The following is a 576716-nucleotide window of genomic DNA, read 5'->3' on the forward strand; positions in this document are numbered from 1 at the left end:
GAACGACCTAGACACCCCTAAAATGCCTATTCTCTCCAAATCACATTTTGAGTGAAATGCAAGACCAATCAAAATTTGCATACCTTCTGAACCAGCAATGTACTGTTTAAGAAATCAAACCCCCATGATGTTAAGCTTATTTTTACTCTTAAAAACTTTGTTCTCATTTCTTTTTTTCTTATTTCTTTTTTTCTCTTGTACCCAGATGTCCATATTGAAGGTATTTTTGTATAATTGTCTGCTGAATGGTGAGTAATTTATCAAAAAGGATGCTTCCAAAACAAGGAATTCCTGACTTCAATCCTCCTTCCACTATCATTACATCCTCTTGAACTTGATGGTAATGCCCGAATGTCCTCAAGGAGCCTGGAAGACTAGAATGTGGCAGCAAAGCACTGAGGTACTGACCAAATGTGGATGTCTCTAATTAGAGTAGTGCTGGAGTGTGAACTTGAAACTAAATGGATGTTATTATCCACCTAGTTATCCAAGCAATTTAATTGGTGTTGTGGATTTTAGGGAGATACCCTGTGCTCTAACACACAAAAGCGAAGACCACAAATTACAGAACCTGCTGTAATACTCTTCTTGTGTAGAAATCACTAAAGAGTTACAAGATGTGAGGAACTGCGCAGTGAGAGATTTGGAAGGTAGAAACTAATGAGAAGCAAGGACAGTTCTAATAAATAGATAAATCAGAGGAAAATTACAATCTTGGTCTTGTCTTGATTAAAACCTATTACAAAAACCTGTTATGACAGACTTCAGACCTCTGACTTAAAAAAAATCTTGAGGGGGCACCTGGGTGGCTAAGTCAATTAAGCGTCTGCCTTTGACTCAGGTCATGGTCTCTGGGTCCTGGGATTGAGCCCTGTGTCAGGCTTCCTGCTCAGTGGGGAGTCTGCTTCACCTTCTGCCTCTGTATGCGCGCTCTCTCTCTCAAATAAAATCTTTAAAAAAAATCTTGAGGTATAACATGCATACAGAAAAGTGAACAAATCACGAATGTACATCTCAACAAATTTTCACAAATTGAATACACTTGTGTAACAATCAAGAACGATAATGTTACTATACCCCAGATACCTCTCTTGCTCCCCTTTCTAGTTACTACATTGCGTATACCAAGGATAACCACTATTCTCTTTTCTGACAGAATAGATTATCTTTGCTTATTTTTGAAATTTATATAAATGGTTTCTATGGTATGAACTTTTTAGTCACTGACTTCTTTTGCTCATCATGTGGTATAATTCATCCATATTGTTATGTGTAGTTGTGGTTCATTAATTCTAATTGTAGAGTCGTATTACATTGTATGAATATACCACACTTACTCATCTATTCTACTGTAGGACATTGGGATAGAATCCAATTGTTTCTGCTGGGTATGTACCTAGGATTGGAATTGCTGGGAATAGAGTATGTGTTATTTGTTCAGCTTTAGTAGATACAACCAGTTTTCTAAGGTGATTGTAACAGTTTATACTTTTACCAGCTAAGTATGAGAGTTTTATTTGCTCCAAATACTTGTCAACACTTGATATTTTCTGTTTTCATTCTAGCCATTTTGATGGCTAAAATATCTTGTGGTTTTAATATACATTTCTTTGATGACTAATGAAATTGAATACATTTTAAGATGTTTATTGGTCCTTTGAATCGTCTCTTTTATGAAATGCCTATTCAAATTCTTTGCTCATTTTATGATTGTGCTATCTTTTTCTTATTGATCTGTAGAAATTCTATATATATTCTGGCAATCAGTCTTTTTTATTTACATATTGAGAACATTTTTTTCCCCCTCTGTCTCATCTTTTTTTTTGTCTTATTGGTGTCTTTGGACAAAAAATTTATAATTGTTTAATAGTTCAATTGATCACATTCCCCACCCCTCTTTATGGCTAGTATTTTTTATGTCCTATTTAGGAACTCTTTGGTCAAGAAGCTATTCTTGTGTGTTTTCTTCTAGAGGCCTTATTGTTTTACTCCTGACTTTTAAAATGTCTGAGTTGGGAAAGTTATGAAAATCAACATCTATCCAAATTGAAGAGCTATTTTTGAAGAGCCAGTCACAGAGTACAGTGATATCAAATCTGAAGTAGTTGAACAAGCAGCTCTCTGCAGCAGGAATACTAGGGAAAGCAATTACACAACTCCCACTCTACTTCAGCGAAGTGTCTCTTATTAACTAGGCCATGTTGCAAGCTAGTCAGAAATTCGTTTAATTGCCAAGGGACTGGAAAAAAAAAAAATAAAACAGGGTGAGATTTTCCACACAGGAAAAGAAAAAAAAAAAAACCACTTTGAGATCATCTGAGGTAGAATCTGAGATCCTTTACCTCTTATGCCTGGAAATTCTTGTCATGGAAGTATTTCATATCTTTCCCTCCACTAATACCTCTCATACTATGACCTCGCTCTATCACTTATCCTCTCCTCTTTTCCCTTCAGTTTCCACTCTGCTGTTTGTTTTTCCTTTACATCTACAAACTCAGTCTCCCCAGTCATACACTGGAAACCCTTGACCCCTCTCCTCATTCAGGCTTTTCCTTCATTGCCAAAGTTTGCAAAAATCAGTCACATTTGCTGCCACTGTTTTCTCACTTCCCCTTTCCCCTTAACAACTTGTACCATGTTGTCTATTGTTTCTACCAGCCAGACAGCTCTCTTGAATACTCTCAAAATTAGTGTGTCCAAGTTGAATGTTTTCACTTTCCCCAAGCCTTATCTTTATGTCTTTTAAAAGATTATTTATTTATTTGAGAGAGAGAGAGAGAGTGAGAGAGAGCAGGAGCGGGGCGGGGGGGTGGCGGAAGGAGACTTCCTGCTGAGCAGGGAGCCCAGCGCAGGACTTGGTCCCAGGACCCCAAGATCATGACCTGAGCCAAAAGTCAGATGCTTAACCGACTGAGCCACCCAGGCACTGCACACCTCCCCCAACCCCCACACAGCTATCTTAATGGTTTGACTGCCTTCCTTGTTCCTAATGTGCCCTTATCCAAACTCTCCTGTACAAAACTGGGATTAATCTTCTTAAATCAAAGTTCTAACCTTATATCTTAGTTTGAAGATCTTTAATAGTTTTTCTCATTGTCTTAAATCCCACCACAAACTGGATCAAATTCATTAATTCTTCTTATTCACCCATACTATAGTCAGAACTATTTCACTTCATGTTTTCTTCTGATTTTGCTACCTTTGTGGATGCAGTTCTAGATTTCCCTCACTTCTGAATGTCTAAATTCTTCCCCTTTTTTCAAGATAGAAAGGCAACTCCTTAATGAATATCCTTTCCCATCTTCTCTGTTTGATAAACTCTTTACACTTCAAGACACAGTTCAAACATAGTTTCTTCCTTATACTATCCATATAACTGAGTTAATCACTCTTGATCTCTGTTTCCAAAGCAAACTGAACATACCACTATAAAAACAAAACAGTCCCTACCACATAGTACTGCAGTTATTTTATCATTAAACTCCTGAGCTCTTAGCTTCTCAAAAGCAAGTATAATCTTAATCTTTGCATTCCTAGTGCCTAACCTAATACCTTGCACAGAGACATCTATGATCAATCTCTATTGACTGAATGAGTGCAATTTTTCCTTATTAAACTGAAATGGTATTTTTATATACATTTCTTTTATGTCATATCATCACTTTCTACCATGTGTAATTGTTATCTATGTAGGTAGCTTATATTCTGTGATAGATGGTCATCATCGAAAGGCCAGAGACTCTGCCTTGTCATATCCAAAAGGCCTCATTGAGCCTAGTAAGAGGAATCATTACATACCTACATCATTGTCACAACTAGACTTGGCTTTTGATCAGGACATACTATGACACACCTGAAGAACACAATGCTAGAGACAGGCCAAGAAAAGCTACTAAGAGACCTGATTTGCCCCTGTCTTCAGAAACAGGTAGTGCAGGTTTCTATAAATAAGGTGAGTGTTGCTGCTTGGGAAAGCCATTCATTTGTTTTTTCATTAATTTGTAAACCACTTTGTGGAAAAGAAGGGAGTGTGTCCAGAACAGTAACTATATGCCAGAGATTTTCACATACTTAATCACTGTAATGACATTATGAGATGATCACTATTATTCTGAATTTATAAATAAGGAAAACAAGACTCAAAAGTGCTTTAGTGACTTAATTCAGTATCATGGAGCTGGTGAGTGACAGAACTAAGATTTGAAAGCAGGCACATGAGACACTCAAGGGTAAGCTCTTTTCCACCTCATCATGCAATATACTCAGGTTTCTGGAGAAACATCTGGAGAAACCCTTGAACCAAGGGGGATCATAACCTGTCAGCACCAAGGGTCAGGCTTGTATCAAACCTGGTATTGAGGAAATCCTGAGAAACACAAACTTGCCAGATTTTATTTTGAGAACCAGGGAAATACCTGCTTCCCAATAGGCCTAAGGTTAGGGGATGGGAATATTCCCAGAAAGGTTAGAGGCAAGATGGTGGTTATGGTTGTGGGAAAAGGAAATGGAGGCTATAGGATTTATAACTGGGAATCAGAAACTTTAGAACAGATGGGAAATCAGGCAAAACTCTCTCACATTGGAGGGGACACATTTGGACCTTAAGTATAGTGTGTGCATGGCCTTAGACATGTTTGGTTCAGTTCAGTTAACATTAAATGTGCTGCATACTGTAGCATGTGCTAGGAATACAAACAGACAAATGGTTCATGCCTTCCAGACACTAACAGTCTGGGCTGGGGCAGTCTGTTGATAGAAATATGAGACAGGGTGCCAGGAGAGAGTCTTTTCTAGAAGATTCCTGAAGACCCAGATTGATTCCCATCTCCAGAAGGTTATCTATGGGTTATAAAGAGCAGGAAGGCCAACATTTCTCTCAGTTTACCTAAAACTGGGCTTGATAATCAGTACTCTTGTCCACCTAACATCTATATACGAGCCACAGGATGTATGTCACTTCCTGCTTAGGCCTTACCCCAAGAAAAATAATTAAGAGAGTAAATTTAAATATGGCTGTAGGTGAATGAATTAGAGGTTTTATTGTCTTTATGTTTAATGTTATTTATTTATCTATCTATCTATCTATCTATCTATCTATCTATCTATCTATCTATTTATTTATTTATTTTTAAAGATTTTATTTATTTACCTGAGAGAGAGAGACAAAGATAGCGACAGAGAGCACAAAAGAGCACAAGCAGGGAGGAGAGGGGGAAGAAGGCTCCCTGCTGAGCAGGGAGCCCCACGTGGGGCTCGATCACAGGACCCCGGGATCATGACCTGAGCCAAAGGCAAGTGCTTAACCAACTGAGCCACTTTGGCGTCCCATATATTCAATGTTTTTTTTTTAAAGATTTTATTTATTTATTTGACAGAGAGAGACACAGCGAGAGAAGGAACACAAGCAGGGGCAGAGGGAGAGAGAGAAGCAGGCTTCCCAAGGAGCAGGGAGCCTGATGCGGGGCTCGATCCCAGGACCCTGGGATCATGACCTGAGCTGAAGGCAGACGCCTAACGACTGAGCCACCCAGGAGCCCCCCCATATATTCAACGTTAAGAACAAGGATTAAAACTTCTACTTCCGCTTCCAATATTCTCATCAACAGCTATGCATTCATGAAACCCAGCAGCGTACCTGGAATTTAGTGTGCATTCGATATATTGTTGAACAAATGAACAAAGCAATTATGGGCCACTGTGTGAAGTGCTACAGAAAATACAAAGAGATACTTGGAAGATGTAAACATTTATGAGAAGAAATTAAGATACATGAAATAATCAGTAAACAAGGTAAGACATCAGTGAGTTAGTAAAAAGGGAGATCAGCAAGGGTTAGAGTAGACAACATCTATCAAGAGATTGAAGAGAAAGAAACAGAGACAGAAGGAAAAGTGCTCATCAGGAGACCTGTATTCTAGTTCTGTCATAAACTAGCTATGTCACCTCATGCAGAACATTTCCCCCTTATTTTCCTTCCTTTTCTCACTTTCACAATGAGGAAACTTTTAGGCGATCTCTGCAGGCCTTCCCAATTCTTAATTTTTATGTTTCTACTTATAGATAGGGACTCCCCATCCCTTTTTAAAGGAAATGCATTTATATGGTTTAAAAAAAACAATTACCAATAGATACATTGAAAAGTTCTGCTCCCATCACTGTCCAATGTGCTAACCTTCATGGGTAATCAGTTTTATTATCATCTCAGGGATCCTTTGAGGTTTTCAAAATACAAATATAAACAAATACATATTTACATCTTCTCCCTTTTTTTTTTTTTAAAGATTTTAGATTTATTTATTTGACAGAGAAAGAGAGACACAGCGAGAGGGAACACAAGCAGGGGGAGTGGGGGAAGGAGAAGCAGACTCCCAGCCGAGTAGGAAGCCCCATGTGGGACTCGATCCCAGGACCCCAGGATCATGACCTGAGCTGAAGGCAGACGCTTAACCGACTGAGCCACCCAGGCGTCCTTTCTTCTCCCTTGTTTAAAAGGTAGTGCACTATATACACTTTCTGCACTTTCCTTTTTAAACTTAATGATATAGGGATGCCTGGGTGGCTCAGTCGGTTAAGCTTCTGCCTTCGGCTCAGGTCATGATCTCGGGGCCCTGGGATCGCGTCCCGCACTGGCTTCTCGCTCAGTGGGGAGCCTGATTCTCCCTCTGCCTGCCACTCCCCCTGCTTGTTCTCTCTCTCTCTCTCTTTTTTTAAATATTTTATTTATTTATTCATAAGAGACAGAGAGAGAGAGAGAGAGAGAGGCAGAGGGAGAAGCAGGCTCCCCGCTGAGCAGGGAGCCCGATGAGGGACTCCATCCCAGGAGTCTGGGATCATGACCTGAGCCAAAGGCAGATGCTTAACCATCTGAGCCACCCAGGCGCCCTGCTTGTTCTCTCTTTAAAAAAATTAGCTTAATGACATATATATTTAAAGATTTTATTTATTTGACAGAGAGAGCAAGAGAGCACAAGCAGGGGGAGGCGTAGAGGGAGAAGCAGGCTCCCCGCTGAGCAGGGAGCCCGATGTGGGGCTCAATCCTAGGGTCCTGGGATCATGACCTGAGCCAAGGCAGACACCCAACCGACTGAGCCACCCAGGCACCCTAAACTCAATGATATATTAAGTTTATATTGAGTTGGAGATGTTTCCCTGTCAGTGCTTATAGATGTTTTCCCCCCATAGATGGACTATACACTAAATATATTTCCCCAAAATTCATGTTGAAACCTAATCCCCAAAGTGTAGGTATTTGGAGGGTCCTCTGGAAGGTGTTTAGGTTATGAGGGCAGATTAGTGCCCTTATTGAGGCTTTATCATCTACTATCTAGCAGATGCCAGTCTCTTTACCACTATTTTTTGCCAGGGCTTTCTGGTCATTTTTTAAAAAATATTTTATTCATTTATTTGAGAGAGAGAATGAGTGCACCCACAAGCAGGGGAAGGGGCAGAGGGAGAGGGCAAGGGATAAGCAGACTCCCCGATGAGTGCAGAGCCTAATGTGGGCTCGATCCCAGGACCCTGAGATCATGACCCAAACCGAAGTCAGCCACTTAACCAACTGAGCCACCCAGGCACCACTTTCTAGCCATTTTTACATTATGTTTTTCCCGTATGACCTTGAGAATCAGCTTGGCTACCTCCCCTCCTCCCATTTCCTTTGCTTCCCAAAAAGCCTTGTTAGTATTTTGACAGGTTAAATATAGAAACAATATTTTTATGATGCTGGATTTCTTAGCCAAGAACAAAGTATGGTTTCTACTTGTTCTTAATCTTCTGCCCTTGACGACTGTGTTAAAATTTGAAGGCTTGGGCACCTGGGTGACTCAGTTGGTTAAGCGACTGCCTTCGGCTCAGGTCATGATCCTGGAGTCCCAGGATCGAGTCCCGCATCGGGCTCCCTGCTCGGCAGGGAGTCTGCTTCTCCCTCTGACCCTCCCCACTCTCAGCTCTCTCTATCTCATTCTCTCTCAAATGAATAAATAAAATCTTTAAAAAATAAAAATAAAAAAAATTAAAAAATAAATTTGAAGGCTTTTTTGGAGGCAGAATAATCTGAGGCAGGTATGATCATTGGTAGTTTTGGGGGTAGTAACTTGGTAAGAGGAGGGAAAAGAAGCTAACGGTGTCTGCTATGGGCCAGGAATTAAGCTAGGTGTTTTTCACATTCTATCATACTTAATGGCCAACCTGCCCAAACCTAGTACTGTATGGGGCCAGATCAAGGATTAGCCTAGATGTCCTCCTAGATACTCTGTAGGGTAATGCTCAGAGGAGTATCAAGATGAAAGCAATATTTGAGGATGATCATAGTGGTAGTGAGACAGAATAGTCTGGGAGTGGGTAGGAAAGGTTAAATTCAGAGTGCAACAAAATTCAGTAATCTAAAAGAAAAGTGATAAAATCTTATTAGGATTAAGTCCTTATCTGTGGAGATAAATGTATAAATACAAAGGCGATTTCTTTCCAGGGAGGACAAGCAATTTGGACTGAAGAATTAATAAAGTTTGGCTTTGTAGATGCCCATGCCGCCCAGACAGTCAACTCCACCGTGCTCTTCGACATCACCGTCTATGGCAAGTCCTTGGGCTATGTCTCCATTGAGCTGTTTGCACAAAGTTTCAAAGACAGTGGAAAACTTTCATGCTCTGAGCACTGAAGAGAAAGGATTTGTTTATTTGTTTATTATTCTGGGGCTCATGTGACTTCATACACCAAAATGGCACTGGTGACAAGTTCACCTGAAGGGAGAAATTTGATGATGAATTTCATCCTGAAGCAGCATATGGGTCTGGGCATCTTGTCCGTGGCAAATGCTGGACCCAACACAACTGGTTTCCAGATTCTCAGGTACGCTGCCAAGACTGAGTGGTTGGGATAGCAAATGTGATCTTTGGCAAAGTGGAGGAGGGAATAAATATCGTGGAAGCTGTGGAGTGCTTGGGTCCAGGAATGGCAGGACCACCAAAAAGCTCACTATAGCCGACTTTGGACAACTCCAATGAATTTGACTTGTGTTTTACCTTGACCTCCAGCCCATTCCTTCTGAGCTCAGGAGAACATCTCCCTACCCTCATCTGCTCATTACATTCTATAATATTTGTGCTCTGACTTCATTTCTTTGGGTCCCATATTTTTCTTATTCCCCTCCCAGTCTAGCTGAATTGTAGCATTAAGTTTATGTATGAAAGAAAAACTAAATAAAGAATGTTTTGAGCCTGGACTTTTGGAGAAGGGTGGTACCTTGTTAAAGATAAAGAAGTTGGGGAGGGAGAAAGCAAAACGAGTTTCATCTGAAGAGCTTAAAGGGAAGTGGGATACTCAAGTTCCTTCTTCTAGGTCCTGTATGCAAGTGAAGTGCGTGCAGTTGGCAGAGGACAAATCAATTTTTAGTACAAAAATCTAGATTTAAACCAAAACTTTGGGCTTCACCATTTTGCTAAATAACATATTACTCCACCTATTGTTGCCTGCTGCTGGGAGTGTGGAGGGGGTTGGGTTAGCCAAGGAGAAAAAAGCAGCTCTCAGCTTTCCATCCTACTGGAAGCCTTCTCAGAGGGTTGGACAGTAGCATTTTAAAATTTATGCCCTTAAGTACTCCATAGATATTCTCTTGCCCAAACCTGAAACTCAGTTTCTCACTTTCTAGTTTTTCTATCTCTTTGGGATCAAGTATTAAATCTTTTTTTATAATCAAACATGATATAGCTTCTCCAGGGATTCAGTGTTTTTGCCTCATCAAAGAACATCTCTGGATAAAAGTGTGGAGTTTGTGCTGTTATCAACTCAGTCATTTTATCTTTCCCTGGCCTAGAGATGCAGCAATCCAGGTCCAGGGCAAGTATACCATGGAGCTGCAAGTCTATCCCATATGACCCACCCTGTGGGCTAGTCAACAAGGAATTTTTTAAAGCATAGTTGAGTCTAGATTTACCTAAGTATGGTGCTTTTTATTTGAGGGAATAGATGGGTGAGGGGAATATAAATACCCAAATCCCACAGAAGGCCTCAATGAATAGACCCTTTTCTTGGATTCGAGTCTTGCTTTAGCCATCAGTGCTTATAAAACCTGGTCTCTTTCCTCCACACACTTCAGGATGGGACTTTTGTTAAGCTCTGCCATACTATACGTAAGTATTTTTTTTAAAAAAGATTTATTTACCCATTTGAGAGAGAGGGAGAGAGAGAGAGAATCCAAGAGGGAGGAGGAGCAGAGGGAGAGAGAAAATCCTCAGGCAGACTCCCCACTTGAGCAGGGTGCCTGACATGGGGCTTGACGCAGGGCTCAATCCCAGGACCGAGATCATGACCTGACTGAAATCAAGAGTTGGCTGCTCAACCAACTGAGCCACCCAGGCGCCCCGTGCCTAAGTATTTTATTTTTAAAGATTTTATTTATTTGACAGAGAGAGACACAGCAAGAGAGGGAAAACAATCAGGGGGAGTGGGAAAGGGAGAAGCAGGCTTCCTGCTGAGCAGGGAGCCCGATGTGGGGCTCAATCCCAGGACCCTGGGATCATGACCTGAGCCGAAGGCAGACGCTTAATGACTGAGCCACCCAGGCGCCCCTCTACTTAAGTATTTTAAAAGCTCCAGTGTTATAACCAGCTTGGGAGTAAGGGGTTGTCCCAAGCACCCTTAGATTGAAAACTTGGCATGTCCTTAGGAAGAGAAAGGAGAGAGGACTGGATGGGCTGCTCAATATTAGCTGGGCGATGTTTCTACCTTGCACTTACTTCATTTCCTGAGCTGCTTAGGCATGGCTTCTAATTGAGGGGATGTAGTTGAGAGTGGGATGTAGGAGGGAAGACAGGGTTAAGTGTGTCAGGACTGACCCTCACCCCTAACCCCTCAGCTTTTTTGAGATATAACTGACATATAATATTGTATAAGATCTACAACATGATGATTTACTATACATCTATATTTCAAAATGATTACTACAATAAGGATAGTTAACAAACACATCCATCACCCTAAATTTTTTTTTTTTTTTTTTTGTGGTGAGAACTTTTAAGATCTACTCTTCTAGGAAGTTTCAACTATATGAGATTATTAATTATAGTCACCATACTGTACATTAGACCACCAGAATTATTCATTCTTATAACTAGAAGTTTGTGTCCTTTGACAATCTTCACCCATTCCCCTGCCTCTTCTCCACTCCAACCCTGGCAACCACCAATCCCTTTCTATGAGGTTGGTTTTTTTTAGATTTATGTGAGATCATATAGTACTTGCCTTTTTTGTCTGACTTGTTTTATTTAGCGTAATGTCCTCAAGGTTAGCGTAAAGCTCTCAAGGTTGAGCTCTTAATTTATGTTCTGAAAGTGAGACGAGACTATCAGTGAGGTATCTTGAACAGTGACCAACACAAATATATGTAATAATGGTCAAATGAATTTTTTTTTAAGATTTTATTTATTTATTTTGACAGAGAGAGAGAGAGAGACAGCGAGACAGTGAACACAAGCAGGGGGAGTGGGAGAGGGAGACGCAGGCTCCCCGCTGAGCAGGGAGCCTGATGTGGGGGCTCGATCCTAGCACCCTGGGACTGACCTGAGCCGAAGGCAGACGCTTAATGACTGAGCCACCCAAGTGCCCCTGGTCAAATGAATTCTTGGAGAACCAATGCTTGGTGAGTTAGGTCTAGAATTTTATCAGCTTAGTGTTCCATGGTTTCCTTAAGGTGTAGGACACCTTTAACTCCTGAGTTGGGACTCTAGTCCCCTTAACAGGAAAGGAGAGGACAAAGACCCCAGAAATCTTTCACATTTTCACATATGAGTTTGTCTACCTGCCATGTCACGCTTTCACTCTTAAAACAGCATGGAAAAAAGGGTAGTCAGTTATGTCTGAGAAGCAGCATGGCAGAGAGGAAATAAAACGTGAATTTTGGGAGGTAGACCAATTGGGGGAAAAAAATCTGAATTCTTTTATTTTGCATCACTAAAGTCTGTATTTTCTCATTTGTAAAACGGGGATAGCACCTATCTTTAAATTTTTTTTATTTAAATTCAATTTAATTAACATGTACTGTATTATTAGTTTCAGAGGTAGAATTCAGTGATTCATCAGTTGCCTATAACACGCAGTATTACTTCAAGTGCCCTCCTTAATGCCCATCACCCAGTTACCCCATGCCCCCACCCTCCCCTCCAGCAACCCTGTTTTTCCCCTATATTTAAGAGTCTGTTATGGTTTGCCTCCCTCTGTTTTCCTCTTTATTTTTCCTTCCCTTCTCCTATGTTCCTCTATTTTGTTTCTTAAACTCCACATATGAGTGAAATCATATGGTATTTGTCTTTCTCCGACTTATTTTGCCTAGCATAGTACCCTCTAGTTCCATCCATGTTGTTGTAAATAGCAAGATTTCATTCTTTTTGATGGCTGAGTAATATTCCATCGTGTGTGTGTGTGTGTGTGTGTGTGTATACACACACTATATCTTCTTTATCCATTCATCTGTCAATGGACATCTGGGCTCTTTTCATATTTTGGCAATTATGGACATGGGATAGCACCTATCTTTGCAGAGATTAAGTGAGAAAACTTACTTGAATGCATTTAATAGTTACTAAATAAATGCATGGTAAGTGAAGTCCAATGTGTACTAATGCCTAGCATTTTAATTTATATACTTGGTAAGTTGAAGATTCTTTAATGTTAATTTTAGCAGATATCATCAGAATCACCCAGGATAATGGAAGGTAAGAAAATGAAAGCATAATTGCAGTCATTAGTTATACAAAATAAAAACTATTTTAACAATCTTTTTAGTATAAAACATATACAAAACTAGAATATAAAGATCCTCCATGTATCCATCATCCAGCTTAATTATCATCCTTTGACTACTTGTTTCCTTGATACCGCCAACAATTTATACCCTGTTGCAACTCCAGATTATTTTGAAATCCCAGATAAAATAGCATTTCCTCTTAAATTTCAATGTCTCTCTGCAAGATTGTTTTAAAGACTTAATCACAACACTAATCATAACAAAACATCCTAACTCAACAAAAGTAATCTGATTCTTTGGTACCATCAAATATCCAATCATCGCTGTGCAACACGTAATGCCCATTAAGTGAATGAATTTACATCTGCATTCATATACCTCTTATTTCAACTCAAGAGACAAAAAGATTCCAAATTCCAAGCCACTCCTGAGATGCAAATTAAAATTTAGGGATGTTAAATTGAAGGATTTCCCAATAGTTACTTGCCATGCCTAAAGGTGTCAGTTGCACAGGAACTACACAAACAATATGTTGGTTGTCAATAATTTGAAGAAAGAACACTATTAATAGTTATGACAATTTTTTTAATGAACCTTTATAAATCTGCGGAAAACTAGAGATACGTTCTTTCCCAGGTTGGGCTACCATAACAAACTACCATAGACTGGGTGGTTTAAACAGGAGAAATTTGTTCCTCATAGTTCTAGAGGCTGGCAAATCCAAGATCAAGGTGCTGGCTAATTTGGTGAGAGTTCTCTTCCTGGCCTCCTCACTGTGTCCTCCCATGGCCTTTCCTTTGTGCCCAAGCTGAGATCTCTTTCTTCCTCTTCTTCTAAGGCTACTAATTCCATCATGACAACTCCACTCTCAGGGCCTAATTTAACCCTAATTACCTCTCAAAGGCACAATCTCCAAATACGTTCACATTAGGGGTTAGGAGACATGGATTTTGGGGGGACACAAACATTCAGTCCATAACAAATGTACACATTTATAAAATGATTACTAAGTTTGAAAAGTCAGTAAGCTAGCATGCTACATCTCTTTTCCTCTCCCTAAGTTACTTTGGCTCTAAGAATCTGAGCTCATCATTCCTGGAAATCTTTCTTCACACCCTAACCTGACCCTCAGGGCAGGTGGAACCCATAGCCTAACATCCTTACTTTCTCCATGTGCCACCTCAGCACCAAAGCAAAAGTAAGTAAAATCATTTTTAGCTCCTATCAGGGTAAGTTTTTCATGCAATGAACATTTTTTACTCTCTTCCTAGGTTCTCTGTAATTCAAAGGCTGAAGCATCTTTTTAAATCCTGCTAAGCTTGCAAATTTGCCAAAAAAAAAAAAAAAGTGTGGATGGAGCTGTTTGTAGTCATACTTGGCCCTTCTCCAGGTTTGCTAGCTGCGCTGACTGCATAAGCAACCATGTTTTTACTAGTTATGTGTGTCACTGCAGGAGCGGCAGCAAAGGCTTTCGGTATCCTGAAGAAATCCTGTAAACCAAACCCCATTTCCCCCAGTTGAACCAAATGATTTTGTTGTTGGTCCTGAAAATATCAGCAGGACTTGAAATAATCTGCCCTTCAAAAGTTGGCAGGGAAAAATCCAAAAATTTGCTAACACTAATCTATTGACAATGCTGTGGAGAAACATCTGGTACACAGAGGGCAATAGGGCAGAACCGATCAAAATTAAAAATACATACATGCCCTTTTGCAGAACAATTCCACTCTGAGAATGGAGATGAGACATACTTGAATATACAAGAAAAGATGGTGTGTGTACAAAGATATTCATCTAAGCACTAATTAGAATATAATAATTTAGAAATTCAATGTCTCTCAATTGGATGATGACTGGTTAAATAGTCTGCAGGGGTAAGAAAAAAATGATGTATCTTATGCATTGATATGAAAAAGTCCAAGATGTCTTAAGTGTAAAGTGCAGAAAAATATATGTGGCATCCTCCCTTTTATATAAAAATGGGGAAAAATAAGAATATTCTTTCTTACATGTATAGGCATGAAAAAAATTCTGGAAGAATACACAAGAAAGTAAGAGTGGAGGTTACCCTGGGGGTAGGAAAAGTATGAATGGAAGACAGTGATGATGTTTAAAAAGTTTTCTGTACTAGTGGATGGATTATCTATTCAAATAATTTTTAAAAATCTGGCTGGAAACCATAACCAACCAACAATTATTAAATGTCCACTGTCTTACAATATGGTAAGACATAAAAGTTGCCCAAATGCAAAATATATGTAAAATACAAGGTTGAGTGAAGTGGTTGTACCTAACCAATTCCTGGAAATAAAGTTTTTGGTGCTTCTGGGGAATTCTGAAATCAGTGACTTTCCCATAGGACTTTACTTGCTTACTGGAGGTCTTCTCCACCACTCAGAAAAAGGGGGTAGAGAAAGACAGAAGACATCATGCTTTTGCACTCAATTTAAAATTCTTCAGCAGTCTGCCAAAAAAGCACATTATTCATCTGTAAATCTAAAAACATGCAGGAAGAAGCCAGTAAATGTACTGATAAGAACATTTTTTCTCTTTTCTTAATGTTAAAATATTATCTTAAGAGTAAATAAAGTTTTAGTAAACCTAGTAGGGGAAAGTCTTCCTTGTCGATTACAGTAGATAACTCAATTTTGAGGAGATACTCCCTCTTTCCAAAAGACATGTGTTCACCACCAGCCTTAATTATCTTTCATTCCAAGTTTTAATGACCTTAACTGACAAAGCCATCTTGATCTTTACCCTTAGAATTTCAGGTGACTAAAAAATGTACAATAAACAGTGAACACCATTATATAACATTCCAGTGTTTCCCAACGTGAATTACCTGTACCACTGGTGATACTCCTGGGTCTAGGCAGTACATGAAGAAAGCAGCAAACAATGTCATCATATAGTGAGTTACTCCTGTTTCTTTTTCAAGCCTTCAGAATCAAAGCACTTGGCTGGCAAGAGTGTTTAGCTAGGCCTTAAAAATTGACTTTGTTTTCATTATACTAATTTTTAGATCTTTTTTCTCATTGCCAGAGGTGTAGGGCACAAACGTTTGCCTGGATTACCCATGTTCACAGAAGCACAACAAACAGGAGTGCAGGTGTTGCTACATGTGTTTCAGGAACCCCTTGGTCACAAATCACAAAAACCAAAGGTCTTTTCTCAGGGCTTATCCTTCCTTGACTCAAATTCTCCCCATAGACTTCATAAAACACTTGGCTCTCCAGGAATGGTGTACTGTACCAGATAAATCGGAGTCAGGCTGGTTTTATTTTATTTTTTAATGCAGGCTCCACAAGCCGCATGGAGTCCCATGCAGGGTTTGAGCTCACAATCCTGAGATCAAGGCCTGAGCTGAAATCAAGAGTTGGATACTTAACCAACTGAGCCACCCAGGCGCTCCTCAAGCTGGTTCTTTATCTTGCTGCTGCTTTATCTTGCTTTGAGTCTATAATCCGTCTACCAAATGAGGACAAACTGGCTACCTTGGAATCGGAGGTGAATAAATGATATCACATGTAGAACAGCTGGCATGCAGTTTAAATGCTGATTTCCTCTCCTCTTTACTTCTCTCCTTCTCTATTTTCTGTATTCTCTCCCAGTGAGCTCATTCACTCCCATAGCTTCTATTATTACCCTGATGTGGATAACTTCTAATTTTCTACCAGCAATTCTGAATTTGTTTTCAGAGAACCAAGCATTAAGTTCTGTATCGGTTTAATAATGCCACCCTGATGTTCTGGCATGATGTTAAACTCAATACACATAAAACAGAGCATCTTTCTCCCAATCTACTCCTTCTCTTGGTTTTCTCATTTTGTTCATGTTATTGCTATTACCTCCTTTGCTCAGGCTTAAAATCTGAATCATTCTAACTCTTCCCCCTTTCCCATTACATTGAATCAGGCATCGACAAAAATCTTATAAGGCATTTTAATAGCTTACGGGGTTATAAAAAAGTCTGTTTCATGAAACTTCCCTCCCTTGCCAGGTGAGAAAAAGGAAATTAAGGCAAGTTAGGAGATATGCTCAGGTTACATGCCTAGAGTGGTTAGAGCCTAGACTAAAAGCCAGTTAAGACTTGAACTTGGGGCTCCTCATTCCCAACTGCCAGGGTCTTTCACCTTCCCCTACTGCCTCAAGTTCTGCATTTTTGCATCTGTCTCTCCTCTTATCGTGGCCATTCCCAGAATTCAGGCCCACCTTATGTTTCACGTTTATAATGTACAGATAGAAAGATCGGCTCGGTCAGTGAGGTAATAATTGGTAATATGTATCCAGCATTGCCCATGAAAATTTTTCCCTACTTGTTAATTCCAATACATTTTTTTTAAATGTTTTATTTATTTATTCATGAAAGTCAGAGAGAGAGAGAGACACAGAGGCAGAGGGAGAAGCAGGCTCCCCGCCCAGCAGGGAGCCCGACGCGGGACTCGATCCCAGGACCCCGGGACCATGACCTGAGCCGAAGGCAGACGCTTAACCATCTGAGCCACCCAGGCACCCTAATTCCAATACATTTTTAAAAACCATTATATAATACACATACTGAAAAGTCACCTACCCCCGAAACTACAGCTCAATGAATCACCAAGTGAATACCCATGTAACCAGCACTTATATCAAGAAACCAAACATTGCCAGCACCCCAGAGGTCCCTTTGTGCCCTCCTCCCAAACATCACTCCCCAACCCAAACTATTTCTTTTATTTACAGTTTTTACTACCTAAACATATACCCCTAAATCTAGTTTGGTTTTGCCTGTTTTTTGAACTTTGAACTTTCCAAAGTGGCTATACTAATATACATTCCCACTAGCAATATAGTTTCAGTTGTTCCAATTCTTGGCCACATTTGGCATTTACTGTAATGTCCATTTTAGCCACTATTGTGGATGTGCAGCCATATCTCATTGTGGTTTTAACTTGCATTTCCCTAATGATTATAAAAGTTGGGCGACTTTACATGCTTATTGTCCATTTAGATACCCTTTTTGGTAAAGTGTTCAAGTCTTCTACTCATTTTTCTATTGGGTTGTCTTTTTATTTTGTATTGATCTGTGGGAGATTATAAATTCTAGATAGGAGCAAAACAGACATATTTCTACTGTAGAACACATTTGCCTGGGTCATTAGAATACCACCATCTCCCTTTACTCTGGCCCCAAATTCCCTAATGAATCCTCTGGGAGGTAATGTAGTCAACTTCATGTATTCTCTCTAAAACAAAGTAGAACCATTGTGCCAGGGAATTTGCTAGCTACTGGGAATATAATGGCAAAAAAAAAAAAAAAGGTGATAAAAACAATACTTTTGAATGAGACCTGTATTGGAATCCTATCTAATGTTTATCAGCTTCACGACGTTAGGCAAGTTATTTAGCTTATTCTGGCCTCTGTTTACTTGCTGGAAAAAATGGGGCTAATAATACCTATTTTTTAGCATTGCTGTGAGGGTTTACTGAGACAATATATATAATAGATTTTGCACAGTGTCTGGCAAACAGGAACATTTAATAAGTGATAGCTATTATAAATTTGGTTATATCCTTGCAGTCTTCCATTTCTCGCTGGAGGGAGAGACTGAGTAGATGTCCATTCCTTTCTTAGCTGCTATAGTTCTCACTATAAAGTAAAAAAAAAAAAAAAAAAAAGCATTTGTTTTAGGTAATCTTCTGAGAACTTGGTCCTTGTGACTCCCTTCACCTCAGTGCCTCTAGAGCAGTGCTTCAAAAATTACCTGTGGCGCAGTGTAGAAGATCAGGTAACTGTTGGACGACAAACTGAGGGACCATGAAAAGAAAAAAAATATGGGTAATGTAGTTTGTGAATTTATATTTAAACCTGGACAAGCAGGAGGTGCTGGGGCTGATAGTGATGGCCTGGAGTGTGCTCAGGAGCACGTGGTGCAGATGGAGGGTCTCCTCATCATCCTGTTCATACAGAAAAATGTCTAACATTTGAAGTCACTCTGAAAATCCAATAAATCAAACAGGTCTGGAGACAACAAACATAGTACAGTGAGGGGCATAACTATGTGGACAAGGGCCAAATGACATGTGATCACGTCAGTGAGCTTAAACCTGTGATTCAGAAGTGTGCAGATGTGAAAAGTAAATAAAGGAGTTGCCTGAGATTTCACTGACAGCTTGAAAAAAGGCACTACTTAATAGTAACATAAGAGAAAAAAAGATGACCTTAATGGCTTAGAGGATATATAGTTTGTATATCTGGGGGAAAAAAAACAAACCCAAAACCTCTCACCATATAAAAAAAAAAAATTATCTCTGGTGAAAGATCACAGACACTTCTATAAAATATGAATTACTAGTAAAGGAAAATAAAAAGAAGACATATACAACAATACAGATCCATAAACATGAAATTGGTCTTAAGTAATTGCAAGCTTCTAAATTCTTACTCAATTTCTACAAATGCCTTCTCTAGGACCAGTAACAAAGGGTTTGCAGACTGGCACTGGCCTGTGGACCATACTTTGGTGGCACCGCTCTGAAGCACTGAAAAAAAAAAAAAATCACACTTCTGAATCTGAAGGGTTGAGGGTAGAGCCTGGAACGTGGGGACTGAACTGAAGGGTTGCACTTGGTCCTGAGCCACCAGCTGGCCACCTACTGGTCTTTTTCTAGCCTTAAGCACAACCTTGAGTCACTCCCTAGCTCAAAAATCATTTATTGTTCCCTTGTATCTAGGATAAAATCCCAACCCTTTAACATGGTACCCAGGGCCTTCCAGGCTGGTTCCACACTTTAGTCTGATTTTCCACTAGACCGCACTGCCCAATATAGTAGCAGCGAGCCACATGTGGCTATTGAGCATTTAAAATGTGAGTAGTTCAGGAATTAAAATTTTAATCTTTAAAATTAAATAACAAATCCGATACATAATTCAATTACTGCAAAACTTTTAAGTATGTTTGGAATGACCTGGGTATGTTAATCTAGTTTTTCAACTGTAAATTTTATGGAATCAAGTACTGAGATATGCTCAAAGTATAAAATACACACCAGATTTTGAACACATACTTGGTAATGAGAAAAAGACTGTAAACATTTAAAAACATTTACTATTGATCACATATGAAATGATACTATTTTGGCTATGTTGGGTTAAATAAACATTAGAATTAACTTTTTACTTTTTTAATGTGGTTACTATAAACTTACCTATGTGGCTGGTGTTGTATTTATATTGGACAGTGCTAGCCTCGACAATCATGCCCAAACCTAGGAATCACTCTTGATTCCTCCCTTTCCTTCACTCATGTTGACTCATTAGCAATACAGGTCAGGTCTAATCACCAAATATATCTTCAGTTCATCCACTTTTTCTCTGCTGCTACTATTCATGTTACTCCCTTCCCTCAATGTCTTCTATAGCACTTAAACTTACCAAAGCAGCACACTTTTACCATTCCTTTCTTTCGTCTCTAAACAAACTCTCACCTTAGGATTCTGCTCTGTTATTCCCTTTGGTCTCAAATACTGCTCTTAACTTACTCCCATTCAGGTCTTAGTTCAGAGAATACCTTCTCCGTGAGGCCATCTCTGATCAACCTCCAAAATTTTGCTGTTCTCTCCCCCAAAGAAATGCTTTATTCCAATACCCTTTTATTTTCTTAATGGAGCATATTATCTTTCCTTTTTTTTTTTTTTTTAAAGATTTTATTTATTTGAGAGAGAGCATGAGCAGGGCAGGGGGGTGGGTAGCGGGGAAAGGGAGAGGGCGAAGCAGACTCCCCTCTGAGCAGGGAGTCCGACCAGTCCACTTGTCTCGGAGCTCGATCCCAGGACCCCGGGGATCATGAACCTGAGCTGAAGGCAGACGCTTAACTGACTGAGCTACCCGGGTGCCCCTTATCTTTCCTTTCATAAAACTTTTTTATGGTTTGTTCCCTCCACTAGCAACAGGAACAGGGACCTTATTGGTTTTGTTGCTGCTTAATCTATTCCAGTATTTACAACAGTGCCAGTTACAGACAGGTGCTCGTGAAACAACTTAATACCTAATTGTCTGCCAGACATATCTGCTTGGTTGGTTCACAAGTACTTCAAACTTAACAAGGTGAAAGATGTCAAAGATGACTTCCTCTCAGTCATTCCCTTACCGGCTCAGCCAGATGACCAAACTCTCAATAACTACTTTGGTCATATTCTTCACACTATTTGCCACTATCTCAGTCCAAGGCATTACTCTCTCACAGATTACTGTTTTTTCCAAACTGTTTTCCATGCCTCTGAGTTTTGCATAACAGTCTGTCTAAAATGCAAATCCAATCCTGTAACACTTCTACTTAAGGCCCTTCAACAGTTTCCTCTTAGCTCTCAAAAGCTAATTTCTGCACATGGCATTCAAGGTTTTCATGATTAAACCTCTTCAGGAACATCTCTAGGCACTCCTGAAACAGCATTATCTTCTTTACTCAATAATCTCTCCAAAGTTTGCCTCCTAACCTTTGCACGTATTGCTGCTTCTCTCTAGAAGGCTCTTCCCCGATTCCCTTCTTAAAGCTAACTGCTTCTCCAGTCCCATTTCATTCCTCCAACCCAGGTGAGTAAGGGATTTCTCCTGTATGAGATTTCGCAGTATTCAGCAGTTTACCCTCATTATACTACTGATGATACCTATTTGTCTGCAATCTACAGTGTAAGATCAATGAGGGCAAGGATTCCATAGCAACCATTAGCTCAATGTTCACTCAAATAAATTCAGTGTGAAAAAAAAAGCATGTGATATAAAAAATTTGACAAATTTTTATCAACCGAAGCACTGAAAATATATTAAAAGAAAATAATATGGCTCCTATAATATTTACTTTGCTTCCGTTTTAGGCAAAATGCTTTAATAAGTCTTTACCACCTCAATATCACAAAAGGATAAATGGAAAGAGAAAAATTACTTATCTGAGGCCTCACAAAATCAATGGGTAATACGGATTTCACTTAAGCTTGTAAACACTCCTGGATTAAACTCTTGGCGCTGTCTCAGATATTCCCAACTCCTAACTATAGGAAGCCAGAAGCTGCAGGTTAGCAGCTTTCCCACGTGGGGAAGTTATTCCCAGGCTCACCTGTTAAAAACATACCAGTGTGTTGGGTTTCTTAGCAAATCATCACAAGTAAATTAACTTCCAAAGGTTATCTCCAAATAAACTTTTGCGCCTTAACACAACACAACAGAAATCTTGACATTGCAGCCACGAAGAAACAGACCTCCACCTCTGGGGTGACAGAAATCCAAGGCAAATCAGTGAGCAGTTACTAGGGTCTATTAAGTATGAGACACCTGTGACACCACCGGCATGTTGAAAAAAAAGGCTACAGGAGTAACTACATCTTCGTCATGAACCTGACCGCTCAGTTTCCGCGAAGAGAAGGACTATCCTTCGTTCCTCCCCTTGTACCTCAACCGCCACTCCCGTCCCAGTCGGCCTAGTTGAATCTAGGGTCACTTTAAGTTAAATCCTAGCTTCCCGGCTGCCCTTCCGTCTCCCAGGAATCTGCTACGCGGCCCAGCTTAACCTCGGAGTTCGGATTCCCCCTCTCTCAGCGGTCATGTCGCAGAGACACGAACGGAGGAACACGCACTTTAGTTTCCCAACTGCCAGCCCCCGCAGAAATAGGCGGGAAGGCTCGGCCACCAGCCGGGCTGCTCCGCCGCGCACATGGCCGGCCGCAGCTCCCACCCCCGTGCCGCGCAGGCGCCGGGCGAGCCGGGACTTGCGGTCGCCGAGAGCGGATCATTCCGCCGCTTTCTTTGTGTGGCTCAGGCTCTGCAAATGGCATATTTCCTTTCCATCGGTTAAAAACAAAAATCAGACTCTGTCGCCCCTTTCCTCTCGCCCGAATGGGGTCGGGGAGGGAGTGGGAGGGCGAGCTGCTGCCGAGGGCAGGGGCGGAAAGGCTCAGGCGCGGGCTTGACAGGGGCCGGGTCCGGGAGGGATGCTGGGAGCTTTGACTCACTCGCACACCATGTGTCCCTCCGCGCGCAGCACGGGGGACTTTTCGGTGGGGATTTTGGGCGCCGACCAGACGCGGCATTTTCGGAAAATAGCGCCCTGTGCAGCTGAAGCGCTTTGTGTGTAGCGGGGCCGCGTCAGCCCGGCCGGGTACGAGGCGCCTCGGGTCCCCGCACCACCTCCTGCTGCTCCCCCGTCGCCGCTCCCGAAGCTTTTCCAGGTCAGTGCGGGTCTGTGTAGGGCCCTGTTACCACCGGATGTGGAAGTTGATCTCTTCGCTGGTAAAAAATAATTCCACTTCCCCCGGAACCCAGATCATCCCCGCGATTTCCTGTTTATTGCATTAAGGCGCCGGGTTTCCGGGGCTCCTAGCCCCGCTTATTCCGCGGGGGTCGGCGGGGTCGGCCTGGGCGCCCGCTCCGCCCGCGCCGCCGCCGCGCTTTGTCCGCCGGGCACCCCGCTTCTGGGAGGGGCGGGCAGACATGGTGGCGGCCGCCGCCCCCTCCTCGGGCCCGGCGCGCCGTGGCCTCCGAGCCGGCCCTGGCCCGAGCGGCGGCCCCGGGGCGGGGATGGGGTCGAGCAGGGGCGGCGGGGGCTCTGCGGGCGCCGGGAGGCGGGAGGTGGGCGGGCGAGGGAGGGAGACAGGCTGGCGCGGCCCGGCCCGGCCCCGGCGCCCGCCATCCCGGGAACTGCCGGCCTCTTTGTTTGGGCGGCCGGGCGGCCCCACCGGGCTCGCCGGAACCGTGAAGAGGCGGCGGGGGCGGCCGCCCCGGGGCGCGCTGTGTTGCGGGGCCTGCGCGGCCGGAGCGACTGGCCCGGACAGGGTTAAGTGGAGGGCCGGGCCCGGCCCGCGCGGGGCCGATCGCGGCCACTGCCACGACCTCGGGGACTCAAGTCCCTGAGGGGACAAAGCCCGCCGCTCTGGATGCTCGGGACTTCTGCTCTTGGGACTTGGCCTCCGGGATCTGCGGGTGCACGGCTCAGGAAAAAAGTTGAGAATTTTGCCAGGTCATTTCTGCCCGGACACAGTTAATCAGTGTGTATTTAGTGTGCTTCGTTGAAGCTGCCCTGCCGTGTAGAATCAGCGTGTATGGCCTCGGGTGCGTCGTGAAAACTGAAACCAAAGGAATTATATAGGCCTGCTTTGTGTGTGTTTTCCCACTTTAAGCTTGTTTTCAGTACACATACTCTTGCTTTAAACCTGATTGGATTGTGGCGAGCAGACATCTGTTCAAAGGAGGGGTAGCGACCACCACAGTACTTTTGAAGGGGGCTTGGTAATGTGGAAATATTTTAAGTGCTCTCTCCGAACACTGATTTGCTGTCTCGGTTCAGGCAAGTTACTTTCTGAAGTACAATTTTTATCTGGAAAATGTTTTGATGTAGTCAGTAAATGATCCTTGTAAAGTAATTTTCCATTCCAGAATTAAAGATGCATTATAATTTATTATGCAGATGTTAGTGGTCAAAAATTACTTTTGCAGATAGTTATTTCACGTAGAGACCCACCCAGCTTGATTTAAATTTCTTCGCACTGACCTATAACCATCAGCCTTGACACTTCCACTTTCAGGTTCAGACTCTGAATTTAAGGAAATTAAAAATGGCTTTATGCTTTTTTCTTAATTTTTCTCTTTTTAAATATTTCCCCCCAAATAACAGCAGAAACAAAAATTCATTACACGTTAATACAAGTGACATACTAGGTAAGAATGACATTGTTTTGCATTTCTTCAAGTCTTTTAAATGTCTGGTTTAATAGAAGATACTTAGATTCTTAAGTCTACTGCATTAAGTCTGTTGTGGTATCACACCATGTAACCTTTGGAAAACTCCCAAAACTCCATTGTATGTTCATTTTTTTTTTAATTTTTTTTAATTTTTTTTTTTTTTTAAACTGAGATTTGTCATTTCCATCCTCTCCCCATACAAGTCAAATAGGGTAATACAAGACACATTTAAAAAATATGGATAGGAGCGTTGATTTCTATACTTTTTTCTTGCACTCTTTTTTCAGTTTGGGATTTAGTTGCATAAACAGTATGAAAAGTAAGGATTGTGTAATCTGCATATGATCCTGGAGTCTCAGGAACATTTGCAAATATTTTAAGTGACTAAACTTAATTTTTATTTCCACAACTTAATTATGTATGCAAGTAAAATGTGAATTTCATATTAGATGTGCTTGTGAAAACTAGTGTGTAAAAGCAGTATTTGAAGATAGGACACTGTCAAAGCACTGCAGGAGCTCCAGATTTAAAAGGAATCCTGCAGTGAAACATTTGGTCAAACAACACTTTAGTAACGCATATACATACCTTTAGAGTTAACTCTCCTAACTTAGAGTTTGAGTTCTCTCTTTCAGTCAATCTGGGTATTTTAGGTTGGAGGCCAGTTATACTGTAAATGTGTGAAAATGTTAAGGCCATACTTTGGATTAATGGTTTTGAAATGAAGCTAAATTCATTTCCAGTTGTTTCTGTGAACTCTACTTTGATTCTCTCAGACTAGTTCTCTACTGTTCCATCAACAGGAAGCATCTGGTCATTCTTGACATAATTGTTTGAAAATGCCAGGTATATTTTTGATGTTTGCTATGTAAATGAAAATAAATATCAGATTGGTTCTTGGTTAATTTTACTTGTCTCCCTTTGACCCAGCAACTCTGAGATTTATTTATGATGGACCTCATCTTTAGAATGCCCCCCTCCTTTTTCCCCCTGTCTTGAGTACCTCCTAAGTTAGGAATAGTAACAGGTAAAGCAAATAAGTCAGGAATTCAGAAGTCATTACATGAAATTTTGAATCATGAATTTATTTTGAGGGTGTATTTTTGAGGGTGCAAGTTCCCTTTGCAAGTAGCCTGAGTGTGGGTGAATTCACTGATGGGTCCATCTCCTCCCTCTCTCATAAACGTTAAAAAGCAAAGGGAAACAAAACCTTAAAAGATGAGGGTGACTTAGTTTTCTAATGACTATCATTTCTTTGGCCCCAGAGCTTTCCAACTAGTAATCGTAGGTTTCTATAGTATGATGTCTCTATCTTGGTATTACACTATTTTGAAGGTGTTTGTTCCATCATGCTTCCTAGAAGGTCTGTCTACTAGTATTAAGGACTGTGTTTCCCCACTGTGTGGACGACAGTGCTTTGCATAGAGAAGATGTGTTGGTGCAGTTGCCTGTCAGTTCAGTTGTTGGTGGGCTAGTATATTTTCATTTAGGCTAAGTACGTCCATGAGGTTAAGTGTAGAGGCTAAAGCGTGAAATGATTTCTCTACTGAAGGTAAATCATATGTAGAGCCGTTGATATATTTAGAAATAGGAATTTGAAACTCTTTGTCCTGGTTCTCTTACATTTTAATGGGAATAGTTGGAAAGGCAGGCAGATAGGGCCCAAGACGCTAAAGCACAAATACAGAATGTGCAAAAGACTCGATCATTTTAACTGTACATTTAATGTGAATCAACGCTATGGTATAATTTTTTAAAAAGTAAATGTCATTTTTGAATTTGGTAGAACAACATAGAACAGGTATTGGGGCGCGTGGTGGCTCAGTCGGTTAAGCGTTTGACTTTTCATCTCGGCTCAGGTCATAACCTGAGGGTTGTGAGATGGAGCCACCGGTCTGGCTCTGTGCTCATCATGGAGTTGGCTTGAGATTCTCCTCCTCCCTCTGCCGCTCCTGCACCCTTGCTTGCGCTCTCTCTCTCTCTCTGGAAAGAAAGAGCAGGTATTAGCCACACTTTACTTTGTACTTGTATTATACCTGGGATACTTATAGTGTGTCAGCTTTTTAGGTAGCATACTGTCACATTATGAGTGGGCCCTTAGATCAGTTCTCAGACTTTATATCAGAATCACCTGCAGAGCAAAAACACGGAGCTTAAGTAGGATAGGACCTGGGCTGCTGTATTTTTCTCAAGTTCCCCAGGTGATAGACACCTGTTTGGCTCAAAGAAGAGAAGGAAGCTCATCTAAGGAATGATAGCTATCTTTAAATATTTAGAGGTCTGTCACACAGAAAGATCAGGTTTGATCTGACTAGAAAGAACTAGGTAGGATCAATGAGTAGTAGTTAGAAGGAGGATTTCAGCATTCTTTCAAGATAAAATTTCTACAAAACCGTAAAAATGTAATGGGTTGTGTGGGTGGTAGGCGCTCTGCTTTCACTGATAATGTTCAAGTTAGGGATTCTAGGGTGCAGAAGTTGATATGCTGAATGAGGAATTGGGCCAGGTGTCCTAAAGTTCCCTACAAACTTTTGAGACTTTATGATATATGTCTAGGTTTGCAGGTACAAAAGTAGAAGAGCAAAAGTCATGAGTGAAACAAGCTGGTTAGCTTAACTGGATCATAGTTTTCACCTTCTTGGATAAAGAGAAATGAGTATTAAGTGAGAGAGCTATTTGATGAGGGCTTTAAACCCAGCTATAGGGGCACCTGGGTGGCTCAGTCGGTTAAATGTCTGCCTTCGGCTCAGGTCATGATCCCGGAGTCCCAGGATCGAGCCCCATGTCGGGCTCCCTGCTGGGCAGGGAGTCTGCTTCTCTCTCTCTGCCCCTTTCCCGTCCCCCCTGCTCCTTCTCTCTCTCTCGCTCACTCTCTCAAATAAAGAAATAAAATCTAAAAAAAAAAAAAAATAAACCCATCTGTAATTTGGGAGACTCAAAGCCTTAAAAATGGGCATATCTTCTGACATGGAAACTCTCATTTAAGGGAATTTATCTTGATGTAATAAGGATGTGTGCAGAGATTTAGCAGTGAGCATCCTGATTGCAGTGCTGTTGATAGTAAAAGCTGTGTATTAACATTTGACCCCACTCCCACATTAATCATATGAAGTAGATAATATTCTCCTCCATTTTTCAGCAGAGAAAACAGGCGTAGGGAAATGAGGTAGCTTGCCTAAGGTAGCAGAGTTAGTATGTGGTAGAGCCAGGACTTGGATCCAAGCTGTTTGACTCTAGAGTCAGTAACTCTTGATCACTGTGCCGTACATAACCTAAATGTTTCACAGTGATTGTTAGGATATGTATTCACAGTGGGGTGAACCGTGCCTAGCTGTTAAAATGATGTTAGAAGAACGTGAAGACATGAAGAGATGTCTTGGTATATGTTAAGTAAAAAAAGTAGTTTTAAAAACACAATTCCATTTTGGTTAAAAAACAAATATACAGTTGATCCTTGAACAATAGGGCTTTGAACTGCACGGGTCCACTTATACACAGGCTTTTTTTTTGACAAATACAGTATAGTACTGTAAATGTATTTTCTCTTATGATTTTCTCAACATTTCCTGTAGCTTGCTTTACTGTAAGAATACAGTGTATAACACACAAAATATGTATTAATCCACTGTTTATGTTATTGGTAAAGCTTCTAGTTGGCAGTAGGCTATTAATAGTTAAATTTCTGGGGAGAGAAAAGTTATAGTCAAAATTTTCAACTGTGTGTCTGGGAGTGTGTGGGGTGTCTGTACCCCTCAGCCCTGCATTGTTCAAGGGAAAATTGTATTGACCTCTGGAAGGATATGTGCCAAATTGTTAAGTGGTTATTTCTGAGTGTAGTTTTATAAGTGATTATTTTCTCTTTGCTTATCCAAATTTTCTGACTTCTGCAATGAATATATATTTTTGTGTATTATTTGTAACTAAAAGCATATTAAAATGTCATATTTCAATAAGAAATTAAATAACAAACTGAGGAGCTTGGATTTTATACTGTGCAGTTTATGCACTTTGACTTAGAAATTGCACATAAATGAGAATTTGTAAGCACATGAAGTGTTTTGTATTTTTTTAAGTTTGATTCCTTACCATTCTAGAAGTAATATGTTAATTGCATAGAGAACAGTCGTGGACTCCTACCATTCTGTCATAATCAGTTCTCAATTTTGTGTTTTCTTCCTCTTATGTGTAATATTTTAAATGTTGTATTCATCTCAGCTTGGTCACTCTCTGGCTTTCCGACATTAGGCAATTTACTTTAATCTCTCTGCCTTAGTTTCCTCCTTTGTAAAATTGGGATAATTATAATACCTATGTTGCGGTGGTTGGGAGGATTAGATGAGTTACTGCATATAAAGTGATCAGAACAGTGTCTGACACACATTTAATAGCTCAGCAAATGTTAGCAATTATTATTATGGGATCATAGCCCACTAAAACCCTTGGGTCTAATAGGTTTTGGAATTAAGAATTTTTTGGATATAGGCAAAGTAATAATGTAACCTTTCAACAGAGTCCAGTCCTCTTCAAACACATTACTATTTCTGCAGCAAAACCTAGGAAGGTTTACACCAAATGGGGTAAATAAAAGCTATAAATAGCTTTATGTCAGGTAAGGTTTTGCCACCAAAAGAGTTTTTGTGTTTTGGAATTGAAATTAAGGAACTTGTAGAATATTTATTTAGCTTTGAGTCCTATTTTATTTTAATGTTTCAACACATACCTTTTCATGTTGTTATATAGCTTTATGATCCATGATAATTTAAAAATTAAAAAAATAACAATGTTCAGTTCTATTTCCTTTTATTATAAAATATGCTAAACCTCTGCCAATATTGTTGATTCTGTTACATAGTGTAGAATCTTTTCTAGAAGAGGCTTGAGAGTTCCTCTAACCCAGTTAGCTTTCTTTCTGTCTCATTACACTTGAGGAATAAGATATTTCTTGTTTTTTTCTATTTTTAAGTTTTTAATTCCAGTTAACATACAGTGTGTTACAATAGTTTTGGGTGTGCAGTAGTAATTTAATAGTTCCATACATCACCCTGTGCTCATGAAAACAAATGCACTCCTTAATCTGTATCACTAATTTAACCCATCCCCCCATCCGCCTCTCCTCTGGTAACCATCAGATTGTTCTCTATAATTAAGAGTCTGGTTCTTGGTTTGTCTCTCTCGCTTTCCCTTCGCTTGCTTGTTTTGTTTCTTAAATTCCACGTATGAGTGAAATCGTATGGTATTTGTCTTTCTCTGACTTATTTCACTTAGTATTACACTCTTTAGCTCCATCCATGTTATTGCAAATAGCAAGATTTCATTCTTTTTTTTATGGCTGAGTAATATTCCATTGTGCATATACACACACACACATCTTCTTTATCCATTCATCAATCGATGGACACATGGACATGGATACTTCCATAATTTGGCTATTGTAAATAATGCTGCAATAAACATAGGGGTGCATATATCCTTTTGAATTAGTGTTTTGTATTCTTTGGGTAAATATGCAGTAGTACCATTGCTGTATGGTAACTTGGTTTACTACAGCAGTAATTCTTTATAGGAGGTGAGTAGAGGCTACTATGGTACCTCTCTTTAACGTGCTCTCCCATTCTGTAGATGTGGGCACTGAGGTGGATATTTATCCTAAGTCATAGTATTAATTATAGAACTGAACATTGGAATTAGGTCACTTCCTCTCATGATAAAATTATGGGCTGTGCAGCCCTTCTGATTCCTGTACTCCTTTGTGTCTATAGCACTTACCATGTATCCAAACAGAGGGAAAAAATTTAAACAGTGCCTTAGTCCAAGCTGCTATAATAAAAAACTGGAGGCTTGGTAGCTTATAAACAACAGAAACTGATTTCTCACAATTCTGAAGGCTAGGAGGTCCACGATCAAGGTGCAAGCATAGTTGGGGTCTGGTGAGGACCCTCTTCCAGTTGCAGACTTCTCTGTTGTATCCTCACATGGAGGAAGGGGCATGGGAACTCTCTGGGGTTTCTTTTTATAAGGGCATAAATCTTAATGATCCTTCCTCATGACCTGATCACCTCCCAAATATCCCACCTCCTAATACCATCACTTTGGCCATTAGGAGTTCAACATACAAATTTGAGGGGTTGGGGAGAGACACAACAAGCATTCGGACCATAGCAAACAGTATGTTGTTAAAATGAACTGAAAAATTTCCCTTACATCCTAACTGGCTTAGATGAACTCTTATATCTTTGCCCATGTGATTACTCCACCTGTGCCTTTAGCCATTCCTTTCATATAGACTCAATTTCTCTCCCTTCGTTTATTGCTATATGCATTAGATGTAGCCTTGACGGAACTTTTGACACCCACCACTTCTTTCATATTTACCGTTGTCAAATCTTTCCACCATCTATCTCCTGTTTTTTTTCACAGGTCACAGCATATTTATGGAGGAAGGTGGGTAATTTAGAAGATTTCTTGGCCATTATGAATTTATGCTGAACAGTTCCCAGTGGGCCCTTGCTACTCTTGGCAATTTTTTTATTAATCTCACATTTTTCTGTTTTCTCATGTATCTTCTTCCTCTCTCTCAAAAGATGCCATTGATTTCTACTTAATTGAAAAAGCAAATAGAGTACAAGCTTGCTTACATTTTTTTTTTTTGTCACCACGACAAGTCTATTCTTTCATCTTATTTTGTGAACTGAATGGAAGGAAGAGGATTCTTTTGCTTTTCTAGGAATCTTGCTGCCACACTTACTTTTCCTCTCTGATCACTCTGATCGTTATCTACAATGGTTGGGTAATAATTGTCATATTTAAATAGTAAAGTTTTTGTAATACATGTTTCTCTTTTATTATTTATATCCATCAGCACAGTTCTTCAGATTACTCTTTACTGGGTCTCAGTTTGTCCTGAGGCTCTGCAGTGCCTATTTCCCATCCTCACTTTGGAGTCTGTTCTTCCAATCCATCCTGCATATGGCTGCCAGAATAATTTTCCTAAAACTTTTTTGAACCCACTGCTTTTAAACCTGAACAGCCGGAGGAGAGAACATGTGATATTGACCTTTGTGCTCTCCATCATGCCAAGCAAAGTGAATTGAACTTGTACTGAATAAATGTTTGAGTGGATCACCGTTTGCTCAAAACGTTGAATGACTTCCAGTTGTCTGCAGAATAAAGTCCAAACTCTGCTTTCTAACTTTCAAACCTTTTCATATTCTGCTTCTTCAACCTTACTTCAGTCTTGTTTCCTCCGTAATATACCATGCTCAGGCACGACTCCCTGTCTTCTTCCTTTTCCTTTTCCTTGATAGGCCTGTCACAGACTATTCAGAAGTGTTTGCTTCGTGCCAGCACTGTCCTGATCTCTGGGGATACAGTAGACAGAGTCTCTGTTTTCTTGGGGCTGACATTCAGGATGAGGGGGGAGGAAATGCACAGTAAATATCAGGTGGTAACGAGTGGCATGAAAAGGAATAAAACTGGATAACGGGTTGGGATGGTGGGAGGTGGTTGCTATTTTAGGTGGTGAGGGAAAGATCTTTTTGGGTGTCCCGGAATGAGGGAGTAAACAATGAAGTTATATAAGTGAAGAGCTTTCTGGGCCAAAGAAACGTGTTTTGAAGACCCTGAGGTGGAAGCATTTTTGGCTTGTTCAAATAATTCCCAAGGCTTGTGTACCTCAAGCAGAATGAATAAGGGGGAGTAATAGGTGAGATTAGAGAGGTCGTGGGGAGCTAGAGTATGCTCCAAATATTGTCTTTCATTGAACAAGCCTTCCTTGACTACATCATTTTGTTGATTTAAAGCTTCTCTGAACCCATATAGCAACAATGGAAGTAGCTTTCAAGGTATTTTTTTATTGTGACCTACAGTAAGAAATTATTTTGCATCAATAACGTACATACACATTGTGTGTGTTTGTATGTGCATGTGTATAACTGGAACAAAGTTTTCATGAAACAATATACCTTTGATATATGCCGATATTTTAAAAAATGTTGACTGTAGCCTACTAAATGATTTCACAGTTAAAAACTTAATACTTAAGGGCGCCTGGGTGGCTCAGTTGGTTAAGCGACTGCTTTCGGCTCAGGTCATGATCCTGGAGTCCGGGGATCGAGTCCCGCATCGGGCTCCCCGCTCAGCGGGGAGTCTGCTTCTCCCTCTGACTCTCTCTCTCTCATTCTCTCTCACAAATAAATAAATAAATAAATAAAATCTTAAAAAAAAAAAAAAACTTAATACTTAAAAAAAAAAAAACTACAGACTGCTTTTATTATAATCCACATATTCTTCCAGGTTGTGAAATATCTTCAGTTAAAGATCATGATTTCAATTATTTTGGTATAGGTTTTTAATGTTTACTGCTGAATAGAGAGGACTTGTTTAATTTGGCAAATAGCTGTTGAATTGGATACTAGAAACTGCTGAATACTAAATACATAAGAATAAGATAAACTCAGCCTGACTTCCTGAGGCTTATAGGAGAGGAGAGCTTGTAAACAATTCTGTAACAGAGTGGAATCCACATATTAATGAAAGTAGGTTCAGGCCACAATGAGAAAATAGAGAAATCATTAATTCTTTTTGCTGAAAAGGTCAGCGGGAGCTTGTTGGAGGAGGTAATGTCTGAACCGAGTTTTGGAGGAAGAATGTGAGTATGTGGTGAGGTAACTTGGGGTAAGGAGAAGACTTCTCAGGCAGAATAACACATAAAGGAATGGTATCACAAAACAGAATAGTATGTAGGGGTAATTATAGGTAACTGTGTATTGTTGGAGCATAAATGCAAGTGGGAAGTGGTGAGTTGATGAGGCTTGAGGGAGGCACGGGCCAGATCCAAAAAGGTCTGAAATGCATTGTAGGAAGTTGCTACATGGGAAGTAGAGATACCATCTCTCAATAAGTCCAATACAGCCAGTTTTTCCTCAAGTGATGAAATACATTGCTGTTTCCTCAATTGTGCCCTAGAGAAAGTTGGCTTACATTTATGGGCTCTGTTGTACCAAAAAATGTTTTTTAAACATTAAACTTTCACCTATTGCAATGTTAAGTTTACTCTAGAAGAAGCATTTGAGAATTGAGACGTACTGAGGAAATGGGAGATTCACATTTCAGGGTAATTCTGGGATCTATGTTTATGAAATAGAATGGTAGGGGGCCAACTAAATTATTTTTCACTTCAAGTTAAATATACATATGGTTAAATTCTGTATTCTGTAGGTGACTGGAATACATGATTGTATGTTTTAGGAAGATATTTTGATAAAATATCAAACCACAGTGTAAGACTTTATGACAGTGTTCAAAATATATAAATTTCAAATAGACTGGGAGGAATATTTGCAACACATATAACAAATAAGAAATATGTATGATGTACTTCTACAAAGAAACAGTGGCAGAAAAACAAGTGAAGTATACAAACAGGTAGTTTCAGGCAAGGAAACGTAAGTGGCCAACAAATATTTGATAAGTTATGCAATCTCATTAGTAATTTGAGAGGTACATATTAAAGCAGAAAGTTAATAGAGGCAAAATTTTAAAAGCTTGCTAATATTAAAATTGGCTATATTATGAGGAAATAATAAACATTATAAACTGTTGTTGGGAGTATAAATTGTTTCGGGGGTGTAAATTGACATGGGCAGTTTGTTAGTATCTATTAATTTGAAATGGTATTCCCAGCAAATCTGCCCATTTTCTGCACTAAAGGAACACTAGTGTATGTACATAAGGAGGCACGTACAACTCTGTTAATTGCAGCATTTATGGTAGTAAAAAAACCTGGAAAAATAAGTTAAACTGGTCACAATACTAAAATGACCAAGTAGATTGGTATATCCATACTATGGAATAACATGTAATAATTCGAAGAAATGAATATGACATATCTTGAGTACTTAGAGCAGTATGTACAGTATGATACTATTTATATACATAAGGGAAAAAACCCAGAACAGTGCTGTGTTTTGGAGGGGCAGGTACACAAACATGCATGCAAATGCAAAGAATATGGTCTGGTAGGGTAATCCTGAACTGATAATAGTGCTCATTTCTTGGGTGGTGGATAGAGAATTGGGTTTTGGGAGCAGAGATAGGGATGATTAGAGGGAACTGGCTTTTTCAGTAATCTTTGGAATTTTAAAATTAGAATATAGTGTATATTTACAAATTCATTAAAATAATAATGACCAGTTGACAATAGGATGGACAATAGTTGGGGAAGGAAGGAAGCCAGGTAAGGAGGTACTTCATTAATATAGGCATGAAAATGCAGTGGCAAAGGCGGTGAGAAGAGGACTAATTTATAAATGGCATGAGGGTAGTTTCACAATATATATCAAAATTAGAATTGTATTTACTTTTGTCTCAGCAGTCCTTCAGGGAATTTATCCTACAGTTATATGAAACAAAATGATACATTTACACAGTTATTAGTTGCAGTGTTGTATACAATAGTGATAGTGTCCATCCATAATAAACTAAGACCTATCTACACAGTAGCATACTAAGCAGCTATACAGAAAATTAGGAAGCTGTCTATGAACTAATAGGAAAGATCTCCAGGATGTGTTAAGAAAAGCAAATGGAGAACAGTGTATGTAGTAATGCTATCTTTTGGTAATAATAGAAATAGTGGAAGGTTACCCATGAAACTAGCAAAGGTGATTACTTGTGTCTGGGGGGAGTGGTAATAGTGTAAATGCTTCCACTGAGACTTTTCCGTGTATGCATTTCTGGGTTTGGATTTTTGAGCTATACAAAACTATTGCCTATTGAGAAAAAAGAATGTAAGATAAAAAGAGATGCGAAGTAGACCTTACAGTATTTGATGACCAACTGTATGTAAAGACAGGGAGAGGACAAAGTTAAGGATAGCTCTCAGGTTTCTAATTTGGGAGGTAAGAAGGGTGGTAGCAACATCAGGGAGGATAGGAGGAAGATTAAGTTTTGGTAGGTGCATGGGAAGTTCTGGACGTGCTAATTGATGAATCCTTAGCCCTGTTTAGTGTTTTTGTGTGTGTAGGTATATGGGTGTGTAATTTATGTGCTTTAGATATGGAACTTGAGCTTATTTTATTAATTAATTAATTTATTTATAAAGATTTTGAGAGAGTTGGGGCGCCTGGGTGGCTCAGTCATTAAGCGTCTGCCTTCGGCTCAGGTTATGATCCCAGGGTCCTGGGATCGAGCCCTGCATCGGGCTCCCTGCTCTGCAGGAAACCTGCTTCTCCCTCTTCTACTCCCCCTGCTTGTGTTCCCTCTCTTGCTGTGTCTCTCTCTGTCAAATAAATAAATAAAATCTTAAAAAAAAAAAAAAGATTTTGAGAGAGAGCATGAGTGAGGTGTAGGGGCAGAGGGAAAGGGAGAAGCAGACTCCCCCCTGAGCAGGGAGCCCAACATGGGGCTCAATCTCAGGCGCATGGCACCCTGGAACTTGAGATTATTTTAAACATGACTGTTAAATAGTCATCAATAGGGGTGCCTGGATGACTCAGTTGGTTAAGTGTCTGCCTTCTGCTTGGGTCATGATCCTAGGGTCCTGGGATCGAGCCCCACGTTGGGCTCCCTGCTCAGTGGGGAGTCTGCTTCTCTGTCTCCCTCTGCCCCTCCTCCCCATGTGCGTGGTCTCCCTCTCTCTCTCAAATAAAAAATATAAAATAGTCATCAATAAATATTTTTTATTGATCACAGCCATTTATAGTCTAGGTTTTATGGAGAACAGCTTTGTAATGATGTCATAATTTTACAGTTAAATAGGGACATTGGTATACACAGAATGTACATAGAGAAATAAAGAGTGTATATCTGATAAATACATAGCTTATGTGGGGATCAGGAACTTAATTTATTAGCATGGTTCCAATTTAATTACATCTTTTGGTAACTGAAATTCAAAGAAATAAAAATAGCTTTGTATAAGGATGTGATCTTTAGAGTAGCTGAGATTATATTGTAATATTTAAAACAATATTAAAACTGGCTTAGAGAAGTTTATAGTAGAGCATGAAAATTATTTTTTCATATATACTTGTCACTGTATATTATACAAGATAAGGACGTTTAACCTAATGGAGGAGTCCCAGCATTCTGGGTGCTGCCTAAAACAAGCTCTTGCTATATAGTTTGGGATTTAAAATTTATTTGAATGAGTTTTATTTCAGAATCTGATTTTGAGGCCTTAATGTATCCATACAACTTTTACCTGATTTTTATTTGGTCTAGAGTAAAAAAAAAAAAAAAAAAAAGGAGGGGAGCACAGATAAAGCACATACATGCCAGGACTTGCAGGTGAATTTAGTAAATCTTTTCTAGGTTTATGTTAATAAGGATTTGGGTGTGGAATAGCAATAAAATAAAGCTGTTAAGTAATTCTTGCTGGAGATTTAAAATTTTAACCATTTCATATCTGAAGAAAAGACATTTTGCTGGCAGTAGCTTTCTTTTAAAAATTATAATAATGTTATATATATAATCCTGTAACAGTTGGAGATGGTCTTGCTTTAGTGAGGGTGAAACTGTTTTGTCACCTCTAACCTATGCTTACCCATTTACCCACTGTCTTTCTCAGTACTACAGTCCTCCGGTGCTTTGGGAAACATAATTTGAGAAATGCTGGTTTGGGGTGGGCTATAGTTTGGGCTTAGATAGATTTTTACCTCTTGTGTATCTTTGTTGTGTCCAGTTGAGTGAAAGGATGGTATATAAATTAACTTTAAGAAGCGTTAGTGGTTCTCAGTCAGGGATATTTTACCCCTAGGGGACATTCAGCAATATCTAGAGACATTTTTTTTTGATGTCAAAAAATGGGGGACAGGATGGTGCCACTGGCATCTAATGGGTGGAGACCAGGGATGCTGCCAATATCCTACAATGCATAGAAAAATCTCCTATAACAAAGAATTGTCAGGCCCGATATGGCAGTAGTACTGAAGTAGAGAAATCTTTAGTTTGCTGAATACCAACTATGTGTGCAACACTGTTATAAAGTACTTATGGGTGTGAATGGCACTAAAAGAAAACCTTGTCCATACCTATAAGAAACTTATAATCTAGCTAAGGCATCTCAAACTTATGTCTGTGAGTAAACTCTTTACACCTGACCTACCATATCCCACTTTGCCATCTTAATTTTGGCACTTTTCACCAAGTTATTCAGGCCAAAAACCTGGATGTCATTTCTGACTCCTCTTTTTCTTGTACCCTGATATCTAATACATGAGGAAGTTCTGTTAGCTCAACTTCAAAATAGATGTTACATCTGGGTAATGGTGGGCTAGAGTATTTAGACCAGTCTCTTTTTGAAAAGAATTGCAAATTCTGGATAAGATCTATAAACACCACCTTAAGAGTTTTGAAGAACTGGAAAGATAAGGGAATCTGGTAAGCCAAATTCTGGAAGAAAGCCTAAACCAAGAGAGGTTAGCAGAATATCTGGAGAACTGAAGCCACTGTTGGCCTGAGTATGTTTGCAGATTTTAAGAAATTTAGGTTTCTTTTCATTACACTTGTGGGGAAAGGTGGACAGAAACCAAGATTCAAAGTCTACCCAACATGTGGACATGTGTCTATACCTGTGGGAGAAGGATAAATCAGAGCTAATCCCTGTTCCCCTTTCATTGCTTACTTTCCAGCCAAATATCAAGGGACTTCAAGGCAAGTGGTCTTGGCACTGAGCAGAGCAGGAAAAAAAAAGAGAAAAGAAATAAGTCTCTATAAAGTTATGGCCATAGCCTAGCAAGGTAAGGGAAATTTAAACCATGACTTAATTTAGGGCAGTCCCTGATTTGTCGTGTCCCCTAGGTGCTTGGCAGAAGCAAATGAAAATGTTCCCTGGAAGAACACTTCTTCATTTTAGACATCTCTACAAATAATTTTTTTAAGGACACTGACCAGCACATAGTCAAAGATAAGCTGGCATACAAGGAGACAAAGGAAACATGAACAGAAACAACAGCAGAAACAGATATTCATAGGCATCATATATTAGAATTAAAAGATACATGATAAAACAACCATGCTTACTGTATTCACAGAAATAAATGGCAAATTCGGAAGACAGGAAACATGAAACTACAAAATAAAAAAGTGGCATCATAGATTTGAAAATACCAAACCCAACTGCTGGAAATAAAAAAATATGATAACTGGATTAAAAACGTAACGATGCAATTTACAGCAGATTGCACATCAGAAGAATTATTGAACTGGAATATAGATCAGACAGAATTATCCAGGATGTAATTTAGAGGGAAAAAGATAGAAAATATAAGTGACAGTGTAAGAGATATGGAGGATAGAGTAAGAATGTCTTAATTGGAATTCCAGAAGAAGAGGAGAGAGAGAAAAGGGGCATTTAAAGACATGATGGCTGATATTTTCCAGAACCAACAAAAGATATCAAACCAGGATACAAGAATTCTGTATCCATAAATCCATACCTAGACACATCATGAAGAATATGCAAAAAACAGTGACATAGAGAAAAATCTTAGAAGTATCTGGAGAAAAAGAAGATAACCACCAAAGGAGTGAGAATTAGACAAACGTAGTGACTTTTCAGTAGGAGCAATGGAAGTCAAAAGATAGTAAAAATGATGCCTGCAATATAAAATGAAAAAAACCTTGCCAACCTAGAATTTTATATCCAGTGAAAATATCTTTTAAAAATGATGGTGAAATAAAGATATTTTGGAGAAAAACAGTTGTCACCAGCATCTCACTCGTTAAAGATAATTTAAACCAACACTGTTCAGTAGAAGTTTCTGTGATGATGGAAGTTCCTTTATCTGTGCTGTCCAGTATTGTAGTCATAAGCCACATAGGGCTGTTGAGCAGTTGAAATGTGGCTAGTGTGATTGAGATACTGAAGTTTTAATTAAATTTAAATAACCACATGCACCGTATTAGTGCAGTTCTGTAGGATATACTTTGGGAAGAATGAAATTGATTACCACATGGAAGGAAAGAAATGTATGAAGGGCTGAAAAGTAAAGAAAGTAATACATATTTGGAAAATGAAAGTGAATCTTGACTGCATATAATAGTAAGACTCTCTAATGGATTAAAAGACAAGGCAATAGCAGAAGAGGAATAAGTGGGGGTCTAGGTTTTAAGGTCTTTGTATTGTCTAGAAGGAGGGTAAGTTTAAAAAAATCCTTTGTAGGGCGCCTGGGTGGCTCAGTCATTGGACGTCTGCCTTCGGCTCAGGTCATGATCTCAGGGTCCTGGGATCGAGCCCCACATTGGGCTCCTTGCTCGGTGGGAAGCCTGCTTCTCCTTTTCCCACTCCCCCTGCTTGTGTTCCCTCTCTCGCTGTCTCTCTCTCTGTCAAATAAATAAAATCTTTAAAAAAAATTAAATAAAAAAACCCTTTGTATGGAAAACTTTAAATATGTAAAAGCAAAGAAGAGTGTAATGAACTCCCCTGTATTCATTACCCGGTTTCAACAATGATCAACTCAAGACTACAGTGGTTTCTTACATATTCCTCATTATTTTAAAACAGATCTCAAGTATCAATTATTTAATCCATAAATATATTGTTTTTATCTCTAAAAATATATAAACTTAAACTATAATATAATTATTATATCCAGAAAAAAATAAACATAATTCCTTAATATCACTACATATTTAGGCAGCATTCACTTTCCTTAATTATCTGCAAAATGACTTTTTTTTTTTAAATAAATACAACATTCACCTTTATTGAAATGTCTTATGGAACCAAAAAAGGGAAGTACTGAACATCTAACAGCTGGGAACTTTCTCAAGTATTTCCTTAACTATCCAAAATGGTTTTTTTTTTATTATGTTAATCACCATGTATTACATCATTAGTTTTTGATGTCAAAATTTTTTTTTTAACATTTATTATTTTTTTTAAGGCAGTTTTAGGTTCACAGCAAACTTGAGGGGAAAGCACAGAGATTTCCCATACACCACCTGCCCCCATACATGCATAACCTCTCCCATGATGCTTTTCTTTGGAATTCTCTCTCCTCTTCTTCTGGAATTCCAATTAAGACATTCTTACTCATATCCTCCACCAGAGTGGTACATTTGTTACAATTGATGAACCTACACTGGCACATTGTAATCACCCAAAGTCTGTAGTTTACAGTATGATTCATTATTGGTGTACATTCTCTGAGTTTGGGCAAATACATGATGACATGTGTCCATCATTATGGTATCATACCAAATATTTTCACTGCCCTAAAGAAAGTTTTTAAAAAATTTACATTTAGTTTCTTCAAATTGGAATCCAAACAGGGTCCACACATTGTCATTGGTTGATGCCTGCTTAGTCTTTTAAAACAAGATTTTCATTAACTTTGGACTTTAATGCATGGTGTAATTTCTAGGGAACATCTACAAGAACAAAAATAGAGAATATAACTTCCAAATCAGTAAAAGAAATAGATAAAATGTTAAAAAAAGAATCAGTCCAAAAGAAGGCAAGAGAGAAAAGAACCTGAACAGGTAAGGAATAGAGAGCACAAAATTAGATGCTAGATTTAAGCTTAGATATATAATAATTAAAGATAAAAAGTCTAAATGATTACATAGGTATCATCCTAGCCTAAGGCACTATCAGCTCTTGCCTGGAATAATTTCCCAACTAGTATTCCTGCCTCAATTCTTGCTTTCCTCTATGGACTACCTATATAAAACAGGAGTAGTTTTTAAAAAATATAAATCAGATCTTTCTACCATCTTGCCATAATGGTGCACATGAATGTCTTGGCAGATTCTCTCAAGAGCATTAACAATGCCAAAAAGAGAGGCAAACACCAGGTTCTTATTAGGCCATGCCCCCAAGTCATGTCCGGTTTCTAACTGTGATGATGAAGCATGGTTACATGGGCGAATTTGAAATCATTGGTGATGACAGAGCTGGGAAAATTGTTGTGAGCCTCATGGGTGGGTTAAACAAGTGTGGAGTGATCAGCCCCAGATTTGATGTGCAACTCAAAGATCTAGAAAAATGACAGAATAATCTGCTCCTATCCTGCCAGTGTGGTTTCATTGTACTAAGCTGGCATCATGGACCACAAAGAAGCAAGACAAAAACATGCAGGTCGGAAAATCCTGGGATTCTTTTTCTAGGGATGTAATACGTATGTGCAAATAAAATGCCTCAATGGACAAAATATACATACACACACACACACACATACATATATAACATATAAATCATATCACAACACTCTCCTGTTTAAAATGTTCCAGCAACTTCCTAGTAAGTGAAATCCATACTTCTTACTAGTGCCAAAAGCCCTATGTAATGTGATTGCATATCCTGCTCTCCTTTTTCCGTATAGCCCAGGGCCTTATACTTGCTCTTCCATCTCCCTGGATCACCAGGAACAGTCAGAATTCTTAGTTCTTAAAAAAAAAAGAGGGGGGGTGCTTAATTCTAAAAACTGGGAACCACGTCTGGTTAATTTAGCAGAAAAGGAATTGTCACAGAAGAAACCACTACCACTACTGTCATTGGAATCTGCTTCCACTCTTGCCATAATGGATTCTGTGTACTTCCTGCTTTTTTATGCAGTATCTTCTAAGTTAAAGTCCATCATGGATGCTTTGTTGGAAGGAGGTCATAAGACTGTACCCTAGCTGCATGGGAGGCTGGGAAAGCAAATACTTAGCTTCATTAGTAGGTGGAGGTTCTGGTTTCTTTCAGGACTCATCAGAGGGGAATTCCTTGGGCATATGAAGATGTTCTGATGCTGAGCAGCCAAAAGAGTGACCTGTCCTTCATGATGCTTTTCTTTGGAATCCTACCTTGCTCTCCTTTCTCTCTTAATTCACGTTTCTACTCAAATGTCTCTCCTCAAAGAGGCCTTTCCCTAGACTTTGTCTAAAATGGCAATTCCCCATCTCTAATCCAGTATTCTCTTTTATTAACCTGCCTTACATTTTCTTCATAGCATTTATCCTTACCAGTACTACTATTATTGATTGATTGATTGATTGATTGATTGCTATGCTCCCCCCAAGAACACAAGCTCTGTGAGGGTAGGGACTTCTTTTTGTTCACTTTCTGTTGGCACATATATGCTCAGTAAACATTTGTTTAATGAATGAAGGGGAAACATAGATTATGGTATAAATCCCTGAGAAAATTTAAAGGGAAGCATTATAGAGGAATTAGCTCATTTAAGGAAGGCTTATTGGAGAAGAGTAATTTTTGAAATGGGCTTTGATTAAAGTATCAGATTTGGAGAGAAGATATGTAGCCATCTAAACTGGGCAAATAGTACGAGGGAGGAAGGTATTGGGTCTGGAATAAGGTGAGCACATATCGAATAAGGAAGAATTGTTTAAAATCTGATGGCTGGGGCGCCTGGGTGGCTCAGTCGTTAAGTGTCTGCCTTTGGCTCAGTTCATGATCCCAGGGTCCTGGGATCGAGCCCCGCATTGGGCTCCCTGCTCGGCGGGAAGCCTGCTTCTCCCTCTCTGACTCCCCCTGCTTGTGTTCCCTCTCTTGCTGTGTCTCTCTCTGTCAAATGGATAAATAAAATCTTAAAAAAATAATAATAAAATAAAATCTGATGGCTGTTGGGTCCTTTATGAAGTGGGAGTTGAGAAAAATGGATGAGGTGAAGGTGCAAGGTTGGAGCAGTTGATAGAGGGCCTTGAACTGTAAGGTGGTCTTTGACTTGATTGCTAGAGAGTAAAAGATTACTAGTGTTGTGTTTTTTTTTTTTTAATTAAAAATAGGCTGGTATTTTCTCATAGTACTCTACAGGTATAAAACAGAATGAGGTAAATCTCTATGGAGAATTTTCCAGGATATATATTAAATGGAAAAAAAAAGTACAGAACAGTGTATGTAGTATGCTCTTTTGGTGTAAGAAGTGTGTGCATGGGAGTAAGAATACACACACCAATTTGTTTCTGTTGCAGAAAGAAAAACTGAGAAAGACAGACCAGAAACTAATAAAATGGTTACCTTGTGGTGGGGGGAGAGGGTGAGTAGGAAAGGTGTGAAGGAAACAGGAATGGGAGTGAGATTTCTGAGTTTATTTAGTTTTGACTTTTGAATTATATAAATATTTCACACATCAAAAATTGTAATTAAATGAAAATAAAAATCTCTAAAATTGAGAACAAACTTAAACAAATGATCCTATGTGTATATCAAAATAGTTACTTAAACGTGGAGGAAAACACAATTTCAAGTGACTTTTGAGCTCAATATCAAATGGCATATATGCTAAGGACAAAAAGAACTAAAAGAAATCTTAAACTTCATTCGTTTTATTGCTAGTTGTAATATTGGTATTTTTATTTTGATATCATTTGGTACCTGTTGTTGGTTAAAGCCAGTAAGTTTTTATGCTTATATGTTAGAAACCAATAGAAATACAAGTATAAAATCAAAGAAGCTAAGCAAAAAGAATATTTATAATGATGAACTTGAATTACAGATGTCAGTTTGAATTCAGGATTTAATATATATATTAATTCCATCCAAATATATATATTTCTTTCTTAGCTCTGTACACTGAAAGGATCTAGAAACAGTATGTTACTTTGGTAGATGTATTTGTATTACCCCGATTTTGGTCTTTCGGTACTTTCATTTAGAATCCAGGGCTCCTTGAAGAAATGACTGATTGCAGGACTGGGGCAGGGAACATACCTAGTGAACCTGGAACATCTTGTGTCAGAAGCAAGAAAGCTTTCACAGACCCAACTAAAGCCTACCTGAAGAGGCTCTTGTTGGCCGAAATTGGGACAGTTTGAACATAAAGGAGAATAAGGAGAGCAATTTGAAACCATATATAACAACAATAAAAAAAACAGACAAATGGAGATGGCTGTTAACACCTATCCTTTACTCTGAAAATTGGTAATTTAACATTTGAACTGCTTTTTTAGTAGAAATGTATTACAGTTAGTGAGGAATGCCAGATAATAAATATAGAAAGAATTATAGAATTAGAAAGTCACAATTTGTTACATCCTTTTATGAAATATTTGACTTGGGCCAGGATCATTAATGGATGCTAAAATTGTTAGGCAAAAGGTTCATTGGGAATTGGATATTTGCATGGTGCCAAAGTACTCCACAGAGTACTAGTTGGTCTCAGAACAATAAAACTTTACAGTGGAAGGATCAGGCTATTACCAGCCTAGTTATTAATCCTAGTATCACTAAAAATGAACCAAAAAAAAATACGTGCTTCCTGATGTGATTCAGTATCAAGTATAGTGCATCAACTGAAGGTTTTTTGTGCCAAATTTAAAATCTGAATTTAATCAAACTTTTCAGACTGACTTTCAGTTTATAAGAGATATGGGAGATGAAAGAAATTAAGTACTACCTTGGATGAAGCAATCAGAAAAATACAGAATGTGAGATACAGATGAACTGGCCATTTAATGTCATGGGAAAGGAAAACAAGGGTGGGGTGTGGGGGGAAGGGAAAATGTCCTAGAATATAATTAATCTAGAGATATAACAACCAAATGCAGCATGTGCCAGCTGTAAAGTACATTTTTTTTTAGAAAGGAGTAGGATGAAGCAAGATGGCCAACTTTTAATTTAGAATGTGGGTGATGGGAATATGGGTGTGTGTGTTTGTGTATACACACATATATTCATTTATATGCATACACATACACTTTTCTATATTTGAAAGATTTTATAATAAAAACTTAATATTTTTCTGTTGATGGACACTTAGGGTTCTTCTTTTTTTTTCTATTACAAATAATGTTTCTGTAAACGTTTCTATATGTGTTTCCTCTCTTTGTGTAAGTGTGTGTTAAGGAGATACGGCAGCTTCCTAGTAGTGGAATTCCTGGATCAAAGGGTAGGCATACTTCAGCTCTACTAGATACTGATAAATTGTTCTTCAAGTGGTTGTACTGAGGAGGATTTTAGAAAAGGGAATTATGAGATATATGTCTTCTCTACTAGGTGATGAATTCTTTGAGGGTAGGGACCATGTAGAGATTCATACAGAAATGTTTGAGTTGAATGAAAGTGTATTGTAGTGGGATTGCCTGGCAGTGGGATGGAGGAATTAGAGTTAGGTCAGCCAAAAGGCTATTGTGATGTTTAAAGTATGAGGCAATGAATGTGTAAGACTAGAGGTAGTGGAGAGGAAGGGATGAATATGAGAAGGTTTGGAGAGAAAGGATCAAAGTGTATGTGTTCTTATTGTTGGGGAGGATATTGATGATTCACTGTTATGGCTTATAACACCCTGTAGTTTGTTGGCTTCATTTTATAGTAAGTAAGTAAGTTATGCTTCCCTATTAATTCAAAACCATCTACTGGCCTAGTTCCAGCAGAGTTCTAGCCTTGTCTTCATCTTCTGCTTGTATTGTTTTTAAGCCTCAGTCTCTTCCTGGGATAAATCTGTGTGATTAGAAGAGAATAGTCGTTGACTGGGGTAAAGGTGCAGTGGGTTGCAAAGAAGAGAAGAATTTATGTAGTAGTATGGGTAGGATTTATGGGTAACTTCATCACCAAGTGAGTTTTTGAAGTCTTCCAAGGACAAAAGATACCTTCCTATAGTTTTTAAAGGGAAAGTCTGTCTAGTGTTATAACAGGGATAATTCATCAGATGCAGTTTTTCTTAGAGAATGTCCGGTATCTCATTTTCAAATGTTGCAACTTTTTGTAAATTCTAAAGTTGGTGCCTTCAAGAAGTTTTTGTTTATTTTTTAAAGATTTTATTTATTTATTTGACAGAGAGAGAGCACAAGCAGGGGGAGTGGCAGGCAGAGGGAGAGGGAGAAGCAGGCTTCCTGCCGAGCAGGGAGCCCTATGTGGGGCTTGATCCCAGGATGCTGGGACCATGACCCGAGCTGAAGGCAGATGCTTAACCGACTGAGCCACCCAGGTGCCCCAAGAAGTTTTGATTAATGGTTCTCGAATAGCTCTGTCCAACAGAAATATAATGTGAGCTGCATATTTAAAGTTTTATAGTAGCCACACTTAAAAAAATTAATTTTAATAACATTTAAGCCCATATATCCAAAATACTACCATTTTAACATGTAATTGATATCAAAGTTGTTAATGAGATACTTTACATTCTTTTTTGATACTGGTGTGTTACACTTAAAGCATGGCTCCATTTGGACTGGCCACATTTCAGTGCCTAATAGCATAGTGCCTGGTAGCTGGTGGCTACTGTATTGGACAGCTTAGTTCTAGAACATACTCAGTTGAAACCTTTGAATTCAGTTTGGTACTGATTTGACCCACAGTCACTGAGGGTGGCCATGAGCTGATCTTGCTTCATAGACCTGTTGCTGCTTATTAGATAAATTCTGGCTTCCTGTCCACATTTTTTATACTAACGTGCATGTGCAAAAGTGATTTTGAGGGTCCCAGACAAAGCCATTATCCAGATTTACTGATTATGTTCACAATTTTCCCTTTTGCCTCAGAAAACATAGAACTGACCTCAGATTTTTTTGGATCAACTCTGTCAATTTGAGTTGCTGCCAATAAAAAGAATATTCAGGCAAGTTCCAATCTCATTCATTTGTAAGGCCTTTAGTTACAACAAGGCTGCTAGGAATTCAGCGAGCATTTTATTAATTGTGACATTTCCTAGAATTTGTGAGGCTGTCAGCTTAATTTTCATTTAAAAAGTCAAATGTTAGATGACTGGTGGTTATCCCAAGTATTTCTGGAGTTTCTGCTGTGTGTCTAGTGTTTATTTATTCAGTCAGTGTTTGTTGAGCCATTTACCAGGTCCCATAGTTCAGGCACAGTGACAACATGTAGCCAAGGAAACAGGCACATGTAGTGTGGTCTGATAAGTGCCGAGGTAGAGAGAAACTTAAGATGCTAGAAGAACACACAGGAAGGACACTTCATTTAATTGGTGGGGGATCAGGGAAGGCTTCTCTGAGGAGATAAGCTGAACTCTGAAGGGCAGGTAGGAATAAATATGGCAAAAGTGGGCATGGAGAGCAGAACATTCTTCCCGGCAGAGGGAATGTTTTGTATAGATGCCCGAAGGTGAGAAAAAGGGCTGAGTATGGCACATTGTCTGGAATATAGAGTTTAGTGTGAGAGGTGGTGAGTGGTATAAATGGGGAGACGGTAACAGATGCCAAATGTGAAAGGCCTTGAATCTAATGGCAAAGAGTTTGACTTTATCCGAGGTAACTGACAAGGGGCATGATTTCTGTTTAAGAATGACTAAGAATTTAGTAGTAGAATGGAGAATGGATTAGAGGAAGGCAAGACAGGCACAGATACTAGTTTAGAGGTGCTCTAGGAGAGAAAGGATGGAGGCATGAACAAAGTTTGTGGCAGAGAAGAAAAGACTGTCAGCATTTATTTATTTATTTAAAAGATTTTATTTATTTATTCATGAGAGACAGAGAGGCAGAGGCAGAGGCAGAAGCAGGATCCCCGTGGAGCAGGGAGTCCAACACAAGGCTGGATCCCAGCACTCCAGGATCATGACCTGAGCTGAAGGCAGAGCCTTAACGGATTGAGCCACCCAGGTGCCCCTATTTATTTATTTTTGAGAGACAGAGAGAGAGAGGGAGGGGGAGAGAGAGTGAGGGAGGGGGGGAGAGAGAGAGAGAGTTCGAGCGTGCACAAGCAGTGGGGGAGGGGCAGTGGGCGAGGGAGAAGCAGACTCCCTGTTGAGCAGGGAGCTCAATGCAGAGCTTGATGCGGGGCTTGATCTCAGGACCTTGGGATCATGACCTGAGCCGAAGGCAGACACTTAACCGACTGAGCCACCTAGGCGCCCCCAACATATATTTATTGAAGACCTACTCTCTATCACTGGAAAGAGGTAGAAGGATTTAAGAGACATTTAGGAGGTAAAAGTGATAGGTCTTGACTGATTGGAATCGAGGTGGGTGGAAGAAGGGGTCCAGGATGATTCCAAAGTTTCTGAACTATGGAACAAGCCACTACTTGGACAATTTGACTTTTGAAGTGCCTTGGCATCTATCTACTGATGGAGGTATCTATGCAGTTGAATATTAGGGTCTAGTGCTTAGAGGGAGGCCTGGACTGAGATAGATTTGGAAGTCATCAGGTAATTATGGCTAAGAAAGATAAACTTGCTAGAAGAGAGAATGTAGGGAAAGAAAAAGAGGGCTGAAAGATGAAACACTGAGGGACCGCCAGTATTTAAGGGGAAGAGAAAAGGGATCCAGTTGAAAGACACATAAGCTACCATTCTTGCCTCCAAGCATTTTATAATTTAAGTAGGACACATAAATATGAATCATTTGGTGACCATTGCAAATCAGAGTCTAATTTGGTGCCAAGTTTCATTGTACCACCTCTTGTATTTTATGTGAAATGAAGTTAGGTATGTAGAGATAGTGGTTAGTGTTTAGGCCAGGGAGCAGCATTGGTAGTGCATGCATTCAATGGGGACATCTAGCCACTAGGAGGACTCAGACCATGGGGTATAGCATAGTGATTGTGACTTTGGACCCTGGAGCCAGACAGCCTTGGTTCAGATCTCCACTAGCAGTATGACCTTGGGCAGTGTAACCTTCTGTGCCTCAGTTTTCTCAACTGTACAATGATGATGATAATAATTCTGCCTTGATGGTGTTGTGAGATTGAATGAGTTAGTATGTGGAGATTCTTAGACTGTATCTGGCACAGTCTTTCTCTTGTTCTTTGCTGTCTCTCTGTGTACATACATACATACATACATACACACACACACACACAGCTATGTTATACCCTACTATGTTATACCCACTATTGTGTATTGTAGTGTTATATAAGTGTTAGGAATTATCATAATTTAATAATTGGTGAGTCAAATGAGGGCTCATGTTTTGGACAGGATAGGTAGGACCCAGAGAAGGAAAAGTTTCCCAGAGAAGGAATGTTCCCTCTGTGATAAACTTAATGTGAAAGCAGATGGTTTTAAGCAGGCTTTCACTGGTAAAGTGGGTGAAAAGGTGATACGAGAATCCCCATTCCCCCGATTCCCAGTTGGAGGCAAAGAATGTCCTTTTAATAGAAAGCTTTAAAGATGTTAAAACAGTTGTGTGTGGTGCTCTCCCTGTGTGGTAGTGGGATTTCCTCAGGTCACGTTTTCTTAAAGTTATTTGAAAGGAAGTGTTTCATCAGCTTTGTGTGTGAGTTCACTGGATCCTTGGCCGTGACTTTGGGAAGATCTAGATCTGGAATCAAGGTTCTGGCTTTGGGGATTGGGGACCTTGTGGAGAAGCAGTCATTGTATATCGATGGTGGGAGTGTAAATTGGTATAATCTTTTGGTAGATAATTTGGTAGTATCTGTCACAATTAAACTGTGATTTTAAAAATCTAGCAATTACACTTCTTAGAATAATTTTCGTAAAAGTGCTAACCCAAGTGTATGGGTGTGTTGCAGCACTATTTGTAAAGATAAAGATAAAGGGATTGAATAATTAATGTACTCATACTCCATATGTTTCCTGTTTCTGTAGTGTAGTAGTTTCCTATTTGCTGTAACAAATTGCCACAGATTTAGTGCCTTAAAACAACACAAATTTATTATTTTACAGTTATGGAGGTCAGAAAACTCAAAATCAAGATTTTAGCAGGGTTGTATTCCTTTTGGAGGTTCCAGGGAAGAATCTGTTTTCTTTCCTTTTCTAGTTTTTCAAGGTTGCCTGCATTTCTTGGCTGGTGCAGTACCCACTCCCCTAGCCCCCACCTTCAAGCTAGCAACTATAGGAACTTCAAATCTCTCTCTCTCTCCCTCCTCTGATCTCTGCCTCCTTCTCTCTGACCCTCACCCTCCTACATCTTCCTTATAAGGACCCTTGTGATTACATTAGGCCCATCTAGATTATCCAGGATCTTCCTATCTCAGGATCCTTAATTTAATCACACCTGGAAAGCCTTTTTGCCACATAAGCTACCATTCACAGATTCTGGGAATTAAGATCTAGACATCTTTGGGGGGCCATTATTCAGCCTACCATAGTTCATGATACTGTGTAGGTAGTAAAAAGTATGTTTTTACGTGTGTGCTTAGAAAGATGTCACTGATAAAACAAGGGGATCCCTGTTAAGTGAAAAGAAGCAAGTTGCAAAACTATTATAATATGATCCCTTCTTGTGTTTTTTATTTATTTGAAAAGAAGCATTGTGCCTGTGTGTATTTCTATAGGCATAGAAAAAATCTAGAAGGCTACACACTAAACATTTAAATAGTGGTTATTTCTGGGGAGTAAGACTATCAGGAAGTGTAGGGATGACTTTGAATGATACATTTTTTATATAATGTGAACATGTATTTGTTTATTGTAATTTTATTTTTATGAAAGTATACATGTACAAAATTGAAAAGTAAAAATACAAGGTTTATGGTAAAAACAACAACCCTGGAGTCCCTTATGTTATTCCTCCCCACCCCAGAGCCTTCTTTTCCAGAGGCATCCATTCTCTTTTTGCTCTATTTTTCCCTAGTACTTCCCTCCATATTTCTAAATAACAAGCTTATGCTATTTATTGATTTTTCTGTATTAGATATCTTTGACTTCCCACTTATGAAGATGAAGCTTTGGCCATCTTAAACCAAACCACCTCTAAGCATATTTTCCCGTACTCTTTATCTTTTTTTATTTTTTATTTTTTTAAAGATTTATTCATTCTATTTATTTATTTATTTTAAAAGATTTTATTTATTTATTTGACAGAGAGGGATACAGCGAGAGAGGGAATACAAGCAGGGGGAGTGGGAGAGGGCGAAGCAGGCTTCCTGCTGAGCAGGGAGCCCGATGCGGGGCTCGATCCCAGGACCCTGGGATCATGACCTGAGCCGAGGGCAGATGCTTAAGGACTGAGGCACCCAGGCGCCCCTAAAGATTTATTCATTTTAGAGAGAAAGAGGGAATGTGCACATGCATGAGCTGGGTTCTGAGGGGTGGGGAGGAAGGGCAGAGGTAGAGAATCCCCAAGCAGACTCCTCACTGAGTGGGGAGCCCGATGCAGGGCCCTGATTCCACCACCCATGAGATCATGACCTGAGCTGAAACTAAGAGTTGGCCACCCAACCCACTGAGCTATCCACGTGCCCCTCAGTCTTCATCTTCTTAATACAAGTACACCGAAAATTTTGCTTGGATTAGTATTCAGTGGTTATTGCAATCCTGGAACTACTCTTCTTCGCTAACCCATGCCATGTATAGATGTTGGGATTACATTTTCTTTCTTGTGTATGTTTTTTTTCCCTCCCTCTGAAAAAGAAATTGTGTACTTTTTTCTTTTGCTTACTTTTCTTGTATCCATCATTAACCCATGTCAAATTCCCCACTGGAAATCTCATTCTTTTCCTGGGAGTCTTATCAGCCTATCTTTTCCTTGGAGACCTCCTTTTGGAACCTCTGTCCGGCTCCAATCTGGATTTGCTTTCTAGGTCTCTGATACAGCCCATCTTGGGGATCCTCTTCCACTCTGTTTATGTTGGATCCCTTTTTTCCTGAAGCCCTTGATTCTTGTTATTGTTTATTCCTGGTCTTGGAGGAGTACATCTTCTGGTGGTTTTCTGAAACAAGGGTCTATGGGAGATGATTTTTCTTTAGATACTTTATATTTGAAAGTGTCATTTTTAAGTTAAAAAAAAGCCCACTAGACAAAATGGAAATGGGAGAAAATTCCAAATATACCAGAGTTCATATGATTATTTTTTCTTCAAAGGAATCACACAGAGAAAGACTTGAAGGGCATGTTCTTTTATATCCCTGCAGATTCCCAATGTTCTCTAATTTAGAACAGAAGAGTTAAGAATATGGGTCTTATCTTTAAAACTAGTGCTCTTTGGTAAGTCCTTTTATTCTTTGTCTCCTTTGCAAAATGGAGACCATAACTGTTATGCTAAGTCTGTTTAGATTACATGAGACAATGTAGGTAAAGATTTAGCAAGATGCCAGGTACTACTTTTATTATCCAAGTTATTGTCTTCCCCCCTTTCAGAAAAAGATTTTATTTATTTATTTTAGAGAGAGAGAAAGAGAAAGAGGGCATGAGCAGGGGGAGGGGCAGAGGGAGAAGCAGACTCCCCGCTGAGTAGGGAGCCCCACAACATGGGGCTTGATCCCAGGACCCTGGGATCACGACCTGAGACAAAGGCAGAGGCTCAACCGACTGAGCCACCCAGGCACCTCTATTTTCTTTCTTTTTTCTTTTTTTCTTTTTTTTTTTAAAGATTTTATTTATTTGAGAGAGAGAATGAGACAGAGAGAGCATGAGAGGGTCAGAGGGAGAAGCAGACTCCCTGCCGAGCAGGGAGCCCGATGTGGGACTCGATCCCGGGACTCCAAGATCATGACCTGAGCCGAAGGCAGTCGCTTAACCAACTGAGCCACCCAGGCGCCCCGAAAAGCTTTTTAATAAAAGGCTTTTGTGCTTATTCATTTTTTTATTATTTATTTATTTATTTATTTATTTATTTTTTGCTTACTCATTTTTTTAACTACTATTCTTTACAACATTCTACTTGTCTCTTTTATAGATCTATTAAATGCAGGCTATGAGATGTTCACATTTTTTCACTGAAATGACATTACTTAGATGCAACAAATTTCTATAACTATTAGAAACAACTAATAAAAGTTTGTTTTTAATTACAGGAGTAATATGTGCTCCTTATAGAACACTTAAGAAATAGAGAATAGAAAAAAGGGAAAAATCTATAACTTACATTATCATGGTATATTGTATATTGCTTCTGGGTACTTTTCTGTGCACTTTTTACATAGTTAGGATCATGGTGTGTATTCAGTTTAGAGGCTTGATTCTAATACTGTTGCATATTATTTTTAAATAATCTTAAATGACTACAGTATTGGTTATCTTTTTGCCATACATACTGGAATATTTACAGATAAAATGATGTCCGATATTTGCTTCAAAATATGTGTGGGTGGGAAATGGACTGTCCATAAATTGATAATATTGAAACTAGTTGGTGGCTGTGTGGAAGTTCATTATACTGTTGTGCCTATTCTTATATTTGCTCAATTTTCCATAATAAAAAATAAAATAAAAGCTTGTAGTGTTTCATTATGATCTATCTTAATTTCTTTTTTTTTTTTTAAGATTTTATTTATTTGACAGAGAGCGAGCACAAGCAGGGGGAGCGCAGGCAGAGGCAGAGGGAGAAGCAGGCTCCCCGCTGAGCAGGGAGCCCGATGCGGGACTCAATCCCAGGACCCTGGGATCATGACCTGAGCCGTAGGCAGCCGCTTAACCGACTGAGCCACCCAGGCGTCCCCCTTATGATAAATTTATATGAGTGGGATTATTAGGTCAAAGTATGATCATCTTAAAGGCTTTTGATGCATAAATAGTACTAAGTTGCTTGGTGAAAAACTTTAGAGGAATTTTATTGGATTTATAATTTTTCTCATTGAGCATAGGAGTGATATTGCAAATTTATGCTGAAGTTTTTAATGAGGCAATCAAGGTTCATTAAGTATGTTGTAATAGGATTATATTTTCTAACTTTTTATTCATATTTCTTTTTTAGGAGTGCTAGTAACAATTTATATGGAATTAATACTTTACAGTTTTATAGAGAGTTTTCATGTGCAGATATTATAATCCTCAAAACAGCTCTGTGAGCTATTATAGAAATTCAAAATAAAATAGACTCTAAGCTTTAAAAAATGTAATTATAGTTAGTAATTCCTGGTACCACTAGATGGCTCTCTCAGCATGTACTTTTAAGCAAAAGGAGTTAATTTGTGGATATTTTGAAGTTTCCCTATAGATATAAAATTCATATTATTGAAGTTAAAAAAAATAATGGTTTGTATCAGATTGTGATAAACTTTTTCAGAAGTAGTAAAAAAAAATCAGGATGGAATTTATTACAGTGAGTTTTTAGATTACTTTTCTTAAGGAAAGGGGTATTAAATGGGATGGCATTCAGTGCCATACGTATCGTGTATTTTCAGTAAATATATTTAACACTCATTAAAATTTATTGAATTGGATTATGCTTCTTTATTTGCTTGGGCAAAAGTTACTTACCAAAAAAGCAACATTTATTGCTAGGTCCTTAAATGGTTTTATGTAAATCTAATACTTTATCTCTGAGGAGTTAATAGATAATGAACAAAGTAGATTGAGGGGGCTCCATCTGGAGCTCTGATCCCCTCAATCAATTTGTTGTCTTAATGCTGTTTTTCCTTTGAGGATTAGAATTATTCTGTGCTGTGTGCTGTTCCCTTTAGGTGAGAATCAGAAGTGAAATTGCTACATTTTGGTATTTTCATTGTTTTACATTTTACTAATTGTCTTGACAAAAAAATTAAGAGTGCCTTTGATTTCAGTCTTGATCTCACGTGTATTTTCTTCCATTGATTTTTCAATCTTATTAGATCCAGTGCTGTCTTTCTATAGAAAGAAATGTTTGTATTGCCCCTTTTGCTAACTTGCAATGAAAATTATGGTTATTATTACCTATCTGCATAATTTCAAAAAGTCATTAAAATACTTACAATATAAAGGAGAAGTGGAAAGAAAGCAGTTTTTTTTAAAGATTTTATTTATTTGAGAGAGAGAGAGCAGGCACAGGAGCAGGACAGAGGGAGAGGGAGAAGCAGACTCCCCGCTGAGCAGGGCCATGGGGCTCCATCCCAGGACTCCAGGATCATGACCTGAGTGGAAGGCAGACAATTAACTGACTGAGCCACCCAGGGGCCCCTGAAGGAAAGCACTTTATAATAAATTGTATATTTCGGTATGTAAATCCTCGAGCAGACTACCCTAGATGACAGAAGAGATTATCAAATGCTTGCACCTATACATAGAATTACTGTGAAAGTGATAAGCTGTAAAAGCTGATTGTTACAGTGTTTTATATTGGTGATTCAGATACCCAAGTAGCATCAACACTGGTGACATGATTTTTGAAAATGGTGACAACTCTTAGTAAAGTTCTGAACAAAACAAATAGATTTATAGTATGGTTGCATCCTGGGAAATTTGGGATACATTAATAACTGGAAAAATACATTTGTTTATATATTAGTTTTAGCCTTAGATATATTGGGTGGAGCCTTTGAAAGTCACCCAGGACATGTGACAATTCTTTGCCCTACTGGATTGTTCCCTGCATTGCTGGACCTCTAATATCCCTGACACATGCCCATTAAATGCTAGTAGAGCCTTCATCCCACTCCTCCCTGCATCAGTCTCCAAAATGCCTCCATATATATCCAAAGGGCCCTCTAGGGGGCGGTACTGCTACCATTTTGAGAACTGATTTAAAAGTACCCAGGTATTTATTTACTACATAGCTATGTTGCTCATGGAACTTTAAAAACCACAATAACTTAAGTATCGTGAGTCTTTAAATATGATATGTTTTGGATAATTAAGGCAGTTACAGAATTGTGATAGAAGTTGATTTAAGTGCATTGTTTTGTTGCAATTCTTGTAATCAGATCAATAAGTTTGCTATTTTAAGTACCCAATACCATGCATTTTCTTTATTTTTTTCCACTTTTCCTGTTTAGTAAGTCAGTAGTATTTAGCTTTCTTTAATGTCAGCATTTAGTTAGTTGATAGTCATACAATGTAATTTGTCCCTTATAAAAAAGAAACCACTTTTTAAGTTAGGAAGATAATTTAGTAACATTATAGAAACTTTGTAAAATGGAGGCAGAATTTCCTATAATCTTGTCACTCTAACAATTGTTGGTATTTTTCTTTGTTTTGTTCTCTGTGTATGTTTTGACATTCAAAAATTTTGTATCTTTTTACTTAACATGGCATAAATTTTTAATGTTATATAACTTTCAACTATTATTTTAAATTACTGTGTATTGTCTTACTAGATTCCACATTTTCCTTCCTCTAGATTGTTCACATGATACAAATTATTATATATAATATATGTAGATTTATGTGAATATATGTGTATACATATATTGATAAATCTATTTAAACATATTTTTATTTTTTCTTTAGGATAGAGCTCAGAAGTGGGATCATTTATTCGGTCATTAGGCTTGAACATTTTTGTAACTTTTAGGTGTTGCCAAATTGACATTTAAAAAAAAGCTGATCCAGAAAAACCCCCAGCTGATCCATTTATATTGCTATCAATATATGTAAGATGTCAATATGTGAAAGTATCAGTCTCAACTCATCCTTTTTAAAATTTAACTTTTAAATTATTTACATTTATTTGACTCTTTGTGACACTGAACATTTTTTGTGTTTGTGAATTATTTCTGTTTTCTCTTTTGGAAAATATATGGTCATGTCCTTTGACTTTTTTTTTGAAAATCTAATTGGCTTTTATTAAGCAATTCATGAACTGGACAAGTAGAAAGGAGCTCTGAGGGCGCCTGGGTGGCTCAGTTGGTTAAGCGACTGCCTTCGCTTCAGGTCATGATCCTGGAGTCCTGGGATCGAGTCCCACATCGGGCTCTCTGCTCAGCAGGGAGTCTGCTTCTCCCCCTGACCCTCCCCACTCTCATGCTCTCTCTATCTCATTCTCTCTCTCAAATAAATAAATAAAATCTTTAAAAAAAAAAAAAAGAAAGAAAGGAGCTCTGAGGAGGTGTACAGAATGGAAGGTTTTTATAGGAAGGAGGGTGGGGCAAGGAAGTTATTAGCAAAAGAAAAGATGGTTCCCGGCCAAGACACCTTTTTTGGCTAGGGGAGGGAACAGCAGGGTTTTAATCTTGCAGATGACCTCACTAGTGCTGATCAGAAAATTTCAGGTTGGCTTCTAAAAAGGTCGCATTCCTGGGATAGTTTGAAACTATAGTGAACTCTTGGTTTGCTGTTGTGGGGGAGCAAATGACTCCTATTTGGGCTTGCTTTTTTCTTTCTTCCTTTTTAAGTTTATTTATTTAAGCAATCTCTACCCTCCACATGGGCCATGGGCCTCTGAACTCAAGCTCCAGTGTCACAGGCTCCTCTCTGCTCCTCCCCCAACTGACTGAGCCACGCACCCCCGGGCTTGTTGTTTTGTTTATTATTATTTTTTAAACACCAGGTTGTGCATATTTGTCATGGGAGTAAATCTGCTTTATCAGGATAAATACACCCAGTGAGCTGTGGAGGAAGGTGTGTCACTTGCCCCCATAGACCCAATCAGCCACCCTCCTCTAAATCTGTGAGTTTAGATCTCATTCTAGAAGCAGGCAGTGTGCAATTCCAGAGGCCTTCCTGAGGCCCCCTCGCATTATGTTTCAGAGACTTGCAAATTAAACCCAGGGGATCCTAGGCTCTTTATTATTATTTCTTGCTTTGTCCTTTGACTGTTGCTCTGATGGGTTCATGGTGTTTATTTGTTTTCCCTTCTCATTTTGAGTCAGACCTCTTACATAATTAAAATTATTAATGTTTCTTACATTCATTTTTTGGGCAGACATTCCTTTGCTGTCTTTGATTTTATTTTTGTTTTTTAATACATTAACGTTCCATTATCTACCGATAGAAGATAGTATGCAATATCAAAGAAAGGGGTGGAGAGTCAAGAGATCAGGATTCTGCAAGGAGATACTTACAATACATATTATATCTGACAAAGAACTCCTATCCAGAATGTATGTTATGAATGCTTACAAATCATTAAGAAACAGGCAGACAACCCAGTTTCTAAAAATAAGGAAAAACCCTAAACCACTACTTAATAAAAGATACCCAGATGTCTAAACCATCTGGCAGTATGTATGCTCAATGAATGCAAACTGATTTTGTATTACCTGTGTAAGACATAAAAGGGTGTATTTTGGGTGAAGATTTATTTCATTGTAAAACCACATTTATATTAAATTTTGGTCATCCAAGTGGAGTCACGTGTTTGCTAGTGTGGCCAGTTTAAATTTTACTGTACTTTTGTGGAGGAGAGGTCAGTTTCTTTTTGCCTTATCCTGCCTTTCATAGGAAATGATTGTAGGTTCTCCACCTTTTGAGTATGATGTAAATTTTTACTATCCAGCTGGTACATATTTCCTAGGAAAAATCCTTCATTAGAGATCAGTAATCTCTTTAGATCATAATGTCTTTAGCATGATTAAGGAGTATCTTGGGTTCCAGTGACTCAGTCAAGGTATGAGAGGGAACGGGAGGAAAACAGAAAAGGGTGAAAGTGTTGTGTCACACACAAAAATACATGTAAAAAACCCCACATAAAACATAAATTCATGTGGTGGTTTTTCTTCTTCGCCATGGGATATATTATGAATTATTTTTATCCTTATAAATGGAGTGATTATAAGAAATTCTTTCCTGCCTTGTGACAAATGCCCGTTTTGGACATACTCATCTCACTTAATCATCATGCAAGGATCCCAGCATTAGCACCTGTTATTGGTTACCCTATGTTTGGTTGTTCCCATGTTGTAGAATGTACTAAAAAATACAGTAATGTAAACATAAATCTGTTCTTTCAAGGGACAAAAATTTTTAATCAGCCCTTTTACATTCCCTAACATCTCTTCTAATTATGTAATGCAGTCTATCCTTCCTGGCATCACTAACCTCTCTAAGCTTGAACTCCCTTCTCACATACATACATACATACATACCCCTCTCTCCTTCCTGAGTAATATCTGTTCATACAAGATTGGAATACACTAATCAACCTGACATCCCCTTCTTTAAACTTCTTTCCCCTTGACTACTTACCCAGCTCTCAAAGGGTATTCACTTTTTGAGGCAAATTCATACCGCAGGCACATTTTTTTCTTGTATAAGTCTCAGGGGTTCAATATCTTCCCTTCCTCACAGGCCTTAAATTCTACCTCTTTGCCTTTTTTTTTTTTTTTTTTTTTAAGATTTTATTTACTTATTAGAGAGAGTACAAGCAGGGGGAGTGGCAAGCAGAGGGAGAGGGAGAAACAGGCTCCCCAGTGAGCAGGGAGCCCGATGCAGGACTCAATCCCGGGACTCCAGGATCATGACCTGAGCCGAAGGCAGTCGCTTAACCACCTGAGCCACCCAGGTGCCCTACCTCTTTGCCTTTGCTCAGGATACTATGTAGCATCACTGAATAGTCTTCCAGGTGAATAGTCCTTCTGAATTTAGGACCTTTCATTTCAGAACCATCATCCCCTGAATTTGAGCATCTCTGATACATTCAAATCTTTCTTCATCTGTGTACTCTTGTCATGATCTTTCCCTAACACGTATTTCAGTATTTCTTAATCAAGAAGACACCCCCCCACACACACACCCCACACCACCAAACATACACTTTCATACACCCTGACCTGTGACATTAGTCTTTTCGGGTATCTTGAATACAAGATACAAAGTTATACTTACTTTCTAGCTTCTCAGTGAGACAGGTAGCCTATTGATAATACTGTTAGACTTTCTTTTCAGTATTTTCATTGAATGTGAATTGTGTCCCTTTTCTGGAAGAACTTGAGTGTATATTGACTGTGCAACAATTGAAAATTCTCTGATTTACCATTGCAAAAAACAGTTACTATATATTTATTGTAATTTGCACCAGTTACAGAGGATAGTGTCTTGTACATTATTTCTGTTTACTTTTATGAAAAACTTCATTGCTGCGCTCCTCCAGTGAAAACAGTTTCTTGCCAGTTTTAAATATTAGGCAAGCCTTCTCTGCTACTTACCTCATTATCTTTACCAGCTGTATTTGGAGAATTCAAACTAATTTTATTACCTAGGTAAAAACTTAATGAGAAAGGATAATCTGTTCCCCAAATTCAAATACAAATTGCTTTTGCGTGATCTATAGTTTCAGATTAGCCATATCACAAACTTTTAGAGGGATAGTTGAGAATTGGTAGTAATAAAGATACATGGGGAGAAAGTCATGTAATACTGTATCAGTAGAGGGTGGGGGGATGGGTTAGCCTGGTGATGGGTATTAAAGAGGGTACGTACTGCATGGAGCACTGGGTGTTAATACGAAAACAATGAATTGTGGAACACTACATCAAAAACTAATGATGTAATGTATGGTGATTAACATAACTTAATAAAAAAATAATATATCAATAGAGATGCTAAATTCATCTTTGTTTTGCTTAGATGTCCCTGGTAGATTTGGGAAAGAAGCTTTTGGAAGCAGCACGAGCAGGTCAAGATGATGAAGTTCGTATTTTGATGGCAAATGGAGCTCCTTTTACTACAGACTGGGTAAAGAATGATTTTAATGTTGTGCTGGTTTGTTTTTTTCTCTTTCTCTCATTTATTAGTTTTTCCAGATAAAAATTTAGTATTTTGTTTATATGTGGCAAAAATTAATTTTTTTTGCAAATTTGTTTGTAGTTTTAGAATTATAGCTATCATTTAAAGAGAATGGTTTGTATCTTTGTAAGTCATATATAGATATCTCTATATATCTATATATAGAGATATCTAGATATCTAGATATGGCAACCTTATTCAAATGTTCTGTCCACAAAAGGATTTTTCTTTTAAACTATGGAGTTCAATATTGTAGGATGAATATAAAATGTAGCTGCTTGGAATTTAATTTAAAGGTTCTAAATAGCACAGCTAGAATTTATAATTCAGAAAATAACAGATAAAGATCCCAGTTAATGTTATAATTGCTTCTAAAAAGGAAAAATGTTTGCATTTCAATTGATACTTGTAACACTATTGCAAACATGACCAAAGAGGAAGAAAGGAGTGGGAACATGTCCTAGTAACTAGAGAAGGCAATTGTGAGGACAGCAAAAACCATAACTCTACTTAGTTCCTGGGGTAAGTCAAGAAAGAGATGATCTTGGCAGTATGGAGGGTGAGGAATGTGGATTAACCTGCCTACTGGTAACAACTAAAAATTCCAGATTTTAGCTTTTGTTGTTTTTGGCACACTTGTCCTATGTTCTTTTTTATTTTTCATTAAAAACAAAATAAAAAAAATTTTTATTATGGAAGATTTCAAACCTGTATCAATGCCTACATACCCTTCAGCCAACTTCAAAAATTACCAAATCATGGTGAGTCTGTTTCCACTGTAACCTCATCCACTTTTTTTATTCCGTATTATTTTAAAGCAGATTTTTTTTTTTTTTAAGATTTTATTTATTTATTTGACAGAGAAACAGAGCACAAGCAGTGGGGGCAGCAAAGGGAGAGGTAGAAACAGGCTCTCGGCTGAGCAGGGAGCCTGATGTGGGGCTCGATACCAGGATCATGGGATCATGACCTGAGCTGAAGGCAGACTCTTAACTAATCACCCAGGCACCCCTTTAAAGCAAATTCCATGAACTATTTCATTCCATCCATAAATATTTCAGCATCTGTCTTTAAAAGATAAAGAATTTTTGATTAACAATTAAAAAAATCTTTAGTGCACTGATGAGTTAGAAAGAAAATAAGGGACTATGAACCTGAAAAACTAAGTGAACACCAGAACCTAAAGAAATTTCACCCTAAGAATATTTGCTAACTTGGTGAATTTGCCTGTTGGTTTTCCCACCTCACTGGCATGGGTTACTGAAGACAGAGACCCGAGACTGCTCATAGAAGTCTCCTAGGAGATCTTCTCCTCTTAATTCAGGAATCCCAAAGAAATGTGCATTCTGTATAAGGTAAACCAGAAATACCCCCTCTCTCTTTCTACCTGCTTCTGCCCCTGACCCTGTTGTTAGGGTACTGCAAGAAAAATGAACTGACTTGAAACAAGTCACTAAATGGAGAGAGAAAAAAAAATTATTGATGAGGATTTGGAGTCACAGGCCATCCCTGCACACATTTGTGACCTGAACTCATAAATACTTGTGCATTCTGCAAAACTGTACACTAAAAAATGGATTTAAAGTGATCTTTGGACTGAGGTTACCCCAGGTTCCTGGCAGAAGCAAATGAATTTTCTTTCTGAGGGAACCTACCTTCATCCCCCCAGTATCCACAAATGAAATTCCAAAGAAAATGAACAGTCAAAAGTAACTAAATGCGCAAGGACACAAGGCCACTTGGACAATAACCCACTGAAACAACTAACAACAGAAGCAGACTGACAAGGATTTTAGATAATATTTTAAGCAGATTAGGAACAGCTAAGGAGAAAATTAGTGAACTGAAAGATACGGAAAGAAATCCAGAGTGCATTATAGAGAAAAATAGGTAGAGAATTTAAGATCTCAGGAGTCATGAAGGCTAGTGTGAGAAAATGTAACGTATCTAATCAAAAACCCAACGTATGGCTAGTGTGAGAAAATGTAACGTATCTAATCAAAAACTCTTGCTCATATACTTGATTCATACATCAAGTAAGATGTATGACTTGATGTATGACTTGATGTATGACTTCAGGCAAAAGAGCAACCTCTTAGTGCCTTAGGTTCTTTTACTACCAAATGAGGATAGTAACAGTACCTTAAGAGGGGAGTAAATTAGATAATATGTGTAAAGGTCTTAGAATAGTGCTTGCCACGGAAAGTGCTTTAACAAAAACCTTAGTTGCTAATATTATAGTAGTGGTCTTACCAAATTTCATGTTCTAGTGAACCATTTTTTTTTTAAGATTCTATTTATTTAGGGCGCCTGGGTGGCTCAGACGGTTAAGCGTCTGCCTTCGGCTCAGGTCATGATCCCAGGATCCTGGGATCGAGTCCCGCATCGGGCTCCCTGCTCCTTGGGAGCCTGCTTCTCCCTCTGCTTCTCTCTCTCTCTCTCTGTCTCTCATGAATAAATAAATAAAATCTTTAAAAAAAAAAAAGATTCTATTTATTTATTTTAGAGAGAGAGAGAGAGAGCAGAGGGAGAGGGAAAGGGAAAGAATTTCAGGCAGACTGTGCTGAGTGTGGAGCCTGATGCAGGGCTTACAACCCCAAGGTCATGAACTGAGCCAAAACCAAGAGTTGGACGCTTAACCGCTTAACTGACTGCGCCACCCAGGCTCCCCATCTAGTGAACTATCTTGATTCTTAGAACAGCAGTGCCTTGGTAATCAGATTGATAGGGACTTTCTGTGCCTCTAAATGCTTGTATTTTAATTCTAATTTTCATCTGTTAAACTGTATGCCTCTGATAAGGTTCTACATTTTAGAACTTCCCCTGCATATTGTGAATGTATTGTTAATGTAGTGGCTACACCACATGGAACCAATTTCAGGAGAACTGGGCTCTGTTTTGGTTCTGTCCTGACTCACCTTTGGCAAGTGTACCTCAGATTAGATTTTTTCCCTTGAAAAATGACTACATATGGGGCGCCTGGGTGGCTCAGTCGTTAAGCGTCTGCCTTCGGCTCAGGTCATGATCCCAGGGTCCTGGGATTGAACCCCATGTCGGGCTCCCTGCTCAGTGGGAAGCCTGCTTCTCCCTCTCCCATTCCCCCTGCTTGTGTTCCCTCTCTCGCTGTGTCACTCTCTGTCAAATAAATAAATAAAATCTTCAAAAAAAAAAAAAAAGACAAATGACTACATAAACTTATTTAAAAAGATCACTGAGTTGCTTTAATTTATTTTTTAAGTCCTACAAAACACTTTAATGTAAAAATCTACACTATTACATTTATTTGATACGAATTTCATAGATGAAAAGTTTTGTGTGATGGATATGTGGAAAACCTTCCAGTACTCAGAAAAATTTCTCACACCGTAATTATCTCTAATTCCTGATGGAATTAATTTTATTCAGGCTATTTATCTGTTAAAAAATAAGAAAGCAAGATTGAATTAAACGAAATACTGACTTTGCTTTGTCATTGACAAGTGTATGGGAATTCGTGAAAGCCTCTATGAAGAGAATGTGATAAGCATACATTATTATTTTCTTGAGTTTTGAGTTACTATGTAAACAGATAATATGAAGATAATCTGTTTGCCATGTAAAAAGAAAGTATAGAAGGTAGTAATAGAAGTGTGTTAAAAATGATTATAAATGTGGGGTTTTTTTTATTTTTCTTGCGGGATAGCTGGGAACCTCTCCACTTCATCTGGCAGCACAATATGGGCATTATTCTACCACAGAAGTACTCCTCCGAGCTGGTGTAAGTAGGGATGCAAGAACCAAAGTGGACCGAACGCCATTACATATGGCAGCTTCTGAGGGCCATGCCAGCATAGTAGAGGTTTTGCTTAAGGTATGTGTTCTCTTTTTGCACTCTGCTTTTGAAAGTAAGTCCCCGAAGGGTTACGGTTTTATAAGAGGGAGAAGGGAACTACTTTTATTGAATGTCTCGTTTTTTTTTCCTGTTATCTCATTTTTTTGTGTGTAAGCCCATCAGATGAAAATTATCTTAAAGTTTACCTTTGTGGGAGAAAAAGAACTTCCTCTAGGTATGTTCTTAGTTGACAGACAGACAGTTGATTTCTTAGACCTTGGTTTCCGTTATGATGAGGGTCTACAGCTTTGTCTTACTTGACACAGTTAAAATGCTTATGGAAAGAAACATAGGGCTTGGATGATTGACAAATAAATTAATAATACAAATAAGGATTTTTATTCTGGCCTTTAGATCAGCCTATCCAGAAGACATACAGTGTAAGCCACAAATGTGAATCACATGTAATTCTAGATTTTCTATTAGCTACATTAAAAAGTAAAAACTAATTTTAATATTATATTTTATTTAACCTCGTATATACAAAATATTATCATTTCAACATGAAATCAATATAAAAGTTATTAATGAGCTCTGTTACATCCTTTTTTTGCTGTTAAGTTTTTGAATTCCAGTGTGTGTTTACATATACAGTACATCCCTGTTGGGACGAACCATATTTCAAGTGCTTAATAGGCACATGTGCCCAGTGGCTACCATATTGGACAGTGCATCCCTGATAGCTCCCTTTTGATTATTTATATTGTACTGGCTTTGAAAGCAAAGGATATTTTTGTATAAATAAGGAACTAGAATTAAAGAGGGTTTTGGAGGAACGCTCATAGTTCTCCTTCACTTTTTTTTTTGAGAGAGAGAGAGAGAGCGTGCACACGCGCAAATGGGGGTTGGACAGAGGGAGAGAGAGAGAGAACCTCAAGCAGACTCCACAGTGCACAGAGCCCGACGCGGGGCTTGATCTCAGGACCCTGAGATCATGACCTGAGCTGAGATCAAGAGTCAGATGCTTAACTGACTGAGCCACCCAGGCGCTTCAACTTTTCTTCACTTCTTATGCCATTGTATCCCATGATGCTCACAGCTTGGTGACTGAAAAAATCATTGCTGCACTCCTAAGGAATTAGAAGGAAAACAGGAAGGTTAGCATGATAGAAAGCTGATTAAGTGTTGTGTGGAGATTCGTACAGATTATTCAACACAAAAAATAGAGAGCTGATCACGTTGGTAGCAGATTCTTTAGAGTCTAATGGCTAGTATTTTCATATTAGGAATTCTTTATATTTCGTATTTTAGAAATCTCTTATTTTGTAATATTTTTATAGCATGGTGCTGATGTTAATGCAAAAGACATGTTGAAGATGACAGCTCTACATTGGGCCACAGAACACAATCATCAAGAAGTGGTGGAACTTTTAATCAAATATGGTGCTGATGTACACACGCAAAGTAAATTTTGTAAAACTGCATTTGATATTTCAATAGACAATGGGAATGAAGATTTGGCAGAGATACTACAGGTAACTTTTGGCTTTTAATTTGCGAAAATAAAAGGATCTCTGTCTTGTGGATGATTTGAGCTGTTTAGCTTTTAGCTTTTCATTTTGGACTTGGTTATTTTGGACAGTCTTTTTCCTCTTTCACTTCCTCTTTGTTCATTTACTGTTCGTTTTTCTGATTGTAAGACTGTAGTCTTTACATGTAACATTAGAAGATTAGATAAGGTGATTACTTTCTGTGTTTTTAAGTTCCTGAATTCCCCTTCTAGACATTTCATTCTATTAATTATTTTTGTTGCATATTTGGATGCAGTATGGTTTTTCAAAGTCTGTTAAACTTCCACTAAAATTTTTCTTTAGTAGCTATAACAGTGTCCCCTGAGTGAGTAATATAGTCTCTATCACTCTGATTGGTTTCCTTTATTTTTCATCATCCTCAAAAAAATCTGGGAACATAGTTATTTATGGTTTTTGGGCAAGTTTCTTTCTTTCTTTTTTTTAAAAATTTATTTAGTTATTGGTGGAGGGGAGTCTTAAGCAGAGTCTGCACTGAGCGTGGAGCCCCACATAGGGCTCGATCTCATGACCCTGAGATCATGACGTGAGCTGAAACCAAGAGTCACATGACTCTGACTGCACCACCTGGGCCCCCCTGGGCAGGTTTTTCTAATAGCCAGTACTGCTTCTCTTTTCTTCAGCTACACAATTTTGATATAAATTATCTTCTTTACTCACTGCCTCTTTGCCTGTCTTCTTGTTCTCCTTCCCAGTAGAACTCTTCTTTAAGACCATCTTACTCTATTGAATTTCAGCTAGTTACTTAAAAGATTCTGTATGTCCAGGAAAATGAATTTTGTGATGCCTCTTGCAATTCTTTTACTCCTAGGAGTGCAATTCGGGAGCCAGGGTTGAAGATTGAGAACGGTTAATTGGGAAGGACATGCTTTATATGTATAATGATATATATTGCTGAATATGGTAGAGGAAATATTTAAGTAATTTGATTTCTGTAGCCACAGGGCAGCAAAATGTGTTCTATAAAAAGCCTTCCAGATATCCATTTCTCTTCTCATGGGATTTTGCTGCTTTCCCTAACAGGGAAATTAGGATGTAAATTCCTATCTGTGATTTACCACTGCACTCTTAGTAGACCATATACAAAGATTTCCATTTGTTTTATATGATTCTTCTTAAGTTTTAGAATTTCCTTTATGTTTGTGTTTGTACTACATTGAGAATCTGTGCTGTATGTTCCGGTTGTAATTCTGAAAACGCCGTGTTGATTTGTGCTCTAGATTGCTATGCAGAACCAAATCAACACAAACCCGGAGAGTCCGGACACAGTGACGATACATGCCGCCACACCACAGTTTATCATCGGACCTGGAGGGGTGGTGAACCTAACAGGTCTGGTATCTTCAGAAAATTCATCCAAGGCAACAGGTATTGAGATGCATATAGGATAGCTGTTGGGACTTTATGCTTTACTAGGTATCCTCCTTTTAAGAAAGGACTGTTGGAGAATGAGGGTAAGATTATATCCGTCACCTTGGTTTTCTTTGGTATTGGCAAAAACCGACTTTTATGAGACACAAGAATTTGAAGAAAGGTGATATTGCAAAGTGTACTGCAATATTATCTTTCAAAAACTAATGCTACACCCAAGCATGTTTTTCACAAAACGATGATCCAAGCTTCATTTAAGAGTTGAATTAAGTGAAATAGAGTATCAGAAAAGTGCATTAGATTAAGCTCCTTTAAAATGTAAATCTGTCTTCTCTTTTGTCACAGATGAAACCGGTGTATCTGCTGTTCAGTTTGGAAACTCGTCTACGTCAGTATTAGCTACGTTAGCTGCCCTAGCTGAAGCATCTGCTCCGCTCTCCAACTCTGCAGAAACGCCAGGTTAGAGAAACAAGGCAAATGTGCACATTAAAAGTTGGAGACTCAAATAGTAACAAAGGCTAGGAAGGTAATATAAAAGGCTAAAGTGAGCAGATTTCAGATGATGGCCATCCGAAGATAGGGGCCCAGGGCAGGGGGGCATCTACTATTTAGCTCTAGCTGATTATGGTCCTATGCACAGTGTTGCCAGATTCCGTTTTTCATGGGAAGCTGAAAATCTGGATTTTAAAAGAATGTTAAATCCTGTCAATTAATTAAAATCTGATTAAAATTAAAAACAAACTTGTGTGGTTCACAGGAAAACGTCTCTGATCCAATTGGCCTTGTCTGTGACTTTTTGTATAAAGTAGATAAATACATATATGAACTTGCTGTCTTTTTCATAACTTTTAATTTTTGTCAGTTCTATTAGAATGACCTAGAATCTTACTGACTGACAGAACTAGGAAGTAGCATGCCAGCACCGCCATTAAAGGATGACTTGATGGTGAATGATGATAAACAGTATCAATAGCTGGTTTAGACCAGGTTTTACTTTGACACGTAAGCAAAACAGTTCTTGCTATAATTATTATGTAAGTAAATGTCTTTTTATTTAGGGAATTTAGAAAACTTCACAAAATTATTATTCTTACTGTAGTTTAGGCCATTATATTTGGCTTATAAAAGTGCTTATAAAAGAATAATTTATTGTCACTCATTATTTAAGTTCATGTTTTTTTTCAATTTGTGCCCAATAATAACAGTAATGACAACAGATCATTGAGTGCTTACTTGTGTGCTGTGCCCTGTGATAAATGTTTTACTTATGATCTCACTGAATCCTTACCAAAAAGCTTGAAGATCTATATTACTGGATTTGACTCTTTAAGATGCTACTGATTGAAAGATGTGTTTTTTTCAGGGAGAAAAATGTACCTATTTCTCTCTTCTCTCTCTCTCTCTCTCGTTTCATTATTAACTAGTGATAATAAACATTTATCTGTTGTCCAACTTCTTCAGCATCATAATCAATGTTGGAATTAAGCCTTTGTATTTGGGAGTTGTAAGATTTTTCAGAATCACTTTTGGCTGTTAGCAGTTATGATATGCTGCTTCTATAACCTGTGCCCGGATCTCATTAGCATCTTTGTTATTGCATAGGCATAGCAAAGAAAATTAATTTTATTGGTGGTTTCTATTTCATTAAACTCCCTATTTTTTTGTCTTTAATTAAAGGATATATCTCTGAAAATTAAGCAGCTTTTCTTGAAGGTCAGCTGAAATTTTGACATTTAGGTATTTGGCTTCATGAATTAGTCATACCAACTTCTCTGACTTCTACTTTTGAAAATGTTACATATGGTCTAGTCTGAAAGACTAGGAATTTCAGTTGACTTTCATCGCATGTGATTTACAATCTTCTGTGAGCGCAGTAATTTTTCATTTCAGTGCTATGTCATAGTGGAATCTTTTTGAAGGTATTTTAAGAGCTTGAATTAAGTTAAAGTTCAGGTGAGTACATTGTCACCAGTGTATGTAACTCAGCTGAGGTGTGTAATCAGATCAAGAAATATCTTCTCACAGCTCCATTTCCACATGCTCACGCTCATTATTTCTCTGCTTCATGGCTGTTCAGTTTCTCTTAACATCATTGTCAGGCTCATCCTGATTTTAGAAAATACTTACATATATTTTTTCAAAGACATCCTAGTTAGGATCTGGGAAATAAAGTAGTACTCTCATTTTATATATGATGAAGCTGAGATTTATGAGGTTAAATAATTTTGCCCAAAGTAGCATGGCCATTAAGTGGTGAAAGGAGTTTTGTGCTCAAGGTCTGACTGAGTCCCAAGTTGTGTGACTGTGACCACTATAATATATTGCAGTTTCTTGGTGATCAGTGGACTGGTCTCTTCCACAGTGTTTATAATTTAGTTTGTGATAGGAATAACTATTTATGTGATTATCATTTTGTCTTCTATCAAACAAAAGCATCACTATTCTTGCCTTTACTCCTGAGGTGTGTCTGTTGAAGCAATCTGCTGAAATAAATGTTTTGTTCCTTTGTCCTTCTTTAATGGATGGGACATAGGGATTTAGATAGATGAGAACTCATTCCAGTTCATTCCATTTTGGAAGCTACTCCAAAATGAAGATATAGAAAAGTTAAAAAAATTTCTTTGGGAGATTGCAGCTGCTTTTTCCTCATGAGGAAAACCACTGCCATGTAGTGGCATACTGTATTAATGAACAGAGGCAGTTATGTTATCCTCTTTCTACCAAAGCTTACAGGCCACTCTGTTATAGGTATTTTCCCTTTGAAAAATCAAAACTCCAGGAAACTCACACTCTTACTCCCTTTCGTTTTGCTTTAAAACAAAACAAAAATGTGCAAACAGTAAAAATTCATGGAGGGATAGATCATGTTTTGGGTTAAAGGAATAACTCAGAACTGTTTTTGTGCTAAAATTTCCACTTACTATTTATAAACAGCTATTCATTTATAATGAGAAAAGTATTATTTATTCATGCATTGAACAGATTTTGTTGAATGTCTCTTATGACCTGGTTACTCTGCTTGGTGTTAGAGAGAAAATGGTGAACAATCAGATTCAATCCCAGCCCTTGTCAAACATGTGGTCTTTGGGTAGAACAAGATGTCCAGCAGTTACCCAGGTAAATAACTGTGATCAGTGCTATCTGTAAAGAAGGCAGGATTTTTCACCTAGTCTGGTGGTTCAGAGAATCTTCCTAGAGGAAGAGACATTTAAACTAAAGATGAAGTAGAAATTAGTAGAGCAAACTTTGGAGAAAGAACATTTGAGGAAGAGGGACACTTATAAAGCTTTTGAGGTCGGGAAGAGCTTGTCCTTTTCAGGGCACTTCAGAGGCCCATGTGGCTGAGCCCAGTGAGTGGGAGAGTAACTCATGGTGGTTGAAGGTAAGGTTATGAAAATGATTACTTTGGCAGGCCCTGAAAGGGAGTTCACTTAGGACTCTTAATGCAATCAACCAGGGAAGAGATAGTGGTGGCATGGATTAGGATTTGGCAAAGAGACAAGAAGTGAAAAGATTTGAGAATTATTTGGGATGTAGAATTGGAAGTTATAATTGATTAGTTGTAGGCCTTACATCTGCAGCATAGTTTGGCCCTTTAAAGTAAACTCTTTCATAAAACACTATTTTATGGCTCTAGCCTGAAGTCCTATATTGATTTTGTTTTGCTTAGCCTTATTCTTTTTTTGTGGCCCAGCTATATAATCTCTTGATTAAATAGACATCTGTGACCACCCTTCTTTTTATCTTTAGGGCAACTTCTGTTTGTTGATATGATGTTTTTCTAGAGGAGTAATGCATCTGGTAGTTGTTTCCCTCCTTTCTCCTAATAGTGAAATTTGATTCAGGTCCTCTCTGCACATTGTTTTTCTGCTGTTCCTAAAATAGATCAGTAAAAGTGAATTGGCATTAAGGGATAAATTACTGGGCTTCATAAGATTGTTTTGGTTTTGCTTTTTTGTTTTTAATTTCAGGTTCAATTGTAGGCCCAATACCTTTGAAATGTTTTCAGTGAACACAGTTTCTCACATTGAAACATTTATATGTAGAATTTTCAATCCTCAGATCATCTTAAAGACAGTTTTTTTCCTCTGTCTTATTTGAATTCTATGGCATTATAATTAAGTCTTGTTGAACAAGAGATCTCCGATATTTTCAATGATGCTGTAGACTATCTAGGCTCTCTTTATATATTACAATCTAACTTTTGATTTAGATCAATGAATATTACACTTATTTATTTTTTTTATCCAGGGGTTTTACATTTAGAGGGGTGTGTGTGCGTGTGTGTGTATTTTAAATAACACTCTTTTTAAAGTTTTTAGGTTTTCTTTTTTATTCTTACATGTTTCAACATTTCACTGTTGGATTGTTCTTAGGGTTTCTGGGGGACACTTTGTCTTCTTACATAATTGGTTTCCTTATAATTTTTTCTCAAATTCCTTAGTATAGCACAACTTAAAAAGAAAACTTTTTAGATGAAAGGGAGGAACTCTATTATTTTAATGATAGTCATTGGGAATAGTACAAAGATGAAAGTTCTTGAGTTGTGCCTTGATTGTGTGTGATCTCAGAAATTTCTTACATATGATTATGCTTTAAAGTATTTACTACTTGTAGTTAGCATTCAACCAGACTGAACATTTCTTTTTCATATGGATATTTTTAAGAAAAATCAAAGCAATAGCTAATGGATTTGAAAACCTTAGTAGTTGTTCTATTGAATATATTACTATTTTATGCCCTACATTTCATTTTATAATTATCTTCCTGAAATTTTCTTAAGTGCTTGGTGATAAAGCCTAATTATAGTTTAAGAGAAACAAAAATGAGAGAACTCAAAACATGAAGGTGTTTTGTATTTTCAGTATTCTCTTCTGCAGTTTGTACTGTGACCTTGATTATTACCAAATAACAGAATCACAGGGTTGCAGCCAGGGCTGTTGCGATACCATGAGTACATCTTTGAAAACTAGGGTCCCCATCTTGTCTTTTCTTTAAAAGGAGCTCATAGATACCCGTGGTGTTCTGTTGGGAGTTGGTAGCAACTTAGCACGTTTCAGAGCACCTGTGCATCTGAATGGTAGGTAACAGGACTCAGGAGAGAATGGTTTTATTTAATTGCACTTTTTGTAAAGTGTTACCTCAGATAATCCATGAAAAAAACCCATATTATTTAGAAACAGTTTTCATGTGATTTCTTTTTTCAGAATTAATATTGAATTGTTCTTTATTTTGTATAATTATTTTTCAGAATTATATATTAAATGTTATATTAAAACATTTTTTTAGATTGACAGTTTTCAAGCCCATAGAAAAATTGGAGGATAAACTTTATACCTTTCACCTGTACTTACCACCTGTTAAAATCTTGCCACACCTACACACACACACATACACACCCACACACACACTTTTATTATGCCCAATTATCTGCAAGTGGGCTGCAGATATCATGACATCTCACCCTTAAATACTTCAGCATATATCTCCCAAGAACAAGGACAGCGTGTTACATATTCATAGCTCCATTGTATTTCCTAAAAACATCAACATTAACTTAGTAACAGTATCTGACATGTATGTGGTCCACATTCAAGTTTCCCCAGTTATCTCCAGAATATCCTTTAGAAAGTGTTTTTCATCCAGGATCCAAGGTTCACACATTGTATCTGGTTGTGTCTCTTTCATCTCCCCCAGCCTAGGGCAGCCCCTGCCACTTCCCTTGTTCTTTTTGACATTGAAATCTTTGTAGAGTCTGTGCCCATTGTGTGCATGATCATTTCGTTCTGGATTCATTTGCTTAATAATAATTAGATGCAGGCCAAACCCTTCCAGGAAGAATACAAGTGCTATTGTGTAATGTCCTGTTGCATCACATCAGGAAGCACATGTAAGGCCACCCCTATCATGAACGCTTGGTGAGAGTGGTCACTGCCAGGTCTTTATAGACACCTTTCCCCTTACTAATCTCGAGAATATATGGATATCTTGTTTCTTGAAACATTTCAGTGGTTTTAACATCCATTGGTGACCCTTGTTTGAATCGATGATTACATTGGAGGTTACGATGATAATTTTTATTTTGTTAATTAGATGTCATTCTTCTATCAGGATCTTTAAAGAGGGCATGTATTGAATGGAATACTGCGTGTTATATGCAAACAATGAATCACGGAACACTACATCAAAAACTAATGATGTACGGTGATTAACATAACATAATAAAATAAAATTAAAAAAAAAAGATCTTTCCTCTTTCCCCCTTTCTCTCCTTTTTCATGAAGTATTACTATGGACAAATGGATTTTTAAAGATTCATTGTGTTATAATCCATTATTGTCATTATTCCTTTTTTTAATTAAGTTCAATTAGCCAACATATAGTACATCATTAGTTTTTGATGTAGTGTTCAGTGATTCATTAGGTGCATATAACACCCAGTGCTCATCACATCACGTGCCCTCTTTAATACCCGTCATTATTCCTTTTGATGCTTCTTTGTTGAAGTGTATGTAATATGCATACAGAAAAGTGCACAGATCATAAGTGTATAATATAATGAATTATCTCAATGTGATTACTCCTGTATAATCACTGCTTAGTTCATAAATGGGAAGAACACAGTGTATATTTTGTATCTGACTTATATCACTGAGCATGATTTTTGTCAGATTTATCCATGTTTTATATTTAGTCATTTTAATTGCTGTGTATTCCAGTGTATGAATCTACCACAGTCTGTTTATCCATCCTCCTTTTGACGGCCATCTGGTTGGTTTCAAGTCTTTTACTATCAGGAGTAAAACTGCTATGAATGTTCCTATACATACGTCTTTTGGGAGCAGTGGTTGGGCATAGGATTGCCTGTGGGAAAGGATTTTGGCAGCATTAAATTGTGATTTCTTTACCTAGGCAAAGCCAGGGGTGCTGTTTTCAGCTGCCAAAATCCTCTCTGGGCCTCTCACAAAATATTAAGAACACAGTTTTGGATTTTATTTATATAAATGTTAATATATTGTATTATTCATTATCATACAGTACTCGATCTATGTGCCACTTGCTATCACGGCAACCCTTGCTCATACAATCCAAAAAGGGAATACTGTTTATTCTGCTTACTTAAAAAAAATACAAATCTTCTTGTTTCATCGAATATGGAAATGCATATGAACTCATGTAAATATAAATGGAGTATAACCACATACAAAATTCTCTTTTGGATTATAGAATTTTATTAAGCAGGTGTAACCTTTGTTATATCTATTACCTTAGGAGATTTTATAAATTCTGTACCTCAGATAACTAAATGAAGAGATACATGTGCATAGTTAGCACTCACTTAATTGTAAATTTTGGGACTTGTAGTCGATGGTTTACATAGATATGTACAGCACCACTGCAGAGTGAATTTAATAAAAACCATGTAAAAGCTTTTCTGTGTCACAAAAAAGGGAAGACAAAAGTAGCAAAGCAAAAATAAACTTCTAGTCATACTTTTATGTATGTTCACTGATTTTTACATATATATATTTTTTCCAGTAGTGGCTACAGAGGAAGTAGTTACTGCAGAATCTGTGGATGGTGCCATTCAGCAAGTAGTTAGTTCAGGGGGTCAGCAAGTCATCACAATAGTCACAGATGGAATTCAGCTTGGAAATTTGCACTCCATTCCGACCAGTGGAATAGGTCAGCCCATCATTGTGACCATGCCAGATGGACAACAAGGTTGGTAGTAGGCAATGTGCATAAAGTTGGAATTTATTCTCAATGCTTGGGAAATTGTGATGTTTCTCAAGCATTTATTTTTGCCTTAAATTATATTTTTGTAACCTTTTACAACAGATTTGATTGGCTAATTTGATTTGCTTGGATTAGTATTGAAATTAACTTGCTTTTTCTGAGTATGTACTAGGTGGAAAGAAGAATTGGCTCACAAGTATTCTGGTTGGAAAATGAGCTTAAGTAAACAATTCAGAATCTGCTTTAGATAATAATTCCTTATGCCATTTATTGCTATTCAGATATCATACAGTCTTTTAAAAATACCATGTAAGAAAAGGCTCCTTACAAAGAAGATGGACTTAGGACTTGTAGTAGGAATGTGGTAGCCACTTTTAGCAGCTTTGTTGGTCATTTTCCCATTTTTTCCCTCTTGGAAACCACTGAGAGTAGTAAGATAGATTAAACAAAAGGCTGAGAAAACCATAGAATTCCACATTTTAAGTGCTGCCAAAACCATCTAAGACTGTTAGAGTCAGGGCAAGAGAACCTTCATGAAAACTCACAGTGGTGCATCAGGAAAAGAAAAGAGATTGATTGAGCTAAAAAATTCTCAATAAATACACACTCAACAAGACAGGGCCCAGTCTGCGTAGGAGGTGCTGTAAGCAGGGCTGAGGTAGAATAGGGCATGAATGCTGGGGGAAGCAGAAAGAGAAGGTGCAGAAAATTCCTTTCCGAGCAAGCATTGCCATGTACCCAGTCCCCCCACCCCACCAAAAAAATGTGTGTGCACATGCATAACCTTTTAGAAATTGATTAGGATTGCAGAGATTGTGTCCCTTCATGGCTAGTGAAGGAATTGGGGAAGTGAAGGGCTAGAGCTAGAGGTTTGGTTTAGAGTGACAGAGGAGGTATGGCACTATAGAGCGACTGGGGCTCAGGGAAAAAGTTTGTCTCTATAGCAGAAGAGGAACCGCTTGACTTGTGAAACCTGGGAAGCCATTCTCTTCTATTCTGCAGAAATCTCTGATGGCTAGTCCAAGATTTGGATCAGGCCCAGATGTTTTCACAAAGCTTCAAAGAACTAATTCTAATTATATAGAAATAAGAAAACTTCCACAGTTTGTATCAAGCAGATATAATGTTTCTAATACCTGACCATTATACAGACAGACTAATCTCATCCCAGGAACAAATGGAAAGAAATGTCACGTTTTTGGTTGAGAAGATTCACTACCATAAAGCTCTCCATTCTTCCTGAGCTAATTTATAAATGTAATGTAATATGGGAAAAAAAGAAAAAAAAAAAAAAAGATTGTTTTAGTTTGCTAGGGCTGCCACAACAAAATACCACAGACTGAACGACTCAACAGAAATTTGTCTTCTCACAGTGCTGGAGGTTTGAAGTCCAAGATCAAGGTGTTGGCAAATTTGGTTTCTTCTGAGGCCTTTCTCCTTGGCTTGCAGATGGCTGCCCTCTCACTGTGTCCTCATTGGTTGTCCCTCAGTCTGTTTGTGTTGTCTGTGTCTTAATCTCTGCTTCTTCAAAGAACACCAGTCATATTGGATTAGGGCCCACCCACATGACCTCGTTTTACCTTATTTACCTTTTTTAAAGGCCTGATCTCCAAGTAGGGTCACATTGTGAGGTACTGGGGGTTAGCACTGAAGCATTTGAATTTTGAGGAGGACACAATTCCTCCCATAACAGAGACCAACAGGTTTTTTCCTGGAACTAGTCAAACAGATTGTGAAGTTTATATTATTGGGGGGACAGGGAAGAAGAATAAGGAAAATTGGGAAAGAAGAGCAATGAGAGGAGCTTACTAAATATTAAGATAAACTTTTAAAACCTTCACAATTCAAAAGTGTATAACTGACATGTGAATATATACAGACTATGCAGACAGTCCAGTGAAGCACATATAAGGTTCTCAGTTCTTGGGTTAATTTATAAGTGTGATGTAATGTGAGTTAAAAGAAAGAAAACACGTTAATTCTCAATATCACTAATGTTTTAAATTACAGTGTACTAAAAATTTTACTTTTTTCATTTCTGCTTACATTTATAAATGATGGAGTTTTTAATATTTTGATAAAAAACTTTAACGGCTTTACCACAATTGTAATTTTTCCCCATTGATTATTAAAATTGCTATGCACAGTTCCAGCTTGCACAGTCATTTGTATGGTCCCACACTGCTTGCTAAGCAAAGCAAGGACAGCCTCTCTCTCTCTGTACATATGTCTACATCTGTATAAAGAACTACTAAAAATTAGGGACAAAGCCCAACAACCCAAAAGGAAAACAAGCGAAGTTTATACACAGACAGTATTCATAATGGTGTGTCCACACAGTGGAATATTATGCAGCTAAATAAAAGCAAGCGCTATATGTACTGATGAAAGATACCCTAGGTACCTGGAGTGAAGAAAGCAGAGGCAGAACAGTGTCTCTATTGTATGTGTGTTGCCTTTTGTATGAGACAGAAAAGTGAGAATGTATGTTCATGTTGGTTTTTATATAAATTAACACAAGAACAATAATAAACTAATAAAAGTGATTCTCTATTATGCTTATTGTTTTGATTTTCAGCCATATAATGAATATGTTATCTGTAAAAATTTTTTAAAAATAGGTACTTTAAACAGTAAATAGTATTCATTAAAAATGTACCCTGAAGACAAATATGGATATCCTCATAAAAAGAAAATTAATGCTTTTAAATTATTGTTTTGGGACATCTTTATTTTAGATGAGTTGCTCAACAATGTCACGACTAGTTTTATTTCTACTAAAACCTATCTGAAAATGAAGTAACGTATACATTTTTTTTAATTTTAGTATTAACAGTACCAGCAACTGACATTGCTGAAGAAACTGTTATAAGCGAAGAACCACCAGCCAAGAGACAATGTATCGAAATAATTGAAAACCGGGTGGAATCTGCAGAAATAGAAGTAAGGAGTCTTTTACCCGGTGTGTTTTGCTGCAGTCATCCAAAATAAATTCAGTTTGCTTGTCTATAATTTTTTTTTTTTTGGTCTTTTATATTTATTACTGACAGTGCTGTTTTGATACAGAATGAAAGTACATAGTATTATTTTGTCTAATTATTTGCTTATACGTATAGCAAACCCTCAATAAATACATATTGAATGAATGAATGAATGAGTGAAGAATTTGTTTATAACAAAGTCTGTCATCGTGGTAACATTGTAACGAATTTGGTTCTTGCACTCCATCCTTTATTTTCTGTTAAATTTACATGCATCATTCTCACAAGTCACTAAAGGAAATGTCACTGTATATTGATAAAAAACATTCTTTTCTTTTGAAAGTGAAATGTAAATGCCTATTTGGTCTGGAGGATCCTTTTAAAAAAGGTTGATATTTGTTGACTAGGTTATTTTTTAAAAAGCCATAAATAACTGCTTATTTCACTATTAAGTTCTTTAATAAGGAATTTAAATTTAGACTAGTTGTTGATAGGATTCAGCTTTTTCCCCACCTCCCAAACTCATTTGGAAGTGTAACCAAACCATAGTGCCTCACGGGTTTTTTTCTCACATGACTGTAAACAAAACTGTGTTCCCTGAATTTGGTATTAACGCATATAAAGTGAAAAAAAAATTATTCCTGAATAACTTTGGAAAATGAATTGCAGTGTAAAGGACACTGGACTTGAAATTAAATGAGCTGGATTTGAATTCCACCTCTTGCCCCTATTAGCTTTGAGGCAAGTTACCTTACCTTTCTGAATTTCAGTACTATTTTCTCTTAAATTGGAGTTTTGGATAACAATATCTGCATTTTGGAGATTTCTATCAGAATTAAAAAAGTCAGCATACTCATTATACAGATATTCATAATATCTGATATATGTAACCAGTAAATGTTGCTGAATATCTTAAATAGTAATAATGTTGGTGAACATCTAGGAATTCTTAAGTATCTTGTTTCATAGAAAAGAGGATTTTTTTTAAAGTCACTAAAAAGCAACATAAAACTCTGACTGAGGACAACTAGAATATATCTTTGCTCCAGTTCATTTAAGTGTAATGCTGGTACATCTTTAAGCCACAATCACAAAGAATATATTATTGAGTTAACAAGAATCTGATTCATGGCTTAACCAGAATGTTTGGTAAAAGTATGACTTTAATTATTGAGGGTAAGGTGTTTTGTTCCTTCAAAATTTAAAATGATATTTAGCACACAGAAGTTCTTTACAAGCTAGCAATTTATTCCATTGAACAGTATCAATATACTTATTATTTAGTAATCTTTTAAATATTTTTTTTTTATGTCAGATGATCTTTTCTGGCACCTAAGGTGAAAAAAATTTGTCCTGTACTTTGCTTTAACTATTTTTTTTTGCTTTAACTATTTAATAAAACATTTTTAAATTACTTGAATTTTTATTAAACATAAACTTACTAAATTCAAATTATATATTTAAAACAATGAATGTGCAGCCTGCACCTTTATTTACCTAATAACCTGTAAGAGTTGCTGTTTTCCTTAAAGGTCAGCCTGATTCCCCTCTTAGTCTTTCAGAGACCAGGAAGAATAATTACAGGTAACAGGAAAGTATGAATTGAGGTATATAAATTAACTAGAACCAAGGCTAGAACTTCAGGGAGATGGAGTTTTAGCTTGGTTTAAAGAAGTGTTTTGTTTGTTTTGTTTTGTTTTTAGTAATTAGAGCTTTCTGGTCATGGAACTCTCATTCTCCATCACCAGAAATGTTCAAGCCAGTGTTGCACGATCTCTCTGCAGCTCTTACAGAGAGACCTTGAAGCATACAGTGAGTCTAGATGGTAGAGGGGGGCTGGGAATATAGAATGAAGAGAGGCCTCCAGTGTTTTCATCAAGCCAGGTAATCATTTCCTTATAATACATAAAGTGGTGCTTTTGAACTCACTTCCTTAGATGACCAATGGAGTTGTCTTGGGGGCAGACTTTTATACTCTAAGTGACAACTTAACCATTAACTAAAAAAATTTCTTGCAGGCAGTGATTCTCAACTGGGGCATTTTTGACCCCAGGGTACATCTGGCAATGTCTGGAGGCATTTTGTGTTGCACAACCAGGGGCGTGCCCCTGACCTATAGGGGATAGAGGCTGGATATGCTGCTAAACATCCTACAATGCACAGGACAGCCCCCAGAGTAAAGAATTATCTGGTCCAAAAATATCCATGTTGAAATTGAGGAACTCTGCTCTATGGGAATTAAAAAATCAACTCATTATACAGAATCTAACATGTTTGGATTTTCTCTGCATGTGTGTGTCCACAGCTACCAAAGTGACTGTTTATAAATCAAATGTTAAGAATTTATATTTACAGTTTCCCAACTAACATTGGAGAGGTTTATTGATACTCTCTACAAAATTGGTTTAAATTGTAGAAAATGTATTATAAATGCTGAAGCTTTTATATGTGCATTATAGCAATATAGGAGATGAAATAGATCTGTTTTTTGAAGGGGAGGTATGAATAAGACACCAAATTGCAATAATGTATATCCTATCACCCCCTTGCACTAAAGATATTTTTGGAAGCAGTGTGCTATATATGGAATCAGTGAATTCTTTTGTAATGTGGGAGGGAAGAAATACATAATTAGTGCATTAGGAATACCAGGTTTTTTCTGTTACTTAGTTGTGTGAATTCAGGAAATACCTTTACCTTTTCTTTGCTATGGAGGTTAGAGATGAGTATGTTTATTAGCACGTTTGTTTATTTTTAATGAAATATTTATGTCTTCTAACCAGTGATAGATTGAGATCCTTAGTGTTCTTTTAAAAATTGTTTCCTGTAACCTTACACAGTGTTTTATTTGATGCAATTTTTTCAATCTATTTTCCTTTTATTGATGTTCTTTTGATCCATCAAAGTTGAAAATTTTCTATATTCCTATCTCTTTTTTTAAAAGGTTTTTATTCATTTATTTGAGAGAGAGAGTGAGTGAGAGGAGAGAGAGCACTAGCTGGGGAAGAGTAGAGAGGGAAAGGGAGAAGCAGACTCCCCGCTGAGCAGGGAGCCCTACTCGGGGCTCGATCCCAGGACTGCAGGATCACTATCTGAGCCAAAGGCAGATGCTTAACCGACTGAGCCACTCAGGCGCCCCTCCTCTCTCTTTTTGAGAAGTTTTTCCTTTAGGGCTGGAGTAGGCAAAGGGCCAAATAGCAAATACTTTCAGCTTTGTGGACTGTCCAGTCTGTGCTTCACTACTCACTTTTGCCATTGTAGTGGGAAGGTAGCCATAGACACTTTGAAAATGAGTAGGCATGCCTTATTTCAGTAAAACTTTATAAAAACAGGATCAAACCTGGTCCATGGCACTTGGAAAATTGATGTTTACACACAAGGAAACAGCTCACATGCCCTGCCCAGTTTCTCTCTCTCTCTTTTTAAAGATTTTATTTATTTATTTGACTGAGAGAAAGAGAGTACAAGTGGTGGGGGGAGGGGCAGAGGGAGAAAAAGACTCCTGTCTGAGCAGGGAGCCTGATGTAGGGCTCGATCCCAGGACCCTGGGATCATGACCTGAGCCGAAGGCAGACACTTAACCGACTGAGCCACCCAGATGCCCCAGTTTCTCTCTTTTTAAACAAATATTTAATGGTTAAGAATATGGGTATATTTTTAAATTTTCTGATTGTGTTATCTTGGTCAGGTTATTTAACCTTTTAAAGCTTTGTTTCCCCATAAATAACAGGGAGGAAATAACAGCACCTACATTATCAGATTGTTGTAAAGCTTAAATGAGAACCATGTAAAGGCCTAGTACAATCATGGGCATATAATAAGTGCTCATTAAGTGTTAGTTGCTTTTATTATCTTCCAAAATTTATATACAAGTATGGTAAGAGATAAACCACTATAATGATTTTTTGCCTTATAATAGCTAAGGTAAAAATAAATTTGTATAGTAGAAAATTAAAAATGATAACATTGTTTCGAGAGAATTGCTGCCAACTGAAGCCGAATTCACGAATTTTGTTTGAAAATACAAAAGCAAACTCAAGTCTTCCCTTGCCCTGTTATTCCATTGCTTGGGTTTGGAATTGTGGTGTAAGATAAGTATCTTCTCAATTGCTACCTAATCGAGATTATCATCAGAATTTACTTTTTTGGAATTCTTCAATGTTAGACTGTTAAAGGAAAAATACTTTAGTATTACATATTATTAGGTGAAGGTATGTTTATTTACAAATGTCAAAGTCCTTTTTACTGTGCTTTTATTGCAAAAGGTCAAAGCTATATGATTGGTATTTCTATTTAAATGTAAATCTCAAATGTCAGTCTTTTGGACTATTCATGTGTGAAACAACCAAATTACTGTTTATGTTAAGGAAATGTCTTGCATATAATATATGTTCAGGAAACATTTAACAAATTTGTAAACAAAAGATCTCAGTAAAATAAGTGATATTTTCCACTTTTTAGAGATATTTATTTGCTTTGAAAAAGTGAGATAGCAAGAAGATTCACTCCTCAAAAACCTATATTCTTGAGAAGTAAAAAATGGAAACACTTAAAAGAAACTTTAATAATGTTAACTATGCTTTCAATCTTGAGGACTAAGTGTACTCAAAGAGTAGTGCTGATGACCTTTATCTTTCTGGTTTTACAGATACAGTCAAGAAATGCAGTGTAACATCAATCTTTTATTTGGCCTAGTAGGCAGAAGGGAGCTGTCTTTTTCATTTGTAGGAAGATATATTCTAATTGAAATAAAAATATGCAACAAGGAAAACAAACTGTATTTACTGTTAGATTACCTCACTCAGTTTGCTTTCATCTGCTGAGTAATTGTGAATCCCTTGCTGTTTCTAAATGTTAATGAATAGCTAGTACAAGGAGATACCTTTGAGTTAGAGAATGAGTTCCAGTATTTCCTACCAAATTCAAAACTTTCGTTATCAAAGGATCTTATTTCTTAACACATGTAAAATTTTAAAACACTTATGCATGGCCATGAGTGCTCCTGCCAGAGGTGGCGGTCAAGCTCCCGGAGAAGCAGCACCCCTCCCCCACCCTTTCCATTGGCCTGCTCAAAGTTCTCCAGAGTTCACTGCCAAGGTAGTGGTGTTGTTTACTTGAGGCTCGTCTCTTAGGTGTCTTCTGACTTGTTCCTACTCTGCCATCTTGCCTGGAGAAAGGGTAAGAAGGGGGTAAGAAAAGGATAGCAGGGTAAGGTGTGGCATTTCTTAAATGGGAGATGAAGGGTGCGTATGTTTCTTCTTGTACATTTTGTGTAAATGGAAGATTTGGAGACTACTTGTGTGATCAATCATTCCCACATTTGGTGGACTCGGGGAAAAACACATGTTGGATTTAGCTTCATTCCCAGTATGGGGAAGGGAATGGGATCAAAGGAAGGAAGGAAGAAGTATTACACTTGCTCCTCCTTGGAGACCATGTGAATAGTGAAGGGGAGGGAATCTTTTGGTGTTCACAATGGACAAGAGTCAAGGAAGTAGTGGAAGAGACCCTCATACTGTCCTCTTCCCCAGTAGGCTACTGATCCTCACCTTCAGTTGTGTCTTGTCCAGTGTGACCCTGGCGTTTCGTATGATCAGTCATGGTCCTACCCTGAGCCCCCATCCCACTAAGAGATCCTGGGCCTCTCAAATGAAGTTGAGCTTGGGCCTCTGCAGGTTGAGCTTTTGTCCATGTGCATACTAGAGACATGAGAAAGGAGTCTTTGAAATGTTTTCCCTTAGGCAACTGAATAGGGGCAGAGTGGGGAGGAGAAAGGGTATCATTTTCATTGGACTAGGTTTATGTTTAGCTCTCAATTTATTGAGGAATTTAATACATATATTTGCATAATTTAATGAATCACAGTAAAGAAATTAGTATTTTGTTGGTTTGTAAAATGGGATAATTTAGGAAACATTAATCTAGACCAACACTCTGTTTTACCGGTGAGGAATCTTGCTTGTTACCAGAGAGGAAGATAGTGTTAAAAGCAGTAATATTAGAATCTCGTAAACCCAACTGTGTTACCCTGGAAAAGCTACCTCATCTCTGAGCATCATTTTCCTCATCTGTAAAATGGGCATAATCGCTGTCTTAGAGGCTTGTTATTGGCAGTCACCTTATTTAGTCACACAGTGAGTGTTCAATAAGTATTAACTTTTATAATTTATTATACCTTTACATAAAAACATCACAGAGGTGTGAAGAGGTATATTTCTCTCTTAAAGCAGTCTTTGTCATACATATGAAAGTATAGGTCCACAATCTGGGTTCATTATGTTAATTTTATTTTTAATTAGGGAATGATTTCTTGAGGTCAGAAACTAATCTCTGTCAGAGCGTGGAGCACAAAATTTGGGGCTTTAATTATTAATGAATTGGTTGACAAGGCAAGACGTCTCAGAAATATCAACAGGTGGCTAGCTACATCTAGCTCCTACGGATTTTTCTGTTTGAAGGATGCATGCTTGTATGTGTTAATCGTGTATTCATGCAAACATTGAAAAAACCTTTTTTTTCAATTAGGAGAGAGAAGCTCTTCAGAAACAGCTGGATGAAGCAAATCGAGAAGCACAAAAATATCGACAGCAGCTTCTAAAGAAAGAACAGGAAGCAGAGGCCTACAGACAAAAATTAGAAGCTATGACTCGTCTTCAGACTAATAAAGAAGCTGTTTAATTAACTACGAACACATAGTTTGAATTTACTTTTGGTTAAGAAAGAACACAGTCTTGAACTGTACACCACAGGAAGCCAGGCAGAAGAGACTACGGATTGACGATCGGACTTAAGCCATGAGCTCTGAATCCTTGTAACATAAAACTCTACTTTAGAAGTTGTGAAATGTATTTAAAACTGAATTCTGTAAATAGTTTTTGTTTTTTTACAGTTCCAAATGAGTTATAAAGATTGTTGAAGAGATCCAAAAACACAATAAGCCACTGTTTTTGTGAATTCTTTTTGATTTTAGTATGAACCTTAATTTCTCAGAAACAGAACAGTTTTAAGGGTGATCGTTGTTGATTAGACCAAATGTTATGTAATAATTATGTGGTGGACTGATGCTGGAATTACTCCTGTAGGTATTAACTTCTATATGAAAAGAAGATTTCTCCCAGGAAATCTTTGTACAGCTTTAAGTTGTCTCAGATTCTCTGAAAACATTTTTTAGAAAGCAAATTTTTATATTTGTTCAATTTCAGCTATACCCAAGTAGATTTACATGTATATGAAGCAAATATTTTTTAAACTTCTGTTTGTACATATTCTGCATGTTTTATAATTTCAAAATGCATCACTTGCATAGGTATTTTTCCCACAAAGATGATGAAAGTGAACTAGGGGGGAAAAATCCTTTTATTCTGTAGGTCATTGAAAGTTAAGTAAGCTAGCAGCTGGTTTTATTGGAATGACAATGTTCTTAGAAGGAGCAGCTTACAAGATAACTTGAATTTGCAAACTGCAAAATCTATGCTTTTTTGAAAATTTCATAGTGGGGACGTGAAACTGTATTCTGTGCCTTCCATCATGATTTCCACATGAAAGCACTTTAAGGCACTGGATTTTAAGATAATGTTTTTGGAATACTCAGAGCATATGGGTTTCTGAAATATTTCATGGACTCATTTCTCCCCAGGAAATTATTCTTATGGAAAAAAAAATGCTTTTGTATGTAGAACAAGAACTTTTTGTACTACAGTGATGCTAGATATGTCTAACATAACTTTTACTTTTCCCTGTGAAAGCTGTATGTCTGTGCTGTGACTGGCTCTCATCACAATATCGTTGAATTCCACAATGTATGGACATTAAACTCTGACATACTCTTCATTCTTTTTTGTAAAACATAACTTCAAGCTCTTTTTTCTTGCTTTATTTTTTAATGTCTTATGCTTTATGAACATGTTTAACCCTAAGACCCTTCTAGATTACATATCTGTATAAAGAAGCAATTACCCTTAAAACTGTACTCTGGCCTACTTTTCTATTTTACAATTAAATATCTTTTCCACATACATTCAGTGTAGACTTATATTTTGACCACACATTAAAAATCCTGTTCTGTATGTTACAGCCATATTCCACCAGAATGAGAATATATATATTCTTCACACTGTGTCTTACAAATCCTTGAGATAATTTCTTGGGAAGTTGCTCGCTCTCTCACTGGTGTTATTATAGTTGATAAGGTATTAAAAGGATCTGTGAACTCTCAGCTTCATACTTGCTATTGGGAAACTTAGAAAGGTTTGAGAGCAGATTTAAGAACCCTAAAAAGAAGAGAAAAAGACCTTTTCAGTTTTCCACTAAATTTGACATATATTTTAAATTATCTGAACAGGTTTTACAAAAGCGAAGCCATATTTTCTGTAGCATGAAGCTACTTTTTCTGTGTCTTTTCTTTCTTTAGTGCATTTATGGGTTTGTTAGGCAGAGTGCCTTTGGCATATGCAGTGCTGGAGTGGAAAAGGACCAGTATGTTTACCCCAGAGTGCAAGCCACTGTAGACTTTGCTTCCAGACTGGATTGGCCCCAAAGAGCCCTGAGACAGTGTTGGAAATGAGCCCCTGAAAGCTGATTTAATACGCTCTTTGATTCCTAGTCTCCTCTTGTGCTGGAGACTTTATCTGGTACAAGAAGGAATTTTGATTTATAGTAGCATTTGAGGTAGATGGGAAAAAATAAATTGGTACTTGAAAGGAGTAAGTCTATGACAGTATGAGGTAAATACTCAGATGTCTTTGGGAGAAGTTCACTTTTTTCAGTGTTCTGTTGGACTTGTATAATTCCTCAGTCATCTACACCTGATCCAGTATGCTGCAAAATCAATAGTTGGACAAGAATTTATAAGAAATTTAAAATGGGTTTATTTTTTTCTTTCTCGCTTCTGTTTTCAGCTGGGCTGGAAAAGCTTTGCATTCTCATTCTTGATGGTGTTTTGAACAGAAGTTGAAAGGAAGTGACAGAATGAAATAGAAGTTTTCAGAAATCCATACTTAATGTATTTCCCCTACCTAATGATGGTTTTGTCGTTAAAGGTCATTTGGTTACCACATCGATGGTTAATTATTTCCACTGATATGTGAACAAACACCTTTTAGAGCAGCCTTACTCAACTCGGGTTCTGGGAGGGAATCAAGACCTAATGCTGTAAGTTTAGGGCCTAAAGAATTAATATCTTATAATGAATTTGCTTCTTTCCTGTGCGTCTAGTATACTTACATACTATCTAGACATGGGGCTCATTAGATGACTTGATTACCTAATGATTTGGTTCAGATTTAACTTCCCTGTGTATAGTCATTGGAACTCCAGGATTACAAATTCTAAATTGGATCTGTGATGCTCTCGGAAAGCCTCATCTGGCAAGTAGTATCTGCAGGGACTGTGCTTCTTAACTAATTTTAATTTATTGTTATTTATTTTATTTATATCCTAATTACTTCCCATAAGGGCTTGTGATGTCATTTGTTTTCGTTGGCTTTTAGGAATAATTTTCTTACGTCAATAATCTTTCACGATGTGAATGGCAGACTAGTACTCTATTCTTTTACTCTGAGACTAGAGTGCTCTCTTTCTTTATGGTGGTAGAGGGAGCTAGGGAGCTTTCCTCTGTGACATTCAAAAGAACAAAGTTAAATGGAGGAGGGAATAAATGTGAAATCTCATGCCATTTTTGTTTATGACAAAGAGATTTGTATATATTTTTATCCAAAACATATCACTAATGAAAACCTATGCAGTATATTTTTCTTCAACATGATTATTTAATGATGTTAATTATTGATAATTAGAAGAAACCCTTGCCTTTCTTTGTTATAACAGGAATTGATGAGTTGATAGACCTATTCATGGGTGCTTTGTGCTGATATGACTGATTTTTTTCTCTTTTACTCTATACATAGCTTTTTCCTGATAAAATCTATAAAATTGTCTTTGCACTTTAATACCTGGAAGACCTTGAGAACTGACTCAAAATATATCAAGAAGAAAAACCTTTTCAGATAGAATCACAAAACAATTGGAGGAACCCTTGTGGATGAGTTCCATATGGAACCCATATGGATGGGTTCCCAAGGCACTAGCACTCAGGCTTATATAGCAAATAGAAAAAAAAAATCTTTTCTATTCACCTAGCTTCTATTGAATAAATAACTCCTCCAGCATGTCAGATCAACTTAGGAATGAACTAACTAATAAATTTGTTATTTCATTAAGTAATATTTACTGTACTTGGATTCATTATAGATAGCTAGTCTGTTGTAGTTTTGAATGATGTTTGCTATTTGCTTTCTCCGTGTTAAATGAGAATATCTCAGTGCATGTGGATTCAGTTTGACGTAAGTAAGCTCCCTAAATTCATTCTCAGATTACTCTGTAGAACTCATGATGGAAAATACAGTATTATCACTGGAAATATGCTTCTGGTTCCAAATCAAAATTTTTATATCAATATTTTTGTGATTTGTTAAAACTATTTTCCAAATATAGAGATATACAGAGAGATGGTCTTAATAGTTTTTTTTTTTTTTTTTATCATTTTGGTACCCTGAGCACCTTTAAAAATATTTCAACTGAATGATAATCAAATACTGAATATAGTTTGGGTATATTTCCTGAGGGCTCTTCATTTTTATTTTTTTTAAAGGTTTATTTATTTGAGAGAGAGTGAGTGCAGGAGTTGGGGTGAGGCGCGGAGGGAAAGAATCTCAAGCAGATTCCCCATTGAGCGCAGAGCCTCACATCGAGCTCGATCCCAGGACCTTGAGATCATGACCCGAGCCGAAATCAAGAGTCAGCCGCTTAACCAACTGAGCCAATCAGGCACCCCTTCATTTTTAGATAAATACTGTAACTTCCAAAAAACTTTCTGGAAAAATTTGGATGTGGTCTCTGATTCTGTCTACTATGCTTTATTAATTGCTTACTTAGTTTTTCATTTAAGTAGCTTAGATCTCATGTGCACAGTTGATATGTAATATGTTTTCTAGATTACTTAAATGTCTGACTTTTCTGAAAGAAAATAATTTTCTTACATATTTTTGTGTGTGTCAGGTAAAAGTAAAGCATTCATTTTTGTATTACTATTTTTCATAATAACTCTAGATTTGCCATCCTTATCATAACTCAGGAATTATTTCAAATTTAAATTGCATTCACTTATTTTGCTATAGAAAAATAGTATATATCAAGAAAGCTTATTCTTGAGTGAGCCTAGTCTCCTTTTTAAAAAAATTGTTGGTCTGCCAGAGAACTGCCTCTACTTCCAAATATTTTTGTCCAGTATCATAGAGACTTTTGGCATCCAACACTGAAGCATATTATTAAGTGTGCTTACTACCTTTGTTAGGTACAATTCAATACTCATTAGTTTTGCTGTTGGCTTAACAAAAACTGTAGAAGAGCACAGAACAACAATATAGCAAACGTGTACCTACTACCCAAGTTTAATAAATCTTAACGTTTATCTTGTTTGCTTCAAATCTTTTCAGAGACAGAATGTTCTAGAGGTAGTTGAAGTCCCTTTGTTTCCCCTTCCTCATCCCATTCTCCCCCCTCCCACAGCCGCTATCCTGAGGTTGAGATGTTTCAGTCTATCCACATTTTCATGTTTTTACAATACACACTGAATTTTTTACATATATGGTAGAGTTTTGTGTGGTTTTTAAACTTTAGTAAAGCTGTCATTCTATACATATGTCATTCTGCATTTTGATTTTTTTCAATTTATCAGAATTTTAGACATTTATTCATATTGATACTTGAATACTTACTCATTTTGATTATTATGTAAAATTAAATAAGAATATGCCATACTTGATTTAATCTTTGTTCTATGTATAGATGTGTCACTTCTAATTTTTTGCTACTATAAATAGTACTCTCTGTACTATATGCATACATGGTCTAAGTTTACCCCAGAAAATGGAATTGTTAGGTTTAGGGTAGTCAATTTTACTGAATTCCTTTCTAAAGTGATTGTGAATAGTGAGGAATGATAGAATTCTCATTTTCCCATATTTTACCAACATCTGATTCTGTCACACTCTAATATTTTTGGCAACCCTCATTGGTATGAAATTGTTCTTGTTATTTGCAGTTTCCTATCACCAGTGAGGTTAAACATTTTTACCCTGTTGTTTCTTGTCCTTTAGTGTTTATTCTTCTGTGAATTGCCAGTTAATGGCTGATTTTTTTTTTTTTTAAAGTAGGCTCCACACCCAGCCTGGAGCCCAATGTGGGGCTTGAACTCAAGACCCTGAGATCAAGACCTGAGCTGAGATCAGGAGTTGGATGCCTAACCGACTGAGCCACCCTGGCACCCCTGGAAACTGATCTTTTGCTGGCTGGCTGTATGAGTTGTAAATATCTTCACCCACTGTCTTTTTAAAAAAATTTTTTATATGGTCTTGATAAGTACATATTTACTGGATGTCTACTATATGCGATTCTCAATGCCTGGCTGAGGTAGCATCCCAAGTTTGATAGGAGTTTAACACTCAAGGAGTCTATAACTAAAGGTGGGATGAAATTTTAATTTATAATTTGATCCTTTTTCTTTTTAGTTCAATACGATTTCCTTTTTATAATGTATGCAGTAAGGGAAAGATTTAAGAGATGTAATATATTACCTAAGATAATTTTTTTTCAATACTTCCTCTAACTTTTGATATTTTATATCATTTGTATTTTATATATTTATATTTGGATATTGTCTATTTCAAATTATATTTGAAAGGACAATAAGTGTTTGGATTATTGCACATGATGTTTAATAAAGCCTTTGGGAGCATTGAACAGAGCCTCCCAAAATTAGAATTTCACTAGCCTCCTACTCCTAGAGGTCTGGTGTCTTAAGAGTCACAGATAACAAAATTGAGCGACATGTTGGTGTGATGGAAAGAACATGGGTATTGCATCAGATAGTGCTGGGTTCAAATTTTGGCCCTTCAATTATTATTGTGTGTAATTTTAGCCCAACGTTTTCATTGCCTTGAGACACAGTTTCTCTAGGATGAGCTGGAAGATGACCTTCACAGGTGGTTTTGAAGACCGAATCCAATAGTGTGTATGAAAACTACAAGGCATAGTGGTCAGGACAGTAAACATTCGTTACCTCTACTTAGAGGAAATATGTAGAAGAGGCAGAGCTCTATTGAAAGTATGCAAAGGGCAGTTATTCTAGCCTTACCCTCTCCCTCTGGACAAAAAAGTTGTGATTTTCTGCTGTCTAAGGCAGTATTTGTCTACCAACTCTATACTTTTGCTACTTTCCCAAGTGAACTCCTAAGCCTGATTACTCTTGGTACAGCTGGTTCCTCCCTGAAAGAAGGTGAACTTCCTTTTCCTCCCCACCATGAAGCCTCTTGTAGACGGACCCCAGCTCACATCTGGACCCAGTGCTTATTTAGGGGGCAAAATACAATATTATATGTCAATTATATCTATAAAGCTGGGGAAGAAAGAGGTGACAGGAATTGAAATGATAATAAACATGAGATAGTTGCCTCTATTTCTTACCAAAACCAGTAACAGTAGCAAACAATTACATAGTACTTGCCTGTTCTGAGCCCTTTCCAGATATTAGCTCATATCTGTCTAACTTGACTTCCCCTTACTCAGGTGTCTAGACATACAGCCCAGGAAGTCTCTTATAATTGCTCTAACTTCCTTTTCCACAACGCCACACTCAAACTAAATCTTTGCTTTTTCTTCATCATCATTTTGAAAGATATGTGCAAAAATCAAACTACAAGGATGTTCACTGCTGCATAACTTATAGCAGTAAAATACTAGGAACAACCTAAATGCTCAAAATAGGGATTGGCTAAATAAATTATGGCTATTAAAAAACATGCTGTAACATTTCTCCAAAGAAAACATACAAATGGCCAACAGACACATGAAAAAATGCTCAACAGCACTCATCATCGGGGAAATACAAATCATAACCATAATGAGATACCACCTCACACCTGTCAGAATGGCTAAAATTAACAAGTCAGGAAACAACATGTTGGCGAGGATGTGGAGAAAGGGGAACCTTCCTACACTGCTGGTGGGAATGCAAGCTGGTGCAGCCTCTCTGGAAAACAGAATGGAGGTTCCTCAAAAAGTTGAAAATAGAACTACCCTACGATCTAGCAATTGCACTACTAGGTATTTATCCAAAGGATACAAAAATACTGATTTGAAGGGATACATATACCCCAATGTTTGTAACAGCATTATCAACAATAGCCAAATTATGGAAAGAGACTACATGTCCATCGACTGATGAATGGATAAAGAAGATGTGGTATATGTATATATACATTATTATTATTTTTTTAAAGATTTTATTTATTTGTCAGAGAGAGAGAGCACAGGCAGAAGGAGAAGCAGGCTCCCCACTGAGCAGGAAGTCCAATTGGGACTCGATCCCAGGACCCTGGGATCATGACCAGAGCCGAAGGCAGACGCCTAACCATCTGAGCCACCCAGGCATCCCTGTATATATATATTATGAAGAATGAAATCTTGCCATTTTCAATGACGTGGATGGAGCCTTAAGTATATTGTGCTAAGCAAAATAAGTCAGAGGAAGCCAAATACCATAGGATTTCACTTACATGTGGAATTTACAAAACAAAACAGATGAACATTAGGGGAAGGGAAGGAAAAAATAAAGATAAAATCAGAGAGGAAGGCAAACCATAAGAGACTCTTAACTCTTGGAAACAAACTGAGGGTTGCTGGAGGGGAGGTGGGTGGGGGGGATGGGCTAAATGGGTGATGGGCATTAAGCAGGGCACTTGCGATGAGCACTAGGTGTTATATGCAACTGGTGAATCACTAAATTCTACTCCCGAGACTAATACTACACTCTATGTTAACTAACTTGAATTTAAATAAAATGTTGGAAGAAAAAAAAAGATGCCCTAGAAGAATATCATTGATAGCCAAAGGTGTTCAATATATATAGTTAAGTAAACACTTCAGGTTTACAAATATACAATATTATATACTGTATATATTGGTATATCCAGGTTGGTATGCTAACTTATGGGTACGAAACTAATCTCTTTTTTTTCTTTTTCAAAATCGTGTACATACATGTATAGTTTAACACCCAAGTTAAATAATAGATTCCCAGACTTCCAGAAGCAATGTCTCTGCCTACCTCCCCCCACCAATATGCTTCTGAGTTTTATGACTTTGTGATAATCATTTCCTTGCTTTTTCTGTATATTTTTAGCGTATGTGTGTCACCTCTAAGCAACCGTTTAATCTCTTTCTGAACTTTACTTAAAAAGAACCATTCTTTGGTAATTTGCTTATTTGACTCAACATCATGTTTGAGATTTATCCGTGTTGTTGCTTATACCTCTGGCTCAATTTCACTGCTGTGGGGTATTGCTCCGTGTGGTATCGACAATGGTGCCCATTCTAAGATTTTAAGTTATTTCCAGCTTTTGGCTGTTACAAACAATGCTACTATAAATAATCTCATGCCTATTACTCACTGCACACATAATTTTTTTTTAAGATTTTACTTATTTATCAGAAAGAGAGAGAGAGAACAGCAGGAGCGGCAGGCCGAGGGAGGAGCAGGCTCCCTGCTGAGCAGGGACCCCCCCCCCTTCCCCCCATGCGGGGCTCGATCCTAGGACACTGGGATCATGACCTGAGCCAAAGGCAGATGCTTAACTGACTGAGCCACCCAGCCATCCCTGCACACATAAATTTTAATGTCCACGTTAAAATGGCTGATGTCCCCATCCTTGATCACACAACCCAACCTCCATCCCCCTGCCAAATCCAGTCTTTCACCTGACTCTTTTCCTCAACCCCCGCCAGTGTGCACATGTTTTTGGAAATCCCCCCAGAGTATGCTCTAGTTTCATATTCCACAAATCTGTGCTGGTGATCACTTACCTCCTGCTGGCTCCAAGGTGCTGAGTGCTTTAGATGACATCCTGTGGCCAGGTTTTTCTTCTTGTAGGCTGCTCTCTCTTGCTCTCCATAGGCCCTTCTCTCTTTCCAACCACACAGCTGAAACCAAGCTGTAACTTGTATAACAAGATTTTCCTGGAGGGTAGGGCTTTTAGAAGAAAAGCACAATGTCGGGAGAGAGGGAGAGAGAGTGGGGGTGGGGGCAGGGAGACAGAGATAGAGACAGAGAGCAAGATAAGGAAACAGAAAATTCCTCGCTACCAGATGTGGCCCCAGTTGTATTTAACCATATCAGGGACTCCCATGGCTGTGCCCCACCCCTCCAACCCCAGTCCCGGGAATTCTTGATCTGCTGTCCTGTGCAGCCAATCCACCTCCCCACCCTGGGAGCATGTCCCTTGAGCCAGCCAACAAGCTCTGCAGACCCATGTTCAATGCCCTCCAGTCTAAAACCTATCTCCCTAAATCCTAATTTCCTTTCTTCAGGAGAATTTCCACTGCATCCAGGGATAACCTCATCCTCTACCCCCCAGTGGTGGGTTTGCTTCCTCCAGGGCAATTTCAACCAATAGTTCAGTAGCTTCAGATTTTCCAAAGTCTGACTGCTCGGTCTCCAGAAACTCCGAAGGTGGCATAACCAGGGTCACACTAAGTAGCTGGACCCAGGCCAGTCTCGTTCTTTCACATCTTTCCCTCCAGTGTGAGGTGGAATGGAGCCTGCTCCGGTCCTCTCTTTCCTGCAGTCCCCAGAGGCCTCCACTCAAACTTCCCTGTGGACCATGGGTGACTCTGAATGTTAACACATTCAAGAGCAAATCGACTATGCTTAGCTTTCTGGAAGTCTAAATCTAGATACAGAGAGGATTTATTTCTCTTAGACGATGGGTGGACCTTTTCCATGGGAGGCTGACTTCTGCAACCTCTCCCACTTTTACTCAAAAAATGCTCAAATCCATTTCTGATGGTCTCCATTGTTCTTATGTGAAACTAAATGGCACATCTGAGTAATCACGTAACAAAGGATTGAGCTATGGGAAGCCAATTTGACCTCCACTTTCTAGAAATAACAGTTCTTAGCCTTGTCCCTGCCCTCCTTCCCATTCTCTATCCTCCACCTCCAACCAGGATTTTAAAAATTTCCATTCAACTAGTATTTATTAGTCACCTACTTTGTGCAAGATGACAGGTGCTAAAATGGTAAACAAAATCCATACGAGCCTCACTCTTACAGAATTTACAGCCTCGAAGATGTGGATGTAGCCATTAAACAAATCGTTAATTGAAAATTAAACTAAGTAGTGTAAAGGGAAAAAAAGAGAAGGATGACAATAGCAGGAGTTGGTGATGCCAAATTTAGATTGAGGAAGTAAAAAAAAAAACCGAGGAGAGATTTTAAACCTGAATTTTGAGTTGTGCCTGGCGACAGAGTCCTTGAAGTGGGAAATAAATTGACCTGAGAAGGTGAAAGCAGGTCCAAGGCTGTGGCGAAGTGAGCAGGGGTGTGTGTGTAGGGGAGTCGGGGTAGGAGCCAAGGGGAGCAGGGGTCAGTCTGTGCAAGCCCTTGGAAACCATTTTAAGAAAGTTAGATTTTATAAAATTACAATATAAAAAAATCGTTTGATTCAATTTTTAATAGGTAGTAAATGCTCATTAAATAAATAAATTAACAAATTAAGTAAGTAAATAAACACAGTAAAACATAAAGTTATAAAAGGCATCTATGAAAAGTCCTCATTCTACCTCCAGGCCCCATCTGCTCAATTCCTGTTCCAGTTAACTACCATTATTAGTGGCTTACTAAGAATTCCAGTAGATTTTCTGGGGGTATAAAAGCAAATACATGCTGTATTCTCATTTTCTCCCTGTTTTTCTTTCTTTCTTTCTTTCTTTCTTTCTTTCTTTCTTTCTTTCTTTCTTTCTTTCTTTCTTTCTTTCTTTCTTTCTTTCTTTCTTTCTTTCTTTCTTTCTTTCTTTTTTCAAGATTTTATTTACTTATTTGAGAGAGAGAGAGAGGAGGAGGAGGAGCAGAGAGAGAGGGACAGGAAGACTCCCTGCCCAGTGCAGAGTCCTATGCAGGGCTCAATCCCATGACCCTGAGATCATGGCCTGAGCTGAAATCAAAAGTGGGACGCCTAACCGACTGAGCCACGTGCCCCTCTCCCTGTTTCTTTACACAAAAGGTAGATACTGTTCGGCATCTTGGCATTTTCCTTAATGTTCCTTGGAGCTGTTAAGAAGTAAAATTCAAGTGAGGAAATTTTAAAGATTTGCTGGCTTTGTTCAACAATTCATGAATCAGGCAGCATCCCTCCTGGCAGACAGATAGGAGCTCTGAAGAGCTCCCCACAATGAAAGACTTTTATAGACAGGAGGGAGTGGGACAAGGATGTTGTGGATTGGTTGTGGCAAGGTCATCTTCCTTTGGGGGATGGCAGAGGTCTGCCCTGTGGATTACCTACCAAGTGCTGACCAAGGAATTCCAGGTTGACTGGTTTAAGATCCCAGTTTCTCAGAGGCTGAAACTGTAATTAAGTTTAGTAGTAAGTCTTAGTCAGATGATGTGGAGCTTAGCATAAGTGACTATTTGGGGCCTGTTGTCTCTTTTTTAACAGAATGTGCTCATTCTTTTGTGTGATTGTGTTGTATGCATGTGCCCTTGGTTTATTTAGTCTCCTAGCTGTGGACGTTTGGGTGGTTTCCAATCTTTAGTTATTACAAACCGTGCTGCGGCAAAGAAAAACACTTGTCCTGTCACACAGGTCCAAATATATCCTGAAGCAGAATAGCTGGATCAAAAGGCAGGTACATTTGCAGTTTTGGTAGGTACTTCCAGAATGCCCTGCCAGCACCTTGGTATGAGAACACTTGTTTCCCTGTGGCCTCGCATACAGAGTGTTCTTCTGCCAGTCTGTTAAGGGAAAAAATGGTAGTTCATTGTAGATTTAAGTTGATTTTCTCAATTATGGGTTCTATATTACCCTTTCTGCCCATTTCTCTCTCTCTCTTTTTTTTAAATTTTATTTACTTATTGGACATGCGGGGTAGAGAGAGAGAAAGGGAGAGGGAGAGGCGCAAGCATTGCTCTTACTATTCTTTGTCTAATTTTTTATGAGGGTACTGGTCTTTTTCTTCTTGCCCTCATACTGTGAGTTACAAATATTTTTTTTCTCAGTTTGTCATTATCTTTTGGCTTTACTTGAGTGTGTGTGTGTGTGTGTGTTTTAAAGTGGTTGAATTTATGATTTTTGGATTTTGAGCCATAGTTAAAATAGATTCTTCACTTTGAGGTTGAGGAGCAGAGCTCCTGAATTTTCTTCATGGAATTTTCATATTAATTTTTTTTTCACAGCTTTCTTTAGGTATGATTTGTAGCGTCTAAATGGGGTATCTCCTGATCAGATGAGGGCCCTCAAATGTGGGGTGATGATCCGAGGGAAGCCCGGGGTGGGGGTGGGGGGGCAGTGAAAGAGCTCACCAGAGGCAGAACAAAGGAGACAGAAGTTTACTGAATACACTGCAAGGAGCTGGGACAGAACAGCAGAAGAGAGACAACCGAGGCAGTGGTCGGGGCAGGGCTGTTTATAAAGAGGGAGTGTGAGGAGGTATGGAGATGTACAGAATTTCCCCTTTTTTGGCAACTGTGCCTAAGTAAGCAGCCCATTGGTCAGTTAGCCTATGGAGATTTTGAGGTGGGTCAGCTGATGGGCCTGGCTGTGTTCAGCCAGAGGGTCGCTGAGGGCCCTTTCCACATTCCATCGCTCAAGCCTGTTTGCCAAAAGTGGCCTCTAATAACTGACATACAAAAAAAATTGCACATATTTAATGCATATAATTTGATGAGTTTGGACATATGTGTACATCTGTGAAACCATTATCTTGATTATGGTGATGGTTTCATATAATTGTATGCTGTGATTTTTTTTAAATTTAAATCTTTGATTAAAAAAAATTTATCTAAGTTCTTGGTGTGAGGAATCCAACTTTTTTCCAGATGGCTCTCCTTGTTCCTATTTATTAAGTAGTTCATTTTTTCTCCTCTGGTCTGAGATGCCATTTTTATTATATGCTAAATTCCTGTATGTATTTGAATTTATTTTTCCTTTTGTCTGTTCATACATCAGTTTCTCATTCTTTTAATTATTGATGATTCATAACATATTTTAATACCTTCTTGGTGAGAACAGAACCTGCTAGTTACTTTTCTTTTACAGAGTTTTCCTTGCTGTTTTTCCTTGTGAACTATAAAAGTAGCTAATGAAATCCAAAACAGAATACCCAGGGGTGCCTGGGTGGCTCAGTTGGTTAAGCGTCCGCCTTCGGCTAATGTCATGATCCCGGGATCCTGGGATTGAGCCCCGCGTTGGGCTTCCTGCTCGGCGGGGGGCCTGCTTCTCCCCCTCCCTCTGCTTCTCCCCCTGCTCATATTCTCTCTCTCTGTATCTCTGTGTCTCGAATGAATAAATAAAAAAACCTTAAAAAAAAAAAAACAGAATACCCAAAATTCTTGCTGGGGTTTTCACTGGGATTGTGTTAAATGTAGAAATTAACTTAGGAAAAATGGTATCTTTGTGATGGTGAGTCTTCTTTCTGGGGATGTGATATGTCTTTCCATTTATATGGGTCTTTTATATTGTTCAGTGGCAATTAAAAAAAAAGTTTATTATGTTCAAGGAAATAATAGTCAAGATGAAAAGATATGGTAAGAAATTAAAAACTGTAAAAAAAAGAACTAAATGAAAACTTTAGAACTGAAAAAATGTAACATATTAAGAAATCAATAACCAGGTTTATTATCCTATTAGATACATCTGAAGAGAGAACTCAAAGATAGGGCAGAAAAAATTTCCATCTGAAATTCAGAGAGATAAGATGGAAAATAAAGAAAAGAATATTATACATATATAACATACATCTATGTAATTTTTATAACTTATATAATATATATAATACACACATAAATACTATATATATTATATATATGAGATAAGGTAACAAAGTCTAACATAGCATAACTGGAGTTGCAGAAGGATAGAAGAAAGATAATGCACAGATGCAACACTTGAAGAGAAGATTACAAACTTTTCTATTTAAAATGCCTAACGTGGGGCTTGCTACTTTTTATGTGCTAGATAAATGTCAGCTATTATCACCGTCAATATTACTTCTCCACCCCTGGTCTCATGAAAGATTTAGACTATTGGCAATACTGCTGGAGTCCAAATCCACTAGGCCATTTTGCCCCCCAAAGACCTTATGTTCCCCAGGCATACTTGTTCTTTTTAATCTGGTTCTTTTTTTTTTTTTAAGATTTTATTTATTTATTTGTCAGAGAGAGAGAGTATGGGAGAGAGAGCACAAGCGGGGGAGCGGCAGGCAGAGGGAGAAGCAGGCTCCCCGCTGAGCAGGGAGCCCGATGCGGGGCTCAATCCCAGGACCCTGGGACCATGACCTGAGCCGAAGGCAGATGCTTAACCGACTGAGCCACCCAGGCATCCCTGTTTTTTGAGGCATAATTCCCATGTTATAAAATCCCCCAATTAATGAATAATTCACTGCTTTTCGTATATTCATGGAGTTGTGCAACCATCACAAGAATCAATTTTAAAGCATTTTCATCACCCTTTTCCCCCCAAAGAACCCTGTTCCCCTTAGCTGTCAAGCTCTGACTCCTTCCCCTCTGACCCAGCTCCTGGTAACCAGTCACCTTCTTTCTGTTTCTACAGATCTGACTATTCTGGACATTTCATATAAATAGAATCATACAATAAGTGGTCTTTTGTGACTGGCTTCTTTCACTTAGCATGTTTTCAAGGTTCATCCATGTTGTATCATGGATCATGCTTCATTCCTTTTTCTTATGGAGTAATATTCTGTTGTATGGATATACCACATTTTATTTATCCATTCATCCATGGATGGACATTTGGGTTGTTTCCCTTTTTTGGCTATTATGAATAATGCTGCTATGAACAACATGTATAAATTTTTGTGTGGACATAAATTTTCTTAAGTGTATACCTAGTAGTGGAATTGTTGATTCGTAAAGGAACTTTATGTTTAGCTTTTTGAAGGACTGTTTTCCAAAATGGCTACATCATTTTTATGTTCCCACCAGCAACATATGAGGGTTCTAATTTCTCCACACCCTCACCAACATCTGTTATTATCTGTCTTTTCTTTTTCTTTTTAATGTAACTTCTACACCCAACGTGGTGCTTGAACTCACCACCCCGAGATCAAGAGTCGCATGCTCCACTGACTGAGCCAGCCAGGTGCCATCTGTCTGATTATAGCCATTCTAGTGGGTGTGAAGTGGTATCTCACTGTAAAATTTTCAGTAGCAATTAAAAAAAATCTTTTACTTTAAAATAATTATAAATCCAGAAGAAGTTGCACAAATAGTGTGGAGTCTACAAATCATTCTGTTACCAGCTTCTCCCAATGGTAATATCTTACATAACTTTAGTAAAACGTCAAAACTAGGAAATTGACATCAGTACAATACTGTTAATTAGGCCTAATTCAGATTTCACCAGTTTTAAGAATGTACTCTGTTATGGACTGCATGTTCACATTCATATGTTGAAGCCCAACGCCCAAAGTGATAGTATTAGGAGAGAACTAGGTTTAGGTGAATTCTGGAGGGTGGAGTCTTCATAAAGGGATTAGGGTCTCATAGGAAGAGGAGGAGACTAGAGCTCGCTTTCCTCATCATGCGAGGATACGGCAAGACGGCCGCTGGGGAGAGGCTTCTCCTCAGACACAGAATCTGTTGACACCACGCAAAGGGATTTGTCAGGTAGGCAGTTGGATAAGAGATTTTGGAGCTCAGAAACTGGGAGGGCCTCATGGTATAAATTTGACACAGGCTCTATATCTATGTGGATGTCACATAGGTAACATTTAAGCCACAACAATGGATAAGGCCACCTCAGGAGAAAGATGAGAGCAGGGTAATGCCCTGAAGCAAGCCAACATCGACAGCCTGATCGGAGGCTGCAGACAGCAGAGAGGTAGAAGGGAGAGTGTGACAGGCCATTTCCTGGGAGCCCAGAGAGGCTGTACGCCTCAAGCACCAGGAAGTAGTAGCTGTCCAATACCACCAAGAGGACAAGAAAGATGAGGACCAGAAACAAAAAAGTTCTATTTGGCAATTTGAAAGCATTTGATCACTTAAAAAAAAAGAAAAAGATTTATTTATTAATTTGAGAGAGAGAGCATGGGTTGGGGGGGGCAGAGGCAGAGGGAGAGATAGTATCTCAAGCAGACTCCCCACTAAACCCAGAGGGTGCGGCTCCATCTCACGACCCTGAGATCACGACCTGAGCCCAGACCTGAGCCCAAACCAAGAGTCCCACGCTTCCCTGACTGCACCCCCCCCCCCCCCCCCCCCGCCCCGGGCGCCCTGCATTTGATCACTTTTCAATTCTTCCCTCTCCACAGACATCTTTAGTAAAAGGTGAGAGTTTTGTGCCGTTGGAAGAGAAACCAGAGCATGCATTTGATTCCTTTTTCCTCAGGAGGTTCCAAGAGTCGTGTCGCCCTCCTCACGATAGTGTCTGCGTGCCCTTTCTCTCTCTCTCTCACACGCACACACGCACCCCTTCAAGCGCTAAAAGCGGTGAAGCCTGGGTGATGTTTCCATTTGTATTCTTTTTGCTTATCTGCGTTTCTCATCTCTCTACAGCAGTAAGTGTTAAGTGGTCATTTAGAAAATCCGCTGTGTTAGATGATAGTATCTGCGCGTCCCTGAGCGCCAAGTGGCCAGCCGGGCAGCGTCTCCGTAAGTGCCTGTCCCTCCCGCCGTGCTGCTGAGAGAGAAGCAATAGCAGGAATAACAGCACTCGTGCGGGCCTCTGCCTCCCTGCACCCTTGGCTTTGTTCGGGGCTGCGGAGCGGGCGCTCTGTCCGAGGCGGGGGCTCCGTGGCCCGAGGCCAGGGGCGGAAAGGCTGCCTGCGGGTTTGCGTTGCTGAGGGCGCTGTTTAATTTAGAAGGGCCTTTTATCCTGGATCTCTTGACCTGAATCGGGGGAAGAAGGGGTGGAGTTCATGAAGCCTAGAGGAAGGGCCTTCGAAGGGTGGGTGGAGCTAAGGTGGAAGAAGGGAGAACCCTTTAAATGGAGCCCCACACGGGCCGCGCAGGAGTCCGCCCTCAGTGCCCTCCGTGCCTGTGAGACGCCGCAGCCCCGGGCAGAGGATGGAGCCCGAGGAGTACAGAGAGAGAGGTGAGCGCTGGGCACCCCCTCTGCAGGAGCAGGTGCTGGGGCTCCGCCCTTAGACTCGGGGGGGGGGTTGTCATTTGACAGGAGGAGTAGAATTGCCCTCCGAGAGTTGGTTTCCACAAACTTCCTCCTGAGGAAGGAATGTGGGACCCCGGAATTCACAACTTTCTCAACCTCTTTTTCATCCTCCCTCTCCCACTCTCCTGTGTCTCCCTTTTCCCGTCCCCTTTCTCACGAAGAGAGGATTTGGATTCCCCAGCCCCTCAATGGGAAAAGGGGATTATTCATATTCTGAAGCAGCAAAAAATTTTCCTCGAGTATTCTGTAGTCACTGCAAATCCTTTCTATGTATTCATTTCTGTATGTGTGAGTCTGTCCGTGCTGTTCTTTCACTTAGTCCTTCATTTCCTACGTATTTAGTGAGCAGCTACTGTATCTCCAAGCCTTGTGGAATGAGAGAAACCAAACGGTTAGCCTGTTGTCCCGCATGGCTCCTTAAGAGGGACAGGAGATAGTTGCTTCTAATTTTTCTCTTTGTGACTTTTTATATCTTCCTCCCCACCGGTAAGTTATGCTGCCTAAGATTTCTTGGCCCTAAGGTGTTGTCCCGCGTTAAATCCAACTTTTCCTCTCCCCTCCACCCAGACCTAAGTAGCTAGCGGCTTTACAACTCAAGTCTGCACTTGCTTATTTCCGGGCTTCCCAAGAGCCTCAAGCAGGTTCCCGAGGACATCCATCCTGTGTGTAGGACACGAATACATTCCTTGTTGCCTCTGGGCAAGTGCAGGGCCAGGTCCAGCGCTCTCAGAGCCCTGCTGGGGTGCCGCTGCAGGAACGAGAAGCACCAACTGTGGGAGGGTTGGAGGAGAGCGAAGGGTGTCAAAATCCCTCTCTTTCTCTTTCATGGTTTTTTTCTGGGATTGGTCCTGCTTATGAGAATCTTCCATGAGCTGGTGCAGAGGCAAGAAATCAGGTTCCTTCTCCTTCTCTCTGTTTTATCTTATCTTATTATTATTATTATTATTATTATTTTTGCAGGGGGAAGAAAAGCCTAAGGAGTACTAAGGAGGAATTATAGATATTGAGAGAGACAGAGAGAGGGAGATGAGCACACAGACACAGAAAGGGAGAGAAGCAGAGAGGGAGACTCAGAGGGAGCGAGAGACAAAGGCACTGAAGACTGAAGCCCTGTCCTGGAGAAATGAAAGGGGAGAAAAAAATAATTTAGACTCACTTCAGAGTATTTGAATTGGCTATTTTTCTTCCTTATTTATTCATTCATTCATTCGATTTTTTTTTTTTTTGAGCATCTAAGAAATGTCCTAAGCATTGAGGTGTTGGCGCAAGCAGAGGGAAAGAAACTGAGTGATTAAGACCTGGTTTTGCATACTCCTGAAACTAATATTACACTATATGTTAACTAACAAGAATTTAAATAAAAACCTGACACAAACAAACAAACAGAAAGACACGGTTTTGCATTTTCCCAAGACTTAAGGCTAGTGCAGGATTCTTGGTCTGGGTCTATGGCTGTGCTTTGGGGATGCCATGAGCCTCAGAAATTATACAGCACTTTTTTGTGCATGCAAGCCCATAGTTTTCATCAGATTCTCAAAGAAGTCCATGGGGTCCAAAAGTGAGAATTACTGGTCCAATGGGAATAGTGAGCAAGTAGATTTTTCAACTTGTATCAGGACCTGGCAGGGGAGTTTGCCATCTATGCTAACAAAGAGTATAGGGTTTGTGTGTGTGTGTGTGTGTGTGTGTGTAGAAAGAGCCACTGGTTTATTATGATAAACCAGTAAGGTAGTGAATTAATTAGATGTTCTGTTTTTGAGAAGAAAGGAAAGGTAGGAGAGACAATCAAGGTTGATATGGATAAGGGAAAGGGGAGGAAAAATAAATATTTTACTTCAGTGCTTGAGTTTTATATTTCATGATTTTCTGTCTTGTTCGTTTGTTCACTCACACACTCCCTCCACTGGTCATTCATTCCCTCACTTATTTTTCCATTCATTTAAAAAAAAATATTTATTTAATTATTTAAGAGAGAGAGAGGGAACCAGGGGTGGGGTGAGATGGGGTGGAGGGGGATGGGGAGAGGGAGAGAGAGTCCCAAGCAGACTGTGCCATGCTTGGAACCTGATGCCTGGCTTGATCACATGACCCTGAGATCATCACCCAAGCTGAAACCAAGAGCTGGTCGCCTAACTGACGCCCTCCCTTTTTTATTTTAAGTAATCTCTTCCCCCAACTCAGGACTCAAACCCACAACCTTGAGATTAAAAGTTGCATGGTCTACTGACTGAGCCAGCCAGGCGCCCCCACCCTCACTTATTTTTAAATTCTGAAGACATGGCTGATGCTAGGCATCAGACCTTCTCCCCATCAGCCCACGAATCCATCTCCTTCTTCACCAAGTCTCTTGGCCCTGACCTAAGGGGGTCAGGCATGGATTGGCCAGGCCTAGTCGGGGGACATGAGGCTGGTATCTCCTCCTCCCGTGTAGGAAAAGAGATGGTGGAGTACATCTGCCAGTACCTGAGCACTGTGCGGGAGCGGCGTGTGACTCCGGACGTCCGGCCTGGTTACCTGCGAGCCCAGCTGCCAGAGAGTGCTCCCGAGGAACCCGACAGCTGGGACAGCATCTTTGGGGACATTGAGCGAATCATCATGCCTGGGGTGAGCTACAGTCACCACAAGGGTGACTCTGGGTTTCGGGGCATTGGAGGCCGGGCAGTAGGCCTGAAGAGCGGCCTGCCTTGGGTAAGCCTGCCACCTGGGCACCAAAATGCCAGCCTGTCGTGTGGGCATGTAGAGGGCCAGGACTTTGAAACTAGGATTCTGAAGCCAGGGCTGCCCTGTGGTGCTGGGTGGGAGGCCAGAGGGTGTTAGCACCTCACCCCAGGGCCTAGTCTGATGGATGCACGACAGTCGAATGGGATGAGGTGAGGATGAACATCGGGTCTGAGGGGAAAGGCCAATGTGGAGAGCACGACAGAGAGAGGAGGCTGGAGACAGTCCCCGAAGTCCCAGATGGCAGAGCCAGGGACTTTCCCACAGAATGCGGAGACTGGCTGACGGGAAGGAAGGAGGCTGAGAAGATACCCTCCCTTAGGGCACCCTGATTGTCACATAGAGAGGTCCTGGGAGCTGAATGAGACCCTGGCAGCCCCCTCGTTTCTCCTCCTGGAGGTGGGAATGGTGTCCTTCACTACCAAGGGAGGTCTTACGATTGAGCTGCTTTTCAGGAGTAGAGAGGAACTTTCCCTGGATCATATTCCCGGCGACAAAGAGCACAGCCTGGTGACGGCACTGGCAGGGCCAGGGAGCAGACAGAGGCTGGCTGGTGCTTGGGCTGGGGCCCGCCTCTGTGGGCTGTGATGCTGTCCCTGGCCACCATGGGCGAGGAGCTGTGCCAAGGTGCTCATGCTAAAAGTGAGAGCACCAGTCTTCCTCCCACAGAAGGGCTGCCTTTTACTGAGCTCCATGTCACATGCCAGGCCCTGGATGAGCCCCGTTACAGGCTGGCTGGTTCTATCCTACAGTGACCCTACAATCCCTGTTTTACAAATGAGGAAACTGAGGCTCAGGGATGTTAATTGTTTTCTCAAAGTTACAGAGTTTGTAGGGTGGCAGATCCAAGATTTTAGCCCTGGGCCAGTCTTATTCCACAGGCTCTTTCTCCTACACTGATACCTCCTCTCGTGTATGACTGAGTGCTCCAGCCTGAGCCTGCGCACCCAGGTGCCGCCCTTCAGTGGGACCCCAACACGCTGGCTGTTCTCTTCACTCTGTCTGCTTGGGGCACTGGTGTCCTGAACGGCATGTGTCCAGACACCTCCCGAGGCTGACTTGGGAATTGCTTCCATCATCCCCTAAAAGCTTTAGATGGGACAGAAATATGCCCGGAGGCAGGGATGACAAATTATCCAAACTCAGAGTAAGTCTGTACAAACGTAGTGGTCGGCAGGTTTGTACAAAATCAATTAGTCATCTCTCTCTGACCACTCAGCCTATTTCACAAGCATCTTTTGCAAAATTTCTGTATCGTTACGCTTTATCGTAAAGCTAGCACCCCGATAAGATTATCTCATGGATTTCATTCTGTAAAATGTAATCTGCTGAGGGACCAACTGTAATTTGGTAGTGAGACTGAGAGCAACTGTCAGAGGGGTGGAAATGAGCTGATTTGTTGATTGTAATTCCAACAGTTGCTGAGGGTGTGGTCAGAGAGGCTCATTTCTGGAACAGAGGTCTGTCTGTTCTTGATAAGGGTTCCTCTGGCTTATCTTATCATATTTATCTTGCAAGAACAGATAATTGCCTCTTGATAGGGTTAGGGGATGGAAGCCCTTCTTTGGGGTTTCCAAAATACTGCCACTAAGGACACTGATAATGAGGGCCCAGTCTTCCAATGCCTCTGAGAGATGGCCTGAAAGCGATTGGCCCTTCGCTTTCTCACGTTGACCAACACCGCAGTGAAGACTGGATTCATTTTTCCCTCCCTGCCATCTCCTAGACACAAAGAGATTAACTGCTCTTCTGCTTTAATTCCAACTCTGGTTAGAAAGACCTCCTCTGCGCTTCATGGGGGTAGAGAGAGAGAGCCGCTGAGGGAGAGAAGGCAGGGTGCCACCTTGTTCAGGAGCTTGGGCCCTGGGGTCAGAGAGCCTTGGGTGATCACACACACCTCACAGAGATGCTGCTTCACACTAGCCGGCCCCGATTCTTATCTGTAAAACGGGTTAACGGGAGAACCTATCTAATAGGGGTACTCTGAGAATTAAATGAGATGAAGCATGGGGAAATGGAAGATATCGTTGTTGCCTTCCACATATTTCGCCTGGCAAAAACCAGAGGAAGAGGTCTGATTATCTAAGAGTCAAGTCAGATTATATGATGTGTCTATCACCATGTGATTAACTCATCATTAACCTTAGTGCTTTACATTTTGCCAATTTCCTCCCAGATCAATCCACATGACAACCCCAGGAAACAGGATTTATTTTATGCTGGGAAATTAAGGTGCAGAGGAGTACCCTGTTTTTATGGGGTCTGCATCATATATAAATTTTGAGATCCCTTGTAAGAAAATAAAATTAAGTGTCTTTCTCAAAAAAGACCCATGCAAACACGGGACCTTGGAGCTTAAGTTCATTAGCTTCACAATAAACCTACAAAGTCACACTGCTGGTTAGGGACAAAGGTAGGACTGGAACCTGTGTCCTTGGACTTGAATCGTGTACTCCTTCTACCACACACATTGTCTAGGGCACTGTCCTTGCTAGTGAGGGATTATAAGAATTTCTGTACACTAAGTATCGGTACACTAAGATGTTGACTAATGAGTTCTCAGTAGGGTGGGACATCTAGAATGGGAGGGTTCCATGGGTTCAGGGAAAGGATCAGAGGGGGCTGGGGAACTGGGAAAGGGTTTGTGGAGGAAGTGAGTGTTTTGTAGCTTTCTAGGAATTGGCAGGTTTTGGAAGGTTCTGTTAGTGTGGGACGTGCCTGCTTGTCAGGAGACACAGCATTGCTCAAAAGCACAAATGCAGAAATGTACAGGGCATCTTCATCAACAAGGAGATGAAGCCGGATTAGATAATTAATGAGGCCAGAGAGCCTGTTATGGTGGGGCCCTGTCTATCCACCTGGCTCCTGCTTACATCCGGTTCTTCAGTCTGACTGTGGGCTCAGGGCTTAACTTGGAGGTAGGGGTCCCAGGCCCAAGGGCTGGCGCTTCGCCCGCCCTTTTCTCTCCTTTCTCCATCCTCACTGGGAAACGAAGGATGGCTTTGAATCCATTCACACTGACCCTCTGTGGGAGCTGTGTGCCCAGAGAGCTCGGCGACCCATAAAACAAAGGATGCTTTTTGCAAGAAACTGGATGGGACAAGCATCCTCTTCTTCTGGAGCTCATAGTCTCCTCTTCCTTTTATTACTGGGCAGCGGTGGCATGGGGATAAGCATGGGAGACTGAGGTGAACACTATCCGGAAACCACAACCCTAATTACTATGCCAGTTTTCGTTTTGCATATGCCCTTCTGGTCTTTGCATACATACAAGTGCCCCACTGATGAGGTAGCCTAGAAGATGAGACATGTGGGTGGCAGAAACACCAGGAATATGTTTTATGTTTTTATGGAGTTGTGTCATTTACTGGACTGTCTTACAAGGGTCAGCCCATCTCTAGAGTGGCCAGGGAGGGCCTCTGCTAGAGGAAAGCCTCCCAGACCTGCTTCCTGGTGCCACACATGGACACGCTGTTCCTCTAGGTGGTGCACTGGCAGAGCCCCCACATGCATGCCTACTATCCAGCCCTCACCTCTTGGCCGTCGCTGCTGGGAGACATGCTGGCCGATGCCATCAACTGCTTGGGATTCACCTGGGTGAGTAACCATGGCCGTAGCTGTAACTGGTGGCAGCTGGACCCAGAGCAGAAAGTGTCATCCTGGGGCAGGCACATTCTGTCCTGATCTCCGAACGGGGGTTCTAAGTTAAACATTAATAACGGCTACATTCTTTGAGCTTGAACTTCATAGAAATGATCTCATCTTATCCTTTAACCCTATGGAATCATGAGTATTGGCCTGTTTCAGATAAAGAAATGGAGGCTTGGTAACTTACGTCTCCAGGATCACACAGCTCGTAGAGACCGAGGTGACATTTGGACTGAGATCTGGTCATTGCTACAGTTTGTGATCCTAACTAAGCACTTTGGTGCCTATGGGTATAACTTCCCCTGGGCTCTTGTCTGTGAGGGGTTAGGGATATATTCTCAGACTCCCCTTAATCACCCCCTAAGGGCCGAGCTGCTTTAAATTGTGCCAGAAGCCTCTGAGAACAGCTTTATATTTATTTATTTATTTATTTATTTATTTATTTTTTAAAGATTTTATTTATTTATTTGAGAGAGAGAATGAGATAGAGCGAGAGCACGAGAGGGGGGAGGGTCAGAGGGAGAAGCAGACCCCCTGCCGAGCAGGGAGCCCGATGCGGGACTCGATCCCGGGACTCCGGGATCATGACCTGAGCCGAAGGCTGTCGCTTAACCGACTGAGCCACCCAGGCGCCCAACAGCTTTATATTTTAAGCCTGAACTGTTACAGGGTGTGTCAGGGAGGGGGAGGGCTTCAAGGGGGGAGGGGGGAGAGTTGCTACCTTTTCTAGGAAGGAGTGCTTTCTTTCTTAGTCCTAAAACTTGCCCTTGGCCTTCAGGATGCTGCTCACCTGGGTATTTTAGGGACTAGGGAAGCCAAATGGAAGCGATCATTTCTAGGGCTGTTTCTCCATGGAACTTTGGGAGTTAGGAAAGACTCCAGCCCACTGAGGGCGGGTCATCAATCCAAAGCCCTACATCCTTTTCCCTCTCTGTTGTGGCAGAGGATGGGGTGGGAATGGGGCACAGGGCCTGACACGGACCCCTTCTCTGGGAGGGAGGAGATAGGCCAGGTTCCCATTGATAGCGTGGGGGTGCAGGGAGGGCCAGGGCAGAGACAGATGTGTTTCTGGGGCTGGTGGGGGGATATCTTGGTGTCCTGGGGGCTGTCTGGATGAAGTTGCTTTCCCTCTTCCAGGCCTCCAGCCCTGCATGCACGGAGCTGGAGATGAATGTCATGGACTGGCTGGCGAAAATGCTGGGACTCCCAGAGCACTTCCTGCACCACCACCCAGGCAGCCAGGGAGGAGGCGTCCTGCAGGTGCCTACCTTGGCAAAGCTCCTCCCAGCTTGGGGGCTGAGTAGTGAAAGATAAGCTGAACCCTGGCGCAGGCCATTCTCCTGTTGTCCACGGAGGCTCCCCCCTCCGCCACTGTCACTGCCATCATCCTCTTGCCATTAGCCATCGTCATTATCCTGATGGTCACCATGATGGTCACCACACTCCCACTGTGGCTGCCACCGCCACTCTTCTTTTTCTCCTTTTTCTTTGAAAAAGATTAAGAAGTCCACCCATGGTCACATTTCCAGTACTGCTCGATTCAGTTTCTTTGTTTCTTACCCGACCCCGACCCTGCCTTGAATCATTTAACACCTTCCAGTAAAAGGAAAAGAGAAGATAAGGAGAGACTTCTTGCCCTCCCTCCTGGGTCCAGGAGACCCTGGGCAGTGAGAAAAATGAACACCATCATTTGATTTATTTTATCCTACAACACTATCATTTGGATATCTGTCAAATGATAGTTTCTCAAAGATTTCTTGTGTTGTTAAGAGCCATCGGCATAGTGGAGCTTGCTGGGTGCCTCGCGCTGACTGTGCATACTGATGTGTACTTTTGCATCTATAAACCTTGACATTTATGAGGGCTTGGTTCTGAGACCTTTGAGGACCCCCAGATTCTTGAATTCTACTCTAATACATAATTTTCCTGGTTTTACAACCTCTAAGATAGAGATAATAATAACTAATAATAGAGCAACAGTGTTTTCCTCAGAGAGTGGATATGAACATTCAATGAGCCCTTCTTCTTCTTCTTCTTCTTTTTTTTTAAGATTTTATTTATTTATTTGACAGGGAGGGAACACAAGCAGAGGAAGTGGGAGAGGGAGAAGCAGGCTGCCCCCTGAGCAGAGAGCCTGATGTAGGATTCAATCCCAGCACCCTGGGATCATGACCTGAGCCAAAGGCAGAAGCTTAACCAACTGAGCCACCCAGGTGCCCCTGAATGAGCCCTTCTTTAAAATAAAAATAGCCATGCTCATCTGAGATGAGACCTGGAAATTTTGCTAGGCTCATTTGCTAGCTGAATGACTCCCCCTCTCTCTCCAGTCTTGCAATGAGATTAAAATCCTCCCAAGGAAGGCAAATTACTGCATGCTGGGGACCTTCTGGGTCGTTTGCAGATAGTTACAACTTCAGATAGTATATCTGCGAGACATGCTAAATGTCTGCTGTACGGGATCTTGCTTTTCATTTAATTATCTCACGGACTCTGTAGGTAAATAGTATCATCACCAATTTTTGAGATTAGAGCACTGGAGCTCAGAGAGTTTAAAAACTTGCCCCAGTTGCCCCGCTGGTAAGTGGAAGAAAGGATTTAAACACACGCTCATCTACATCCAAATGGCGCTTCCTCCTGTATTCATCAGCCATGTTCAGTCCTGTAACATCTCTGAGCATTGCTATCCTCATCTGTAGACGGGAATCACAAGTACCTCCGAGAGGTTTTATGAGGAGCCAGTGGGATGACAGAACGTTTTGTAAACTACGAATTATTATTATTACTATTCTGCTGGCTTCCTTGTTGCAGAGTGATATCCAGACGCTGAATATCTAGTGGGATCTGATCTATACCTGGCTATCTGCCAGGCTTTTTAGCAGGGAGAGCAGGGAGCTATATCCGTAGGAAGAGTTCAAGAAGCAAAGACACCAAAGACCAAGTGAATGAATGATGAGAAACCTTTAAGAATTCTGTGAGGTTGCTGAGGGGCCCACCGGATTCCCACAGTCATGGCCAAAACAAAGTCCTAACCAGCCTTCATTTGGATAATTAATTAGTACACCCACTCTGGGAGGCAGCCGAAGGGGTGCTTTTCATTTTATAAACAGAAAAGAGTCCCCGGAGGGGCAACGGTAGCCAAAGGTCACGGGAGCCACTGGTAACAGAACCAAGGCCAAAGTGACCAGCCTCTCACATTAAGCCAGAACCCACTCTCTCGGGAATGTCCCTTTAGAAACAAACTCCATTTCCATGTCTAAACTGAATAAATGAAAAGTTCTTTCTTTTTAGCAAGCTTTATATGGGGAACAAACATATCTATAGGCAAATTTGTATCTAGCAGAGGCTGAACAGTCTCTTTTTGGTCTGTGGCCTCTCAAAGATGTTGGTATTGGGTGCAAATTTGCTTTCATGACTTCCCGGGGCAATTGGAAGAGAGGCTGGTGTCCCAGGAATGCATAGGGTGTTGTGAACGGAGAATGTGGGATAGACCTGTGAGTCAGGAGAAAGGACAACCCTTTAGGCAGGGGCCAGGGGAATATGCCAAGGGACCAGAGGAAGAGGCTGCCACCGGTAATCCTTCCTCCACTACAGAGCACAGTCAGCGAGTCCACCTTGATTGCCTTGCTGGCAGCAAGGAAGGACAAAATCTTGGAAATGAAAGCATCTGAACCCGGGGCAGATGAGTCCTCCCTGAACGCCCGGCTCATTGCCTACGCCTCTGACCAGGTGAGTTGCCCAGTACAGGCCAAACCCTGGGGTCAGGGCTTGGCTTCTGGAATCTTCGTTCTTGAGTAATTTTTTTCTAGACATGAGTATGCTGGAGCTCAGGGCGGCACAGGCCTCAGAAGCTCTCTCCAGGGACCATGGTGGGGGAGACACACAGCAAATGTTATTTTTGATTCCCCTAGTCTGGCTTCAGCAGTTTCTGGGGGTTGCTCATCCCTGGTGGACTCTGCTGACAAGTTTCCATGGTCCTTCTAGGCTCACTCCTCAGTGGAAAAAGCTGGTTTGATTTCCCTGGTGAAGATGAAGTTTCTGCCTGTGGACGACAACTTCTCACTCCGAGGGGAGGCTCTTCAGAAAGCCATCAAGGAGGACAAGGAACGGGGCTTGGTGCCTGTTTTTGTAAGTCAGAACGGGTTCTCGGCTTAGAATGATAGGACCTGGAGGCGAGGAAGGAATTTGGGCAGAATTTAGGCAAGTAACATGCTGAAAAAAAAAAAAAGCAGAACAATTGTCAAATACGATGTTTATGAGTTGCTATTCGTTGGTGTGTTAGGAAATAAATTTTGTGGGTCATAATCCGTATAAGAAACAATTAAGAATACAAACCATCAGAGTGCATTCCTATAGCCAGAACTGTATGGTTTGGCGAAACTTTTCTTTCAAATGCACACATGTACTAGATTGCTATATAAAATGTATTTCTTACTGTGGGTCACGGCAAAATGTAATGTGAAATACACGCTCTTCCAGTGGGATGGGTAGGATAGATAATAGCTGTGGTTACATCTTTTTTTTCAGGCCAATGGGGTCACATGAGCCCACCTTCCCACACTAACTTCCTTTATTTTCCTTCAGGTGTGTGCTACATTGGGGACCACTGGGGTCTGTGCATTTGACTGCCTGGCAGAGCTGGGCCCCATCTGTAAGTGTCTGCCTCGTTTGGCTAGGAAGAGTCACGAACTTTAGACTGGTCCCTAGAGCAAGAACCTGAAACTAGCTCCGTGGCATTATCTGCCCCCTCGTGGGTCAGTGCAGAGAGCTTAAGAAGAGACACCGAAGGTCCCAAGGCAGCCAGGGCACTGCTTTTCCCAGCAGTGGACTGGGGCTTAGAGCTCCCCCCCAGACCTTGCCTTGCATCCTCTTTAGGAAGCAACAGTGGGAGAGTCCCGGGTTTTCGTGCCCTCTCATTTGTATGTCAAAATCAACTTAAAACAGGCCATATGCGAAACACAGGGTAAAGGAGGCACTGTCAAATATTTTCTATTCTAGCCCAAGGAAAGGAAAATGGTAGGGTAGGGGAAACCATGGGGGAAGATATAGGCGGGGAAGAAACCCAAATGGGGTTGCTTAAAATCCCCAAGCAAGAAACCCACTAGGAAAGAGAGACATCCCTTCTGGAACATTTGTTAGATGCATTAACCTTGCTCTCCCGACCAGCGGACCAGCGGGGAGTTGCTTTCTGTGCCAGGAACTTCTAGCCTGTGGACCCTCTGGCCGGTGAGAGCAAAAGGCCGGTTGTAGCTCCGTGGATTTTCCCTTCCGGAGGCCCCCACCCTTCCCGTCCATGTGCCGCCCCTCCCCCCAGGCCTGCCTCCCAGCCAGGCAACATTTGTCTCCTCAGGTGCCACTGAGGGGTTGTGGCTCCACATCGATGCTGCGTACGCAGGCACGGCCTTCCTGTGCCCCGAGTTCCGGGGGTTTCTGAAGGGCATCGAGTACGCCGATTCCTTCACCTTTAATCCCTCCAAGTGGATGATGGTGCACTTTGACTGTACTGGCTTCTGGTGAGTGGGGCAGCCAAGCTTCCAGCCCATGGGGAAGCCTTGCTTCCTCCGGAGAGGCCTCAGCCACTAATGCCTGTTTGGAAACCCACAGGGTCAAGGACAAGTACAAGCTGCAGCAGACCTTCAGCGTGAACCCCATCTACCTCAGGCATGCCGACTCAGGCACGGCCACTGACTTCATGGTGAGTGGCCAGAGACGGCCTCTGGGATGGAAGCTCACTGCACCTGACCCCAGAAGGTCTCCTTGATGTGGGCTTCCATCCGAAATTGGCATATTGTGGACCCATCCCATAATATGTTGCTGTATGCCTTCGGTTTCTAAGCATATCGAATGAAACCCAGAAAACTGTTAAAAAGCCTAGAAAATGAGACCAACCTCTGAGGCAATATGCCCATTTCCTGAATATGTGTGGCATTCCTTAATTTCCAGAGATGCCTTTTCTACCATGAGTGACTCGATTCCCTTCTGTCTCCGTCTTGGATAATCTTTTCTGCTTAGTGCCCAGCAGCAGGGAAGGGTGGAGAATCTCCGTGGGCAGGGAAAGACGCTTCTTGCTTGAATTGCTTTCATCTTTTGTCCCCAGGGCGGTGGAGGCACGTGGGAGGCTCCTCCGGAGGGGGTGGGGGCACAGGTCCCCTTCCTGAGTTTCTGGATGCTGCCAGCTGGTCCTGGCCTTCTCAGCTAGTTGCACCTCCATCTCTTGAACCTGCCCACGTTTTCAGCCTGTACTATCTCCTGGGGAAATGAATTCTTCAGATTTACTCCTCAGTTTGAAGAGGAGCCTTTTCTTTAATTGTAGGGGAGACAGAGACGTAAACCAGTTATACCCGTGGCCAACGGGAGGCATCAGAGCAGAGTAGACGAGCTTGGTTTGAAATGCTACCCCAGCAGTGGGCCTTTGGGAAACTTAGTGGCTCTCTCTGAGCTGTGGCTTCCTCATCTGTAAAATGGGCACAGTGATCCTGATTTCACAGGCCCTGACTCACAGAGGCTGAGATGGGAACATACGTATAGATCACTTAATGCAGTCTTGGGACTGTGGCAAATGCTCAATTGACGGTAGGGCTAATATTGCTAAAAGTTCTTCTTTTAAGCTGCAGAGATTCGCTATAGCAAAGCGGTTAAGCGTTGAGGTGCTAAAGCCGGATGGCCTGTGTTTGAATCCTTGTTCCTCCATTCATTAACCTTTTGTGCCTTGGTCAAATGACTTAACCTCTGTGTCTTGGTTTCCTCATCTGTAAAATGAGGATGATGATAATAATATTGGCTTCTTAGGCTTGTCGTGAGATTAAATGAGTTAATGCTGTGAGGCAGAGAGAGCAATGCCTGGTGTCTGTGACTCAGTTTGTAAAGAGATGGTTCTGTCTTATCTCCTTGGGCAACTGAAATGTCTTGGCCTTTTAGTCCTAAAATAATAGCTCTGTCATCTCTTTTTTTTTTTTTTAAAGATTTTTTTTTAAATTTATTTTTTAGAGAGCGAGTGAGAGAGAAACAGCATCAGAGGGGAGAGGGTCAGAGGGAGAAGCAGGCTCCCCGCTGAGCTGGGAGCCCAATGCGGGACTTGATCCCAGGGCCCTGGGATCATGACCTGAGCCGAAGGCAGATGCTTAACCATCTGAGCCACCCAGGCGTCCCGCTCTGTTATCTCTTGATTGTATTGCTTATTCTCCCTCAGACCAGCTCACACTTCCTTTAGATTTTTGATTGGAATTGTAGGTACTCAGCTTACAGACCCTCGAGAGGTTGCTAAAAATAGACAAATAATGGTTCTTGCATCTTCACTGCCCTGTCTGGTAGGTTTTCAGCAACTTTTTAATTAAAAAAACATTTCCACAGCATCCCAAGGGGCAGAGCTCTTCAGGGATAATTCTAAGTTTCTTTATTGAGTGTGAAATGGGAAATGGTACCCATTCTTCCATAAGTGTATTTGGATCATCATAACTTAAGAGCATTATCTTACCTTTGCCCATTTTGGATCTCGTGTTACCTTTTTGTTTGCTTGTGTGTTCCCACCAGTGTCATGACATCTTTCTGTGGTTTGTTCCCATCAGTTTGGACATTTTATGGTACTCTCTTTCTTCTAGATAACTTTTTATAAAAAATATTGAATTATACTTTTCGTAGCACTGGTCCAGGGAAACCTTATTATTTATATTTCCACATCCAGAAGGTGCGCTTTATGCGTTTCCTTCCCCCACCTCTAATTCTATGGATTCCATTTTCAAGTCTAAAAGAAACTTCTAGAAAATGGAAGCTTCTATCTGTTGTGATCCTGGGAGTCTTCACGCTGCTCTGACCCAAGCTCTTTCTCCCCCAGGTGGCTGTAGCTATAAATAGAAGCCCAGCCATGTTTGAGAGGAGCCAGAAATAAGCAGCATCCCGGGAGAGAAGACTTACGGACTTCATCCCTGGGCTCTGGCACCACCTAAAATCAGGGCTAGATTTTCTGACCTCAAGCTCCCACTAGCAGATGGGGCATTGTCTTGCCTTTGGCAGGGGAGACCTGCAAAACCTTGGAAGGACACAGAGGAGGCTTGGGGAATGTCTGGATTTAAAGAAGAGCCACGTCCCCCTTTCTAAGTCCAAATTTCCTGCTCTAACCGAGAATATCAGCTAGCTGGGTCAGCATGGATTGGTTTTGGAATAGTGACAAGAGGAACAACTGGGCATACGAACATAGTGTGAAGAAATAAAAAATAAAATCATCTCTGCCTCTCGTTTTAATTTGCTGGTGAGATAAAGCAGCCAATTAGCCATAACCATTTGGGAAGCCATGTTTCTAGAGAAGGCTCTTATTATCCATTCATTATTCTCCCAAAGTGTCCATCTACTAAGGGATGAAGCTGACTGCTTTCCCTGTCACAGGGATTTTGTCCTGTGTCCAGGTTTTGATGCCCTCTGCTGGTAAACGAAAGTCCCCAAGCTGGAGAACAAAGGCTTAGTACTTGACATAGGAGAAACATTGTCCATCCACAACGGGACAGTGTCCCCAAAGGGAGAGTGCCCATGCCAGGTCAGGAAGTGAGTGTGAAGGGTGAAGGTGAGCACATTTTTGAGGATTTGGTAATCCTGTGGACGAGTACACGAATGTCAGTGGAACAAATATTTATTTTTGGTCAACAGAAATTGTGGTGAAGCTTTCTGACATTTGAAGAAGAGGTCATTAGAAACCACATTACCACATCAGGGTAACTGTCAGTGTTTTCCAAAGCCTTTGGTCTGTTTTCAGATGTGTGAAACTGGTTTGAAATTGGTTTGAAAATGTTTCGATCTAGGGTGCCCACGGCCTTGAACTTTAAGCTCTGTTGATTTGGCTACCAGGAACAGAGGGTCAATTTTAGTTTCATAGAGGCCCAGATGTGGATGCTCATTTGAAACCTGAAAGCTGGAGTCATGGCTCCTGAGAGCACGGGAATGTCACAGGAATGTCACAGGAAGAAGTCAGGACCAGACCGTGACATTAAATAATGATCATCTTGGCTCTAGGCAGAAAGACTGCTGTGATTTGTAGCTCACATTTTTATCACCTAAATAGCCACCGCTTGCTGACGACTTCCTGTGAAGCTCTTTGCCTTGGTTCTCTTCGCGCCACTTCCCTTGGAGGTGCTGCTCGCTCTCGGTCTCACGAGGAGCCAGTGGGTGGCATCACCCAGGAAGTGGCAGAGCCGGAGGGGAAACCCACGTCTGCGGGGCTGGTAGCGTCCCAGCTCTTGAGCACTCTTCTTTACATTTTGGGGGGAATAGAAATACTATTCTCTGCAATTTGAGGAACTTAGATTCTTTTCAAGAAAAAAAAATGTATTGCACCATCTTGAATATCAGTTTGAAATGTTTAAAGCAGCATTTGAAGCAAAATGGCTTCTCCTTGGTTCAGGGTCATGGGCTTGGTTTCCACTTGTCATGCTCTTGGGCAAGGGTGACTCTTGGCCACCTTCCCACGTGACAGGGCAGCCTTTGGTAACTTGCCTTGGCTTTTTCTCCTTAGCAACAGCTTCCGGAGTCGTGGTGCCACCGTCTACCCCTGGAGGGCAGGGCAGGCAGGGTATGACAACGCCAAGGAGTGTGTGAGGGAGCAGCGCCCTCGCCTCTAACCATCAGCCCTGTGTACCTTTGTTCTAGCACTGGCAGATCCCCCTGAGCCGGCGGTTTCGCTCTATCAAACTCTGGTTCGTGATTCGGGCCTTTGGCGTGAAGAATCTTCAAGCGCACGTCAGACATGTATGTAGTCTTGCTGTGTGTCCTTGTGGGGGAGGGAGACTGGTTTCTGCCCAGGGGACCTGCGGTGTATGGCTCAGGTGTCTGGACCTGTTCTTGGGCTCCTGGGACTTGATTATTCAGGGTAGCCATTTCTTTGTTAGCTCGAGGGATCCTGAGCAGAACATGGCACCGGGGGGCTATCTGCTGTCTGTTCCCCTGCAGGAGGGTCTCATTATGCCTTCTGTTAGTTGTCAAGCACCGGGGAGCGATGGCCTGAGAGCCTGTTTTGCAGAGAGAGAAAGAAAATAGACCAAAGGGCAGTGTGTGTGTCTGGGGTAGGAACATATCTTTCTAAGAATTACTCTGATTATCACAGCTGCCTGAAAATTTGAGTCATTCCTGGTTATGCCTGAGACACGGCTCTTCTGGCTTGGACATGTAAACCTACCAAGTCTGGAACAAGCCTCTCTGCTTTGTATCAATACCTATTTACCGAAGGTAAATATTTGGTACAATTTATTTTAACTGAACTCAACAGCAACAACAACAACATCATTGTGCTAGAAATAAGACCCAGAAGTAAGTGAGACAGGCAGGGCCCCTCTGTCATATTCTTCATGAAACGGGCAGGACTTGACAGAATTTTGGCTAGCAGCATTTTTCGTCCATTTCTCTGAGCACCTATGAATAAGGCAAAACCATTGATAAAAGCCGTGGATAAGTCCGAAGACATTGTCCGTTATTATTCTGTGTGTCTTTCCCCTTCTACCTTCCCTTTAGGGAATTTCTTCTATATGAAATAAACACAAAACCAAATGAAATGGTTGAAGCAGTAACTATGACTGGTTTACTGTTGGGAATTTTACATTTGTAATAAACATCAAGGTATTTGGCAACCGAATGTCTATCAGTGAGTGGCTGTAGTAGGCATGTAGTAGGGACATCAGGCACTTTGTGCTCTCTCAAGATCCTCAGACTCAAGATTGGAGGTAGTGGGCTGGGAAATGAGACAGTGGAGGTTACAAGTCACCAAGAAAGCTCTTTTGTGTGCAACTGAGGACTGGATAGGCAGCGTGTAGGTGCTGGCCGACTCCGTAATGCTCCTCTTGCAAGTCAGAGCTCCGAATTCCCATCAGTTCCCCCACTCCCTACACTAGGCCCACACTCCTGGGCCTGGCTTTCAAGGACCCGGGTATCAGCCTTTATTTTAGCTCAGGCTTCCCACTGACCCATTACAGCTGTATCCTCAGTCTGCCTCTGCACCTTCACCTGTGTTTTGTCCTTCTGGATTTCTTTCTCTTCTCCAAATGTTGTTAAAGGATTACGTTTCATTTCTCCCAGGAGCTTCCCTGACTATTCCATCTGCCCTAGTCACGGTCACTGCTTCCTTGGCATTCCTAAGATCACCTACTCAAGCACACTTATAAAACTGAGCTCACAGGGGACCAATGTCCCACAACCGTAAGGGGTGGAACCAAAACAGAGTCGTTGTGAGTTAATTTTATTTCTTCAACTTGACTGAGATCGTAATTATTACTTGCATAGGGTCTTAAGTTTTAAAAATACCTTATAGTGTTTCATTAGATTCTTACAACAATGCTTGGGATGGTCACCCTGACCAGCCCCATATCAGAAGCAAGGCTCAAAGATGGTAATTGCGCTGCTGAAGAGTGGAAAGCCTTCTCTCTTCACAATTTTGGGCTGTCTTCTATTATGTGAGCTCTTGAAGGTTATGTAAAACCAAGATGCGTATCTCTCTGTAATACAGTAATGCTTTAGAGCATGGGATCTGGGTTTGGTTTTTCTGTTCTACCCTTTACTGTTTGGTGACCTTGGACAAATTACTTAAACTTTTGTGTTTGGCTTCCTGATTTATAAGATGGGAAAATGATAATACGTCTCAAAGGTTAATGGTGATGATTAAATGAGATAATACATATAAAGCCCTTACTTAGTACAGGACCTAATACTCACCTAAGTATTCAATGAATATTCTTTCTTTCCTTTCCTCCTCCTTCTCCTTCTGCTGCGTCTTCCTCTTCCTCCCCTTCCCCATCCTCCATTTTTTTTCCCTTCTTCTAATGATAACAGATGACTCCCCTCATCAACATCATCATCATCATTCATCATTTTCTATCACCTACAATTGGGATTGGTAAACTTTTTCTGTAAAAGACAGACAGTAACCGTTTCTGGCTTTGTGAGCCATACTGTTTCTGTTGCAACTATTCGATTCCGACATTGTAGCACAAAAGCCACTGTAGACAATACATAAACAAATGGGCATGGCTATGTTCCAGGAAGGCGCTGTGTTTGGCCTTGGGGCTGTAGTCTGCCCACCCTCGACCTAGATTGGTTCAGGGCATGGGTAGCAGCAATGCTTTCCTTACTCATGAAGGTGGCAGGGATGCTGAGCCATTTCCCCTCTCCCCTGGCCCCTGCTTCTACCTTGTCACAATCAGCTTACGTTGTAGGAAGCAGCAGAGCATGGTGGGAGGAGCATGTACTTGGTGACCAGGAGACCTGCATTGTGCCAATTGTACCTCAGGGAAGTCACTTTCCTTGAGCCCCGCTGAGAAAATTAGGAGGTTAAGACAGAAGAAACGGGAGTGTGGCGTGAACATGGGGAAGGACAAGAAAGCAAGAAAGTATGCAACCATGAAGGGAATGCTAAGTCTGGGATCAGAGGCTTAAAGAGAAGGATAGATCAAAACCTAAAAAGAAAGAAAAGAAAGATCCCAGTGTACTCAAGGAAAGAGAGGTCCCCCAACATCCTTCCTGCTTATTCTTCTGGTATAACAGCTGGGCCCACCTGACCACATCCTGCTTGATACCAACTTCATCAACTTTTCCATTAAAACCAAACCTGACCTAGTATAGTCAATGATGGACTGTCTGTATGCCACGTGTATCCCTTGTATAACTGACTGTGTAATGGCCAAAATTGAGAAACTGGGGCAAAAGTGGTATGATTAGCTAAAATCCTTTGAGTTCTCTTGAAATTGAGTATCAAGTCTGAGAACCAGGTGATTCAATGAGAACCACGTGAGAATAATTACTTAGCAAATATTTTATTGAGATCCTTCTGGATGCTTAAAGAAATTTTTTAGAAATGAAAGAAAAGGTAAGTCCTGTCCTTGTTTAGTTAATAATCTTAGGTTTAAAAAAAAAAGGAAATTTTAAAAAATGACATAAACTTCAGTGAAAGATTAATATGGTACAAAGCTTTAAATTTTTTTATTGTGGGAAAATATCTATAATGTAAACTTGACCACTTTAACCATTTTTAAGTGTAAAATTCAGTGACATTGTGTACACTCCCAATATGTGCAACCATCATTACTATTTCCAGAACTTTTTCCATCATCCCAAACAGAAATGTTGTACTTGTTAAACTTGTGCAGAGTTTTCTTTCTTTCCTTCTTCCTTCCTTTCTTTTTCTTTCTTCCTTTCTCTTTCTTTTCTTTCTTTCCCCTTCCTTCCTTCCTTCCTTCCTTCCTTCCTTCCTTCCTTCCTTCCTTCCTTCCTTCCAAGATTTTATTTATTTATTTGAGAGAGAGAGAGAGAGAGAACACAGAGGGAGACTGAGCAGGGAGCCTGACGTAGGGCTCCATCCCAGGACCCTGAGATCATGACCTGAGCTGAAGGCAGGTGCTCAACTGAGCCACCCAGGCACCCTGAGAGTTGTCTATGATGTACGTGGGGAGGATGTATAAAAATATATTCTCTGTGGAATGAAAAAAAAGAGGAGGTAATGAAACAACATGTGAGGTATAAGGTATGAAAAGGTTTGAGAGGCAAGGGAAAGATGTAGGCTTAGGAGATGGACAGGGCTGTTGACAGCCCACATGGTGCCTCTACATACTGTGAAAACAAGAATCTCTTCCTCTGGGCAGATCCAGCCTGTACAAATTATCTGGCTGGGAATGCAGAGATTGGGCTGGGTTTTGGCCCTCGCTTGCCACCTGGACCAGTAAGAAAGCTGTGAAGCCAGGATTTGAGGCCAGATGCATTGATTGCAAAGCACATGCATTCTGGCTCTGGGGCTGAGTTGAAAGAGAGCCCTCAGAAATGAGTTCCTGAGGTGGATCTGATGTGACAAGCAATAGGACATTGCTCACGGGAGGTTTTCCAGCTTGGAATATGAGCTACATCAAATGGAGAAGAAAATCAGGCAGAAGCCATTCAGAACTCTGTGGTTCAAAGGTGTGACGTTTAAACCCATTTAGCAGGGTGAAACTTTATGCAGAATTGTCCCTTGCCGATTATTAATTTCAGTTCTCTCTATATTTACAATTTTAGGGCACTGAAATGGCAAAATATTTTGAGTCTCTGGTCAGAAATGACCCTTTCTTTGAAATCCCTGCCAAGAGGCACCTTGGCCTGGTGGTTTTTCGCCTAAAGGTAATGCCATCTTCCATGGCTTATAATTATGTTATTTGGTGGTTGTTCAGCCTCTTGGATCTGTAAATACTGGCCTTCTGGGGATGCTTAGGGGGGATGTGACATAGACATCATTTCTCTTTATTCTTCAAACAGGGTCCTAATTGTCTCACAGAAAGTGTATTAAAGGAATTAGCTAAAGCTGGCCGTCTCTTCCTCATCCCGGCCACTATCCAGGACAAACTGATCATCCGTTTCACTGTGACATCCCAGTTCACCACCAGAGGGGACATCCTGAGAGACTGGAATCTCATTCGAGATGCTGCTACTCTCATCCTGAGTCAGCACTGTACTTCCCAACCTAGCTCTCAGGTTGGGAACCTCATCCCCCTAACCACGGGCCCCAGAGCCTTGGCCAATGGGATGTCCCTTCAGTCTGCCAATGGGGCAGGCTATGACCAAGCCCAGGCCAGGAAGATCATCAAGCAGCCTCAGTGTGTGGGAGCCCGTCCTATGAAAAGGGAAGACAGCTGCCATCTTGAAACCCTCTTTGACCCACTTGATGATGACTGCTTTTCAGAAGAGGCCCCAGACGTCACCAAGCACAAGCTATCCTCCTTCCTGTTCAATTATTTGTCTGTGCAAAATAAGAAGAAGGCCGTGCGTTCCTTCAGTTGCAACAGCATGCCTGTGAGTGCTCAGAAGCCACTGCCTGCGGATGGCTCCGTGAAGAATGGTGGCTCCTCCAGGGCCAGAATCTTCTCTAGGTTCCCAGAAGAGATGATGATGTTAAAGAAAAGTGCCTTCAAAAAACTCATCAAGTTTTACAGCGTCCCAAGCTTTCCAGAATGTAGCTCTCAGTGTGGGCTCCAGTTGCCCTGTTGTCCTCTGCAGGCGATGGTTTAGACCAGGGGTTTCAGCCAGAATCCAAGAATGTGTTTCAGGGAGTTGCTGAGCCCCTCAGAATTGTATGCTGAATTAGTGTGCTTATGTGTATGTGCACTTTTCTTAAGAGAGAGCCCATCACTTTATCAGATTCTCACAGAGGTTCATGACCCATGACAAGATACAAATGGGGAGCTTAAGGCAGCATGGTACAGAAGGTCCCAGCCGTCTGGTCAGAGAGAAAGGACCCCAGGAAGTGTACTGACAGGCAGCTTCTATGGGTTCAGCTTGTGATGTGAAATATATTATAGAAATAAATTGTACTTGTCCCTGAAAAAATATCTTGTGTGACTTAATTGACCACTGAGACATTGACTAATTCATCAGAGCATATCCTGGAGCCCAAATGTATGTACTTATGGATTCTACTTTTCGGGATGTTGAAGATGTGGCTTTAACTCTGAAAGAATGACTTTGGAGGAGCCCTTGGTATGAAGAAGGCAGGCAGTTTGAGGCAGGCACTGTGACTCACAGTTTATAAATGAGGAGACCAAGGCCCCAGGTCACAAAAGCTTGTAAGTGGGCAAAGCCAGGTCTCCTTGTATTCGATAAAGCTCATGCTATTTCCACCGTGCCGTACTTGATCAGAAGCTCACGGTACGGCCCCCCCGCCCCCGCCCCAGTCCTTCAGTCCATTTCAAGGTTCCCTCTCTAGATTTAGAACTTGTACATTTTCTCTCTTTCTGGACCCTGTCGTCAAATAAAAGCTGTGCTCCCAGGCAGCTTGCCCAGTTAATTCATAGGTCAAAACCTGTTTTCTTCCTATTTGAGATGGCTCTGAAATGGGTTATATTAACATTGTCAAAGGTAAACAAAGCTGGATGCTAGTTGAAGTGGTAAGGACAGATTTTATTCAGTAATATATTGTTGCAGTAGGGACAAGGGTCCAGGATAAAGTCGACTCAACTTTGACTTGGAGGTGAGCGGGCACTTTATAGGGAGGATGAGGGGGTAGGGAAGGAGGCAAGCAGGGTCTTGGTAGAGTCAGGGAAGTGCAAAATGACAAAAAGCAGGAAGACAGCACAGGTCCATGTGAAATCCATCTGGGTTTGCTAACTGGTGCTTATTGAAGTTAGACTCCTATCCCCCCCCACAGGGGCTGGGAAACAGGCCCATCTTCAAGTGTTGGGTGGAACCAATAGTAAATACCTTTTATCAGCCTTGATTTTTCACAGGCAGTTACTTTAAGGGGAGCCAGGGTCATCCTAGGGTTGTGGCCTTGAGCTGTTAGAGCCTATGTTAGTGTTTGTTCAAGTCTTTATAGGCCAAAGTTGAGGAGTGGTCAACAAGATGGCTTGGAGGAGTGTGGCTAGAGTTTGGTCAAGGAGAGAGTTTTTATCAAGAGCATAAAGTTTCATGTTGACACTTCCTTCTAAGGGTCTTTCCGGTCAGCATTCCTTGAAGGTCTGACCTGACTTCCTTCCTCCTAGAGGCTTGGAGAACTATCACACTAGTGCTCAGCTCATCCCTTGGTCCATAGCAGGCACCCACAAAATGCTTGAGTGGATGTGCAAATGAGCAATATGTGAACAAATCATCTCTTGAGTTTGTCACTTCACTTGGCCAATCTTATCCATTTTTATAGTGATTCTCATTTGCTTCCATTTTTCATGCTGACATTTCCTAGTTTTATCCCCAAATTATTTTTGGGGCTGGAACATCCTATCTATGCACTGACTACGGGTTTCCAAACAATATGTTTGAAATTGGAGACCTGTCAATTGATATACATGGATATCAGCTTATGTTTTAAAAAATATCCATTTGTACTTTAAAATGATGATTTGTGCAGATATTTTTACAGGCACAATTTGTGACCCTTCTAAAAGAGAAATACTGGTCTTTAAAATTGATTATCTGTCACAGGTAATGGCTTACTTTGATGTACATACACGCGAACCCAGGTGTTGAGGCTACTCTGCTGGTGTCTGTATCCATCACAGTGGACCTGTGGTACCTGGCCAGAACCACAGAGCTTTGGGGAAGTGGGAGGCTGAGAAAGCCAGCAGGCTGGGAGGGTGAGTTTCTGAGTATCTAACTGGAAAGTCTAAAACGTGGCTCAAAGGTGGTCAGGCCCCAGTAGCCTCTGGTTACAGGCAAACTAATGTTCTGGCTAACAGTGTAAATGCTGACCCTTATCTGAGAACACACCCTTTGACATAACCTCTGCTTGCAACCAGATCTACTTTAACAAGATCAGAAGTCACATAATTGCACAATGTGATATTTTCAAAAACAAAAGTCATGTTCTCTCCCATCATTTGGGTTCAAATTGTCCTTGGGAGGTCAGTACAGCAAAGGCAGAGATATTTAGAATTTTGCAAAAATTCCTAAGTGCTGACATACAAGCAACAACGTTACTGTTGGCAAAATTCACAAAGATGCAGGAGTATCTGGAGTTTTTCCGAGGCCATCCTCAAGTCTCTAAGGCATATTAAATGCTCAGGCATTACTCATCATTGGGCATAATGAGTGGGTGCAGGGATTCTGGTCACGAGTCTTCTTAGTCACTTAAAAACATGGAGAGGGGTGCCTGGGTGGCTCAGTTGTTAAGCGTCTGCCTTCAGCTCAGGTCATGATCCTGGGGTCCCGGGATCGAGTCCCACATTGGGCTCCCTGCTCGGCGGGAGGCCTGCTTCTCCCTCTCCCACTCCCCCTGCTTGTGTTCCTGCTCTCGCTGTCTCTCTCTGTCAAATAAATAAAATCTTTAAAAAAAAAAAAAAAAAAGGGCGCCTCGGTGGCTCAGTTGGTTAAGCGACTGCCTTCAGCTCAGGTCATGATCCTGGAGTCCCTGGATCGAGTCCCGCATCGGGCTCCCTGCTCGGCAGGGAGCCTGCTTCTGCCTCTGACCCTCCCCCCTCTCATGTGCTCTCTCTCATTCTCTCTGTCTCAAATAAATAAATAAAATCTTTAAAAAAAAATATTAAAAAAAAAACCATGGAGATAGTTTAATCAATATTTCTAGAACTGTGTTGGGGGTGGGGGTGGTGACCTCTCTTGTCATCTGTCATTGAGGATCCCCGAATATGTTTTCCTGGGGCCTTATGAGGGTTAAACTGGGGGAGAATTGGGGCTCCTTGCCAGCTGCTGGTCATCTGAAGATGTCCTCTAGGGAAGGAAACTCCACTTCTTTTAGGGAGGCTGGAGTGAACTTGGATTACACTTTTTGGACATGGACTGAGTTGCCACGATGTTCCTGTTTCCTAGGATAAGCTCTAGGAAAGACCATGTCGTCTTGATTGGCACAACCAGGGACCTGCTCCTAAGACCCTGTATGACCGACACAGACAGAGGGTAAGGAGTTCTCCTCAGGAAGGGAGCCGGCTGAGTATAAGGAGAAAGAGCCTGTCTGCAAGAGCTCCTCGAAGTTTCCAACCCCTCCTGCATCATGCCCAAGGGGCTTAGGTGCTTCAACAGGCTGCTTGGCAGGAGACTGGCTGTGGAGTGAAACCAGCTCAGGTCTGAGGAGCACGTGGGACTGGGAGGTACTAACTGGAGATCTGGGACTTATCTGGTCCACAGATACATTTTGTTCAGGCACGTGGAAGTCTTATAAAATCTGAGCCTTCACATTTAAAAAATTAGGGGGTTCCCATGAATAGCTGGGTTTCTGTTTTCTGAATAATCGGATCTTAGAAGTACCTGAGCTGTATTCCCACATGACAGTAATCAGCCAACTGAAGCTAAGTAGTGGCTACCCTCATGTTTGCCACGCTCGTGACCTGTTTCTCTCGTCCCCATTACTAATGTGAATCCCGAAGACACTTGAGTGTACAATCCTTGGTGAAGTTAAAAAATATCTACTAACACCTTCTATGTATATAATTCTGATGCTGTTGGCTTAGGCTCCTTCAAAGACTCTAGGTGGCGTTCTCACCTGCTGGAGAAAGCAGTTTGTAGACAGGGGCCTGATGCTATTAGGAGGGGAGAGTTGGCCTCACACTGGAGCTGGATTTCCACTGGACTGTTCATTAGTGACCCAGCCCCCTCACCTTTCAAATTCTTGCCATTTTTTTTTTTTTATACCTAGAATGCCATTATCGTTATGAGTTAGGACACGTGTGAAAAGTTACCAATGAGGCTGTTAGGCTCAGGGTTTGCATTTAGAGTAGTCAGGAAGGAGACAATGCCATCGCATCTGTTGGCATTCATCTAATTTATTATATATTTAAAAAAATAATGCACCCTCTAACAAGCTTGATCTGCAAATATGAACGGAAGGTGCAAATTGAAAAATACGTATCTCTAAATATTTTCACATGTAAAGGTTCAGGTGTAATTTTAAAAAGCCTCCCCTTATTGGAATGCATAAAAAAATTACATCTCGCAATCTTCAATCAAATTAAGGTTGGATTACATCAAGTGGCTGTACTAGGTTCATTCAGTTTCTTTCTGGAAATGTGAGTTAGCCTCTAAGAAATATTCAGAGTTTCAGAGCTTTATTATTTATGGCATTGTAAATGTCCTCAGTCATCGGCACATACATTTCTGCTTTGTCATCCAAGAAATATAAGGCATCTTTGATGACTGCAGGGTTAAAGCCCTCCTCCACGAGGGTCACTTTGCGGTGCTTAAAAGTTCCAGTAATCTCAATGGTGTCCTGAAAAACAGCAAACAGTCCACATTGTTGGAGTGTTGTGTAAATAGATGAGGATTCAGGGCAAGGGGCAGAGGTGGGGCCAGAGGGCTGGCAACCCACAGGCATCTCAGGCTCAGGTGGAAGCTGTGAGAGGCAGTTCCGCGTATCAATACCTCCTGTTTACAGAAGCTCCACGGGGCGGGGGAGGGGAGTGGCTTGTTTTCATTCCTCTGGGGCTTTAAAATCACCTGTGGGGCATGAGGGGCTGTGGAGGGTGAAAGGCAGAGCAGAGCTGCTTATTGAGCTCCAGGCGTTACTAGAATATCCTGATTTATGGTGGGGTGGGGCTAGGGATCATCTACACACAGATGATTTTTTTTCTTCAATTGATAGGTAATGGCTGATCTGAGGGTATTTCAATGTTCATGTCTCTCAACCATTCTTGTGGTAAAGCAAATGTCAGTGCTTTATGAACATCAACAGAAATAACCCTGTAACTTCCGCAGTAGCAGGTAATCTAATATTTCTTTTCTCAAGTCTTCAGCTATAGAATCATAGAGCTCATAGTCCAAAAGTGAAGTGTTAAGCTAACCAATGGGTTGATGCTTGTGAAAGAAAAAAAAAAATCCCTTTGATGGTGATAGTTAAGCTTTTGATAGTTCCAAAACAGCTAATGATGCCCAATGAAATTTCACACCCTAGAAAGGTGTAGAACTTCAGTGGATTTTTCCACTCTTTAAAACTGGAAACAACAAACAGGAGGGTCGGAGCATTTCTATTTTAAGTGTCTGTCATGCCTCGTCAAACACAGACTTTGTAAGTTATCTGCTAATACTGCCACGGAGTGAACTGGTCTGTCATTTTAGGGGAAAAGGGATCAGGATTTGGCTTCTGCTAGTTCTATTTCCTGATATTTCTGCTTCCTTGTTGAGCTTCCAGGTCAAGGTTAGTGAAAATATGGCTAATAGGGTCGCCATGGTAAAAGGCAGTTTTTCCCTAAGAGACAGTAGTCTCCAAGAGAGAGGATAATTGAACTCGAGAGCAAGAGTTCTCACCTGTATTCTAAGAAACCGGGGCCTTGCATAAGTGGGCAGGTAATCGGCAACATGGTTAAAGAGTTTCTTTCCATCAAATTCATAGTTTTCCTTCATTTTGATCGCGGCCATGCCAATTCGACCCTCATGACCTAGAAATAAAGTGAGAAAATATTAGATGTGTTGTCCTGTTTATGATGCTTTCCTAGTTCAAAGAAGAGGGGACTGAGAACATTACAACATGGGTTTCTTTTGGATAGTTGGAATTTCTATTTCAGATATATGTTGAAGTTATTCTAAGGTGAATACAACAACAAGAGCTATACACTGATTAAATCTTCTTTCTAAAGATTTATTTATTCACTTTAGAGAGAGAGAGAGAGAGAGAGTGGGGAGGGGCAGAAGGAGAGGGAGAGAGAAACCTCAGCAGACTCCTCATTGAGCTCGGAGCCTGACGCGGGGCTCGATCTCAAGACCGTGAGATCATAACCTCAGCTGGAACCAAGAGTCGGACGCCCAGTGGACTGCACTGCCCAGGGGCCCCCATTAAATCTTTATCATATGCCAGACCCTATACTAAGTGTGTTTTATGGACTACCCCATTTAACCCTCACCACAGCCTTCCGAAGAAGTGGAAATGTTATCTCCACTTTCAGATGAAAAAACCTGGGGCTTAAAGACATTAAGGGATTTGTTCAAGTTCACACAGCAAATAATAGGCAGAGTCAGACAGTGCTTGTAATGGTCATCCTTCTTAGTGGCCTACATGAAAACACCTGAATGGGAGCCAGGTCCCACTTGTGGCTCAGGGAATTTCGTTTTTTGGACTCCCGTGAAAAGTCCTTGCTCTGCTGTCATGAACCACTGGGCTCGGGGTGCAGTGTCAGGTCCGCTGTGCTTGGGCACAAACACCACCTTTGAGACTTACTTATTTAATCAAGATACTTAATAGCTCTGCCTCTCTGCATTCCAGAAAAGCTGTGGGTCAGAAGGGTGACGGGAGGCGCAAGGGTGAGCTGCTGTGGGCCCTCCCGTTGATAAGCTTTATTCCCAAAGAGGCCGTGTCTCCACAGAGACAGCAGATCCAGCAGCTCTTTCCTCCCTGTCAGGCAGCAACGTAAGTGGAGAGGAGTTTAGAACAATTACTATACTGTTTTCTTGTGAGGACAGTGGTAATTAGGTCTTAGTACGTCTTCTACCTGATCCAGCAGACCCAGCGGGAGTCTAGGTCCACTTCCCTGAACTACTTAGCTGTCATCAGAGAGGGGAAGGAGCCATCCTTCGTCACCTGGGCCCCAGCTTTCGAAACCTCTCCCATGGTGATTGTGTGTTTATCTGTGGCTCTAAAGAAGGTAGGAAACAAGAGGAAACATTAAAAGAAAGGAAATGCACCCCTATACAATTTGCCTCTTAGCTGAAGGAGGGAGGAAGGGCACCGGACCCTCTTTCTCTAGGGGTCCCGGGTAGCTCTGTCTTGAGAGCACCCATCTCCGGAATCTCGAATGTCTCAGATAAGCTTCTTTTAGAATCAAGGCAGAGGCTGATGCAACAGAAATCTTGAGCACTGACTGCCTCCCTGCCTCTCGCTCTGACAGAGGCAATGCCCAACTGAGACTCGAATAGTCCTATTGGGTCTCAGGTCTCTGCCCCGGCTCCCAGGGGTTGGTTTAGGGCCAGTTCAGCTCCAGTTTACAGCTGTTCTGGCCAGAGTCTCTCTAGAGCTGCACTGTCCAATGTGGTAGCCACTGGTTACATTTGGCTATTAAAATTAATTATAATACAATCCAATAAAAAATTCCTCAGTTGTACTAGCCACATTTGGAGTGCGTAGCAGCCATGTGGTAGTTATTGGCTACCATACTAGACAGTGCAGACATAGAACATTTTCATCATTGCAGAGAGTTCTATTGAGAACAAAAAGTTCTAGAGAGTAGCTGGGAAGTTCTGGTGTGACACCTAAAAAAATGTCCACTGGACCCAAACTTTGGAGTACCTTCCTGGTCCAAAGCTGAGATGTGGGAAGGTCTTGCCGAGCTCTCTGCTGCTGAGAATCACTCTGGTGGACTGGCTTATTCTAGCTAGCCCTGCCACATTTCTAGGCTGGAATGGGGCTGGCTGTGTGCCTGGCAGTCCAGCCAGCCACAGGCATGGCACTGAGAATCAGACTCTGAAAGCTGAGAGACCCTACTTCTCAGTTCATCTCTAATCTTTCAATGCTGCAAGAATTCTCATAGGACATCCAGCTCCTTTACATGCCCCAGTCGGTGGGGCATTCCCCACCTCAGGAGATAGGCTTTTCTGTCGTCCGTCTCGGGTTCTAGGAGGCGTCTCAGGCTAAATTTTGCTCCCTGGTATTGCACACCTGTCATCTATAATTAAAATGATTTCTTCTCATGACAATACTCATGTGTACATCTGGTAAATAGGTGTTTAGTATTTATGTAGTTGAAATGAATGAGTTCTCTTGACAATCTCAACAGCAGGGCTGGTATTACCCCTAATTTTAGTGATTTGCCCGAAGTCCAATGGCCAGCAGGTACTGGAGCCCAGGACCCGAGGTCAGACCTCAGCACTCCCCACTCTGCTCGCAGAAGCAGATCTGCAGATGAAGGCGTGGTGACCCCACTCTGTGTGATGATTCTGAAACTCATGGGGTGGGCTGAGGTCCAGGACCTGTTTTAAAAGAAGTCTGGACAAAGTCAGCTCCTTTGCAGTTTTTTCTCCTAGCAACTCTACTTGTTTTTATTTGTGATTCCCAGTTCAGAGGCCAAGGGACCATTTCCCAGCTATCAAGCCTGGAACATCTTTTCCCGAGGTGTGCCAAATGCAGTGTGGGACCATGTATCTTGGAGAGATTGGCTTGCCCGAGAGCCCAAGAACAGCTGGGGAGCTGAACCCACAGAAGGAGGCCAGGTTCAGATGTACTGACCTGGCTGATTTACAATGGAATATAAAGCAGACATCAGCCCCTTACTCCCAGGTGGCTGAAAGAGTTGTTTGACTCTCCAGCTGGCAGGCAAAAGGGCTGACAAACTTTGCTCTGGGGTTAAAATTCTGTTCAGTTACTGTATGGGTTTAGGCATAAGGTTTAGACTTAGAATATTCTGTGCGTACCTGGCACAGACACTCCATAAACAGTTACTTCTTGGACAAAATTGACTAGTCCTACTGTATCAGCGACTTCAGTGGTGGCCACATTTTCCCCTTTCCAGCTGGAAGAAAAGGCAAGGTTAGCAGAGGTTACCGGTGGGCCCTGGCCAGGCCGCCATGACAGGGCAGGTGGTATCCCCAGACCTCTGGAGGGTGTCTGCACCCGTTTTCCCATCTCTTTCCCCAAATCCCCACAACTCAGTCATGGGAAGGCATCCTGCTCGGGAAACAAAAGACAAAGGCATAGGACTAAATAATAAAATGTGAAATTCCAATCTCACCACATGAAACACGATACAAAGAATGATGTTGTTCTAATGTCAAAATACAGGTTTGGCCTAAGAAAGGCCCAGGAAATAAAAAATAAGTCTCAATGACTTTTTGTTGTGTTTAGTTCTCTCACTTTTCTTACTAACTTCGGTTGCTATTTAATTCAGTTTAATAGAATTTCGTCCTTGTATTTTAGGGTCTCATGGCAAAGGGAAAGCTTTGAGTAGAAGATATACTTTATGGGCACCTGGGTGGCTCAGTTGGTTAAGCGACTGCCTTCGGCTCAGGTCATGATCCTGGAGTCCCGGGATCGAGTCCCGCATCGGGCTCCTTGCTCCGCAGGGAGCCTGCTTCTCCCTCTGACCCTCCCCCCTCTCATGTGCTCTCTGTCTCTCTCATTCTCTCTGTCTCAGATAAATAAATAAAATCTTTAAAAAAAAAAAAAGATATACTTTATTTGCAGGGAGGTTATAATGTTAGTGCCCAATCAGGTGCTACTTGTCCACTTAATAAAGAGTTAAGTTTTGGGCGCCTGGGTGGCTCAGTCGGTTAAGCGACTGCCTTCGGCTCAGGTCATGATCCTGGAGTCCCAGGATTGAGTCCCGCATCGGGCTCCCTGCTCGGCAGGGAGTCTGCTTCTCCCTCTGACCCTCCTCCCTCTCATGCTCTCTGTCTCTCATTCTCTCTGTCTCAAATAAATAAATAAAATCTTTAAAAAAAAAAGAGTTAAGTTTTGTCTTACATTTAAAAATTCTTTAGATCAACATGAAGTTGGCATAAAATCACGGGATGGATCCTGAGTCCTGGAATACTAGAGATGGAAGGATCACTGGGACCCTCATTTCGTGGGGGAAGGAATGGGTTGAGAAAGGCTACCTGCCTTGCGAACACAGCTGGTCCGGAGTAGAGGTGAGCTTAGGAGCTTGGTTCTCCTCATTCACATTCTTGCTCTTCCTACTGCAGCCAGACAGCTTCCATCCCTTCCTCATCCATTCATGCAAAAAGTAATCATGTGTGTTAAGCACTGTGCTCGGTGCTGGGAGTGAACCAGCAGACACAGGGCCTGGCCTCAGGGAGCTTACATAGGAAGGAAGCTGATTAAACCAAAATGTCATGAGGCTGGAGGACCATGCTGCAGTTAGGAATTAGTTTCATGGTCTTATTGTAATGACTTTCATTTATTTATTTATTTATTTATTTATTTATTTATTTATTTATTAAAGATTTTATTTATTTATTTGACAGAGACAGCGAGAGCAGGAACACAAGCAGGGGGAGTGGGAGAGGGAGAAGCAGGCTTCCTGCTGAGCCGGGAGCCCGATGTGGGACTCGATCCCAGGACCCTGGGATCATGACCTGAGCCGAAGGCAGTTGCTTAACCAACTGAGCCACCCAGGTGCCCTGTAATGACTTTCAAACTTCATGGTGCTGACTCGGGTTTCTGTGGGAAGCCACCTGGTTAGGGCTGGAGCGTGGGAGGGAAGGAAACAGGCGGGGTTCAGAACCCTTCACCTCCTCTTCAGCTAGATCAGCTCCACATTAGCTTACATTTGATTTTATTTGAAGAAAGGCCCCATGATTGGAAACAGTGTGAAAATTCCTGGCTGTCCTACGAGTGTCTGGTAATAACTGAGGATAAATGAGAGAAATTGGATGGACTATTAGGCTCCAAAAATCGGGCACAGGTTTTCTGCCTTTTTCTCATCTGGTGTTGCTCAAGCAAGTTATCTGTCTGTGCACTGCAGAGTGACACTTCCTGTGTTTTGTTCCTTATTTTCTGGGAATACAGAAGGTCGACCTGACACGCCAAAAGATAGAAGGAAATAGAGCATCGTAGCCAAAGTAGGATGCAATTCCAATTTAGGAGTCAGCCAAATTGTGCATGTGTTTGTTTTTTGGCTCAGTAATTCAAAGAAACCAACCGGAAAGTATCTCCAACTCGGTCATGAAAGTAGATGAAATTTTCATGGTCAATCAGTAAGAGATCGCCACTGTTGAAATAGAGGTCTCCTTTCTTAAAGACGTCTCTCAGTTTTTTCTTCTCTGTCTGAGTAGTTCCTCCAGCATAACCACTAAAGGGCGTAAGTTGTGTGATTCTGCAAATGAGGAGTCCAACCTCACCTAAGACAGAAGAAAGTAAATTGTCATTTTATGTGCAAGCAGTAGGCAAATTTTATGATTAACATTCTCTTAAAACTGTTGCCATACACTCAAAAATGGACATCTTCACACATGGCCCTTAAACCTGCTACAAATACCATTTTTAATTTATTTTAATTTGTTTTATTTTATTTTTTTTCAAATACCATTTTTAACCTTACAGGGGCTGGTACTAAGCCTATCTTCAACAATGAAAAAATTAAAGACGGACTTTTTTTATAATTAAAATACCCTCAGAAAAATGTAGTGCAATGTTGTTCAAGTTGCATTTTCAGTTACCTTTATTAGAAATCATTTACAGAGCTGATCTCATTTTCTATGTACAGTGGCAACATTCAGATGCTTATCATTTCAATAATTTGCATATATTATTAGGAATCAGTTTTTGAACTTACAATGGAAGATATTTTCTCCTTTACCTCAACCTTTAATTTTCCACAACCTAATACAACTCACAAGTGAAATATCCCCATCATTCCATCTTAATTTTACAGCATTTCCAAGACATAAACTTATAAAATTCTCTTTCAATCTGTTTTGATTGACCAATGCACAGATTTTCCAAATTCTAGATCTTGAAGCTCCATATATATTTGTTCTGCAAGTGGATCTTAAAATTCTCTGAAAAGCGACCATGTTCAAAATAATTTTTATCTCATTTTACAGAAGATATGCATATCCCTCATATGCATAACCCTAAGTCCTGCCAATGGACATTGCCCCAGTTATTAAATTAACCCTGGGCTGAAATTAGCATATGTGTTTTTTTTTTTTCAGACTACTCCCAGATTTTCAAATTTGTAATAAAGTTGAAACTCATTGGTTTTCCTATGCCTTTCTGAGCTCTTATAACTGGGTTTTGATCACATTTCATATTAAAGTGGCTAACCCATGGCTTAAAAAAATAAAATCTAAATAACACCAAACTAAGAAAATTCTTTTAAAAACCTATCCTTCCCTGCCATATATATTTAAGTGTGTGAAGCCTGGCTTTAACAGGGGGTTTTGGAACATGTAGGGTATGCCTAGAGTGAGAGTGACAGGTCATGAGAATTTTCCCTTAGCAACTTTGCTTTTTTCAATCCTTGATAGAAACATGAAAAAATGCCTAGCTTTGGAGCAAAATAACACAATGCTAAGAAGTGGTGAATGCTAAAGAACAAAAAAACAAAGACACCCCAAAAAACAACCAACCAAACCAAACAACTATTGCCATACAATCCACTGGCAACACGCTGGCTGTAAGAAGTGTCACTTTCCATGCCCATGTACATGTGTATCCATACACATCAGATACACACATATAGACACTGTACACACGAAATAATTCTATGTGGCCACGCATTTGTAATTCTAAAAATGCTAGTATTTTACTGAATAATGATTTACACATAGCATTAGACAAATGCACAGTATGTTAAGCTTGAAGGTAAAGATCTAAAGCAAACTGTATTTTGCAACCGTACTTACATATTCCTTTCCACAAAATACCCCATAGTCAGGAAGTTGTTAAGCTAGGTTTCAAAGTATAATTATGTTACATGTAGTGGTAAATTAGTACCTTTTGGAATTTCTGTAACTATTTCTGAGGGTACTTAAATAAATCTCTTTTATTCCCCCACTCTAAAAAATTTTACCACGTATTCATTTTAACAATGATATGTTAGTTCTTAATAGTCACTTGATAAAGGTAAGAAAAAACCCAGGTTAACTGAACAAAACTCTCCCGTACCTTTGGGAACTCTGATGCAATATCCATTTCCATCTCGCACAGGCTCATCTTTCTCCACATCATATTTAATCAGATCGTAAGATATGACTTTCTAGCAAAATGAAAATATATCATTTTATTTTATTTATTTTTAAAGATTTTATTTATTTGAGGGAGGTTAGAGGGAGAGAGCGCGCGCGCACGAGCACAAGCATGGGGAGGGGCAGAGGCAGAGGGAGAAGCAGGTTCCCTGCTGAGGAGGAAGCTGGACACAGGGCTCATCCCAGGACTCCGGGATCATGACCTGAGCTGAAGGCAGACACTTAGCTGACTGAGCCACCCAGACACCCCAAAATATATTGTTTTAAATACAAATTTCTTCACCTTTTCCTTTTTATTGTGGTATAGCATACATTAAGTACAAAAAGTGCATATATCTTAAATGCCCAGCTTGATAAAATGACATACAGACACATCCATGTCACTACCACCCAGACCAAGAGATAAAACATTTCCAAATATTGTCAAAAGTCTCCTCTTGCCCCTTTCTGTCAAATCCACCGCTATTCTTTTTTTTTTTAATAAGACTTTCTTGTGAAGTCTTCTTGACTTTATTTTTTTTTTTAAAGATTTTATTTATTTATTTGTCAGAGAGACAGAACACAAGCAGGGGGAGAGGCAGGCAGAGGGAGAAGCAGGCTCCCCGCTGAGCAAGGAGCCCGATGTGGAACTCGATCCCAGGACCCTGGGATCATGCCCTGAGCCGAAGGCAGCCGCTTAACCGACTGAGTCAACCAGGCATCCCAAATCCACCGCTATTCTAACTTATCACCATCAATTAGTCTTACACTTCAAATAAATGAGATAAGGGGATGAAGTATGTGTCTTTGTGTTGCTGTTTTCCCGCTGTATAATGTCTGTTACTCGTCTAGCCATGCTAATGGCTTTTTTCCCAATAGTTCATTTTTTATTGCCATGGAATTTTCCTTGTATGAATATACCACAATTGATCTATCCTCCCGTTAACTGGCATTTGGACTGTTTTTAGTTTTAGACTTTGACAAATGATGCTGTTATGAACACTCTCATACATGTGTTTTGGTAGACATGTCACAAGTGGGTTTTAAAAACCCGTATGCCAGTGTTAGAAGTTTCATGTTTCCACACATTTTCCAATATATTTAAGGCTCAGTGGTATAATTATTTCATGCCTGTGGCTATAAAATGATTAATTTTATATTTCACATACACATTTCAAAGGCATAAGAATTTCAATTTATGTAGTTCGGTAAGAGTAATAAGTATATTTTTTCTCTACTAATATACTCTTATTTTCTCTACTAAATAGGACGGTATTTGGAAGTAAATTATTAGCCAGGAAGACTGTGTCCATTTCAAGTTTATATTTAAGTCTCTATGATAAGTTAACCAATCAGATGCTTTAATCATAGCAGATGACCATTACAATCAAGTAGCATTCATAGTCAGCCACTGTTAGATCTTGTTTATTTGCAAAGGTGTAAAAAATTTGGGGGTGCTAACGCTTCTTTCCACATCAGTTGCAGGGGCATCTTCTTCCTTTTTTTCAGTTAAAAAAATATCTTCTTGTTTAAAGCCGAAAAACGGACAATAAAACATGGTGATCAACCACTGAGAAGCCAAGAACTAGTAGTATATGGCACCCACTTTTAAGGTCCTCAGGTCTGGTTGAAAACAAATGTTTCCTTGCCTCTCGTCTTTTTCAGGTCAATAGCAATGACATAGACATCTCGTACCATGTCCCAATCAACTCAGCTTCCTATCCTTTCTTGTTCTGAGCTGCATTCGACCCGGGTCCCCGAGGTTCGGGCTGCTGCAGGTTGAACTGAAGCTAGCTAGAGAAGACTGACCTTATCGGGTGCAGCTGCAGTGGGGAGTCAGAAATGGATTCGCAGCCCTGTAAGCAGTGCTGCCCGGTAGAATTTTCTGCGATGATGGAAATGTTCTACCTCTGTACTGCCCAACACGGTAGTCATGAAACACACGTGGCTACCGAGCATGTGAAATATGGCTAGCGTGAATGAAGAACTGAATTAAAAATGTCATTCATATCATTTAAGTTGAAATGGTCACATGTAGCTAGCGGCCGCTGCGCCGGATGGCACAGGTGTGGAGGACGATGGCGGGACCTGCGTCACATAGGTGTGGCTGTCAGTGTCCCAGAGGTTCCTGGGGCTTGAGAAGGCCTTGAAATAAGGCTACAGTGTGAGGAATGGGATGATAATAAGCATTACAGCTAATAATTACTCACGGCTATTATATGCCAGGCATTGGGTTATATCCTCTAAGGATTTTTTTCCCCAAGTTATTAATTCTTTCAATAACCCTTCCCCCTTATTATAAATACAGAGTTTGGGCCAGGCACACGAGGCTCTACATTTTCTCTTTTTAGCTCCGTTTTACAAACAATGAAATGGTGGCCTAAGGAACACAAGTGACTTGCTCGAGGTCACCCAGCTGGTATGCAAGGTGCTGAGAGTTGATTTCTCAGGGCAGATCTCTTATGTGCACAAACTGCTGTCCTTTGTACTCTGCCCATCAGTCCCCAGGGACACATGCTGCGGGGGAGCTCTGGTGTGACTGTTCAGGGCCAGGCAGGAGGGGCTGCCAGATGCATAGTGCCTGCAGGGACTCCTCAAGCCAGTGGAGGCTCAGCCTTCGCTAAATATTCCTGGGATGGTTGAAAAACAGGGGGTCACCCAGAAGACTGACTGCTCAAACACAAAAAAGGCGGAGAGACTGTCTGGAGAGCCCGGGGCCATTAAATGCCTGTGAGGGAACAGAGACTGCTATGTGAGCTGGCTGAAAAATAAGAACTATCTTTCTGGTGGAGTGATCAGGCAAATTCAAATGTCTGTGAGATCCCAGAGCTGCCGCGCAGTCCAGTTCTCTTGAAGGTCTAAACGCAAACGGTGGTTCCTAACCCTGGCGGCACAGCTTTCGAAAAACACCGATGTGGGTGCCCTGTCTCAGAACCATGGGACCCGGAGCTCAGGGGGTGGCACCCTGCACCTGTAGACATACAGAGGGCCCCCGGTCACTGTGACGCACAGGACCATGAGCGAGAAACACCTCATTTCAGGGCGTGCAGTAAACTTACCGAACCAGCAGGCTTCTGGTGTTTTGACATCTGCACGTATAAACGGCATCAGGAAGACTGCGCGTAAGTTGCAGGTAGCAGAGGTTGTTATGAAGAGAAATTGAGATTTTAAAATTAAAGGGACCTGTCACTTTGCGCTCATCATCACAGAGAATGAGCAGGTCCTCTGTCTTGGTGAACACGGATCGGCCATGGCTCTGATGAGGTATGAAATTCTAAGAACGTCATCATGACACAGCTTTTAAGAAGTCTCTGTATTCTGAAAGTCAGCTACGTACGCTTTCATCTTTCAGTGTACTTACTTTCTGTAGGTAGTTTACTCTCCCAATAGCACCGATTTTTCTTGTATAATTCACAAAGGCAATATTGCCTTCAGTGGCAGCGTAGAACTCATAAATGCAAATGTCCCCAAATCTCCTGGTGAATTCCCTCCACACATCTCCTCGCAAGCCATTTCCTATTGCTAGTCTCACTTTATGGACGCGATCATTTGGTTTCTGTGGTAGGAGGAGGAAAGACCAAATTAAAACCTCTCCGGAGACTGTACCTATATACTTGTAATTGCCTTTATGTTTCTACATATTTACGTTGGTTGTGGATTCACCTCGCAGTGCACACCTTCTCTGTTACTCACACACATCACGCCTCCTCCCCGCCAACCCACGTGGTTTGGGCCGACAGCTAGAACTCTGATTTAATAACCAAAAGACTTGGCTCTTCCCATTCTGATTTTTAAAAGGCAAGGTGAGATGATTTGATAGAACTAAGTGAGGCCAACATTTAATCCACATCCAATCTGGAAGCTAGAATAAGGTATTGATTGTTTTCTTGATGGGGCTGGTGAATCTCAACTGCCAGAAAGGAGGGGTCACATGGGAAAGATCTATCAAAGACTGACAATCTGAAGCAATAGTCTTCACTTGACAAGGAAGAAGAAAACTGGGAACATAGTGTAAGGAGAGAGAGAATGATTTTCTACAGTCATTAATGTTAGGGTCTCAGGGGACTGGAGAGAAGACTTTTTTTTAAAAAAAGATTTTATTCGTTTATTTGAGAGACAGAGAGCATGAGTGGGGGGAAGGGCAGAGGGAGAAGGAGAAGCAGACTCCCCACTGAGCAGGGAGCTGGATGAGGGACTTGATGCGGGGCTCGATCCCAGGACTCTGGGATCATGACCCAAGCCGAAGGCCGACGCTTAACCGACTGAGCCAGCCAGGTGTCCCTGGAGAGAAGACTCATGATCATGTCCTCATTTCACAGACCCAGAGGTCACAAAGCCAGGTAAAGCTGAACCATGACAATGAAACTATCCCAATGGGATTGGGAAGAGGAAGAGAGAGAGGAAGCTGGCTCCCAGTTGCCTCAGGTGGCCTGGGAGGAATATACTTTGCTATAAATAAAAATCACAAAGGAAAAGTTGTCTTGAGTGTAAGAACTGAAAGGAGACCTTGTATCAGCAGGAGAGGTGGAGTTAGGACCAGGTGGCTTTCCATTCAACCACAATCAGTTGTGAGGCCCCTACAAATATGTCCAAATCTATAGTAATTTCGATGATATTTTATATTAATAAGGCAATTTATATCCTCCAGGAGATCACAGTTTGGTGGGAGAGAAAGGTAAACAAGTATAATTTTAACCTGCAGATTCTGTAATTCTATGACCTTTAACAGGAAATGGAATGGAATGGGTGAAAGTGCTTGGTAACTAGGATTCTCACATTGGGGCACCTGGGTGGCTCAGTTGGTTAAGCGACTGCTTTCAGCTCAGGTCATGAGGATCGAGCCCTGCACTGGGCTCCCCACTGAGCAGGGGGAGTCTGCTTCTCCCCCTCCCCCTGCTCATGCTCTTTCTCACACTTACTCTTTTTCAAATAGGACTCTCACATCAAGTGTTAATTTCTTGGATCGGACAACATTTGGCTTACAAATGTTCTTCAGAGCATTTGCTCCATTATTTCCTCTTCTGTGAAGTCATTGTGATGTTATTTTGGAGCTAGAGTTCCTCTTGGAAAAGAGCTGTTGGCATAGAGAGACTGGTGGTTCTCTGGTAAGGGGAGGGCCTTTGATAGGACAGGTGAAAACCCAGCCAAAACAAAGCTTGAATTGAGTTCCGTGCAAGAGGAGGCAGCGGGTCAGGGGAGTAGTGTAGATGCATTTCATTTTTGATTAGCTCCTTGGTCAAAACTCAGGGGGTGAGCTTCTTCAGGAGTCCTAACCAATGAGGAGAACAGATACTGGTCACTCGTAAAAACTGGGTCCCTGGGGTGGCCTTTCTGAGGAGGAAATGTGTAGGGCCCAGGGGTCTCCTGCCAGTAGTTCTTAACCAGGGTGTTCAGCAGAGTTACCTGAGCAGCCTTTTAAATCTGCATGAACCTCGACATTCCGAGTGGGAACCTATTCTCTTAATCAGCAACCTAGGTCCACAGGTCACTGAATCTATAGATCTTCCTCGATTTCCGATGGCATTACATCCCAATATACCCACCATAAATTAAAAATGTCATAAGTCAAAAACGCTTTTAATTCACCTAATCTACCGAACATTAGAGCTTAACCTAGCATACCTTAAGTGTGTTTAGAACACGTACATAAGCCTACAGCTGGGCAAAATCACCCAGCACAAAGCCTATTTTATAATACAGTATTGAATATATCATGTAATTGATGGAATACTGTACTGAAAGTGAGAAATAGAATGGTTGTCTGGGTCTTGGCTGTTCACCCTCATGATCGTGCGGCTGACTGGGAGCCGTGGGTCACTGCGCCTGCCCAGCATCATGAGAGAGGATCAGAGTATCTATTGCTAGACGGATAAAGATCAAAATTCAAAACTCAGTGTATGGCTTCTACTGAGTGCGTATCACTTTCACACCATGGTAAAGTAAAAAAATCATAGGTGGAATCATCATAAGTTGGGGACTATCTGTATTCCTTTTTAGAATTACAAAGTACCTAGAAGTAGGGAGGCCATGTGTCTGGTTGGTCAGGGCCAGTCCTGGTTTATGCCCGTGGTCCTGATGTGCTTATTAATCACACTCCTTTCACTCTCAAGTGTCCCCGTTTAGACAGTGAATTGTAGGGTCACCCTTCCATAAGGCACTATTCTCAGTTAAGGATTGTCAGCTTTTCAGAGACCATCCTCGCCTCCCACACTGCTGTCCCTCACTGCCCCTCCAGGAATAAAACGTCATAAATATTTGAAGAATATGGACTTTTCGCTTAAAAATAACCTCCTGACCTGGGGCTTACCTGCTCCCAGGCCTGTGTGAGAAGCTCCAAAGTAGCATTCCAGTGTGTAAACCCAAGACTTTACTAAATCCGTATGCAGCCCGTAATCACCCTCTTAGATCATTTCCTTTTCTAATGCGTGGCGAACATCTATCTCCCCCATGAGATTGTGAACTCCTTTGAGGCCAAATAGATCTCTCTATCATCTGCAGTGCCTGCACCTGGCTTTGCATACCGAGCAATAGCTTCAATAAAAGAAGGAGTAACCTCCACCAGGGAGCCCTCAAGTTCCCTGTTCGACAGTTAATTGCCCCGGACATCAGCCCAAGGGCAGGGCCTAGGGCACAGGAGGCGGCAGGTGCCTCGGGTGCCTGGGCCACAGGCCAGCCTCCCAGGTGCAGCTCTCACCTGGGGGTGGCAGTTAGCTGGGCTGAGAGTCACAATACCATGAGCTCGGTTTTCATCATGAACTGAGGGATCTTATTACACCAGCAGAAGGGATTAAGGCTGTAAGCTGGAAGTGTTTGTGCACACAAACTGGGAGATCCTGGAACCTTCTGCGATGTCTGGTTCTCACCCAAGTTTTGCTCACCACTGGCTGACAGTACCTGGTGTGACTTGAGTTTTCCTTGCCCGGAGGAGAAAGTGTGTTTCCTCATCACCAAATTCACTCCTCAAGGGAGCTGTATTTTAGGTCAAGAATCACCCGCTTGTTTTTCTTTAACAAAGATCAAACCTTTGATTCCATGTGAGAGAGGTGAGGTCACATGCAAACACACCCGGGGGACTTAAATCCGCACTAGGATTTGATGACTGAAAGGTGAGAGGTCAGGGTGTCCAGAGAGGAATGGAAAGCACCAGGTAAATAAGTAAACAGAAAACTTTTGTCGAGGGCTTTCCTACTACGTGCCAGGCATTTGACCTTTATTATCTTACTCAAGTTTCTATAGAATCCTACCAAAATGTGATAGGTAATGAAAATATTTGCCTCAGGGGTGCCTGGATGGCTTCGTTGATTAAGCGTGGTGGGACTCTTGATCTCAGCTCAGGTCTTGATCTCAGGGTCATGAGTTCAAGCCCCACATTAGGCTCCATGCTGGCTGGGAAGCCTACTTAAAAAAAATATATATTGGCCTCAATTACAATTGAGGAATCAGAGTCTCAAAAAGATTAAAATAATTTGCTGGAGATCACACAGGTAGCAACATAGTTCTCCAAGATTCAAATCCAAATCTATGTGAATGCAAAGAGAATTCTTTCCCCCTTAGTTAAAAAAAAAAAGAGTGGCACATGTTCTAACAGTCAAAGCACTGAAAGGCTTTTAAATGGCCGATGCCGTCACCCCACTTGCCTGCTCCATCCTCTGCCTCCACTCTACCACCTGGAGGCAGACACTGTGCACTCTTGTAGCTCCTTCCTCTTCTCTCCGGTTTCTAAATTACATGCTTAGACTGCTCTCTTTTGATTCATCAATTGTAGATGTTATTTGTTGATTTTCTATTGTGCTGGAGGAAGTTGAAGCTCTCTATCATTCTCTTCAGTTTTTCCAATATCCCAATTTTTGGTTAAGTCAATATTCGGTGCTCACATTATTTTGCTCATCATACACTACTGAGGAGCCAAGGAATATACTCTGATCAAATTCTTGAGGCAGTTTTTTCCCCCTGGAATTCACTGCCACCTGCCCATTTGCTTTGTTTTCTTAGTTTCTACTCACAGGTGTTTCTTCACCGTCCAACAGCCTCGAAATACAATGTTCTTCACGGTGAAACCCACCAGATGCTCTAATTTCCTTTGTCCCTTTGTGCTTCCTTTTAGGCCCCTGCTCCGGTCTGTACTGGTTGCTCTCCAGGCCTGGGGATTCCCTTTACCTCTCTCTCCTGGATCCTGGGTCCTCAGCTCTCTCTGCTCACTCTCCTGTTTGCATGGAACACTTTCTCTAGTAACTTCACAAAGGAGGGTGTATAGGAGGTAAGTTATTTTGAGACTTTGAATGTCTGAAAATATTCTTACTGTACACTTGAGTGATAATTTGATCGCAAATAGAGTTCTAGAGAGGCAATACTTTTTACTAAGAATTTTGAAGGCACTGATCTTTTGTCCTCCAGCTTGCAGTGTTGCTGTTGCCAAGTCAAATATTATTCTTACAGACTCTTTCCTCTCTCTCTCTCTCTCTCTCTGTTTGGTAGTCTTATGTTTCATCCTGGTGTATTTAAAAATTTAAATTCCACCCATTTTATTGGGTACTCACTTGGCTCTTTCAATGTGTCCTTCAGCTCTGGGGAAGTTTTCTTTCCTTTTTAATTTTTTTTTAATTTTAAAAAGCTATTTCTCTTCAGCATTGTTTTTTTTTTTCAGACAGGCTGACCATTATTGTTTTCATTTCACTTTTAAAAAATATTATTGTTGGGGCTCCTGGGTGGCTCAGTCTTTGAGCGTCTGCCTTTGGTTCAGGTCATGGTCCCAGGGTCCTGGGATCGAGCCCCACATCAGGCTCCCTGCTCAGTGGGAGGCCTGTTTCTCCCTCTCTCACTCCCCCTGCTTGTGTTCCCTCTCTTGCTGTCTCTCTCTGTTAAATAAATAAATAAAAAATCTTAAAAAAAATTATTGTTTTTTTTGTTATTATTATTATTATTTTATTTTTTTAAGTAGGTTCCACACCCAGCATGGAGCCCTAAATATGGGGTTTGAACTCATGACCCTGAGATCAAGACCTGAGCTGAAGGATCAAGAGTTGGAGGCTTAACCGACTGAGGCACCCAGGTGCCCCTAAAAATATTATTTTTAAAGTTTTGTTTATTTTTTTAATTAAAGTGTAGTTGACATATAATGTTGTTAGTTTCAGGTGTACAACAGAGTGATTTAACAATCTATACATTACTTAGTGCTTACCGTGATTAATGTCAGCATACAATGTTATTTGTATATTATTGACTATATTCCTTATGTGGAACTTTTTACCCCATGACTTTTTATAACTGGAAGTTTGAATTTCTTAATCCCCTTCACCCATTTCACTCATCCCCTCATCCCCCTCCCTTCTGGCAACCACCAGTTCGGTCTCTGTATTTATGATTCTGTTTTTTTGCTTGTTTGTTCATTTTGCTTTTTAGATTCCACATATGAGTGAGATCATATGGTATTTGTCTTTCCCTGACGACTTACTTCACTCAGCATCATACCCTCTAGCTCCATCCATGTCATTGCAAATGGCAATATCTCATTCTTCGTTTTGGCTGAGTAATATTCCATTGTGTATATATACCACATCTTCTTCATCCATTTATGAAGTTTCCTTGTAATACTTCTTTGATAATATCCTCCTCTCCATTTTCTGTTCTATTTTCCCAATTTTCTATTAATTAGATGTTGGACCTCTTGGATTGATCTTTTAATTTTATCTTGTTTCCCTCACATCCATCACTTTATCTTTTCTCCAACTTTCTCTAAGATTTCTCAGGTTTATCTTCCAAACTTTCTATGAATTAAACACTTTAAATCATATTTTTATTTTTGGGAGATTTTGTTAGTTTTTTTTATAGCATACTATTCTTGTTTTATGGAGAGAATATCTTCTCTAACAGTTCTAAGGAAATTAATTATAAGTTTTTGGAAGTTTTCTCCCGCTTTTTGAACTGATGCTGTCTCTTCTATTCTTTTGATGATATTTCCTATCGGAGGCTTTCCTCAGCTGTCTGCTGATCCCTGATGTCTGTTCATATTCAGAAGTAAGGCAACTAAAAGATGTTTGAGTAGCTTTGTAAGCAGGGGAAGTGCTCTTGCCAAGTGGGCTCTGCACTGTCCCGTGACAGGGTAGTTCTACCTGAGAATTAGACTTCTAGATTCTCTTGCCTACAAGCATAAACTGGCTCTGGAGTTCTAGAAGCTGTGCAAGGGAAAGGCACTGGTGGTCTCTCTGGTTAATAAGCAGATATTTACTCAATCTCTATTTTCAGTGTTTCGCCCCTGCCCTCCTCCACTTGTGGGGTCCTTTAGTTCAAAGCTCTTCTAGGTCTTCTCCAGAGAATAAACCTCTGGTCTTCTACAAGGGTGGGAGAGGGGAGGAGATGTCTAGCTATTTTTTACAGAGGGAGGGGTAGAGGAGAAGCAGATTCACTGCTGAGCAGGGAGCCGGAGACGGGGCTCGATCCCAGGATCCTGAGATCATGACCTGAGCTAAAGGCAGATGCTTAATTGACTGAGCCACTCAGGCGCCCCACCAGCGTCCCTGATCTTAACAACTAATATGCTACACTTCTGCCTGGCTCCCTTAAGACAAAAGAAAGCCCCCAGTGACAGGAATGAAAGGAAGAGTCTCCATTTCTCTGCTCTACAAAGAGGTCTTTCACCCTCCAGTGTCCTCAAGGTTCATTCATGTTATAGCATAGTGCAGAATTCCCTTCCTTTTTAAGGCTGAATGTGTACATACCACATTTTGCTTATCCATTCATCCATTCTTGGACACTTGGGTTGCTTCCACATTTTAGCTATTATGAATAATGCTGTTATGAACATGAATATACAAATATCTCTTTGATAACCTGTTTTCAATTCTTTTGGGCATGGTACCCAGAAATGGAATTGATGGGTCACATAATAATTTTATTTTTCATGTTTTGAGGAACTGTCATACTGTGTCCACAGTGGCTGAACAAGTTACATCCCACCCACAGTGCATGCGGGTTCTAATTTCTTCACATCCTCACCAATGCTTGTTGTTTGCTGGGTTTTTTTTTTTTTTTTTTTTTTTTTTTTAATAGTAGCCATCCTAATGAGTATGAAGTGGCATTTTACTATAGTTTTGATTTGCATTTCCCTAATGATTAGTGATGCTGAGCACTTTTTTTTTTTCATGTGCTTATTGGCCATTTGTATATCTTCTTTGGAGAAATGTCTATTCAAGTCCTTTATATTTGAATCAGGCTGTTTTTTTGTTAGTGAGTTTAGGAATTCTCTATACATTCTGAATATGAACCTCTTCTAAGACATATGATTTGCAAATATTTTCTCCCATTCTGTATGCTGCCTTTTTTACTCTCTCTTTTTTTTTTTAAAGATTTTTTTTAAATTTATTTAACAGAGATAGAGAGCGTAAGTAGGCAAAGTGGCAGACAGAGGGAGAGGGACAAGCAGGCTCCCCGCCGAGCAGGGATTCCGATGCGGGGCTCGATCCCAGGACCCTGGGATCATGACCCGAGCCGAAGGCAGCCGCTTAACCGACTGAGTCACCCAGGCGCCCCTAGGTCTTTTTTCCATTTTGAGATAATTTTTGTATAAGCATGTTAGATAAGGGTCCAACTTCATTCTTTTGCATGTGGATATTCAGTTTTCCCAGGACCATTTGTTGAAAAGACTGTGTCCTTTCCCCACTGAATGGTCTTGGCGCCCTTGTCAAAAATCATTTGACAATATATACGAGGGCTTATTTCTGGGCTCTCTATTCTATTCCACCGGTCTATATGTCTGTCTTTATGTTAGTACCATATTATTTTGATTACTATAGCTTTGTAGTAAGTTTAAAAGTTAGGAAGTATAAATCCCCCAGTTTTGTTCTTCTTTTTCAAGATTGCTTTGGCTATTTGGGTCCCTTGAGACTCCATATGAATTTTAGGATATGTTTTTTTTTTTTTTTCACAAAAAAGTGTCATTGGGATTTTGATAGGGATTGCATTAAATCTATAGGTCTCTTTGGGTAGTAGCAATATTTTAAAAACATTAAATCTTCCAATCCATGGACATGGGGTATGACTTCATTTATTTATGTCTTCTTTAATTTCTTTCATCCATGTTTTCTAGTTTTCATTATACGTGTCTTTCACCTCCTTGGTTAAGTTAATTCCTAAGTATTTTATTCTTTTTGATGTTATTGTTTTTGTAATTATCTTTTCAGGTTGTTCATTGTTAGTGTATAGAAATACAACTGATTATCATGTGTTGACTCTGTATCCTGCTACTTTGCTGAATTCATTTATTAGTACTAACAGTTTTTTTTTTTTTGCCTTAAGGATTTTCTATATATAAGCTTATGTCACTTTTTTAAGCTCATATCATTTTTAAAAAGTCCTTAACTGAAGGTTTTTTTAGGTAAATTTGATCATTCATTACAACTCTCATAAGAATTTTGAAGACAAACCAGAACTCAGGGGTGTGGGGGAAGCAAGACCTAACAGAAACTCCCTATCTTCTAGATTTGAAATCATCCATGAATTATACAACAAATCATAATATATTTTGAAGATCTAAAACCCCAATCAAATTTTGGTTTTAAGCATCTGAGACAACATTATGAGGAAGGAGAAAGGTGGAAGTGTTTATATGTGTGAGAGTGTAGAAGCCTGAAAGAGCTACACAAACATGTTTATTTTCCTCAAGTCAACACACCCTCTCCCAGGAGACTTCTAACTGACAAAGGGGACTTTTAAGGCAGAGAAGAAAAGCCAAACAGAAGGGACCCATATGGATTTCTGGGTTTTAATAGAGAGCCATGCAATCTTGAGGGCCAGATGGGATACTAATGTGAAAAAAATTCAATAATGACTTCAACAGAAATTGCTGTGGGAAAGGTCCTAATCCAGCTCACAGCTAATTATGATTCTCAGGAAGCTGGTGAATCTGCTGCCCAGATCAGAATATTATGTGCTAAGCCTAAAATTCCAGGGAAACATATTACCTCTCTGAAGTTAATCATACGTCTTTCAGGGGCCAGAATTTAGAGGTTCATTCAACAAAGTTTGTTGACGCCTCGAATGAGCCACACAAGATCTCAGGGCTAGAGATCTGGCAGTGAATGAAGCCCCTGGTGCGTGGAACTTTCATGTAATTGGAGGAGATAGACAATAGTTGTATAAACCTGTTCTATGTCAGGAGGGGCAGTACTGTGAAAAGCAGTCACCCATGAGATGGATGGTAAGGGGGCGAGGTGATACATTTGTTGATTAGTAGGAGGGGCCTCTCTGATGAGCTGACATGTGGGCGGAGACTGAATGAAGTGAGGAGGGGAAGAGCTGGGGCAAGAGCATCCTATACTTCTTCCTATGTCACAGCAGATGTTATGTAAGTTGAGGATAACAGGTGCTTATAAATAGCAATTTATCAACTTAGTGATCCTCTGAGTTTGTTTTACGATGATTGAAAGGACTAAAGGAAGCAGAATCTGGTGAGTTTACTGCATTATCTAGTCTAGTGGTTCTCAACTGGGGTGATTTTGCCTGCCAGGGGACATCTGGCAATGTCTGAAGACATTTTGATGATCGTAACCTGGGGAGGGGGGAGGGAGAGGGTACTACTGGTATGTCCTGCATAAAGGCCAAAGATGATACTAAATATCCTACAGTGCACGGAATAACTCCATACAGCAAAGAATGAATGTGCCCAAAATGTCAGCAGTGCCGCTGTTGAGAAACCTTGATTTGGTCCCCAGGCAGGATGCCAGGCCTCTGATAAGACTTGAGGGCAGGAGAAGTTCTTTCAAAGAACCTCATCAAGACATCTGGATATCTGCAAACAGGGTAGATCCAAGGCCTCTGGAGTAACCTCGGGGCATCTGCTCCAAGCTTGTTGACAGACTTAGTCAGATGGTTTCAAAGCCACCCAGGTATTTATTCAAGCAACATTAAATAAATGTTTCCTGTATGCCTATGGTATAAGAGAAAGTAAGGATACAAGATGTGGTCCCTGCCATCAAAGACTTTATAGCCTAGGGAGGATGGAAGGTATGAAGACAAATACCTGCAATGTGACAAGGCCACAATGGGTAGAAATCAGATGATGTAAGGGAAAGAAATCAGATAATGTTGGCGTGACCCAAACAGGTTTAACGTATGAAGTATCATTTGAACTGGGCTTTGACAGTGAGTAGGCTTTAGACAGAGAGGGAAGGAGAAGATCTGCTAGGTAGAGGGTGAGATGTGAAAACAGGTAAAAAGATTGGGAATAATAATATTAATAGCAACTGACACCTAGTAGATCCCCTCTTGTATGATAGGTGTGGTGCCAAGCACTTTATCATGACACACAATTGTAGTCTAACCTGAAAACTGATAGACATGTTAGTACCAGCTGAAGCCTAGCATCACCCAAAGTAACGTGAATTCCAATCTTACCCATCTCAAAAAGAATGAAACACAGGGAGTGTTACCTGGGGTGAGTTGCATAAATACCGAAGAAGTTCACCAATATACTGAATGACAGTGACATTATATTTTCTGCAGTCATCCCAAAACTGGCTGGCTGAAAATTTGTTCCGCAAAACAAGAGTAGCACCTACAGAGAAGTGTATATAAAGTGTTAAGGAAGAAAGGCTATTAAAAAACTCCTTGGTTATATTTGTCATTTTTGAAAGGTAGAAATTTAAATATGAATTATATTCACAAACAAGTCTGAATATTGTTTATTGTTTGAATATCTTCAAAACAAAAATCAATAAGACATGGTTTTATCCTACAGAGGCTTTCAATCTAGTGGGGGAGAGACACATGCTGATATCTTTCTAATAAAATTCAGTGTGCAATAAATAGGAAGTTCAAATGAATCCCTAAGGGAATGTGAATGAAGATGTGTGCGTGTGTGTGTATTAATTCTACTTGGGGTAAGGGCTGAGAAAGGCATATTTTGGAAGAGGTAGGATGTGAATTATGTCTTGAGCAATGATTATGAAGAAAGATGAGAGAATTCCAGGCAGAGGAAACCATGTGAAACATAAAGACAGGGCAGTTCAGAAGGTGTGGGAAGATAGCCAAGACTCAGTTGGCCTGTGACTGGAGTGGTGAAGAGTGGGTGAGTCATGGGAGTGGAACCTGGAGAAGCAGCTAAGGGTGCCATCATGGAGAACTTGGAAGTGCCAGGTGGAAGAGTGAGACTTAACTCTCCAGGCAATGGAGAACCAGGGTCTTGAGCAAGCGGGAAAATTGTTCGTTGATGAGTGAGGTAGACATAATGGTTCCCAAAGATGTCCCTGTTCTAATCCATAGGACCTGTGAATATGGTCCCTTACCATGGCAAAAAGACCTGTGTAGATGTAATTAAGTTCAGGATTTTGAGATGGGAAGATCATCCTGGATTACCTGGGTGGGCCCAATGAAATCATAAATGTCCTTATAACAGGAAGGCAAGCAGATCAAGGGCAGAAGGACATGGGATGATGGAAACAAAAGGTTGGAATGATGTGTTTTGAAGATGGAAGAAATGGCCACAAGCCACAAGGCAGGCAGCCTCTAGAGGCTGGAAAAAGCAAGGAAATGGACTCTTTCCTAGAGTTTCCAGAAGGGATGCAGCCCTGCTGACACCTTGATTTTAAGATTTCTGACCTTCAAAACAGAATAAAAATCTGTTACAATAGTGATAGGAAATGAATATAATGGGTAAAAATAATATATATCAGACCCAACCTAATTCTAGGCATGAAATGTAGTAAAGTGAAATAAAAAAACTCACAAGTATTTTTTCACGCCATTAGTTTAGCTTTACTCCTAATTATACAAAAGTCCGATGTTTTAGAAGAGGAGACACTTTTCTAAACACTATTTTTTTCCTTCTTTAGAATGTATCTGTGGTGCTTAAGCAAATGTGTGAGCAATGAAGTTTTCTCTTTGGGAGCCTCAGAGTCCCTCTGGCCTTGAAGAGCCCCGCTATATGATCAGGCCCTGTCAGTCATTCCCGGCCAATGTGGAGGTGGGTACTGATGCTGGGGTAAGTATTTTATAGCTGATCAATAGGTTGATGAGGGAAAGACACAGAGGCTTGGGCCATCACACATGCATATATATATATATATATGTATGTGTATATATGTTATCATGTATATATAAAAATATATGTTATTATATATGTGTATATACATATGTGTATATATTAATATATTAATATATTATTATATTTGATATATATTGTATATTAAAATGAAATGTCACATGGAAGAAAAAATTAAGGTTTTTGTTTGTTTTTTGTTTTTTTTAGCTTAGAGAGTTAGAGATGGCTTTCTGGGAGAGAAGAATATTAGACTGAGCCTTGATGTATACAAGGGGCATAAAGCCTACTGAAAGGAGAAAAGATGGCAACTCTAACTTGAATGGTAAAATTCTGGAAGGAAAGAGAAGGGATGGAAAGCCAGGTACTCTGACCAGAGCTGGGGAGCTGTGGGAGCAGGGAAGAACAAAGTAGGATGGAGACAACTAAGGGGGAAGTTTAAATCAGTTGCTGATGGAGATCCACATGCGGATTTCTGAGGATGGAAATGACAGAGGGGAATTAATTATGGGATCTAATTAGAATCAAGTGTCTTAACCTGGATGAACATCCAAAATATTTTAAAGCCGTTTCCTCCTTGACATCCTGAACAACTGTAGCATTATATTATCAGATAAGCAGGCATGAGAAAATATAAATTATTCTAGATACTTGCTGGTGATGTGTGAGCCAAAAAGCCTTGTTACTAACATAGAATTAAATGCTGTTCCTGGCCGATAGGAAAGTAGCCAACTTTTGTATTACTTTCCCTGTGGAGCACATGTGACTGTGTACTGGACTCCAGTGCCTTGTTGAGAGGAAAAAGCTTACCAGTCAGGATACATCCGTGGACGCCAATCATCAGCGCAGCACTGTGGTACAAGGGTAGGGTGGTATAGATGACATCGTCTTCCTTAACCCCAACTGCATTGATAAAGCCAGTTGCATACCACAGGCGTTGGTGATTGATCATCGCAGCTTTCGGGAGACCTTTGCAAAGATACAAGAGAAAGCATGAGTGAGCCAAGATTGGCCATTTGCAGACACATGGTCTGGGAGAGAGATCTGGCTTAGGAAGATCCATCACCCAGTGGTTCGAGAATTGCATAGGGGAGGACCATATTCAGTTACACCAAGAGTCAGCAAATTTTTTCTGTAAAAGACCCGAGAGTCAATGTTTTAGGCTTTGCAGGGTCATACAGTTTCTGTTACAAATAGTCAACTCTGCTATTGTAGCTGATAGCAGCCAGCCATATAAAGGAATGAATGTGGCTATGTTCTGATAAAGCTTTATTTACCAAAACAGGTCAGGGGGGCTATATTTGGCCCATGGACCTAGCTTGCTGACCCCTGAATTAGATGGTTACTACAGTAGTAATTTGAAGAGAAAGGCATGAATGTCTATCGAATTTTTGCTCTGTGCCTACCACCTTGCAAGGTATTTTCAAAATTTCATTTAATTCTCATAATAAACAGGATCAGTAGAATTATATTTTTTAATCCACAGATGAGAAGGCTGAGATTCAGAGAGATTAAATAGATTTTTCCATTCCTATCACTTTCTTTCATAACCACTTTTATGAATTTCTTAACTCTAGAGTTTCTTCATATAAATACAAACAAATATAGAGTTGCTTATTTGTTCTTGCCCTTTCCTCCATTAAAAAAAAAGGGGGGACCTTTCTACACTTTTCCCTCTCTGCTTAACAGTGTATAGTGGAGAACTGTCCATATTTAACAAAGAAATTTCCCTTATTTATTCATTCATTTATTCTCTCTCTTGCTCTCTCTCTCTCAGTTGCATCAAGTCCTCTGTATTTGTGTGTTATAATTTCTTTAACTATTTTGCTATTTCAACCTGGTCCACATGGTATTTTACACTATAGATGATGCTGTATTTGTAGGATAAATTTGCTGAAGTGAGATTGTAGGGTCAAAAGATACATGTCTTTGTAATTTTGATAGGTACCGCCACATTGCCAGTTATAAGGGCTGTTCCATTCCACTCTCCCACCAGCAATATCTGAGTGAACCTGTTCCTCATAGCCTTGCCTAGGTATGCTCTCAACTGTTGGACAGAGGGAGAGGGAGAATCTCAAGCAGGCTCTTCGCTGAGTGTGGAGTCCAGGGTGGGGCTCGATCTCAGTCAGGATCCTGAGATTGACCTGAACTGAAACCAAGAGTCAGATGCTTAACTGACTGAGCCACCCAGGCACCCCAAGTTCTTTTAATTAACCTTTACAAGAGTAACTTAGCAAATATTTTATTCAGAGATAAGGAGAGAAGCAAAATAAACATCCACCCAATTATCTTCCAATTAAATATAAATTCTGAACTGTGGGATTAAATTAAGGAGTGTTCAGTCTCTTTTTTCCCCTAAAGTGGGTTTTATATTTTATATTTATATTTATATTTTTCCCCTAAAGTGGGTCAAAACCTACATTGTGAAGTTCTTTTTTTTTTTTTTTTAAGATTTTATTTATTCGAGAGAGAGAGACAGAGAACTCAAGCAGGGGGAGAGGCAGAGGGAGAAGGAGAAAGCAGACTCCCCACTGAGCTGCGAGCGAGACATGGGGCTCGATCCCTGGACCTGACCTGAGCCGAAGGCAGACGCTTAACCATCTGAGCCATCCAGACGCCCCTTCATGGTGAAGTTCTATACTCATGTAGCATTAAGACTAGGACTCCCTGTAACTAACCAAGGGCTGATTTTTTCTCAATTTCCCAAAGTTTACAACTTAATTTTACCATTCTATTATGAAATGAGGATAAAGGTCCCATATATTAAGGTAGTGTCTGTATGTAGGGGAAGCATTTGGTTAACTATGTCATTCCACCATTTTGTTGGCATGGCAATATATAACTTCTGACAGATAGAAAGGGGATAGACATATTATTTAACATGTCATTCCCAGTCTCCCATCCTCATTTACTTAAAGAAAATACTCAATGAAAGTAATTGTATGAAAGGAAGTCAACATTGAGATTAAACTCAGGTCCAGGAACTGGGAGAGCAGATGGGTGCTGAGGATCTGTCGAGGTAAAGGAAGGAGTGTCTATAGGCTGGTGTTGAGATAAAAGGCTCAAAGGAACCTTTAGCCTTATCTATAATGTTTGATTGTTTTACAAGGGAATGCATGCATGCATTACCTGCTTAAATTAAATTAAAATTTTAATCAAAAGAGAAAAGATTCACATGTTCAATTTTCCAATACTAATAATAATGATCAGCATGCTGGTGCTGGCTTCCTGCCCTACTTTTAAATATATCCCTAAGGCCTCATATTATTACATTTTGATAATGTTTTCCCTGGCCTAGAGTAGGCAGACACCACATATCTGTTAAGTGGAAGAATTGGGCAATATTGTGGCAGAGAGGTCAGATGTATGAGCTGTGGAGTCAGCCTACCAAGGTGAATCCTGACAAGTTACCTTGAGAAGTTCTTAACCTCTCTAAGCATCAGTTTCTAGATCTGTAAAATGGGAATAAGAATGGTACCCATCTTATGGATGGTGGGAGAATTGTATGAACACAAGACCATAAAGCTTATAGGAGCGTGCCTAGTAATTTTATCTTTAATATTGCCTGTCCCATATAGCTGTTCCAATAACACTATTAATTGGCAGTGTTTTTTCTTAGTGGCTCATAAAATTATGCTGCAGCTTACAGTTGAAGGTATCCTAGATTTGGTGAAATACAGTATTTCAGGCCCTGGGCTAGAGCCATCCTATACCCACAGCACCAAACAGCTCCAAGTCAGCGTTGCTTGGGAAGATAGCAGTCAAAACATTAATGTAAATATAACTCCGTTATTGTCCTATCATCTTCTTTGGTGTCTCACTTTTAATTGGTTATACATTATGTATGGACTTGGGATATAAGATAATCAAAATCCAAGAATCATTTAAAAAATTCCAAAAACCTATTCAGTGCCAAATTTCATCCATTATCATAACTATTTTTGTATTTCTTGGTTAACTTCTTTCTCTGTTCTATATACCAACTAGGGGGAAATATGCGTAGCTTGGAGAAACCCAAATGGGATCATGTTCTATGAAATAAGACCAGTTCCCACAGGCAAAGAGCTAAATCCTCTAAAGTATTAGTTATCTGATAAGTTTTGCCAAAGGAAAAGAACATTTGAAAACCTAACCTAACATTTAACTACTTCAGGGTAAGTCCATTTCTTTGAGAATCCTTTCTTTATTTTTACCTGTGGTTCCAGAAGTATAAATGTATAAGGCAGGAGTGGAAAAAGTGACTTCAGACCTCCATGACTCTGGAATAGCTTCTGTTGACACTTCATCTACTTTGTCTAGTAAAGAGTCGACCCCATCCGTGTTAGAAGTTCTGCTCACATAATAGATGGACACATTATCTTTTTTCAGGCTTGGCAGCACCTCTTCAATAGCATCTTGTAGTTCTTAATAAGGAAAGAAAATCCAAATGAATTAAATTAGTCCAGTAAAGTTCTATTAGTACAGTAGACTTTATATTAATTTTGTTTTCAGTATAAATTTTGCTGAAATGCGTAGACATGCTTACAGTTACACAGTTTTAAACATGGAATTTTCTAGATTTGAAAATATCACAAGATTCCAAGATTTGAGGGAAGGCTGGGTGTTAATGGTTTCCTAGCAACAAAAGGTTGGTTGAAATCTGTACAAACAAATGGACACGTGGATAAAAACCAAGATATGTAAGTGTGTTACTTATATGCAGGTCTGGTATACATCTCAAAATACTCCAGAAATGAATTTGGTTATTCCCAATATATGTGTCCCAGTGATGAAAAATAAAAAAAGAAAATTTTAAGGTAGGAGCCAAGAAACAAAAGCAAGGTAGCCATGCTAACTAACAATGATGATAGAAGGCAACTTTATATATACACGTACGTATATGTATTTTAACACAACAGGAACAAATAGTTCCCCTAGGACAGTTCAGCTCATCTGAGAAGGAAACTCCAAATTTTTTTTTTTTTAAAGATTTTATTTATTTATTTGAGACAGAGAGAATGAGAGACAGAGGCATGAGAGGGTGGAGGGTCAGAGGGAGAAGCAGACTCCCTGCCAAGCAGGGAGCCCGATGCGGGACTCGATCCCGGGACTCCAGGATCATGACCTGAGCCGAAGGCAGTCGCTTAACCAACTGAGCCACCCAGGCGCCCCGGAAGCTCCAAATTTTGTAAGCACATTTTCTGCTCTGAGAAAAAACAGGACTGATTAGCATGTTTTTCCAACTGTAGGTCACAATACAGTAGTGGGTTGTTAAAATCATTTGAAGTGACCAACATTTTAAAAAATTAAAGTAGAATGAAATATAAGTTTTCAGAGTATATCACACATAGTAAGAGGTAAGTATTATTTTTTTTTAAAGTTTTGTGTCAGTTATGTGGGTGTGTGGGTACTGAGTCATGAATATATTTTTGTACTGTAGACCAACATCAAAAAATTAAAAAAAATTATTTATTTATTTATTTGCCAGAGAGAGAGAGAGAGAAAGAGAGCATAAGCAGGGGGAGCTGCAGAAGCAGGCTCCCTGCTGAGCACGGAACCTGATGCAGGACTCGATCCCAGGACCCTGGGATCATGACCTGAGCCGAAGGCAGGAGCTTAACCGACTGAGCCACTCAGGCATCTCCAATGTCAAAAAATTTAAAAGGCACTGATTTAATATGCAAACCACATTTCATGTTTGCTGCTTGATTTCTGTGCCCTTCAATCACAGGATGAGATGGCCTTTAAGCTTACTTGTCTTAAACTTGTGATAACTGAACTGAATATACTTATTCTTAATAGGAAAGTGACCCAATACCCCAGGGAATTACCTTGGGGAGGCTATCCCTAATTCATCTTATAGGCTTTGTTTTTCAGATTTTGTGTATGATGTCTCCACCAAAACAGAAATATCATCTGGACAGATGCATTTAAAAAAATTTTTAAAACATTTTAACCAGAGGACTCATGCACCTGAGAAAAAGAAATCAAATAATACAAAAGAGTTTATAATGAAAATCAACAGTTCTGCTCCCCTTCCCTCTTCACAACTAAACCTGCCGCCTGGAGGCGATCACTTTCAAGTTTTTGAAATCTGTTTCTTCTAACAGTCGCCTCTCTATCACCAAATAATGTGCTTTTCCTGCTACCTCCTGACCTATCAATTTTGATCCCCACCCTTGTTCTTCCCCTATCTACTCCCAAAAGTCACTATCCCCACTTTATGTTGTCTAGGTTCATAGTATTTACATCTTTTCTGAGACTGTAATTCCATCCTCCCAGCTTTGTTTACGGGTTGGCTCTAGAAGTGAGCACCAATAATCAGGATCAACAAGATTAAGACTATGTAAATATTATTCACTGCAGAGGAGAGTAACACACTATAATCATATTTCCATTCGTGGAGTTTTCTTTTCTTTTCTTTTTTTTTTTTTTAAAGATTCTATTTATTTATTTGACAGAGAGAGCGAAAGAGCACACGCAGGGGGAGAAGTAGGAGGAGGGAGAAGCAGGCTTCCCGCCCAGCAGGGAGCCCGATGAGGGGCTCAATCCCAGGACCCTGGGATCATGACCTGAGCCGAAGGCAGACGCTTAACCATCTGAGCCACCCAGGTGCCTCGACTCATGAAGAGTTTTCTCCTTGAGTTTCTTTTGGCTATCAACCTTTAAGATTCTATTTGCTTCAATTGTTTTCCACCTTCACCAGATCAGATTGCTATCTAGTCCGTGAGCACTTCAAAATATTCACCAAAAAATACTCCTGTTATAAAAACTGGAATGGTAACACCCCATCCCTTGCCACTGCCTTGCTTCAGGTCCTCATTATTTCCTACCTTGATCTTCCCAGTAGCCTCCAGACCAATCTCCTTGCCTCTAACGTCTCCCTGCTTCCAACTTAGCAGCTATACTATGGTTTCTTGTTACTGCCCTGCTTAAAATCTTTCAATGGCTGCTAATCCCTTGTGGTAGTCTACTCTCCTTATGCAGCATGTGAGGTCCTGAGCTCATTCACACTTTAACCCCTGGGGACTTTTCTGATGTCATCTCCTAGTACCATCTCTTATCCCCTTTCCTCTAACCACACTGATCTATGTGAACTGAATGTACCCATACTCTCACATCTCATGACCTTTGTCCAGATGGTTTCATCTGCTTTGAGTGCCGTCCTTCACCCTGGTCACCTGGAAAACTCCAGCTTATCTTTCAAGACTCAGCCTTGGCGACATTTCTCTCTGTTTCCTTCCTTCCCCCTGCAAAGTGGGGTGCTCCCACAGGGGCCTGCATATACTTCTGTCAGAGTATTAGTACACAGTGCAACTTGCTTGTTCTTTTTCTCCTTTATTAGTGAAAACGTTGAGATGAAGGCTCAAGAATTAAGAAATCACCTCCCTCTCTCCCTCCCCTGAAGCTACACACTTAAATACTGTGGTGTAAGTTACCTTGATTAGTCTTTCCTCTCAGCCTCCCTCTTTCCCAACACTTATCCAACATCTATTTAAACAGTGCTCCCTATGGGCCAGGCATGGTTCTAAGCAGTGGATATAACGGTGACCAAAAGAGATACTGTCCCTGTTTCTATAGAGCCTAATGGGGGAGGAAACGAAGATATCATCCATTAAAGTAAGGTATCCTAGGTGTCACAACAGGGGATATGGTATTTTGGGAGGGGCACAAATACAACCTAGAGGCAGTATCATCTGAGTGGAGACCTGAAAGATGAACAGGAGTTGGCAAGTTGAAGACCAACTGAGATTGACTGAACCTGTTTCTAGCAGAGGGAACAGCTTATGCAAAGGCCCAGAGGCAAACAGCATGGTGTCAAAGTAACTAAAAGAGGCTAAAGTTGACTGGGGGAAAGAAGGTTGGGAGAAGAAGCTAGAATGTAGGTAGGGACCAAGTCCCTGGTGTAAGTCAGGGCAAATGGATTGCAGGCAAGGCCATGATACATTTTTCAGCATGAAATTTACATTCCATTTTTTTTAAAAAAAGGTAAAAGAAAATGTAATTAAGCAGGTGTCATGCTGGATCGTAGTTCAAGCAATTTGGCATTATGTGTCTTCTACTGCATTCATGTTCCTACCTAGCTCTCCGTAGGCATTTTGTTTGTGATACCTTTGTAGAAGTCATCTCATCTGAAGGGGAGGCCATTGGCCCTGCCCAACACAATTTCCTTACATGTCCTCTGGGCTGCTGGTGTAGAATTTGCATTTGGGCATTGACTTGAGGTTCCAGGGACTCACCAACCATATCAGGACACACCTCATATGTCTGATGGTAGCAGGCTTTCTTCCTTTAAACTAGAGATGCTGATATAAAAACTGAAATTTGAAAGGAAATTCTGGATTTCTATTAACCATCTATTTGATATTTAGTGTCTTTCCTTAAGCCCTTTATAAATACAACTGGACCTACATGTTTTCTCCTTCACAAATTTTGTCTAGTGTGTGTGTGTTAATTCTTACTGTAAAGTCTGCTTACTTAAAAGTGGCAATCAACCAGGACACGTAAGCTCTATTCGGCAGAGGTTGAGCTCCTGGGAGCTCTGTGTTCTGAGATTTACATGCAGGAGTGCACTTGGTAATGACATCTGTCAGGTTGCAAGAGAAGCAGACTAGATAGAGGGCAAGGTTGAACAGTGATGTAGCCACACAGTGACATCACTCAACTGATTCTCTGATCCTATGGGGACTCTGGGCCTGGGATGGCCCTTCAGGATTGTCCCAAACTAAGGGAAGTGGGCTGAACCTTCACCCCTGCCCATGAACCAGTCATTGGATGCAGGCTGGGGGTGGTAGCGCTTGACCTTGGGCACAGTGGCTCTCTGTAAGCAAGGGTGAGTCCTGGAGAGGGTCTTGGCTAAGAGTTTCAACTGCCAATGCTCCCAGCAGCTGAGGAATGAGCATCTCAGTCCTGAAGGGGGCATGTGGGTAGTCCATCACAGCATTCACTACACCTTGCATCCTTACTGATAATAAAGCCTTAATGTTTCCATTTGTATAGAACAATTTGTATAGTAGCTTTACATATATCACATCACATAATTTTCACAAGAACCCTATGATACAGATACAGTCATCCTGTTTCTACAAATGAAGACAGAGGCTCAGTGAGCCTATGTTTGGAAGGATACATACAAAATAAACAGAAATATATTGGGTTTATGGGATTCCTGTTGCATCCTTATACTAGCCATTCAGGTTCAATTATTGAAAGAGTGCCTTACTTTTTAGAAGATGCTGTCTCCTTGACCTGCTCAGTTCTTGTTAAATGAAGCATGTGGATCTACCTTTGGAGGGTAATATTGACAATCTCTTGTTCATCTTCTTTGAAAAGCATAACCTTGAGCTTTATTTAAGCTTGGGTATGAAAAACAGTATTCACAGAAAGTGGCCTGAATGGTGTAGAGTAGATCTGTTGGTTCCTTATTAGTTTATGTTTAAGTTGAGGACTGAAATAGAACCTCAGAGAAACCAGTTCATACTTGAGTGAGGGAATATTGAGATTACATTTTCCCTCCCTTAAAATCTGTCTTGTAAAAAAAAAAAAAGAAAAAAGAAATCAACGTAGCATATGAAGTTTCTCTCTCTCTTTTTCTTCCTCCCCTCCCCTCCCCTCCCCTCCCCTCTCCTCTCCTGTCCTCTCCTGTCCTCTCCTCTCCTTTCCTTTCCTTTCTTGAATAAGAGAAGAAGAGAAATTTATGAACACATGGGTCCATTCCTAGAAAGCAGGGAGACAGTGCAGGTGGTGAGCTGAACCAATCTCCATCACCAAGGTGGCAAGATGCTTCTGGCTAACCCTGCAGCTTTCTGATAGGAAAGGCATTCAATCTAGCAGCTTGTTCTGCTACTGGATTGTCTCACTGAATGGGTATTAAATATGGGTAATTAAATAAAACATCCCAGAAATATTTATCAATAAAGCTGGATCTGAAAAGGAGGCAGTGAAAGGAAATGTGTTTTGATCAAAATCTCAGGATGATTGTGAAATGCTTGGTAGGTGGACAAGTCAGGATTGAAGGCTTATCTTTTCTTCACTCAACTTGAAAGGCAACTAAAAAAAAACTGGTTCTTAACAGTCTTTGGAGACAGTCTGAAAGCAGTTTTTCAAATGCCATTTGTAACTGTGATTTTGCATTTTTAACATTGGCAGTTTGGAAGTATAGCATTTAATAACCTACTGTCTGGTCTGTACATCAACATGATATGTGTTAGGACACCCTGCAGATAGAGGCATGCATTCACGCCTCTCCCTTCCCACACAGAACAAATCACCCTGAGGTCAGAAAGATGTTTAATCAAGGTTAAGTCCCACCTGGAATAAGTAAATCTTTAACAGGGAAATACATACTCATCTTACCTTTATGCACTTATATAGCTTCTTAATACTATTTTTCATTTCTCTTAAAGTTCTTACTTATGGGAACCCTTGCTTTCTAAATAGCCCTGGAATCAAGGTTAATTCTTTGTCATGAGGCTACCAGGTCATATCAGGACTTACATAATTGTTCTTTTTTTTTAAATTTTATTTATTTATTTGAGAGAGAGAGAATGAGAGACAGAGAGCATGAGAGGGAGGAGGGTCAGAGGGAGAAGCAGACTCCCTGCCGAGCGGGGAGCCTGATGTGGGACTCGATCCAGGGACTCCAGGATCATGACCTGAGCCGAAGGCAGTTGCTTAACCAACTGAGCCACCCAGGCGCCCCTTACATAATTGTTATCATTTGATATCCATAAGCAACCTGTTACCTATCTACCAGCTATCTACTTCCCTATTTTCGGTCAGAGGCTGTGGGAAGGTCCTTTTCAAATACTGGCCACTTACGCTCAACGTGTAGAATAATCTGAACCCTATCCTTCTTCAGTTTCAATAACATTAACACCTGATTTAAAGCGGTGTTTGTTTTCACCTCTTCCCTCCCTCCTTGTTTCTAAAGAAAAAGAACTGTAAGTGTTCCCAAATATACTAGCAAAGTGCTAGTTTATTTTGAATGGAGATGTACAACCCCCCTTGCAACCTTTAGTTATGAGCAGGCTAAGAAGAAAAATTTTAGAGAGCCTCTTTAAGCTAGCTCTCTGTTCAGACCTTGGGCTTCTTGGGATCCCAGACCCTAAGTACATTACTCATTTGATGCCTAGGCTTTTGTCCTCCACCAGCCTATGTAGAGACCCTAGTGACGACGGTCTCAGCCCATCCTATACTCATGACCAGCTTCCTCTCTGGCAATGAGACCCCAGGAGAACACCTCTCTCCTACAGCCTACTGCCAGAGGTAAACTGGGACGTAAACAAGTCTGGTAGGATGAGGCTGGGCTTGGGGGAGATTGGATCTAAATGGATTTTCTCAAATAGTCAAATATATTTAACTTTTTTCCATCATTTTTCATGCCCTCATGCCTCACCCAATGGTTCTCATGCTTCAGAGATGAAAACCTGTCACAACCAACCAGAATAATGGAACTCATTAATTTGACAAACATTTGTTGAGTGACTACTATGTGCTAGATATTACTAGCACTTCTTCAAAGATATATGAGAGAATTCCAGCCTTTGAGACAAAGTGCACTGAGACAACTGATCTAAGTTATTCCTTGCACAGCCCAGAGAGAGGAGAGGAGTGAAGATAAGAGTATCTCTATGTCTTGACCCTTGACTAAAGTTGGCACTGGAAATTCATCTCCCTCCATGGAAGTGAGGCCACTGCTGTTGGCCATTCTTTGAATTCTCTGAGTCCTTATTTTCTCTACAGTAGAGTACCTTCAGTAAATAGCTTTTAAAAATTACCATTATTTAAGTCCAGCCTGCTGTTGCCCTCACATAGTAAAACTCTAATGAAGCATCTGTGTTATGAACCTGATGAAAACCGCCCCTGGGCTCCTCTTGCCTGGAATGCTCTCTCCCCAACTACACTTGCCAAGCTCAGTGGTTAATGCCCCCAGAAGCATTCACCCTCTGCTCACCACCCCCCACCCCAGCACTTTGTACCTCTCTCAGCAGACTTATCATACTTTTTATATCCTCCTGGATGTCACAGTCATTTGTGTATGTGGCTTAGTTCTTTTACCGGGCTGTTAGATCCTTGAACTAATTCATCTTCTTTTCTCCCTGTCCTATCATGGCAACTAGCTTGTACCTTGTGAGGACTCTCTAAATGTTTCTTGATGTCAAATTAAGTTGTTGGTCCATCTGTTATTCTCAACCTGACCTCAAGTTTGTATGACAAGAGTTCTCCTTGGTCCTGACACTAGTTTTATAATGAAATGCTCCATTATTGCAATGATGCAATACTTTTGAAAGTTATTGAAAGCATTTCCTTCATCCCATTGTTCAAAGGAGGTCCAATTTTATTTTTTGCAACCTTGCAAAACCAGGTCAAAAATAATCTGGAATATTTTATAATTTCTCTGGATCTCAGTCTTGCAATAGAGAGTATCTTTAACTGTTATTAAAGCCTGTGAAAGAGTAGTACCTATGGGAGCCTTGCATGGTTATGCTGACCCATACAGTGTATACCTGGCCAGTGAGCTGATGAAGGAGACCTAGGATAGCCTTCCAGTAGAAGAGCTAGTTTAGCAATGATCTGAATGCGAGCATAAATGGCAACAAAGCAAATTTACTATTTTGGGGGTCCTCCTGCATGTTTTCTTATCTTACCCATATTCTATGTTTGGGAAGTTACTTGAAAAACTACCAACCCAAAGAGCTGGTTGACGAAATTCAATGACGAAATTGATACGGGATCAAATAGTTGAAGGCAATTTTTTCATGTAATTATTTACATCATACCCTTCTATGGAGAAGGACCCTGAAATGTACCATAGAGAGAACATCATGTTCTCTGAGTGATGGGTGCTTCTGTAGAGTAAATTCTGAAGCAATAATTGGGTACTGAAATTCCTGACAGGGTGGAGCCCTGTTAAGCTTTATGAAGATTCACCAAAATTCATGGCAACTGGATCAATCTTCATGATAAATGCCACTGTGCTGGTCTTTTGCATAGACTCCAGAATCTGACAGCTAGTTGGAATTCAAGAGCTCTTACTAGTCCACAAGCCGTAAGGCTGAAGTTCAAAGTACAGAATCAAACCCTGTTGAATTGTAGCCACTCTAATATTTCTAAAGACGTCTCACTTTTTTTTTTTGTTAAGATTTATTTATTTATTTATTTGACAGAGAGAGACAGAGCAAGAGAGCGCGCACAAGCAGGGGGAGTGGGAGAGGGAGAAGCAGGCTTCCCGCCGAGCAGGGAGCCCGATGCGGGGCTTGATCCCAGGACCCTGGGATCATGACCTGAGCTGAAGGCAGACACTTAACCACTGAGCCACCCAGGCGCCCCTAAGACGTCACACTTTTATGTACTATGTTCAGGTGGTGTAGTAGAATAAGTGCCTTGGAAGTGAAACAAAACCAAACATGTGGGTTTTGTCCCCAGCTCTCTATTGCTAACCAGCTATATGACTCTGGGCAACTGATATTCAGGGCCTTTGTTCAACGATATAAAACAAGCAGAAATTAGACTGTTTCTCAAAGCCTTGTCCTCAGACCAATTCATCTGGGCGTGGGATGGGACTTGCTATAAAAATTCACATTACTGCGTCCCGCCACAGTCCTACTGATTCAGTGCTTTTGGGGAATGGGGTCAGGAATCTGTTTTTTAAAATAAGCTTCCCAGGTGATTCTTGTGCACATTAAAGTTTCTTTTCTACACTTTTTTTTTTTTTGAAGGATAACACGCTCATTAAAGTTGGAGGATTATAGGATTAGAATTTCTCTCAGATTCCTTCCAACTTTAAAGAATTCTAGGGGTGCCTGGGTGGCTCAGTTGGTTGGGCGTCTGATTCTTGGTTTTGACTCAGGTCCTGATCTCAGGGTCGTGAGATCAAGCCCCACGTTGGGCTCTGTGTTCAGCGGGGAGTCTGCTTGAAGATTCTCTCCCTGTGCCCCTCCTCCCACTTCCTCCCTCTCCCTCTCTCAAATAAATAAATAAATCTTAAAGAAAATAATTCTTTTTAGAAGCAGTCCATTCAACACATTTACAAATGGGTACCTCTACTAAGCAGCCAGCTTTGGACTCCCTGTTATCTCCTTTACAGGTCAGAGTGTAATTCTGCATGGCATACAATGGTTTCTTAGTGATTTGGAAAAGTGGAATGTTTTCCAAATGTGTGGCCTTTCTCAAAGGTCAGTTTACTGCCAGAGTGCTGTTAGGTGCACTGGAAAGTCTGGTTCAAATTGGATGTGAGTGCCCAAACTTCACATACTCTCCACATACACTGACCTAAATGTAATGCTTAATGGCAGGGGACTGTTGCCTGAGTGGGGAAGGAGATATCTGGCTGTGTTTCTGACTTGATTACAGAACCAATCTCTGCAGTTCCTGACCTCCCTCACAGGGAGCCTGAGGTGCTATGCAAGTAAACAGTATTTAAGTACCCCCCTAGAGGGGTAAAAAGATCACTGTGATGATAACTTTCTTTGGAACCAAAAGGTAAACTAATAGGTTTAAGAGTCTTCCAGTTACTAAGAGGTTAAGTTGTCTCTTTTCTCAGGCAACTAGAAATTGTTGGGAATTTTCTTGAAGGGACCATCCCCTTTACACAACTTGGCTGTCTTTAAGTTGAACCCCTGTTTTTAAACATTTATACAAAGTCTTCATTTTTTGTATTATTTTATGCCACATGAAACAGGTGGGTAACTTTCTTGGTTTCCCGCAAGCTAACAGACATCTTTCTGCAACACTAGGCAAGATGCTTAGCTTGCATCAGTTTCCTTAGTTGTGAAATGTAGGGGAAGAGCAGAGGATGCTTAATCCATTCGAGCTCTAGCACTACATCCATGTAGAAGAAGGTAGCATGATATGGGGGAATTCATGGGCTTTGAAGTTGGATGGACCTGGGCTAGAATTTTAAGCTTAGTTTTCTCAATTGTCTAACAGGGGATAATGACATGCTATCTCTCAGGGTAATAAAAGCACTCAGCATAGGGGTTGGCACAGAAAGGCATTCAGAAAGGTGAGGCCTCCTGGCTCCCTATTTCTTCGTCTTTCAGCTCACATCTGGTTGGGCCTCCCTTTACTGACAGAGTGAGAAGCAACTCCTAGTCCTTATTCCCGCTCTAGGAAGGAAAACCAACAGTCCTGTGGGAAACAGGTTCTTGGTTTCTTCCTGGCCCTGTCACCCCTGGAGCATGAAGTTACCATTTCAGGTTTGTTGAAGCGTGGCAAGAGGTAACTCCAGAACCAAAGGTCACTTGGGCTACAGATGTAATGGGGGCTGACAAGGGCACAGCAGCAGATCCCTAAAATCTTCTTCTTGGGGAGCAGGTGGAGTAACCTTCTCTCTGCAGTGAGAATCTAGAAAGGCTAACAGCATTTGAGAGCTGGAAGCAACCAGGAAGACCCTCTATTAGAGGAGGAAACCAAGGGACAGGGAGGGAAAGTGACTTTCTCATGCTCACATCGCCAATCAAACAGCAGAGATAAGAACATTCTGGATCCTCTAGAGTTCACACTCAAAGGCTCTCTGCATCTTAACGCAAATATTGTCAGTATAGGTTCAGAGCTTGGACTCTGGAGGTAGATAGCTCTGGTGAACCCCTCTCCTCCCAGCTCTGTGACCTGGGGCATAAGGCGTCACCCCTCTGGTCTCAGTGGTCTCATCTACAAAGCCGGGTAGTAAACCCTACCTGTTGTTAGGATTAAAGGCAACACTTCGTGCCTAACGCAGTGCCTGGCTCGGCTTCCACAACAGGTTGTCCTAACGATCACTGGCGTTCCTCTACCCTTCCAGTTCGGATCTGGACTTCCCTTTGCAACCCTCTAGGGCATGCAGGGGCGAGTGTGTCACGGTGCCGAGGAGCCCGCAGCCAGGGCGGGCGCTCCGCGGGGCTCACCTGACGAGGCCAGAAGCACCTTCGCGCCGCAGCACTGGAAGCAGTGCAACAGGGACTTCGCGCGGATGTTGTAGTTGAGGCACGCCATGGCACAGCCCAGTTTGACCAGCCCCAGCCACAGCCACACGTAGGCTGGCTCGTTGCCCATGAAGATCGCCACGCAGTCTCCCTGGCGCAGGCCGAGGTGGGCCCGCAGCGCCCGCGCCACCTGGTTGCTGCGCCGGTCCACCTGCGAGTAGGTGAGCGTCTCGTCGCGGAAAAGCAGGAAGGGCTTGTGCGGGCTCTTGCGCGCTTTCTGCAGAAAGAGGTGCAGGATGGTGCGCACCGGCCGCCTCTGCCGGTAGCTGCGCACCTGCCGGGCCACGCGGGCCAGCCGCAGGAAGTAACGCATGTCCTGGAACAAGTAGGGGCAGCAGAGGTTCACCAGCAGCGGCAGGAGCAGCAGCCCCGCCAGGGCCGTGTAGATGGCGGGCAGCATGACGGTGGCGGGGCCCCCTGTCCCCGCGAGGACAGTGGGTGCGCTCCAGGCGTGCAGCGCGGCGGCCGGGAGGGCTCCGGACGGACGGCAGGCGGGCTGCGCGGGGGCGCGGGGCGAGGCTGGGGCCACCGCGGGGCGCCTGGGCTGCGGGCACCAATGCTGGCTCCCGGGGAGGTGGAGCGGTGTGTGGACTGCGCGGGTGCGGGGCGGGAGAGGACGGTGAGCCCGCCCCCTTGTGGGTGTGCAGCTACCTGGGCCGGCAAGGCTGCACGGCGGCTCGCCCGGGTTTCGACCGCCGCTTGGCGCGAAGCAGGGATCTGTCTTGTGACCGATGTACTTTATACCTCCGAGCCACAGTTTCCCTGTCAAAATGCTGATGACAAGACGCACTTAGCGGACGTGGAGAAGTTTAGAAGAGAGAGTGTAGGCATAGGGTTGTTATTTCTGGCTACCACCAGCGGAGTGCCTTACAGAAGTGATTTAATGTTAGTATCAGTAAAGCGCTTTATAAATGTGAGAGTCCGGTTATTAATTAGTAATGGGTACCAGGTGCCACTGCCACATCGGATTCCCGCCTGTCCCTTCCTGGTCCCAGAGGCTTTCCACCTCGTCTCTGGTTTTCAGATTGGCACCCCGCCCCCCCGCCCCGCCCAAGTGCCGGGCGGTCTCCTGGGGCGAGGATTTCAAGGTTGAACAGAAGCACCAGCCGTTGTCACCTCTGTCTCCTCCCAGTCCCTGGGCTGTGGGTAAGGACAGGACACTGGTCGGAGTCGGGCCTCGGCCGGCGCAGCCAGTCCAGATGGGGCGTGAGGTAGGGCCACACTCTTGCCTGCTGAAATCAAGCTCCGGCGATCTTAGACTTTCATTTGTTTGTATGCTTGTTTGACTTTTAATATTTTGTCCTAAGGGATTTTTCTCTCTCGTATGTTGAAGATTTTCAACTAGTGTTAGCCTAATTCAACAGACATTTACTAAGGGGTTCTATCAGAGAACATTACAACACAGAGGACATTAAGTAAACATTCGCATCTCTCAAAAGCCAATTTTTTTTTTTTTTTTTTTAGTGTGATCCTCTCTTTTAATTTCCCTTAGTGCTGCTTCTATAAATAAAGTGAATACTTGCGGCTTGCTACCGAGGAGGGTCAGGATCCAAGGAAAGCAGTGTTCTTTCTTCCCCTCCTGTCTTCCTGCATTCATCATCTTATTCTTATGAGATAGCCACACCTAATGAATGCCTACTCCTGCCGGACACTCTGCTAGGGGCTTCCCTGTAATATATTTTTTGGGAGCCTCACAGTCATCTAAAGGGGGCACTTTCATGCTCATTTACAGACAGGAAAGGGACACTTCGGTAAATTAAGAGAGCTAGTATGTGACTCATGAGTTTTGAAACTGGTATCTGTTTGGCCCTGGGGCCCTTCCTTAGCAACCACCGTTCACTGCCTATTCTCTAGGTTTCTATCCATGTTCTTTTCAGCAGTCTTCTTTAATTTTCTTTTTCACAATCTTCCCCCCTCCATTTTTTTTTTTTTTTTAGCCCCCTCATTTTATTCCTGGGACCTGCTCAAGCAACCCTTCCTTTGCCTTTTCCTGAATCTTTCACGGCAGATCCCACTACCCTGGAGTGATGGGTTTACATCATTTCTCTGGCATGGGTTGGGGGCCTTGATTATCCCTGAGGAGTTGACTGTAGTGTTAACCAAAGGAGGGATCAGGACAGAAACCATTCTTGTAGGCACCTTTTCTTTCATGTTGAAGCTCAGAGCAGCCCTCCCTTGACATCCCAATGCCACCCCTGTCCCTTCACGGCTAGTCACTTCAGTAGCCTCCTAGACACCCCCCCCCCGTCATGCCTTTGAATAGCTACTTTCCAGAGTGCTAGACTGTTGCAAATGCTCCCTTTCTTCCCTCTTATTTTGAGGATCACTTTATCCTTGTGCCTCAGCAGTTTTTCAGTTCCAAGTGAAAGAACACAAGATCCAAACTTGCTTACGTAGAAATAGGAGTTTAAGCAGCTACTGCAGAGTCCAGGGGTAGGACAGGCTTCGGATGAGCCTTCATTGGTGGCTTAAGTGCTAGGACCTGGACCCCGTTTCCCTTCCACCATTTCTTTGCTCCACCTCCTCTGTTCTCATGTAGGCTCCCCCTCATCATCCAAAGATGACTGCCAACCAGCGTTTTAGGGTTATATGCTTCCCACGTCAACTTCAGACAGAAATATAAGAATCTTTTTCTTAGTTCTTATTTAAAGAAAAAAAGAAATCTCTGATTGGGTTATGGGCCCATCCCCAGAGCAGTCTTTGTGGCCTAGGGAACAGAAATGTTGATTGCGTTAAGCCAAACAAGGCTCACCGGTGGAGCTGGGGTAGAGTTAATAGTACATATCTTGGAACTCTTTTTCCCAATGATTCTAGCTTCAAGCCTGGGCTCCACCTTGCACTCTACCACCAGGCTAATGTCTTCCTGGAAATACTGCTATCATCTTATGACTGCCTAGTCATCTTCAGTGGCTCCCCATTTGCTTCCTGTCTTCTCGAATTGTTATATATGAACAGCATGCTTAAATATACCTGGGCTGGAGCTGACCGTATGCTCTGGGTCCTGCCTGGTTCTCTTGGGGGTAGAAGAGATCAGTAACTTAGCACATTGGTTACCCATTCTAGGAACATCTGCTGGGAAACTCTGGTTAATAAATGAAGTTCAGACTTTATTTTCTGACTCTTCTGAATCTGACTTGAACTTTCACTGTACTCAATAACTATTTATTGAGTTTCCACTATAAGCAGAACATCACCAGGCATTAAATATTTTGAAATGGACCAAAACTTAATTCCAACTATTCCTTTTCAAAAACATCTTATTTTAGTAAATCTGGTCTATAACCTCAAAAAAAAAAAAAAAAAAAAAAAGGCCCTGCACATTCCTCTCTCTATGGCTTTGTTCTGGCTTCTTTCAAACACCCCTGAACTCTCCCCTCTAAATCCTAACTCTCCTTTAAGGTAGCGGTTCATAGATGTCTGGCTTTCTCAGTCCATTTGCATTTCAAAACAAAGTTAAGAACCCCAAATAAAATACCAACTTTTACATTTTTCAAGTAAAAACAGCTCCCTGCCCACCAACTACGGTCTGTTTTTATTATTATTTCATAAAAGAATGACTTCTTTAGCACTAAAAAGGAAAGTATAACTGAACCAGACACTCAGAAATGGCTAATTTTACATTATGTATCTTTTGCCACAGAAATACACAAAACAGGGAAAAACACACACAAAAAGAGGAATTCAGTCCTTTTCAAGAACGGATAACAATAACGCACCAACATATAAAAAAGATAGAGATTAAAATATTTTCGAATATAGAAAAATACTTTTATTTGGTTTATTATATCATATACAAATAGTTTCTATGCAAGCTTATCCATTTGGAAATATAAACTCAACAGTGAAGCATGAAGTAGAACCAGATCTTGGGCTTTGATATAACTTAGGATTGTTTCAGCACTGAGACCAGACCTCAAACCCAGAGCCTCTCCACCCCAGTGTCCTTAGTAAGGCTGTCTACTCCCCACCTCTCCCATGCCCCTACACCCGCTGAGCCTGTCTGCTACCTTCCCTGGGATCTAGATTTTCAAGTCTAGTCCTTTCATGGCTAAGCACTTGAGTGCAGCCTCCTAGACTCCTTGTTTCCTTAAACTTTCTACCCAGAGTGCTAGGTCACCTCAAAGGTCCACTCTCTTCGATCTTATTCTGTGACATTGCTGGAGGAAGTCAGGGGATAGACGTGATTCCTGTGAGTGCACGCTGGCACCTTCTAGCCTTGGTCAGGACTTGTCTGCTGCTTCAGTCCCATTCATCCATCTCTGCTGGTGTCCTGGAGAAGGCCTCTCAGTGACAGTTCCCAACTCCCTTCAAAGTCCCCAAACCCAGCCACAACTGTTCTTTCAAAGTGGGTGGTCACCCCTCCTACTTTATGGAGATGAAGTAGCCCACTGGTTCTCAAACTAAATGGCCATCAAAATTACCCAGAAAGCATGCTAAAATATAGCTTGCTAAATTTTTCTTTTTTTTTTTCCACTTGCTAAATTTTCTGATTCAATAAATCTTGCGTGGGGCCAAAGAATTAATGTTTTGAAGAAGTTCCCAGAAAATACTGATGCTGCTGGTCCAGGGACTACACTTTGAAAACCACATATTTAGCTCAGTTGTTTCCCATGTGCTCAGCAGAGCCCCGGGACTGCTGAAGAGCCACTGAGGAGAATTCCTTGCTGAACCTGGGAAAGGGGTTCTGGAATCCTACACTAGCTCATCCGAGCAGCTCCATATATGTCTCTTTTACAAATTGGACTTCCACGTAGACCTCCCATGAGCAAAGTTTTCCAAAAACATCTTCTTTTAAATCCTCTAGCCCATGAGGATCTATCTCTTGTCCTGAACTTATAAACCCACCACACAGCTTGGCTTTTGATTTTGTGTCTGTTAGTTTTGCCTTTCCCAAATAGAATTCAGCTTTCCAGAATGAAGTCACGGTAAAGAGCATGAGACTTAAAGTCAGAGAACATGGGTTCAAGTCCTCGTCCATCACATATTGGCTGACATAACTCACCTCAAGGTTACTAGGAAATGCTGAGCAGTTACCTTGTATTAATTCTGTAGGCCTTGAGGTAGTGCATGCACAGGGGCGATAGTTGGCAAAGATGTATACATTATGAAGCCTGCCATTTTGTGACATTACTTAGTATAAATAGGAATCTTGTGATTGACTCATTCAATGGCTTATGAGAAAGGCTGCCACTGTGTTGTCTTCCAGGAATCAATCACATTTCTTGAAATGAGGGGTGCCTACTATCCTGTGGAATAGCCAGCATGGTGGCGTTTGGGTAGGGGTGTACAGAATGTGTAGTATTCAGAGAGGGACATGGTAAGAGGTCAGCAGGGATGGCATATGCTGAGATTGGCCCTTCTTTTGGAGAAACGAAGGAGAGGAGAGCCTGGGGATGATGGGTTGTTGGTATTAGACATGAGGGAGCAGAGGGCTCCTCCTCTATTTTTTTTTTTTTTTTGGCATCCCAGTTGGGCTTGCTAACTACATAATCAAGACAAAATACAATTTGAAAAAAAGGTGTTTGTTCTTACTAGTTCTGACCAGAATGCCTTTGATTTGGGGTGGAATTCTAACAGGGAGAAATCCTAATTCTTTACTTTTTGGTTCCTTTGCTCTTATTTTACCTTCTCTTGAATTATCTTCTTGTCCAGTTCTTTTTTTTTAAATTGAAGTATAGTTGATATACCATATTATATTAGTTTTGGGTGTATCTTCTTGTCTGATTCTTAAATGTTAAAGTTCTTAGGGTTGTATCTTCACCTTTCTTCTGTCTTTCTCTCTAGGTGGTCTCCCTTGTTCCTGCTGATGCTGAAGACTCCCGAGTCTGAGTATGCAGCCCTAACCTCTCCCCTGAGTGCCAGATCTTGTTTGATAATGGCAAACTGAACACCTCCGGATGAATTCATTTATTCAATCACTCATTTATTAATTTATTCATTTAATGTTTATTTAAAGTGCACTAGATACACACCACTTCACAGGGTGGATATTATTCTCATTTTCAGATGAGTGAATTAAGATTCAGGGAAGTTAACCAATATGTCGAAGGTCACGCACAGCAAGTAAGTTAATTGTGGAGCAAGGACTAAAACCCATTTTTCAATTCATGGTTAGGTGTCATGGGTGAATGATGCCTCCTCCTCCATCCCCCCAAAAAATATTTACTCAGTAGAACTGCAGAATCTGTGAATGTGACCATATTGGGAAAAAGGATCTTTCAGATGTAATTAACTTAAGGATCTCGAGATGAGATTATCCTGCATTAGTATGGGCCTTAAATCCAATGACAAGTGTCTTTAGAAGAGAAAGGAAGGGGGGAAGACACACGGAAGAGAGGGGGATGTGAAAATGGAGGCAGAGATGGGAGTGATGCCTGTATAATCCAAGGACTGCCAAAGATTGTGGGCAGCCACTGCGTGACAGAGAGGGCTGGAGTGGATTCTCTCCCAGAGCCTTCAGAAGGAACCAGTCCTACCAATGCCTTGGTTCTGAACTTCTGTCCTCCAGAACTGTGAGAGAATAAATTTCTGTTTTAGCCAATGAGTTCGTGGTAATTTGTTATGTAGCTCCAGGAAACTAATATACTAAGCCACATTGTGTTTCACATAAATTAGGATTCCTACCTCAGGACTGGGTGGCACAGTGGGTCAAAAAGTCCAGCAGTTGACAAAAGAGAAAAAAGTATGAATATCTGAAGTAAGTCCTACTGAGTCTACTGGAACAATAAGAATCTTCATGTAGGGGCACCTGGGTGGCTCAGTTGTTAAGCGTCTGCCTTCGGCTCAGGTCATGATCCCAGGGTCCTGGGATCGAGTCCCATGTCGGGCTCCCTGCTCAGCGGGAAGCCTGCTTCTCCCTCTCTCACTCCCCCTGCTTGTGTTCCTGCTCTCGCTCTCTCTGTCAAATAAATAAATAAAATCTTAAAAAAAAAAAAAGAATCTTCATGTAGTAGGCCTCATGGACAGTAAAATTGTGATCTGGGAGTCTGGTTTCCCACGCAGTCTAGGGTCATTTTATTGACTCCAGAACCTAAAACTCATGGATCATTTGCTATCATGGTGATTCAACTCTTCTCTATCCCTGTTTTGTAGTTCCTGCCACAAATTTTCCCCAGTTCTGTAAATCATTTCTCCTGCCTGTCGCATGGATTCTATTTAAAATCTTGTCCTCTGTTGCCTAATGACATGTGATTACTCCCTTCTCCTTGCAAATCTTTCACCATTGGCTCCCTTCTTGCTCAATTATATTCCCAATTTTCTAGCTCATATTCTTGAGCAGATCTGGTATCCCAAACAAATTGCCCATAAACATGACTATATAGAATTCTTAAATATCCAGGGTCTGCTCTCCAGCCTATAGATTACTGCAATTGAATAAGGTGTACAGTACCGGCCCAATTAGCTGTGTGTATTTGTGGGGATGTGTGGAGGTGGGAATAGAGAGGGGGATGGAGTCATGGTCGCTGTACGTAAGTCTTACTCACTAGTAGAGACTTGGCAGTTTTCCTCTAAAGGGACTACAAGCATGTTAAACACATTAATTAGCTTGTCTTATCTTTCTCTTCTGTTTATTTCAGATTGTAATATCTCCATTGAGTTCTTCTGACTCCTACATAAAATAGTTGTGGAAAACTAACTTCTTTTAACTAATAAATTATAATTCATAATTTAGCGTTTACTTACATGGCGAGATTATTCGTGTAGATTCAGGCTTTTGTCTGGTGTCACACTCCTTCTGCCTGAAGAGCTTCCTCTAGTATTTCTTGAATTGTGGATAAACTGGCAATGAATTATTTCAGCTTTAGTTTTTCTGAGAAAGTCTTTATTTAACCTTCATTTTTGAATGGTGTTTTCCCTGGGTAAAGAATGCTGGTATGATAGTTTTATTCTCTGGTACTTTCAAGATGTCGCTTTCCTGTTTTCTGGCTTGTATCGTTTCTGACTGCTGTAAATTCGTATCTTCGTATGTTTTTTACTTTTTTTTTTTCTGGATATCTTTGAGATTTTCTCTTTATTTTTGGTTTTCAGCAGTTAGACTAGGTGTGTGTGTGTGTGTGCCTGTGTTTAATTTATCCTGTCTGGGATTCTATGAACTTCTGGGTCTATGGCTTTATGTCTTTCATAATTTGGGAAAATTTCTTGGTCATTATCTCTTCAAATATTTCTTCTGCCCTATTTCCCCTTCCTGCCTTCCTGCCTTCCTTCTTTCCTATGACTCCAATTATTCATATATTGGGTCATTTGATATTGTCTAACAGTTTTTGGATGAACAGTTTTTTATTCACTTTTTTTCTCTTTGTGTTTCAGTTTGGGTAATTTCTTGACCTATCTTCAAATTTTACTGAGTTTTTTTTCCTCAGCTGTAATAAGTCTATCTAAATAATTCTTCATTTCTGGTATGGTGTTTTTTATTTCTAGCACTTCCATTAACTCTTCCTTATCGTTTTCATTTCACTGATATTCCCCATCTGCTCATACATTTAAAAAAAAAAATGGCTGTTACTCTAAAGAGCTCCTCCCTATAGTTCTTTCCTACCCACATGCGTGGACTCTGAGTTCTTCAAAGCTTAATGCATATACATGTACCCCTCCCCACCCCACAACCGACTTTTGTTTCATTATAATGTTAGTCATATTAACTAGGAAAATAAGTCCTATCCTGATTTCTTCAAGACTGAGGAGGTCAGTTATCTAAGATAAGTTCAGACTCCACTGATGATGCTAGAATCTCCTTTTTATCTTCTAGCCTGTAGCTTGCTCTTCCGTGTTAACCCTGTTTCGTGCTTGTAATGTGACCCAGATAATATATAGGGACCTTCTGAATACCAAGACAGACCTAGCCAATCAATCATAGCATTCTCTCTGTTTGAGCCTAAGCATATATCAGAATCTTTTTTTTTTTAACACAGTGCTCTAAGCTACCACAACCAAATTATCAGATTTGACTTCTGAGATTTAGTTTTGCTTATCATCTCTGTAGTATTGATCTGTAGTTGGACAGTAGAATTACCAGGGAAGCTTTAAAAATTGCATGCCATATTGTTATTTTTTAAGATGCTCTTATATTTTTGAGATACACACTAAAATATTTATGGGAGAGATCATGTTGAACCATTTCAGAGATAGTTGTAGACATTGTGATATTTTATTCCCAAATACTTCAGCCTGTATCTTATAAAAGCAAGGGCATTCTCTAGCTAAAATAGAGTTATAACACTTGGGAAATTTAAAATTGATACAATTCTATTATCTAATATGTTTAATATTATCACCTAATATGAGACTTTATTCAAATATCCCAAATTATCTCAGTAATATCTTTTATGGAATTTTTTAATCATCTAAGAGACAATTAAGGATTACACACATTGTAGTTAATTATCTCTCTCTTTTGTTAACTTTAATCAAGAGCAGCTCTCCAGCCTTCTTTAGTCTTTTATGACATTGACATTTTTGGAGTCCAGGCCAGGTATTTTTTTTTTTTTAAGATTTTATTTATTTGACCGAGAGAGACACAGTGAGAGAGGAAACACAAGCAGGGGGAGTGGGAGAGGGAGAAGCAGGCTCTCCGCCGAGCAGAGAGTCCGATGCGGGGCTCGATCCCAGGACCCTGAGATCATAACCTGAGCCGAAGGCAGATGCGTAACGACTGAGCCACCCAGGCGCCCCAAGGCCAGGTATTTTGTGGAATCCTCTTTGTTTTGGGTTTACTTGATGTCTCCTCAAGACTAGACTCAGGTCATGCAGTTTTGGCAGGAATACCATAGAAGTGATTTGTATCCTCAGTGTGTCATATCAAGAGGCACCTGCTGTCAGATTGTCCCATTATTGCTTATATTAAGTTTGATCACTTAGTCAAAGTGCTAACTGCCAGATTCATTGTAAAGCTATATTTTTGTTTGTAATTCATACATATTCTGTGGAGCAATACTTTCAGACTGCATAAATATTCTTTTATGCCCCAATTTTTTACTGAATGATTTTAGCACACTTTGATGATTCTTGCCTGAATCTATTATTCCTGTGGTGGTTCTAAAATGATGATTTTCTATTTCTATCATTCCTTTCACAAGCGTTTGTTGGAATCCTTTCTTTTTCTTTTCCTCTCTTTTTAAGGATGGGTATAGACTCATGGATTTCAATTATTTATTTATTTATTTTTTGGTGTCTAGTATTTTCTTTCTTCTTCCTTTTTTTTTTTTTTAAGTTTTTTACTTTAATTCCAGTAGAGTTAACATACAGTGTTATATTACTTTCAGGTGTACAGTATAGTGATTCAATAATTCTATACATTATTCAGTGCTCATCATGTTAAATGTATTCTTAAATCCCCTTTACCTATTTCACCCATTCTTCCCCCACTTCCCCTCTGATATGCTATATTTTAAACACGTACCCTCAGTTAAAGTTACTATTTTTTTTCCCAACAAGAACATTTTTACTGGAAACATACTTCAGAATACATGGTTCTAAAGATATATATAAAACATTGCAGGGGCACCTGGGTGGCTCAGTTGTTAAGCGTCTGCATTCAGCTCAGGTCATGATCCCAGGGTCCTGGGATCGAGCCCCGCATCGGGCTCCCTGCTCGGCAGGAAGCCTGCTTCTCCCTCTCCTCTCCCTCTGCCCCTGCTTCTGCTGTCTTGCTCTATCTCTGTCAAATAAATAAAATCTTAAAAAAATATTCCACCCAAGAAAATGAAATGCACATTTTCTTCAAGTAGACACAGAAGAATCCCCTGGTTAAATTATATAAAAAGAGATATAATAAATATTACAAATTTATGAAGACTGACATCATTCCAAATATCTTTTCCACGCACAATGGCGCAAAACTGAAGATTAATAACACAAAGCTGGAAAATCTATGAATATTAAGTAATTAATACATAAAAATTAAACAACACACTACTGCACAAGCAATGGGCCAAATAAGAAATCAAACAACAAGTCAAAATGTGTCTCAGAACAAAAGAAAAAGAAAACACAATATTCCAAAACTTATGGGATATAGCAAAAGCAGATGTTGGAGTGAAATTTATGTCATAAATACTTGTATTAAGAAAAAAGTTCAAACAGACAACATTACACCATGAGGAACTAGAAAAAGAAGAAACTTAGCTGAAATTTAGTAGAGAAAGAAAATAACAAAGAAAAATCAGAAATAAATGGAATAGGGACCAGATTAAACAATAACATAACATTGAAAGTAATGACCAGTTTAAAAAAATTTTTTTTGACAATGCTTTAACTACATTAACTAAGAAAAAAAAAAAAGAGAGATAGCTAAAAAACCAAAATGAGAAATGGAAGAGAAAACATTACAACAGATAACCACAGAAATACATAGTGTGCTAACAGGTTACTATAAACAATTACATACTAACAAATCAGATAACTTAGGAAAAAAACCAGATAATTCCTAAAAACGTACAAGTTACCATGATTGAATCATGCATCTTGAATCCAAGAAGTAGGAAATCTTCTTAGACCAATAACAAGCATGAAAGTTGAATTAGGAATCAAAAATCTCCCAGCACAGAAAAGCCCAGGGCCACAGGGTTTCACTGGTGAATTCTTTTTTTTAAAAAAATTTTATTTTATTATGTTATGTTAATCACCATACATTACATCATTAGTTTTTGATGTAGTGTTCCATGATTCATTGTTTGTGCATAACACCCAGTGCTCCACTCAGTATGTGCCCTCTTTAATACCCATCACCAGGCTAACCCATCCCCCCACCCCCCTCCCCTCCAGAACCCTCAGTTTGTTTCTCAGAGTTTATTGGTGAATTCTACCGAACATTTAAATGAACAATTAATGACAATCTTTGTCAAAATCGTACAAATAATGGAATAGAGGGAACACATTCAAAATCATTCTAGGAGACCAGTACTAATCTGATACCCAAGCAGGATAAAAACAATACAAGAACAAAAAAGTCTAGTTTGTCCAACATAAGTATCGCTACTCTTTTTTTGACAGCCATTTGCGTGATAAATATTTTTCTACCCCTTTACTTATTCAGTCTGTAAGTGTCTTTGGGTCTAAAATGAGTCTCTAGTAGGCAGCATATAGATGGATCTTTTTTTTTTTAAATCCGTTCTGACACCTTATGTCTTTTAATTGGAGACTTTATTTCATTTACATTCAAGGTAATTATTGATACATATGTATTTAGTGCCATTTTATTACTTTTGTCATTGTTTCTGGAGATTTTCTCCGATCTTTCTTGTCTGTCAGTTTTGGTGTCTCCTTTGCACTCAAAGAGTCTCCTTTAAGATTTCTTGAAGGGCTGGGTTAGTAGTCATGAACTCCTTTAGTTTTTGTTTGGGAAACTGTTCATCTCTCCTTCTATTCTGAATGATAGCCTTGCTGGATAGAGTCTTCTTGGCTGTAGATCACTCCTTCCACATGCATTTATTGGCATCCTTTCTTTTTCTTTTCCTCTCTTTTTAAGGATGGATATAGACTCATGGAATTTTTTTTTTTGACTCATGGATTTTTAAAAAGTTCATATTATAGTTCTTTTCGGTTGTTTATTTTTGCTGGCTCCTGTGTTCTTTTGCATTTCCCTATCAGCTTTTGAGCATGCTGTTAGTTCTGAGAAAAGAATATGTTCCAAGTCACATTGTATTTCCCCTGACCTAGCCCTGGAATCAGCCGTTTTTTCTACGAGACCCTGCTTCCTTCTGTTGAACTTTGGCACTTAGATGCTGAGATCAGGGTACAAGGTGTACTCTTTGCTACAGAAGAGTCTTTGAATATTAGTGATACTTCTAATGCCTTAATCCAATGCCATAGGGTTTGCTGCTTCTTCCCTTATTCCGTATCTTAAATAAAAATCTCTCACAGTGGGGAAAACTGGTTCCCAATATCAATATATCTATTTATTTGGAATTCTAAAATACACACAAAACTGGTTTCAGAATTACCAGATTGATATCACTGCCAACAACAAACTTACAGAATTGCATTCAAGGGTTTCTTGGAGTTCTTATTACCCTTAGAACACCCCCTGATGATGGAAAATTGGAATTTTGCATTAAAAAATTACTTGGTATTTTTCTTCTTTCAAGTGGTCATGCTATTGATGTGATCACACTTACGCTGATTTGTTTCTGTTTCTGTTCAGTTTAGAGTTAATCCAACCTGGGGGTTTAATTTTATATTTTGAAAATAAAAACATTTACATGGTTCAAAAGTCAAAATTCTATAAAAAATATGATAAAAATTTGATCAGAGTCATTCCATTGTTTTCCCTATCTTTCCCACTTATTCTCATGTTTTCCCTTTAGGTTTCTGGTTTATCTTCCTTGAATTTCATTTTGCATAAATACGCCTGTATTTTTCCCCCCAGTTGTATTGAGATTCACTTGACATATAACGTATTTTCTTATTTCACCTTCTTTCTTACAGAAGGTAGCATACCTTTTCATTTTTTGAAAAGCATACTTTTCATTTTTTACCTTGCTTTTTTTCATTTATACAAAAAACATTTTAATTTCTCTTTTCTCTTATTATGATTCTGGCAGATCAGTTTTGGCCGAATAGAAATATTGTCCTGTTGGCAGAAAGCCCCAAATTTCAAGGAAGTTCTCAATGACTGACCATTTTCTATTCTGGGATACCAATGAGGGTACCTATGATAGAAAGAAAGAGAAACAGAAAAGAATGGGTGAGGAGAGCGGTGGGGGAGAAGATGGGGAGAAAAATTGGCCTTGGAAAAGCATTTATTTTACGTTTAGTGAAGTTTCCACTAGATGGCAGTAACATCCCAGGAATAAGGTCCCTAAGCGTTCTGGGAACCGGATAAACCTACTAGGAAGGACTATGCCCAAGTACAATCTCTCTTCTCCGGCAGAATCTTTTAAATGGATTTACTCTTCAGATCATACCAATTTAACTTTTAAAATCTAATTCTCAACACTGTTTATCCCTCAGTAATGGGACTCTAACCCTGAATCAATCTATATATGATCTCAAATCAGATAAGATGCTATGAACAGCAAATATTAAAAATAATTCTAGGATTCAGTAAAATGTGTTTTTAAACCTAAAGTTAGTTAAGCATTCTTTATTAAAAGTATCCTAACTTCTTTATTCTTAGTTCAATTTTGTCTGATCCTGATTTTAAAAATAAGTAAAAAAATAGACAAAATTGAAAAGTAAATTAAATAGCAAAATTTATTCTCAGATTAGGAACTGGCAGTTATTTTTAGAAATTATAGAGGTAACATCATACCCCTGATTAATTCAGCAGATCTTGCAAAAAATACTATTTAATACCAGTTGTGGCATTCATGGTCCTGTTAGGATAGAGATACTAAGTCTCTTCCATTTGCAGGCTCACCCCAGCAGCTAGGCAGGTCTATAATCAGTCTTCCTGCCAAAAGCCACATATTTGTGGGCATGGGAAGAAGGTTGGAACCTGCAAGCCAGGTGCTGCAGGATTCCCTGCTCTTCATCCTGTTCTTTCGCTGTCTCCCACTTTTTTGCTGGTTGTTGAGGTACACACACGGATTTATGATAGCACTGGGCTGGGCTGGGACATGAGAGATCCTAATTTGAAGAAGTAATAATACAATATCCAGAAGTGACCGTACAGGCTAAGCATAACATTCACTAGTTTAATATGACATGAAGCAAACTGTTTTCATAGGTGTAGAGGAGAGGACTGATCGCATCCACTGGGACTAGTCGGGGCTTCCAGGAGTAGGGGAGCTTTGAGAAATTGATGAAGGAAAAGTGTACCTGAGTTGGTAGCTGGGAAAAGGTAGACAGGGTGGATAGGGGGAAATATGTAAGAAAATATGGGTAATTGCAAATCACGCCATTTCCATCATACCATTCTTCTGTGATGGAATGAAGGAAACCATGACTTAATTCTAAATGCAAAAATCTATCATGTTCACTAGAATTATTTGAGAATCTTTCACTTTTCTTTCCCTCCTTTGTCTTTCTACCAGCAACATCATATTATAGGCTTTCCTACTAGCTGTATAAGTGATTCATCCACTACCTTTACTATATTTTTACCTTTACCAGTAAGATTTATACTTTCATGTGTTTTCTTGTTACCAATTAGCACCTTTTCTTTTCAGCTTAGTCACTTTCACATTTCTTGTAAGGTCAGTTTAGTGGTGATGAGTCCTTTTGTTTGTCTGGAAAAATCTTCATCTCTCCTTCCATTATGAATAACTTGCTGGATAGAGGTATTCACGGTAGGAAGTTTTTCTTTCAACACTTTGGATATATTGTGCTCCTCCCTTCCTGGCCTGTAAAGTTTCTGCTGAAAAATCTTCTAATAGTCCTTTGGGACTAATAAGTCGTTTTTTCTTGCTGCTTTTAAGGCAACAAGATGTGTGCAAAAGCTCCCCTCCAGGAAATACTGGCACTCTGGAGTAGCCGAGGGAGAGTATCTAGATGGCCCCTGCAGGGAAGGAGGGGGGGAGGGGGAAGAACAATGACAAAAAATGTCTGGCATTAAAAAAGGAAGAAGATGGCACCCATTGGCTAGAGCAAAGCAGAGGTGGAGCACGGGCCAACCAGCAGACCCTTAGATGCTGCTAAATGAGATGCCTGCCTCTCAGGCTTCTGAAAGCACGTGAGCCTCATTCACAGCCTCTGCTCTGAGTCAGAGCAGGTGAGTCCGAGGGCGTGGCTATTTAAGAGCGTCTCTCAAGTGGTTAGACCCTTGTGTGTTTCCTGGGTCAAGCCCTGTGCCTTTTCAAAGTCTATGTTTTAGGGGCTTGCCTTTCAGGTGCAGGTCTTAAAAGCTGGCGTGTCTGATGTAGGGTTCCTAAACCCTTCACTCCTCAGGGAGAAGCTCCGGGTTTTAAGTTCCCTCCTGATTGTGCCTCACGCTGCGGGGCATGGACTTCCTGGCGAGATTGTGTTCAGCCTCTCCTACGTGCTTTGCTGTGGGGCTTTCTGTCGTCTGCCTGATGTGAAGGGGTCCCTCAGTTTGTAGGTTTTTTTCAGAGAAAGTTGTTCTCTTTGTAGCTGCATATCCAGTGTGACTGTGGGGGAAGGTGAACCCAGGATCCTCCAACACCACCATCTTGATTTGGAACCTTCCTCTAAGATCTTTTCCCTCAAAGTTGCCACCTGCCTCACTCTCTGATGGGAATCAAGAGCTGTGGCCCAGCATCATGCCGGTAAGATCTTGGAGAGTCTGGGACCTTTATCTTTCCCCCCAGGTTTGTTGCCTCTTGTTTTCCTTCTCCTTTGTAGTAATCGTTGGTTAACATACCTTAAAACGGAAAGGGCTGGTGTGCTTATCTACAGGGACAGCAAAGCAAGAAGAAGAAAAGGTCTTGGGAAAGAGGGGAGAACCACAAGGGTTGGGGTAGGTGGAGGAAGCTTTAAAAAAAAAAAAAAAGAGGAACAGAATGAAGTGGGCCCAGGGAGCAGGTGTGGGCAATAGTATTTCAGGGCTCACAGATAGTGGGGTGGGGATATCTGACCCACAGGTGCTTCTGTGGTAGGGTTCTAGAAGGTACTGGTGGCTTTTTGCTCTTTGGAGGACAGTCTAATAATTGTTTGAGAGAGATCAGTACTTTTGTAAAACATTCTCAGTTAGTACTTCCCAAAGCTGCCTGCATGTTAGAAACACCTCAGGAACTTCAGTACAGATCCCCCAGTCTGTCTCCAGAACTACAGAATCAGAATCTCCAGGAAGGGGCTGCAAATGTCTCTATATTTTGAAAAATTCCCCTTTTGATTCTCTGGCAATTTATTCAGGTGGATATTTAGAAACCACTGCTCTAAACATGTTAAAACTTATGTGTAAATAATTCCGCCCCCCCCAGAGAACAGGGTGTTATATTTGAAATTTAGTAATTAGAGTAAATGAAATCATGTTATGACTTTAACACATGATGAATATTGATCTACCGTGGCAGATAACATTTACTGAATAATGACATTTATAGCACTTTTAAATCTTCCCACATGCTTTCTTATCTATATCCTCATAACTGCTCCACAAGATAATCAACCAAGGAATATTTAATGAGCTCCTAGTGTTGACTGGGAACAGTGCTGGGTAGATAGGGAAATTATTATTGCTCCCACATTACACATTAGGAAATGAGTTGTAGGTGACTTAACCAATGTCCTAAGGTCAATGGTTAGAAGAATCAGGAGGCAGGACCTGCAGTGACCCAGCCTGACTCATCACATACTGGACTTTGCTGCTTGGAAGCTTGTGTGTTTGCCTTGCTCTGGTGTTGTCATGGTCATCCTGGGTCATCTCCTGGAGATCAGTTAAGACTCAGTGTATTCATCTTTCTTACCCCTTTCTTCTCTTTCTGTTGTATTCAAGCTCTCAATTACACAGGAAACAAAACAAAACAAAACACCCAAAACTAATTTTTCCAACCAGCTACCGGCTCATCTCATTTTCCTTCTAGGCTTTTAGAACAAATGATCTGTAACAGCTGACTGCAGCCTCAACTTTCTCTCAGTCTTTATAGTCTCTTTCTTTCCTCTCCTCTTCACCCAAATAACTCTGTTAGGTCACACAAATCCCCTGCACAGTTAATCAGAATCCTACTTTCTTCACGCTCTTCTTTCCCCACAGCTGCACTCTGCCTGCCCTCCAAACCTCCCATCTTTCTTCAGCTCCTCCTTTTCCTTCCTATTCTCTCAGTTTCTGTATTCATCCTGCCCACAAGGACTTTGTGTTGGGGGGTGTGGGGGGCTGCGTCTATTCTCGTTCAGTCCCGCTCTACACAGTTTCCAATGAAGAATTCTCTTCACCTGGTCACTGTCCAATTCAAAAGGCTGCATAAACTCTTTAAAAAAAGCCTGTGCTATTAGGTCTAAATTGTAACTTTTTGATTGTCAATACCCTCAAATGGTGGTCCTTTTATTCACCGAGTTCAGGGCTTGCAACCCTCTCAAGCAACCTTCCCACCCCTGCCAGATGAATAGATTTGATTCTTTCTGCCATGACACCCACCTTATGCAGAAGTTCCTTCTTCTTACTTGCTGAGTGATGTCACCCAGTAGCAAACTCCTCTCCTGAAAGCAATGCGGAGTTGAGATGAGGCATAGCTTTTAGTCTCAGATGGACGCTGGTTTAGATATTTCTCCCACTTTTGACAAGCTATGTTACATGGGGAGAGCTATTAACCTCCATTTTCTCATCTTTAAAAGGAGGATATCCCCTCTTTTGCAAGTTTATGGTGAAGATCTGAGATAAATTATGTAAGGTAACTGTGCAATGACTAGCCTACAGTGGAAACAGATTAAGGCTAGCTACTGCTAGTATTATTAATGCTACACTAAGAGCAACTAGCAGTCATTCCTCTTTCCTGAGTCCCTCCCTGGACAAAGTAGTAATTGGTAATTTTTTTCATGTTTTCCATCTGCATTGTTTTAACATGCATATAATTTGCTTTGTGAATTTTAAAAATATTTCAGTTCATATTTGTGAATAAATCACGTTCTCAAGTAGGCTGTGTTTTAAATGCTCTTTTTTGCCTTTTATTGGAGTTTAGGACAGTTCCGTATATAGTGGGTGACTCAACGTAACTTTGTTTACATTGATAACTCATCATCATATTTTTCTCCACACTGTCTCAGGTCTTGAATTTGGAGGTACTTTGAGGGCCTATTAGCTCTCTTTAGGTCCCCACACTCAGAACTGGAGCTCTGTTGGTATGAAAAGAGGCCAGACCAGGAGGGGCCAGAAAAGGAGGAGCCAGGACCCGGCAGATAGATACAGCCTGTGAAGGGATGGGACCCTCACCTGGAGGAAGATCCAGCTGCAGGGAGTGGAGACAGTGGAACTAGGAGGGAGGAAATCAGCATGATTCAGAAGCCTGAGGACATTCAGGGACTGCACTTCATTACCTGGAGGAGGGGGAATTCCCTGGTAAGAACAAGGTGGAGCCTTGCCCCTGCTCCTGGTCTTCAGTGGCTATGTTCCAGGCAGAGGCTTGCACAAGAGGCTGAGTATGGGAGAGAAAGTTACCTGACTTCTCAGATACCTAGAGGTCAGGGAGTGAGACTGAAAGTTCCAACCCTCCACTGGCAATCAGTCCCATGCTTAAATGCTTTCCAAAAATTGCCTCGTTAGCATAAAAAATGACACCTCCATTTCTCTCTCCACTTTGGAAATTCTGAGGGTTTTAGAAGTTCTATGCTAGGTATGAGGATGAAGATTTTTTTTTTTTAAATATAAATCACAATCTCATGGGTACAAAATTTATTGAGCACCAACAATATGCTAGGCATTGTGCTAGGCACTGGGGATAAAATCTTGAATGAGATAGATGCAGTCTCTGTTCTCAGGAAGTTTAGAGTTTTAAGGAGAAGACAAATATCATTAAACAAAAAACTACAAGTAATTAAAGAGTTACAAGTGTACAGGATGCTGCAGAAATGTAAGAGCCCTCAGGCTTAGTTTCAGTAAGACGAAGGAGTGCAGGATCAGAAAAGGACTAGATTAGTCCTTGGATCTTGTAGGTGGGGGTCACATTGAAGAGCCTATGGGTGGAGGAGGCTGGTAAAGCAGCCCTGGACAGTGGGAACTTGGTTTTATATTTCTAGGTACTCTCTCTCAGAACCCCTGTGTGATAATCTCTTCCTAGTATTGTATTATCTTCTCTTTATAAAGCTACCTGCTGTGCTTGTCCAGGTTTAATTTCTGTCTATCAAACAGAAAACATCCTGCTGTGCAGATAAACTTCCAGACTCAAGATAAAATGTGATTTCTAACAAAAAAGCTTTATTTAGAACATAGTCAATTAATGAAGTCACTTCCCCTAATATGTGTAGTCTATGATAATCAGTGGATTTCCTCAAGTATAAATTTGAAATTTTGTAAGAAGATGTTTAACAGTGAGAACTACCTAGTACTGGAACTATTAGGTTCAGTCTGATATATCAAAGTCACTCCAAGTCATCTATAGAATGGACACATTTAATTACCTTATTTATTCACACAGTTTCCCCCATACCAGCAATTGAGTCCTGTTCATCTGTACTTTGGCTTTTTTTTTTTTTTAAGATTTTATTTATTTGGGAGAGAGCGAGGGCGAGTAAGCATGAGTGTGCAAGCACAAGTGGGGGGAGGGGCAGACAGGGGGGAGGGATTGGGAGCGGGGAGGGGGAGGGAGAAGCAGACTCCCTGCTGAGCAGGGAACCCATGCAGGGCTCAATCCCAGGACTCCGGGATCATGACCTGAGCTGAAGGCAGATGTTTAACTGATAGAGCCACCCAGGCGCCCCTGTTACTTTGCCTTTAAAAAAAAAGGGGGAAGGATTTACAATGCAAACAGACTTCTTGGTAGATGAAGGTGATGGTGGCAGTATGGGTGGGTGTAAAAGCAGCAGCAGGAGAAAAGGATAAATAAAAAGTGACTAGAAAGTGATGTTTTTTATTAAAATCATTTTTAATTTCTGGTTTGAAGGGATATTGCAGTTAGTGAAATTTGGTTGACTTTACAAGATACACTTTTATTTGAGAGTTCATTCTTGGCATTGTGCCTTCAATTTCAGTATCTGACACCCTTTTAGGTCCAGGTATAGCTAACTGAGGACTGAGTATATTTCATTCAGTTTTACATGTATTTATACATATAAAACTCTGCATCTCTGATCATTTCTAAATGTACATTCCCAGCAATGGAAGGATTGAATCTCAAGGTATGCACATGTATGAAGTGTTTGATAAACTGCCAGACTGAGCTCCAGAAAGGCTGTGTCAGTCTACCCTCTCTCTACCAATGTATGAGAGACACTGTCCCAGTGTGGCTTACAGATTGTGGAAGGATGAAAATGTGATAGATTCTCTCAGCCGGCTGCTAGAGTGATACTGAGATGATCATTACGGTTGGCAGGCTGTGCTCATAGCTTTTACCAAATATTGTTAATTGAGTTATCAGTGGGACTCTGGTGAAAAAGAAGCTGAGCAGAAAATCTTGAAATCTTGTCACCAGGTGTGGTAAAGTAGAAAGATCATTAAAATGGCAATTAGGAGGCCTGGGTTGTGGAATTAATAAATGTTGGATTCTGTCCACTCCCCTCTTTGACTATCATTTGTGTCTAAGATGGTGTTCCTCCCACCTCTAACCCTGTATATAGCTAAAAGAGTCTGTGTAGTCACTTCATAAAAGAAGTGTGGTGAGTATCGTTCATGAGGGTGAGACAGCAGATGCCTCATGGTGAGGAATGACACAAATGAGACTCTTCCTGTGCCCCAGTTGTTAGGCATGTCCTGGCAATCTGCATTGTTGCCCTCAGAGACAGTGATTCAGATCTTATCCCAAGGGTACATTCAGTTTGAGAAGCTTCCAATAACTGCAGGAAAATGTGGCTGGTAGTTAATCAAGATGTTTAAATGTCACTTGGTGATTGATTACTCGTGAGTCATGATGACGCACTATGATGCCCAGCATTTAAAGGACACAATGGCTCTCCTCAGCCAGCACTGTACAGAAAGATAGACGTGTAACTTGTGATCCCTTGGGATGAGTCCTCCCAGAAAATTCTGGCTAACATAGGGAATCTAGACATCTCCCAAAATGTTGCCTTTTTTTTTTTTTTTAGAAAAGTTTACTCATTGATTGGTAAGAGCCAGGGATTTGGGGCATTGCATTTGTGTAGCCCATTGGCTGGCATGTGATAGGTCCTTCATTCGATGAATGAAACCTAATGAGAGAATGAATGGAAAATTATTCAGGGAAGATTGACATTTTATCAGTGCTAACACATTGCTTGATTCTGTGGCTGTAATAAGTATGAGAAGCCTCTTGCACAATGCCTGATGCAGAGGAGAACATCAGTATTATAAGTGCTCCAGTAAAGTATGAACAAAACCTTTGGGGATACAGAATTCAGAACCCCAACAAGAAAATTTTTATTGGTTCTTCAGGGGTTAATCCCTGAGCTAAAAAGAAGTACTTTTGTTTCTCCTGTCCAATGGTTCAATATAATAAAATAATATTTAGTGAATAACTTTCCATGTACTAGGCACTTATTATTTCATCCTCATAGCTTGATGAGGTAGGTTCTGTTATTATTACCCCCATTTCACAGATGTGACAACTGAGACACATAGGGAAATTATCCAGTGGTTTTCAACTACAGGGTGGTGGAGCCAGGCTTTGTCTACAGGCAAGCTGAACTCCAGAGGCCCTACTCTCACACTCACGTGACATGGACTCTTTAGACACACAGGCCTGTTCTATATTCTCAGTACCATGTCACAAGGATAATTCCCCCAAATGAGACATCTGGTCACCTTCAAAAAAGAGAGAGGGGAGGAAGTGAACTCATTTCTACTTACCAATTAAGGACTACTCATTTAGCAAAGGAAACAATTAGGATAAAATATCTTAATCATGGTAAAATCAAACAGCCCTTCCAAACCAACATTTAAGCCACATTTGCTCCAGCCTGGCTTTAGCCCTGTATGGGTGGTAGACTGATTGACCTTTTTCATTTTTCTCCTGGACATTTTGAGATTTTATAGACATACAGAATGCATTTTTGAAGTGCTTTTAATTTGAAGTTTCTGCATAGCACTCCTCCCTTTATTCCTTGCCATGATAAACATGCCCAGATAGCAAGTTCACAGAAGGTTGTGAGCTTTGAAGTCTTTGAAAATTATATGACAACGTTGTATATGTAATCACGGGTGACAGCAAGCCAACATCTCCTCGAGTGCCAGACACACAGCCCCTATAAATCCTCAGCTAAGAGCAGAGAGTGGTGGTCCTGTTTACTTAAACTCCAGGATGGTAGGGGCATGGTTATCATCACGGTAATTGACACAATCAGGAATCCAAACAGATTTGCTGCTACTTGTTGTGCGCATTTAAATGCCATGCTTATGTCAATTCAGAAGAAGAAAGTCTCCACACTTAAGGTTGGATTAAAAAAAAAAACAAAGCAGCTTCACCTTTCGTTGAAATGTCCATGAGAGAATTATTAAATGTCTGGGGACTTGACAGTTTATTTGTGGGGAGATAAGGATTTATCAGTGAGAATTTGCACTTTTTTGGAGGCCCTTTGAAGTTACATCTGTGTTCCCATAATTGGATCAAAAGTTTCCCAGTCGGATACAAGAGGAGCCTAGGACATTTCTCTTTGTGGTGCTCTGCTCCAGTTGCACCAGTATTTAGTTACAGTTTTATGTATGTCAGGTTTCAATTATGATGGATATGTCTAGGATGTAGACCCCAATTCATTACTTAGCAGAAGTATCTACTTACTGTGCTGCTAGTTGAAGTCCTATGCAGAATTCTTGCACTTGGATATTCAGTTGGTTTGCTCCCCACACTTTTGTAAAATTATACAAGTTGTGACCAGTTTGTTTTAAATTTGAAAGAATGTCTAGGAGCTTAGATAAGTATGCACTGCAAAGGGTACCCAAAGCAATGTTGTTGGACAGATGTGACATGTCAAATGTTCTGGGTGTTCCAATGATTCCCACAAACCACAGTGAAAATGATTCATGGAAACCGGGTTAAAATTAAAGGTTTTCTGAAGTGTGACACCATCAAGTGATGATGCAATGATTAGAGATTGCTAGCAATAGGGAAAGACTCTTCAGAATATTGATAGAAAGTAAAGTCCAAATGATGAACTCTAGAGTGCCTCCTTGATTGACTTACAAGTTGAGAATTTGTCACACTAAATATTGAATGCAGATGAAACAAAGATAGTTTGGAAATGAATATGTCACTACTATACCTCAAAAAGAGAAAATATAGCTTTCAGATTTCGACCAGCTGAGGGCTGAAGAGCGGGAACATAAAACCTTTAAAACTTTCTCTAAGGTTAGATTTTGAGGTTCTGAGTTAAGACTTAGTCATTCTAGACCTCCTACCTGAACATTCAGGCATCTTGAAGGATTTGGTTAATGATGTGTAGGCTTTGTTTTACTGCTGTGAGAGTAAAAATAACTTTACCCTCAAATCTGGTGAATCACAGAGCGACTGTTCGACTTGAGATGTTCTCTCCTCCTGCTTGGTGATGTGCTAGCTGAGACTGGTGCAAGGAGCTCACATAGATGACCCAGAACTTGTTTCACCTTTTCTTTCCCAGTTTTTTCAATGTCTCCAACATTCCCCCAGCCATCTGGGCTCAGAACTTGGCATCATCTTTGACTTTTGCCCTCTCGTTTCCCTTCCTATTGCCAAATGTTATTGATTCTATCTTGGGAATACTTCTTGAATCTGTACTTTGTTCGCCATTCCCAGTGATGTTGACTTAATTTACGTTATTGTTATCAATTGCCAAGATAATTGGCAGAGGCTATAATTTACCTCTAACATATGTTTTTCTTCCTTATTTTCCATTATCTCCTTTTGCAAGATAGATTGATGCATAGCATTAGATGATTCTTGCAGATACTGGTTTTTTTTTGTGTGTGTGTTTTTGACTTCTCTGACTGTGCTACTGCGTGCTATTGCTTTCTTTCTCCCTGAATGGCTTTCACTCCTTGTTGTTGTATACATAAGTCATACAAGCTCTTCATGGCCCAGTGCAAATGCTTTCTGGTCCCTAAAGTCTGCCCTGATCATGAGCCTCTTTTCTTCTTGCTCTTTTTCCTTTCCCATTACAATTTTATTTTTACCTTTGTAGGGGCACTTATCACTGCATAATTTGTCATGCTTTATTTCTTCTACACTCCAACTAAGTAAGTACTGTTAAGCTATTAGGAGTTCTTACTCATCATTATTTTTATGGGCTGTTGGACATTATTAGTCTGAGATTCTTCCAGATGAAGAAGCTGAGACCCAAAGAGGTTGAGTGACTTGTAAGGGCATCCAGATGCTCCTTAGAGCCTGGGTAATCTCATCACAGGGGTTGTGTGCTCTTATATTCTGTCTAGGTCCTGGTGTGGGACATTGAGTTGCCACCTTCAGGTATTGGAAGCCCAGAGAAGTAGACAGGTGGAGGTTACAGTAAGGCAAGTAATGTGCCATGATGAAGAAGTGCAGCATCTTACAGGAGCTCAGAGGAGATCTAGATTTCTTAGAGTCTCCAACGGGGTTCCCAGGGGAAATGATACAAGGTAAAACCTTAAAGATGTTGCCTTAGTCTATTTGATCTGCTGTTATAAATTACCATAGACTGAGTGGCTTATAAACAACAGAAATTTATTTCTCAACAGTTCTGGAGGCTGGAAGTCTGAGATCAGGTGCCAGCATGGTTGAGTTCTGGTGATGGCCCTCTTCCAGGTTACAGATTGCTGTCATCTCATTAATTCCTTATGTGGTAGAAAGCAGAGAGGAAGGAAGCTCTCTAGTGAGTCTAAGGGCACTAATCCTGTCAGTAAGGGCCTTATCCTCATGATCTCATTTAATCCTAATTACCTCCAAAGGCCCTACCTCCTAATACCATCGCTTGGAGTGTGTGTGTGTGTGGGGGGGGGGAGAAGGTAAGGGTTACAGCATATGAATTTTAGAAGGATACATAGCAGATGTAGAAGATTTAGCTATGTAAATGGAGGTGGGGAGGGCATGTGGACAGTGTGTACAAATGCCCCAACATGCATGTAATGTATGTAGAGAAGCAAAAAATGTCCAGTCTGGCCAAAGACTGGAGACCTCTTTCTTTGCAGTAAATGAAAATTTTCCTAGACTCTACCCTGTAATTTTAATACTGGCTGTTTATTAAAACTCCCTATTATATTTGTGCTGGGTTCAATAATGTGCGTACCCCCCAAATTCATGTCTACCCAGAATCTTAGAATATAGCCTTATACATAAATAGAGTATTTCCAGATGTAATAAAGTTAAAATGAGATATTGGATTAAAGTGGACACTAAATTCAGGGCCTTGTATCTTTATAAGAAAGCCATGTGAAGACACAAAGATCCAGAGGAGACACACAAAGAACACCATCTCACATGGACAGTGTGGAGGGATGCATCTATAAACCAAGCAATATTAAGGATTGTCAGCAACTCTCAGAAGCTAGAAGAAAGGTATAAAACAGATTCTCCGTGAGTAACTCCGGAAGGACCCAACCTTGCCAATACCTTGATTTCAGACTTTACCATCCTGAACTGTGATGAAAAAAACAATTCTGTTGTTTTAAGCCACCTAGTTTGTAGTAATTTATTGTCACAGTCTTAGCAAACCAATATAGCATTCTTGGTAAGTTTGACTCTTCTAGGCGACAAGGCATACATAGATGCCTTCAGTGATGGAAATGAGTGTAGCGGGTCACAGTTTACTCACTCTATTGCTTATATGCCTTAAAAAAAAAATGGCTGTTTAATTTTTTATAAAGGATCTTTTTTTTTTTTTTCACTAACCCACACAGCCTGATGGGAAAAATAATCTCTAACAAACCTTGAGCTAGGGGCACCTGGGTGGCTAAGTCAGTTAAGCATCCGGCTCTTGGTTTTGGCTCAGGTCATGATGTCAGGTTCGTGAGACTGAGCCCCACATCAGGCTCCACATTCAGTGTGGAGTCTGCTGGTGATTCTTTCCCTCTCCCTCTGCCCCTCCCCCTGTTCTCTCTGTCTCTCACATGTGCATCGCTCTCTCTAAAAATAATTAAAAAAATCTAACCACCCCCCCGCCCCCCGCCAAACAAACCTTGAACTAGCTAACTTAGGTATCATAGTCTTTTCGAGTTCAAATAAGCTCCTTTTGATGATTTAGTCTTTTTAGAGCCTTTGAGTGTCCTCCTACCCCTGTTTCTCTCCAAGATGGGAGGCATCTGGGTAAATAGAGGACTCATTTAACTCTGTGACATGTAGGAGCCTTGTGTCCATGCCAGGTCTTCTGGTTTCTCTTTGCTCAAGGAGATCTCTTCATCTGACCTGGGCCTTGCTCTTTGTCAATCACAAGGAGGCAGGAACACAGCCTCAAGTGTCTGGAGTCACCCTCTTCCTCCACTGCTCTCCTATTGCTTCTAGCCTTGCTGAATTTGATGCCATGGTGGACAAGGGTGCCCTTTAGAGCTGGAGGAAAGAGGCCACTAACTTGGGTGCCTCCGCATCTTTCTGGATGCTTCTATAGACAGCACCCTCTGGAGCTTAGGTCCCAAGGTAGGAAAAACCAGGGTTCTGGTGTCTGTATCCATTGTTCCCCTCTTCTCTCTGTCTCTGGCATGACTTAACCCCATGTCTCATCTCCTTTCCTGGGAAGATATTTATGCCCCTTCCCTTTGATAGACTGGATACAAGATGAAACACTAGCTTACCAATAAGGGAAAATCTGAAAAACACCTTCCTTACCCAAGGATGCATAAGAATGTGTGAATGCACCAGACATAGCTTTATCATCCACTCAGCCTCTGTGGGTCCCAAGCCTTGAGATTGGAGCATGTTCTACCTAAAGGTGGCTCAGCGTTAGTGGGGATGTGTCCAGAACTGGAGTGATGCACACTTTGTAATTGTTCATCTGGAATTAATATTTACTCAAAGAAAGCATTTAATGGGATCTGTTACTCTCCATTAGATATGGGATACCTCTAGAGGGCAGGATGACTCTGGAGCCACCTGAGACAGTTTTGCCTCCCTCCTGCCATCTTGTGCTTTTGCCTCCTATACCACATCCCAGTGCAGTCTTCCAGCTTCAAAGTAGGGTGGATTTTCTTACAACCTACAGTACAACACAGCTTTAGTACCTTATGCAGGAAAGAATGCATGCTTTCCTCAGAGGTGGTGTGCCCAAGGCAGTGCTTGACGCATTCAGAACTCAATTCCTGTCTAACCCTTGCCTGGCCTTTGATCTGCTATGACCTAGTAATTACCTTCACTGATGTACTGAAGTGATGATGAACTCCCTTTTGCCCTCCACATTCATGAATGCTGTAGGATGTGGGTTTGTGACTCACTCCTGCCATCTGGAATGGAAACTCAAGTGGTAGTGGAGGGCTGCTATTCTCTTAGGTGGGATGGAGTAGTAGCTGAGGGGAGGAGATAAAAACTATCAGTGATATTTATTCTCATGGACTGTTAGCTTGTGGAACTAACCAGGTTGTCCCTATTTATCTCCTATTCATCTCTTAGGATTCAGCTTCAAATCCTGATGTTTTTCTGTGATATCTCTACACCACATAGAAATAAGTATGCCTTCTCCTATAGTTCCAAGGCACATTTGGACAGGGATACTTCTATTAGAGTTCTTACCATACTGTATCATACATTCATGGTGATGAATGTATGAAATGTCTTAGAGATAGTCCTGATTAGGAGCCTGAACTCCTTTGGTCTTGGACACTGCCCTTTCCAAATGACACGTAAGGGGTAGGGAGTTTTCACACCTGTTGTTGCACAGGACAGTCTAAAGGGTAAAGAGATAAAGGCAAGAACTTCTTTAAAGCCTTGTGGCCCTGGTCCTTCCCTCTGTTGAGAGGACAGCCTGTTAAGGAGAAAGTGGGGCAGGAATGAGTGTTAAAAGATCCTGAGTGTTTGGCTCCTCCTGTGTCTTGAAGGTTCTGAGACAGCAAGAACCACTGGAACCCTGACACTGATGCAGATCAACTCCTTCTTTCTGGTAGACACCTACTATTGTCCTAAGGACTTCTTATGATGCCAATCTATGAAAAAGTGGAGCCCCAAAATATTTCCTGGACACTTGTTATATGCAAAGAATACACTGTGCCTTCTTGATAGCAAGAGATCATTTAGGGGAGTGTTTCTCTCAATGGTGCCAACAGTCAGTGCCAGGATCTATTTTTGGCTGTGGAGCATTCGTCATTTGGAAATGAACTGTTAGAATGACTTTTATAACTAGGGATACCAATTGTCTGGCTTGAAGTTAGGCTGTTTGGTTTAGAGCTGGGTCATCTAGTTCTGGAACACATGGTTCAGAAGGAATTTAAAAGGGCAAGTTAAATGCAAATCACCTGGTTTGGGTGCAGTGGCTTGGATACAAAAAACTTTCTGGATCTCACTGTTCTGCTTTGTGTTTGAATGTTGGGACTGAAAGGGGTATGCAGGAGAGCCTTTATGGGATAATCCAAATTGCTGGAGGGAGCAAGTCCCCAGAGGTGACTTTTAGGACCCAGGAATTTAGCTATCTTTTTTCATTTTTGAAATCATACCTGCTTACTTTTAATGTAGTGGTAGGTTTATACTATTTTTAATTTACTTTTAATTCCTGAAATTTTAACAGTACAGCAGGAAACTCCTCTATTCCTAGGTCTACATCCCTATCTGGGGCTTAATTTCTAAAGAAATGTCTTTCTTCTTGCATTTTCTGATTTTCTTTTTGTTCTTTTTGTGAGTTAGTTGAGTAATAACTAACTCAACTGTGAGTCTTTTCATTAAGGATGGAAAGTCCCACATAGGAAATGGTACCAATGGCAATGAGTTAATCGTTTATGTTGGCCAATGTAAGGAAATCTACTTTCTTACACAAAAGCTTAACCAACCAAGAGGAAGTAATGTTGGGGATTGGGGGAGGAGTTGGGTTACCTTCTCTTGGTGAACTTCAGCCAAACACACCACGGAAAGTGCCAGATAGTACATGAAATCAGAAGAGGTTGAAAAACTCTACTTTGTTTCTAGGTATTGAGGACCATGAAGGTATGTATGATTTCAAGGTTTGGTGAAACTGTTTCTGAATGGAAAGTGAGTAGGTTTCAGTCACTGAAGAGAAGAGGGCGTGGTGGGCAGGAACATTTTTAGTGTACTTCTCTCACTGGCTGAACCTTGTCCTGGAACAGTGGTTCTTAAATAATCCTCGGTGCAGGAAGGAAATACTAAAACTTCAATTTATCCTGATTGATTTCATCCTTTAAAACTGTCTATTTCTTGTGCTGTTTTATGGTGTATAGAAAGGATATTCCTGGGAACCACTGTCTTAGAAGAGAAGGCAGATGGTTGTATCAAGATGGAAAGAACTGGAGAGGTGGAATAGCTCAGAATTCAGAGGTCTTCCTTCTCTTCTGATAAAAGAAATGTGGTAGCCATTTGGGAAGATTCTGGAGACAGCAGGGAGGACATTGACCTTTGTTGGGCAATGATTATATTACAGGCTTTAGGTTATATATTCTTGTTGTATCAATGCATATGTAACTTATACATACACTTTATTAATTTAATATTCATTTAGTGAACATCTCATTTAATCTTCACAAATAGCTTGAGAAACAGGTTTTAATTTTCCCAATTTTACAACCAGGGAGCTAATGTTTGTTTTATTTTTTATTGAAGTATAGTTGACCTATTATATGATGTTAGTTTTAGATGTATAACATAGAGATTCAACATTTGTATACATTAAGAAATGATTGCCACAATAACTCTAGTTATCATCTGCCACCATAGAAAGTTATTACAATATTATTGACTGTATTCCCTATCCTGTACTTTACATTTTCATGACTTATTTATTTTATAACTGGAAGTTTATACCTCTTAATCACCTTCACCTATTTTGTGCATACTCCTCTACCCCCAGCAACCACCAGTTTGTATTTTGTATTTGAGTCTGTTTTGTTTTGCCTGTTCATTTTTGTTTTTTAGATTCCACATTTCCATAAGTAGAATCATACAGTATTTTTCTTTCTCTGTCTGACTTACTTATCATAATAACATCTAGGTCTATCCATATTGTTGGAAATGTCAAGATTTTATTCTTTTTTATGGTTGAGTAGTATTCCATTATTTTACATACACACACATACACACACATACATACACACACCACATCTTTATACATTCATCTATCGATGGATACTTAGGTTGCTCAGGAAGCTAAAGTTTAAAGCAGTTAAGTAATTTGCACAACATTGCATGATTTATACACCTGCAATTCTCATGCTTTAGTGCATAATGTATACTCAAGGGCTCCTCTCAAAGAGGTGCTTCTTCAGTAGGTTCAAATTGGCCTCTAGTCTGCTCACAGCAGGTGGATTGCTCAAGAAAGTGTTTACAGAATCAGGGAATACTTTGTTCTGGTTTTCTTTTTTTTTTTTTTTATTTATGTCCAAATTATAATTTTAGGCCAGAGTTACTTCTCTGCCATTCAGGCTGACACTAAGATTTGGTTTGATATTCAGTCAGCTCAACCTTCCTTTCTTGACATTAAAAGCAAGCAAGCAAGCAAGCAAACAAAAAAACCCTGAAACTCTTGTAATGACTAAATTTCAGGAAATTGATGAAATCTTAATTAGTTCATTTCATTGTGATTAGATTGAATTGACACAAAGGGACTAAATCTGTTTGGTGGTCCCGTTCTCAGTAGCAGAGCCTGTTTTCCACCTTTTATTGTAGAATCCCCTCATCTGCATGTCTGACCCTTCCCAGCACATGATAAGTGTCTCATGAGCAGGAATCACATTTTGTTCATCTATCTATGTCCCACAAAGTGCCTAGCAAAGTATGTGCACTTGTTGAATAAAAATATTGGATCAGGCATCCTGGTTGCTATAGGTGGTTTATCTGTTTACTTAAAATGGTAATTTGTTGGCTTTCTTAGCTGCCTTGGCAGAACTAGACTTATTTACGTGTTTTGAGAAACATATGCTATTTATTCTTTTGAGAAAAGCTGCATGACTTCATATTCTTAAGTGTAAAAATTTCCATCTCTTCATTTTGTTGAAATATATGCAAAGTTGGAGGATAAGGTAAGAGGGTGAATAAATTAGAAAAACATTTCTCTCAAGTGCTCAGATGTTTAATCAAAATTCCTTTAACAGGGGACCTGGGTGGCTCAGTCAGTAAGCATCTGCCTTTGGCTCAGGTCATGATCCCAGGGTCCTGGGATTGAGCCCCACATCGGGCTCCCTGCTCAACGGGAAGCCTGCTTCTCCCACTCCCCCTGCTTGCATTCCCTCTCTCGCTGTCTCTTTCTCTCTCTGTCGAAAAATAAAAATAAAATCTTAAAAAAAAATGCCTTTAACATAATTCACTGGATTGTTGTGAGGACAAACTGAGGTGATCATTGAGAAAAATCTTTGGGAACTCTAGATTACAGACAGGGACATTTCTTAAAAGTAGGATTTTTAAAGCAAAAGAAGGTTTTTCGAAAACACAGAACTTTTAGTGTTCTGACAATGTAAATGTTACCTAATGAAGATTAAAAATTAAGCCCTGGTCAGGTAATATAGTCTAGTGGGAATATATACCATTTACCATTTTAGCTATTTTTAAGTGTACAGTTCAGTGACATTAAACACATTCACAGTGCTGTGTAACTATCAGACCACTGTGGATCTCTGGAATGCTTTCATCCCAATCTGAAACTCTGTACTCAGTAAATACCCTCCCATTTCCCCTCCTCCCAGTCCCTCGCAACCTTTGCCTGTGGTAGGTACCTCATAAAAGTGGAATTATTAAAATACTTTCCTTTTGTGTCTGGCTTATTTCACTTAGCATAATGTGTTCAGAGTTTATCCATGTTGCATCATGTATGAGAATTTCATTTTTTTTTTTTTTAAGATTTTATTTGAGAGGGAGAGAGAGAGTTTACATGCGTGAGAGTGCTGAGGTGGGGTGAGGGGTAGAGGGAGAAGCAGACTCCCTGCTGAGCAGGGAGCCTGATGTGGGGCTCGATCCAGGAACTCCAGGATCATGACCTGAGCTGAAGGCAGACGTGTAGCCAACTGAGCCACCCAGGTGCCCCGAATTTCATTCCTTTTTAAGGCTGAGTAATATTAAATTGTATATGTATATCATATTTTATGTATCCCATTACCCATTGATGGACATTTGGGTTGTTTTCACCTTTTGGCTATTGTGGATAATACTGCTATGAATATTGGTGTACAAGTATCTGTTTGAGTCCCTGGCTTCAGTTCTTTTGGGTATATACCTACAAGTGGAAAAAATAGAGCTTTTATTTTTTAAATTTTATTTATTTTTAACCAAAGGAAAGCTAGTATAGCTTTATTGTAACTAGATGAAATAGATTTAAGGCCAAATCAGTACAAAAGATAAAATGGTTATATTTTATAATAAAAAATATTAGACTTTATAATTTTATTTTTATTTTCTTTTAAATTTTTAATTAACATATAATGTATTATTTGTTTCAGAGGTACAAGTCTGTGATTCATCAGTCTTACACAATTCACAGCACTCACCATAGTACTTACCCTTCCCAGTGTCCATCACCCAGCCACCCCATCCCTCCCACCCCCCTCCACTCCAGCAACCCTGTTTGTTTCCTGAGCTTAAGAGTCTCTTATGGTTTGTCTCCCTCTCTGGTTTCATCTTGTTTCATTTTTCCCTCCCTTCCCCTATGATCTTCTGTCTTGTTTCTCAAATTCCTCATATCAGTGAGATCATATGATAATTGTCTTTCTCTGATTGACTTATTTCGCTTAGCATAATACCCTCTAGTTCCTTCTGTGTTGTTGCAAATGGCAAGATTTCATTATTTTTTGATGGCTGCATAATATTCCATTGTGTGTGTGTGTGTGTGTGTGTGTGTATACACACCACATCTTTATCCATTCATCTGTTGTTGGACATCTGCTAATAAAGCAGAGCTTTTAAACCCTCCTTTCCCCCTGTACTTTTTAGGTTATCCAGAGCAAGTGTATCTCCTCTGTTCATGCTGTAAAGACTGAGCAGTTGCTTTCTTCATCTTCAATGTGCTATAGGCCTCCATCCTTTCCCATAGCCTTCTCTTCCTCCTCTGAATCTCATATTTCAAGAGGTAGTTACAAAGGAGTCTGAAATCTGACCCTAACCTCTCTGTGCCGGTAACAAGGTCTATTCAAATTAGGCCCATCAACTGGCACTACTTTGGGGACTGACAGATTAAGATGAGCTAAGAAAAATTAACTTGAGGGCACATTATAAATGGAAATCTAGTAGAAATGGAAAGTGTCATACAGAGAAGTATACTTTAGACTTCAGCTTCACTTCATTTGATAAATTACTATCTGCTGGGTGCTGTTGGTGATGACAGGGAATGAGACAAGAGCTCTGGTTTCAAGCAGCTCCTATTCTGGAGGAAGATCCATACATATTTAGTAAGCAACAAAAACTATACAACAATGCTATTACTATTCACTGGTTTCTTCAACATCCCTCAAACACCTGCTACATACTGTTCTAGGCCCTGGGTGTATATCCAAAGATAAATTCCCTGCTCTCCTAAAGCTGACTTTCTGGTGGGGGGAACTGGGCAATAAATAAGGAAATATACAGTATAATAGTTATGTGTTTTCCTATGGAGAAGAATGAAGCAAGAGAAGGGATGGAGAGGCACAGGGGTGTGTGTGTTGCTTTAGGTAGGCTGACCAGGTGGGCCTCTCAGAGTCGGTGACATTGAGTACAGATCCGAATGAAGTGAGGGAGTGAGTCAAGGTGACATGTGGGCGATAAGACAGCCTGGCAAAGGAGTAGCAGCACCTACTGTAATGTAATATTTCAGAGATGGGTAAAGAGCTTTGGGACTTAAAGTAATGGGGCAAATAAATCTGATGCTCTGTGTTTTTAAGTAGATAATTCTATGACACTGTAAAATCATTTTTTAAGCACCCAAAGATCTATCTGCAAGGGAGCATTTAATGGCAAGATAATTGCATTTTAAAATGAATATTTCAAAATGATATGAAATCTTTGTCCCCCTCCCCGCCCATGCATGTGTGTGCATTATGAGAGCTTCTGTGCGTGAGGTGAATGTGAGGTAGTCATTCTGTGGTTTTACTGTGAGTGTGGTAAGCCCTTCTGTCTCACGTTCTCCTGCTATTAGGATTCCTCATCCCATCACTGTTGTTGATTAGGAATAAAATATGATTAAATCAGTTTTGACTAGTTAGTACATGAAGAACTAGAGCATTTTAAATCAATTTAGAACTTTTAGAAGCATTTAACAAGAATATACTGAAGAAGCCAAAGAAAGATATCCCTAGTGTCGAAATTTCAGGGAGAATGACAGGGCTGGTGAATTTTTTTTTCTGGTGTCAGAAACTTTTGGGCAAATGGAACAAAATCACAACACATAGCTCCTTAATGTGGCAGTATTTTTTTTTTTTTTATAGTGAAGAACTGCCTGCATGCGAGGGAGGGAGAGAGCACATGTGCGCACGAAAGAAGGGGTTGCAGAACTGAAGATTCAGTCCATATAGACCTCATTTCAAACAGAGGGGAGATAGCAGATATTGTAGAGTAAGTGCCAGTGGGTGGTATCAAGCCTAGTCTCTAGCAGTGTCCAAGAGGGAGGGGCCAGAGATGCTGGGACTCAGAAAACGGTCCTTTATGGAAAGGTTTGGAAGTGAGAAGATGAAGGAAAAGGTCTCCCAGGGGGAGAGGATGATCTGGGCAGAGATGCCACTATGGGGATGTGCGATTGATGTTTAGGTAAAGGAGAGGGGTCCTGATGGATTAGGACAGAGGATCTGGCTTGGAGATTGTAGGGTTAACTTTGGAAAGATCAATATATGGCCAAGAAGAAAAGGAGAGCTCCATGCTTCTTTTATAAGTTGCTTTCTGACTCATTAACTTATCAGGTAATAGGGAGATCATCTCTTGCTCCCTCACTGGTCTACTGTTAGGGAGGACACCCATAGATCTTAAGATGCACCCTGTAAACAAAAATATTATCTTCTAAGAGCTCCATTTTTATTGGTTGGCATACAGACTCACTGTAAAAAAAGTTAAAGCGGTACTTTTCTAAGAACCAGTGAAATATCTCTCCCAGGGCCCACCAGCCCTTCCACCCTCATACCATTTTTTGGAGGTGAATACTGTTAAAAATTTCTTTCTGCTTATCCTTCCTGATTTTATTCATTCAGTCAACAAATGTTTATTGAATGCCTATTATGGAAACGGGATACAACAGTGAACAGAAGTCCCTGCTCTCAAGGAGCTTGTATTTTACTGGGAAGAAGCAGGCAGTCAACAGCAAGCACATTTAAAATATTTTACCAAATGGAATTATCCTATACATACTCTTGCAACTTGCTCTTTTCACTTGACACTATACCTTGGATATCTTTCCATGTCTGTCTAAAGAGGCCTATCTCTTTAATTGGTACTCACTAATAGTTTTTGAGCATCTGCTGTGCTTCAGGCACTGTCTTAGTCACAGTAATTCTCTATGGTAAGTACTGTAATTTTCATCTTATTACAGAGGAAGGACTGAGGCCCAGAGAGGTTTGGGAACTTGCTCAGAGTCCCCTGGCTAGTCTCTGCTGAAGCCAGATCTGAACCCAGACCACCTGACCCTTCACTCCAGTTCTACTCCCTCTTGATGGCTGCATAGTACTCCTTTACATGGATGTACCTTCACTTATTTGGCCAGTCCTCTATTTTCAAGCCATTTTTAGTTTTTTCCTGTCATAGACAGTGCTATAATGAACATTTCTACATACATGTTTGATTATCTGTGAGGTAAATTCCTAAGATATGGAAACATACACATTTCTATATTTGATAGACACTACTTAGTTTACCTTTAAAAATATTTTACCAACTTCAGGGCACCTGCGTGGCTCAGTTGCTTGAGTGTTTGCCTTCGGCTCAGGTCATGGTCCTGGGATTGAACCCCGCATCAGGCTCCCTGCTCAGCAGGGACTCTGCTTCTCCCTTTCCCTCTGCCATTCCTCCTGCTTGTTCTCTCTCTCTTTCTCTCTGTCAAGTAAATAAAATCTTTTAAAAAATTTAAAAAAATATTTTACCAACTTCTACACTAATAGTGTAGGAGAAGGTGCTGATTTCTTTATATCTTCTTCAACAAAGGGAATTACCAAACTTACAGTAGTTGCTAATACAGTAGGTTAAAAAGTGATACAGAAATTATAGTTAAAAAATTTTTTTACAGAGTTTTTCATTTTAAATGTCTTAAAGAAATGATTGTTTCTTCTTATAGGCTGTTAATGGTTCTTTTTATCATGCAAGGAAGAAAGCCATCACTCTCGTTTCAAGAAATCTGCAGTTTCTTGTGACTGGGAGGCTTGGAAGGGAAAGTCCTTCCTTTCTCTCTGATCTGGCTCTCTCTGGAGGTGTGAGGACTCAGTACCAGGATTTTCCAGGAGAGTGAAGTTGGTATGTGCAGAGGCAACTTGCTCTGGTTATAGAGACATGATTAAAATGTATTTGGTTTCCCCATCCCCCACCCCCCTCCCACTGATGGGTATTAAGGAGGGCACGTGTTGTGATGAGCACTGGGTGTTATATGCAACGAATAAATCGTTGAACACTATGTCAAAAACTAATGTACTATACGCTGGCTAACTGAACATTAAAAAAATAAACATGTGAAAAAAATAGATGTATTTGGTTTCAGTACTTAACTGCAAATCTGATGCAACTTCTGGAAAACCCATAAATAGGTTTAGACATACTTAAGACCTAATCTTTTCTTTTAAAAATAGACCAAACCAAAATATTTTGTTTTCATCTAATCTCATCTTAAAAATAAGAACCTCCCCGCCAAAGTGACTCTGAACTAAGAAGTTTAAATCCATTTCCTAATGTGCATTTATTTTTTGGCATCCTCAAGGGTTAATTGTTTGCTTTACTCTGAGTTGAAATTAAGGATGTTTGGAAAAAGTGTCTTCATTCTTCCTATTTAAATGTTGCTTGAGTGTGCTTAGCTTTCATCCATGAGATAGTAAAACTCCCCTTGCAATGATTTTTTTAAAAATGCAAATTCCTTCATCTCTGGGAAAAACAGGTGCGAACTCTAAAGATGTTTGCTTACTTTCCTTATGAAAGTTTGGTAAGCAGAAGTGGTAACTGTGACTCCTTCTGTTGTCTGCTTCCATCCTTCTGAGCTCTTGGTTCCCACAGAGGAAGCCATCCTGCTGAAGCCAGCCTCTAGGGAGCTTCCTTTTGTTTCTTCAAGATTAACCAGTTCTGCCGTGGCAGCTGTAGCAGGCAACTCTAGAAGGAGAGACTCTTCTGGGCTTTTGGTATTTTTCCAAGGAGTGTTTTTCTTCCCCAGTTCCTCACTGGTAGTGTAGCTGCTTTCCTACAAAGCCGCCTTCTTTTTCTGATGAGATGCTGATTCTGATCTGCCATCTAGCAGCTTCCGGTAGCGGTAAGTGGTCAAGAGTGTTTTTCCGGGAGTTGATCTCAGGTTTTCAAGAATGTCCCCTAGAGACCCAGTTTGTTTTCTATGTCATTGCTAGAGCTTTCAGAATAGCCTTGCTTTTCTCATTGTTCTCATGGACATGGTCATGGAATGGGTACCTGTTTGATCTTCCTGAATCCTTCCTTTTGGGAGAGAGGGTTAGGTCCAGGCTGAGGTGAGTCTGTGGGGAGCATTCAAGGGTTGCTGAGACCAAGAGGAGAGTCAGCTCAGGGCTGTCTGGAGCTTTCTGTTTCTCTTTTCTAGGTTGCTCTTTTGTTTTGCTCTTTTCACCTTCTGGTATGGTTGAGGTTTAGCCAACAGTCTTTATTCTCTTAACTAAAAAATAATTAGAAACTAGTTGGGTTTGAGAAATAGAACATTTTCTTTATTTCCTTTTTCAAATTTTTATTCTGTTAGCATCATCTATTTTTTTTTTAAATTTTATTTATTTGAGAGAGAGAGCACAAGCAAGGGGAGAGGGAGAGGGAGAAGCAGGCTCCCCGCTGAGCAGGGAGGCTGATGTGGGGCTGGATCCCAGGACCCCGGGATCATGACCTGAGCCAAAGGCAGATGCTTAATGACTGAGCCACCCAGGCACCCAGCATCACCTATTAAATGGCCAATGGGAGTAGCATCGAGGTTCATTTTTTTTTGGCTTGTGGGTATTGGTCACTTCCTTTGGGAGTAGTTGATTTCATTTTTTTCCCCCCCAAGGGATTTGTATCTAGCTCCTCTATTCAGGTATTGTTTATTCTATGACCAATTCATGCTTTAAACATGAACAGTTTGTTACTAAACTACTCTCTGAGGCTGGAGTGGTATGTTTTTAGTGCTGAGATTTGTCTGAACTGAGAAATCGATACTTCTAGCTATTTGGTTGATAAATCGAGAGTGTCTCAGGTCCCTGGTTAACAATTAGCTGTTTTGAAAAGAAAGGAAATTGGTGAGAAATTTTAATTGGGGGCTGAAGGCTTATTAGAAAGGAGAGGAGGAAATATAGGACTGTATGTGGAGTTATCAACATGTGTCCCTGAATGGTCACCTTTGCTCAGGTGTTGTTCTATGCTAACCTTTACTGCAAAATGTAAATTCAGAGTGATATTTTAAAACCTATATTTATCTATCTTGTGCTATTATATTGTTTCATCATGCATGCATCTTTAAAAATGAGGGATCAAATAATTTTTTTTGTGCCCCTGGAGAATTTTTTTTTTTTTTGTGCACAGGAGGATTTTATCTTGTTCTTACCTGGTAAATTGGAACTTTTCATTTAGTTGGAAAAGACTTAACCTTTTGTTTAAAAGTGAATTAGAAATTGTAGCTCTCCTAAAACTCTTTTTAATGTATGATTCTGGATGCTTGTATTGCATATATAAGAAATAGATGCTGGTATTTTCAGGATTTCTCACAAAAAGGTGTCCAAGAAAATAGTAACCTCCAAGTGTTCCTCATGCCTAAAATCTTATTTGACTTCTTAGAAATATTAAATATTTTTCAAATATTAATTTCTGATTAAATATTAAATGTAAATATTAAATATATTGGTCATTGCATTTTTGGAAATTTTTTTTCCTTTCTCTCTCTCCATTTCTTTGGTCAGCTCCAGCTTGTTGAGCACCTACCCATGTCAGGCTCTATGCTAGATGCCCAGAGGAAGATACCACAGTAGGAAAGCCTGAACATTTCATTTCAATATATCCTTGTCTGACGTGTCCTTTGAAGTTGAGTGTTCCCTAGGGCCTCCTCAACCTTTTATTGACTCATCCTCACCCTCTGTCCTCTCCTCACTTCTTTTTATTCTTGTTCTTCCTGAGTGAGATCATTCATTTCCCATGACTTCAATGCTTGCATATATGTTGATGATTCCAAGTCTAAAAATACATCTTTTCTCTTTCGTGCTAAGGATATTTTCAACTATCAAGAGAAATTTCAAGACTGATGTGTTCAAACTAAATTTATTATTCTCCCATCCCAGTTCCTGCCCTTCTGCTTTCTCTTCCTTCTCCCTTCCCTGCTGTACTTGTCATTTTAGTTCATGGCACCTCTTGTCTCCTCATTGTTCTGAGCCAAAAACCTAGAAGTCACACTAGATTCCTCCTTGTCCTGCACCCCATCATATGGACCATTTATAAACTGTCAATTCAACTGCAGAAACATTTCTAGAATCCAGTTGCACTTGCCTGTTGTCATTGCTCCCCCATCTCTTTCCATGCCAGGCCATGCTGTCAGAGTAACCTTCCTAAAAGTGCTGATTATCATGTGCTTGCATAGAGAGACACAGAGTGCAATGACAGTGGACAAGGGGGGCTGGATTCTAACCATATCCTTCTCTAAGAGAGCTCTTCCACTTCCCCATTACCTGCAGGATTAACCATGGGTCTTGAACACAGCCCTGCCCTGTGTCACCTCATCTATCAAATGGGGATAATGATAGTCCTCGCTTATAGAGTTTTGGTGAGGATTACATGAGATGATACATGTCAAGTACTTAGCACAAGGCCAAGTATCCAGTGAATGATAGTGATGATGATAACGATGAAGAGGATCACTTCTTTCAGAATCCATGTCTAATCTAGCTTGCCAGCTCCATGCCCCCTATAATCTTGTTGCCATGACTGTCACTGCTCCCCAAACCTTCCCTTCCCTTTCACAACACTTGGTCTTTCCACAAGCTGTTCCTTTTGTCTGTCCTTACCTCATTTTACGAGCAAACTCTTCTTTCTTTTTCAGAAGGATTCAACTCAGAATCACTGTCTGTGACCTCTTAGCTGACTCTGCAAAGCAGGCTTGGTGACTCCCTTCCCTCTGCCTCCATTGTACTCAGTCCTTGCTTCCATGATAGCCATTCAAATGATCTATGTATTTGTTTTTATCTTTCCCAGACTACAGGCTTTTGAGTGACAGAGGTAGGACCTAATGATACTTACCTCCCTCTACCCAGCCCAGGTTTGACATAGAATAGGCACCCAGTTGGGGCAAGTGGGTGTCTCAGTCAGTTAAGAGTCTGACTCTTGGTTTTGGCTCAGGTCATGATCTCAGGGTCGTGAGAATGAGCCCTGCATCGGGCTCCACACGCAGCACACTGAGTCTGCTTGTGATTATCTACAACCTGCCCCCCACCTCCCCCCTCCGCCTCACTCACATTCTCTCCCTCTCAAATAAATAAATAAATAAAATCTTAAAAAAAAAAAACACAAAGAATAGGTACCCAATAAGTGTTTGATGATTGAGAGCCATTCCTACTGATGTTCAAATTTGACAGGTTTTTTTAAATTTTTATTTTTTTATTTTTTAAAGATTTTATTTATTTTTTAACAGAGAGAGACAGCGAGAGAGGGAACACAAGCAGGGAGAGTGGGAGAAGGAGAAGCAGGCTTCCCACCAAGCAGGGAGCCTAATGTGGGACTCAGTCCCAGGATGCTGGGATCATGACCTGAGCCGAAGGCAGACGCTTAAAGACTGAGCCACCCAGGCGCCTGACAGGAGGTTTTTTGTTTTGTTTTGTTTTGTTTTTTTAAAAAGATTTTATTTGTTTATTTGACAGAGCATGCAGAAGCAGGGGGAACGAGGAGAGGGAAAAGCAGGCTCCCCACTGAGCAGGGAGCTTGATGCGGGGCTCGATTCCATGGTCCTGGGATCACTACCTGACCTAAAGACAGACGCCCAACTGACTGAGCCACTCAGGCATCCCTGACAGGAGGTTTTTTTTTACTTGTGGAGAGTTAAACATATATTAAAAAAAAAATAGCTTTTCTTTCTTGAGTCCTAACTTTGTCGCTGGAGGCACTGTGCTAATTTCTTTGTAGGCATACCTAATGATCCTGTGGGTTACTCTAATTGTCCCTGTTTACCGATGAGAAACCCAGGGCTTAGAAGAGAGGGAACTTGGCTGGAGATTACAGAGCTGGCAGGACCAAGCCCAGCTGCCTGATTCACGAAATGGTGGAGGAAAAGGGAAGTGAGAGGGGAAGGAAGATGACTAAGCCAGGGGAGGCATGTTTGGGAGAGAAAGGCAGCATGAAGGCAAAAGTGCACTAGAGAGGCAGCAAGAGTAGGCTAGGAAACAGAGAAAGAGAAAAAGAAATGAGAGCAAGGATGAAAGTGAGCAGGGGGTAAACAAGAGGAGGAAGGGAAACAGGGTTCCCACCACTTCAGAATCTTGTGGCTGGGTAATAGCTTCATGCCTAACAATGTAAACAGACGGCAGCATTGACATGACAACTCACAACAAAATCAATCTAATATACATTATATGGGAAATAGAATAATTTATTGTTAGGGAATGGTAATTATATCTAATTGCTAAGCAATTTATAAATTTGGCTGTACAATGATCACTTACACACACACACACAGGCTTAAATTGTGTTCACTTCTACTTTTGTCCATTATGGACAATCGACAAGTGCTATGGCTGTTGGCAGCTGTTACTGACACAAAATATGATTAAAACACTATCTACACCTCCTACCCACACATCACATTCAACACTGCACACATGCAGGATAGAAGCTCAGTCATTCCTTCCAAGGCTGAGATTTCCCTGCTGCACCAGAGTGTCTTTCTTGGGTCTTATTGTGCTTCAGCCTCACCTCCCCATCCCTCAGTGGCCTGGCACTGAAGGCCCCAGGGAATATTCTTGGGCCTGTAGGCAAGGTTGCCAACAGATAGGACCACAAGGTCATCTTGTCCAGGGGTGGGAGGACTTATCCAGGCTTTGCTTTTTTGCCTTTGGGAACCTGGAGCCAGAGGAAGAAAAGGGAAAAGGGTAGGACCAGAGAAGATCGAGGGCAGAAGAGGGAGGAGAGAAGGGGCTGAGTCCCTAATCCTGCCCTCCAGCTTCCCATCCTCAGATGCCACTATTGCTCAGGCAGGCAGGCTTTTCAAGGTTTACCTATACCCACCCTGGTGATGGCCACCCCCCCCCCCCCGGCCACCATCAGCCCCCATCCCTTCCATTCTTGGCTGGGTTAGTCCTCAGAGACAAGGTGACTTGGGTTAAGAAGCAAGTGCCTGAGTGAAAAACATGAAGGAACGTTAAGAAAACAGGGAAGGGAACCTGGGAAATTGAAAGAGGAAAAAAGGGAGGGAGTAGAAGAAAAGACAAATGGGAGGAGGGAAGGGAACATATTTTTATGGAATGAACCATATATATACATGTATGTTTACTCTCACAGCAACTCTAGGAGGAAGACATTATTGTCCCTATTTTACAAATTTGAAGATTGAGCCTTAGGAAGGGGAAATGACTTGGCCAAAGTAACACTAGATAGAAAGTAGCTGAGCTGGGATTGGAATCCTATTATCTTAAAAGTGTCTCCTGTATACGTACAGTGTTTCCAAAGAAGAAGAGAAAGCAGAGTTGGGGAATGAGGAAGGCAAGCAGAGCAGAACCAGAGAGTGGAGAACAGAGGGAGAAGAGGATGGGAAGTCCTCCCAACGGGTGGGTCTGGGGTTGGGCTTACTGAAACCGTATGGATCCTTTCCCCTTTGGCCCATCTTGTCCCTGAGAACTGGACAGAACCCACTGCTCAAAGGGAGTAGAGGATCCCCCCACAGGGACACGCTGATTCCTCCCTAGACTCTGATTTGAAGACAGGCAGGAATGGGCTCACCTGGGCAGCACTCTGGGTTAAGGAGAAGCTGCCAGGAATCTCCCCCATGTTGCTCTCCTGGCTTCCACTGCTCCTGTCCTTTCCTTAACTGCCTCGGCTCCTTTCTTGCCCCTTTCTTCTCTGATCTCCAATTCCTTTGCCTTTCTGTCACTGCCTCCTTTTTTCAGTCTTTCTCTTTCCACTGTTTTCCCTCCCCTCAGTTTATCCCAGGGCTGTGCCCCACCGCAAACACATCTCCTCTTTAATGTTTCATTATCCATTCACACTTACCTCCTTTGTTTTATTGTAGAATGTCTTGAAGGAAGTTAGACTCACTGTCCTCATTTCATCCTAATGTTTATGTAGGTACTTTGACAAAGTTCAGAAGGCTGTCTTCAAGATAACTAATATCTAATGAGCCTTTTCATCATGTGTCCCCATCCCCAACAGCCCATCCAGTAGGTTCTGAGTATATTTGCCCTGGATTCTGTAATGAATTAGTGGAAAAAGTAGGAATCCAAGGTTAGCCTGTTTGGCTCCAAAGGACAAACTTCCATCCACCACATCCTGCTGCCCTTTGAGCAGGTCAGCGGGCGGGCTGTTCCCTCGGAGGCCTCTTGGTGAATTTACTGCATCCAGAATGGGTTGTTTATCCTGTAGATTTTGGACTAATAATTCAACAGCATTCCAAAAACAGATTTATCTTTCTGAGTTATACTACTATTAGCTCAGGAGACTGGTAATATAAAATAAGAATGACAATTTATTAATTTAAAACGTGAAATGTAACTGTCAGGAGGACCAGGATGTTCACTTTGGCAGGCATGACTAGTGCACTGTTTCCCTATAGACAGACTTCTGTGGGAAAGCAAGTTATTACCAGCCGGTTGCTTGGTGATCATGGAATTGGAGCAGGGGGAATTAACTATAGTAACTTGATTGTTGAATGGCCTCAGGTCATTAAAGGGACTCTCCATTTTAATCATTTGTTTAAAATGTTGAGTCACCTGCACTCAGGTGTACCCATTTCTATAAGTAGAGACCTTGTGAAATCATATTATGGACAGGATGCTCTCTTCTGCATATAGCTGCTTAAGGAGCATTTCTAACTTCGATGTCTTGTTATCACCCTCAGTCTCTAGGTGTCTGAAACTATCTCCTTATTTTCCCTGAACAAACTAGAGCCTTCCTTTGACTTTGTCATATTTTCCATTAGAAGAATTATATTTTGTAACCAAGATTCAAAACCTAAATTGGAAATGTAAAAAAAAAAAAATCTCATGGAAGCATAACTTTCAATCTTTTCAAAAAAAATCACTCATTGCCTTTAAAAATGAACTAATATACATAAAAGCCTTTAGCTATTACTTAGCCATTAGCTACTCCTTTCTCTCTTCATCTTTTTCCATACCTCTTTTTTAAAAAATATTTATTTGAGAGAGAGAGAGAGAGAGAGCATGAGCAGGGGGAAAGGTAGATGGAGAGGGAGAGGCCAACTTCCCCGCTGAGCAGGGAGCCTGATGCGGGACTCAATCCCAGGACCCTGGGATTATGACCTGAGCTGAAGGCAGACACTTAACTGACTGAGCCACCCAGGCACCACTATACCTCTTTTTCTTATTACATCCCACCCCCCTCCCCCATCCATCCGGCCATGACTTTCACACAAGGAAACCACCATTTTAATCCCTTGCATAAGAAGAAACCAAGAATTAAATAAGACCTACCAGCAGCTTTCCTTTTTCTATTTCCTCTCCTTTGGGGTAATATCAAAAACAATGTATTCATATAGATACATTTTGCTTCAGCATTTGGAAATGGTTGAATTTCAGAATCAGAAGTTCCTACTTCTAGAGCTAGATTTAACATATTAGCAAACCTTTTCTCCCACCTGATTTGTCTACTCTATTTCCTTAGACCTTAACTGGTCTGAAAGTTCAACAAAAGATGACTTTTCTTTACTCTGACATCTTTTCGAATTAGAGTGTCAGCTGGGGTATTATGGTGAGTTGATAAATGTCCAAGAATGAAAGCACTAAATTTCACTTCCTAAAAGTTAAACTAGAATCTGCTACATTAGTGTGAATCCTCTGTTAAGTATGCCTGGACTTGCTGCTGTTACAAGGAAAATACTAGATTGGAGGAAACACAGGCCTGAAGGTCAGTTCTTAATTTTTTGTTATAACTTCATGTTTCAGGGAGTGAAAACACTTGAATAGGATCATTAGTAAGAAAAAACTTTCATATGTCTTGTAGAAATATTAATTTATACAATTGTGATTATATTATCACTCTGGATTAATTATAAAGTGGAAAAGATTTTCTACAAGAGTCAAAACAGCTAAAATTCACAAAATGAATTTATTCAGTATCTTTAAAATAAAAAAAGGCTTTGAAGACATTTTGGAAGATGGTATTAGGGAAATTAAAAATATGAAATAACTATATGGCTTAGAGGTCGTTTTAGGAAGGATGTGGTATTGCTTTATGTTTGTTTGCCTAGGAGCTGTTAAAATGAGAAGTGCTTGCAGAAGTATCTAAAATAAGAGGGAAGGGGTGATATCATGGATATATATGTTTTGGTTACATTTATATAATATATTTATCTTTTGAACTGGTTATTTGTTAGTACTAATCCATCAAAGCAATGTCGCAAACCATTAAGAAGAAAGAATAAGTTGGCCAGTGGCCAGTACCCTTATTAAGTTCCTGAGAGATTGAATTTCTTTCTTCTGCCTACATTCTAATTGCCACCTGTCAGGGTGTAGAGTCCCTTTTGCCCTCTTGCTTAAAGAATCATTCTTCCTTTCACCTGCTCCTGGGACTCTGAGCCCATGAAAACACAACATGTTGATTTAGTCTCAGGAGAGAATTTTAAAGCCCTAACAAGTTGGGTTAGAACTTGTGGATGAGCCTTAACTGTCTGGCCAGATGGGGCCACCAGAACCAGATGTCATTGTCACTGAATCCATTCATCCTTCTCCCTGCTCCCATTTTGTATCTGTTGTGACTGTTTTTTAGAACAAAGTCCTTGGATGAAAACACACTTTTATCCATATTATTTCTTTTTAATTTATTTTATTTTATTATTTTTAAAGACTTTATTTGAGAGAGAGCACGTGGAGAGCAAGCACAAGTGGGGGAGGCAGAGGGAGAAGCAGGCTCCCCGCTGAGCAGGGAGCCCCATGCAGGGCATGATCCCAGGACCCTGGGATCATGACCTGAGCTGAAGGCAGACACAACCGACTGAGCCACCCAGGCACCCCTATCCTTATTATTTCTTGCAGGAAGGCCTTACCTCAAAAAAAATCTTTCAGTGCGTCTTGTCTTAATTTGATTAATTTATTATTTTTTTATTAAATAGCTAGAGTGCCTCCTTTTGTTTTCCTCCAGGCTTTGCAAATTTCTTTCTTCTTTCTGTTGGTCTTCAGTTTGCCTGCAACACTCTTCCTATTGCTAAGCAAATGTTCATCCTTGAGGTTTTTCCTAGGCTGGAGATGGGGGGGTATAAAAGAGGATGGGGATGGGCCAGGAGGCCACCAGAAAGTCATGGTGGCCTCCAGCTTGGGAAGATCTAAGACATTCTGGCATGTGGGGTTGGGTCCTGGGAAGTGATAGTTGCTAAAAGGGAAGTGGCTTTACACTTATTGTGGTGAGCATTGAGTAATGTATAGAATCCATATGTGGTACACCTGAACCTAATGTCAAATCCATATGTGGTACACCTGAACCTAATATAACATTGTATGTTAATTATACTTCAATACAGGGGCGCTTGGGTGACTCAGTCGGTTGAGTGTCTGACTCTTGCTTTCGGCTCAGGTCATGATCTCAGGGTCATGGGATCGTGTTAGGCTCCGCACTCACTCTCTTTCTCTCAAATAAATCTTTAATTATACTTCAATACAAAAAATTTAAAAAGGGAAGTTCCTTTTAATGTCTGAAAGCCCTTGGTCCTTTCCTAAATGAAATTGAAGACCTCATTCATTCTTTCATTTAGCAAATATTTATTGAGGATTACTATATGCCAGTCATGCATTAGATACTAGAGATATAGCTATGGACCAGACAGATGAGATCCCTGCCCTACTGGCGTTTGTAGACTAATGAGGACACAGCCAATATAATGTAATAGGCAAATATGTTCTGGAGTGATAGGGGCTCTCGTGGGAAGTTCTGGATTATATGAGAGCACATACAGGTGCCCCTAGCTCTGATCTGGGGGACCAGAGAGGCCTTGTAGAGGAAGTGATATATGAATTGATATTGGAAATATAAGTAGGAGTTAGGTTAAGGGGTTGGATGGGTTAGGTGATTATAGGCAGAGGGAAGAGCATGTGTTGGGCTCCCAGATGGAAAGAAGCTGGGCTGAGTATTTCTGGAGTATAGACATGATGGGGTACAAGGAGGAGTGGGGGCAGTGAGGAGAGTGATGGGAAATCAGGCTAGAAAAATGAACAGGGACCAGGTTGTGGAGGGTCCAAGGAGTCATGTTAGAATTTGATCTTTTTTTCCTAAGGCCAATGGGAAGTGATTGGAGGGTTTTCATCAGGGGTGTGACAGGATGCCATTTACCTTTTGTAAAGATGACTCTGCTTCAGGGTGGACCCTGGTTTATAGGTGGCTAAGGCAGGAGCAGAGAAACCTGTTATGAGCAATGCAGGGAAAAGCAATCACTCATCAGCAGGCATTCCTAGAGGCAAGCAGATGTCTGGGGCTGTGGTGGTTGGGGCGGCGGGGGGGGGGGGGTGCTCATCTTGGGCAGCAGAGTTGGTAGAAGGTATTGGGGGGAGAAATAGAAGAGTTAGTAATAATTAAAATAAATAATAAATAAATAAAATAATATTTAAGGACTTATTCCTGCTTCTAGCAGCACCTGGCAGCATTTCCCCCACTTTCTTGTGTAGATTCGTTATTTTTAGTAACCTGTCCCTAGACAAGCAGTGGGTGTCACCAGGTGTCAGGGGTCCTGTTTGTCAGGCACATTCGGGAGTAGCTGTGCCCTCAGCAGGTTGCTGCTTTTCCTGGGGGTGGCAGAAGGCCCTCATGGATCTGGGGCCACCACAGGGAGAAATAGTGATGGTTTCAGGCTTTTTAGACTCTGAGATATTTGTAGTGGAGCAGTGGCTGTTGATGAATTTCCTCTGCATCCTCTTTTCTTGGAACTGCTAAACCATAAGCATTGACTGTTTCTCCCCTCTGTTCTCTGTATGACTGACTAACTACTACTTTATGTGCATCCTGCCACAGCAATTCTTTGAGCAGGAAGCGAATAAGTCATTTCTCTTTCAAACTGAAAGAACTTGTATTCAGTACCTTTGCCTACCCTATCATGTGTTTGCAAAAGTTCCTGAGTTCATTTCTATAGTCGTTCAGGTTCTAAATGTTTGAAATCATTTGTTTGCCCCTTTCTTTATTCTCAATCTTCTAATAGAGTTTACCATAATTAGATCATAGGTAGGGAAAAATGGAAAGGCAATAATGACATTATTCTGGCTTTCCGGGTAACTACCTGGAGAAGACTATACACAGAATGAACTGAGGAAGATTTTTGAAGTATGAGCCTGGCCAGCCAATAATTTCCTCTCACATGTAGCTCCTGTAATTTAGCAGTGGTTCCCAGTGCTAGCTCTGGAAAGGAATAATCTAATGACACTTGATAAAAAGCAGATGCTGTAACTTCATCCCTGATATATTCTGATTCATAGGGTTTGGAATACATTAGAAAATTGGGTTCAATTTTAATGCCAAATTGAATGGCACACTTGGGCTTATCTTATGTTGTTTCACATAGCATATAATACAGATAGATTAGTTTTGTGTAGAGTTATTCTTTTTTTTTATTATGTTATGTTAATCACCATACATTACATCATTAGTTTTTGATGTAATGTTCCATGATTCATTGTTTGTGTATAACACTCAGTGCTCCATGCAGTACGTGCCCTCTTTAATACCCATCACCAGGATAACCCATCCCCCCACGCTCTTCCCCTCTAAAACCCTCAGTTTGTTTCTCAGAGTCCATAGTCTCTCATGGTTCATCTCCCCCTCCGATTTCCCCCCCTTCATTTTTCCCTTCCTGCTATCTTCTTCTTCTTTTTTTTTTTTTTTAAACATTTAATGTATTATTTGTTTCAGAGGTACAGGTCTGTGATTCAACAGTCTTACAAAGTTCACAGTGCTCACCATAGCACACATCCTCCCCAATGTCTATCACACAGCCACCCCATCTCTCCCACCCTCCACCTCTTCAGCAACCCTCAGTTTGTTTCCTGAGATTAAGAATTCCTCATGTCTTCCTCTGATTGACTTCTTTTGCTCAGCATAATACCCTCCAGTTCCATCCACATCATTGCAAATGGCAAGATTTCATTTTTTTGATGGCTGCATAATATTCCATTGTATATATATACCACTTCTTCTTTATCCATTCATCTGTCGATGGACATCTTGGCTCTTCCATAGTTTGGCTATTGTGGACATTGCTGCTATAAACATCGGGGTGCATGTACTCCTTCGCATCCCTACATTTGTATCTTTGGGGTAAATACCCAGGAGTGCAATTGCTGGGTCATAGGGTAGCTCTATTTTCAACTTTTTGAGAACCTCCATACTGTTTCCCAGTGTGGCTGCACCAGCTTGCATTCCCACCAACAGTGTAGGAGGGTTCCCCTTTCTCTGCATCCCTGCCAACATCTGTCATTTCCTGACTTGTCAATTTTAGCCATTTTGACTGGTGTGAGGTGGCATCTCATTGAGGTTTTGATTTGGATTTCCCTGATGCCGAGGCATGTTGAGCACTTTTTCATGTGTCTGTTGGCCATTTGGATATCTTCTTTGGAAAAATGTCTGTTCATGTCTTCTGCCCATTTCTTGACTGGATCATTTGTTCTTTTGGTGTTGAGTTAATAAGTTCTTTATAGATTTTGGATACTAGCCCTTTATCTGACATGTCATTTGCAAATATCTTCTCCCATTCTGTCCATTGTCTTTTGGTTTTGTTGACTGTTTCTTTTGCTGTGCAAAAGCTTTTTATCTTGATGAAGTCCCAATAGTTCATTTTTGCCCTTGCTTCCCTTGCCTTTGGAGATGTTTCTAGGAAGAAGTTGCTTCGGCTGAGGTCAAAGAGGTTGCTGCCTGTGTTCTCCTTTAGGATTTTGATGGACTCCTGTCTCACATTGAGGTCTTTCAACCATTTGGAGTCTATTTTTGTGTGTGGTGTAAGGAAATGCTGCAGTTTCATTCTTCTGCATGTGGCTGTCCAATTTTCCCAACACCATTTGTTGAAGAGACTGTCTTTTTTCCATTGGACATTCTTTCCCACTTTGTCGAAGATTAGTTGACCATAGCGTTGAGGGTCCATTTCTGCACTCTCTATTCTGTTCCACTGATCTATGTGTCTGTTTTTGTGCCAATACCACACTGTCTTGTTGATTGCAGCTTTGTAATAGAGCTTGAAGTCCGGAATTGTGATGCCACCAGCTTTGCTTTTCTTTTTCAACATTCCTTTGGCTATTCGGGGTCTTTTCTGGTTCCATACAAATTTTAGGATTATTTGTTCCATTTCTTTGAAAAAAGTGGATGGTATTTTGATAGGGATTGCACTGAATGTGTAGATTGCTCTAGGTAGCATTGACATCTTCACAATATTTGTTCTTCCAATCTATGAGCATGGAACGTTTTTCCATTTCTTTGTGTCTTCCTCAATTTCTTTGAGTATTTTATAGTTTTCTGAGTACAGATTCTTTGCCTCTTTGGTTAGATTTATTCCTAGGTACTTATGGTTTGGGGTGCAATTGTAAATGGGATCGAATCCTTAATTTCTCTTTCTTCTATCTTGTTGGTGTATAGGAATGCCACTGATTTCTGTGCATTGATTTTAAATCCTGCCACTTTACTGAATTCCTGTATGAGTTCTAGCAGTTTTGGGGTGGAGTCTTTTGGGTTTTCCACATAAAGTATCATATCGTCTGTAAAGAGTGAGAGTTTGACTTCTTCTTCGCCGATTTGGATGCCTTTTATTTCTTTTTGTTGTCTGATTGCTGTGGCTAGGACTTCTAATACTATGTTGAATAGCGGTGGTGATAGTGGAGATCCCTGCTGTGTTCCTGACCTTAAGGGGAAAGCTCTCAGTTTTTCCCCATTGAGAATGATATTCTCTGTGGGTTTTTCATAGATGGCTTTTATGATATCGAGGTATGTACCCTCTATCCTTATACTCTGAAGAGTTTTGATCAAGAAAGGATGCTGTACTTTGTCAAATGCTTTTTCTGCATCTATTGAGAGGATTGTATGGTTCTTGTCCTTTCTTTTGTTAAGGTATTGTATCACATTGATTGATTTGTGGATGTTGAACCAAACTTGCAGCCCAGGGATAAATCCCACTTGGTCGTGGTGAATAATCTTTTTAATGTACTGTTGGATCCTATTGTCTAGTATTTTGGTGAGAATTTTTGCATCCATGTTCATCAGGGATATTGGTCTGTAATTCTCCTTTTTGTTGGGGTCTTTGTCTGGTTTGGGATCAAGGTAATGCTGGCCTCATAAAACGAGTTTGGAAGTTTTCCTTCCATTTCTATTTTTTGGAACAGTTTCAGAAGAATAGGTATTAATTCTTCTTTAAATATTTGGTAGAATTCCCCTGGGAAGCCATCTGGCCCTGGGCTCTTGCTTGTTGGGAGATTTTTGATGACTGCTTCAATTTCCTTAGTTGTTATCGGTCTGTTCAGGTTTTCTGTTTCTTTCTGGTTCAGTTTTGGTAGTTTATACATCTCTAGGAATACCTCCATTTCTTCCAGATTATCTAATTTGCTGGCATAGAGTTGCTCATAATATGTTCTTATAATTGTTTGTATTTCTTTGGTGTTGATTGTGATCTCTCCTCTTTCATTCACAATTTTATTTATTTCGGTCCTTTCTCTTTTCTTTTTGATAAGTCTGGCCAGGGGTTTATCAATCTTGTTAATTCTTTCAAAGAACCAGCTCCTAGTTTCGTTGATCTGTTCTGTTCTTTTGGTTTCTATTTCATTGATTTCTGCTCTGATCTTTATTATTTCCTTCTCCTGCTGGGTTTAGGTTTTATTTGCTGTTCTTTCTCCAGCTCCTTTAGGTGTAGGATTAGATTGTGTATTTGAGACCTTTCTTGTTTCTTGAGAAAGGCTTGTATTGCTATATACTTTCCTCTTAGGACTGCCTTGCTGCATCCCAAAGATTTTGAATAGTTTTGTTTTCATTTGTTTCATTTTCATTTGTTTTCATGAATTTTTTAAACTCTTCTTTAATTTCCTGGTTGACCCATTCATTCTTTAGTAGGATGCTCTTTAGCCTCCATGTATCTGAGTTCCTTCTGACTTTCCTCTTGTGATTGAGTTGTAGTTTCAAAGCATTGTGGTCTGAAAATATGCAGGGAATGATCCCAATCTCTTGGTACCAGTTGAGACCTGATTTGTGACCTAGGATGTGACCTATACTGGAGAATGTTCCATGGGCAGTAGAGAAGAATGTGTATTCTGTTGCTTTGGGATGGAATGTTCTGAATATATCTGTGAGGTCCATTTGGTCCAGTGTGTCATTTAAAGTCTTTATTTCCGGGGCGCCTGGGTGGCTCAGTCATTAAGTGTCTGCCTTCAGTTCAGGTCGTGATCTCAGGGTCCTGGGATTGAGTCCCACATTGGGTTCCCTGCTCTGCGGGAAGTCTGCTTCCCCCTCTCCCACTACCCCTGGTTGTGTTTCTGATCTCGCTATCTTTCTCTCTCTCTGTCAAATAAATAAATAAATCTTTAAAAAAAAAAGTCTTTATTTCCTTGTTGATCTTTTGCTTAGATGATCTGTCCATTTCAGTGAGGGGGGTGTTAAAGTCCCCCACTATTATTGTATTGTTGTCGATGTGTTTCTTTGCTTTTGTTATTAATTGGCTTATATAATTGGCTGCTCCCATGTTAGGGGCATAGGTATTTACAATTGTTAGATCTTCTTGTTGGATAGACCCTTTAAGTATGGTATAGTGTCCTTTCTCATCTCTTATTATAGTCTTTGGTTTAAAATCTAATTTGTCTGATATAAGGATTGCCACCCCAGCTTTCTTTTGGCGTCCATTAGCATGGTAAATGGTTTTCCACCCCCTCACTTTCAATCTGGGGATGTCTTTGGGTCTAAAATGAGTCTCTTGCAGACAGCCTATCGATGGGTCTTGTTTTTTTTATCCAATCTGATAGCCTGTGTCTTTTGATTGGGGCATTTAGCCCATTTACATTCAGGGTAACTACTGAAAGGTATGAATTTAGTGCCATTGTATTGCCTGTAAGGTGACTGTTACTGTATATTGTCTGTGTTCCTTTCTGGTCTATGTTACTTTTAGGCTCTCTCTTTGCTTAGAGGACCCCTTTCAATATTTCTTATGGGGCTGGTTTCGTGTCTGCAAATTCCTTTAGTTTTTGTTTGTCCTGGAAGCTTTTTATCTCTCCTATTTTCAGTGACAGCCTTGCTGGATATAGTATTCTTGGCTGCATATTTTTCTCATTTAGTGCTCTGAATATATCCTGCCAGTCCTTTCTGGCCTGCCAGGTCTCTGTGGATAGGTCTGTTGCCAGTCTAATGTTTCTACCATTGTAGGTTACAGATCTCTTCTCCCAAGCTGTTCTCAGGATTTTCTCTTTGTCTCTGAGACTTGTAAGTTTTACTATTAGATGTCGGGGTGTTGACCTATTTTTATTGATTTTGAGAGGGGTTCTGTGTGCCTCCTGGATTTTCATGCCTGTTTCCTTCCCCAAATTAGGGAAGTTCTCTGCTATAATTTGCTCCAATATACCTTCTGCCCCCCTCTCTCTTTCTTCTTCTGCTGGGATCCCAATTAGTCTAATACTGTTTTGTCTTATGGTATCACTAATCTCTTGAATTCTGCCCTCGTGATCCAGTAGTTGTTTATCTCTCTTTTTCTCAGCTTCTTTATTTTCCATCATTTGGTCTTCTGTATCACTAAGTCTCTCTTCTGCCTCATTTATCCTAGCAGTTAGAGCCTCCATTTTTGATTGCACCTCATTAATAGCCTTTTTGATTTCGACTTGGTTAGATTTTAGTTCTTTTGTTTTTTCCATAAAGCGTTTCTCTTATATCTTCCATGCTTTTTTCAAGCCCAGCTAGTATCTTTATAATCGTCATTCTGAACTCTAGTTCCGACATCTTACTAATGTCTGTATTGATTAGGTCCCTGGCAGACAGTACTGCCTCTGTTCTTTTTTTTGAGGTGATTTTTTGTGTCTTGTCATTTTGTCCAGAGGAGAATAGATGAATGAGAGAGCAAAATGCTAACAGGGTGACAACGACCCCAGAAAATTATACACTAAACAAATCAGAAGAGACCTGAAACTGGGGGAAAAGAAAGGGAAAGAAAGAAAAAAGAAAAAAAAAAAAAAAGAAAAAGATAAAGTTAAAAACAAACAAACAAAAACAAAAAAACCCCAGAATATGATCAAATATGATCAGACTCGTGCATAGATCAGTGCCACACACTAGATTTTGGGCATATTTTGGTCTGTTAGAAGAAAGTGCTTCCCAAAATTTTAAAGAAAGAAAAACAGATATATACAAAAGTAAGGGTTAATACGATGAAGGGATGGCATATGACTGTAAAGGTGAAAATTATAAAAGATTTTATAAAAGGAATTGATAAGAAGCTGGTTGAAAAACAAAGAAGAGGATTTAAAAAAAAAAGGGAGAGAATGTGATTAGGCAGGAGACTAGAACAAAGCCATACACTAGAGATTTAGGGTATATTTTGATATGTTAGAAGATATGTTATCTCAGTTTCTTCTAACATGTCAAAATACATTACCCAAGTCGAAATCAACATATCTTTAATTTTATTTTTATTTTATTTTATTTTTATTTTTTTTAAAGATTTTATTTATTTATTTGAGAGAGAGAGAATGAGAGAGAGCACGAGCGGGAAGAGGGTCAGAGGGAGAAGCAGACCCCCTGCTGAGCAGGGAGCTCGATGCGGGACTCGATCCTGGGACTCCAGGATCATGACCTGAGCTGAAGGCAGTCGCTTAACCAACTGAGCCACCCAGGCGCCCCAACATATCTTTAATTTTAAACAGAGAACAACATACATATATATATATACACACACACACACACACACAGATACGTATATACCAAAAATAAGGGTAACTACTATGAAGGGATAGAATATGACTCTTAAAATGAAGGAAAAAAAGATTTTTTAAAAAGGGATTGATAAGATGTTCACTGAAAAAGGGAAAAAGCAAAAGAAAAAACAGTTTAAAAAAAAATTAAATTTGAAAGACTAATGAATCATGGGAAAAAATCCATGAATTCTATGTGCAGTATTCCCCTAGCGCTGGAGTTCCGCCGTTCTCATTGATCGGTAAACTTGGTCTTGGCTGGCTGTTCTTGCTGATCTTCTGGGGGAGGGGCCTGTTGCCGTGGTTCCCAAATGTCTTTGCTGGAGGCAGAATTTCCCCACCCTTGCTGGTTTGGGCTCAGTAATCTGCTCGGGTTTGCTCTCGGGAGCTTTTGATCCCTGCAAGCTTTCTGTGCAGCTTTGGAGGCCGAGAGTGAAAATGGCGGCCTCCCGATCTCTACCCTGGAGGAGCTGAGAACTCGGGGCCCGCTGCTCAGTGCGCCCCCAGAGAAAAGCAGTCTATCACTTCTGTCTCCCCGGTCTCTGGCCGCCTTCTGTGCTCACCCGGCCCATTACCAAGTGTTTCTATCTCTGGCACCCGACTCCGTGTGGAGTCTCCAAACCCAGCAGATCCCTGCCGTGCGCTCCCGCAGCACTCCTCCCGGGGGAGGAAGGGGAGTCTCCCCGGATCTGTGGCTTGTTGGGTCCCTGCTGGTGGAGGAGTGGCCCCACTGTGCCGCGGCTCATGGTTTATGGCAACCCTGAACTGAGAGCCCACTCCTCGGCTCTGTTTCTGCAGCTGGCTTCCCTGCTCCGATACGTGGGAGCTCTGCCGTACTCAGGCACCCTCTGTCTTCCTGTGACCCCGAGGGTCCTGAGTCCACACTGTCCCACGAGGGTTCCACCCTCCACTTAGCCACTGGAGCGACGTCCCTCAGCGGAGCCGACTTCTAAATGTTCCGATTTTGTGCTCTGCTGCTCTATCACTTGCCAGAACTGGCCAACGGAGGCCCCCTCACCCACCATCTATCCTCCCAAGTATCGCCTTGGATTCACTTCTCTGCATGTCCTACCTTCCAGAAAGTGGTCGCTTTTCTGTTCAGACAGTTTCTGCTGTTCTTTTCTTCAATCTCCTTGCGCACTGGGAAAGATAAACAGGATAATCCAAAAGACTCCTATGCAGTCACAGGAACCTGGAGCCTTCAGCACGAAAGCCCCATCGTCGCACGCCTCGAACTCTGGCCAAGCATCCACCGCCTGTGTAGAATTATTCTTATCTAGTTAGATTTAAACCTGATAAATGGAATCTCTTATTCATTATTGTGCCAATGATTCCTAGTCATCTAGATTTGACTAGGAAGAAAGTTAAAAGGTGGAAATTTATGGTTTGTGAGCATTTTAAAAATACTGATGTTGTGTACTTTTCTTGTTTTCTATGTAGGCCAACTGTTGAAACCTGGTGAAACATAATCAGCTACAATAATGTTCTGCAGTAAAAAGAAATCACTTGGTAAGTACTGAGCTCTTCAGATGATATAAAGTGAAGATGACATAATTTTTATTTTACTTTTTAAAATTTGACTTCATTTTATTTTGTGGAGGTATAATTTATATACAAAAAACCACATCAATCTTAAGTGTTCAGTTTGATGAATTTTGACAGTTGTATACACCTGTCTAATTACCATCCCAAAACAAGATACAAAAATTTCTACCACTCCAGAAAGTTTCCTTGTGCCCTTTAAAAAATTATTTTTAATTGAAGTATAGTTGAAATATAATATTATATTAGTTTCAGTTGTATAACAGTGATTTGATACTTATATACATTATGAAATGCTCATCACAGGTATAATTACCATCTGTCATCATGCAGAGTTATTATATTATTACTTGTATTCTCTATGCAATACTTTATATTCTTGTTACATCTTTTATAACTGGAAGTTTGTACTTTTTAATCCTCTTCACCTATTTTGCTCATCTCCTCACCCCCCAATTCTGTCTGGCAACCACCAGTTTGTTCTCTGTATTTATGAGTCTGTTTCTATTTTGCTTTGTTTATTCATTTGTTTTTTATATTCCACATATAAGTAAAATCATATGGTATTTGTCCTCTGTCCGACTTATTTCACTGAACTTATTACCCTCTAGGTCCACTCATGTTGTCACAAATGACAAGATTTCATTCTTTCTAATGGCTGAATAGTATTCCTGTGTGTGTGTGTGTGTGTTTGTGTAGCATATCTTTATCCATTCATATATTGGTGGACACTTAGGTTGCTTCCACCTTGGCTATTATGAATAATAGTGCAATAAGCATAGGAGTGCATCTATCTTTTTGAATTAGGGTTTTTATTTTCTTGGGGTAAATAACCAGAGGTGGAATTGCTGGATTGTATGGTATTTTTATTTTTAATCTTTTGGGAAACCTCTATACTGTTTTTCATAGTGGTTGTACCAATTTACTTTCCCACAAACAAGTGAATGAGAGTTCCCTTTTCTCCATATCTTCACCAACACTTCTTATTTCTTGTCTTTTTGATTCTATTCTGACAGTTGTGAGGTGATATCACTGTGGTTTTGATTTGCATTTCCCTGATGCTTGGTGATATTGAGCATCTTGTCATGTGTCTGTTGGCCATCTGTATATCTTCTTTGGAACAATGTCTCTTCAGGTCTTTGCCCATTTTTAATCCGATTTTTAAAATCTTGAGTTGTATGAATTCTTTATATTAACTCCTTACCAGATATATCATTTACAAATATCTTCTCCCATTCAGTAGGTTGTCTTTTTTTTTTTAAGGTTTTAAAATTTATTTTAGAGTGAGCTGGGGTGAGGGGGAGAGGGAGAGAGAAACTTTAGCAGACTCTACACTGAGTGTGGAGCCAATTCAGGGCTTGATCTCATGACCCTGAGATCACGACCTGAGCCAAAACCAAGAGTCAGATGCGTAATTGACTGCGCCACCCAGACAACCCTGTCTTTTCATTTTGTTGATGGTTTTCTTCACTGGGCAAAAGCCTTTTAGTTTGGTGTAGTCCCAGTTGTTCATTGTCATCTGCAAATAGTGACAATTTTACTTCTTTACCAATTTGGGTGGCTTTAATTTCTTGTCCTTATTTGCTGCGGCTAGGACTTCCAGTACTATGTTAAATAAAAGTGGCAGGAGTGGACATCCTTGTCTTTGTCCTGATCTTAGAGGAAACATTTTCAGCTTTTCATCACTGAGGATGATGTTAGCTATGGGTGTGTTATACATAGCCTTTATTATGTTGAGATACGTGCCCTTTATACCTACTTTGCTGAAGTTTTAATGAATGTTAAATTTTGTTGAATGCTTTTTCTGCATTTGTTGATATGATCATATGATTTTTATCCTTCATTTTGTTAATGTGGTGTGTTAACACTGGTTGATTCATGGATATTGAATCATCTTTGCATCCCTGGAAGAATCTTCTAAGAACAAGGATAGTCTCCTATATTACCACAATATTGTCACTATACCCTAGAAATAAAACATTGATAAATAACATAGATTCCATTTCTCCATCTGTCCCTAAAACATCTTATCTCTCAGAGCTGGGTTTTTTTTTTTTTTTTTTTTTTTTTGGTACCGTTATCTAATAGATGTTTAGACATTGTGTTTGGCTTTTAATCCCTTTATTTTCTTTTATATTTAGAACAGTTTTTCATTATATAGAATTTTGGAAAAGTCCAGTCCAACTGCTAAATAGATTTGGCACAAAAATCGAATAAAAATATTTGATTTTTAATGGGCAATGAATTAACTGACAGTGTTTTTATGAGGAATGCAACTTTCTGATCTTCCTTCCTTATTTTATTTTATAGACCACTAGTCATTGCTGTGTAATGAGGCTAAATGTTTTGGCCACATATCTGGGTCTATATCTGCTTTGGCACAGATTATCAGAGAAAGCTGATACCATCATCAGCAATATCATGATTGGGAATGATACGTCTTTGGGTTACATCAGTTCCTACAGATTTCGTCATAGACTGGAGAGCTATTATAACCTGTTTATATGCTATGCAGTCAACCAACATTTTAAGCCCCTATGATATGCTAGGAAGTGCCAACCTTTCTTGACTTCAAATAGATTTTTACAGTTCAATAAAATACATGTGTCCTCACACAGTTGTTAAGTTTACAGTAGCAATGATAACTTAAAAATAGTTTGCTAGACATTACTACAAGTGGTATATTTGCCAGAGGACCACAGACTGGAGAACTTCTAATCAGCCTGGGGTTGTCAGGGGGAAAAGTCGTGAAGAAATGATATTTTACCTCAATGAGATATTGAATATCTGCAACAAAAGTGTACTTATATTTATATAAACTTCCACAACATCATCAGGAAGCTTGGGCCATAGATGATATATATATGAAAATATAACAAGCTGAACGTGGTGTTGTGGGGAAATAATGTTTCTCTCATATATGCTTTATTATTTATTGTCACCATATTCATATGTCTCATATTCTTTAAGATGTAAAAAATTCCAGCTAATTGACTCAGATATTTCAAACATTATTAGTCTATTTTCTGTTTGTTTTTTTAAAATTTTAATTCCAGTATAGTTAACATACAGTGTTATTTTAGTTTCGGGTGTACAATATAGTGACTCAACAATTCTATACATTACTCAATGTTCATCATAAGTGTACTCTTAATTTCCTTCATCTGTTTCACCCATCACCCACCCCTGCCCTCTGGTAACCATCAGTTTGTTCTCTATAGTTAAGAGTCTGTTTTTGGTTTGTCTCCTTTTTTTCTTCATTTAATTTTGTTTCTTAAATTCCACATATGAGTGAAATCATCATGTATTTGTCTTTTTCTGATTTATTTTACTTAGCATTATACTTTCTGGCTCTGTGTCACTGCAAATGGCAGGATTTCACTCTTTTTTATGGCTGAATAATACTCGTGTGTGTGTGTGTGTGTGTATGTATACATACACACACACATGCACTATATATATATACCACTTCTTTATCTAGTCATCTACCAAAGGACACTGTGCTGCTTCCACAGTTTAGCAATGTAATAATGCTGCAATAAACAGGGGTTGCATGTACCCCTTCAAATTAGTGTTTTTGTGTTCTTTAGTTAAATACCCAGTAGTGGAATTAGTGGATCATATGATAATTGTATTTTTAATTTTTTGAGGAACCTCCATATTGTTTTCTTCAGTGGCTGCACCAGTTTACATTCCTACCAACTCTACACAAAGGTTCCTTTTTCTCTACATCCTCACCAGCAATAGTTGTTTCTTGTGTTTTTGATTTTAGCCATTATGATGGGTGTAAGGTGACAGCTCATTGTGGTTTTGATTTGAATTTCCCTGGTGATGAGTGATGATTATCTTTCCATGTGTCTTTTGACCCTCTGTATGTCTTCCCTTGGAGAAATGTCTGTTCATGTCTTCTGCCCATTTTTAAATTGGATTATTTGTTTTTTTGGCATTGAGTTATATAAGTTCTTTATATATTTTGGATACTAACTCTTTATTGGATATTTCATTTGCAAATATCTTCTCCCATTCAGTAGGCTGTCTTTTTAGTTTTGTTGATTTTTCATTTGCGGAAGCCTTTTATTTTGATGTAATCCCAATAGTTAAACTATTTTTGCTTTCATTTCCCTTGCCTCAGGAGACATAGCTAGAAAAATATTACTACAGCTAATATGTAAGAAATTACTGCCTGTGCTCTCTTCTAGGATTTTTATGGTTTCAGGTCTTACAATTAGGTACTTGGTCCATTCTGAATTTATTTTTGTGTATGGTGTGAGAAAATGGTCCAATTTCATTCTTTTGCCTGTAGCTATCCAGTTTTCCCAACACCACTTGTTGAAGAGACTGTCGTTTTCCCATTGCATATTCTTTCCTGCTTTGTCAAAGACTAATTGACCCTATAATTGTGGGTTTATTTCTGGATTTTCTATTCTGTTCCATTGATCTATGTATCTATTTTTTGTGCCAGTACCAAACTGTTTTGATTTTTATAGCTTTGTGGTATATCTTGAAATCTGGGGTTGTGATACCTCCAGTTTTGTTCTTCTTTTTCAAGATTGCTTTGGCTACTCAGGGTCTTTCTTTTTTTTATAATTTTTTTTATTATGTTATGTTAGTCACCGTACAGTACATCAGTAGTTTTTGATGTAGTGTTCCATGATTCATTGTTTGCGTATAACACCTAGTGCTCCATGCAATACTCAGGGTCTTTCAGTACAAATTTTAAGATTATTCTAGTTCTGTGGAAAATGTTCTTGGCATTTTGATAGGGATTGCATTAAATTTGTAGGACATTTTAACAATATTTGTTCTTCCAATACATGAACATAGATTATCTTTTCATTTGTTTGTGCTGTCTACAACTTTTGTCATGAACATTTTATAGTTTTCAGAGTACAGGTCTTTCACCTCCTTGGTTAAGTTTATTCCTAGGTATTTTATTATTTTTGGTGCAATTATAAATGGGACTGTTTCTTGATTTCTCTTTCTGCTACTTTATTATTAGTGGAGTGAAATGTAATGGATTTCTGTATATTGATTTTGTATCCTGTGACTTTACTGAGTTCATTTATCAGTTTTAGTAGCTTTTTTTTTTTTTAAAGATTTTATTTATTTGAGAGAGAGAGAGAGAGTGCGAGTGAGCATGAGAATGGGTGAAGGGGGTGGGCAGAAGGAGAAGCAGACTCCCTGCTGAGCAGGGAGCCAGATGTGGGGCTCAATCCCAGGACCCTGGGATCATGACATGAGCCAAAGGTAGCCGCTTAACTGACTGAATGTGGAGCCCGAATCAGAGCTCAATCCCACAACCCCAAGACCATGACCCAAGCTGAAATCAAGAGTTAGATGCTCAACCCACTAACCCACCCAGGTGCTCCGTCTCTAGTAGTTTTTTGGTGGTGTGTTTAGGGTTTTCTATATATAGTATCATGTCATCTGCAAATAATGAAAGTTTTACTTCTTCCTTACCAATTTGGATGACTTTTATTTCTTTATGTTGTCTGACTGCTGTGACTAGGACTTGCAGTACTATGTTGGATAAAAGTGGTAAGAATGGACATCCTTGTCTTGTTCATGATCTTGGCGTTTTGATAGGGATTGCATTAAATTTGTAGGACATTTTAATAATATTTGTTCTTCCAATACATGAACATAGAATATCTTTTCATTTGTTTGTGTTGTCTACAGTTTTTGTCATGAACAGTTTATAGTTCATGACTATAGATCAGGAACAAGCAAAAGCTCTCAGTTTTTCCCCATTAAGGATGGATGTTAGCTGTGGCTTTTTCATAGATGGCCTTTATTATGTTGAGGTATGGTTCCTCTAAATCTACTTGAAAGTTTTTATCATGAGTGGATGTTGTACTTTGTCAAATGCTTTTTCTGCATCTATTGAAATGATCATATGGTTTTTATTTCTTTTACTGATGTGATATATTACGTTGATTGATTTGCAAATATTGAATCACCCTTGCATCCTGGGAATAAGTCCCACTTGATCATGGTGAATGATTTTTTTAATGTATTGTTAGATTTGGTTTACTATATTTTGTTGAGGATTTTTGCATCTGTGTTCATCAGAGATATTGGCCTGTAGTTCTCTCTTTTTTTGTAGTGTCTTTATCTGGTTTTGGTATCAGAGTAATGCTGGCCTCATAGAATGAATTTGGAAGTTTTCTTTCCTCTTCTATTTTATGGAATAGTGTGAGAATAATAGGTACTAACTTCTCTTTAAATGTTTGGTAGGAGCACCTTGGTGACTTAGTTGAACGTCTGACTCTTGATTTCGGCTTGGGTCATGGTCTCAGGGTTGTGGGATCAAGCTCCGCACTCAGCAGGAGTCTGTTTCTCTCCCTCTCTCTCTGCCCCTCCCCATGCTTGTGCATTCTCTCTCTGTCTCTCTCTCAAATAAATAAATAAATCTTAAAAAAAATTAAATGTTTGGTAGACTTCATCTGTGAAGCCATCTGGTCCTGGACTTTTGTTTGTTGGGATTTTTTGATTATGGATTAAATTTCCTTGTTGGTAATTGTTCTGCTCAACTTTTCTATTTCTTCCTGCTTCAGTTTTGGGAGATTACACATTTCTAGGAATGTATCCATTTCTTCTAAGTTGTGCGGTATGTTGGACTGTAATTATTTGTAATATTCACTTATAATCCTTTGTATTTCTGTGGTGTTGGTTGTTATTTCTCCTCTTTCATTTCTGATTTTGTTTGGGCCTTTTTTTTTTTTTTTATGTATTTGGCTAAAGGTTTACAAATTTTGTTGATCTTTTTAAAGAACCAACTCTTGGTTTCATTGATCTGTTCAATTTTTTTTTTTTGGTTTCTATTTTATTCTTTAATCTTTATTATGTCCTTCCTTCTACTTCCTTCCTTCTACTTCTAGCTGCTTTAGGAGTAAGGTTAGGTTTTTTTGAGATTTTTCTTGCTTCTTAAAGCAGACCTGTATTGCTATAAACTTCCCTCTTAGAACAGCTTTTGCTGCATCCCAGAGATATTGGACCTTTGTGTGTGTGTGTGTGTTTAAGAGTCTCTCTCTCTCAAATAAATTAAATAAATAAATAGCATGCATGAGTGGGGAAGAGGGGCAGAGACAGAGGGAGAGGGAGAAACAGACTCCCTGATGAGCAGGGAGCCCGATGTGGGATTTGATCCCGGGACCCTGAGATCATGACCTGAGCCAAAGGCAGATGCTTAACCGACTGAGCCACCCAGTCACCCCTGAACTGTTGTGTTTTCATTTTCATTTGTCTCCATGTATTTTTCCGAGCTCCTCTTTGATTTCTTGGCTGACCCATTCATTGTTTAGTTGCTTGTTATTTAGCCTCCATATATTTGTTCTCTTTCTAGATTTTTTCGTCTGGTTGAGTTCTAGTTTCATAGTGTTGTGGTTGGAAAAGATGTATAGTATGACTGCAATCATTTTGAATTTGTTGAGTCTTGATTTGTGGTCCAGTGTGTGATCTATTCTGGAGAATGTTCTATGTGCACTTGACAAGAATGTGTATTCTGCTGTTTTAGAATGTAATGTTCTGAATAGATCTGTTATATCCATGTGGTCCAATGTGTCATTCAAAGCCACTGCCTCCTTGTTGATTTTCTGCTTCGATGATCTGTCCACTGATGTAAGTGGGATGTTAAAGTTCCCTAGTATTGTATTACTGTGTATTCATTCCTTTGTTATTAGCGGCTTTATGTATTTGGGTGCTCCCATGTTGGGTGCATAAGTATTTACAATTTTATACCTTGTTGGATTGTTCCATTTATGATTGTATAGTGTCCTTCTTTGTCTCTTTTACAGTTTGTTTTAAAGTCTATATTGTCAGATATAAGTTTTACTACCTCAGCCTTATTTTTACTTCCATTTGCATGGTAAATTCTTTTCCATCCCTTCACTTTCAATCTGCATGTGTCTTTAGGTCTGAAATGAGTTTCTTGTAGGTGGCATATATATGGGTTTTGCTTTTTTATCCATTCTGTCATGCTGTGTCTTTTGATTGGAACATTTATTCTATTTACATTCAAAGTAAATATTGATATGTATGTACTTATTGCCATTTTGTTGGTTTTATGGTGATTTTTGTAATTCTTTTTTCTTCTCTTGCTCTCTTCTCTCACAGTTTGCTGGCTTTCTTTAATAATATACTTGGGATTCCTTTCTCTTATTTTTTGCATATATATTATCAGTTTTTTGTAGTTACTGTTAGGTTATATATGACATCTTATGCCTCCTATAGTGGTCTCTAATAAGTTGATGGTTGCTTAAGTTTGAACCCATTCTTTAGTCTTCTCCCCAACCCCCCACGTTTCAGGTATATGGTGTCATATTTTATATCTTCGTTTTGTGATCTCTTGACTAATTTTAAAAAATATACCTATTTTTATTTCTTTTGTGTTTCCTACTTTTACTCATACTTGTGGTTTTTCCTTTCTACTCAGTGAGTGCCCTTTAACATTTCTTGTAGGGCTGATTTAGTGGTATAAATTTCTTTAGTTTTTGTTTGAGAAACTCCTTTTATTTTTTATTTATTTGTCAGAGAGAGAGAGAGAGAGCATGCATATGCACAAGCAGGGGGAGTGGCAGGCAGAGGGAGAAGCAGGATCCCTGTGGATCAAGGAGTCTGATGTGGGACTCAATCCCAAGACCCTGGGATCATGACCTGAGCCAAAGGCAGATGCTTAACCAACTGAACCACCCAGGCATCCCTGTCTGAGAAATTCTTTATCTCTCCTTCTATTCTGAATAATAGTCTTGCTGGATAGAATTCTTAGCTGCAGTTTTTTTTTTTTTCTTTCATCACTTTGAATATATCATGCCACTCCCTCTTGTCCTACAAATTGTCTGCCAAAAAATCAGCTGATAGCCTTATGGCGTTTCCTTTGTATGTAACTGTTTTCTTTTCTCTTGTTGCTTTTCAGGTTTTTTCTTTGTCACTACTTTTTGCCATTTTAATGACTATGTGTCTTGGTGTGGGCCTCCTTGGGTTGATTTTGTTGGGGGCTCTCTATCCAGGTGGATTTGTTTCCTTCCCAGATTTGGGAAGTTTTCAGGTATTATCTCTTCAAATTAATTTTCTGCCCCCTTTTCTCTCTCTCTTCTCCTTCTGGGGTCCCCATAGTGCGAATGTTGTTATGGTTGATGGAGACTGAGTTCCCTACATCTATTTTCATTTTTTAAAAATTATTTTTTCTCTCTCTCGTTCAGCTTGATTGTTTTCCATTACTTTGACCTCTAGGTAGATGATCTGTTCTTTTTCTAGTCTACCATTTATTCCATATAGTGTATTTTTTTGTTCCATCTAGTATATTTTTAATTTTAGTTATTGAGTCTTCATCTCTGATTGGTTCTTTTTAAAGTTCTTTTTCCTTTTGTTGAGGGTCTAATAGAAGTCCTCCATTCTTTTCTCAGGTCATGGGAGTATCTTTATCACCATTACCTTAAATTCTCTGTCAGGCATATTACTTATTTCCATTTTGTTTAGGTCTCTTGCTGTGATTTTGCCCTGTTTCATTTGAGGCATATTCCCCTGTCTTCTCATTTTATGTAACTCTCTGGGTCTGTTTCTATGTGTTAGGAGGATTAACAAGATCTTCTGCTCTTGAAAGTAGTGGCATTATGAAGAAGTCCTTTAGTGCTCTCCAGTGCAATGTCCCTTCTTCACTTGGTGTTTCAGAGATATTTCCTATGTGTATTGTGTACACCATGCTGTTGTGGCTGAGCCACATTTGCCTTCAGTCCGGTCATCTGCAATGGCCCTCTTTGCTTGTTGTGGGTAGGGTTTGGTTCCTGTGTTGTTAGTGATCCAGTCTGGGGCTGCATTGGGCTTAGGTTGACTAGGCATTTGCCAGAAATGGAATAGTACCAAACTGCAGGGAACTTTCCCTGTGTTGTCCCCTCAAAAAGTTTGTGGGTGGGGCCTGTAGTCAGACCACATGTCTGTCCCCAGCCCATCCTGGGCCATTGTTGAAAGGGTGTGTGTGGTTATCTTCCCCTCTCCCTGAGGGCAGGAATTACTGTGGAGTGCTGCCAGCCCCTATTGGGGCTGCTTGCACACTGCCAGGTTTGTGACACCACTTTGGGTGGGTTCTGGCCAATGGCGCATTGGAGGGGATGGATCCACAGAAGCACTGGGGGTGGGGCGCTGGTATTAGCAAAGGTTGTACCTGGGTCTGGTTTGAGAGGGAACCTGGAGCAAGCTAGATAGCAAGTGTTGGTGCTGTGCTGGTTCCTGTAGGGATCCCTGTGTCTAGGCTGAGGGGAGAGGGAGGGAAATGGTGTCCATCAGCTCCTCTGTTCCTTGAGAAGTCTCCCAAGGACCACGGCTTCTCCATTACATTCTTTGGAATCAGTAAACAAGTCACCCTGCTGTAAACTCCAGGTGTTTTTCAAACTGCTTCTTCTATGCTGTGTGTCCTTGGGGATATTTATTGTGCTGTCTCTTTTAGGGTAGGGACTCAGTTCCCTATTGCCCTCCCTCCAGGCTTTCCCAGAGTGGAACAGGTGGATTTTTGGAGTTCCAGGTGTTAAGCCCTGCTGACTGTAAGAACTTGAGAAATTATGCCCCTCTGGTTTTCAAAGCCAAATGTTATGGGGATTTTCTGGGCCCAGAGTGCCTGTTGTGAGGGTCTGTTTCTTTCCAATCCCTGCACCCATATTGCCCCTCCCCTTCTGTAACAATCGCATAGGTCTTTTGAGGTTCTGACCACATCTCTGCCCTTCCTATCCTCTTTGGTGTGTCCTCTTCTCTACATTTAGCTGTGGAGAGTCTATCCTGCCAGACTTCTGGTGGTTTCTGGGTTATTTACACTCATGTGGGTGTTATCTGGTTTGTATCCCTGGGGACAAGGTGAGCTATGGTTCTCCTGCACCATCTTCTCCAAAGTTCTCTGTTCTTGGTAATTCACCCTTTCTATGTAGCTTTAGGGGAGGCCCAAGACAAATCATTTTAAGGCATATGAAGACCATTATTCTTGTGTAAAATTCTTGAGATTTCATGTAGTTTGGTAACATGGGAAGGAAAAGAAGTAGATATTAGAGGTTTTCTTTAAACTGGCTGAAGCTGTTCTTGGTTCCAAAATGTGGAGGTTGTGGAGCCAGTATGCATCACTCCACAGGGAAGCCCTCGGTATGTTTATGGGGTGTAGAGTAGGTCACGTTATGTCTATCATTGGCATTCTGTTGGCCCCTTCCCCATAAAATATTAAAAAGTACGTTTTACAGTTGTGTGGGTATAAAGACAAATGTAATCCAGGTTGGGTTTATTATTATGAATCCATTATTATATTCATTTTTTTCTTCTAATTTTAAAATAAAAATTTAAACATTTTTGTGTCCCTCAAAGTATTATGGGCCCTAGGCAATGCAGCTTTTGTGCTTACAAAGGAGGTAGTTTTTTGGTTGGAATTTATATTCCTGCTTCTCAGGCATTGTGAGCTTCTATTACTTACCAGATAGTGGGTTGGTCCTGCAGTAGAGGATTGGTGATAAAAAAGATATGTAAGATGGAACCTACCCTTATAGACACCATATCAATGCATATAAAAGTACATGTATATGTATGAATATATGTGTTTAAAGAGTGTTATTTCTGCTTGCGTTTATTCCTTATGGAACAACAACAAATCCAAAAGTTCTTTAAGTACTTTTGCAGTTATACTTGTGAAGGTATTAGTTTTTGTTTGAACTTGGTTTCTAATATAATAATTTGTTTGAAAAAAATGGATATATTTTTTTCAAAATCCTCTATTTTCTTAGTTTAACCAAAAATGAGGCCATTAGAATGAAGTGATGATCAGTACAGGCCAGTCAGTGACATACTAAGACAGTACTAGTTTTACAAAAACTCTTACAACTTTGGGGTTAGTATTTTTCTTTCTTTTTTTAATAAAGATTTTTAAAATTTGTTTATTAGAGAGAGAGAGAGCGAGAGATAGCAAGAGAGAGCATGAGTGGGGGCGGGGATGAGGGAGAAGCAGACTCCCTACTGAACAGGGAGCCCGATGCTGGGTTTGATCCCAGGACCTTGGGATCATGACCTGAGCCGAAGGCAGACACTTAACCAACTGAGCCACCCAGGCACCCCTGGGGTTAGTATTTTCAAATGAGTTCTCCTGCACATTTTCATAACTTTTTGGTGTCTAGAGGGAATAGGACATGGGAAATTTTATTTGGTACCACTAGAAATGAGGGAGAAATGCCCAGTCCCTTCCATTTCACTTTACAGTATTCTGTGCCAAAAGATGATAGGAATTATTCCAGGCACTATATCTTTGTTGCTCATCCTAAGTATTGTAGGGCATAAGTTATCCAATCGTTGGTTCATCAGCTTTTTAACTAGGAGGGAAGGAAGAGGCAACATTGATATTCTTAGTCCTACTTATGTTCTAGATTTTTATGTTGTGCTTAGATAGAAGTCTTTTTCTCCACAGAGAGTACACTATATACTTAAAAATTTGCCATCATAGTTATTGTGCACAGTTATAAATAGAAAGTGTAGAAGAGAGATGTCTTCTGGCTCTCATACACTTCCAAAAATTGTGTGCTGCTCTAATTGAGGTATTACATAGGCTTTGAGCAATCTGGTGTTTTATTACTCAGGATATAGGCTAGGTTGGGTTGCTATTAAAAAACCACCAGTCACTGGAGACTCTCTAAAGGAGTTGTTGCTCAACATCATCCTTTATCACCTCTCTGTGGATTTGGGGGTGGGGTGTATAGTCTCTTCTTGAATGCTCTTTTTTCTTGGTCTTCATGACTCTTGTGGAAATTCTTGCTTCTCAGACTGCTATGACCCTGTCTCCTTCACTGGACCTCAGTGGTGGAATTTCCCCTGGTTCAGTCTTCTATACTCTTTTGTCTGTATAATGTGTTCCTCAGAGGGCTCCTCTTCTATCATGGCTTCTACTCATCTCTGTGGAGATAACTTTTAAATCTGTGGTGTCCGTTGTGACATCTTTCCTAAATGTTATACCTTATTTCCAGTTGGTACTCTCTTTAATCTAATAATTCTATTAATATAGCTTTAGGTTGTATAGAATGATAAAACCTGGAAATTAGGAGGGTCTTCAAAATCATCTTGTCCAGAATTTCTTCCAACTCGACAATCTATTCCTGTAGTGTTGCTGAATATTTCCTTGAATATTTACTCTAACATGTTCAAGCATGTAATTTAGGAGATAGATCATCCTCTGGACAGTAAATTCTCCTACACATTAACTAGAATTTCACATCCTTAAGTTTACTCTCTGTTCTGTAGTTTGGAACAACAGAATATTTATTCTGCCACCTACATTAAAGATTATCAGATGTTTAAAGGTCTTTTTCATATTAGCACTCTCACAGACACATGGGGAATATCATTTGACTGAATATCCAGAACACCTCATGGCCCAGTCAAGTTGACACATTAAAATTACATCACAGCCATATTTTAGTTTATCAAGATATTCTTAAATTTGTCTATTTCTCCTTTAGTTCTGTCAGTTTTTGCTTTATATATTTTTAGGTTACATTATTAGATGTATACAAACTTAGAATTATATATTTCTGGAAGAATAATCTTTTATTACTATGGCTCTATTTATCTCTAGGAATTGTTATGTATTGAAGTCTACTTTATCTGAGATTAGTATAGTGTTACCAGATTTCTTTTTATTAATGTTTATATGTTATATATTTTTTCTATCTTTTTACTTTTAACCCTTTAATGTGTTTAAATTTAAGATGTGGCATATTGTGGTTTTAAAAAATATAGTTTGACAAACTTTGGCTTTTAAATGAGGTATTTAGTTCATTTATGGTTAAGATAATTACTGATATATTTATGACTAAATCAATTATCTTACTATTTGTTATTCTACATTTCTTTTTTTGTTTCCTTCCTTTGTATAAGCACTATTTCTATTCCATTTCTAAGCATCTATTAGCTTGTTACTTATTCCTTTAATATTCTATTTGTGGTTATTTTTAAGATTAAAACATATCTATTTAATTTAGTACTCTTACTACTTGGTGAGCCACATAAGAATTTAGAGCATTTTAACTCTCCTTAACTACTGTCTGTGCCATTGTTATCATGTACTTAATTCTTGGTATATTTTAATACTAACAAGACAGCAGTAACAAATAACATGCGTTATTGTCAACATTTTCATTATTTGTATAGATTTACCTACAATATTTCAGTTTTTTTTCATTTTTCTGCATTTCTGTGATTCTATCTGGAATAATTTTCCTTCTGCCTAAAGACTTCATTTTTTTAAAAAATGTGGAGCTAATGGTAGTGAGTTCAGTCACTTTTTATTAGGGGAAAAAATCCTTATTTTGCATTTATATTTGGATAAATATTTTTATGGAGCATAGAACTCAAGTTGTAGTCTTTTCTTCTGGCACTTTAAAAAGGTACCATTCCATCACATTCAGGCCTCCACTTTTTCTTTTAAAAAGTAAGCTGACATTCTCGTTATTCTTTTGTTGAAGTGATATGTCTTCAGGCTGTTTGAAAATTTTTCTTTTTGTTTTTCAGCATTTTTATTATTCTGGGCATAGGTATGTTTTTTTTTTTGTACTTATCTAGCTTGGAATTTATAGAGATTCTGAGTTTTTCAGCTTGATTTCTTTTGGAATTTTGGAAAATTCTCAGTCAGAATATCCTCAGATATTGTTACTACTCCCTATTCTCTCAGTTCTCTCTTGTGGACTCCATTTATACATATGACAGACCTTTTACCATGTCTCTAATGTACTTATACTTTTTTCTGATAATTTTCAACTTTTTTCTTCCCTCCATGTTCAGTTTTTTATATTTTCTAATCACTAGTTTACAACTATTCCCTTCTGCTTTGTCTAATGTGCTGTTAAACTCATATGTTGAATGCTTAATTACATTATTATATTTTTAAATTCTATACTTTGTATTTGTTTCTTTTATGTGTAATTTGGTTTTCTAGTGAAATTATTAATTTTGTCATCAATTCTACTGTACATGTTAATCACAGTTATTTTAAAGTCCATGTCTGATAGTTCCAATATCTAGATAATTTGTAGGTCAATTTCTATTTTCTATTTTTTTCTCTTGGTTTTCAATAGTTTGATGTTGTCTCCTGCCATACTTGATAATTTATTATTAAACAAATTGCATATGAAAAAACCTAGACCTTGAATATGAAAAAATTGTAGGGGATCTGGATAATGTTATCTTCGTTGAGGAGAATTTACTTTTCTTGTCACAAGAGTTAGAGAAGGAACAGATTATCTTGATCCAGTCAGGGACTAAGATACTATGAGTCTGGGTTTCAGTATTTATATGGCCTAGTCTAATTTTTTAGTTCTTACTCCTAGAATACAGTTCTTTAGAAGTCAACTGGAAACCTAGAGTGTTACCAAGGCTCCTCTTCCCTGCTAGGTTCTGAACTCTAATTATTGTCTTCTGGGAAGCTGAGGAATTAGCAAATGCCTTAAGGGGAAATGTACAGACCATCAGGTTTACCTCAATACCTTTCTCTTCTCTGTTGGTTCTTGGCCCTTCAAGTTCTGTCTGATTTTGTTCTATGTATTTTCAAACATTTTGTATATTTCACCTAGCTCTTATAGTTCTCAACACATGGGTTGATCCTGACACAAGTTACACCATTATAGTGGGAAGCTTAAAAACACATTTTTAAAAATGTTTTATAAGTTTACCAGAAGAATACATTAAATATTACTACTCTATAGTAGTTATAAGAGTATTTCAATATATCAGGAGGATCTATGAATAGGGAATAAAGAAATGAACAGTGAATTGAGTAAGAAAATAATGGTTAATGAATATATTAATCAGTATTCTCTGATAGAATAGGTTTAAGTATTAGCCATGACATATACACAAAAATAAGTATTTTTGAACTACCTCATTATAGTGAATAATAAAATTATACTTAGAATAACATTGTATGCCATATATACTTATTGGACTTAGAACATATTTGTAAATGCATTTGTTCCAGTTCTCCATTTCTTTATTTAGCATTTCCAAATGTATAATATTCTAATTGTCATACTTGGTTTAGTAAAAGAAAAATCCTTAATTTTATCCCTAAGAGTTTTAGTCATTTATTTTTAAAAATGCTTTTATATCTCTTCCATAGACCCAAATCTTAGAACCCTTCTTTAATTCAGTATTTGAGCCAGTATCTGGCATATGTCAAGCCCTTAATTGTAGCTGTGATTGTTATTATTTTCAGTAGTTTTAGTAAGTAATATTTGAATTAGAGTCCCCTGGTGGACCTTGTTCTCATGTAATGTTGCTTGCTATTTTTTTCAAACAGAACTTCCTAATTTAAAGGAAATAATAATTTTTATTTCTGGGCTTAACTTTGAAATCTAGACTCTTTTAATGGTGAAATAAAATCGTAAAGCTTATGAAGTAGTCCCCAAATGGTATTTTCTGTAAAGTACCCTTAATAACTCAGAAATTGTCTACTGTGAATTGTAAATTTACCTTCTGTAAGGTCGATAAGCTAATTAAAACATCACATTTCAATGATTTTAGCTGGAATGATCTTGTTTGACTGTGGTAGTGTTGGTTGTCTTATGATAATCAGAACTTTGGTAGTTCATTCATTTACTTACTTGTTTATCCATCCATCCATCTAACCATTTCACAAGTATTTACTGAACATCTATTATGTGCCAGACATTGTTCCAGAGGTTTCAGATACAGCTGTGAGCAAAACAGATTTTAAGAAGTAAAAAAACCTTAAACCTGTATGGAGCTTACATTTTTCTAGGGGGAGAAGAAGAAAGCCAGTAAACAAAATCAATGAATGAGTAAATTATCCTATACATTTGAGGGGCTGCAATTTTATGAGAATCATGTGCACTAAGAGGCAGGTATGGGGCTGCAGTTTTGAAAAGGGTAATCCGGGAAGGCTGAATTTAGAAAGATATATTTGAGCAAAGATTTGAAGGAAGTGAGAGAGGAGCCATGTAGATCTCTGGAAGAACCATCCTAGGCAGAGGGAATACCAAGTGCAAAGGCTTTGAGATGGGTGTGTGCCTGGTTGTGTTCATGGGATTAACAAAGAGACTGTCTTTGGCTGGAGTTGGATGAACAAGGGGGGAGGGTTGTCAGGGCTAGATCCAGTTTTTTTGAGTCCTAAACTAAGACAAAATACAAAATTAGGTGTAATGAGGAATATTTAGAGTAAGAAAATAAATTCCTATAAATTACAATTTTGAAAACCTGAAAATACCACACACATCACAAAATCCAGAAAAAAAAAACCCCTAAGATCTTCATTAATTCACTGCCTGTCATACCTTTATAGTACTTTTCTTCCTATACTTTCATCCCACTGCTTTTTTTTTTGCTTCTTATATGACCATTATTCTGCTACATAATTTTCTATAGAAATACTAGAAAGATAATTCAATCTTTCCTCTAGTATAGTTAAAGTTATGATAGTTTAGAATAGTTTTTCAGCTTCATGACTTCAGAATGTCATGTAAAAATTTATGATTGTTAACCTTGGGAAAACCTCTATCAAGTTTCCTTCATATCTGACTTGTTACAGATGTACTTGTACATAGTACAGCTACAAATGGGTTTATGCTCTATAAGCACAGAAATTCTAAGAAATTTTATTTTATGCAATCCCATGAAAAAAGAATATATGGTGTGCTTATTATATATAGTATGGAAAATACTCAATACTTGGTAATTTCTAATAGGAGATAAATTCTGTTTTAACTAAGTTGATGAAATCTTTCACATACAATTTTACATGTGTGATGACTGGAAGAATTCTGCACAGGCTAACTTCTGGGTCTGTATTGCAAACCTGTGTCTTCCATGATCCATGTAATTCTGGTGCTAGGTCTATAGCACATGGTCATGTTGCTGTATGACCTTGGGCCCTGCACCTTCATGTTATAACACTGGGCAAGTCCCCACGGAAGTAGTATTCCTGAGAACCATTCCTAGCCTGGGGGAGACTACCAGTGATTTAACTCTATACAGAAATGACATGAATCACATATACTCCAGTAAACACAAAGCCAATGTATTTCCAACTTGACATCTGGATCCTAGTGCTATATGACATGAGGCAAAGTGTAATAGGGGAAATTAGAGTGGAAGAGACAATGATCCTAGCCTTCATGACTAAAATATTTTACTTTTGCAAATCAAAATCAGAAACAAAACAAACACTTTTTTTTTTTAAAGATTTTATTTATTTACTTGACAGAGAGAGACACAGCGAGAGAGGGAACACAAGCAGGGGGAGAGGAAGAGGGAGAAGCAGGCTTCCCGCTGAGCAGAGAGCCCGATGCGGGGCTCGATCCCAGAACCCTGGGATCATGACCTGAGCTGAAGGCAGATGCTTAACGACTGAGCCACCCAGGTGCCCCCAAACAAACACTTTTTAATTAAAATTTTTTTTTCCCAGTTTTATTGGGAATAGTTGACATATATCACTGTGTAAGTTTAAGGCATATAGCATGATGGTTTGATTTACATATATTGTGAAATGATTACCACAATAGGCTCAGCTAACATCCATCTTCTTGTGTAGATACAATAAAAAGAAAGAAAAAAGAGAATAAAGGGAGAAAAATTTTCTTGTGATGAGCACTCTTTTTTTAAAGATTTTATTTATTTATTTGAGACAGAGAGAATGAGAGACAGAGAGCATGAGAGGGAGGAGGGTCAGAGGGAGAAGCAGACTCCCTGCCGAGCAGGGAGCCTGATGCAGGACTCGATCCCGGGACTCCAGGATCGTGACCTGAGCCGAAGGCAGTTACTTAACCAACTGAGCCACCCAGGTGCCCGTGATGAGCACTCTTAAGATCTACTCTCTTGGGACACCTAGGTGGCTCAGTTGGTTAAGCGTCTGCCTTCAGCTCAGGTCATGATGTCAGGGTCCTGGGATCGCCCTGCTCAGCGGGGAGTCTGCTTCTCCCTCTCCCTCTCCCTTTCTTTTGGTCTTTTCACATGTGATCCACTATTTTGCTAGAAGGGACAGTGGAGGGGCACTTGGAGATGTCCTCTTGAAAAGTCCATATTTTATCTTAGGTGGCAGACCACCTTTACCAAATTCCCTTTCTTTTCAGTAAGTGACTTGGATAAGGTGCTTGGCAAAACAACCTACCATACTCCCCAGTGTGTGTCTAGCTGCATGAATTCCCTTCAGAGCTGCTTGAGACAGGTGGTGATGCCTTTCACCACCCATCTGGACCTGACTTTCTTTTTCTCTGGTGTCCATGGCTTCTAGGCCTCTCCTCTGCTTCCCAGCTGTGCAGGTATTTGTGGGCATGTTCACCCTTCGAGAGCTATTGCTGTCTTGCTTGTTTTTCCTTCACTGCCTACAGTAGAGCCTTGCTCAAAGGAGCTCAATAAATATTTCTGGAATAAATCACTTTGTCTTGGCTCCAGCAGATTTTCATTGCCCTGTGTATTCAGGGGTCTGAGGCACAGAAACCAATATGTACTAAAGAAACCCAATTTATAAGCCCCATTCATCTCAAAACAACAAATGTAAGCTTTGAAAAACACAGCTTCCTGTGCAACCCCTGAGATATCAAACAGTGAAGAGACCTCTTTAGATTTCCTTGTCCTGTGTCTTTCTTTTCTACCTGGGGTTCTTTCCAATCTCTTGGTGACAGGTGGCTTACTTTCCCTTGGATGGCCAGAATGTGTCTCACAGTGTAAAATTAAATGTCCTCCAGCTTCTTTTAGGCTCTTGTGATTTTTGGGGTAGATCCTTATTTTATTTTTCTTTTTGAAAGGGATGCTGTAGGAAGATACAGCTATTTTTCATCTTTACAGAAAACACTCTGATCCTGGCCCAGTCCATAAAAATGCTATATATTTTTTGCTATACATAATCAAATTATAAAAGAATAGAAATAAAAACCAACAGTCTAGCACTGGGCCCATATGAGAAAGGGTGCAAAAAAGCAGTACGTTTTGAACAGTGGTTTGGGAGAATATTCTCAGCAAGGACTGCCCCAAAGCTCCAAGAAGAAGAGGTTCTCTAGGACAGCCTCCACCAGGAAACAGAGAGAAACCTAGAAGCAGTGGAATGTGAGAGGTCACAGGGCTGCAAGGTTAATTGGGAGGGAGTGTATGTTTGAAGTATACCATGGAGCATAGTATTCAATCACAGAGTCCTCTTCTTCCTCTCCTTGACCTCTGGATGCAGGCACACAGCAATTTTCAGTTTCCCAGCCAACTCCGCACAGTGCTGTCTGCCATCTCCTTATACCGAGAATCTCTTCCACACTGCTTTTACAAGAAAGGCAGTTCAGTGTTTGAAATCTGATTGTACTGCATAATCTTGTGAGGCCTTTATTTTTGTCATTTGTAAAATAATAGCATATACCTGTTGGTACCTGGATTGTTTTGAGGAATAATGAAATAATGTATGCAAAACAGTTCATATAGTATCTAGTTTTTAACCAGTGCTCAGTACATGTTAGCTGTTATTATTATCATTATATTGTAGTAATTCTTAACTCTTTAGTTGTGGAATCTATACTTAAAGAAAGCAATATGCCACGGGCTTATATGAAGGTTTTATAGATTTTTATTTGTAACTTGTGTAATCCAATTCGTGTATGGTGGAAGAAGAATGAACTGGTTAAAAATTTTTATGTTTCTTTGTGAAGCTATAGCAAGCCATGGGAGGAATAGAACTTCCAATAAATCAAATTTTCCAAATATCTGGACCTGATGAGCAAATTGGCTCAGCCAAGAGGAAAATAAACCCAGGGCCTTTTAGTATTTGTTTGAATCCCCTAACTCTGTTTCCAAACTCTTTTGTGAGCACAAGAATAAAAAAAAAATTGTGGGAAGATTTTTCTTTTTTGCCTCAATTCTCCTTAGTTTGCTGTTCAAATGTCAGTAAGTCCCAGCAGCTGCAGGTCACCACTGGGTTTCAATAGGAAACCCCGATTTAGGGCACATATTTTTCAATTGTATCAGAATGTGCTTTTGGAGTCAACTCAGGAAATCTTGGAGGGTGGGGAACTCTTTTCTTTAAAGCTCTCCCCACTCATTGTTCTTTCCTCATGTCTTTAATGAATTGCTTTGGCTCCCAACCACAAGACCAGATTGTGAAGAATGAAAGAAAATTCAGAAGGGAAAAAGCTTAAGTTATTGATTTGGCTTGAGGGTATTTTTCTGAGACTTCTGATCCAACCCAAAAAACCAACAACAACCCCAAGCCCCAGATGACACTCCATGTTTGGAGACATTCTTCAGCTTTTGGATTGGGACCAACATTGTTGAGGAAGTACCAGTTCCTGTCATCAGGGTTTATACAGAGCCCCCAATTTTTTTGTGGTGCTTCATCATTTCATGATTTTGGGGATCGAAAGCCAATTGCCTGAAGACTGTCTCCCAAACCACATTTGGTGAAGGACAAAATGCTCTGGAGTTAATTGAAGAAAGACAGTTGTGTTCATTAATTAGGAATTCGTAGTTGCTGTAATCACTATGGGTCAAATGGAAGCCTCCTAAATCTTCCTCCTTACTCTTGGTCTTTTAACAGAGCTACTGCATTCGCCAACTAGTCTTAAACGTTAAGGTGTTAGGAGTTGTTCATAGACAAACTAAGAGAAAAAAAGACATAAATGCCTGCTGGAAGTAGAAGCTGAATATTGTCTAACTTAGTATAGTGTGAGGAAGAACAGCCCAGATAAGGGGTTGGGTGTTGCCCCCAACAACCTGGGGAAGAATCAATAGGTATTTGCCAGTTTCCACTAAGAATATTCAGAAAATTACTTCAGATCCCTTTGAGAAATAATAATACAAGCAACTTTAAGACGGACTATCCAAGCTTGGATGATTTCTTTTTCTCACCTATTTGCTATTTTTTTTTTTTTATAGAAAAATAGTTTTTTTTTTTTTTCCGGTTATTTTTCTGTTTGCAAAGTGCTTTCCATATATTTTCTTATATAATGATGTCAACACAAAGTGGCATTATTTTTCTGAGGAACCACAGATTAGGAGAGGTCATGAGTTAAAACGTGCTCACACACATAGTTGGTAGAAGGAAAATCTCAGGGCTCTGGCTTAAAGATCCAGGCCTCCTCCTCTTGAATGAGTGCTCTGTCATCAAACTCTCATTTTTATGGGTCCTAAAAGTCGTAACAACAACATCTCAACTGAGGTTAAAAATTGCCAGCAGGGTTGTGTTATGTCCCTCCCATCTTTCAAAGTTGTGTTTTAGTGATTGGATAACACTTGGCTTTTCTTTAAGACTTTTTTTTTTTTATGTTATGGTAATCACCATACATTACATCATTAGTTTTTGATGGAGTGTTCCATGATTCATTGTTTGCGTATAACACCCAGTGCCCCATGCAGAACGTGCCCTCCTTAATACCCATCACCAGGCTAACCCATCCTCCCACCCCCCTCCCCTCTAGAACCCTCAGTTTGTTTTTCAGAGTCCATCGTCTCTCATGGTTCGTCTCCCTCTCCGATTTCCCCCCTTCATTCTTCCCCTCCTATCTTCTTCTTTTTTTTTTTCTTTAAAACTTTTTAATAAAGATTTTATTTATCTGAGAGTGAGAGAGTGAAAGAGAGAGCGAGCGAGCAGGGGGAGGGGCAGAGGGAGAGGGAGAAGCAAGCTCCCTGCTGAGCAGGGAGTCTGACCCTGGGCTAGATCCCAGGACCCAGGGATCTTGTCCTGGGATCTTGACCTGAGCTGAAGACAGATGCTTAACCAGCTGAGCTACCCAGGTGCCCCAACACTTGATGTTCTTGATGCATCTCTTCCTTCCAAATGGAAAGACAAGCATATGTACATACATAAGTGGATATGGTTTTATTATCTGAAACCTATCATCTGCCCGATCAGGTAATTATTGCAGGGAGCGACGGGGTAGACTACAGGTCATTTATCCCTAAACTAAGGTTACTCTTTTTAGTAAATGTTTCCTAACATTTAACTGATTTATAAATGACCACTTCATAAAATAAATGAGGTATCCTTATTTAGTTACCTTGGATAAGGTAACAGGAAGCATATGGCTTAAAGATAAGCATTCTATGAATGCTTCATTGATCTTTTATTTGATTGAGGCAGGCATCAAATTACACTGGCCTTTATGACTTTGAAAAAGTGAAGGCTACTTCCATTATCCTATATGAAGTAGGACTTTGTGGGTTTAATTACCTATTTTTTTACTATATCTTTTTTTCTGCATTCTGGAGCAGATTCAAAATAAGTGTCTAAGATAATTCTGCCTTTGCTAATAGCTCTTCTCCTTGCTTGCTGAAATGATGAAGGATAGCTTCCTATTTAGGTAAAATGTCTTTGTTAGGCTCCTCAGCTGTCACAAAAGAATGTTAACACTATTTTTTCTGTCCCAAGAATCTGTACTCAGCTAGCAACACAGCATAGCAGTTCTTCAGGAATTTCAATCTGAAACTCAGTCATTTAGCATTTAGCACAAGTGCAGTTGAGAGATAATAATTAGGATGATTTTTTGGAAGGGCATGCAGTTTATTTATTCGTCTAAATGTCCTAAAATACATGCCTGAATTTAACCAGCTGAGTACGAGACCCTAGCATTGGTCCCTCTGAATTGTGTTTGGAATGACATCCCTAGAATTGTTACAAAACACAGCTCTTAAAAACTCATTTTATGTTCTTTGTATCAAACAATGGCTTCTTTATGAGGATTTCTTAGAGAAATTATTGTTCGAGCCAAGAACTAATACATAATTGTACTTTTCCTGAGAAACTGGTTTATTTTTGCCATTCAGGCTGTGAAATAAATGGAAATAGACAAGCCTTTCCTTTTTCTGTGGAATTTGTGGCCCACTTAGAACAGGTATGTGGGTGATCATATCAGGTAATTTTATTTTCATTGTTGACTATAGCTGATCATCATCCTTTTATATCTTCTTTAACTCCATTTTATTTTTAATATTTAAACTATTTCCCTGTTGTACATTCGTGAGTCATTGTTTTGGAGATGATCTTGTATGTAAACATTCTCGCATGTCTGAAAGTGTTCTTATTGCCCCTTCACACTTGATTATTTGGCTGAGTATAGAATTCTGAGCTCAAGCATATTTTTCCTTAAAACTAGAAGACATCACTTCCATGTTCTCTATCATCCTTTTTTGCTGATGAGAAATTTTATGTTAGTCCAATTCTCAGGTCTCTAGGGCTAGCCATTTTTTTTTTTCTCTTCTGGAATTTTAAAATATTTTGTCTTTGGAGCTCAAAATTTTGTGGAGCTCTGTGGGTCCATTTTCATTCATTCTAATTGGCACTTGGTGGCTTTTTCACTTTGAAGAGTTAGGTCTTACTCTGGTGCAGGGAAATTTTCTTCTCTATTTGATTATTTCTACTTATCCATGGTTTATGTTCCCTTCTCCTAAGTGTTCTTTTCACATCTTCCTCCTCTTTGTCATTTTGCTATATATTTTAAGAACTTTCTTCAATTTTATTTTCAGTCTATCCTACCTGTTTTTCCATTAAGTAGTTTTAAATTCCTGGAACTCTTTCTTGTTCTGTTATCTTTGTTCCTATCAGCTTGTTCTTGCTGCATGGATGCCATGTCTTCTTGAATATCTTCAAGGTGCTAATTAGCATAAAAAACCTCTTTTCCCCATCCATTTTCAGCATTATCTCTTCCTCTTGCATCCTTCTCTTTTGTACTATTGATTTTCCTCAGATGTCTGGTGACTTAGACAGTTGTTGGTTTGTGTTTACATAAGAGGGCAGTTGTAAGGGTCTTTCCCCTGGCCAGCCCTCTCCTTTAAATTGGAGGGGCTGGTGATGTAGCCAGCTCACAGGGAGGTTTTTCTGTGTGTCTTAGCTTTTTCTGGTTGCTATAGCAGAATACCATAAACTGGTGGCTTATGAACAACAGAAATTTATTTGTTATGGTCTGGAGATTGGGAAGCCCAAGATCAAGAAGTCAGTGCCTTTGGTGTCTGGTGAGAGCCTGCTTCCTGGTTCACAGATGGCTGTCTTCTTCCTGTGTCGTCACATGATGCAAGGGGCAAGGGACTCTCTGAGGACTCTTTTATAAGGGCACTAATCCTACTCATGAGGGCTCTACCCTCATAACCTAATCACCTCCCAAAAGCCCTCAAATACCATCTCATTGGGAATGTTCCAACATAGAGATTTTGGGGGGCCACAAACATTCAGTCTATAGTCTATAGTCTGGCAAATCCCACAGCTGCATCTGTAAGGCAGGGTTTACTAGGACCTAAGTCTCCCATAGCCAATGTGGTGGTTCAGAGGTGCTTCTCTCTTAGATCTGAACACCCTCTCTTGGTTTCCTCCCCAGGCATGTTGCCTAATCTCTTTAATGAGCAAGAGTAGGGGGATATGGGGGGCCCACCGAGCTCAATTTTTCTTTAATTATTCTGGTGATGTTCCCAAACTAGAGTGCACAGATAATTTATCTTCTAAGCCAGGACACTTTTGAAAGTGAAAAGTTATTTTGCCAAGACAATAAGAATAAACTGGGACTGTCACCCTATCTATATCACATTTTCAGCTTTTGTATTTATTGACTGAATCTGGACCTTCTGTGGGGCTTCAATGGGAATTTTTAAAATTTATGAACCTCTGCTAGATTCCACTCTTGTTTTCCAGCACTGTTATGTTTTTATTATTTTTAAAAACATTGCTGTTATTTCAGTGAGACCTGGGTGGGAAGGGAGGTAGAAGGACATACTTAGTTTGCTATCTTGAACTGGAAGATCTTTGAACTTCACTTTAAACATATACTGGCTCACTGTATTTTATACATCCTTGTGTATCACTTTACTCCTTTATGGAACCACACAAATTCAGTGATAATGATTATGTAGCAGTGAGCATACCCTAGTAGATCCTAAATCTCCCGGTGTGTACTTTTCTTTCAGTACTGTCACAGCTGGAAGGGTCCTGCAATGCCTACAAAATATTGGACATTAATTCACTGAACCTCTGAACAATTCTCAATGGGAGTTGTTAATGGAGGATTTGTTTTCAGCTTCCTTTTCTTGCAGGATGTGTCTTATTGCCAAGAGGGATTTCTATCCCTTCACGCACTGTCCTAGCACATGGAAGAATGTCCCTTCTTAGTCTAGCATAGTTAGGTTAAAGGCAGAAAACTGTAGGGATATAGAACCAAAGCCAGAATTTAGCAGAGCTTAGTGAAGGGATAGAAAATATGCCAGAGTTTATCTATAAAGATTCAGTTCAGAAAGACCATACCTACTGGAAGCACAGAGCAAAGATAAAGATTTAATAATGATTTAGAAGCCAAAAGAGGACTTCCTGGCTCTAACAGAGTCTCCTGCGACAAGAGCAATGTAGATACCCAGAAGAACATCCAGACTTTTCTAGCACAGACATTACCCTTCTGGCCACTTTGGGAAAGGGTTATTCTCAGTTCTTGGGGAGGGTGGTTACATGGAGACACTGGACAGGAGTCAAAATTCTGGATTTGGAGTAAAATTAGCTGCAGAACTATAGAATTCTATCCCTGGATGTGCTCTGTATAAATGTGAAATTTAAAAATGATCATCATCTGAATGTGAATGATGTAAACTAAAGGCAATTAAATATATAAATTAGCATATCTAAGTTTTGACTTACAGCTAAAGTTACTCTTTAAATTATAAGCAGGATGCCAGGTGGTCCAGGTTAACCTTTTCCTTGTAGAAGAGAGCCCCCAGTGGTCACCCTCCCAATAATATCTGTTGTTTTCCCCTGTCAGCAGTTTTACTATGCTTGTGTTAAGGTAGGGATGTTTAGACAAATCATCCAAGCTTTTTAAGCTTTAAGTGGGACTTAATCTGGGACTGTCACCATTTTGGCCATTTTGGGCTTTGATTTTTTGCTCTTTGTTAAGGAACCAGTAAGAAGGGGAGGATGGTGCCTTTATAGTTAGGGTTTAAAATGTTTCCTTCAGAGGATGGTTGTTTAAGAGGTTGCCTCCTGGTGAATTCTGGATTTCAGACTTATATATGTTAGGGGCAGGTCCACTTGGTGTGGTCAGCTGTGGACATCAGTCCAATATTGTTCTTACCAGAAATTAGGTGAGCTAGCCTTGAAAACAGGAACAGTCACAGGGAACTGACGTTATTACGTAGGTAAGAAGAAAGCCATGTAGGTGGTTGTCAAACAGACAAACATTCCACAAAAGGTAGAGACTCAACCATAACCAAAGACAGGGTGTCATTTGTCAGAAGCAGTTCTCAGAGGTGAACACAGTGTCATACTTGAGACTTGAACCAAAGAGGCTGTTTACATTCCTCTTGGACTTTTGGGAAAAAGTAGTCAATTCTTAAAATCATAGTGCCTGGTGTTTGGAGGATAGTGGTGGTGATAAAATATATTCCTTTCTTCCTTCCCCTCCTCTTGATCTCCCTCTTCTTTCTCCTCTCATTTCCACTTTCAGCTCTTCTTCTCTTTGCTTTCCCCTTACACTTCCTCCCCTATCCCTAATATATGACTAAGTTACTTTCCACCCTCCAGTCTTCTTTATCTCTGTAATTGTTATGTACCTTCTCCAAATTCTGGCTTTTACCACTACTCCTATACTTTTTACCACCTTTCACTTACCCAGATGGAGAACTGTGGGATTAAGGGAATTCCAGGTGAAATGATGAAGTCACTCACCATGAGTGTTAACATTGACATCTGGTGATTATTTTGCTGGTCTTCATGCCATAGCTTTCATTATTCCATCATTATTCCTTTGTCAACTCTGAATTCAGTAAAATGGAGCAAGAACTTGCTACTTTTACTACAAAAATGTGCTCTGCTGGTGTTTCCTCATCGCTACAGTAGCCCCCCCTTATCAGCGGGGGGACACGCTGCAAGACCCGCAGTGATGCCTGAAACCGAGGACAGTACCGAACCCCAGACTGTCTTTTCTTTCCCTCTGCGAATTTTAATTATGTACCGTCATAATCTGAGAGTTTTTTGTTCTTCTATTTTGTTATTTGCACTGGTGTTTGCATTTGTTTCCAGAAGATATTTTTTTGGCTACTTCCAGCAAAGGGCAAGTCTCCATCTCCTGGTGATGTGTAGTTCCTTTCAGTATGCCTGGGTTGTTTAGAAATACCATCTTTGCTCATTGACCATAAGGTCAGTGACCTCACTGGCCACTTCAGAATAGTTTTGTTTGGCTGTATCGTATTTTGTCACTTCGTAGCCAAAAAAAAAAAAATCCTTTCCCAGGGTGGCATTTGACTTTCAGCAGCCTTCTCCTTTAGGAACTACTTGGAGTTAAGAGAAAGAAAGGGTCTTTGTGGAGCTAAAGGGATGTAGAAATTGGAGACACATAATGTTTTGTTTTATGGCTGGCATCAGAATTACAATGAGACACATTTTAGCTTTCCATTTTGGGACTTTCCAACACACGTTCCAACATTTAGGCTGGAAAAAACCAATGCCCTTCAAATTTTAAAGCAAAGAATTCCTGCAACCTTGAGACAATCAAAGTAACCTAAGTGATGTTAGTTTAATGAGTTATATGTTTCTTTGTGTCAAAAATTTAGTTTCATACCTGATTTCTCTTTCTCTTTAGAAGTGGAACGGATAGTGAAAGCCAATGACCGTGAATATAATGAAAAGTTCCAGTATGCAGTGAGTAAAACATACACAGTACACACATGCTGGGATGGGTTTTACCTTAAGGACAGTTGAATTCATGCTTTCTAGAACTTTATGACTTCACCAAAAACTTTCTTTGTTTAGGCCCATTTTAGTATCAGGGGTGCTATATGTTTCTATAAATACAGATTTTAGCAATATTTGTACACTTACTTTTGTCCTGCAGTAAGAGTGGTTGGTATGCTCTTTGGTATGGGAAGAAGATAAAATTTCTTTCTCAAGAATTGATGCTTAGTTCATTTTGGTGCTGATTTGGCTACTAGAATACAGAGGAAAAAATAAACATGGGCCTCTATGGTAAATCTTGGTGATAGAAGTGGTGGTATTGGCTGATGGGTGATAAATGGCTTGGGGAGATTTTCTGTAAGTAACTCAGGCTGAATATGGAAACGTATATATAGGACAAAGTTCCCAGGTCCTGAATGATTGTGGTTATCAAGTGAGAAGTAAGAATGATTAGTTAAAATGTACAGTGTACTGCCTTTAAGTTTATGCTGAACTACTTTAAAAAAATTTTTAATGAGGATTTTCTTCATTTACATTAGAAATATTTATTGTCTATTAAGTGACTGGCACTGTTCTAGGAACCTGGGATACATTGATGAACAACTTCATGAATTACACGATGGGCCCTCTTAAAGTTCTTCTTATCTTTTTATGATGCAACCTAAGTTGCTACATGGAGTCTTTTATAAACTCTAAGAAAGATAACTGATAGAATTTGGCTTATAAGACCTGTTATAAGATTGAGTACACTGGCACATTTCATGAAAGAAGGTTTCAAAGATGATTTTGATAACTATGAAGGCAGGGCGAACTTTGGCAGTATCCATTTAGGCACTGGCCAGATGACAGAGTTTTGCCCAATGGATAATTTTTAGCATTTTGTTCTTATTGGCAGGTCTTTCCCATATATGGTGATGGATGCATTGGGCTATTGTAGTTTGGTACTATTAAATATTTTTTATTATTATTATGTTAGGTTAATCACCATACATTACATCATTAATTTTTGATGGAGTGTTCCATGATTCATTAGTTGTGTATAACACCCAGTGCTCCGTGCAGAATGTGCCCCCTTTAACACCCATCACCAGGCTAACCCATCCTCCCACCCACCCCCCAGAACCCTCAGTTTGTTTTTCAGAGTCCATCATCTCTCATGGTTCATCTCCCCCTCCGATTTTCCCCCCTTCATTCTTCCCCCTCCTGCTATCTTCTTCTTCTTCTTTTTTTTTTTAAACATATAATGTATTATTTGTTTCAGAGGTACAGATCTGTGATTCAACAGTCTTGTACAATTCATAGCAGTACTATTAAATATTTAACAAAGGTAGCTAACAATTCCTCTTTTTCTCATGCTGTGCTAATCATGTAATTGTAATTTGTTGTTCAATGGAAGTTTTCCTACAAGGAATCACTGGCTCTATGACAGACTTCTCATTATAAAATAATATATTGGAACTCTGATTTTATTCGTTAATCTTGTAAGCTTGGTTGACATAAGTCCGCCCTTGACAGAAGGAATCCTTCTTAGGAGGTTGATGAACATGTTTCTTAGCCTGAAAGAATGAGACTAAATTTCCTCATGGTGATTAATGCCCCTCTGTGCAGCTTCTAGTTATTTGGCCCCTCTGGTCATCTCCAGACTTGGCCCCATGCCTTTCTATCCATTCTACAGCTGGTCCTTTAACTGTAGAGGATGACCCTTGCAAGCCTTGACCATCAAACCCCAAATCAGAGGAGTAGACGTGTGTATTTTAAGACCTTGGGGAAAACAGTAATAAGTAATCTGTGAGGTAATTATGCATTTAAGTATTTAAGTATTTGGCTGTGTTTACTTGTTTTCCAGTGTGTAACAAGTATTTTCATTCTGTGAGTAGTAACTCTATAAGGAAAACCATACTTTATTTGCCTTTGTGAGACCATACAGGTTTTTCTACTTAGTTATTTTTACCTGATTATTAAATATTTCAAACTGACAGAACAGTATAGGAAATGACACCTGTATGCCCACCACTCAGATTAAATAGATGTTAGCAGTTGGCCGTGATTATTTCAGATCTTTTAAAAGTACTACACCAATGATACAGAGATGGTTTTCTCTTGAGCTTGCTTGATATTGAACAAAAGCACACAGATTTGTGGCTGCAGCTGTGTTTTCTCTTGAGCTTCCTAACAACAAAACAGTAGAACAGTATTCCATGGCTGTAGTAGATCGAATACGGCAGTTAGGTCTCTAAGTGAAAACCTTTCAAGGAAAGAACAAAACCCATTATGAGCTGGCAAAACCAAGAAAGACAAGAGTTGAGAAAGAAGGGCTGCAGAGCAGAGAGGGGCACAGGTATCCCTGCTCTATTGATCACTTCTGTGGCTCAGAGAGGATGAGGCAGGCCTCCCTAAATGGGCATGGGTCCCCAATAGACAGAGCTGATACTGTCTTGGTTTGAGAACTCCCAACTGGATGGCTGGCCATATAGTGAACTGTGGGGCCATTCTCAGCCCTTGTCTATTGAGCTGCAAGTTGGGGATGATACAAGTACTGATTTCATAGAGTTATTTTAAGGATTAAAGTAGAGTAACACACAATGACCCAATGAGCTAGTCTGTGTAGAGATGGTGTTTGAATCTATGTCTGATCTTAAGGCTTTTAAATCACTTGCTATATGGAATATGTTTGTAAGAAAGGTGGAAGCCTGGTGCCTTTTGCTTAACCTTGCCCAGCTTTAAAGGATATTACCCCAAATGGAAGTGGATTTGAAGAGACCTCAATAGAACTTAGGGGGAATGCTTATAATTAAAAAAGCAATGTTCCTACTTTAATGCTAAAAAGGAGTGGGAATAAACTGAAACTTTTTATGAAAAAGATAAAAGGAGAACTGGTAAAGTCCCCCCAAATGTAGTGGAAAGAGTGTTTTGGGATAAAATAGACCATAGTCTGAATCCTGTCTCTCATTTGCTAACTTGTGTTCTCAATTTGTTTCTGAACATCAGTTATTTCATCTGTGAAATAGGGAATTTCCTCATAGGACCATTTATTAAAGATTAAATGAGATAATTTATATAAAATATTTGATAATAGTGAGACTAGCAAATATACATGCATACATACATATCTCCTACTATGTACCAGGACCTGTGCTAAACATTTTCTATGGCTTTTTCTCTTAAAACTAACATGGTGGTAGGCAAGTAGTCACAATAAATTATAGATTCCCTATAAAGCATCAGATAGAGTAAGATAGTGATAAAAGCAATGTTAGGAAGATACTGAAAAATTGGCTAAAGTTGTATAAGGTGCTTTTGTAGTAAGTATCATACCAAAAAATTAGCAGATCTATGATACTGAAGGTGTAGAAGTTGCTGATGGTGCAATGGTTACAGAAACAAGAATAACAGTGTAAATGATTGTGGTCATAGAGACCCCCTCCCTGCCCTGCCAAATAAGCCACATGGAAATGAGAATTATTCAAGGAGGTATTTACTGATTACCTACTCTGTGCAAAGCATTTGGCGAGGTTAGGAAATTTTCCTGACACTCTCAGCATGGATATTGATGGGTAGAGCCGCGACTAACAGTGATAGTAATAGTAATAAAGACAGTGGTACTAATAATAGCTTACACACCTGTAGTGCTTACCACATGAAAAGCAGAGTTCTAAGCATTCTACTATATTAAACTTATTTAACCTCACCACAATTCTATGAATAAGAGCACTTTTATTGTCTCACTTCTGTGTGTAAAAACATTGAGGCACAGAGATCTCACTTGAGTGACTTGCTAAGGACGCACTGCTAGAGAGTGGCTCCCATTCTTCTAGCTATGTTGTCCAGCTACATACCAGGTGCTTTGTACATTGCTAATCTGCCACAAAACCAAGCAAGATGAAGCGGGTCTCCATTTCCAGAGCTAATAGGTGGCAAAACTGGAATTCTAATTCGGATTGGCCAGATTCCAAAGTCTGTTTTCCCCATGATACCATGTTGCTCTTTTGACCAATCCCAAAAAACAAACACTACCAACAAAACAAACAAAATCTCCCAAATCTCCTCTCCTTCCCTCACATACCTACTTATAAAATATATTTATACTCTGGAGACGAAGGCAGATAAAGGACATAAATTTTACAAATGTGAGACGAAGAATGACCTTAAATCTTACCCTTAGCATTTGCCAATGAGAACTTGGGAGAAAAATTTACACAAAGCTCAGATAAAAGCTGTGATTTCCTTAAGCCCTAAGCCTGGCCAAGCAAGTGTTTCTCTTTGAAGGCTGAAGAAGATATTTAAATATGTAGAGAACCTTAATTTATCAACAAAGCCTAAAGCTTCAAGGCATATTATAGGATACAGCACAGGCTTAAAAAATGATCAAAAGTGTTTTTAAGAGATAAAGGGTTTAGAACATTAACAAAAGACAAAGTTAATTATTCTAGGTGAAATTGGTAAATTAGATATGATATTGTGACTGCTGGGAGGTAGAAAACATAAAATTACAAGTGGTATTTTGGACTGCCCAGATGTATACAGCAAAGCAGGATTGGAGAGTGTAGGGAGAGCCAGCCAAGTGCTAGAATTATTATTCTCATTAGAAAGGAGTTCAAAGTTTTCCTGGTTAATAATAGGAATGAATAATGCTAGTAATGAAAACAGTGGTTGTATTAAAATATGTTAATGTTAAAAATGTTAGAAAAATTGTGAAAGTGAGCCAAGTATCCATACTCATTATCCCTATTAAAAGGAGTTGAAAGTGAATGGTGGAAGTTATGAAAACAGTTGTAGTTGTATTAAGATGTGTTGATGTCGAAAAATGTCAGGAAAAAGTGTTAGATTAATTATGGCTATTTTCTGATTTTGTTTAAAAATAAATGATGTTGGGCGCCTGGGTGGCTCAGTTGGTTAAGCGACTGCCTTCGGCTCAGGTCATGATCCTGGAGTCCCTGGATCGAGTCCCGCATCGGGCTCCCTGCTCGGCAGGGAGTCTGCTTCTCCCTCTGACCCTCCCCCATCTCATGTGCATTCTCTCTCTCAAATAAATAAATAAAAAAAAAAAAATCTTTAAAAAAAAAAAAAAAAAAAAAAAAAAAAATAAATAAATGATGTTGGAAAACATTGGTTTTCCCACTGGTTCTCCTTTCCCTTTTTAAAATAGGCACAGGCACATACCATCCTCATTCAATTTGCTGGAACATCAACAGAATTTAAGAAGGGATATGAACTCATTTCAGTCATCAGGAAGTTATCCTGCCTCAAACTCAGAAACTTCAGTAAAGCTAGATGCTTAATATCTGAATGTATTTTATGCACAGATGCAGATAGGAAGTTTCTAAAGGATTTTTTTTTTTTTTTTGAGCTAAATTGTTGATCCCATTTAGGAAGTACACAGGCTTATATAAGTTGGTGAAAATTTGCCCACATAGTTTTACATGCTTAGAAAGAAAGCATTCCATCCAAAAATAGCAATTCTGATATCCTGATTTATTCCTAGAATCTTAAAATGTCTTATGGATATCATGGTTGTTGGATGGAATTTGCTGTTGCTCTTGTGATTTTTGTGCTTGCTAGAACAATGATAATTTGGATTTTCTGAAGAGTGTTCGTTCAGTGTGACAACTTGGCTGACTCTCAGCTGTTAGTGCTACAATGACATGACCAAGACTCCCTTCAAAACAAACTTTTTTTTCCTCCCACCCATTTATACAGGGGTTTATATGTTTCCACTTCTTTTTTCCTCTTAGAGTAGGTGGTTAAGAGTAGAGTAGAAAAATATGGTCCACCATTATTCTGGGTATGTGAGCTTGAATGAGGTTGGTTACAAGGACCTCTTTAGGCCCACATTATAATGATGTGTCTGTGTTTCTGAGACCAGGCTGGCAGAACAGTAAATCTTTGTGTTCCTGTGTGTGGAGGTGAATTGAATTTATTCAATTCAATTCAAACTGTCCTCCCCCCCCCTAAGATTTATTTATTTGAGAGGGAGACGGAGAGAGGGCACATGTGCACTCATGAGCAGGGCAGTGGGGAGGGGCAAAGGGAGAGAGAGAATCTCAAGCAGACTCTCCTCTGAGCATGGAGCCTAATGCGGGGCTTGATCCCATGACACCTGAGATCATGACCTGAGCTGAAACCAAGAGTCGGACGGTTAACTGACGGAACCACCCAGGTGCCCCTGTCTTTTTTTTATAGAAATAAAAATGACTTTCAAAATTCAACATACTCACAATGTATCTGCTCTAAGCCAGAAACATGTATGTTTGTTGACTGACTTACTTTCCAAAGAAGATTTGAGGCAGTGTACAACAAGAATATAAAGCTCAAAGGGATAAACATACACAAGGAAACTGGTATGGAATGAATAAGTCACAGAGATGAAAGGTACTGCATAGGGAGTTTGGTCAAGGGTGTTGTAATGATATTGTACGGTGACAGATGGGAACTATAGTTGTGGTAAGCATAGTACCTATAGGGTTGTTAAATCACTGTGTTGTACACCTGAAACTAATGTAACATTGTGTCTCAACTATACTTCAATAAAAAAATGAGGAAAATGAGATGAGCAGGCTATTTTTAGTGGGCCCCAAAGTACATGCCAGCAGGCCTTATCTGCTTAGAATGGCAACGCGTTGAATGCTACTGGGATTACTAAGACGGGGTGTATAGGTTTTGCTCTCCACCTGAGCATATATGTTCTACTCAAGAAGAGAAGACTAGACCATAAGAACAAACTCGGTAATAGATAACAAGGAAAAGGTAATGCTAAATCCTTAATTGTGTGATGTGGCTTGTAAGTGTTAGGGAAAGTGTTTGAGGAAGTCTTGCCAGAGAAAATGGGAATTGATGTGAGCCTTGTTTGTTTGTACCATCAACATTAGGAAGGGGAGAAATGAGCAAAGTCCTGTAGTTGGACCTAATTGGGGGTGAGGGGTGTGTCATAGGAAATTGTTCAGGTAGGTGAGATCAGATCGTTCAAAAAAATTTGAGTATGAAGTAATAGGCTCTCAGGAGTTGAGGAGTCACAAAGTGAAAAAGAATTTTGCTTGCCTTCCAGATAAAATAGACTAGATATCCAAATGGAGATGCCCAGGTAATATGGAATGTAACTGGGTGGGCTTACAGCTGTAGAACAGGGATATCAGTTGGAAGAAGATGCTTGAAACTAGGAAAAAAATGGAACTTGTTGAGGAGTGATGGCTGACCTGTGCAGTGTGGGGGTAGAAACCCACATTTAGTTAGGGGAAGGGGGGAGCCCAAGAAGGAGCAGAGAGCAGCAGAGATTAAGAACAGAGGGAGGACAGTGAGATGAAAGCCAGGGGAAAGGAGCCTCTCAGAAAACAGTGGGGGGGGGGGCGGGGGGGAGGTGGGGAGACAAGGGTGGATAACCATACCTAATGCTAGGTGCTAATGAGGTTAAGAACTAAGGAAAAAGGTATTTATTTATTTATTTATTTTTTAAAGATTTTTAAATTTGAGTATAGTTGACACACAATGTTACATTAGTTTCAGGTGTACAACATAGTGAGTTGACAAAGCTGTATGTTACACTGTGCTCATCACAAGTGCAGCTACCATCTGTCACCATATAGTGCTATTAACAATACCACTGACTGTATTCCCTGAGCTATACCTTTTATTCTCATGACTTATTCATTCCATAGCTAGAAGCCTGTACTTCCCACTCCCCTTCACCCATTTTTCTCCATCCTTCCCCCACCTCCCCCACAGCCATCACTGTGCTCTCTGTAGGTCTAATTCTCCTTTTGGTTTCTTTATTTCATTTATTTTGTTTTTTAGATTCCATATATGAGTGTGATCATATGGTGTTTGTCTTTCCAGTCTGACTTATTTCACTTAGCATAACACCTTCGAGGTCCCTCCATGTTGTTGCAAATGGCAAGATTCTTTTTGTATCACATTCTCCTTATCTATTTGTGCCTGAACATTTAGGCTGCTTCCATACCTTGGCTATTGTAAATAATGCTGCAGTAAACATAGGGGTGCATATATCTTTTTGAGTTAGTATTTTCATTTTCTTTGGGTAAATACCTAGTACTGGAATTATTGGATCATATGGTGTTTCTGTTTTTATTTTTATTTTATTTTTTAAAGATTTTATTTATTTATTTATTAGAGAGCGAGCGAGAGAGAGACAGCATGAGAGAGGAGAGGGTCAGAGGGAGAAGCAGGCTCCCCACTGAGCTGGGAGCCTGATGTGGGGCTCGATCCCAGGACCCTGGGATCATGACCTGAGCTGAAGGCAGTTGCTCAACCAACTGAGCCACCCAGGCTCCCTGTTTTTATTTTTTTGAGGAACTTCCATACTTTATCAGAAGGGAGCAATTAGAGGACCTGAAGAAAACAGTTTTATTATTTTTTTTTTAAGTTGGGATTTGGAAGTCAAAGGGCAGAAAGAATATGCAAAAAAGAAGGGCGTGGGGTATAGTCCACTCAATTAAGAATTTGCAATAAAAAAGAGAGAAGTAGTATAAAAGCTTTCAGGCTCACTGAAATTAAGTACATTTTTGAATGAATCTTCTTACCTATTTTGGCTATCCAAGTCCATGGGAAGGTAAAACTCAAGTATTTTTTTGGGGGAGACTCTTGGGATATCAACATGCTGGGACACATCTGACTCCTGCTTTAATCCCCAACCTGACGGGAAATTTGGGTTTCTCTTTCTTTTCTTCCTGAGCAGTATAGTTGCAGTGCCAACGTGCTGTAGATCCTCACCAACAGGCCTGATTACCAGAGTAATTTATGCACCAACCGAAGAGTACAGATGATGACAAGCAGTGTGACAAGTTGGAATTAGTTGTGGAAAGTGCCAGAAACTCGCATTTGTTATGGGTTTCTGGTTGTTGGTTGCTGTGTTTTGTATTGGGGTATTCCCATAGCAACAGTGGTTTTTTAGCAAACATTGAAAATGTCTTCTGTTTTGTGTGCTGTTAATATCTGTGTAAATTATTCTATGTTCTACGTGACAGAAGTTTTTCCTTTTTACTTGTAGGAGAAAAGGTAATTTTTGGACTTCATTTTCTTTTCGGATTTAAGAGTTTAAAAGTATAAACATTTTATCTCTTTGACATATGATTTATTTAAATAGTGTTATTCTTTGGCTAAGCATTTGTCTGATTCCTCATCTCTTTAATTTGGTTAGTCTGTTTTAATCTTTTGTTTTAGCCTCTGAATTGTTCTAAAATGGCACATTAAGGTAATTAAGGAATCTAGTTAAACTCTAAAACTCTGAAATGTTTGCTTGTTATTTACCTGTTCTAGGCTTGAGATAATTTCAGTGTCCTCATGAACTTGTTCCATTTCATCTGTTTGTGAAGTAAATTTCAAGTAAAGACAGATTTTTTTTAAGTTTTGCTTTCTTCATTGCAATGACATGAAATTGAAAAGTTTCCAAACAATATGTAATTGGAATTAGAAGAATTAAAATAAGCTAATTTTGATGTTAGAATTTTAGAGCTCATTATTGTCAGGATACAGTGGTGTAAATTTAAACCAAGACCAAGAAATGAAAAGATGGAGCAGGAAGAGAAATAACTTCCTGTGTGGAGTGAGCAATGCAAATGCAGTTTCCTTTGCTGGCAAAAGGTTTGTGAAAGTTATACATAAATCAATCATGTGGATAAAATTGGGCAAGTTCAGTAACAGTTGAGAAGTTAATGGAAAAACCAACAACCCCAACGGTTTCAAAGTGGTTTTTATCTTGTTTTGTAGTTTTCTTTATTGGACCAAATAGTTTTGTTCTGTGAATCATGCTATGAAAAGATGGTGATTACCGTATTTTAGATTTTGTAGTTGCAAAATTAATCAAATAGTTTGTGTTAAAAATGTCTCAAATTCATGTCCACAATTATGAAACCAGTGGTCAGATTACTGTTGTATTTTGTATCTGTCTTTTTTCTGCAGTTTCTTACAAAGGTAAGCTATTTAGGCATGAAAGTCAAGCTGGAAGATACTTTAAAAACGATACTAGGAGTTGGTTAGGAGCTATATATGTATGGGTATAAATCTATGTGTGTTGCATGAATATGTGCATGTAGGTAAGGTTGTAGTTGTAACTCCGTGTATCTATCTTTAATAATGTTCTGGCTTGACTAGAGAAAGCCTGTTCTTTGAGGAATTAAATACAGGACAGCAATCAGATTCCTGTATCTAGATCAGTGATATAAATCTCTGCTGGTACCCCTGTCTTGACTTCTCTAGCAGCCCTAATTGTTCTGGGTTTCATTCATGCTCCTTGGTTGTGAATCTTGCTGTGAAACAAGGTCACATCATTATGGCTGTGGCTGTCCAGGTGCTTTTTGCATAGGTTGCAGATGGTGACATCATTCCACACCAATAGTTGAAAAATGCAGGGAACAAGAGTTGCTTCATACAAATCGAAAAACCTGACTGACTTCTCTGGTGCTGTAAAGAAGTTAGCTTAAGTTCATTATAGAATATCAGTGTGGAATTATCCTTTCAAGCTTTCCCATCCACTTCTCTCTACAGAATTCTCACTGACTGCATATCCAGTCTTTGTTTATATCCCTTACAAGAGGGCAACTCACCACCTCTCTTTAGTGGGAAAGGGTGAGGGGTGTGGGGTCCCACCTGGCTCAATTTTTCTTTAATTATTCTGATGATGCTTCCAAACTAGGGAGAATAGATAATTTATCTTCCGAACCAGGATACTTTTGAGAATGAAAGGAGATCCTATTAGTTATTTTGCCAAGACGATGGGCATAAACTGGGACTGTCACCCTATCCATAACATATTTTCAACCTTTGTATTTATTGACTGAATTTGGAACTTCTCTGGGGCTCTGTCTTTGGGTAGTTTTGATTATTAAACAGTTTTTCCTTCAGTTGAGCTAAATTGATTTTTCTCTTGTTTTATTATCTATTGGTTTAGCTTTTCTTCTGAGGCCAAAGCTGAGCAAACATGTGTCCTGATTCACATGACAAACCTGATAATGTATTTAAAATACCAAACTTGGGCTCATTGATTAGACTAATCTCCAGGACAGTCACCTGCAACCCCCCCTTTTTTCCCCAAAGAGTTTCAACTTTTCTATAACCAACCCCATAAAGTGGGTTGTTCCAGAGTCAAACACCATATTTTAGACGTTATTTGAGCAGCTAGAAGTAGCAGAAGAAGAACTATTACTGCAGTTTGAGATTGTACTAGCTTTTTGGTGATTGTTGACTCCTCTTAATCTCTTACTGATTTCATTTTCATCATTAATGACAAAGACTGTGTCACATTCTCTCTTATCTTGCTTGCCATAGAACTTGACACACAACAGGTATTTCCTCTGTCATTAAATATCTCTTTCATTATTGTGTCATATGCAGACTTACGAGCATGTCTTCTGCATCTTCACTGATATCTAATCCAATGGGCCAGTTAAATCAAAAGCTCTGGAAGTGGAGTCCCAACCACTGGTATATTTTTTAAGCTTTCTGGGTGATTCTAATTAGCAAACAGGGTTGAGAATCACTATTCTAAGTTAGTAATAAAAATTTGAGTACAACACAGTTGAGGACACATCACTAGATACCTCCCTATAGATGCCATTGGACCATTAATCATTATGAATTTCTGACTTAGGTAGTTTCTAATTTCTATAGTTAACTCTCCTTGCTACCAACCTAATTTTTAAGTTTATTGCTTTTTATCTTAATAAGCAGACTTTTTTTAAGTTGTTACAGTGCTGGTTAGATGGCTTCTATATGGAAGCAGAAGGGTGGAAGAAATAATTGAGCTTTAAAGATTCCTTTCCAAGTCATATTTCTATGATTCTTGCAAACCACTTAGTTCCATGTTGCGATATTTTAAATACTCCTGTAGCCCAAATGCCACAAAAACGCCATTGTTCTAAGCAAGACATTTTTGAGGTTAGAAGCACAAATGGGCTGAACTTTATAATGTTTTGCAGAGACAGCGTTGTTCAGACTTTTCTAGGTGAGAAAATACGTTAAAGAAATGTTTCACTTTTTTTCTTCTCCCTTGCTCTCTGATCTGGTAATAAACTGTATGAAGATGGTGTGCTAAAAATTGTGAAAAATATGCTTATTTTGGTAAAAGTAGTTCTCCAGGTTTTGTACTGGAAATTACTGGGTTTTTTTGTGAATTACTATTAATTATATTAGCTCATGTTTTGTTTTGATAAATGGAATTGCTTTTCTCCCCATGTATTATTTTGTATTTTCCAGTTGGGTTTTCAGCCTTCTATCAAGTAATTAGTAAGTGTTTGTCACTTTGTTAAATACTTTAGAGACTTAAAAAGGTATAAAATAATTCTTAGCCCTTCAAGAGTTTGCTATCCCCTTGGAATTTTGAGATCATTTTGTATGCATGAATGAAATAACAGTATAAGACATTGTAATATTAAGTATGAAAATGAATAGTGTTAGACTTATAATTAGCATTTTCACTATATCTGGGTAAAGAAGACAATTTCCTAAAAAAAGGTGAATCATTTTCTTAAAGTTGTATTGGTAATTATGTCTTTTAAAAATTATGAAAGAATGGTAAAATACCATGTTGCATTTATATAAAAATGGTCTGTCTGGATTTGGGGAACCATTTGGCCAAAGGTCAAGTGTCAGTCACCTTTTAGTCCATCTCAACCTAAACTGACTGAAGAAAATGATGAGCTCATTCAAAAGTATTCCTGGGACATACTGGAATTAAATTTTTTGAATATGAAAGGTAGTTGAATTTTTTTTTTGTTTAATTCAAATGTGATATATATACAATTTCTGAAAATCAATACTTCAAATATTTTAACGTCAGGAATAATTCTGAATTTGTTTTATGAATAAATAATTACAAATAAATTCCTGAAGCCATACAGGGCCTACACGCTATTGCCTGTGCAAATGATCAGTATTTTGCATTTTGCATGTCAGCATTTTAAGAAAAGGGTTTCTTGCACTTCTATTTCTTCTCCTCACCCTGCTGTGCTCCCCCTTGCTTTCATATACCTATGGAATTTCTTCCATAGTCCTGTGTTTTCCAACTTAATCCTTGGTCTGATCTTCTATTTGTAAGAGCTTAAATTGAAAATGTGTGAAAAACCTCCATTTTCCCCCAATGATTTTTCTTTTCAGTGTATTTTTCTTGAAGGATTAAAGGATAAGTCTGGAAGAATATCTTCAGCTGGGTCAAAAGGACATTTTGTCTTTATAGTCTAAGTCCTGGTGTAAGGCATTTATTTGTGATGATTTAGTTCCATGGTTTATTAGTGAAATCAAGTGTTCTCTGAAAGTTCATGATCTATAGTGCACAAATGGGACTTTTTGGATTTGTACTACTAATCTAATTGTTAACATAGGCTTTTAAAAAATACATGCAGCCTTGCTTATATAACAGAAATTTGTGCTTATTAGTACTCGTAGAGGTTATTTAATATTTTGCTTCTTGAGGTGTGGTCCACAGACCTCAGACCAGCATCACTGGCTTCATCAGGAGCTTATTAGATATGCAGAATCGCAGTCCCTCCTCTCCAACTATTGACTCAAAATCTGCATTTTAACAAAACCCCCAAAGGATTTATATATACATTTGGGTTTCAGAAGCAATGGACCAAAAAAAAAAAAAAAAAAAAAAAGCAATGGACCAATCCTCTATTCTTATTTTAGTTAGGAGTGCCCTGAAGATTTTGACAAAAACAAAGAGGTGAGGAGGGAAAAGAAGTATTTAATTATCAAGCATAATGCTAATACTTTAAATGTGTTCTCGGTTAATCTTCACATGCGTGGTAGATATTATTACCCACATTTTATAGATAGGGACACTGAAGATTGGAGGGACTAGGAGATATTTTTCCAAGGTTACTTAGCTGGTAAATTGTTGAGTCACCACGCAGATTGAGGAATCCAAGCCCTCACTTTTTCCTAATACTCAATTATTTCTTGGGACAATTGGCATTCACTAAGTACTTATTAACTGGATTGTTGTTTCTTTATGGGGAATATGACTTAGATTTTTTTGGAAAACGTCTTCAAGAAGCTCTTGAAGCTTTCCTGAAACAAGGGGGCTTGCAGGGAGCGTCTTCTCAATCTATGAATTTTAAATTGGAAGTTTGATTTTTTTTTTTGTCTTCTACATGTAATTCCTTTCTTTAAGGCAGGTCTGCCTTCTTAACTCCCTTCCTTCTTTCCATCCCTCTCCCTGCCTTTTCTTTGCCTACCCCTTCTCCTTTATAATAGCCTCTGTCAAAATAGTTGTTTGTCATGAATAAGAGGGCACATGTTGAAAAGTATTTTATATTGTGATTTTACAACAGAAACCTAGGATATTTTAATAGCATTTTCAGGGAAACAATGGGGCTAATTCACAAATGCAAAATCCAGTTTGAATTCACAGGGTGGGTGGTGCACAATGTTGGTGATCTAGGCTGTGATAAGTCCCTTCCTGAGGTATATGCGATGGTAAGTAAACTGTGTTCAGGTGAAGCTATTTAGGGTGGACTATGCCATACCTTCTATTTTCCAGCTTCCCTCCCCATATCTTCCCATCTCTACCTAGTTGCCTGGCAGTTTACTGTTTCCAAGATCTTTCATCAGGGTGCTGTGGCTCATGACTGGCTTGACCTTTTCAAGTGTTTTTAGCCTTTCTGGGTGTCACTTTCCTTACTGAGGATATAGGCAAATTATTTCCCTGGAAAAGGACTATTGTGGGAAGAGAATATCTAAAATGGATTTGACATCCTTTGTTATTATAAGTAAAGCAACCATTTGGGAAAACCAGTTTCTCCTAAAATCCTCAGGCCACATGCCATAGTCAGATCCTATCCTCCGCCCCCTTTACATCCTTTGTCTTTACTTATATTGCCATAGGTGACCCTCAGTAGAGGGTCACAGAGCATGGGCTTCTATTCCCATGAAATACCTCCTGATTCTCTTCTGCCAAACTCTTTGGATTTTTCTTCCCCCAAACCAACACACTTGCATAGGAGTCTGGATGAACTTTTGGAACCCTTACCTCAGATGGAGTCAGTCAGGAGGAGGAATGTATTAAAGGAAGGCACTGGGAAGGAGGAATGTGAAGGAAGTAGAATGAGATGGTGGAAAAGGTGTTGGGTGATGCAACTAGGAGCCTGTCCTTGCTTTCTCCCTGCCTCCCTTCATTCATTCATTCATTTCTTTCTTCATTCAGGAAACAGGGGAAAGGATCTGGTCTGCTCTGTGCCCTCACTGTTACTCCTAGCTGGCCTCCCAGTGATGCTTGGGTGGATCACTAACTATTAAATAAACAAATCCCCACTGGAGCCCTGGAGCCTAGTACTTAGAACTGTCCTGTGAGCAGCTCAGCTGCAAATCAGTTGAGCGACGTAGAGCATCTGTCTTAGTGAGTTTTGAATGGAGACTCACATTTGAAGGCACTGTGCATTTTCTCTGTGCATATCATGGGAGTCCTTGCTCTGCTCAGCACTCACATGAGCTTCTTACTGAAACTCTATGTCTGCTCCTACAAAAGACAACTGCCTGTTTTTATGTGTGTCACCAGGGAGCGCCATTTCCAGTTCCCCAAAGCAAATTTAGTCTTCATGTAACTTAGACCATTCTAAGCAAAAATTGCTGAAAACTCATTAAACTCTTTGTAGATGATGTGATCACAAAAATAAAAGATTGACACTTCAATTTATTTATAAACTATTATTGTTGCTATTGTGTTTTAATTATAGAAGATACTTTGAAGCCTTGTTCTTCTCCCATTCCATGTAGAGAATTTTCTTTTCCTTGTGTTCCAGCTGGTCCTTTATCCTTCCCTCTCCTTTATCCTTTACTCTCAAGTAAAAACTACTCAAAAGACAAAAAAAATCAGAAAGGTGATGTGGGTTTGTCTGAATTTAGATTTATTGCCCAACCCTGGATGAGAATGGGCTGGAGACCAAGAAAAGATAGGAATGTTGTAGGAGGGCATCTCTATAAGTTGGCCATGGGTCCTAATTGCCCCAGCACCCTGCTGGGGGTGGGAATTCAGAGATGTACACACTTCTCAACTGATCCCCAGGAATTTAGGAGAAAATTGCATGGTGTTATTTGTGTAGCACCCTAGTGTAAGAGGTAGAGTCCTAGGAAGGATTAGACTATTTGTAGTGTGTTGTTATAACCCCTTGGCCCTTTGGGAAATTTTTCATGGGTGTCTCCTCATTAACTGGACTTTTCCATTGTGCCTTTATTATTGTCATAAATGCTGAGGTCTTGCCTGAAATTTGGCCTAGTTCCCAGATGGCACAGCAGTGTGAACATGGTCTAATTTTTAGTCCTAATAAACAAAGCAACTCGTATACACTATGTTGTCCAAAGATACTCTTGTGGTTCAGGAATTGGGCCTGAGCAAGCCAGCTCCATATCAACTCAAAGAAATGTTCACTCTGGTTGTCTAGGAACTCTAAAGCCCTAGAGTGAGATGGGCCAATAGGCCCAAGCTGGGGATCTGCTTCCCCACAGATGGCAGATCTACAAGGAAGAGGCACAGAAGAGCTCTGGCAAAGCAGAAATAGGCAAACAAATCATTAGGGATGCCCTATGAAAGTCCCACTGAAATACAACCTTTGATTTTTTTTTTTCTCTTTTATATGGCTTCCTTTTGTTTTATATCTTAGCTCCCTGGAGAAAGCATATACTAGTTCTCTCTCTCTCTCAACCTGTATAATTTTAAGAGTATTTTTACTTTTCCAGATGTCACAAAAGAAAAGTTAACATTTTTTTTGGACCTAGTTAGAACACTTTATATGTTGTATGCATCTAAACACCCTGGAGGAAAAAAAATTAAATTAATCTCAGAGGGAAATTTAATTTGTCCCCCTGGTAATTGTCCAAAATTAGTTCTTTGTAGACAAATTACTATTCTTAGGCCATTTACTAGTTCTAGAACAGTCTTGCAGAAGCTGGAAAACTAAACTAAGTTCTGAAGATAGAAAAGAAAATGAGGTTTATGTTACTGCCAGGCAGATTTGCTCTGGGGGGAGACTGAGGCTGAAAGCTTGCCTACCCACTGTCTGTGTTTCTGAGGTCTAGATGGAAAATGAAACTCCCTAGACAAGCCCGATTATGCTTTCCCTAGATTGAAGGCACTGAAAGTCACTGCTTTAGCTGATTGAATTAATGTGCATCTTTCACGGTCCTTTGGTTTAGAAAGGGAATTTTCTTTACCAGAGAACGTTCTAGGAGGGTCAGTGGATTTATTAATCAAGAGGGAGTCCAGATATTCCTTGTTTCTGGCTCATTTCCCAGGAAACACATACCATTTGGGAGAACACATGACTCTACAAAACAGCTTTTATGGGCAGCCCTGTAACCGCTCTAAGCCTCAATTTCTTCATTTGCAAAGTGGTGCTGAAGTAGCAACAGCTCATTAGATTTTCTGAAGATTATGTGAGATGATGTATGCACAGTGCTCAGCACAGTGCTTGGCCTATGCAGGGAGACCATACATGTTAGCAGGTGTCATTGTATGACACAGCAACACCATTACACACAAAGTCATACTTTCTTCATTTCACATCCAAGTCTTGGTAACACGTGGGTCATATTCATTTTCTTTGATTGTAACAATATTTAGTCTGGCAATTTTCAAACTTTTTTTGAGCATGTTCCCTACTTATAAAAAGAAAACCTTCCTGTGTCTTTTGATAGATGAATGTATAAAGAAGATGTGATGTATATATATGATGAAATACTACTCCACCATTAAAAAGGAATGAAATTTTGCCATTTGTGACCTAGAGGGTATTATGTTAAGTGAAATAAGTCAAAGAAAGACCACTTATATGTGGAATCTAAAAAAACAAAACAAATGAACAGACAAAAAGACAGAATCAGACTCCTAAATGCAGAGAACAAACTGGTGGCTGCCAGATGGAGGGTGGTGGGAGGATGGGCGAAATAGGTAAAGAAAATTAGGAGGTACAAACTTTCACTTATAAAATAAGTTGCAGAGATAAAAAGTAAAGCATATAGGGAATATAGCTAATAAGATTGTCATAACGTTGTATGGTGACTACAATTACCATGGTGAGCCTTGAGTAATGTATAGAATTGTCAACTCACTATGTCCTATACCTGAGATTAATTTAACATTGTATTTCAACTATACTTTAATAAAAAAATAAATCCAAATATGTTTCCCAGATTAAATACCTAGCAAGGAAAAAAGAAAACATTCCCAATATACATATATTTACTTTATGTATTTGTATGTATGTAGTTATATATGTATATAAATGTAAGAATGTATACATATATAGCATGTATGTATGTGTGTGTATACATAGTCAAGAAAGTCTGTGCATTAAACATTAGTAACCTCAAGGTGCTCCTGTTCTATTGCTCACTGTTTTCTAAATAGCACTGATCTTTAACTGTGTGATCAGTTTATAAGTTTGTTTGTTCCTGCCTCTCTCCCCACAACAAAAGTACAAACTTGCTCTAGGAGGGTAGAGACTTTGTCTATTCACATCTGTAGTCCTGGCTCAATGACAGTGCCTGTCACATGAAATGCCCTTAGTTGTATGAATGGATGAATGTTAGGGGAAATGTGCCCTCTCCTCTTTACCTCCCCACAAATGCTTTTGTTCACGTTGTGGAGCCCAGGCTCAGGAAAACCTTAGGAAGATGGTGATGGTGGTAACGACGATGTTTATTGATGGCTCTCTGTAAAGCCTCTTCTGTGGCTCCACCCTCACTCAGCAGTGTTCATAAAGGAGCACTATCATCTTGCCATGCCTCCCAGCCCTGAATGCTGTACATTCCTCACTGGGCACCATTTCACTAATACTGAGGAGTTGAGGTTCTGCTTGGTGTCGGTGAGGTGCCAGACACCCAATCTCCAGGCTCATTTGTCCCATACATGAATTCTTCTGGGACCTTTGCACAAACATGGCTGTTTCACTTATTTCCTGAGTGGTGCAAATGCCTTTAGCCCACTTCCTTTTTTTTTTTTTTAATGCAAGTGTTCTGTGGATACCGTCTCTTTTTGGGTTTTATTTTATGGTTTAGAGATAATTTCTCTTTAAGAATCAGGACTATTATGATCCTGGAGTCCCGGGATCGAGTCCCGCATCAGGCTCCCTGCTCGGCAGGGGTCTGCTTCTCCCTTTGACCCTCCTCCCTCTCATTCTCTCTCTCTCAAATAAATAAATAAAATCTTAAAAAAAAAAAAGAATCAGGACTATTTCTCTTTCTAAAATCCATGTTGTACCATATATGTGTCTCCTCTAATGGCAAGAATATTAGGCTCTTTCCCTCTCAAGCTCCTGACAGTTACTTTTTGTAGCTGTTATGACATAAAAATGTTTCATCAAATGTGGGAGGGAAGATCTTCTGAGTGTGGAAACTGTGGTACTCATTGCGAAAGCTCCTGGGGTTTGGCCTGTGGGATCACAGACGCAGGCAATGTCCCCAGACAACCACCAGATGCATTTAGACTTGGCCTTCTATGACTCATTCTTTAAGGCAAATACAGAGATAAAATACACTACTGTACAAAAATGTAAACTGATCTTGTATGTATTATTAATGTTCTTATCTGGTATTTGGTTGATTGGGAGTAAAAGAAAAATTAACTGAAATTGACTTAGACAATAAAATAAATGAACAAATCATATAACTGAGAAGTCCAGAAATAGGGCTAGCCTCAGGAGAGGCTTGGTCTAGTTTCTTTCTCTGCATTTCCTGGCCCTGAATCTTCAGTGTAGAATTTATTTTTGGCAGCCTCCCCACCCATGGTCCCAAGATGCTGTCAGTGATCCCTAGGGCTACTTGCTTCCAGGTTGGAATCCAGTAGGAAAGAGAAAGCCAGCATCTCCAGCAAATTCCCAGAATTGACATGGGTCATGTGCTAATCCCTGAACTCAACATTGTAATTAGGAAGATGGGCCATGTAGTTGGCTTAAACTAATCTGGGTCTGACACTGGAGTTATAGATGAGAATTGAATTCATCCAGACCACAAGACTAAGTCATTTGGAGCTCTCTTAGCTGAGGGGAAGGGGAAGATAGTCAAATGTCTGTTACACCTAGCATTAAAATAAGATGGATTTGTAGCACTAAGTTTGGTTTTTGATATTTATTTTTTATAGTTGATGTGCCTTACACTCTCTAAATATTACGCGTAGTTTCCATTTCTGGTTGTGTCCATCAGTGTTTCTGGCTTTCTGCCTTTTGGGCAAGTGGTGACTCTTTCTGATCAATGAGTTGTGAGCATTTGGGTTGAAGCATTAACTTGTATGCATGAAACAGAGCATTCTCTTTCCCTTTGGAACTGCAATTGGAAGTATCTGAGATGGTGGCTGGTCCATTGTGAGTAACTATGGTGAACAGAGTCTTCCTGCTGGCTCATGCTGAGTAAGTAGCATGAGCAAGAAATAAACCTTTATTATTTTAAGCCATGAAGACTCTGGAGTTGTTTGTTACTGTGGAATACCCAGTTTATTCTGCCTAGTACATTGAATTTCCTAAACTTTCTATTTGGATGATTTGGGGATTGCTTAGAAAAATCTTATTTTGTCTAATTCTTTCAACATAAAACAACTCAAAAATGCTTTCACATCTATGATCTCATTTTATCTCCACAGTAGTCCTATAAATATGTACGTGAAAAGTACTATTAGCTTTGTGTTTCCAGTGGAAGAATTTAGATAACTCCCTAAATGCTCTGTTTACTAACTTAGCAGTGTTTGTTATTTTCTATTTGCTTTGTTTTCTTAGCAATACGATTACACAATAGAATCTCATTATAAAAAATAATGCCTCCCATTTTGCTAATATTTAGTTTGATGTTCCACCTTTGAAGAATTTATCATTTTCACTTTATTCTTTCCCTGTACCAAATAGTTAATGTTAAAATGTAAAGGACTTTGGCCACTGCTGCTTCTGTTGGAAAGCTAAAGGAGTGGTTATCTGTACTATTTACTTGCATTGAACTTTGTCAAGGACCAAGAGAATCACTCTTGAGGGGGATTGAAAGAGAACATAAGAAACTGTAATCATACATCAGGCAATAGATAACCACAGTTCCTACAGAGAGGGTTGACTCAAGAGGAAAATGCAGATATACGGTATTATTTTCCTCGGTAAGAAAGTGGCAGCAGGCCAAAAATTCAGAGCGGAGGACAGAGCAAGAGCTGATTGATCTGAAAGCAGAAGAAAGAACTGCTTTGCCCTGAATTGGGAAAGTACACTGCTGAAAAGCAGAGTACCTGGGTTCAAATCCTGGTTCTACCACTTATCAGCTGTATAATCTTGCTTAAATTACTTAATCTCTCCAAACCTGGGATTCCTCTTCTATGAGGGATGAGGATAATAGTACCTATTTCATAAGGATATTGTGAGGCTAAAATGAGCTGTGAACTGTAAAGCTCTTAGAACAGTACACATGGGAAGAGCTTGATATATATCAGCTGCCATTGTATTATTATTATTATTATTATTATTATTATTATTCATTGTCAACATTTCTGTCACCCCCTGTTCCAAGCCACCCATCATCTCTCACCTGGACTAATTAAAAAACCTTCTCATTGGTGTTCTCTCATCTATTCTTATGTCATTTCCAACTTGTTCTCCACCCTGTAGCTAGGCTAATCTTCTAAAGTTAGAATCTCATCAAGTTGCTTCTTTGCTTGTAACTTTTCAGTTATTTCCTCTCCACTTAGAATTTTAGTCTTTATGATAAAGTCCCAAATTCTTAGTATGGATTCCAAGGAACTACTCTCTCTAGCCTTAGTTTGTACTGACCTCTGTAGTACACCCTCATGGCCCCTTTTGTAGACCCCTAATTGAGCCATCTTCTGCCCACCTCAGGGCCTTGGTATTAATATATTTTATTTTATTTTTTTATAAAGATTTTATTTATTTGACAGAGACACAGAGAAGGAACACAAGCAGGGGGAGTGGGAGAGGGAGAAGCAGGCTTCCTGTGGGGCTCGATCCCAGGACCCTGGGATCATGACCTGAGCTGAAGGCAGACGCTTAACGACTGAGCCACCCAGGTGCCCCGGTATTAATATATTTTAGAGGAGCAATGCTTTTTTTCCTCATCCTGATGTTGTCTTCCTGGTGGAGGGATCTCTATTGGGGTGACACTTCTCTTTCCACCCCTTTACTTACTTTGTAGTGGAGTTATTTATTTGATGTGTCAGTCTTAGAGGAGTATCTGGGCCTCACCAGCTCAGCTCTGCCATCTTCCTCTTGGAAGCAAGCTCCCTGTAGGGAACGGGTATTCTCTGATACTCCTCTACTCCTTTCCCATGACATGGGAAGCCTCGCTGCTCTGGAATTGCCCACGACTGTGTGGTTAAGTCTACCTCATCATGGGGTCAGTTAACTGGTCCACCTGGCTAACAAACTAAAGCCATGACTTCCAGCCTGGCTTCTTTCAGCACTAAAGATGCTGTTTGGATTCTCCAGATGTACTCCCCTCTCCTTGTTCCCCTCTTCTTCCTTCTCCCCTTCCTCATTTCTTCTGAATTGGGATGTCTCTAGTGGTCCATGGTGGAAAAGTCATGCTAAGAGGATAGAGGTGAAGATCTTCTGTGCTGTATTATGGAATGAACTGTACTAAAATTTGACTGTAAGCCAATAGGCTGGTTCAGTGAAATGACTGAATATTTAAGGTCTTACCTACACTCATATCCTTGGATAAGGCAGTGGAAATAGAAACACTTTTTCCTTTTGATTGAAAAAGGTAAATGGGTCCACAGACACTCCAGGAGGGGGAGCCCTCGTTCTTTGTTCCCAGGCATGGCTATGAGGGTTTGCATCATCTGTGACTAAGTCACAACAGAGCCAAAAGAACGTCACGATCATTGCTATATGTCAAGTTAAACAAATAGGAGAAAATCATCACAGACCCCTTTGGCATTATCACTTTGTCCTGCACAATTGGCTTTTCACCTGCGTGGGATTTCAGTTTTGTAGGAGAATTTCTTTATAATTCCTGTCATGGTTTTGAGCTTCCCAGCAGATGTTCCATCTGTCCTTTTACAAGATACAGGCTTAACCTCATTTTAGTTTCAACTTAGAAGAAAATATAAAACAGAAATAAGATTTTTTTTTTAGTTAACTGCTTTTTCTCCTTAGCTTTCCTCCTCCTATTTTCTCCATGTTCCTTCCTTAGAAATATGTTTCATGATTGACAGTTCTCACAGCCTCCCTTCCAACCCAGACCAAGAGTAGATAGCTCACTGTAAAATACTCATCATCAGCTTACAGAACAGTTTTCAGTACATGACTATGTATCAGACCAACTAAGCTGGGAACTCTTTGCTTGGCACCTCTCTTATTCTCCCATAGCTTGTTGTTGCAGAGCTAGACACACTGATTCCTGATAAATGTTAAAAATGGTTATTTAAGGGGCACCTGGGTGGCTCAGTCAGTTAAGTGACCGACTCTTGATTTTGGCTCAGGTCATGATCTCAGGGTTGTGAGATGGAGCCCTGTGTCAGGCTCTGCACTGGGCATGGAGTCTGCTGGAGATTCCTCCTCTCCCTCTTCCTCTACACCTCCCCCAACCCCCAACCACAACCACTCATGCTTTCTCTCTCTCTCTCTCTCTCTCTCTCAAAAAAAGGGCTATTTTAACAGGTGCCCATATTTTCTTTAATAACAGTAATAGTGATTACTGGAAGTGTTCACTTAAAATAAGTCACCAACTAACCTCAGTTTTAAAATATGAGTGGGTGGAAAATCTCTGGGCATATTGCTTTAGAATTTCAGCAAGACTTATCACCCCAAATTTTGCTATCTTTGTAGAGAAGATGGAGTTAAGCCTCATGGGCGTATAGTTACATGCATTTATAAATGGTTAAATAAAGCTGAATATGTTTTATATAAACAACTGAAAAAGATGTTAACAGTCTCTGGAGAGGTCTCTAGTAGTTTGCCATTGTTTTTTAATTTTAATTTTTTGAAGTGAACATAACCTTAAGATTTTATTGTCTTCATAATATAACAAAATATGAAGCTTAGAACTGGATCACTTGGCAGTTTCTCTTTTTATTTCCTATCAGTTCAAAATGCTCATGCCCATGGGGATGGGGGAGGGGTAGAGGGAGAGAGAGAATCTTAAGCAGGCTCCATGCCCAGTATGGAGCCCCACATGGGGGCTCAGTCTCACAACCCTGAGATCATGACCTGAGCCAAAATCAAGAGTCAGATGCTCAACTGACTGAGTCACTCAGGCGACCCTGCTTGCATCTCTTAATAGCCACCATTCCCTTAGATCTGTAGTTGCGGTCAACATATTCAAGCCTCAGCACAATCTTTGTAGTTTTAGCCTTTTGCTAGAAAATCAGCTCAGTCTGTTCACCATAGCCACTCTGCTTCCTGTCATAACATTGCTTTCCCTGGACATAAAGAGAATCTGCCTTTCTCAAATGTGTCACTTTGTGGGGTTGGTGCTTACTACACTCCTTGCAGGAAGCCCAGTGGTTTTAGAAATGTTCACCATGTTTGCGAGAGCACCATCAGCACAGAAACCTATCTTTTTTAATTAAAAATATTTTTTGGGGGGGCGCCTGGGTGGCTTAGTCGTTAAGCGTCTGCCTTCGGCTCAGGTCATGATCCCAGGGTCCTGGGATGGAGCTCCGCATCGGGCTCCCTGCTCCGCGGGAAGCCTGTTTAACCCTCTCCCACTCCCCCTGCTTGTGTTCCCTCTCTCGCTGTGTCTCTCTCTGTCAAATAAATAAATAAAATCTTTAAAAAATATATATTTTTTGGTCTTTATTCATGTCCTTTGAAATGTATTAGTCTATAGCTTTGGAAGAATGTATAAAAGCCACATGTTTGAAAATTTTTGATGGCAGAAAAATTTAGTTAAAGATGGTATATTCAAAATTAATTTTTTTCATTAGATTGGTATAATAGGGAAAGATCTTGTACATCAGTATTTTAAAAAAATCAACTATAAATGTTTAGGAAGGGGAGACCTGATTTCATAGTGATTTATGAAGAAATGATCTAGAGATTTTAGTTCATCCAAACTCAATCAACAGAGATACAATTGCTAAAATGCTGATGAAATTTTAAGGTATGTTAATACAATAGTCCAGAACACACAACATCAAAGTCTCTACTGTACTTGGGCTGGTTGAATCAGATCTGCAATATGTGTTTGGTTCTGTGCAGCATGTTTTAAGAGAGATGCAGAGAGGTTGGGATAATCTAGAAGCAACTGATCAGGAAGAGATGTCTATTAAATAAGTCATGGAGTGGCTGAGGGGTTTGAGAAGGCCTGAATCAGAGTAGAGAAGATTTTGGGAAGTCCTGTGAGTGGTCTTCAAATATTTGAAGGTTTCCAACATATAAAGGGCTTAGACATTGTGTAGGTGATCATGGAGATGGAATTTGGCACATGGTAAAAAGTTACAGGGAGGCAGATTTGGGTTTCTCATAATAGACCTTTCTAGCAGTTCCAAATCTGAAATAGAAATAGGCTGCTTTGTGCGGTGGTCAGTTTTCCATCACAGACTTTCAAAGACAGGCCTAGGATCCCTTTGTCAGAGTTATCTAAAGGGTGGGAAGGTGGACCAGATAATCCCTGAAGTTTCTTCCAACCGCACGGGCCCCAGCATAAACTCAGTGTCTGCATACAGTAGGTGCTCAAGCAATATTTGCCAAATGAATGAATGCATAAGAGTAAAATATCTCAGGGGCAGGTATTGTACTTGATACATTTTTAAATCATGGATGATTTTATGGCACTGGCCAGTGATTTCACCTATATCAGGAGAGTGTCATCTTGGGAAACATAAAGACCTTGGGCCAAGAAAACTTAAAATTTTCTAGATAATTGGTTAATCGGTCTTGTTCTGGCATAATTAATGTTTAGCCTTGTAAGTTTTAGAGCTGTCTGATAATGAGCAATGCCTTGCCCCAATCTAACATGATGCTATTTCTTTTTCAGGATAATCGTATCCACACATCCAAGTACAACATTCTTACCTTCTTGCCAATTAATTTATTTGAACAGTTCCAGAGAGTGGCAAATGCCTATTTCCTTTTCCTTCTGATTTTACAGGTAATGTTTAGGTTGTATTTCTTCATCATCTGTTTGTTAAAAGTATTCATATAATTTGAAAAAGTAAGCTAATTCACTCAGCTAAATGTTCACGATTAGGTAAAGCCATTCTTATCAGATTTCGAATGTTATTTTTGCTGTTTCTTTTCACAAATGTGGGAGGGTTAGGAATGGGTAAAAACTAGTGCATTCATCATTTTAAACACTGAGGTCATTTTAGAATGCAGCTATGTACTTTATTTGAACCAAACCAAATCCTAATAATTACTGTCCATAGCCTCCCTCCTTTCTTTATCTCCTTCTCGAGTTCACAGTGTGGGTGTGCCAGAGTTGAGGCAGTCTAGCTGAGCAGTAGTTAGTGGAACATAATTGGGCAAATTTCATTTGCTTTTAAGAACAGTGGCATCTCTTATATATGTAATAAATGGTGTATGCTATATCTTATTTCATTGTAGAGTGACTATTTTTTACAGTTTTTGGTGGTTAATTGGTAGTTAATAAACTTCCTTTTTTCTCCCATCTGACTAAAATATGAGCTTAGATGAAATTTCAGCTTTTACTGATATTTTAGGAAATAAAATGCATAAATCAAAGAATATACATAAACAGTTCATGAGAGCTGGTTATTTACCTAGTATTTATTTTAGAGTAATTTAATCAGACCAAAGTGGTACATTCAAAATGTGCAGGGCTCTGTGTTAATTTTAGAAGGTAAAAAGATGGGTTAGATATGCACAGTCCAGATTAATAGCTTTGAATACTATTTTTATTTAATTGAATATTTGTGTTAAGAATCTTTTGGTTGTATCAGAAACCTAAATTTGTTTAGGCAAAAAGGAAATATATTTAGGAATATATCTCATTTCATGTATGACTGGATTCATGGGCAAACTATTTCATTAGGATATGGCTTCTCTTTCGTTCATGTTGGCCTTACTCAGCCAGGTCCTCTTTACCTGGTGGCCCCTGAAAGCTCTAGACCTTTATTCTCCTGGCTTCAACCCCAACATTGAAAAGAAAGAGAGAAGGAGAGAGAAAGAGAATGAATCTTTTTTTTTTTTTTTTTTTTGGTTGTTAAAACCAATCTTGCAATTAGCTCTCACCGGACCATGCTGAGTTACATCACTATCCATAAACTAACCATGGTGGCTCAAGAATTTGTAGCAACAGTTGTCTTGACCTAGATCGCATGCCAAAATGTGGAGCCAGAATAGAATGAGTCTGCCAACATTGTATGTACTGACAGTAGAAGGGGTGAGATAGTTTCCTAAGGTATACTTGAAAAGAAATGGGTGCTGAACAGGCACAACAAAACAAAACAACAGAAATCCCACAGTTAATGTATACCTTACAATTTATTGAAAAGACTTTGGAATCCAAGATTTCTTACCCCCCCCCCATGAATTTGCTTTTGGTTTCATTATATAACTCTTTATGTCATTCCAGAATTTTGAGCTCATTTCTCTGATGGCTTTCTGTGTATAGTCAAAAGGCTCTTGCTCACAGAATTTTGTATCTGGAAGGAGCCTTTGGGATGGTTTAGTCCAGTCTCCTTTCTTCTGTTGATCAAGAAATGAAATCCAGAAAGGTTAAGTAATGTGTAAAGCTTTTACCATGAGTCAATGATAGAACTAGGACTAGAATCTAGCTTTTTTGCCACTCAGGCCAATGTTTTTATTGGTACCTCAGAGGATTTTGAATTTTTTTCTTAATGTTATATGGAAGCTATTTTATAAGATTGATTTAGTTTAGAGCTGTTTTTGTTGGGGCTTGATTTCCATACTGACCGTATCCACCCCACTCTTTCCTACCTGATGGCTCTGAAGCAGCTCCATATCTAACCCCATTTGAAAACCACCTTTCTCAATGTGGTTTTGATTTGAATTTCCCTGATGGCTAATGATGATGAACATTTTTTCATGTGTCTGTTAGCCATTTGTATGTCTTCTCTGGAGAAATGTCTGTTCATGTCTTCTGCCCATTTTTTGACTTGATTATTTGTTTTTTGGCTGTTGAGTTTGAGAAGTTCTTTATAGATCTTGGAAATCAGCGTTTTGTTTGTAGTGTCATTTGCAAATATCTTCTCCCTTTCTGTGGGTTGCCTCTTTGTTTTGTTGACTATTTCCTTTGCTGTGCAGAAGACTTTTATCTTGATGAAGTCCCAAAAGTTCATTTTTGCTTTTGCTTCACTAGCCTTTGGAGATGTATCTTGAAAGAAGTTGCTGTGGCTGATGTCGAAGAGGTTACTACCTATGTTCTCCTCTAGAATTTTGATGGATTCCTGTCTCACATTGAGGTCTTACATTTTGAGTTTATCTTTGTGTATGGTGTTAGAGAATGGTCGAGTGTCATTCTTCTGCATGTGGCTGTCCAATTTTCCCAGCACCATTTATTGAAGAGACTGTCTTTTTTCCATTACATATTTCTTCCTGCTTTGTCGAAGATTATTTGACCATAGAGTTGAGGGTCCATATCTGGGCTCTCTATTCTGTTCCATTGGTCTATATGTCTGTTTTTGTTCCAGTACCATGCTGTCTTGGTGATCACTGCTTTGTAATAAAGCTTGAAATCAGGCAACGTAATGCCCCCAGCTTTTTCTTTTTCAACATTTCCTTGGCAATTCGGGGTCTTTTCTGATTCCATACAAATTTTAGAATTGTTTGTTCCAGCACTTTGAAAAATGTCATTGGAATTTTGATCGGGATGGCACTGAAGGTATAGATTGCTCTGGGTAGCATAGACATTTTAAAAATGTTTATTCTTCTGATCCATGAGCATGGGATGTTTTTCCACCTTTCTGTGTCTTCTTCAATTTCTTTCATGACTGTTCTGTAGTTCTTAGAGTATAGATCCTTTATGTCTTTGGTTAGGTTTATTCTGAGGTATCTTGTTTTTTGGTGCTTTGTAAATGGAATCGTTTCTCTAATTTCTCTTTCTACAGTTGCATTGTTAGTGTATAAGAAAGCAAATGAGGGCACCTGGGTGGCTCAGTCGTTAAGCGTCTGCCTTCGGCTCAGGTCATGATCCTGGGGTCCTGGGATCGAGTCCCACATCGGGCTCCCTGCTCTGCAGGAAGCCTGCCTCTCCCACTCCCCCTGCTTGTGTTCCTGCTCTAGCTATCTCTCTCTCTGTCAAATAAATAAATAAAATCTTAAAAAAAAAAAAAAGCAAATGATTTCTGTGCATTGATTTTGTATCTTGCCACATTACTGAATTACTGTATGAGTTCTAGTAATTTGTGGGTGGAGTCTTCTGGATTTTCCACATAAAGTATCATGTCATCTGCAAAGAGAGAGAGTTTGACTTCTTCTTTGCCAATTTGAATACCTTTTTTTCTTTTTGTTGCCTGATTGCTGTTACTAGGACTTCTTTTTTTTTAATTTAATTTTATTATATTATGTTAGTCACCATTCATTACATCATTAGTTTTTGATGTAGTGTTCCGTGATTCATTGTTGGCGTGTAACACCCAGTGCTCCATTCAGTATGTGCCCTCCTTAATACCCATCACCAGGCTAACCCATCCCCCACCCTCCTCCCCTCTAAAACTCTCAGTTTGTTTCTCAGAGTCCATAGACTCTCATGGTTCGTCTCCCCCTCCGATTTCCCGCCCTTCATTTTTCCCTTCCTACTATCTTTTTTTTTTTTTTTTAACATATAATGCATTATTTGTTTCAGAGGTACAGGTCTGTGATTCATCAGTCTTACACAATTCACAGCGCTTACCATAGCACATAACCTCCCCAGTGTCTATCACCCAGCCCCCTGTCCTTCCCACCCCCGACCACTCCAGCAACCATCAGTTTGTTTCCTGAGATTAAGAGTCTCTTATGATTTTTCTCGCTCTCTGGTTTCATCTTGTTTCATTTTTTCCTCCCTTCCCCTGTGATCCTCTGTCTTGTTTCTCAAATTCCTCATATCAGTGAGATCATATGATAATTGTCTTTCTCTGATTGACTTATTTCACTTAGCATAATACCCTCTAGTTCCATCCACGTCGTTGCAAATGGCAGGATTTCATTTTTTTGATGGCTGCATAATATTCCATTGTGTGTGTGTGTGTATGTATGTATCACATCTTCTTTATCCATTCATCTGTCGATGGACATCTTGGCTCTTTCCATAGTTTGGCTATTGTGGACATTGCTGCTATAAACATTGGGTGCACGTACCCCTTTGGATCACTACATTTGTATCTTTGGGGTAAATACCCAGGAGTGCAATTCCTGGGTCGTAGGGTAGCTCTATTTTCAACTTTTTGAGGAACCTCCATACTGTTTTCCAGAGTGGCTGCACCAGCTTGCATTCCCACCAACAGTGTAGGAGGGTTCCCCTTTCTCCGCATCCCCGCCAACATCTGTCGTTTCCTGACTTGTTAATTTTAGCCATTCTGACTGGTGTGAGGTGGTATCTCATTGAGGTTTTGATTTGGATTTCCCTGATGCCGAGTGATGTTGAGCACTTTTTCATGTGTCTGTTGGCCGTTTGGATGTCTTCTTAGGAAAAATGTGTGTTCATATCTTCTGCCCATTTCTTGATTGGATCATTTGTTCTTTGGGTGTTGAGTTTGAGAAGTTCTTTATAGATTTTGGATACTAGCCCTTTATCTGACATGTCATTTGCCAATATCTTCTCCCATTCCATTGGTTGTCTTTTGGTTTTGTTGACGGTTTGCTGTGCAAAAGCTTTTTATCTTGATGAAGTCCCAATAGTTCATTTTTGCCCTTGCTTCCCTTGCCTTTGGAGATGTTTCTAGGAAGAAGTTGCTGTGGCTGAGGTCGAAGAGGTTGCTGCCTGTGTTCTCCTTTAGGATTTTGATGGACTCCTTTCTCACATTGAGGTCTTTCATCCATTTTGAGTCTATTTTCGTGTGTGGTGTAAGGAAATAGTCCAGTTTCATTCTTCTGCATGTGGCTATCCAATTTTCCCAACACCATTTGTTGAAGAGACTTTTTTCCATTGGACGTTCTTTTCTGCTTTGTCAAAGGTTAGTTGACCATAGAGTTGAGGGTCCATTTCTGGGCTCTCTATTCTGTTCCATTGATCTATGTGTCTGTTTTTGTGCCAGTACCATACTGTCTTGATGATGACAGCTTTGTAATAGAGCTGGAAGTCCGGAATTGTGATGCCGCTAGCTTTGCTTTTCTTTTTCAACATTCCTCTGGCTACTCGGGGTCTTTTCTGGTTCCACACACATTTTAGGATTATTTGTTCCATTTCTTTGAAAAAAGTTGATGGTATTTTGATAGGGATTGCATTAAATGTGTAGGTTGCTCTAGGAAGTATTGACATTTTCAAAATATTTGTTCTTCCAATCCATGAGCATGGAACGTTTTTCCATTTCTTTGTGTCTTCCTCAATTTCTTTCATGAGTATTCTATAGTTTTCTAAGCACAGATTCTTTGCCTCTTTGGTTAGATTTATTCCTAGGTACTTATGGTTTTGGGTGCAATTGTAAATGGGATCGAATCCTTAATTTCTCTTTCTTCTGTCTTATTGTTGGTGTATAAGAAAGCCACTGATTTCTGTGCATTGATTTCTGTATGCACTGAATTGCTGTATGAGTTCAAGTAATTTGGGGGTGGCGTCTTTTGGATTTTCCACATAAAGTATCATGTCATCTGCGAAGAGAGAGAGTTTGACTTCCTCTTTGCCAGTTTGAATACCTTTTATTTCTTTTTGTTGTCTGATTGCTGTTGCTAGGACTTCTAGTACTGTGTTGAACAATAGTGGCGAGAGTGGGCATCCTTGACGTGTTCCTGATCTTAAGGGAAAGGCTCTCATCTTTTCCCCATTGAGGGTGATATTCGCTGTGGGTTTTTCATAGATGGATTTTATGAACTTGAGGAATGTTCCCTCTATCCCTATACTCTGAAGAGTTTTAATCATGAAAGGATGCTGTATTTTGTCAAATGCTTTTTCTGCATCAATTGAGAAGACCATATGGTTCTCCTCTTTCCTCTTATTAATGTGTTCTATCACATTGATTGATTTGCAAATGTTGAACCACACTTGCATCCCGGAGATAAATCCCACTTGGTTGTGGTGCATGATCCTTTTAATGTATTGTTGGATCCTATTAGCTAGGATTTTTTTGAGGGTTTTGGAATCCATATTCATCAGGGATATTGGTCTGAAATTCTCCTTTTTGATGGGTCTTTGCCTGGTTTGGGGATTAAGGTAATGCTGGCCTCATAGAATGAGTCTGGAAGCTTTCCTTCTGTTTCTGTTTTTGGAAACAGCTTCAGGAGAATAGGTATTATGTCTTCTTTGAATGTTTGGTAGCATTCCCCAGGGAATCCACATTGAGATACCACCTTACACCAGTTAGAATGGCAAGAAAATTGACAAGGCAAGAAACAACAAATGTTGGAGAGGTTGTAGAGAAAGGTTGTTACACTACTGGTGGGAATGCAAGTTAGTACAGGCACTTTGCAAAACAGTGTGGAGGTGCCTCAAAAAATTAAAAATAGAGCTACCCTATGACCCAGCAATTGCACTACTGGGTATTTACCCCAAAGACACAGATGTAGTGAAAAGAAGGGCCATATGCACCCCAATGTTCACAGCAGCAATGTCCGCAATAGCCAAACTGTGGAAAGAGCCGAGATGCCCTTCAACAGATGAATGGATAAAGAAGATGTGGTCCATATATACAATGGAATATTACTCAGCCATCAGAAAGGATAAATACCTAACTTTTACATCAACCTGGATGGGACTGGAGGAGATTATGCTCAGTGAAATAAGTCAAGCAGAGAAAGTCAATTATCATATGGTTTCACTTATTTGTGGAACATAAGGAATAGCATGGAGGACATTAGGAGAAGGAAGGGAAAATGAAGGGGGGAATCAGAGGGGGGAGATGAACCATGAGAGACTATGGACTCTGAGAAACAAACTGAGGGTTTTAGAGGGGCGGGGGGTTTGGGGGGATGGGTTATCTCGGTGATGGGTATTAGGGAGGGCATGTACTGCAGGGAGCACTGGGTGTTATATGCAAACAATGAATTATGGAACACTACATCAAAAACTAATGATGTAATGTATGGTGATTAACATAACATAATAAAATAAAATAAAAAAACACACACGCCCACACAAAAAAAACCCCAATAAAACATAAAAAAAAAGAAAACCACCTTTCTAAGAGAATCCTCTCAACTGTCATTATGTCTCTCTCATGTGGGTGGTTTTGGAGGCAAATATATCTAGGTTCAAATTTTAGCAGTGTATGTTCTTGACCCAGTAGAGTGACCTTTCAGTTACTTATTTACAAAATGGGAAAACGATAACCTAGGGCTGCAGCATTTCCTGACTCCAGGGCACTATTCACAATGTATTCTATGTTGTGCACTGGGGGTGTTATTTACGTGGAATACAAATCCTATGGGTGTGTGCAAGACAACTCTGGTACAGAATCTAACTCAATGAACTTTCTGAGGGTCAAATGACATAATATATGGGAAGTACTTGGCACAGTATTTGGTGCAAAGTAGATGCTCAAAGAATCTCTTTTGGAATTGGTGAGAAGTTAGTAAAATTGTTAAAAGTTGAGATGAGAAGCAGAGAAAAGGCAAGTGACATGTATCATTCTGGGGAAAGATTATCTGAAAGATTTCAAGAAGCTTACTTCTCAAGTTGGTATAAAATTTTTTTGTGTGTGTCAAATAGCCTGAAAATTGGTTCAGTGATACTTCTGTGTGTCTTATAAGTGAATGCAAATAATTATTGAAAGTTATTCTGCATTTGTACCAATAACTGAATATAATTCCATTACTTTCTGTGAGTGGTATATAATGACAAAATTTGGAAGACGTATTTCCTAACTTAAAAGACTTAAACTATGTGAAATGTTTGTTTTAGCTGATTCCAGAAATCTCCTCCTTGACCTGGTTTACCACCATTGTGCCTTTGGTCTTGGTGATAACTATGACAGCTGTCAAAGATGCCACAGATGACTATGTGAGTATTTGCTTTTGAGCATTTTTGAGGTTTTGATTTCAATTGTGACCTCTCAAAAATAAAAAATTGGGGGGGGCGCCTGGGTGGCTCAGTCGGTTGAGTGACTGCCTTCGGCTCAGGTCATGATCCTGGAGTCCCAGGATCGAGTCCCGCATCGGGCTCCCTGCTCGGCGGGGAGTCTGCTTCTCCCTCTGACCCTCCCCCCTCTCATGTGCTCTCTCTCTCTCTCATTAAAAAAAAATAATAATAAAAAATAAAAAAAATAAAAAATTGGGATCCATTTGGAATTTTTGAATGGAGCTCTTTTGGTCAGTATTATATAAAACTCTTTTGCTATTTGTTTAGTGACTAATACAGATGTCATAGAACCAGAGCCTGTTTATGTTAAAGGCAAGAGGGCTTGAATAATTAGACTTACTCCTTCATTTTATGGATGAGGAAACCAAAGTCTCTAAAGAACTAGTGATTTGCTAATGATCATACAACCAATTAGTGGTAAGAGCAGAATTAGAACACAAATTTGCTTCTACCCAGGGAAGTATTATTTATCCTATATCCTATGTGTTTCTCTAAGTTTTGGGAATTGGTAGATGTTAGGTACTCTCACATTCTATGCTCATTATACCAGGAGTTGCAAAATCAAATCACTTCAAAAGTCAGGCAACTAATGTAAATAAGTGAAGTATAAAACAATAGAGAATTTTGAAGTCTGCATAAACCAAGGGAGGTCATTAAAATGCAAAGATTTAAAACACAGTCTTGCACAAACCAAACATGCTAAATTTATTTTTTTAAAAATTATTTATTTATTTATTTGAGAGAATGACTGAGAGACAGAGAGAAGGAGCAGACGGAGGGGCAGAGGGCGAGGGAGACGCATACTCCCCACCGAGCAGGGAGCCAGACTGTGGGGCTCCATTCTGGGATTCCAGGATCATGGCCTGAGCCGAAGGCAGACGCTTCATGGACTGAGCCATATTCTCACCCTGAGTGATTGCATGTGCCCTAGCCTCAATAATTGTCTATATGCCAGTGACTTATATATTTATATTCCTAACCTAAGCTTCTTCTGTGAACTCATATTTCCTGTTGTCTGTTTTTAACTTATCTATGTCTTTAAAGTGGGTGTCTTGTAGATAGCATATAACTAGGTAATGATTTTTTTATACAATCTGAAAATCTCTTAATTGGAATGTTTAACCCATTTACATTTAATATGAATATCATTATGATTAGATTTAAACCTATCATCTTGTTACTGCTTTCTGTATGCCTCATTGGTTCATTGTTCCATTTTTCTTCTTTTAGACTGAGTATATTTGTGATTCCTTCTTTATTATTGGCTTTGTAGGCATATATACAGTGGTTGTTCTAGGGTTTAACTTATAGTCTACCTGAGTTGGTTTGGCTTTGGAACACTGGCCTTTATTCACACCCCTCTGTGCTAAGCTATATGGGGAATGCAAAAAAACCCACAAAAAACAAAAAAACAAAACCCCACAAAAAATAAAAAGCAACACAGAACCTGAAGTTAAAAAAAGCTTAAAATCCAGCAAGGGAAAATGAGACATGTACACGAATAACAATAATATGACATAAAAAAGTTAGGAATCATCATAAAAAAACAAAGCACCTTGGTTCTTTGTGGGAGGAAGATGCCCTTCAAAGGCTAGTTGGTAGTGGAGGTGGAGTGTGAATTAGGGATTAGGGAAGACTTCATGGAGGATGTGGGAACCCAGCCCTACTGAGAGTGGTTGAGTATGGGTAAGTGAGATGGGGAGATTTGTGCTTATCAAGTTGGTTCATATGATCCTTCCTCATAGTTGTTTTATGTATAATTTTTAAAAAATTTTATTGTGTTATGTTAATAACCATACATTACATCATTAGTTTTTGATGTAGTGTTCCATGATTCATTGTTTGCGTGTAACACTCAGTGCTCCATTCAGTACGTGCCCTCCTTAATACCCATCAGGCTAACCCATCCCCCCATCCCCCTCCCCTCTAGAACCCTCAGTTTGTTTCTCAGAGTCCATAGTCTCATGGTTCGTCTCCCCATCTGATTTGCCCCCCTTCATTTTACCATTCCTACTATCTTCTTTTTTTTTTTTAACATGTAATGTATTTGTTTCAGAGGTACAGGTCTGTGATTCAACAGTCTTACACACTTCACAGCACTCACCATAGCACATACCCTCCCCAATGTCTATCCCCCAGCCACCCCATCCCTCCCACCCCCCACCACTCCAGCAACCCTCAGTTTGTTTCCTGAGATTAAGAGTTCCTCATATCAGTGAGATCATATGATATATGTCTTTCTCTGATTGACTTATTTCACTCAGCATAATACCCTCCAGTTGCATCCATGTCATTGTAAATGGCAAGATTTCATTCCTTTTGATGGCTACATAATATTCCATTGTATGTATATACACCACATCTTCTTTATCCATTCATCTGTCAATGGACATCTTGGCTCTTTCCATAGTTTGGCTGTTGTGGACATTGCTGCTATAAACATTGGGGTGCACGTACCCCTTTGGATCTTATGTATAATTTTTTGATAAATCAACAGTTTGATGTGACTCATTTGAAAATTGTCCATGTATATAATGTGTTTGTCTTCATATATCATGTTTCTATAGGATACATAAGATATGACTCTCTTCATTTTTAATGAAGTGCCTCATGTATTTCATGGTTCATATTGTGACTATAACCTTTGAGGCAGGATTTTTTTTCTTTTTTGAGGCATGATTTTTAACCAACACACAGGACCTGTTCATACTAATGAACATGTCACTTAAAAGTGGTCAGCTTGGAATTTATTCATTCCTGTGAGATTGCCATTGTTCACAGTACTTTGGAGCTCCTCATATAGAGTTGCCTTCATGGTCAGTGTACAAGGTACAGAAGAAAGCCAATCTTGTAATTTTGTGTTCACCCAGCTTTGGAAACAAATGCCATTTCCCAGCCCCTAAAAACATATTTACCCTACCTGCTTTATTTTCTTTTTAAAGATTTTATTTATTTGACAGAGAGAGAGTACAAGCAGGAGGAGCGGCAGGCAGAGAGAGAGGGAGAAGCAGGCTCCCTGCTGAGCAGGGAGCCTGATGTGGGGCTCCATCCCAGGACCCTGGGATCATGACCCGAGCTGAAGGCAGACGCTTAACCATCTGAGCCACCCAGGCACTCTACCCTACCTGCTTTCTAGGAGAAGCTTTTGTATATTTCCAAACATAAGACATCCCTTCATGTCTTTCCTAAGGGTAAATAGCTCCATCTTCAAAGAATAAGAGGATATTCCAAAGAATGCTCCAAGTAATTCTAGGAGAAGAAATTTTAACAATGATTTCCATAATGACAACTTTGGAGTAAATGTGTGTCTTTTCCACAATATCTGATCTTTCAGGGAAATAGTACTTATTTAGATGCTTGAGTTTCTACATATTGGCTTTAAATGTCTTATTTGTTATAGTCACAATTCATAGTAGAGTAAAATGGTAGACTAGAAAGAACATGGGCTTTGAAGAGAGACACCTTACCCTACTATGTTCTAACAGTATGATATGAGTGAAACCACTTCTCTGAACCCTTCCTTGTCTGTATCATGTGGCTAATGACACCCCAACTGTTGGAAGGACAAAATGAGATGCTATGTGTAAAGCACTTTGCACAGAGCCTGTCTGGTATACAATCAATGCTAGTCCTCTGCTCCCTTCCTGTCCTGGATAGTTCTTCTCTAAGCCTTCATATCTGTTTCTAAAGTAGAAATTGTCAAGAAGAGTCAGCCTGGGCATGAGACTACCATTTCCACTCCTACCAGATTCTGTTCCAATACCAGCACTTCTTGGCAAAGCCTGAGCTGAAGTGAAAGTGGTTTATTTTGAGGCCCAGAGAATAAACTGCTCAGCTTTCAGGGAGTGAACTGATAGGTCCTTTTCTGTGATTCCCAGCCAGTCCGTTTAGGGGATTATTTTCTGGTTAGATACAGATGTGACTAAATACTAAGTCTCCTTTTTGTCTCTACTGCAGTTAATTCTTGAATATGCTTTTATTTTTGTGATAATGTGTATGGGTTCAATAACCAGATATATTTATCAGTCAGGGTCTTGGCAGGAAAGTGATGTCACCCTGAAATGAGTAAGGTTGAAGAAAGATTAATAATGAATGCACTATTTACAAAAGGGCAAAAGAAAAGTTGTCAAAGAAAAGCACATAGTTTAGTAACACAGATGGCCATACTACTTCTCTGTCTGAAGGGACAAAGGGAGGAAGCAGTTACCTGTATCTGACTTCTGCTCATGACAGCTGGGCCTGCCTTCAAGCTAACTTAGCTTGAATGGGAAAATAGCCCATTTCTGTCTCCTCTGGCTACTCTGATCTTCTGCCACAACCAACTACTGGCCAAAGCAAACCAGGAGCCAGAGGGTAAGGACCTTATAGGTCAGCTTCCCATAACAAGGGTAGAGTGGAGAAGATGGGATGTGGATATAGAGGAGCAAACACAAAATATCCAACACCCTCATCAAAGCTATACTCAGACAAAATAATTTTTCTATTCTATTGGGAAGGAGAAGTTTGCATGCCAATGATGGGCTGACTTAATTTAGTCCTCTACTGATACTATAAATGTTTTCATGTTAGCAAATGTTAGGTATCGTATTTTACCTGATAAATATCCTTTAACTTATACCTGGCAGTCAGGGTAATTGCATGCACTGGGCATAGCATAATAGAGAGATTGGAATAGATTTGGGAAGGATATTAAAAAAGAAAAGGACTGGTTGAAGCATCTTATATATTGTGATATTGATATTTTGAATTTTTTAAATGGAAAAGCACTAATTTTGATGATAGTCTTATCTGAATGGCTGTTAATTTATGAGTTTAGTATAGTGCTCATAGTACTTGGATTCTTCTAAGCAGTATAAGATGTTTACATTACTGGAATATACAATAAGAAATAGTATCACTTGGGCATAAAAAAACAAATCCATACCAAATGTGGTTTAGTATTGTATTTTGAGTTTTGTTTTAAATGCTCAGTGTTTCATAAGATTACTGTTAACAATTAGAATTTCTGGAGAATAAAAATACATGTTATTACAAGTAATTTCTTGGCTTCAAAGAAATCCATACAAAAGAATGACTGATGTTCCAATGAAGTATTGAGGACATATGTGAGAGAAATGGAAGCCTCCTTTCCTTGTTGAAGATCTCAAAATATAGTTTTCTCTGGAACTGTGTGGCCAAGTAAAGAGCATATTGTCTTCTTAGAAGCACCTAAAAATGTGTGGGAATTAGAAGAGCATGTGGCTCAACTTGTTCCATTGGTAACACCCAGAGAAGGGTTAGGGAGAAGGATATTGATTCAGATTTAGAACACATGGAGGTGGGTTCAAGGTAAGCATAAACTTAAATTAGTAATTTTGGATTGATGGTGATATTGTCCAAACAGATGAACTCAAAGTATTTTTAGTGTTCCTATTTGTGCTGACAAAGTATGATTTAATATGTTTTTTTTTCCCACAAACATTTTGACTTTCAGTTTCGCCATAAGAGTGATAATCAAGTGAATAATCGGCTATCTGAAGTGCTCATCGACAGCAAGTAAGAAATAAATTCTTTGGGTTATTTTTGAGATTTCTGGGACCACAAAACAGGTCTTGGAAGTTGGTGGCTTTCTCTTTTAATTAAGTATATGTTACTTTTCCCTTTCAATTTATTAAAAACTACAACGAAAGTCCATTTCTTCTTCATGGTTTTTCTAAATGTTCAACCAGTGCTGTGCTGCCCATTCAACTTCAAATCCCTATGGAGTTTGTTCTGTGGAACACGGACACGCTGTTATCACTTCATTTTTAGGTCTAATATTGCTTAAAATTGGCACCTATGCTATGTCTTGTATGTAGTCAATGTTTCATAAATGTTTAATTATTCAATTAGTTAATTTCTGGGAAATATTGCTAGACAGACTTTAACACATTACTGTATCAAGTGATAGTGATAAGAACCTTGCATTTACTTGATAGTTGAATTTAGAATGGATTATCCACCATAACACAGATTTTCATTGCTTTTAAGTTGATAAATATTTATGGGAATGATTCTTGAATTTAAAATGCTTTAAAACATGTATTTATACACTAATAACAGCAGAAACACCTCCAGAAAACTTAGCAAAAATATATTTCAAACCTTCATTCCATTGTTTCTTACTCTTTGTCCTTTTCTGCTAATAATAACATGTGACAAAGTAAACTTACAATACATTCTGGCAGTCAATCACATTTGCCGATGATTTTGAATCATTTGGATACTGTGAAGAATAGAACTTTTAAAGGGAATATCATAAAATGAATATCATAAAATGAATTAATAAAATGAATATCATAAAATGAAATTCCAGGAAATGATAAAGATATTAAGAGGGACTAGGTGTAATCTAGACAGTAATTGGTAGGATTGAAGTAATTAATCTCTTTCCATAACTCAAATGTTGACTGATCACTAATAGCATAATGAATACATACAGTTTTTCTGTATTTGCTTGTTTTAGAAAATAGTGTTAAATGCACAATGAAGGAAAATGATCATACTTTAAAACTATAATGGTAAAGACAGAGCTCTGAAAGTGTGATTCCAGTGTGACACGGATAAGCCATAAAGATGCCTGGAACCATGTGGTTCATTTCCAATGTTAGCAGGTTTTTTTTTTTTTTTTTTTTTTTTTTTTTTTTTTTTTTAATTTTTTTATTCTTATGTTAATCCCCTTACATTACAACATTAGTTTTAGATGAAGTGTTCCATGATTCATTGTTTGTGCATAACACCCAGTGCTCCATGCAGAATGTGCCCTCCTACATACCCACCACCAGGCCAACCCATCCTCCCACCCCCCTCCCCTCTAGAACCCTGTTTGTTTTTCAGAGTCCATCGTCTCTCATGGTTCGTCTACCCCTCCGATTTCCCCCGCTTCATTCTTCCCCTCCCGCTACCTTCTTCTTCTTCTTCTTTTTTTTTTTTCTTAACATATATTGCATTATTTGTTTCAGAGGTACAGATCTGAGATTCAACAGTCTTGCACAATTCACAGCGCTTACCAGAGCACATACACTCCCCAGTGTCTATCACCCAGTCCCCCCATCCCTCCCACCCCACCCCCCACTCCAACAACACTCAGTTTGTTTCCTGCGATTAAGAATTCCTCATATCAGTGAGATCATATGATACATGTCTTTCTCTGTTTGACTTATTTCACTCAACATAATACCCTCCAGTTCCATCCACGTCGTTGCAAATGGCAAGATCTCATTCCTTTTGATGGCTGCATAATATTCCATTGAATATATATACCACATCTTCTTTATCCATTCATCTGTCGATGGACATCTTGGCTCTTTCCACAGTTTGGCTATTGTGGACATTGCCAATGTTAGCAGGTTTTTAATCGTTGCCACTATAGTGTGGTGTTTAAAAGCATGGATTTTGCACTCAGAGGGACTTTAAGTATGAGTTTAGTCTTTTTTTTTTTTAAGATTTTATTTATTTATTTGAGAGAGAGAGAATGAGAGAGAGCACATGAGAGAGGGGAGGGTCAGAGGGAGAAGCAGACTCCCTGCCGAGCAGGGAGCCCGATGCGGGACTCGATCCAGGGACTCCAGGATCATGACCTGAGCTGAAGGCAGTCGCTTAACCAACTGAGCCACCCAGGTGCCCAGTATGAGTTTAGTCTTGATCCCAAATAATTCTGTGGTCTGGAGCAAGTTCTTAAGAGGTGGTGAAACTTTGTAAGCTAATGTGGTGTGTTGCTTTGAGCTGTACTGTTGCATATCTGGACTTTTTCAAGTCTTGCAGTTCTGACTGTGTATTAGATCTGCCATGAATATGATATGACTAATTCCTCAAGGAACATTTGATAATAAATCTTATTCCTCTGAAGTATCATCTCATATAAAGTACGTTTAAAATATGTACAATTACATAATGAGTTTGAAATAACGGCCCTAGCATATCTTTTAATTTCCCTCAAATTTCCAGTTAAATATTTTTTTCATTATGTTCAGTTAGCCAACATATAGTACGTCATAAGTTTTTGTTGTAGTGTTCAACAATTCATTAGTTGCAGATAACACCCAGTGCTCATCGCAACACATGCTCTCCTTAATACCCATCACCCGGTCACCCATCCCCCCACCCCCTCCATTCTGTAACCTCAGTTTGTTTCCCGGAGTCCAGAGTCTCTCATGGTTTGTCTCCCTCTCTGATTTCTTCCCATTCAGTTTTCTCTCCCTTCCCCTGTTTATCAGTTAAATCTTGTGGCAATACCTGGGCAGTGATAGATATTGGGGCCTCTACTTGGAGGCCAAGGGATTAATCCAGGAACTTACACACTGAGAAACTTGATGATTGTATGCCTCCCACACATGCTAGCTATCATTATCATTATTGCTAGAAGCAGTATTAGTGTTACTTTCTCGTGGTTTCATTTAGCTTTCCATTGATTCCTTATGAAGTAGCATCTCTTTGTAATTCAATATGGTGTGATGTTTTGATATGTATTGTTGCTGATCCTATAAAGTTGAAGGGAGAAGCACATATCATTGAGTATGCAGCATTCTTTAGGATTCAGTAAGAAATCAGGCAAGACTTTCCATTTATAAGATTGCCCATTGCTGTGAGCTCCTCTAGGGCAGAGGTCATCTCTTGATCATATCTGTGTCCCTTGAGCCTAGCACTGTGTCTATTTAATTTGCAAACTGAACAGTAACAAGTATCCTTGTTGAAAGAACACTCTTCCAGAGGACTTTGATGTGTCTAATTTTGCTGAGTTCCATCATTGGCCAATTCCAGTGGCTGGGTGGTGGTCTTTGTACAATGTACTCAGGCTGTGGAGATGGCTTTCCACTATTTAGATTTTTGAAAAATTGGAGAGATTAAATGGGCTCAGATCTGAGATATCCCAGGGAGCTTGGAGTCCTTCCTTAGAGCTGGTGGTTGTAGAGGATATTGTTGGTGCTCTGCCTAGATCCCCACCATCTTCTGTGTTCATCCCCAGCTTCTGTGTGCATTGCTTATAAGTGCTTGCCCCTGCTGTTTTCTTCAGAGCACTGCCCTTGAGTTACTGGAGCCAATGACTGATGGGTGCAAGAGTATGAAAGAGCAGTGCCCCTGCCTCAGGTTGAGCAAGCTCTGAGGTTAATTTGTACTCTCTAGCACTCTTCTTTTTTTTTTTTTTAAAGATTTTATTTATTTATTCATGAGAGACAGAGAGAGACAGAGGCAGAGGGAGAAGCAGGCTCCCCGCGGAGCAGGGAGCCTAATGCGGGACTCGATCCCAGGACCCTGGGATCATGACCTGAGCCGAAGGCAGATGACTCTCTAGCACTCTTGAGATCAGATGGAGGATGGGACTTTGCCTGCAGTCACATCATTTGTGGCTTTATCCCTTTCCCCAGTGTTGCTTTTCATGTCCCTTACCAGTTTCTCCTGGAGGTACTTTCCTAATGAACCATTTGAACATGAAACCTTATCTCAGGATCTGTTTCTAGGGAACCTGATGTGAAACAGTAGTTAACATGTACTAAATCCTATTGCAATGTTAATGGAAAATATTAGGAAAGTGCTTTTGGGTCTATCCTTGGCACCTGTGGGTCCCAATCCAGGAATAAAGTAAAATGCCTGGAGGGGACCAGGGGAGTCCAGGTGTTGCTGGAGGTGAGTGTCGTAGTGGGGTGGGTACAGCCAGGTACTTGTGGCTTCCTTTGTGTGCTTCTGGCAGGAATTGTTGGACTTGGGGTCTTTGTACTAGGGCAGGAGCCATCATTGGCTTGTCTTGGAAAGAGGGAAGCATTTTCAGCCTCAGGGTCAACATTTTTGAGGGGAAGGAGGTGGGATGAAAGCACCAGTCAGGAAACCTAGGTCCATGTAAGTGATCACTGTGTGACTTTGAGCAATTCATTTTCCTTCTGGACTTTAGGTCTCTCTTCTGCTGTGCTCAGAAGTGAGGAAGGTGGGCAGCTACATTCAGATTCAACACATATTTATTGAGCAACTACCATGCATTGGCTCCAGGGCTTCCACATTTTTTTTCTTTTTTTTTATGTTATGTTAATCACCATACATTACATCATTAGTTTTTGATGTAGTGTTCCATGATTCATTGTTTGTGTATAACACCCAGTGCTCCATGCAGAATGTGCCCTCTTTAATACCCATCACCAGGCTAACCCATCCCCCCACCCCCTCCCCTCTAGAACCCTCAGTTTGTTTTTCAGAGTCCATAATCTTTTATGGTTCGTCTCCCCCTCCGATTTCCCCCCCTTCATTTTTTCCCTCCTGCTATCTTCTTCTATTTTTTTTTTAACATATAATGTATTATTTGTTTCAGAGGTACAGGTCTGTGATTCAACAGTCTTACACAATTCACAGAGCTCCCCATAGCACATACCCTCCCCAATGTCTATCACCCAGTCACCCAATCCCTCGCACCCCCCACCACTCCAGCATTTAACTTTCATAAAAAACCCCCAAGGTGTGGGTAATAGTGCTCCATTTTAGAGATGAAGAGATTAAGACCCCAAAAGGGAGTGACTTGTTCAGGGTCCCCTGGTAAGTAAGAGCCTAAATTAGAATTCTACCCCTTCATGAGTGATGTGTAAGTGTGGACTTCACTATTTATTTTGTATTTGAAGGACTGTGTATACAATTATAGGAATATAAACATAATTACATAACATAGATGTAGTTTATCTCTATGTAATATATATTTGTATTATGCACATTACTCATCTACGTTCTTAGCATTGCGTAAGCTGTAATGCTAAACGCTGTAAACCTAAGTCACAAAATAGAGTGATAAAACCCTTCTTTTTATAACCTTCCTTTCAATTTTATGTTTTTGATTTTGTTACTCATATTCCTTTCAAATTTGGACCAATCTTCTGTATTTGCAATCTGTTATGTGAAAGTGCTTAAGAGATAGGTATTGTATTAGCCTTTGACAAAATTTGCTGACTTTAGTTTTAAAACTAAGTAGAGGTGGCATGATTCCATATTGTAGAAATTAATGTGACTACTGAATAGGAAATGCACATTTTTGCCCCAAGCTATGAAATACTGTAGCCCCCCTTTCCCTGCACTTTTGCTTTCCATGGTTTCAGTTACCCGTACTCAACCATGGTCTGGAAGCAGGTGATCGACCTTCTGACATCTCATCAGAAGGTCAGTAGTAGCCCTAATGCTACATCACAGTGTCTATGTCATTAACTTCACTTCCTCTGATCATGTAGGCATTTTATCATCTCACATCATCACAAGAAGAAGGGTGAGTGAAGTACAATAGGATATTTTGAGAGAGAGAGAGAGACCATGTTCACATAACTTTTAAGTATATTGTTATAATTGTTCTATTTTGTTATTAATCTCTTACTGTGTCTAATTTATAAATTAAACTTTATTGTAGGTATGTCTGTATAGGAAAAAACATAGTATAGATTTGGTACTATCTGTGGTTTTAGGCTTCCATTGGGGGTCTTGGAATGTGTCCCCTGCAGATAAGGGGGGACTACTACATACATGCTGATGGCATGTATGAATACCAATAGCTATCTTAGTGTGTTTTAAGAGGGTGTCTCAAGTTGTGCTGACATCCTTGACCCCGCTGAAAACAACTGAGGGACAATGAGAAGGTTTGTGATAGTCCCCGCAGAGGTCATCTAATCTGGTGCCCTTCAACCTAGGCTGCACATTGTATCAGAGCACCAGCAACACCCCAGAGTAATTAAATGAAGGTCTTGGAGGTGAGACCCCAGTGTTTTTTAAGTTTCCAAGATGATTCTATGCACGGAGAGTTGAGAACTCCTAAGTGAAGCCATTCCTATGTCCATATATATATCTTTATGTCTGTATTTCTCTGATTTTAAAAGATATCCAAGGAAGGGAATACCATTAATTTTTAAAGTGGTAAGCATCATTTTTCCACATAATAAATATCCTTACAAAGAAATAGTTCTGTAATGCTTACATTTTTTTTTTAATAGTAAAGCTCACATTTTTAGTCAAACACTTGGCTGATCAATTACTTTGCCATGTTTTTCTTTCCTTCAGAAATTCAAATTTTAATTTTTCCCATTTTTGTCTTTTATTTCCAACACCTGTTCCTATTACAGGTCTTGTCTTCTGTGGAATCATTTGCTGACTTTCATGTATTTATGCAAATTCCAATTTGCTCTGTCCCATCAACATTTCTACACCTATGGATTTTAGACAAGGAAAGGAGTGTAGAGATCTCCTGCTACTCAGTTAGGCAGCCACTGGTCACATGTGGCTACTGAACACTTACAGTGTGGTGGATCCAAATTAAGATGTGCTCTTAGGTATAAAGTACATCCCAGATTTTGAAGACTTAGTGCCAGAAAGAGAATATAAGATATGTCATTAATAATTTTTTTATATTGGTTTCATTTTGAAATGATAATATTTTGTATATACTGGTTAAATAAAATATATTATTAAAAGGAACTTTACCTGTTTCTTTAAAAAAATTTTGTTCTTTTATTTTTTTATTTTAATTCCAGTGTGGTTAACATACAGTGTTATATTAGTATCAGGTGTATAATACGGTGATTCAACACTTCCGTATAATACCTGGTGCTCATCAGGGTAAGTGTACTCTTAATCCCCTTCATCTATTTCACCCATCCTCCCATCCACCTCCCCTCTGGTAACCATCTGTTTGATCTCTGTAGTTAAGAGTCTGTTTTTTTGGTTTCTCTCTCTTTTTTCTTTGTTCATTTGTTTCTTAAATTCCACATATGAGTGAAATAATATGATATTTGCCCTTCTCTTAGTGACTTATTTCACTTAGCATTATACTCTAGATCCATCTATGTTGTTGAAATGGCAAGATTTCAGTCTTTTTTATGACTAATATATACTGGAATATTATATATTATTATATTAATACATATATACACACACCCCATTTCTTCTTTATCCATTTGTTTGTTGATGGAGACTTGGAATACTTCCATAATTTGACTATTGTAAATAATGCTGCAATAGGCTTAGGGGCACATTTACCCATTCAAATTAGTGTTTTTATATTCTTTGGTTAAATACTCATTAGTACAATTACTGAATCATAGCGTAGTTCTATTTTTAATTTTTCCGGGAACCTCCATACTGTATTCCACAGTGGCTGCACCAGTTTGCATTCTTACTAACAGTGCAGGAGGGTTCCTTTTTCTCCATATCCTCTCCAACACTTGTTCTTTGTGTTTTTGATTTTAGCCATTTTGACAGGTGTGAGGTGATAACTCATTGTGATTTTGATTTGCATTTCCCTGATGCTTAGTGACGTTGAGCATCTTGTCATGTGTCTCTTGGCTGTATGTCTTCTTTGGAATCTTCTGTCTATTTTTGATTGGATTGTTTGTGGGGTTTTTTGGCATTGAGTTGCAAAGTTCTTTATATATTTTGGATACTAACCCTTTATCTGATGTATCATTTGCAAATATCTTCTCCCATTCAGTAGGCTGTCTTTTAGTTTTGTTAATTATTTCCTTTGCTGTGCAGATTTTTATTTTGATTTACTCCCAATAGTTTATTTTTGCTTTTGTTTCCCTTGCTTCAGAAGACTTACCTAGAAAAATGTTGCTACAGCCGATGTCAGAGAGATTACTGTCTGTGCTCTCTTCTAGGATTTTTATGGTTTCAGGCCTCACATTTAGATCCTTGATCCATTTTGAGTTTATTTTTGTGTAAGGTGTGAGAAAGTGGTCCAGTTCCATTCTTTTGCATGTAGCTTTCCATTTTCCCAACACCTTAGTTGAAGAGATTGTCTTTTTCCCATTACATATTCTTGCCTCTTTTGTAGATTAATTGACCATATAATTGTGGGTTTACTTTGGGCATTCTGTTCCACTGATCATGTGTCTGTTTTTGTGCCAGTACCATACTGTTTTGATTAAAACAGCTTTGTAATATAACTTGCAATCTGGGGTTATGATACCTTCAGTTTTGTTTTTCTTTTTCAAGATTGCTTTGGCTATTTGGGGTCTTTTGTAGTTCCATACAAATTTTAGGATTGTTTGTTCTAGTTCTGTGGAAAATGCTGTTGGTTATTTTGCTAGAAACTGCATAACATCTGTAGATTGCTTTGGGTAGTATACATTTTAACCATATTTGTTCTTCCAACCCATGAGCATATAAGGTCTTTCCATTTGTTTGTATCATCTTCACTTTCTTTCATCAGTGTTTTATAGTTTTCAGAGTACAGGTCTTTCCCCTTCTTGGTTAAGTTTATTCCTAGGTATTTTATTATTTTGGTATAATTATAAATGGGACTGTTTTCTTAATTTTTTTTTTGCTACTTCATTATTAGTTTATAAGAATGCAACAGATTTCTGTACATTGATTTTGTATCCTGTGACTTTACTGAAGTCATTTATCAGTTCTACTAGTTTTCTGGTGGAGTCTAGGGTTTTCTACATATAGTATCATGTCATCTGCAAATAGTGAAAGTTTTACTTCTTCCTTACCATTTTAGATGCCTTTTATTCCTTTTTGGTGCCTGATTGCTGTGGCTAGGATTTGTAGTACTATGTTGAATAAAAATGGTGAGAGTGGACAACCTTGTCTTGTTCCTTACCTTAAGGGAAAAGCTTTCAGTTTTAAAAAGCTTTTTTTGAATGTGATTACTAGAAAATTGAAAATTACTTATGTGGCTCACATTTGTGGCTGGCATTCTATTTCTTTTGGATGACACTGCTTAGTACAACACCTTTAGATACATGTGAGAGAACTGAGCAGAGAAGAAAATGAACTCTGTGCTACAAACCTAGTCTCCTGATTCTCACCCAAGATTCCCTGTGAGATCTTACAGGCTGCCAGCATTATGATTTGTGTCACTATTAACAAATAGGCTCAGCATCACTTTTTCCTATATTTTATTTCCCTGACATCTTCTGAACTTACACTTTTGCATTAGAGCAATGTGGGTTCAGATGCTGCAGTGAAATTACCCTTATAGTCTGGATGTTTTCTTGACATGTCTAGATTTTAAATGGCTCTTGACCATCAGCTTTTTGTGCAGCACATTCCATTTTATACTTTCTTGAGCATCAGTAAATTTTACTTAAGTCTCTCAAGCTCTTTCATAGAAACACCCATCAATCTTATTCAGTCTTTTTTCTTTTTTTGGAAACTGTGTGTATGTAGAAGGAAAAATATGGACTTTCTTTTACTACCGTTGAGTATTGTCTCTGCACTATTCCAATCTGGTAATCCTAGATGCTGCATAATTGTGAAAATGCATTTCAGTAGGAACAAATTTTTTGTTTAATCAACTTTTCCGGTTTGTTTGAGTGATGACTCCCACTGGATATTAGGATTGAAAATTTTGTTTCATTTTTTTTTCCTTTTGTATATAGTCTTTTTTTCTGTTATGAAAATAGCATATGTCCATTAAGAGAAATTTGGAAAATAAGAAAAAGTAGAAGGAAGAAAATAATATCCATACTTCCTGCTATCCAAAAGTAATTATTGTTACTATTTTCTTGTTTTTCCTTACGGTCTTTTTTACTATGCCAAGATTTCTTATAATTGTGTGTGTGTATATGTGTGTGTGTGTGTGTGTGTGTGTATCCTTCTGTTTTCACTTCACATCCTATCATTACCATTTTCCCAATGTCTTTAATATGGTCATTATACACATAATTTTTAAGGGCTGTGTAACATTTGGTTGAGTGCATGTCTCATAATTCAAATAACCCATTTTCCTATTGCTTGATACTTAGTCTGTTTTCAGTTTTAAAATATAATTTCTTGATCTTTCTGAATTGATCCCTTTTCCATTAGACTGAGTTTTTGTGATGTATTTATAAAACTCAGCTAGGATGATTACATGAACACATTATTTCCTATGTGAAGTAATGAGAACTTGAAGCATTATTACTCAGGCTGCTTAACAACAGCCTTTGTCAGAGCATCCAGGAATTAAGTGTGAGTTGGGCCAGGTTGAGCATATAGACTGAACCCTGGGAGGTTTCAGTTCCATGAAACATGATTGTTTCCCGAGTGGGTGGCTGTCAGACCATCACCACCAAGTTCCAAGTTTATCTCTTCTTAATCATAGCACAACATGAAAACCAAAAAACTCATGTTTTGCTTTAAAAAAATGTTATTAGTGGCTTGGGTGCCTGGGTGGCTCAGTTGATTAATCATCTGACTTTGGCTCAGGTCATGATCTGAGTCCTGGGATCAGCCCCACTCCCACTCCTTCTGCCCTCCCCCAACCCCCCAGCTTGTGCACGCTCTCCCTCTCTCTCAAATAAATAAATAAAATCTTAAAAAAATGTATTAGTGGCACATGTAAATCCACAAACATCAGTAATTTGAAACAGTTTGAGTAAAAGTTTTGTATTACAATTACTAGTTATATAGCACTCATATATTAAGTATATGCATCAGTTTTGAACTGCAGATCGCCTAGAGGAATTTTGGGCAATGATTCAGAAGTGTGGCTAGCAGATCCTTCAGACAGCTATGAAGGAACTTTTCCCTTCTTTGTCCTGCTAGATTAGACGTATATGGACAGATGGTCAAAAGATCTATCACTGGCTGCTGAATTTTTGGAAAAAACTTACCCAGAAGAGGGAGACTTCATATATGGTGTTCCCCTCTGCTAGATTTGATTCCACATGTCAGTCTTGGGTAAGAGTGGATTATTGCTCTTAGTAAATATGCTTTCTTTTTCTCCTTGAGAACCTGCAATAAAAAATACCAAAGTTTGTTGAACTTAATGAGCCTGAAGCTGACACATATGTAGTGTGTCTGTATGCTTCTTGTAAGTGGGGGAGAGGTTCTGGGGTTCTGTTAAACCCACGGGAGGACTGATATACCCTGCATTGAGTTACCTCCTCTTCATTTGGGTTTGTGGGTTTGCAATTAGAGTGGAGACTTCTGTAATTAAGCACAGGCAGAACACAAACTGAGTTTATGTCCACCTTACCCTGATAATTCACATGTTATGATGGTACTATTGGGTTTAGGGGACAGCTATTTAGGGTCTGCATATATAAAAGGAAAATTTTAGGCAAAAATCTTGATTCTTCTTTTTTTAAACAATGTTAATAAAACACACCATTACAAGTTTAAATAACAATGAGTTCATGAGAGACTATGGACTCTGAGAAACAAACTGAGGGATCTAGAGGGGTGGGGGGCGGGGGGATGGGCTAGCCTGGTGATGGGTATTAAAGAGGGCACGTATTGAATGGAGCACTGGGTGTTATACGCAAACAATGAATCATGGAACACTACATTAAAAACTAATGATGTAATGTATGGTGATTAACATATTAAAAAAATAACAATGAGTTCAAAAGTAAGCTAATAGGACTAGTCTTAGTACTTTTTGGACTCAGTGGAAGTGATTCAAAAATTAATTTTTAGCTCATGCTACTAACTCACAGTAAAAGTGTTTCAAAAATAGTTTCACCCTCAGTAAATTAATTTCTGTTTCTTAAGTCTTGGATTGATAATTTCTTGGGCAGTTTCTCTGTGTCAGTTTTGCAGATGGAAGGCCATGAAGCTGTGAAATTGTTATAGTTCTTATAAATGATCTTCCATTGTAATCAATTATATTGCATGAATATAATTTTTTAAAGTGGTGGATTTCTAAATGGTAACTATTTCCCCAAATGAGGTTCATCTTGAAATAATAGGAAATTAAACACTTTCAGAACTCTGCACATGAGCTTTTCAGTGGCATCTCCTAATTTCTTTTTAAAGTTGATGTAACCCAGATGTTAGCTGTTCCCTTTTCCTTCTCTTGAAGGTCCCTCAGAGACATCCCCTTCCCCTTTTCCCATAAAGGCATTAGAGAGCAAGGTAGAGTTGACTGAAGATTGGGGGGGGAGATAGAAATTAGGAAGTTTATTTTACACACCCCATAGCCAACAATGTGAAATCCTATTTTAATATTTTCTTCCCCATAGTTCTTTTTCTCTGCTGCTGGCCTTTGTAATCTTTCCTTCCCCCCTTCAGTGCTCAGTGTAGTTGGCTCCAGTCTCTTTTCTCAGTGTCTGGAGCCCCTCATATTTATCTCCCTTTTATTACTCAAATAATTTTATTACTCAAATAATCACCTTGGCTCTGAACTCAAAACTTGTCATAGCTGCTTACCAAAATAGGAGGCTCTTCTGTAACTAGGACCCACTTATCTTAGATAATAATGAAAGTAAAAAATACACCAAACTCTATGTAACATTTAAAACTTGATTCTCTCTCTTTATAAAAATAGGCTTATGCATCTCTTCTGAGTTGTCATAGGATTTCTTTTGAAAAAACAAACCCACACCTAAGCCACAAAGGCATTGGAATTGTTAGAACATTAACTTTAATGAAGTAAAGCTTTCTTAAGATCTTAAAATCTGGAAGCTAAATGAGATCATAGTATTATAGTGAATAAGTTTGGTTTTCATCAGAGCCCACAGGTTGTCTATACTAAACCAATGTTAGTAACATTGTTGATTGACTACTTATCATTAATTAACTATGCATACATTTCTACTATAGTGGCATTTTCTTTAGATCTCCTGAGATAATCTCAATGGGTTAATTTCTTCCATGCATTTTATTTTTATTTTTTTTTTTTTAAGATTTTATTTATTTGACAGAGAGAGACATAGCGAGAGAGGGAACACAAGCAGGGAGAGTGGGAGAGGGAAAAGCAGGCTTCCCGCGGAGCAGGGAGCCCGATGGCGGGGCTCCATCCCAGGACCCAGGGATTATGACCTGAGCCGAAGGCAGACGCTTAACGACTGAGCGACCCAGGCGCCCCTCTTCCATGCATTTTAGATTGGTATACTATCTGTCTGTTGTGGATATAGAATTAAGAAAACAAGACTATAAATAAAATATAGAAATTACTCTTCATTCCATCACCCAGATCAGAGCAAACTACAGTGTGCTTGTGAAGGCATTTTATCACTTCTTTCCTCCTCCATCTTTGCTTTTTCCTCTCTACACAATATTCATTTTAAAAATACTTGAGATTATATTATATCCTATTGTTGTGGTTTGAAGGTGCCCCTTCCCCCATATGTCCATTAGAACCTGTGAATGATCTATTTAGAAAAAGGGGTTTTGCATATATAATAAGGGTCTTGAGATGAGATCATCCTGGTAATCCAGTCACAAGTGTCTTCATAAGAGAAGAGAAGGGAGGAAGATACACAGAAAAAAAGATTAATGTGAAGATGAAGGCAGAGATGGGGGTTTTACAGCCCCAAGTCGAGGAATGCCTAAAGCTGCCGGGAGCTGGGAGAGAGGCTGGAACAGATCCTTTCCTAGAGCTTCCAGAGGGAGCACCACCTGCTGACACCGTGATCTGGGACTTCTAGTCTGTAGAACTGTGAGGGAATAAAGTTTTGCTACTTTAAGCCACCTAGTTTGTGGTAATCTGTTATAGCAGACCTAGGAAAATAATACTGAGGCTTTTTTTAGCTTTTAATTGAGAGATTCTATATTTGATCATTTGTTCATTCTTTCACTCAGTACACATATATTAAATGCCTATTATGTGTCAGGCAGAATGCTATATGCTGGGGATGCAGAGTTAAATAAGACCTAATTTCTACTTCGAATGTGATATAATCATACATAGATGGTATGCAACAAGTTTATTTCTAGAATTGCCATGATGCTCTCACATTTCATTGTTTTTGCTGATAGGTAAGATAAGTGAGCAAAAATGACTCATTTTATTAGGATGTTCAACTTTCAGAAATTCTAATCAGTACAGAGACTCTGTAGACAAACCTATGCCAGGTGGTAGAAAACCTTGGTAGGATCTGGGAAGCTGGTTGGAAATGGTGCCTTGAAGCTGTAACTCAAGGGAACATTGGACTACCTTTAAACTTGAGTACTATTCTCAAAAACTAAGATCTATTTCCCTATTTCATATCAGGAATTAAAAAAAATTCTCTCTACTTGTTTGATCTTTGGTGAGGATTAGATGTGCAATAATAGAAGAAAATTAAGAACTGCAGAGAGCATAGAAAGTAAAAGTATTGATCTCTAAAATAGATTCAAAGACTCAAAGGAATCTGTGATATTTGGGGGCTGTAAGAGTGATATGGTCAGCAACCTAGGGAAAGAAAACTCTGGCAGTGACATTGTGTACCATTTAATAGAGACAAGGAAGAAAAAGTGTAATTGAGATTGTGATGCTGAACAGAAGGAAGGAAATGGACTCTAATGATGGAGAAAGAATAGATTTTGAAGATGTGAAGAAAGTTGATAGTATTTTTTTTTATCCAAGGATATATGTACTTTTTTCAACAAACATTTTTTTGTTTCTTAATTTTTTAATTTTTTTAAATTTTATTATGTTAATCACCATACATTACATCATTAGTTTTTGATAGTATTTTTTAACGGAAAATATATGGTATAATGAATATGCTTTGTGTAAACTCTGGAAAAACATTCTTTCACAATAAATACCTATTGGATTCTTTTTTAAGTTGAATTATAATGAACATACAGTGTTAATTTATATTATTAATCACCATATTGTTAATGATTAACAATTCTATACATTACTCAGCACATATCATGATAAGTATACTCTTAATCTCCATCACCTATTTCACCCATTCCCCGCCCACCTCCCTTCTGGTAACTACCAGTTATTCTCTGTATTTAAGAGTTTATTTTTTGTCTTTTTTTCTTTGTTCATTTGTTTTTTTTTTTTTTTTTAAAGATTTTATTTATTTATTTGAGAGAGAGAGAATGAGAGAGAGAGCACATGAGAGGGGGGAGGGTCAGAGGGAGAAGCAGACTCCCCGCCAAGCAGGGAGCCCGATGTGGGACTCGATCCAGGGACTCTGGGATCATGACCTGAGCCGAAGGCAGTCGCTTAACCAACTGAGCCACCCAGGCGCCCTCTTTGTTCATTTGTTTCTTAAATTCCACATATGGGTGAAATCATGTGGTGTATGTCTTTGACTGACTTATTTCAGTTAGCATGATTCCCTCTAGGTCCATCCGTGTCGTTGTGAATGGCAAGATCTCCTTCTATTTATGGCTGAGTGATATTCCATTGTATATACATACCACATCTTTTTTGGATTTTAAATGTGCCTAGAGTCCAGTGTTAAATTCAGTATGGGAAAGTTCCAGGGGTAAAGAAGGAAAGTGCAACATTGAGAAATGGAATTGAGGCTGGAGAGGGCTTCGTGGAGAACATATGAACATTAGAGAAGATTGAAGGAGCTGTGTTGGCAACAGGGGATCCATTTCATTCAGATGATCTGATTTGATCTGTGTCAATCAGCATGTGCTGGGACATTTTCAGGGTCATGAAGTGGAAGTTTTATAGGGGTTTTATAGGGATCCATGTTTACCACTAATCTGCTCATTCACCTATATTTATGTAACACTTGTCTGTTCCAGCCACTGTGCAGGATACTAGGGTACAGGATTATTAGGACCCATGTTCCTTCCTTCAAGGAGCCTGAAGTCCAGGGGAAGAGAGGGACAAATAAACTTCTTTTACAGCAATAGGTACCATGATAAAAGGAAGCATGAGTTGCTTTGGGAGCTCCCACATGGGAGGACTCCAACACATGTTTTGGGAGGCTGGTAGCAGGGATATTGTTAACTCAGAATAAGTCATAGAAGAAAGTTCAGCCATTGAAAAGGTATTTGAATGGTGGGCTGAGAGGGATGGGGGAGAAGAGGAGGATTTGGGAAAGGTGCTATTTTTAATTAACACCTTGTGGAATTCTTACTCATACTGGTTTGAGTACCATTGGGCCAGTTACTTCAAAGTCCCTCCCAGCCCCTAAATACTATGACTCCATTACTCTTCAGCTTTGTTGTGATAGTGAGGTGCCAAAGAGGGGAAGTCCTGCAGGGTCTGGCCTCTGACTGCTTTTCTAGCCTCATCTCACACTGCTCTTCTCTCAGCCGTACTCTCTCTGCTTCAGTCCCTGATAATCACCATCCTCCTTCCCCCTACATGGCCTTTGCCCATGCTGAGAGTTTGCATCTTTTCCCTAAGAACAGAGGGAATACATGGAAGGATTTACCTTTGGGAAAGCTCATGCCTATTTCGTGGGAGAAAAGGCAGTAGAGAAGCTCCAGGAAAGATGAGAGAGGTGGTTGCCTACTGCTGTACTTGTCTGTCTGTCCTTACAGTACTGTGAGTTACTGGAGCCCGAGACAATCTCTGTATTCCCATCACTTAACTTAACAATGTCCTGCATGTAGTCACTGCTCAATAATTATATGATGTATGAACGAAATGTATTTAAATTAATTAAATGAATCATTTTGAGTCAAGATCAAAATTTCTTTTAGTTATTCCCCTCTTCCCCCCTTTCTTCCCTGCAACTAATATGGGATAAGGGGAAGTGTCCACATATTGTGTGTTCTGTGTACATCATTGTCTGCCGTCATTGCCACTTGACCGTGCTGTCTGCTATGGGGTCATTGGCTACCAAACCCATCTTTAATCCAGGTGCTCTGGGTTACTGGGAGTTTCCCTGACATTGCTGTACCTTAACATGCATGGGACTGTGTAAAGAAAGAGAGAGGATTAGGTTCATCTGGGCCTCATTTCTGAATTAGCAGAGCTCATTGAAGCATGCTTACTGTTTCTTTTTGCAGCTGCCCCCCCAGACTGTAGCTTGTCAGAAAAGCAAAAATGTGGTAAACTGGGTGCCCAGGACACTTGAACAGAGAAGAGGAGATGGGCTTGTTTGTGTCTGCATCAGATTTCCCTCCGGCAGGACTTTCTGAATTGTTAACGAATCCTGTTAATCCAGTTTGCCTCATCTGGTAACCTTACTCCTTTCCAGGCATTTGTGTTCAGACATACTTTCCCTCTTCACACTGCTAAATTTAAGGCTTAATTTTCAAATCAAATGCTCATCTGGCTGACTGCCTGAGAAATCACATGTGGAGAGCTCATAGACCCAGGCAGGGAACTGTGCCCTCGCTTCTAGGGAGTGGGTCTGGAAACCATATGAACTGTAAATAGTTTTAAAATGTAAAAAAGTAAAGCTTTCTGGCTAAAGGGGAGAGCTAAGGCTTTTTTTTCTCTCTAGACTTAGTTATTAGGTATCTGTTGGAAATTACTGACCTCTACCATATAGCCTGTTTACTGTCTCTATCAGCTGGGGCTGGACCAGCCAGATTTAACCCCCTTGAGGACTCAGCTCTGCCAACACTTGCTTTATTAGAAATAGGTTCTGGGGTAACAGCTATGCACCATAAGTTGTCAGGTACATGATCTTAACAGAAATTGCCTTACTTCACTTAATTCTTCTTTCTAAAACTTGGGTGAAAGAAATAGGTTAATGTCTTTTAAAATAACAGAGCCTAATTTTCTAGTAAGAGCAAGAAAAAGAAAAAAAAAATAGGAAAAGGGTCATGGCTTCCTTTATTTGCTCCCCATCAGGTAACATCACCTGCTACAACATCACCTCCCACTTTGAGAAATATTGCTTAGCATATGTCCTGTTTTCTTTGTTGGACTTTCTTTTCTTCACTTGATCCTTCCTTATAGAAAGTAGTTCCATTAAGACTTTTCTTCTTCTTTTCTTTACCTTTGGCCCCAATTCTTGTGGGTGTTGAGGCACAGAGATGTTGTCGCTCATTCTTAAGTATAGACTAACAGAGATACCCTTTCATTCTGAATTGGCAAATATCTTCAGATTCTCCTTTTTATCCCTTCTGTATTCCAAATTTAATCCTTTCTCTGTATCTCTTTCTCACTCTTCTTTTAGGAGTAAAGAAGAAAGAACACTGGAATCAAGATACAAAGTGATAGAAAAACAATATTCAATATAGGCCCTTTTGAGTAGAGAACACTTTAGAATATTAGATGTCTCTCTTAGAGATTATAGAGGAGTTCATACAAATAAATATGCAAAGGACCACAGCATAAATGCTTAGAATTGGCATGCAGATTTGTTGATGTTGAGTTTCTAATCTGAGTTTCTAATTTGTTGATGTTGAGGTGCTGATAATGTTGAACTAATATAAGTTCTATTCAAATGGTACCTAATTATTGGCCACCATCCTAGGCATGAGATCTCCCAATTAACCAAGTCAAAAATGCAATTCCCAGTAGTGGCTCTTGTGATTAGGAAAGAAATTCAGAGGAGAGAAGATTGCTTACACACATATTTAAATACGTTTTTGCAGATTACAAATAAAACCATAAGATCTGAAACCTCTTGATAGCTAGAAAGCATGGAGGCCTTGGGGAGAGCGTGAGGCCAGCCTATCATTGCTCTGAAGGAGAAAAATTTTATCCTGGAGAACAGTGGAGTATACAAGATAGAACGTTTACCAGAAAGTGATTAAGAGGGCAACTTTCTGGCAGAAAGCTTTCATCTTCCTAATAGAGAAGACCAGAGTCTATTTCAGGCAAAAAGGCATCATCTAGCTATATGTAGGAAGCAGAAAATTCTAGAGATGTTGGGACTTAAGTAATGTTAGAGAGAAATAAAAGGATTGCATTAGAAGCACTTTATCATCCCCCTTTCCTCTAAACTATGAGAAATGGAAACACCATTTGATATATCAACCCTTAACCCAGGGCTCTCAGCTGTTCCAGGGACTTATAGAATTATGGTCTATGGGGCATGGGGCAAAAGATGTGTAAGGACCTTCACCAAAAGTCAAATTTATCTAGGCCTTCAGGGTCCAGAGATAGTGGATTAATTTGGGAGCTCCAATTCATGTCCTAGGTTGGGGCAGGGGATAATGTTGCAGTTCCTGCTCATACCCCAAACCTAATGGCTTGAATTGGAAAAACTGATGGGGCTCAACAATACAGCCAATCTTATTGGGTCCAGTTGAATTATTATTCTGGTACTATTAAAACCAGACATATGGCTGCTCTGAAGCAAAAAAGAATGCTTAGGTTTGCATTAGTTCCCCAAATATTGGGGATGTACCAAAGATGATTAATGTGTCACTTCTTGTTTTATGGATTCACAATTTGTGGAGGAGGGAGATAAACAAGTGGATAGTTTCAATATGGTGTGTATGATGATGGGGGTTTTTATTGCCATGGAAGTACTGAAGACAGGTACTTAGCCTGGTCTGGGGGTCAGACGAGAATTCCTGGAAGAGGTGAGTCCTTAACCAAAATCAATTAAAATCAATTAAAATTTAATCAATTAAAAATGTAAGAAATCTAAAACAGTAAAAATTTCTACTTTTTAGAGAAAAATATTATCTCTCACCTTTGTATTTACTTGGTTTCTACAAATATGCATATATGCAAAAACCCATCACATATATAATTTGTATGCCACTTTTTTTGACATGATAACTCATATATGGCATTAAACATTTTTTGGAAAACATTTTTAATAGCTGAATAGATGTGTTAAATGTTCCCCTTTTGTTGGATAATTAGTTTGTTTCTAATTTTCTTGTTTTTGTAAATTCTCAGAGGCACATCTTTGATAAACTTTATATGCATCTCTAATTATTTCTTTAGGCTCTATTTCTCGGGAATCTACATTGTCTTTATAAAAAGATTCTTAATGCATACTGTTAAATTACTTTTGAGGAAGATTGTGCCCACTTATCCTCCCATTTGAACAAATGAGTGTTTTTTCTGCAGTATCGTTGCAACTTTGAGTATTCTCTTTTAGAAAATCTAGGCCAACTAGATAAGTATAAACAGGTATCTTGCTATTTTAAAAATTAATTGGTTTCTACTGAGGGTGATTATTATTTTTTAAATATTAACTGTATTTCTCTTTTCAGTAACTTACCTATTTATATTAATTGCTTATTGTTGGTTATAGTATTTTTGTGTGTGTGTTCTGTTTGAAAATATAGTTTAAATTTTGTCTTCTAATAAATTCCTCCAGTGGGAAACAATGACATTACTATGTATGTACAGAGATACTGCTTCAGGGTTTTTGCTGGTGTAGTGTGCACATCGAATATAGTTTCTCTAAGCAGGACCAGGTTGTACTAAGCCATCCACATTCCTGACCATTTTCTTTCTGTAAAATAGCTCAGATCAAAAGATATCCTTTTTAAAAATATTTTCTATTTATTTATTTATTTATTTTTTATTACGTTAATCCCCATACATCATTAATTTTTTTTAAATTTTTTTATTGTTATGTTAATCCCCATACATTACATCATTAGTTTTTGATGTAGTGTTCCATGATTCATTGCGTATAACACCCAGTGCTCCATTCAATATGTGCCCTCCTTAATATCCATCACCACATCATTAGTTTTTGATGTAGTGATCCATGATTACTACTTGCCTTTCTTAAACCCGCAGTGTGTTCTTTCTCTTCTCCCTTCCTTATCCAACAGGGCTCAGCTCCTATGTTAATTATCTCTGGAAATCTCTTCAATATCTATGCCAGGCAGGTGGAGCAATCAGTACTCTCTTTGTGCTCCCACAGGCTAGAGATAGCCAGGGAATTTTAATACTTAGTTCACTTTAGACTTCCCATTGACTGTGAGCCTCTTTATACCATCAACTACACTGTGTTTATCTCCAGTGCTTGGCCCACTGCCTGTTGTATAGTGGGTGCTCAGTATTTATTGAAGCCAGCAGAATCTACTTATTCTTAATTTCTTTCTTTCTTTCTTGAAGTAAAATGATTTTTGTGTGTTTATTTTTCCTATTCTTTTAACCAGCAATATACATTCATGACATATTAATAATAAAGAAATTGGAAGTTTAAAGACCATGAAGGAAGTTGGCATCCCTGTGGAATGCGCATCTTGCCTTATAGCCATATGAAATACAAGTCAAAGGTTAACACTTTGGGGAAAATGAATAATGTTATTATTCTCTAAACTGTTATCCTTTGCCTGAAATGATTCATCCTACCCTTACCCTCTTTCTGTATTTTGCAGTTACCTCTGCTAGACTTTCTTAGGGCCTCCCCAGCAGGTGTAGCCATGTGGAACCAATACTCACTTCAGGCCCAGAGCTAAATATGCTAGCACACAGCATGAATGACCATGGAAATAACTAATCCATTCAAATATTCGCTGAATAAATATATCTTGAGCCAGGCACTGTCCTACATATTGGGGATATAAAAATAAGCAGGACAGACAAATCCCTGCCATAAGGGGCCTACTATAAGAGGAGAAGACAAATAATAAGCAAAATATAAGCAAATAATATGATTTAAGGTAGTTATAACTACAACAAAGAAAATAAAATAGGATACTAGAATAGAGAGTAACGGGATTAGAGATGAGGAAGTGATTTCAAGTAGGGTGCCCAGAGAAGACCCTTTGAGTAGATGAGATTTGATTTGAGAATGAGCTAGGCATGTCAAAATCTTGGGTAAAAGAAACAAGTATAAAAGCACCAAAGTTGAAATGAACTTGATAGTAAGGTATCTACTGTGACTAAAGTTTTGTGATAAAGGGGAGTTCTGAGGAGTTGGCAAGAGTGAAGTTTTGGAGGTCATGGTGGAGAATTTTAATTTTATACTCAATGTAATGAGAAACTATTGGAGGGTTTTAGTCAGGAGAATTGCATGGAATGACAAAAAGATTTCTCTGGCTACTGTATTGGATAATGAACTGCAGAGAGGAGCAAGAGCAGGATAAAGAAAACAAATTGGGAGTTTCCTACCATTGTCCAGATGAGAGGATGCCATGGACTTGATGTTAGTAATGTAGGGTATAAAAAAAAATAGGAATATATCTTGTTATGGATGTTCAAACCCATGAAAATAGAATAGTACAATGAATTCATATTTAGGTAATATTACTCAGCTGCAGCCACTAACTTTTTCCTACTTTTGTATCCATTGTCACTTTTTATATTCTGGGGTATTATAAAAGCAAATCCTGTATGTCATATCACATTATCAGTAAATATTTTAGTACTTGTCGTGAACAGATAAGGGCTTACAATATATTTAGCCATAATACCATTACTATACCCAATAAAGTAACAGTACTCCCTTCATGTCATCTAAAACTCAAAGATTAAAATATATTTTGAGGATAGAACCAATAAAAATGCTGCCATACTGTGTGTGTGTGAAGAGAGAAATTGGAAGTCCATGGGTCTTAGCTGAGGTTCCAGGATGGGAAATACTGGGAAGGAGGATGCCATTGCGGTAGTGTTCTATTTTTGTTTTTTGGGTTTTTTTTCTTTGACTAGTTTGGGAGACCAGAATTCAGTTGAGATATTAGTCTTCCTGAAGTGATGTAGAATGGGTCATTGAAACTTAGTGAAGACTGAGAACTCATCCTTGGATTTAGCAACTTGAAGAGAGGTTGCAGTTGGAGAGATGGAGAAAAAATCCTGACTGGAGAAAGCATGGGCAGTCAAGAAGTGGAGACACTGAATATCGATAGCTCTTTCGAAGACTTGAAATAAAAATCAGAATGTACCATCCTTATAATGAGATACTTTATAATAACAAAAATAGTCACAGTACTTTATTATTTTATAGTTTGCAAAATGTTTGCATAAATTTATCTTACATGACATTCACAGATGTCCTGATAGACAGGTGTTGAAATGTCAGATGAGTTTATCCCGTTTTAAAGACCTTAGTGTTATGAATAAAGACACATTCTGAGGGATTGGCTGAGCCAATTAATGTAGGTCATAGAGGAAAACTTCAATTTTTTTCAAATTCTTGCCCAAGTCACATGGCTGATTGGTGATGAACTTGGACCCAAGTCCATGTCTTCTGATTCTAATGACACAGACTTTCTACCATGTTACAATGTTTCTTTCATAAACAGAAGGTCAGGATTCTCCTCTTTAAGAATGTAAGGATTTTAACAAATTGATTCCAATCTCCTGTCCTTTCTGAATAATATTTTGTTTCTGAAAGTATCAAGATTTTTTATTTCTTTTTTATTTTATTATGTTATGTTAATCACCATACATTACATCATTAGTTTTTGATGTAGTGTTCCATGATTCATTGTTTGCATATAACATCCAGTGCTCCATTCAGTACGTGCCCTCTTTAATATAGATTATCCATACAATGTCATCTTCAAAGGACAGAGTCATTACTATAAAATGTCCAAATTTTTGTTTAAACAATTCATTAGGGGATCCTGGGTGGCTCAGTCGGTTAAGCATCTGCCTTCGGCTCAGGTCATGGTCTCAGGGTCCTGGGATCAAGTCCCGCGTCGGGCTCCCTGCTCAGCGGGAGCTTGCTTCTCCCTCTCCTCCCTGCTTGTGCTCTCTCTCGCTATCTCTGTCACTATCTGTCTCTCTCAAATAAATAAATAAAATCTTAAAAAAAATAAACAATCCATTAGGATTTGACATTCATGAATTTGAAACATTACCTTGAACTTTGTCTCTCTTTGTAATGAAAGTGTCTAGGGTACAAAACTGATGGCCCAGTGAAAGAAAGCATTCTAGTAATTGCGAGCAATAAGATTTATCCTGGTCCTGAGAGAAATATAAATGACATAATGGTTGAATCCTCAAAAGGGGGAGATATTTTACTCATGACCACAAGTAAATCCTGACTGAAATCTGTTGGCATGATGTTAAGTCATGAGAAGCCAAGTCTAGAGGGACCAGAGTAATATAGTCCAGGCATATAGTTTTCTGGTGAGCTCACTGTATAAGGGGACAAAGCTGGGAATATCTTGAGGAATGAAAATTAATATATACTTTATTAGTCAATTTCTCTGGTCTATCAGTTTTCTTGCTGGGCTTTTGATGACAGCTGTATGGCAAACAGTCTAATACTGAGATCATTCTCCTGGAGTACAGGTATTCTTCATTGCTGACTGAAAGAATATCCATATGCTCCAGGTATCAGAAGGCAAAGATGATTTAACTGGTGTTATTTAAGAGCCATATTTATGTTTTCCCACAAATCTCTAGGTTTCCTGATAACTAGAGTCTGTATCTAATTCTACTTGTCACTCTGACACGAAGCCCCTGGCTCAGTATTCATTTTGCAGATACGGAGCAGTCTTGAACTCACTAATGAAGGGTGATGGTACTTCACATGCTACTGGATGATGATCTAATTAAGAATTCTACCTACATACTATCCTATTTCTGAGGAACTCAAAATGATAAACATTACGTCCTACTTTAAAGTAACATTTAAAGACTTTCTTAAAAAGTGTTCAGGACTTAATGTGACTATAAATCTAGTAAGTAACTAAACTCATGATCTTCCAGTAATATCCATAGCTGTACTTTGTGCCACAAAATCAGGAATCCTATTTCCAGAAATATTAGGTTCTCTGACTAGAGCAAATCAAATCACACAAGAGACATCATTGCTTTATCTATATTGGTGTGGCATGTGTTATTACTTGGCACGTTAACCAACTAATATTTCTTTTCTGGCTTAACAGACATTTGGTTCTCTCTTAACCTGGCCCTATATAGGAAAATTGATTAAGAATAGCAATGGGAAACATAATATAGGTCTTTTATCCTGGAACCCAGATATTCAGGTTTCATTCTCCTCCACTGGGAGCTATCTTCTTTTGGGGTGTTTTTCAAAAAGAGTTGCTTGGTCAAAGCATATTCTCTGATTTCTCAAAATAAGGTGTAGCAATTTAAATATTTTATTTATTTACTTATTTTAGAGAGAGAGAGAAAGAGAGAGGGGGAGAGGATCTCCAGCAGACTCCCTGCTGAGCATGGAGCCAGTCCTGGGCCTGGATCTCAGGACCATGAGGTCATGACCTGAGGCAAACCAAGAGTCAGACGCTTAACCAACTGAGCCAGGCGCCCCAAGGTGTGGCAATTTAGATGAAGAGAATGGTTGATCTACTCAGGCTAAGGTGATTTCTTGTAATTTTTTCCATCAAAATATGTTTATCATATGAGGAGTATTTCAGGAATAATGATTCCCCCCCCCCACCCCATAGACATTCTAGGATATTTGGGTAGTCAGTGGCTATCAGTAGAATATTTTTTAATGGTGAGCTACTAAAAATTTATCTTTCAACTTCATTTACTAACCATTGGAAAAAGGAGTGAATTGGACAACCCAAAGTTGTACAGATTTTTCTCCAAAAGTCATAAAATGGAGGGACGGATACAAAGAATCATGGCAGCTGCTCATATGGACTTTAGAGAATTGGAATTGGAACTAGAGAAAGGTGAAATAGTTTAGAATTGAAAAGGAATATTCTAATTACAAGAGCATGTCAATAGCAAAATGGGGAAGTGGGCTCTCAGTTTGTAGTAGCTGCTCTGCTGTGCCACCCCTGGTCCCCTGGTCCCCTTCCAGCCTGCAGAACGTACTCCCCCAGCTGCCAGGAGTGCTGCCTGTATACAACCCTCAGCTGTCAGGCCCTTCTGGGAACCGCCATTGGCTGAGGAGAGCTGTTTGGCTCAAGGTCGCCCCTTCTTGCTGGAGTCACACTGCATCCAACGAGTGAACAATGCCAAGGTATACTGGTCTCACCCCCTGGATCAAACTCGGAAGGCCTGTTCGAGCTCCAGAGCTCCCCATAAAGTTGGTCGAGCTGCTGCTGTGACTGTATCAACAGCCCAACCCCTCCCTCTGCCCCTCTGTTTCCTTCACTCTCCCACAGGTGCTAATATAAAGAGAACTTGCTGATAAACTTCTTGCACACAGATGATCTTCTGAATCTGCTGCCCAGAAATCAGGCTGGACCTAAACAGGTCTGTTTTCTCCATGGTCAATGTAAGGCATTTCCTTCAGCATTGATATATTAGAGCAGATTTAATTGTCTTCTTTTGAAATAATTTTCTTCCAATTTTCTTGTGGTCCCATTATCAATTAGGCATATGTTAATAGAATCCTAAGAATTTACAGAAGACAGGACCTTAGAAGGCTGATTCAGGAGAAGGGTTTCAGTTTAGGGAAATGATTAAAGAGAATACACTTTCTGCACAACTCTCAGTAGGCTTATTGTTCAGGTGAAACTTAGTGAATCGATTATTCTGTTTTGAGAATAGGAAGGCTACATTGTATGTGTGTTTGTGCATCCTAATGCACAATAGAATCTGCAAGGATTTATATAAATTGGGTAGGACATCTATGAAATTGATTACTGTTTCTCAGCAAATCATTAAACTAAATTATCCATGCTGAATGACTACATCTTTTATCATTTTACCTTCTTCACCCCTTCCCCCCCACCCCCCCACCGCCCTGGGCAAATTGGTATGAGAGCATCTTCAGCAGCTGATCTCAGACCTCCCTGTGTGACTCTGTCTCAGCATAAGCACTGTGTGAATAAGAGGGGAGAAAAAGGAGGGGAACATCTGCATATTTCAAAATAAATAGATTCCAAAGATATGAGTATTACGCTCATTCTCAATGTAATGAGATCCTGTTCACCAGTCTGTTGTTAGAGGATTAGGGCCAAGCTTTATGTCTTATTCTAGTGTGGCTCTGACAGCAGTGCAATCGAAAAAAAAAACAACAACAGAAATTGCTGTTGTCCACTGAGCATTTGTGTCAGGGGACCGTGACTGCAAGCTGTTTTGGGATCAGCAGATTTTAAATACGGTAGTATGTACTTTGTTGTGATCAATCCCTTCAGCTCTTTAGGGTCTACTTTTTTCTAAAGAGGCAAAACATAATAATCATTGAAAATGTAGTAAAAAAAAAAAAGAATAATAAATATAGATGTATTAAGAACATGGGCTTTGTGGTCAGACAGATTCAGGTTCTAGTCCTGGCTCTGCCACTTACATGTGATCTTGGAAGAGTTTTCTTTTCTTCTATTTTTTCCTCCCCAGTTGTCCTTTAATCAATATATGTGATGCCAAAAATTCAAACAGTACACAAAAGTATACCATAAAATGAAGTCTCCCTTCCATTCCAGTTTTCCTGTTCATTTCCTTTTTCTAGTGGCAATTACTGAATATTTTCTTGTGTGTCTTTCAAGCAATTTTCTATGTATATAAGAACAGAGTTGTGTGTAGGTATATCCTTGCTTCAAACTGCAGTTAGAATCTTACCGTGTGTATACAGTGTCCTACACATGCTTATTTTTAACCTAGTAATGTACCTTAGAGAATATATTAGCACATATAGACCTATTCGTATTCTTTTTGGTGGCTGAATTGTATTCATTCTGTTGAGTAGATGAGCCATAACTAAATAGGTGTATCATGGTATATCTATGTAATCCTTATCAATGGGTATTGATAGTTTATAACACAATACTGCAGTAAACATCATTGTATATCCATCTTTGAGCACCTGTATGATCAGTTGTTTAAAGTGAAATATCTATTTCAAAGTGTGTGGGCATTAAAGTTTTTGATAGATGTTGCAAAATAGGGCAAATGTCTCTCTTTCTCTGAACCTCAGTTTTCTATTTTATAAAATGGGAGTAGCAACAGTTCCTATCTCATAGGGTTGTTGTGAGGATTAAATGAGGTAAGATACATGACTAGTGTTGCCAGATATAGAAAATTAAAATACAGGATGTCCAGTTAAATTTGAAGTTCAGATAGACAATGATAATATTTTAGTATAAGTATGTTCCAAATATTGTATAGGGGCATACTTATACTAAAAAATTATTTGTTGTTTATTTGAAATTCAAATTTAATTGGGTGTCACTTGTTTTTGTTTGGAAACCTTGTACATGAAGGCTTCAGCACAGTTCCTGGAATACGGTAAGCACTAAATAAATGTTGGTTGCTATAATTCTTATTAGACATCCAGGGAAATGTTGTCACTCAACAAATGTTTTTGGCAATAATGATTTTGTATTTATTTTCATTCAGCCAACAAATATATTTTGCCTGCTAGGAATTAGGCATTATTCTAGGTCCCAAGGATACAGTGGTGAATAAAGCAAGATCTGTATGGGCAGGAGAATATTTTTGTAAGATATAGGTCTGACGTGGGCTTGAGATTAAAGAAGAAACCAAACTCATTGTATGTGGGTTGACTGGTTAATTAGGGGAGGTCAGTTATATTGACTTCCTTGATTGTCTTTTTAGTATTCCAACATGTCTTCTGTAGCTTTGAGGAAATTCTCTTTTCAGAAATCTGTGTTGCTAATAGGCAGTCAGAAGTATTAAAGTATGGACGGGAGACTTGAAGAGCCCATTGAAGATTTCCTTCTGCCATTATGCTTCAGTAATGGGCTTGGTATTTTGCTCAAAGCAAATGATTTCTAGCCTCTGGAGCTAATAGTTCGACAGGGAGCATGGTTGGTGCTATCTCACTCAGAATTACATTTTTTCAAGAAGTTTCTCAGCATAGCCTAGCAGCTCTGGATGTCTCATCAGGAGTAAGCAGATTCAGATCAATTTATCTAACAATTACTATATACAGTTGCCATCTCTCACCACCTTTTCTCAGAACTCAGATTCTCTGACGTTCTGAGACTAGGTATATAGTTAGTGGGTGTATTTTTAAAATTCCTTCGTCAAAGTAATTCTAGTTGCCATTCTGTGGCAGTTTAACTTCATATGTTTTATGGTGACTTTGGAATTTAAATTTCATGCATCTCTTTCTGGAATTTTGGCTTATTTAACAACTGGCTTGTGAGTTTACTAAGGTGAAGTCTCTATCATTACCGCAGCTGTTTTATTATTTATTTATTTTTAAATTTTTTATTTTTTTATTATGTTAGTCACCATACAGTACATCGTTAGTTTTTTTCTTTTTTCTTTTTTTTATCATGTTATGTTAATCACCGTACATTACACCATTAGTTTTTGATGTAGTGTTCCATGATTCATTGTTTGTGTATAACACCCGATGCTCCATGCAAAATGTGCCCTCCTTAATACCCATCACCGGGCTAACCCATCCCCCCACCCCCCTCCCCTCTAAAACCTTCAGTTTGTTTCTCAGAGTCCATAGTCTCTCATGGTTCATCTCCCCCCTCCAATTTCCGCCCCCCCTTCATTTTTCCCTTCCTTCTCCTAATGTCCTCCATGCTATTCCTTATGTTCCACAAATAAGTGAAACCATATGATAATTGACTTTCTCTGCTTGACTTATTTCACTGAGCATAATCTCCTCCAGTCCCATCCATGTTGATGTAAAAGTTGGGTATTCATCCTTTCTGATGGCTGAGTAATATTCCATTGTATATATGGACCACATCTTCTTTATCCATTCATCTGTTGAAGGGCATCTCGGCTCTTTCCACAGTTTGGCTATTGCGGACATTGCTGCTATGAACATTGGGGGTGCATATGGCCCTTCTTTTCACTACATCTGTGTCTTTGGGGTAAATACCCAGTAGTGCAATTGCTGGGTCATAGGGTAGCTCTATTTATAAATTTTTGAGGCACCTCCACACTGTTTTGCAAAGTGGCTGTACCAACTTGCATTCCCACCAACAGTGTAGGAGGGTTCCCCTTTCTCCACAACCTCTCCAACATTTGTTGTTTCTTGCCTTGTCAATTTTTGTCATTCTAACTGGTGTATTTTAGAAAAGCCTGATTCAAAGAACCATTAACTAGATTATGTCATTTCAAAACCTGAAATAATTATGTGATGATACTGAAAACTGAACCTTATTTTAAAATCTTGGAATTTCTGGATTCAGTGCAATGAAATGAATTAACTTGCTTTCAGAATACACATATATTGCTTCCTTTATGGGAGCAGAGGGGCTTTCCCCGACAAAGTTGTAAAGGCAACGTTTGTTGGTGCCAAGTCTGTGGAGCCAGGTGTCATCATCACAGCCCATGAGGCCATCCTGTGTCTCCCTCACAGAGCTGTGATGCAAGCTTGCTTCAAACACGAGCCCCAAGAACAGCTGCACCACACATGGAGGGACAGGGAGTGTGTTCTCATTGTTTCAGGATGATGACGAAATGCAATTACTATACAAGCTAAAAATCTCAGAAAAACTCTAGGAATATTTCAAAGATGAGCTTTAGAGCAAATCTTCCTGTCTGCCCCTCCAGTCCTGCTGGTATGTCTTTGATGTTGTGTCACCAGTGGTGTTAGTAGTTGGTAGGACAATAAAAATGGTGGGATTTAAAATACAGAGGATTTAAATTCATTTTCAGGTCTTTATCAGTTTATATTTGTTCAGTAAGTGTGGATACTTTTGTAGTTATGACCCTGAGTGCTCATTGAAATATACCTCTGAGATCCTAGTAGATATAATTACCTGCCAAGGTAGAATAGGAAATAATATTTTGAAAAAACACTCCTTTGATTGGAGTTACCAGATTTTTTGACAGATATATATTCAAATAAGGGGTTTAACCAAGATATCACACATTGCCTACTGTAATTCCCATGGATACCACTACACTTTTACTAATTTCTTTCCAATTGCTTTGGTTTTACAGGGGGAAATAATAAGATACTAGTAAGATACTAGACTTGAGAAGACCAGAATTTATGTGAGAAAACTCAGGTTTTGGGTTGTTCTCCCAAATAGTGGTTGTTGCTATTTATCTGTTCAAACTTAAGTATAAAATATGCATTTTGAAGTGTGTAAGAGATGTTGTAGGGTTCCCTTTCTGCTTTGGTTGATTTTCCATTTGGGTGGAAGAGTTAGGGTGCAGTCCTTCCTAGAGCTTACAGTGGGTAGGAAGGAGGAATAAGTTTGGAAATGAAACTTAATATCATTTGAGCTTCTCCCTAAAGCAGATGCACTTTCAGTAGAGACTTCAGGGCAATTCAGTAGCAGTGCATTTTGCATAAATAAAGACACGGTCTCTATCTCAGTCCATTCACATCGACTTTTATCTGAGATACCGTCCCCTGAGAAATGTCACTAATGCTCCAAAGGAGGTGGTACCCAGGAGAAATAAACCAGCACATAATCCGTATCTGTAAAAATAAATAAAATGGGATTTAGAAGGCTTCCTACGTTCTCCCATTGTTGTCGAACTAGATAAAGTGCAGAAAAGTGTGGCATTGGAAAAGCGATTGAATTCTGGCTAGAGATGAAAATGCTGCAATTGAAAACTTTCCAGAACAACATGTACTTGGATACGTATTAAAGAAAAATTCTTTGAGTGTTTAAGCCAAATGACCCAGCAGGGTTGATAGTGTGAGGCATATTTCACAGTTGTATAAATATTTAAAACTGTTTTCCAGACTATAAAAACAAGTAAATTAGGGTTTGTTTTTTAAGTTGCAGAATGAAATTTACCTGCCCACCTTAACTTGTTGGGGAACCTGTCCTCATCCCAGCCTACTCTCTTAAAAGAGGATTGCTGGGAAAGAAGTGTGAAGAAGGCTTTTAACTCAGAAAACAAAGCTGGTTTATGTTTCAGAGAATTTCAGAAGGGATGATTAGCAACCTGGTATTCTGCCACAGGTGGTCTGTTTCCAGATGGCCTGACTCCCCAACATGTCACAAGGGGCCCAACCAACTAAACACAATAGCTTTTTTAAAAAATTTTTTTATTGTTATGTTAATCACCATACATTACATCATTAGTTTTAGATGTGGTGTTCCATGATTCATTGTTTGTGCATAACACCCAGTACTCCATGCAGAATGTGCCCTCCTCAATACCCATCACCAGGCTAACCCATCCTCCCACCCCCCTCCCCTCTAGAACCCTCAGTTTGTTTTTCAGAGTCCATCGTCTCTCATGGTTCGTCTCCCCCTCCGATTTCCCCCGTTTCATTCTTCCCCTCCCGCTACCTTCTTCTTCTTTTTTTTTTTCTTAACATATATTGCATTATTTGTTTCAGAGGTACAGATCTGAGATTCAACAGTCTTGCACAATTCACAGCACTTACCAGAGCACATACCCTCCCCAGTGTCCATCACCCAGTCACCCCATCCCTCCCACCCCACCCCTCACTCCAGCAACCCTCAGTTTGTTTCCTGCCATTAAGAATTCCTCATATCAGTGAGGTCATATGATATATGTCTTTCTCTGATTGACTTATTTCGCTCAGAATAACACCCTCCAGTTCTATCCACGTCGTTGCAAATGGCAAGATCTCATTCCTTTTGATGGATGCATAATATTCCATTGTATATATATATACCACATCTTCTTTATCCATTCATCTGTCGATGGACATCTTGGCTCTTTCCACAGTTTGGCTATTGTGGACATTGCTGCTATAAACATCAGGGTGCACGTACCCCTTCAGATCCCTACATTAAACACAATAGCTTTTTATCAGAAACCCTTTTGAACCTGGTGAAGGGTAGACTAGGGGCTCCATTATATACATAAGCCCAAAAGAAAACAGGGCAGCATCTCAGCCAGGTTGTTCTCAATTCTGAGCTGTTGGTCCTAGCCATTAAAGTGCCACCAAGGCTGTCCTTCAGTCACAGTGCTTATGGATGATTGGTGGCTGTTCTTCCTCATTCAGTCTTCCAAGGCTGCTTTTATCACTCATTGTTCATGTCCTTTCCAAAATTTTTATTCTTTTTCTCTTACTTGCATTTTAGCTATTGCCCTGGACCACTTTTCTTTGCCTCTGGTTAAACAGACTGTGGAGACAATGGCAGTGATGTTTTATTTCTATATTTTTAAATATAGAGTCTGAAAAGAATGTCAGTGACTGAATTTAGTACTGCCCGCCCCTCCTCCGCCGCCCAACCGTCATCCCTAATGGCCACTGTTCTGGTCAAGGAAACATAAGCAAGAGTTAATAGCTGGTATATAAAGCTGGCACCATGGGTGATGGAAAGATCACATAGCCAAAGGTTAGGCGTCTTGAGTTAGTCCCAGGGATACCCCTAACTCACTGGGTATCCTTGGGCAAATCACTTGGCCTCTCTGGGCCTTAGTTCCCACATCACTCAGGTAAAAGATTTTATTATGTAAGGTCCTTTGAATTTAGCATTTTAGAAAAGTCTTATCTGCTTCTGTTATATGATGTACCATTGTGAATACACTCCCTTGATTCTGCTCTGTTCCTGAAAACAAATAATTTTGTTTTTGTTCTTAGACTGCAGAATGAAAAATGGATGAATGTCAAAGTGGGAGACATCGTTAAATTAGAAAATAACCAATTTGTTGCTGTGAGTATTTAATATTATTTATTACAGAATTTATCTCAGATTAAAATAGCATATGTACTGAAGTATTTACATTTGCAAATTTGGTGAATCTATACTAATTCATAATAATTAAGAGAATACCAGAATGTATTAGTAAAGAAGTCTCGATTATAAAATATTGTTAAAAACATATTGATTAATTACTTTGAATAGCATGGTAACTCAGATAAGCCTAAGTGATTATCTCTTTTTCAATTTCCCTTGTGATCTTTTAAATTTTTTTTATTTTATTTTTTAATTTTTTGTTATGTTAATAACAACACAATTTTTTTATGTTCTTTTAATAGACTTTATTTTTTTAGAGTATATATTTTCTCCTAGGAGTTTTTTTTTTTTTTAAAGATTTTATTTATTTATATGACAGAGAGAGACAGCAAGAACAGGAACACAAGCAGGGGGAGTGGGAGAGGGAGAAGCAGGCTTCCCGCTGAGCAGGGAGCCCGATGTGGGACTCGATCCCAGGACCCTGGGATCATGACCTGAGCCGAAGGCAGCTTAACGACTGAGCCACCCAGGCACCCTCTCCTAGGAGTTTTATAATTTAAGGCTTTACAGTTAGGTCTATGACCATTTTGAGTTAATTTTTATACATAGTAAGATGTGTAGTTAAAGGTATATGTGTGTATATATATATTTTGCATATGGATGCCCAATTGTTCCAACACCATTTGTTAAAAGATATCCTTTCTCCATTTAATTGCCTTTGTACTGTTGTCAAATATTAGTTGACCATATATGTGTGGGACTATTTCTAGACTATTCTGTTCCACTGATCTATGTATCTCTTCTTTTGATAATACCACACTGTTTTGATTACTGTGACAGTACAGTAAGATTTAAATCAGGTACCATGAATCCTCCAACTTTGTTCTTTTCAAAAACTGTTTTAGCTATTCTAATTCCTTTGCCTTCCTACATAAGTTTTATTTATCTGTTTTTTTTTTTTAAGTTTTTAAGTAATCTCTACTCCCAGCATGGGACATGGTAACCCTGAGATCAAGAGTCCTGTGCTCCACTGACTGAGTCAGCCAGGCACTCCTCTACATAAATATTAGAATCAGCTTGTCAATGTCTGTAAAAAGTCTGCTGGAATTTGGGTTAGGACAGCATTGTATCCATAGATAATTTGGGGGGAATTAACTGCCTAATGATATTGAGTCTTATGATCCATGAACATGGTATACACCTCTCCTTTTATTTACACCTTTGATTTCTTTCATCAGTATTTTATGGTTTGTAGCATAGAGATTGTGCACATATTTGTAAGGCTTATACCTAAGTATTTCATGTTTTTTGGTGCTACTGTAAATGGTACTTAGATATTTCAATTTCTAACTGTTCACAGGTAGTATATATAAAAACAATGGGGTTTTATATATTGACCTTGTATGTGGAGACCTTGCTAAACACACTTACTAGTTTTAGTAACTTTCTTGTAGATCCTCTGGGATTTTCTATGCAGACAATCATGTCATCTACTAAAAAAAAGATTTCATTTTCCCCTTCTGGTCTGGATACCTTTTCATTTTCTGGCACTGCCCTTGACCTCCTATACAACCCTGAACAGAGTGGTGAGAGCAGACATCCTTGCTTTGTTGAAGGGGATACTTTCCCAATGTCCCCAGTTTGGGTGGCAGTGTCTCTGTCCTTGTTGGAATATAGTCACTTCCCAGGAGAAAACACTCAGTCTGGGAAGCAATTAGGAGCCTGCAAAAGTAAGGCTGAACAAGAGGCAGGGAGATGCTCTGGATAAGCTGCTCTGGTTGCACGGGAGAATGGCCTACAGCAGCTGTGGTCTCCTCCAGAGGCCCTGAGAGCACTGCTCTGCTGAGAAATCCTCAGGACTAGGCAAGCCCTACAGGCCTTATATAGGCCTAGTCATTCTGACAAATCCTGGATGGAGAGGTACGGCAATACTGGTAGACTCTTAAGAGATGGAATGAGAAATCCAGGTGATGTGGCTTATGAAAGCCAGAGTTTGACTCCTGTGGAAGGTAAGTGAGCTGGAGGTTCAGAGTGATGTGGCCAGGACACAGGACACAGACAAAAGATTTTGAATCAGGCTGTCAATCATTTCATATAAATAAGAGCTTTTAAAATACTCCAGAGTACTTTAAGAACAGTTTTTTTCTCACATATTTTGAATCCTATCCCTCAGTAATAGGATTATTACTGTTAATTTACAATATAGTTGATATGCTTCTTCCTGAGTGATAACAATCCGAAAATGTCTATTGATTGTTCTGAACTAATAAATGCTATTTATGAAGTTTTGCCTTGCATATCAAATGCACTATAATTTATATTCTCAAGCTGCCTATGTTACAATTTCCTTGTTAAAATTCAAGGGGTCACTCTGAGAAACAAACTGAGGGTTCTAGAGGGGAAAGGGGTGGAGGATGGGTTAACCTGGTGATGGGTATTAAAGAGGGCACGTATTGAATGGAGCACTGGGTGTTATACGCAAACAATGAATCATGGAACACTACATCAAAGACTAATGATGTATGGTGATTAACATAATAAAAAAAAAAGGAAAAAAAATTCAAGGGATCAGTTCAATGACTATAATATATGTGATGAACTGTAGTTCATATTAAATGAAGGGCAATAAAAGCTAACCAGATCAGAGATTAAGAATTCAAGTTATTGTAGTCTGTATGTCAAATACATACTAGATTATTTATGAAAATTTTTGTGTTCAGTGCAGTTTTATGTATCAAGTTGTGTTCTTCATTAAATTTGAGACATTTTCCCACAGGAAAAAGGAATTGCCCCAAGATCTATTTACAAGAATAGCTCAGTTGAGACTCCTAACCATTCCCTTTCAGAAACAGTCTTCTTTCATTAATGCACCTTTTGTGTATACTGATCCTCTGGAACAGACTATGCTAAGGAGACAGTGGACAGGCCAATAACAAAAGAGCTCACCCACTAAAGAGAGAAATGTTTATTTCCCTAACAACCTCAATTCTTTGGAAAATAGCTGAGAACCAAAAATAAGCACAAAGGTGTTGGCACAGCCAAGACAGAGGTCTCACAGTCCGTGTTCTGTGGCCTGGGCTCCCCTTATACGTAGGAGAGTCCTCTGGGTTCTCACATTTTACAATTGACCCTCAAACAACATGGGTTTGAACTGTGCAGGTCACCTAATATGTGGGTTTTTTTCCGATATATACAGTATAGTACTATAAATGTATTTTCTCTTCCTTATGATTTTCTTAACATTTTCATTTCTCTAGCTTACTTTATTGTAAGAATGCAGTGTATAATACATATAGCATACCAAAATAAGTGTTAATTAACTGTTATCGGTAAGGCTTCTGGTCAACAGGCTATTAATAGTTAAGTTTGCAGGAGTCAAAATTTATACATGGATTTTTGACTGCGTGGGGAATTGGTGCCTCTAACCCCCATGTTATTCAAGGGTCAGCTGTGTTTAATAATAGACATGATTTAAATTAGCTTATCCAGCTTATTTTCCAACTCATTAAAGCTTAGCAACAGTATGTTAGAAGGTGGCATCTGACTGAGGTTTTGATTTGGATTTCCCTGATGCCGAGTGATATTGAATGCTTTTTCATGTGTCTGTTGGCCATTTGGGTGTCATCTTTGGAAAAATGTCTTTTCATGTCTTCTGCCCATTTCTTGATTGGATTATTTGTTCTTTGGGTGTTGAGTTTGATAAGTTCTTTATAGATTTTGGATACTAGACCTTTATCTGATATGTCATTTGCAAATATCTTCTCCCATTAAAAAAAAAAAAAAAAAAAGAAGGTGGCATCTCTTAGAAGAACACACCCTGTAGGAAAGAGGGAAACAGATGCAGGTATCCTTTGTTATCTGAAAGAAGAGCGTTTCTATGAAGCCTTACATAAGCCAACATGGTGTAAAGCAAAGAAGCAATTACCATTAATTTATATGGACAACTTTTGGAGTATTCCCAGACCCCCAAAATAATCTCTCTTATGCCTTTCTGATACCTTAGGATACATCTTGCTAACGGATGCACAAAACAAGATAAAGCACAAATGTTCACAGATCATTCAAAGCTATGGTGGCTTGATGCCGAGATGCTGAGGATAGTTCCCTGAGAAAGAGCTTGGTGGGGCTGCTCTTGCTCTCCGGTGCACACTACCTCTGTAAGGGTTTGCTGCAAAGCAAAGGCTGAATGCTGTTTTTACTTTTCCTTTTTCTCATAAAAGTAAAAATCCTTTTCTGATTTCTTTCGGTTAGTGAAAACAAGTACTAATGTAGGTCTTTTGTAAAGTGAAGTGGTATAATGCAAACTTTCAAAAACCTGGGGATACCTGTATAGTGGAAGGTCACCAAAGGGAATTGGGTTCGAACTGAGTCTGCTCCACTCCTTCAGTGACAGCACTCTATCTTCTCTTCCTTTGGTTTCTTCATGTGTCACATCAAGGTGTTAGACCATTATATGATCTCCAAGATCCTTTCCAGCCTATGTGCTGTGATTCTCTGACCTGAGATGACTGCAGGATTCTTGAAGGCAAAGAGCACGTTGATTTGCTTGCTCTCTCACACCTAGGGCCGTGTTGGATTGTAGGGGGCAGGCAGACAGTAAGTGTCGGCTGAATGAATAAATGTCAGTCTTTTGTAAGAAAGAAGACAGAGGGAAAAATGGTTATAAACTTTAAAAATTCAGGGTGTTGTGGATCAATGGGATACTAAAATACATCTATGTGCTCTAAGTAAGAAAAGATCACATATATTCAGGATTCTTTCCTTAAGAAGAAAGGGCTTCATGTAACTTGTTTTAGTTCTACTTTCAATTAAAATGATTACAGTGAAAGAGTTTTGCTGAACCTAGATAGTTAGCTTTAACTTTCTTTTTTAAAACTGACATATATGGAATTCTAAGAAGTATGCATTAAAAAAATTTTTTGGCAACTACTTTATGCCAGAAATGGTGTTAGATTATAGAGGAATTAGCAAAAAATTAAAGTATGCCACACATTTAACTATTACTTTATTTGGAGTTGAATATTTCAGTGGCAATGCTAGGTATATTCCAACTTCAGGTATTCATAAGAACTGTGCAAATCCCTGTACATGCTCTAACAGGGATAAATATTAGACTGAAATCACCTGTTCACTAATACTCCATACTCTAGTGTGTTCATTTATCACATTCTTTCTGGTGAGTCCCAGAAAGGCAGGAATCAAACCTATGTCTCAATGTAGGACCTCATGTAGGCCAGCTTATCTGTGCTCCAACTTGCCCTCTAGCCTTGATATACTAACTTGTATTTTCCTTGGTCTTCATTCTTAGTTTCGTTATATTTTTCTATGTTATAGTACACGTGCTTGTGTGCTCTTGCAAAACTGTCTATGGAATGAGGCATGAAAGGCACGTGTAAGTGAAAGCATCAGGTGGAAGAAAAGTAGTTCAAAGGGCGTATCATTAGCATTGCTTTAAGATGAATCACACATTTGGACAAGTTTCCATGAAGTCAGTGATCTGTGTGTCCCAGCACTGTCCAAAAGAACTTTCTGCAGTGAAGGAAATATATCTTTGTGCTGCCCAATGTGACAGCCAACAGCCCCATGTGGATACTGAGCACTTGAAATGTGGCTAGTGCAATTGAGGAACTGAATCTAAAATTTTATTTCATTTTAATTTAGATTTTTTAAAAAGATTATTTATTTGAGAGAGTGAGAAAGAGAGGCAGAGGCAGAGGGAGAAGCACACGCTCTGCTGAGCAGGGAGCCCGATGTGGGACTCCATCCCAGGACCCCAGGATCATGACCTGAGCCAAAGGCAGATGCTTAACGGACTGAGACACTCAGGTGCCCCAATTTAGATTTTTGTTGTTGTTGTTTAGATTTAAATAGCCATATGTGACTTGTGGCTGCCTGACTGGGTGGCACAGATGTGGCCTTTTAATTGTGGCTGCATGATGGGACGGGAATGCTTATTCTCCACTCTTCCCTAGGTCTCATTCTTTATATTTTTCACTTGGAGGGACAGCCCCAAAATAACACTTTGAGCTTCTTGAACTTCCTTGCCCACTCTCCTCTCCCAGGAGTGACTTCTGTGATTGCTGTGTTTGGGGGCAGGGAGTGTGTGCATGACCCAGAGCCTCCTTTCTTCCCTTTCTCTTTGGGCTCTGCCTGTGTGCACAGTACATTCTGCCCTGCTCCTTCATTCCAACAATTTTACAGGAGGAGATCCTCATGGTGGGGGTGGTAGGAGGGTCTTGGTAATTTAGAGCTTCCCTTGTCTATAGCGAGATGAATCTAACAGGTCAAGTACTAGCAAGCCCACTTAGCCCACAGACCTATATAACCTGGTCTCCAGCAGCTTGCTTGCTATTTTATTTTATTTTATTTTAGAGTGAGCAGGGGTGAGGGAGGAGCAGAGGGAGAGGGACAAGCAGACTCCATGCTAAGTGCAGAGTCTGACTCAGGGCTCAATCTCAGGACCCTGAGATCATGACCTGAGCTGATACCAAGAGTAGGATGCTTAACTGACTGAGCCACCTGGGAGGCCCTCCAGCAGCTTTATTAATAACAAAGATGAAATTTTTATCTCCATTGATCTTGGTCTGGTTCCTACAATTATAGCTCTGTTGGTTTAATCTTTGGATAAGTGAGGAAAGGAGTCCTCCAAATGCTAAAACTCTGCCGTGTCTCTTGAATAACTCACTTTGTTCAAAGTTTTTCTATGTTTAACTACTTGGCACCTATAAAACTATTTTTCAGGGCAAACAAATGTTTTTATGGGTGAACTGCTATAATCACTTAGAAGTATAAATATACCTTCTGCTCCCTGAGGTTTAACTCATTTAATCTCTGCAGTAGCTCAATGAAGGCAGGTTATGTACTATTATTATTGTTCCTATTTTATAGATGAGAAAACAGTGCCATCAAATAGCTTGCCATTAGGAGAGCCAGGAGTTAAACCCAGGCCATCTGGGTTTTAACCCCACTCCTAATTGGTACCATATGCTTCTCCTTACTCCATTAAAATCGTCATCCTAATTGCCTTGAGCCTGGGCTTCCAGCATTAGGGCCTTGGGGCTTGGATGCTGGAATTGAAGCGAGGAGAGGATGTTGCACCTAATTCTGATGCATAACCTCTAGCTGTCCAAACTTAGAATTCTAAATTAATTTATGTCAGCTTATCAATACATTTTAAGCAAGGAAAGGAGCTTGTCTGAGATGGTCAATTAGCTGGCAGATAAAGAAGTTACTCACCTTTATTTTCCAGATAAGGAATCCTCAATGCCCCTTCACTTAAAAAGAAATTTTAAAACATGTTTGGGCTGAATTTCCAGAGCTCCTAGTTTTATTTTGGGACAAGGGGGAAAAATGTAGAGTGTGATTCCATCACTGCATAGATTGACTTGCATTAAAAGAACCAAGTAAACTATTAGAAAAACACACTACAAAGCTCTCGATACTGCCGAGGCTTGGACCCTGGGAGCCAGGCACACCGTCCTCCTTTACTTGACAGAAGCGATCTTGTTGTGTTTTGGTTTTCTTATCTGGTGGTAGAAATAAACCCTTTATGGGACACGAGCATATTTGAACATTACATGAATATAGTGGTTTAGCTTATTTGGAAGAATGCTCCCACCCTCAAAAGAAAGGCATTCATGTTTTAGGTGTTTACAACAGTAAAGGTTTTGTTTTAAAACAAAGGCATTCTTCAACTACATGGATTGGAAATTTCATCTTCAGAAATGAAATAACTAGAAAGATGAATCTAACCTAAACTCCAGTCCTGACCAAGGGTGTCCTTAAGCTTTTTTTTTGACCCATCTAATCTTTCCTAATCTTTGACTCATCTAATCTTTCCTAGCACCTTGGTCTTTTCAGAGAGGCCATGCGGCAGTCTAATTGCCCTCTTTGTTATTTTAAATTTTATAGCTTCAAGTCAGAGTTACTTGTTTCTCACTAATTGTTGTAAATAAACTCTTTTATTTTTAAATATATGTGAGACAGAAAGTTGAAAATTTCCAGAGAGGTAAAACTTTCTAAAAAACATTTGTCTAAACTGTATTGAAAAAGAAGTTTCTTGCTAAAATTTAGAGGTGCAACATGTTATTTTCTACATTAGAAAAAGTACATAGCCAATGTCCTGTTTATAAGCAATTACTAATTTGTGGGGGTGAAATATATAAGGCAAGGATTTCTTTTTTTTACCAGCGAAAGGGCGGATCCATGAGTAATAGCTATGATGTCCATTGTTAGTCTCCTCTCCTCCTTCTGTTCTTTCTCCCATCTTTTCTTATTCTTCTCAAATTCATTTAATTATAAAACCAAAAAAATGTATTAGGTACTAGTAGACACTCAGCATACATTTGTTAGGATCTGAAATTTAATTTTAAAATAAAAATACCTACAATCTTACACATTTCCATTTTTACAATTTCATCCTGATTTTTGTCCATATCAAACCTCTTTTCCTATAAGTATACTCATATTGCATGAGACATTTTGGATTCTTATTTTTAGACTGCAAAAAAAAGAGATAATATTGTAGAGGGTAAAGAAGATAAAGAAGAACTTTAGGTGTGGGAATGTCTTAAAAGGGAGATTCAAATATGGCATTCCAATTAATTCTACGAATTTATCTTTCCATCAGGATATGGAGTCAATATCCCAATATTCTTCACCACTGTGGTTTTTGTTTTTGAACATTAACAAAGTGAAAGCAAAACACTTTCTGGTTTTCAGAGTTATATTCCAGTGATTTTGTAGCCAGCCAGAGGAAAGAGTATACATTTGGGATCAGAGCTATAAATTCTAGTTATAGCTCTGCTCTTTAAGCTCTGTGTGGCCCTGAGTATGGCATTAAATCTCTTAGGGCCTTTTCGAAGTGACAAAGCTCTCTCTCACCATGACTTTGTAAAGGCTATGGACTTTACATGAGTTAATTTAGTTCATCTACTGCTTGTGAGCCAGAGATGACCTTACCAAGGTTTCTTATACACATATAGGAACAATATCATCTCCTCACAGGGTTGTTGAGAGAATAAAGTGACACAATTGTGTAAGAGTGTTTTGTAAACTCTTAAAGAATTATACAGCTTTTAGGTGTTATCGTCTCTTGAGATTTTGCTTTACTTATTCTTTATATCAGCAAACATTAATTATGCCTAATAAACCTATGAAGATAGTGTTGTTGGTTGTGAGGACTCAAAGCCATCAGGCTCTTTGGCAGCTACCAATCTGATGTACTCTTCCTCATTTGCACCCCTCCCATAACACTTTGGTAATTAGACCTTTAGAATCCTTATCATAGTCTGCCTTTACTAAACTGTACAGTCCTTGAAGGAAAGCGATTTTATTCATTTTAGTATTCCAGCTGTATATGCCTTAGATTGCCTGGATTCATATCCCGATGTGTCACTTACTGTGTGGCCTCAAACAAGTTACTGAACCTCTCTGGGCCTCACTTTGCTCATCCAGAAAGTGGACATAACAATAGAACCTACACTATAGGATTTCTGTGGGGGTTAAATAAAATATTGCATGTAAAGCTTTTAGGATAGTGCCACACACATAGTAAGCCCTCACTAAATACTGGTATTATAAACCCCTACAACTCAAACACAAGTTCCTGGATCAACTAGGAATTGGATACCCTGAGAGATACTGAAAGGGTCAGCTTGAGGGGTCCTCATCTGGGACTCACAGAGTTATGGGGCTGGTGGGGCTATAAGACGACCCCTGTGTTGCTGTACTCATGGCCCAGAACCTTTGACAAAAGGATGATGACCAGGGACTAGCAGGGCTCTCTTGCCTTAACTGCAGCTTTCTTGTCCTTTTCTTTTTAGAATTCTTACTGAGTGTACCTGGAAATAGGAGCATTGCATGATGATGAGTGGGCTGACTGCTTATATCTCTGGATGCGCCTATTGTTCCTGCCCCTTCACACTTCCTCCTCAACCTTAATGAATTTAAAAACTTAAAGGGGAGGTGTTAGCAAAAGGGAATGCCAAAGCTCAGCCGTGGGGCAGGGAGAATAAGGATTAATGAGGGGAATGCAGGATGGAAATCAGGGAGTAGGGAAACAGGAACAAAGTTCCAAGGACGTCAAAGGAAAAGATGACAACAGAGGGACAGGAAGAGGTGGGGAAGGTGGTGGGTAGATGTCCCAGGTTCTCAGGGGGTAGACAGGGCAGGAGGAGTTAGCTCGGAACTTGTGGGCTTTACACTTCTCAGTAGCAGTCTTTAGGAAGTTGAGTTACTGCTCAGGAGAGAATCTAGCCACCAGGTGATGGTGGTGCCTCACTCACGTGTTCTGAGCCAGCAGTGGACAACGAATCGTCCCCTTGTCTACCAAACATCTAAGTGTTGAGCAGCTAAGCTCAATACTAAATAGTAACATCAAATCATCCTTATTGTGCAGAGTTTAGAAGAAAAGCAACTCTCGGTATAAATTGGGATCTTTCAGGGCGGCTGGGTGGCTCAGTCGTTAAGCATCTGCCTTTGGCTCAGGTCATGATCCCAGAGTCCTGGGATCGAGCCCCGCATGGGGCTCCATGCTTGGTGGGAAGCCTGCTTCTCCCTCTCCCACTCTCCCTGCTTGTGTTCCTGCTCTCGTTGTGTCTCTCTCTCTCTCTGTCAAATAAATAAAATCTTTAAAAAAAAATTGGGATCTTTCTCTGTACTTCATAACTATTTTCAATCACAGGGGATAAGAATTAGAGAATTTTGGATTTTGTTTAAAATGATCCTATGAAGCTCAGGGGAGGAGAGGCATGAAGCCATACTATCATATCCACTGAAATTTCAGTGTGAGAAATTAAGACCGTGGTGAATTTTTGAAAACATTTTTTTCTTTTTAAAATCAAAGTAGGTAATTTTTGACTCAAGAATTGTATACAACTCTTTATACATTTTCTCTATAGTGGGTTTGCTATAGTCACATTGTGACAAGTCAGGAAATAATTTTTGCCTCCTCAGGCTTCTGTGACTTTGTTAGAGTTGAGAGTCTTGATATATAAACCCTTTATTCCTTTAGGGGTTTGTCAGTGAGTTGTTTTTCATTTCTGTTTTGTCACAATTCAGACAAAACTGAACATACACATATACACACCTCTCCTCCCCCCCACCTCCACCTATATTTGAGTTGGAAATTTAAAAGCTTGAGACAATGAAATGAGTGGATTGATTCTAAATTTAACCTCTGGGACTTGAGAATGGAACAATTCTAATTTAAAAAACAAAGGTAAAATTTCACAGCTTGAATGCCAATCATACATTCAAACAGAGCTACACAATTGTTAGGCTAATGTGTCAAAATAAATTGCTAAAATTTTAGTCAATTCATTTTAGACCTTCAGATCTTTCAGAATCGCATAAAAACCCTTATTTTTAAAATTTTATTTTATGACTAAGATTACATAATAAAAACTCTTATTTTAAGATGAAATTTGAAATGGACAGTTCCCCAATATAGGAAGCACCCAGAATTCTTTTTAACATATAATGTACTATTTGTTTCAGGGGTACAAGTCTGTGATTCAACAGTCTTACACAATTCACAGTGCTCACCATAGCACAAACCCTCCCCAATGTCTATCACCCAGCCACCCCATCCCTCCCACCTCCCTCCACTCTAGCAACCCTCAGTTTGTTTCCTGAGATCAAGAGTCATGGTTTGTTTCCCTCTTTGGTTTTGTCTTGTTTCATTTTTCCCTCCCTAACCCTATGATCCTCTCTCTTGTTTCTCAAATTCCTCATATCAGTGAGATCATATGATAATTGTCTTTCTCTGATTGACTTATTTTGTTTAGTATGGTACCCTGTAGTTCCATCCATGTCATTGCAAATGGCAAGATTTCATTTCTTTTTTGATGGCTGCATAATATTCCTGTGTGTGTGTGTGTGTGTGTGTGTGTGTGTGTGTGTACACGTACCACATCTTCTTTATCCGTTCATCTGTTAATGGACATCTAGGCTCTTTCCATAGTTTGGCTATTGTGGACATTGCTGCTATAAATATTGGGGTGCACATGCCCCTTCGGATCTCTACATTTGTATCTTCGGGGTAAATACCCAGGAGTGCAATTCCTGGGTCGTAGGGCAGCTCTATTTTCAACTTTTTGAGGAACCTCCATACTGTTTTCCAGAGTGGCTGCACCAGCTTGCATTCCCACCAACAGTGTAGGAGGGTTTCCTTTTCTCTGCATCCTCACCAACATCTGTCGTTTCCTGACTTGTTAATTTTAGCCATTCTGACTGGTGTGAGGTGGTATCTCATTGAGGTTTTGATTTGGTTTTCCCTGATGCCGAGCAATGTTGAGCACTTTTTCATGTGTCTATTGGCCATTTGATGTCTTCTTTGGAAAAATGTCTAGTTCATGTCTTCTGCCCATTTCTTGATTGGATCATTTGTTCTTTGGGTGTTAAGAAGTTCTTTATAGATTTTGGATACTAGCCCTTTATATGATATGTCATTTGCAAATATCTTCTCCCATTCTGTCCATTGTCTTTTGGTTTTGTTGACTGTTTCCTTAGGAAACACCCAGAATTCTAAAACTGAATTGTGACAGGTCATTTCTGAAGCTCAAATGGACAGCTGACTGGAATGATTTTATCTCTGTGAAAGATTCACAACTTGGTTTCTGAATATTTTCTGCTGTCTTTTAGAACATTTTCTATTCTTTCTTGCCTCTTGCTTAGCCCCCGTTTTATTTTCTCTTTTCCCTTCCTTACACCCCATCATCTTTTTCTTACACTTTTAATTTTTTATTTTAATTTTTCTCTTTTTAAATTTTCCTTGCCTGCCTTATTTTGTCCTACGGTTTCCAGTTTCCTTCTACTTTACTTCTATCTTTTCCCCATCAGCTTTGCCTGCCTGCTACGCTTAAATCATAATACTAAGGAATTAAAGTATGTGTATGGAAACATTTCCAATTATCTAACTTATTGGGGAAAGTTTTATATTTTCCATTAGTAATTATCAAGACGAATGTAAAATTTTGTATATTTCTTGCAAAAAAAAGTAAATGAAGTGGCTATTAATTTATATGATATCCCCTGCCCTTGCTTATATTCTGATGTTCAAGGGGTGGGCCCAACAGGAACTGGGAAGGAGAGGGAAGGTTTGATTTGGGGCATGTATGGCAGAGAGGTGGAACAGGATTTTACCTCTCTCACTTTTTTTTCTAAGGCTCTCCTGGCTCATTAGTAAGTAGGGGTGATAAAACAAAGAAGGCTTTCAACCAGTCTTCCCTTCTCATGTATTCTTTATGATTTTTTTAAATAGGCTGATCTGCTTCTCCTATCAAGTAGTGAGCCACATGGCCTCTGTTATATTGAAACTGCTGAGCTTGATGGGTAAGTTATTAAAGTTAGAATAATTATTTAGACTGGTTTTTAATTTAGCAGTAATAGCTTTAGGAATAGGACTCAACCTAAACCTTATTCTTAATTTAATTTTCTTGGAACAAATAAGAGTCTAACTTGCAAATTCCATTTGTTAATTGCTTTGTGGCTCCTTTGAAAGCTCTTTTACTCTTGAATTTATTTTCTTTCCAAAGCAGTGAGTTAAACATGTCTGTATGAATTATTGTATAGGAATCTTTCATATTCCTTAGAAAGGTTTTGTTTTGTTTTAGTTTTTTTCTTTTTGAAATTTCATGTGATTCTCTAAAGAAAATGAGAGGAGTATTGATGAGTTTCTGAGGAAAGAAGACTTGATGTTACTTTAGAAGGCAATCTTTTGGAACTGGGTGAAATAAAGATGGAGAAAGAAGAGAGAAGTGGAGTTTTGACATTAGTTAATTGAGGAATTTAGTTATCAATAATATAGCAGTTCTGTTTCAGTGGATTCAATTTATCTGGCTGGCATAAAAACATTTATTGAATGTTTACATTTTAAAGGTACTATTACATTCTTTAGTTGGATTTTATAATTTAGTCCTGACGTAGGTAATATATAAGCCCCAATGTACAGATGACAAGGCTTAGAGATACTAAGTAATTTATCCCAAACTTCTCAGAAGTGAAGCCAGTACTCAGACCTGATAGTCTGACAAAAAAGCCCCCGGGTTTAACCAATGCCTCCCAAATCATTGTTCTACTGGGCTATTCAAATGGAGTGTGACCTGTGTAATCCTACCCTTGGTTTGGGCAGAACCTAAAATTGTGCTTAGAGGGAAATTTATGGCACTAGATGCATATACTTGAAAAGAAAAAGAGCCTCAAATCAATAATCCAATATCCCATCTCAAGAACCTAGAAAATAACAGCATAAACCCAAAGCAAGCAGAAGGAAGGAGATAAGAGCAGAAATCAATGAACTTGAGAATAGAAAAACGAGAAGTGAAAAATCAACAAAACAAAGACAGAGTTGATTCTTTGAAAACATCAATAAATTTGATAAATCTCAGGAAGACTGAAAAAGAAAAAAAAAAGAAGACACAAAATAACAATATTATGAATGAACCGGGGGATATTCTGATAGATCCTTAAGATATCAGAAGGATAAGAAAATCCTACAAGCAACTTTATACACATAAACTTAACAACTTAAATGAAATAGACCACTTCAGTCAATGCTACCTAGAGCAATCTACACATTCAATGCAATCCCCATCAAAATACCATCCACTTTTTTCAAAGAAATGGAACAAATAATCCTAAAATTTGTATGGAACCAGAAAAGACCCCGCATAGCCAGAGGAATGTTGAAAAAGAAAAGCAAAGCCGGTGGCATCACAATTCCGGACTTCCAGCTCTATTACAAAGCTGTCATCATCAAGACAGCATGGTACTGGCACAAAAACAGACACATAGATCAATGGAACAGAATAGAGAGCCCAGAAATGGACCCTCAACTCTATGGTCAACTCATCTTCGACAAAGCAGGAAAGAATGTCCAATGGAACAAAGACAGTCTCTTCAACAAATGGTGTTGGGAAAATTGGATAGCCACATGCAGAAGAATGAAACTGGACCATTTCCTTACACCACACACAAAAACAGACTCCAAATGGTTGAAAGACCTCAATGTGAGACAGGAGTCCATCCAAATCCTAAAGGAGAACACAGGAGCAACCTCTTTGACCTCAGCCGAAGCAACTTCTTCCTAGAAACATCGCCAAAGGCAAGGGAAGCAGGGGCAAAAATGAACTATTGGGACTTCATCAAGATAAAAAGCTTTTGCAAAGCAAAGGAAACAGTCAACAAAACCAAAAGACAACCGAAAGAATGGGAGAAGATATTTGCAAATGACATATCAGATAAAGGTCTAGTATCCAAAATCTATAAAGAACTCATCAAACTCAACACCCAAAGAACAAAGAATCCAATCAAGAAATGGGCAGAAGACATGAACAGACATTTTTCCAAAGAAGACATCCAAATGGCCAACAGACACATGAAAAAGTGCTCAATATCGCCCGGCATCAGGGAAATCCAAATCAAAACCTCAATGAGATACCACCTCACACCAGTCAGAATGGCTAAAATTAACAAGTCAGGAAACGACAGATGTTGGCGGGGATGTGGAGAAAGGGGAACCCTCCTACACTGTTGGTGGGAATGCAACCTGGTGCAGCCACTCTGGAAAACTGTATGGAGGTTCCTCAAAAAGTTGAAAATAGAGCTACCATATGATCCAGCAATTGCACTACTGGGTATTTACCCCAAAGATACAAAAGTAGGGATCCGAAGGGCTACGTGCACCCCGATGTTTATAGCAGCAATGTCCACAATAGCCAAACTGTGGAAAGAGCCAAGATGTCCATCGACAGATGAATGGATAAAGAAGAAGTGGTATATATATACAATGGAATATTACGCAGCCATCAAAAGGAATGAGATCTTGCCATTTGCAACGACGTGGATGGAACTGGAGGGTATTATGTTAAGTGAAATAAGTCAAACAGAGAAAGACATGTATTATATGATCTCACTGATAAGAGGAATTCTTAATTGCAGGAAACAAACTGAGTGTTGCTGGAGTGGGGGGTGGGGTGGGAGGGATGGGGGGACTGGGTGATAGACACTGGGGAGGGTATGTGCTCTGGTAAGCTCTGTGAATTGTGCAAGACTGTTGAATCTCAGATCTGTACCTCTGAAACAAATAATGCAATATATGTTAAGAAAAAAAAAGAAGAAGGTAGCGGGAGGGGAAGAATGAAGCAGGGGAAATCGGAGGGGTAGACGAACCATGAGAGATGATGGACTCTGAAAAACAAACTGAGGGTTCTAGAGGGGAGGGGGGTGGGAGGATGGGTTAGCCTGGTGGTGGGTATTGAGGAGGGCACATTCGCATGGAGCACTGGGTGTTATGCACAAACAATGAATCATGGAACACTTCATCTAAAACTAATGATGTAATATATGGGGATTAACATAAGAATAAAAAAAAAAAGAAATAGACCACTTCATCAAAAAACAAACTACCACAACTAACTCAATATGAAATAGACAATTTGAATAGCCCTGTAACTATTAAGGAAATTGAATTCAAATGTAAAATATAAAACTATAAAAGTTTTAGGGAAAAACATAGGAGAAAATCTTCAAGATCTAGGGCTAGTCGTAGAATTTTTAGACTTGACACAAAAAGCATAATTCATAAGAGGATAATTTGATAAACCAGACTTCTTCAAATTAAAAATGTTGCTGTGCAAAAGACCCTATTGAAGAGGATGAAAAAATAAGCTATAGACTAGGAGAAAACATTTGTAAACCATCTATCTGACAAAGGATTTTTTATTTTGAATATATGAAAAATGCTCAAAACTCAATAGTAAAAACACAATCCAATTAGAAAATTGCAAATGATATGAAGGGACATTTCACCAGAGATGACATGCAGATGGCAAATAAGCACATAAAAATTGTTTAACATCATTAGCTGTTAGGGACATTAAAATTCAAACCACGATGAGATGTCAGTACATACCTATAAGAATGGCTAAACTTAAAAATAGTGACAACTCCAAATGCTGGCAAGTAGGTAGAGAAACAGTATCACTCACACATTGCTGATGGGAATGTAAAATACTACAATCACCCTGGAAAACAGTTTGGCAGTTTCTTAAAAAGCTAAACTAAACACGCAATTACCAGACAACCCAGCAATTTCACTCATGGGCATTTATCCCACAGAAATGAAGACTTATGTTTACACAAAAAAACTTGTACACAGGTGCTTATGGCAGCTTTATGTGTGACATCCACAAATTAGAAACAACTTTTATGTCCTTTAACAGGTTGAACAAACTATGGTATATCCATATCATGGAACACTATTGAACAATAAAAAAGAATGAACTATTGATATATACAGCAACGTGGACGAATCTTCAGATAATTATGTTGAGTATAAAATCCAATCCCCAAAGGTCACATACTGTATGATTCTACTTATGTAACATTCTTGAAATGGCAAAATTGTAGAAAGGGACCACTGATCAGTGGTTACCAGGAGTTAAAGATGGGTTGGAGGAGGCAGGGAAGTGGGTACACTTACAAAGGGTAACCTAAGAAATCCTTGTGATGGAAATGTTCCCCATCTTGACTGTGTCAGTTTCAGTTGTGATATTGTGACATTGTAATATAGTTTTGCAAATATTACCATGAGGGGGAACTGAGTAAAGGGTACACAGGATCTTTTGTATTATTTTTTATGCTGAAAATCATCTTGAAGTTTGAAGTCAAGATACTGAGGCATGCTAAGGAAGAGTATGGCATGACACAAGATACTAATCAGGAGTCTTGGAAATTTTTTTTTTAATCAGTAAGGCCTATGTGTGATTCTTCTTTTTTTTTTTTTAAAGATTTTATTTATTTATTTATTAGAGAGCGAGCGAGAGAGAAACAGCATGAGGGGGGGAGGGTCAGAGGGAGAAGCAGGCTCCCCGCCGAGCCGGGAGCCCGATGCGGGGCTCGATCCCGGGACTCCGGGATCATGACCTGAGCCGAAGGCAGTCGCTCAACCGACTGAGCCACCCAGGCGCCCCTATGTGTGATTATTCTTCCCTTTTAGTTTCCACATCTGAATATGGAAGTGACATATTGGAGAGAATCCTGAGGAAGTAACCTAAAATGATGATAAAACTTGCTGAATGACATGATGTGTAGAGCAGGGTTAAGGAATGAGGGCTGTCTGGCCTACCTGGGGTCACTGACTGTTTTAATTATTTGAAAAGTTTGTTTAAATGAATGGACACATTGGTCCTTTAGCCTCAACACCACTATCTCACTCTTGTCCATCAAGCCCAGCTCAATTTCTGCCTCAATTATGAAGTTCTTCTTGAGTATCTCAACCCCTACGCATTTCTGCATCCTAGGAATTGATAAATCAGTGATCCATGAGATTACTTTTAAGCAAAGTAACTTCAATTATATATCCAACTGAGTGTTTCCTGCAGAAAGCTATTTCACCAAGGGGTATTCCTTGGATTGATTTCATGTTGTCTTCAACATTATTGTGAAACTCATTTACAGGAAGTTTGATTAAATGCCTTCTCAAGCACCTACTTCTCAGTTCTCTAAATTAAGTATTTCATGGTTTGTCATGTACTTCCAAATGGTGATACTTGCTTTTTACCTACCACTTGTTTCCCTCAAGAGAACAGTAACCCTTGTGGGGCAGCACTGAATCTCATGGGTGACTATGGTATGTATTCAATCAATATTTGTTGACTGAATGAACTCACTGCTAAACACTTCCATAAAAGATAGAACTCTGACTGATGCTGTTAAGCTACAGTAGAAGAGAATTAGGTTGAACTCAGTGAGAAAACCGGCATGACAAGCCCTTGTATGCAAGATGTGAGTAATGGCAATAGAATCATCACAACTGGTCATTTCATGAACACAGGGCCATCTGTCCAATGTATGTGTGGTTCTTCCTGGAAGAAGATGACCAGCTCACTGTGACCTGCTGAGTTACTATCTGGTTGTATGATCCCAGACTTACAGGATTTTTGGCTTGATTCTCCATGAGAAAGAAAGCTGTATTCCTTTTCCCATTTAAATTTCAGTGACTGTGAAATTAGCCATGACCATCTTTTGCAAGTAAAATTCCTATGTAGATAGTAGACTCCAGAGTGATACTGGCCTCGTTTATTTGGCAACTGTGTTCCCATTCCTAATATGTTTTGTAATTCATGCATGATGTCTGAGTAGGTTCGAATGAAATCATATTTATTATATCCTCTGTTCTTTCAAATAACAAAGCAGATTACTGTGTTGTTATACAGATGTGCCATGTGTGGAATGCCAACTCTTAGGAGCATGCAAAGCCCTGTCCACTTTACTGAGTCCCCTTGACTGAGAGGTGTGAATGACATTTGAAGGGAGTTTTTTGAATCTCTTGTGTTGGATTTTGCATGTGCTGCACCCACCTGATAACTTTATGTAAGATGCTGTTGGGCTGTTCCATATAAAAATTCACGTCATGTCAATTAATTTCACAGGGAAACGAACCTTAAAGTCCGCCATGCACTATCAGTTACCTCAGAACTTGGAGCAGACTTTAGTAGACTTGCAAAATTTGATGGTAAGTGTTTAAAACAGACAAAACCCTCAAAACCAAAAAGTAATATAAGTAATTATCTGAAATCCAATTCATGTTTCTTTTTATTTGGTGAAGGACATAAAATTCTGCAGGCATCAAAGCCTGTAATCTCTTCTCAGGCTAAAGACTAAAAATGTTTACCAAGGGGATAGTGGCTTTATAAATTCATTGTTCATTTCATCCTTGTTTCCTCTTCTGTAGATCTCATTTCCTCTAGTCCCACAATACCCTTTCCTTGCCTGACCTTGGCCTCCCTGGGGCCCTCTGCAGATTTGCTGAGCATGAACACAGGACACACTTGTATTTCTAGTGCTAGGTCTAACCATCCATCCATTCTCTGGCTCCATAGCAAAGACCAAATACTAAACTGCAAACTTTGCCAGGACAATAAAGCAGCCTCATGTATTTCTGTATCTGGCATAATGCCAGGCAGAATGTCTTAAAGGTAGTAGGTGTTCAGGAAGACCATTTGACTTAATCAGTCACTCTTTATTTTAGACCATGATTTCCTCATCACCATCTTCACACCACTCAACCCAGTCCCTTCTCCTCAGCATGGGGAACCATTTCTGCCTCTTCTGTTCCAGTTAGATCTCATTCTTTGCTGTTAAAGCTGTCACAGAGAAACAAAATCCGTCAAGAGTCAAAGGAAAGAACCGTTAATGGTAGGACTGTAGGCACCATGACAGGCTTGGGAGAATCTTTGGGGTCTTCCTCCCATTGCTCAGTGATCTCTTGTTTTACACACTTGTATGTCTGGCCTTGAATATAAATATTTCCATATAGATTGGTTTTATTTATTAGTGAATCTTTGAGTTTGAGACTGTCATCCAAAATGTTTTCTTTTGAGTCCACTAAAGGAAAATGTAGTCAAGAGTCTTAGCATGATCCCATGAGTTAAAGCGCAGGCAAATTTATATTATAAAATTTCCCCAGTGCACAGCTTAGAGTTTATATTGCCTGTGCTTTGCATTCACTTATAAACTCTGTCTGGATTCTGTTAATATTTTAACCTCTCTTAAATGAGTGCTGTTATAATAACATGTTTATAGAAAAAAATATTCCTCTAGTTTGGGATTTAAGTCAGGGGAATAGCCAGGAAACTTTGAATGGCCCAAGAAATATTTTGATTAGAGTAAAACAAATTACACATTTTCTACTAAGTAATTTTTTCAATGAAATTTTACTGTTACAAGAATCCAAGAAAAGTAAATTGTGTTCATGAATCAAAATACTTGCTTAAAATATTTCATAGAATATTTATGGAGTCCTAAAATGGCAACCTAAATATAATTTCTCATTACTCATTTCTTTCTTGGCAGAATTGTACCTTTATTCCTCTATCAATCTATAAAGAAATAAAAATTCATTCTTTTTAGTTTTCTTTATCATAAGAAAGCAGAAATGATTGTTACAATCACCCAGTTTACTTTCTTTCTTAGATATTGGCACAGATAGCCTATACTGTGATTCAGTTCAGACAACCCTGAAATCTTAGTGGTGTAAAAAATAGAAGGTTATTTCTTGTTCATGTCACCTTCTGATGTTAGGTCAGGCAGCCTTCTCCATCTTAGATCCATGGTGCCTAGACCAATGGCCTCTAAGGTTACCACATTAAAGCAACGACTAGATGAAAGAGACATGCTGACTTTTTAACTGCTTCTTCCTCTCACATTTCATTGGCCAGCATGAGCCACCTGGGCCTGGCCTAACTGCAAGGGAGGCTGGGAAATAACAAGTAGGGATATTTGTTGAGTGCTGACTGTCTTTACCGTACTCTCCAAGAACTCTGATCATAGGTCAATGCCAAGATAGGATATCAAGGGCCAGGCTGGATTAGGTTGATTTCTTACATGCAACTGCAGGAATGGAGCCAAGAACCCTCCTTCTCAGTCAGAGTATGACTCCTCTTACTCTCAATCCCCTCTACCCTGTTCAGCCTTTTCTTTTTCTCATAGCACATATCACCATCTGGCATACTCTAAAACTTGCTTATTTTCTAAGTTTATTATTTATTGTCCATCTCTACTTGCTGCAATGTAAACTGCACAGGGATCTTTGTTTTGCTCACTGATATATAGCGAGTTCCTAGAACAATGCCTATTGCATAGTAGGTGCTCAAGAAATACTTGTTCAGTGTGTGAATAAATGGTTGCAAATGCCAGAGATTAGGCGGCAGGATCAACATCAGGCCCCAGAAAGACAGGTAAGAGGGGCCTAAGGTAAAGGGATTGGGATTGGTGGGTGGAAGGATGGGGTGAGACAGAAGCTTCCTGATGGGAACTTGCAGGATAAAGCAAGAGTGCTGGGTCCCCTCCTCTTGGAGGGCCGGTGGCTGAGAGAGGGATCATCTGGTGTGGTGGTTTTATAATGTCGTTACTTCAGAATCCTTTTTTAAACAAAATTTAACACAGAAGCGCAAAATTTAAGCCAATACAAGTGGTGCTGCTCAGGCTGAGGCAAGAAAACATTTCCTCACCTAAAACAGTTCCTTTCTCACAGTTGGGAGTATCCTGAAAGCTTAAGAAACTTGCTTATATATAAAAATAGTCTTTTTAACTACCTCATACAATTTATTTTTAAAGTGTGTTAATTATTACTGGATGTAGCTTGAATTTGCTTCACAGAGCATAGGTAACTCAACAAATTTCTAACATATAATCGTTTTCTCAAAGGCAACACAGACTTCTCTCTCTCTCTCTCTTTTTTTTAAATCATTTATACTTAAACTGTGGTCACTTCTCAGAAAACCTGTAATGCCAGTTTCATAAGGCTGGTACATTTCTGGGCTAAGAACCAGATTTTTGCTGAATTTACTCTTTCATTCTTGAATTTTGGGTTGAATTTTAATCTATATTAAAGTTTAAGGCAATGTGGTATTTTACAGGTTTAACTTTATTAAAATATAATTTCCTGTTTCCAAGAAAGCATCTTGGAATAAATAGAGGGATTAAGGGGAAATAAATTATATACAATATACAAATTAGATTTTCCCTGTTAGCAGCCAAATTTAAAGCCCAGGAGGGTGATGCAAGATGTGGTGTGGAAAGTCTTTAAAGAGGTGAGACAGTTAGTAAACTAAATCCTTCCCATGAATGGTCTTGTTTTTAAGCCCTAGTTTAGACATGTTCATTTCAGTGTCTCCCTGACTCTCTGACACACACAGTCACACATTATACACTATATGCACACATTTCTCTACCCATTCCACCATTTCCCCCCTTTCTTTCCTCCCTTTTGGCATTCCTTCTTACTGTTTTCATCTTCCTCTTCCCCTCTTTGTTAGCTTACTTATGTTAGCTCTGTACATGCATTGTCTCGTTTTCTGTAGTTCTTCATCTTTTCTCTTTCCATCACTCTGTCCATATTAATTAGCTTATAAACTCTATTTATTAAGCATCTCCTAGGGACAAGATACAGTACAAAGTATGTAGGATTATAAAATATCTCTATATGTATTATCTGGTTTCTTTTGATCCTTTTCCTCTCCCTCTTTTTTTTTTTTTTTTTTGTCTTCTCTGTCCACCTTTGTCATAATGGGTATCAGTAGATTTTAGGTTTTCCTCTGGTGACTAGAAAAAAACTTCCTTGAGTCATGGGAATTAAAACCACATATTGCATCCTTTAGTTTAAACTAAACCATGATATCAACATTGTGTACATTTGGAAATGCCCTGACTAGCTGTGGCATGGTCTAATAGATGAGACAGACATGTGAGGCACACCCTTTCCCGTGCTCTGTCTGGGCTAAGTATATCTTTTAGCTTGTGACTTCTGGGCAAATCTGGGTATGATATTATTTTTGCTTCTAGTTACCATGTGGTTTTTCTTCTGAGACTTGGCCAAATACTTTCTCTAGCACCAAACTACAGTTTTTTTGTCCTTTAGTCATAAGTGCACATCTTCCAAGTATTTGAAGACCTCAGTTTCCCACTGCTATTCATAGAGAAGTCCCCACTGAGGACACCAAGGCTCAAAACTGAGATGGCTAGGGCCTTAGGATATCTCTTGTAAGTCTCCCTGTCTTCCCACTTTTGCACCCAAACCCAAGGACAGTGTCTTGCTAGTGACCTCCTTAGGGCTTTCATTCATTCTTTCCTTTCATTCATTCTTTCAGTCATCTGTTCATTTACTCAGTAAATGTATATTTAACACAATGATAAGGGATTTGCTAAACCTGCAGATACAGTGGTTAATAAGTCAGACCCAGGCCTTGCTTTCATAGAGCTTATAGCCCAGCAGAGAAGACAGACTTGAATAAGTGCTCATTCCCAAAGAAGCCTTTAATTAGGTAAAGGTCCTAAAGTTCTCGGGCCTTCAACATAATATTGACACCAGGCACTGTGCTAAGTAACCGCACACATTATCTTATGAAATCCTTATAGCCCTGTGATGAAGAGATTATTATTGCTTCCAATTTATGGGCAAGGAATCTGAGACTCAGATAAGTTGAAAGCTTTTTCCAGTGTCATATGGTTACTAAGTGGAGGAGCCAGAATACGAACCCAAGACTGCTGGCAAAGCCTATTCTATGGGAGGCCGCAAGAGGCTGTAAACTACAAGAAGAAAGGCAGCATCGGAGAGGGAGAGGATTATCATGACAACTTAGCTCCTGATCAGGAGAAGAAATAAATTTTAAGAATACTCTAAACCTAAAGGTACAAAATTAATTACCAGAGATCAAGTCCATCCAGGAATCCAATGATATCATCATATTTTTAAAAAGCAGCAATGTTCTCAGTGACCTTGAATGTCAGGATCCCTGACAAGAGTTTAAAGAAGAGTTGGCCAAACATAGAGAACAGTACATGCAAGGTAGTTTTGAGTTTTGATGGGTAAATCTAGTTATTTAAAAAATTGTCACATAAATATTTTCATACATTGAAAACATCAGAAAATAATTGATATATTTATTGTCTATTAAATTTTGTAAGAAAAAACTTAGAAAATAGAGTGGGCCTTGATTTTTCATGTTAAAGTCTTTTGGGAATTGAAAAGCTTTTTATAAATAAGTAACTGGAGATAGTTATCAATTATACATTTGTAAACTGGACATTTTTATGCCTTGGGGAAAGCCCTAGATGTAAATTGTCCAAATGTGTTTAAGAATCTGTTGCATATTGTTACTGACTGGACTAGGATCTGTTTTTTTGCAACTTATGACAAGTTTACATAGTTTGTATGACTCTTAATACTGAGTTCTGAACCAGGGAAGGGTTGACGCTTTATTTCAGGAATCTTTGTGTATTTTGTGGTCCTTTCTAAAGAATAGCATGTGTGTAATTCAAACACACAAAAACAAGCATCTCTTTTTGTTTAAAAAAAAAAAAAGGCTTGATTAGCATCTTAGGACTTTTTACTTACTGGATAATTTCCTGTTCACCTGGACAGAAGCACAGCCCAACCAATAACTTTCCTCTTTACTGCTGGTATTTATATGGCCATTATGATAGCAATGATGGGTGGCTGAGGCTTGAAGTTTGAAGAATGAAGAGGCTATAGAAAATAGGAAGATGACACTCTTCTTTCTAAGAAAAAAAATATATTTATCACATCACTGGAGCAACAATAGTGGACAGTCTTCTAAACTCAGAGAAACTCTTGGCTGGAGAAACTCCCGAATGGCCATGATGATGTCTTATTCAGTAGATAATTTGTCTTGTTGAAGAGTTGCAGTGCAGATAATCAAGAAATATGCTAGTAATAATATACAGAAGGAAATAAAGTCAGCTTCTCTGGAAAATCTTGGAGTATTGGGTACTGAGTTCCATTTTCATGATAAACTATAGATTTCCACTTTGACATAAATGCTTTAGTTCAAGAAGGTTACTAGGTTGGTAATTAACCAGCAACCCAGAGGACTCAGTTTAGAGTGCAGAGGGAGGTTGAGAATGATATCTTGTGGATTTTGTTTAGGATGGACCTAGAACATTTCTGTGTGATTGTGAACTGGGTGAGTTGCTATCTGCTTTCGTGTCTGTTCTCTTCAGAGGGGCAAACAAGTAAAACTAGCTAGTTTGGTTATATTTCTATTTCATTATTGACATGATTTTTTCCCAGTTGTTTTATTGCCCATTAAAGATTATTAGAGCACAAAGTCATGTTTTCAGTGAACAACTATCTGAGAGAAAATGCTATTTTTCCTAAACTATCTTCTCATCCATTGTCAGACTGACTGTTTACTGCCTCTAACTCTTCTCTGATACTGTTAGCAAAAGGTGAAAGGGTCCTAAGTTTTTCCCTACTCCTTATTATGCTTTATGGCTAGGGTATATATTTGGTTGCTTCTAATGTGCTTTAAGGTTCCCACTTTTGTCCCCAGATCTATTTGTATCTCTTTAGAGTTAGGCCAACCTAAGCCCCCCACGGTGGCTAGGCTATTAGGTCTTCCAATCCTCTTTATCATAATTACCATGGAAATAGAACCACTTCTTTCATTCATCTTAGATCTACTATCTCATTTCCCAACCTCTCTTTTGAAGCCATATGATTTTTTTCCCCCTATTTCTCCAACAAATATTTATTGTGTAGGCAGTATGGTAAGTTATGGGGATACAGAAATGAATACAGTGCTCCCTCCAGAGGAAACTAGTCACCCTTTTTTGGAAAAGGGAAGAAAAGAAGTTTGGAAGTATTTGATGCTAACAAGGCTAAGAAAGGGGAAGCTGAGCACTTTTGAAGACAAAAGATGTAGTTTGGATTTGTTCCCCCCCGCACCCCATTTTGTTTTGACCAGGCTCTGTATTTAGTACTTAAATCAGTGAGACCACACTCTTTGAGAAAGGCTGAATTGGGGCTTGGCCTTCAAGAGCTTAGGCAGAACCCCTCGGCCTTACTGCCTGTTCCTGTCTAGAACCACACCCTTGGTGTCAGGCCAGAAGTAGATGAGCCTTGAGGCTAGGGAGGAGTGAGCCAACATGTTCAAGGCTGTATTTGTCTCTATGTCAGTCGCTCCTTGCGACAATAAAAATGACCAAATGAGCCTGTTTTTTATATTCCTTTTGGCAGGGACTGTGTATCGTGTTGTTTTTTGCAGAAAACACATTTTCATTTATTTATTTATTTTTTGGTGGCCAACTTTGAAGACTTGAGAAGTTGAGTCTTGGGTCAGAAACTGGAGTAAGTTTTAAGGGTTGCTATCACCCGATATTTTTTGTAGGTTTTGCTGGGGCTACTCAATTCAAGCTTCTACAGAATTTAGGAATGAAAATTATTGGTCAAGAAGAAAAAGATAATGAATTCTTAGAATTTAGAAAAAAAAATCCCCTCTTCCGCAGCCTAATTGTCCAAACAACTTGGGCCAACTAAAATCAGTCTCAATTTACTTTTTAATATTAGTGATAGGCCATAATGGGAGCAACCAGAATTTAACCACATCCTTTTGTATAAAAAACGACATTGTACAGGTTATCTAGCCTTGCCCACATCCTCTTGCCAACACTCTCATTTAGTGTTGGATGTCTAGGAAGCTGCCAGTGAATGTTGTTGAGTTGGGGCTGTTTAGGTAGCAATTTTTTTATAACTGGGGAAAGGAAAATGGAGTTTGGAAAAAGTAGTCCTGAGGGCCTGAGTCCTTCACTCCTTTCTGGTTTTTGTTTTTGTGTTTTTCATGCAAGATCCAATGTTAGTGATCTGGTTAGTCAGGAGTGATCAGGCCATATGAAAACTGGCTACTGTCACCTCTATGAGCTTTAAAAGGAAAAGATATCACTGTAGGAAGGAAGGGTGTCCGTGTAAACCTCTAAGTTCAGGTGCTCAGTGAGTAGTGTGACAGAGTACTATAGAGGTTCTCTTGGCTGGGCTGGCCTCCTTTCTCTTCAGTCGGTGAAGACTTCCTTTGTAATTTTTCAAATGCCACTTTGTATGTTCCAACCTACCCTCTTGGCTTTGATTCAATCTGTGTATTTTTATTGTTCTTGCAAGGTGCTAATCTCACCCCTGAGTTGGGTTTGAGCCCTTTTGGATCTATCCACTGCCTTCCTTTTTCATTCCTTCCCCTTTTCCTTCATCTCTCCCTCTGTCTTTCAAGTCTTGGTACTCATTTCTTATAAAAGTTTAACCCCAACCATTTGTAATGCATTTAATCTAATAGTTTTATGTTGTGACAGCGTCCCTGCAAAATTATTTCTGGTTTCTCTTTCTGTCAAAAGAACCCCCACTCTGGAAGTGTATTTTCTTATTGAAATAATGGAACGAATTGACTTATTGATTTGGAATGGGCACACCCTTGGTTTGGAATGGACCTGGAATTAAAAAAACTAGAAACGTCTTCTGGCCAGGTTGGGACAAGTTATATGGTAGCTTTGAGGGTCCCCAGAACTCTGCATCTAATCAAGATAAGAAGCATAGAACAGCTGAAAGGAATCACATGCATTCTCAGGCACATGTGGCAAATAAGGCCCAGGTTTCTTGGGGGTGGGACATCATAGGATCCCCCTGAAATTCTGATGATGAGCCTAGAAGACCTGATTAACTTTGATTGTGAAGCTGGAAGCATGGCATCTTAACCTGTGTGAAAGTTCACAGTAAGTAAAAAGAGACAGAGGGAAAAAAAGCTTTCGGGGCAGTCCCTGCTTTATATTTTCATAAATCATTGTTGCAAACTAGAAGTAGAAGGGAGTGATTTTTATTTAGGGGAAAAAGAATTCATGGCTCTCAAGGTTTCTATTCTTTCTTGGAAAGTGCAGAAAGCTGTGTTTAAAACACTTGATAGATTTCCATTTTTGTACCCCCTCCCCCACCACTGCACCGCCACCACCAAGCTTATTTTTCCTAGCACAGTCTTGTATACATAGCACTGCACTGTCTAAAAGACAAGGAACAAAATATCCTGTGTATTAGAAGGAGGGTGGTAACACAGTATGATGGATTGCTAAAGAGAGTTTGAGGTGAGTCATAAACAGGTTTTCGTTTTTGTTTTTTATTTTACAGGGATTGTGGTCTGTGAGGCGCCTAACAACAAATTAGATAAATTCACAGGAGTTCTCTCCTGGAAGGACAGCAAGCACTGCCTCAACAATGAGAATATAATCCTGAGGGGCTGCATCCTGAGAAACACCAACTGGTGTTTTGGAATGGTTATTTTTGCAGGTACAGCTGACTGCCCCAGGTCGGTTGTGGGGAACCTGTCCTGAGGTGTGCATGGGCAGTCTGCACCTTTTCAGGTTGGATGAGGAAGGTGCTTTTGTTCTACAAAAGATACTGCTCCGGGTTGACTGCAGAGGGTTAGTCTGGGTGGGGCTCCCCTGTGTGAGGAACCACTGGCATCGTGAACTCATTCTTAAGGGGTGCTTGGGCTTTAATTGCTCAGTGGGTGCTAGATACTGTTTAATTTCTCTTTCTTTAACTTCATCTCAATCATTCCCATCATTGTATATATTAATCCACCTGCCTTTGAAGTGGAGGAAGAGTGTGAAACAAGTCCCCCCCCCCCCCCCCAACCCTACTCTGCTGTTAATTTTGTAGTTTGCAAGGTCAAGCAATCCTTTTGGAGGAACTTTATATGGAGATCCTGCAATCATTTCTGCTTATACTTTGTAGCTTCTACCATTTGTCAGCAGGACAGTGGGGCCTGGAAAGACTGTGCATGACAGAGGTGGGGGCGGGAGGCAGGGAGGGAAGGAAAGTGCCTCTTACTCTTCCTACTGGCCACTTTTCCTGTCTTGACTTTATCTCTACAGGCCCAAGGTGGCATTCTCCTGCTAAGGAAGCTTACAGTAGCCCCATTACATAAAGCCACTCAAATTGTACTCATGGCTTCCATTGCCAGCCCTTGATTTTTAAAAATCCTGTTTATTATGACATCAAATTAAGATGTGTTTTTGGGTCCATTGACTATATGTGCAATCAAAATTGGAATGTTTTTCCTCACTGACTTCCCTCAACAACAACAAATGTTTATTTAAGACTCAAAAGTGTTCCAAACCTAGAAAAGTCCTCCCAATTCCTCCTAAATACTCTCAGCTGTGGGTGTTAGCAAGGCTCTTGCTGCTTGGGGTATTGCCATTGTAAGGACTTGAGAAATCCCTGGAAGTATGGCAGTATATGGGCTTTTATCTGGGGACAAATCTGCTTTCATAATTTGCTCATCAGATGCTTTTATTTGTTGGGTAAATGAAACTGTGATCACATATTTTCTTATTTGCATCTTTCTTGCATTAAGAAAAAGAGCTAGACTTATATATTACCCTCCCTTTATCTTCCCACATAGTGAGAGGGAGACTTCTTGAAGGTTCTTTAGTGAGAAGGGCCCTCCTGGTTTGCTCCCTGTCATCACAGAAGTTGGGGGGCTTCATCCCAGGGATGGGCCATAGCCCAACGTTGTGTTTGCATTTTTGTGAACTTGTTTGGAATGACTAATTCAGGACTATGGTTCAATTACAGCATGTAATGCTAGGACAGCTGTGTGAGCCACTCAGGGGCCAAGTTTTTCTTCATAAGTTTTGCTCTGGGAAAATGCGCCTACATGGAAGGAAGTGGGGTGGTAAATTGAACAGGTCTCCCCCCAAGAAGTATAAGACAAAGCTCACAGAATTAGAATTGGACAGAGCTGGGTTCAGATTTGTTTACCAGCTGTACGATGTTAAGCCACGGTTACTTAAACTTCCCAAGCTTTAGTTTCTTCTGTAACATGCGGGTAATGAGTACATTAGAGAGTCACTCTAAGGGCTCAGGGAGACAATGCATATGGCAGAGGATGCTTGACAAATGTTACTCTCCTTTCTTCCCTGCTTCTTCCATCCAGCATCAATTCTGACTGCACTGCCTGCCCCATAGACTGAGGATTGGTCTGATGTAATGCTCTTTGGATCTTGGTAGGCGGGAGTGGGGCAATATCCTCTTCTTTTTGTGCTATGGGTTAGATCTTCTTCATGAGGCAGATATTTGTAAAGCAGAGAATGCCTGCTTTGGCTTTAGTCTGGGCATGAATGTTAATAGAAAGCTTAGCTAGAATAGTGACAGGTGGAGGAATGGTTGGTTTGATCAATGTCAGATTTTAACAGATGTGTGTCTCAGAACCCCCAAGTCTTAAATCTAATTTGGGGAATTAGTTCCAGGTGAACCCTTAGATCTTATGAAAGTTATCCAAATGAATTTTTAACTATTCTTTCTATATGACTCTGGTTATAACTATCACTAAGGATTGTGTAAGGAATATAGTTGACACAGACGTGGTTTACTTTACAAATCTATAATTTCTGAGGCTCTAATATACATTAACAGCTAGGCCATGCCTCCCTGGTAATAACTTTTCTTTCACTCAAGAGAGCTGGAAATCTTGTTTCTGAGTGGAGCAGTCTTGTTCATTTAAGGAATCCATTTAAGGAATCCAGCACCATTTTGGTACACAGTAGATTTTTTTCCTGGATGTCTTCCATTTGCCCCTCCAGATCTACTGTCACATTTTTCCACTCTTCTTTCTGCCTTGGGAGGCTGATTTGTATGGTTTACACTAATAGGTTTCCTTGAATTTTGGCTTCTAATTAGGCTCTGTCATTGGGGATCCATGGAAAGAGATCAAAGGGAGAAAGAAGATTGAGGTCAAGGTATTTATTCCCCCAGACTTCCTCCCTAAGTAGTCACTTCAGGCTGGCTGTGTCCCTCAACCTAAAGTCACTCTTTCTTAAAGACTGCAAACTCTATACTGTCCTTTAGGGTCCAGTAACCACTCCCTTCTAGCTTAGATAGAGAAACATCCTGATTGCTTCTAAGTCTTTGGTTACTGCATGAACCTTTTGCTTCCACTACACCCCCACCCACACTTTTGTAAAGAGTCACTTCAGAAAAAAAAATTTCTTTTTCTCCAGTTATCCTTGTTCAGTGCATCATCTATTTCCTGTTTGGAATCTGAATGAGTCAGTCTTAAATACACATTGATTGAATGAGTCAGTGAATTAATGAGCTAATGGAGTATTTCATATAGTTTTAAAAACAGTGGTGAAGAGCAAAGAGCTTCCAAGTTAGATACGTCTGGGTTTGAATTCTGGTTCTGATACTTACTAGACAAGAAATCTCAGGCAAGTTACTTAAATACTTTAAGCTTGTTTCATTATTAGTGAATTAAAGGTAATAATACCTAATTAATTGGATTTTTTTTTTTGTCCAATTGTTTGTTTTATTATGTTATGTTAGTTACCATACATTACATCATTAGTTTTGGTGTAGTGTTCCATGATTCATTGTTTGCGTATAACACCCAGTGCTCCATGCAATGCGTGCTCTCCTTAATACCCATTGTTTTAAGCATTAACTGAGATAATAGATGAAAAGCACATATGCACATCACCTGAAACATAGCAGGTACTTAATAAATTCATCAAACGGTTATTTAGAGTGCCTACTATGTGGCAGGCACTATACTTCTTATTTCCGATTAAGAATGTGAGCAAAGACAAATGCAGCCCATTCACCCACGTGGTTCTGACTCTGGTAGGAGTAAGAGAACTTAATCTCAGATAACTGTCATAATGAATCTATAACCTCAAACTGAGATAAGTGCTCTGAAAAAAAAAAAGAACATGGACTCACAAGAGTATATAATGGAGGAATATGAAGAGAAAGAGCAAGCTACTTAAAAGTCACATTGTGGACAAAGGCCCTGTGGCAGGACTGAGAATGGTGAGGTAAAAAAAACCTTAAGAAGGCCAGTGTGGAATTTGGAGAACATGGAGGATATAGATAGACACGTGACTGGAGATGTGGATAGGATCTGGACCATACAGAACCTTGTGGTCTGTATCTAGAACTTTGGTCTTTATCCTAAGAGCATTGGGAAACCATTGTAAAGTTTTCCAAACAGATGGTGTGTGTGTGTGTGTGTGTGAGAGAGAGAGAGAGAGAGAGAGAGATCTGAAAACTCATTAGAGAGAGGTGAGCATCATGGAGGACAAAGAAGGAGTTAACAAAGAGGTAGGAGGAAAAGCAGGAGAACATTGTAATACAGAAGCTAAGGGAAGAGTGTGTTTCAAAAGGATGGAATAGTCCAAGTGTCAGTGGCTGCTGATAGGTCAAAGAAAGCATAGAGGGTATTGATGATGACACTAGATCTGAAACTAGGTTGAGTAATGAGTAGGAGCTGAGAAAACAGAGGCTGCTGAGTACAGAAATTCTTTCAAGATCTGTGAGGAAGAGTAGAAGATATGAGTGGAAGAAGAGATGTGTGAATCAGCATCTGTAGATATATTTAGATAAATATTTAAAAACCCCTTAGATGTATTCTCTGCTGCTCTGTGTGTGTATGTATGCCTAAGAAATGTAAAATTTTAGCACGAAACTCGGGTCTGTCAGTTTTTCAGCTTTTGCTAATCACAAACTTTATTTGCTCTTTGTGATCTTTACTATACAAGAAATGCTTCCCACCCTCAGTGTCCATATGATTTTAATAAACAATTCCAAGAAAATGTGGGTGGTCTCATTTACACAGCAGTAGTTGGGAATAGGACAGTGGGGTACAGTTTCCAACTTCAGACTGAATTTTATGAGACCCCAATCTTTGCTTCCATTTGTACTTTAAGTAAATGAAAGTCTTCTAAGGATGTGCTCATTCTTCCCTGACTTTTAGGATGGCATAAAATTTTATGTGTGCCTCTCTCCTTTAATTCTTTCAATTCCCCTCTCTCCTATATTAAATGGCCAAATGGATTGATGATGTAATGGGAAGATGATGTGAAGAGGAAAGCTAGAGGAATTAGATATAATTAATGCTTAATTGCTTCCATTTAGCATCTTCCGTGTCTACACGGAATTTCCTTAGCAATATATTTTAATATTCTCTTTTGTTCATCATCTAGTTATGTACCTCTAAGGCAGTGAATAATAATTCTTAGAATTACTTGAACAAGGGACTTGGTAAATATGAGAGAATGTATTTACCTGAAATAAAGCTAATATAAGATTCAACTCCTGCCCTTACAAAAAGTGTGTATTATGTGCACAATGTGCAATACACAATAAAGATTCAGCTTACTTGTTGATGTCTTGTCTGCATTTATTCTAGTTTCTCCATAAAGGCACCATAGATCTTTTTGGGAAACAGATCCAGAATTTGATTTCTGATTTTAACTTTCCATTTTTTATCTCAGTGTTCTGAATTGTGTTTATTACTGCATTCTTTTTAACATGTCAAATTATTCCTCACTTGGATTGACCTTGTTACCTTTCACTCCTTCAACTCCAAGCACATCCATATGCAGCCTTTTGAAAAATAGCATTTCTCAAACTGATTTTCAGCCACAGGTCTGTCTGGATTTGTCCTATTCTAAGGAGACCAATTCTCTTGCAGTCTCCAGGGTTGTTATTAAGCTACCAGTTGAGAATTGTATACAACTTAAAAATGACCCCTGTTCTTAATAAAAGTTAAATTATTTTGAAAAACATACTGTTCTCCTTTCAGGAACATTTGACATGGTAAGAAATAATAATAATGATAGTAATACATTATCAAATCATTTTAAGGTTGCTATTTAATTTTATTTTGGCAGGTCCTGACACTAAATTAATGCAGAACAGTGGTAAGGCAAAGTTTAAGAGGACAAGCATTGATAGGCTGATGAATACTCTAGTACTATGGGTAAGATACTATAACAAAATTAGGCAAAGTTGCTAATCATTGTTGTCTTCGTATATTTCTTATATTTTGCTGGGAATTCTTTCAGAAATTTTTATTCTCCTTGTGGAATTTGTATTGGGGGCTTTTGCATCTGGGACCCAGTTATATTGCCCTCTACTTTCTAGATTGATTTCTCAACCATTGGTACAGTTTCTCATGAGAGGTAAGATAGTGCTTCTGGAGGCTGTCATGGCTTGCAAGTTCTCCATATTTCAAGTATTCATTTTTTAAAAAGAAAACATAATTTTTAAGGTAGTTTGGTCCCTTTGTTGTCTTACCTTTGCTCATGTCCTCTTGACATAGCTTATGGATGGAGCTGGCTTCATGGGCGTGTGACCTGTGCAATTATACAGGTTCCCCACTCAGAAGGGCCTCATACTTGGCTTATTGATCTGCTGTTGCCATGTAGAAATTATCAGTGATTTTTAAACAAGGGGTCCTGTATTTTCATTTTGCACTGGGCTCTACAAATTGTGTAGCTGGTTCTGCTTATGAATCTTCTAAGGCCCAGGTCGCAGTTCTCCTTTGCAAAAGCTTCTGAACCTCCTTAGCATGGGATTCTTTCCTCTGAATTTTTGTTCTCTTCTGCATTTTTTGAAATGTTTTTTTCTACCATCCATTTACCAAAAACAGTTGAGTATTCCTTGCATGCTACCCTTTTGTCAGTTAATCTTGTGCTTCCCATGCTGTGCATCTGATTGTTATCTGACTTTTTGTGTAATATTGCTTTGCTTCCTTATGTTGGAATTAAGTTGGAAGACATTGATTTTAAATATGAGGACAGTGACCTTGAACCAAGCCCTGCCCCCATCACAGACTCATAAGCAATTATAAAGAATCTGAGCTCAATATATATTTGCATAACTGGTATGTGATAGTGGGATTCTGAATAAAGAAAGAAGTGGACTCTTTTTTTTAAATTTTATTATGTTAATCACCATATATTACATCATTAGTTTTTGATGTAGTGTTCCATGATTCATTGTTTGCGTATAACACCCAGTGCTCCATTCAGTACATGCCCTCTTTAGTACCCATCACCAGGCTAACCCATCCTCCCACCCCCCTCCCCTCTAGAACCCTCAGTTTGTTTTTCAGAGTTCATAGTCTCTCATGGTTCGTCTCCCCCTCCGAATTACCCCCCTTCATTCTTCCCCTCCTGCTATCTTCTTCTTCTTCTTCTTTTTTTTTTTTTTTAACATATGTATTATTTGTTTCAGAGGTACAGGTCTGTGATTCAACAGTCTTACACAATTCACAGCACTCACCATTAGCACATACCCTCCCCAATGTCTATCACCCAGCCACCCCCTCCCTCCCACTCCCACCACTCCAGCAACCCTCAGTTTGTTTCCTGAGATTAAGAATTCCTCATATCAGGGAGATCATATGATACATGTCTTTCTCTGATTGACTTATTTCGCTCATCATAATACCCTCCAGTTCCATCCACATCGTTGCAAATGGCAAGATTTCATTCCTTTCATGGCCCCACATAATATAAGGAAGTGGACTCTTATTGGGTATAAAATACTGGCTGGGCTCTGTGTTTTATGTTTGGTATCATCCTCAGAACTGGGCTTTCCTCCCACTACATCCATCCCCTTGGGGAAGAGTATCCAGGGCCAAGGGGACATGCTTAGCTTTTGTCCCCTCCTAGAATTCCCTATTTAAATGGCCCTAAGCCTGCTTCTGGGCTTGCCTGGGGATTGTATGTGTAACCACCACAGAGTAAAATTACTGATTGTGAAGGAGAGACTGTCCCAGCTTTTCATACTAGAAAATTGAATAATCCACTGGAGAATTAGAAGCTGAGTCAATCCTAAATTAGGGCATTTAATGCAAAGTAGCACCAATTTTAATGCTTTTAAAGTAATTCACTTCATTTAATTTGTAGTATTAATCACTGAAAGAAAAGGGGATACTGTGATACAGGTATCAAATTAGTAGGATTTCAGGAATTCACAATTCTGCTTTTCTCTAATACATGGTTTTCTAAGGTACTTTAAGTCAGGTTTTCCCATACTTTTTTCTACATACATGTCTTCTTATATGTATATTTTGTTCATGAATGAATAAAGAAGAAAGCAGTCCTAGAATGCCTGAATATTCCTTCTTGGAGGAAAAAGGAAATAAGAAGTTAAATACATTCCTGTTCCCTAGCCCCACTCCTCCCTCAATATAGCAGCTGGTCTCGGCTCCTAACACAGTATGACACTTGGCAGAGCAAAACCCCCAGAATCCCTTGTTCAGCTCAGGTCTTACCTATTCACTGACTTTGTGTCTTTCCTTTCCAAGGCTGGCATTTGGCCTCACAAGGAACTGACCTTGCTCTCTTTCTAGTTGCTATGCCTCCAAAATGTCTGCTTTGCTAATCCTGGTACTAATCACAATGTAAGAGTTGGCTAACAGTTTTCAGGTTGCTTCCCATTATTTTTTTTAATCTCAAAAGGAAAACATATATGCCATGCCATATTTTAATTAATCCTTCTTTTTCTTGTGGACCTTAAGTAAGGATTGTGCAGCTAGATCTGTAGCCAAGAGACTTGACTAGTCCCAAATCGTTCTTTATCACTGACATTTTCTTCCTTTTGCTTTTGTGCCTTGGGTGACCATATAATTTATCATTCAAATGGGGCACTTTTGAAGGTGAAAGGAGGAAACACAATTAATATTATATCTGGACAACAGATATAAACGGGGGCTGACCAGGGCAAGTCAGGACATATGACTTTCTTTACTTAAGCCACTTACGTATATGCATTCATCTCAAATCAAGGGTGTGAAGTTATTGGCTTTGCGACCATGGATAAGTTATATAATTTTTCTGTGCTTCTGTTTTATTTTGTTCTGTTTTTGACTCGTAATGTGTGAATAATGATTATCCCTATCTCAGACAATCAGTGGGAGAATTAAGTGAGAAAATGCATGTAAAATATTTAGCCAAGTTCCAACATAAAAATATTAAACTTGTATGATTAATGATAAGTAAGAAGAGCTTTGCATGTCTTGCTTTTCAAATGACAGTTTCTTGGAGTTGGGAGTGTAACTGGATTGTGTTGATATGGTGAGTTTTGGGTTCAAGTTAACCTTAACCAGACTTCTATTCTCATTTCAGATTTTTGGGTTTCTGGTATGCTTGGGAATTATTCTTGCAATAGGAAATTCAATCTGGGAGAATCAAGTTGGAGACCAATTCAGAACTTTCCTCTTTTGGAATGAAGGAGAGAAGAACTCTGTGTTCTCAGGATTCTTAACATTCTGGTCATATATTATTATTCTCAATACAGTTGTACCCATTTCATTATATGTGAGGTAAGATGAGAGCTTATACTTTAGATAAGCCACTTTTGTCGAAAGACTTTGTTGTGCATGATCATGTTCTCTAATCATTTTTGTTTTAAAATTATGACAGTGAGGTAGATGTCTTGCTCTAAATGCTTATCTGCTACATCTGTTACAGATGAGGCAACTAAATTGCTTAATCTGCTTAACTTTTACATTTTCAAATTATAATAAATGCATTTTATTTTCTCCTTGATTTGATTTGGTTTCTTAGAGATGTTATTCTTTGGAATACATGGACCACAGTATCTCATGCAACCTGACCAGTTAGAATTGGGTTGATATTGGGTAAGAAATGGAAGAATATTGGGGGACATCTATTGTGATGATGACTCCCTGATACTAGTCTGGCTCCAGATACCCAGATTTGGATTCTTTTTTTCCCCCCCTTTTCTTTTTTTTAAATTAATTTTATTTTATTATGTTAGTCACTATTACAGTACATCATTAGTTTAGTTTTTGATGTAGTGTTCCATGATTCATTGTTTGCGTATAACACCCAGTGCTCCATGCAATACATGCCCTCTTTAATACCCATCACCAGGCTAACCCGTCCCCCCACGCCCCTCCCCTCTTAAAACCCTCAGTTTGTTTCTCGGAGTCTATAGTCTCTCATGGTTCATCTCCCCCTCCGATTCCCGCCCCCCTTCATTTTTCCCTTCCTACCATCTTCTTTTTTTTTAACATATAATGTATTATTTGTTTCAGAGGTACAGGTCTGTGATTCAACAGTCTTAAACACTTCACAGCACTCATCATAGCACATACCCTCCCCAATATCTATCATCCATCCACCCCATCCCTCCCACCCCCCACCACTCCAGCAACCCTCAGTTTGTTTCCTGAGATTAAGAATTCCTCATATCAGTGAGATCATATGATACCTGTCTTTCTCTGACTTATTTCACTTAGCATAATACCCTCTAGTTCTATCCACGTCGTTGCAAATGGCAAGATTTTTTTTTTGATGGCTGCATAATGTTCCAGTGTGTGTGTGTGTGTGTGTGTGTATGTATGTATATAAGTATATATATATGTATGTATATATATATATATATATATATCACATCTTCTTTATCCATTCATCTGTTGATGGACACCAGATTTGGATTCTGTTCCACCACTTAGTAGCTCCATAAGCTTGGGCAAGTTATTTCACTTCCAGTGCCTCAGTTTCCGGATTTAAAAGTAAAGAAAATAGTATTTTACATAATAGGATTGTCTGAAGAGTAAACAGACTGTAAAGCTCTTAAAAGAATGTCTGATGCATCCTAAGAGCTTAAGGAATGTTAATTTTTCCTATTATTCATAAATATAACATAAAGAGGTTGAAATATAGTTTGTGGTACTTGTCCATTGTTAAATAAGTATGAGTCATAATTCCCACCGCAACACCATCTCTTATTTCTAGATTTGGTCTCACAAATTAGAGCTAAAATGATTTCTCTTTCTCTCTCTGTCTCTCCATACATACACCCAGACACACATACACACATGCACATAAGCCTTTATATGCACATTTGTATGTATATTTCTGTGTGTGTGTGTGTGTGTGTGTATTTGATAAGGCTTAGAAGTTGGCTCTAGAGTGTATACCTGGGATATTTTTTATTCTAATCCTACCAAGACTGCTCCAGACTATCTCAAAGACACTGGAGCCAGGATGAGACTTGGTTGTTTGACATTCCTCATCACCAGTACTTTAACAATACAAAAAAATTACCGGCTCTAAATCCCCACTAATCTTTATGAACTTCTTTTTCTCTTTCCAAAATCCTAGCTATGATGAAGCAAGGGAAGTTCAATGCACAAAATCCACCCTTGTTTGGGATTACAGTCGGGAAACTGAAATGTCAAGTTGTGGGAAATTGACTTGAAGTAGTGGCATGTGGCCACAACACCACAAATTGCTCTGGGCCTTCTGGAGCTGTGGTCAGAGCAGGCTCTATTTAAACTCTATCCTACTGGCTCATCTTTGATTCTGAGGACCTTCATGCTTGTATCCAATTATAAAGTCGGTAGTAAATCCTGCTCTTGGCCAGGAGAGCTATGGTCAGCTTTTATAGCTTTCCTTTTATGTCCTAAATGAACAATAAATGCTTATAGTGGCTTACCATCTGCACATGTGCAGTTTCATATGCCCTCACAAAGGAAGTATATTCTGTGTATGTTCTTTCTTTGAAGTGCGTTGGCATTTTTCATTTAATGATTTGAAAGATTGGTGTTGTAGAGGTCAAGGCTAGATTCCCAGGTTAGCATTCCTTTTCTTTCTAATGTGTCCCTTGCAGTAGTGAAAAGAAAACCTAATTGGAATAGTCCAAACCCAGGTTCTGGTTTTGGCATCACCACAAAAAGCTGCATGACCTTGAAGAAAGCACTTGGCTTCTCTGTGCCTTAGTTTGCCTATGAACTCTGTGCTGCTCAGTGAAATGGCAGGATTAAAATAATTATTTCTGAGTTCCTTTCTGCACCAAATAATACCACCTATGTCTCCCAACAACCTTATAAAGTAGTTATTGCCCAACTTCTTTCAGAAATGAGATGATTTGCTCAGGCTCATGGGGCTGATTAAGGATAGAACCAAGATCCAAACCCAAGTCTTCTGACACTTGGTACAGTGTTTTTCCTCTTTCCCTAAGCTGTGTCTGGTTTATTACTCAGTGAAGACAGCAAGAGAAGGAAAAAAGAGTCTAGAGTTCTGTACCTGTTGTAAGGCATAGTAATGATGAGGGTAAATGTGAGCTTTCCTCTCAACAAACAAGAGCAGTGATTCTGATTCCAACATGAGGGGAAGAGCATTCCAAGGAATTTCAGATTGCTCAACCCTAAAGACTGAGACCTACAAAAAGAGAACCCCCAGGTTTTTCTCTTTGGAGAGAAGGCCTTCTATAAAAGCTTCCTGTAGGCTTTCAAATAGGTACAAAGAATAAATTGGGACCGTATGTCACTTAAGGATAAAAGTGTTGAATTTACTTTGAATGGTTAACAATTCCACATGAGCAGAGGATGTTGATGTTGGTAAAATATTTCTATGCTGTCAGTTTGTTCAACTTGTAGTATTAAAGCATACCCAGCTATGGTTTTTTAATACATCATCTTAAGAAGTGCAGCCATGTACTCCCAAGGAATTAGATTTTAGGTGTTTTTTTGTTCCAGAGCAATAGGAATTCATTTCGACTTTCCTTGTTTAGCCACAGAATGGGCGGAATCATAAGCCCTGCTCTTTGAACATTCAGGCAGAAAACACTAAGCGCTTGATTATGCTAACTCTGAACATTTGTCTCCTTTTCTCTGCTAGTGTAAGACAAAGAGCTGAATGTTCCACTATGACTCTCCTAAATCCTCTTTCCCAAACAAAAAGGATACCCTTCCTCTCCACAGACTAATTTTTTTTTTAAAGATTTTATTTATTTGAGAGAGAGAGAATGAGAGACAGAGAGCATGAGAGGGAGGAGGGTCAGAGGGAGAAGCAGACTCCCTGCTGAGCAGGGAGCCCGATGCGGGACTCGATGCAGGGACTCCAGGATCATGACCTGAGCTGAAGGCAGTCGCTTAACCAACTGAGCCACCCAGGCGCCCTCTCCACAGACTAATTTAAGATCTAAGGATTCAAATTAATTTACAATACTTCCATTGGTATGAAGTGTAACACAGAAGGATCAAATGTTATTCCATTCATTTTGCTTTGAGTTTTCAGGGAGCTCTCTCTCCTCCAGACAGATGAAAGCTTCAAATTGTTTGTACAGTTACCTGCATAATGCCATTCTTAAGGTCAGGTCTGCATTGGCTTTACCAAATGCCTGAATTCTCGAATTGTCTTGGTGGTTAATTATTTGTGTGACCTTGGGTTAGTCACTTAACTTCTAGGTCTTAATGTCCTTACTGGTGAAATTAAGGAATAGAAGATCAGGATTCATTCATTCAACACTGACGTACTGCTTATGACAAGTAAAGCACTGTGCTTGGTCCACTATAAGTGCTAATGTTTTTTGAGTGAATGGAATAAGGAAAACAAAGCTGAAATAGAAAAGCTAGCAAGGAATTTACAAGGAAGTGTGTGTGTGTGAGGGGGGAAGTTGGGGGACACAGATAGGTAAACTATAATAGGAAAATAAATAAATACAGAATATGACTTATTTATTTTTATATTGTAGGATTCTACAGAGTCATAGTGTGATTTTTAATTTAGGTGAAAAAAAAAAGTGTTACCATTTAAATAGTTCAAAAATAAACTGGCACCATACCACTTTTGGAGAGGGAAATATTAAGAGCATAGAATATAATGTCTAGAAAGGGTTTTGGTATCATCTTTTGTCTTCAAGGAGACAAATGTTCAGAGTTAGCGTAATAGGCTACTGTTAATGTTCTCACTTTAAAATGAGAAAACCAAAGCTTAATTCCCATTAAGATTAGAAATAAGCCAAGGGTCCTTGCTGTTGTCATTACTGTGTTTACTCTTCTGGATGACCTTGTTAATGTACTAAGACATGTAGCCAGAATATCAGTGAACAGAAGAAGACATGAACTTGAAACGGTAATAACCCTATTAGAAAGGAAGAGCATAGACAATGTTATGATAGACCTCAGAAATACAAAAGAATAATTCTGTGAGGCTCTTAGTAAGATAATTCAGTTAAATGTCTGATTTTGTGTCATAATCACATTTTTTACTATTAGAAAAAGCTTTTAATGTTAAAAAAAAGCCCTCTCCTTTAGGGGCGCCTGGGTGGCTCAGATGGTTAAGCGTCTGCCTTCAGCTCAGGTCATGATCCCAGGGTCCTGGGATCGAGCCCCACATCGGGCTCCTGGCTTAGCAGGGAGTCTGCTTCTCCCTCTCCCTCTGCCTCTCCCACTGCTCATGCTCTCTCTCTCTCTCTCTCTCTCGTATCTCTGTGTCTCAAATGAATAAATAAAATCTTAAAAAAAAAAAAACAAACCCTCTCCTTTAGGCTAACAACAATTTAAACAATGATCTCATCAATAAAAAGATACAATGTCCAGGGACACATCTATCAAGCTATGGTATGGCCTTATGTAAAAAACAAAGCCAAACCAAAACTAAACTAAAACTCTTTACCAATAGAAGTACTTTTCAAAATTGAATTACTGGAAAAATTTATCCTTCTCCTTGAAGTTGCATTTATATATTAAAATATCAGTTCTTTTCCAATAATTAAAAGTTTAATGTATACTTAATACAAATCTCAAATAAGTTTTATGAGAAAGTTGATACATTGATTCTGAAGTTTGCTTAAATGAATACATTGATTCTTTCAGTAAGAATAAGTGAGTACAGCTAAGAATTTTTAAAAAGAGAATGAGTGTTCTCATATCCTCCCAGGAATTGCCAAATTTAAATTTTTAAATTTATTTTTAATTTTTTAAATTTAATTTAATTTTATTATGTTAGTCACCATACAATACATCATTAGTTTTTGATGTAGTGATCCACGATTCATTGTTTTCGTGTAACACCCAGTGCTCCATGCAGTACGTGCCCTCCTTAATAACCATCACCAGGCTAACCCAGCCCCCCACCCCCCTCCCCTCTAAAACCCTCAGTTTGTTTCTCAGAGTCCATAGTCTCTCATGGTTCTTCTACCCTCTGATTTCCCTCCCCCTTCATTTTTCCCTTCCTTCTCCTAATGTCCTCCATGCTATTCCTTATGTTCCACAAATAAGTGGAACCATATAATTGACTTTCTCTTCTTGACTTATTTCACTGAGCATAATCTCCTCCAGTCCCATCCATGTTGATGTAAAAGTTGGTTATTCATCCTTTCTGATGGCTGAGTAATATTCCATTGTATATATGGACCACATCTTTATCCATTCATCCGTTGAAGGGCATCTCGGCTCTTTCCACAGTTTGGCTATTGTGGACATTGCTGCTATGAACATTGGGTTGCATATGGCCCTTCTTTTCACTACATCTGTGTCTTTGGGGTAAATACCCAGGGGTGCAATTGCTGGGTCATAGGGTAGCTCTGTTTTAATTTTTTGAGGCACCTCCACACTGTTTCGCAAAGTGGCTGTACCAATTTGCATTCCCACCAACAGTGTAAGAGGGTTCCTCTTTCTCCACAACCTCTCCAACATTTGTTCTTTCTTGCTTTGTCAATTTTTGCCATTCTAATTGGTGTAAGGTGGTATCTCAGTGTGGTTTTGATTTGAATTTCCCTGATGGCTAATGATGATGAACATTTTTTCATGTGTCTGTTAGCCATTTGTATGTCTTCTTTGGAGAAGTGTCTGTTTATGTCTTCTGCCCATTTTTTGACTTGATTATTTGTTTTTTGGCTGTTGAGTTTGAGAAGTTCTTTATAGATCTTGGAAATCAGCGCTTTGCCTGGAGTGTCATTTGCCAATATCTTCTCCCATTCTGTGGGTTGCTTCTTTGTTTTGTTGACTGTTTCCTTTGCTATGCAGAAGGTTTTTATCTTGATGAAGTCCCAAAAGTTCATTTTTGCTTTTGCTTCGCTAGCCTTTGGAGATGTATCTTGAAAGAAGTTGCTGTGGCCAATGTCGAAGAGGTTATTGCTTGTGTTCTCCTCTAGGATTTTGATGGATTCCTGTCTCACATTAAGGTCTTTCATCCATTTTGAGTTTATCTTTGTGTATGATGTTAGGGAATGGTCAAGTTTCTTCTGTATGTAGCTGTCCAATTTTCCCAGCACCATTTATTGAAAAGACTGTCTTTTTTCCATTGCATATTTTTTCCTGCTTTGTCGAAGATTATTTGACCATAGAGTTGAGGGTCCATATCTGGGCTCTCCATTCTGTTCCATTGGTCTATATGTCTGTTTTTAAGCCAGTACCATGCTGTCTTGGTGATCACTGCTTTGTAATAAAGCTTGAAATCAGGCAACATGATGCCCCCAGGTTTGTTTTTCTTTTTCAACATTTCCTTGGCGATTTGGGGTCTTTTCTGATTCCATACAAATTTTAGGATTGTTTGTTCCAGCACTTTGAAAAATGTCATTGGGATTTTGATCAGGATGGCATTGAAGGTATAGATTGCTCTGGGTAGCATAGACATTTTAACAATGTTTATTCTTCCTATCCATGAGCATGGGATGTTTTTCCATCTTTTTATGTCTTCTTCAATTTCTTTCATGAGTGTTCTATAGTTCCTAAGTATAGATCCTTTACGTCTTTGGTTAGGTTTATTCTGAGGTATCTTATGGTTTTTGGTGCTTTGTAAATGGAATCGTTTCTCTAATTTCTCTTTCTACAGTTGCACTGTTAGTGTATAAGAAAGCAACTAATTTCTGGGCATTGATTTTGTGTCTTGCCACATTACTGAATTGCTGGATGAGTTCTAGTAATTTGGGGTGGAGTCTTGTGGATTTTCTACATAAAGTATCATGTCATCTGCAAAGAGAGGGAGTTTGACTTCTTTGCCAATTTGAATACCTTTTATTTCTTTTTGTTGTCTGATTCCTGTTGCTAGGACTTCTAGTACTATGTTGCACAATAGTGGCGAGAGTGGGCATCCTTGACGTGTTCCTGATCTTAAGGGAAAGACTCTCATCTTTTCCCCATTGAGGATGATAGTCACTGTGGGTTTTTCATAGATGGATTTTATGAACTTGAGGAATGTTCCCTCTATCCCTATACTCTGAAGAGTTTTAATCAGAAAAGGATCCTGTATTTTGTCAAATGCTTTTCCTGCATCAATTGAGAGGACCATGTAGTTCTTCTCGCTCCTCTTATTAATGTGTTTTATCACATTGATTGATTTGCGAATGTTGAACCACCCTTGCAACCCGGAGATAAATCCCACTTGGTCATGGTGCATGATCCTTTTAATGTATTGTTGGATCCTATTAGCTAGGATTTTTTTGAAGGGTTTTGGAATCCATATTCATCAGGGATATTGGTCTGAAATTCTCCTTTTTGATGGGTCTTTTTGCCTGGTTTGGGGATTAAGGTAATGCTGGCCTCATGGAATGAATCTTGAAGCTTTCCTTCTGTTTCTATTTTTGAAACAGCTTCAGGCGAATAGGTATAAGTTCTTTGAATGTTTAGTAGAATTCCCCAGGGAATCCATCAGGCCCTGGACTCTTGTTTTTTGGGAGGTTTTTGATCACTGCTTCAATCTTTTTACTGGTTATTGGCCTATTCAGGTTTTCAGTTTCTTCCTGTTTCAGTCTTGGCAGTTTATAGGTTTCCAGGAAGGCATCCATTTCTTCCAGGTCGCTCAATTTATTGGCATATAGTTGTTGATAATAATTTCTAATAATTGTTTCTATTTCCTTGGTGTTAGTTGTGATCTCTCCCCTTTCATTCATAATTTCATTAATTTGGGTCCTTTCTCTTTTCTTTTGGATAAGTCTGGCCAGTGGTTTATCGATCTTATTAATTCTTTCAAAGAACCAGCTTCTAGTTTTGTTGATCTGAACTGCTGTGTTTCTGGTTTCTAATTCATTGATCTTTGCTCTAATCTTAATTATTTCTCTTCTAATGCATGGCTTAGGCATCTTTTGTTGCTTTTTCTCTAATTCTTTAAGGTGTAAAGTTAGTTGGTGAATTCAGAATTTTTCGTTCTCATTGGTTTCCATGAATTGTTTAAGTTCTTCTTTGATTTCCTGGTGGACCCAAACATTCTTGAGCAGGGTGGTCTTTAGCTTCCAAGTGTTTGAATTTCTGCCAAATTTTTTCTTGTGATCGAGTTCCAGTTTTAAAGCATTATGGTCTGAGAATATGCAGGGAATAATCTGTCTTTTCATATCAGCTGAGACCTGATTTGTGACCCAGTATGTGGTCTATTCTGGAGAAAGTTCCATGTGTGCTCGAGAAGAATGAGTATTCTGTTGTTTTAGGGTGGAATGTTCTGTATATATCTATGAGGTCCATCTTTTCCAGTGTGTCATTCAAAGCTCTTGTTTCTTTGTTGATTTTCTGCTTAGATGATCTGTCTATTGCTGAGAGTGGAGTATTGAGGTCTCCTACAATTAACGTATTATTATCAATATGACTCTTTATTTTGGTTAACAGTTGGCTTATGTAGATGGCTGCTCCCACGTTGGGGGTGTAGATATTTACAATAGTTAGATCTTCTTGTTGGAAAGACCCTTTAAGAATGATATAGTGTCCTTCTGTGTCTCTAACTACAGTCTTTAGTTTAAAATCTAATTTGTCTGATAAAAGAATTGCTACCCCAGCTTTCTTTTGAGGTCCATTGATATGGAAGATGGATCTCCATCCCTACACTTTCAGTCTGGGTGTATCTTTAGGTTCAAAATGAGTCTCTTGTAGACAGCATATGGATGGGTCCTGTCTTTTTATCCAATCTGCAACCCTGTGCCGTTTTATGGGAATATTTAGGCCGTTCATGTTGAGAGTGATTATTGAAAGATATGAATTTATTGTCATCATGTTCCCTGTGAAGTCCTTGTTTCTATAGATTGTCTCTGTAAATTTCTGTTCTATATCACTCTTGGGGTCTTTCTCCTTTTATAGAACCCCCCCCCTTAATAGTTCTTGCAGGACTGGCTTAGTGGTCACATATTCTTTCAGTTTCTGCTGGTCTTGGAAGCTCTGGATCTCTCCATCCATTCTAAATGAAGCCTTGACAGATAAAGTATTCTTGGCTTCATGTTCTTCTCATTTAGCACCCTGAATATGTCTTGCCAGGCCTTTCTGGCTTGCCAGGTCTCTGTGGATAGGTCTGACATTATTCTGATGTTCCTCCCTCTGTACGTAAGGAATCTCTTCCCCCAACTGCCCTTAAGATGGTTTCCTTGGTTCTAAGATTTGCGAGTTTTATTATTACATGCCAGGGCATTGGCCTGTTTGCCTTGATCTTGGGAGGGTTCCTCTCTGCCTCCAAGCCATGAATGTTTGTTTCATTCCCCAGATAGGGATCCCGATAATTCTGACATTGGGTCGTTTCATGGTGTAACTTATTTCTCTGATTCTATTTCCATGGATTCTGAGTTGTTTTTCCCTGGCCTTCTCTTTTTCCTTTTTGTCTATTAATTGGTCTTCTGGATCACTAATTCATTCTGCTGCCTTGCTTACCCTAGCTGTTAGATTATCTAGATTTTTTTTTTTTTAAGATTTTATTTATTTATCTGACAGAGAGAGACACAGTGAGAGAGGGAATACAAGCAGGGGGAATGGGAGAGGGAGAAGCAGGCTTCCCGCAGAGCAGGGAGCCCGATGCGGGGCTCGATCCCAGGACCCTGGGATCATGACCTGAGCCGAAGGCAGCTGCTTAACGACTGAGCCACCCAGGCACCCCGATTATCTAGATTTGATTGGATCTCATTGATAGCATTTTTAAGTTCTGCCAGTTCAGCTTTCATTTCTGCCCTTAGAGACTCTGTGTTGCCATTAATCGATTTCTCCATTCTAGCTATTGTCTTTACAATTGCTACCCTGAATTCCATCTCCGACATCTTGGTTTTATCTGTATCCATTTGTAAATCTGTGGCAGAAATCACAGTCTCTGAGTCTTTCCTATTTTGGGGGTTCCTCCGCCTAGTCATTCTGTTGAGGGGTGGTTGAGGGAATGTACAGAGTCCAAATTATTGACCAAAACCCAAGCAAGATGCACCTGTTTTATAGGGACCTTAGGGTTGCTGGCCTCTTGTTCTCCCAGCCTATCTTCTGGGGGAGGGGCTTGCTGTACTGTTATTCAGGGAACCCTGTTTGGGCAGAGTTGCCCTGCCCCCTGTGGGGGGGGGATGGGCTCAGTGAAAACCAGTTTTTTGGGGCTTTTTTCTCTGGCGGCTTTCCCTGGTGGCTTTCTGCATCTCTTCTGAGAGTCAGAGCAGAAGAGCTAGTTTCCAGTCCTCTGCCTCAGAGCCGAGAGATCGCAGTCTGTTCTTCCATGAGCTCTCCAGGCCACACTATCTCCGTTTCTGTCTGTGCCACTATAAACTGTAGTGTCCTGGGTTGTGTGCCCCTCAGCAGCGCTCCCAGTCCTCACCTCCAGGTCAGGGCACGTTTCTGCCCTTTGTGCTTCTAAAACCACCAGCCGCCCTCAGTTTACACACGTGGCCCCACCGCTCAGGGTTTCAGTCTGGGGGGCTGCCCTAAAGTCCTTTCTCTGTCGCTACCAGTCTGCGAGTCTGTGCCCTGTCCCTGGAGAGGAGGCTATCACTCACTGGTGGTGTAGGATCCCCACGGCTCCCTCCCCCTGTGTTTATCTTCTGATATCTGCCTGGGGAATCATGGCTCCCCACTTCATACCTCGAAACCAACTGCCTGCGATATTCTGTTTGTAGAGATCCAGATCTATCTTCTTACATCTCAGGCTGATTTCACAAGTGTTCAGAGTGGTTTGGTGGATATCCAGCTCAATTCCCGGGACCGGTTGGAATAGGGTCCCCTACTCCTCCGCCATCTTTTCCTCCAGATCTGCCAAATTTTATAAAGCTGCAATAAGGAAAATAAGAGATGTATTAAGTGACATATTAAAGAATAAAACTGAAATCACTAGAGTGGATTCTAGTGAGGAAAATAATTTATAGGTGGCATGGAAGCATCCCAACACAGTGAAGGAAAGGATTTGTTGTTCAATAAATGGTGATGAAAAAACTTTGTAAAAATTGAAATTAGCACCTCATATTACATCATACTTATAAAAATTCCAACTATGACAGGGAATTAAATGTGGAAAATTCAGTAAAGAACCAGGAGAAAAGTAAAGATGTCTGTATATATAATCTTGGCATAGGGAAAGCCTATCCAAGCAAAACTTCCAAAACAGAAACTATAAATTGATAAATTTAATCAATTAAAAAGAAAAGTTCTTCATGTCAAAAATAGTCAAAACAAAATTAAAAGACAAGTGATAAATTGGTAACATTTGTATGATGTGTATGTATATACATTATACATAGTCAGTGATAATTTTCAGTAATCACAGAAACTTACAATGTTAACCTCTTTGGAAATTGATTTAGCCTTACATATGACAAAGATTTTAAAAGTTCATACCTTTGGCTGTAGAAATTCCACTTCCAGAGTTGGAAAGTCATAAATTACCACTAAATCATGAGACAATGCTCTTTTCCTGGCAAAGGGGCAAAGTAATATAACAGCAATAATTATAGTATTGAGATTTACTCAGTATCTATTACGGTTTGCTTAGTGCTTTACAGAGGTACTGCTTCTACCTCTTTTGGCAAAGTGAAGCGCATCAAACAATGTAATAGAAAGTCCTCAACAACACTTTTCTTTAGATCTTCTTTCTGACAAACATCTTTGATTATAATCAGTTTCTCCTAAGATATAAGAGAAATGCCAACTTAGGCTACCCAAGAAATCTCTACTGGGCCTGTTTAATATAAATGATGACACATGGAACATTCCCCAAGCTTTTATGCAAAATCTATTTTTTCATGGTGTTGCAGGGAAATGACTTTGGCAGGTTCATGATCAGACTCTGCTGAGATGCTTCTGAAGGTCACTAGAACCTGGGGACAGAGCATCCACATTTTCTCTTACACTCTGAAGGCTTTGATGGACTTCTTACTTTGGTAAAGCTTTGTATGTTCTGAAACTGATGGAACATTTCTTTTTCTCCATTTTAATGGATGAAGTATGGAAGTAATTCGTCTGGGACACAGTTACTTTATAAACTGGGATCGGAAGATGTATTACTCTGGAAAATCCACACCTGCAGAAGCTCGGACAACCACTCTAAATGAGGAACTGGGCCAAATTGAATATGTTTTCTCTGACAAAACAGGCACCCTCACTCAAAACATCATGACTTTTAAAAAATGTTCCATTAATGGGAAAATCTATGGTAAGGGAAAGAGTTCCTCTTTCTTACTGATATTGTTAGTAGTCCTTAAGAACATAAGCAACTCTATTTTTAAAAACCAAACCATTTATTGCTGGCTTTCTTATTAATACAGGCACACAATAACATAGTGCTTGACATATAGTAAACACTCACTAAATATTTGTTCAATGAATGTTGAATAATTGAGATGAAACTTGGCATTTGTTACCATTCAGGGGTAGAGATAGGGGTTAGCTATGATACTGTCTGAGATTCCTTTTGGTACTCTAACTGTGTGATTGTATTCTATGGTGCTTAATAGACCCATATCCAAGGGAGGACAAGTTCTTGGTAACTTGATTTAGCTTGGTAAAAACAGTATTTCATACTTGCTTCCTAACAGCTCTGGAATTGATGTTAGGGCCTGTGTTTGTAAGAATTTGCAATTCATTCCTAAGAATTCACACTGCACAGGGCTACTTTGAGTGGCCAGACAAGCTATTTCATTAATATCCCAATTCCTGTTTGAATGCTTTTTTCAGGATACCTGCTCTATATTAGGATTTTCAGGCATTCTATTTATATGTGATCCTTGTCACTCTGATTTTGGCCAGTTAGCAGACAGTTCTTAAGCTGAAAGCATGGGAACTCAGCAGAAGGCTTCTGTTGGGTGTCTCTGGATTCCTGATCTCCTTTCACTAGACTCTGAGTGCCCAGCTTTTCAGTACAGAAATCTCAAGAAGAAAAATCCAAGAAAGAGAGGGAAAACTTCCCTGTCTCCTGATGAGAAACTTCACACATTGCCAAATATTTTAAAGTAAGATTTAACCTTGAACAAAATTAAGAAATACAAGCAGTTGATTTTTATACTCTCCTGCCTGTTGACCTCCCTTTGCTACCCCATCCTGGTAACCCAGCTTTCCTCTGCTCCACTTCCCCCCTTTCTGGGTGAGAACCAGATAATTCTCAACCTGGACTTCTATAAGCCCTCAGTTACATTGTGCATTTCAAATATCACTATTATAAAAACTGGTAGATAAAATAGAGACTTTCCCTAAAAATTTTCTTTTGACATTATTTTCATAGACTTTCTAAGAATACTGGCTAAACCCAAAGAGTAGTTTAAATGGGAAAATTTTAGTCAGAGTATTAGAGATATTTTTAATTTGGAGGACCTTTTGGATTTTGTTTTTTTTTGCCATGGCACACATTGATAATAACATAATAATGATAATATCACTTCTAGGAAATGATGCTAAGGAAATTATCAGACATGTGGACCAGGATTTATTTGTAGAGATGTTTGTCATAGGGATATTTTTAGCAAAGGCCCTTGATTTTCACAAAGTATATATATCCCAAGATCTTTGCAAATTTCCAAATCCCATGATAGCTTATAATTTCCCTAGTAAAATGCAGAACTGAAATATTTAAGTAACCTCTTTAGACCCTTAATTTGTATACCATTATAATTTATAATGCATTTTTGATGTCATTAAAATACATTCTTACTAAAGCAATCACAGCATGTTTAAGAATCACTTTTTCTTGTTTTCCTATAAGTTGGTTTTGTTTATATCCTAGATCTAGCCTTGGGAAAATTTGATATTCTACTCTAATTTATCTAAATCTTCTATTTTCTAGCTCAGAACTTTTATTTTCTTTGACTTCTTTAACTTTTCTTCACTTCCATCACCAGCTTTATAGGCATGTTTCCTTTGGGGGAGGCATTTTACAGGAAGGCACAGCTTTGTTTCGTTTTTATTGGTTATGAGTTACTGCCTATGGCACAATGACTGGAGCATAACTGCAGTGAGTTTGAGATTTAAATTCCAGGAGCATGGCGAGTTTCATTGACTGGCTCTGGGACTCCGCCCACGCAGCAGTCACACAGGTCCAGATTTAGACCAGTGCTCCAGCAAAACAGCAAATACCGATTCATCAGAGGCTTTTCTTGGTCATAGCATTATGTAGTGAAAAGAAAGAGACTGGGGTTCAAAAACACACGAGGCTGACTTTTTAGCCTCAGTTTAGTAACCTCCCATGGATTTCTGTTCTTTGGTTCCCTCACCCATAGAACAGGAGTAAAAATCTTCATCTGGCAAGTTTGTTATGAAGATGAGTGATAATACAAGTGCCTAGCACAGGATTAATGCAAGAAACTCTTATTATCTTTGCAAGAAATACAGTCTTGGCAAATGGCATTAAATCTTCAAATGCTAAGCAAAAATTAGAAAAATCTTAAAAGCTTCCAAAGAGGAGAAAGCTAAAATAAATTATGCTATGTAGCTATGATACAACCATTCAAAATTAGATTCACAAAGAACTTTTGACGACCAGAGAAATTCTCACACTTGGGTTAAAAACAGCAGGAACCAGACATTTTTGAACTCTATGATAAATATATATAAACACACACACACATATACACACACACACAGCATGAAAGAAACTATAAATACTGGTTATCCATGGGGATGGGACTGTTAGTAATTTTTACTGTCTACTGTAAACATCTTGTATTTTCCAATTTATCTATAATAAGCATATATTGGCTTTATACAAAGAAAAATTATTTTTAAATATTTGGCACATACTTGGCTATGGTTTCTGACTGCAGGGGGCATGGACACTGTTTAACATTTACATGCTAATTGGCCTGGATATTACACAGCTGTATCTGGCCCAAACCAAGATGGAGATGTACTCACCAAGCTCTAGCACTGGTGAGAATTGGTCTGTCTAGGATGTCATTTTGAATGCCTCAACTGTGGGGATAAAGTGGAAAACAAAAATTTGCCTCTGGCAAACATCATGGATAATGTGACAGCAGGATGATAAAATTTATAGAACATGATCATGAGCTTTATATTTTGTTTCAGTTCATACTGCATTTTAGTTCTATCTTGGGTAAACCTGAGTATTTCTCTGGGTTAATCACTATGTCTAGGCTTACAGTGTGAAACCACTCCTAAAAAGTCTAAATTTGAACTCCTAATGCCTTCTACTAATGGTGCTTCAGTAAGTGTATTCCTTAAAACTAAATGTCTAAATCTAGTTTTAATTTCATTTGTTATTCTTAATTTTTGTTTTGGCAGGTGAAGTTCATGATGACGTGGGTCAGAAAACAGATATAACTAAGGTGTGGAGGTGACAAATTTCATTCTTACTTTTAATTTCAAATTGTACATGTGTTTTTAAAATGATGAGCTCCTGGAGGACTGATTTCTACTCTGACCAGATGAAATATTTAACATATAACTTTTAAAAAATAGATTCATATGGTTCAAAATCCCTTCTATGGAGGTCCCTCAACCACAGAGTTCCCTCTGTTTTTTAATTCTTTTAGAGATATTTCTGTGTATACAAGGAAGTATTTTTCTCCACTTTTTATGTAGGCGGTAGCATACTATCTATACCATTCGTAACTTTCTTTCTCAATGATATATTTGAGATCTTTCTAGATTAGTGGAATTGGAATTCCACTAATCCAGTTAGTGGAATTGGAAAATGAAATTGCTAAATCAAAAGGTATGTGCATTTGTAATTGATAAATATTGCCATTGTATTTAAAATTTTTACCAATTTATCCTGCCACAAACAATGTACAAGAGTGCTTTTTCCCACCCTTACCAACACGACGTTTTGTCAGAGTTTTTGATATTTGACAAGACTATGTGAAATGATATGTCAGTATGGTTCTAGTTCTAATTTATCTTATGAGCGAGGTTGGACATCTTTTTATATTTTTATTTATTTATTTTTTAAGATTTTATTTATTTATTTGACAGAGAGAGACAGCGAGAGAGGGAACACAAGCAGGGGGAGTAGGAGAGGGAGAAGCAGGCTTCCCCGCGGAGCAGGGAGCCCGATGTGGGGCTCGATCCCAGGGTCCTGGGATCACGACCTGAGCCGAAGGCAGATGCTTAACGACTGAGCCACCCAGGCGCCCCTCTTTTTATATTTTTAATAGTTTATTGTATTTCATCTTTACCCATTTTTCTGTTGATTTGTCATCCATCCATGGTTTCTGTAAATAAATGTCACTTGTGTTAAGCTGTGTTCTCAGTGTGCTACTAGAATCTGTTTGCTAATGCTTTATTTAGATATGTGCCTGTGGGTTTGTAAGACACATCAGTCCTCAGTGGTTTGGGGGGCAGTAATGTCTCTTTTGCTACCAATGTTATATTTACTTTAGAAAGAGATAATTTTTCTTATTTTTCCTTCTTTTTGTATTCTGTGAGACAGTTTATATAACATCAAAATGATCTGTGCCTTAAAGTTGAGTAAAGAAGTGTCTTATGATCCTTTTAATTTTCTTTTTGTGGCTATTTAAAAAAATAATTTATTTTTGTTTGTCTTTTTCCTTTTCTATCTTGATTACATTAGAAAGTTGTCCCCTTCTTCTACAGAAAAAGTGCAGCTTTGGGTTTTATTTATTATTTGTATATATTTTCCTGTGTTTTAATCAATAGTCTCTGCTTTTATCTTTATTAATGCCTTCTTTCTTCATTCTTTAAGTTTTTTTCCTAACTTCATACTTGGATGCTTAACTTATTAATTTCATTTTTCCTTTTTAATATACAAATATTTATGTTCTTAATTTTTCTCTGAGCACCTCTTTAATTTTATCACATAGATTTGGCCTGTATTACTAATTTTATTTTTGTCATATCAATTTGAATATCCACATTGAAACATAAGTTTTTAAGGAAGAGTTTTAAAATTCCCAAGTGATAGAGGTTTCCCTCCTAACTTTATTGCTCTTTTAATAAAAGAACAGATTTGTATTGTATCTACTTCTTGGAATTTATTGGGGTTCTCTTTGTGACTTAATACAATCAATTGTTGTCAGTGTTCCAGGCTTCTTAAAAGGAAATGTATGTATATTCTGTTTTCAAGGTATAAAGTTAGCTAGATGTCAGTTAGTTCTACCATGTAAGTTATATTATTTAGGTCTTCTATTTCATTATTATCTTTTATCTATATCACCTGTTAGCATAAAAGAGGGTAATCAAAGTATTTTGAAAATCTCTTTCTCTCTATATAACTCTTACATAGCCTGAAATCTTTGTTTTACAAGTATTGATGCTAGTTGAGGGTAAATTGATATTCATAGTGGTTATATTTTTATTATGAATTATACAATTTAACATTAAAACTGCTCTCCTTTGACTCATTTAATTCTTCTTGGCCTGAATTCAACCTTATTTGATGTTAATGTCACAACTTCTGGTTTCTTTTCATTTGCATGTGCCCACCTGTTATTTTCTGTTTCTGAATGACTTTGTGTGTCTTGTGTGTACAGCATAGGATTAGAGTTTGCTTTGCATTCCAATCTTTTAAAAATTGAGTTTGGGCCATCTACGTAGGGCTACATATTGTCTTAGTTATAATATTTTAGGTTGTACTTTGTGTCCAACAATAATAGACATTGTGTTTAATAATTCTTTATATGGATTCTTTATTCTGTATGTATGCATTTCTTATAATGTTTAGAAATATTAAAAAAGTATTTCATTGTTTTTCTACCATATACTTCAAGAGTTTACATAGTATTCCTAATACTTTTTTTTAAGGCAGTGTCTATTAATGTCCTAATATGAACAATGATGAAATTATATTTCTCCTTTCCCTCATATTTTCCTATTTTTGTATTTTATATTTTTATATTTTCTTAATCCTAAATATATATTTTTATTAGTTGATTTGAAACTTTAAATGATATCATCTGACCTTCAAATAATAAAATGAAGAAATCCATATCTTCCAGTTTTTTAGCTGTCTTTTCATCTTGTGTAGTCAAGGTATACCATATAGATATTTTGTTTTGGCATCTTAATCTCTCTATTTCTTTTAGACTTAGTCCTTCACTTTAAGGGATTTAGTGCTCACCCCTAACTAGTCCTTTACTAATGATTTTTCCAGTTATCCCTTATTTGGATGAAGTTCATCCTCTAGTTTCAAGAAGGTTCATAACAAACATGAACTATGTACTGAATTTATAGTCGAATGACAGCTTGATTGGCTATGATCTCTTTGAGTCACAGTTTCTTCCCTGGGAGTTTCAGGGAATTCTAAGGTCAGAGTGTATTTTACTCCTTGCTAGTGAGTTGATCATTTTTTTCCCCTAATGAAGTTGTTTTCAAAATTTCTTACATGAACAAAACAATCTGTGATTAAATAAGTCTCTATGATTCTGGGATAAACACAACTGAGTGTCCTGTATGCAGATCTTCTCATATACTTGGATATAATAAAAAATATTCTATATTCTCCATGATGAAGTATATATTAAAAGTATTTTCCTATCAACCAGTTTTTGCAAAGACATTATCATAGGACTAGTGCTTTGAATAATAAACTTTTAGAAGTACGTTCTGTGCTTTCCAGAAGTCAGTGAATTAACAGGGTTCTTATTTACTATCAAATCATCTTCCACTATTTTGTTCTACCCTATTTCTTTGATCATGTTTTTCTTTTTTTTACTCAATACATTTTTTTTGTTATTGTATGATTTTTTTAAATTTTAAAATTAAAAAAATTTTTAATTTTTTATTAAAATATAATGTATTATTTGTTTCAGGGGTACAGGTCTGTGATTCATCAGTCTTACACAATTCACAGCGCTCACCATAGCACATACCCTCCCCAATGTCCATCACCCAGCCACCCCATCCCTCCCACCCCCCTCCACTCCAGCAACGCTCAGTTTGTTTCCTGAGATTAAGAGTCTCTTATGATATAGCAGCAATGTCCACAATAGCCAAACTATGGAAAGAGCCTAGATGTCCATCAACAGATGAATGGATAAAGAAGATGTGTGTGTATACACACACACACACACACACGCACACACACACACATATACACAGAGGAATATTATGCAGCCATCAAAAATGAAATCTTGCCATTTGCAACGACATGGATGCAACTAGAGGGTATTATGCTAAGTGAAATAAGTCAATCAGAGAAAGACAATTATCATATGATCTCACTGATATGAGGAATTTGAGAAACAAGGCAGATGATCATAGGGGAAGCGAGGGAAAAATGAAACAAGATGAAACCAGAGAGGGAGACAAACCATGAGACTCTTAATCTCAGGAAACAAACTGAGGGTTGCTGGAGTGGAGGGGGGTGGGAGGGATGGGGTGGCTGGGTGATAGACGTTGCAGAGGGTATGTGCTATGGTGAGCGCTGTGAATTGTGTAAGACTGATGAATCACAGACCTGTACCCCTGAAACAAATAATACATTATATGTTAATAAAAGAAAAAGAGTCTCTTATGGTTTGTCTTCCTCTCTGGTTTCGTCTTGTTTCATTTTTCCCTCCCTTCCCCTATGATCCTCTGCCTTCTTTCTCAAATTCCCCATATCATTGAGATCATATGATAATTGTCTTTCTATGATTGACTTATTTCAGTTAGCATAATACTCTCTAGTTCCATCCACGTCATTGCAAATGGCAAGATTTCATTTTTTTTGATGGCTACTCAACACACTTTTAAGTGTACAGTAAACTGTTATTAACAATACTCATGAAGTTGCACAGTAGATCTCTAGAACTTTCTCAGCTTGCATGACAGAAACTCTATACTTATTTAACAGCAATTCCCCATTTCCCCATTCCCCCATTCCTCCAGCCCCTGGAAACAACCATTCTACTTTGTTTCTATGAGTTTTACTATTTTGGTACCTCAGATAAGTGGAATAATGCAGTAGTTGTTCTTTTGTAACTGACTAATTTCACTTAAACATGTGCCTTTAAGGTTCATTCATGTTGTGGCATAAAGACAGGATTCTCTTCTTTCTTTATGGCTGGATAATATTCCATTGTATCTGTATATCACATATTCTTTATTCATTCATTTGTTGATGGATGTTTATGTTGTTTCTACCTCTTGGCTATTGTAAATAAAGCTGCAATGAACATGTGAGTGCAAATATCTCTTCAAGATCCCAATTTTAATCCTATCATTGTATTATGCAGTATCTCCAGAGAGATCTGAGAAAGTACTCTAATAAAACACATTAATATTTTTGCATTGGAAAATATTAATTCATACTAAGTAGACTAAAGTCTATAATTAGACACATACCATTCTAGGTCAGATATTGCTTCCAATATGAATTCAAGTCAGGTCAGGTTTTGCCATTGAGTAGGTTTTGAAAAAAAAAAAAAAACATCAGGGCTTCTTTGTATGTTGGAGTTGCAATAAGTATTTGAGGATCTGTACAGCCATTGGATATTTTTTTTCCCTTATGCTTTTGGAAGGGTCACTGCTTTGGTACTTGGCTCTGAAAGGAGAAGATGATATTTAACAGTAATGAGGAAATAAAGCCATTGTAGTGCCAGATGTTTGAGGCTGAAAAATCATACAAACACTAAAAATACATAGAGGAAATATTTTGAATTTTAAAAGATTGTTGTTGGAAGGAGGTGTATAGTTTTTTTTTCTATTGTTCTCCTACAGAAAAATGAGCCTGTGGATTTCTCAGTCAATCCCCAAGCAGATACAACATTTCAGTTCTCTGACCACCATCTGATGGAATCTGTTAAACTGGGGGATTCCAAAGTGCATGAATTTCTTCGATTACTTGCCCTTTGTCACACTGTAATGTCGGAGGAAAATAGTGCAGGTAAGTACATAGCATGTCTGAGTGGTGAGCTTTGCTTTTTAAATCAGAAATGATACTTCTATAAAATATTTGGAGTTAGAAAGATGTTCTGATGAAAAGTATACATTGCATAAGGGGTTTACCTATTACCAGCTTTTCTTTGTATGAATTTATATCCTGAGTGTTTTCTAAGAATTATGGAGAGACTGCAAAGGAGAGAAAAAGAAGAGAAATAGGAGTAATAGAAAGATGAGGGCCCAAATGTGCAAGTACAAGGGGATGAAATCTTTCTAATGATCAAGCACCATATTTGACTGTGAGCTTCCTGATAGCCAGGACAAGTAGGAAAATAACAGTTGAGGTGTTTAGCTCTCGTCATTAACACAAACATCTAATAGATGATGATCAGGCATATGCGTAGAATGAATGAGTTTTCCCAATAATGGGGATAGATGTACACAGAGAGTAGGATGCTCTTAGTCCCCATTATGAACAAGTCCTCACACTATTAAGGTTGTATAGGGCCCAGGGTTCATAGAATAGAACAAAATCAGCTGGGCCACTTTAATATTGAAGCAATGAGGCAAGTAGATAATGGTATAGTGAATCAGCTTCTTGCTCCATTTGAGCCCAGTCTATTCCATTCATAAGTTTTATTTCTTTCTGCTACCAGTGAGTGAGTAAAAATTACCACCCAAGTAATTTCAACTTCAAAGTGAAATATATAAAGACTGTTGACTGTATATATGTATGCATGTATGTCATATATATGTGTGTGTATATGTACATATATACACTTGTTTATGTTTTCTCTCTCTATATATTTTTTCTTTATTTTTTCCTTCTTGCGATTACATTCAAGCCATAGTTTTGTCCTCCATGATGCTGGACTGACCCATTCCCCCAGTTTTAATTGCTGTGAGGATTTATATAAGTATATTTATGACTCAAACTGATCTTTATAATTCTAAGAACAATGATTAATTATATTTTTATCTGAGGATATCACAGTGCCTTTAAGTAAGGCATTCTTTTTATCTTTGCCCTTTGAGTTTATTTCATTTCCAAAACTGTTTTTATTTTAATAGCTGTTTTTATTTTAATGTTATATCCTCCTTAGAGCTCTTTGAGGATCTTTATTTTCTTAATTTGAAATTTTCTTTTGTTTCCTCTGTGATTTTTCATTTTATAGAATGTTATTTTTTGAATTCTGTGTCTAATCTTCATATTCTCAAATATTTGATGAATTGTGGTTGCCTATTCTTATTTGTATTTGAGAATCCCTGTTTGTCCCTTGCTGAATGTAGATTCTGATTACAGTGGCCAATCTCCCGAGGTTGTGGGGGGAGAGATAGAATACATAGCTCATCTTCTGGGTGTGGGGTTCCTCCCTCCAGGAATTCATATGGTATCTGGGCTTAACTATCTTACTTTTTCAGATCTAGTGCTAGGAGTCTGTGGCAAAACTCCCACTTGAGAGAGAGTTGTACTGAAGGTCTGGCCTGGAAGAAAATGTCAATCATCGGATTCCTTTCCCTCATTTTCTCTCTTATTCTTATGAAATTCTCAAGTGATTCAGACTCTTCTCAGTTTTGGTCTCCAGCTGCAGCACTCAAATCTTTGAGGTTTCCTTTAGTGGAATGTACACTTCGTGTAGAAGAACATTTTCAAGGTTTTGTTCTGGAGGCAACTGACACTGAAGCCAGTTCTGAGTAAGCTGGCAGAAGGAGGAGCTCAGATGGGCTGGAGTGCTGAGTGGAATTCTTCAACTAATTTTACTAATGATGCCCCCAAGAGCACTTCTCTTCTCATTTGCTGACTCTGAGTCTGGAGAATCTTTTGAAGATTTCTCTTACCTCTGTATTCATTTTCTTTTGCAAATGCTTTGAGCTGTGTTTTTCTCTTACTTCTTCAGTGGTCAAATCTACTTTTTATCTTGTAGACATTTGTCAAAATTCTAGTTTACTGATAGCATTCATTCTTCTTTTCTAGTATCACTTAAAATTTTTCATAATGTGATATAATTAAATGTAATAAAACACACAGATCTTACGTGTGTTGTTTGATGAATTCTGACAATTATATACACCCATGTAACCCCCATTCCCATCCCCAACAGGGTGTAAATCATTTCTATCACTCCAGAGAGATTATTCCTGTCCCTTTTCAGTCCACAATCCCAACCCCTGCCCAGCCAACCACCGCTGTGATTTCTATCATCAGAGATGAATTTTGACTGTTCTTGTACTTCATATAAATGGAATCATACAATATGTATTCTTTTGTGTCTGGCTTCTTTGACACAATGTAGTTTTTTTTTTTTTTTAAGATTTATTCATTTTTTGAGAGAGAGAGAGAGAGAGCATGCATGAGCAGGGGGAGGGGCAGAAGGAAAGGGAGAGAATCTCAGGTAGACTCCACTATGAGCACAGAGCCAGATGTGGGGCTCAATCTCATGACCCTGACCAAGATCATGACCTGAGCCGAAACCAAGAGTTGGACGCTTAACTGACTGAGCCACCCAGGCACCCCTCACACAATGTAATGTTTTTGTCATTCGTCCATGTTGTTGTATCAATCAATAGTTCATTAATTTTTATGGCTGAGTAATATTACATTGTGCGAGTGTACCATAATTTTCTTTTCTAGTCCTCTGTTCATGCACATTTGGTTTGCCATAAATGTTTTTATGTCTTTAAAAATATTTAACAAATTTGTTTTTGGTAAACACTTAGGAATAGAAATTGCCAGATCATAGTATATGTTTAACTTTATAAGAAACTGCCCAACTAGTTTTCAAAAGTGGTTGTATCATTTTACAAATCCCACCATCAGTGTATGAGAGTTCTAGTACTTTGACATTCTTGCCACCATTTAGTATTATTATTCTTAAATTTTACCCATTCTGGTGGGTATTGGTAATATCTTGCTATATAAAGGTATTTTGAAGTGAAGAGATGTAGATGTATATATCCTTTAAACTGTTTCTGTCTCTTGCTTTAAGATACCAAATTCTAAGTGAAGGATTACATCACTGAGTAGGGGGAAATTATTTTGCTCTCCTTTTACAGCTTTAATTACAGGATAGATAGCTTAAAGCCATATGTTAAAGTACCTTGAAAAACAAAGTTTTCATATATAAATGTTAATTATGGAAAAGACTAGAACCCAAATCTAATAAACTTAAAATTTATGATTGTATAATTTATAGTTGAAGCTATCGCTTTTATTTTATGTGTGCTGTTTCATGGAGAAGTCATTTGGGGAAGTTGACATTCTCATTTCCTTCTCCAGGATGAAATTTTAGAAGCAGTAAAGTGGAAAGTACAACAGCTTTTTTTTTTTTAAGATTTTATTTATTTATTTGAGACAGAGAATGAGAGAGAGAGAGCATGAGACGGGGGAGGGTCAGAGGGAGAAGCAGACCCCCTGCCGAGCAGGGAGCCCGATGCGGGACTCGATCCTGGGACTCCAGGATCATGACCTGAGCCGAAGGCAGTCGCTTAACCAACTGAGTCACCCAGGCACCCAAGTACAAGAGCTTTTAATAGGATTTTTTTTTATTTTAGTGTATTGCAATTAAAGAGATAAAAAATTTAGAATATTTTTTCTTACTGCCTCATGGTATCAATCCTTTAAAATTTATTGAGGCTTGCTTAATGGCCTGGTATGTATTCAGTTTCCATAAATGTTTCATGTGTGCTTGAAATGAATGTACATTCTACAGTTATTAGGTCCTGGGTTCTAAATATATCCATGAGATAATGTTTGTTAATTGAATTGTTCAGTTTTCTAACCCTCTGTGGATTATTTTGAGTACTCAATTTCACAATTAATGAGTATGTTAAAATCATCAACTATAATGGTAAATTTGTCTATTTCTGTTTGTAGCTGTGTCGATGTTTGCTTTTTATATTTTAAGGTCATGTTATTAGATATTCGTTTAGACTTATGTCTCTTTAAATTAAACTTGTATCAATATACATTGATCCTCTTTATCTGTAGTAGTATTTTTGCCTTAAAGTTTATTTTGGCTGATATGAATATAGTTATAGATGTTTTACTTTTGTTAGATTTGTATTGTTTATCTTTTCCCATTATTTCCTGCCAATCTACCTGTCAGTCTTTGTGTTTTAGACACATCTTTTGTGAATGGCGTAATTTTTGACATTTAAAAAAATATTTAGTTTGACAGAACATTTAGTCCATTACCTTTATTGATTATTGATATATTTAGACTTTAAGTATTTAATATATAATATTGGTATATTTAGTTTATTTCTACCATCTTATTTTGTATTTTGTATTTGCCCCATCTTTTGTCTTAGTCTCTTCTTCTTCTTTTTTATTTTTCCTCTTATGGATTTATTCCATTTTAATCTGCTGCTTTGGAATCCTTATTTGTATTTTAGTGGTTAGCCTAGAAATTTTAGCATAATGAACTTATCAAAGTCTAAGCCTTCTTTTGAACAAAACAAAGACTTCAGGACCCTTCAACACTAATCAACCCTCTAAGAAGAATTATATAGTCCTCTTGTCATGTATTTTCTTTTTTAATCCCACAAGATGTTTTTATTGTTTTTATAGTCAGTGTTTCCTTAGATTTATCCTGTATACTTACTAATTTCTATGCTCTTTAATGCTTGTCCCATCTCTGATCTTCTGTTGACATGAAGTGTATTCTTTGGAATTTGTTAGGGAGAACCTCCTGGTAGTAAACTTTCAAAAACTTTGTTTGAAAAACAACTTTATTTCATTCTTATTCTTGAAGATTTTGCTGTGTGCAGAAATTTAAAGCGACAGTTTTCTCTCAACACACTGAAGGTACTCCACTGTATCCTGCTACTATTTCTCTTACTGTATAGTCAGCTCTCAGTCCAGTTGTCAGACTGAAGTCATCAGTCTTCTCTCCCTGGCTACTTTTAAGATTTCTCCTTCCATGTTCTCACTATAGGGGTGGGTTTTTATAAAATTTATATTGCTTGGAATTCACTGAGATTCATGAATCTGTAGAATGTCATCTCTCATCACTTCTGGAGTTTCCTTGGCCACGTATTTTTTCCAGCGTTGCCTCTGATTCATTTTCCCCTCTCATATTAGATGTTCAGTGTCAGATATTTTCACTCTGTTCTCTATGTCTTTTAAGAAGTCTCTCATTTTTCCCTTTTTCTGTCTCTTTGGATATATCCTGGAATTTTCTCCATCCCCCCCGCCCCAGTACATTACTTCTTTCTCTAGTAGTATCTAATTTGCAGCTTTTAATTTTTAATTTCTATAAGGTCTTTGGTTCTTTATCAAATCTTAATTTTATGACTCTTATTTTTTTTGAAATCTATTAAGTATTTATGTGTGCTTTTTCTAATAATTCCAATATCTGGGGGTTTTGCAGGTCTTTATTCTTTCTTTTCTTTCTGTTGGTTCTCACTATGTCTTGTTTATTGGGATTTTAATGATTTTTGACTGTGAGATGACCATTTTACTTGGAAGTTTATTTTTAGAAATTCTTTTTTTTTTATTCTTATGTTAATCCCCATACATTACATCATTAGTTTTAGATGAAGTGTTCCATGATTCATTGTTTGTGCATAACACCCAGTGCTCCATGCAGAATGTGCCCTCCTCAATACCCACCACCAGGCTAACCCATCCTCCCACCCCCTTCCCCTCTAGAACTCTGTTTGTTTTTCAGAGTCCATCGTCTCTCATGGTTTGTCTACCCCTCCGATTTCCCCCACTTCATTCTTCCCCTCCCGCTACCTTCTTCTTTTTTTTTTTTTCTTAACATATATTGCATTATTTGTTTCAGAGGTACAGATCTGAGAGTCAACAGTCTTGCACAATTCACAGCGCTTACCAGAGCACATACCCTCACCAGTGTCTATCACCCAGTCACCCCATCCCTCCCACCCCACCCCCCACTCCAGCAGCACTCAGTTTCCTGCGATTAAGAATTCCTCATATCAGTGAGATCATATGATATATGTCTTTCTCTGTTTGACTTATTTCACTCAACATAGTACCCTCCAGTTCCATCCACATCGTTGCAAATGGCAAGATCTCATTCCTTTTGATGGCTGCATAATATTCCATTGCATATATATACACCACATCTTCTTTATCCATTCATCTGTCGATGGACATCTTGGCTCTTTCCACAGTTTGGCTATTGTGGACATTGCTGCTATAAACATAGGGGTGCACGTACCCCTCCGGATCCCTACTTTTGTATCTTTGGGGTAAATACCCAGTAGTGCAATTGCTGGATCATATGGTAGCTCTATTTTCAACTTTTTGAGGAACCTCCATACTGTTTTCCAGAGTGGCTGCACCAGCTTGCATTCCCACCAACAGTGTAGGAGGGTTCCCCTTTCTCCACATCCCCGCCAACATCTGTTGTTTCCTGACTTGTTAATTTTAGCCATTCTGACTGGTGTGAGGTGGTATCTCATTGAGGTTTTGATTTGGATTTCCCTGATGCTGAGTGATACTGAGCACTTTTTCATGTGTCTGTTGGCCATTTGGATGTCTTCTTTGGAAAAATGTCTGTTCATGTCTTCTGCCCATTTCTTGATTGGATTCTTTGTTCTTTGGGTGTTGAGTTTGATGAGTTCTTTATAGATTTTGGATACTAGCCCTTTATCTGATATGTCATTTGCAAATATCTTCTCCCATTCTGTCGGTTGTCTTTTGGTTTTGTTGACTGTTTCCTTTGCTTTGCAAAAGCTTTTTATCTTGATGAAGTCCCAAGAGTTCATTTTTGCCCCTGCTTCCCTTGCCTTTGGCGATGTTTCTAGGAAGAAGTTGCTTCGGCTGAGGTCAAAGAGGTTGCTGCCTGTGTTCTCCTTTAGGATTTTGATGGACTCCTGTCTCACATTGAGGTCTTTCAACCATTTTGAGTCTATTTTTGTGTGTGGTGTAAGGAAATGGTCCAGTTTCATTCTTCTGCATGTGGCTATCCAATTTTCCCAACACCATTTGTTGAAGAGACTGTCTTTGTTCCATTGGACATTCTTTCCTGCTTTGTCGAAGATTAGTTGACCATAGAGTTGAGGGTCCATTTCTGGGCTCTCTATTCTGTTCCATTGATCTATGTGTCTGTTTTTGTGCCAGTACCATACTGTCTTGATGATGACAGCTTTGTAATAGAGCTGGAAGTCCGGAATTGTGATGCCGCCGGCTTTGCTTTTCTTTTTCAACATTCCTCTGGCTATGCGGGGTCTTTTCTGGTTTCATACAAATTTTAGGATTATTTGTTCCATTTCTTTGAAAAAAGTGGATGGTATTTTGATGGGGATTGCATTGAATGTGTAGATTGCTCTAGGTAGCATTGACATCTTCACAATATTTGTTCTTCCAATCTATGAGCATGGAACGTTTTTCCATTTCTTTGTGTCTTCCTCAATTTCTTTCATGAGTATTTTATAGTTTTCTGAGTACAGATCCTTTGTCTCTTTGGTTAGATTTATTCCTAGGTATCTTATGGTTTTGGGTGCAATTGTAAATGGGATCGACTCCTTAATTTCTCTTTCTTCTGTCTTGTTGTTGCTGTATAGGAATGCCACTGACTTCTGTGCATTGATTTTATATCCTGCCACTTTACTGAATTCCTGTATGAGTTCTAGCAGTTTTGGGGTGGAGTCTTTGGGGTTTTCCACATAAAGTATCATACATCTGCAAAGAGTGAGAGTTTGACTTCTTCTTTGCTGATTTGGGTGCCTTTGATTTCTTTTTGTTGTCTGATTGCTGTGGCTAGGACTTCCAATACTATGTTGAATAGCAGTGGTGATAGTGGACATCCCTGCCGCATTCCTGACCTTAGGGGGAAAGCTCTCAGTTTTTCCCCATTGAGAATAATATTCGCTGTAGGTTTTTCATAGATGGCTTTTATGATATTGAGGTATGTACCCTCTATCCCTATACTCTGAAGAGTTTTGATCAAGAAAGGATGCTGTACTTTGTCAAAAGCTTTTTCTGCATCTATTGAGAGGATCATATGATTCTTGTTCTTTCTTTTGTTAATGTATTGTATCACATTGATTGATTTGCAGATGTTGAACCAACCTTGCAGCCCAGGGATAAATCCCACTTGGTCATGGTGAATAATCCTTTTAATGTACTGTTGGATCCTATTGGCTAGTATTTTGGTGAGAATTTTTGCATCCATGTTCATCAGGGATATTGGTCTGGAATTCTCCTTTTTGATGGGGTCTTTGTCTGGTTTTGGGATCAAGGTAATGCTGGCCTCATAAAATGAGTTTGGAAGTTTTCCTTCCATTTCTATTTTTTGGGACAGTTTCAGAAGAATAGATATTAATTCTTCTTGAAATGTTTGGTAGAATTCCCCTGGGAAGCCATCTGGCCCTGGGCTTTTGTTTTTTGGGAGATTTTTGATGACTGCTTCAATTTCCTTAGTGGTTATAGGTCTGTTCAGGTTTTCTATTTCATCCTGGTTCAGTTTTGGTAGTTGATACATCTCTAGGAATGCATCCATTTCTTCCAGGTTATCTAATTTGCTGGCATAGAGTTGCTCATAATATGTTCTTATAATTGTTGGTATTTCTTTGGTGTTGGTTGTGATCTCTCCTCTTTCATTCATGATTTTGTTGATTTGGGTCATTTCTCTTCTCTTTTTGATAAGTCTGGCCAGGGGTTTATCAATCTTGTTAATTCTTTCAAAGAACCAGCTCCTAGTTTCGTTGATCTGTTCTACTGTTCTTTTAGTTTCTATTTCATTGATTTCTGCTCTGATCTTTATTATTTCTCTTCTCCTGCTGGGTTTAGGCTTTATTTGCTGTTCTTTCTCCAGCTCCTTTAGGTGTAGGGTTAGGTTGTGTACTTGAGACCTTTCTTGTTTCTTGAGAAAGGCTTGTATTGCTATATACTTTCCTCTTAGGACTGCCTTGCTGCATCCCAAAGATTTTGAACAGTTGTGTTTTCATTTTCATTGGTTTCCATGTATTTTTTTAATTCTTCTTTAATTTCCTGGTTGACCCATTCATTCTTCAGTAGGATGCTCTTTAGCCTCCATGTATTTGAGTTCTTTCCGACTTTCCTCTTGTGATTGAGTTCTAGTTTCAAAGCACTGTGTTCTGAAAATAGGCAGGGAATGATCCCAATCTTTTGGTACCGGTTGAGACCTGATTTATGACCTAGGATGTGATCTATTCTGGAGAATGTTCCATGGGCACTAGAGAAGAATGTGTATTCCGTTGCTTTGGGGTGGAATGTTCTGAATACGTCTGTGAAGTCCATTTGGTCCAGTGTGTCATTTAAAGTCTTTAGTTCCTTGTTGATCTTTTGCTTAGACGATCTGTCCATTTCAGTGAGGGGGATGTTAAAGTCCCCCACTATTATTGTATTGTTGTCAATGTGTTTCTTTGCTTTTGTTATTAATTGCCTTATATAATTGGCTGCTCCCATGTTAGGGGCATAGATATTTACAATTGTTAGATCTTCTTGTTGGATAGATCCTTTAAGTAGGATATAGTGTCCTTCCTCATCTCTTATTACAGTCTTTGGTTTAAAATCTAATTTGTCTGATATAAGGATTGCCACCCCAGCTTTCTTTTGGCGTCCATTAGCATGGTAAATGGTTTTCCACCCCCTCACTTTCAATCTGGGGGTGTCTTTCATTCTAAAATGAGTCTCTTGCAGACAGCATATCGATGGGTCTTGTTTTTTAATCCAGTCTGTTAGCCTGTGTCTTTTGATTGGGGCATTTAGCCCATTTACATTCAGGGTAACTATTGAAAGATAGGAATTTAGTGCCATTGTATTGCCTGTAAGGTGACTGTTACCGTATATTGTCTTTGTTCCTTTCTGGACTATGTTGCTTTTAGGCTCTCTCTTTGCTTAGAGGACCCCTTTCAAGATTTCCTGTAGGGCTGGTTTTGTGTTTGCAAATTCCTTTAGTTTTTGTTTGTCCTGGAAGCTTTTTATCTCTCCTTCAATTTTCAATGACAGCCTAGCTGGATATAGTATTCTTGGCTACATATTTTTCTCTTTTAGTGCTCTGAATATATCCTGCCAGTCCTTTCTGGCCTGCCAGGTCTCTGTGGATAGGTCTGTTGCCAATCTAATGTTTCTACCCTTGTAGGTTACATATCTCTTCTCCTGAGCTGCTTTCAGGATTTTCTCTTTGTCTATGAGACTCGTAAGTTTTACTATTAGATGTCGGGGTGTTGACCTATTTTTATTGATTTTGAGAGGGGTTCTCTGTGCTTCCTGGATTTTCATGCCTGTTTCCTTCCCCAAATTAGGGAAGTTCTCTGCTATAATTTTCTCCATTATACCTTCTGCCCCTCTCTCTCTTTTTTCTTCTTCTGGGATCCCAATTATTCTAATGTTGTTTCGTCTTATGGTATCGCTTATCTCTCGAATTCTGCCCTTGTGATCCAGTAGTTGTTTATCTCTCTTTTTCTCATTCTTTATTTTCCATCATTTCATCTTCTATATTACTGATTCTCTCTTCTGCCTCATTTATTCTAGCATTTAGTGCCCCCATTTTTGATTGCACCTCATTAATAGCCTTTTTGATTTCTACTAGGTTGATTTTAGCTCTTTTACTTCTCCAGAAAGGGTTTCTCTAATAACTTCCATATTTTTTTCAAGCCCAGCTAGTATCTTTAAAGTGATGATTCTGAACTCTAGATCTGATATTGTACTAATGTCCGTATTGAGTAGGTCCCTGGCAGTCGGTACTACCTCTTGTTCTTTTCGTTGAGGTGATTTTTTCCATCTTGTCATTTTGTGCAGAGGAGAATAGATTAATGAGAGAACAAAATGCTAGCAGAGTAACCACGTCCCCAGAAAATATACTCTAAACAAATCAGGAAAGACCTGAAGCAGTGGGATAAGAAAGGGAAAGAGAGAAAAAAGAAAAAGAAAAAAAGAAAAAGATAAAGATAAAAACAAAAACAAACAAAACAAAACAACAACAACAACAAAAAAACAGAATGTGATCAAATATGATCAGGCTGGTATATAGATCAGTGCCACACACTAGATTTGGGGTGTATTTTGGTCTTTTAGAAGAAAGTGCCTCCCAAAATTTTAAAGAAAGAAAAACTTATATATGTACAAAAATAAGGGTTGATATGATGAAGGGATGGAATATGACTGTAAAGATGGAAATTATAAAAAATTTTATAAAAGGAATTGATAAGAAGTTGTTTGAAAAAAGAAAGAAGAGGATTTAAAAAAAGAAAAAAGAAAAAGAAAAAAAAAGGGAGAGGATGTGATCAGACAGGGGAATAGAAAACACCATATACTAGAGATTAGGGTATATTTTAATCTGTTAGAAGAAACTATCTCAAAATTTTAAAGAGAGAACAACTTATATATATAAGCCAAAAATATGGGTAACTACTATGAAGGGATAGACTATGACTCTAAAAATGAAAAATAAAAATGTTTTTTTTTTAAAAAAAGGGATTGATAAGATGTTGGTTGAAAAAGGGAAAAAGAAAAATTCAAAAAGAAATAAAAAGACAAAAAGTTAAAAAAAATTAACTTTGAAAGACTAAAGAATCATGGTAAAAAAGCCATGAATTCTATGTGCAGTAGTCCCCTAGCGCTGGAGTTCTGCCGTTCTCATTGATCGGTAAACTTGGTCTTGGCTGGCTGTTCTCGCTGATCTTCTGGGGAGGGGCCTGTTGCCGTGGTTTCCAAATGTCTCTGCCGGAGGCGGAGTTGCCCCGCTCTTGCCCCCTCCCGGCTAAGTAATCTGCTCGGGTTTGCTCTCCGGGGCTTTTGTTCCCTGCGAGCTTTCCGTACAGCTTTGGAGGCGGAGAGTGAAAATGGCGGCCTCCCAATCTCCGCCCCGGAGGAGCCGAGAACTCGGGCCCCGCTTCTCAGTGAGCCCCAGAGAGAAGCCGTCAATCACTCCCGTCTCCCCGGTCTCCGGCCGCACTCCATGCTCACCTGGCCTGTGACCGCGCATTTCTATCCCTGGCACCCGACCCCGAGTGGAGTCACCAAACCCAGCAGATCCCTGCGGTGCACTCCCGCGCGGCTCCTCCCGGGGGAGGAAGGTGAGTCTCCCCGGATCTGCCGCTTGTTGGGTCCCTGGTGGAAGAGCAGGGGCCCGACTGGGCCGCGGATCACGGTCTATGGCCACCCCGAGCTGAGAGCCCGCGCCTGGGCTCTGCCTCTGCAGCCGGCTTCCCTGCTCCGATACCTGGGAGCTCTGCCACACTCAGGCACCCCCGGGTTTTCTGTGACCCTGAGGGTCCTGAGACCACACTGTCCCGGAGGGTCCCACCCCCCGCTTAGCCACCAGAGTGACGTCCCTCAGCGGAGCAGAGTTCTAAAAGTTCCGATTTTGTGCTCCGCGGCTCTATCACTTGCCAGAAGCGGCCGACGGAGGCCCCTCCCCCGCCGCCTATCCTCCCGAATATCGCCTCCGATTCACTTCTCCGCACGTCCTACCTTCCAGAAAGTGGTCGCTTTTCTGATGAGAGAGTTGTTGCTCTTCTTTTCTTCGATCTCCTGTTGGGTTTGTAGGTGTTCAGAATGGTTTGATCCCTTTCCAGCTGAATTCCTGAGAGGAGACGAAATCCAGGTCTCCTACTCCTCCGCCATCTTGCTCTGCCCCCCTCTATTTTTAGAAATTCTTTGGGTCCTAAGGTAAAGACTGGTTCCTCCAGAAAGGACTTGCTTTGCTTCGGTCAGTGTTCTAACACAGGAACATATTAAACCAAATTTTTAGTTTGATTTTTTTAAGCCACTTAGATATTATGAATTTAGGGTACAAATATGCATGAACCCTCAGAGGCTGGAAACCAATGATCAAGTTCTCCTGGTTCAGAAAATGCCCTCAAGGCAAACGCTGGCTACAGTCTTCTTTTATTCATTTTATTTTTTCCCTCGGTCTTTGACTTGAAAAATTCTTGTTTTCTTGCCAGTACATCTTTCATAAATGTATTTAAAAAATAAAAATGTTTTATACAGAATCTGTAGTTGTTTGTAGCAGGGAAGTTTGTCCTAGCACCTAGCTTACCGTGTTGCCAGAAGTGGAAGTTATATCATTTCATAGGTAAATCAAGTAATTGTTTTAATTCTTTTCCCTTTTTGAATTTCAAAATTAATTTATGGCTACCATATAAGGGAAAACCACACAGTACAAAGTTTATAAAGGCAAAGCTAATAATTTCTTCTGTGAACTCCAATCTCACCCGTACAGTGGTAACCAATGATAACATTTGGTGTACATCATTTTACCCTTTCCACTTGTATGTGTGTGTGTGTGTGTGTGTATATATATATGAATATACATAAGTTGGTTTGTTTTTTATGAAAAGGAATCATACACATTAATATGCAATTCATTTTTTAAAGAATTTATCTTGGGCATTACTATAACTCAGTAAATATGGATATAGCTCTGCCTACTTTTTCTAATGTATTTTTACAAAGATAATAGAATTTTATATAGAAGGTTTTACCTTATACATGCTGTATTTTTATGGCTTTTTGTTTTAGTTTGTTTTTTTGGTTCATTTCATTATTTTTCTTTCTTCTCCCCTCTTACTCCCAGCCCAATACTTTCACAATATCAAGCACCACGAATGAACACACCAGTTTGATTTCAAGGGTATCTTGTATGCATTCTCATAAAATGGTCATTAGTTGCAGACTGAAGTGGAATTTGGAATACCTGCTCTATTACTCTTTGGCTGTGTGATCTTGCAAAAATCATATAACCTCTATAGTCATAGGTCAGTGGTATAAAATGGAAATAATAATTTTAATAATCCCAACCTCAAGGCTTTCTGTGAGGATTATGTGAGTTAATTCATATTAAGTGTTTTAGTTTGTGAAACTTCCACTGCACATCTCTAGTCACTGAAAATACAAAGATACAGCCTCTGACCTGAGAAACTTTCAGCATTGTGGAAAGGGAGATGCAGAAATGGGTATTTTTGTATAAGATGACAAGGGCTCTGGTGGTGGTATGCCTGGCATCCTGTAGTATCCCGCAGGACAGGCACTTCGTCCAGCTGGTTGGCAAGCAGAAAAGTTCTGATTTCTGGAGCTAACACTTGAGTTCAGTGTTATAGATGAGTTGACATTAGTATTGGCATTCTGTGAATGTTAGCAATTATTCTCCGTATTAATGTATTTGGTTTTTTTCCTTTTTTGTTTAATAGATTTTTTTTTTTTTTTTTTTTTGCTGTTGTTTAACATGATAGTTTCTTTTCCTTTTAGGACAGCTGATTTACCAAGTTCAGTCACCTGATGAGGGGGCTTTAGTGACTGCTGCAAGAAATTTTGGGTTCATTTTTAAGTCTCGAACCCCAGAGACAATAACTGTAGAAGAGTTGGGAACACTGGTTACTTACCAACTGCTTGCCTTCTTGGACTTCAACAATATCAGAAAAAGGATGTCTGTCATAGGTATGGCTGGTAGCTGAGATTATGTTTGATCTTTTAATAGTACTTGTTACATTCCTGCTTCTCAAGAATGATTTCACTCTTGGTTATGTACTGAGAGTTATGATTTTTTTTGTGACTTGGTGAACTTCTTTCATTTTCAACTTAGCCTTAACACTGCAGTAGTAAGTATAAGTAATATGTAAAAGTGCTTATTAAGTCCAGCGCTATTGTAGATGCTCCTCATGAATTAACTGATTTAACTGTCACAACAACCCTATAAGGTAGGTACTATTATTTTTATGCCCATTTTAAAGATAACAAAACTGAGACACAGAGAATTAATAGATCCTCAAATACTACTCCTTGTGTTTCCAGTATAACTGCTTTAGTTAAGGCTCTCACCACTACTTGCTTATATTACTGCAGTATCTTCAAGAACTTAATACTCTGTGTTGATACCAGGGTATTCTTTCTCAACCATTGGCCTGATTTTGCCATAAATCCTACATAAAATCCTTGGTGGCTTCCTAGAACTTAGAGGGTAACATTTTTAACAGGATGGTCAAGATTATTTACAATCTGACCTCAATCTACTTTTCTTCTACTTCTCCAAACTTCCCAAGCCTTACTAGATCTTGCCATTCCAGGCATGCATTGTGTACTTTTACCCTTTGTGTGTGCTATTTTCTCTACCTAGGACTTTCTCTTGCCTACTTCTCTTGGAAAACTTCTAGTCACCTGGAAATGTCCAACTTAAATGTCCCCTATTCCCTCAATGCTTTTTCTACTCTCCAAATAACTGCATTCGTCTCTTCCTCAGAGCATCTTGTTCATAACACCAGTGTGATACCAGCCCCATGATACTCATGATCTTCCCAGTTGTTAGAGTATGTGCTACATGAGGGCAGTACTGTGTTTTAGTCGTCTTAAAATGCCCAGAGCTTGGCGTGTAGATTTTCTATAAATGTTTGTTAAATAAGATTTAACCCAATACGTTGTAATTTATGAATATCCTGATCATCATATTAAATCAGTTTCTACTACAGAAAACAGGTGTATACATGGTAGGTTTTTGGCCTCTAACTACTTGAAACTAGCTGTGGGAGATTGCGCTCAGCAGGTAAAAACCAAACATCATCTGAGGATATTTATTTATTTATTTTTGAACAGGCTGTAGGCAGTCCTCATTGGTACTGCTGAAGAGCACATATGCTGCTCTGGGCTTTGGCCTAATGATGTATTAGCAGAAGTAATCTTCTATTTACAGCTTCAGGGGAGGTGTTACTAATGTTGGGTTGGCCTAGAACTGACTTCTCTTTGCTATGAGGGTGTTGACAAAAACCTAAAATTGCCACACAGGGAAACTTTTGGCTTTCCCGCGGCATCAGTCACCACTACGGGCTGTGGAGAAATCACAGCCTAACCACAAACTTCAGATGTTTGGCTTAATGGATCCCATATGAAGAAAGGTAATGTTCCACCACAGAATGCGTGGAAGCTTGTGGGCTTTATTTTGGTTCTGTTTGGTTTTTAATCAGGAGGAATTTGAAAGAGGGGCTCCACTAGGGTAGAAAAATCTCTGTTTGATAATAAGGCACAAAAAACAATGCTAGTCTCATGATTGTCATATGGCTTGGTCTGTGGGGACAACACCCTGATGTGAAGACTCACATATTTGCTGCTGTTGCTTCTCTCCTCCTCCTTCTCCTCCTTCTCTTCCTTCTCCCCCTCCTTCTCTGCTTCCTCCTCCTCCTCTTTTTCTTCTTCCTCCTCTTCTTCCTTCTCTTCCTCCTCCTCTTTCTTCTCCATCTGTTTCCTCTTTCTCCTCCCCTTTTTTTTTTGAAGGGAGCGCTATCATTGATTGAATCATAAATGTATCATTTTGATACTAGTACTACTTTCATTCCAGGGCAAGAGCCCTGATTTAATTCAGGTACTTCAATAAAAATAGATTTCTATAAAGAATTTTGTCAGAGGGTATAGAACCTACTATATTGATAAACATATAGATCTTGTTATACAGTTTTAAAAGGACCAATTCTCATTGTGTAAATAAAAATACAGAGATAAAATTCAAAGATACTTACTAATAGAGGCAAGTGGCAATAAACATTAAGGAAGAATAAACTAGGCTAGCTCCTTGAAAAACCCTTGCAAGATCTTTAGAAAGAGTTGCTCAACTCTAAACTTTTTAGAGAGGATCAGAATACAAATCACACTGCCATATAACAGGCATTTCTCTGTGTGGACATATGAACAGCCATCCAACTGAAATATGGCAAAATAGAATTACTCATCACCCTTCACAGTGTTGCTATTGCATTTACGCCTATAGCATACACCTGGAAACCATTTCTGACCTTTTTCTTTTTATGTCACAAAGGCATAGCTTCTGCTTTCAATGAATTTTGCATAATTATAATTCAACTCAATTAAGCAAATATTTAGTAAGTGCCTACCATGTCCCAGGGACTTGATGCTGAGGGAGAATGTGGAATTGAAAAGTGTTCTGTGTGATCGCACCCAGGAGAAGATGGTGAAATAGGGTAGGAAATAGGCTGGAAAAGGACAGGGCTTAATGATTCCTGTTTAGGCCATGTTAAGAGTGTCCAAACTTGATCTAAGGGCATATGGAGGCTATTGCAGGATTCTAAGCAGTGGTGTGAAGATGACTCTGGCTGGATTACAGAAGAGTTTGGAGAGAAGCAGGGTTGAAATGAATAAAACCGTTTGGGTTGATGTGATAATATAGGCAAGCGATAAGATGATGAAGAGAAATTCATGGCTGCAGTTGGATGTATGGGTGGTGGAGGGAGAGGAGCTTCGAGTATGGCTGGATATCTGATTTGGAAGACTGAGTGAATGGTGAAGCTGGTTATTGAGATGGAGACATAAGAGAAATACCTAGTTGTTGGAGGACGATAATGTGCCCAGTTTGAGTTTGGTGTGCATGAGCACATCCAAAAGGAGATATCTAATTCGTGGTTGGATGTACAGATTGGAAGGGAATGCTAGAGATAGATTTGGGTAGGAGATATACATTTAAAAGCAATCATTCTGTCACTGGAACCTGAAGCCATAGAAATGAATGTGACTACATGGAGAGTGGAAGGGGAATTAGATCCTAGGAAAATCTTTGAAGAACACCAATATATAAAGGACTGGCAATGGGAGAAGAATTTATAACTAAAAATCTATGATTTTTGTCCAGACTCTGCCCACATGTTATCTTGACCATTAAAACTGTTGTTCTTTTTATTTTTATTTTTATTTTTATTTTTTTTAAAAGATTTTATTTATTCATGAGAGACAGAGAGAGAGAGGCAGAGGGAGAAGCAGGCTCCCAAGGAGCAGAGAGCCTGATGTGGGACTCGATCCCAGGACCCTGGGATCATGACCTGAGCAGAAGGCAGACGCTTAACCATCTGAGCCACCCAGGCGCCCTGTTGTTCTTTTTAATTTAATTTTTTTTTTTTTTGAGAGAGAGAGAGAGAGAGTCAGGGGGAGGGGCAGAGAGAGAGAGAGAATCTGGAGCAGACTTCCCACTGAGCATGGAGCCCAACATGGGGCTCAGTCCCATGACTCTGAGATCATGACCTGAGCCAAAATCAGGAGTTGGATGCTTAACTGACTGAGCCACCCAGGCGCCTCTCTTTTTAATTCATTTTAAAAAGGCTAACTTCTGAAATGAGTGAGACTTGATTAGCCTTGAGATTTCCTAGCAGAAATGACTAGAAGCCTTGAATGAAGAGATACAAAACTTGCTGAGCTGCAAAAGGAAAGGTTTAGTGAGTAAAATTAAGCAAGATTCCATGAAATTGGATTTACACAAACTCAAATTTAAAGGGACTAATGCTGGGTTAAGAAAAAAAACATGGAAGAAATGGAAAATCTTTACTGAATGAGAAAAATGTAGATTGGAAAGGACCCTAGAAGTTAGAGTGTTTAAATATCTCCTTTTCATATGTAGAAACTGAGATGAAGAGATGGTAAGGGATTTGCACAAATCATAATTGGTTTGTGATTTCCTAGACCAGTGATTCTCCATGTGTGGTCTAGGGAACCCTAAGAAAACTTGGGAGCTTTTCAGAGGATGCACAAGGACAAAAACATTTTCATAATAATACAAATGTTATTTGTCTTTTTCATTCTTTTTCTCATGAGTATACTGCAGAGTTTTATAAAAGCCACATGATGTGTGATATCACAACAGACTGAACCACAGAGGCAGATATGAGAGTCCGACCATCTTTTAAGCCAGACATTAAAGAGAACTGTAATCATGTAAAACAATGCCACTCTCCAAACTAATTTTTTTTCTGTTGTGGAAATTATAATTATTTTCATAGAAATGTTATTTATGTTAATATGTAATATGTTTATTATAATTATTATAATAGTCATTATTACAGTAACATAATTAGTGTCATAAGACCATTGATATAATAACATTTCTCAACTTTAATTTCTAATATAGTAAATACTGATAAATATAACCCACTTTACAAAAGCCCTGGAGTTCTCACAAAGTTTTAAGAGTGTATAGGGGTTCTGAGACCAAAAAGTTTGAGAACTGATGTCCTGGCCTGGACTATAAACAACAGTCACAGAGAAGTCATACTGGTAAAAGTAGGATGCACATACTTGGCCTTTATAGCTCTGGTGATGGAAGGGAGAAATTATTAAATTGGATTGCTATAGAAGGAAAGCAAAAGAAAGCTAGGATTAAATGTTCTGTCTCCCCCCAACTTGAACAATTAGATAAATTATATATGCTTTTTTCTTTTTCCCCAATGTGGGCAATTAGAGCCAGAGTACAAGAAGAACTGCATGCATTCTGGCAACTAGGAGAGCTGACCAAGGGTTTTAGGAGAGAAGACAAGCCCTAGACAAGTCCCAATACAAAAAAGTTTCCAGGGTGCATTAAATATATTCAAAGCTAGGAGGACACTAGAATAGATCAAGTCTTTTTTTTTTTTTTTTTTAAAGATTTTATTTATTTATTTGAGAGTGAGAGAGAGAGTACAAGAGGGAGGAGCGGGAGAGGGAGTAGCAGACTCCCCGCCGAGCAGGGAGCCGGATGCGGGACTCGATCCCGGGACTCCAGGATCATGACCTGAGCTGAAGGCAGTCGCTCAACCAACTGAGCCACCCAGGCACCCTAGAATAGATCAAGTCTTAAGTAAGAGTAGTTAAAGGTAAGAAGGGAGATTAATTTATTATACTTTGGTATTTATATTCCTTTAAGTCAAGCTCTAAATTTTATATTCTGTTAAATTAATAGTAGTCAGTATTTATGTTCATTTGTTTTGAGGCATTCTACTTTGGAGAAAAGGTATAATTGAGTGGAAAGCACGTAACAATCTTTGCTATGATGAAGCTTGTAATGGTCAGTGTTCAGACCATTACGGTGTGACCCAGAAAGTTGTCTTAAATTGTAGATAGTTCCTGGAAAGAAATATATTGCCATGTCATTCATATATTCATTCATTCGTTTGTTCGTTCGTTCATTCATTCATTCATTCATTCAAACAAATAATTAAGGGCCTAGTATGTGCCAAGCTGTAAAACCAAGCCTACAAATGTAGGCCAAGGATTCTGTAGTTTAAAAAAAGATTTGACAGCAATATGTGGGACAGCCAGGGGAAGGCTTAAAGACTGGAATGAAGGGGATCCTCGTCAGGGCTGTCATTCCCAAACGTGGGGAGGGGGGGCAGATTAAAAGCATAGCCCTAACTGATACAGAATTTCAGTTAAAAGAAGGTAGAATCTAATTTTGAAAGCCCCATGTGAGGTAGGCTTGCAGGCCAGGATTGTGACTGAAAAAATCAACCACCAAGAATGAAAGAAAGGGCTTTTCCAATGAGTAAAGAGGGTAAAGAAAAACATCAGCAAGGACCGACAACTAGTGCGTAAACCATGGCTTTGAATGGCTAGAATTCCATGTGGAGATCATTTGGCATAACAGTGATAGTTGATTCCTACAGTAGGTCTTGAGTTTCACACCAGGAGACAGGCAGGCAAAGCTTTCTTTCAATTCTGTTCAATCCAGAAGGCTTAATTTGAATTTATCAACCCTTCAAAATAGTAGGCAAGGAAAATGGTAAGGTCATACACATCTGAATAAAAACACTTGTTTCCGAGTTTGGGAAATCAAAGGATTCCAGTAGATGGAATATTTCTAAGTTAATAGAACAGGAATAAGGCCAAGTGACTTAGATAGTGACCTTCTAATTAAAGGCACTGAATATTTTACTACTGGCCAAAACGTTATGCCCATTTCCAAATTTCCTAGCTGGAGCCCTAGGAAAGTCTAGTTTCGACAGATTTCATTGATTATGTCCTATGCAAAATTTTTCTTTTCAGTTCGAAACCCAGAAGGACAGATAAAGCTTTATTCCAAAGGAGCAGACACTATTCTATTTGAAAAACTTCATCCATCCAATGAAGACCTTCTGACTTTGACGACAAACCATCTCAGTGTAAGTGCTTCTGTCTGAAGGTTAGCACGATGGCCCTTTGGCCACTTCCTGTGATTAGATCTGATTTTTAAAATATCAGTGAAATGATCTGACTTTTAAAAAAAATTTTATTATGTTAGTCTCCATACAGTACATCATTAGTTTTTGATGTAGTGTTCCATGATTCATTGTTTGTCTATAATACCCAGTGCTCCATGCAATACGTGCCCTCCTTAATCACCAGGCTAACCCATCCCCCAACCCCCCTCCCCTCTAAAACCTTCAATTTGATTCCTGGAGTCCATAGTCTCTCATAGTTAGTCTCCCTGCTCCAATTCCCCACCCCCTTCATTTTTCCCTTCCTTCTCCTAATGATCCGACTTTTGAAATAGAAAGCACAGGAAACTCTGCCAGTGAATATCTGGAACCTGGCACATGGACCCCTCTCCTTGGCCTGCTGGTAGTCTGATCAGTCTTACCACAGATGGATTAACACAGAGCAGCTGTGAAGTAGCCGCTGAGTGTACGCTGTTGAACGCTGGCCAGGGAAAGGCTCAGGACACCTAGGGAAACCTGCTCTAACTCCCCTGCAGTTTGAGGCTTCTTCCCTTGGAGACTGGTTCTGGAAAGAGGAGCAGGACAGTTGCTTTCTCTTGGGTTCTAATGTGTCTGACACCAATGGAGTTTCTTATGATTACCGCCCCCCCTTCCCCCACCTCCGGGGAATAGCTTAGGGTCATGCTTAGATGCTGAGGGGAAAATAGTAGCCAACTTTCTCCTCCAGGGGTCCTTCTGTTAAGGTCATAAATCATGATGAGTCACTTATATTCTTTATGTTGAAGCTACCAAAAGCTTTTTGAAGGGAGCAGGAGTAATCTTTAGCATATATATTTATGCCATATAAATTTGGCACATATATTTTGGCAAAAGAGTAAGAGTCTATGAATTAATATGACATTAACCTGGTTTAAACCTGAAGATTCAAGTGTCTCTCTAATATTTATTTGAGGTTCCATTTAGCCGAATATGAACTTTAAGGGCAACTGGTCAAAATTCTCATATCCTCATTGGTTTCTCTCCTTTAAAAAATTATTGAGGATTCATGTCCTTTGTCAAGCCCTATATTTAATACAAAACATTCCCTGGATCTTTAAAAAACAAACAAATAGATAAAACAAAACAAAAAAATCCCTTTCCCTGACTTTAAGTTTAAAGAATGATGGTTTAGTAATATTGGTTACAAACATAGCTATTGTTTTTGTCTTTCCAATAGAGCATTCTTGATTTTCTTTTAATCTCTTCCAGAAGGCTGGCATGGTCTTTTTAATTTTTTTTTTTTTAATGAAAACAACATTAGAATCATAAGTATCTGATTTTTGCCATTGCTCAAACACCAAAGGCTTTGGATTTTCATACGTTTTCCTTTCATACTAAAGTATAGGAAGTCTAATTTGGTCTTTTTATATTTCTGTGCGAAAGAGGTTTTTTCCAGGTAATGTCAGTTGACTTGCTCTTTGCTTCATTCACTTTGTTCATTTGACTTTAAATTCTGAGGTTTTCAATTTATACTTAATAATTGATTTTGAATTGTTTAATGGTAGGAAACGACCTTGCTCAAATGCTCATTTAGGATTAAACTTGTGATTCATGCACTAATTAAATAACTTAAATCATCTGTCCCCTTTTGTAATGCCATTTTGAGTTGATTCACTGTTGTACAGAACCGGGAGGAAAGCACTGGTCATGCCCAGTATGGTTGCAAGTTAAAGGCAAAGAAGTGTTTCTGTGAATTAAGGGGACAAAAGATCATTACAAGGCAGTAACTAGATTTTCAGATCAGTAGGGAACCCAGTGGTGGTCTTGCAAAATGTGATTACAATGTCCAGAGTGCTACCATTTGCCTACAAGATAAATTTGGATAATTATCATGGTCTCTGTGGGCAAAACCACATCATTGCAGCATGCACTGAATTTACTTTCCATTTACCGAATTAGGGTGTGTCATGGTTTAACTTGTGCCTGATCACAAACCTATGTCTGCTCTATAAGCCAAAACACGACAGAGAAGATATGCTCAGTGGCAATGCCCAAAGGAGCAGAAATTTTATAATAACACTTGCAGTGTAGAGGCCCATAAAATGACCACTGGAGGCCTAGACAAAGTGGGAGGTTTTTAACATTTCCGCAAAGCAATCTACATATGTTTCTAGCTATTGTGGCTATGTGAGACACTTAGCAACTACCAGTCTCCCATTTTTATTTCCTTATTTTTCCTATTAGAAGGATAAAGCACCAAAGGTATCATTTGAGAAATCATCAGTTTACTGAGACACTAAAGGAAAAATATGACTCTTCAATTAATTTGACCAATTATTAAATACTCCATAGAAATTAGTTTCTCAAAAATAGTAATTTTTAAAACTAACCTGACTTGATGATGTTTTTTAAGTTTCTAAGAATTTTAATTATTAAAATAAAACTTTCATATAGCAAAAAGTAAGAAAATTTACAGATCTAGAATGAAAAGGAAAAGTCAGCCTCTACTTCTTGCTTCCCAGAAGCAAGTATTTGTATTGACTTTTCTGCCTCACTCTCCCTTTTGCCCCTAGAGGTTATTCTTATAACCTTAATATGCTTCAACTTCTGTTACCTGACCAATGTTTATTTATTCATCTGTAATTGACTTTGACTTTTTATTATGGAAGATTTTAAGCATAAAAAGAAGTAGGACTCAGTTAATTTTAGACATAGCTATATTCTTAGGTGGAACCAATCTATGTTGCTTCAAATGGGTATCTCAAGTCATGGGTGTGGTTGATCACTTCTCACCTAGGGCACTTCAGCAGGCTTTGCGGCTGTCTTTAGGGGGCAGGCTAGCTCCCCTGAGTGTTTTGACCCCATAGAAATAAAATACGAAATATAAACATTATATCCCATTTCCAAGGGGATGAAAAAGTTGGGGGTCAGGATGGCCAAATAATACTCTTGGGACAAAATGAATTTAAGTAAAAAACTTCTTACCCACTATTGTTGCTGTTATTGCCATGGTTACCATTCTGTGATGGTTCCTGTATCTATTTCTGCTCTGACAGGAATTTGCAGGGGAAGGCCTTCGAACCTTGGCCATTGCATACAGAGATCTGGATGACAAGTACTTTAAAGAGTGGCATAAGATGCTTGAAGATGCAAGCACTCTCATGGATGAGAGGGATGAACGGATAGCTGGGCTATATGAAGAAATTGAAAGGGATTTAATGGTATGAGCTTGGAAGCATGATGGTTTCTGTTTATAAAAGGGATAGTATGTGTTTAGAGATCTAGCATAGGAATAATCCATTGCCAAATCATCTTGCACATAGCAGATGTTACCCTCTCAAACATTGATTCATGCTCTATACATCGGCTTCAAGTTTGCCATGTATGGCCCTAGAGAGCTTAGAGGATTATTTTTATTAGCAGTAGCTTACACAATTGGAAGTTTCCCCAAAGTAGAAGATGGTGTCATCTCCATTCTTTGTCAGCCTCTGGTATGTCCTTGATGTTATGTGGTTTTTTTTTTTTTTGTTTTTTTGTTTTTCTCCTTTCTTTATGATCTACCTTTTTGAGCAGGGAAACTTTCCATGAAGAGTGGCTATGGCTCTAAACCACCCTAGGCCATGAGGTTCTGATGATATCTGTGTTGCCCAGAGTATGATCTATTTTAGAAACTGCTCTTCCCTGAGGCCCAGTGGTCAGGACGCTTAACTATTTTGAGATACTAAGGAGCATGTTATGTTCATCTCTGGATGAGATATTACACAAGACCCTTCACTTTTTAGTTTATGACATCTGCTGGTTTGTTAATTTAGGAGAATGGCTCTACTTTTTTGTGATTCTTACTATGAGATTAGGACTCTCCTTTGGACCTTTCCATGTTGATGTAAGTTGGGAAGAGGCTGGGGAGTTCTTCAGTTCTTAGAAGCCCAAGTAGCTTCTGATGGTTTATGCTAATGTGTTACCTGAGCATATCAGACCCCTCATAAATTCTAACCTCCAGTATCTCTGCCATTAACTGGTGTGACTATCAGTTGGCTTGATTTGGGAACTTCCTCTTGAGGACCTTCCCAACCCATCACTGCACGTAATAAGATGCTTGCTGTATCAATGCATCATAACTTCCTTCTTCAATTCATGTTCCTTGACCTCTAAACTTGGTGATTTAAAGCCATAGATATTGTGGATATTGTTTGCCTGCATTAACATAAGGTATTCTCTATTTTTCAATGAAGCTACTAGGTGCCACTGCTGTAGAAGATAAGTTACAAGAGGGTGTTATTGAAACGATTGCAAGTTTATCATTAGCTAATATTAAGATCTGGGTCCTAACAGGAGACAAACAAGGTAAATTGAAAATGGATGCTGATGATGTCTTGAAAGGGGGGTGGGCAATAATTTCTCTGGTAAATTTTTAATTAACCAGAAAGCTTAATGAATTAGATATTTACACAGCCCTTCACATAGGAAAGAGTTGAAATATAAAAAGGAAAGCTAATATATTACAAAAATTTATTATTTAAAACAAAAACTAATGAATTGTCTTCTATAGTATACTCTTCAGTCTGTTGAGTTTCAGCTCAATTGCTTCTTAAATATGATAGTTTCACCTGTAGGCAACAATGGTATTAAATAATGTTTATTGTTTCACATGAGCAGTGCCCCCAATCAGGACAAAGAGAGGCATAGCACTGAAGCAGGACATTGGAGACCTCCATTGGAGTCATTGGAGACCTAACTACTCCTTTATTTTCTCGATGGTAGGGAGGTTTGGGGATATTAGGGATGGGGTCAGGATGGTAGGCAGGCTTTGGGGAGACAGGGAAGTGGCTATGTATCAAATGGTGTGGAAATATTCTGGCATTTTATCAATCACCACAGGCGTTCCAGTGCAACTAGGCTAAATTCCAGGACTGCCCATGTAGTGGTACAATGAGAGCTGGCCCACTTTCAGACATGACAAAATGCCAAGTCAGCATAGAAAGAGTCATTATGTTCAGGGTACTGTGTTTCCTAAGAAGGAAAAGGGATCAGTACATTTTGGATCTATTGCTAACAGTAATGGTTAAAACAAAAATGATTTTATGCTTGGTCATTAGTAAACCAGAATATTTAGTAAATTGGCACACCCATGTTTTCAAGATTCTATCTACTTGTTACATATTTTTTAGAACATTGGAGGATTTGTAGATAAGTCAGTTCTCCATGTGTTCACCCAAATCACTGATTACAAAAAATAAACAGTAGAGAGTTGAGCTCTGTGGTGTATTAGTAGAGACTTCCTAGAGTTTGACATTGATCAGTGGGTACATTCATAACTATTTACTTAGTTATGAATATACACCAGTTTACTCTTATTTAGCTTTCATTTCTGTGGCTTATACAAAGGATATGCTAAGATTTTATCAATTGCCTTCAGACTTAGGGCAAATCTAATTATCCCACAGAATTGGCAAGAGCCTAATGACCCAATAGAATGAGAAACAAATGACCATACTGAGGATGGAAGGGCTACCTAACTATCCAAGGGTCCAGTTCTACAGAAGTGGAGGAAGGACTGCTCAACATCATGTACTTCTCCACTTACCTAGTAGCAGCAGTCCTGCGTGGTCTTTGAGGTGATAGTCAAATTCCAAACTTTAATTTACTTAATGGAAAAATGGCAGTGTTGCCTGTGGGAGAACTATAAAGCTATTATAAGAACATTTTTTGCTTTCAACTGAACAATTTGTGAGTTTTTTCAATGTGTATACCACATCAGATTAAATAATAGCTAAATTAAGTATTTTAGCTCTCCAAAGGCAGTATTTGGGACTTCAGGTAAAAAGTTTTTTATTTACACATTTCACTATATCACAGGGCCTTAGGGTATTTTCATAAATACTAATTTTGGGAATCAAGAAGTTTTTTCAAAAACTAGATGAGAAAGCTGAGAATTCATAGATGTTGCTACTTCTCCATGGATTTAACAAGTGGTGAATTTGATCATGGAGCCTGGGCCTTTGAATTTACCTCTGGGTTTCTTGGATTTTATCTCTCATCACACTCTCTCTGACATTAAAGGGTAATGCCTCAAAACTTTTATGAAAAAGTTACTTATGTTATTAAGTAATGTTCTAACTGAGGTGGGTTTTATTTTGTATCAGAAACTGCCATCAACATTGGCTATGCCTGCAACATGCTGACTGATGACATGAATGATGTGTTCATTATAGCAGGGAACACAGCAGTGGAAGTCAGAGAAGAACTCAGGTAAGTGTTGAAGGAAAAAAGAAAGGAAGAGAGAAAGGGAGAGATAGTTCCTGTGGCCTTATTTTGGAATAGAATTCTTGCTGCATGTTTCCTAAACTCCTATTCATAAGGTAAATTTGACATCAGTAGTGAAACATTGTCTTCAGGCCTCCAACATTTTCCAAGTATTTTTAAATATATATATATATATTTAAAGATTTTGTTATTTGTTGGAGAGAGAGAGAACACAAGCAGGGGGAACGGCAGGCAAGGGAGAAGCAGCCTCCCAGCTGAGCAAGGAGCCCGATGTGGGACTCGATCCTGGGACCCTGAGATATGACCTGAGCTGAAGGCAGATGCTTAACTGACTGAGCCACCCAGGCATCCTCCAAGTATTTTTAGAAAAGGATTTCAAATCACTTACATAGAATTATCCTTTAAAACTATGTGTTGGTGAGTGCCTAGCTCTTATATGAGTGATCAGATTCAGTGAGGGCATTTGTTTAAAATAGCAATTCCCTAGCTTCAATTTGGCCCCCCAAATTAAGAATCTCCAGGGGATAGGGGATGGGGACTTGTATTTTCATAAGTACCTAGGTGAAATTGATCAGATAAATTTGAAAAACACAGCTGGAGGAGATGGTATGTAAAGTTGGAATAGAGTCTTTCAGCATTAAAGAAAGTAGGTATTTTGACACAGTTACTGTTAAACCCAGCTATATAATCCTTATGAGAAATAGAATGCTGTGAAATTTGTGTAACTGCTGCAAATACCAGAAAATACATAACTGCTGAAATTAGGTAAGAGTAGACAAACATTAAATTTTGAGAAATAACATTTCCTAAAATCTGCCAATTTTATCCTTTATTTTTTTTCTATTTCATTTTAAGAAGATTTTAAAAGTCTGCATAATTATTTTACCAGAACTTTAAAAAATGCTGTCATAACAATTTTTGCTTACTAATGCTTGCAGTAGCATCTCTAAACTCAATCCATTTTGGGTCTGGCCAAACAGATTATTGCATTAGAGGCAAACTGCTTATATTTTGCTACATTCTAGATGGGGCTAACTTCCCCTCAACACAGCAGTGGAACACTATGGGCTTCCTTAATGTGTTTCCATCATTACACTTTTGTTCCTGAACCTTGAAAAGAAAGGAAGTCTTAACTGTCAGCACCACCGATTTCTACTTGTAGATCAAATTTCCCAACTTCCACACTGTTTTACTCCCAGTAGAAAACTGCTGTATATGCTGGTTAGAAGATCGAGATTGCAAGTCTTTGCCAAATACATTGGGAAATTGGGGGAAATATTAATAATTTGTTTAGTAATTAATAACAGTTAAATATTTTAAGAAAATCTCTTTAAATGACCTTTTTGTGGTGGGGGGGATTTAACTCTTGCTGAGGGAAGATGGATGTGAGCAGATCTAGACCATAATGCGCCTAGTGCTAAATGCTTTAAAACAGTGCCTGGGACACTGTTACAAGCAGGATACATGTATTGCATTTCATTCCCAAAGCAACCCATTGTTAAGCATTATCATTATCCTTATTTTACAGATCAAGAAGTTGAGGCATGGATAGGGTAAATAACATGCCTGAAGTTTCACAACTGGCTAGTGGTTCAGCTGGTATTTGAATCTAGTGTGGTCCCAGAGCCTGTGCACCAAATCACTTGCCACATGTCTCTCTAAACATATGTTGGATGTATTCTTACTCCCTTTAAATGATTGATATAAAAAAAAATGTAATTGTTGAGGCATCTTACAGCTTCACTTGAGGTCACACACCAGAGTAGTGATGAGAGCAGAATAAATTCCAGGGAGAGACAGCAGATGTAAGAGGAAGGATATGGGCTTCGTGTTAGCTGGACCCCAGTTGGAATCTTGGCTTCCAACTCACTGGCAGGCTAAGTTACTTTAAATATTCTATTCCACCTCTCTTTGATTTGTTTCCTCATTTGTAAATGGGAAAATATACAAATATCTATTCTGTAGACTTATTCAGGAGATTAAAAGAGGTAAGAATGTAAAGATTTGTGGCCATTCAATGAGCACCTTTCTTGCCTTCCCCCTCTCTCCCCACTTCCTCCGTTCCCCTTTATCCCTTTTCTTCAGCCCTTGTTCCCACAACAGGGACTACTTTAATTAATGTTTCCCCAATAGACTCTGTGGAGTCTATATTAAAATTATATAAATAATAATAAAATTATATCAGTCATAATTAACTAGATTTCCCAATATGTATTGTGCAAAGACATAGGCAATCAGCTGCCAGAAGCATGCTATACCAGCTTTCTGCACCCAGTTGATGTAATGGTAGCCAAAAATAACACAAAAGTTAAGAAAAAGCAGTGAGTCTATATATTCTTATCATATAGCCATCTATATTTTTATTAACCTTCTTAAGATATTGAAAACAACGTGCTGACCTCTATTACAACCTTTATGGATCCCTTCCTCAATTGGTTACATTGGATAAGGATATTGCAGGTTGATGGAACAGCATACATGAAGGCATAGAAACATGAAGGAAATCGTGTTCTGTTCCAGAAGCAGTATTCCATGTGGTAGCTAGGGTGTATGACAGAATTAAAGGTGAGGACCATTTTTTCAGAGACAAATTGGTGATTGATTGACAAGTGAAAGTGGTTATACTGAATCCTAAAGTTATTGAGTGGATATGAATGGCTTCTAAGCCAATGATATGGCTTCTAAACCCAATTCTACATTTATGAAATAACACTCCAGTGACAGGATAGATGGAGTATGTTTGATGGGAAAAAGAACAGTATCGGGAGATGCATCAGGAAGCTGTTGGAATACTGGAGTTTAGAGATGATGAGGTTGAACTAAGGCAGTGAGGCCAAAAGAGTGGAATGAAACTGACAGCTCTTTTGGAGGTAGAATGGATAGGACTCAGAATTTGATTGGATGTGAAGAGAAGTAGAAGCCTATGTCATTTCTAGCTTGTCTGACTTTCATAGCCCAGAATGCACTCAACTGTGCAAGAGCAAAAACTCTTTAAATTTTATAAAACTGAACTTAAACCTCTTTCTGCCTGATGGCACTTTTGGGTAAATTTAGTTCAAGTCTAGGATTCACAGTTGCCCCATCTGTCACTGATCCTCCTCATCTACCCGGCTGACATCTAGCACTTCCCACTTCTGTGTCCCTGTCTGGTCTCCTGTCTCTCTGGGTTGCTGGCTGTCCCTCTTGGCTCACTTCCACATGCTCCTGGGGAAATAGGAGAAGTGTGGCTGTTCTTCATCTGTGTATGAGAAGACTTGTGCTCTCACAAGGCCGCCTCTGTTCCTGAAATCCCTTTACTCTAGATCTTCTTTGTCACCATACGTCAGTGGCAACTATTCCATACTCAGATTCCCAAAAACTCATCTGAGGATTCCATGACCCACACATTCCTTCATCCACTACTGGTCTGGGGTGTGAGTTAGGACCCAGCTTTCTTTAATGACTCACCAGCATCTAAGTTTCTCTTCGTAGTCCCTTACCTCTAGGCTTGGATGGGCTTTCTACTCTGTTGCTTATGGCAACATTTTATGCCTTGATTTCTTTAAGGATTTGTCTTATGAAACTTGGAGAACCTTTTTTCTTCCCTCTCAAAAAGCCCATTAGCAAAATTCAAGATCAATGCTGCTGTGGGTTTCAAGAGTCTATTTTGGTACTTAAAAAGCAAGATCTTGACTCTTTTTTGTTCCCTCTGTATTTGGTTCTGTGAGGTCTCCTGAGGCAAGGTATGTTTCAGAGTAAAGAGGGTCATCTGTAGTAGTGGTGGTGATTGCAGAAGGGGTAGGGAACCAAAGTTACTATCTCAAGATTTTATCCAGCCACCTTTGGTTGACTAAGTGGATGGCATAACTGTCATTAAGTGGAAGGCATGTGGAGAAATATGAATTCTTATAAATTGTTGTTTAGAGTATAAGTTTGTAGAAACTTTCTAGAGGGCAAACTCACAACATATTTCAAAATTACATATATGTATACTTTTGATCCAATGATCACTACTTCTGGGAATTGTCTTTAAACAAGTGGATAAATGTCTGAATAGGTATATAGAGAAATATTGATTGCTGCATCAATTATAATAGAAAATCAGAAAATGCTCAAATACCCAGTCACAAGGGATTTTGTTAATTACTATGACATACACTGGCAATGGGATACTATGCAGTTATTAAAAGTGATTATGTGTTTATCGACATTGCAGAGGATCATAGGGGAAGAAAGGAAAAAAAATGAAACCAGACGAAATCAGAGAAGGAGAAAAACCATAAGAGACTCTTAATCTTAGGAAACAAACTGAGGGTTGCTGGAGGGGAGGGGGGTAGGGGCTGGGGTAACTGGATGATGGACACTGGGGAGCACTGGGTATTATATAAGACTGGTGAATCACAGACCTGTACTTCTGAAACAAATAATACATTATATGTTAATTAATTGAATTTAAATAAAAAAACTATCTGGGACAAATGAAAAAAAAAATTCCTAAAGCACTCCTGGTCATTCTCACATCGTCATTTTAAAGATAGGTGTCCTAGTAAATACTTTGGATTTCCCAAGAAGGTAAATACCAATCTTGGAAAACGTTCTCAAGGATAGGAATTATGTTGTCTGCTTTCCTGTCTTCTGCCGTTAGTGGCACAGAACTAGGTATATTAGCAACGATCAGATTTTATTTGATATTTGATTGACAGATTTATTGACTGGCTGAATTTTTATGGTAGAGACTATCACAGAGACAATTCTTTTTTTTTCTTTTAATATTTTATTTTTTTATTTATTTGAGAGAGAGAGTGCAAGCACAAACGGGGAGCAGTAGAGGGGGAGGGGAGAAGCAGGCTCCTCGTTGAGCAGGGAGCCCGACGTGGGGCCCGATCCCGGGACCCCGAGATCATGACCCGAGCCGAAGGCAGACAGTCAACCAACTGAGCCACCCAGGCGCCCCTGCCAATTGTTCTTTCAATTTGTTGTTGTTGTGTGCTTGGTAGAGAGATGGTCTAAGCATAATTACAATAGAATTTGGACTTCTAAGGAATAGAATTCTGAGGGAAAGACTTCTAAGGAATAATGCTGGTTGTTATATGATGTAATTTATACTTAAAATGAAAACAGTTTCTATCATATTTTACAACTTCATATAGGTTAATAGAAATTTGTGTTTTCTCTTGCTTTTACAATAAAACAATAAAAAACAAAACAGAAAGAAAGATGTCCATGATATATTTAAGTGAGAAATGAGATTACAAAATAGGCATGGTATGATCCATTTTTTCCAAAGAAAGTATGTATTTGTATATGTGTGTGTGTGTGTGTGTATACATACACACAAACACTATACATCTGTATCCATTTCTGTCCTTTACCTACCCATCAAGCTCTCTATAGGACATATACAGTGGTTCTCTCTGAATGTTGGAATTATGGATCATGTTTGCTTTGTTCTTTATGGCTCTTCACATTATTTGAAATTGTAATAGTGTTCATGCAATACTTTCATAATTGGAAAAAAAAAGCCCGAAGTTTTTTAATGAGAAGGAAAAATATTCAGAGGGGAAAAATAAGGAATTTCTGTCTAGACTAATTATTTCAGGACCCTTGAGGCCATCTTGCTTAACTGACTAGCAAATAATGTTTATTTTAACCCAGACTTGAAGGTAACCCCATTCTCAGAGTCTAAGACAGGGTGGCAATGCATGGTATAAAATTCTGTATATGAGGAATGAATACATTTGTAGTATGCATTTACTTAATAGTAGGATTAGGGGAAACAAAGCATCCAAGAAAAATTATTGCCAAAGGTGCCCTCTCTAATCCTAATCTGGGCTACTTATGACTAAACCCAGAATTTGGGGAATGAAATATTAAAATCATAAATTTGCACCCTTCAGTTTTCTTGTGTTAATGTTTTTGAGTTCAGTGGGAGTTCATGCAAAAACAACCCAAAAAAGTGTATCAAAAGATAGGATTGGGGCGCCTGGGTGGCTCAGTTGGTTAAGCGACTGCCTTTGGCTCAGGTCATGATCCTGGAGTCCCTGGATCGAGTCCCGCATTGGGCTTCCTGCTCGGCAGGGAGTCTGCTTCTCCCTCTGACCCTCCCCTCTCTCATGTGCTCTCTCTCATTCTCTCTCTCTCAAATAAATAAATAAAATCTTAAAAAAAAAAAAGACAGGATCCTAGTGACAGTAGCTATTAGAAGGAAATGATCTAAATGGTTATACTTAAACCTAACAAATGTGTTTAGATTATTTCATAAACATGGATATATAATTTTTATGCATATCATGCATGTGGCTTGTTTCAAATTTAATGTAATGAAACTGTTTTAGCCACTTTGAGTCCTGGGTTAATTTTGCCACCATAGCTGTGTTAGGATTAAAGGCATGTCCAGAAATCTGCAATTAAACCCTGCTATGGTTTCTCAGAAGATCACCACACTGATTACATTTCACCAATACGTATGTCTTCTGCCCAAAGGAAGACAGACTGGGAATGTAATTTTGCTTGGGCTGACAGGCAAACTCACTCCATGTTTCATTTTTGTTATATTGGTCCCATGTTTTGTTGAAAAAATTCATGTCCGGTAACTAATTAAACCATGATGTGACGGTACTGCTTCTGAGAAATATTCTGGTGATATACCTAGGAATTGATATTTCTTTAATCAGCAAAATACATGTTGCACTTTTTTGAGCACTACTTGGTAGACAGTTACTTGTTTGAATGAGCAGAGTTCTCAAATGCAAATGGCTCCAGAACCAGGCAGGTAACATTAGTTGTGTGATCTGGGCTATATATGAGACATTAGGGAGTGGTGGAGCGTTTGGTGAAGGTGAACATCATGATGTCCATAAACTCATACAGATTTTTAAAAACACTGCAGGCCACACAAAATGCATCTCGTTCCTCATTTCCAACTTCTAGTCACCCAGGCAAAATGTTTTAGTAGGTTGGGTTTCTGTCATAAACCGGAACATTTTAGAGTACTAAGAAATCTTGGCCATGTTCTAATACACACTGGTGCAGCTGCCCAGGCTTTCCTGGCTGGTGTCAACCAGCCTGACGGGCTGTCCCATTCCCCTAATTTCTCCCATCCAAGTACTAACCAGGCCCGACCCTGCTTAGCTTCCGAGATCAGGCGAGATCGGGCGCGTTCAGGGTGGTATGGCCGTAGACTCCCCTAATTTCTAATAAAACACGGGTTTAGGGATTGTCTTGTAGATCACATGGGTAGTAAGGGATGGAACGGGGGCTCAAAATAAAAATTTCATGTACTTCCTCCCTTTCTCTGTTGTCGGCAGTGTGGTCCTGTCCCATAACTGCTCCTCTGGCCCTGTCAGCCTGTGGCCGACTCTCTCTGTTAACCAGTTTAGTGCAGTAGACTGAGAACTAGGAATTTGAAGACCTGGGTTCTGTGCTGCGTCTGTAACTGACTTGTCAAGTGGCTAGAGGTCAGATCACCCAGCTGTGGACAAACGAGATGTCAGAGGCAAGAGCTTGCGCCTAAGCCCAGCTCTCCAGGTTCCAAGCTCAATGCTCTTATAGCGAAGTCAGGATTGTCTTCTTTTAAACATGATGCCATGGTTTCAGTCCATTTCCTTACAGGTCCGTGCCATGTTTGAACACAGAGTGCCTTACGAGCATACCATCTCTTTTCTTTATAGAGTGCATGCAAGCCAGCATGTGCCCAGCTGTGCTCTGCTGTGTTTGCAGTGGCACGGGGCTTTGAATGCCATGGTCACCTCAGCTGTTAATGCATTTCTGCATGCCAGCATTCTAATAGGCTGCCCTTCATTACACAGCTTGGGAAAACACAGGACTTCTTTTGTTTTAGCATTTGTTATTTGTGTTCTGTGGTTAAGCATTGTGTGTTACGTCTGCAAAAATGTATAGTTCCTATTCAATAAAGGAAGTCACGTGTAGTTTTTCCCTTCCTAATAAATTGGTGTTTTTTTTTTTTTTTTTTTTTTTTTTTTTTTCGAAAACCAGCTAGCGTTTTAAGAGCTAAGTTCCAGGAGGAGAAAGAAATGATAGCTATAGAGCATGGGCAGAGGTCTGAAAATGCATGAGCCCCATCTGGTGAGGAGGGTTGACCCATGTGGAGGGAACGCAGCTGAGCCTGAAAAACTGTCCCTTTTCTGCCTAGAGATGTTAGGAAGACAGTTTAAGGGGGGAAAAAATCCTAAATAAATAGAATTTCAGCCAATACTCTGATGAACTTCACCCTCTTTGGAATGTTTTTATTCTCTGGGGGGAAAACAGAGATTGAGTCATCTATACAGCAAGTGAGAACTTTACTAAAAAGGAAACCTCGGGAGATGTTTGCCGTTTGGTGCTTTCTTAAGACCCAATTTATGAACTCTGCAGCACTGCCAGACAAATGCTCGCTTCTGGGGAGCTTGTTTCTCTAGCTTTCTTCATTATATGGGACAGTAAATTTTCCTGACTGTTAGGAGGACACCTTGACATGATTATCTGATGTAAAAGTCCGATTCTCCCACTAAACAGTGATTTTTCATGGCTCTTCTCCACTCCTTCCCCCACCTTAACTCCCTAAATTTCACACATAGCACTCTGACTTTATAAATCTTTTTCTTTGATTCTGCAGACTGATTGCTAAGTGCATGATATCATTCTTGGAGCTAGGGGCATGTAATCTCTGGGTTCCTTGGGTTCTTAAATGCAGGCTGTGCTTTTGGTCTTGGACAGCAGAAGGAGATGTTGAGCCAGAAGATAATGGTGGTTTTTGTGTGTGTGTGTGTGTTGTGTTTTTGTTTTGTTTTGTTTTAGATTTCGCATATAAATAATTAGTGTTACATTTTCAAATAATTAGAAAGCTAAGGGCTGAAATAGTTGTTTTCGTACAGTGAACATTCTCTTCTTTTTACATCATAAAACCATTTTGATAAATGTTTTCTATATAGGATGAGCCTTTGGGGAACCATTTCATTTTGCTGTAAGCCAAAACATCCATTTTCTGGCCTCCCACTCCCCATTTGCTCCAGGGCACTCATTTTATAGATGCAAGTTGTGGCCTAACATATTGGTGGCTGGCTTTGGCACTCATCTTCAGGGACCATTTGCCATGTAGCCCTCTGGTTGTGGTGCAAAGTACTGGAGTCATGTTAACTTGCCCTTACGTTATTTCAAAGCCTGTCATCTGAGGGTCTTCAGAGAGGAAATTTCCCTTCCATTAAAGGCATTATCTTTCCATTTTGAAGAGAAGAGTAAAATGCCTCTTCTAAGCATGTTACATGACCATACAATCTTTCTCTTAAATAGCAGAGATGGATGAGTGTGAGCAAGATTTTTGTACTGCTAATTAGATCTGAGGCATTGGAAGGAGTTTCCATTTGGAACGACCCTCTACTCTTGGTGTCTGTATTTTTTTTCCCCCAGAAGATTTATACTATTGTTTGAGCTGATGAGTGCAATTTTCACTTAAAACAGTCCATTATATTCTAATGACTATGCCAATTCCGTAAATGCCATCATTTAGTTTTGTCACATTTTTAGAAAATGTGCTTCTTAAAAGACTGCTGTTTTAAGCCAGATCATATGACATTGTTCTGCAAATTAATGAATTTATTTTATATATTGATGTCCTGGAATTCCTAGAAGGTTTCATCAATTGTCTTTAGTCTTTCCCTTTTCAATATTTAACAATATTGCACGCCAGACCAGTGGTTCTGGAGTCCCTGAAGCTCAGACAACCTTATAGGCCAAATGTATCGAGGGCACCTAGTTCCAGCCCAGCTCAAGATGATAATTTAGATTTAAGGTAATTGTAAACGTTCAAAATGATTCTGTTTTCATTATGTTTACTTTCCTACTTCCTGGAATTTGCAAATTTGCTACGGTCTCCCCATCACAAAGAATCATCCAGCTTGCTTTACTGTAACCGAATCTTATGCCATAGTCTATCTGAATAGTGATGAAATGAATTTACCTCTAGGCCAGTCTCTTGTTAGTGTAATAGGTATGCTCTTTAAACTTGTTATGATTTGTTCTCCACTGCCCCCCCCCCCCCCCCCCCCCCCCCGCCTTCAAGAAAAGCAAAGGAAAATTTGTTTGGACAAAACAGAAGTTCTTCCAACGGCCATGTAGTTTTTGAAAAACAGCAGCTGGAGCTGGACTCAGTTGTAGAAGAAACCATAACAGGAGATTATGCCTTAATCATAAATGGCCACAGTTTGGTGAGTTTGCTTAAGGCTTTTGTTCTTTTTCTTTATCCCAGTAATTGTCTCTTTTGTGCTGTCATACTGAGGTCTCCTTTTGTGTTTTCCAAACAAATGACACCACTAGAAACAGGGTATACACAATGATTTCCTGTTTGCAAAGGGAAAGGAAACTTCTGATATATATTTCATACATTATTGCTTGAACCACCACAGTGAAAGGGAGGATCCAAAGAAATACTGTGTTCACAGAATATCAATCTTGTCTAAATGACTATAGACCATTTAGCAGTATTGTTTAAGTGCTTTTCTAAGGGAGCGTGTCACAGCTCCCCGTTATTTAATTAAAATAATGCAACTGTTGGATGTATTGCAATTATTGCTCTTGCTGATGTTTGTGATTTGGCAGAGCACAACCTGATCTTCATATAATTACCACACCAAATTATTGCCATTAAGATACCTCTGGTGGTTTTTCTAAATAGCAGTATTTTACAGCAATGCCAAACAATTTGCTTTGATTAGGAAATCTGGTTCTTGTCATAATAGAATAAACTTGCATTGTGCTTTTAATGTAGTTAAGGTTCCAAATCTTGAACAAATATCAAAACACTCTTCTGAGTTTCTAATTTAAAAAACAAAATCTCTGATTGCACTCCAGTGAAATTATCATTTATATGCACAAAGAGCTAATCTCACATCTTTCCCCAGCTTTGATGATCATTTTTCACTTTTGGAGTTTGGAAAATAAATGTATCTTCTTGTAGACGGTTTCTTAGAGGACAAAAGAAGTTGGATATGAGTATATTGTATTTTCCCCCTTGTGATCAGCTGTCTGTTAGCTCTTAGTGCTTAGAGCATTATCCAGCTGGATTCCAGACATAATGATGTGTTGCCTTCTACACCATGGAAAGTTACAGAGCTCAGCTGCAGGCCAAGCTCAGTCGAAAGTTTGTCCAGATGACACGAATTTCTCCTTTGCACAAATGAGCAGCAACTGAAAATTATAAGCCTGTCAACTGGGACTTAAAGCTGGTGGCCTCCAAGTTGAATTGCCCAGGGACTAGAATATGGAAAGTTTCCTAATGAGTTGTGCTTTGACTTTCCCTCAGTCTCAAAGAAGCCAGTGTGTGGTGAGTTAGAGTACTCAGGTGATAATGTATGCTATTTTTTCTTTGTCTCTAAATCTGTTGAAAGAAAGAGCTAAGATTGATGCTCTTCAAGAACCCTTTCAGCTTCAAAGCCTGAAGTTTATGAAACCATGAAATGTCATTTTTCATTTAAGGAAAATTGACCACAGTTCTGTTGCTATGGTCAGAAGTTTTTTTTTTGTTGTTTTTTTTAAAGCAAATCATGATTCCAGTTTGCTTCAAACCTCAATGCTTTGTAGAATGTAATTGGGTCCTTCTTTATCAATCTGAGTCTAGGTTTTCACTTGTTGATGATAAGGAAGAAAAAGAGAGAAAAGGGGCCCATTCTAAGCAAGACAACCAGTTACATACTTTCTCTTTCAGAAACGGCAATTATATTTGAGAAAGCTAACTCACTGTTTCCCCTAGGAATCACAGGCCTTGACGTAAGAATTTTCTACATCAGAGTCATGTTGTATACTCATTCACCCATCCTTTCATTGATACCATTAACATTTATTACATGCCCAGGTCAAGATGTTGGAGCCTGAGGGTAAGGATATGACTGGAACACAGTTCTTGTTTTAGGGATTGCTGTCTAGTGGGAGAGCTAATCTCAAGTGGTATGACAATACTATATAATAGAGGAATGAACACAGAGCTTTCAGAGTTATAGAGGCAGACACATTTAGTTTCTTGTGTGAAAGTCAGGGAAGACTTCCTGAAGGAAGTGGTGTTTCCAGGCACAGAAGGAGCAAGTACAAAGGCAGAGTCAAGAAAGAACCTATCACATTATGGAAACAAACAATTTGGCATGGTGAGAGTACAGAGTAAACTTAAAGGTGGTGGTAGAAGACAGAACTCAAAAGGAATATAGGGGCCAGATTATGATGGGGTGTGAATATCTTGCTAGAGATTCATTCAGAGACACTGATGACTCAAAGTTTAGGTGGATTCCTATTTCCTTTTAATGTGTTTATTAAATAATGTACAGTGAGGTGTTTTCTAGAAAACAAATTGCACAGTTAACTGCAAAGGATTATGCTCTCTTTTTCAGTCATTTCTTGGCATATATAAAGCTTGTGTGTATTTGGAGAGGAACAAGGCTGGAATTGGTTGGGAACCCTGACTGAGATGTAGGTTGCATGCAAGCCCCCCTTTTGCACAGGCCTCTCTCGATTTCAATCACTTTGTTTTTCAAGGGCTAATCTCCAGATCATCTGCTTTTCATTTGCCCCACCATTAACAACCACAACAACAAACACTAAATATACAAAACAACAATGCAAGGGAAACAAAAGTTACATCACATGGAACAAAGAAGTCCCCATCATTTTGTAGTTCATTCTAAACTTGGTGAGATGGTGGACAGGTTCTTTCTTTTGCTTTTCTTTATTTTAGTGGATTCTGGAACTTTTCTGGCATTGAATTATCTCTCACCCATGCAGCATGATAATATGTCAAGGACACACAAGGGCCCTGTGTCTTTTTATTTTTATTCTAAAATTCCTTGGCACTTAGTAGGAGTTTAGTGCTCATTTCTTTAGTTAGTTGTTTATGTGACTCTGGGTCAACAATGACTTGTTGAAATGAATTAAACTGTTGAGAAAAGAAATCAGTCGAGAAACAAGAAATCTGCCTCCCAAATGACACCTCTCATTGATTAGGTCTTGTTCTAATCTGGATTTTTTTTCTTTTTAATAACATAGGCCCATGCCCTAGAAAGTGATGTCAAGAATGATCTCCTAGAACTCGCCTGCATGTGTAAGACTGTGGTTTGCTGCCGAGTCACCCCACTCCAGAAAGCCCAAGTAGTAGAGCTGGTGAAGAACTATAGGAATGCTGTCACTTTGGCCATAGGCGATGGAGCCAATGATGTCAGCATGATCAAAAGTAAGAGAATATTCACTCAGTAGGGTCTGCTGTAGACCTGGAGTCCTCGGGTTTAGCATTTGGCAAGATGTAATGGAAATTACACTGTAATTTTAATTTTACCACTGGTTCTAAAATGAATACTTCCTGGGTCTAATACATTTGGCATCATTAGCATTCATAGAAAAACCTTTGTCTTTAATTAAATCATCTGTGTATTTTTAGACTAGAAAAGGATATTGATCACCTTATACTGTAGCTAGCTATGGTGTAAGGAATGAACAATGGACCCACAGTCCCGACATTTGGGGTTAATCCCAGCTTTGCCACTTACAAATCGTAAAACCTTATGCAAATTACTAAAATTCTCGGGCTAGTTTTCTCTTTTGGAAAACTAGGATAAATATCTAACTCGTGGTGTTTCATAAGATAATATATGCAAAAAATTATAAATGCTATAGCTATAAGATTTCTACAGATAAATAATGACTTAAAAGTGATTGTATCTTTATTTACGGAATGAAAGCATTCCTCTCTTCCTTTGTAGGTGCTCACATTGGCATTGGCATCAGCGGCCAGGAAGGACTGCAGGCAGTCTTAGCCAGTGACTATTCATTTGCACAATTTAGATACCTCCAAAGGCTTCTCCTTGTTCATGGAAGGTGGTCCTATTTCCGAATGTGCAAATTCTTATGCTATTTCTTCTATAAGAATTTTGCATTCACACTTGTGCATTTCTGGTTTGGTTTCTTCTGTGGTTTCTCAGCCCAGGTTGGTAAAAAAGCGCTTTTCTTTCTTTTATTAGATCCCCCTGAATTGCAGATGACTATTCTTCATAGCTCCTTATTAATAAATAGCATTTTTATAGGTCTCATACAGATCACAGTATGACAGTTATGTAACTTATAGTTGAGCTTGAAACACAAAAAGAATATACATATAGCTACAATTTTATTTATTTTTATTTATATATAGGTAACCAATGAATCTCCATCCTGTGTGTTTTTAAATTTTTATTGAAATATTTTGGTATGATGACAGATAAGCTTGGTGTGGAGCTTTCATTAGAATAGAAACCTAAGAAACACTAACAAGAAATGTTGATGTATCTCAGGGAAGATGGTCACTCACCCAACACACTGACTGCATATGGACTGAGAGTAAATATGTTTTAAATTAGGGAGAAATGATTGATACCCTGACATCAAGGCTGTTTTGACAGCATTTCAACAGATAAAAATTGATAAAATAGATAATGGTGATATAATAGATAATGTTGGTAACAAGGAAGAAAAGTTAACAATTCCTAAGTTAGGATTCTATTTTTCTATCTACTCATATCCATTTTAAAAGATAGTTATTTCACCCCATATCTTGGATACCAGGAAAGTTTTGACCCTGGGTACCAACTGTGAAACATCAGGCCAATAGCATCTGAATATACTTATGAGTAAAAAAAAAAAAAAAAAGAGAGAGAGAGAATGACATTATAACCATAACTCTCATGAGAGATTTCTTCAACTGTTCTTCCTTCCTCTTGGATTTAATCATTGGTTTCAATGATATGCATAAAGCTATTTTTTTCAGCCATTTTATTCCAGAACAATGGAGTATAGATTAAATTGTAACATTTTGTGTTATTTTAAATGTGCCTAGGGAGATTAGTGAATCATTTTTGTAATGAATATAGATTTTGTGTGTTTTTCCCTTTATCTGAGAGGTTGAGATTTCTTTTTTTATGGGTTTCCTTTTTTTAATTTAAATTCAGTTAATTAACATATAACATATTATTAGTTTCAGAGTTAGAGTTCAGTGATTCATCAGTTGCATACAACACCCAGTGCTCATTCCATCACGTGCCTTCCTTCATGCTGATTCCCCAGTTACCCCATTCCCCAACCCACCTCCCCTCCAGCAAACCTCAGTTTCTTTCCTATACTTAAGAGTCTCTTCTGGTTTGTCTCCCTCTCTGATTTCATCTTGTTTTATTCTTCCAAGGTTTGTCTTTTTTTTTTTTACACTAACCAGAATAATGCTGTATGTATTGTTCTTTGATGTGCTTGTTGGAGATGATCTCAGCCTAGCACACTCCTTTTATCCACTCTATATTCCACAGAAATAGTGTTACTGTTTGGGTTGCTTCATTTTGCTGTTATAATTATGCCCACTTTTGTGCACAAACTTGGGCACAGGGGCTGGAATTTGAGGGGAAGAGTGTCAATTGAGCCCTTGGCAATCTGAGGTGAAGGCATGTTGACTTGGCATTGAGCAGGTGGCAGGCCATGCATGCTGACTTGGGCAGGAGGTTGGCTGGACTGTGAATTTGGGACCCACAGGCCGATGGCATCATGTGTGACAGGGATGTGGCTGGTTTTGCTTTTAACTTCTGTTTTTCTGGGAAACTCGATCTCTCCTTCTATTCTAAATGAAAGCCTTGCTGGATAAAGTATTTTGGCTGTAGATATTTTCCTTTTAGCAGTTGGAATTGATCATGCCACTCTCTTCTGGCCTGCAGAGTTTCTGCTGAAAAACCCACTAATAGCCTTATGGGGTTTGCCTTGTATGTCACTGCTTTCTTTTCTCTTGCTGCTTTTAAAATTCTCTCTTTATCACTACTTTGGGCCATCTTATTTACTTTGTGTCTTGGTGCAGACCTCTTTGGGTTGGTTTTGTTGGGGGCTCTCTGTGCCTCCTGGATCTGGATTTCTTTTTCCTTCCCCAAATTCAGGAAGTTTTCAGCTATTATTTCTTCAGACAAATCTTCTGCCCCCTTTTCTCGTTCTTCTCCTTCTGGGATCCCTATCATGAGACTGTTATGCTTGACAGTGTTGCTGAGTTCCCTGGGTCTATTCTCATTTTGCATATTTTTTCCCCTCTCATCTGCTCAGCTTGATTACTTTCTTTTTTTTTTTTTTTTTTAAAGATTTTATTCATTTATTTGACAGAGAGAGAGACAGTGAGAGAGGGAACACAAGCAGGGGGAGTGGGAGAGGGAGAAGCAGGCTTCCCGCTGAGCAGGGAGCCCAATGTGGGGCTCGATCCCAGGACCCTGGGATCATGACCTGAGCCGACGGCAGACACTTAACGACTGAGCCACTGAGGCACCCTGCTTGATTACTTTCTATTACTCTGTCCTTCGGGTGGCTGATCTGTTCTTCTACTTCCTCTTGTTTGCTATTTATTCCAGGTCTATTTTTATTTCCATTTAGTGAGTCTAATAGCTCTAATTGGTTCTTTTTTATGTCTCCTATCTCTTGGTGGAGGATCTCATGGAGGTTCTGCACTCCTTTCTCAATTCTAGCGAGTAGCTTTATGAGCATTACTTTAAATTCTCTATCAGACATATTATTTATCTCCATTTTGCTTAGGTCTCCTGCTCTGATTTTGTTCCACTCTTTCATTTGGGACATATTCCTCTGTCTCCTCATTCTGTCTGTTGCCGTGTCTGTTTCTCTGTGTTAGGAAAGTCAGCTATGTCTCCCGCACTTGAAAGTAGTGACTTTATGAAGAAGAGGTCCTGCAACACAATGTCTCCTGTTGCCCAGAACAGTGCTTTGGGGGGTGTCTCCTATGTGTGTTGCTCCAGGGGTGTCCTACCATTGTGGCTGGGATGTGTTTGCCTTCAGTCCAGTGTGTGATGGCTCTCTGCCTGTTGTGGGCAGAGTCTGGTGCCGTGGTGTTATTGGTCCAGTCTGGGGCTGCCTTGGGCTTGAGTTGAGTCAGACCAGGCGTTTGCCACAGATGAAGTAGCACCAAACTGCAGGGCACTTTCCCTGTGTAGTCCCCTGAGAAGCTTTTGTTGGTGGGTGGGGCCTGCAGTCAGACCAGCTGCCTGCCCCCAGCCCACTGCTGGGGTCACAGACTGGTGTGTGTGGTTATCTTGCCCTCTCCCTGGAGCAGGACTCACTTTGGAGTGGTGCTGACCCTTGTCTGGGCTGCATGCACACTGCCAGGCTTATGGTGCTCCTTTGATGGGATCTTGCCAAGAGTGATCAGAGGGGGTGGATCTGCTTTGCTGTGGTCTCTTGTCTATGCTGGGCTGCAGAGAGTCTGTTCTGCCATTTTTCGGGCTGCTTTCTGGGTTATTTATGCTGACGTGGGTGCTCTCTAGGCGGCCACATGGCAAGAGGTGAGCCCATGGTCGTCCTACTCTGCCATCTTCCCAGCTGATGTTGAGATTTCTTAAAATGAGGCACACCTATATCCATTCCTAATGTTCTCTCTTTTTTTTTTTTTTTTTAAGGATTTTATTTATTTGAGAGAGAGAATGAGAGAGAGCACATGAGAGGGGGGAGGGTCAGAGGGAGAAGCAGACTCCCTGCTCAGCAGGGAGCCCGATGCGGGACTCGATCCAGGGACTCCAGGATCATGACCTGAGCCGAAGGCAGTCTCTTAACCAACTGAGCCACCCAGGCGCCCCCTAATGTTCTCTTTTAAGAATAACATGCCCCAGAACTAAAAGCAGACTATGTTGATATTTTTGTTCACATATTTTGTAATCTCCAGACATTGAAGTAAAGCAAAAGTCTTGATTTTAGTTTCTCAGAAAGATGTATTCTTAGCACTACTTCAGACAAGGCTGAGGTGCGACTTACCTGCTCGTAATCTCACCTTGTCCAATACAAACAAATGTGAGAATGTGGCCTGTGCCTTCCTAGGCTGGGGACTTTTCCTCCACATAAAAATGAAGTAAGGCTATTCACTAAGCAGTCCTTCCAAGAGCCGCAGTTTTCATAGTGCAAAGGTTTGGAGCTTTTGAAAAATCACAGAACTATGAAGGGAGGCCTATACCCTCATTTAGATCTCTTAGGACACAGAAGAGTGGTCAATGATTTGTATTTACAGACACAGAGTTTGGATAGCAGGTTTACTGCCAAAGTTTTCTTTGTTAAACTGTGAAGTTGTAAACTAATATTCAGTGACTTCTAACCTTTATATTTAGGTGATTTCTGCTCTGCTTTCAAGATCTGATAAAACTGGTCAGAGTCAGATGTTAAGCAACTAGCTTTCCAATCCTCTCACCAGTATTTACCTTTTAAGAGAGAACAGCATGGGAGAACAAAGATTATTCCAAAGACATGAGTACCTGATGCTTAAATCTAGTTGTAAGACATGCCACCAGTCTATGATTCAGTTTCTTAAATGTTTGGTTCAACTTAGCTTCGTTCCTCCCTTCCTTCCTCCTTCCCTTCACTTATTACACTGAAATCTCTAGTTTGTTGCACCATCTTTACTAGACTACTGTCAGTCCTGATTGGCCCTCTGTGTTGTTTCCTGTGCTGGTGAGTTGGGATGGACTAGCGGCTCTCAAGCTTTAATGTGAATGGGAATCACCCGGAGGGCTTTTAAAGCCCAGATCCTTGGGCCCACCTGAGTTTCTGATTCAGTAACTCTGAGATAGAGCCCAAGAATTTGCATTTCTAGCAAGTTCACTGGGAGATGCTGATGTTGCTGGTGGGTGACCATACTTTGAGAACCACAGGGTTGGCCAATATAGAAGAAAATCCAATGTTTCATTGAACCCAGAGTCCAGAATGAACTCCAGTCTGCTTTTTGTTTAGTCCATGCTAGACTCTGTTCATCTTTCCTGAGGCAGAGTGGGCAGTTAAGCAAACAGCTTATTCCCCAAAATAGAATTTTTCCAGAGGGCTTAGAATCTCTTTACCCATCCTACCAAAGCCATCGCCCCTGAGGCTAATACGTGCACTAATACAGGGTCAAGAGAAAAAGGGGTGTCTGTTTCAGGGTAGAGGATTGCTTTTCCCAATTTGCCTAGTCTATTTTATCTAGCTTAACCATAAGCTCCTTGAGGAAAGAAAGCACACCTGAATCATCGTCCATAATCTTGAATGACATCTGGCATATAGAAGCATCTGGGCATTTTCATGTTGTTGGGTGTTCCTAGAACCCTTTCTTGTGCTTGAGGCAGATGTAACAAGGAGAGTCATTCATATATGCCTACAGTCACTCCTGCAGGTTGTCGTTTACTGTACCTACACCCGGGGCTGTCTCTGCAGGCTCTACATCTGGTCTGTGTAAATGTGTATAGCCTGACCAGCACTGTGGGAAAGGGGCTTGTGCCTTAAGATCTCAGGGTGATCATGGCATTGATTTCAGAATGCAGAGTGATGTTTTTTGTATGTGTTATATTGTTTTAATATGGTAGTTAATTGGACCACAAATGATGTACTTAATTGTTCATATATTGCTTCATTATAGGAAAAATATAGAGTGGATTTCTAGCCCAACTCACCAGCACAGGAAAAAACACAGAGGGCCATTCAGGACTGACAGTAGTCAAGTTTCCAGTTTTATTTTGTTTTACAAAATGGTTGATTTAAATAGGGCAGGGCAAATCCTCTTTAGGCAGAAGAGCAATCACCACATAAAACCAATTGAGCTATTGAGGAGGAGTCCAGGACTGTTATCCTTTTTGCCCTAATTTTTTTTTTTTTTAAGAAATACTTAATTCTTTTTTTTCTTTTTTTATTCTTATGTTAATCCCCATACATTACATCATTAGTTTTATTTATTTATTTATTTATTTATTTATTCTTATGTTAATCCCCATACATTACATCATTAGTTTTAGATGAAGTGTTCCATGATTCATTGTTTGTGCATAACACCCAGTGCTCCATGCAGAATGTGCCCTCCTCGATACCCACCACCAGGCTAACCCATCCTCCCACCACCCTCCCCTCTAGAACCCTGTTTGTTTTTCAGAGTCCATCGTCTCTCATGGTTCGTCTACCCCTCCGATTTCCCCCGCTTCATTCTTCCCCTCCCGCTACGTTCTTCTTCTTTTTTTTTTTCTTAACATATATTGCATTATTTGTTTCAGAGGTACAGATCTGAGATTCAACAGTCTTGCACAATTCATAGCGCTTACCAGAGCACATACCCTCCCCAGTGTCTATCACCCAGTCACCCCATCCCTCCCACCCCACCCCCCACTCCAGCAACACTCAGTTTGTTTCCTGCGATTAAGAATTCCTCATATCAGTGAGATCATATGATACATGTCTTTCTCTGTTTGACTTATTTCACTCAACATAATACCCTCCAGTTCCATCCACGTTGTTGCAAATCTTTTTGCCCTAATTTTTATGATGATTTGATCAAATTGGGATCCAGGCTTATACTTACTGAACAGGATCCCTTGGTCCCACTATTTAAGATTTTCATTCATTGGATGAATATTTATTAAGCCCATGGTATGTGTCAGAATATGGTTCCTGCTGGGGCTTGGCATGGTAAAGGATGTCTAAGGGATGCATTCTTAATGAAGTGTAATCTCACAAATTTTATGAGCTATCCATTCTGTGGAGAATTTAAGGTTCTATTTCCAGACTTGTCAGAGAAGTATATAAGCTTGTCAGGAAAGAGGCAAGTAGTAATTTGTCGTCTTCTGTTGGAGAGGAAAAGGCAGTAAGTCAGTGACAATGCCCACGTAATGGCATCAATGTTACAGTGTCATCTTCTAGGTGAAACCATTATATTGTTGGCACCAACAAGTAGGGATAAAACAAACTGCAATTATAGCTAACACTTATGTAGCACTTACTATGTGCCAGGCATTGTCTAAATGTTTTGCATGTATTAGCTCAATATTTACAATAACCATATGAAGTAGGTTTTATAATCATGGTCTATATCAGCTATTTTTAAAATACTTCTTAAAAAATTTAACTGTGGCTAAAGACACAGAACATAAAGTTTAATGTCCTAACCATTTTTAAGGGTACAATTCAGTGGTGGTAAGTACATTCACATTGTTGTGCAATGGATCTCCAGAACCTTTTCATCTTGTAAAACTGACACTCTGTACCCATTGAAAAACAACTTCCCATTTTTCCCTTCCTCCAGCCACTGGAAAGCACTATTCTACTTTCTCTTTCTATGAATTTGACTGGAAAATTTAAAATGATCCATGTTCTGGTTCACTAATTCATTCTCCTGCTTGGTTGAGTCTGTTACTGATGCCCTATATTAAATTCTTTAGGTGAGTCTGTATTCTTCAGGCTAGGATTTCTGTTTGTTTTGATAATTTCTATTTCTTTGTTGAACTTCTCATTTTGTTCATACATTGTTTTCCTAATTTCATTTAATTGTGTGTTCTTATAGTTCGCTGACCTTTAAGAGGATTATTGTGAATTTTTTTTGTTAGTCCATAGGTCTCCATTTCTTTATTTTCAGTTACTGCCACCTTATTCATTTCCTTTGGTAGTGTTATTTTATCTGATTCTTCATGACCCTTGATTCTTTGAGTTGGTATCTGCACATTTGAGGAAGTGGTGTCTACTTCCAGACTTAACAAGTTTGCTTCAGCAGGGAAAGACAGCTCAGCTCCATTGGAGTACTGGATGGGTCAGGTGGCAACATCTGTGGGCAGGCAGGGCTTCCTACAGGGTCTCTAGTTAGGCAAAGCCATTGCTTGTGCTTTGAGGTCAGAGGGACTGAATCTAGGTGGGCTCTGATTGGGCAGGGCTATGGACTAGGATCTGCAATTGCTCATGGTTGAATAAGGTCTTGGGCTGTGCTCCCTGACCAGATGGTGCTACTGGCTAGACTTTGTGTTCATGCAGGGTCATAAGCAGGGCTTTGTGATTGGGTGGGGCCTCAGCCTATGCACTGTGATCAGGCAGGACCATACGTATGCCCCTAAAGTTGGGCTGGGTCACTGTCTGGGCTCTCTCATCAAGTAGGACTACAGGCTATACTCCATGATTGGGTGGGGTTGCTGGCTGGGATCCCTGGAAGGATGGGGCTGCAGGCTATATTTCACAATTGGCAGTTCTATAGGCTGAACTCTGCTGCAGGGTGGGGCTGTAGGCTTGGTTTCCTGGATGGGTGGTACCATAGACTGGGCTTTGAGGCTGCCCAGGGGCACTCTTCAGGGCCCCTGGTTTTGTGGGGCCAGAGGCTATACTTTAACTGTAAGGCAGGGCTGCTGGTTTGGGTTCCAGCATAACGGGACTGTAGGATGGGCTCTGTGGCTACCTGGGATCTCTGGTTGGGTGGGGTTGGAGGCTGTACTCAGCAGTTGGGTGGAGCTGTGAATTTTCTTCCCTGCCTAGGTAGGATCATAGAATGGGCTCCATGGTAAATACAGCTCTTTGGCTGGGTACCCGAATCAGGCAGAACTCCCAGCCAAGCTCCCCAACCAGACATAACCACTGACTTGTCTCTGCAGATTGGCAGAACCCCCAGTAGGGATCTCTGCTCCAGTGCTGCTGCAAGTTGGAGTGAGGTCCATTAAGATCTGAGTGCTGGTTGCTGTATGCCTCTCCTCCTATCTCCATCTCCATCTGATCCTCAGTGGTTGAGCCCTGCAGATTCCCCCAGTGATCCCCATGAGATAAGACCTGAGTAGGGCTCCTGGGAAGTATCCTGCAATGCTGGAAGAGCTGGATGTCTACCTTGGTTGGGTTCTCCTTTTCTCACTGGAGAAACCTCAGGCCCAAGGGGCCACCTTGGTGAGGCACTATGCCAGCCTTGGAGAGGGGGATATGGTCAGAGTGGAGCTACTCCTCTTGCCCTTCTAGTGTGGTCCTTCTCAGTCTCTGTGCTTTAGCTTCAGGTCCTGGTTCTGGGATTTTCACAATGGTGTCCAGTCTGTAGGTAGTTGCTTGTTGGTATTCTTGTGAGGCTGACTGAAGCTGCAGATGACCTGCATTGCCATCTTGATGACATCACTCCTGAAGTCACTTTTTTTTTTTTTTTTCCAGAGAGCATTTCTGTGGTTCTGCCAGTTTTCTGGGGATACTGCCTAACTGAGACCTCTTTTTCTGTTCCAGGATTTTTTTGACTTTGAATTGCAAACTCTGGTAAATACCATTTATGGTCCAAATTTTCAGGAGAAATTTTTTGTCTCTTCCTTTGAGCTAGTGCCATGGTTCATATAGGTGGTCCCTCTGAGCACGAAGATTTGTTCTTCCTTTACTTTTACACTAAGGATTCAGCCCTTTGCTGCCTTAGTTTTATGAGAATGTTAGATTCCCCATGTGGTCTAATCTTGGCAACAATAATGATGTCAGAATAAATAGTGTGTTAGAGTCAATGAGAATTGGTATTATTACCCAAACTCATTTGGCATGGAACCCCACTTTTCCAAGCAACATGCATAATGTCCTTAGAACAGATGCCATACAGAATCCACTTTGGGAAATTCTGGAATAGAGGTCTCTACAGCAACAGTTGCAAAATCTGACATCACCCTGCTTCCAGTGTTTTGGAAGCAGGAAGATGTAGGAAGGACAAAATGATGCTAAAAATACTATCCCCATAGGAATAAGCTATTTATATGTTTCTCCCTTTCAAAAATTTCTGTTTTTTAAATTAACTCTAGTCCAGAGGACAAAATAGCCTTTTTTCGTATGCTGAAGTGGGGAGTTTACATTTCAACTTCTGTAGTCTTTTCCAATATCCTCAGTTTTTTCCGGATTACAAAAATAATTATGTGTGAATATGTATCACCTTTTATATATTGGAGACCATACTCTCTTTATCTTTCTTGTTTCAAAAAAAAACCACTACATTTTGAGAAACACCTCTGGTTTTACATTCTTTAAAAACTGTTCTTTTTTTTTTTTTTTAAGATTTTATTTATTTATTTGACAGACACAGCGAGAGAGGGAACATAAGCAGGGGAGTGGGAGAAGGAGAAGCAGGCTTCCTGCAGAGCAGGGAGCTGGATGCAGGGCTCGATCCCAGTACTCTGGGATCATGACCTGAACCGAAGGCAGACACTTAATGACTGAGCCACCCAGGTGCCCCAAAACTGTTATTTTTCTTAATGGCATTCTGAAATATGGATTTATTATAAATTATTTCACTTTTCTGATTGAACATTTAAGTTGTTGATATTTTAAGTTGATTAATTCATTCCTTGCCCGTATCTGTGAGTCACAAAAGATTGTCAAATTGCTAATAGGAATACTTGTTTACCATCTTGGGAAAAGAAAAAAGAATGATGAATAGGTCAAATAGGTCAAGTGTCTTACCCACTTGGAACTCATTTTGTCAACCAGGAAGTGAAGAAATGGATAAATAGGTCCAATAGAAGACTGTAATGGAAGTTAACATGAGAACATGGGAAAAGAAGAAATGTGTGAGGATCTGGGATTACTTCAGGGGCTCAATAAATCTCAAGTGAGCCTATGGATATTTTCAAAATTGAGTGGAAGTCTGAAGGTGTGAACTCTTCCTACCCTGTAGGGATTTAGGGCTGATTTGTGTAAGGGTGTGAGACTGTAGAGGAGCAGGAGGAAAACCCTCCCCTCCTACCTGAACTCTTTCCAAATGACCTAAAGATTAGCTGAATTTGAAATCTCATTTTAATTTCTACAATTCCATTTAAAACCATCTCATTCAGAACCATATGATCCTCTCAATTGATGCAGAAAAAGCATTTGACAAAATACAACATCCGTTCCTGATTAAAACTCTTCAGAGTATAGGGATAGAGGGAACATTCCTCAATATCATAAAAATCATCTATGAAAAACCCACAGTGAATATCATTCTCAATGGGGAAAAACTGAGACCTTTTCCCTTAAGGTCAGGAACATGACAGGGGTGCCCACTCTCACCACTGTTGTTCAACATAGTGCTAGAAGTCCTAGCATCAGCAATCAGACCACAAAAAGAAATAAAAGGCATCCAAATTGGCAAAGAAGAAGTCAAACTCTCTCTTCGCAGATGACATGATACTTTCCGTGGAAAACCCAAAAGACTCCACCCCCAAATTAGTAGAACTCAAGCAATTCAGCAATGTGGCAAGATACAAAATCAATGCCCAGAAATCAGTTGCTTTTCTATACACTAACAATGTAACTGTAGAAAGAGAAATTAAGGAATCGATTCCATTTACAATAGCAACAAAAAACATCAGATACCTAGAAATAAACCTAACCAAAGAGGTAAAGGACTATACTCTAGAAACTACAGAACACTTATGAAAGAAATTGAGAAAGACACAAAAAGATGGAAAAACATTCCATGCTCATGGATTGGAAGAATAAACATTGTTAAAATGTCTATGCTGCCCAGAGCAATCTACATTTTCAGTGCCATCCCTATTAAAATACCATTGGCATTTTTCAAGGAGCTGGAACAAATAGTCCTAAAATTTGTATGGAATCAAAAGACTCCAAATTGCCAAGGGAATGTTGAAAAAGAAAAACAAAGCTAGGGCATCACGTTGCCTGACTTCAAGCTATATTACAAAGCTGTGATCACCAAGACAGCATGGTACTGGCACAAAAACAGACACATAGACCAATGGAACAGAATAGAGACTCCAGAAATGTACCTCAACTCTATGGTCAACTAATCTTTGACAAATCAGGAAAAAATATGCAATGGAAAAAAGACAGTCTCTTCAATAAGTGGTACTGGGAAAATTGGACAGCTACATATAGAAGAATGAAACTGGACCATTCTCTTACACCATACACAAAGATAAAATGGATGAAAGACCTCAATGTGACACAGGAATCCATCAAAATCCTAAAAGAGAACATAGGCAGTAACCTCTTCGACATCGGCCACAGCAACTTCTTTCAAGATACATCTCCAAAGGCTAGTGAAGCAAAATAAAAAATGAACAAGCTAAAGATCAAGATAAAGAACATTTATCTTGATAAAAGATAAAAAGCTTCTGCACAGCAAAGGAAACAGTCAACAAAACTAAGAGGCAACCCATGGAATGGGAAAAGATATTTGAAAATGACATTACAGTTAAAGGGCTGATATACAAGATCTATAAAGAACTTCTCAAACTCAACACTCAAAAAACTAATAACCCAGTCAAAAAATGGGCAGAAGACATGAACAAACATTTCTCTAAAAAAGACATACAAATGGCTGACACATGAAAAAAATGCTCAACATCACTAGTCTTCAGGGAAATAGAAATCAAAACCACAATGAGAGACCACCTTACACCAGTTAGAATGGCAAAAATTAATAAAACAGGAAGCAACAAATGTTGGCAAGGATGTGGAGAAAGGGAAACCCTCTTACATAGTTGGTGTGAATGCAAGCTGGTGCAGCCACTCTGGAAAACAGTATGGAGATTCCTCAAGATGTTAAAAATAGAGCTCCCTACAACCCAGCAATTGTACTACTAGGTATTTACCCCAAAGACACAGATGTAGTGAAAAGAAGAGGCACATGCACCCCAATGTTTATAGCAGCAATGTCCACAATAGCCAAACTGTGGAAGGAGCTGAGATGCCCTTCAACAGATGAATGGATAAAGGTTCATGTATACAGTGGAATATTCCTTAGCCGTCAGAAAGGATGAATACCCACCATTTGCATCAGTATGGATGGAACTGGAGGGGATTATGCTAAGTGAAGTAAGTCAAGCAGAGAAAGACAATTATCATATGGTTTCACTCATATGTGGAACATAAGCAATAGCATGGAGGACCATAGGGGAAGGGAGGGAAATCTGAAGGGAGAGAAATCAGAGAGGAAGACAAACCATGAGAGACTGTGGACCCTGGCAAACAAACTGAGGCTTCAGAGGGGAGGGAGTGTGGGGGGATGGAGTAACAGGGTAATGAGTACTAAGGAGGGCACGTATTGTGAGCACTGGGTGTTATATGCACCTATGAATCATTGAACACTACATCAAAAACTAATGATGTGCTATACAGTGGCTAACTGAACATAAAAAAAAAAAAAACACCTCATTCAGAAACCCTTTTAAAAAACTGCGTGGCATTGGCAGCAGGGAGGTCTTACTTAACAGTATTGTGTACAGCAAGACATATCTTACAGAACAGATGTTATACCACTCTGATGGTGGAGACTCTGGTGTTTCCCAGCCCCACCCACATGAGTGTGCCCTGGTATGCTAGTAATCCAGGGACTGGCTGTGAGGGTAACATGGATGTGGATCTTGAAGTGGTAGGGATTGTCGTCTCTTTTCCATTCCGTCTTTCGCTAGAAGGTCCTGATTAGTAACAAGTGTAACTGAAAAATCCTTTGCCTTTTTTTCTTAGCCCTTTTTTTCCCAAAGACAGTATGCTATAAATGAGGCAACTGAAAAGAAAACATATTTGGGAGAGACACTAGGCTACAGATTATGAGAATTTTTGAATAGGGGACATTTTTGCAGTGATGCTTTTTTTCCCCTCACCCCGCATTGAAATTATTTAGCTGGCATTGGCCTTCAAAGCCATGTGTTGGGTAACTGGGCTTTCGTAGCTCTTAAAGCCCATTGAATAACCACTTAGTTCCAGTCTGTTAATAGAAGTAGGCCATCTGAGGTCTTTCTACCCCTGCCATCCCTCCCCTAAGTTGCTTCAGTGGAACTGAATGCTCCACAGAGAAATGCAGCCAGTAGTAATAAAAACTCTAGAGCCTGGCAGATTCAGGAATAAACATGTGTTTTGAGGCCCTTCCTTAGCAGGCCTGATCCCCAATCACTTGTCTGTCCAATCTTGACAGGAGTGAGACTCACACAAACATCCTCTGACACACAACTTGGAGTCTTTGAATCCTCGTTCATTTAACAAGAATAAACTGAGGGCCAGTTTAGGGCCAAGTGCTCTCCAAGGACACCAGAATGAACCAGAGGATGCAGTTCCTGCCTTCAGGGAACTTACAGTCTGGAAACGATTTTGTTTTCATAAATGTGAAACTGGTGTTGAGTAGTCACCTTTGGTAGAAAATAAGGATTTTTTCCATCAAGAGTTTTTTTGAATTAAATTTGTCATGGATGAGCTGTGTCTTGGGGCCAACCCTGTCTAATCCCAGCGTGATTCATAGCACTTTGATACTTCTTTCCTGCACCTCTCAACAGATTGCTTTGAAATAATCCACTCTGCAGCTGAAAATATCTGATAAAATGTAAACAGATTGTGCTTTCTTAGACACAATGTTGACTTTTAAAAGCATCAGTTTAATTTCTTAATGAAGTGACATGTGCTCTATCTTTACTACCTTGGCCTGTCTCTGGGGGCCTGGTAAATTTTATGCAGACTCTTATTCTCTGATGATAGCTCCAGGAGATTCCCATCAATGCCCCATCCTGGTAGGTGGGCTGGGGCAGATGTGCAAGCCAATCCAGCTATGGTGTGTGATACTCCAAGGGGCTGGGGGTGGAACCATTCATTGCCTGTCAGATGGTGATGGCTTTAGGACATCTCAGATGAATGATGATGTAATCCAGGCTGGGTTGTACTTGGTTTGTGGACCTTCTCCTGGTTAATTTCAGGGCGCTAACCTCTGTTGTGGTTGCTTTGGGACACATGGGGAAAGAATCCCCTTGGGAGGGGCAATACCCCTTTCACTTGCTTTGCTGGGTGGACTTTCTTGGAGAAACAGCTGGGACACAGAACAAAAAGTATACGTTTTGTCGAAATCTGGAATCTTCGCTCTGTCAGGGAATGTCCGAGATATTGAGTCCAGCCCCTCTTACAGAGGAGGAGCCTGAGTCCTGCGAGATCTGAGGATCAGTCATGTGCAAGGCTGGGACTGGAACCCACGTTTTCTGACTCTCTCTTCATTGCTCCCTCTGCTCTGCTTGATAATTGGCCACTGCAGTTGTCACAGACTTGGAAGAGAGAATGGCTATATCTTCCTTAAAAAAAAAAAAAAAGTTTTCACCCAACCCCTAATCAGGGCAAGTGTTTGCTTTATTTGGTATCTAAAGGAGAAACATCCCACAACACTTGGTACAATAGGGCTATGAGGAGAAAATAAAGTCTTAGAGAGAGCTAATGTCTGGGGGGTGGGGGTTCTCACAGATTAGGTCCTTAGAAAGGGCAGACTGTCTCCTGGAATCATCTGGAAGCTTGAAGCCATTTTTTTTTTTTTTGGCCAGCAAACACTCCTACCAAACTGCCACTAAGAATTTAAATATGATCTGTCCTGGTAAGATTTCCAACAAAATTTCTGGACCAAAGGGGTTTGGATAAAGGTCAGAGGAGTCTCTAAACTGAATCATGGACCCTTTTTGAGGTCATGCCTTATCCCAATCTGTTATCAAAGCCTGCGTGATTTTCATGGAATCCACTGTGGCTTGTGTGCACTATTTGTATGAGTAACTTACTTTAAAAGCACCCTATAACCTCAGGATTTTTAATAAATATGAACTGTCCCCCTCCGGGGACAGAACCAAAAAAAAAAAAAAAAACCAAAACAAAATCAAAAACCAAAAAACAACCCACCATTGGTTGAAGCCCTATTTAGGAAATTCATGTTTGAAACTATGTAACTACTGGCACTGTGTACTTGGGGGGTGATATTATCTGATGACAATTTATCATTGTCAGTGAGATACAGGGCTGTGTATTTTTTTTTTTTTAATTCTGCTGTGATATGGAAACAATTATCTTGTCAAGTCCAGAAAAACTTTAGTTCTGTCAAACAATATAAGAAAACTCACAACGAAAAATTTGGAAAGTGACCTGAAAGAGTGCGACTAATCTCTAGGCTTTGATGACTTCTTGGATGTGGTTACCTGTGAGTCCTTCTCAACATGGCATGGTGGTTCCTCTCCCCCTTGCCTTCCAGATGTGCTCTATGGAAAACCCAGGGAGAGGTGGGTGCTCAGGCAGGGGCCATTCCTCCTGGCTCCTGCTAGTGGGTTTCTGTTAATTACACAAATCAGGAACAGATGTGCTGAGACTGAGCACCTCATATTTATTCCACAATGTGTTTTCTTTAAATGACAAATGTTTTTTAGGGCCAAAAAGAAAAATATCACTATACAGTTTTTTGCTACAACATGCAGTAAAGTGGGGGGCGATACGTGTCTCCAAAGGGGTAGTCCATCTTGTCATTTGAATAAGGAGCTAAGCCAGTGGTCTCAGAGTGGAAAGCCCTTTGTAACTGTTTAAGAGTCTTAAGGTCTATTTAAACGTGGTATTCTATAAATCATAGATTGTGTGTTCCTCAAGCTGTTAGATTGTAATTTGTAGCTGGAGTATTTTTACTCTATCTAAAAGGGTTGATAAGGTTGATAAATTGCTCCCACAAAGAAGTGAGCGAGGAGGAGCTTTCCTTAAATAGTAAAACAGTAAAGTTGGAAAAATGGGGAACTTTTCTTTTCCTTTTTTTCTGATCTGTGAAGAGATACTTACACAGTTCCAAACAGATGAGTGGTATCTCGTAGGAGCATGACTTTTCTCTTTTATTCAGAATATTGGAGATGGGAAAAGAAAATTTGGAAGTTGGGGGGGGGGCAGGTAATGGCTGCCCCTAGGAGTACAAGGGCCTTAGGACAAATACTTTTTTGGAGATCTTTTGTTTATATAAACCATTTGAGTCACCCAAAGTCAGCGTGCTGCCACCATTTGACTGGTCTAGTCTCAGGCCAGAATGCTTCCTACACCAGAGGCTCCAGAAAAATCATTTTCCCTCCTTCCTTGGCCCCTCCAATCTCTTTGGGGCATCTGGTCAACCTACATGTGGGTGCATGTTTGTTTGAGATGGAGGTGGTGGAGGTAGGCGGTTTAGGGCTTGAGCATGCCAGGAAGGGGAGAAGCCGGGATAAGTTCCTTGTAGGTCATCATCGGGGCTAGTGTGCCCCTCCCAGCTGGTCCTAGTCACCAGAAGGGGCCTTAAAAACTTTCTGAGGGTATATAAGGGCCTTAAGGAGAAGTAGGATAACTATTTGAGTAGCTGGAGACCTCTTACAAGGGGAGGAAGAAGTCTGTTGTAGAAGAAATACTGCTTGTGACTTTGTTTGTGGAAGCCCCTAAAGCCTCTAAACTATGTCAAACCAATGCACATAACCCAGGAATGTGTTTTTTTTATTCTTTTTTTTTAATTTTATTTTTTTAAAGATTTTATTTATTTATTTGACAGAACACAAGCAGGGGAGCGGGAGAGGGAGAAGCAGGCTCCCCACTGAGCAGGGAGCCTGATGCGGGGCTCGATCCCAGGACCCTGGGATCATGACCTGAGCCGAAGGCAGACGCTTAAGGAACTGAGCCACCCAGGCGCCCCAGTGTTTTTTTATTCTTAAGGTGAATGACTCAGGTTAACACATTTTCGTAGAGCCTGAGGCAAAACTAGAAGTAAAGAGTGAGTGATATTGAGTTTTCACGAGGAAAATGCTTAACACTATCAAGATATTCAGTTTTCCTTAAATCTTGTTCTCTAATTTTCTATTTTTCATTAATATAGTAGCTTGTTATAAAAATAAATAGCTGTAGCAATAAAGAATTGCATTTTGATAAAAATTATTAGTAGAGAAATATACCTTTTTCTTTATCCGTTAAATGTACGGCTTGAAGCTTGGATCCTTGCATGCTCCTTCCTCCTGCTTTCCCTCCTTTTTTCCCCTGCCTCTTCCACCCTCTCTCCTTCCTTCCCTGCCTTCCATACATAACAAAGGTGTTCACTAACTGAGCACTGTTTGTCAGATGCTGCTGTACTGGCATTTATTCATTTCATTGAACACTAAAGGCCTCCCTCAAATCCTCACTTTATAACCTAGGAACCTAAGACTCAGAGACATTGAGTATCTTACACAGTTCTGTCTTCTGACTCCAGTGCCCTTATGGTTAGGACCCCAGCATCCTTGTGTTGAATGCTTGCCATGTGCCAGGCACTGAGGTGGGTTCTTGGGTCCCAACAGATGAATAAATCCTATAATCTGCTCCCAAAGAGCTTGCAGCCTAGTGGGATGGGGCTAGAAACAAGCACATAAATAATTGCAAGCTGATAATTATGAAGCAGTGAGGTGTGAATGTCATGGGACCACCAAGGAGTGGCCCAGAACCTAAGCCTAGAGGGTAGGAGTGGGCAGGGCTCAGAAAGGCTTCCTGGAAGCTCTGTGCCTGGGCTGACCCTTCAAGGATCAATCATAGTGAAGCAGGTAAGGAGTAAGAAGATTAGCATCTCGGCAGGGAGGACATCAGAAGGAAAGTCACAAAGATAAAGAAGGCCTGGGCAGAAACAGAAACTATCTGGCATGGTTATTGCAGTGGGATTTGGGGATTAATTTGATGTGGGGTGTTGGAAAGAGGGAGAACTATTAGATATCTGGCTTGGGTTCTGGGATGAGTGTAGCAGAGTCAGAAACTGATCTAGGGAACATAGGAAGAGGGCCTGGTTAAAGGGGTGTGAGAAGAAGTTCAGGTCTGGACATACTGAGTTTGAGGAGCTGTGGCACATCCTCAAGGCAACATCTAGTAGCAAGTTAAATATGTAACATTTGCAAAGAGTTGTGTAAAATAATTCAACAAATATTTATAGAGCACCTACTATTGGCTGACACTGTTCTGGGCACTGGAGTTACAGATGTGAGTAAGTCTCTGTTTCATGGAGACTGTATCCTAGTGGGATAAAGGCAGGTAATAAAGAAGTAGATCAGCAAGATAATTTCAGAATTGTTATTAAGAAAGAATGGGGTAATGTAAAAAAGTCTCCTTGAGAAGGTAACATTGGAGCTGTGAGCTGAGCGTTCAGAGGAAACTTTCATATGAATACTCTGAGGTTAAAGTATTCTAGGTAAAGGGCATAGCAAGTGCAAATCTCCTGAGGTAGGAATGAGCTGGTCCTAGAGAAAGATAATCAGTGAAACAGAGGGAGGGGGGAGGAAGGGCACTGAGTGAAACTGAAGAGGTGGGCAGGTGTGGGATCTGGAAAGGCTACAGGCTGTGGTGGAGTGTGGATTTCATCCCATGTCCATTGGAGGCTTTGGGCCTGGGTCAATGTTACTGGTATCATTTTAAATGAAATGTCCAGCATACAAATTGTATTTCTTGTATACTCTCAACTATATAAGAAAACAGCCTTTAAGGAAACTTGCCAAATGATACCACTGATTGAGAGAGGCGGTTTCATGTAGTGGTCAGGTTGTGAGGTCAGGGTACCAAGGCTGGAACTTGGTCCTGACACTTGCTCAGCTAATGCTTCTCAAACCTTTGTGAACTTAGGATCCTATCTATCAATATTTATCATATTAGAAATTAAAATGGAGAAAACATTTAAACATTTCCTTTATTGATTCATTAAAAAATAATGAACCCATGACATGTTTACCTAAATGGCATATTTTGATGAGAAAAAAATTGTATTTTCCAAAACAAAAATAAGTGAGAATGGCATTTTTTTAAAAAAAGATTTTATTTATTGAGAGAGAGAGAGAGAGAGAATGAGCAGTGGGGAGGAGAAGAGGGGAAGAGAGAGAGAGAAGCAGACTCCCTGGTGAGCAGAGAGCCTGATGCAGGACTCGATCTTGGGACCCAGAGATCATGGCCTGAGCTACAGATACTTAACCGCCTGAGCCACCCAGGCGCCCCCCAAGGGTGGCATTTTTTTATACTTAATCTCTTACTATTTGGCACAGTAGGAGGCAGCCAGGTTCTCATATCTGCTTCTGTATCCAGTTGGTTATGACATCACGAGACCTAGACACTCATGGGAGAACGAGAGTAAAAAGGGAATATAGGTAACTGCTTACTATCACTGTGAAAATAGTCTTGACGTGAGGATCCCCTGAAAGTTCCCTAGGCCACACTTCAAAAATCTTTGTGTTACAGGTATGACATTGGGCAATCTCTTAACATGTTGGATGGGCTTCAGTTTCCCCATCTTTACACTGAGAGCTGCTAATAGTACCAACCCCATAGGGTTGTTGTGAGGATTTAAGGAGTCAGTGTATGTTAAGCCCTTAAAATAGTGCCTGGTACATAGCAGGTGCTCAGTAAGGATCAACTAGTTTCTTTTTGTTATTATGATTCCGAGTGGCAGTAACAACGCTTCCAAGAAATTGCAAAAACTCATTTAAACTCTATTTTCACCGACTTTTCCCTTCCTGTCCTCTCTTGTTCCAGTTGTGAAATGAGGTTTCAGATCGGAGTACTACCTTGCAAATGCTGCTGCCAAATAACTGTAGGTTTTAATGCTAACCTGTTTGCAGTCATGATGGCACCTTGTGCCAGACCATCAGCTCCTCGTGCCATAATTTCCCAGATTCTTTCCTCCTTCCTAATACCTGAAATCATCTCTTCTCAGTGGCAGCTAACTGGTGGAGGAAGAAGTGATTTGATAGCATTAGGTTCTGCTTGGGGCTACAAGACTTCAGTTTGACTGCTTCTCCATTAGAAAATTGTCCAAACTGTAATTGTGACATGAATTGATATATTGGAGGAATGAAAGTCAAATGCCATCATCAAATTGTTGAAGATTTGTGTCAGTTTCTTTTTTTTTTTTTTTGGATAGGGGCAAGTGAAATTGTCAATCTTGGCTTCACAGTGGAATTACCTGGAAAAATTTTTTAAACTACCAGTGCCTGGATCATCCCAACCCCAAAAGATACTGACTTAACTGCCCTGGGATGTAATACGAGTCTCAGGATTTTAAAAATCCTCCCACTGTCCTAAGTCTCACCAGGCAGTGACTAAGAAGGCCACATATTTCCCTTTTTTACTGTAAAATATAACGAATCTACAGAGTACATAATACATAAATGTCAGCTTAACAAATTGTTGTAAAATGAGCACCTATGTAGCCATAATCTACTGCAAGAAACAGAACATTGCCAACCCCCCAAAGCTCTTCTTGCCTTTTCTCAGTCATGCTTTTTCCAAACGTCTAGAGGTAACCATTACCCTGACATTTTATAATCACTTTGTGGCTTTGTTTCATAACTTTTCCATATGAGCATGAATCCCTAAACAACACAGAGCAGATTGACACATTTTAGAATTTTATTAATATGGAATCCTACTTCTTTGGCTTCTTTTGCTCAACCTTATACATTTTTTTAAAAATTTTATTTTCTTACGTTATGTTAGTCACCATACAATACATCATTAGTTTTTGATGTAGAGTTCCATGATTCATTGTTTTCATATAACACCCAGTGCTCCATGCAGTACGTGCCCTCCTTAATACCCATCACCAGGCTAACCTATCCCTCCAACCCCTCCCCTCTAAAACCCTCAGTTTGTTTCTCAGAGTCCATAGTCTCTCATGGTTCATCTCTCCCTCTGATTTCCCCTCCTTCATTTTTCCCTCCCTTCTCCTAATGTCCTCCATGCTATTCCTTATGTTCCACAAATAAGTGAAACCATATGATAATTGACTTTCTCTGCTTGACTTATTTCACTGAGCATAATCTCCTCCAGTCCCATCCATGTTGATGTAAAAGTTGGGTATTCATCCTTTCTGGTGGCTGAGTAATATTCCATTGTATATATGGACCACATCTTCTTTATCCATTCGTCTGTTGAAGGGCATCTCGGCTCTTTCCACAGTTTGGCTATTGCGGACATTGCTGCTATGAACATTGGGGTGCATATGGCCCTTCTTTTCACTACATCTGTGTCTTTGGGGTAAATACCCAGTAGTGCAATTGCTGGGTCATAGGGTAGCTCTATTTTTAATTTTCTGAGGCACCTCCACACTGTTTTCCAAAGTGGCTATACCACCTTGCATTCCCACCAACAGTGTAAGAGGGTTCCCCTTTGTCCACAGCCTCTCCAACATTTGTTGTTTCTTGCCCTGTCCATTTTTGCCATTCTAACTGGTGTAAGGTGGTATCTCAGTGTGGTTTTGATTTGATTTCCCTGATGGCTAATGATGATGAACATATTTTCATGTGTCTGTTAGCCATTTGTATGTCTTCTTTGGAGAAGTGCCTCATACATTTTTTTAAAATTCACTCATGGTTTTTTACTTCCTTGCTTTTCATTATTCTATAGTATTCTATTATATCAATATACTACAGTGTCTTTCTCCATTCCACTCCTGATGGATGTTTGGGTTGTTTCTGGTTTGGGACTATTACAACCAGAGCTGCTATGAGCATTTTCTTATGTCTCCTGGTGCACAAAGGCGGATATTCTGAACGTATATCGAGATGTGGAACCCTTGCTTGTCCAAAGACAAGAGAGTCCAAGCTGCAGTTTTGGTGTACTCTTAGGGTAGACAGGAGTTGGCGTCTGGGACACTGTTACCATTCCCGCTCTGGGCTGGGAGCCTGGAGGTTTGTACTGCTCTGAGCCACAGGCCCTGGGACTGTTGATGGTCTATAGGAGGCAACGGAGAAGGCTGTGATCATCTGCTTTTGGTTGTTTCCTAGGACTAGAGGGACAAGTTTCAATGCCCATCAAAGGTAGAGATCCTGATGGAACATTCCACTCTGGGCTGAGAGCCAAGGGAAGCCTCCTGGCAGTAGGGTCACAGACTGCACTATGGCAGGAGAGCTGGCTGGCATCCGAAACGTCAGGCCTTCAACCCATCCTCAGCAGCTGGTAGAAGGAAGTAAACAGTCTGTGGAGAAAGATAACATTATCCTAGGCCTTGAAGTAGTTCTTACATTCTAATTCTCTCCCTGATCTTAACAGGCAATATTCCGCTGTATTGTTAGTTCATTGATGCTTTGATGAAGATGTGCTGTGCTGTGCTTTTTTTTTCTCAACTTTTTTCATTATCTTCAGTGGACAGTTGGTATGAATCAATTGTATGGTACATGCCCCTATCCTATATGAATACCGTAAGTCCAGGCTTGTTTCAGATACCTCTGCTAAAGTACCCTGGGGGTTCCCAAGGAATGCTGACAGGCTCTTCCAGTCTCTTTTCATGGTTGCCTGACACTCTGGGATACTACTGTGCCCTTCTGCAGGTTCTCTCTTGCCACATTAAGTCTGTGATCCTTCAGGTGGCTGTGGCTATTTTGTATTACTTTGCACCAAGCATGGACATAAGCTGTGGTATGCAAGAGCTGGGCCACATTGGTTCATAAGAGCTGATTGTTTAATTTTGAGAAATATTGTGAGCTAGTGTTTAAACACAACCACTATTAAAAATTGAATTATATCAACTTACAATTTAAATTACATTAGAAACAAAGTTTATAAATGCTCAAAACACATCACTTCCTAATTATTTTACCATGTTTTACTATTTATGCACTTGAGATTATTTATTATCTATTTTATATATATATATATATATATATATATATATATATAGTAGAAATACTATATAATGGTGTACTATGGCACATCTCAACTCCACATTTAGTGATATCACTGCATAAACAGCCATGGGAGAAATATTTACACCATGGAAATTGGCAAATGCTACATATAGGGACTTTTTTTTTTTTTTTTTGAGAGCCAGTTGTTGAATACCTAGCATATCAGAGGATGTAGGATGTCTTTTCAAACCCTTACAGCAGAGTTCAAATGAATGCAAAGAATACAGTTTAATAGGACTCAAAGAATTATAAAAGGGAATTATTATCAATTAGAGAACTTCAAAACTGGTTATTAGAAGTGGTTATTTTGAGTCATAAGCCTACTCCTCTTGGTAGTATAGTCCCTAATGATGCTGCCTTGTCTAAATCCTAGCTCGGCTCTTTATTGGTGGTAGAATTCAACTTTTCTGCTTAGCTTTGACCTACCCTCAAAGAGAATGATGCTGAACAGATCTTTCCTACATAGATTCCAGGCCTCAATTCTGAGACACACAAAAGAGGAAAGCAATTTCTTTCCCTCTCTCATCTATCCCAGTCCTCCTTTTCCCTTTTCCGTTCTCATTTTTTTTCCTGCCCTAAGTTTGAACTCCACCCCCCCCCCCAAGATGACTGACAGCAGGAATGTCCTTTCTTCCTTACTTCTTCCCATAGGGCTAACCTTGCTCAGAATACAATAATCAGTATATTTCACAGTGCCTGGTTTATTCAGTGTTGAATAAAGCCACCTGTGGAACTTCAACAGAACAGTCCAGGTTGAGATTTGGTCTTAGAAAACTGGCCTTCATTTCCCCTTTCCTTGAACAAATATACACCCATTTCAAGAATAAACAATGACATGAAGACAGGGTAATCCAAATCCAGATTTAGCAATAAAGACACCAAAATATTTTCTCTTTGATATAACCTACATGCACAGGACGTAATTTAATGGATTGCCTTATTTATATAACTATATAGAACCTACCTTTAGCTTCTCTGTTTGCAACATTTGCATTTAAGATTCCTCATTGCTTTCAGAACTTCCCTAAGAAGAACATGTACTTCAGAATATATTCAGAATTCAGCACATCTGCCCACTGGTCACCTGACCCAGCCACCTCCCTCTTCCATCTGGCCACTGTGTTAGCCTCCTAATTGGTTTCTCAGCTTCCACCACGGCCCCTCTTCAGTCTGTTCTCAGCACAAGAATCCAGAGTGATTGTGCTAAAATATAAATCAGATCAGGTTGTTCCTTTGCTCAGAATTCTCTAGTGTCTTCTCATCTCACTTAGGGAATAAGCCATGGTTACCTATATAGGATCTAACTCCTTACTCCTTTGACATCCATTATTCTTCCATCATTCTTCTCTAGCCAGTTGGGCTGCCTTGCTGTCCTCTGAACAGATGCTATCTTTCCTCAGCGTTTTCACATGGGATCTACTTGCAGTATGGAATGCTTCTGTCCCAGAAACCTGCATAATTTGATAATTTGACCCCTTATTTCCTTTAGATCTTTTCCAAATATCACTTCTTAGTGAGATTTTCTCCAGTCAACCATATTAAAATTACAACCCTCTCACATTTCCTATCTTTCCTCCCTAGTATTTATTATCTATTCACTTATTATATATATATATATATATAATTTATTGCCTGTTTTTTGCCACCATCAGAATGCAAATTTTATGAAGAATTTGTATCTGATCATAGCATGTTGAATTACCATTGCCTAAAACCTAGTACTTAGCACATCATGGATTTTTGACAAATATTGAATGAATGGATGGATGAATGGATGATAGGGTGGTAGAACAGACATTGGTTAGGAGCTGGAGACTTAGGTTTTAGTTTTTGCCTTTGCATGTGATAAGCTCTATAATATTTATTATATTTTGTTTCTACATCTCTATGTACTTATTAACAGACTGGGGATATAACAACTGTTTCACATGTCTCATTGACTTTTAGTGAGGTTCATGCAAGGAAGTACTCTATATAAGTGTTAGGGGATATCTTAATTGTCTAACTTGTTTATACCCAGTATATTGAGCTGCTAGCTCCATTTGCTTTAAGCCATTCCCAAGAAAAAACTCTCCATTTGAACACAGGGTTGGGCTGACAGGCTCATTTCCCCATCTCCCTCTGAAGATTTTAGTGGAGCCTTTGCTTATCACTTAGATCATATAACTGGATTTACTATACAAGCCGTTGAAAACCTGAAGAATGAAATAGCCCACTATGGGGTTTCGGGCCTTCTATGTGTCTAGTGTTGTGTTGGGTGTTCTGCAAATGTGGTCTCCTTTCATTCCACTGCAACTGTGCAAGGAGAACATGGCTTTATTTTAGAGATGAAGAAGTTGAAGTTTAGAGGGATCTAGTATGCCACTGAGGGAGCAGGGCTGATAAGAGACAGAGCCTGGGGGAGAACTCATGTCTGTCTCTAATATCGAACTCTCATCTATCTCAGGAAATCAAGCTATTAAACCCAAAAACCTAAAAAGGAATATTCTTCTGTGGATGGTGTTTCTCACTGGTATATTATTTCTTTTCAGACTGTTTATGACCAGTGGTTTATTACCCTTTTTAACATTGTCTACACATCACTGCCTGTTTTAGCCATGGGCATTTTTGACCAGGTATGTATTTTTCTCTGTCTTTATAACTTATTTTGCTCTGTTGATGCTTTTTAGTTGCTTTTAGCTTCTAAGTAGAAAACACAAGTCATGGAAAGAGTCCTAGAGGTTAAGTTGTTTTAATAGGTTTTGCATGGATCTAAAACCCTTCCAGATCCTCCCCCCACCAAACAGTTCTCTGATCAAAGTTTAGCTACCCTCCTCTTTGAGATTTACACCCCACATTATTTCCCTAAAGCCTCTGAGATGTCCTACATGAAATGGTCTCTAATTTCATTTTAGTCCAGCATTTCCCAGGCTTATATGACTATACTTCCATTTATTTATTTTTCATATAGCACCTATTAATATGCCTCAGAACTAGTGCCTTGTCACACACTGGGAAATGCTGCATTAGCCCCTGAATACAGAGAACCATGCCGTGATAGATAGAAAATGATGGAACTCGTTGTTGGAAGGCAGAGAGCCAGCATTTGTGGTGAGATTTCCTTGGCCAGCGCAGCCCAGAACAGGAACTAAAGGCCAGTAGAGTACCCTGCCAATGGAAGAGGAAGACATGAAGCCCGATGGCCATGGCTAGCTCAACATGCTTGGGAAGATAGAAGGGAGAGAATCAGTTACAAAAATGGTGGATCCTTGGCACACTTATTGCCTTGGAATGTACTTCCTGGAAGGGGGAAGAAATCTGGCTGCTTAAGAGGAAGTGGAAGGCTAGCTAGAGGAGTTTCCATGGCACAATTAGAGTGTATTATTAAAAAAAAATTTTTTTTGGAAGTATATTTGAGGAGACCAGATTTTCTCCAGGCTGTTGTTAGACCTGTTTGCTGGGCCTCATTTTTCTGGCCCAAAGTTAGCTGTCCATTGCAAAATATAAATCTTCACATTATGAGCTCATTCCACTCTCCCATTCTGTGCCTTTGTTAGTTAGTTGTCTCACTTCTTGTGTGTAAAAAGGGCAGTTTGTGAACGACATATTTTGTGGAATTCTATAAAAAAGTAATGAACTCCTGAAGACTTTAGATGTAAAAGATTAAGCACATTCATTTCCAAGTACCCATGTTTATAAGTGTTTCTTTTCTTGGTGCTTTGTAGCTGCCCAGAATGTGGAATAAAATAATAAAAATAAAGCAGTTTCTGGGAAAAGATAGTTATTGTGCAATTTGAAAAAAAATATAATAAGGCCCCTTATTGCCATCAAGTTGAGTGTCTGCCCCTGTTCTTTTCCACTTTGTCAACTTTGGCCCCTAAACTGATCACAGGATCGTGGAGTGTGATGCTGTAAGGCCTCCATGACTGTCTACGACCCACTCATTTTATAAGGAGGAAACCAAGGCTCAAATCAGACAGCCAATGTGTGACAGAACTCAGCCTAATATCAGGCCACCTGACTCAGAGATTGCTCTGCTATTACTATTATTATTATTTACTATCATCGTTATTTTATGTATTATTATTTATAAAAGCATCTGTTATTTGTTACTTACGGTGTGGCAAGAACTCTGCTGAATACATGAACTTAATCATGACCGTGGTCCTGTGATGGAGGGGCTGTTGCCTGCCTGTCGGGAGATAAGGAAACTGAGGTTCAGACACGTTATGTAACAGGTTTAAGACCATACACCTACTAAGCAGTGGAACTGGGGTTTGAACTCAGGGTTGTCTGGTTTCAAAGCCTGTGCATGCAGCTTCACCAGCCATTGACTAGAGAAGGAAGCACCAGCAGCATTTCAAAATGGGACTTCCTAAAGAGACTATGTCAGTGTACTTCATGGGACCATATTCAACAAGACCAAGCATCCCACAAGCAGGGAGTGGAACTTGGTCTGTCCCCGGAGCTCATGCCTGTGTTGCTCCTTTTTTGGCAGCTTCTCCTCTATTCCTGGTCCTCTGATGTTCTCAGTGGTCAGGCCTTGCCTCCTTTTTGGTTTGGGCATTTGGCTTTGGTGCTCACAGTGTGGTCATCAGCATTACTTTGGATCTGGTTGGAAATGCTGAGTTTCAGGCCCTAACCCCCAACCTTTTGAATCGTCATTTGCTCTCCAAGAGATTTGTGTGCACATTAAGTTTGAGAAGCACTGTTTTAGTTTCTCCCAGGACCCTGTTGGGGCCAAACATACCTTCTCATTCTGTTTAAATTTTTTGTCTCGGACAGTTGGTATCAGAATTCTCACTGGGTAGAGCACTCAGCTCTTCAGGCTCAGCTTCCTTCCCACTGGAATCCCGCTTGCAATTTCCTCCTTTCCCTATTCCCCTTCTCCTACTCTCCTCTCACAGTTAGGAACTCAGATTGGCCAAGTCCTACTCTGGAGCTCTCTGCTGCCATCTGCTGGCCGCTACCCTCACAGCCTTAGCAATTAATCCCTGGGCCCCCTTGGCTGCATGTGATGTACTAGAATTCCGGGAGCATGAGTGCAGCCTCAGGAGAGTAGAGGAAAGAAACTTCATTCTGAAGCCAAGGATCTGGGTGCAAATTCTGGTTCTGTTATAAGAGCTATATAATCTCTCATGAGTCTCTTTTGGAGACTCAAGTTCCTCTTCAATAAAATTGGGATCATTTGATTATCTCAGTTATCATGGGAATGAAAACAAGCTAATGAATAGTGTTTATAGGGTATGCTTAGACATGTACTTGCTATTTCCCGAGATGGGGAATTCAGGGCCTTTCCAACTTCTCAAGCCTCCTCCACTAAAGTAACTTTGTTGACAGGATGTGAGTGACCAGAACAGCATGGACTATCCCCAGCTCTACGAACCTGGACAGCTGAACCTACTGTTTAACAAGCGTAAATTTTTCATCTGCATGGCACATGGCATCTACACCTCACTGGCCCTTTTCTTCATCCCCTATGGAGCCTTTTATAATGTGGCTGGAGAAGATGGGCAGCACATAGCCGACTACCAGTCTTTTGCAGTTACCATGGCTACATCTTTGGTCATTGTGGTCAGTGTGCAGGTAATCCTCATGCTGAAGATGGCTTTACAACTTTTAAAATTTGTTTTCATTGTTGACTGATTTTGTCTACTTGTTGGGGCAAAAAAATAATAATAATAACCCTAAAGGAATCTTGGAGGTTTCTTTTTTTTTTTTTAATTTTTATTCTTATGTTAATCCCCATACATTACATCATTAGTTCTAGATGTAGTGTTCCATGATTCATTGTTTGTGCATAACACCCAGTGCTCCATGCAGAATGTGCCCTCCTCAATACCCATCACGAGGCTAAACCATCCTCCCACCCCCCTCCCCTCTAGAACCCTCAGTTTGTTTTTCAGAGTCCATCGTCTCTCATGGTTCGTCTACCCCTCCAATTTCCCCCCCTTCATTCTTCCCCTCCTGCTACCTTCTTCTTCTTCTTCTTCTTTTTTTCTTAACATATATTGCATTATTTGTTTCAGAGGTACAGATCTGAGATTCAACAGTCTTGCACAATTCACAGCGCTTACCAGAGCACATACCCTCCCCAGTGTCCATCACCCAGTCACCCCATCCCTCCCACCCCCCCCCCATTCCAGCAACCCTCAGTTTGTTTCCTGAGATTAAGAATTCCTCATATCAGTGAGGTCATATGATACATGTCTTTCTCTCTTTGAATTATTTCACTCAACATAATACCATCCAGTTCCATCCACGTCATTGCAAATAGCAAGATCTCATTCCTTTTGATGGCTGCATAATATTCCATTGTATATATATACCACATCTTCTTTATCCATTCATCTGTCAATGGACATCTTGGCTCTTTCCACAGTTTGGCTATTGTGGACATTGCTGCTATAAACATCGGGGTGCACGTACCCTTTCGGATCCCTACTTTTGTATCTTTGGGGTAAATACCCAGTAGTGCAATTGCTGGATCATATGGTAGCTTTATTTTCAACTTTTTGAGGAATTGGAGGTTTCTTTTTAACTACACATTTTGAGATGAAAACAGAAAGCTTTAATGTAAATGACCAGATGTGGGAGGTTTGCATTCAGTGTCTATAACCTCTGTGTTAGTAGAAACCTCACAATTAATTACTTCTTGGGGTTGAGTGTAGTATGTAAAGAGAAATGATTATACTACTGCTTCTTTTTGGGTTTGGAAAAGAAAAGTTTTCCAATAATAGCAGAGAGAAACTTTCCCATGATTTCTATCACGTAATAACTTCCAGGCTTTAAGGTGAGATTTAAAATTTATTTGGTAATACATATCTGTGAAATTATTCAAGAGGTTCAGTGTTATATTTTGGCATATCTGAACCTTAAATTCAGAGAAGCTTTTGTGATAGGGATGATTTTTGATGATCCACTGACCTCAGTGGGCTTTTTGAGTGTTTCTATTTCCTTTTTAATGCAAATGGTAGACAAAACCATTCGATACTGAGTTAGAGTTCACAAAAGCTTTCCTATTCATTAAAATTTATACCTCTGGATAGATACAGTAGGCAGTGTGACCTGTTTTTTCTTTTGTTTTCTTTTTTTTTTTCAAGGAGCAGATGTCAGTCAAGGACTTGATTTTTAGGGTTTAAATTGCCTTTGGTCAGTCCTTTTTCTATCCTATAAACAATCTTTTTTTTACAAATATTAGCTGCTCATTTCCAACAAAGAATCTCATTAAATCCCAGACTTTCTCTTCGTGATTCAAAAATAAACATTATGGTAAATGAACCAAATGTAAACATATTGCTTTTAAAGGACATTTCTTCCATTCCTTGGTCCATCTAAGTGAGTATTATGAAATCTATACCAAAGCCATCTAACACTTGACATCTTGGGAGTTCATAATTCAGAATCAGACAGGTAGCATCCAAAAACAGAACTAGATTTCTCCACTCAGAAAGTTCTGTTTGGGGTGCCTGGGGGGCTCAGTTGGTTAAGCGACTGCCTTTGGTTCAGGTCATGATCCCAGGGTCCTGGGATCGAGTCCCGTATCAGGCTCCTTACTCTGCAGGGAGCCTGCTTCTCCCTCTCCCTTCTATTCCACCTGCTTGTACTCTCTCTCTCTCAAAAAAAAAAAAAAATCGTTAAAAAAAAGATTAAAAAAAAAAAAGTTCTGTTTGTCTCTCTTACAACTAAATAAAGCATGCTGTTGCTTTGCAAACCCTCCATGTCTAGTTCCCCTAGGTTCAATTCTGTGGCAGAGAGGGAACTAATGGAGTGACTTGGAAGCATCTTGCATAGCTAAGACGTTCATTATGATAGTCTATTACTGGGACAAGGTGTGTATCACCTTATAAAAAGCTGTTGTTCGATCTTATAGTTCTTGCCGTTATACTGGACACTCCAACCTGTTTTGTTTTGTTGCCTTTTGATCACTGAGCAGACTCTGGGTATACTGTTATATTTCTAGCCGAGAGAATTAGGTGATCTACTCCTTGCCATGAGGGCACATTTCCAGTTCTCTGGATTCTCCTCCTGATGGGGAGGACAGTTGTGGGACATCTCTTTAGTGGTAACAGCTTATTCACCAGGTCAGGCTTGTTAACTGGTACTCCGAGGGATCATTTGAAAGGTAGTAACTGAGATAAAAAGCCAATATCTAAAGTAAAAAGCAAATGGGAAATATTCTTCAAACTGTCATTAAAATCATCTGCTATATAAGTAAGGATAAAAAAAATTACCTGGAAAAGATATGAGAGGCATTGCAGGTTTAGTAAAACTTTTTTATAATCAATTCTACAATTTTTGGTTAACGTTATCTTTTTAATTAAAAAAAAGCTTGAGATATATATATATATATATCTTTTTCCTTGTCCATAATTTATTTTCTTATATGCTATCATAGCAAGGCCAGTCCTGTGTTTTTATATTGATTTTAGATTTAGAAGCTCTTTTCCCCATAAAGTACACAGTTCTTGTTGGATGTCGTAGTTATGTTTCTCCTTTTTCACAAATTGAGAGACCACAGAAACAGTTTTATTTTAAAAACATTGTTTATTCACAAAAAAAGACAGAATTTTACGTTCTATCTTTTGGATTTTTCAAAATAAACCATTCAAAATTTCTTACCTTTGATATCATGGTTTTATAAGAATGATACCCGTACTTCCTCAGAGGGGATTCTTCCTTAGGACCCAAAGTAACCATTGGTCCCCCATTTGAGATGTTATGGGTGGGCCTATCTGGGTCTATTTGATTTAGGCCTAATTGGCCATGTGTCTCACCAAGATCCTTTCTCTGCCTTCTATCTCCTCAAGGGCAACCATGGTTCTGCCCAACTAGCTTTTCTGTAACATTAGCATTACCATCTTATATAACCGCTGTGCAATTGTCAACACTATGAAATTAGCATTGTTACAATACTATTAACTGAACTACAGACTTGTTTCAGATTTCCTCAGTTTCTCCATTACCTTTTTCAGTTCCAGGGATCCTACATTGCATATGCTTGTAATGTCTCCTTAGTCTCCTGCAGTGAGCTTTCTATAGTCTTTCCTTGTCTTTCATGGATTTGACACTTTTGAATAACAGTGGTCAGGTATTTTGTAGAATGTTTCTGGATTTGTCTGATGTTTTCTTAGGAATAGACTGAGATTGGGGATTTGGGGGAAGAATCACAAAAAGGTAATATACCTTCTTGTCACATCCTGTCAGGGAGTGTGTGATATCAGCATGACTTATTACTGGTGACGGTGACCTTGGTTACTTGTTAAGATGATGTTTTTCAGGTTTCTCCATTGTAAACTATGTTTCCCTTTTCATACTCTATTCATTAGAAGTGAGTCACTAAATCCAGCCCAGTCCTTCAAGGGGAGAATTAAGCTCCATTTCTTAGCAGAATTTCAAAGAATTGGCTGTCATATGTTAAAACCATAACAGTATAATTTAAAGTTGATATATCAAACTGGGGCCCAAGATTTGCCCAAGACCACACACTGACTGCATTGCAGGTTTAGGAGTAGGATCCAGTAGTCTTATTTTCTGAATCAGTGATTTTTAATAAAGGCATTTGTGAGTGTTCCATGAAATACACGGGGCGAGCATTTCCTACAACACAATTATTACTGGGCTACAGGTAGTTAGGCACACTTGGGAGGCAGTAATGCACACACAGAGCTGTACAGATGAGGGGCTGGGTCTCGCCACGTGGTGGCTGTGCCCTTCTTGCCATGTACAAGCTGATGTCCTCTCGATCTTACCCACATACTCCTGTCCCATAGATTTCTACTCCACCTGATTTCTCTCTGCCCTCACCCATACCCTCTGCCACTAATTCTGAGTGCTGGAGGGTCCTGAAACAGCCAGGAGATTGAGGACATTTTGGCAAGAGAACAAGGTAGGAGAGATCCAGGCTGGAGATGGAGGTCTGGAAGCAGAGGAGGTGTGAGTGAGAATGGACACCAGTTTCCAAGGCATGCTTTGTTTACTGCTGTACTCCAACTTAAACTGAAGTGTCAGACACAAACCAGTTTTTGTTGAGTGGATGTAAGGGCAGAAAGGTATGAAGAGAGAGATGAGAGTTGAGCAAAGGAAGTGAGAAGAATTCGGTTGAGGTACCCAGCTGTCCGTCCTGTTTTAGTCACATGCCCATCTTATCCCTTACCAAAGCAGGCCTTTCCTTGGTGGAAGCCTTCAGAAACATGTGTCCTCATCACTACTATGAGTGGTGTCATGAATTAGGCTTAATCCTCTCAGTGCCACTGTTCAGTAGGTGGTATTGTCCCCTTTTACGGATGAAGCTCAGAGAGGTTAAGTGACTTGCCTGAGGTCACAAAGTGAGTCCCAGATCCAGGGTTGGAACCCAGACCTCTCTGACTCCAGTGCTGTCTGGGGCAAAGTCTTTTATTCTACAGTAAGGCTGGTTAAAATGTAAATTTTCAGGATATATGAGAACAAAGATTAGATTGAACATAAAGGAAGATATCAGATACTTCCTTGTCTGTATAGAAGAAGGAAGAGGAAGAGGAGGGGGGAGGGAGGAAGGAAGGAAGAGAAAGAAAAGAGAAAAGAAAGAAAAAAGAAAAGAGAGAAAGAAAAGCAAGCAGTCCTAAAGCAGAAGCACTGGGGTTTGGAGAAAAGAGAATCTCTGGAAGAATAAAGAGGAGAGTTTGGAGTTACTGAAAGCAAACTTGGCCCACTCGCCTTTGTCAGGGCTTCTGATTTTCAGAGCAACAACGGCTCCCATTAAGTGAACATTCACTATGCAAATGAATTATTTCTCAGATAATCCCATTCTCTCATTTAATCCTCTTCCCCGTCCTCTGAAACATAAATACTATTACTATAGATAAGAAAATAGACTTGTTAGAGTTCAAATCACACAGAAAGTGGCAGGCCAGCATTTGAACACAGATCTGATCTCAGGTCCCCAACTCCAAGTCCATGTGGACCTCCTTTCTTTATAGGGAGAAGTGGGATGCTACAGAGAACTCGTGGTCCACCTTTGTCTTCCACAAGGGGATACCTAGGACACCAGTACCACCCTTGAGTAAAGTGGGAGAGAGACCGTTAATAGATGATAAACACACAGGTCCTCTTCCAACATGAAAACTTCAACTTGAGCAATGTAGATTCCCAGTTACTGTCGTTTAGTCTTCCACTTACTTTTATTTCTCAGAAGCCCTGAAAATGTCTGCTTTACCATAGAATTCTCAGACCTGAGCTCATAATGTTTATAGCCATGAAAACTCCACAATTTTGGCTTCAATCAGAAACTTCTGTCTTTAATATATAGAATAATAAGTTTCAGGAGTTTTGTGAATAAGCTCACTCTGACAGCGGCATTAATATCCTTTCCTCGCTGTCTAAGCTTGACTTGCCATTGGGGTAACAACCCCCATGAAATTTCCATGGTCTATAATTACAGTTATAAATCTTAATGTGTCCTGATGCTATAGGCCAAACTTTAGCAGTCTCTATTTTTTTTTTTTTTAATATCAGGGTTTTTTTTGGTTATTTGAATTATATAATGCTCCTTTTAACATTTCAAACACTATAGAAGTGTTTAAAATAAAATGAACCACTTCTTTTTCTTCCTCATATTCCCCTGGTTAACTACTGTTATGATTACCGTAGCTTAACTCCTTCCATATTTTTTCTTTGCTTTGGGACACACACATATGTATTCAAGAAAAAGGCAGCATAGCTAGCATATTATTCTGTAATATGCTTTTCTTACTTAACAAGATACTCTGAACAGCTTTCCAAACCAACACAGTCAGATCTATCTTATACTTTTTAAGAGCTGCACAGAATTTCACAATATGGATATATAATAATTTATTCATCAGCCCTCTATTGATAGACATTCAGGGTGTTTCTTTTGTTGTTGCTGTTATTGAAACAATGCTACAATGCATATACTAGTATATAAATTTTATGTACGGACAGATAAATTCCTAGAAATGAAATTTCTGGAATGAGAACCAACTTTTACGAGATGATGGATGAAGAATGGTATCTTGTTCTTTTCGTTACTAGGTCAGAGAGTATGTGCATTTTAAGTTTCATTAATATTGCTATATTACTTTCCAAAAAGGATTATAGTTGCAGACAAAAGATTTATTAAAAACTATTAGGTAGCTCCAGAATCTTCAGGAGGGCAAATGAACCAGGGAGAACCACAGCCAAGCATAGCACCTCTGGGAGCAACACCCAGCCATATGGCTGCATTGTTGTAGTGAAAACATGATTACTACCTCTTAACAGCTTGGCTATGATCACCTGGGGTCTGGATGCTAGGTCAGCCACAGATTTCCAGAGAACCACCATGCTTGTCAGATATCGAGAGAAGTGTATTAAAATTTTTCCTTGTGATTACGATTCTTTTCAAGTTCTTGTACTTCAAGGAGATTTTACCTTATATAATTTGAGGCTATGTTATTTGCAATGTAATGGTTCTTGATTGTTATTTGTTCTTTATAGCTTTTACCTTTTTTATGATAAAATGTTCTTAATTAAATTTCATTTTTTTATATTAGTTTTACTTCTGTTGCTTTTCTGAGCCTGCATATACCTGATATATAATCCAGGCCCATCTTTTAATTTTCATTGCTTTCTTATTCTTTTGGGTTTTCTCCTTTGATAAGGGAGTTAAACTACTCGTTTTTATTGTAGTAACTTATATATTTTATCTTGCTCCTTTCATGTTACTTTATGATTACTTTAAATTCTTTATTTCCATTTTTTCCTTTACATACTCAGAGGCAACATGATTTTTAAATATCTTATTTGTCATAATTTATAAGTTTTACTATTATATTCCCATTTTACTAGTGATTTCTCCCATTTTCATAGTCATTTAAATCTCTATTTCCATATTGATATACCAAAATTAAATAATAACTATATCCTTCGCCAATTGTTTCACTATCTTGTTCACACCTTCCCTTGTCCACTTCCAAATTAAATAGTTTTGGAAATGTATATACTTATTTCTCCCTCCCTGCTCCTACTCCCTCCCTGCTCCTACTCCCCTCTTGTAAGTAATCTAGAATTGTAGTTTCATTCTGTTATTAAATGCTCCTTTAACATATGTTTTGACCATTGCAGATTTTTTCTAAGTTAATACTATAGCTCATCTTCACATTATTACTCATTTAGAGCCAACTATACATTGTAAGAATCATTGCTCACCACCATTTTTATGTTCTTTTCTTCCACTCTTTTGAAGTCTTTGTCCTAACTGAATTTTTATTTGCAGCAATTTCCTTGAGTAATTTCTTCAGAAGGGGACATAGATGTTATACTTTTGAGCTCAAAGCTTTTTTTTTTTTTCTTTACACTTAAATGACACATTGGATGGGCATGAGATTCTTGAGTCAGAGACTTTTACTTTACGTACTTTGTAAATGTTGTTCCACTATACCCAGTTTTAGTGTAGCAGTTTGATATTAGCTTGATTCTCTTTCCTTCCTAAGTAATATATTCTCTATCTGGAAGTCTGTGTTCTTTGTCTTGGGGCTTCACAAATGTCACTAGAATGGAACTTCTTTAATTTTCCTAGGAGTTTAGAGTGCCCTCTCAATCTGAAAATCTTGCTATTTGTTCACAATAGCAGAGCAGTTTTCTTCTGTCATTTCTTTGATTGTTACTTCTTTCTTTTTCTCTAAGATGCCATTATTTGTATGTTAGGCCCATGGATCTGTAATCTATGGATTTGCCATCCATGTCTCATATCTTTTTGCACATGGTTTCCATTTCTTCAAGTTTTTTGCTCTGTGTTGTGAGATATTATTTCCATTTGTTTTTTCCAGAATATTAATTCAGTTCTCATCAGTGACTATTCCTATTTGGTTTCTCTATTTAATTTTTAAATTCAGAAATAATGTTTTTTTTCTTCCAGAATTTTTTTTTTCTGTGATCTAATTTCATCCCGTTAAGAATTCTCATTACATTTTTTTTGGTTATCGTGCTTGTCTGTCTTTTCCATTAGTTCTGCCTCAATAGGAGCCACCTGTTCTTCTTTTTTTTTTTTCTTTTTCTCTCTCTTTTTTCAGTTGAATCCTCTTTAATTGGTTGTGATTTTTCTACTCATACCCACGCAGGTCAGGCTATTGGTGTCTCTTGATGGTGATGAATTGACAGGTTGGAAGGTACCGTTGAAGATTTTGGCCTAATGTCTTGGCAGCCAAATGAGCTGGAACACTAGCATCTCTTTGCTGAGGATGGATGGCAGGGCTCTCTGTTCTCAGTGCTCTTGAGAGAAAAAAGCTGTCCTGTTATAACCCCTGCAGTTTATATTCAAGACTGCCAAAATTTTTTTAGTGGGGCAAGATTTTAAAAAACAGTAAACTTCAAGTGGGAAGAGGAAGTGTCTATTTACTGTGTGAGTAGGACCCCCTCAGACAGGTGAGAAATCTGTGGTCTTGAAGCAGACTCTGCTAGAAATGCAAACCTTCACTTGGACCACTTGGGGTCTCAGAGATGCAATTAATGTTGCCAGAACCTACTTGTTTTTCTCTGAAAACTCAGGGTTCATATTTGCCAGTGGTATCCTTGCTTCCCTGATAGCAGGCCCTTTTTAGCTGTGTTGCCACAACAAGTTATTGGAAGAGAGAAGAGCTTGTGAACATGCTCCCAGGTCACCATGAATCCTCGCTTCTGAATTTTACGACAAAAGAGGATTAAGGATTTTCTTTGTTATTAATTAAATAATTTAAGAAAAAGCATCAGCAAAATGAGTTAGAATATTGATGTAAAACAGAGTATGCCTATGTAAAATAGTCATGTGAAAACTTATGTACAGATTATAAAATGTTGCCGTGGCTCACTACTGAAGATTTTTTTTTTTTTTCAACAGAAATGCTTTAAGAGCAATTTGGAAAGTAACTTTGAAATTAGAAATCATTCTGTTTTCTTATTTCTCACATAAAAGAAGATTAACATTTTATCTCCTGATTTTGATTCAACCTTGGCAGCTATAAAGACTTTCAGATATAAGTTCTGAAGTCAGTTGTCTACCAGAAATGTCAGGTCAGTTCCCAGTGCTGTGCAGAAAATAAGAGTGCCTGTGGTTGTTAGATAGGTGCAACCATCTCTTCACAGAGCAGTTCTGGGAAAACATCACTCAGTAAAATGATACTCTTTTAATCCTCAAAGACCTCCCCTTGGCATTTGACTTCATTTACAGATAGCCTTGGATACCAGTTACTGGACTGTCATTAATCATGTCTTCATCTGGGGCAGCGTTGCCACTTATTTCTCCATTTTATTTACAATGCACAGTAATGGCATCTTTGGCATCTTCCCAAACCAGTTTCCATTTGTTGGTAAGTTGAGTCCTATTATCTATGGGAGCCTAGTGTCATGCTGTCATTTATTTGTCTTTGTAATTTATTTTCTGTGTTGGGTGGGACTAAGGATGACTAATAATCTTTTCTCTAGGAATGGAGGGAGCCAGGCATCTGAAGGCTTTCAGGCTTGAGAAGAGTTCCAAAAGATTAGTTTCTGCTGTCCCTGACAGATATAGAAGAATCACTGTGATAGCTGCTTATAAGGTCCCAACAGCCCAGATGTAATAGATAGTCCCTTTGCAAACAAGAGGCATAACACATATATCAGGGCTACCTGAAGGTCTGTAAAAAACATGTATAATAGAGCGAAGAGAAAGAAATCTTAGGTTCTTCCTTTTATCCCACATTATCACCACTATCACTGCCAAAGTGCACCTGTAGAACTTACTTGCATTTAGATAGGAAAGAAATGATGTATAATTTAGAGCAGTCTAAGAATTGCTGGACATTAGTCCATAAGAGGCACAAAGAGTAGCCTCTGTAGTTAGACAGCCAGGGCTCAGGTGTTAGCTCTGCCACTTAAATGCTGGGTGACCTTGGGCAGATTTCTTTTTATTTTCATGCCTTGATGTCTTAAATTATAAACTGGAGATATTAATAGTTTCTATTTTCATAGGAAATGTGAGGGTTACATGAGACAATGCATATGAAATGCTTAGCATGGAGCCTGGTACATCGTACTTTTTTAGTAAGTGGTAACCATGATGATGGTGATGATGAAGATGATGAAGGTGATGATTCAAGCAAATGTGTCTTGATTACTGGTTGGGAACACTGCAGAATGATTTGAACAGCAGATGGGTAGCACAGGAATTCCAAAAATACCTTAAAACCCTGAGATTCTGTAATACTACAAAGAGCGTACATCTGGTTTATCTATGGACTGTACCACCATTGTGTTCCACATTTCAAAATGATTCCCAGAGGGCCACTGAGCTTTACTACACAATGAGGCTATTAATATACTTTCTCAGAAGTTTTGAAATCTCTAATCTGTGTGAGATAAGTTGGTAACAGTGATGTTTCTCAGTTTGTCCCAACAAACCGGAAAAGAGAGATGCACAGTGTCAACCTTAATCAGGTGAGACTTAATCAGGTGAGACTGAGATTTGCATCCACTAGTTAAGGAATTCAGTCTAAGAAATCCAGAAAAATAATCCTTAGGAAATTGGTTCATGTAGAATGCAAAATAAGAGCAACTGTAGGGTTATACATTTCCACTGATGCAAAGACACCTGAAAGTATAATTCCAATTAAATACACATATACTTAATAATGTTGTTCTCCATCTTTTGCCTTGCTTTGCATGTACATGGAAATCTTTAAATTGCACCATTCTCACTTATATGTAATATTAATATTTTGTTTTCCAAAAGATTGCAACTATGTAGAAACATGATGGTGATGAATAAGAATAAGCATATTATGAAAGACCTTTAACTATTTCTAGGGTTTTTTTTTTCCTTTATTTTTTCTTTTTATTTTCTTCCTTTCTTCTTCTTCTTTTTTTTTTTTTTTCCTTTTGGTTGCCAAATCTGAAAGTTCAGTGCATTGATGAGAAGATTTCTAATACTAAGAGCATTTTAGCACGCATAATGAGCCTGGAATGCCTCAACTGGAGAAAGTAGTTTGTGTGGGGACCACTCTCTCCAGCTAAGCACATGCCATTCCAGGAATTAATTACTGAGCTCCAGTGAGAATTCTCAAAAGTTAGATCAACACTGGGGTTTAAGAAAAAAAAATTTTCCTTAGTAGCCAGCAGCAAGCAGGAGTGTGGTTTTAAAGTGAAGCTTGTTTTCCCAGCCATGCCTGGGGGTACTAAGCTTCAGGGAGCTCAAAGAGACATTTAATTTATTGAATCAAGTTTGTTTCTGCCCAGGCAACTGTAATCTACTGCTCTTGGTGGGCAGATTCTATCCTCCAAAGCCAGAAAATACAGACATACCAATCAGTAGCCAAGCCCTCATACCCAAAACACATTCAAATGGTGTTAACACTTTAGCTTTGGGAGAGGGGATGTAGATAATTGGAGGTATTGTGGCAAATCCCTAGACAACCAACAGGGACAAAAGTTTATTTTGGTGATATAAACAGGGTTGACATGTTCCTGTAGAATTTGTCTGCTTAACTGACCATTATTGTTTTGTTTAAGCAAACATTCCAGTTTATGAGGTGTGAGTATAAAGTAAGGAAACTGGCTTCAGGCTTGGGAGTGAGTTTCACCACAGTATTGCACTAGCGTGTTGGATGGCTGCATTAGCAGCCTGCCAGTGAGAGGAATGCTCTTTTCACAAACCCAAGAGCATCTCTGATCTCCTTGGAGTCTTGAGTTCTTCATAACCCAGTGAATATCAGAGAAATCAGCAAGTCCCTTTGAGGCAGGTTTTCTGAGGCTGCTGCCTGAATTGTAAAGGTTGGCCCTATATTAGGTAAAGCTCTCCAGTCACCAAAGGTATTGAGATTGTACCTGCACCCCAGACATATGTTGTAGAGTTTTGATTTGGCAGTTTTATTCAAGAGTCTGTAAGAGCAAATGTGCCTTTTAAAAATAATGGCTGCTTTGTAGTCAAGGGATCTTGAGGCTCCATGAGAGAATTCTACCTCATGAGTGAAGCTGGACTGAGTCTAGATGAGAGAGCACTTGGCTCTGATTGGCTATCTCCAAGTGATTGGGCCATGAAGTAGTTCCCAAGGGTGGTGATCATACCCCTCTTGCCTTCTCATCACCTCTGAATATACTATATACCGTGGAAGACACCTAGTGGTTCTCCCTAGGTAGCCCAAACCTCACCATTTCAAAAAAGACCTTATGGGAATAGACAAGGAGCCTATTTATTCAATAATTCAGTATATTTTGTATAATTATGTATATTTTTCCTTAATAATAGGAAATGCACAACATTCTTTGACCCAGAAGTGCATCTGGCTTGTTATTCTCTTAACAACAGTGGCATCAGTTGTGCCTGTGGTGGTAGTCAGATTTTTGAAGATGGATTTATGCCCAACCCTGAGTGACCAGGTATGTTGCAGTGCTGATAAGTACTTGAAGGGCTGATTCTTGGCTCTTGGAATCATGTCCTTCTCTGCCTGATTTCTAAGCCTGGGAAAGGGCTAATGAACTTCCCACTGGAAACACCCATAGGTATACATGATCACATAACAGTAGATGGAACTGCCCACATCTGAATTTAGTAGCTTTGTGAATGTTAATGAAGAGAAATGTCTAGACTAAATGTGGGTGGGGAGTCATGAATTACAAGTTAAGTTGGGCATTTCTAAAAGTTGACTTTAAAAAAAGAAGCTGGCAGCATTTTGGACAACTATTCTAAGGCAAAGGCAAACTATAAGGAAAGTTACTGACATGTGGGCAAGTAGAGGATAGAGTAAAAGGGAGACAAGCAAGGTATGAGGTGAAGGGACTCAGTTTTTGTAGAAGTATGGTAGCAGATTCAGAAACATAAGGAGATGCTACCTTCTGAACAGATTAAGAAAGGGAACAGCAACATGATGAATGGATGGAAAAATATAAAGTTGAAAGGAAAATAGAACAGATTGTAGAAATCCTTAAACCAAGGGATTAACAGCCAGTATTTCATGAGAAGAGTAGTAGAAGCAAGACAATGTCAAGTTATGTCAGGACCCAGATAGAAAAAAGGAGAAGAAAGGGGAGATGCACATTTGTGGTGGCATCATGAGAAGGGGCAAACACTGGTGGGGTGAGTGACCAGGCCAATGATACTGAGAGGAACTGAGGCAGAACTTCCCTTACCAGGATATCCTCCACATTCTGAGGGCAAAGCATGTGAAGATTCCTTCTGAAATGATTCATAGGTTCCCCTGTTAGATCTGTCCTTTCCTTTTGGCTCCGTGAGATCATTCTGATGTAAACCCAGAAAATGATGGATGAGCTGAAGGAAAGAAGATGATGCTCATTTCTTTCAGTACGTAGTCAGATCATGGTCTTCTGCTTTTAACGGCTTTCTACCGTTAAAGTCGGAATCTAAGAGATCAGCCAGTTTAGAGAACAAGGCGGCTTACACCAAACATTGGATATTTTACTCCTCATCTTTACAGGGAAATGAAATATTGGAAACCCACCCAAATGATGTTGAATTCTTCAAAAGGCTGCAAAAAAAAAAAAAAAAAAAAAATCCAAAGGAAATCAAAACCCTCAAAATCTCATGATATACTGACCTACCACAAGAGTTGGGAATTTCTGACTCTCATTTTCTAAATTTTCTCTTGGTCCAGTTACTAACGACTATTGGATCGTGAGAATTTCCTTTGAGAGGGAAAAGGCCTATTTTGGGGAAATGGGACTATAGATGGTTATACTGACTGTGTTTGGATGTTGGAAAAGCCTTCTGTACAAAAGTATGTTCCTATTCATTTAAGATGGATATATAAGAAGGACACAGTAATGGAACTTGTCTTAACACTTCTTATTTAATAGTCTCTTGGTGGTAATAAAAACTGACCAGTGCCCAGTGTAATCTTTTGGGTGGAAAATCTTGTGTGTGTGTGTGTGTGTGTGTGTGTGTGTGTGTGTGTGTGAAATGCTTCCTTTTACAATGAAGGTGAGTATTTTGTTATTGCTGATGTTTCTACTGAAAGAGCTTTCTCTTCATAGAGTGGCCCAGGGCCTGGAATCTGTCATTTGGAGGCATCATCTCACTCTGTCTCCTTCCTCTTCAGATCCGTCAGAGGCAAAAGGCTCAAAAGAAGACAAGGCCCTTACGTAGCCGAAGGCCTCAGACTCGCAGGTCAAGCTCAAGAAGATCTGGATATGCTTTTGCTCACCAAGAGGGCTATGGAGAGCTTATCACATCTGGAAAAAATATGCGAGCTAAAAATCCACCCCTAACATCAGGGCTGGAAAAGACACTGTATAATAGCACTAGCTGGATTGAAAATTTCTATAAGAAAACCACAGACACAGTGAGCAGCTTTAGCCAGGATAAAACAGTGAAACTGTGAGTCAAGATGAATTTGAACCACATAGTGACTTTTCACTTCAACTAAAGCTGAAATTCAGCTCCAAAGTTTGGGATCAGGGGCTGGGGTGGGACAGATTGCCTCACTTAATTTGAATCTGTGGCAGACAGCTGCCAGTGCCCACAAAATAGGGGTACACTGTATGGGAAACCAGGCCAGATGGTCACTGTCTAAGTTGTGATTTGCTGGGCAAGGGCCTCACAATACAAGCAGAAGTTTTCATCAACCTAGATACCAACTGACCTAAACTTGAGAATCTTATTTATGGAGAAAAACTTGTAAATCTGCATATACATTGAATGGATCTTCAAGTGGATAAAAGAGTGCATTCGGAAGGTATACATCCCAGCTGTGAAAAGCATGCTTGTTGACAGGTAAACACATGTAAGATCAACTTTTCCCAAGATACATTTTTAAGATGTACAACATATATTATGGTGCTTTCAGACTAAGAGCAGCTTGTGACTCTCTAGTCTTGATATCTACATACCTGTGTTATTACCCAGGACAACACATCACCTTCATGGCCTGAAGAATAGAAAAACATGTTGGTGTTCCTCATTTTTTTTTTTGCTGGTCTAAAGACAAAGTAGGTTGGAGCATCTTAACAGTGGGATAAGCTAGGAAATTGGTCAAACGTATTCACAAAGCTCTCAGGGATATGTACATGAAATGTCCAAGAGAAGTTCTCTATGAAGTATTCCAAACACTTTCCAATGACTTTTATAACAACCTCAGTAGTAACTTACCCTGCATCATCCAGAACCATTAATGAAACCAGCATAGCATTGGGGTTTCACACTTTAATGATAATATTCCAAATAGTGTATGGGTAAATACGCTCAATATTTCCAATTTTAAAAAGTTTAAACAACCTCTTCAATTACTATTTAAATACTCAGGCTTAAGTCTTTCATAGTTGCTTTTGATATTTAGCTGTCATGTTTATAATTCAAACATAAACATATGTAGATAAAGTTAGTTTTCTGGAGATGTTCCAGTACAGATTTCCAGTCCACATGTGAATCAGCAGTTTAGTTCCTGTAAAAGAATTCAGGCAGATTTGTGTTCAGACTCCACCTCTATTACTTCTTACCTCTATAACCTTGGGCAGGTAATGTGCCTCCTCTGAGACTCACTTTCTTCCTCTGTAAATGAGGATATACTACCTACCTCATGTGGTTGTTTGAGGATTATCAAAGCACAAATTCTTAAATCATTGAAACCATAATTCTCATATGAATGGAGTTACATTTAACTCATCATCAGAATAACAGCAATTTGAAGAGAATGTGAAGAATGGGGATTTAATCAGTAGGAAAGACCTTGATGAAATGAGATTGCAAAGTAAGACATTAAAACTGGTTAGCATCCTACAAAGAAATAAAATTATCACCCTGGAGGTAAATTTCTCTATCAGAAAGTACAAATAAAACATCATCATGCTTTATCAATTTTCTGTAAGTCAACCTCCAACTTGACAAGGCACCTAATCTGGTCTCTGTTGAATTATTACTCTAAGTTATCTTTCCCAAGAGAGTCAGACGGCCCTTGGGTGCGTTTGATGGATAATAGGCTAGCATGATATTAATAGATGACACAATCCCTTTTTTCTTTATATTTTTGTTTTTTGTTTTGTTTTGGGGGGTGGTTTTTGGTCATACTTTCCTAGTCTGGGATAATTTTTCTGAATGGGATCAAATGAGGTATATGTGAAAGACCCTAATACAGTGTTTTAATCATAGTAAATACTAAGGTATTCCTTTTCCACACATGCCTGCATGGACTTACCCAGATACTAGTTTTCAGTGTCAAACTTGTCATTAGTTTCACTGTGTTTGCTTGCTTTTTGTAACATTTTTGAAAGATTTGAAAACCTTTAATAAATGTTTTGGCACTATTGGTGTTTGGTGTTGTGTGTATTCTTTATTGGGAACTCACGGGGGAGATTGTTTGTCACATTGGTCAACTGATTTTTTTTTTTTTCCCCCTCTCCTTTACATGCCTGAGGAAAATGCATATCATTCCTAGGATCAGAGTCAAGAATCAAATGAACTGATTGGACCGCTGTGTGAGGAATGGGAGAGACCATGTTTGCGAGTTTGCAAGTTCAATTCAAATTAAATAAGGCTGTTTAAAAAAAGATAATGTGGGATGATTTTGAGAGAAACACATATCAGTTTACTTTGGCCCCATGGGGTCCAAATAAGCTGCCACACCCATTACGAGATCATTCAATTCCAAGTGCCAGAGATTACTTCGAACCTGAAGATAAAGAGCCTGAAGGGTAGGGAATGATGGTGGTGCACTGGGGAATAATAAAATTTTAATTTTACATAAATATTATCAGATTATTTGAAAAAAAAAAAAAAAACAACTTTGTAGATTCAGGACTGAAGTTGGTAACCTTGTGTTTTAAAGTCTCAGTCCCAAGTTTCGAGGTCTTAGAGGCCATTGCAAATCATACTTCCTTGACTTAGATCTGCTATCTTTGTGTCTCTCCTTTGCCTACAGGTATACATACCTACGAAGGAAAGAAGAGAGAGGGTTGAAGAAAACAAGAGCCATAAAGCAAGAGAGCAAGAAAGGTGTGAAGGGAAGGAGGGAGGAAAGGAGAACAGGATGGTGTCCAGTTATATCCCTCTTAAGGTGATAACGACTTTTTGAAAAATAAATTTAATTCCTTAAAGAAAAAAAATAGATTGTGTTTGAGATTGAGAAGTGAATACTAAAACCTCCTTCATAGTTGGTGTGAGACCAAGAAAATTTTATCTGAAAGGGGGCCAGGAATTCTGGCTTCTCACAGTAATACCACTGATTTATGTGAGGCGGAGCCTCCCTGACTCCACCTGACTTCCCCAGGCCTTAGTGTCCCAATCCATCAATGGACAAATTGGGCAGTATGGTCACAAAGACCTTTTCTCATTCACCCACTATGTGAGCTGTTCTTGCCAGTCCTGCCCACAGTGTATTTGCAAGTGTTTTTAATTGGAAAGAGAGAAGAGAGACTAGGCTGGATGCTCTCTTGAGTGCAAGGCTTGGGTCTTGTGCTGGTTCGTGTTTCTCTAGAACAGCCCCGGGAGTCCTAATGTCTCCAGGTCTCTGTCAGTTTACCACAGAGGTGCTAAACACTATAGTTGTGTTTTGCCTGGGTCAGTTGAACACACTCAGTTTCTTGCTAAGGATTCACTAAGATCTTATACCCACACTCACTTTTCCTCTCTGCCACTTTAAATATCAAAGGTATAGAGAAACAAGGTAAAATACTCATGCCCAGTAAGAAGAGGGCCATTTTAAGGTCCTCTCTACCTTGTCCCTGGGCCTAGAGGGGATTCTTTGGGCCTCTGCTTCCTTAGGATTCGAAGTAAAACAACAGAGCTTGAGTACTTTCCTTCATAGTTATGGGGAACTTTTCAGTTTATGCACCATCTGAAATGTTTCACTTTATGTACCAGTCTGTATATTTACACAAACTGGATATTTTGAGCCTTACAAAAAATGAGGTGAGGTGGTCAGGACGTTTATGGTTCTTTGGGATGTTTTGTTTTGTTTTGTTTTGTTTTCCTTATTATTTTAATTGCGGTATAGTTAACATTCAGTGTTATATTAGTTTCAGGTGTACAATATAGTGACTCAGCAATTCTATACATTACTCAGTGTTCATCCTGATAAGTGTACTCTTAGTCCCCTTCACCTATTTCACCCATCCCCCCACCCACCTCCCCTCTGGTAACCATCAGTTTGTTTCTGTAATTAGGAGTCTGTTTTATTGTTTGTCTTTTTTTTTCTTTGTTGGATTGTTTCAGAAATTCCACATATTAGTGAAATCATATGGTGTTTGTCCTTTCTCTGACTTATTTCACTTAACATTTTACCCTCTAGCTCCATCCATGTTGTTGAAAATGGCAAGATTTTGTTCTTTTTTATGGCTGAATAATATTTCACATATGAGTGAAATTATACGGTATTTGTCTTTCTCTGACTTATTTCACTTAGCATTCTACTCTCTAGCTCCATCCATACTGTTGCAAATGGCAAGATTTCATTCTTTTTATAGGTGGGTAATATTCCTCTGTGTGTGTGTGTGTGTGTGTGTGTGTGTATACACCACATCTTCTTTATCCATTCATGTACTAATGGACACTTGGGCTGCTTCTATAATTTGGCTATTTGAAATAATGCTGGTGTAAACATAGGAGTGTATATATCCCTTTGAATTAATGTTTTTATATTTTTCAGGTAAATACCCAGTAGTGCAATTACTGAATTGTAGGGTAGTTGTATTTTTAAATTTTTGAGGAAATTCCATAGTGTTTTCCACAGTGGCTGCACCAATTTGCATTCCCACCAACAGTGCAAGAGGGTTGCTTTTCCTCCCCATCCTTGCCAACACTTGTTTCTTGTGTTTTTGATTTTAGCCATTCTTTCTTTTTAATTTAATTTTATTATGTTATGTTAGTCACCATACAGTACATCATTAGTTTTTGGTTTTTTTTTTTTTTTTTTTTATTCATGAGAGACAGAGCGAGAGAGAAAGGCAGAGGGAGAAGCAGGCTCCCCGCTGAGCTGGGAGCCCGATGTGGGACTCGATCCCAGGACCCTGAGATCATGACCTGAGCCGAAGGCAGACGCTTAACCATCTGAGCCACCCAGGCGCCCACATCATTAGTTTTTGATGTAGTGTTCCGAGAGGTGTGAGGTGCTATCTTACTGTAGCTTTGATTTGCATTTCCCTGATGATAAGTGATGTTGAGCATCTTTTCATGTGTCTGCTGGACATCAATAGTCTTCTTTGGAGAAATGTCTCTGTATGTCTTCTGCTCATTTTTAAATTGGATTATTTGTTTTTTGGGTGTTGAGTTGTATAAATTTTTTATATTATAATTTTGGATAGTAACTCTTTATCCAATATGCCATTTGTAGATACCTTCTCCCTTTCAGTAGGATCTTAGTTATTATTTCCTTTGCTGTGCAGAAGCTTTTTATTTTAATATAGTCCCATTAATTTTTTTTTGCTTTTGTTGAAATTGTTTCAGTAGACCTATCTAGAAAAATGTCACCACAGCTGATGTCAGAAAAATTACTTCCTCTGCTCTCTTCTAGGATTTTTATGGTTTCAGGCAGGTCTTACATTTAGGTCCTTGATCCATTTTGAGTTTATTTTTGTGTATGGTATGAGAAAGTGGTCTAGTTTCATTTTTTTTTGCATGTGACTGTCCAGTTTTCCCAAAACCATGTGTTGAAGAGACTGTAGTTCCCCCTTTGCATAATCTTGCCTCCTTTGTTGATTAATTGACCATGTAATCATGGGTTTATTTCTGGGCTCTCTATTGTGTTCCATTGATCTGTGAGTCTATATTTGTTCCAGAATCATACTGTTTTTATTACTACAGATTTGTAGTATATCTTGAAATCTGGGATTGTGATACCTCCCATTTTGTTTTTCTTTTCTTTTTTTTAAATTTTTTTATTGTTATGTTAATCCCCATACATTACATCATTAGTTTTAGATGAAGTGTTCCATGATTCATTGTTTGTGCATAACACCCAGTGCTCCATGCAGAATGTGCCCTCCTCATTACCCATCACCAGGCTAAACCATCCTCCCACCCCCCCTCCCCTCTAGAACCCTCAGTTTGTTTTTCAGAGTCCATCGTCTCTCATGGTTCGTCTACCCCTCCGATGTGCCCCCCCCTTCATTCTTCCCCTCCTGCTACCTTATTCTTTTTTTTTTTCTTAACATATATTGCATTATTTGTTTCAGAGGTACAGATCTGAGATTCAATAGTCTTGCACAATTCACAGCGCTTACCAGAGCACATACCCTCCCCAGTGACTGGGTGTTTTTCAAGATTGTTTTGGCTCTTTGGGGTCTTTTGTGGTTCCATACAAATTTAAGGATTGTTTGTTCTAGTTCTGTGAAAAATGCAGTTGTATTTTGATAGGGATTGCATAAAATCTGTAGATTGCTTTGAGTAGTATGGACATTTTAACAATATTTGTTCTTCCAACCCATGAGCATGGAATGTCTTTCCATTTCTTTGGATCTTCTTTAATTTCTTTCATCTGCATTTTATAGTTTTCAGAGTACAGGTCTTTCACCTATTAAATTTATTCCTAGGTACTTTATTATGTTTGGTGCAATTGTAAATGGGACTGTTAATTTCTCTTTCTGTTGCTTCATTTTTAGTACATACCAATGCAACAGATTTTTTTTTTAAAGATTTTATTTATTTATTTGAGAGAGAGAGACTGAGAGAGAGAGAGCATGAGAGGGGGGAGGGTCGGGAGGGTCAGAGGGAGAAGCAGACTCCCTGCCGAGCAGGGAGCCCGATGCGGGACTCGATCCAGGGACTCCAGGATCATGACCTGAGCCGAAGGCAGTTGCTTAACCAACTGAGCCACCCAGGCACCCGCAACAGATTTCTATACATTGATTTTGTATCCTATGACTTTACTAACTTCATTTATCAGTTCTAGTAAGTTTTTTTTTTGGCAGAATCTTTAGGGTTTTCTATATATAGCATGCTATCTGCAAATTGTGGAAGTTTTACTTCCTCTTTACCATTTTGGATGCCTTTTCTTTTTTGTTGTCTGACTGCTGTGGCTAGGACTTGCAATACTGTGTTGAAAAAAACGTGATAGTGGACATCCTTGTCTTGTTCCTGATCTTAGGGCAAAAGCTCTCAGTTTTTCACCATTGAGTATGATGTTAGCTGTGGATTTTTCATAGATGGCCTTTATTATGTTGAAGTATGTTCCCTCTAAACCTACTTTGTTGAGGTTTTTTTTTATTATTATTATTAATGGATGTTGTCAATTGCTTTTTCTGCCTCTATTGAAATGATCCTATGGTTTTCATCCTTTCTCTTGTGATGCAATGTGTCACATTGATTTGTGAATACTGAACCCTTTGCATCCCAGGAATAAATCCCACTTGATCAATTGTTTTTTAAATGTATTGTTGGATTTGGTTTGCTAATATTTTGAGGATATTTGCATCTATGCTCATCAGAGGTATTGTGTAGTTCTCTTTTTTTGTAGTGTCTTTATCTGGTTTCAGTATCAAGGTAATGCTGACCTCATAGAATAAATTTGAAAGATTGCCTTTACTTTTTTGGGGGAATAGTTTGAGAAGAACAGGTATTAATGCTTCTTTAAATGTTTGATAGAATTCATCTTTGGAGCTGTCTGGTCCTGAACTTTTGTGTTTTTTTGGAGTTGTTTGATTACTGATTTAATTTCATTGCTGGAAACCAGTCTGTTCAAGTTTTATATTTCTTCCTGATTCAGGATTGGGAGGTTATATGTTTCTAGGAATTTATCCATGCCTTCTGGATTGTCTGATTTGTTGGCATATAATTTTTCATAATATTTTTATGTGTGGTGTCCATTGTTATTTCTCCTCTTTCATTTCTGATTTTGTTTAAGTTCTCTCTCTCTTTTTGAGCCTGGCCAAAGGTTTATCAATTCTGTTGATCTTTTCAGAGAACCACCTCTTGGTTTCACTGATCTATTGTTTTGTTGTTTTTATAGTTTCTATTACATTTTTTTTTTTAAGATTTTATTTATTTACTTGAGAGAGAGAGAGAGAGTGAGAGCATGAGCAGGGGAGGAGCAGAGGCAGAGGGACAAGCAGACACCCTGCGGAACAGGAAGCCCGATGCAGGGCTTGATGTGGGGCTCCATCCCAGGACCCCAGGATCCTGACCTGAAGGCAGATGCTTAACCAACTGAGCCACCCAGGTGCCGCATCTATTTCATTTATTTCTTCTCTTTTACTGTTTCCTGCCTTTTACTGGTTTGGGGTTTTGTTTGCTCTTCTTTTACTAGCTCCCTTGGGCTTAAGTTTAGGTGGTTTGAGATTTTTCTTGCTTCTTAAGGTATATACTTGCCTCTTAGGACTGCTTTTGGACCAAAGATTTCGGACCATTTTGATTTCCTCTTTGATTTCTTGGTTGACCCGATTCATTGTTTAGTAACATGTTATTTAACCTCTACGTATCTGTGTTTTTTTCCAGACTTTTTGTGGTTGATTTCTAGTTTCATAATGTGCAGTCAGAAAAGATTCATGGCATGACTTTGACATTTCTTAGTTTCCTGAGACTTATTTTGTGGCCTAATATGTGATCTATTTTGGAGAATGCTCCATGTGCACTTGAGAAGAATGTGTATTCTGCTATTTTAGGATGGAATGTTCTGAATATAACTGTTAGATCTATCTTGTCCAGTGTGTCATTCAAGTAAGTCACTCTTTCCTTGTTGGTTTTTGTTTGGATGATCTACCCATTGATGTAAGTGAGATGTTTAAGTCCCCTACAATTACTGTATTACTATCAATTACTTCCTTTATGTTATTAGCAGCTTTATGTGTTTGGGTGCTCCTATGTCGGGCGCATAAATATTTACAATTGTTATATCTTCTTGTTGGATTGTTCCCTTTATGGTTATATAGTGTCCCTTGTCTCTTGTTACCGTCTTTGTGTTTAAAGTCTATTTTGTCCAATGGAAGTACTACCCCAGATTCCATTCTGCATGTGTCTTTAGGTCTGAAATGAGTCTCTTATAGGCAGCATATAGGTGGATCTTGCTTTTTTATCCATTCTGTCACCCTGTGTCTTTAGACTGGAGTGCTTAGTCCCTTTACATTCAAAGTACTTATTGATAGGAATGTACTTATTGCCGTTTTGTTACTTGTTTTATGATGGTTTTTGTAGTTCTTCTGTTTCTCAGTTGGCTGGTTTTCTCTTTATTTTTTGCATATCTATTATCGATCTTTGGTTACCAATTGGTTTATATATGGCATCTTATGCCTATAGCAGTTGATATTAGGTTGATGGTTGCTTTTTTTTTTTTTTTTAAAGATTTTATTTATTTGACAGAAACACAGTGAGAGAGGGAACACAAGCAGGGGGAGTGGGAGAGGGAGAAGCAGGCTTCCCGTCGAGCAGAGAGCCCGATGTGGGGCTCGATCCCAGGACCCTGGGATCATGACCTGAGCCAAAGGCAGATGCTTAATGACTGAGCCACCCAGGCACCCCGATGGTTGCTTAAGTTTAAATCCATTCTTTACTCCTCTCACCCCCACATTTTAGGTATATGGTATCACATTTTACACCATTTTATGAATGCCTTGGCTGATTTTTATAGATATAATTAAATTTACTGCTTTTGTGTTTCCTACTTTTCTTACTCCTACTTATGGTTTTCCTTTCTACTCACCTGTCCTCTTTAACATTTCTGGTAGGGCTGGGTTAGTGGTGATGAATTCCTTTAACTTCTATTTGTGTGGGAAACTCTCTCTCTTCTTCCACTTCTTTTTTTCTCTGATAGATTTTTATTTTTCAGCAATAGCCTTGCTGGATAGAGTATGCTTGGTTGTAGGTTTTTTTCTTTCAGCATTTTGAATATATAGTTATACTCCCTTCTAGCCTTCAAAGTTTTCACTGAAAAATTAATGGAAAGATTTATGAAGTTTCCCTTGTATGTAACAGTTTTCATTTGCTATTTTTAAAATTCTTTGCCATTTTAATTAATTTGTATCTTGGTGTGGACCTCCTTGAATTGATGTTGTTGACAGTTCTCTGTCCCTCCTGGGTCTGTATTTCTATTTCCTTTCCCAGATTCAGGAATTTTCAGCTGTTATGTCTTCAAATAAATTTTCTCTCTTCTCATTCTAGGATCCCTATAGTGTGAATGTTGCTGTGCTTGATGGTTTTGTGAGTTCCCTAAGTCTACTCATCTTGATTGATTTCTATTACTCCATCCTCCAGGTCATGATCCAGTCTTCGGCTTGTGCTTCCTGTAGTCTAGTGGTCATTCCATATACTGTATTTTTAATTTCATTTATTGAGTTCTTCATCTCTGACTGGTTCTTTTTTGTTTTCTATCTGTTAAGGGTCTCATGGAGGTTGTCCACTCTTCTCAAGTCTCATGAGTATATGACCATTACTTTAAATTCTCTACTAGGCATATTATCTCCATTTTGCTGAGGACTCTTGCTCTGATTTTGTCCTGTTCTTTCATTTGGGACATAGTCCTCTGTCTCCTCATTTTGTTTAACTGTGTCTGTTTATGTTAGGAAAGTCAGCTACATCTCCTTGTCTTGAAAGTAGTGGCCTAATGAAGAAGAGTTCCTATAGTGCCCTGCAGTGCAATGTCTCCTGTTCACCAGAACCTGGAGAGTCGGGGGTGTCTCCTATATGTACTTTGTGTACCTTAATGTGTAGTAAAGTCAGCTACATCTCCTCCTCTTGAAAGTAGTGGCCTAATGAAGAAGAGTTCCTATAGTGCCCTGCAGTGCAATGTCTCCTGTTCACCAGAACCTGGAGAGTCGGGGGTGTCTCCTATATGTACTATGTGTACCTTAATGTGGCCTGCAGTCCAGTCATCTGCCTGTTGTGGTCAGGGTTTGGTCCCTGGTGCCACCTTGACTTGAGTTGAGTCAACCAGGTGTTTACCAAAGATGTAGAAGCATTGGACATTTTCCCTGTGTTGTCCCCTGAGAAGCTGTCATTGGTGGGTGGGGCCTTCAGTCAAACCAGGTATCTGCCCTCAGCCCACCCCTGGGTGGGTGTGTGTTGTTATCTTCCCCTCTCCCTGGCGCAGGAGTCACTTTGGAGTGGTGCTGGTCCCTGCCAGGGTTGCCTGCACATTGCCGGGCTTGTGGCACTGCTTTGGGATGGGCTCCAGGCAAGGGCATATTGGAGGGGGAAAGTCTAAAGGAGAATGCCAGGGTGGAGCATGCAGTGTTAGCAAGCTTTGGACAGGTCTGCCATGGGAGGGGACGTGGAGACAAGGCCTGGATGGAAGCAATGTGTCTGCAGCATAACGTGGGGGTAGGACATGCTGCTGGCAAGTCAGGTAGCATGTATTGGTGCAGTCTTGGTTTCTTCAGGTGTCTGTGTGTCTAGGCTAGGGGGCAGGGGAGAGAAATAGTGCTTGCCAGCTCCTTTGTTCCTGGAGAAGTCTCCCAAGAATCCCTATCCCTCCAGTACATGCTCTGAGGTTAGGAGACAAATCTCATTCCCCATTTCCCAGATATTTTTCAAACTGCTGCTTCTATGCTGTATCTCCACAGTGCTATTCATTGTGTTCTCTCTTTAATGGTGGGGACTCATTTTCCTCGTGCCCTTCTGGCTCTCCTAGAGCTGAGCCTGTGAATTTTAAAGTTTGGGGTGTTAAGCCCTGCTGATTATAAGACCTGGTGAAGTTTGGCCCCTCTGGTTTTCAAAGCCCAGTGTTACAGGGATTTGTCTTCCCTGTGCCTGGAGTTGGGGTCTTTTTCTTTACCCTCTTTGTGTCCACAAGGTCCCTTCCCTTCCGCAGACAGTCCTGTGGGTCAGTTTACTTCCTGACTGCATCTCTGTTCTTCCTACCTTCTTCTATGTGTCCTCTTCTCTACATTTATCTGTGAAGAGTCTTGTTTTGCTAGCATTGAAGTCATTTTCTGGGCTATTTACACCGATGTGGGTGTTATCTAGTTGTACCCATGGGACAAGGTGAGCTTAGAATCCTCCTAGTCTTCCCCTGAAATCCTCCAGAATGTTCATGTTAAACCTCTTTTTAAGAGGAAATTGATGCACAGAGAGATTAAGTGCTTTGTGCAGTATCACACAGAAAATAATAGAATCCACTCAGATCAGCCACCAAATCCAGAGCTTCTTAGCTATAACTCTTCATTCCACACCAGGATCTCCTCATAGACAAGGGATTTATAAACAGTCTAGCCTCCTTCTAAAGCAGTAATTCATTTTCTCAAGTGTACAGATTCAGGGAAGAAGGGCAAACAAAGGTCAACATGTTTTGAAAGGTATATTTCAGGTGTTATCTTTTCTCTCAGTGGAAATAAGCAAGATTTCCTCCCTTGTTTTCTTTCCCTTTTCATGAAATTAGATAGGTGTGGAGTGCAGATGAGAAATAATCATGCCTCAAACGATTTTTAAAAATTTCTAGAAAGTAGCACAAATCAGAAAGGCTATAATTCTGAATTTTATAAGGATTTGCATTATTCTGTTAGTGTGTACACAGAATGCCTCGATATTGATATGATCTAATTATATCCATTAAATCCTCAGAATTATTTCACATTAAAAAAAATTAGATACAAAGTTTAATAGTGGAAGAAACCAGAAATGATGATGGCTTCCAGACTATGATGGGCTTTAGTGGGTCAGGAGTCAGAAAATCATGTGGGGCCACAATTTTCCAATTTTTACATTAACATCTGGTATTAAATGTCTGAAGTTTGCTTTACTGCGTCACATTTCATTCCTCAGTGAGAAATCATAAACTTTTGCAATTCTCCAGACTAAGCACTTCGCTGAACTGCCTGGAAACCAGAACTAAATGACCCATGTGTTTCAAAATGCTCATTGCAAAAGATGTGGAGGACGTGGCTGGGTTAATCTGTACGTGTGGAGCTATGACTTAACCAAGAAAGGGGCCTATCTGTTCTCGAGTTTCAAAACTTCCTGGCAGATCTATTCCTGTAACTGGTGCAGAATGCAAATCAGTTTGGAGCTGTGTAAGTAAATGTCCAGAGTTCAAGAAATAATAATGATGATTTGGCCAGAATCTCTGGCTATCTCAGTTTGGATTCCCGTAAGGTTTAGGAGGGCAAGTTTAAATATTTAATAAACTGCAGCCCTGGGCTTATACAGAAAGATTTTATTGAGACCGGATGCATGGGGAGATGATGGTTAACTTAATTTGGAAGAAATGATTAAGGAGAAATCTAATCATTTCATTCCTGTCACAAATTTTTCTATACTCCCTGCCTCCTTCTATGTAAATATGAACAGTGAGTAGGATACTTCTTTAGTGGTTAATGACTTTTCTTCTCAGTGTACAGTGCTATATAAATACAGCTGATACACAGAGATTGGACAGGAATTACTCTGATTCCAGCACAACCTCAGAAGAAGTTTTGACTAAAACTCCTGTTATTTTCTTGAGATGATGTCACTTTCATCAAGTGATGATTGAAAAAATTAATTGGGGATAATTAGGTGGTTGGGGAGATATTAAGATTATTAATTGGTTCATAGGAATGGATGTGGGCCATTAATAACTTTCGCTGCCCCCCTGCTAATGGTGGCTGGTGCTCATTCCAAGTCACATATGGAAATGATTCCTGTCTTTATAAGGTGCCTACTTGGTCTGAACCAGATAAAAACAAGATTTCTAAGCCAAGTAATCTATAGATACTATAGGGAAGGTCAAAATATTTTCTTGGTATTGCTTTATACCAGCTAATAGCTGTAAGTTGGGTCTTGAACAACAGGAATAGCTTCTACCTGCACAACATTAATGACAGACAAAATATCCTTAAGTACTGCAAATGGTTTCGTATCTATATGAATTACTGATATTATTGATCAAATAGTTTTATAAGTAAAACATTTGGTTTGGGGAGTTTGGTTAAATTTTTGGTGATAGAAATCTTTTTGATTGGCAAGGTTTTGTTTTATGGCTCTTTTTCTTCCTCAGAGTTCTCAGTGTGAGGTTTATACATTGCTTACTTCCAGGTATTTCATCATCTTAGATGAAATGTGCTAAAACACTTAGTACTACTGGGCTAAGTATAAAGTGTGGGGAGAGGGTGGCTAAGATACATAAGCAGAAACAGTTTCTCTTTCCTGCCCGTGGAGAGGTTCTAATCTAGAATTTTTCTACTGTGCCTTATACATACCATAGTTCATTGAATTTAAGATACCTTCATTCAAAGATGCACCCTTTATGTATTACTTGAAAACAAAAACAATTTTGTCGATTATTTTTGTAAAGATGCCATTGCATGTATTCCTGATTTAAGAGCTATCAAAATACAAAATATGGTAATTGCTGGATTGTAGGCAATTGAGAAATGGCTGGTGAAAAACAATAGTGTATGCTGCCTACTGTTCTAAGATGTTTTAAGGGGATATTAGTTTCACTAGTTATTCACAGATAGGAAATGTTTTTATCTTTTAGGAAAAAGAAACCCACAATGAAAAGGGAGAGCCTGGAGAGGCAGGAGCAAGAGGGCATTCTCCCAAAGGAACTATCAGACAGCTTCATCACAGAGCAATGGTGATGCCTAGAACTCTCCTTGACTACCCGCCCCACAGGATAAATAATTCATGTGGCAGCTTCACAGGACCTATGGGTTTTGCCCAGTACTGAGAGCATCATTTCCTTCTTAGAACCCTGCTAGGTAGCCTATGGAATCCCTAGGGTTTAATTGGTATCATTTGGGCAAGTTAATCTGATTAATTTACTTGTATCTTATTTTTCAATACAGCATCCTCACAAAAAATGAGAAAAGGAGATTTGCTTATTAATTTTAGAGAGGAAGGTAGATGGTGTGGTGATTGAGAGTCTGGGATCTGTAATCAGTAGCCTGGGTTTAGCTCCACCCTAGGCACGTGCCTTAACTATCACTTCAAGCTTTACTTTACTATTCCCGTCAGATGCGTAAGAAATCTTACCCATATGGCTCCTGTGAGGATCAGATGAGATAGTGCTTATTGCAAAACACTAGGCTAGATAGAGCTAGACTGTTGGAGAGAAGGAGGAACTCTAGGGGTGGGGAGAAACCTCAGTGAGTGAACACTGGAAAGATCTGGATTTCTTAAACCTGGGAGATGAAGGGATAGTGCATTTTTTTGAGTAGTAGGGATCCTAATCCCACTGCCTTGCAGAGCCCCAAGAGATGGCAAGTAGTGTAACACCTCTATGCCTGGGGTATGTTCACTAAGACCTTCAGAGCAATGGCCCCTGTCCTCTATAGCTTAGTCTTGCCCAATAGAGAGCTGGGAGCATAGCTATGCCCAGATGTGGAGAGCCAGAAGTCAGCAGTAGTGACACATGGGCCTTGGAAATAAAGGTTCCTGGGACCAGGTAAGACCTGAGATTCTTCTAAGAGACAAGGAGATGGAGTGGGGAGACTGGAGATGCAGAGCTAGTCTAATTGGATATAGAAAGGTAAAAGAATATGACACTTTTTACATCATACTTCTATGGTGCAAACCCAATAATTCTTTGAATTGCTATTTTGTATAATAGTCATCATTATCAACTTATTCTGAGAAGGACTCTAATGAAGAATGTGTGTCTATACAAGCTGCTTGTAGGGTTCTTGTGCTGTCCTTTTCCTCCTACCTGTATCTCTAACTCTACCTCTTTTCACACACACCATGGGAGTGTTCATCTACCCACTAGACTGAAATCAAGGATATCAGATCCAAGCTCCCAAAGGCTATTTCCAATTGGATACTCTTATTAACTGCCATTTACCCTTGACATGGGCTTTCTACCTGATCCTCTAGCAAATGGCCTGGGGCCTTTCTCTAAAATAGTATCATATAGGATGTCTGAGGAAGATGGTGGAGTAGGAGGATCCTAAGCTCACCTCTTCCCCAGGATACAACTACATAACACCATCATCAGTTAAATAACCCAGAAAAAATGGCAGAACAGGCTTTCCACAGCTAAATGCAGAGAAGAGGCCAGGAAGGGCTAAGACACTGTTGGGAGCAAAATGAACCATGGAACTGTCTGCAGTAGGGAGGGACTCAGCAAGCACAGAGAAGGGAGAAGACCAGACACTCACACCAGAAACTCCAGGCACAGGGAAGATGAATCCCCGTAACATTTGTATTTGAAAACCAGAGGGGCATGATTTCACGAGTTCTTACAACGAGTGGGGCTGAACATCTAGAACTTAAAATCAGCAGGCTCAGCTCTGGAAGAACCTGGAGGGCAATTGGAAACAGTCCCTGCCCTTCAAGTGACAGCACAATGAACAGCCCTATAGAGATATAGCATAGAAGCAGCAGTTTAAAAAACACCTGGTAAATAGTGGGTGAGATTTATTTACTAATTTCAGAGCATGTACTAGAGGGACAGACATCCTTGGGAGACTTCTTCAGGAACAAAGGAGCTGGCAGGTGCCATTTCCGTCACTACCTAACTTGCTAAAAACACACCCTGCCACCACATTCTCCTACAGACATGCCCCTTCCAGCCAGGCCTTGGTTCCTGGTCTCCCACAGGAGACCTATCCAAACCTTGCTAACGCTGCTGCCCCACCCCCATGTTCTCCTGTGGACATGGCCCCTCCATCTAGGCCTTTGATCCAGGTCCCATCCCACGGCAGATCTGCATGAACCTTACTAACACCAAGCATTCCACACCTGAGCTCTCCTGTGGACCTGCCCCCTCCAATAGTCTTTGGCTGGAACCCACCCAATGTACTTCTACAAGTCTGGTAGTGTACAAGCAGCCCCTTCAGAGACCAGCACCATTCCAAAGTGGAGGCCCCTCTGCCCCAGGGAGAGGGGGAGATAATCACACATCAGTCCTACTGCAGCCCCAGTAGTAGGCTAGGGGCAGACCCTGCCCATCAAAGTTTCTGAGGGGACAACACAGGGTAAGCACCCTGTAGTTCAGTGCTACTGCATCTTTGGCAAACACCTGTTGCCTCAACTCAAGCCCAAGGCAGCCCCAGACTGGCCCAATAACAACACAGGGACTAAACCCTGCCCACAAGAGGCAAAGAGCCATTGCAGATGAATGGACTGAAGGCAAACACAGCTCAGCCACAACAGTAGGGCACATAGGAAACATCCCTGAAGCATAAGATTTTGGCAAACAGAGAACACTGCTTTGTAGGGCACTACAGGACTTCTCCTTCATAAGGATACTACTTTCAAGAGCAAGAGATAGAGATGACTTTCTTAACACATAGAAACAGACATAGACAGGCAAAATGAGGATTCAGAGCAATATGTGCCAAATGAAAAAAAAATGACAAAGATCACAGCAAAAGTGCTAAACAAAATGGAGATAAATAATATGCCTGATAGCAAACGTAAGGTAGGGTCATAAAGATACTCAACGGACTTGAGAAGAGTGGAGGAACTCAGTGAGACCTTTAAGAGATAGAAAATGTAAAAAGAACTAATAAGAGATGAAGTCAATAACTGAAATTAAAAATACACTAGATGGAATAAATTGTAGACTAAAGGAAGCAGAAGAATGGATCAGCAACCTGGAGGACAGAGTAATGGAAAGCAATCAAGCTAAACAGGAGAGAGAAAAAAATTAAAAATGAGAATAGGCTAAATGAATTTAGCAATACCATCAAGCATAATAACATTTGCAGTATAGGGATCCCAGAAGGAAAAGAGAGTGAAAGGGGGGCAGAAAATTTATTTGAAGAAATAATAGCTGAAAACTTCCTGAATCTGGAGAAGGAAACAGAAATCCAGATCCAGGAGGTACTACCAGCTTAAGATGGCCACACTAAGAGACATAGTAATTAAAATGGCAAAACGCAGTGATAGAGAATTTTAAAAGCAGAAAGAGAAAACAGGGAAATCCCATAAGGCTATCTGCTTTTTCAGCAAAAAAATATTGCAGACTAGAAGGAAATGGTGTGGTATATATTCAAAGTGCTTAAAGAAAAAAATCTACAACTAAGAATACTCTATTCAGCAAGGCTATCTTTGAGAGTGGAAGGAGAGTAAAGCGTTTCCCAGACAAACAAAAGTTAAATTCATCACCACTAAACCAGCCCTATAAGAAATGTTAAAGGGGACACTTTGAGTGGAAAGGAAAGACCATAGTAGGAATATGAAAAATAGGAATCATGAAAGTGTAAAATTATGTCTATCTATAAAAATCAAAGAATTCACAAAATAAAAGGGTGTAAAATGTGACACCATATACCTAAAACATGGGGTGGGGGAAAGAGGAGTAAAGAATGGGTTCAAACTTAAGTGACCATCAACTTAATATAGACTGCTATAGGCATGAGATGTCATATATAAACCTAATGGTAACCACAAATAAAAAACTGGTAATAGATATGCAAAAAGTAGAGGATTCCAAGTATTATCACTAAAGAAAGCAAGCCCACTGTGAGAGAAGAGAGCAAGAGAAAAAAGGAACAGAGAAGAACTACAAAAACCACCATAAAACAACAAAAGGGGCAGTAAGTACATACATATCAACAGTTACTTTGAATGTAAAGGAACTAAATGCTCCAATCAAAAGACATAGGGTGATGGGATGGATAAAACAAACAAACAAAAGCAAGATCCACCTATAGGCTGCCTACAAGAGACTAATTTCAGACCTAAAGACACGTGCAGATTGAAAGTGAGGGATGGAAAAGCAATTATCATGCAAATGGAGTGAAAAGAAAGCTGGGGTAGGAGTACTTCTAACTAAAATAGACTTTAAAAACAAAGACTGTAACAAGAGACAAGGACACTATATAATCTTAAAGGGAATAATCCAACAAGAAGATGTAATGATTGTAAATATTTATGCACCCAACATGGGAGCACCCTAATACAAAAAGCAGCTAATAACACATAAAGCAAGTAATCAAAAGTAATACAATAATAATAGGGGATTTTAACACCCTACTTACATCAAAGGACAGATCACCCAACACAAAATCAACAAGGAAACAGTGGCTTTGAATGACACATTGGACCAGAGGGATCTAACAGATATATTCGGAACATTCCATCCTGAAACAGCAGAATACACAATCTTCTCAAGTGCACATGGAACATTCTGCAGAACATACCACATATTAAGACCACAAGTCTCAATAATTTAAAAAGACTGAAGTCATACCGTGCATCTTTTCCAACTACAACGCCGTGAAACTAGAAATCAACCACAATAAAAAGCCTGAAAAAACACAAATACATGGAGGTTAAATAACATGCTACTAAACTATGAATGGGTCAACCAAGAAATCAAAGAGGAAATAAAAAAATACATGTAGGTAAGTGAAAATGAAAACAAAGGCCCAAAATCTTTGGGATTGAGCAAAAGCTATTCTTTTTTTTTTTTTTTTTTTAAGATTTTATTTATTTAAGAGACAAAGTGAGAGAGCACAAGCAGGGAGGGAGGGAGAGGGAGGGAGAGGGAGGGAGGGAGAGGGAGAAGCAGACTCCCCTGCTGAGCAGGGAGCCCCATGCAGGGCTCATCCCAGGACACTGGGATCATGACCTGAGCTAAAGGCAGACACTTAACCGACTGAACCACCCAGGCACCCCTAGCAAAAGCTATTCTAACAGGGAAATTTATAGCAATATAGGCCTACCTCAAGAAGCAAGAAAAATCTCAAATAAACAACCTAACCTTACACCCAAGGTAACTAGAAAAAGAAGAGCAAAAAAACCCCAAGACCAGAAGAAGGAAGGAAATAATAAACACTAGAGCAGAAATAAATGAAATAAACACTAAAAAAAACCAAAAACACAACAAAACAATAGAATAGATCAATGAAACCAGGAGCTGGTTCTTTGAAAAGATCAGAATTGATAAACCTCTAGCCAGACTCATCAAAAAAAGAAAAAATAGAGAAAGAGAGCAAGGGAGAGAGAGAGGACTTAAACAAAATCAGAAATGAAAAAGGAGAAATAACTGACACCATAGAAATAGAAAGGATTATAAGAGAATAGTATGAAAAATGATATGCCAACAAATTAGATAACCTAGAAGAAATGGATAAATTCCTAGAAACATATAACCTCCCAAACCTGAATCAGGAAGAAATATAAAATTTGAGCAGACCAATTACCAGCAATGAAATTTTATCAGTAATCAAAACTACCTTGCTTGCTTCTGCCCTTGGAGAAAAGACTGAATAAGTCTGTCCTCATGACAGCACCTTGAATGTTAAAAACAGAGGTTCTTCCCTCTGTCCTCCTTTCTCCTCTATCACATGACATCTTCCATTGACTGCCTATAGTCCTAAAGTGGCTGCAGAATGGTAGTAGAAGTTGGAATCATCCCTGACCTATAAAATATTTTCATCTTCCCAAGTACCTTGTCATTATCTGGGAGGGAGTACCCTGAGGCTGATGAAATATGGAAAAATAGAAACTAAGGGAAAGGTGATGTTTGGAGAAGTTTCCAGAGACTTGCAAACGGATGTCCAAATAGTCACAGGGTTTTCCTAATACCACTGCTTAGTGTGGGGTAGTCCTGTGTGTCCTTGGCATAAGATAGTTGAGGAACAAAAGCCAGCAACAACACGGAAAATGTTCCCATAGTAAAAGGAGAGACATGAGGATCCTGGGGGAACTAGGAAGGGAGAGTTGCTGGGGAGAAAGCCATGGGACAGCATGGTTTAGGAAAGGCATGAAAGACCATCTACACTTTGTGCAGTCTGGCTTCCTGGGAAGAGGAGGGGAGGAAGAAGTCAGGACATGGCTATGACTTAGGAAGTCACTGTGGGACCATTTAGCAAAGACACTTACTGTCTCCATGCCTATGTCCCCACTGGGAAAATGAGGATCATTGGTCATTCCTTGAAGGGTTGTGAGGATTACATGAGAGAATGATTAGAATGTAGCAGCCAGCATTTTTTTAGCCTTTATTAAGTACTGGGTATTGTGCTAAGTCTCACATGCCTTATCTCATCCAATTCTCACAACAACCCAGTGAGACAGGTACTATAATTATCCTTGTTTTCAAGTGAGAGGACTAACTAGACCCCAGAGAGGTTAGGTAACAGACCCAGAGGCATGGAGTCCCTGGAAGAGCTAGGAATCGTTCAAGGCCTGTGTTCTTAACCCAATCCCATCTCTCACATACACTTAGACCATGGGTTCAGTCTTTCTAGTTCCTGGTGGCTTACCTTTGGGTCCCAAGTGTGCATGCTTCTCATTAAGGCTCTCTGTTTTATCTCATTCCTTGGCATATCCTGTATTCGGCATTCCTTAGCTTTTTCTTTTGAAGTTTTTTTTCCCCCAACTTCCAACCTGTGAGTCAATATAAGGAAGAAAAGGGGAGGTTATTTTCTTTAAAACCTTCTTTATCTACTTTTGTTTCTATAGTAGAAAGTCAATACCTGCCTTGAGCTAATACCAGGCATGTGTTGATTTGCTATGGAGCCCTGCGCTGGGGGTTCTCCAGACACACATACTGGAATTAATCACAGTAAATTCTATATGCAGGTTGCTTTTCCCCATTTAGCTTTGTAAATTCTTCACTCATACTAAATTTTTTATGGCCATTAAAGTATTCTTCAGTTAGGTCAGCCAGAAGAGGTTGCTCCACATTTCGGAGTCAGCACTAGAGCCATAAAGGGTTAAAATACTTGGTCACTTTGGCTACTGGCTTCTAGTTTTTGGTGCTGATCACTGGCAGGAAAACCTCCCATTTTTCATCTCTCTCAAGATGTTAGATTTCTATTTTAAATGTGATCATAGGTGTTTTGAATGAATGCATAATCTGCTAGTAAGTTGATTTTTTTTTTTTACTCTGAAGGTGCCTTTACCCCCATATGAAAGATTGCCAAGAACAAAATGCCTATGGCATGCCAAAAAATTAGTCTCACTAACCTGTTTATTATAAAAGATTTGCTATAGCATTTCTTCACATTTTTCCGTCCTGTTCCTGTTGGCTACCATTTTTAAGCTGGCACTGCTGCCTTTTCCCTACCTTATTTTTCCACACATTCAAGTCAGAAATATGGAGACGTTTAGCAAGATACAAAGTTAAGTCATGTATTCTATAATCCCCCCACGTTCACTTGATTAAGGATGGCACCAGAACCCTGGTATTCTTCTGACTGGATGAGTGTTGGTTAAAAGATACACCAGCCAACCTCAGTGAAATGGTTGACCCCATCTCTGTTTCTGTACCCACTATACATACCTATAGAATCACATTTATTACAGTTGTGCTGATTATATATTTTAAGCCTGTCTGTTCCTCTCTACAGAGAAGTCCTATAGGAAATGTTCCACCTTATATTTGCCTTTGAATTTCCAAGTGCATTGCACAGTTCCTGGCAGATGATTCGTCACAATATTTGCTAAATGAATGAATGGTCATGATTCAGACTTATTTTTAAAATAAAAATTCTGTTCTGCACAAAGCACTGACGTGGTCTTTTTGGCAACATTAGATTTGGAAAACACATCTCCCATTTAACCACAGATGCATGATTATTGTGTGTTGACCACATCCTGGGGATAAATTCTATAGTTTCACTGCTTTAATCATTCTTCTTGGTCAATATCCGGCATGGAGTGAAACCCCACAGGAGTTACTAAGCCCTTGAAAATACCTCATCAACTGAACCCCACACAGAATATCTATTTTAAATGCATTGCAGTCTTTTGGGCTTTAAGGCAAATGTTTTCTCTCTAATAAAGTATTTTTCCCTAGAACTGACTTTTTTATATTTACATTTTCCCCAGCCTTTGTTGTCTTTACTTGTTTATATTTTACCATTATTTATTGTGTCTATTCATATTGCAAGCCACTTTGAATCCTTTGGAAAATGAGATGGGATAGGACTAAATAAATTTTAAAAACACTGCTATGTCCTAGGTAGGTGAATGGGATTCAAATCAGAGACTTTGTGGGGAGGTAGATGGAAGTTCTTTCTCTCTTCCATGGTCCACGCCATGATCCTGGGTAGGTCACTTAATTCACATTACTCCTTGATTCTATTAGTTGATGTAAATAGTTGAAAAATCATACCTTCAAAAATGGTGACTGGGGGCGCCTGGGTGGCTCAGTCGTTAAGCGTCTGCCTTCAGCTCAGGTCATGGTCCCAGGGTCCTGGGATCGAGCCCCACATCGGGCTCCCTGCTCGGCGGGAAGCCTGCTTCTCCCTCCCCGACTCCCCCTGCTTGTGTTCCCTCTCTCGCTGTGTCTCTCTGTCAAATAAATAAATAAAATCTTTAAAAACAAAACAAAAAAACAAAAATAGTGACTGGAAGGTTTTTTTTTTTTTTTTTTTTTTTTTTTTAAGAATAGTGACTTAGTCATGGCGTGACTGCACGCCTCCTCAGCAGTTCTTTCCAGCCCCAAAAGAACTGTGTTTTGTTCTTCAGGTCCTTAGGGACAGAATGCCTCATGAAGACATTCTTGCTACTTCTTGGAAAATCAATTAATAAAGCAATAGACTGCACATCTGGTATCTGTGGGGAATATAGGAACAGTGTAAAACAGTCTAGAACCTCAAGGGAATTTAGGTTGACAAGGAATAGAGCTTGGCACTCAGCACAAGAGAGCAGTAGAAATAGCCCTGCACTTGGAATCAGAACACCTGGTTTTGACCATGCTATAGGGTCTTGAGCCTTTTCCCTAATTTTTTCAGACTTCATTCCTTGCTTGTCAAATAGAGGTGATAGTGGGGCTGTAGTCAGGATCAAGTAAGAGAATGAACATCAAAGAAGCTTATAGCTTGTAAAATAATATCAGCAGTACATGTTATAATAAATAGTGTTTATAGTTAATACAAAATGCTAGGCATTGAAAAGAACTTTGGAGGCATACAGACCTGGATTCATATACCTTTGTTAACTGTCTGGTTTCAGGCAAAGTACTGGACATCTATGAGTTTCAGTTTCTTAATCTGTATAATGGGTACAGATGGAGCATGGGAGAGCTCCTAGGAATACTGGTGGCAAAGGACAGAAAGCATGAAGCAGAGTGGCTGGCACATAGCATGCACTGAATAAGTGAAAGATTTCATTTTGTGATTAATATAGCTTAACAATAGACATTGTATATAATTTGGTGCTAAATTTTGTTTGCTTACAGCCTGTGGATAGTGTAGGAGTTCAGAGAAGAGGAATACCAACTATATTTGGGGTCTTGTTAAAAAGACTTTATGGAAGAGGGGTGATTCGAGATAGGCCTGGAAAGATGAGTAAGCTTTGCTTAGGGGGAATAAACAATAGTGTTTACCCAAATTAATCCTCTGGGTTTAGATAGCATAGTCATGATCACACTTGAATTTTTCTTGCCCCTTGTATAGCACCTAGCATGGGAGCTTGAAAATTATTTACATAAATCTGTCACCTTGGGAATTCCTGGAAGAAAGGGAACACATTGTTTTCATCTTTTGTTCCTTAAAGTAGTGGCTTTCAATCCTGATAGCTCTCAACTCCATGAATATCACCTGGAGAGCTTTTCAAACTACCCATGCTGAGGCCTCATGCCAGTCCCATTACGTAGGAATCTCAGGGTATTAGGCCTGGGTATAATGGTGTTTTTGCAAAGCCTCCCAGGCATTTATTATATAAATCTAGGTTGAGAACCATTTCCCTAAAGCATCAACTACACACGAATAGTTGTGTGTTCAATTGTTGAGATGGTTTTATGGAATGGAATATGCTGGAAAACACACTGGACTGCGATTAGGAGTTGCAAGTTCTAGCTGTAGCTCTGCCGTGACTGCTGGTTGAAACCTTTGGCCTCCGTAAGTTCTGTGTCCTTATCTGCTAAATACGGAGGCTGGACTCTCTCTCTCTCTTCAAGCCCTAATGGTCTATGATGTAGCCAAGCAGGCATCGTCCCTGTCATCCCTGTTTGGGGAGCCAGGCTCAGTGGTGGAATCGTGGGGGTGCACCTCTTGCTTTCCCCATAAATAGACTTCTCCTTCCCATACCAGCCCCACCCACAGGAACATGAGAGGAGCTCAGCAAGGACATTTGAAAACCGTTTTCCCCTTTTTCCAAGAAAGGCCATAACATCATCAATCTGTGTTTGTTTTCTTTCTAATGAGGGAAATGCGCCCCTCTTATTGGAAACACCTTGTGGAAAGAGGCAAGAGCCTCTCCCCACAGTCTGGCAGATGAGAGCAGAGCTGCTGGCTGCACCCCACCTGTCCCCACAGCCGAGACTGACACAGCCCCAAATGCTTTCCATACATAAACCTTTGTGAAGTTTCCTATGCACACAGTGCAGACTAGGCCCCAGTTGTGTTTCTGGCCAAGGTAACACAAACCACATGTCTGGAGAGGAATCAAGGTGAATATAGTTCCCCCAGAGGCAAACATAAATGGCACCTTCTTGTCTTGGGCCCCTCCTTCCATGCACCAGGCATTGGTAAAAAACCTGTAGAGTAATTGCAAACATCAGTCCTGAAGATCACTGTGCATTTGGGCTAGGCCATCTAATGCTCCTTAGAAGGCAGCTATCAATTTTTACTCTTAATAAACAGCAGAGGGGGCTGGAAATTAGAAGGAAGGTAGTACACATCTAGGGGATTTCATTTGGCATCCTAGCTTCTTAATCTGGACTTACCAGGTAGGAGGTGGCGTGCAGACGGCCTGTGCCCTAGTCCTCGAGCTTTTTCCTAGGTCCTGGAGTGAGCTTCAAAGAGCCATGTTGGGTAGAGCTGGGAGCCAGGCTGGCTTGTCCCCCATGCTTGTGAGAGTTTTGAGGGGGGGTCCTCTGGCCGGTCAAATGGGTGGTAGCAGCAGCCATTCTGAGAATAGGGCTTCCTGCAAGGATGAAATTAACAGCCCTTAGAATCATCTAGAGAATAATTCCTGGATTTCTGGTGATTTGTAAATAATATTTCCTGTTAGAGACTCCATTTGAGCTTCAGTTAAGCATAAGAAGGAGCTCAGGCTCTGGAAGCAGAACGAAGTCACATTCTTCCTACCCCAGTTCATTGCTTCTATATCTAACCCCATCATTTCATGTCCTCAGAACCTCAGCCTCCTCATCTGTAAAATGAGAAGAATGGTAGCCACTGCAGAGAGATTTTGCAAGGATTATCTTATAAATGAATGGGCTCTGATCCCAGGCTGCCTGGGTTTGAAACCCTCTCTACCACATTGTAGTTCTGTTGGGCAAGTTGTTCTTCTCCCCCTGCTTCAGTTTTCTTATCTGTAAAATTTTAAGATTAGGAGGGTCTACCTCATAGGGCTATTGTAAGGATCAAATGAGTTAATACTTGTAAAGCTCCTGGAATAGTGACTGGTACAGAGTAAGTACTCAGTGAGAGGGAGAACATTTATTGTGCATTACAGCCCTTCACACAGTGGCTGGCACACATACTGTACATGCCCAGTAACTGCCAGTTATTATGACTACTAGAGCTATTCACTCAGCTGGGGAAGGAACATGTGTCCTCACCTCTCATTTCCTCCCTCTAGACTTCCTCATATGATTCAGATGTGAGTCCACTGAGGTGTCATCCTGGCCCTGAGGGAAGAGAAGAGTTGTGGGACCAAGCCAATAGAGCAGGGACGTCAGGCTAGCAGCCCAGGCCCTAGGGGAGAGCCCAGGCCCAGGATCCACTGACTTTTCCACAGAAAGAGGAGAAACCACAGCAGCCCTCACTTTCCCTGGGCTCTCACTGAGTCATGCTAAGTCATTCTTGGGTCTTACCCCATGGAAAAAGATGTTTCTACAGAAGCCAGAGAATTTGTACCTAGGGCCCCAGGCTCTGTGCTCAGACTAGGATGTTCTGATGGAGGCCTGGGGGAGGGATGGAGTGGGGTGGAGGGGTTCTGGTTTCCTGGGGGCTTTGAAGGCTCTCTAGTAGCTATGGATGAGGCTGGGTATCTGCTTTGAAAAAGAAAGTTCTCTTCTGGGGTCAGAAGACGAGGACAATAAGCAGTCTCTGGTTGGCTCTTTAGCATAATTACTATTCCTTTCTCTAAAATTAGCCCATGCCTTATTCCTAGAGAAATGGCCTTAATTCACATTCATTTATTCTATAAATATTGGAGGGGCAATATATGCCAGGCACAGTGCTAGGGAATGACCTCAAAGAGGATTTCATGAAATCTTAAATAATTATTATACAGTATTTTCAGCTTGTAATATAAGTGGATTCAAAGTCCAGTGGAGGCATAGTGGATGGGGAGATCACACAAGGCTTCAAGGAGGAAATGATGTTGGTGTTGAGCTATTGGTTTCCAGAAACAGACCCATGTGAGTTAAAATTCCATCTCTGCTACTTTTTGATCTTGGAGAAGTTATCTTAACCTTTCTAAGCCTTGGTTTCTCCACCTGTAAAATGACGATAATGGCACCATCTTTAAAGATTTTTTATGTGGACTGAGATAAAACAGAAATAGTGTGCCAGGAACACGGTAAGTAACAAATGGTGGCCATTTTTAATCAGTGAAAATCTGCATATGCCTAAAAATTCCATGGGGGGGATTTTTTGCAAAATTATGGCATATTTGTAATTTACTATTCATATTTTTATTTCACTGATGGTTGAATCTGAGTCTATAACCCTGAAGTCAGGATCATTGAAGACTGTGGGTTGCCCAAGATCCATTGAAATTCCAAGTATTCAGGAGTGAGTTCAGGTGGTGGGTCCCTGTACACATATGGCCAGGGTTCATGAGCCAAACTTTCACAGATGCGTTCAGATACCACCTCTTTTGTGCATGGCAGAAGGCTGATGGAGTAGCCTAGACTTATAGGAGGTCTTGTGGGGTCATCCCACACAGGCTGGCTGCATCTTGAAGTTAGGGGAAGAGTAGAAAGAGATAGGATGTCTCAGCAAGACTCCAGGACATTCAGTTCATAAAGCATGTGATTCTTTCTGTGGAAACCTCTGTCTCCATAGTGAATGAAGAGTCTCCTGTATAACGAATGACCCTTCCCCAAACTATCCAACTAGTATCTACGGAGCATCAACTTGTGCCAGGCATGTGAATTACATGTGATTGCCACCTCTATCAATTCTGTATAAGCTGAGCAGAACAGCAGTAGCATTCTTGAGAGAATGGTGACTTTAAGCCATTCAGCACAGAATTCCCTATAAGTATTCTTGGTTCCTTCTGCTTGTGCTCTCTTCCATTAGTTTCACAGAACCTGGTCTCCATTTTTATTTTTTGAGATCTCTTCCTCTCCTCTCATGATCCAGACTGTGCCATGTCTTTAAGAGGCTTGATACACATTTAGCCAAAAAGAGACTTGAAAATGGGCTTGGGTATAACCAAGAGTAAATGGGGCTCATTCCTCACTCATCTCCCCTTTCACCCCACCTAGGGTTATTTAATTGTGAGTTCTCTTATGGCAGTTAGGGATTTATTATTTTATGTGCACTATACTGTTGTGATTCAGTCTGTTGTGTTTTCAATGAGGAGTCTCCAACTAGAACACACACTCTTTGTGGTCAGGGGCCATGTCTTTTCATTCTTTCATGGTCCTGATTTCTTTTAAGGGTATCGTCAAAGCAAGTCTCAAAAAACAACTCTCTATAAATAGGGCCAAAGAATATTTGACACCTGCTTGGCTGTAATGCTACCAAGAGAATATAGTAGTTACAGGAACATTCTGGATATTCCTAAAATGCCCATTATTCAAAGTTGGCCTAGAATAAGATAGGATCAGGTCTGGTTCTCACCTACCTCTCCATTCATCTCACATCACATCCCTCCTCACTCTTTAATCTCAAGATTTACTGGCTCTCTTGGACCACTTCAAAGATGCTACTTTGCACACATTGTTCCCTTTGTCTGGAATGCTTCCTCCCACCCTTCACCCCCACCCAGCTCACTTTTGCCAAATTAATTCCCACTCACCCTTGAGAATTCACCTCAGTTACCAATTTTTCAGAGAGTCTCCCCTGATTTCCCTCACTACATAAAATCCTTTTATTTCTAATATTTTTGCAGCACATTTACCTTTTCTTTAGGGAGCTTAATACCTAACATATTTGCTATGTAATTGACCAGCATCAGTATCAAACTTTCTCTCTAGATGGTAAATTCCATGAGGGCAAAGCTTGTGTCTATTATTTATTCATAACTTCATCCATAGTACCTAGCATGTAATAGGAATTCAATAAATCTTTTAAGTGAATTATTTGAAATGAATATTGACATTTACATCAATCTGCAATTATTTAATAAGCATTTACTATGGGAGAATGTGCTGAGGGTAAGGAGAAAGAAAATGCTATGAGCTAGTAAGGTGCTAACAGCAGAAATGATATTGGGTGATGGATGAGTAGACTAAGGAGCAGGCCAAAAGAACATGCAAACTGAACAGTGTTAGAAAGCAAGGTACACAGAATGGAATGGGCTTAACTCATGAGGGTCAGGGAAGGCAGGTAGAGCTGATGATGAAACTGATGTGTTACAATGTCAACTTAGTGGCCTAACTGAGTAAAAGCCTGTTTATTACTCTTCAGTTGCTGCATGACAAATTACTCTAAAACTTAGTGGCTTAAAACAACACTTATCATCTTATAGTTTCTGTGGGCATGGCTTAGTTGGGTCCTCTCCTTTGAGTCCCTCACAAGGCTGGAGTGATAATCTCATCTGAAGGCTTGACTGGAGAAGTATCCATTTCCAACTTCACTTACATGGTTGTTGGCAGGATTCTGACTGAATCCTCAGTCCAGAGCTATTGGACTGAGGGCCTCAGTTCCCCACCGGCTAGTAGCCAGGGACCCCCTTTGGTTCCTTGCCTTGCAGGCCTCTTCATAGGGTAGTTAACAAGGCAGTTGGCTTCATCAAAGTGAGCAAGTGAGAGGGCAAAGAGAGTACAACTGAAGGAGAAAGAGCAAGACAGGAATCACAGCCTCCTATAACCAAATCTTGGAAGTAACATCCTATGATTTTTGCTGTAGTCCATGAGTTAGAAGCAAGTCATTAGATCCACATTAGATCCACACTCAAAGTGAGGGAATTACAAAGAAGGCAGAGATCAGTGGGGAGGGGACTATATTTCAGATATTGCCTAGCACAGTCTATGATGGCTGGTGCCAATTAGAACTAGAAAAAAGAATAAAATTATTATGCTTACATTGCAAGGGTTAATTGTGTTAAGGCTAATTAGCAGGCATAAAAGACAAGGTAAACTAGGAGAACATGGTTCAGAGTCTTGCACAAGGTGGAAATTCAAGTGGAAATATTGTTATAAAGCATTACTTTCTCTTTCAGTCCTGTCTTAGGAAGTCTCTCCAAGACATAGAAGGAAAACTGTGATAAAGATAGGAACAGATACAGAGGAGATAGGCAGCATTTTGAGATAGGTGCACTTATCAAACTCATGCTCTGAGAGCAGGCATAAACATTGGGAAGTCCAGTGTTGCTGGACCTCACAAGATTCCTGCCACACTCCACTACTCACCACCTCTGTGGTCCTTCTCCAGCCTCCCCCCACCTTTTTTTTTTCTAAGATTTTTATTTATTTAAGAGATAGAGCACTATAGAGAGAGCAAGCATAAATGGGGCAGAGAGAGAGGGAGAAGCAGGTTCCCAGCTAAGTGGGGAGCCCCATGTGGGGCTCCATCCTAGGACCCTGGGATCACGACTGAGCAACCCAGGTGCCCCATTCCTCCCCCCCCCTTTTAAAGATTTATTCATTTTTAGAGAGAAATTGAGAGAGAGGAGGAGGAGAGTGGGGGGAGAGGCACAGAGAGGAGAGACTCCCAAGCAGACTCCTAGCTGAGTGCAGAGCCTGATGTGGGCCTCGATCCCATGACCCTGAGATCACCACCTGAGCGGAAATCAGGAGTGGGATGCTCAACCAACTGAGCCACCTAGGCACCCCAGCCAGCCACTTTTGAAAATCAAGAGGAATGCAGGTCATCTGAGGGATCATAAGGGTATTTTGTTGCTCCCCCAAGATGGTATTCCTATTGTCATTAGGGACTGTGTTTGTTTTGTTAACTCTCTTCTGAACATGTGCTGATAAGACTGTGACCAAAGGAGATCAAGATTGAATAAGATTACCTCACACAGACAGCAGAAAGCTTTTGGAAAGAAGCACTATTATTTCGATGACAATCTTCTCTACCACAATTTCTTCTTACTGTGAAAAGAATTATGTATATAAATCTTTCTGCCCAAGCAGTGTTGTGACTTCCCAGGGTTATCAGAGCTGAATTTGATTCAGATGAAGTTGTATGCACTGCAGCATGTGGAGAGAATTGTAACCAGACATCAAAGGAGGAATTCAGATTGGTTATAGGAAAATTGTGCTTCCTCCGGTTGTCTGCCAATTAATACATTGGCCCTGTCAAAAGGACATGGATTAAACTCTGGAAGATGAGCCTGGAGATGGGAGATTGTACTCTGGCTTCTGTGACAAGTCAGTACCCTACAGGTTTTGAGAAGAAGTGAAGTAAAACCAAATTTATGGTTCATTTTGCAAATAGTGGAGGATCACCTAGATCAAAGAGAAATAATCTGGAGGAGTTTGCCTCCTAGTTTTGGAGCCAGAAAGAATTCCATTTGTATTTTTACAAAGACTGGAACAGTTTAGAACCTGACTACTTTTCCCTGCCATAGAGTAGGCCTGTGGGTCTCTCTCTGGGTAGAACACACCAAATGCCTGGATTCTTTAGATGCACTGGATTCATTTAGATCTCATGACTTTCAATCCCTGTACTGCAGTCCCTAAGGATAAAGGTGTAGTGTGGGAGAAGGGGCTAGGAGCTCTGGGTTCTGATTTCAGCTCTGCATTGATTCAAATGGCAAACCTGGGCAAGTGATTTAACTACCTCCATGAGACTTGGATTTCTCACTCTGCTCACAGAACTACCATGGAGATTATTAAGACATTATAGGTAAAAGCTACTTTATAAAATATAATAGGTGAACCAACCCTTTCCCCACAGTCATCTTCATTTCCCTGATTTCTTATCCACCTACTTATTTGTCCAACCATTTATTCCAACCAAAATTATCTCATTTTCCTTCTAATTGACTTTAATCTTTTTTTTTTTAACTCCTTTCTCTCACATTCATCCTTGCTTTTTTGCTTTTACTCTGTTCCTTAAATATTTCCCTTTCCCATTAACCTTTTGTTCTCTTTACCTCTCAGTCTCTTCCATTGTCTGTCTTGACTTCCTGGTCAGTTCCTGCCCTCCATTCCTTGACTCTGTCCTGTGTCCATTTCACTCCTTCCCAATACCATATTCCATCCCAAGTTGCCCCAAAGCATTGCCCAACCTCCCATATCATTGCTGGGCTGACCTTTGTATTGGGAAGTATCACTGAAGAGCCCTGCCTCCAGCACCATGATGATGAGCTGTGAGTTGGTTTTCTCATTTGAGAAATGAGTATACTCACTAACTGACTATGATATTATGACTTTATATCTCCCTTTTGCTGATGAAAAGACCTATCTTATCTCTATGTGTCAAAATTATGAACTTAGCAAATAACAATAGATAAAAACTATGGAGTACTTATAATATGTAAACATTATTTAATTCATTTAGTTATGTAACATAGATATTATTTGAGGCTGAAATGCAATAAATAAGCTTTCCAGGGTTATATGGCCAGAATTAAAAGCCAGGTCTGTGCTCTATGCACTCCACCCTACTGACCTCTGAAAATTTTTATTTTTGTGATAGACCAGAAATCATCTGACAAAAGAAGGCCCAGCAGATGCAGAGATAAAACAATGACCTTAAGAGAACCATGGAATGTAAGAGGACTAAGTAAGGAGGACTGATCTATTTCTTTCTTTCTTTTTTTTTTTTTTTTAAAGATTTTATTTATTTATCTGAGAGAAAGAACACACAAGCAGGGGCAGGGGCAAAAAGAGAGAGACAAGGAGACTCCCCGTTGAGCTGGAAGCTTGATGTGAGACTCGATACTAGGACTCTGAGATCATGACCTGAGACAAAGTCAGATGCTTAACTGACTGAGCCACCCAGGCGCCCCAGGACTGATCTATTTCTAAGAACCTAAATGGGCAACAAAGGATATACCAAGATTAGGGATTTATCTTTCCCCAGGACTAGGGTTACCAGATTTATAAAAATACAAGTCACCCAGTAAATTTGAATTTTAGCTCAAACAACAAATAATTTTAATATAAGTATATCCCATACAATATTTGGGACATACTTATACTAAAAAAAAATTTCATTGTTTATCTGAAATTCAAGTTTAACTAGCCAACCTGTATTTTTTTTGGCAACTCTACTCAGAGCTCCAAAATATTTAGCCTTTTCTGCCATCACAGAGCTAGTTTTCCTTTGTGATATGGCTAGTTTTTAGCATATTTCCATAGCCCTTAAAATCACATAGTAAGACTTAAGCTTTCTAACTATGATTAAAAATTCTGATGCAATCCAAGGAAAGACTGATAGATTTGACTATATAAAAAAAGATGTTTTAAGTGGTAAAAAATACCATAAACCACGCAAAAGACAAATGACAAATTGGAAGGAAATATTTTAAAATATATATCACAGAAAATGGATAATATACCTAATATTTAAATAACTTTTATCAGTTATAATAGTTTTTTTGGTGGAGTCTTTAGGGTTTTTCTATACATAGTATCATGTCATCTGCAAATAGAGCTTTACTTCTTCCTAACCAGTCTGGATGACTTCTAGTTCTTTATGTTGTTTAATTGCTGTGGCTAGGACTTCCAGTACTATGTTGGATAAAATTGGTGAGAGTGGGCATCCTTGTCTTGTTCCTGACTTTGGGGGAAAACTCTCAGTTTTTCACCATTGTGTATGATGTTGGCCATGGGTTTTTCATAGATGGCCTTTATTTTGTTGAGATATGTTCCCTCTAGATCTACTTTGTTGAGGGTTTTTATCACGAATGCGTGTTGTACTTTATCAAATGCTTTTCTGGCATCTATTGAAATGATCATATGGTTTTTATCCTTTCTCTTATTGATGTGATGTATCACGTCGATTGATTTGTGAATATTGAACCACTCTTGCAATCCCTGAATAAATCCCACTTGATCATGATGTATTTTTTTTAAATGTATTGTTGCATTTGGTTTGCTAATATTTTGTTGATGATTTTTTTCATCTATATTCATGAGAGATATTGGCCTGTAGTTCTCTTTATTTGTGGTGTCTTTATCTGGTTTTAGTATCAGGGTAATGCTGGCCTCGTAGAATTAATTTGGAAATTTTTCTTCCTCTCATATTTTTGGGAATAGTTTGAGAAGAATAAGTATTAACCATTCTTTAAATGTTTGATAGAATTCACCTGAGAAACTAACTTTTGTTTGTTGGGCTTTTGTTTTGTTTTTTTTGGGGGGGGGGTTCTTTTGGAGTTTTTTGATTTTTTGATTACTGATTCAATTTCATTACTAGTAATTGGTGTGTCCACATTTTGTATTTTTTTCTTGATTCAGTCTTAGAAGATTGTATGTTTCTAGGAATTTATCCATTTAAGTTGTCCAATTTGTTGGCATATAGGTTTTCATAATATTCTGTTTTGTTTGTATTTCTGTGGTGTTTGTTGTTACTTCTCCTCTTTCACTAGTAATTTTATTTGTGTCTTCTGTTTTTTCTTCCTTCCTTCCTTCCTTCCTTCCTTCCTTCCTTCCTTCCTTCCTTCCTTCATGAGGCTTGCTAGAGGTTTATCAATTTAGTTGATCTTTTAAAAAAACCAGCTCCTGGTTTCATTGATTTGTTCTACAATTTTTTTAGTTTCTATATCATTTATTTCTGCTGTAATCTTTATTATTTCCTTCCTTTTGCTGGGTTTAGGTTTTGTTTGTTCTTTTTCTAGCTCCTTTAGGTGTAAAAACAATAAAATATATAGGAACAAACTTAACTAAAGAGATGAAAGACCTGTACTCTGAAAACTGTAAAATGCTGATGAAAGAAATTCAAGATGACATAAAGAAATGGAAAAATATTCCATGCTCATGGGTTGGAAGAACAAATGTTGTTAAAATGTCCATACTACCCAAAGTAATCTACACATTTAATGCAATCCCTATCCAATACCAACAGCATTTTTCACAAAACTAGAACAAACAATCCTAAAATTCATATGGAACCACAAAAGACTCCAAACAGCCAAAGCAATCTTGAAAAAGAAAAACAAAACGGAAGGTATCACAATCCCAGATTTCAAGTTATATTACAAAGCAGTAGTAATTAAAACAATATGATACTGGCATCAAAATAGACACATAGATCAATAAAATAGAACAGAAAGCCCAGAAATAAACCCACAACTACATGGCCACTTAATCTTTGACAGAGGAGGAATGAATATATAGTGGGAAAAAGATAGCCTCTTCAGCAAATGGTGCTGAGAAAACTGGACAGCCACATGCAAAAGAATGAAACTGGACCACTTTTTCACACCATACACAAAAATAAACTCAAAATATATCAAGGACCTAAATGTGAGACCTGAAACCATAAAAATCCAAAAGAGAGAACAGGCAGTAATCTCTCTGACATGGGCTATAGCAACATTTCTCTAGATAGGTCTCCCGAGGCAAGATAAACAAAAGCAAAAATAAACTATTGGGACTACATCAAAATAAAAGGCTTCTGCACAGTAAAGGAAACAATCAACAAAACTAAAAGGTGACCTACTGAATTAGAGAAGATATTTGCAAATGACGTATCTGATAAAGGGTTAGTATCCAAAATATATACAGAACTGATACAATTCAATACCCCAAAAAACAAATAATCCACGTAAAAAATGGGCAGAAGACTTGAACAGACATTTCTCCAAAGAAGGCAGCCAGATGGCCAACAAACACATGAAAAGATGCTCAACATCACTTATCATCGGGAAATGCAAATCAAAACTATAATGATATATCATCTCACATCTGTCAGAAAGGCTAAAATAAAAAACACAAGAAAAAACAAGTGTTGGCGAGGAAGTGGAGAAAAAGGAACCCTCTTGCACTATTGGTGGGAATGCAAATTGGTGCAGCCATTGTTGCAAACAGTATGGAGATTCCTCAAAAAAATTAAAAATAGAACTGTCTTATGACCCAGGAATCATACTATTTGGTATTTATCAAAAACAAAAAACAAAAAACAAAAACACACTAATTCAAAGGGATACACGCACCCTTACATCTATTGCAGCATTATTTACAATAGCCAAACTATGGAAGCAACTGAAGTGTCTCATTGATGATAAATGGATAAAGTAGGTGTGTGTGTGTGTGTGTGTGTGTGTACTGGAATATTATTCAGCCACAAAAAAAGAATAAAGTCTTGCCATTGGCAATGACATGGACAGAGCTAGAGAGTATAAGGCCATGCAAAATTAGTCAGAGAAAGAAAAATAACATATGATCTCACTCATATGTGGAATTTAAGAAACAAATGAACAAAGGAAAAAGAGAGAGAGACAAACCAAGAAACAGACTCAATTGTAGAGAACTGATGGTTACCAGAGGGGAGGTTAGTGGGGGGATAGGAACTGGGGATTAAAGAGTAAACTTATGATGAAAAACAATAAAATGATTTTAAAAAATAAAGAACTTTTAATAATTGAGGAAAAATATAAAATACTATAGGAAAATGGGCAAAATGTATAGATAATTCACAAAAGGAAATAAAATGACCCTTAAACATGTAAAAAGGATGTTGAACTTCACTCATATGTAAAATGCAAATTAAAATTATATTGATAATCTCACCTATCAGATTGGCAAAAATTCAAAGGCTTGGAAATTGACTCTTGGCAAGGCTGTGGGGAAACAGGCTCTATCATACATTGCTGGTAGAATGGAAAAATTGTGTATTTTCTCATGAGGAAGAATTTCAAAACATGTAATAAAACTACATTATGCATTTACTCTTCAACCAGTAATACTAATTCTAATAATTTACTCTGGACATACATGTCCAATAATATAAAAATACACATACACAAAGTATTTCAATGCAGCATTGTTTATAATTACAAAGTATAAAAAACTACCTAGCTATCTAAGCATAAATCTTAGTTGAAAGATCCATTTACATAATGTAGTAGTATACAGCTATCATCATGAATGAGGATATCTCTATGAACAAATATGATGTAATGTCCAGGTGATAACATTAAGTAAAAAAAGCAAAGAACTTATAAAGTATGTTCATTTTTGTGTGAGAAAAAAGGTAAAAGAGTTTTGACTTTGTAAAGCACGTGAATGTTCTACATATTCAAAAATTAAAATGAAATCAATAAGAAGGGAAAGGAAAGAAAAACCAAAACCTGAAAATAGAAAGAAACAAATTGTATTTCAAATAAATATGATAACCATACTGTATGGAGAAGGAAAGAAGAAAGGAAGGAGGAAAGGAAGGTAGGAAGGAAGAAAGGAGGGAAGGAGGGAAGGAAGGTAGGAAGGAAGAAAGGAAAGAAGGAAGGAAGAAAGGAAAGAAGGAAGGAAGGAAGTTACATAGAACTATTTCCTAGCTTTGTTTGTTGAAAGGACTAAGAATTAAAGATGCCCCAGTAGCAATGATTGTATCTGAAACCCAAATCTTGGTCTCTAATACCGTTATCCACTAAAAGTAACCAAGGCTCTCTCTGGATAAATGGCTGACTCTAGGGAGGGAGCAGAGTATTTAAAATATGAGCCTGGAACATCGTTATTCTAGAAAATAAAAAAGCATTTTTTATTAAAATTATGAGGTCACGTCACAAGGACCAAGATGCTAGCTAAAAAGAATTCCAACTAGCCAAATCTGGGATCATTTGAGCACCAAAATACTTGAATACAATGATGAATTATAAACCATTGAAAAAATTAAAATTCATGAGTCCATACTGATAATAAATATATAAATAAATGTAAGTAAATTTATGAACACAATTGTTTACTTTATACCCATAGTCTTGACCAAGGAAAGGGAAAAAGAGGTGAGGCAGGAAGAATTGAGAACAAATTCTGAACTCTTTTTAGTTCCATTTCAGCAATGATTTAGAGACATTGAATGTTTACTAGGTCCCAAGCTTTGTGTTGGAATATATATTAACAGTATCTTCATGATTCTCACAATGACACACTTTATAGGTGAGAAAAACTAGGCTCAGCGATATTAGAAAAACTTGTCCAGTATCATATAATAAATGGAGGAGGCATGATTTTACCAAAAATTATGCTTTTCCACTATGTCATGTCATACCCTAAAAGAAGAGAATGATTTCTGAATAAAAGCATCCCACATATGGGGTTTCTTTTTTCTTGTCTTTCTAAGGGTTGTAGTAAAGTGCTAAGGATGATATTAAATTTCCATGGTCAAGACAATAAAATTAAAACAATGATCTAAGAATGAATTTAATTGGGTCTCTTGGGTTTGCAAACCATGGTCCACCAACTTCTTAAAGTCTCTAGGTGGAATTTCTTAACTTTCCCTAGGAGGTGCTAATTGAGCAACAGAGAAATCCCTGAAGCCAGAAGGCTGGGTTCCAGCCCTGACTCTAGTTTATTGGCTATAAAAGGGTACCTCATAGGGTTGTTTCAGGGGTTAAATGAGATAATGTACACATAAGCACATACAGATGTAGGTGCAAGTATTACTTGCTTCAATCAAGTCTCTATGCTCCCCAACTCTTCCCTGCTAAAGCAATCCCTTAATTCATTAAGAACAAAACAACATTTAAAAACCAGGTCTGTGAAGGAAAAGACCTTAGTGAGATCCAGTGACACCCACCATTTCCTCCAACACAATGTGCAGAATGTTCCTTTCTCAGCAAGGAGTCAGTCAACTGCAATTAGGTCAAGAATTCTAAAGTTCTAGAAAGAATAAAGGGGCAGAAGCTTGGCAGTGATTTTCTCCAAGGCCCACAGTCCTGAACCAGATGTGGTTAGTCTGCTTCAAGGACTGAAGTCCTCCTCTTGGTTCTGCCACCAACCACTGCACGACCTTGTCATCACCTCCCCTACACTGACCTCAGTCTCATCATCTGTAACTGAAGGCAGGTGCTGTATTTCCTGAGACAATGTTAATCATAGTCTTTTTCTCAGATCACCTCTAGTTGAATCAGCTGAACTGATTGTTAAAACACACATATTCCCAAGATCCCACCCTGTGGCTCCCAAATTAAAAACCCCTGGTCAGGAGCACCTGGGTGGCTCAGTTGGTTAAGCAACCAACTCTTGATTTCAGCTTGGGTCATGGTCTCAGGGTCCTCATACTGAGCCCTGTGTGGGGCTCCATGCTCAGTGGGGAGTCTGCTTGAGGATTCTCTCTCCCTCTGCCTCTCCCCTCTCTGCTCATGCATGTGTGTGCACACTCTCCCTCTCAAATAAATAAATCTTAAAAAACAAAAACAAAACAAAACAAAACACCCCCCCCCCAAAAAACAAACAACCCTGGGCAAAGGATATGGAATCTGCATTTTTATCCCCATCCACCAAGTAATTCTAATACACACAAATTTGAGAATTACTGACCAGATAAAGAACTCTATGGTGTAGGTCAGTGCTTTTTAAACTCTAATGAATACCTAAAATGCAGGGGATTTGCTCTGCATTACTAAGCTCCCAACTGCTGTTGCTAGTGGTTCCCGGATCACACTCTAAGTAGCAAAGCTTTATGTGATACTACACAGTCATGTAGGTTGGTTTGGGATGAAAAGAATATAGATAATGGTAAAGGGTGGGAGAAGAGTATAAGCATGGATAGAGACCTCAAAGACTTGCTTGGCTTGAGTGAAGACTTAGTTGATTGATGGATCACCTCTGGGTGACTTTGGTCCTTATGATAGAGAAGTCACAAATTCATAGACAGCCAACTTGGTTAAGTCCCCCACTCTGTCACTTTTTAGCTATGTGATCTGCAGTGTGCGATTTAAGTTTTTGGACCCTTAAGTTATGAATCTGCAAAATAGAGACCACCAAATACCTGCCTTACAGAGTTGCTGTGGACATTAAATGGGATCACATATATAAAATTCCCAGCCCAGTGCAACAATATCTGTCTTCTAGGAGTTTTGGGGACCCTTCCTAAGTCTTTACTTAGTTTCCTGTGTGGGACTGCTCATTGGCACTTGTCCTTCTCCCACAGATACACCACCTGGAGGGCAGCCACATCTCCATCATGAGAAAACTCTTGACTTTCCCAGGCTGCTGAGTGATTTATCACACAGCTGCTTTCCCAGACTTGGTAGGCTGATGACAATGCTGCCAGAGGCAGATGGGAGAGCTGGAGTCCAGTTGCTTGTCAGTGATGCTCAGTGGACACGCTTATAAGGCTTTTCACACTTTTTTGGCATCCTCCATGATCAGCCAGACACCAAAGACTGCCTACTGCACACCACATGCCGGCAGAGAAAGCTGCATGCACACATGCTGGCTGGACCACAGGGCAGCATAGTCTCTCTCTCCCGCTTCTTTTCATTACTTTCTATGTGGTTGTGGTCAACATGCCACCAGATTTTTCATGTGAAGTCCTTTAAATTTTTTTGACAGGCACTACTGTCCTTTTATCCTCAAATACTCACTAAACAAGAAAAGAGTTGCAATAATACGAACTTAACGTGAAGAGTTTTCATCTCTCTTCATAGTCATTTGGAGGGGTTATCATCAAATATTTCTTTAGCAATTGCAATTTGCTTAGCAGCATTCCAGGTACTCAAGGGAACCTATAACCAAATCACCTGGTAAATTGCTTGGTTAGGCTATAGGAAGCAAACCATGAAAGTGGCTTTCTTTTTCCCTTTTTTTCCTGTGTTGTCCTCAAGTTTGACTGTATATTGGAATCACTGGGAGAGCTTTTAAAGATATACTGATCTCTGGAGGTAATCTTTATCTTGTCTTTGTGATAAAACTTTTCTTGTTTGATTTATTATTTCACAGCCTATGTATGTAGCCTAAACAATACAGTTTAGTTTCTCCCAGTTTCCTATTTTTAAATAAATAAAATTATACTATATGGTTAAAAAAAAAAAAGAGAGAGATCTCTGAATCCCATACCAGAAATTCTGATTTAATTGATTTGGATGCTGCTTGGACATTGGGAATTTGAAAACCAGCCAAGATTGAGGATCACTATCTTAGGAATTAATAAAATCCACACAATTTTCCTGTCTCAATTTTTAATCACCATTTGTTTTCAAGACCATGGTTTACAAAACTTTTTCACTGAAATAATCTGTTCAAACCTCAAAACAACCCCTTTAAGCAGTCTGAATTTGTATATTAGTTTGTGTATTTTTTTTTTTTATGTTAGTCACTATACAGTACATCATTAGTTTTTGATGTAGTGTTCCAGGACTCATTGCCTGTGTAAAACACCCAGTGCTCCATGCAATACGTGCCATCCTTAATACCCATCACTGGGCCAACCCATCCCCCCAACCCTTCCCCTCTAAAACCCTCGGTTTGTTTCCCAGAGTCCACAGTCCCTCATGGTTTGTCTCCCCCTCTAAATTTCTCCCCCTTCATTTTTTCCTTCCTTCTCCTAACATCCTCCATGCTATTCCTTATGTTCCACAAATAAGTAAAACCATATGTGTATATTTGTATGTTAGTCTCAATTTGAATATTTTTTAAAATTGGAGCTCTCAGAGAGGTTAAATAACTTGTCCTAGGATAGGCAGCTGATAAGGGAAAATAATCCTTAAATCCATGAGTTCTGGCTCCCACTATTCTTTCTATTACTTTGTAACTCCCTTAATTCAGAGCTTCCCATTAGCTGTGGCATTGGCCTGAGACAAGAGCATGACACCTAAACTTTGGGATCCCTGATACGGTTCAGAGAAATTGTCAAGAATCTGTTTTATTAGCCAGTCCTGCTCCATTTCATCCTGGTAATATGGGAAGGGGATTTATTTACTAATCTCAGAGCCTGTGCTGCTGAGGTAGGGATTTTTGGGAGACATCTCCAAGAACAAAAGAGTAGGGAGACACCATTTCCCTCCCTCACACCCCAGACTACATACATGGACACCTTTGGGAACCAGTGCAGCTCCAACACTCTCCACCAAGCTTGCTAACAACCTGTCCTGTGCTGTTTCTGTAGATCCACCCTCTCCAGCTGGGCAGGCCTCAGCACAATTTTTCCCAGGTGACTGCAGGTTTCCTCAACAATAGACCAGAGTGGGTCTTGTTGGCATTTTGCACACCACCCCTGCACACTCCTATAACCTGCCCCTTCTTATATCCCTTGGCTGGAGCCCACCTGAGGTGGTGCCACAAGACTGGCAGTGTGCAAGAAGCCCCAACAGGGGCCAACACCTTTCCAAAGTGACTCCTGTCACCAGGGAGAGGGGAAAATAACCACCCCACCAGTCCAACTGTGGCTCCAGCAAAGCCCTACAGTTCAGTGCTACTACATATTTGGCAAATGTCTGGTCTGACTCAACTCAAGTCCAGGCAGCTCCCAGCAAAGAGAGACATTGCAGATAACTGGACTGAAGGCAAAAGTGGCTCAGCCACAACAACATGGTGCAAACAGCACACATAGGAGACAGCCCTGAAGCACCAGGGTCTAGTGAGCAGGGGACATTGCACTGTAGGGCACTACAGGACCTCTTCTTCATAAGGCCACTACTTTCAAGAGCAGGAGACATAGCTGACTTTCCAAACACACAGAAACAGACACAGCATTGGACAAAATGAGGAGCTAGAAGAAATGCCCCAATGAAAGAACACGACAAAATCACAGCAAGAGAGCAAAATGAAAAAGAGATTTGTAATAAGGCCTCATAGACAATTTAAAGAAATGGTCATAAAGATATTCAATGGACTCGATAAAAGAGTGGAGGACCTCAGTGAGACCCTCAACAAAGAAATAGAAAACATAAAACAATCAGAGATAAAGAACTCAATAATTGAAATTAAAAATATACAAGATGGAATAAATAGTACACTAGAGAAAGCATGAGAACAGATCAGTGACCTGGAAGACAAAGTAATGGAAAGCAAGCAAGCTGAACAAGGAGAGAGAAAAAAATAATAAGAAGAATAGGCTAAATGAAGTTAGCAACACAATCAAGTGTAATAACATTGGAATTATAGGGACCACAGAAGGAGAAGAGAGAAAAAAGGGGGCAGAAAATTTATTTGAAGAAATAATAGCTGAAAACTTACTGTATCTTGGGAAGAAAACAGAAATCCATATCCAGGAGGCACAGAGAGCCCCCAACAAAACCAACCCAAGAAGGTCCACACCAAGACACATAGTAATTAAAATAGCAAAAAGTAGTGATAAAGAGAGAATTTTAAAAGCAGCAGAGAAAAGTAAACAGTTACAAACAAGGGAAACCCCAAAAGGCTATCTGTTGATTTCTCAGCAGAAATTTTGCAGGACAGATGAGATTAGCATGATATATTCAAAGTGCTGAAAGAAAAACCCCTGCAGCCAAGAATACTCTATCCAGCAAAGCTATCATTTAGAATAGAGAAGAGGCTAAGAGAGTCCCAGAAAAACAAAAGTTAAAAGGATTCATGATCATCCCTATAAGAAATGTGAAAGAGGACTCTCTGAGTGGGAAGGAAAGGTCATAAGTAGGGGTAAGAAAAGTAGGAAGCACAAAAGAAGTAAAATTAAGTATATCTAAAAAAAAAAAAATCCCTTGGCTGCAAGAGATTCACAAAATAAAAGGATGTAAAGTATGACACCATATACCTAAAACATGGGAAGGAGAGGAATAGAGAATGGGTTCAAACTTAAGTGGCCATCAATATGGACTGCTATATGCATAAGACATTTTATACAAACTTAATGATAACCACAAATCAAAAACTGGTAATAGATATGCAAAAAAGAGAAAAGATTCCAAGTATTTCTTTAGTGATAGTATTTCTTTAGTGAGAGAAGACAGCAAGAGAAAAAAGGAACAGAGAAGAACTACAAAAACCACCATAAAACAAGTAACAAAATGACAATAAGTACATACCATCCAATAGTTACTTTGAATGTAAAGGGACTAAATGCTCCAAACAAAAGACATAGGGTGACGGAATGGATAAAAAAGCAAGATCCATCCATATGCTGCCTACAAGAGACTCATTTCAGACCTAAAAATACCTACAAATTCAAAGTGAAAGGATGGAAAAGCAATTATCATGCAAATGGAAGTGAAAAGAAAGCTGGGGTAGGAATACTTATATTGGACAAAATAAACCTTAAAACAAAGACTGTAACAAGAGACAAAGAAAGATACTACATAGTAATAAAAGGAACAACCCAACAAGAAAATGCAACAGTTGTAAATATTTATGCACCCAACATGGGAGCACCCAAATACATAAAGCCGCTAATAACAAACATAAAGGAAGTAATTGATAGTAATACCATAATAGTAGGGGATTTTAACACCCCACTTACATCAAGGATAGATCATCCAAACAGAAAATCAACAAGGAAACAGTGGCTTTAAATGACACATCAATTCAGATGGATCTAACAGATATATTCAGAACATTCCATCCTAAAACAGTAGAATACACAATCTTCTCAAGTGCACATGGAACATTCTCCAAAATAGATCACATATTAGGCCACAAAACAATTCTCAACAATTTAAAAAGACTGAAGTCATACCATGTATCGTTTCCAACTACAATGCTATGAAACTAGAAATCAACCACAATAAAAAGTCTGGAAAAAACACAAACACATGGAGGTTAAATAACATGCTATTAAACAACAAATGGATCAACCAAGAAATCAAAAAGGATTTAAAAAAATACATGGAGACAGATGAAGATGAAAACACAATGGTCCAAAATCTTTGGGATAGAGCAAAGGTTGTTCTAAGAGGAAAATTTACAGCAATACAGGCCTACCTCAAGTAGTAAGAAAAATCTCAAACAACATAACCTAACACCCCAAGGAGCTAGAAAAAGAAGAAGAAAACCCAAAACCAGAAGAAGGAAGGAAATAATAAAGATTAGAGCAGAAATAAATGTTCATAGGAACTTAAAAAACAAAACAATAGAACAGATCAATTAAACCAGGAGCTGGTTCTTTGAAAAAAATCAACAAAATTGATAAGCCTTTAGCCAGACTCACCAAAAGAGAGAAAGAGAGGACTTAAGTAAATAAAATCAAAAATGAAAGGGGAGAAATAACCAACACCACAGAAATACAAAGGATTACAAGAGAATATCATGAAAAATATAGGCCAACAAATTGGACAACTTAGAAGAAATGGGTGAATTCCTAAGAACATATAACCTCCCAAAACTGAAACAGAAAGAAATAGAAAATTTGAACAGACCAATTACCAAGACTGACATTGAATTAGTCACCCAAAAACTCCCAACAAACAAAATTCCAGGACCAGATGGTTTCACAGGTGAATTCTACCAAACACTTAAAGAAGAGTTAATATCTATTCTTCTCAAATGATTCCAAAAAGGAATCCAAAGAAGAAGGTAAGCTTTCAAATTCATTCTATGAGGCCAGCATTATCCTAATACCAAAATCAGATAAAGACACTACAAATAAAGAGAACTACAGGCCAGTATCTCTAATGAGCGTAGATGCAAAAATCCTCAACAAAATATTAGCAAACCAAATCCAACAATACACTGAAAAAAATCATTCACCACAATCAAGTGGGGTTATTCCTGGAATAAATGCTTTAATATTCATAATTCAATCAACATGATACATCACATCAACAAGAGAAAGGATAAAAATCATATCATTTCAATAAAGGCAGAAAAAGCAATTGACAAAGTACAACATCTGTTCATGATAAAAACCATCAACAAAGTAGGTTTAGAGGGCACATACCTTGACATAATAAAGGCCATATGTGAAAAACCCACAGGTAACATCATACTTAATGGTGAAAAACTGAGAGCTTTTGCCTTAAGATTAGGAAAAAGAATGTCCAGTCTCACCACTTTTATTCAACATAGCAGAAGTCCTAGCCACAGCAATCAGACAACAAAAAGAAATAAAAAGCATCCAAACTGGTAAGGGAGAAGTAAAATTTTCACTATTGGCAGATAACATGATACTATAAACAGAAAACCCTAAAGACTCAACCAAGAAACTCAGAACTAATAAATGGATTCAGTAAGGTCACAAGTTACAAAATCAATATACAGGAATCCATTGCATTTCTATACATTAATAATGTAGCAGAAAGAGAAATTAAGAAAGCAGTCCCATTTACAACTACACCAAAAATAATAAAATATCTAGAAATAAACTTAACCAAGGAGGTGAAAGACCCATACTCTTAACACTATAAAACACTGATGAGAGAAACTGGACAAATAAATGGAAAGATATTCCATGGTCATGCAAAGAAGAACAAATACTGTTAAAATGTCCATACTACCCAAACCAATCTACAAATTTAATGCAATCCCTATCAAAAAACCATCAGCATTTTCCAAAGAACTAAAAAAAAAAAAAAAAATCCTAAAGTTTGTATGGAACCACAAAAGACCCTGAATAGCCAAAACAATCTTGAAAAAGAAAAACAAAACTGGAGGTATCACAATTCCAGATTTCAAGATATACCACAAAGTTATAGTAATCAAAACTGCATGGAGCACTGGGTGTTATACACAAACAATGAATCATGGAACACTACATCAAAAACTAATGATGTAATGTATGGTGATTAACATAATTAAAAAAAAACAAAACAGTATGGTACTGGCAAAACAGACACACAGATCAATAGAACAGAATAGAAGCCCAGAAATAAACCCATGATTATATGGTCAATCAGTCTTCAACAAAGCAGGAAAGAATATGCAATGGGAAAAAGACAGTCTCTTCAACAAATGTGTTGGGAAAACTGGACAGTCACAGACAAAAGAATGAAACTAGACCCCACTTTCTCACACCATACACAAAAATAAACTCAAAATGGATCAAGAGCCTAAATGTGAAACCTGAAACCATAAAAATCCTAGAATTCTAGAGAGCACAGGCAGTAATTTCTCTGACATCAGTTATAACAATATTTTTCTAGGTATGTCTATCGAGGCAAGGGAAACAAAAACAAAAATAAACTATTGGGACTATATCAAAATAAAAGGCTTCTACACATGAAGGAAACAATCAATAAAACTAAAGGACAGCCTATTGAATGGGAGAAAATATTTGAAAATGACATATCTGATAATGGTTTAGTATCTAAAATATATTAATAACTTATACAACTCAACATCAAAAAAACCCCAAATAATCCAATTAAAAAGTAGGCAGAAGATATGAGCAGATCTCTCTCCAAAGAAGGCCAACAGATACATAGAGTCTCAATGTCACTCATCGTCGGGGAAATGCAAATGAAAACCAACATGAGATATCACCTCATACCTGTCAGATTGGCTAAAATCAAAAACACAAGGAACAACTATTGTTGGCTAGGATATGGAGAAAAAGGAACACTTGTTCAGTGTTGGTAGGAACACAAACTGATGTAGCCACTGTGAAAAACAGTATGGAGATTCCTCAAAAATTAAAAATAGAAATACCACATGATCCAGTAATTCTACTATTATTTACCCACAGAATATGAAAACACTAATTTGAAAAGATATATGCACCCTGTTTTTATTTCAACATTATTTACAATAGCCAAAATATGGAGGCAGCCCATATGTCCATCAACAGATGAATGGATAAATAAGAAGCGGTATACAGGGGCACTGGATGGCTCAGTCAGTAGAGCATGCAACTGCTATCAGGGTTGTACGGTTGAGCCACACATTGGGTATAGAGATTACTTAAAAATAAAACCTTTAAAAAAAACTGATACACACACACACATATATATATATATTACTTAGCCATGAAAAAGAATGAAATCTTGCCATTTCCAATATGGATGGATCTAGAGGGTATCATGCTAAGTGAAATAAGTCAGTCAGAGAAGGACACATAACATATGATTTCACTCATATGTGGAATATAAGAAACAAAACAAATGAACAAAGAAAAAAAGAGACAAAAATCCAAATTTCTAAATATAGAGAACTGATGGTTACAGGGCGGGGGCATGTGAGATGGGTGAAATAGGTGAAGTGTACAAGAGAACACTTATCATGATGAACACTGAGTCACTATATTGTACACCTGAAACTAATATAACACTGTATGTTATCTATACTGGAATTAAAATTTTAAAAAGAAAAATAATTTAAGGATGGTGATAGTAGTGCTTTAAACCAAATGTGGTGTCCTATGTGACTATATAAGTTGCATGCCCATGAAATTGGCTCTATCCTTAGGGCAGCAAGACTACAATAGTGCTACACCAGCTACCCTTCTGTTGAGTCATTGGGAACAAATGAGACTTCCCTACATGCCACAGATAGTTATGTAGGCAGATGACCCTGGCTATCCATGGGATATCAGCAGGAGTAGCAACAGAATAAAAATGTGATGGAGAATGAATGCACTACGTGTCTCAGAGCAGCCAGGGAAGGACGGAGGATTTGTACAACTTGGAAAAAAGACAGTGGCTACTATAGACCGAACTGAGTACCAACATTGTCCAAGAAAGAGAGATCCTTGGATATTCTCCTCCCTAAATGAGATTATGTGGCAGCATATCTTGAGATGTTTTTCATACCTATCTACCTATCTAATCTGCATAGATCTGTACTTGATTTTTAGTGTTTTTAGCTTCCCACCCCAATCCCAAAGCAACAGTTGTCTCTGTATTTATTATGTCAGGGGAGAGGTCTACCAGCACAAAAGCAAGAAACTGTCCTAATACTCATCTCAGATTTGGGTACACAAGCCCAAAGAGAGGAGTGGATTCAGTATTCAAAAGTTGTCTGGCCTGAACCATGAAGACAGGATTTTCCACAGCCTAGAAGAGAAATTCTCCTGGTTTTGGGAGAGAGAGAAGACTACCACATCACTAACTGAGAGGACAAATACCCCAGGAATGACTTCATGGGCAACTAGGCTGATAGAATGACAGGCCCCTTTGGCCCTGAGCAGGGCCTGAGGACAGCTAAAAGCCTCCTGCACACCAGGAATGGCACAGAAGCAGCATCAGCATGCTGGAAGAGACAGAGGATATTTCACTGGACAACTTAGGTGGCCCGATGATGGAGGATCGCATGATGTGCAATATGACCCAACCCCACCTCCATGGGCATGGTTTCGCATAAGATTCCAGAAATCACTGGGAGGATGGAAAACATGAAAATGACTATTAGATTTCCTGGTAGCTTGTGGGAGGAAGAAGAGTAGAAGTTAAATTATAAAAAAGAGTCTTTGTTCTTGTACACCTGTGTTGGCGGACTGGGATTCATTCTAACTGCTCTGTGATGACACTATTTCCCAAGCTCATTCAGTTACCATTGCTTTGACTCTACTCTCACTGGACACAGTTTCAATCTTTAGTTTGGTTTCCAGTTTGGACTTTTCCAGCAAGAAGAACCTGTTTGGACTGCCATGAATATTGCATTTCTCTTGGCAATTAAAGCTCTCCGTGTAAGTGAACAAAATTGCATAGTTCTGATTTATTAATTAGTCAATCCCTTGTGGGTTTGGTTAACATGGCTCAGTTCCCTGGGCCCTCACCACATGGATGTACTGTCAAGATGGAGTTTATGAATTCGCCAAAGAGAGGGCCACAATGACTCTCATAAGGTGCAGATACCCTGACTGAAAAGAACCATGACAGAAAAGGCCCCCTGTCCTCTCTCTACTGGTATTTTCTATTGTAAAAATAATATCATGAAATGATAAAGAAATTTTTTTTTAAAAAGTCATGTTATGCAGACCATGTTGCAAGTCTGTTCCATCTAGTAAACTGAAAATTATTGCTTAATCAAAAACAAAGTTATGTTAATGTAATGTAGTAGTTAAGAATGCAGCCTCTGGAATCAGACTGCCCACGCTTATCAAATCTTGGCTTTGCCACTTAAGCAAATTATGATTTTTAGCAAGTTCGGAGAAATCGAGTAGGGACTGTTGTAAGGAATAAAGATATTAATATGTGTAAAACATTTTGTTCAGTGCTTCACATCTGTTAAGTGCTATACAAATGTTAACAACTATTTCTTGGTTTTATTGTTATTTTAAGTGTTCCCTTCCAGCCTGTGTCCAAATGCATGGATGTCATTTCATGTTGCACATAATTTATATTCCTTTCACTCTAACACTATGTCATAAATACTCTGTATTTCTATGGAGGCTTTAACTCTAATTTTTAATAGTATAATTTAATTCACTTAATAGTTGAGCACTTATTTAAAAATGTGCTATGTGACAGGGATATCAAAATGATGATAAATTAGAAAAACTGACAAAGGTGATGAATAGGAAACACACCAAAGAAGAAATATAAACGGCCAAAAGAGAGGCTTACCGTAACAAAAAGTCAAGAAATGCACATTTAGGCAATGTTACTATTTTTGCCTAGCAGATTGGCAACATTACGAATGAATATTCCCCTCTCCTGCTAGCCAAGTGTAAGCTAGTACAGGCATTTAATGATTTTTTTTTTTAAAGAATGGCATTTTTTTTTTTTAAGATTTTATTTATTTATTTGAGAGAAAGAGAGAGAGTGTGCGAGTGAGCATGAGCAGGGGTGAAGGGGGGCAGAGAGAGACTCCCCACTGAGCAGGGAACCTGATATGGGGCTTGATCCCAAGACCCCGGGATCATGACCTGAGCCAAAGGCAGCCACTTAACTGACTGAGCCACCCAGGCGCCTCCAGGCATTTAACTATTAACATTTAAAATGCATAGAACCTGTACACCAACCATTTTACTCTTCCATATCTACTTTCAAAAAACAGCCGTTATGTGCTTTAGGAGACCAAAACAAGGATGTTCACTATAACATTTGTAATCATGTAAATTGAAGACCACATACTGCTCATCGCTATTTGGGATTTTCATATAAATTGTGATATACTTATTCTTAGAAAGAATGTGTTCTACCTATCATCAGTACTGACATGGAAAACTTCCAAGGCTTGTTGCTAAGTAAACAAGCAAACAAAAAGTTGCAGAAAAATACGTACAGCAAAACAGCATTTTCTTAACACACAGTCTGAACAAAATATATAGCTGGATACATAAATATGTAAGTACATATGTGTATATGCATATATCAACATATATGTATACCTTGTAGGTGTGTTTGTGTGTAAATATGTTGAAAATTGTCTGGGAGAGTCCATAACAACAACGGCCATCTTTAGATATGAAACTAATATTGGTCAAGGGACTTTAGCATTTTTTCTATTTTTAAATGTTTTTAAGTACTGTTTGTATAATTAAGGATGAACTTTTAAAAATTAGAAGATGAATCAGATAAGTTTCCTGAATCCTAAAGTTACTATTCCACTGAGTTGAGATATAACAATTTATTTAGCCACTGACCTATATTTGGCGGTTTACATTGTTTCCATTCTTTTACATTTATAGATCTTTATACACTGCAGCTCCTTTTTCTTTTTGATTTATTTCTCTAGGATAAATTCCAAGAATGGGATTATTGGATAAAATGGTATAAACATCTTTCTGGCTTGTGATATATTTTTCCACATTGCTTTCCAAAAATGTTGTGCTTCTCTTTCCCCATCATTACTACAAAAAAGCGAGTGAGCTCTCCTACCACCTGGCATCAATCTACTTTTCTATTACCAACTCCTCATTCTCAGGAATGTGCACTTTTCACTTCAGTTTTCAACCTGTTTTAGAATCGACACCTCCTGGAGGACCATCAGTTTATACTCTTCCTCCCATGCCTAGCGTGCATGTATATTCATGAAGAAGAGATACAATTAACATTCCCATTTTATAGATGAGAGTACTGAAGCTCACAAAAATCAAGTAACTTGCCTAGGGTCCCATAGTTAACATGTGGTATAGTCTCTACTTGTAATCAAGTCTCTGTACTCTCTGAATCTAGATGTGGTTCTCCATCCATTTGGAGTGAGCAGAGTTGGTTTGAATCCAAGTACCTGTTGCATACACATAGGGTCCACTTCTGCCATGGCTCTCCTACTCCATCTGGTCTCTTGGCACCAGCCCATGTTTGTGTCCTTCCTACTTCTCTGTGTCCTTCCTCTTGGTCTTCTTCTCAGATTGCCAGATTGTGTTTCACATATTCAAACTCCATTCCTTCTCTATTTTATCTACTTTAACCAAAGTACTAGACTAGTGACTTTCATCCTTGGGGAACTTAAACCAAAATGAACCAAACTGAGGCTTGGACTCCATCTCTAGAAATCCATATTCATTGATCTGGGTTATAGTCTGGGCCTGGAACTGAGAATTTTTTTTTTAAGTTCCCCTAAAACTTAGAGTGAAAACCTGTCTTAGATGCTATTTTTGCTTTCCCCTCCTGAGTTTAGGTGGCAACATGGCTTTTTGTTTGGTAATCATTACCCTCTCTCCCTTAGCTACCACTACCACTCACATTCACTTGTCTGCCCTGCTGCTATTCTGCCTATTCTATTCTGTCCCTTTGTGCTCTGCTTTAGCAAAAGCACCTTGCTCTTCTTCTTCTTTTTTTTTTTAAAGATTTTATTTATTTATTTGACAGAGACAGAGATAGCGAGAGCAGGAACACAAGCAGGGGGAGTGGGAGAGGGAGAAACAGGCTTCCTGCCAAGGAGGGAGCCCGATGCGGGACTCGATCCCAGGACCCCGGGATCATGACCTGAGCCGAAGGCAGACGCTTAATGACCGAGCCACCCAGGTGCCCGCACCTTGCTCTTCTTACCTTCAAACCTTTGCCCTTGCTACTGCTACTGCCCACAACCACTCCCCTCTCCTCTGTCCTAATTCTGTTGAGCTGAAGTTTTGCCTCTTCCACTCCGATCTCTTACATCACAGCCCACACAGGTGGCTACTTCTTTCTGAACTCCTATTTCAATTCTCACCCACTTCATTTTGTCAGCTTTTCATTTAGTGATGGAAGGTGGTGTATGATTTTCATGTGTGGACAGGAGGAAGCACTCTTAATGGTTTTTAAGAGCACAGGGTTGAGAGGAAGACTCATGTTTCAAATTCCAGGCTGCTGCTTACTTAACCACTCGAAGCCTCAGTTTTCTCATTTATTAATTAAAGATAACAGTGATATACATATATCTCACATAGCTTAGCTGAATGCATGGAAAGCATTTAGCACAGTACCTACTCTATGATAAAAGTTTGATACATGTTAACTATTAGAAATAGGATATATGGTAATAAGACTGATTTCTTTCAACTAAAGTAGTGGGAATTAAGAACTTAAGCATCCAAATGAGCAATTTCCCTTATCAACTGCCCCATAACTATTTGTTATATAGATACTTATTCTGATGATGTTACATTGCCCAGATCTTTTTCTTTTGGAGTTCACATGCTGCATGACAGAGCAAGTTTGTGAGTCAGAAAGAGAGAGGGCACTATCAACTCTTTCTCTGCTTCTTTTTATCAAAAAAAGGTAATATCCAATTTCCTTGCCCACTTTATTTATCAACTTTGGTGCCAAATGACCTTTGGCTTTTTTTTTTCTTGTAAGTTGAATTTAACCCAAGAGGAGAAAGATGCAGCTACTAAGACCATGTACAAAAAGTGTTAATAGATTTTTAAGGGAATTTCAGTACAGAAGTTCTCCAAAAAATGATCTCCTAAGGAGATTGCAAATGCCTAGAGAACAGGGGCTTTATCTACACGTAGGGTTCTTAACCTGGAGTTAACTGAATTTGCGTGCTCACTTTTGCCTTATAGGTTTTCCCAGTTTGAGGGGCTGTTACTTTATTGTTTTCAAAGGTATTTATGACAGAAAGGGGATAAGAATCCTTTTAAAAAATATTTTAAAGGTGGGGTGCCTGGGTGGCTTAGTTGGTTAAGAGTCTGCCCTCAGCTCAGGTCATGATACTGGGGCCCTGGGATTGAGCCCCACGTTGTCGGACTCCCTGCTCAGTGGAAGCCTGCTTCTCCCTCTCCCTCTGCTTTTCCTCCCCCCCCACCACTCGTTCTCTACTGCTCTCTCCCAAATAAATAAAAAATTAAAAAAATATGTATTTTCTAGATACCAAGGCTCCTAGAAGAATGCTATAAAGTTAATAATAAATTTAAATATTTAAGGAATAAAAAAGTGCTTTCATATGCTAAGAGATGCTATTCATCAATTGTTGTAGCAACATTATTGTTATTTTAATGGTGGGGGATGGGTTTGAATGGAATTATAGACATTCCCTCAACCTCTCCTCCTTGACCTCACTTGTCCAGTGTTCCTGAAACAAACAAGTGCTAGTGTTCTGGTGTATGGAGTGTGACCTGGGAAAATAGGCTAGTTTTTCTCTTGGAATGAAGAAAACTGGACTGTCAAGATTGATACAGTGACTTTTCTGTTTTATTTTGATACATTCTAACACATTGAGTTAATTAAAACAAATGGCACTAGAGTTACTATTTGAAAGAACAGAGAAGTTAGCTTTCCATTGCTTATCTTCCCAATGCTATATTTTTTAGAAGGCTTTGTTTTAAATGGAGAGAGTCCAAAGGAGAACACAGCTATCTTGATTAAAAAACAAAGCAAGGTGGCGCCTGGGTGGCTCAGTCGTTAGGCGTCTGCCTTCGGCTCAGGTCATGATCCCAGAGTCCTGGGATCGAGCCCTGCATTGGGCTCCCTGCTCTGCGGGAAGCCTGCTTCTCCCTCTCCCACTCCCCCTGCTTGTGTTCCCTCTCTCGCTGTGTATCTCTCTCTGTCAAATAAATAAAATCTTAAAAAAAAAAAAAAATCTGAACGTGAAAATTGGGAGAATTCTTTTCTCATTGTGCTTTTTTGTCCAGTGGTATGCTGGTAAACTGGTTCTCTAGGGGGAGAAAAACAAGTCCTAATTTGTAGTGTTTGCCAATTTCTGTGGTGTAAATATTCCCACTATGGCCAATTTCAAGCTACCAACGTGAGGTGGCTAAATGCAATTGGGAAGAAATGCAGAGAATTTGTTTTTGTGAGCAAATACAAGTTGGCTTCAGTAAACCACAGTTTATAACTCTCATAAACCTGCAGAAGGGTTCCTAGGGAGGTTCAGTTTTATAGTAGTACCCTTTGGAACAAGCAGATTTTAAGAGAAAAGAGTAATCAGAAAGAAATTCTATTAGAGTATATTGAAGGAGACTGAAATATATAGTTTCAAACATATTATTCAAACTCTCTGATAAAATTTGTCCTCCTCCACTTCAAACCACTGTTAAAAAGAAAACCACAGGCCCAAAATTGAGTCTCTTGTGCTAGGCCCACGACTGGGGCTCAATATCCTACCTAATTGCAGTTTCAACCTTCCCCAGGTATGTAATCTTTCTATTATTTATTTATTTATTTTATTAGTATGTTATGTTAATCACCATACATTACATCATTAGTTTTTTTATTGTTATGTTAATCCCCATACATTACATCATTAGTTTTAGATGAAGTGTTCATGATTCATTGTTCGTGTATAACACCCAGTGCTCCATGCAGAATGTGCCCTCTTTAATACCCATCACCAGGCTAATCCATCCCCCTAACCCCCTCCCCTCTAGAACCCTCAGTTTGTTTTTCAGAGTCCCAGGAATGTAATCTTAACCAGTCAGTCTGGAATTTCCTGGTCAGCATAGGTAAGATGATACACCTAATAAGACCCTTTAGTCCCCTAAAGGAAGGTGACCTTGCCTGAAATGATCTTTTTGTTTGTTTAAGACTTCCTTGTTCTGCCTGTAAAAACCTGTCCCTTTCTCAGCCCTTTGGAGCTCCTTTCTACTCTAGATGGGATGCTCCCTGATTCATGAATCATTGAATAAAGCCAGTTAGATCTTCACACTCAGTTGAATTTTGTTTTTAACACCACTAAGACTTTTTCTCCCTTTTCTTCTTCTTTCTCTACCTACACTCAATTTTTTTTTTTTTCTAGATTGACTACTCTACTGGAGGAAAGAGTCTTTTTGGGGAGCTGATTGGAGGTAGCATGGGGAGGGGTGGGCTACTCTTTGATGGACAGGAGAGGAGGGGAGGTGTAGGAATAGCAGGACACTAATAATCTGTGTTCTATCACATTGTTTTCCCATGTTTAAAGAAAAAGAAAAAATTGAGAAAGAGTAAAACTACCTTCTCAAAGTTTATGGTTTGAGAATTAACAAATCTTTCTAAACATCCTTTAGAAAAGAAAAAGCAGTATAAATATGATCCAAGTCTTTTTATTTTCTTTCCATTTACTTATGGGTACTTCTTAATCTGTACCTACATTTCAAAACCAATTTGACTGATCAAGTCTGAGTTAATAAAAAGTTAAAAGCCAAGCCAATTGTTCGTCTATCCTAGATGATTTTTATTTTGGCTATCTGGTCAAAATTGCAACATGACCATGAGCAAGTCATTTGGCCTTTCTGAACCTGAATTACATCATCTGACAAACAACAGGATTGAACCAAATGGTCTTGAAATTGCCTTCTAGCCATAAGAGTTTGTGACACCTATATTGAATTTAATAAGCAGCTTCATAATTTTTTTAATGAAATAGACTGATAATTTCTCCTTTTAAAATGTCATAAATCGGGGCGCCTGGGTGGCTCAGTTGGTTAAGCGACTGCCTTCGGCTCAGGTCATGATCCCCGAGTCCCGGGATCGAGTCCCACGTCAGGCTCCCTGCTCAGCAGGGAGTCTGCTTCTCCCTCTGACCCTCCTCCCTCTCATGCTCTCTGTCTCTCATTCTCTCTCTCGCAAATAAATAAAATCTTAAAAAAAAAAAAATTTTTTTAAAAATGTCATAAATCTGCTAGCTTGAATAAGTAGATGTATTTTATCTGACTTGACTTAACCAGAACTCTTCTGCCAATAGAAAAAAGAACTTACTCTTTAGACTACAATTTTCTCTGGTGCCCTTCCTAGATTTTGCTATTCATCAAAGTCATCTGGAGGAAGAAACCTCTCTGGAGTTGGAGGAAGGTTCTCAGTATACATTAAGAATCCTCCTCCAATGGTCATCAGCAATTCTAGGCCTTGAGGATTCATATTCTTTCAGCACACTTGATGTTCTCTGTGTTTCCTTCTGTTTCCTTCTGTTTCTGGCCCCCACAGTCTGCCCCCATCTCAGAGATCCTCATGGTCTAGCGAAAGGACAGGGTGAGTGAGCAATAGGCATGTCTTCCCATCCTCTTTGGTTTTGTATCACTTGGCTCTTACCTATCAAATACCTAATGATTCATTTCGTTTAGGAGACTCTTGAAAAATAATCATGACAACAATAGCTAATATTTACTAAATGCTTATTATTTGCTAAGGATTTTACAGACTCATTTAATTCCTAAAAACCACATTAATTCTAGCCCCATTCTACGCATAAAGAAACCAAAGCTTAATGAGTTTTACCCAAGGCCAGAATGAGTGACAGAAGCAATCCCAGGACTGCCTGATCTGTGCTCCTAACTCTGATTCTTGTGTGGTTATATCCAAGGCTCCTAAAATAAAACTAGGGGTGAAAAGCAGAAGGTCAAATAAAAGCTCTAAGATGGGAACTGCATTGCACAAGTTGTGCTAGCTGAAGAGAGGACATGGGCTGCTCAGAGGAAGGAGGCCACATACAGCTTTAAGGATCTGCCTCTTTCCCTTGCCTTGCTTCCCCATCCCCAGAGTGTCTTATTCAGGGGGCTTTGGGCTCAACCCTGTGCTCAGGCCTATCTGATTACCAAACTCAGGACAGGCAGTTAATAGTTACAGGTCATGATTCCCTGTCCCCCATTATTCTTATTTCCTTGCCTGCTGTGACTTATTCAGGTGTGTGAAGACTTGCTTGTGAATAAACATTTGCAAAAGTCGTCAAAAAACTATGGACTTAGGGCCTTTTCTACTGGGCAGAAAGACTGACCCTAGGATCATGGCTTCATTTTCATTCCCAAAGACTTTGAAACCCCAGTTCTAAGGGAAAGGAAATGATACACTGCAGAAAGTGTCCAGTCATTTGGGAGCTACAAAGGCATACATCTCTATTTTTTTTTTTTTTTGACAGAGAAAATGCACATGTGTGAGCTAGGGTGGGGGGTTGGTGGTGGGTGGAGGGAGGGCAGAGGGGGAGAGAGAGAGAGAGAATCTTAAGCAGGCTCCATGCCCAGCAGGGAGCCCAATGCTGGGCTCCATCTCACAACCTTGAGATCATGACCTGAACCAAAATCAAGAGTGGATGCTGAACTGACTGAGAAACCCAGGTGCCCCATACATCTTTAATTTTTTTAAAAAAATTTTTATCATTTTACAAAGGCATACATCTTAAAAAAAAAAAAAAGGCATACATCTTAAATGGCACCTCCCTGCATTCTTCCATTTGGAAACTGGAGGTGTCCTGAGTCATGATGGAAAGTTAAAAGCTGTCCCCCAGCTTGACTTAATTCTCTACCTTGAAGATAATGAACGGACAGGATAAACTAAAAGTTTTCAGTTTAAATCTAGAATTTTTTCAGTCAATAAAACAGGATGACACATATAAGTATGGGAAGAACTCAGGAAGAAAGAGAAGATGCCTTTAAAAAAAAGTTTTGATGAATTGTCTGATAAAGAAATTCAAAGAGAAAGTAAGTTTGGTGCTTCTTTGATTGTACTTTGATTTTAAATGGATTAGTAGTTAAGAGGAAGTCCAGGGGTAAGAAGAGACCAGGGGCATATCTGAGCTTTGTAGGACCTGAATCTTAAATGATTTAGCACTTTTAAAGAAAAATAATATGAATATGAAATTAGGTTTGGTGTCTTAGAAAAGCTCATGCGAGTGAGAAATCTTGAGATGAATCATCATTAGCTTTATAGAAAATCCTTCCCTGGTTTACTTTAAATTTTTTTTTCCATCTAACTAGAAAACAGACATATCACTCTGAGATATTCTATGCTGAGCGACCAAAGGGTTAGTGAGAGAGAGATGCGAAGGGGATATGAAGAAGCCAATAAAACACAGGGGAGTGGTATTGCGCAATATTCAGAGAGAATGTCATATGTGTACAGGGTCTCAAACACCAGGATACTCTTTAAGAAAAGAATGCCCAGAGGTGCCCAGGGCCACATGGACTACCTATGTGGTTTTCTTACCCAGAATCTGAAAGGAGAGAGAAGGATCAATAACATCCAGACTAAAGTTACTTTTCATTCTCCCTTCTGCTTTCTAATAATTATATTTTGTTTTATATGCATCTTCACCATGGGCAATACAAACAGCCAGCACAATTCAACCACTACCCACCTCTCTTTTCTTTTTTTAAAAAATTTTATTTATTTGACAGAGAGAGAGAGTTAGAGAGGGAACACAAGCAGTGGGAGTGGGAGAGGAAGAAGCAGGCTCCTTGCTGAGCAGAGATCCCAAAGCGGGGCTCGATCCCAGGACCCTGGGATCATGACCTGAACCGAAGGCAGATGCTTAACAACTGAGCCACCCGGGTGTCCTTCTTTTTTTATTTTCTACTTTTATCAAATGATGCTTAACTATCAAAATAATGAGATGTTTCAACCTGTGAGTTAAGAAACATTTATGAGACATGTAGAACATTTTAAACTTTGAAAACATTTTAATCTTCATCAGATTTTTTACAACTAGTTTTAGACACCTCAAAATGTAGGGTTAAACTAAACTGCAATGTCCCTTTAAACTCTGGAGCAATAGAAGAAAAAAAAAAAAGGGCCCGAGATGGTGCCAGCTCTGCAGACTGACCAGCACTGTGGAGAATTCTAATTTTACAGAGTGGAGTTGATTTGGATGGTCTTATTACTAGTCAAAAGAATCTTAAACCCATTCAGCAGCTGACAGCCTGTGTTTAAATTGGAAAAGAAAGATTGTCAGAACCTCTAGTGGTGACAGCACAATCCAGCAGCAAATTCCATGAGTTAAGTAGAAAAGATGGTACCTTTAGAGCAACTAATGGAATGCACATAAGAGCCACTAAAAAACAAATATCTAAGCTTTAAAATATTTTACCAGAAAATGAGCAACAAAATATATTGCAGATCAAATACAGATGGACAAGAGAGGAGGTTTCAAAAACAGCAGATTGGCAGAAGAGCTTGGGAGACACAGTAATAGATTCTCTCCGTCCTGAAGGGAAGCCAGCAGTCGGCAGGAGGGCTAATTTCTCTGCAGATTGGCACTCAACTTCTCATAATAATCAATAAAAAAATGTTGGATGCCTAGTCTCTAGTTCTTGTGAGATTGTCCAAAGTGCCTTGGGCCAAGATACTAATGCATCAGAAAGGAGCATGAGAAAGGCAAGAAGGCTTCTCACTATGCCTTCATTCAACTCCCTTTCCACATGGCCCAATGTGGAGCCCAGGCAGACGAAGGGCACTTTCCAACATAATAGAGATAGGTAGGACACTCTCAGCAAGAGAGGCTAGAGCAGCATTTGTAATTATAGTCCAGAAGGAGATTCAGTGACCCTACATTAGTGTGTTTTGTATGTTTGTGAGGGTGAAAGAGGGAGTATCTATCCTTCCTTCCTTCCTTCTTTCCTTTCTCCTTCCCTCCCTTCCTTTTTCCCCTGTATTCTAGGAAATTGCTCAACTTACACACCCTAGAATCATAGTTTTATATAGTATGAGGCTTATCCAATTTTCTTCCCATCTAATATAATATAGGCAGTAGTTTGTCCCAAGTCAGAGGAGGCAGCGTAATTGACCATCCATCCATCCATCCAGTAAACCTTCATGGGCAGTTGTCCAGGTAAAATGCAGTATTTTTAAATGTCACAAAATACAATTCCTGTTTCAAGGAAAGCATGGTCCAGTTCAGGGCTAAGATTTTTTTTTTTTTTAAAGATTTTATTTATTTGACAGAGACAGCGAGAGAGGGAACACAAGCAGGGGGAGTGGGAGAGGGAGAAGCAGGCTTCCCGCTGAGCAGGGAGCCTGATGTGGGGCTCGATCCCAGGACCCTGGGACCATGACCCGAGCTGAAGGCAGACGCTAAACGACTGAGCCACCCAGGTAGGGCTAAAATATTTCTATGATAAATTTAATTAAGTGACAAATGAGTGATACTGATAATATAGAAGGACCACAAAAGGCTTAGAAAGGCCAGGAAAGGCTTAAAAGGGGAAAAGAGACTTGATCTAGATTTCAAGTGGATGGAAAGATTCTTAATATCTTATAAAAGGTATGGAAAAGCCCTCTCATGTATGCTATGGAATGAATGTTTGTGTTCCTCCAAAATTCCTAATCTGAAGCCCTAATCCCCAAAATGATGGTGTTTGGAGGTGGGGCCTTTGAAAGGTAATTAGTTCATGGAGGTGGAACCTTCATGAGTGGGATTACTGCCCTTATGAGAAGAGGCATGAGAGAGATGATCTCTCTCGGCCATGTGAGGATAAAATGAGAAGACGACTGTCTACTGCCAGAAAGTAGGTTCTCACCACACATCAGACCTGCCAGACCTCTGATTTTGGATTTACGTGCCTCTAGAATATGAGAAATAAATGTTTATTATTTAAGGCACCCAATCTATGGTAATTTTTGTTAAAGCAGCCTGAACTAAGATAATGTATATGAATTTGGGAAACTCACATAAGAAGGAAAGTGGGAGTTTGAGTATTGAGGGAGACTGAGTGCAAAAAATGGTCACAGTTTTATGCTCCTTCCCATATTCATACCATTTGCAATGTGACTTTGTAGCCCTTCTCATCAAGAAATAAAATCTATTTCCCTACCTCTTAAATCTGAGTTGGCCTCATAATTGCCCTCACTAATGAAATAGCAGAAGTAATTGTGTGGCAATTTTGAGCCTAGGGCTTAAGAGACCTTGCACCCTTTTTCACTCTCTTGGAACCCTGGACACCTGTCACATAAACAAGCTTAGTTAACAGGCAAGGATGAGAGACCATGTGGAAGAGAGCCTAGTTATCCCAGCCAAAGCCATCTTAGACTAGCCAAGAACCAGCAATCTCTAAACATGTGAGAGAATGCTGTCTATTTTAGCAGGCTGCCCACTTGATCCATATGAGTGGGCCCTAATAAGATAAACACCCAGCTGACCTATATACTTGTGAGAAATGCTTATTATTTTAAACCACTATATTTAGGGGTGGTTTGTTACTGAGCAATAGCAATAGCTAAGAAGCTTAGGATCTTTGTTCTATAAATAATGTAAAGACTATTAGTAAATATTGTAATACAATAAAGAAGGTTCATTAGTAAGTTTCCTGTTAACATTATAGTAGTGGAATGTAGTGATAACTTTAGTCTATTTAAAATTAATTTTTTTTATCAAAATAATAAATACACATAGTTTAAGAAGTGAAATAGTACTATAAGGCTTATAAAGAAAAAATGTAGTCCCAGGCTATGCACCTACCTATGCCCAAGTTTCTTAGCTTTCTCTTTTGAAAATATCTTCATATTTATGAATACTATGGTTATATTCTTTATGTTTACCTCCTTTAAAAATTATCTGTTGACTTCATGTTATGACAGATAAGAATTTTTCTGTCTCCCTGCTTCTCTTCTCTACCCCATATCCCTTTATCCCAATCTGTCAATTTAATAATTGACATTATCAATTTAGTATCACTTTTTTGGTTAAACAAACATTCAGTGTTTATATTATTATAATCTGTATAAATATTGTTCAATATTAAGGCATATATTATACTTTCTTTTTATACAATTTTTTCATTACTGCCTCACTCTTTCATTTGCTTAGTTTTCTATGTACCTATTATTTTTTCCCAAAAATATTAGATGCCAAAATTTTTTCAATTCTACTTTGTGCATAATCAAAAGCATCAGTTTATTTATTTATAATTAATAAACTAATTAATTTTTGGAGGTCTCCATCGTGAAGTTCTTTTGCTCTCATTTGGACTGGTTTTCTGTAGGTATAGCCATCACTCTAGCATTTCTTATGCTGAACAGCCTGTTTCCTGGTTCTCACATTTTCCTCTTTCCTGGTTCTCACATTTTCCTCTTGATTCAACCTCTTACTTTGGGGGATGATATCCTTCAGTAGCTTCTGGAGAATGAGAGCTTCCTTGGCCAAAATATCTTTATTCTAACTCAAGCTTAATTGTTTAACCAAGAATAGAAAATAAATTTCTATCAGAATTTCTAATGCATTGCTTCACTGTTTTCTGGCTTTCAAAGTTATGTTGACAAATTCCTTGAAAGACACAAATTATCAAAGTTTACTCAAGAAGAAATAAGTAACCTAAATAGTTTTACATATTAAAAAAAATTAATTTGTAGTTAAATAAAACTTTCTGACAAAGAAAACACCAGACCCAGATGACTTCACTGATGAATATTCTAAACATTTCATGGAGAAATAATACAAAATCTACACAGAAAATTGAATAGGAGAAAATATTTCCCAGTTCATTCTATAAGGCCAGCATTATCCTCACACCAAAACCAGACAAACATAAGAAAACTATAGACCTGAACATAGATGCAATAATCCTGAACAAAGTTTTAACAAACGAAATCCAGCTATTTATAAAAATTGATAATATATTGTGACCAAGTGTTATTTGGCTTGTGGAGGAACTGGAACTCTCATGCTTTGCTGGCAAGAATATAAAATGGTATAGCCACTTTGGAACACAGTTTATCAATTTCTTGGAAAGTAATGCATACACCTACTATATAATCCAGCTATTTTAGTTCTAGGTATTTACCCTACAAAAATGAAGACATGTCCGTAGTGAAGACCTATCATGAATGTGTATAACAGCTTTGTTATAGTTAAAAACCGGAAACCCAAATGTTTATCATATGAATAGATAAACTGGTGTGTCCGTACAATGGAATATGACTTAGCAAACAAAAGAAATAAACTATCGATACAATAAGAATATAAATTAATCTAAAATTATTTATGCTTAGGGTGCCTGGGTGGCTCAGTTGGTTAAACGACTGCCTTCCGCCCAGGTCATGATCCTGGAGTCCCGGGATCGAGTCCCACATCGGGCTCCCTGCTCAGCAGGGAGCCTGCTTCTCCCTCTGACCCTCCTCCCTCTCGTGCTCTCTCTCATTCTCTCTCTCTCAAATAAATAAATAAATAAAAATCTTTAAAAAAATAAAATAAAATTATTTATGCTTAGTGAAGGACACCAGACAGAAGAGAGAACATTCAGTGATTCCAATTACATAAAATTCTAGAAAATTAAAACTAAACTGATAGAAAGCAGACTAATTGTTGTCTGGAGACAAGAAAGGGCAACAGGGAAAGATGGAAGGGAGGATTTCAAGTAAAATTTGGAGAGGAATAGATATATTCATTATATTGTGGTGATGATTTTATAGATATTTAAATACATCAAAACTCAAAGAAGTGTACACTTTCCATTTATGCCCTTGTTTGTAAGTCAGTTATATCTCAATGAAACTTAAAAACGTGGATCAGTTTCATTTTCTTTGGCTTGGCTATCATCTCTATTCATCTTTATCTGCCTTTGAAATACCTGTGTGGTATCTCCAGTCTGACTCCAGCCTCTTTCCTTTCCACCACGTAAGGGAGATAGGAATGTAACACTGTCGAATCTCAGAAAGACATCTTAAAAGTAATGAAAGCAGTATGCTCAAGGGTATTCTTACTGGTTTCAGCTGTACAAGCAGAAGTGTATATTGCCTGTATCTATACTGGCAGTGACGTTTGCTGACATTAATTGCCTAATAACTGGAGGCCTGGAGTTCAAATTGAGCCAGTCAGCCAGACTTGAATGACCATGCAAATTACTTTTTGATCTTCAAAAAAAAAAAGAGAGGGGGGGTGGTGGTAGTTCTTAGCCCCATTCCTAGAGATTCTGATTTAGTAAGTCTGAGGTGGAGCACAGGGAAATTACATATAAACCAAGATTAGAAACAATAGCTTTAGGCAAAATTAACATTTTCACCCTTGCTTCCACTAGAACTTTCCACCATCATCAGGCTGCTGTCCTCTCTCCCTTTTACACCATATTAAATCCTGTCTCACTTGCCTAATTTCCATCTATGCCAAACATGGTGATCCACAATGGCAAATTCCACCTCTTCTTTTGTGACTAACCATTTCTTTCTACTTCATTTCTTCTCACCTGTCTCCAACCTCTTTTGTTTGAGTCAAAAGGACTCAAAGATCCCAGGCTAATACAAGGGTATTCCTTTCTCTGGGATCCAAGTCACTACGTAGGATGAAGTCCTCAGGGTTTCAAAACAAAGATTTACAGAAAATTAGCTCTTTTGCACCACACAAGTCACTGTAGCAAGTTTTCTTACGTGGCACCATTGTTTCTTTACTTGCTCACCACATTGGTCTCTGTCTATGGACAACAAGTATTATCCTGTTTTGATTTTAGGGAAAATTAAAATTAAAGCCTAGAGCAAAGTTGTTTATTTTTGCCATCCAAATTTCTGAGAAGATATTTTAGATAAGCAATTCACCACTGTCTTTGATCTCAAGCTATCAGCTTCAAAGTATAACATTTAAAAATAATTTTATGTGGTTTCTCTTATTTTGCCTGCCTTGCATGCATTGAAGTTTGTTTTAAGATGTCTCTTCTGTTTTTGAACATTTTTGTAAGATGGTCAAGTTAGATGTTTGTCCTTTGTGATAAAACCCAACAACTCCTTTATAGACATATCTCAGACTTAATTGATTATTGTATTAAACTGTGGTAATACAAATGCATTGCTCTTCCTTACATGACATTTGCTGAGAGTGCAGCATTGATGCTCACTCTTAATCTTTCTGGAAGAGCACTGGCTTCTGTTTTTTCTCTGCCCTTTGTAACTTTTCTTGAAGAAAAAAAGATTATACTTTGTATATCTAATATATTTGGAGGGAGGGAGGGCAGTTAACATTACTTCTTCTGCATGGTGGTGGTAAACTTTTATTTTTGTCAGGTCAAGGGAAAAATTGTGTTAAAGGTAGAATATTTGGACAATATGTTGCAGAAGGGATGTAAATATACCTCAAAGGTCTAGTCAAGGGTACATAATTGATTTTATCATTTCTGGTTGACAGTCTTAGAGACAGTAGAATATAGTGGGCATAGATAAAAGCAGTAGTAGCACTAGTTATCTAGAACTGGGAAAAGTGGTTTCCAAATTCTGTTCTTCCACCTATGTGATCTTGGGCAAGGTTGTTCATTCTTTTGTTTATTCAATTCACTCATTGCCCAAGTATGTCTTTCGCATCATCTGTGTCAGACATTATGGAAAGCTCTGGTAATACAGGGGGAGAACACAGTCCTTGCTCTTATAGTGTGTGGCAGGCATGAGACTATGCCTCAAAGATCTCCAACTATGGCCTCAGATTCTGTGCTCTGGAATCCACTGTACCGTTTGTACAAGACCACACTTCCCTTGGCCTGCTTTCCACCACTGACTGACTGTGACAGAGATGCTAAGGCAAGTCCATTTCTGGGCGACCTGGTACTCATAAAGTTGTTGATTATGGTTTGAGAACTCAGTGACGGTCTTGCTGAACAGTCCTTAGATTCCTGTGCAGTGCCTTAGTCCCTTCCCACGCTGTCTTCTTTCTTTCACTCAGGGTCAGACTTGCATCAAGTTCTGATGGTTCTTGCAAACTTGGTGTCCCCTCCCCATTTTCTCTCTCAGGCATTTCTCATACTAAAAATCCTTGCACACTTAATCCCTTCTTGGTGTTTGCTTCTTAGGGAACCTAGACCAACTTATGGAGTATACATTCTAGTGAAGAATACAAGAAAGTAAACTCACAAATAATAGGTTATTTCAGACAGTGATGATTAAGATAACAAAATGGCAGAGTGGGATAGACTGATTGCCAGGGATAGGGGTGGGGAGAAGCCACTTTGTTCTTTAGCTTACATGGGCAGGGAGGATGTCTCTGAGGATGTTATATTCCAGCTGAAAGTCAAATAATGAGATGTACATACACTGGGGAGGAGGAGGTTGGGCAATGTGAAGGGCTGGGGCCCAACAAGAGCAGGATGTTTAGGGAATATAAAGGCAGGAATCTTGGTAGCATCCTCTAGGATAGCATGGCAGGAGGTAAGATCAGAAGGACAGATAAAAACCTGGTTCCACAGGGTTTCAAAGGCCATGGTAAGGAGTCTACATTTTATTCTAAGTGCAGTAAGAAACCATTGGAGAGTTTGAGCAGAAGTGTAAAAATCTTACATTTTTGAAAGATTACTTTGGCTGCTGAGAGAGCATAGACTGGAGGGTAGGACAACAAGTAGAGCAGTTAGATTACAGGAATCTAGGTGAGAGCTGGGATTGGTTTGGACTATGATAGTGATAGTGCTGCTGAGAAAAATAAAAGAATTCAAGATATGCTTTGCAGGCATATCTGACAAACTCCTTAGTTTTCTGTATCTTAATTTCATCATTTTAAAACTGGAGATCATAATAGTACCTACCTTTATAGTAGGTTATAGTAAAGATTATATGATAAGTGATATATAAAATGCTCAGCACACTGAATAAATGTTAACCCCTCTTCTTGTGGAAATGAATACTGGGTGGAAGAGAGTAAATTCATGCTGTATTCTAGTTCTGCCATGAACTCAGGATGTGGCCTCAGTTCCCTATCAGTATAATGTTGGGAGGGGATGGTGATTATAAAATCACAAACTATTAGAGATGTATGGGACCTTTGGGATTATTGATATCATCCTACCAGGGAGGGAAGAACAGGCAGCACAGGAAAATAAAACCATGTCCCGCAAGAAACTCTTGACACTGAACTATGTGGCTTTATGAGGCCTTTTCCATTATGAAACTCCAGTGATTCTCAGTACTCTGTAATTTTACTGATAAAGACCCCAGAGAGCCCTTATGGAAGAATTATCAGACTTTTGCTTAGTTCTTGGATCACTGTGTTTCTTTTCTCATCTGACCAGAGTTTGCAGGTTTCTCAGAAGCAATGCAGAGAATTATGTCAAATCAAAAGTTTGTTTTCTTTCCAGCGACTCTACACTTGTTCATGCAATGATTCATCTGATTGAGAGATGTTCTGCTTTCAACACTCCCTTGAGATCTTGATTTCTGCTTAGACTGCTTGAAAACCTCTGACTAGTAGTCTTAATATTAAAAGTAGAACAAAATATTATGCTCCTTTTGCCAAATAATAGGAAATATACAATACCACTCATGAAGTAATCTTTTCATTTTCAATTTTCTATTAAGGTAAAATTCAAACATTTTCAGAAGAAGAGAGAACACTACAAATGCTTTCATCCACCTTCAACTCATATCTAATTTCTTCAGTGAGTAAATAGCAAGGGGGGAAGTTGGAACTATTTTAGGTTAATAGGCACTTAACAGGGTATTATACCTTCAGAAATAGTAGAGAATCTTGGTTGGACTAACTTTCCCTCAGATGGCAGTTATAAAATCTGGACAATATATATATTTTTAATTATTAAATTGGAAGGAGACCAAATTCAAAACTAGAAGAAAGTCTATCCTTGAAAGAAGAATTTCCACGAATGAGATTTGAAGGGTTGCAGGCTCTTGCCTATACAACTGCAACAGCAGAAAGCTACCATATTACTGATTTGAGATTATCAGACACAGTTTGGGGCAAGCAGAGCAGAAAGTTAGAGGGATAATCCTGGAAAGGAGATAACTACACAAGGGGAGAGTCCCAAACATATATAAAATCTGCCTAGAACCTTAAATGACTGCTATACATGGTCTAGGGAAGGCCCAGGGGGTCTTGAAAAATAACAGTAACTGGGAGGTGAATGAACTGTAGGGAGAGTTCATTTGCTGTTCACCACAAGGAAGACAGACCTGTGAGTTTGAGTCTATCCAAATTAACTACCTTCTAAAACAAGAATTACTCTTCAAAGAACTTAACAGAATCCAGAGACCCTACCCCGTATAGTTTATAATGTCCACTCTGGTAGTCTGTAGTGAAGATGTAGGAATAAAGTATTCTCAGCCCCTGTTGTTAAGAGTGGAAACTGGTACAACCATTATGCGGAGCAATTTGGCAACAACCCTATAATTAGATGCGCACTCCTGGAAATTCCACCCATGGTATTCACTAAGAGAAACTCATACATATGCAACAGGATACACATACAAAAATGTTCAGTGAACATTATTTGCAATAGGGAAAAACCTAACAGTCCATCGATAAGTGAATGGGTAAATCATTTGTGGTACACACACACACACACACACACATACTACATATTTAGTATGGTATATACTATGTGGTATGTACTATGTATATACTACATATATACAGTGAAATACTCTACAACAATTAAGTGAACGTGTATCAATATAAGTAGATCTAGAGTTGTGTTCTCCAATGTGACAGTCACTAACCACAAAAAGTTATTGAGCACTTGAAATGTGGCTAAAGACATATTTTAGAATAATAATATTTTAGATATATTGGGTTAAATAAATTTATACTAAATTTAATTTTATCTGTTTCTTTTTGCTTTTTTATTGATATACTAGAAAAATTTAAACATTTATAGTTCATATTATATTTTTATTGGAGAGCACTGATCTAGAAAATATAATCTGAATTAGAATAAACAAGCTACAACATGAAACAATATAAAAGAATTTGTAAACACTATAAAACATGTAAAGCAATACTATCTACTGTTCATAGATTATATACATGCAATTAAAATACAAAAATATGAAGTGATATCCTCCAAACTCATAATAATGGCCACCCCTGGAGATGGAACTTGGAGAAACAAAGGGAATTTGAATTTTTTTTGTAATATTCTATTTTATTTATATAAAAAAAATCTGAAGCAAAAAGGACTAAATAATGTCTGATCATTATTGAAAGTGGGATATTTTTATGTTTTGTGTTTTAATATTTCAAAAATGAAATAGAGCAAAAAAATTGAGGTCAAACTAATATACAGGCACCCATTCATGTATACACACACACACACACACTCACACTTTATTAACCCTCCAGCCTTAGGCACCATATTTAACCAAAGAATCCAGCAAAGACCAGCTTGGGGATATCCAAGTAAGTCTGAGACATTGAGGAGAGAGGCTAAGGTCCATGCACTGTCATCTGATAATTGTGTATATCTATATTTATAAAAGGTAATGATTTTTTCCTGACTATATGAAAGTACTATGTGCTCACTGTAGAAAACTTGGAATTTTTCAAATGTTTAAAGAAAAAGATTTCCCATAAGCCCATCACTAAGAAAAAGTCAGTGGATATTTTTTTTTTCAGTCTCTGAGATTTGGATTTTACTTTTGCTAATACTTGACAGATATTTTGAAATGAACCCCTTAATGAAATATGACTGTCTTTGATCAAAGTAATCTTTGCTCTAGATTGGGTTTGTGATAGCTTTCTTTCTTACTTTTAAAAAATCAAAACAAAAATAAAGCCAATAGCTAATATTTACTAAAGGGGACATCCTGTATGATTTTCAGTGTAGGAACTATTATAATTCCCATTGTATACAGAGAAAGATGAGGATTAGGAAGGGGGTTTCTATTATAATTCCCACTTCATTGATAAAGAAACAGGTTTAGAGAGGTTGAGGAGCTTGCTGAGATCATAGAGGTAATAATGATGGAGATGTCCACACTTCCAAATAAGGTCTTACAGACCCCAGAGTGTGTACTCTTCCTCTATCCTCTACCATTCTCCAGCACATGAACTTATTTCCTTTTGCTAACTGGTATAATGTGCCAATGTTTGAGACCAGTTGAGAAACATATATGATACAGAATCCATCAGACATTGGTACAGCCAATCAGATAACTCTTATCTTTTATAAAGACATCTTTTTCTTCAGTTTCTCTCACTAGGCCTGTCAAGTTTGGGTTGGGTGCCTGTTGCCAACTCCTGGTTCCACTTAGTTGGTGCTTAGAAATGGTCCATAATGCTAAGACTTTAAATGGCTTATTTTTGCATTGCATGTTGCAGCCCTAGGAGGAAATTTGTGTGGTTACCAGCTTATAAAAATAAGGAAATGAGAACCATACTCAATAGGAAAGTGGAGTGCCAGTAACTAGGGCTAGGGACTAACTTTTCAAAATATGATAGGAGATGGAGGTGGGGTAGAGTGTGGAGACACTTTAGTCAAAAAACTGAGAGCAACAGACTCTGGGCACTTAACAAACTCTAGTAACTCTATAGCAGATGGAGAGGAAGAGATCCTCAAGCTAATTTTTCTTCAACTTCTATCCATTGGAGGCTGAGAAGCAATCATCACTGGGGGCTTTGGAAGTTAAGATGACATGTTGATTGGAGTGGGCCAAAGGAGAGATGAAAGCTAATGCACCTGTTGCTGGGACCCAGCCACTCCTTTGACTTTAAACCAGAATTCCACCACAATACCCTTCCCATTCGATTGTTGGAATGGGTCCCAACAAACACTGGTTTTGAATTTCATTACTATTCTAGGTTCTATCAAAGGCCTGGGGTTTCATAATATTGCATACATATGATGGGTATTTATTAGCAAGAGAACACTGTTTTCCATAATGATGTAGAACACAGTCCCTGAGGTCAGGGTGCCGTGAATTAGTGAATGGAAAAAAACTCCAAGCATGTATCTGAGACCTTTACTATTAATGTAGAATGAAATGTGCACAGGAAAAAAAAAAAAAGAGTAACATAAAAAGTGAAGGGAACAAGCTCCTGATTTTCCTACTCTTTAACCTAGATCAAGGAATGGAAATTAAGTGTAGTCAAAAAAATTTTGCTTCATCTGCATGTGTCTGCATCAATTCTCTCTCCTACCAAGGGGTGGGTATTTCAAGGAGAAGAATTATTTTCTGGGAAAGAAAGCCAATGCACCAATTTTTAACTGAAAGGGAAAAAAATGACAAAGCAAGGGGGAAAATAATTGGACAGTAGCATCTCTGAAATTGCTTTGCATTCATTTTCTCAGGCTCTAAGAGGAACATTTGTCCAGGAAGACAGCCCTGTCCTTATACTCCATGTGCAGGCTTAAAGTGAGTTTCCATAGCCATCCAAACGTTATAAAAGGCTGTTCTCATTATTCCCACTCTTCCCAAATGGGCCCACAGCAGTGGGACTGAGTAGTAGATCTGAGACAGCGCTCTCAGTTACTCTGATCTCTTCCTCTACAGGAGAAAGCTCTGTCGGACACTGTTGGGACTTGCTCTGGTTCCTCCTTTTCACAGACAGAAAAGCTGCACTGTACCTATATCTCAGTGCAATGCTGTTATTGGCAAGGCCTCTAAGAATAGAAAACAACTAATGATACAAGAGGGGTATAAAACCTCATAAAATGGGACTATCAGCCAAAACCAGAATTGACTCAGAATAATAGCATTTCCCCTCAGTGACAACACAAACCTCTCAGTGATTAGGCAGTGATTGGACTAAAGAGGGACATAGGTTTCTGGGCTGCTGAGGAACCTCTGACTTTACATTTCTGAAGAATTCATGGACCCACTTTAGACAGAATAAATGGCATTTGGAATGAGAAGGGTGGTGACTTTCTATGGCAGGATAAGGTTGGGCCCTACCCAGTGTTTTCCTGTGGAGAACGGTCTGCACTTTTTAAATCAATTGGACTTTCCAATCATGGTCTGCTGCTCAGTAAAGAAGTTTTGTGACCCTTCTTTCTGCTTATGGGCTTGATATTGCCACTTCCTCCTGAATCTCTTTAATCAAACATTCCTTCAAGGTTTCAGTAACCTTCTCCCTCTGCTTTCATTAGTAAGATACATCCTTGGAACTCAGTGGATTTGCTTGTTTACTTATTGGCTCAAAAGTAGAAAGATCTTTTTATTAGACACATGGTTTCTATGTTCATCAGTTCTACCTGCATACTATTGGGCACTTGCACCAAAGGGCTTTCTCTGAGGGGAAACTGGTTAGATGGATAAGAACTAGAATCTGAAGTCAGACCAACTGGGGTTCACTCTTTTTTCCATTCCTTAAATAGCTGTGGATTTGGGGGAAGTTACCTCATTTCTCTAAACTTTTTCCTCATCTATAAAATAAGCACAACACCAATATCTATAACAAGGTTTGTTGTGAGGCTTATATTATGTGTCAGGCACATGATAAGGGCCCAGCCCAGTGTTATTGTTAAAAAATAAAACATGGTCCCTAATTTTATGGAATTCATAGTATAAAGGAAAAGGGGATCATTTAAACAGATAATTATATCAAGACACAAGTGCAATCATCAACATGCACAAAAAAATACAGTAAAGCACAGATGAAGTAGCCATTCATTTTGTCAGAAAGGGTCATGTACAATTTGATCTCACTTGGTTGAGAAATGAAGAGGGTTTTAGGCAAAGGAAACAGCAAGAGAAGAGGCAGAGGGCCATGAAGCAGGAGAAGCGGTAGCCATATGGACCTTAGAACCCAGTCCACAAGAAGGGATGGTAGACTTTCTGAACTTTGTGAAGAATTAACCCCTGATAATTCCTAAGAGATCTGTTGAATAATCTAGTAGAGTCAGGTCATACATTTTTCTTTAGCCTGATGACCAATCTATTGCAGAAGATGAACAGGTCAGGAAGTTATTCCACACTATGGAAGAACTGAGGCAATGGTTACCCACCCAACCTGTTTGCTGGTTATGGTGGTTAAATCAGTCAAAATCCAGTCAAATTTGATTTTTGACTCATTGACTCCTCATTCAAGAATGCTACATCCTAATTAGGTATTGTCATTCACTAAGTCAGAGAGGGCACAGGCCAAGAAAAGAGATTTCCTGGTCATAGTTTTCTTGAATTTGTTCATTATCTAGTTCATTTGTTCACAGAACATCTTGTCATACCAGCCCTCTCAATTTGTTGTATGGTCAGACTTATTCTTCAGAAAGCCAGGGGCTGATTTGTCCTTTATAACTACTGAACATAGCCTGGTTTAATTTTGTTTCCAATGTCCAGTTGACTTTTTTCTTTGCACTTATGTGCAAATGTACACTAAAAACTTACAGAACTTTCTCTAGGTATAAATTCATAAAAATGGGGAGACTTACAGTAAAAGTCAGAAGAGCTTTCTCTCTGCAGTGCAAGAGAGCACTTAGTATTTGAGAGGAGGGGAGAATCAAGCTTGACAAATGCAGTAGTTGAAGCCTACAGACAAGTCAAAAAAAATTTCAAATGAAAAGATGGTGACTGAGCCAAGGTTTTTTACATTCTCCCAATGTTATTGAAAAACATGTTCTAGTCTATTGCTAAACACCCTTCTTAAACATTATTTTCTAGTTATTTTAGGAATAATCTATTTATATGTTACTAGTTTATTTCCACTGCAGTCAGGAAAAATATGATTTCAATTATTTATCATTTATTGAAAATTGCTTTCTTATCCAGCATATGTTCAATTTTGGTAAATCTTCCATGTGCATTTGAAAATATTGTGTATTCTGTAGTTATTGAATGTGTGACTGAATTTGTTTATATCTCCACTTAATTCTGTTACAATGTGTCTTAGAATTGTTAAGGCTGTATTAGGTATACATATATTTATGTTATTAAATCTTCCTTTTGAATTGACCATTTTATCACTACAAAATGTCCCTCTTTATTGCTATTAATATAAAATAATAAGTGTTATCTTTAATAACATTAAATATTAAAATATTTAGAAATATTAAAACTTCCTTTTGAATTTGTCAAAATTAGCTCTCTCTAGAATTATTGCATACGAAAGTTTTACTTTATCTCTAGTAATACTGCATAATAAAGTATTTTTAATTATTCAATTTGTCCCTCTATTAATTTTTTAATACTCTTCTATTTTGCATCCTGATTTTACAGCATGCATCTTTGATTAGAACTTACCTTAAATTAATATTTTATCAACTTTCCAATGAAAGCATTTTGTAACACTTCTTAAAAATATTTTTCCAGTTTTATTGAGATATAAATGAAATATAACATTGTATTAAAGATGTCTAACAATGATTTTGATATATGTATATATTGTGAAATGATAACCACAATATGTTTAACATCCATTACTTCACATAGCTACAAATTTCTTTTGTGATGAGAACTTTTAAGATCTACTCTCTTATCAACTTTCAAATATATAATATAGTTTTGTTAACTATAGTTCCCATGCTGTACATTATATCACTAGAATTTATTTATAACTAGAAGTTTGTACCTTATGATCACCTTCCACCTTTGACAATCATCATTCTGTTCTCTGTTTTATGAGTTTGGCTTTTTTAGATTCCACATATAAATGAGATCATACAGAATTTGCCTTTCTCCATCTGATTTACTCCACTTAGCACAATGCCCTCAAGGACTCCACTTAACTATCTACTCTTCATGTTTTGTTACTGTGTATTTAAATTCTACACATATTTAAAAACCCAAAGACATTATATTATTGCTTTAAACACTATTTCTTTATATCTCTCACTATTGTTATTTCTGTTGTTCCTTTTTTATTATGCTTCTAAGATCACTTTCCTTCTGCCAGAAGAATTGCTTTCATTATTTTAGTGTCAATCTAAGAGTGATGAATTCTAAGTTTTTGCCTGAAAAAGTATTTATTATGCCTTCATTTTTGAAGTATATGGTAAGTATGGAATTCTCAATTCACATTTATTGGTTTCTGTTGCTTCTACTGAGAAGTCCGTTGTCAGTCTTGCTGCCTCTTTCAAGGTAATTTGTGGTTTTCCTTGTTTCTTTTAAGATTTTTCTCTTTTTCTTTGATTTTCAGCAGTTTTACTATAACGTGCCTAGGTATGGTTTGAGTTTATCCTGCTTGAGGTTTGCAGATCTTCTTGAATTTATGAGTTTAAGTCTCTTGTCAATTTTAGAAAATTCTCAGGCAATAACTCAAGTACTGTTTCTTCTGCAATCTCTCTGATTACACATATATTAGATCTTTATGGTGTTCCTTATATCACTTATGATCTCTTTTAAAAATATTCTTTATATTTTTTCTCTGCCTGGACTTTATTCTGAACACTTTCTACTGACTTACCTTTCAATTCACTAATCCTCTCTTTCTGCTTTGTCTAATATGCTATTAAATACATTCTTTAAATTCTAAATTTAATTATTCTATTTTTTTGTGCTATAATTTCCCTTCCTTTTGCACATATTCCAGTTTCATGAAATTCTCCATCTTTTGTTTTATTGAACATATGAATCATAATTATTTCAAGGTCTATATTTGGTAATTCCAATATTTAAGTCATCTGTTGGTTTGGTTTTTTTTTATCTATTTTTTATATGCCTAGTAAAGTTTAATTGTATTTTAGATCTAATATCTGAATATTGTAAGGGTTCTGAATGCTTTATCATCTTCCATGGAGAATTTAATTTTCTTCTGGTGGGAAGATAATGTATGGGCAGATCATCTTGATTTATTCAAGGTTGGTCTATTTTAGTATGCCCTTATTTTTAGGGTACAGACTTTAGAAATGTTAGTTGAAAACCTGGGGTATTTCTTTGGTATTTTCTACTTGAAGGGTTCTGAACTCCAGCTTTTATATACTCAGCATTACAGACTACTAAAATCTGTTAGTGTTTTAGCCCCTTGGTAGCGGCTTTCTGTTTTGATTCTTGTTTTTTTACCTTAAACACATCCAGCTTAGAGACATAAAACTCACCAAAACAAAATCTAATGCAGAAAATCAGACTCACTTTCCTTTGGTTCCCTTTCCTCTGAGAATTTGGCCCCTCAAGTCCTGGATGTTTTGTCTCTCCAGCTCAATGAGATTACCAGAACTCTAGGTCACTACTTTCTTTCTGTGCCCCATGATTTAAATTGGAAAATGCCCTAGGGGAAAAAGCAGTGGCAAATATGGGAATTTTTCAATGCTTGCACCTACTTTCTGGGATCTTGGACCCTCAAGCTCTGGCTGCCTTAGTTGCTCTTTTATTCTTCAAAATTACTCTTAGTATTTTGTTCAGCTTTTATAACTGTTCTCAATTACTCTGTCATAGTTAGAAGTGGAAATGCATATTCTTTCTGGGAGCACTGATTTGGAATTTTTGTATTTTGTTTAGAAAGAAAGTCCAGTGATTTCTACATAAAACCTCGCCCTGGTATCTGGTCTGACCTCTACCTGGATGGCAACATAAATGATTCCTAGAATTATTCTTTATTCAAACCTTCCAAATAGATCTTTTATCTTTTCATCTTTGAAGCTTTGATAAAGGTTTTTGTACTAAATATATCAAAGAATTATATATGTAATCCTTTCTATCACAACCCTATTGTGCCTTTAAAGATTCTTGTGGATTTTCTACATATAAAGAAGGGTTTGACCCTCACTCTTCTCATTCTTACTCCTTTTTATCTAGTTTTAGATAACTGAAAAACAACTAGCCCAACATCTGGCACAAAATAAACATAAAATAAATGTTGATGAAAGGATGAATAAGTGAAATTGCTTCATTATATGAAAAATAGTTAATTCTTTGATTCTTTCTCTTCACTGTTAGCCCACTCCTTATTTGAATAAAAAAAATCATCTAAAGCATACAGAAACTTGAGACTATTCAGTCTATATTTAGTGAGATCCAAGGGACTGACTTTCACACATTTTTAGTCCCTATAAAGGTATGCCAACAACTTCATTTATTTACTCTGAATCACTTTTTTCCCTGTCATGTAGGAGGTCACTCAGAAAGCTCACTGTATACATGTAGCTAATCTTGACTGGTATAAACAATTCTTGTAACATGACATAGCTGATGAGACAGCTACATTGTTCATTGCTTGGTCTCACTTTTAAAAGTATCTCTCTTAGAGTAAACTTAGAAATAGAAAGTCACTATGTTATGTACTGAATTTCTGTCAGGGCTTGCTATGTCAAGTTTCTAGACCTTTGAACATTTTTTTCCCCTATGTCTTGAATGTCCTCCCTCTTGCCTTCCTGGTGAACTGCTTCAGTGCTCAGAAACGTTACCTCTTTTGTGAAGCTTTTCCTAATATCCCAGCAATGTCATATGCTTCCTCTTCTGGTTTCCGTTTGTTTCCTGGTACTCTATAATAGTGCTTGTCATTGTACGTTATTTATGTGTCTTTCTTCCTCACTAGACTCCTACAATGGTACAGGCTGCACATTAGTCCTCTTGCTAACTTCAGTGCCCCAAATAGCAACTTGTTAGATTCTCAGTACATTTTTTTAAAGATAAAATTCACACAATATCAAATTCACCCTTTTAGTGATTTCTTCATTATTCACAAAGCTGTACAATGATTACTACTATATAATCACATACTTTCTTCACCCTGAAAAAGAAACCCCACATTCAATAGCAGTCACTGCCCATTTTACCCTCTAGTCCTTGGAAGCCACTGATCCATTTTCTATTCCTATGAGTTTGCCTACTTTGTATATTTCAAATAAATGGAATCACACAATATGTGGCCTTTTGTGTCTGGTTTCTTCAACTTATCATAAAACTTTTAAGGTTCTTTCATGTTGTAGCATGAATAAGTACTCCATTGCTTTTATGAGTGAATAATATTCCGTTGTATGGATATAGCATATTTTGTTTACCTAGTTATCAGTTGATGGACATTAGGATTGTTTCCACTTTAGGGCTATTATGAATAATATTTTTGTGAACATTCATATAAAAGCTTTTGTATGGATGCATGTTTTCAACTCTCTTGGATATATAGGAGTATAATCTCTGGTAATTTTAACTTTTTAAGGAATGGTGAAACTGTTTTCTGTAGTTGCTACACCAGTTTACATTCCTACCTACAGTGTATGTGGGTTCCAGTTTCTCACAATCCTCTCCAGGACTTGTTATTATCTGTCTTATTTATTATAGCTATCCTAGTGGGTCTCAGATTTTTGTTTTTGTTTTTTGTAATTGAGGTATAATTAACATATAACATTATATTATATGTTACATAATATATAACATTATATATTATATATACCATTATAATAGTTTCAGGTGTACAACGTAATGATTTGGTATTTGTATATATTGTGAAATCGTCACTGATGAGGGAACAGAAGGCCTTGTTCTACAATAACAAAGGAATCACTAGAAGCAAGTATGAGGTTCAGCATCCTCTCCAAGGCAAAAATACAGAGTGGTGGTCAGGCAAGAGATCAGATAAATATACCCAAAGGCTGATGGTCAAGAAGGATCAGGAAGACTAAAGTGGTGATTCAATTTAAAAATTCTTTAAGATACCTGCACTGGAAAAACTTAGTGAATATAAAAAATAATTAATGAAGCAAGGGCTTCACAGAGTCTGAATTCAAGGCTCACACTTGCTTCTAGTGATTCCTTTGTTACTAATATACCCTGCAAAAACACTTCCTTAGCCAGATGTCAAACCTCTTAATGCTTAAGTCCTCTGGTCTAACCCACAAAAGATTATGTGACTAGTCTTTTGGAGATATACTATTTCTGGCCACTATCATCCAACCAACTGAATGAGTACATTTAAATATGTTGTTTTTAAAGCGAATATTTGTACATCAGATTATATTTACCCACTAAAATATATTCTGATTCTAGAGATTGGTTCCCATGGGGGGAAAATAATCCTCTTCATTAAAGATAAACTGTAGTACATTACAATTTTGAAGAGCTTGTTTGAGCAAACATTGCTTTAAATTGGGCAGTGCCAAACCAAAAATGCATAGGAGCTTTTTAGCAACAAGGGCTAAGGAAAGGTTTCTATAGAACAGATGCAAAAGCAAAGCAAGGAAATTATTTGATTGGCTATAGCATAAGCCGTTGCCTTATTTGGGAAAGTTTAGTTGGCTGTGATTGGTTGTTCTTAAGTTTTGATGTCTTAACCTTGAGTTATTTACAGGAATTGATTCTGGCTTAAGTTTCAGTTTGCTTACTCAGGCTGCCAATGCATTAGAACCCCCTCAGTCTAATGGACTCTTTAATTATCTTAACACTTGCGTGCATTTAAAATCATTAAAATTCTCTACTCTGGGATCCTTGAAAATACTTTTGGTTCTTGTTATTTCATTGTATTAATTAAGACTGCATTCTTTATTCTTCTTTCTCCTCTCTAATCTTCTCTTAGCACCTGTGTCTAACCAAAAAATGTATTCAATCTAGTTAAACAAAAATTATTGCTTTGGAGTTTTTCTTTTAATTGACTAATTGCTTTGCTTTTCAATAGCTATAAAGGCATCAAGTAAACATAGTCTATTGCATTTAATTCGTCTATGCAATCAAGAACCTCATGGACTGCTATCTATAGAATTTTCATGGTCACATTAAGAGTTCACATAGATTATCTCCCTGTTTCTTTATTAGATACTTAATTCTTATTTCACAGCCTCTTTGTTCTTCTTTATCAGGTTTAATATTCACATAGCTAGATAGGCAGTATTGTTTTGAGCTTTGAACCCCACTCCAATTTTTTTTTCCCCACTCCAAATTTTTTTTTTCTTTTAAAAGCTTTTTTTTTTTTTATTCTTATGTTAACCCCCATACATTACATCATTACCCCACTCCAAATTTTGAGAGAAAAGATGGATGCCCATATGGAGATGCTTTGTTAGATTTGACTCAAACATTCATTACTGAATGTCTAGTATTTAACAATACTGCTACCTCCTTGTTGAGTAAACTATTCTTTTTGTTTGTTTTAGTCATCACCTAGATCTACTTCAATTAAGTGCATATTCTTGATCATTTTAGAAATTTCTTACAGATACTAACAAATACTTTAAAAAGAGATGCTGACATTCCCAGATCTGCTTCTCTATGGATTTATTTTTATTCTAGTCAAAGAGATAAGACCAGGAGACCTGGATAAAAATCCATGGAATAAATTACTATCATCGTATCTTAAATTTGTGTGTAGTCCAAACTGTGCTAAATAAATGAAGTGTAAAGCTGGACTGGTTTGTAGTGAAGATTCCTCATGCTGTTCATAAGTGAACAATTCCCTACTTTTTTTGTATTTATTTTTTAATGCCATATACACACCCAGTAACCTTAGGGGATAAATAAGCCATATTTCCAGATGTTGATACAGAGGCATGGAGAATTGGGACCAATCTCATTTTTACAACATAAATTCAGCAAAATAGGAACAGATGAGACAAGCATCCTGTCTATGTGGGTTCTCTAAAGTTTTCACACAAGTACTACTTAAGATTTGCTATAGTTCATACTGGTAGGAATTCAAGTTTTAGTGTTCCTCCAAATAAATAAACTTGTTGCTGTAGGTGATGGGCAGAAAAGTGACTTTTGAAAAATCAATATATTTTATCCACTGTGGTTCTTATTTGAATACTGCCAGCCAAATTAAGTAAATGTCAAGTCTCTCTCAGGACTCTAGTGAGAAAAAAGGAATTTAAAAGTCCTAGGTGTTACCACAAGTATTGAAACCTGTTTAGGGTGAATGCTAACAATTGTAGTATAGAACACGAAAACTCCCAGCAAAGTCCTTCTCTAAGATCTTCATAATGAATTAGAACATGATGAAGAGAGATCAAAATTCTCTTATCTTTATGCTTTATAAAGTCAGACTTAAATGCTGGGTAAGACTTCCCTGTGACCTGAGATTTAGATTAATACTTTTTAAGGGAATAAAGAAAAGATGCCAGCAACTGGCCTTCAATTTTTGTGAAGATACCTATAACATATTTAGAGACCAGCAATAAAACCTACTAGATTTGAGGCCTACCATCTGAAGAAAATAAACAAATCATGATAGCTTCTCCCTTAATTCCAATATCTTATTAACTAAAGGAAAATATTATGAGTTTGTAATTTAATTTGATCAATACTCCTAGAAAATTTCGAATAGTTCCAAGAAAATTTTAAAGAAGTCTAAACAAAATAGTATACTCATCAGAGAAAATGTTTTCTACACAAATTGTCAAAGCTATACACTTGTCTTGTTTTTTATTGAAAGTGAACTGAACAGGAAGAACTAAATATTGTTATGTGTTAGCTAAATACATTAAGACAGCATTGCTGGTTCACTTTTGACCTTCACCCAGGGCCACAATTTTGATGAAAAACAAAATTATTTGATCATGATCCCACAGTTCTCATTAGAATCCTACCAAGCATGCACTGTAACTCTCTTTTCAGATATTCTTCTAAGGGCATAGAAGTATAGAGCAACACATGACACCCATTTGGTTCTCTTGGCTTAAGAAGTTCACACAATTCACTTTGATATTGCTCATAAGCCCTAAGATGGCAACTATTTTACATTTTTGTTGTCTTATTGAGTAATTAAATGGCTCACATTCTAGCCATGAGAATCTTCTGTTATGGAAACCAGTCTTCAGAAAAAAGTTAGATCTAAATATCTGGTATATGTTCAAGTTGTTTATAATCTCAGGATTCCAAAAAATCACATATCTTCTCCAAAGTTGTTTCTGTTGTCATTTTGTTCTGAGCTCTTTCTTCTGAATATAGAATCTAGCTTTTACATGATTCTCTTTCACACAAACATAACCCCAGGCCTGGATTTGTTTTCCCCCTACCAATGAAAAATATAGGGGCACCTGGGTGGCTCAGTCGTTAAGTGTCTGCCTTCGGCTCAGGTCATGATCCCAGCCCCACACTGGGCTCCCTGCTCAGTGGGAAACCTGCTTCTCCCTCTCCCACTCCCCCTGCTTGTGTTCCCTCTCTCGCTGTATCTATCTGTGTCAAATAAATAAAATCTTAAAACAGAAAACTATAAGGAGATCTCTGGAGACAAACTGGCCTTATTTTCTCCTTGCAGGGGTGGGGGGGAGTGGGTAGGGGGAGAGGGAGTGGGAGGATGGAGGAGTCAGGATATTTTACTATGAGTCACAAACAGGGGCAGGCCCCACAAGGGAGAAAGTGATAGTTCTGTGCTCTCTGGCTTAGGGGCACTGTATCGTCCAGCTACAGAACCCTTTAGCTGCTGAGGGCTCAATGTGTAAGGATCCCCATGGCTGCTCCTGTCCCGGCCCTCCCACACAGCTCCACAGGACTCCATGAAACAGTCACCCAACCTGACATCATTCAGAAATAGTCACAGTTTGAATCAATTCAAGCTTGGAAAGGATTCCAGAGTCATTTGGATCTGGATAAGGAATTCATTAAATGAAAATCCAAACTGGTTCAAATATTGGACCAATTATAGTCTGATACGAACTACATGCTGAAATGTTTTCAGATTTGAATCCTTTCAGACACTGAGCAGATTCAAGTCAGTAAAAATATTAAGTATCATCAAAGTGTTTGGGGAATAATAATAGATATCCCTTACACATCTTCCCTGTTAACCTCCTTCCTATTCCTATCTCTGACAGGCATTCAGCATGGTTGTGTTGTCTCAAAGATACTCTGGAGCTGGGTTTTTTGACTGATCTGGCCCACTCCCAGGATACCAGCCACATTCCACATTCTGCCATTAATGGCACAATGAGTTCATATCATTCATGGACTTTCACAAGCATCTCTTACTGGAAGGTACCAGCTTCAAATCTGTCTTTCCTTGGATACTTATTTACATATTTTCAGAGATTGACAGAATTCCAAGGCTTAAAGGAGTATAGGGATCAAGAAGAGTCAGTGTTTCAACCACTGGTAATTGAACCACTTCAAGAAACCCTGCTCTCCTTTTAAGTTCAGGCCTGGGAGAGGGATTGCCTAATTTACCTCAGATTTGGAAGGTCTTTCTCATTTGAATCTGCTATTACTGCTTTATTCCATTCTCAGCTTAGAAGACCAATGAGGGAGACCAGACTCTCCCTCCAAGTGAAAAGTGTTTGTAAGGAAAAGCCATTCAGACAGCTGACCCTATAAAAAATTGTGAGGTAGATGAAGGGCGCCTAAAGGTGGTGGTTCTTCAACTTGGTTGGCCCCACTCCAGGCTCACTGAGCCACAGGATCTTTGGATGGAGTCCTGCCATTTGCATTTTTTTTTAACAAGTTCCACAAATGATTCTGAGGTAGTTCTATGAACATTTGGGAAATGCTGATGTAAGGCACATTCTCTCCTTCTTCCTTAGCTTTCTCCCCTAATGCTTCTTCACCACCTACTACCAGGTGCCCATTGCTGTCTGTGCTTCTGTAGACTCCCCAGATTGGAATCATAGCCTTGAAAGTTCTCCTTATCACCTTCCCAGCACCTCATACACAAAGACAGATTCAGTATTCTTAGCCCTATCTAATAGTTGAGTATAAACCAATGAAATTATATTAAATTACAATTGAATTCTCAATAAACTTAATGTGCTAAATCTTCCAGGAGTAATTGCATTTTGAAAGAGGATACAAAGTTTAGGGAGGACCATGGCGGGGGAGATATTACTGGTGAGGGCAGCCTTCTTTAGGACCTATTCCTAACTGTGTAGCAAATACTTATCCTATCTTAGGCAGGACTGATTCTTACCTCCCAAATGGACAAGGTGGGCCCCAATCAATCACATTCAGGAAAGCCAGAACTAGCTCACTATAGCAACATGGAAAATACAGAGACGGCTCTGCTGTTGCTTCTAATTAGCTCTAGATAGCACTGGGAGAGAATTTCGTCTGCTAAGGCTACCAACTAGTGCTTTGGCCAGTGACTGTGGCATATCCACCTGAGATGGTCCCACTGCTGGGGTGGCATCCTAAAGGACAGGCTTATCTTTGCTTGCTAGCTGCCCCTGACTGCACTCTAAAGTTTGGCTTGGGGATCCCACTGGCTTGTTTAGGTTTCAAGTTTCAGTTACCCCCACACAAAAAGGTTCCGCAAACCTTTTTTTAGCCACTATGTCAGGACCTGGGGGGCCTAATAACTCACTTAAATAAAAAGAAAATAGAGCGATCCTAAGAACAAGGTGTATTTATGTTAATAGCCACATTAAATCCCTTCTTGCTATTTGGAACAAAGTTGAAAAGGCAGCTGCATAATCTATGGAAAGTGACAGGCAAAACAGAAGCCCTGTGTTGAGGGGTCGTCAATATTCATTGCTTCCAGGGATACTTGTCTTCCAAATCAGGAGCAGAAAGTCCAGTACTGTCCCTTCTTGATTTGCCCTTTCATTTAAGCTTTCCAAGGCCCTTAGTGCTAGTTGAGATGCTGGTCTCCCAGGAACTGGAGACAGTCCAGAGCTGAGCTCGCTATGACCACAGGAAATTCAATTCATGCTAATGACTTGTGGTGCCTGTCAGCCTGAGCTAGATGCATGCCAGAGATTCAAGAAGCCAAAGGTTCCATGTCCTTTCACTCTTCTCTGGAGTCATCTCGTTTTTGCTGTGCGGTTTCACGTGATGATTCCCAAACAGAGATAGCCCATAGAACCCAAAGTCTTCAGTCAAGCTCAAGAGGAGACTGAGCTTGAAAAGGTTGGGTCAAATCTGGTATTCTCTTTCCCTACCTATACGCCACTCCTTGTCCCTTCATACCATTCAATCTCTATTTACATTGATTTTACTTTCAGCGTATGAGGATTTTTTTTTTCTTCTAGGAAATGCCAGTTAGAGGCATCTAAGCTCCCAAGATTGACTGCAACTGATCCCTTTAGGTCTAGTTGCCTGGACCTGGCTGAGCATCAGAAATGTTTTGTGATTCCTAGGCCCCATTCCATGCTATTATACCAAAATCTCTGTGGTGGGGCCAGGTATTAGGGCAGTGTCCTAGGTGACAAGTTATCTCTATTACTACACTTCCACTAGATTGCATTCATCTTTCTCCTGTTCCATACTGAGAATTGGATGTCCTACTCCTAACCCTTGATTTGCCACTAAACTCACTACATTACCTTGCCTAAGTCACTTAAATCTCACAGGCTTCAATTTCCTTATCTATAAGGAGATGGGAGTCAGGGAGGGGGTTAGATCCTATCAGTTATTATCAAATCTAATTCCCCAACACCTTCACTTTTGAAGCTTTTCGAAAAATTTGAATATGATGGTTCACATTTATTTCTCTGCATCCTCCTCCAGTCCCCATCATCCCACAGCCTTTCTGGTGCTTGGCACATTCTAAGCTAGGATGACAAAAGGAGAGACACATTCCTTCAGCATAATATATGGGAGCCATTCTTATAGGTGGTTAACCTTGACAATGTGAAAGGTCTTATAGCCTTTTAAATAATCACCATGACATTAGACTAGAGAATGAATACTTCAGAGCATACTTTGTCTCCTCTCCTCACAGAATCCAGAGTCCTCACAGCTCAACCAGACACAAATGATTAGATTTTGATGGGAAGTGAAGGAGGGTGGGCAAAGTATATAATCTGAAGAGCCTTGGGAGAGGGAAAAGGAAAGAAGTTTTCTGCTGATCACAGGGGCTGACATATGGGGACAACCAGAGTGGATACCCTGAATATACTAGAGTGGACAGTAGTAGGGATATCTAGAATAGAGTGAGAAAACCCATTCCAGACTCTCCACTGCTCTGTGCTGTTGCATGGGCTGGAAATCCCAAATTTAAAGAGCCACAATTTCTGGATACCATTTCAGTGTGAAAAGCTCTTAAAGTCTTTTGATATTAGAATGTACAATCTACCTGTAAGTGCTAGGGTGCACAGGTGATCATTTTTGGAGATTCTGATTTCATAGGTCTGGAGTGGTGTCTAAGCATCTGTACATTTTTAAATATCTCACAGGTCATCTTGATACATAGCCAGTTCTCAGATTAAGTTAATTTTTAGCTTTTCTTTTGATGTGACCAATTTATCACTCTCCTTGCCACTGCCCAAGTCTCTTCTGCCCTTGTTAAAAGAGATTTCCCCAAGACAGATTCCTCCCCTGCTCCAGGGCACTTGGTTTGGCAAGCAGACCACAGGCTAGACTTCAGTCCCTATTTGCCCCCATGGCTAGGTGCCTTGTGTAGGGCACAATTTGCATAACTGTGACCAGAGAAGGAAAGAGAATTTTGGCTTCCAACAGGGCAGATTTGTGTTTCAGCCATAACTCTCACTTTCTACCTGTCTAAACTTGGGTAAGTTGCTTAATTTTTTTTTTAAGATTTATTTATTTATTTTAAAGATTTTAAGTAATCTCTGCACCCAGTGTGGGACTCAAAGAGAACCCTGATAACAAGAGTCACACACTCTACCGACTGAGCCAGCCAGGTGCCCCTTAAATCTTTTTGAACCTCAGTTTGATTATATATCAAAGAGGGATAAAGATGGCTACTTACTAAAATGACCAATTCAATACAATAAATCTATCAAATCATTTCTGAAGCCTCATTTGACCTGTGAGCAGCATTTGACCCTTGTGACCACTTCCATCTTCGTGAGCCATAGCCTCTGCTTAGCTTCTGGGACACTCTTCCCTCTTCATTTCTTTTTCCCTCTCTGGCCATGCTTTCCCAGCCTCATTTTCCGAATTCTTTTTACCTTCCCAACTTTGAGTTATTGGAGTGTCCAGGACTTAGTCCTCAGACTTCTTTTCTCACCTCTTTACTCTGATTTCCTAGGTAATTTCATCCAGTTGATTGACTGTAAGTATCACTTTTATGCTGATGACTCACAAAAGGTTGTATCTCCAGCCATAACCTTTCCCCTGGATCCTAAACTCTGGAATCAAATTTCCAACTCAACAACTCTGCTTAGATATATAATAGATATCCCAAACTTAATATGTCCAAACCAAACTCCTCATTTTCTTCCCCAAACTTAATCTTTCCACAACCTTCCCAACCTCAGTATGTAGCCTCTTCACTTGTCCAGTTTTTCTGGCCTAAAGCCTCTTTTTCTCACTGCATACTTCCAATCCATCAGCCAATCTCTTGGCCCTACCTTAAACTGTATCCAGTACCTGGCCATCACTGCTGTCACCCTACCCTTATCTGCTATCACCTCTCTCCTTGGCGACTGCAATAAAGGAGCAAATGCCCTGCCCTGCCCCAGCCACCTTGCTCTCCCATAGTCTATTCCTCACAGCACCCAAGAGATCACTTCTCTGGTCAAAATCTTCCCACCTTTTCCCCTGTCATGGAGAATAAAATTATGAATTCTTCTCATGGTCTCCCCATAAGGGTTTATATGACATGCTTCTCTTCTATTATCTCTCTGACCCCATAGATCTTTCAGCTCTGTGATCACTCCTCTCCAGAGCTTTCATGTTGGCCCTCAAACATACTACATGTGCTCCTGCCTCAGGGCCTTTGCACTGGCTAGCCCTCTTTAGGGAACACTCACTTTCCAGGTATCTGTAGCTCATCAGCTTACTTCATTCACTTCTGTTTAAAAGTCACCTTACCACAAACTGCCTCCTTGGTCCTTAATCGGAAACAGAACATTATCCCAACCCCCATAAACCTGTTTGCTTATCCATCTTTACTCTTCTTCACAGAATATATCACCATTTAACATTTACATATATTTTTTGCTAATTTGTTTGTTGTCTATCTCCCCTCACTTGGAACTAAGCATGTAAGAATAGCTTTATTCCCAACATCTAGAACAGTGCCTGGGACATAGTATAGGGCTCAGTAAATATTTGTTAAATGAATGAATACAAAAATGATGTCAGCAATAGAAGAATTAAATGAGATACTGTATATGAAGGGTTTGGTATGTGCCTATTACTTACTAGATACTCAGTAACTGGTCATTTCCGGTCTACTTCTAGCTTTTGTCTCTCCCCACAAATATTCATTGAGCTCCTTCTCTAAGCCACTCATTCTGCTAGAGGATGGTGATAGAAAAGGTTTCTACTTGCTATATGCTACTGGGAGACAGAGCTATAAAGGAATAACCACCAGACAACGTAATAAGAGCAGCAAAAGAGATAGTATACTATGAAAACACAGATAAGGGGATAGTTAAGGAAAAGTTCAAAGAGCAGTGACGTTTAAGCTGAACCTTGAGGGATAAAAGAGGGACTTTTGTGCAACAAAAGGAAGGCTATTCCATTTAAATGGATCACTGTGGGGGAGGGGCACAGAGACATGAAAGTGCCCCCTTTCTAGAGCACAGAGCTTCTTAGTTCCTTAGTTTAAGAGAAAGAATAGTAAAGTGAAATGAAGAGAAAGTGTCAAAATTAAAACATAATTGTTTCTGCCTTCTCACCTTGGTATACAATGCCATATTTCTCAGAGTTCTTATGCCTTCTAAATTTCTTTTGGCTCTAACAATGTATCAGGAGGTAGTGATCCCCTATCATACAGCCAAAGAAACTAAGGATGAAAGAAAATAAATGATCTGTCCAAGGCCACACAGAACATCAGTGGAGGATCTAGGGTTAGAAGTTGACTCCTGTCTGGTTGACAATTTGTGCAATGTGAAGTAAAAGGCAAATGATGGTCTTTTCCAACTAGTTAAAAATATTTCTGGAACTGCTTTTCATTTTGTTTTCTTTCCTAACTGACCATATCCACCTGCCATTTATTGAGAACCCATCCTCTACACACCGTACTGAGTTTACCACATCTATGATTTCACTGGTTTTTACAACAACCTCGTGGTAGGTGATGTTATGATTTTATAAATGAGGAAACTACTGCCTAATTTGTCTAAAGATATTTAATGAACAAGAGCAGTGCTAGGTTTTAGAATCTGGCTTCTATGATGCCAATGCCCATGCGCTTTCAGCTCTGTTACATTTCTGAAGTGAAATCTAACCAAATGTGCAAGTCCACCTGTTTGTGCTTCCTCTGAGTTATCTATAGGTCAGGGATATGTTATGCAGAAGTTTTTACTCCACTGGAAATTTCATCTTCCTTTGTAATTTTATATTTTTACATTTCTCTATCCAAGTTATACCACATGTATTCATGTACTCTTTTTCTGCTTTTGCTGTTATATAAGTGTGGTCATATGAATCACTCTCATGTATCCAATTATAACACTGTGAAATAGGAAAAAATGACCACTGATGGTAAAGTTAGCCTAGACAATATGGTTACTCTTCATAAAACCATAAACAAAATCAGGAAGAAAAATTTTTCAAGCATTTTGCTGACAGCTCTTGTATAACCTAGTAATCAAAGAAGAATATGAAACATTCTCTTAATCTACACATATCCTTTCTTAGGTGAAGAAAATATTAAAGTCCTATTAACCATGGATTTGCCTCCAAACAGATCCATTTCTTGGGATGAAGCCCAATTATGTCTCTACCCTTCAAACCTTTTTTGTTCTTAACTTTGGAGACGGAGATGCGAAGGTAACTTGTTTTTCTCCTGCCCCCAAAGACACTACTACTGGTCAATAGATTTGTTGATAATATCCTCAGAAAGAAATCAAATGCACTGTCCTGTGAGGAAATATGCCATACAGAGGCAGGCTTCATCTTTTGATCCCTTGCTATGAGAGAAGAGAAAATTAGCACACTTCAGTCTTATTCCAACTTGCCTTCTCTCTAGTTTCTGACTTTTGTTATATTATTTTTATAATGTAAAGATTTGTAACACTTTATTTTTACCCAAGCCATAGTTTTAAAATTATTTAGATTTAAATTTGTTTACTACATACTACAGTTGGTTTTTTAAACCACAGATTCTTTATTCCCAAATTTTAAATTTTGATCCATATCTTAGTTAGCCTGGTTTCATTTTCAAGAAGCTGTTCTTTTTCTGAAGATCAAATTATGGGTGCTGTAGTCTGTGGGTTTTTGCATGCTTGAGAATGTCTATTGCATTTATATTTGAAAAACAATTTATCTGGGCATAAAATTCTTTGGTCATACTTCCCTTCAGTTTTGTAAAGACTGTTCCATTATTTTCTGGTAGTAAGAGTTGCTATGGACAAGTGTGAGGAATACCCATTTTCCCCCTTTAACACTACACTTTTTTTTTTTTCCTGCTTGGATGACTGTACTATTTCTTTATCCTTAAAGAATTTCACCAGGATATGTCACAGTAATTTTCTGTATTAATTATCCTTGGCACTAGGCATACTTCTTCTGTCTACAGATTCAAATCTTTATTTGAAGGAAATTCCTTCTGGTAGATTTTTTAATACTTTTGCTTCTTTTTTCCCCTAGGTTCTTTAGGAACATGAAGTATTCTATATATTTTACACATAATTGTCTGCTCTATAAATTATACTTTTGTGATTTTTCTTCATTTTCTCTGTATACCTTTCTATAGGCTGCCTTATATTCTAAGCTTTACTTCAAATTGTACTTATTCTATTTTTATTTCATTATGATGTCCCTCTATGTAATATTTTCTTTTCCAACTTGCTCTATGAATTTGCTTATCATCTTCCATTGTCTTATAATCTCTTATCTTTTATTGAACCTGTTTAATTTTTAAATTTCTTTGAAAATGTAACTGTGTTTGATTTATCTTTTTCTTTAAATTTATCTCTTTCTTTTATCTTCCCTTCCTTTCTCCCCACCCACTTTCTGCTTTCTCTCTGGCCCGTGTTTTATGTTGGTTCTTTTCTGATGATTACATCTCTCTGGTTGGAGCCAAGTATCTTTAAAGAACAGAATGGGAAGAGATGGGGATGAATTTGGGAAGCCCATAGTTTTGGTTCAGATGGTTCTCCCAGAACTCCTCTCCAGATCTCATCTTCCTTTTACTCAGTCTTAACCATCAAGAGGTTGAACTGGCTCATGAGAAAACACCCCCACCCCCACCTCCTTGTATCCTTGCCCTTACCTCCTGATCTCGATCACTCAGATGGAGAGGATGTAGAAAAAAAGTCGTTAGATCAGCATGACTTTGCCTTCAACACTGCCTCCCTACTATCTTGTGCCAAGCAGGATCTCTATGGGAACATTACCCACTTCTCTTGGGGCTGGCACATGCCTGTGTGGTCCTGACTACTCTAAGTGAAGAAACATTGATCAGACTCTGAAACTTGTAGGGCAATCTGTTCTAGATCTAAGCATTTCGTGGATTTCATTGGATGTCAATGACTTCCCTCATTGCAGTTTGACTTGTAAGCTGGACTTGCCACTTTTTTCATGAAATAAGGACTGACAAATAGGTCAGTTTGGGTTTTCAGACTTGGATATTTGGCAGCATTTTTCCCCCTCAAAAATGAATGAAATGAGCTGTCACATCAAGCAAAATAACTGACAATATTTGTTGACAACAGTAAAATTTAAGCTTTCAAGAGAAAATTAGAACTTTTGAAATCTTGTATCCACCACTATGAATTTGACAGCTTCTCAATACATAAATACTTTTCTGATGAGACTGGTGGTGATTTTAATAAATGCAATTTTTTGATATTGCATAAGTTGTGTCAACACTTGTAAGATTTGAATAACCGAATAAACCAATATTTTCCAAATGACCAATCATGCATGCTACAAAATCATGCATGGGGGAAAAACTCCATTCAAAGTGCAAGGGAAATCAATGGATTTTAATGTAACAGAGTATTAATTGGTTCATTGATATAGTTTCACATTCTACATTTTAATTAATCTTTAAGAAACTACTCCTTATTGAGTTTTGGTGTAATATCAAAGAAGAATATCTAGAATTATCTGGAAATGCTTTTAGGATAATTTCCCTTTTACAACTGCAATCAGTTTGAGGCCAGATTTTCCTCAAATATTTTCACCAAAATGATATATTGCAATAGATGGGGTATCCACCTGTCTTCTATTAAGCGAGACATCAAAGAGATTTGCAAAATGAAAACAGTGCCACACTTCTCATTAAATTCTCTTATCTGGGAAAACACAACTATGTTTATTAAAATACGTTATTTATGTTAGCATAAAATGGAGTTATTCTTATGTTTAAATAATAATGGTTTTAAAATTTTTTGTTTTAATTCCTAATACAATAAATATAACTCACATAAATGAAAGATCTTTGAAGTCCTTAATTCTTAAGAATGTAAAGAAATCCTTAGACCAATAAGTTTGAGAATTCCTGTGTTAGGTATACAATGAAGTAAAGCAGTAAGTGGTGCAGAAGCGCAAAATTGAGAAACAGTATAAGTTGGACTTTCTTTGTTCCAGAATGGCAAGTAGATCACAGATTGCTAAAATTCAAACGGGGGAAGCAGAGGAGGAACAGTGTGAGAAAAGGTGTGGTAGTAGGAACAGTCAGGGTTGGTTTGGCGGAATATGAGTAAAGCAGTAAGAGTCCCTCTCATGCTTCAAATCTCTCCTTCTACCTCACTTCTCTGACCCTTCTTCTATTACTACATGCCTTCTCTTTCTTGCTTTCTCTCTGATCACAGCTAGAAAATGTTATCTGCTTTTAAGGACTCATGTAATTATATTGGGTCCACCTGGATATCCACACTTATCTCCCATCTCAAGATTCTTCACCTCAATCACATCTACAAAGGCCCTTCTGCCATGTAAGGCAACATCTTCACAGGTTCTGGGATTAGAACATTAACATCTTTTAGGGACAATTATTCTGCCTATCTGTCTTGTTCTGTTGGGGCTGGTGTCACAAAATACCATAGATGAGTGATTTACAAACAATAGAAATTCATTTCTCACAGTTCTGGAGGCTGGGAGGTCCAAGATCAGGGTGCTGGCACAATCGTGTTCCAGTGAGGGCCCACTGCCTGGTTCTTGGCTGGTGCTTTCTCGTCCTGTTCTCACCTGGTAGGGGCAAGGGAGTTCTCTCAGGCCTCTTCAATAAGGGCACTAATCCTATCCATGAAGATTCTTCCCTGATCACTTCACAAAAGCCCCACCTCCTAATACCATTGCATTGGGGGTTAGGATTCACACGAATTTGGGGCGGGGTACAAAAATATTCAGACAATGACACCACCACACTATGGGATATTTTTAAGCAAGGAAGTGGTATAATGACAGTGGTATTGAAAGAAAAAACTTTCCCAGTAATTACCCAGTATGGAACTGATCTAATGCCAAGTTTGGGGCAGAGCTCTGCCTCTGTAGAAAACAACTTCCATGTGTTTTTAGTACAATACAAATGAGGCATCCAGGAGGACATCTGCTGATATTCTGGCAGGCAGATCACTTTCCCATTGCCTGTCCTTCCCAGATTTGTCATTAAGGTCACCAAAGGGACAAATTGCAATGGCATCTAGAAGCAGCACTTTCTCTGCATTTTTTACCTCTGAAGTTTTCCATGCAAAGAAAGGTTACAAGTTGCCATTCTGGATCTTAGAAACTAACTTGTCAGCAGAGTGGGCAATTTTTCCCCCTCTCAGGAATTGGAATCTTAGGGGTGACCTTTTACATGAAGCATTTCATTAAATAGTGTGGTGAAGTTACCAAACCTTGAAGTAAGAGGCAACGTCTGAATGAGTGTTGGGTTACCACCAGTCCTCTGAAGAAAGAACAATAAGCTTAAATGCTTTTGAGTAATAATTTATCAGGAAGACTAAATTATGAAAGAATGCTTGAATTAGACAAAAGAAACCCACAAGATGGATGTAGCTCAAGTATTTTCCAACATAAGCTTCCTTTTGAAATTTAAATGTTTGTCTGCCTTCTCATTTATGTGTGATATGTTGAATAATTAACTAAGGAGGACAGAAAGGGAATCCCTGTGGTATAAATTCCAGGAACAACTGCAGACTCATCCAAAGGTCACTTATAAATCAGAACAAGCCCAAATTCATAAACTAGTCTCAAACAGAATCAAGTATCCTATAAAAATAAATACAAAAGCCATTATTTCCATCCCTTCAAAATATTTATAAAAAACAGGATGCTGTTTCTTCAGTCAGGCAAATAACTTTCTGAGGGCATTCTTAACTATTGATGCTAAGTATTACAGCATAAGAATGAACTTTGGCATTTTGCAACTTGCATTGTGCAAAGTAGATTATCTGTTCAATCCTCTTGGGTGTGTACAGTTTACTATTTTTGCCTACGCGTGTTTTCTTGGGGAAAAGAGGTTATAAAGTCAGGACTGTTCTTAAGCAGAACAGGCAATATTTTCTCTAATACTTTCTCACTTCTCTATTGCAAGATATTCTCTGGGAGAAGCTATCACAGCCCTTTTCCCTGCAACCCTACCCCAAACAGCCAGGGACATTGTTACCTAGAGGTCTCTACACTCCTATTCCTATTCCATTGACAATTCTTTGAGCTGTATCACCTCCTTTTGGACCCAGCTAATTGGGGTCATCCAGTGAACTGTAGACAGATACAACCTAATGGACTAGGTTCTCTTCCAGGGAATGTAACATGCATAACCTAGTAGACACTCCCATGCTCACCTTCATTGTTTTTGTGTGTTTTTTTTTAGTTCATAATTTGGGTAGGTTTTTTGAACAGCTGAATAAAAGATGAGCTAGGCAGTAACACTCAAAAAGGGAGGGCCTGTGAAAAGTGCTAAATTTGGGGACCCTGGGCATCTAGTTAACAGAATGCATGTACTGAGGTTCCAGAAAGTATGAGAAGGGTGGAGAAGGTTTCTAAAAGTAAAATTTTAATTTATTAAAGAAAAATTATGTCTACTTAATAGATTTGCCTTTGCTTCTGGCCCACGATTTATGTGATCCTTTTTAGTGTCCATTAGTTGTATTTAAGGAGACAGTTAGAGTCAGCCATGTGTCTAAATAGTTTGTGTCATACCATGGGAATCACTAGCACTTGGTGATTTAATATGGGATTTCAAGAGGTAGAAACAATGAGCCTTGGAAGATGTGAGTTTGTAGCATTCCATACATGGATCAACCAAGGGAAACCTCCTATTATAACCCTCAGAATACTCTGCTCAACCTTGGAATCCAGCAATGGCAGATCAATGCCTCAAGTACTAAGTTTGTGTAATACACTGGACACTGGGTTTGTTTCTCCATTGTTTCACACAAACCCTCATGCTTTGTGGGTGTCCCTTCTTAATACCAATTTATTTAACTCTTCATATATTCTCTTAAATGACTTAGAATGTGACTTTTATATTTATTAGGGTTAAAATTTGGGCATTACCAAATTATTTCATGTGGATTTGTGGTCTGGAGAGAATAGAACTGAACTAGGAGTCAGGAGACTTGGATTCTAGTCTATATTAATTGAGATATTGCTATCTGCCATAACAATTCCTAAATCCATAAAGGCTTAAATACAATACAAGCTTACTTTTCATTCAGGAAAATCCAAATGTATATTCTTGATTGGTGTGCTGTTCTCTTCCAAGTGGTGATACAAGGACCCAGAATCCTGGTATCCTGTGGTTCTGCCATCTTTAAGATGCTATGTCCATCAGTATCAAGCTGAAAGAAAAGGAAAGAGCAAAAAATGATTTAAAAAAATTTTTTTAAAGATTTATTTAATAGAGAGAGAGAATGAGAGAGAGTATGAGCAAGCATTGGGGGGAGGGGCAGAGAGAGAGGAGAGGGGGAATCTCAGGCAGACTCCCTGCAGAGCGCAGAGACTGATACAGGGCTTGATCTCACACCCTGAGATCATGACCTGAGCTGAAAACAAGAGTTGGCCACTTAACTGACTAAGCCACACAGGGACCCCCCCTTTTTTTTTCTTTTTAAAGTGAGTTTTTATGGGCCAGACATGAAAGGGGTGCATAGAAGTTTGGCTCACCATTCCTTTGACTAGAACTCAATAATCTGGCTACAGCTAACTATATGGGAGCCTAAGAAATTTAATCAAACACTGTATCAAGGAAGAAAAGGAAATAGGTTGGGTGATCAGCTAGTTAGTCCTTGCCATAATCTTAGTTCTGCTACTATTTATTTGATCTCCCCCTTTTGATTAATTTTAATATTTGTCACCCATTTTTACAACTCCCAGAATATTTATAGAAGTGCCTTATATATAGTACATGCCCACTACTGCATGCATACATAAGAGACAACAAATGAATAAATAGTGCTGAATAGTCATAATTCTGCCCTTCCTACAGCTCAAAACATTGGGTGTTGTTCTAGAAGACTGAGAAAAGCTTTCCTTCAAGGAGTCACAATACATCTCAGTATCACTTTGACTGTGGAGGAGACTAATAAGGCAGGCAGGACAAGGTATCTCAAGAGGAGAAACTGATGTCAAGAGCTGAACATCAGAAGCAAGTCTGATAAAATAACCAGTTAACTAATTAGAACAGGAGGGTAGACTCTCCAGTTTCCCTGGAAGAAAAGCAACTATTCTGGATGTGTTGGAGAGTCTCTGACTAGGCTTGGAATTTCATCAACTGAGGAGGGTATGCATGAGCATCATGAAAAACAAGAGACCCATAAGGATGTCATCACAGCTTACAGAAGAACTTGCAGCAAACTGCATGGGAATAATTAAACAGTGATAGAACCCAGAACAAGAGGTCTTCCTTCAAAAATTATAGGTGATGTGGGGATGTTGTGGGGGGCTGTGCTGGAATCATGCTACAGTCTACACCTAGTATCTCTGTTTTGTGGGTAGTTTATAGATAGCATGCCTAGCAGAGAATATTACTTTAGGAGTCAAAAGATATGTGTTGTATTTCCATGCCCATGAATAACTAGCAATGTGACTTTGGACAAGTCCTCACTGGACCCCATTTGCATCATCTTTATAAGGAAGAGTTGGATTAAATGGGTGATGATCAATACATGGTCACACCCCACCCCCAGTGTCCATGGCAGACATTGAAAATCAAACATAACTTTTTCTGAGCCCATATGATCTTAGGATCCTTATCAACACCCCATCTAGGACATCCCTACCACTCAACTAGAAGTGACACATGTATGTTAATTATATCTTTTATTTTCTGTGTTCTGATTCTTTGATATTTGGGCCTTGCTGGCCCTGGAGGGACTGCCCTCCCAAGGTTAGTCAATTCCTAGAAATAAGAAACAACTTGTCCAGGAGCACACTTTTCCAATGCAAATTGACCAATATAGAGTCTACACCAAAATCACCTCTTTCATCAGGCTGCCACACTGAGCCACTATCCACCTGTCCTAATCACCCCAGGGCCAGGTACCAGACAACTAGGAATAGTGCCTAAATCCCTAGACTGCTGAAATTATTCAAACTAGTCAATCCTAAACCTGCTTACCCTGCCTTACCTGTTTCTTCCTGCAGCTCTTACCCACAGTTCTCCCCTCTCCCTCCTGCCCAACCTCAGTGCTTCCTCCACATGCCTCTCCCCTATGGCATCACATACCCCTGCTCTTGGGATCTAGGAATATTAAAAACTGCCTTTTTACTGGCAGCTGTCTCCTGAGCTGTTGGCCCTATCATATCTAAATAACAATACAATCTATTTCAAAACAACATAGGATGGAACCTACCTGCCTTAAGCAGATGATCTCTGGAGTCCTTTATGGCTTAGGAATTTTTCATACTCTTACTTTACATAGGAGAGTATAGTACGAGCTCTAAAATAGATATTTTAGTTATAATAAGGTCTTAATCTTCTGAAGTTACCTAGTCTTTAACACCAAGGATTTTCTGAATCAGGAGTTTCACCATGAGAAATTTCACAGAAGGTTTTGTGTAAAGGTCATTGCTAAATGGTGGCAGTGGAAAATCTTGGTCCTATTTTGGGAAATCTTTCATTTTTCTCTATTACAGCCAAAGGATAAAAATCATTCTAGTGTGCCTTCTTGGACTTCTGTTAATTTTTCTACTTTCTTTAGCTCTTCTCTCTTCTTTTTGGATTCAGAGTAGCAAAGATTCCTGCCGATTATGTGATTGTGTGAGTTCAGAATGTATGTTGGGAAGAATGGGAAAATATTAGGGTAAAATTATCCCTATAAAAGGCACATTAGCATAGTTTTTTGCATGTAATGGATGCTCAATAAATACTTTTAAGTTAATAATAAACACATGTTTTTGCTATTATACTACACGGTATTTAGGTTGGGCTTTTCTCCTTACACCCCTCCAAAATTTGTATATTGAAATCCTAACCCTGGTACCTCAGAGTATGACCTTATTTGGAGAGAGAGTTTTTACAGAGGAAACCAAGTTAAAATGAGGTCATTAGGGTGGACCCTAATCCAGTATGACTGGTGTGGGGAAATTTGGAGACAGATACTCATATAGGGAGAATGTCATATGAATAACAAAGCAGAGATTGGGGTGATGCTTCTACAAGTCAAGTGATGCCAAAATTTACCAGCAAACCACCAGAAACCAGGGGAGAAACCTGGAACAGTCTTACAACTCTCAGAAGGAACCAATTCTACCAACATCTTGATCTCAGACTTCTACTGTGAGACAATAAAATTATTTTGTTTAAAAAAAAGGTGGCACATGGTATATAAGACAAAACATAAGAAATATATCCCACTATATGAAGAACTAGATTGATAATGGGAATATTACTGAGTATTTATGGAATGAACTAAATTCTAATCTAGTACAAACAATAATTCACTGGGTAGTTTTAATCTATTGCCTAATCCTTCTTTGCCTTTTTTTTTTAGTTTTTTCTTTTTTTTTATTATGTTATGTTAATCACCGTACATTACAGCATTAGTTTTTGATGTAGTGTTCCATGATTGTTTGCATATAACACCCAGTGCTCCATGCAGAACGTGCCCTCTTTAATACCCATCACCAGGCTAACCCATCCTCCCATCCCCCTCCCCTCTAGAACCCTCAGTTTTTCAGAGTTCATCATCTCTCATGGTTCATCTCCCCCTCCGATTCCCCCCCTTCATTCTTCCTCTCCTGCTATCTTTTTTTTTTTTTTTAACATATTGCCTTTACTCTTATTTGAAAACAATTATTCTAACCCCTCTCCAAATACTTATCATAGAAATATTGTGAGGAATCATTTGACTTTCAAAATAATTCTGGAAATTGCTTTCAGTTACTATAAAAATTGCAGGGAAAGATTACATGCAAGACAAAATTACACAAGCATTTGTATGAGGGAATAAGCAAGGAAGTGTGTTTCAGTTCAAGAATTAATACTTTGGTTCAAATTGTAATAAAAGGGTACCATAGCTGCTGAAATCAAGAAAACAGTTCAGAGTCTTTTTTGTCCCCCCAGGAAGTTCTGTGTGTTTTACTTTTGTTACTTTGTTTGGTTCTGAAAATGCACCCATTCACAAAATCTCTGGGCAATTGGACAAAACAGATTTACAATCCTTTGAAATGGGCCAGGACTCAAGTTGAAGTACAGTTGGCTAGACATTTAAAATGAGGAAATGGCTCACCTTCCTTCTCAACCTGAAGTTGCCAAGTAAAATCTTCCGAATTCTCAAGAGAAAGAAGATGCCTCTGACTCATATTCCATTTGCTTTTAAGTCTTGCTCAAAGTATTTTTTTCAAGTGGAAAAAGAATGAAAGAAACATTAAAACTCAAGGAACTAATTGTGTGTGGCAGGAACACAGCTGTGGAATCTCCTGGCTACAACTGTATAAAAATTAAAAGAAAAAAACCACCCTTATTTACTTAATGCCTTAATTTGAAGATGAAGGTAGGGTGTTAAAGAATGGTGGGACTGAGGTGCTCCTTCAGAGAGATGGCTTTTTCTCTCTGTCTCAAAGACATTTGAAAGATTGCAAAACCTTCCCCTAGAGCCACTTTGAATGTTGGAGAATATGCCCCTTTGAATACTTCAAATCTCTCTGTCAATGGAAATTTAATACCACCCCCCCTCCAAAGTGCTAGCTCTCCATATAGAAGATAAAAATGTTCACAGAACCCTTTCATAGTGTAGGAGTTTGGCTGGTTTTGCCTTGCTTTAGGATCAACACAATCCTGAAAATCTTCCTTCAATAATTGGTTCAGGTAAGTAGAATTCTCTCTTGCCACAACAACTAACTCATCTAAGGCCAAGAATTCTGGGGCATGAAAAAACATAAAAATTAAAATACTGGGTATACCATCTAGCTCAACTCTTTGATTTTCAAGATGAGGTAGCCAAGGCTCAGAGGTGGAAGTGTACACTGAAACTTATCCTGAGGTTCCTTCTGCAGGTAGTAGAGAACAGCCTCACACCCAGCTCTCACTCCAGGTCTTGCCCATCCTCTTGCTGCAATGATGAGGGAACAGTGAATGCCTCTCTCTGTAGGTATCACTAGAATCCTTGCCTGGTTGACGGAGTCTGAGAAGAAGAGTTGGCAGGGGGTTGGCGGTCCTTAAGTCCACCCCCTTCCATCCACACCCCTCTGCACTATAGATCCTAAAATAACAGGGGATTCTGGGTAAGGCTTTCGAGCAAATGGTAACTAAAAGGGCAAGGTGAGGAATCAAGGCCTGGCACTCCCAAAGGCAACTCTAAGTGGTATGGCATTTGCACTCCCCACCCCAACTTCCTTCATTTTTTCTTTGCTTTTGAAAATGTTTTCTTTTAGAGCACCTGGCTGGCTCAGTCAGTTAAGCATCTGACTCTTGATTTTGGCTCAGGTTATGATCTCAGAGTTCTGAGATCAAGACCCATGGTGGGCTTTGAACTCAGCAGGGAGTCTGCTTGAGATTCTCTCTCCCTCAGCGCACTTCCCCACCCCACCGTGCACTTGTGCGTTCTTTCTCCCCACTCCCCTCTTCCCTCTCCCACTCCCCCTTCCCTCTCCCCCTTCCCCCTCCCTCCCCATCTCTCCCCTCTTCTCTCTCCCCCCTTCTCCCCCTCCCCCTCCCTAATAAATCCTTTTTAAAAAAAAGAAAATGGCTTCTTTTGAGCAAGACTTAAAGGCAAACATGAGAGGAGTCAGAGGCATCTTTCTCTTGAGAATTTGGAAGGTTTCACTTAGCATCCTCAGGTGGAGGTGAAAGGTAAGCATTTTCCTCACTACATTCTCACATGTCTAGTCAACTCTTCTTTAGCTTGAGTCCTGGCCCATTTCAGACGCCCCTGGTTATATATCCATTTTGCCTGACTGCGCAGAGGTTTTACGAATGGACGTATTTTCACAACCATAATTCTAAAGAAGTGCACAAACTTTAATGTGCATAGAAATCACCAGGAGGACTTGATAATACAGATTGCTAGGCTCTATGCCTAGTTTCTAATTCAACAGGTCTGGGGTGAAACAAGTTCTAGCAACTTCCCAGGTGATGATTCTGCCAATCCCAGGGTTTCAGACTAATGCGAGCAATGGGACCCAGGCTTAGATGTGCTTTTATTCACCTCACCTGCTATTATAGCTCTGATAAAGCCCTTTTTGCCCTCAGAGAGAGAGATGGTGACCATGACGGGCATTGTCATCTCACATGAACCTTGCTTTTATTCCTAACTCTTCAGCAATTATTTTAGACTTGGTTTTAGGATCCTTACTTATCCTCACCCATAAATGACCACAAAATCATATGGGTTCTGAATCTACAGAGGCTTTCCCTTCCTCTCCAGCCTCTTTCTTGCCTCCTTGATTCAGGTTAACATTATCTCTCACCCAGAATTCTGTAGCAACTTCCTATTTGGTCTCCTCTTTCACTCCACCAAGAGAGAAAATTTTCTGAAACAAATCTGATCCTAAAACTGTGCTGCTCAGAATTGCTCCAGTGTTCCTCTGACTTGCAGGAGACTGTTAGAGGGGCACTGATGTCTCAGGAACATTTATTGTCCCTTTCTATCATCCCTTTCCTTCCTTCAATCACACCAACACTCATAACATTCTAGACCAGTTGGAAGAATAAGGAAGAGGTTAAATTAGTCAAGCTCCTTCTACTTAAAATTGCTACCTTTCATTTTAGTTTCATGAGCATGTATGGGTACCTACTGTTAGCAATGCTTTGTTCTTTTCACTAATCCTCACACAAAGCAGGTGGGGAAGAAAGAATGAGGCACAGAGTTAAGCAGCTACCAAAGGTTATACCCAGCTAGTTAGACAACAAATTTGGAAGAGAAAACAGGTCTCTGTTCAGGTTTCTTACCAGTGAACCTCACAACGGTCTTCGTTTGTTTTTCAAATATATGATTTAGGCCAAAGAAGTTAAATGAACAAGCCCTAACTTCAGGCACTCCTAATTAGAAACCTGGTTCTGCCATGAGATAACCATGAGTGAGTTTCTTACCCTTTTCAGCCTTCATTTCCTTATCTTGAATTAAGCTTAGTTGGCTTTTATTCTTCCTCCTAGAATCTCCCTCTGGATAGCAGCATTCTAAAAGGACCTCTGTGATCACTGCCTCCTGGTATCCATGCCTTCACCAAACCTTCTTCCCCAGACTCTGAGCAGGACCTGCACCTGGCTTCTAATAGGATATGGCAACGGTCATGTGATATCTCTCCGGTGATCGTGTTGTGTTATAAAAGGATTTTGCAGGTGAAAGTAAGGTTCCTAATCAGTTTGACTTTGAGTTAATCAAGAGGAGATTATCCTAGATCAGCTTACCATAATCAGGTAGTCCTTTACAAGAGGGCTTATTCTTGGGGCGCCTGGGTGGCTCAGTCCTTAAGCGTCTGCCTTCGGCTCAGGTCATGATCCCAGGGTCCTGGGATCAAGCCCCGCATCGGGCTCCCTGCTCTGTGGGAAGCCTGCTTGTCCCTCTCCCACTCCCCCTGCTTGTATTCCCTCTCTTGCTGTGTCTCTCTCTGTCAAATAAATAAAATCTTAAAAAAAAAAAAAAAGAAGGCTTATTCTTTTCCTACGCTTACAGTCTCCAGACAGTAGAGATTCTCTTTTCTTGCTGGCCCTGAAGAAGCAAGTTGTCATGAGCTCCACAAATATAAAGAAATAAATTCTTCCAACATCCACATGAATTTGCAAGAGGACCTCTAAGTCTCAGATGAGACTGCAGCCCCCTTGAATGCTGTCTTGTGAGACCCTAAGCAGAGAAGCCAGCTAAGCTTCTGACCCATGCAAACTGTGAGATAATAAATGCATGTTGTTTCGAGCTGTGCTAAATTTGCATTAATTTGTTATACAGCAGTAATTAATATATCCCCTTTTATCTGTAATTTCACTATCAACTCACCTTATTAAAAAAGGGGAGTAGCACCTGTGTGGCTTCATCAGTTAAGCATCTGCCTTCGGCTCACGTCATGATCTCGGGGTCCTGGGATCGAGGCCCACGTCGAGCTCCCTGCTCAGCGGGGAGTCTGCTTCTCCCTCTCTCTCTGCTGCTCTCCCTGCTTGTTCTCTCTCTCTGACAAATAAATTAAAAAATCTTAAAAAAAAAAAGAGGGGAGGTAGGGTACAAGGACCAAAGAGCAAACTCTATAGACAACGTGGAGTTGGTTTAGGAACAACCACATCTTTACCCATCCCTAATCTTAGATAGGCAGAATGGCTCTTATCAGTGCTGCTTTGAGAAACAGGATGAGGTACCCTGAAGGGGTGTAGCTAACTAGAGGGCAGAGGAGTATGAGACTGGACTAGAGGACATTCTTCCTCTTCTACTTTTCCCATAATTCTGCATTTCTCTAGAACTCCAGAAGCGAAGAACTGTGCCAAGTAAAGAGGGCAGAGCTAGCTCTGCTTCCCAGGCCCTCGGCAGCTGGGAGAGGGCACAGCAGCAATCACTCAAGTACTCAGGGCTCCAGAGGGCCTAGTAGGTAGAGCGCTCTGGGCTGGGCTCTGTGGGGCTTAGAGACACGAAGTGCCATGCTGTGCTCTATCTTGCCCTTTAAGGCCTATGACACTGGTGGGGAAGACAGTGTTAATATATGGGGAAAGTTAAGGAACAAAGAATGCCGTATCAAGGGATTGGTACAGGCAGTAATTGCATGGGGCAGAGAAAAGGAGCTGGATTTGAAGACACAACACCCGCAGTCATAGTTTGATTCTGCCACGAATTGTTTCAGTACTATAGGCCTTCACAGCACCTCTTTCGATGCTAGTTCCTCGACTCTAACATGAGGGGCAGTAGTTTCTAATTTCTTCAGAAGTATACTGCCTTTCTTCAGTGAAATACAGAAAACACATGAAAAGAAGAGCTGTTGTGGTTAAAGCAGAGGAGCCAGCATAAAAAAACCACTGCAGGGGTGAGTGCCTTCTGCCTCAAATATCTTGTAGTGCTACAGTTCTCTGGCAGAGGCTCGCAGGGGTATGGATCGGGAGGATGCACGCAGGTTTAAGCACCTTGCCACTTCAATAGGGACCTCACAAGCATGAAAGAACTGGTGGGGAGAGGGCGCGAGCCTTCTACACCTGCAAGGCCTCTGAGGCATGCATGGAGAACAGACACACGTGTCTCACTTCTAGCCATTCTTCCACTTAGAGCTGGTCAGCTAGAACTTTTTCTGATGCTCCAAAGACTGCTCTGTTCTGAATCCCAGCTAGAAAGATTGAACTGTATGAGTCTCATTCTCATTTCATGAAGAGTTCCAGAAAGGTCAGTTTGTCATTTCAACTTCACGATGCATCAAACAGAAACTCCCACCCCACCCACACTTCCATTCCCAATACTTGGTTTCACAATTTGTCCAGATGCTACAAATCCTCACCCCACCCCCCAACTCTCGAAGCCAGGATTATAAACACTGACAATAGAAAAAAAAAAAAACAAAAAACCTCTCTCCAGACCTTGTAGTTTGGGCCCTGGCCAATTCCTTGCATAAGAGCTTTTGTACTTGTGTGTCTATAAGCTGTCTCAGATGGCTTCTTGTAGGGTGTAGAGACAACACTATTAAACAGAAAGGATGTTCATTTTTTTCATCCAGTGCATTTACTGCACACCTACCATGTGCCTGGTGCTGTTCTAGACACTGTGGGTACAGCAGTGAACTAGATAGACATCATTTCTACCCTCATGGAGCTTGCATTCTGTAGAGGAAGAGAAGAAATGAAAAATAGTTGTGTGTAGTAGACATAAACAAGATAATTTAGAGTAAGGCCACTGAAAGAAATAAGCAAGGAGATGGGATAAATTGGAATTGAATTAGGTGGGAGAAATGCCTTTGGTAGGGGCATTCCAGAAAGGCTTCCCTGAGGATGCAGCACTAAGCTGAAACCTTGAGGCTGAGAAGAAGCCAGTCAAGCTAGGATTGCAGAAAAACATTTCTAAGAAAGAAGTGATAGCAAAATCAAAGGCCCTGAATCAGAAGAGGGCTCAGCCTGCTCAAAGAATGGAAAGGCCAGTCTGGCTGCAATGAGGGGAAGGCTGGGAGGGTGGCATGCCTTTCCAATGGGTCCAGCTCTCTTCTGAAAAACTTAACTGGAGCGGGAAGGTGTGGGTTGAGCCCTGGCTCTGTGACTCCTACTCTTTGGAGTGTGTAAGAGTCAGTACATTTTCCCAAGTTCCTGAATCAGCCACAGCAGCGATAACCTGACCCCAGCCCATGCAGGCTTGTTCTTCTGACCATGGCAATGATTAGATTGAATTCTGTCAGTGTCTTAGCTTGGGCCCTCTGAGATGGAGATCTGAATGCAGGAAGTTAAGTGGAAGGCACACTTAGGTACACTCTCCCTGTGAGGGAGTGAAGCAAGCAAGGTTTGGTGAATCAGTTGCAAGAAGGGCTACAGCCAGTCCCACAAGGTGCTCTGAAGCTGGGAAAACCTTTCAGAGTTATTTCAAACTGAAGTACAGACACTAAGCCTTTTATCCCTATGTTGACTAGTCATCAGATATGGGCTGTGTTCCTAGGTAGGGAATGTCTTTGGATGACACAGCTCCTTTCCACTAAGGGCAAGGCCCAGAGAGGGACTTGGCTGTGAGTCCTCACAGGAAACACTCCCAGCACTGGGAGAATGAGTATGCAGCAGGCACTGGTTGGCACACCATAGCATTCACTACCCTCAGAGAGGTTCTGGCTGACCCAAAAGCAACCAGCCATTATTGAGACTTAAGTCCCACTGAGA

General features: G+C 39.3%; 4 protein-coding genes and 1 pseudogene across 13 annotated transcripts; 4 read left to right on the plus strand and 1 right to left on the minus strand.

Moving 5' to 3' along the window:
• The first annotated feature begins 22571 nt into the window (after positions 1 to 22571).
• Positions 22572 to 86121, plus strand: GABPB1 (GA binding protein transcription factor subunit beta 1). Of its 8 annotated transcripts, none has more exons than XM_045900095.1 (9): positions 22572 to 22942; positions 60456 to 60563; positions 64297 to 64464; positions 65766 to 65960; positions 67235 to 67382; positions 67731 to 67844; positions 74925 to 75110; positions 77953 to 78068; positions 84632 to 86121. In XM_045900095.1, the coding sequence occupies exons 2-9, from the start codon at positions 60456 to 60458 to the stop codon at positions 84782 to 84784; spliced, it is 1188 nt and encodes a 395-aa protein (XP_045756051.1). In that variant the 5' UTR covers positions 22572 to 22942; the 3' UTR covers positions 84785 to 86121. The 8 variants fall into 8 exon arrangements, with proteins under 8 accessions (XP_045756051.1, XP_045756053.1, XP_064426561.1 ...); XM_045900097.1 differs by having other exon boundaries at positions 67235 to 67346; XM_064570491.1 differs by lacking the exon at positions 22572 to 22942 and adding an exon at positions 22981 to 23003.
• On the plus strand, positions 23829 to 47982 carry LOC129046521 (small ribosomal subunit protein uS8-like; annotated as a pseudogene). Its single transcript, XR_008508053.2, has one exon. The product of XR_008508053.2 is annotated as a small ribosomal subunit protein uS8-like (transcript).
• Positions 86122 to 102113: 15992 nt separating the features above from the next.
• Positions 102114 to 124169, plus strand: HDC (histidine decarboxylase). The gene is made up of 12 exons (XM_045900101.3): positions 102114 to 102267; positions 104774 to 104946; positions 108544 to 108657; positions 109846 to 109968; positions 112300 to 112434; positions 112690 to 112833; positions 113290 to 113356; positions 114056 to 114218; positions 114310 to 114400; positions 118339 to 118437; positions 122719 to 122820; positions 122956 to 124169. The coding sequence occupies exons 1-12, from the start codon at positions 102240 to 102242 to the stop codon at positions 123703 to 123705; spliced, it is 1989 nt and encodes a 662-aa protein (XP_045756057.1). The 5' UTR covers positions 102114 to 102239; the 3' UTR covers positions 123706 to 124169.
• A 3388-nt stretch (positions 124170 to 127557) lies between these two features.
• SLC27A2 (solute carrier family 27 member 2) lies at positions 127558 to 169270 on the minus strand. Of its 2 annotated transcripts, XM_045900102.3 has the most exons (10): positions 168625 to 169270; positions 156952 to 157161; positions 153569 to 153727; positions 151152 to 151276; positions 140090 to 140284; positions 136670 to 136760; positions 134700 to 134898; positions 132472 to 132569; positions 129379 to 129509; positions 127558 to 128344 (listed from the first exon to the last, which is right to left on the minus strand). In XM_045900102.3, exons 1-10 carry the CDS (start codon positions 169100 to 169102, stop codon positions 128168 to 128170), a joined length of 1863 nt encoding a protein of 620 aa, XP_045756058.1. In that variant the 5' UTR covers positions 169103 to 169270; the 3' UTR covers positions 127558 to 128167. The 2 variants fall into 2 exon arrangements, with proteins under 2 accessions (XP_045756058.1, XP_045756059.1); XM_045900103.3 differs by lacking the exon at positions 127558 to 128344 and having other exon boundaries at positions 129384 to 130700.
• Positions 169271 to 206270: 37000 nt separating this feature from the next.
• Positions 206271 to 472899, plus strand: ATP8B4 (ATPase phospholipid transporting 8B4 (putative)). Its single transcript, XM_064570495.1, has 28 exons — positions 206271 to 206637; positions 225854 to 225922; positions 254497 to 254555; positions 280494 to 280607; positions 288474 to 288572; positions 294124 to 294185; positions 327461 to 327533; positions 340822 to 340892; positions 346994 to 347076; positions 356026 to 356184; positions 361575 to 361663; positions 364821 to 365017; positions 377605 to 377813; positions 380891 to 380934; positions 386270 to 386435; positions 400623 to 400811; positions 407157 to 407272; positions 410344 to 410508; positions 411520 to 411631; positions 413431 to 413536; positions 423588 to 423732; positions 426554 to 426737; positions 427264 to 427487; positions 453210 to 453293; positions 455998 to 456243; positions 465842 to 465980; positions 468893 to 469023; positions 470700 to 472899. The coding sequence occupies exons 2-28, from the start codon at positions 225895 to 225897 to the stop codon at positions 470979 to 470981; spliced, it is 3576 nt and encodes a 1191-aa protein (XP_064426565.1). The 5' UTR covers positions 206271 to 206637; positions 225854 to 225894; the 3' UTR covers positions 470982 to 472899.
• Positions 472900 to 576716: the final 103817 nt, after the last annotated feature.

The sequence above is a fragment of the Mirounga angustirostris genome, unplaced genomic scaffold (assembly GCF_029215605.1).
Source record: "Mirounga angustirostris isolate CCGP_5_RB_7025 unplaced genomic scaffold, mMirAng1.0.hap1 SCAF_9, whole genome shotgun sequence".
Taxonomy (NCBI): Eukaryota; Metazoa; Chordata; class Mammalia; order Carnivora; family Phocidae; genus Mirounga; species Mirounga angustirostris.

Excerpts from the sequence above, each read along its gene's own strand:
- GABPB1 (XM_064570488.1), top strand. The coding sequence starts at position 23,648 with ATGCTCGGGACTTCTGCTCTTGGGACTTGGCCTCCGGGATCTGCGGGT. Across the intron at positions 75,111-77,952 it reads CATGCCAGATGGACAACAAG|TATTAACAGTACCAGCAACT; the intron begins GTTGGTAGTAGG and ends TTTTAATTTTAG. Across the intron at positions 78,069-84,631 it reads TGGAATCTGCAGAAATAGAA|GAGAGAGAAGCTCTTCAGAA; the intron begins GTAAGGAGTCTT and ends TTTTTCAATTAG.
- HDC (XM_045900101.3), top strand. The coding sequence starts at position 102,240 with ATGGAGCCCGAGGAGTACAGAGAGAGAG. Across the intron at positions 109,969-112,299 it reads AGGGAGGAGGCGTCCTGCAG|AGCACAGTCAGCGAGTCCAC; the intron begins GTGCCTACCTTG and ends CCTCCACTACAG. Across the intron at positions 112,435-112,689 it reads TTGCCTACGCCTCTGACCAG|GCTCACTCCTCAGTGGAAAA; the intron begins GTGAGTTGCCCA and ends TGGTCCTTCTAG.
- SLC27A2 (XM_045900102.3), bottom strand. The coding sequence starts at position 169,102 with ATGCTGCCCGCCATCTACACGGCCCTGGCGGGGCTGCTGCTCCTGCCG. Across the intron at positions 157,162-168,624 it reads GGTGCTTCTGGCCTCGTCAG|AACTACAAGATGCTATTGAA; the intron begins GTGAGCCCCGCG and ends TTCCTTATTAAG. Across the intron at positions 134,899-136,669 it reads TTGCATCAGAGTTCCCAAAG|GTGAGGTTGGACTCCTCATT; the intron begins GTACGGGAGAGT and ends CTTCTGTCTTAG.
- ATP8B4 (XM_064570495.1), top strand. The coding sequence starts at position 225,895 with ATGTTCTGCAGTAAAAAGAAATCACTTG. Across the intron at positions 254,556-280,493 it reads ATGAAAAGTTCCAGTATGCA|GATAATCGTATCCACACATC; the intron begins GTGAGTAAAACA and ends TTTCTTTTTCAG. Across the intron at positions 400,812-407,156 it reads AAAAAGGATGTCTGTCATAG|TTCGAAACCCAGAAGGACAG; the intron begins GTATGGCTGGTA and ends TTTTCTTTTCAG.